The sequence below is a fragment of the Schistocerca cancellata genome, chromosome 4 (genome assembly GCF_023864275.1).
Source record: "Schistocerca cancellata isolate TAMUIC-IGC-003103 chromosome 4, iqSchCanc2.1, whole genome shotgun sequence".
In the NCBI taxonomy this organism is placed as follows: domain Eukaryota; kingdom Metazoa; phylum Arthropoda; class Insecta; order Orthoptera; family Acrididae; genus Schistocerca; species Schistocerca cancellata.
This window is the reverse complement of record NC_064629.1, coordinates 196,854,073-197,430,788: the sequence shown is the minus strand read 5'-3', so window position 1 is coordinate 197,430,788 and position 576,716 is coordinate 196,854,073. Positions and strand designations below refer to the sequence as shown.

The window sequence follows — 576,716 nt, the reverse complement described above, 5'->3', positions numbered from 1 at the left end:
ATCGACTTTGAGGGTAGAGAGGTTGTTAATTTTATTAATAGTGTGTCTTAAGTGCACATATCATAGAGGATTACTCGAAATACAGTGTCCAAAGTAAGACCACATCTTGCTTATAATACCCATATAAAACTACTAATGTCTACAATCGATTGTGAATCTTTACAGTTAATTTATCCAAATTTTCTTGTCTTATAAAAATAATCAACGATCCTCTATTGGAGCTTAATGCTAACACACACGATTATTTCAAACGAAAACCCTGAGCATCAAGTTTTGCTAAAAGATAAGATTATTTATTAATGGTTGAAATGGCTCTGAGCACTATGGGACTTAACATCTGAGGTCATCAGTCCCCTAGAACTTAGAACCACTTAAACCTAACTAACCTAAGGATATCACACACAGCCATGCCCGAGGTAGGATTTGAACCTGCGACCGCAGCGGTCGCGCGGTTCCAGACTGAAGTGCCTAGAACCGCTCTGCCACTCCGGCCGGCTAGAATAAGGAGAAAAAAGAAAAAAAAATATTTGAGGGTTAAACTATTTGTATACTAATCTCGTGGATTTACAAACTGACTCTTATTCTGCTACGAACGTTGATGCAGGACAGCATTATACTGTGAAGGGTCTCAGGACGTAGAACTCAAAACCACGGTTTCTCGTCAGCAGTCAAAAAGTGCATGGTTTTCGGATGGCATCAGTCACTTCTGCATAAATAGTGTATTCCTGCAGAAGTTCGGAAATCGGTAATGCTAAGGTATATAGTGCTTCTCTTACAGGACAGGGGACAGACTCTTCTCACCCATTCTATCCATTTTAGACATAACTCAAGTTCACGCAATTTTGGACGAATCTCGAGGAAATCGAATTCAGAAATTGTCGATGCAGTCCGGAATACATAATATGTTCATGTGGTGTCACCGCCAGACACCACACTTGCTAGGTGGTAGCTTTAAATCGGCCGCGGTCCATTAGTACATGTCGGACCCGCGTGTCGCCACAGTCAGTAATTGCAGACCGAGCGCCACCACACGGCAGGTCTAGAGAGACGTACTAGGACTCGCCCCAGTTGTACGACGACTTTGCTAGCGACTACACTGACGAAGCCTTTCTCTCATTTGCCGAGAGATAGTTAGAATAGCCTTCAGCTAAGTCCAGGGCTACGACCTAGCAAGGCGCCATTAACCATTTCTAGAGAGAGTCTCACTTGTATCATCAAGAATGCTGTATACAAATGATGGATTAAAGTTAAGTATTCCAGTAGCTACGTACTTTTCTTTATAGCATTCATTACGTATCCTGTTTCAGACTTAACGCAAGCCGGCGTGAGTTGACGCGTGCCCTTTCGGCTTCCTCGCCTTGTGTCTAGACTGTCTTGTCTAGACACAACAGTTCAGACTTTATTTGGGGATTTGTAGCGCACTGATGCGTAAAATGAAGTCCTAGGATAAAGCCCATGTCCAAGAAAGTTTATTTTTTAATGTGCACTGAATTGCGCGAATAAAAAATTTGCGCCTAGGATATTAGATGTTCAGAAATACGGAAGTTATTTGCCAAATAACCACTTTTTAATGGAAATTAGCATCTAAAAATCTGAACTGTCCGTTCAACCTGTTCATATCAGTTTGGAATATTATAAACAAAATGTAGAACCGTCTACTCAATGTGCTCATACGATCTTCGTGTGAATACTGTGAGAATTGTTGGACGACTAATCAAAATATATTTCCCAGTCACTGGATGAAGTTGTGTCCTTAGTTCACTCCCCGCTATAAATTGAAAATCTGTTTGCGTGCAGATGTTCTGAGTAGATCATCACTGCCACCGAGAGAATGGAACAGAGATGCTATGAATCGCAGTATATTCCAAGAACAGATCGTAAAGAATTTCCTTAAACAGAGGTTTCAGGACACATAACGTGTAGTATGCATTTATAAATGTCAGATACAACAGTAAAGATAATACACTCCTGGAAATTGAAATAAGAACACCGTGAATTCATTGTCCCAGGAAGGGGAAACTTTATTGACACATTCCTGGGGTCAGATACATCACATGATCACACTGACAGAACCACAGGCACATAGACACAGGCAATAGAGCATGCACAATGTCGGCACTAGTACAGTGTATATCCACCTTTCGCAGCAATGCAGGCTGCTATTCTCCCATGGAGACGATCGTAGAGATGCTGGATGTAGTCCTGTGGAACGGCTTGCCATGACATTTCCACCTGGCGCCTCAGTTGGACCAGCGTTCGTGCTGGACGTGCAGACCGCGTGAGACGACGCTTCATCCAGTCCCAAACATGCTCAATGGGGGACAGATCCGGAGATCTTGCTGGCCAGGGTAGTTGACTTACACCTTCTAGAGCACATTGGGTGGCACGGGATACATGCGGACGTGCATTGTCCTGTTGGAACAGCAAGTTCCCTTGCCGGTCTAGGAATGGTAGAACGATGGGTTCGATGACGGTTTGGATGTACCGTGCACTATTCAGTGTCCCCTCGACGATCACCAGTGGTGTACGGCCAGTGTAGGAGATCGCTCCCCACACCATGATGCCGGGTGTTGGCCCTGTGTGCCTCGGTCGTATGCAGTCCTGATTGTGGCGCTCACCTGCACGGCGCCAAACACGCATACGACCATCATTGGCACCAAGGCAGAAGCGACTCTCATCGCTGAAGACGACACGTCTCCATTCGTCCCTCCATTCACGCCTGTCGCGACACCACTGGAGGCGGGCTGCACGATGTTGGGGCGTGAGCGGAAGACGGCCTAACGGTGTGCGGGACCGTAGCCCAGCTTCATGGAGACGGTTGCGAATGGTCCTCGCCGATACCCCAGGAGCAACAGTGTCCCTAATTTGCTGGGAAGTGGCGGTGCGGTCCCCTACGGCACTGCGTAGGATCCTACGGTCTTGGCGTGCATCCGTGCGTCGCTGCGGTCCGGTCCCAGGTCGACGGGCACGTGCACCTTCCGCCGACCACTGGCGACAACATCGATGTACTGTGGAAACCTCACGCCCCACGTGTTGAGGAATTCGGCGGTACGTCCACCCGGCCTCCCGCATGCCCACTATACGCCCTCGCTCAAAGTCCGTCAACTGCACATACGGTTCACGTCCACGCTGTCGCGGCATGCTACCAGTGTTAAAGACTGCGATGGAGCTCCGTATGCCACGGCAAACTGGCTGACACTGACGGCGGCGGTGCACAAATGCTGCGCAGCTAGCGCCATTCGACGGCCAACACCGCGGTTCCTGGTGTGTCCGCTGTGCCGTGCGTGTGATCATTGCTTGTACAGCCCTCTCGCAGTGTCCGGAGCAAGTATGGTGGGTCTGACACACCGGTGTCAATGTGTTCTTTTTTCCATTTCCAGGAGTGTATATTAGCTCAGATGAGAACAAACTGAAAAAATTAGCATGTTTGTGAACTCATAACTTCGATTCCGCTTGCACGAGCAGACCGCTTACTGCTGAGCCTCTACTGGCCCGGCCGGCCGGAGTGGCCGAGTGGTTCTAGGCGCTTCAGTCTGGAACCGCGCGACCGCTATGGTCGCAGGTTGGAATCCTGCCTCGGGTATGGATGTCTTTAGGTTGGTTAGGTTTAAGTAGTTCTAAGTTCTAGGGGACTGATGACCTCAGATGTTAAGTTCCATAGTGCTCAGAGCCATTTGAACCATTTTTTTTCTACTGACCCAGAGTGACAAGTACATACCAAGTGTGAAAGACCTGCGCCATCAATCTTTGAATGTTTTTTTTTTTTTTTTTTTTTTCCTCGATAGGTGCTGAGAACTGCCCCCTATGCTTTTGTGTATTGAAATTCTGCATATGCTGAATGAACGTCGATTCTATGAGGGAAAATTCGCATCCCTCCTTATTAGTGAAAATCCAATGAGTGAGGATGTCCTCGGTGCAGGATACGCTGACTGTGACGTGTCTGGATGGCGAAATACAGGCTCACCTTACATTCCTAGCTTCAACCAAATAACTGTGGGAACCAAGACATCTGGCTCTTTAAATTCGTAAAGATGGAATTATTCCGCTGTATCTACGAGTGCCGAATCTATAAAACAGTTATGAACCAAAATTTTTAATATTGGCACGCTTTAAACGCACTCTGTCTCGTGATTGAAAATTTATCTATAGCCGAAAGGCACGTGCATTAACGGGAGAGTAATTTTGTGAAGTGCGTAAGAGAAGAAGTTCTACGTCCTATAGACCAGTCAGGTTTCAAAACACCAACGAGTTAGATCTTGGTAGGTCGAGATGTTCATTCTACTGTCACCAGTTTTTGTATTTCCTCCGACTGCAATGACAACAGGAGAATTATTTATTTACAAACAATATGCGTCAAGTTATCACGGAAATACAGGCACTCTGAGCTATCATTTAACATTTCTATATTACTGGTACACTTAAGGTAAGAAGCATTTCTGAAACGTCTGAGACAAACTGAAGTTTATTCCATGACTTTTAGCTGCAGTAGGCTGCAGTATAAGAAGCAATTTTTTTTTTAATTTTTTTTATCGGCGCTCACCGTCTTGTCTAATGCCGCAGTTTACTGTGATGCAGAGCTCTCGCTGGCCTTAAGAACGGACTCGCCGACGTGACATGCGTTGTGGTTGAGTAGTAGAGAATGGATTGATGACCTCAGAAGTTAAGTCCCATAGTGCTTAGAGTAGAGAATGCATTGGATTTTCTCGATTTTTCACTGACATGTTGGAAATTTCTTTTCTTTTATAAAAAGTTTTCTTTATTGGGCCTGGTTTCAATGATAACGATTTACTAATGGACTCAGCTCCTACATTATATAATTATGTTATGAAGCTACTGCAACGAACGAAATTGTATGTTTGTATGTTTGGTTATTTCCGGATAGCCTGCTTATTATTTGCCATATTTCGCTACAATTATTTCGCTGCTAAACGACACGTTTTGAATAACCTCTTTAACTCGGTAACATAAGTAACAAGTCGTTATGCTTTAAAACCGTTGTGTGTGGTGTACCAAGATTCTATTTTGATGAACGTGGAATATATTAAACCCGAAAGCTGCGGTCAGTAGCAGCTTTTAAAAAGGAAACTGGCGTTATTATTTATTAATTCATTATTTTTATTCATGGAAAAGACATTTAAGTGCCTGAAATTAATACTGAAAGAAAGTGTGACGTATAAACACAGAAAACAATAAGGTCGGAACTATTTGTTACGGTGTCGCTGTATCTGCTAGCGTCTTCAGATGTCGATACTGCAGACGATTTTTTTAGTGAGAGCCAGAAGACTTCGAACAGAAGAGGAATATAATCTCGTAACAGTTCTGTGATCTAAATATTAGAGTTGTTGGCGATTACAGTTTACCATCATAGACAAGAAATATTATCCTGATATGTGAGGTGAAAAAGATTTCGCTGTCAGATTCGGGAAAATGTACCTCGAATAAGTCATAATTTTCTCACTAAATGATACACGCTATTTAAGTTCTCTTACCGATAAGCACAAGGACAATCGATAATCCTGGAATAAGAAGATATTGGGTGTATTTTTAAAATAGCTTTTCACTCAAATTACTATATTACCAAATACTGAAAATATATTTAATAAAAGTGATCGTCATAAGTGTAGTTATCTGTTTCATAACTTTTGCGAGACAAAAAAATAATTTGTTTTGGTAATAGTATAATTTGGTTTTATTGGTGTAAACGCCCAGTCTCTTCATTTTAGCGTGGCAACAGAGATATGGTAATCGTTTTTGCCACCATTCGCTTAGATGAGTGTAGAAAACCATCTCTAAATCATATACAGACTTGTTCGCCGAACCGTCTCGGAACGGCATGGGATCGAAACCAATCAACTCTTTCCTCCCCAAATTAGCAGCACAGAGAGGAGATGTGAGATCCGCTGCCACACCATTAGCTGTTGATGATGGTGAACGTAAGTGGAAAGGGATACTAAGGTAATTGATGACAAATTCTAATGTAGATATTTAAAAATTATGATGAATCTTTAGTTGCCAGAATCGATGTTAGACCTAGTTCGTTTGGTCCAATGTTTTTTAAGGTGCATCACATGCTCCTCGAACAATGGGCATTCTACAAAACATTGTAGATGAAGTTTCAATATTTTTTTATAAAAGTTTTCTTACGATAATGTTTCACAGAGAGCACATCATAATCCGTGACTACCTAAGTCCTGCCATATCCTAACCGCCTAGCGAAAATTGTTTTCATTGTCTGTTGACTTTTGTAGCCTGTATTTGTCAGTGAAAACTAGTTTGTTGCGATTAAAGCTAAACTAACTGGCGAATGATCAGCGGTCCTTCGTGTCGTGTCGAAACCTGTTCAGATTTTTCTGTCACTTACTGTTAAGTTAAATCAAATCTAAATGCATACTTCAGGTGCCAGCACTAACCAGAAACTTCCAATATTGAATCACGACAACTGTGGGTTTTTTGCTTCGCATATGTGCTCTCTTTTCCGTCGAAGTGGCACATGTGCGGTAGTGTCAAGTGCAGTACAGCCTCCCACATCACAAGATTTCAGATTCTGATAAAGGATAGTTTCAAGTAAGGAAATCGTGCAAAAGTTTATAAATTTCCATTCATATAACGTGTAATCTGTGTCCGGAGCTAATTTTTGGCATCTGGGTGTTACGTGAAGCTAACTACCAGAAAACTAAAAGTAAAATGGAAACAGGGACCATTCCCTGGACCATTCCCTTGTAAGCAATATTACAGATCAGACACTGAAGCGCCAAAGAAAGTGGTATAGACATGCGTATTCAAATACAGAGATATGTAAAATGGCAGAATACGGCGCTGCGATCGGCAACTCCTATATAAGACAACAACTGTCTGGCGCAGTTTTTAGATCGGTACTGCTGCTACAATGGCAGGTTATCAAGATTTAAGTGAGTTTTGGTTCAAATGGTTCAAATGGCTCTGAGCACTATGGGACTCAACTGCGGAGGTCATTAGTCCCCTAGAACTTAGAACTACCCAAACCTAACTAACCTAAGGACATCACAAACACCCATGCCCGAGGCAGGATTCGAACCTGCGACCGTAGCGGTCTTGCGGCTCCAGACTGCAGCGCCTTTAACCGCACGGCCACTTCGGCCGGCTAAGTGAGTTTTAACATGGTGTTATAGTCGGCGCACGAGCGATGGAACAAAGCATCTCCGAGGTAGCGATGAAGTGGGGATTTTGCCCTACGACCATTTCACGAGTGTACCGTGAATATCAGGAATCCGGTAAAACATGAAATCTCCGATATCGCTGCGGCCTTGAAAAAGATACTGCAAGAACGGGACCAACGACGACTGAAGAGAGTCGTTCAACGTGACAGAATTGCAACCCTTCTGTAAATTGCTGCAGATTTCAATGCTGAGCCATCAACAGGTATCAGAATTCGAACCATTCAACGAAACATTATCGATATGGGCTTTCGGAGCCAAAGGCCCACCTAGGTACCCTTGATGACAGCACGGCACAAAGCTTTAAGCCTCGCCTGGGCCCGTCAATGGACTGCTGAAGCCTGGAAATATGTTGCCTGGTCGGAAGAGTCTCGATTCAAATTGTATCGAGTGGATGGACGTGTACGGGTATGGAGACAGCCTCATGAATCCATGGATTCTGTATGTCAGTAGGGATTGTTCAAGCCGGTGGACGCTCTCTAATGGTGTCGAGTATGCGGTTGGAGTGATATGGGACCCCTGATACGTCTAGATACGATTCTGACAGATGACACGTACGTAAGCATCCTATCTGATCTTCTGCATCCACTCAAGTCCATTGTGCATATGGAGTATCGTCTTAGCTGTGCGACTAGATTCGTGATTGCGTCTCAGAGAGGTCACAGTTCATAGTGATAGACGGTAAATCATCGAGTAGTACAGAAGTGATATCTGGCGTTCCGCAAGGTGGTGTCATAGGCCCTCTGCCGTTCCTGATTTACATAAATGATCTAGGTCATAATCTGAGCAGCCCCGTTAGATTGTTTGCATATGACGCTGTAATTTAGCGTCTAGTAAAATCATCAGACGATCAATTCCAATTACAAAATGACCAAGAGAGAATTTCTGTATGGTTCGAAAAGTGGCAATAGGCACTAAATAAAGAAAAGTGCGAGGTCATCCAAATAGGTACTAAAAGAAATCCGATAAATTTTGGATATACGATAAATCGCACGAATCTAAGGGCTGTCAATTAGACTAAATACCTAGGAATTACAATTACGACCAACTTAAATTGGAAAGACCACATAGATAATATTGTGAGGAAGGCGAAACAAAGTCTGCGCTTTGTTGGCAGAACACTAAGAAGATGCGACAAACCTACTAAAGAGACAGCCTACATTACACTTGTCCGTCCTCTGCTGCAACATTGCTGTGCGGTGTGGGATCCTTACCAGGTGGGATTGACGGAGGACATCGAAAAAGTGCAAAGAACGGCAGCTCGTTTCGTGTTATCGCGCAATAAGGGTGAGAGTGTCACTGATATGATACGCGAGTTGGGCTGGCAGTCACTCAAACAACGGTGGTTTTCTTTGCGGCGAGAGCTACACTCCTGGAAATGGAAAAAAGAACACATTGACACCGGTGTGTCAGACCCAACATACTTGCTCCGGACACTGCGAGAGGGCTGTACAAGCAATGATCACACGCACGGCATAGCGGACACACCAGGAACCGCGGTGTTGGCCGTCGAATGGCGCTAGCTGCGCAGCATTTGTGCACCGCCGCCGTCAGTGTCAGCCAGTTTGCCGTGGCATACGGAGCTCCATCGCAGTCTTTAACACTGGTAGCATGCCGCGACAGCGTGGACGTGAACCGTATGTGCAGTTGACGGACTTTGAGCGAGGGCGTATAGTGGGCATGCGGGAGGCCGGGTGGACGTACCGCCGAATTGCTCAACACGTGGGGCGTGAGGTCTCCACAGTACATCGATGTTGTCGCCAGTGGTCGGCGGAAGGTGCACGTGCCCGTCGACCTGGGACCGGACCGCAGCGACGCACGGATGCACGCCAAGACCGTAGGATCCTACGCAGTGCCGTAGGGGACCGCACCGCCACTTCCCAGCAAATTAGGGACACTGTTGCTCCTGGGGTATCGGCGAGGACCATTCGCAACCGTCTCCATGAAGCTGGGCTACGGTCCCGCACACCGTTAGGCCGTCTTCCGCTCACGCCCCAACATCGTGCAGCCCGCCTCCAGTGGTGTCGCGACAGGCGTGAATGGAGGGACGAATGGAGACGTGTCGTCTTCAGCGATGAGAGTCGCTTCTGCCTTGGTGCCAATGATGGTCGTATGCGTGTTTGGCGCCGTGCAGGTGAGCGCCACAATCAGGACTGCATACGACCGAGGCACACAGGGCCAACACCCGGCATCATGGTGTGGGGAGCGATCTCCTACACTGGCCGTACACCACTGGTGATCGTCGAGGGGACACTGAATAGTGCACGGTACATCCAAACCGTCATCGAACCCATCGTTCTACCATTCCTAGACCGGCAAGGGAACTTGCTGTTCCAACAGGACAATGCACGTCCGCATGTATCCCGTGCCACCCAATGTGCTCTAGAAGGTGTAAGTCAACTACCCTGGCCAGCAAGATCTCCGGATCTGTCCCCCATTGAGCATGTTTGGGACTGGATGAAGCGTCGTCTCACGCGGTCTGCACGTCCAGCACGAACGCTGGTCCAACTGAGGCGCCAGGTGGAAATGGCATGGCAAGCTGTTCCACAGGACTACATCCAGCATCTCTACGATCGTCTCCATGGGAGAATAGCAGCCCGCATTGCTGCGAAAGGTGGATATACACTATACTAGTGCCGACATTGTGCATGCTCTGTTGCCTGTGTCTATGTGCCTGTGGTTCTGTCAGTGTGATCATGTGATGTATCTGACCCCAGGAATGTGTCAATAAAGTTTCCCCTTCCTGGGACAATGAATTCACGGTGTTCTTATTTCAATTTCCAGGAGTGTATATACGAAATTTCAAACACCAACTTTCTCTTCCGAATGCGAAAATATTTTGTTGACAACCACCTACGTAGGGAGAAATGATCATCATAATAAAATAAGAGGAATCAGAGCTCGAAAAGAAAGATTTAGGTGTTTCCTTTTCCCACACCCCATTCGAGAGTAGAACGGTAGAGAATTTGTATGAAAATGGTTCGATGAACCCTCTGCCAGGCACTTAAGTGTGAATTGCAGAGTAACCATGTAGATGTAGATGTAGATGTTGTACATACCGACGGACGTGGACAATTCTAACAGGACAATGCGACACCCCACAGGTCCAAAATTGCTACAGAGTGGCTCCAGGAACACACTTCTGAGTTTAAACACTTCCGCTGTCCACCAAACTCCACAGACATGAACATTTCTGAACGTATGCCTTGCAACGTGCTGTTCAGAAGAGATCTCCACCCCCTCGTACTCTTACGGATTTATGGACAGCCCTGCAGGATTCATGGTGTCAGTTCGCTCCAGCACTACTTCAGACATTAGTTGAGTCCATGCCAAGTCGTCTTGCGGCACTTCTAGGTGTTCGCGGGGGTGCTATACGATATTATGCAGCTGTAACAGTTTCTTTGGCTCTTCAGTGTATATTGCGCATCTGTGTAACGACACGGATACAGGTTTGCGATTCCTCGTTGCTGTCATCCACCTCCGTTCTTTGCTATCACCGATTTCCCTGTTACATGCTTCACCAATCAATGTTATGTCTGCAGTCGCGGAGTTGGGCAAATTAACTGAGCGCTGGCACAGATTGCTTCCTGGTTGCAGTGTATTCGCAGCATATCTTATGAGTATTCAATCAACGCTAAATGTCTCCTTTGGCTGAAGCAGAAAAGGGTGCTATAACAGCACTACGTGAACAAGGATTTTCAGATCGCTGTATAGTAAGGAGAATGGGTCTTCACAGACTGCCCAACTAGCCGTGCGGTGTAACGCACTGCAGGCAGCACAATAACCCTGGGTTCGGTGTGGGGCGGCGGTGGGGTCAGTGAACTCCTGTACCCTGTTGTGGGGTTGTGTACCACTGTGGGCTACGGAAAGGACGAAGCCTCTCCAACGTTTCTAGGTCCCCAGTTCCATACAATACAATACAAGGGAAGAACATGGTAACCTGAACGAACGGCCTCATAATGGTGCTCGCCGCCAAACAGCAGCAGCTCAGGATCGACAGATATGCCGTTTCAGTGAAAACGATCTTTCGCCTACGCACTAAATTCAGCAAGCATTGAGCCTTCCTAGCAGCAGTAGAACCGTAATTCGTCGTCTGAGAGAAGGTGGACTGCGAGCAAGAAACGGTGCTCAGAAAGAGGACATTATCTGTTTCCCCACAGAGAAGCCCGCCTTGCTTTTTATGCTACAAATGTCGGTAGAACTGTCCAGTTTTGGATGCGGGTGGTTTTTACAGACAAAGAAGTTTTCTGTACCGCCTCGACAGGAAGAGTACTTGTTTACCAGCCAAAAGGTGCTACGTATGATCAAGATATATTTACAGTTGCCGAAGAAGTGGTAGAAAATCAGTAACGGTAGTAGAAGGATGTGGGCTCCTGTGGGAACTAGAAGGAAAACTGGATGCGCGCAACTATTTTCCCATTCTGGAGAATGTTATGTTGCCTTCTGTGCCGACAGATTTCGCAATGATTAGGTCATTTTCCGGCATGATCAATCGACCGTTCATATGTTACGTGTGGTTAAAAGGTGGTTCGATGACAAAAAAATATTACTGTTTTGCAATGTCCACCTAAAGGAGCTGACTTGAATCCCGTTGAGAATATTAGGGCAGAAGTGGTTACAACGCGAGCAGCAATGTCGCGATACGATAAACCGCAATCGCGATAGGCTACAATCCGACCTTTGTCAAAGTCGGAAACGTGATGGTACGCATTTCTCCCCCTTACACGAGGCATCACAACAACGTTTCACCAGGCAACGCCGGTCAACTGCTGCTTGCGTATGAGAAATCGGTTGGAAACTTTCCTCGTGTCAGCACGTTGTAGGTGTCGCCACCGGCGCCAACCTTGTGTGAATGCTCTGAAAAGCTAATCGTTTGCATATCACAGCATCTTCTTCCTGTCGGTTAAATTTCGCGTCTGTAGCACGTCATCTTCGTGGTGTAGCAATTTTAATGGCCAGAAGTGTATAAACTAGGAGTCCTAGTTTTCGCATTAGTAGACCGTTATCAGGACACATAGCCCTCATAAAGCAAACTGTCATAATAAGAAGCGCAGTATCCACAGACGTCAGTGAAAATGGTTCAAATGGCTCTGAGCACTATGGGACTGAACATCTGTGGTTATCATTCCCCTAGAACTTAGAACTACTTAAACCTAACTAACCTAAGGACATCACACACATCCATGCCTGAGGCAGGATTCGAACCTGCGACCGTAGCAGTCGCGCGGTTCCGGACTGCAGCGCCTTAACCGCGAGACCACCGCGGCCGGCAGACGTCAGTGAGCAGTCGAACAAAGGCGATGCTTTGCTCTACTTAATCGCAGCGCATGTCACGCCGTCGAGTCGGCGCTTCGTGCCAGCGAAAGCTGTGCGCAAGGCTGCGTCCTACGTAAGCACCAAAAGCCACCAACAGCGTGCGGTGTTTGGGTGCACTACAAGCCGCAGCATGGGGCTATATGCTCTGCTGTCCTGCGTGCGAGCTACGATCTCCCGCTAGAAGATGGCTACTAGAGCCGACCAGCTGTTTCTATAAAACGGCGCCCATAAATTGCGAAATGATCTGCCTAAAAGTAAGAAATAAAACAGATTGGAGAAACATTTGATGCACCTCATTTGCTGTACATGAGTTTCAGCATCATTCAAAGGCGAGCCGAAATCCTTTCATGCGCATCAAGGATTATGTGGTCGTAAAATTCTTCATATTTTATTAACAGTTCAAGATTCCGAAATACGGTTTTTTTTTCAAGCGACAGCACTCAAAGAGGAGTTTAACACTTGAAACGTTTTGGTCAAATGTTTGAGCGGAACGAAGACAAGGAGTCGCTATAAATTACACAACGAATTTTTGTCCGAATTTACATAACGAAGCAAAGAGTGAAAAATGGGCAAATGGAGTATCAAACTGACCGACGTGACGTCTAGTTTTGCAAAGAAATTTCTAAGTGCTTGAAAGTAATCAGAGAACTTAATTAGTGATTTAAGGAAAAATACTGCACGAACATCTGCTGTTAGCTATGTAAATTAAGTGTCAAAAATTTCATATCTTCAAGACCTATCTTTTCTGCACATAAAAAGATGCATTGACGTGATGATTAACTGTCAGAATGCTTCCTTGAAATCAAGTCCTAAATTTAGGATTTTCGAGGCCAGAAGAGGCTAGGAAGGTTAATGAGGTGTCAATGTCATGTTTTCTGTGAAAAACTAGAAAATAAAAAAGATGAAAGAAATCGCTCAAATATCTTGTGAAATGATTAGTCTAAGAGAAATGCAACAGACCAGAGAAACATTTGACATATCTTTGAATGTTGCTCAAATTCATGTCCGGCATATCAGGTGCATCAAATGTCTCTCTAATGTGTTTTATTTCTTACTTCTAGGCAAATCATTTCACAAATTAGTCATCTTCGGAAGCTTGGTATATGTTTAACAGTTGTCAATACCTTCTCCGTAGAAGACTGTATGTGATTATTATAAACGCCAATTGACTATTTACAGTAACTAACTGACATTTATGCATGTGTCCAGCCGTTGTGTTTTATTAGGAATTTGATGGGTGTTATATATTGGGACTGGCAGTACTTTGGCAAGATCTTAAAAATATAGTTTGAGATGCAGTGTAAAGAGTATAGATAAAACATAGTAAACAGAACAGGTGATGGGATTATTTTTCAGTCAGATAAAATATCAAAAGCAGCTGGGATCGACCCCAGGACCCTCAGAGAACAAGCTTACGCCACAGACACCTCCCGCAAAATACTTCTAATTGTTTGTCATTAGACAGTCATTCTTCCTCACTTATCAGCTATTGACAGTCCTTGGTCACATAGGAAACCAGCTATTGACAGTCCTTGGTCACATAGGAAACAACTGAGTTTAATTTAATGATGAGATAGCTGATTCTCTGTTCATCTCTGTATATTCGAACAAACCGTCTGGTGGCCTTCGTTTTACCTCTGCAAATTCTTAAAAATTTCGCGCAGCCATGTACTCAATTTCGTGCAGTACAGTAATTGTGACAAATAACGAAAATAAATTCAGACCTTCGCATGTTGGACACCCGAGTGTATCGCCTACTGCGGCTAGTCGCACTCCAAAACACTGCACACTCTTGGTCGCTTTTGACAATCACGTAGGCCGCGACCTTGCCGTGTGCTACGTAAGCGACAGAAGCGACCGACAGCGAGCGACTTCTGGATACGCAACAGTCCAGCGACAAGCAGCATCATCGGACGATAAGCTCGAATGTTCTGCGTGCGAGAAACCATGTCGTGCTACAAGATGGCTGCTTGGAACCAACCAGCTGTTTCTATAAAACGGAGCCCCAAAATTGCAGAACACTGTAGCTGGAGAGTAAGGCTACAGAATTAGGTTTACTTAAGAAAATAGAGCGAAAAGGAAATCTGTGCATGAAATTTAGAAACGGAGGAACCTCAATGGAGAATTTCATAAACATCAACAACTACGAATATCACCAGACTAATTCTTAGAATACACGTGAGTTAGCAGAGAAGCATTCGACTATCTCATCAATAAATAAAATACGAATGTTTTTTACATGATCAAGAACTTTTAACAGCCAATAAATGTCGAAGAATGAGTGACTACACGACGAACTACCCTAAATGCACGGATTGCTAGGCTGTTAGTAGAGATACCTGTGGTGTAGTGGTAGCAAGACAGTTCGCTCTGACGTGCTTTTCAACGGTCCTCGGGTCGCTTATTGGTTCTGCTTACATTTTACCTGACTCAGTTACAATTCTGTGTACTAGGTTTTATGTATACTGTTTACACTGCATCGCTAAGTATATTTTAAGGTCTTGCCAAAGAACTTGATATTTAAGTGTATACACACCTATCCCAGTATAGCATACACATTGAATTCCTAGTAAATTACAATGAACCATGAAATTTTACAGATATTTGAAGTTGCGAACGTAATTCATCAGCAGTCAATGTTAAGGTCAAGCGTTTCAATTGATCTAAATTGACTGTAAAAGTAAAGCATACAATATTTTTGAAAAGAAAGTCAAATGTCTTATGTAATAATTTGTCTAAAAGTATGAAATAAAAAATATTAGGGGAACGTTTGGTGCATCTCATTTTCTGTTCATAATTTTGAGCATTATTCAAAGGCACCTACAACGTTTCTCTTATATACTTATTTCTTTTACACAAACCGTTTCATAAAATATTTGACTGATTTCTTTCATTTTATATTTTCAAGTTTCATTCAGAAAGCAGGATCTTACTGACTCCTCGTTTGCCTTCCTAAAGTATTTGATTCGAAGGAAGCCTTTAGGACATTTAAATACCGCACCAATGTATCTTTTTATGTGCAAAATACCTAGGCATTGAACAGATCAAATTTTTGACACTTCATTTACGTAGTTTGGCAGCAGCTTTTCGTGAAGTATTTCAATTTTTCCTCAACTCATTAATTAAGTTTTCGTTAATTACCCTGATTACTTTCAAGCAGTTAAACATTTTCAAGCAAAACTCGACCTCACGCTGGACACTTTGATACCGCGCTTACCTGTTTCTCTCCCTTTGTTTGGCTCTGAAAATTCGGAGAAAACCTCATGGTGTAATTTATAGGGAGTCTTGCTTTCACTCACGTGTTTACAAAAACGTATCGAGTGTTAATCACACGATAAAATAATCCTTTCTGCGTGCTGTCATTTCCAAAAATCGTCGTTTCGATATCTTGTACCGTTTATGAGATACGATGATTTTTACCGTTTGATTCCCGAAGCGCAGGAAAGGTTATGGGTTATCGTCTCAGTTGTGCGACTGGATTCGTGATTTCCTGTCGGGAAGGTCGCAGTTCGTAGTAATAGACGGCAAATTATCGAGTAAAACTGAAGTGATATCAGGTGTTCCCAAGGGAAGCGTCCTGGTACCTCTGCTATTCCTGACCTATATAAATGACCTGGGTGACAATCTGAGCAGTTCTCTTAGGTTGTTCGCAGATGATGCTGTAATTTACCGTCTAGTAAGGTCATCCGAAGACCAGTATCAGTTGCAAAGCGATTTAGAAAAGATTGCTGTATGGTGTGGCAGGTGGCAGTTCACGCTAAATAACGAAAAGTGTGAGGTGATCCACATGAGTTCTAAAAGAAATCCGCTGGAATTCGATTACTCGATAAATAGTACAATTCTCAAGGCTGTCAATTCAACTAAGTACCTGGGTGTTAAAATTACGAACAACTTCAGTTGGAAAGACCACATAGATAATATTGTAGGGAAGGCGAGCCAAAGGTTGCGTTTCATTGGCAGGACACTTAGAAGATGCAACAAGTCCACTAAAGAGACAGCTTACACTATACTCGTTCGTCCTCTGTTAGAATATTGCTGCGTGGTGTGGGATCCTTACCAGGTGGGATTGACGGAGGACATCGAAAGGGTGCAAAAAAGGGCAGCTCGTTTTGTATTATCACGTAATAGGGGAGAGAGTGTGGCAGATATGATACGCGAATTGGGATGGAAGTCATTAAAGCAAAAACGTTTTTCGTCGCGGCGAGATCTATTTACGAAATTTCAGTCACCAACTTTCTCTTCCGAATACGAAAATATTTTGTTGAGCCAACCTACATAGGTAGGAATGATCATCAAAATAAAATAAGAGAAATCAGAGCTGAACAGAAAGGTTTAGGTGTTCGTTTTTCCCGCGCGCTGTTCGGGAGTGGAATGGTAGGAAGATAGTATGATTGTGGTTCGATGAACCCTCTGCCAAGCACTTAAATGTGAATTGCAGAGTGGTCATGTAGATGTAGATGTAGCTGTAGGAAGGTTCGGACGCGCCGGAGCGACCCGTCCGCGGATATAACAACAAATACCTCAAGAATGAAGAGAGACATCATTCCGGTCTCGCCTTAACATACACTCCTGGAAATTGAAATAAGAACACCGTGAATTCATTGTCCCAGGAAGGGGAAACTTTATTGACACATTCCTGGGGTCAGATACGTCACATGATCACACTGACAGAACCACAGGCACATAGACACAGGCAACAGAGCATGCACAATGTCGGCACTAGTACAGTGTATATCCACCTTTCGCAGCAATGCAGGCTGCTATTCTCCATGGAGACGATCGTAGAGATGCTGGATGTAGTCCTGTGGAACGGCTTGCCATGCCGTTTCCACCTGGCGCCTCAGTTGGACCAGCGTTCGTGCTGGACGTGCAGCCCGCGTGAGACGACGCTTCATCCAGTCCCAAACATGCTCAATGGGGGACAGATCCGGAGATCTTGCTGGCCAGGGTAGTTGACTTACACCTTCTAGAGCACGTTGGGTGGCACGGGATACATGCGGACGTGCATTGTCCTGTTGGAACAGCAAGTTCCCTTGCCGGTCTAGGAATGGTAGAACGATGGGTTCGATGACGGTTTGGATGTACCGTGCACTATTCAGTGTCCCCTCGACGATCACCAGTGGTGTACGGCCAGTGTAGGAGATCGCTCCCCACACCATGATGCCGGGTGTTGGCCCTGTGTGCCTCGGTCGTATGCAGTCCTGATTGTGGCGCTCACCTGCACGGCGCCAAACACGCATACGACCATCATTGGCACCAAGGCAGAAGCGACTCTCATCGCTGAAGACGACACGTCTCCATTCGTCCCTCCATTCACGCCTGTCGCGACACCACTGGAGGCGGGCTGCACGATGTTGGGGCGTGAGCGGAAGACGGCCTAACGGTGTGCGGGACCGTAGCCCAGCTTCATGGAGACGGTTGCGAATGGTCCTCGCCGATACCCCAGGAGCAACAGTGTCCCTAATTTGCTGGGAAGTGGCGGTGCGGTCCCCTACGGCACTGCGTAGGATCCTACGGTCTTGGCGTGCATCCGTGCGTCGCTGCGGTCCGGTCCCAGGTCGACGGGCATGTGCACCTTCCGCCGACCACTGGCGACAACGTCGATGTACTGTGGAGACCTCGCGCCCCACGTGTTGAGCAATTCGACGGTACGTCCACCCGGCCTCCCGCATGCCCACTATACGCCCTCGCTCAAAGTCCGTCAACTGCACATACGGTTCACGTCCACGCTGTCGCGGCATGCTACCAGTGTTAAAGACTGCGATGGAGCTCCGTATGCCACGGCAAACTGGCTGACACTGACGGCGGCGGTGCACAAATGCTGCGCAGCTAGCGCCATTCGACGGCCAACACCGCGGTTCCTGGTGTGTCCGCTGTGCCGTGCGTGTGATCATTGCTTGTACAGCCCTCTCGCAGTGTCCGGAGCAAGTATGGTGGGTCTGACACACCGGTGTCAGTGTGTTCTTTTTTCCATTTCCAGGAGTGTATAATTTCGATATATTGGTTACATTTCATACGCAATAATATATGGCCTTACATGATCTATATGAAAAGTCTACACAATGTGATTTTACCTCTGCAAATTCTTGAGAATTTCGTGCAGCCATGTACTCAATTTTGTGCAGCACAGTAAGTATGACAAATAACGAAAATAAATTCAGACCTTTATCTTTTAAAAATATCGGGCTATAAGACACGGAAGAATCAATTTTTTTCACCAAATAGTTTTCTTAAAATCGGATGATTTTATAGCTGCCGTCGCGTCCGTTCCACTGCTTTGTCGAGAAGACACGTGACTGTCGCTCTGTGTCGCACGTGCTGCAAAGCAGTGGAGCGGACACGATGGCAGCTATGATTTACTTAACATCCGATTTTAAGAAAACTGTTTGGTGAAAAAATTTAATTCATCTGCAGCCTATAGCTTGATATCATTAAATGATAAAGACCAGAATTTATTTTCGCTATTCGTCATAGTTACTGTGTTGCACGAAACCGAGTACATGGCTGCACGAAATTTTTAAGATTTTGCAGAGGTAATATCACATTGTGTAGACTTCCCGTACAGTTCATTTAAGGCCATACACTATTGCATATGAAATGTAATCAATATATCTAAATTGTATTGAAAGTTGAGACCGAAAAGATATCTCTTTTCATTCTTGAGATATTGGTTGTTATATCCGTGGACAGGTCACTCGCAGCGTCTCCGAACCTTTCCTGCACTTCGGGAATCAAGTGGTCATAAAAATCGTCGTAGCTCATAAAATGTTCAAGATATCGAAAAGACGAATTTTGGAAATATCAGCACGCAGAAAGGACTATTTTATCGTATGATTAACACTCGATACGTTTTCGTAAACGAGTGAGCAGAGCGAAAACAAGACTCCATATAGCTTAGACCATGAGGTTTTGTTTAAATTTTCATAGCCAAACAAGGGGAGAGAAACAGGTAAACGGGGTATCAAAGTGACCAGCATTAGGTCTAGTTTGGCATGAAAATATTTAGCTGCTTGAAAGTAATCACGGTAATGAACAAAAACTTAATTAATAAGCTAAGGAAAAATTGAAATACTTCACGAAAAGCTGCTGTGAATGAAATGTCAAAAATGTCATCTGTTCAAGACCTAGCTATTTGGCACATAAAAAGATACATTGGTGCGGTATTTAAATGTCAAAAAGGTTTCCTTTGAATCAAGTACTTTAGGAAGGCAAACGAGGAGTTAGTAAGATCATGCTTTCTGAATAAAACTTGAAATTCAAAAATGGAAGAAATCAGTCAAATATTTTATGAAATCATTTGTGCAAAAGAAATAAGTAGATCAGAGAAACGTTCTACGTGCCTTTGAATGATGTTCAAAATCCTGAACAGAAAATGAGGTGCTAGAAATGTTTCCCTAATATTTTTTATTTCATACTTTTACACAAATCATTACACAAAACGTTTGTCTTTCTTTTCAAAACTTTTGTAAGCTTTACTTTTACAAACTATTTAAAGTAATTGAAACGCTTGGCCTTACCACTGACTGCTGATGAGTTATGTCCGCAACTTCAAATACCTGTATAATTTAATGATTCATTGTAATTTATTAGGCATTAAATGTGTGTGATACATTGGGATAGGAGTGAAAATAAAGTTCTTTGCAAGACCTTAAAAACACATAAAACTTAGTATACAGAATCGTAACTGAGTCAGTAAAAATATAAGAACGACCAGGAATCGAACCCAGCACGTTTTCCTCACTCGTAAGTATGAACTGTGTTTGCTTCCAATACACCACACCTAGCTGTTATTCACTGGGGTCAATCCGTGTGCATATCTTTATTTTTAGCGTAGTTAGTCATGTAATAGTCATTCTTCCGCATTTATTGGCTGTTAAAAGTTCTTGACCAAGTAAAAAAGGCCTAAGGCCGTATCCTACGTGAGCGACAGAGGCGAGCGACAGCGCACAACTTCTGGATACGCGACACTCCAGCGACAAGCAGCAACACCGGGCGAAAACCCTGGGTGTCCTGCATGCGAGCGGTGCGAGCGACCATTTCGCGTTACAAGATGGCTGCTTAGAGCCAACCAGCAGTTTCTACAAAACGGCATCCTTAACCTGTAGAATAGTGTAGCTGGAGAGAAAGGCTACAGAATTAGGTTTACTTAAGAAAATAAAGCGAAAAGGAATTGTGTGCATGAAATGTACAAAGGGAGTAATCTCCACGGAGAATTTAATAAGTATCGTCAACTATGAAGATCACCAGATAAGTTCTTCGAATACACATGAGTTAGTAAAGGAGCACTCGACTATCTCATCAATAAATTAAATACGAATATTTTTTACATGATTAAGTACTGTTAACATCCAATAAATGTCGAAGAATGACTGACTACATGACGAACTACCCTAAATGCACGGATTGCTAGGCTGTTAGTAGAGATACCTGTGGTGTAGTGGTAGCAAGACAGTTCGCTCTGACGTGCTTTTCAACGGTCCTCGGGTCGCTTATTGGTTCTGCTTACATTTTACCTGACTCAGTTACAATTCTGTATACTAGGTTTTATGTATACCGTTTACACTGCATCGCTAAGTATATTTTTAAGGTATTGCCAAAGAACTTGATATTTAAGTGTATACACACCTATCCCAGTATAGCATACACATTGAATTCCTAGTAAATTACAATGAACCATGAAATTTTACAGATATTTGAAGTTGCGAACGTAATTCATCAGCAGTCAGTGTTAAGGTCAAGCGTTTCAATTGATCTAAATTGACTGTAAAAGTAAAGCATACAATATTTTTGAAAAGAAAGTCAAATGTCTTATGTAATAATTTGTCTAAAAGTATGAACTAAAAAATATTAGGGGAACGTTTGGTGCATCTCATTTTCTGTTCATGATTTTGAGCATTATTCAAAGGCAGCTACAACATGTCTCTGATATACTTATTTCTTTTACACAAACCGTTTCATAAAATATTTGACTGATTTCTTTCATTTTATATTTTCAAGTTTTATTCAGAAAGCAGGATCTTACTGACTCCTCGTTTGCCTTCCTAAAGTATTTGATTCGAAGGAAGCCTTTAGGACGTTTAAATACTGCACCAATGTATCTTTTTACGTGCAAAATACCTAGGCATTGAAGAGATCAAATTTTTGACATTTCATTTACGTAGTTTGGCAGCAGCTTTTCGTGAAGTATTTCAATTTTTCCTCAACTCATTAATGAAGTTTCTGTTAATTACCCTGATTACTTTCAAGCAGTTAAACATTTTCAAGCAAAACTCGACCTCACGCTGGACACTTTGATACCGCGCTGACCTGTGTCTCTCCCTTTGTTTGGTTCTGAAAATTCGGAGAAAACCTCATGGTGTAATTTATAGGGAGTCTTGCTTTCGCTCACGCGTTTACAAAGACGAATCGAGTGTTAATCATATGATAAAATAGTCCTTTCTGCGTGCTGTCATTTCCAAAAATCGTCGTTTCGATATCTTGAACCGTTTATGAGATACGATGATTTTTACCGTTTGATTCTCGAAGCGCATGAAAGGTTCGGACGCGCCGGAGCGACCCGTCCACGGATATAGCAACCAATATCTCAAGAATGAAAAGAGACATCATTCCGGCTTCAACTAAACATATAAGTTCCATATATTGGTTACATTTCATACGCAATAACATATAGCCTTACATGATCTATACGGAAAATCTACAGAATGTGATTTTACTTCTGCAAATTCTTAAGAATTTCGTGCAGCCATGAACTCAGTTTTGTGCAGCACAGTAAGTATGACAAATAACGAAAATAAATTCAGACCTTTTATCTTTTAAAAACATCAAGCTATAAGACACGTAAGAATCAAATTTTTTCACCGAATAGTTTTCTTAAAATCGGATGTTTTAATAGCTGCCGTCGCGTCCGCTCCACTGCTTTGCCAAGAAGACATGTGGCTGTCGCTCTGCGTCGCGCGTGCTGCAGCGACACGATTCAAACACGTTTGAATTTAAACGTCGCCTGTTGCAGCGGGAGAGAGGCAGCGACACAGATGTCGCTCATGTAGGACACTTCCATAACTACACTAGTGGTTGCGTTTGGTCGCCTGAAGCCGCCGCGCGCTGTCAGTCGCTTCTGTCTCTTAGGCCGTCTCCTATGTAAGCGATAGAAGCGACCGACAGCGCGCGACAGCCGGATTCGCGACATTCCTGCTACAACTCGCTTCTTCACGCGACATACGAGGGTGTCCTGCGTGCGAGCGACAAACTACCACAAGCTCTAATCAACTATTTCCAAATCAGGGCGCCCACAATTTGTACAATTATGTTGTTGCTCGAAAGTACAGCAACAAAATTAATTGTAAATAGGAAATTAAGATGTCAAAGGAGCGCTGTACATGAAATCTATAAAACGAGGAGTTTCCATGGCGAATTCCATCAATTATATCGTGAGTTACGACGATAACCAACCAAATTTTTTGAATATACGAGAATGAACATACATACCTTCGATTATCTCATCAGTGGTTTAAAGATGTATATTTCACATGCAACCACCAAATTTCAGCGGCCAATAAGCATGGAAGAAAGGCTAATAATTGCACTAATGTAAGTTACTACCACATACTAGTATGTACTTTCAAAATGTAACATGAACTGTGTAGCATTGGATTTTTGTTTTACGTTTTTTTACTAATTTACTTCTTTCAAATCAGTGCTAGCGGATATTATGTTGTGTAAATTACGTCGACATAAAGAATGTTCTACGAATTGATGGCAAAATGGTTACATATTTGATAAACTCATACTGCAAAGTACCAAAATATTCTTTGCTAGTGTGACTGTCATAAAAGTTTATTTATTCTTTGCCTGTGGACGCCAGCTTACAATTTTCAGTTGAGAGTATAGGATGTGTTATACAAGTTTATAGGCACACAGATTAAGACAGATGAACATCTGTGTTCTGACTGCATTTACCATGTTACTTTACAATTTATATATACTGAAGAACAGAGATTTATTTTTTACAGGCACATATGAGGTTACTACACATTTTCTATCACACCATAAAAGTTAAATCACTTAAAAAATTCGATCTTTTTCTTCCTTGGTTGATTTGATACCTTAATAAAATAAAATTTTGTCTGGTTAATCTGGAAAAGTCGCTGTCAGTTTCAAATTTTGCTGTCTTATGTAGTAAATTTTCCGTTCCTCTTATGAAGTCTATGTAGTCATGAGCCTACATTTTTATGTAGGAGTAGTTTATCATTACTCTCATTGCACAAATATTCTGATTTTTATGTACATACACACCACTGCTCTTTCCTGAGTTTTAATTATTTGTAAGCATGTATCCTGTACACTTCATCATATATGAACTGACTAAGACAGATGTTGGAATACAGGTCCATAGTACATTGTCCTGAGAACCTTATCATCCACAATGTATACTGTTTTGTACATGAAACTCTGCGTCTTTCCCTTACATGAAATAAAGAAAGACAACCATTTCCCTACAGTTGACTGAGGTGTGGGGCATAGACTGTTTTCCCTTGTATGTGTCTATACTCCACCCATCAGCCATCTATAGATAAGTGGTTCCCTTCTTTATTTTATGTATTATTCCATCCAGGAATTTCCATTGTGTGTTTATCTTTTTACATAGTACATATGTCCTCCCCCGAGTCAAATGTTTGTCTATAACAGTTCATAAAAAAATTGTGTTTTTTATTTCTTTAAATGTGCCCATTGAATTTAATATATTCATTCCACTTTTTCAGTTTTGAGCACTACATACATACATTGATTTATAAAATAATAGTTTTGTTCTAGATACTAGTTTACAGAATCCTCTTACTTTGCATATTCAAATCATCTGCTCCAGTTACAAAATGTCTGTCAAAGGTGCTTGCTATGTCTACAAGATCAACATCACTTTTGCTATCCTTCAGTGAGCAGATGTCCTCTGCCCTTTTTGTTACTTTCTCACTTGTAAAGGAATGTAAGTCTTTTTGAGTAATTATCTCCTTTGTCTACTGCCATGTAAACGAATAATGTTTTTGTTCCTCTGCTGAAGCTGCAGTCATCTGTCTTTTATTTTGTACAAAGAATAATATGTGTCAGTGTTTCTTCGCTTAGAGAGGTCTTAATACATTTTCAGTTTATTTGTTGTATGGTGTACCTCACCAGTCACCCATCTTTTTCTCTTTATGATACTAGTTTATTACCCTTCTGCTGACAGGAAATAAGGGTCTGTAGAGAAAGCTATTATTATAGAATACCTGTTCCAATTTAAGACATACTACTTTTACAAAGCAAAAACGGTATACAAACGAAGATTTATTCTTCCTTCAGGTATTATGCAACGGGAGTGTCATTTCACCAGCTCTCCTATTTCTTCAGGGTTGGCAAAACAACAGTGGCAAATATTGCGAAGGAAGTGTAGAGGACAAGGGGTTATTTTTAGGAAATATGGTGCGAAATTGTGATTTAGTGTGTTTCAGTGAGCGATGCGCAAGCCTCACGGTAGACGGCGAACGAAGGCTGGCCGGCGCATTATGCAGGCGACACAGTCTTGCAACGAGCGTCGGTATGTGTGTACGTGGAAGGCAGCCATCAACAGCCAGAACGTAGCATTAGTAGAATTACGCAGGCGCGGGCCGCGTGTGGCGCGGTTGCGTTAGCCAACTCATCGAGAACATTCTAATAAACACGGTGCCGCGTAACCGGAGGATTCAGCAGCGATCTGCACTATTTAAGGGCATCAGAGGTGGCTGTCGGCATCGGTTCGACCGACTGGGCGTTATGTCGCTGTTACGTCGTCGTCATCGGTGACGCCGTCCCTGAGGACCGACCGGTGGAGGGCGTTGCCCGCTGCTGCACCGGTGACTCCCGGCGTCATCATGAGCCACAGCGTCTGCAGGAGGCGAGCTAGGCCAGGCCTCATGCTGCTAACCTCCTACCGCCCGCGCAGCCGCTGACCGAGCGCGGCGTCGCGTTCCCCAGGCTGCGCGCATCACCACGTCTCCACCACGACAAGAGCGGTGGGGCTGAGCTACCGGAAAATGTATTGGAAGAACCGACAATAAAGAGGTAGATTGCTAAAAACAGCCACCTTCTTCCACCCAGCCACGCCCTACAACCCCGACCACGTCACCTGCTCCGGTCATCCTATTACAGAAGTCTCAAGAGCTCTGTGGTTATATTTACAACCATTACAAAAATGGCTCTGAGCACTATGGGACTTAACATCTATGGTCATCAGTTCCCTAGAACTTAGAACTACTTAAACCTAACAAACCTAAGGACAGCACACAACACCCAGCCATCACGAGGCAGAGAAAATCCCTGACCCCGCCGGGAATCGAACCCGGGAACCCGGTACAACCATTACATATGCCACAACCAACAGAAGAGTATTTTTCCAATACTGCAAAGGACATTCTGGAAAAATGGCAGTTTCCACATTGCATTGGCAGTATAGATGGCTGCTGTCAGTAACGGATTCCACATATAGATTTGCTGTAATTGATGTTGGTGCATATGGAAGAGACAGTGATGCTGGAGTATTCAATAATTCAGTATTCTGTAAGAAAATTGAATCAAATGTAATAATTTTGCCTGGGGAATCATTCCTGCCAAATTAGAACATGAAAGTGCCACATGTGTTTCTTGGAGATGAAGTGTCCCACTGTCATACTTAATGAGACCATACCCAGGAAGAAATTTAACTGCTGAAAAGGCAGTCTTTAATGAGAGGCTTTCATGAGCAAGGTGAGTTGAATACTACTCATTTGGAATTCTCTCCTCAAAATGGAGAATCTTCTTGAAACTAATATAAACGGATGTGGACAATGCAGTAGCCATTGTGAAAGCAACAACTGTTCTGCATAATATTATTATTGAAAAATAAGGTGTTGACTCCACATTTAACAGTCACTGAGTCAAGAGTGGGAACAAATATTCGTAGCTCAGTGAGGTTAAATTCTTCACGTCGAGAGTCAACAAATATCAGAAATGCATTTCGTAATTATTTTAATAGTGTACAAAATGGAAATTTGGAATAAACTTCATTTAAAAACATACTAGAATGTTTTCATTACAAACTAGAGCATAAATATATGTCTTCACAAACATATTTACCAATGAAGAAAACTGTTAGCACTTTTAATTCATGAGAATGTTCATGTTCATCTTTGTATCATTTTCCACAGTGTCATTCTGTATGACAATTGAATGAGACTGTGAAAGAGTTACTGACAATTTAGTTCCAAATCCAACAACATTCAGTTGTTTTGCTGTGAAACCTACAGTCAATCATTTATCTGACCATGATATTCAAATGTTATCAATGAAATTTACTAGCCAGTTAGGTACTGATCATACCAAAACGAACACCGAGCGAGGTGGTGCAGTGGTTAGCACAATGGACTCGCATTCAGGAGGACGATGGTTCAATCCCGTCTCCGGCCATCCTGATTTAGGTTTTCCGTGATTTCCCTAAATCGTTTCAGGCAAATGCCGGGATGGTTCCTTTGAAAGGGCATGGCCGATTTCCTTCCCAATCCTTCCCTAACCCGAGCTTGCGCTCCGTCTCTAATGACCTCGTTGTCGATGGGATGTTAAACACTAACCACCACCACCACCACCATACCAAAACTGCTATATCACAGTACCATTAACAATGACTATCACCATAGAGAGAAGTTATAGGAAGAATGTAGGGGAGAAATTTATAAAGCATGTTAATGGCAACATTAACTCTTTCTTAAATATACACTCCTGGAAATGGAAAAAAGAACACATTGACACTGGTGTGTCAGACCCACCATACTTGCTCCGGACACTGCGCGAGGGCTGTACAAGCAATGGTCACACGCACGGCACAGCGGACACACCAGGAACCGCGGTGTTGGCCGTCGAATGGCGCTAGCTGAGCAGCATTTGTGCACCGCCGCCGTCAGTGTCAGCCAGTTTGCCGTGGCATACGGAGCTCCATCGCAGTCTTTAACACTGGTAGCATGCCGCGACAGTGTGGACGTGAACCGTATGTGCAGTCGACGGACTTTGAGCGAGGGCGTATAGTGGGCATGCGGGAGGCTGGGTGGACGTACCGCCGAATTGCTCAACACGTGGGGCGTGAGGTCTCCACAGTACATCGATGTTGTCGCCAGTGGTCGGCGGAAGGTGCACGTGCCCGTCGACCTGGGACCGGACCGCAGCGACGCACGGATGCACGCCAAGACCGTAGGATCCTACGCAGTGCCGTAGGGGACCGCACCGCCACTTCCCAGCAAATTAGGGACACTGTTGCTCCTGGGGTATCGGCGAGGACCATTCGCAACCGTCTCCATGAAGCTGGGCTACGGTCCCGCACACCGTTAGGCCGTCTTCCGCTCATGCCCCAACATCGTGCAGCCCGCCTCCAGTGGTGTCGCGACAGGCGTGAATGGAGGGACGAATGGAGACGTGTCGTCTTCAGCGATGAGAGTCGCTTCTGCCTTGGTGCCAATGATGGTCGTATGCGTGTTTGGCGCCGTGCAGGTGAGCGCCACAATCAGGACTGCATACGACCGAGGCACACAGGGCCAACACCCGGCATCATGGTGTGGGGAGCGATCTCCTACACTGGCCGTACACCACTGGTGATCGTCGAGGGGACACTGAATAGTGCACGGTACATCCTAACCGTCATTGAACCCATCGTTCTACCATTCCTAGACCGGCAAGGGAACTTGTTGTTCCAACAGGACAATGCACGTCCGCATGTATCCCGTGCCACCCAACGTGCTCTAGAAGGTGTAAGTCAACTACCCTGGCCAGCAAGATCTCCGGATCTGTCCCCCATTGAGCATGTTTGAGACTGGATGAAGTGTCGTCTCACGCGGTCTGCACGTCCAGTACGAACGCTGGTCCAACTGAGGCGCAAGGTGGAAATGTGCATGGCAAGCCGTTCCACAGGACTACATCCAGCATCTCTACGATCGTCTCCATGGGAGAATAGCAGCCTGCATTGCTGCGAAAGGTGGATATACACTGTACTAGTGCCGACATTGTGCATGCTCTGTTGCCTGTGTCTATGTGCCTGTGGTTCTGTCAGTGTGATCATGTGATGTATCTGACCCCAGGAATGTGTCAATAAAGTTTCCCCTTCCTGGGACAATGAATTCACGGTGTTCTTATTTCAATTTCGAGGAGTGTATTTCAGGAACAATTCCAATCTCCAGAATGAGATTTTCACTCTGCAGCGGAGTGTGCGCTGATATGAAACTTCCTTGCAGATTAAAACTGTGTGCCCGACCGAGACTCGAACTCGGGACCTTTGCCTTTCGCGGGCAAGTGCTCTACCATCTGAGCTACCGTAGCACGACTCACGCCCGGTACTCACAGCGCACACTCCGCTGCAGAGTGAAAATCTCAATCTGGAAACATCCCCCAGGCTGTGGCTAAGCCATGTCTCCGCAATATCCTTTCTTTCAGGAGTGCTAGTTCTGCAAGGTTCGCGGGAGAGCTTCTGTAAAGTTTGGAAGGTAGGAGACGAGGTACTGGCAGAAGTAAAGCTGTGAGTACCAGGCGTGAGTCGTGCTTGGGTAGCTCAGATGGTAGAGCACTTGCCCGCGAAAGGCAAAGTTCCCGAGTTCGAGTCTCGGTCGGGCACACAGTTTTAATCTGCCAGGAAGTTTCATATCAGCGCACACTCCGCTGCAGAGTGAAAATCTCATTCTGGAAACATCTCCCAGGCTGTGGCTAAGCCATGTTTCCGCAATATCCTTTCTTTCAGGAGTGCTAGTTCTGCAAGGTTCGCAGGAGAGCTTCTGTAAAGTTTGGAAGGTAGGAGACGAGGTACTGGCAGAAGTAAAGCTGTGAGTACCGGGCGTGAGTCGTGCTTGGGTAGCTCAGATGGTAGAGCACTTGCCCGTGAAAGGCAAAGGTCCCGAGTTCGAGTCTCGGTCGGGCACACAGTTTTATTCTGCCAGGAAGTTTCAATTCCAATCTCGTTTTTCAATAATAAAACAAGGGCAAAACTGAACAAAAAGATAAACACTGGATAACTCCTGGCACTAAAGTATCTTGTGGGGAGAGGAAAGCTCTGTGTAATCCAGTGGCTATAAACACAGAACCCAGAAATAAGAAGTGGAATAAAGATCCTTGTGCAGACAGTGTATGCACCAACAACAGTGTATATCTTGATTTGCTCCACGTTCCTGAACGTTCTCCTCCCTGATGTAATCTATGGTACATGATGGATGACAGAAAAACACCATCTCTTTGTCCCACTACAGACCAACAAACCTATTACATTTCAAACAGTATCCAAAATGTGCCATAATCCCTGCTCCTGGTATATAAAACTGCCATCCTCTAGTAGAAATATCTGGCCTCAGTACAAAAACATTCACTATTCTTGAAATGTACAAACAGTTGTCCCAATATACCCATGTACAAAGCCCCTCAACCTTTTTGCCTCACCCCTACTTGGTCTACCTGCAGTTCAACTTATGATATTTCAGACGTGTGGCATTTTCCCCACATTTATTGCTAAAAGCTGCAATCTACATGTTTAATGTCTTGCCTCAGTCCAATACATTCTCCAGTCTTGAAATATACACACACTTATCCCAATATACTCACGTACAAATTTCCACAACCTTTTTGGCGCATCACTACTTGGTCTTCCTGCTGATCAGTTTACTTAACAGATTTAATCTATCCACAATGTATTGTACTACTTGAACCTAAGTTATATAAATCGTGTCCTGTGTCTCGTTGTTTCGACAGCACATGGCAACAAAATTCTGAGAATGCTTTCTAATGGGAGCTTGTACAAATCTATGAAAATGCAAACAAAGAGACCATCATGGTAAGTGCTTTTAAACAGTTGTGATTAATTTATAGCAGCTACATGTCACTAATAAAAACTAGATTGCTAGTTACAATCCACAGCCTTGACTCACTGAAACCAGAATGGCAGGATACAATATACGGTTACAGACAAAAAAAGACACTTGTTTGTATTATGTTTTATTTGAAATTTTGCTTCTCAGTACATCAGTTATCTGCCCCATTGCTTCTAATTTTTGTAGTGGTTCAATTTGCTTAAAATAAGGTACCAATGACAACAAAAACTTTCTGTCCTCACATTCGGCTTGTGACTCCAAAATTTTGATCTTTTTTGCTTCCATTTCCAGCAGTTCTCTCTCAAAACTAGCAGATTGTCTTCTCTTTGCTGACCGTGTCAGTGACGGTGGAGGTGGTGATGTGGCAGCAAGAGAGTTATGATCTCCTATGCTGGGCAGGAACTCCTCAGTCACAACACAATCAACATTGCCATCGAAGACTATACTTTCACCAAGATCAGTGTCTGGCACTTCAGTGTCACTGTCACCATTTGATGACAGTGATTGTTGACATTCGAGTGCCACATTTGTTCCAGTCTCTCTTGGTGTCATTATGTCCTTCAGGAACATTAACGCCTGGAAGTAACATCACTTGCTACTCCATGCATTAGCTGCATCACCTGATGATGATATTGGTTTCTTCTTCAGTTCTCTCCGGAAACAGTCTCTCAGGGATTTCCATCTGTTTTTGGCATAGTCTTCTGAAACCAGATAAGCAGATATGTAATAAAAGTTATCTTTGGGACTGTGGATTTATATTTTCCATTGTATTAAGAGACCCATTAATTATGCTAAGATTGAAGTAGGAATATGTAAAACAACTGCAGTATACCTGGAAATATTAGCCAAAATGAAAGGAAAATGTCCTCAGTTTTTCACTTGAGCAAAAATGATAGAGAATAAGATGAAAGTGAAACTTGTTATTCTACAGATTATATACCACTTAATTTTTAAGATATCTCAATAATTTTGTTTTTACGTGAAAGCCTGTACCTTAATCTACTTTTCTACATAATTTCCGTCAATATTGAGGTACCAGTTTTTGAATACCCTCCTCATAGAAGTCTGCCACCTGACTTGTTAACCACTGCATCGCCACTGTTTTGACTTCATCATCATCTTGAAGACACTGACCTCCCAGGTGTTTCTTCAAGTGCAGGAATAGATGGTAGCCACTGGGTGCAAGATCAGGGCAGCACGTAGGATGATCTAGATTTTCCCATCGAAAAGGTGTGATGAAATCTTTAGTCTGATTCGCCACATGCGGTAGGGCATTGTCTTACAGCAAAACGATGCCCTTGGTCAACTTACCACGTCTTTTGTTCTAAATTGAACAGCGCAGATTGTGCAATGTCTTACAGTAAGCTGCTGCATTGATTGTCTCCTTATGAGGCATAAATTCCGCAAGCAATACTCCTTTTCTGTCCCAAAAAATTGTGCACATGATTTTTGGGGCAGAAATTGTTTGCTTAAGCTTCACTTTTCTGGGCGAATCTGAATGCTGCCATTCCATGGACTGTTGCTTTGATTCTGGTGTGTCGTAGGCCACCCATGTTTCATCGCCCATAACAATTTGGCTTAAGAAATCATCACCGTCATTGTGGTACCACTCAAGGAAAGTCAATGCACTGTCTGAATGTCAACATTTTTGGTACCCAGCGAGCACATAATTTTCGGTAATTCAAGTGGTCGGTTACAATTCCATACAGAACACTACGAGAAACATTAGGAAAGTCATCCTGCAAGGAGGAAATCGTAAAGAGTCTATTTTCTCTCACCTTATTGTCCACTTCCTTCACCAAACTTTCATTAACGGCCAAAGGATGCCCACTCCGTTGTTCATCATGCACATTTGTGTGGCTATCTTTAAATGCTCTCACCCAATCTCTTACCATTCCATCACTCATAATGTTTTCTCCGTAAACTGCACAGATCTCACGATGAATATCGATCGCTTTTATGGCTTTAGCACTAAGAAATCTTATAACAGCCCGTACTTCACAGTCGGCGGGACTCACGATTATCGGAGACATCTTAAACACTCGGTACAAAAGTAAACAAGGAAGAATCAGACTGTAATGGCGTCAGTGCATAGACAGCAGATGTAGGTACCCAGTGCGCATGCGCAGAACACCGACTGCAGCGCTGCGGCCGCGGTGTGGCAAAACAGAACTTACATAAACAAACACGCCTCGTACTAAGTAGCGTAATTACAGTTTTCTTCACGTTATCGAAAAAATAAAATATTTCGTTACATGCACATTGAGACTGCCTACAACAATTAACGAACGGCCAACTATATCAGAATGTTCAGGAATGTTTAATAACATGACAACTTTCTATTCTAGTCCTTACATTGTTTTTAGATAATACAGAAAAAGAAAAGCAAACGTATGGCAGGTGCCATGAAAAAAAAGGAAAATCTTTTGAGTCAAGGATTTGTAAAGATGAAGAAAATCTGATATTGAGCGCAATGTCTACGTTTGCACAGCTCATATTCAGCATACATATCGTTATAAAAGTCAAAACTGAAGCGTATATTCATAAAAGCTTTATTTTAATGATAAGTAAATCCCTTAAGTCTATTTTTGGGTGTATTGTGTAAATAAAATATAGAAAATTTAAGTGGTGCAAGTACGTAATTGCTACCTTCATCACAGACGCCAATGTCTTACATTACTATGTATCGTAATGTAAAATGGGTCTTAAACAGTAATTCTAATCAAATATTTAAAAATTCTCATACATATTTAATAACTTTTTGACAGTTGTAAAACGGAATCAGAAAAGAAAAGAAATAACTCAAATGATATGAACTTGTAACTGATATACGATCATAAACAATAAAACCAATTTTTTTTTGATATCGTAATAACATAAATATGAGTATTCACACAGACAAAAGAAAAAAAATAAACCAATACTTACTTGTTGAGCCCACTGCATTGGGCACTGCTGCCCATTCTTGATCACATATGAATCTATTCTGGTAGTTTTTCTGTCTTATATCCCATAAACAGCGCCTCTTACTAACTTCTGCTATTAAAAATTCGGCGAAATCCGTCGACATGTTGTCTGCTGCCTCACAAAACCCTGTACAGTTTGGACTATGGCTGCCGCTGTCGCATGCGCTACAAGCGACAAGATTCAAACACGTTTGCTTTCAAACGTCAGCAGTTGCAGCGGGAGGCAGGCAGCGACACAGATGTCGCTCACGTAGGACAATTACGTAACAACACCTGCGCTTGTATTTTGTCGCCTGAAGCTGTCGCGCGCTGTCGGTCACTTCTGTCGCTTACGTAGGACATAACACGGCAAGCGGGGATAAACGAAATTTCCTACTTACACGGCAAGCTGCTGTAGCTAAAATTCATGTGGTGTTCTTCGGCATACCTTAGACGTTTCGGAAATGCTTCTTGCGTTTAGGTGTACTGGTACTATGAAAGTGCAAAATTGTAAAATGATAACTCATGGTGGTGGTGGTTAGTGTTTAACGTCCCGTCGACAACGAGGTCATTAGAGACGGAGCGCAAGCTCGGGTTAGGGAAGGATTGGGAAGGTAACCGGCCGTGCCCTTTCAAAGGAACCATCCCGGCATTTGCCTGAAACAATTTAGGGAAATCACGGGAAACCTAAATCAGGATGGCCGGAGACGGGATTGAACCGTCGACCTCCCGAATGCGAGTCCAGTGTGCTAACCACTGCGCCACCTCGCTCGGTGATAACTCATGGTGTCATAATATATGACCATGTTTCTGTGACCTTGACAGATATTTTATGAATAAATTGGTCTCTCAATATTATTGCAGTCAGAGTAAGTTATAGTAGAATGAATACCTCGATATACTAAGTAAAATCTTTCTTGTGGGTGCTTCGAAACCCGACTCGCCAAATAAGTATACACTTTTTGTCCTAAGCCTTCCGTAACGTTACTGTGCTACTAACGCATGTGCCCTTCAACTATAGATAAATTTTCATTAACGAGACAGAATACCGTGAGAAACATGTGCATGTTAAAAAATTTAGATTCGTATCTGTTTCATTGATTCAGCATTTGCAGACGCAGCAGAATATTTCTATCTTTATGAATTTAAAGTGACAGATGTCTCAATTCACGGTATTTCCACAATTATTTGGTTAAGGCTGCGCATGTAAGAGGACGCTGGAGTTCACATTCCGAACATCTCTCAGTAAGCGGACCCCACACCATGAGCTTTTCACTCATTGAATTTTCATTGATAAGGAGGGGTGTGAAGGGATGCGAACTTTCCCTCAACGATCCATCCGTAATTCAGCATATGTAAAGTTCATGACTGTGGCGTCCAGTACGAATAAGTGCCTTTCGTTCTGGAGCAGTAGAGTCTCCGTGGTAAGCATTCCGCCTGTGAATGCGATGTCGGCGTTTTGGGTTCACATTCGGCAGCTTTTTCATTACGCACTTACGTGACTTAATAAATTATATCTATATTGTGTTTGATATTAATAAATGTGTGTTATATGTGCCCTGAAGACTCTTTCAAGGACACTTTTTATGTAGAAATGTGTTTTCGTGGACCATTCACATTATGATTCTTAGTATCTCTGTTATTTTTTCTCGGTAGCAGTGACGAACTGCTCAGAACATCTGAGATTTTCAATTGGCCGTGTGGAGTGAAGTAAGAACACAACCTACTCGTCCAACAGTTGTCACCCTGACTATGTGAATCATCATATGAAAGGGTTGAGTGGAGAGTTCAATTTTTAGATATTATACTTCGTCGGAAAGTGGTTAATGGACACAAAACTTTTGTATTTGTGAATATCAACTACACGGATAGCACATTTTGTGACGCACAAGAGCGCTGGAAGACGGGCTCGATCCTAAGACCTCGTTTTACGCATCAGCATGTTTACAATTGCACTACCATCCCCAAATATAATCTGAGCATATTATGTATTTCGAACAGCACTGATAATTTTTTAATGTGATTTTCTAGAGGTTGGCCATAAATGCCACTTTATGCTTCTGTCTATTTTTAATCTAGGGCGTGAACTTGATTTATGTATAAAAATGGATCGAATGACTGAGGAAACTTACTATCCTTCTCCTATAAGAAGAAAAGCATGACCAATATTCCATCTTCTGCCACAACATAATATTTGTGGAGAAGTGACAGACGCTATCCGGAAACCACACACCCTTTCATCACAGACAGGAGCCAGCAGTTTTGATCTCTTGGTACTGAGTCTCACAGTAGAATAATACTGTCCAATTGCATCTGTGTTCATAGCAGAATTAGTGTCGGCTTCTATATTCAAGAGACTATCGTACAAAACATTTAGCCCTCCCATATTTCTTCCTTTTTAAGGTTTCGCACCTCAGTCGGTAAAAATGGATCCCTTATCGGATCACTCTGTTGTCCATCTGCCCCCCCCCCCCCCCGTCTAGCCACTCTGTCTGCCTGCTGTACGATTCATAAGAGCCGCGCGAGGTAACCGCGCGATCTCAGGCGCCTTGTCCTTGTCACGGTTCTCACGGCTCCCCCCGTCGGAGGTTCGGGTCCTCCTTCGGGCATGGATGTGTGTGTTGTCCTTAGCCGTAGTTAGTTTTAAGTTAGATTAAGTAGCGTCTAAGCCTAGGGACCGATGACCTCAGCAGTTTGCTCACATAGGACCTTACCACAAATTTCCAAACTTTTACTGGTTTATAAGACTACTTTTCTTCAGTAACGGGTAAAGTGAACATTTTGAATTTTTTTTTGACATACTGAGATCTACGGTCTCTTGGTGGTCTGTGAGATTTAAGCTTCAAAGTCAATGCAGTCAAAATATAGGGCCATTCATGTCACATACTTCGATACTCGCAAACTCGATCAAGACCTATCTGATACTGCCCAGTGGCCTAGAAGCATGAAATTTGATGAGAAGTAAGGTTTCACAGTATAAGTAGAGGAAAAAGTCGGAAAACAAATTTGTAATTATATTACATAAAAATATTTTTTGCCATTTATTGTCAGTCTCTCTATCTTTTCGTCTGTTAAAGCTGCTTTTCCTTAGGAACGGATAGAAGCATCATATTAAAATTTATGTCAGATACTAAGGTGTATGGCCCCTTGTTGAGGTAAATAATTTAAACTTTAAGGCAATGCAGTCCACAGATACGGCCAAATATGCCGCATATACTGATAGCCTCAAACTCACCTTTCCAAACCTATAGACTCTCTCTCACAATATGTCGGTCCTAATACTGAATTCACAGCCGATCTCCGTCGCTCAGCGGCGATTAACGGTAGGCGTTTGCTACAGGCCATCAGAGCTAGCCTTGCAGATCACCGGCTACGAGCCCTCGACATTCTCAACGCACCCAATATGTGAACATCTATCATGCCTCTCGTACATCACATGTGGCTCAGGTACTACCGATCCCAACTCTCCAGGTCCGACGTCTGTTGATGGCATTGGGTTCATTCGTCCCAGTGGCGTGGGAAATGGGGACATAAATGAGGCTCACCAGTGGTATTGTAGGATCTGCACTACAGACAGGAAAATACTGTAACAGGAAGGGAAAATTGCAGCTCTTCAAGCTGATTTAGACAAGGCAAGGGAGGAACTGGACAGGTTAAAGAGGGAGAAGGGTGAACAGAGGTGGGAAGTGGCAACTGGTAATATGACAGCTTTGTCATAAATCTTGAAAATAGATTTGACCTGTTGCCTCAGTCAGAATCGGATGAGCCTCATGTAGCTGAAGCTGTAGAAAGGGCACAACAAGCTTTCAAGGACTTGAAAAAGGTAGGGAAATTTGTAAAGAGAAACAAAGTTCTGTTGTTAGGTAGCTCCCATGGTAGAGGTGTTGGCCAACTACTGCAGGAAAATCTAGGTCCAGAGTACCAGGTCACAAACTTTTTCAAGCCTAGTGCAGATCTGGGTCAGGTAACAGAGGATGTAGGTTATTTATGCAAAGATTTCACGAAGCAGAATGCCGTGGTTATAGTGGGCGGTCCGGGAAATAGCATTGACAGAGACTCTGAATACTCCATAGAGAGTGACCTGGTGAAGATAGCATCAGCAACGAAGCATACGAGTGTTGGATTTGTGTCTGTGTTGAGACGCCATGATCGGCCTCATTTGAACTCTTCCGTCGGGAGGGTGAACTTGGAGTTGGAGTGGCTGCTTAGGACGGATATAGGGTCCCATATTGGTCTGATTCCTGTGGATGCTATCGGTAGGAGGGACTGCACTAGGCATGGCCTTCACCTCAATAGGAAAGAGAAGGGAAAACAGTCTAGGTTGATTGCAGAAAACTTAAGGGGGGATACTGCCAAAAGTGGTAAAATACCAGTGGTCACAGGTGTCAGAGGGATGCCTTTTTTAGGATAGGGAAGGGGGAAAGAAAACGAGTTTTAAGAGAGATTGGCAGACACACTCAGTTTGAGCAAACAGATGAACAGGGGTCAGATTTTAGCATACAGCCTCCATTTAAACAATGTTTAACAGAAAGTAATCAGAAACTGCCAGTTCATCTTCGCCAAAGAAGTTATAATCCCATTAGTATGCAGCATCAGTTATCTTTATTACACCAGAACATTCCAGGACTCAGAAATAAAGTTGATGAACTACTCATTTGTGTTGATGAAATGAATTCATCTAACCAAATCGACATAATCTTCCTCTCTGAACATCAAGTGACCACTGGTATAGATATGTTAGATATTTCAGGATTTAAGCCAGCATCCTACTTCTGCAGAGTAGATATGGATGGAAGAGGAGCTGCCACATTTATTAAAAACTGCCATAAATTCAAGAACATTGACATTAATAAATTCTGTTTAGAACAGCATCTAGAAGCATGTGCAACAGAAGTAGAGCTCCATAATAGATCCTATATAATAGTAACTATTTACCGAGCACCTGCAGGAAATTATAATCTATTCATAAATCATCTAGAAGCTCTTTGGAGTTATTTAACAGGAAGAAACAAAGAAATTTGATTGCTGGTGACTTTAATACAGATTTTCTAATGCAATCTTCCAGTAAACATTTACTGCAGTTAGTAATGTTGTCTTTCAATCTAAATCACACCATAAACTTTCCAACTAGGATCACTAAATCCTCAAGGACAGCCATTGATAACATTTTATAGACAAATCAAAGGAACAAAATCATATCATAAAACCTGTAATAAATGGACTATCAGATCATGAGAAGCAGCTCCTTGTTTTAGATGTAAATTCTAAGCAGATAATCAAGACTGCTAAATCTGAGTACAGGAGAGTAGTCAGTCAACCAAAAATTGAGTGTTTTAGAAAACTGCTCAAAGATATGAACTGGAAAGATGTTTATAGTGCTCATGATATGAATGAAAAATATAACACATTCATGAATAATGTCAGTACCATGTTTGAAAACTGTTTTCCTCTAAAAGTTACTCAAATTAAACAGAAGCCTATAATAAAACCATGGATTACACAAGGAATAAAGATTTCCTGTAAGATAAAAAGGAAAACGTATCTGTCGACCAACAATAGCTCCAATGCTGATGATTTAGCTAAATACAAAGAATACTGTAAAATATTAAAAAAAGTAATTCACACATCTAAACAAATGCACTACGAGAAGAAGATAGCAATGTCAGGGAACAAAATAAAAACAATATGGGATATAGTGAGAGAGGACACTGGTAGAACCAGAAAGGGACAGGAGCAAATAGCATTAAGGTTAGATGACACATTAGTAACCGATGGGCATAGTGTGGCAAATCTATTTAAGAAGTACTTTATATCCGTTACTGATAGAATGGGATTGTCAGGATCAGTAAATAATGCCCTTAAATATCTGAAACTAGCCTTTACAAATAGCTTCAGGTACATGAATATGTCACTCACTTTACCAAAAGAAATAACTTGCATAATAAAATCTTTAAAAACAAAGCATTCTAGTGGTTACAATAAAATATCAACAAAGTTAATTAAGGCCGTTTCTTGTGAGTTTAGTACAATTCTAAGTTACTTGTGTAACCAGTCAATTATAACTGGGACATTTCCTGACTGGCTAAAATATGCAGATGTTAAGCCTCTATTCAAGAAAGGGGTTAAAGAGATACCATCAAACTACAGACCGTTTTCATTTTTGCCAGCATTCTCAAAAATTTTAGAAAAAGTAATGTACAGGCAGCTTCTCAACCATCTGACCACAAATAACATATTATCAAGAACACAGTTTGGATTTCTGAGGGGTTCTGATATCGAGAAGGCTATTTACACCTACAGTTAAAATGTACTTAATTCATTAAATAACAAATTACAAGCAGCAGGTATTTTCTGTGATTTGTCAAAGGCATTTGATTGTGTGAACCACAACATCCTCTTAAATAAATTAGAATTCTATGGTGTCACAGGCAGTGCTGCAAAATGGTTTAAGTCATACCTCGCTAACAGGAAACAAAGGGTGTCAGTGCAAGGGAATAGTGAATTAAGTCATCAGTCATCATCAGAATGGGAAGAAATTACATCTGGTGTCCCACAAGGATCCATCTTAGGGCCATTGCTTTTTCTTGTGTACATTAATGATCTCTCTTCAGTTACACTGCCAGAAGCAGAGTTCGTTTTGTTTGCAGATGACACAAGTATTGCAATAAATAGTATGTCGAGTGTAGTTCTAGAAAGATCTGCTAATGATATTTTCATGGATATTAATAAATGATTTAAAGCCAACTCACTGACACTAAACTTCAAAAAGACTCACTATACGCAATTCAGAACCTGTAAGAGGTTTCCACCCAGCATATGCATAAAGTATGAAGAAGAGCAGATAGAAGAGGTTGACAGTCTTAAATTCCTGGGATTACAACTTGATAATAAATTCAGTCGGGAGGAACACACCACAGAGCTGCAGAAACGCCTTAACAAATATGTATTTGCAATTCGAGTGTTAGCTGACATAGGCGACATAAAAATGAAAAAGCTTGCATACTTTGCCTACTTTCATTCCATAATGTCATATGGTATAATATTTTGGGGTAACTCTTCAAGTCAAACAAAAGTTTTCAGAGTCCAAAAGCGTGTAATACGTATTATTTGTGGAGTAAATTCACGGACGTCATGTAGAAACCTCTTCAAAGAACTGGGTATACTAACTACTGTCTCTCAGTATATTTACTCCTTAATGAAATTTGTCCTAAATAATATATATCTTTTTCCAACAAACAGCTCAGTTCATACATACAGTACCAGGAACAAAAATGATCTGCACAAGGACTTAAAAGCACTTACTTTGGTTCAAAAAGGGGTCCACTACTCAGGAACACTCATCTTCAATAATTTGCCAGCAAACATAAAAAATTTAGTTACAAATAAAGATCCGTTTAAAAGGAGTCTGAAAGACTTACTAGTGGCCAACTCCTTCTACTCCATTGACGAATTTTTTAATAGAAACAAATGATGTATTGTATATATTCATACTATTAGTATTGTTACTTCAGCTTAAAAAAAAAATTGACATGTTCCACATCCACGAGGATCTCCTCAGTACGGATCTATGGAACGAAAAACTAATCTAATCTAATCTGATCTCTAATCTAGGGATGTTATTCGAAGTGCGTTATGTCTCCCTTGCACTTCCACGCAACCATAGGACGGATACATGTGCCGACCAGAGTCACGGCACTGTACGTCAGCTCCCAACTCAAACTCTGGCATCGTTGCCCACAGAGCCTCAATGGACACTTATTCCAAGACTTTGCGCTGTACTCTTTGTCCTCCCCAATTTTGGTATCGACCATCTCATCCCCATTTTATCATATCCGGCGATTTTTCCTGAACTTCGGTTATGTCTACCGGTCTTTACCACTTACAAGTTTGTTTCAGACAAAAACTGTTTATCAAATGTTACAACAGTGCCGCCCGCCTAACTCCATCAAAATTAAGCATCCCCAATATGTGTGCCGACACATATGGAAAGCAGTCCAGTCCCGCGGTCTAATCAGGGTGGTATATCACAGTGAACGGCAAACAAGCTAACCGACATCGACTACATCGCATCCATCTAGCCGACTCGCTCTCCTGCACCCGCTGTGGAGTGGACGACACAGACGACCACCGGTTCCCCTGTGGTCCCGCGTCCAATCACTGGACACTTGCGCGGCGTATTTTGACGTTTCTTACCCGCCAACACCCGCTCAGATAGATATCCACACACTTTCATTCCAGGAGGTGACTTTTTACCCACCTCACCAAAACTCATTCTGTGAACTGGATCTGGATTTGGCCATAAATCAGTGCTAGGATATTGGAATGACCTCAACGGACGACGCAGCGTCCTAACACGCAAACCACACTATCACTATCACTATACTTCTCCAGTTTCAGAGGGAGCATCATTAATGAATCGCCCCCCCAGGTGGAACGTCCAAGCCATGAGAAGCTGAAAACTGATCTGAGTCTATCCGAACCGAACAGAACCGATAACGGAATCTACGACCTCTCAACGAGAAGATACGCTTGGCCATGCTGGCCGAAGCAGGAACCGCTCTTCAAGGGTCTCACATACAAAATAAAATAAAGATAAGTAAATGAAACGAAAGAACTAATTATGTTTAATTTTCATGGCTCCCCTGTGGTTTCCTTTCTTTTATCCTTTCTCGCCCCCTCATAGCTCTAGGTTAGTCGTACTGGGAGTAGGATTAGATAGGGGCCAACGACTGAAGTGGTGTTTTTTTTCTATTTAAGGTAAAAGTGGTGGTGGCAATTTTCCTCCCTTGTTTCTGAATCCCTTTTATACTCTACAGGGGCATTAAAGACGTGTTGGTAAAGCGGTAAAGGGGATGCGTGGAGCCGGCCGTGGTGGCCGAGCGGCCGGCCTTGGTGGCCGAGCGGTTCTAGACGCTTCAGTCTGGAACCGCGCGACCGTTACGGTGGCAGGTTCGAATCCTGCTTCGGGCATGGATGTATGTGATGTCTTTAGGTTAGTTAGGTTTAAGTAGTTGTAAGTTCTAGGGGACTGATGACCTTAGATGTTAAGTCCCATAGTGCTCAGAGTCATTTTTGGATGCGTGGAACTCGACAGGTGGCTAGAACGATTCCTTGTCGACCCACGGAATTTTTTAGTCTCCGTTTCAACCTAGCCTCCACCTCTCAAGGATGTGAAGAGTTGCCAGAAGCAACACGTTGTTTGTTGGCTATAGGCTCCCTTTCCCCAGCTGGGTAACTAGGGTATCGTAGGAACACCCAAGTCGCCAAAGTGGCGTCCAACAGAGAGACTGCCACCAAGCCACTGAGCCACACGAAATTATTATACACTATTACCAACATTACAATTAAGTGTGTACGAAACCGTCAGAGCACAAATCTTACACTTGGCCGGTTTTTCTCCTTATTTTGACACAGTACGACTAGTGCTACGAAGAACAGACTCAAATATTTGAATCTCAGGCTAGAATTTTTACTTATTACAAGTTACTCAACATCTTCGGTCTCGTTGTACACTGTATGAAATTAGGCCTGCTCCTTGGAAATTATGTCCGAGTTCAGTGTAAGGCAATCGATGTGTTTCTGTTACATTTCTGGGTGCAAATAGTTTGACGGTTTGGTTTTGTCTCGCGTTCGACACTCCAGCGACAATAATTTTTGCTCACACCAAACGACCTCCTTCACTTCTGTCAGTGTCAAGCGAAGAACCCTGGCACAGCCGTTACTCGGAATTTTTGTCAGACTCCACTGCCGACAGGAGTGATTTTCGGTTTAGATAAGATCACGTCAGAGGCGGATGTTGCGCCCGTTTCAAATTCTTAATGTTCCCTGCAGTCAAAACGTAGCTTTGTGTCATTACCGAAAAATACGAAATGAAAACATCATACGTGTGTACATACAATGATTTCGAGAAATTCGTTTGGTGCATCACAATTGTTTCCCTTTTTTTTCCCTTACTATCCAAATTGTTTCAGGACTTTGGAACAAGACTGTGAATTCCAATAATAATTTAGTTACAATGTGTGCGAAACTCATTGTAACTAAAATTTTATATGCATATGTCCCTGTGACGAGAAAAAAATGAGAAATATATGCAAGAAAATGTGAAAAAGACAGTACTCGAGCCATCGCTTGCTGATCAGTGGTTTGAGATTCAATAAATAAGCTTATGTTTTAGCAAAGATCGGTTCTTTAATTTGAAATTGTCGTATGTGTTAGTATTAGGTCCCAGTAGGTTTTAGGACACCTACCATTAATGATTTAATAAAATACAGACTTTGGATCAATTAACAGCAACTGTGAAGGTTCCCAATCGACTGCCTACATGATTGGTTTTGGGTAAGTTTGCCATTCTTATTCGAGAAATTACAAAATTAATTTCTCTATTACGTGGGTACTAAGGACACGCTATTAATAAAATTAATAACCATTGCAATCTGCATCTCGACGTTTTACTTTTCTTTGGGTACCGTTAAAACCCTTGTTTCGAGATCGATGCAAGACGGTCGTTAGTTTACTACATTCATAACGTCTCTACTGAGAGAAGTGTCATTAGAATTAATATTTATTAAATTTCCATTAATATTTTCATTGTAACATCAACGGAAAGTGTTACAATCAGTGGAGATGAAAATTAGAACCGAATCTTTACTCTCGAGAAAACTACCAGCGATCCGCCACACCAAACAGTTATCGCCATTCTAGAACCTGACAGAACGGGTGGGCGGAAACCGAACATCGTGGTGCATCGTGGCGCCTACACAAAGGGTGTAGAGCAGGATCCATTTTGTCTGTCCCGCCAACGAATAAGTATGTTAGCGGGGGTTCAGAAAGTGTTGTGCCCAGTGAAGCACTCACTGAACGTCTGTCGACTCAATCTCTTTGTTAGGAAGTACATCTACATCTACATCATACTCCGCAAGCCACCTAATGGTGTGTGGCAGAGGGTACTTTCGACACCACTATCTGATCCCTCCAACCCTGTTCCACCCGCGAATAGTGCGTGGGAAGAATGATTGTCGGTAAGCCTCTGCACTGGCTCTAATTTCTCGCATTTTCTTCTCGTAGTCGATACGCGAGATGTATGTGGGGGGAAGTAATATGTTGTCTGACTCCTCCTGAAAAGTGCTGTCCCGAAATTTCAATAGTAAATCTCTCCGTGATGCACAACGTCTCTCTTGTAACGTCTGCCAGTGGAGTTGGTATAGCATCTCCGTAACACTCTCTAACTCTAACGATCCCGTGACGAAACGCGCCACTCTTCGTTGGATCTTCTCTATCAGTCCTACCTGATAGGGATCCCAGATAGATGAACAATACTCAAGAATCGAGCGAACAAGCGCCTTATAAGCCACTTCTTTCGTGGATGAGTTACATTTCCTTAAGATTCTTCCGATGAATCTGAGTCCACTATCTGTTTTATATGGTCATTCCACTTAAGGTCGCTCTAGATAATTACGCCTAGATATTTTGCGGCCGACGCTGGCTCCAGCAGTTTGTCATCAATAGTGCAGCTGTACAGTAGTGTTCTTTTCCTATGTATGCGTAATATGTTACATTTATTTACCTTCAGGGTCACCTGCAAGAGTCTGCACCATTCATCAATTCTCTGCATGTCGTTCTGCAAATTCTTACTACTTTGGTATAAACAACTGCATCATCTGCGAATAGCCTTAAAGAGCATCCGAGGCTTTCTACTAGATCATTTATATATATTGTGAACAGCAACGGTCCTATCACACTTCCTTGTGGTACTCCGGATATTACCTTTACATCGGTAGATTTAGTTCTGTTGAGAGCGACATGTTGAATTCGATCTGCATGAAAGTCTTGAATCCAATCGCAGGTCTGTTCCGGTACTCCGTAAGCTCGAATTTTTTTCATTAAACGACAGTGCCGGACGGTGTCAAATGCCTTACTGAAATCAAGGAACACGGCATCAACCTGAGCGCCGTTGTCCACTGCGCTGTCGACCTCACGGAGGAACAGAGCGAACTGAGTTTCGCAGGATCTCTGTTTGCAGAATCCATGTTGATTTTTATAGAGGAGCTGTTCGTTTTCCAAGAACGTCATAATTCTTGAACATAAAACATGTTCCATAATACTACAACAGACTGACGTCAACGATATAGGCCTATAATTATGTGGATCTGTCTTACGACCTTTCTTAAAAACAGGAATTACCTGAGCTTTTCCAGTCATTAGGTTCCCTTCGTTGCTCAAGCGATCTACGATAAATTACTGCTACAAGCGGAGAAAGTTCTTTCGCATAATCATTATAGAATCTTATAGGTATCTCATCTGGTTCTGAAGCCTTTCCACTACTAAGTGATTGTATCTGCTTTTCAATTCCACGATCTGTTATCGCAATATCTGCCATTTCGACTTTCGCACGGCGACTGAAAGGAGGGACAGTGTTACGATCCTCCGCGGTGAAACAACTTCGGAAGGCCGAATTAAGTATTTCGGCCTTCTCTCAGTTATCTTCCGTTTCGGTGCCGGTGTGGTCGCTGAGAGAATGAATAGATGATTTTGACCCAGTTACTGATTTCACATACTACCAAAATCTCTTAGGGTTTTTACTCAGGTCGCTTGACAATGTCTTACTTTCAAAATCATTGAACGCTTCTCTCATTACTCTCCTTACGCTCATTTTCGCTTCATTTAGCTTTTGTTTGTCAGCTAGTTGTTTACTTCTCTTGAATCTGAGATGAAGTGCTCTTTGTTTACGTATCGCTCTTCTAACACGTCTATTAAACCATGGTGGATCTTTCCCATCCCTTAAAACCTTACTCGGAACATACTTGTCTAGGGCATATTGAACGATGCCTTGGAATTTTTCCATTTATTTTACACATTTTCGTCCTCATCACCGAAAATTTGATGCTGACAGCTGAGATATTCTGAAATTCGTATCCTGCCACCATTGCTGAGCAAATATATCTTCCTGCCTTTCTTAACATTCCTTGTAGGACCCGTCGTCATAGATGCTGTCACAGCCTTATGATCACTGATACCTTCCTCTACGTTAACTGATTCGATAAGTTAAGGTCTGTTTGTTGCCAGGAGGTCTAAGACGTTACCCTCAGGAGTTGGTTCTCTAACTACCTCCTCAAGGTAATTTTCGGACAGGACATCCAGAACACACGATTGCCTGTCTCTGGTACCAGTTTTGATCGCTTAACACTCCCAATCTATACCTGGCAAGTTGAAGTCAGCCCATATCACAACGGCATGATCAGGAAAATAACTAATGATATTCAGCAGGCTCTGTCTGAAGCGCTCTACAACTACAGATGCTGATCCTGGTGGTCTATAAAAGCATCCGATCACCATTTTTGACCGTTCTTTGATATTCAATTTCACCCAGATTAATTCACGCTAGGAATCCGTGATAACCTCACTAGATTTTATCGAATTTTTTACTGTAATAAACACGCCGCCACAATTGGCGACTAACCTATCCTTACGATAAACATTCCATTCTGAACTTAGGATTTCGTTGTCATTGACTTCTGGCTTCAACCAGCTTTCTGTTCCCAATAATTTCTGTGCATTATAACCTTCAATAAGCGATACTAATTCTGGGACCTTTCCTTGGATGCTCCTGCAGTTTACTAAAACCATATTATCTTTTATGTCTCTGATCTGCCAGGACCCAGATTCTCTGAGGTCGCTGCGGCTGATTTAACAGCCAAATCGTGTTTGCTCCCAAGAGAGGGGTCCTCTATCCTAAGAAAGCCCTATGTGCACGCCACACGTACTCCTCTACCCTAGTAGCCTCTTCCTGCGTGTAGTGCACGCCTGACCTATTGAGGGGAATCCTACAATTCTGCACCCGATAGCGGAGGTCGAGAAATTCGCATCCGATACCGTCGCAGAGCCGTCTGAGCCTCTGGTTTAGACCTTCCACTCAGCTCCAAACCAGAGGACCGCGATCAACTCTGGGTACGATGCTACAAATAGACAGCTTAGCTTGCACTCCGCGTGCGTTGCTAGTTGCCTTCACCAAATCAGCCAGCCGCCGAAAGGAGCCGAGGATGGCCTCAGAACCCAAGCGGCAGACGTCATTCGTGTCGACATGTGCCACTACATGCAGCCGGTTGCACCCAGTGCGCTCGATAGCTGCCGGTAGGGCCTGCTCCACATCACGGATGAGACCACCCGGCAAATATACAGAATGGACAGTGGAATTCTTTCCCGCCTTGCCTGCTATCTCCCTGAGGGGCTCCATCACCTGCCTAACATTGGAGCTCCCAATGACTAGCATACCCACCCTCTGTATTTGTCCGGACTGGGCAGGAAAATCGACTGCTGGCCCAACAGCAAAGGCATCTCATGCTGACTAAGAGGTATCATCAACACTGGGAAGCATCTCGTACCTGTTGCTAACACGTAGGCAGCCAGCCGCACGGCCTGCTCCCTCTTTCGCCTTCCGCCCAGTGACACGTGAACTCATCACTGTCTGCCACCCACTCTGGAGTATGGACGGACCGGTCAGATGTTGCATATCGGAAGTCGCAGCGACGTCCGGGCCACCAGGGGATTCCAGTGGCATCAAAGGTGTCGCAGGCCTCGTCACTGGCGCCCCGACGGCACCGCAACTTCGAGCATTAGCTAGAAGCTTGTCGACGGTAGCCAACGCAGCTTCCAGCTGTTTACAAAAAATGGCTCTGAGCACTATGCAACTTAACTTCTGAGGTCATCAGTCGCCTAGAACTTAGAACTAATTAAACCTAACTAACCTAAGGACATCACACACATCCCTGCCCGAGGCAGGATTCGAACCTGCGACCGTAGCTGTCGCTCGGTTCCAGACTGTAGCGCCTAGAACCGCACGGCCATTCCGGCCGGCCAGCTGTTTACAGACAGCAGCCAACTCTCCTTGTGTCCGCTCACAGCAACCACAGTCCCTAGCCATATCGTATTGTGTATAAAATAGATATATGGTCTCGAATGGCGCTACTGAGTTTGAAAATATACCAAAGGAGAATAAAGTAACACTAAAAGTTCGTGTGCAGATTTCTCACTGAACTCTGAGACCGCAAGGTATTAAACAGATATAAATTTCTCTACGCGAAAAATTTATACTAGGAAGCCGCCCTACACAAGGATATTCACAAGACTTACGCAAAAACAAAAACTACGATTAATTTTCTAACCACCAGTCTACACAGTAAAATACACACGTACAGTTCAGTTCTTTGCAGAAGCACGTGAACAAAACACAAACAAAGGCTAAATTAGTTTACAGTGCTGCTGCTGCTCTGCTGCGCGTCCTTTCGGCTCGGCGGCTGCCGCTAGTCTTATAATTAGAGACAGGATTATATGCATTATAAATACCTTCAAACATGCATGAAAAATGCTTAGAAAATGCATGGGAAGTGTCGAAATATGCAAGATCAAATAATAAAGAAACATGGTAGTTACTGCGTGCATTATATCCCCAAGTCGAACCTGTAATTACGAGGAAAAGAGCCAGCCGCGCGAAAAATCGGTACATTTAGAATGCTGAAATAATTTTCTGAATACTTTCTGGTAGAGGTTAGGAAGGGATCCTTTCTGGGATTATTTTCTAAAAATTTGCAAAATAGGGATGCATACCATGTTTCAAGAACTGTTCCGTCTTTGCTGTTGTTGTCGGTAACAAGCGGATGCGACGTGAGTGAGTCGCGGCAAAGAATCGATATGTACAGGACCAACTTAGAGATGTATCGCATGCAAAGGGGCACGCTCAAAAATTCCACAATATTTTATTTAGAAAATAACATACAGTCATGAATCTTTTGAACAGCGTTAACTTGTAAGTAATACTATTTGACCAAAGCATCATTTACAAATCATTTTACATTTTTCTACAATTGTAAACATAAACTACCAATTCTATTCTATCGCTTGAGCCTTGTCCCGCAGGGTCAGCCATCGTTCATCGGATTTGGCATGTTAATGGTTAAGGGATGGCCGGATGCCCTTCCTGCCGCCACCCCCGGGGACGGAATTAGTGTACCCCAACTCTCTGTGTCGAGCGTAATCCATGGAATAGTGCGAAAGTGTTCAGATATCTGTGAGGCGTGTAACTGAGGCGGAACAAGGGGACAGCCCGGTATTCACCTAGCGGGATGTGGAAATCCGCCTAAAAACCACATCCAGGCTGGCCGGCACATCGGCCCTCGTCGTTAATCCGCCGGGCGGATTCGATCCAGGGCCGGCGCACCTACCCGAGTCCAGGAAGCAGCGCGTTAGCGCTCTCGACTGCCCTGGCGAGTTGTAAAAATAAACGACCAAGTATTGTTCCAAAAGTTCGCTAGTAAGATTGTGTCTTCGATCACTCAAAACATTGTTATAAGTGGAAAAGGACCGCCCTACATCAACGGAGATAACTGGGCAGTATTTGAATGTAGGTACTACGTTGGCACTTATTGTTTCTGGTAAAAGTTCACCCGTCCCAGGAATAAAACTATCGATTTGGCAGAAGGGTTCAAAGCCTGGGTTATTGTTTAAAATGTTTTCAAACTTTTCTTTAAGTTTTCTCGGAAATATTTCCGGCAATGAGGAGTTCGATAGACTAATTTTATTCAGTAACTGAATAGATTCATTCAACGCCAAACCTCGAGTTTCACACTTTTTAATACTTGCAGGTATATGGGAAGAATGAGTGATAATCACAGCAATGTCTTTTTTTAATACCGGAAAATACTCGCAAAATGCCAATGTCTCTGCACTATCGAAGTCGCTTACTGCCGCTCTAATGGCCTCGAAATGTTCATTGTAAAACAACACAGCTTCGACCCACGTACCCAACGAGTTACCATTGGTTTGGGAAATAAAGGCACATCTGGTAGTTTTTCTTTGTAGGTCTTGATGCGAGCAGGTGCCTTTAGAAACACTTTGTTTGTGGATGAAATCAGTTTATTTACATTCGCAAACGTGGAATGTACTTCTTCACCAAGGCGATGTACTCCATGAGCAAAGCACGTCACACAAATCAAAGTGGGATAAAATACTCGGAGGGCTTTTCCTGCTTTGATCATATAGGGAGCAGCATCTGAAATAAACACAAACACCTTTCATCTGAAGAAGATTCTGGAAATCATTTTCTAATACCCTTATTCACAAATCTGGCGATCGTGGAATGATTTACTTTTTCAAATTCTTTGCAGGCCACTAAACAGGAAGAAGGCTCTTCTGTTAAAGCGCCAACAATTAAATTTGCAATGTAACGGACACAAGTGTCTGTAGTTTCCTCAGTTGAAATCCAGGTAATGCTGTCCTTGAGTTCATTACGTATTTCTTCCAGAACATTTACGTAAATCGTCGGTATGTAGTTTTTACGCAATGTTAATCCATCTGGTACATTTTGATTTAAGCAATATTTCCGAAGGAAGCCTCTGAGGATAGCGTTTGTAATTATGTGAAGAGGAATATTGCTTGCAATGAATGCATCACATAGATACATGTTAAACCGACTTTTTCGGTTACGTTTGGAAAAATCCCTGCTACTGCAACTTGCTGTTGGCAGAAGTTGTTTTCGTGGTCCTTTCTTCTGCATCCCTGTGGTATGAAGACTTGTCTTGACATGTTGGTCTATTTGAAACCATTTTTTTTTTGCACGAAAGGTTTTTGTCGCAATTTCGACAATATAAAACAATTCCGTCATATGTAAATGTTCCAGGATGGTCAGCTATCCACGAAACGTTTTTTCGGGTGGCATGGCGCACAACACGTTACACACTACACGTGGTAAACACGTTCAACCGTGTACAAGTAAATAGAAAGCTAAACTGAAACAATGGACGTGCGAATAAAAGTTTGCGTAGTTTAATTTAATTGTTGCCGACGCGTACGGATTAACCGGGGCGCGGGCGCAAAGTGCATTGACTGTCTACCTATTCCTGTTCCTCTTCTGTAATGAGTTCGCTAAGCAGTGGCTCCTTGGCTAGTGATTACACGCAGTTTTAGGTCGCGGTAAATCTGAGAGACATCGAAACTAGATCGAGATAGAGACCGCCCGTCTAAGTTTTTAAAATATTGTAAACATAGAGCGAAAATATGCATCGTCACTAGTTTTTAGTTAAGATATGCAATAACCGGTGAAAAAGGCCAAATATGGAAATGCATATGCAACATGCAAATGCATCCCTGGAAAATATTATTAAATAAAATCGTAGAATAATACTTCCAACTAGGTATAAGCTGTGCTTCTCAACGGAAGTCAAAAAAGGGCCTTTGCATACCGTCGCTTTTTAGGATTCCGTACCACAATCTGTAAAAACGGAACCCTTATTGGATCGCTTTCTCAACCAGTTCGTTTTTCCTACCCAAGAAGTCACTCAGGCAAAAAGAAGCATAGGATTTTCGTAAGTTTTTACACAAAACGAAATCAGCACTCCCATATATCCTAGCCACATAAATTCATTGTTATGAATGAAGTTTATAACTGAAACAGTAACCGATCACAAGTATGATTTAACAAGGTTTATTTGGATCAAACGATGAATGGTTTCAGGTTTTTTACCATCTTCAGATGGTTGTTAAAATTTCATTGTTCTCTTGCTGGGGCTTCGTTTTGTATCCGTTACTGGTTTGCTGCAATGCTGTGCGCTTCTTTGTGATGAAATCGCCCTTTGTTTTCGTTGTGAATTTTGAAATAAACTGCCTGCCAGGGTGGCCGAGCGGTTCTAGGCGCTACAGTCTGGAACCGCGCGACCGCTCCGGTCGCAGGTTCGAATCCTGCCTCGGGCATGGATGTGTGAGAAGTCCTTAGGTTAGCTAGATTTAAGTAGTTCTAAGTTCTAGGGGACTGATGACCTCAGAAGTTAAGTCCCATAGTGCTTAGAGCCATTTGCACCATTTTGAAATTAACTCATTCGTGGACGTGCTCTATGCGAGTGCTGTTCAATTCACTGAAAAACATCCCACCATTCTCTGTTTAGTACAAGCACACGACATTTACAAAGTGTGGCCCAGCTTCACACGAGTAACATAAACAATGTTTCCAAAGATCTTGAAACCTGTCATGATTTGATCCAAACAAACCTTGTTAAACCATACTTATGACTGTTTGCTGTTTCAATTATATAACTTACAGTATTGCAGCCACGGTTCTCAGTATGTCAATTTTTCGACAAAATACCGTAATTCAATATTATTGTATATTCCTAAAACCGTCATCGGACGGGACACGTTTCTCATCGTGATGTACTCAAGACGAAGTGCCCGCCGTAGTTACCGCACGCTGTAAAATGCCATCTGCCACATCTCATGAAACATGCTGCGCAGCCAACGCCACCTCATCGTGAGTTGCGACCACAGCGCACTCCAGTAGCAATTGTCGGCTGCACCTGGCGCGCAGTGCGGAATAAAAGGCGGACATTGTAATAAGAGCGTAATTCACATCAACACTTCCGAGACCCAGGCAATCATCATAGGTTTTACCATCATTCCTTCCAGCTCCACGATTTTTACCTCACCATTTATGGTCGTCCTATCCACCTCACTTCTATCCTGAAATACCTTGGTCTCACCCTCGATCGACATCTAACCTACACTCCCCATCTCCTTACGATCCAACACAAAGCCCACAACAGACTCCTGTCCGGATGGAAATGGGGACTGTATCTTTCTATCATCCTTCACACCTACAAATCCTTGATCCGCCCTGTCCTTTGTTATGCAAGTATCACCTGGGTTTCCACCCCTCCCAGTTTCTATAAAGCCCTCCAGATCCTTGAACACCATGCACTCCACCTTGCCACCTGCATCTGCCTCCCATCCCCCACACCAATCGTCTATGACCTCATCCCCTATCCACATCTTCTCCTTTTTCTTGATCGCAACCACACTCCGTACATCATCTGCTGATTTGATCCCCTCCCACACCCTGGTGTTTTCTATCCTCTCTACCCCCAGCCTGTTGCTGTGCCTTCACCATTGTGTCCCACCTTCTCTCCATCTCCACACCCTCCACCTCCTTTCCCAATGCAAGTCCCAGCACCTACCCCTCCCAGAGGATGGGCTTCGCCCTGATATCTACCCCTCCTACTAACTCCAACCCTAACTTCCCCCCTCCCACTCCTCAGGGCTCCCTCTCCCCTCCTCTTCCCTTCCCCTGAGCAGTTTTCCTCCCTCCTTCACCCCCCTCCCTTTCGAGTGCACCCCTTCTGTGCCTCTGAGCTCCCTCCTGAATTGCCTTCCCTCTCCATCTCCCTCCCTTGGTGCGCCCTCCCCCCAACCCTTCCTTTTCTTCCTCTCCCCTCTTTTTCCCTCCTCTCAGGCCTCCTCCCCCTCGGCAGGTTGCTTCCGGTTGGTTTTATTCTTCATTGTGTGTGCTCCATGTTTACAGTGGTTTTAAAGTGTCTTCATTCTGGAGTGTTTTAATACTGTGGCCAACTATGATCTTGTGCTTGTGTCTTCACTGTATTATATGTGCACCATGAAATGCCAACTGTGTTTCTTAACTTTTTTTAACCATCCCACAATGAATGTCTCTGTGTCGGTGTATATTTTAACCCCCATTTTCTCCATCTATTATGTTCTTATGTCCCCATTTTTATTGCCTTTTATATGTATAGTTGCCTCCTTTTTAACTGTAATGTCACCCGGCTGCAGAGTGGCAGACTGTACCACTGCCAGCTGTCCTCTGCCCATATGGGGTAGGGGACTGAAATCACAATAAACAAAAAAATAAAATAAAAACATGTTGTGTTTTACAGTATTTCATTTTCGAGCAAAATCTCAGGTGTTGCATTCCACAGGACTTCAGCAGTGTAATATCTGGGACAGAAGGCATTCCACTGCAACATGGAAGGAATGCTACTGCATAGTCTGTAAAGATAAGAGATAATTTTAATAATTATTTCAATGTAATGGGAACAGTGCCATAGTAGCAGGAGTCAGCAGATGCTGGTAGGTGGTGATAGGTGTATTAGTATTTTATTCATCTCATAACATATATTTTACAGTTCATATAATCATACTGTACAGGAGACATAAATTTTTGACTGATGATATACATAGTTACACAACCTTCACTATTTTTACCATCAGAGGTTTATGATTTTTTGATTTTTATTTGGTCCTGTTAAATTATATTCTGAACAAAGATTATACTCTCATGTAAGACAAGTCAATAAATACAATATTAAATGGGCAAAAATAGAAGAAAAACAAGTAATAATGTGTACAATATAAATATAAGGTACACCACTACATTCATGATTAAAAAAATATACATACAAGATTACATACATTAGCATACAAATTACTTAATTTATGATGTAATACATATTTTATAAAATTTATAGCTCTATAAATTCATTTAAATTATGTACAGTATGAGTTATGAGGAATTGTTTCAGTTTCCTCTTGAATACATGAGCATTGTCAATTTTGTATATTCAGTGTGAGCTGACTGTAAATTACAATTCCTGCTTGGATAACTCCTTTTTGTACTATATAGAGTGTTACTGAGTCTTTGTGAAGACTGCATTTGTCTTGTCATGACTGTGAAGATCACAGTTAGTTCGGAAAAGCTTTTTATTATCGGTTACAAGCATCATTAACAAGTAGATGTACTGCCTTGTGAGCGTCATTATCCTAAGTGTCTTGAATAGGTGACTACAAGATATCTGATTTGAAAAACCAGAGATCAGCCTCACTGCTCATTTTTGGATTTCAAAAACTTTTTCCACTTTTGCAGCATTTTGCTAGAATATTATACCATATGAGATCAGAGAATGAGCATATGTGAAATATGGCAACATTATTATTTCACTGCCAACATAGGATGAAATAGCTCTTAGTGCAAAGCAGGGTGAGCTTAGTTTCTTTATCACATAATTGATTCTCCTTCAATCAGTAGACTGGTGTCATCAGTAAACAGTAATGCTTCTGAATCCTGAATGTGTAATGCAAAATCATTGATGTATACAAAAAAGGCCTAGAAGGAACCCTGCAAAACACCATGACTTACTCCACATGGTTCTGAAAGATGTACCTGGAGTTCATTTCCTTCCATGTGCTTAATTTCAGGTACCTGAGACCAATGTTCCAAATATGATTTAATTCATACATTTGGCACACCTCTTACATCATATTCTTCAAGCACAGACTGATCAATCGAGCCGCACTGTCTCAGGTGCCTTGCCATGGTTCACACGGCTCCCCTCTGTTGGAGGTTCTAGGAACTTACCACCACTGATCAACAACAACAACAGCTTTTGTTAGGTACAAGAACAAACATGAATTTTTCTGTGGTTGTCCATTGCATTTAAGACATAATTTTTCAGGCTGTATAGATTAATTACCATCTTTAGTAACTGTAATAAGTCTTATTAAGACCAGAATTTTGTTGCAGTTGCTAAAGACATCAATCAACTGGTATATATATATAACTGTGTAAAAAAAAGAGGCCAAAAAACAAAGAAGCCAACATGCATCAGGTTGAAAGTAGCTGTTTCAGTTGACTGCTGTGGTCTTAAGCCATGTTGACATCTATAAAAAATATTATTCTTGTTGAAAAATGTAGTAAGTTGTGAAAGGAACACTTTAAATACCCTGATAGTCGTGACATAAGTCTATAGTTACCCATAAATTGCTGATCATCTTTTTTATATAGGGCAATACTTTTGCCATTTTCAGTTGCTGTCAGAAGACACCACTTGATAAAGGATGGAGTATGAGTCTGGCTGTTATTTTTATAATAAAATCTGAAATATCATCAATGACAGCTGAATAATTACTCTTCAGTGAATTAATGGAATTGAGGAGTTCAGTTGGTCCTACTGGACTGAGGGAGATGGATATATTATTTATTTCAATAGATGAAAGCTCTTTCAATGTGTATTGGATGGATTACCAAATGTTTCTTTCACTAATTTGCCAGCAACAGTTGCATAATAAGATTGAAGTCATTTGCAACTGTCCTCATATCACTGATTTTTTTCCGTCATGTGATATCACAATATTTTTGTGACTTGTCTTCTTTCCTGTAAAATCCTGCACAGCTTTCCACATGGACTTAGTTTCATTGGATGAATTCATAACATATTTGTCATTTTCCTTAATTTTTGCCTCTTTTATGACACATTTTTTGAAATAAATAAAAAATTATGGATCGCTGACAGTTTTTTAAGAGCAGAAACAGTTCCCCCTTCCTTTTAGAAGATACTCCAATGCCTGATGTATGCCAGTTTTTGGCACTGTCTGTATGTCTGGAAATCACTTTCCTTTTTGGAAAAGCTATATCAAAGTTATGCTTGAAAATGTTCAAAAATTTTCCATCTTACCGAACAATCAGTTTAATAAGTCACAGATGCAAAATACTAACCTAAATTTTTTACAGATGAAAGGAAAAACTGGCAGAAGCTGACCACGGGGAAGATCAGTTGGATTCTGTAGAAATGTTGGAACATGTGAGGCAAACACTGACCCTACGACTTATCTTAGAAGAAAGATTAAGGAAAGGCAAACCTATATTTCTAGCATTTGTAGACTTAGAGAGACCTTTCAACAATGTTGACTGGAATACTCTCTTTCAAATTCTGAAGGTGGCAGGGGTCCAACACAGCGAGTGAAAGGCTATTTACAATTTGTACAGAAACCAGATGGCAGTTACAAGAGTTGGGGAGCATTAAAGGGAAGCAGTAGTTGGGAAGGGAGTGAGACAGGGTTGTAGCCTATCCCCAATGTTATTCAATCTGTATATTGAGCAAGCAGTAAAGGAAACAAAAGAAAAATTCAGAGTAGGAATTAAAATCCATAGAGAAGAAATAAAAACTTTGAGGCTCGCCGATGACATTGTAATTCTGCCAGACACAGCAAAGGACCTGGAAGAGCTGCTGAATGGAATGGACAGTGCCTTGAAAGGAGGATATAAGATGAACATCAACAAAAGCAAAATGAGGATAATGGACTGTAGTCGAATTAAATCGGATGATGCTATGGGAATTAGATTAGGAAACAAGATGCTTAAAGTACTAAATGAGTTTTGCTATTTGGAGAGAAAAATAACTGATGATGGTCGAAGTAGAGAGGATATAAAATGTAGACTGGCAATGGCGAGGAAAGCGGTTCTGAAGAAGAGAAATTTGTTAACATCGAGTATAGATTTAAGTGTCAGGAAGTCGTTTCTGAAGGTATTTGTATGGAGTGTAGCAATGTATGGAAGTGAAACGTGGATGATAAATAGTTTAGACAAGAAGAGAATAAAAGCTTTCGAAATGTGGTGCTACAGAAGAATGCTGAAGATTAGATGGGTAGATCACATAACTAATGAGGAGGTATTGAATACAATTGGAGAGAAGAGAAATTTGTGGCACAAATTGACTAGAAGAAGGGATCGGTTGGTAGGGCATATTCTGAGGCATCAAGGGATCACCAGTTTAGTATTGGAGGGCAGTGCGGAGGGTAAAAATCATAGAGGGAGACCAAGAGATGAATGCACTAAACAGATTCAGGAGGATGTAGGTTGCAGTAAGTACTGGGAGGTGATGAAGCTTGCACAGGATAGAGTAGCATTGAGAGCTGCATCAAACCAGTCTCTGGACTGAAGACCACAACAGCAACAGAGTTTTCATATACTTATCTCCAAGATTGTTCACTGATTAGGTACTAGAAGCTTTCAATATTTTTCTGATTATAACTCATTTTGTGAGTAATATTTTGCACACTGGTCAAAATGTGATTTACAGGCATGGGTAGTAACTGTGAAGGGTGGTCACTGTAGCTGGTATCAAAGTTTTGTAATGTACACTTGCCCATGTTTACATGTACTTGGTCAAGTAGAATGACACCAGTTTTTATTAAATGCAATGGAGAGCTAACAGGTTTCTCTGTGAGGGCTATGGTTCAGAAAATCAATATTAAAATCCCCACAAAGTGTCACTGTCTACCCAATTATCTTGAGTTTGACTAAAGCAAGGTCCTGTTGTTTGTGGTATGGTGGGGAGGGTTGGGGGGGGGGGGGGGGGGGGGGAGAAGAAACAGGTTTCTAACAGAAGATCTGTGCACACATAAAAGTTTTTTTCAGACACTACCTCAACAGATGAGATTTCAAACTCTCTTTTACAACCTAGGTTGCATGCAGAGGCTATACTCTAATAATCTACATTTTCTTTTATATTTGTACAAGTTCTTCAATATTTTGATTCCATTTTACAAAAGCAGATTTCAAGGTCAAAATCTAATATTTTTAAGTGAAGAAAATATTCATTTTGTAACCAGTATTCACAAAAACATAAAACTGAAACATCTTTCCATGCACAATTGAGGAGTAAATTTATTTCATCAACTCTGTTTGTTAATGACATACCATCTTTAGTGTGTATTTTCAATTTGGTTCTGCATCACATTTTTTTGTGACACAGTCTACTTCCCCAAAAAATGTCATTCATTCCTTTTATAACACATCACATCTTTCTTTATGACCTATTTGTTCAAAGTACTTCAAACTGCTCCTGTACTATGCCTCTTGTGTCTCATGTTTACTAAACAACAGATTTCTTCAACCAAAAACTGTTTACCAAAGTAATTTAAATGAAGGCCAGGGTTGGTATGCATGGCTTTGTCTTATTTTGCTTACATTAATTAAGTTCAAATACAGAATTTTTTTGCATACTTCATCTATTTCTTTGTTTACATTTTCTATCAATTTATTTACATATGACCAAGGAGGTAGGTTGTGCCTGTGTGGCTGATTTCCAACAGCTACATTTGTGTTGCCTAATTTGAGCAGCACACTGTCAAGAACTGTGACGAGTGTGAACTCTACCTTATCTCTGGCAACATCATTTGCACCTGCAAACATTCTGACACAGGCTTTTGAGCCAAGGTTTTGACATGGTTTTACCACTCCCCCATGCCACCCCCCCCCCCCCCACCACCCTCAACGCCTGCTCTTGGATTGACAAAGGCCTGGACACTGAAGTTAGTTTGGGTACATGCCACCTCTCCTGCAGTCTGATGTCCATGATTATCAGCAAAAATTAACTATTCATTTCTTTTTTGCACGTTTCACACTTGTTGATTGATTTTTAATATATTTTTTAATATATTTTGTTGTTTACTGTCTGAGATGAGAGTCAGATGTTTCTGAGTGACATTGTTTGTAGGATCCCGGATCATGTTTGATATGTGGTCAAATTACTTTTGTCATAGCTATTTCATGCATTTATTTTTATATTTTCAGTTTCTGTGCTAGTTTCCACCATGTTTCTTGCATTGTTTACATCACTGGTAGTCAATATTTCGATTTCATGCTCTGTTGAGTTTTTTGCAGCTAATTCTCCAATAAGGCTACAGTCTTTTTTAAGTTAACTGATTTTACTGCTTTTTGTAGCTGAAATGAGTCAAAAGGTCTCCCAGTATTTACATACGGATGTTACTGAAATCGCACTTGCCACTGTTTTTCCATTTGATTCTGATGATTTCATTTGTGTTTTTTACTTTAACTCTGCAGCAATAACATTTTCCAGGTTCAGCCATGATACCCTTTTTTGCACTGAATACATAAAGACTCATTCTTTTTTACATTCTTCACAGAACTCAATTATCACATACCTTTATACATACTGTAATATTATACACAACACTATGGTATTAAATAGTCAGACTGTTTAAATTATCATCTCATCATTCATAAAATCCTCAGTTCAGTAATACATTCCCACATACATAGGTTGGCAGTGTTTTAAAAAATGTGTTGGATGCATGAAATTTGTGTCTAGTGTTGTACACATGTTTGAAATGGTTTTCTTCAGCTACCTCAGTATTAGTGTGTAAGAAGATGATAACCTCAAATATGTACAATGCAGGGCTAGATAATACTTTTAGGTTCTTGAATGACTGGTGATAGGATGTTCTTGGCAGAGCAGCTCACATTTTTCTAACAATTTTTTTGAGTATTAGGATTAGTGACATTTGGCTTGAATTCCCCCCAAAATTAAACCATATCTAATGCAACTGCAAAAGCAAGGCTGTTTAATTTAGTAGCTAAATAATCTATTCATGGTTCCTGCCTTAAATTTCTGTCCTAGTTATCCCCAAGAATTTGATGGACCCAAGATTCTTACACAACTCGACTTTTATGTACAGCGCTTATGTCACTGATTTTTGATTGTTTAGTTTTAAATTGAGAAATCAGGGTCTTTGAAGTATTAAGTTTAAGACCATTTTGTTGAAACCATGCATCTAGGTTGTTTAATGTGTTCATTACACCATCCAAAATTTCCCTCATTTCCCCTCCCCCTCCCCTTTTCTTCTTCAGTAAGTACTGAAATATCATCGGCAAACATGACTTGTTGGGCACTGATACTGATACACAAAACAAGTACGTAAAAGGGAAACAAGATTGCTCTAAGAGTGAGCCTTGAGGGACTGATTAAGAAATCGTATCCCACTGAGATGCGTAATTTATGGTATTAGATGTTATGATTACCCTTTGCTTCCACTGCAGAGCATTTTGTCTGATGGTGTACCTGTCTAGTTTATTAGGCAGCACACAGTGATTCACTGAGTCAAATGCCTGTGTTAGGTTGCGAAAGATACCTGTCACTCTACTGCTTTTGTCTAGTGATGAGCTGATTTTTATCAATGAATTTTTCATTTTTGGAACTCATCTCAGTTTTTGAAAATAACAACATTTTTCATCTTAAAATTTGTAATCGGGACTACAGCTGTTTTTTCAAATACTTTGGATAGCACTGGGAGGGCCAAGGCAGGAGGTGGGGCCATGACCTCCCATGATCCAGTATTGTGTAGTGTTTTAACTCTGCATACAAAGTTGACTTGCTCAAATGACTGACTAATTGTTAAAGACAGAGGGTGTGCTATTATATCATACACTAATTTTGTGGGTATTTGATCCCATTCTGCAGCATTCTTTATTTTTAAGGACAGAATAACATTTTTTACATCATCATTTGAGATTACTAAATACCATAAGGGGTCACTATTCTGACCAAGACCAAAGAAATGTACACTGTTTGATAAGTAATCACATCTGCATTAGAGTTTGCTACTTTTATGAGAAATCTATTAAAGCACTGAGATATATGAACAGGGTTCAAAATGGTGTTATTGTTTTGTTTAATTTTTTAAATTTCCTGGTGGTTAACTATTGCACCTAGTTCAGGTTTAATAACATATACTGCCATAGACTTAGTCTTGTGTCCTAAAATGAACTTATCATTTGACATTCTTTTGGCAGTTTTAACAACACTTTTGTAACATCCCACATAGTTAATAAAGTCAAGATTTATACTGCCTTTCAGCTCTTTATATAGCTCATTTTCTCGCAGTAGATATTTTTTTAAGCCTGGAGTAAACCAGTTTAGTTTACTGAATAGCATGAATTTCTGTGTTGTGACTATTCTTTTGTAACTAATACAGTGTACATAATACTTTTGTTAATTATCTTTACTTCCACATTCCTAGAGGCTAACATGAATGGTTAAGTCTACACAACATGAGGAGAGATCAATGATGAATGTTCTGTCTTGACCTCCTACAGATATCACAGAGACTATGTTGGTGCATTATAATGTAAGCTATGATACCACTTTTACTACGATATCTTGTAAAGCATATGATATCATTGTTGAATGCCTCTGAATACTTGAAGCATTTTGGGAACAAAATAATTTTTTTACTGAATATCTCATGGTTTGGTTAATCCTAATTTTAGTTCTTGCTCCATTTTCAGCCGTATAATTCTGACATCAGCAGTGCCATGATTCTGTATGTTTACCAGGATGTAAACTGGTCCACTTGATTTCTACGCTGATCAGTGATGAATGCAAACCTTTTCGTGTATACTAATTTTGTAGAGCATCTTTGTTGAAAGAGGAGCTTTTAAATGTGTACACAGCTCACCCAAACTTAATTAACAACCAGCAACATAATAAGAAAGATTCATCTTTATCCAAATTCTGGTGGGAACAGGATTGTTTAAAGGCACAAACTATAGCACACTAATTCACTTCACTTATATTACTTCCAGCTTTACACAATATGGAAACAGCTTCAACCATTAAATTGTATATGACAGTAGCAACTTAACAGATAGTGTTTTTGTGTGTATAGTTATAGTCAACTAAGTTAATGTACAGAGCTATTACAAATGATTGAAGCGATTTCATAAATTCACTGTAGCTCCATTCATTGACATATGGTCACAACACACTACAGATACATAGAAAAACTCATAAAGTTTTGTTCGACTGAAGCCGCACTTCAGGTTTCTGCCGCCAGAGTGCCCGAGAGCGCAGTGAGATAAAATGGTGACAGGAGCTGAGAAAGTGTATGTTGTGCTTGAAATGCACTCACATCAGTCAGTCATAAAAGTCAACGACACTTCAGGACGAAGTTCAACAAAGATCCACCAACTGCTAACTCCATTTGGCGATGGTATGCGCAGTTTAAAGCTTCTGGATGCCTCTGTAAGGGGAAATCAACGGGTCGGCCTGCAGTGAGCGAAGAAACGGTTGAACGCGTGCGGGCAAGTTTCACGCGTAGCCCGCGGAAGTCGACGAATAAAGCAAGCAGGGAGCTAAACGTACCACAGCCGACGGTTTGGAAAATATTACAGAAAAGGCTAAAGCAGAAGCCTTACCGTTTCGAACTCATTGATGGGGACATGCTGCGCCGAGTGTGGGAGTAACTTGATTATCGGCTTGATTTCTACCGAATCACTAAAGGGGCACATATCGAACATTTGTGAATGCCTAAAAAAACTTTTTGAATTTTTGTATGTGTGTGCAAAGCATTGTGAAAATATCTCAAATAATAAAGTTATTGTAGAGCTGTGAAATCGCTTCAATCATTTGTAATAACCCTGTATATCTAGGTTTAGTTGAGATCTCAGATATGATGGGCAATTAACTTGACTCAAAATAAATGGAGGAAAGTTTTGAATTGGACAATGAAGGATGTCAAACAGAAAGCATAAGAAGTAACCAGCAGAGTATCAGTTGCATTGGTGTAGGGGATGTAACCTAAATGTAATGCAAGTGTAAAAAAAGATCTCCATCTTTAGCAGCCCTTTCCAAAAGATAACTGTAATATGTCATCAATACAGGGTTATAAACACAAAATCAAATAAGGGTAACGCAAGAGTAGGTTTATTAATGAGCAAAAAAAAGTAGGAACATGGATAAGCTACTATGAACAGCATAGGGAATGCATTATTGTAGCCAATATAGACATGAAGCCCACACCCACCACAGTAGTACAAATCTATATGCTAACTAGCTCTGCAGATGAGGAGGAGATTGAGGAATTGTATGACGAGATAAAAGAAATTATTCAGATGTTTAAGGAAGCCAAAAATATAATAGTCATGGAGGACTCGAGTTCAATAGCAGGAAAAGGAAGAGAAGGAAAAGTAGTAGGGGAATATGGACTGGGGGAAAGGAATGAAAGAGGAAGCCACCTGATAGAATTTGTAAAGAGCACAATTTAATCATAGCTAACACTTTGTTTAAGAATCATGATAGAAAGTTGTATATATGGAAGAGACCACGAGACAGCAAAAGGTTCCAGATTGATTATATAATGGTTAGACAGAGATTTAGGAACCATATTTTAAAATGGAAGACATTTCCAGGGGCAGATGTGGATTCTGACCACAATTTATTGGTTATGAGCTGCAGATCCAAACTGAAGAAACTGCATAAAGGCAGGAATTTAAGGAGATGAGACCTGGATAAAGTGAAAGAACCAGAGGTTGTAGATGGTTTCAGTGGAACCATTAGGGAATGATTGACAAGAATAGGGGAAAGGAATACAATAGAAAAAGAATGGGTAGCTTTGAGAGATGAAATAGAGAAGGCAGCAGGGGATCACATAGGTAAAAAGATGAGGTCTAGTAGAAATCCTGGAATAGCACAAGAGATATTGACTTTAATTGAGGAAAGGAGAAAATATAAAAATGCAATAAGTGAAGTAGCCAAAAGGAAACACAAACATCTAAAAAAATTCGACGGGAAGTGCAAAATGGCAAAGCAGGAATGTCTACAGGACAAATGTAAGGATTTAGAAGCATATATCACTAGGGGTAAGATAGATACTGCCTACAGGAAAATTAAAAAGACCTTTGGAGAAAAGAGAACCACCTGTATGAGCATCAAGAGCTCAGATGGAAAACCAGTCCTAAGCAACGAAGGGAAAGCAGAAAGGTGGAAGGAGTACTTGGAGGGGCTATCCAAGGGAGATGTACTTGAGAGCAGTGTTATGGAAGTGGAAGTGGTTGTAGAGGAAGATGAGAAGGGAGATATGATACCACATGAAGAATTTGATGAAGCACTGAAAGACTTAAGTAAAACAAGGCCCCGGGAGTAGACAATATTCCGTTAGAGCTGCTGATAGCCGTGGGAGAATAACCGCGACAAAACTCTTCCATTCGGTGAGCAAGATGTATGAGACCAGCAAAATACCCATAAGCTTCAAGAAGAATGTAATAATCCCTAATCCAAAGAAAGCAGGTGCTGACAGGTGTGAAAATTCCAAACTATGTTTCCTAAGTTATGGCTGCTAAATACTAACATGAATCCAATAGAGGAGAATGAAAAAACTAGTAGAAGCCAACCTTGGAGAAGATCAGTTTGGATTCTGGAGAAATGCAGGAACACATGAGGCAATACTGACCCTACAACTTCTCATAGCAGATAGGTTAAGGAAAGGCAAACCTACATTTATAGTATCCTGCATGAGAAAGCTTTCGACAATGTTGACTGGAATACTCTCTTTCAAATTCTAAAGGTGGCAGGCGTAAAATACAGGGTGCAAAAGGCTATTTACAATTTGTACAGGAACTAGATGTCAGTTATAAGAGGCGACGGCACGAAAGGGAAGCCCTGGTTGAGAATGGAGTGAGATGGGGCTGTACCCTAACCCTAATGTTATTCAATCTGTATATTGAGCAAGCAGTAAAGGAAACAAAAGAAAATTTGGAGAAGGAATTAAATTCCAGGGGAAGAAATAAAAACTGTGAGGGTTGGTGATGACATTTTAATTCTGTCAGAGACAGCAAAGGACTTGGAAGATCAGTTCAACAGAATGGACAGTATCTTGGAAGGAGGATGTAAGATGAACATCAAGAAAAGCAAAATGAGGATAATGGAATGTAGTCAAATTAAATCAAGTGATTCTGAGAGGATTGGATTAGGTAATGAGACACTTAGAGTAGTAAATGAGTTTTGCTATTTGGGAAGCAAAGTAACTAACTGATGATGATTGAAGTGCGGAGGATATAAAATGTAGACTGGCATTTACAAGAAAAGCTTTTTTGAAGAAGAGAAATTCATTAACATCAAGTATACATTCAAGTGTCAGGAAGTCCATCATTAAAGTATTTGTATGGAGTGTAGCCACGTATGGAAGTGAAACACGGATGATAAACAGTGTAGACAAGAAGAGAATAGAATCTTTTGAAATGTGGTGCTACAAAAAATGCTGAAGATTAGAAAGGCAGATCACATAACTAATGAGGATGTATTGAACAGAACTGGGGAGAAGAAAAAATTTGTAGTATAACTTCACTAAAAGAAGTGATCAGTTGGTAGGACACAGTCTGAGCCATCAAGGGATCACCAATTTAGTTTTGGAGAGAAGCATGGGGGGTAAAAATCGTAGAAGGAGACCAAGAGATGAATACAGTAAGCAGATTCAGAGGAATGTAGGTTGCTGTAGTTATTCGGGGGTGAAGATGAGTGCACAGGATAGAGTAGCATGAAGAGCTGCATCAAACCAGTCTTTGGAGTGAAGACCGCAACAACAACAACAACAACAACAACAACAACATGGTAATCAGCAGAATCTTAGATACCAAAAGCGTTAATGTAACCTGTCACATCAGAACAATAAAAGATTTATGGTTAATGAAGATGTGCACCTGATATCATGTTTTATGATACAGTGATCTTTGCTGATGAGTTAAAAATGCATACCTGTACAATCATATAATTAATGGCCAAACACATAATAGTACAAACAGTAATTCTTCTAAGCAAATTAGGTAAATAATTAACTCTCGTGAAGGCTAAAATTGTAATAGAGTAAATATCATTAAATAAAGAAATAAAAAAAGGGCATTTTCCTCTGTCTTTGCTGTTTTAATTATGTTTTAATGATCACATACACAATCCATAATTTTTAGAAGGTACTTTTATAGAATCAATTATGCCATAGTGGCACCTTTTGAATATTGATATGAGGATAGACAGTTATCAGCTACTGTCCCTATTTCATTAACAATGTCTAAACCAAAAGTATTGGAAAATCTGATGTAGTTACAAAGAGTTGGAAATGTCTCTAAATATGAAAATGTGAGCCAGTCAGTTTGAATTTCAGAAGGGTTTCTCTAATGACTGTGCCATGCTCCATTTCACGAAAGATGTATTGAAATATATTATGAATAACGAAACAGTATACCGGCCATTATGTACCTTTAGGAGGTGAGATGTACAGTACTGCCTGCAGACACACATGCAAATAAAAGGAATATATAGCTTAGCTTTGGGGACTAATAGCTATTTCATCAAGAAAGATTGCTTAGTATTTGGAGAACAACCAGGTGAATCTGAGTTAGGAAAAGAGTTAAGGAGTAGCAGGAAGTGGAGGAGTTCGTCTTCTCCATTAGTCCACACCACAAAGATATTATTGATAAGTCAGTACTGAGCCAGTGTTCCCAGCTCCCAGAGCCTGAGAAACGCCATTCTTATTCTCTAAGAAGTAACCCTTATTTGTTTACATGTATGGTCCTCAAAAGATTTCATTTTTGTATTAAAATATGTACCTGACAAATTTTCATCTTGCAAGAGTAAGGTCAATGCATCACTTTTTTGTTTTACGGAATTATCTTCTGATGCAGTGCTGTTAAATTACTGATTATTTGGCAGAGGCTAGCAGCAACAATATTGCATAAAGTGGTTAACTGTTCATCTTGTGGAAAACTTTTGAAGGTAAATGGAATTCTTACACAAATTCCCCAATACATTTAATTCTTGAAGGTTTGAGTTGCAGATAACAATCATTTTCAGCTAAACTATGATTTACACAGCAATAATAGGAAACATAAAAATAATTTTCATATAGTCTTTGTGTTGTGGACTGACAAGACAGCCAGTCCACAGTGACGGGTAACCGAAAGGCACGCGTTTAATTCACGCAGGCTTGCTTAAGTCTGAAACAGGATACGTAATGAATGCTATAAAGAAAAGTACGTAGATGCTGGAATACTTAACTTTAATCCATCATTTGTATACAGCATTCTTGATGATACAAGTGAGACTCTCTCTAAAAATGGTTAATGGCGCCTTGCTAGGTCGTAGCCATGGACTTAGCTGAAGGCTATTCTAACTATCTCTCAGCAAATGGGAGAAAGGCTTCGTCAGTGTAGTCGCTAGCAAAATCGTTGTACAACTGGGGCGAGTCCTAGTACGTCTCTCTTGACCTGCCGTGTGGTGGCGCTTGGTCTGCGATCACTGACAGTGGTGACACACGGGTCCGACATGTACTAATGGACCGCGGCCAATTTAAAGCTACCACCTAGCAAGTGTGGTGTCTGGCGGTGACACCACACTTTGCCTCCTTTTCTAGCAATCAGAATACTGTTATGTACTCTGTTGGTAAGGTATTCAACTAGCTCCTGTCTAACAAAGCAGGAAATAGGGAATAACTATGAATTTAACAGAAAATTAAAAACATACACCAATGAGCCAAAACATTGTGATCAAGCTCTTAATAGCTTGTTTGTCCATCTCTGGAACAAAATACATCACTGATTCTGCATATCAGGGATCCAACAGTTTGTTAGTAAGTCCATGGAGTATGTGGCATTAGATGTCTGTGCACGTGCACATGTCATGTAATTCACATAAATAACAGGCCGCTGATTTGCTTATGCGGTGATGGTGCCTGATCATGATCCAGATGGGCTCCATAAGATTTACATTAGGTGAATTTTGTTACTGAGACATCACTGTGATTTCACTATAATGTTACTAAAAACCATTGCAGCACAATTCCAAGATACAGACAAATATACTGCTGGAAGATGACATTGCCATTGGGGAAGACATCAAGCATGATGGGACGCAGATGGTTCGCAGCTGTCAGCGTGTCTTCGATTACTACCAGAGGTTCAGCACAAGCGCAGGAGAATCCCTCTCATACCAAAATACCGTTCCCACCAACCTGCATCTGTGAAGTGCTAACATTTCGAGCCACCATTTACCTCAATGACAGTGCTTGTGGAGACAACCAGCATGGCGGCGGTGCTGTCCGGTTACGACATTATCTGGGCAAGCACCCACGCCAGCAAGAGGTTGGCGTGTGTAGGAATTTTTAAATTACAGTGCAATGCTGTACCAGATTTTTACATTGTTATGTATATAAATGCAGAGTAGAATAAATGTCATTTAGTCAGCACAATGTCATGGTTTAACGAGTATTTAAGCACAGGACAACATGGTTCAATACAGTACGAAGGAGAAAATTTGTATCCAGGACCAGTAGACAGTACTGAAATGGCTGAAAGGGGAAATAATTTTAATGTGAACAGGAGTAACAGTATAAGGACAATTGGTAGGCAAGATGCTGCAAATGAAATAAGATATGGCAGGAATCCAGCATATGATGACATAGACGAAGAAGTGGTAGAATTTGAGTTAGAATCTATGTAGACAGAAACTAATTCTGTTGTTCGCCAGCGTCGTCCATACCAATACAGTGAAGAAGGTCACACAGCAATACAAATAGATGTGTCTGAAAATACGCCGCTTTTATCTACAGCAGCTGAAACAGCAGTAGATGAAGCGGTCTTAATCACTTCTTTATCTACAAGTCAAATAGCTGGCGCTGCTGGTGTAACAGCTTTAGCAGGTGCTGGAATAGCATATGGCACAACAAAATTAGCTGAAAGAGTGAAAAATAAATGATTACTATTACCAGGTAGTGATTACGTGGGACCTGGAAACCCTATAAATATAGACGCACCACGAAGTGGAGCAGATGCCATTGCCAAAGAACACAATGTCGGGCATGATCGCTTATTGAAGGAAGCTTGAGAATGTGTTTTTACTAAAGAATAATTTAGGTAACGAGTGCAGCAGTTCAATGCTAAAGCGATTATAGACTGCAATTGATTGGAGTCATACAAGAAATTGGCATTCTATCGCAGGAAAATACGGATTGAAATTAAAAACTTTTGTTGAAAAGAAACTTGGAAAAGTCTTATATCCGAAATACCTGATATCAAACAACAAGGCATGTATATTTATTTATTTATGTATTTTTTACAAATAATTTATATATTATATTCATATAATAATAATAACGTTTCTTGCCTTCAGAAGTACGATTGGCCTCCTTGGGAACATCCAAATTGGAATCAAATTCATATTAACAATGTCTAATGTCTCGTGTACGTCGTGGTTTGCCTATAGATCACGGGCACCCATCAACTTCTGGAGGTACATCATTAGCATCAACAGGAGAAACTGTGCCTGAACACAACGACAACTTCTCTGAAGACGAGATAGAGCTTTCCGACAAAGAATCAGACAATCATAAACCACGTGTACCATTGGTTCCATATTCTGATACAAATATGAGTGGTATGGATGTAGGTTCAGGAAAACGTACAGGACAATCATAAAAGGGAAATGATGCCAAAAAGAAAAAGATATCATTACCAGGTACTGCAGCACAATCAGCTAATGGAATGGGTGATTTTGCAAATACACATGATGTACCTTTGCCTGCACCATCCATTCTAGACACAGGAAACTTAACACGATATAGGAAAGTACATAGATTTTTTACATATGGATTGGCATATAAATTAATAACTCATGAAAATGCTGTTTTTATGATAACACCTTTAGCTGAAATTCCCATTGATAGACCATTTTTGTACGTGACACCATCTGAATTTGATTTACTTCCAGATGGTAGCAGAATTGTTCATTGTTCTGCAAAAGTAATTGCGCGAAATCCTAGGATTGCTTTCCCTACTAATTCAAGTGAAACAGAATTTACAACTTTAAATCAAAATAAGAATATGATTATTAGTATTGGAATTAATATGAAAATTCCTCGTGTTAATTTAATGCCTATTGTGTTTGGTGCTTCAGCTCCTATGGAAACAATTACTATAGATCATAAGCGGGATTTATCTCCAATTTGGCAGTCATGGTATGGATATAAAAATAATGAAGATGCTTCTTTAACAACAGTGCCTGCACATCAATTTGCGCAACCTATTAATTTGAAATACTATTATGCTTGTGTGTGTCAAGCAAAAAAGAACAAGGTTTACATAATTGGGGTGGAAATGTGTACAATCATGTATTTCTGGAGTAGATGCTGATGCACACACAGGAAGTGTTGTTAATTATGATAATAACCCTACATTTGGTTTTCTTAAAATACCAAAACCATGTAATGTTGATATTTTTCCCATTACTCGTAATTCATCTGGTGTACCTCAACGTTACAGAATGAATGGAGATAAGCATTCCAATCCTTTCATGACTTGTGATAATTTTTCTAAAACGCCTTTAGAACCAATGCAAATTCAAGAGCAACTAGTAGGAGCTGTTAGTTTAGTAACGAATGGAGATACACCTGGATACAACAGTTTAATAGAGAAGGCTGACATTGCTTCTGCAGGCTACAATATTAGACTTCATGGTACCAATGTTCAACCAAGTCTTCATGTTGGAATAAATCCTATGTACGCTTTAAGTACACGTAGTTCAAATTCTGATGTTACAAAATTACAGATACACAAATGTTCTGTATATTCAGATGGTTTAGAAACACATTATCCTCATGCAAATGTAGCAAATCTTCAAACTTCTAATATGATTTATATGTCTAATGTAAAAAGGAATGAGGAATCGTCAGTATATAAGGGACAATATGAAATAAAAGAAATGTAATATTTTTGTTATATGTCATGTAAAAAAAAATTTTATTGTACAATGTTACATTTATTTTGTAAAAATTGATTTGTAATAAACAATATTGATGACAAATATTGTATGAGATTCATTTAATAATTGACATACATCTGAAGTAAATTTAAAAAAGCAAGCGGATAAGGTTTTTTGTTTGCATTTTTGAGATCCATCAAAACGATTCCACCTAATAGTTCACACACGAATGTCTTTAAAGTCAGGGTGATTACATATTACAGGGGTATTATTTGAAATTAACAAAACTGGTGGACGTGTATAGTGTCACCTTTATATTTGACTAATGTTGCAAGCTATTCCTTCACATACTTTCTTAAAGTCTTCCATTGCGCCCTCTTCCAATGATATTTCATTTCCTATGATAATCCATCTGTTAACTGCATCTTTGAGAGCAAGCTGGTTTGTTTTGTTATTGCAATGGCCAATATGACCAACATTCAAGGCTACAGAAATGAAACAATCAAAAAATCAATTCTTCCCACTACTGGGTAGACCAACAATGCAAAGTGTATTTATTTAGCTTTTTACTACATACATAAACATCATTACCATTGACTTGTTGCCATTGGTAAAGACCATTACAATTAAACCATGACACCATATTACATAAAAATTCAGTTGCCTTGTCTGTGTCATCATTATATGGAAATAATAGTAATTTATTAAGCCAGCAAAGAGAATCTTGTAAAGTGTAATAATAATACCAGACATTAGTAGTATATGAGTAAAATATGTTTTCTTCAGATCCAGAACGTAGCAAATTTTCAAGACCACGCAAATCCAAGTCGTTCACTGACTTTTTGTACAATTCTAAAACCATGTCAAAAAAACGTTTGAACTTTGGATCTATCAAGTTCATATAATATGGGTGAGCTGCAGGAATCACATTTGTAATGTTTTCAGGAGGAATGCAATTGTACGGCATTAAAAGGGATAGCACCTTTTTCGTGATTGTCGCTGCGTTGCACCCTTTTCCCGTAGTGAATCGTTGCCTCTTTGAATGAGGCCATTTACCGCATCCATCAATGCCAATCCCTGATCTACATTCAACATCATTTCCAGGTGCTTCACTTTCCAATACATTGACGGATCTTTGCATGAAATCTTCCCACTGTATAATTTCAGACTGACCAGGTAACCGTTTATAGGCTCTTCTAAGCCAATTGTCCCCTACCTGACCGTTTTTGCACAAAGAGGTAAAGCAATACATTGATCCAGTCGACGTTGGGCATTGCTGTGATGGCCCTTGTTCTTCTGAATGATCTTAATTCAGGGGGCAATAAATGCATCACATCGGAAGCGGCATCTGCACCTTCTGGAGGAGTAGATAAAGTCGTGAACGACATGGAAGTGGTCACCATCTTGTTTATACATGAGAATCTCTCCAGAATAGTTGTCTGCAAAGTTATTGAGGCATCTACACAATTCGTCAGTTTCACACTCTGATCTTGTGACAATGATGTCAGTGAAATACCATCATTTGCTGATTTCACAGATTCTAAGAAATTCTGTAAACCATATGGACACTTGCAGAATTCAGATCATATTGTGTCAAATAATTCAACATGAGTGTCATGAATCTGTCTAATAGTCCATCTTCATTGGCCAAGATAAACTGCATTCGTGTCAGAAGTTACGTCATCATCTTGAGACTCTGCTTCAGGAAGGCGGCATCTAGTAAGGTGTGCAGAAGCGCGATGAACTCTAGCAGGTTCCCCATTATTCAAAATCTGCAAACAATTGATCTATTAACTCTGCATCTTCTTCCTCCGAATCACTAACAAAACCCAAAGAACCTCCGCAACGTACACTGCGAAATAGTGTCGTATTCACACAGAAAGAACACCAATGGCTGTAACGTTTTATTAATGGGGGTGCAATAACACCGCGTACAAATTTTTTTCTAAATAATGTAAAGTAACGTTCAATGAACTCCAACAGTCGTGCAAAGGTTCTTTTGGTCTCACAGCAAAAAGTTCATGTAACCAATTGTGACAAATATTGAATACAATTCCACGCACAGTTACTTTGAAGAAATGTTCATTAATTTTAAATGAATTCAACCAAAAGTTACATGGGTGCATATCGCTCATTGTTAGTAAACACATTATTGACCAAGGTATTGGTACATTTAATCTAAATTTTCTCCCAGCAGTAAGTGCATCAAACATAATTTCACGAATCATAGGTACATTATCAGATGCATTAAATATGTAATCTTCTGGTAGTTTGTAATTGTCAAGCATGAAACAGAATTTATCAGTACAATAATTAACTAAACAACCTGATTCAATTGTATATGGTAATCCCAACACAAAAATATCTAATGCATTATTTAATGCTCATTAACTTGAATTTGTGCACATTCAAATAGAGATTTAGGATTCGCCATTATTAACACAGTGTACTTACGAATGATTCTTCAGGTGCAGCAGCAGATGAAGTAGATGTAACAACGAGACTGTATTCTGAAGACATGATGCAAAGTCAGGAAAACTTAACACCTTATATACTCTTTTTTTCGTCGTCTGTTCGTAACTAAAATCGTTTATCTGACACGAGAATCCGACATGCCACTAACTTTTAAAATTTCTACACGTGCCAACCTTTTGCTGGCGTGGGTGCTTGACCACATAATGTCCTAACTCGGCTATTATCTCAGCAGGACAGCGCCGCCACCAGGCATAATGGGGGTCTCGAAACAAAACGGCACATTGTGCCATATTTCATGTTTCATGTTTCATGAGACCCCAAGCTCATCGGGTCCCCCAGGGTCAGCATGGCGGGGGCGCTGTCCCGCTGAGATAGTAGTCCGGTTAGGACATTATCTGGGCAAGCACCCACGCCAGTAAAAGGTTAGCACGTGTAGAAATTTTAAAATTACAGTGCAATGCTGTACCAGATTTTTACATTGTTACATATACAAACACAGAATGTACACTCCTGGAAATTGAAATAAGAACACCGTGAATTCATTGTCCCAGGAAGGGGAAACTTTATTGACACATTCCTGGGGTCAGATACATCACATGATCACACTGACAGAACCACAGGCACATAGACACAGGCAACAGAGCATGCACAATGTCGGCACTAGTACAGTGTATATCCACCTTTCGCAGCAATGCAGGCTGCTATTCTCCCATGGAGACGATCGTAGAGATGCTGGATGTAGTCCTGTGGAACGGCTTGCCATGCCATTTCCACCTGGCGCCTCAGTTGGACCAGCGTTCGTGCTGGACGTGCAGACCGCGTGAGACGACGCTTCATCCAGTCCCAAACATGCTCAATGGGGGACAGATCCGGAGATCTTGCTGGCCAGGGTAGTTGACTTACACCTTCTAGAGCACGTTGGGTGGCACGGGATACATGCGGACGTGCATTGTCCTGTTGGAACAGCAAGTTCCCTTGCCGGTGTAGGAATGGTAGAACGATGGGTTCGATGACGGTTTGGATGTACCGTGCACTATTCAGTGTCCCCTCGACGATCACCAGTGGTGTACGGCCAGTGTAGGAGATCGCTCCCCAAACCATGATGGCGGGTGTTGGCCCTGTGTGCCTCGGTCGTATGCAGTCCTGATTGTGGCGCTCACCTGCACGGCGCCAAACACGCATACGACCATCATTGGCACCAAGGCAGAAGCGACTCTCATCGCTGAAGACGACACGTCTCCATTCGTCCCTCCATTCACGCCTGTCGCGACACCACTGGAGGCGGGCTGCACGATGTTGGGGCGTGAGCGGAAGACGGCCTAACGGTGTGCGGGACCGTAGCCCAGCTTCATGGAGACGGTTGCGAATGGTCCTCGCCGATACCCCAGGAGCAACAGTGTCCCTAATTTGCTGGGAAGTGGCGGTGCGGTCCCCTACGGCACTGCGTAGGATCCTACGGTCTTGGCGTGCATCCGTGCGTCGCTGCGGTCCGGTCCCAGGTCGACGGGCACGTGCACCTTCCGCCGACCACTGGCGACAACATCGATGTACTGTGGAGACTTCACGCCCCACGTGTTGAGCAATTCGGCGGTACGTCCACCCGGCCTCCCGCATGCCCACTATACGCCCTCGCTCAAAGTCCGTCAACTGCACATACGGTTCACGTCCACGCTGTCGCGGCATGCTACCAGTGTTAAAGACTGCGATGGAGCTCCGTATGCCACGGCAAACTGGCTGACACTGACGGTGGCGGTGCACAAATGCTGCGCAGCTAGCGCCATTCGACGGCCAACACCGCGGTTCCTGGTGTGTCCGCGGTGCCGTGCGTGTGATCATTGCTTGTACAGCCCTCTCACCGTGTCCGGAGCAAGTATGGTGGGTCTGACACACCGGTGTCAATGTGTTCTGTTTTCCATTTCCAGGAGTGTAATATATGTCATTTAGTCAGTACAATGTAAACAATTGTGTAGGAAAACTATGACTTGTCTGAAGAGACAACTTGCTGCCATTGAGCAATGGTCAAATCCCAATGGTCCCGTGTCTACTGCAATCATAATTGATAATGTCAATGGGTAACATGTCACACACAGTGGTGGTCTGCTGTGGAGCTTTGTGTTCAACAATGTACATTCAACGGTGAGCCCCGAAATACTTATGCATCCACCAGCATTGTGCTCTCTCAGCAGAGATGCCACAGATCACCATTGATCTTACTTTACAGAGCAACAAGCCAGTGAACCCCACGTTCTGTGAAGAGTCATGGACATCTAACCATTTAGCACATAATGGTAGCTTCAGTGTCCTACCTCTTTCTGTAGATGCTCACTACAGTAGCACATGAACATTCAAATAGCTTCACCATTTTCAGGATACTCATTCATAGAATCTGCATTATAATAACCTGCCCTTTGTCAGTCAGTTATCTCAATGAACTTCCCCATTTGCAGCTCATCTTTTGACTAGGGTGACACCCTGTCTGTATCTGCTCTGCTTACATATTTTTGTTACCATGCCACGTGCCCGCATCGTCATCACGTAGCATCCAACGTCATGGTAGGCATTGATCATAATGTTTTGGCTTATCAGTGAATATAATTACTGTTTCCTACAAACTATCTGAGTATCAAGATACAGAGATTGGAAAGTTCTATCAACTACATGGCAAATTGTAGTGTTTCTCATAAAGCTGCATGCCAACTGGTATTCTACTGTACACTGAGCTGACAAAGGTGATGGGATAGCAATATGTACATATACAGATGATGGTAGTATCGCATACACAAAATATAAAAAGAGCAGTGCATTGGTGGAGCTGTCATTTATATTCAGGTGATTCATGTGAAAAGCTTTCCGATGCGATTATGGCTGCACGATGTGTGAAAAAGACTTTGAACATGGAATGGTACTTGGAGCTAGATGCATGCGACATTCCATTTCAGAAATCAATAGAGAATTCAATATTTGGAGACTCACAGTGTCAAGAGTGTGCTGAGAACATTATATTTCAGACATTACCTCTCACCACGAACAGCGCAGAGGCCAAAGGCCTTCTCCTAATGACCAAGAGCAGTGGTATTTGCGTACTTGTCAGTGTTATCCGACTATTGACATTGCATGAAATAACTGCAGAAATCAGTGTGGGATGTACGACAAATGTATCCAATAAGACAGTATAGTTAAATTTGGCGTTAATGGACTATGGCAGCATATGACTGATGCAAGTGCCTTTGGTAACAGCACGACATTGCCTTCAGTGCTTCTCCTGGACTTGTGCCCATATCTGTTGGGCACTAGATGACTAGAAAACCGTGGCTTGGTCAGGTGAGCATTTCAGTTAGTAAGAGCTGACAGTGGTTGAAGTGTAGCACAGAGCCCAGAAAGACATGGGCCCAAGTTGTCAACAAGGCACTGTGCAAGCAGGTGGTGGCCCACAATGGTTTCACATGGAACGGACTGCGTCAACAGTTATATTCAGCCACTTGGAGGCCATTCGCAGCCATTCATAGATTTCGTGTTCCAAAACAATTATGTACTTGTTATGGATGACAATATGCCATGTCAGTGGGGCACAATTGTTCGTGATTGGTTTAAAGAACATTCTGGCCAGTTCAAGCGAATGGTTTGGTGACCCAGATCACCCAATATGAGTCCCACTGAAAATTTATGGGACATAATTGAGAGGTCAGTTCGTGCACAAAATTCTGCACTGCAACACTTTCGAAATTATGGATGGCTATAGAGGCAGCATTGCTCAATATTTCTGCAGGGAACCTCCAATGACTTGCTGAGTCCATGCTACATTGAGTTGTGCCACACCAGACAAAAGGAGGTCCAACGCAATATTAGGAGGCATCCCATGACTTCTGCCAGCTCAGTGTATATATGTGTTTGAAAAAAGACCATTCTATTCAAATAAGTAATATGCTGTTAATGACAAATAAATAACATCTATACAGTAAAACTGAGGAGGCAGCAACATCTTTACATTTTTTGAAGTCTTACAAATATAGTTGATTAAATATAGATTGCATAAACATGAATAGCATTAAGCAATATTGTGATAGTTTATTGTTAACACCACCTAACGTCTCAAAAATGAGATCGACAGGAAGTGCAAAATGGCTACGCAGGGATGGCTAGAGGACAAATGTTAGGATGTAGAGGCTTATTTCACTAGGGGTAAGATAGATACCGCCTACAGGAAAATTAAAGAGACCTTTGGAGATAAGAGAACCACTTGCATGAATATCAAGAGCTCAGATGGAAACCAGTTCTAAGCAAAGAAGGGAAAGCAGAAAGGTGGAATGAGTATATAGAGGGTCTATACAAGGGCGATGTACTTGAGGACAATATTATGGAAATGGAAGAAGATGTAGATGAAGATGAAATGGGAGATAAGATACTGGGTGAAGAGTTTGACAGAGCACTGAAAGACCTGACCAAAACAAGGCCCCCGGAGTAGACAACATTCCATTGGAACTACTGACAGCCTTGGGAGAGCCAGTCCTGACAAAACTCTACCATCTGGTGAGCAAAATGTATGAAACAGGCGAAATACCCTCAGACTTCAAGAAGAATATAATAATTCCAATCCCAAAGAAAGCAGGTGTTGACAGATGTGAAAATTACCGAACAATCAGTTTAATAAGCCACAGCTGCAAAATACTAACACGTATTCTTTACAGACGAATGGAAAAACTGTAGAAGCCGACCTCGGGGAAGATCAGTTTGGATTCCGTAGAAATACTGGAACACGTGAGGCAATGCTGACCTTACAACTTATCTTAGAAGAAAGATTAAGGAAAGGCAAACCTACGTTTCTAGCATTTGTAGACTTATAGAAAGCTTTTGACAATGTTGACTGAAATACTCTCTTTCAAATTCTAAAGGTGGCAGGGGTAAAATACAGGGAGCGAAAGGCTATTTACAATTTGTACAGAAACCAGATGGCAGTTATTAGAGTCGAGTGGTATGAAAGGGAAGCAGTGGTTGGAAAAGGAGTAAGACAGGGTTGTAGCCTCTCCCCGATGTTATTGAATCTGTATATTGAGCAAGCAGTAAAGGAAACAAAAGAAAAATTCGGAGCAGGTATTAAAATCCATGGAGAAGAAATAAAAACTTTGAGGTTCACCGATGACATTGTAATTCTGTCAGAGACAGCAAAGGACTTGGAAGAGCAGTTGAACGGAATGGATTGTCTCTTGAAAGAAGGATATAAGATGAACATCAACAAAAGCAAAACGAGGGTAATGGAATTTAGTCGAATTAAGTCGGGTGATGTTGAGGGAATTAGATTAGGAAATGAGATGCTTAAAGTAGTAAAGGAGTTTTGCTATTTGGGGAGCAAAATAACTGATGATGGTCAAAGTAGAGAGGATATAAAATTTAGACTGGTAATGGCAAGGAAAGCGTTTCTGAAGAAGAGAAATTTGTTAACATCGAGTATAGATTTAAGTGTCAGGAAGTCATTTCTGAAAGTATTTGTATGGAGTGTAGCCATGTATGGAAGTGAAACATGGACGGTAAACAGTTTGGACAAGAAGAGAATAGAAGCTTTCGAAATGTGGTGCTACAGAAGAATGCTGAAGATTAGATGGGTAGATCACATAACTAATGAGGAAGTATTGAATAGGATTGGGGAGAAGAGAAGTTTGTGGCACAACTTGACCAGAAGAAGGGATCGGTTGGTAGGACATGTTCTGAGGCATCAAGGGATCACCAATTTAGTATTGGAGGGCAGCGTGGAGGGTAAATCGTAGGGGGAGACCAAGAGATGAATACACTAAGCAGATTCAGAAGGATGTAGGTTGCAGTAGGTAATGGGAGATGAAGAAGCTTGCACAGGATAAAGTAGCATGGAGAGCTGCATCAAATCAGTCTCAGGACTGAAGACCACAACAACAACAACAACACCTAAAGATTGCGTAATTTCAATTTCCTTGTTTCTTTTCATTTATACCTTCACTTGTTCTGCATCCTAGAAGAATGTTCATTATGGGGTCTTTGTAATACAATGAATGAATAAATGGCAATGTAGTGAGTATATTTGTGTTTCCTGTGTGGTTCTCAAGCCATTGCTTGGAAATATAAGGTTTATAATTTGGTTGTCCCCTGGATAGCTGTTCCACTTAAACTTTAAGGGATTCTAGTCATTCTACAGTAATTCAGATCTGAACATCTAGGGTTGTGCCTCTGCGGTTAACAACCGTAGTTGTAAATCAGAGTTTGCTCCACCCAAGGTTAACTACCTCTGAAAGACAACCATGGAAATGTCTTTTAGGAAAAAGTTTTCACCGTCCTGTCCAAGATTGCAGGTGGAGGCTACATTAGATTTGGTGGGTAGCCACCTAGAAGGCATCAATGAGTCGGAGCATTAGCAATCACCCATTCTTATGCCAGTTCATAAGAACAGGATCAAACAAGATCAGATCAACTACATTGCAACTCATACTATTAATTCTCTACTTAAAGCAGGAAAACTAAAGAATTTGATGGATGAATTAGATAAACCGAAAATTTTAGTAGCAGGACTCCAGGAAATGAGAAATACTACAGAAGAACCATTCGAATCACAAGGCTACAGAATTTACAATGGGAAACCTGGAATAAGGGTTATTAAAGAATGTCCCCAATTTGGAACTGGGTTCATAGTCAATGTGAAAATAATAGAGTCAATTATCAATTTTCAAGCCATCTCCCCTAGAATTGTAACCGAGTTTAAAAGCATCCACCAAAATTTATACCATCATCAATGCCCAAGCCCCTACTAATGAAAAGAATTTTCTAACAAAGACTAGGAAAGACGTGGAAAAGTTTTGGGATCTCTTTGATCAAACAATAAACCAAGTAAATATTAAAATGTTAAGATCCTGTTAGGGGACTTCAATGCCCAACTCGGAAGAGAAAAATACCGGGATATCATTGGGAAATGGTGTCCATGTAAACAAACAAATAAGAATGGTGAAAGACTTATTGACCTCTGTAGGGAACACAAACTGATCTCAAAGTCCAAATACTTCAAAAGGAGGCCAAACAAACTTAAAACTTGGAAACATCCCGATTGGAGAAAAGGAGAATGGCAGCTGGATCATGTATTTATGGACAAATTCTTCCACAGAGAAATTTACAATGTTAAAATATTAAAAGGGGTAGATACAGGTTCAGATCATTACATTGTCAAAATCAAAATTAAGTTTACACCACTAAAAAAGAAACCAAAGTGCAATAAATGAAATAGGAACTTTGACCCCCACCAATTAATTAGAAATGATAAATATAGGAATGTCACAAAAAACATAAAACTGAGAGATAATTTAGAAGAGCTGGTTCAAATTTTAAGGCAACAAGCAGAAAATTTATTTCTATTGAACCCACGTAAAAGACATGTCTGGTGGAACTCAGAATGTGATAAAATTCATGAAGAAAAACATCATCCCTGGTTAAAATTTCAAACACACAAAACAGAAGAAAATGCAACCAACCTCCAAAATATCAGGAAAAAGTTCACACAAATTATCAGGCAAACCAAGAGTCAATCATAGAAAGGTCTAATCGACTCAATAGAAGAAAATTACCATAAAACCAATTTCAGAGACTTTTACAAAATGTTTGGAAGACAATTGCAAAAATTTGCCCCTCCCATGTTAATGCTGAGAAGGAAAGATGGAAAAATGGCAGATAATGACAAGGAAAATGCTGAAATCATGGCAAAAGCATTTAGTAAACTTTTGAATTGTGAAGAACCCCAGGAACTTTTAGTAGTTAATACAGACACACCCATCAAGACTCCACCTGATCTCAAAAATCTCCAACAATCTAAGTGGTGGAAACGGCACTCAGGGAGATGAAAAATGATAAGGCATGCGGAGAAGACCAAGTTTTTGCAGAAATGTGGAAATATGCCAGTAATACAGTTCGAACATCCTTACACACAGCCCTAACAAAAATCTTGAGAACACAAAAGTTTCCCAAACATTGGACCACAGCCATAATCCACCCACTCCACAAAAAAGGAGATAAAAGCAACCCAGATAATTACCGGGTTATCTCTCTCTTAGACTGCACATACAAGATTTTCTATAGAATCCTTTACAAGAGGATCAAAGATCAACTAGAGGAAGAATTAGGTGAATACCAAGGAGGCTTTAGACCTTGGAGAAGCTGTGCAGAACAGATAATCACTTTAAAATTAGCCACAGCATATTACAAGAAATGAAATAAGCCTCTTGTAACGACCTTTGTGAACTTTAAAGAAATTTCGGGCTCCATACAAAATTAATCAAATTGGTAGAACTCACCTTAACCAACACTGTATTAAAGTCAAGTTCAGGGGGAAACTCTCTGAGCCATTCAACATAAAAACAGTTTTAAGACAAGAAGATTGCTTGGCACCCTTGCTGGTCAGCTGTCTTTAGAATACATAATGAGGGAATGGTACAAGACTAACGCAAAGAACATCTAAACTGGAAGACCCAAAGATAACATAAGTTTAAATTGTCTAGGATTTGCTGATGACCTTGCTCTCTTGTCGTACAGTATTCAGGAAACCAAACAACAAGTTATCTCTCTACAGGAAATAGCACAAAAAGTTGGTCTTGGAACATCCTTTGAAAAAACAGTCATCTAACTGACCCACCACTCAAACAAAATTGCCACAGGAAACCAAGAAATCAAAATTGTAGATAAATTTAAATATCTGGGAGAAATCATAACATGTAACCTCAATGAAAAGCCATCATGGCTTAACAGAATAAACAAACTGACTAGAGCACAATGTATCACCAATAACACCTACAACAAAAAGATCCTGTCAATAGCAACAAAATTAAAGCACTACAAAACAGTCACTCAACCAGAAATAACATACACAAGTGAAACCATCTTCAAAACAACTAACACTGCACAAATAGACAAAATACTCAAAATAGAAGAATCATCAGAATGTGCATCAACAAATCATACCAGAAAGATGGACACTGGAGAGTAGCCACAAATGAAACAGTCTACAAGGAAACAGAACTGGTAATGAGTACAATAAGGAAGAAACGCATTTCATTTTTCAGACATCTAATCAGAACACCAGAGAACAGGATCATCAGGAGAATAATAGAAAAATTGTGGAATAGTATGTGCAACATTAAGTGGATTACAGAAATCAAGAAAGATATGGATGAGCTACAGATTACATTGGAAAACCTAAGAAACAAATCTGACAAAAATCAGGAAACTCACAAACAAACCAGACTGCAAATGAGAATCAACGAACAGACAATAGGAAGGGTGATTTCCGACGAAGAAAGAAGGACGAGATCCGAGAGAATGTAGTAGTACTAGGCTGATAGATATTAATAATAACAACAACAATAATAATAATAATAATAATAATAATAATAATAATAATAATAATTCAGATGTGGGACTGCATATAACACAGAATGCCAGAAGAAAATGTTAATTTAGTATAAAGTTGAAACTTCCTGGCAGATTAAAACTGTGTGCCTGACCGAGACTCGAACTTGGGACCTTTGCCTTTCGCGGGCAAGTGCTCTCCGCTGCAGAGTGAAAATCTCATTCTGGAAACATCCCCCAGGCTATGGCTAAGCCATGTCTCTGCAATATCCTTTCTTTCAGGAGTGCTAGTTCTGCAAGGTTCGCAGGAGAGCTTCTGTAAAGTTTGGAAGGTAGGAGACGAGGTACTGGCAGAAGTAAAGCTGTGAGTACTGGGCGTGAGTCGTGCTTCGGTAGCTCAGATGGTAGAGCACTTGCCCGCGAAAGGCAAAGGTCCCGAGTTCGAGTCTCGGTCGGGCACACAGTTTTAATCTGCCAGGAAGTCTCATATATGCGCACACTCCACTGCAGAGTGAAAATCTCATTCTAGTATAAAGTTGTTTGCGTGGTTTAATTTGGAATCACAAATGGAAAAGGAAAAAGAAGTGGAAGCCAGATATAAGCTTAATAAAGCTGTGTTTAAAAAAATCAAAACAGAGGCAAACTATAGGTATTTTTCAGATTATTTGAAGCAATTTGGTTGAAGATATTTTCTACATTGAGCACACAGAATCCAGAATTTTGGGTTCCTTTGTCTATTGTTGGTTCATTATTGCACTACAATGTTTCCTTTAGCATATCTCCAAAATTCTCCCTTTTCACCTTCAAGAGTTAAAGATCATTTTTGCACGCTTTTTCCATTTTGTTAATGGATGAAATACATACATCCATTAGCAGTGAAATGTGTGTTTCACTTGGGAACAACACAATGACCAGTATACCATTATCAGAGCAAAACTCAGACAAGTGTAAAGTCCTGTGAGCTACATGACCATAAATGAAATCTGATAGGCCATTGGCTTTCTTGTTCAGTTTTCTGAGGTAAGAGCTCATGTGTCATACATTCATAGAACATGGGTTCAGATCATCCAGTATGTAACACTATTGACATAGTGATAGCTAATATGCCAAGAAACTCTGTCTTCAAAATACAATGAATACCTGACAAAAATTAGTTGATAAGACACATCCTGAGGCACTGAGGAACAGTCACTATGGTAATAGAAGGAACTGTGAAGGGAACATTATAAAGTGGGGACAGCATGCAGGTTCAGCTTGATGCAGATTGCAGTAGTAACAAATAGGCTTGCACAGGCTTGACTAGCTTGGAGAGTTGCATCAAAGCAGTTTGCTTTGATTATTTTGTCGGCACTGACCTACATAGGGAGGAACGATCACTATGATAAAATAAGGGAAATCAGAGCTCATACAGAAAGGTATAGCTGCTCGTTCTTTCTGCGTGCTATACGAGATTGGAATAATAGGGATTTGTGTAGGTGGTTTGATGAACCCTCTGCCAGGCACTTAAATGTGATTTGCAGAGCATCCACATTTATGTAGATGCAGACTGAAGACTGACATTTCCTTTCTCATCATTCCCAACACTGCATACAGCTTTATTCCTCTTTTACCTTTTCATGTTATTACTTTTCCCCCTGCAGACTGCAAAAATAAAAAGTGAAAAATGTGCTTTCATCTGAATTGAAACCTACCTGACTCAACTGCTACTTGAAAATTTTCTCTTCTCAAAAATACTGTTTTACTACTGTAGACTAATTATAAATGTTGATCACTGACATATTCACAGGAAGCTGTCAAGTTCTGTATCATTCTTACACGTTATTTAGGACAGACTTCATTTTAAGTGAATCACATTCAGCCTGGTGTTCCATTAATAAAAGGGGGTTTTGGCTTTCGATTGAAGAGGACAGTAGTGTACCTAGAGCCACCTTGTACATACAGCCACATTATTTGGGAAAAAAATGAGTTATATTTAATTTTTTTGGTACTCAGTTGAGAGGTAAACACTAGCAATTTTTATGTTTACCGCATAAATTATAATTTGATGTATTATCTATTCCTATATTATGCTTTTAGGTTGTTCAAGAGTGAGGTTATTACAATCACATTTGCTTGTTATTGTAAATGTCTGTACCTAGGACCATGGACTTATGTATGAGGATACTGTGAAACTTGTCGAGGTTGTGTATAATTTCCAAAGCAAATGTAAAGCATAAAACTGAACTTTCAGTTGATAAATTGCAGCCAAAAACTTCTGATAAGGTGTAAAATGCTAACAATGGTGCTTAAATTTATCACGGTTTGCATGCTGGTATGCCAACTGAGAAGAACTTTGGCTAAAGTTATCTGAAGGTCTTTACACCAACTAAAATAATGTCTGGTTTCAGAGCAACAGGCATCTGTCCAATTGATAGAAAAATTTTCAGTGAGTTTGAGTGTCCCTGACAGGCCTCATCCCACTAATGGACACTTATGTGATTATAATCAAGAACCTTCCTTCAGCAGAACCTGTTTTGCTACAACAAACGAACAGTAAGATTTGGCATCTTCATCTACAGCAGATAAGTGCATCAGCTTCTGAAGGAAACCCCACCACTATACTGCTTGCTCCAAGTTCATACCTTTCGAAAGGCTTCGTCTAGAAAACCTCAACATCAAGACCATTTTACAGGCAAGAGCTGAATATTGACTGCTGCTACTCCTGCAGAGTTACATGTACTTGCAGGAAAACCAGTAAAAGAAGTCAAGTCAGTTAAGAAGGTAGTGAAGAGAGACATCACCAACAAAAAGTACAGTGAGGCTCCTGCAAAGAAGTTTAAATTTGAGTGTAGATCTCCAACTTCTGATGACAGCACACAAACTGATTCAGTCTCTACAGATGGCTGTCACTTTTCCAGTCATTGAACCACCAAAGAAAGAAGATGAAACAATAATAATTGGAGACTTTTGCATAACAAAACTGGCTGAGAAGAGTGGATATCATAATATGTAGTAGAAATAGCTAACATTTACAGGGGGGGGGGGGGGGGGGGGAAGACAGATTCATTAAAGCACCTGAAGAAGATACCTACTTCAGCCAATAAATTCTTGTGTAATAAAGAGAATATATATGAATAGTGAGGAGATATGGTCTCAAAGATGCCTCAGCATAGTACAACTGGAAGTTCAGCTGTTCAGAGCATTATGCTGAACATGTGGTGTAAAGTCCTCAAATTTTAATATTAAAGTAGATTGTAAAACTGATTACTGTACTTCACTTAATCTGCCTTACTACAGGATGAGATGCAGGTTGTATGTTCGTAAGATACAAATACAAGTCTAATGAGATATCCTATTTCTTGCAGGATTGTTTGAAGCTAACTTCCAAAAGCCAAAGTAACAAGTCTTCTATCAACTTCTTGGCCATAAAGTAAGTTACTTCGGAAACTGTTAAATTTTACAAAGCACCTTTGCCTGTATGTATAATAAAGAGTAAAAACTAAATAGTTGCTCAATCTACAACATTCTGACCCAGGTACCTGGAATCTATGACCACATGAAAAGAAATTGGAAACATTGTAAGAATTTATTTTCAGTTAAGTAAAAATCCTTAAATTTATACATGGGTATCACCATGAAGTACTTACAGTGGTAATTATAATTTTTCAAAAAGTGAATTGTTTATCTTGTGACAAATCATAAGTTAGAGGCACTAGGAGTAAGGGGAGTGGTTCTCAAAGGGTTTTGTTCATATCTAGAAAACAGTACAGTCAGTAGAGATCACACACATCTCCAGTTGATCAAAGTAAATTAAGAAACATATCTGATCCACAGTACATCAATATTGGGGTCACTCCAGGAAGTGTACTGGGCCCAGTATTGTTTCTGGTGTATATAAATGATTTCCCACAATGTATCAGCCATGGAGAGAAGATATTGTTTGCTGATGACAGCAACATAGTAATCACCAGTAAGACACCAGTACAAATGCTGGAAAATTCTACAGAAGTGCTGAGGGATGTTGACCAATGGTCTCAGGAAAACAAAGTAACTGAACATAAAGAAAACAAATACAATAATCTTTAGAATGAACAGAAAACAGAGTCCCTCAAATTTAGAACTAGATAACAACTCCGTAGATGATGTACCTACAACAAAATTCTTAGGGCTGCACATTGACAGCAAAATGAAGTGGAATGAACATGCTATAAAACTCTCAAAAAAGATATACACAACATGTTATGCACTCTGAATCCTTGCATCCGCATGCAGTAATTAATGTTTGAGAACTGTATACTTTAGTTACATACATACAATAATCAGTTATGGTATTTTCTGGGGAAACAGTGCTCAGAATTTACAAACAGTATTTAAAATACAAAAGAGAGCAGTAAGAATTTTAACGAAAAGCAGTAAGTGGACCCACTGCAGAGAACTTTTTGAAATGTTGGAAATTCTAACTGTTCCTTGTGAATTTATATCCAAACCATAGCGTACATCAAGAAATAAAGATGCGACTCACCAAACAAAAGCACTGACAGGTCGATACACACACAAACAAACACAAACATATACACAAAATTCCAAGCTTTCGCAACCAACGATTGCTTCATCAGGAAAGAGGGAAGGAGAGGGAAAGACGAAAGGATGTGGGTTCTAAGGGAGAGGGTAAGGAGTCATTCCAACCCCGGGAGCAGAAAGGCGTACCTTAGGGAGGGGGGGGGGGGGGGGCGGGGAAGGACAGGTATACACTCGCATGCGCGAACACATCCATCCACACATACAGACACAAGCAGACATTTGTAATGTCTGGAGATATATATATCACACACACAAACTGACATCCATACATTTTAAAATGTCCATGAATGGGTTGGTAAATAAATGAAAACATGGACCTTTGTGCACCGGTATTCTCTAATTATTCTTTGCTGCACTGTGTAGCAATATTTTTGTTGTACTGCATAGTACCCTTTGCAATTGAAACTAGTCACTTGACTAGAATATTTTCTTCATCTTCCGTCACTGCAGCAGAAGGACCAGACTTACACCATTTGGGACTTTAGCTGCTTAACTGTGACACACCAACTGCTTTGGCTGCAGTAGCTATTGCAGTGCCTGCCTGTATATCTATAGCTTTAGACATTTAAATTTGGGGCCCAGGATGAACAGTAAAAGGCTCTATAGATATTCACAGAGGTGTTCAAATCATTGTCACTGTGGGCAGGAATCAAAAATACATTGCCAAGCCAGGAGTTCATAATGTAATTACATTCTACATCAGCAATATGTGTTTTGCAACATGTAAAAAACAAACTAGTATGAGCAATTGATTGATGGTGCCAAAGACAACCATCATAGACAAGATTGTAATTGTATTTATTGTATTTTTTTGCATGGAGACACCAACTGGTGTCTTTTGCAAACGTCATAGCATTTTTTTACAAGTTTAGTACAATATATACATATATATATATATATATATATATATATATATATATATATATATATATATATATATATATACCTAAAAACAAAGATGATGTGACTTACCAAATGAAAGTGCTGGCAGGTCGATAGACGCACAAACGAACACAAACATACACACAAAATTCAAGCTTTCGCAACAAACTGTTGCCTCATCAGGAAAGAGGGAAGGAGAGGGAAAGACGAAAGGATGTGGGTTTTAAGGGAGAGGGTAAGGAGTCATTCCAGTCCCGGGAGCGGAAAGACTTACCTTAGGGGGAAAAAAGGACGGGTATACACTCGCGCACACACACACATATCCATCCACACATATACAGACACAAGCAGACATATTTAAAGACAAAGAGTATGGGCAGAGATGTCAGTCGAGGCAGAAGTGCAGAGGCAAAGATGTTGTTGAATGACAGGTGAGGTATGAGTGGCGGCAACTTGAAATTAGCGGAGATTGAGGCCTGGTGGATAACGGGAAGAGAGGATATATTGAAGAGCAAGTTCCCATCTCCGGAGTTCGGATAGGTTGGTGTTAGTAGGAAGTATCCAGATAACCCGGACGGTGTAACACTGCGCCAAGATGTGCTGGTCGTGCACCAAGGCATGTTTAGCCACAGGGTGATCCTCATTACCAACAAACACTGTCTGCCTGTGTCCATTCATGCGAATGGACAGTTTGTTGCTGGTCATTCCCACATAGAATGCATCACAGTGTAGGCAGGTCAGTTGGTAGATCACGTGGGTGCTTTCACACGTGGCTCTGCCTTTGATTGTGTACACCTTCCGGGTTACAGGACTGGAGTAGGTGGTGGTGGGAGGGTGCATGGGACAGGTTTTACACCGGGGGCGGTTACAAGGGTAGGAGCCAGAGGGTAGGGAAGGTGGTTTGGGGATTTCATAGGGATGTACTAAGAGGTTACGAAGGTTAGGTGGACGGCGGAAAGACACTCTTGGTGGAGTGGGGAGGATTTCATGAAGGATGGATCTCATTTCAGGGCAGGATTTGAGGAAGTCGTATCCCTGCTGGAGAGCCACATTCAGAATCTGATCCAGTCCCGGAAAGTATCCTGTCACAAGTGGGGCACTTTTGTGGTTCTTCTGTGGGAGGTTCTGGGTTTGAGAGGATGAGGAAGTGGCTCTGGTTATTTGCTTCTGTACCAGGTCGGGAGGGTAGTTGCGGGATGCGAAAGCTGTTGTCAGGTTGTTGGTGTAATGCTTCAGGGATTCCGGACTGGAGCAGATTCATTTGCCACGAAGACCTAGGCTGTAGGGAAGGGACCGTTTGATGTGGAATGGGTGGCAGCTGTCGTAATGGAGGTACTGTTGCTTGTTGGTGGGTTTGATGTGGACGGACGTGTGAAGCTGGCCATTGGACAGGTGAAGGTCAACATCAAGGAAAGTGGCATGGGATTTGGAGTAGGACCAGGTGAATCTGATGGAACCAAAGGAGTTGAGGTTGGAGAGGAAATTCTGGAGTTCTTCTTCACTGTGAGTCCAGATCATGAAGATGTCATCAATAAATCTGTACCAAACTTTGGGTTGGCAGGCCTGGGTAACCAAGAAGGCTTCCTCTAAGCGACCCATGAATAGGTTGGCGTACGAGGGGGCCATCCTGGTACCCATGGCTGTTCCCTTTAATTGTTGGTATGTCTGGTTTTCAAAAGTGAAGAAGTTGTGGGTCAGGATGAAGCTGGCTAAGGTAATGAGGAAAGAGGTTTTAGGTAGGGTGGCAGGTGATCGGCGTGAAAGGAAGTGCTCCATCGCAGCGAGGCCCTGGACGTGTGGGATATTTGTGTATAAGGAGGTGGCATCAATGGTTACAAGGATGGTTTCTGGGGGTAACGGATTGGTAAGGATTCCAGGCGTTCGAGAAAGTGGTTGGTGTCTTTGATGAAGGATGGGAGACTGCATGTAATGGGTTGAAGGTGTTGATCTACATAGGCAGAGATACGTTCTGTGGGGGCTTGATAACCAGCTACAATGGGGCGGCCGGGATGATTGGGTTTGTGAATTTTAGGAAGAAGGTAGAAGGTAGGGGTGCAGGGTGTCGGTGGGGTCAGGAGGTTGATGGAGTCAGGTGAAAGGTCAGATCATGAAGATGTCATCAATAAATCTGTACCAAACTTTGGGTTGGCAGGCCTGGGTAACCAAGAAGGCTTCCTCTAAGCGACCCATGAATAGGTTGGCGTACGAGGGGGCCATCCTGGTACCCATGGCTGTTCCCTTTAATTGTTGGTATGTCTGGTTTTCAAAAGTGAAGAAGTTGTGGGTCAGGATGAAGCTGGCTAAGGTAATGAGGAAAGAGGTTTTAGGTAGGGTGGCAGGTGATCGGCGTGAAAGGAAGTGCTCCATCGCAGCGAGGCCCTGGACGTGTGGGATATTTGTGTATAAGGAGGTGGCATCAATGGTTACAAGGATGGTTTCTGGGGGTAACGGATTGGTAAGGATTCCAGGCGTTCGAGAAAGTGGTTGGTGTCTTTGATGAAGGATGGGAGACTGCATGTAATGGGTTGAAGGTGTTGATCTACATAGGCAGAGATATGTTCTGTGGGGGCTTGGTAACCAGCTACAATGGGGCGGCCGGGATGATTGGGTTTGTGAATTTTAGGAAGAAGGTAGAAGGTAGGGGTGCAGGGTGTCGGTGGGGTCAGGAGGTTGATGGAGTCAGGTGAAAGGTTTTGTAGGGGGCCTAAGGTTCTGAGGAATCCTTGAAGCTCTGCCTGGACATCAGGAATGGGATTACCTTGGCAAACTTTGTATGTGGTGTTGTCTGAAAGCTGAGGCAGTCCCTCAGCCACATACTCCCGACGATCAAGTACCACGGTCGTGGAACCCTTGTCCGCCGGAAGAATGACGATGGACCGGTCAGCCTTCAGATCACGGATAGCCTGGGCTTCAGCAGTGGTGATGTTGGGAGTAGGATTAAGGTTTTTTAAGAAGGATTGAGAGGCAAGGCTGGAAGTCAGAAATTCCTGGAAGGTTTGGAGAGGGTGATTTTGAGGAAGAGGAGGTGGGTCCCACTGTGACGGAGGACGGAACTGTTCCAGGCAGGGTTCAATTTGGGGAGTTGGATCATTAGGGGTAGGATTAGGATCATTTTTCTTCGTGGCAAAGTGATACTTCCAGCAGAGAGTACGAGTGTAGGACAGTAAATCTTTGACGAGGGCTGTTTGGTTGAATCTGGGAGTGGGGCTGAAGGTGAGGCCTTTGGATAGGACAGAGGTTTCGGATTGGTAGAGAGGTTTGGAGGAAAGGTTAACTACTGAATTAGGGTGTTGTGGTGCCAGATTGTGTTGATCGGAATTTTGAGGTTTTGGAGGGAGTGGAGCTGGCAGTGGGAGATTGAGTAGATGGGAGAGACTGGGTTTGTGTGCACCTCCGGAAAGGCAACTCACTCGCCCATCACAACCTTTCCAGCAAACCTCAACCATCTCTCATTGCACACAAACCCAGTCTCTCCCATCTACTCAATCTCCCACTTCCAGCTCCACTCCCTCCAAAACCTCAAAATTCCGATCAACACAATCTGGCACCACAACACCCCAATTCAGTAGTTAACCTTTCCTCCAAACCTCTCTCCCAATCCGAAACCTCTGTCCTATCCAAAGGCCTCACCTTCAGCCCCACTCCCAGATTCAACCAAACAGCCCTCGTCAAAAATTTACTGTCCTACACTCGTACTCTCTGCTGGAAGTATCACTTTGCCACGAAGAAAAATGATCCTAATCCTACCCCTAATGATCCAACTCCCCAAATTGAACCCTTCCTGGAACAGTTCCATCCTCCGTCACAGTGGGACCCACCTCCTCTTCCTCAAAATCACCCTCTCCAAACCTTCCAGGAATTTCTGACTTCCAGCCTTGCCTCTCAATCCTTCTTAAAAAACCTTAATCCTACTCCCAACATCACCACTGCTGAAGCCCAGGCTATCCGTGATCTGAAGGCTGACCGGTCCATCGTCATTCTTCCGGCGGACAAGGGTTCCATGACCGTGGTACTTGATCGTCGGGTGTATGTGGCTGAGGGACTGCGTCAGCTTTCAGACAACACCACATACAAAGTTTGCCAAGGTAATCACATTCCTGATGTCCAGGCAGAGCTTCAAGGAATCCTCAGAACCTTAGGCCACCTCCTTATACACAAATATCCCGCACGTCCAGGGCCTCGCTGCGATGGAGCACTTCCTTTCACGCCGATCACCTGCCACCCTACCTAAAACCTCTTTCCTCATTACCTTAGCCAGCTTCATCCTGACCCACAACTTCTTCATTTTTGAAAACCAGACATACCAACAATTAAAGGGAACAGCCATGGGTACCAGGATGGCCCCCTCGTACGCCAACCTATTCATGGGTCGCTTAGAGGAAGCCTTCTTGGTTACCCAGGCCTGCCAACCCAAAGTTTGGTACAGATTTATTGATGACATCTTCATGATCTGACCTTTCACCTGACTCCATCAACCTCCTGACCCCACCGACACCCTGCACCCCTACCTTCTACCTTCTTCCTAAAATTCACAAACCCAATCATCCCGGCCGCCCCATTGTAGCTGGTTACCAAGCCCCCACAGAACATATCTCTGCCTATGTAGATCAACACCTTCAACCCATTACATGCAGTCTCCCATCCTTCATCAAAGACACCAACCACTTTCTCGAACGCCTGGAATCCTTACCAATCCGTTACCCCCAGAAACCATCCTTGTAACCATTGATGCCACCTCCTTATACACAAATATCCCACACGTCCAGGGCCTCGCTGCGATGGAGCACTTCCTTTCACGCCGATCACCTGCCACCCTACCTAAAACCTCTTTCCTCATTACCTTAGCCAGCTTCATCCTGACCCACAACTTCTTCACTTTTGAAAACCAGACATACCAACAATTAAAGGGAACAGCCATGGGTACCAGGATGGCCCCCTCGTACGCCAACCTATTCATGGGTCGCTTAGAGGAAGCCTTCTTGGTTACCCAGGCCTGCCAACCCAAAGTTTGGTACAGATTTATTGATGACATCTTCATGATCTGGACTCACAGTGAAGAAGAACTCCAGAATTTCCTCTCCAACCTCAACTCCTTTGGTTCCATCAGATTCACCTGGTCCTACTCCAAATCCCATGCCACTTTCCTTGATGTTGACCTTCACCTGTCCAATGGCCAGCTTCACACGTCCGTCCACATCAAACCCACCAACAAGCAACAGTACCTCCATTACGACAGCTGCCACCCATTCCACATCAAACGGTCCCTTCCCTACAGCCTAGGTCTTCGTGGCAAACGAATCTGCTCCAGTCCGGAATCCCTGAAGCATTACACCAACAACCTGACAACAGCTTTCGCATCCCGCAACTACCCTCCCGACCTGGTACAGAAGCAAATAACCAGAGCCACTTCCTCATCCTCTCAAACCCAGAACCTCCCACAGAAGAACCACAAAAGTGCCCCACTTGTGACAGGATACTTTCCGGGACTGGATCAGATTCTGAATGTGGCTCTCCAGCAGGGATACGACTTCCTCAAATCCTGCCCTGAAATGAGATCCATCCTTCATGAAATCCTCCCCACTCCACCAAGAGTGTCTTTCCGCCGTCCACCTAACCTTCGTAACCTCTTAGTACATCCCTATGAAATCCCCAAACCACCTTCCCTACCCTCTGGCTCCTACCCTTGTAACCGCCCCCGGTGTAAAACCTGTCCCATGCACCCTCCCACCACCACCTACTCCAGTCCTGTAACCCGGAAGGTGTACACAATCAAAGGCAGAGCCACGTGTGAAAGCACCCACGTGATCTACCAACTGACCTGCCTACACTGTGATGCATTCTATGTGGGAATGACCAGCAACAAACTGTCCATTCGCATGAATGGACACAGGCAGACAGTGTTTGTTGGTAATGAGGATCACCCTGTGGCTAAACATGCCTTGGTGCACGACCAGCACATCTTGGCGCAGTGTTACACCGTCCGGGTTATCTGGATACTTCCTACTAACACCAACCTATCCGAACTCCGGAGATGGGAACTTGCTCTTCAATATATCCTCTCTTCCCGTTATCCACCAGGCCTCAATCTCCGCTAATTTCAAGTTGCCGCCACTCATACCTCACCTGTCATTCAACAACATCTTTGCCTCTGCACTTCTGCCTCGACTGACATCTCTGCCCATACTCTTTGTCTTTAAATATGTCTGCTTGTGTCTGTATATGTGTGGATGGATATGTGTGTGTGTGCGCGAGTGTATACCCGTCCTTTTTTCCCCCTAAGGTAAGTCTTTCCGCTCCCGGGACTGGAATGACTCCTTACCCTCTCCCTTAAAACCCACATCCTTTCGTCTTTCCCTCTCCTTCCCTCTTTCCTGATGAGGCAACAGTTTGTTGCGAAAGCTTGAATTTTGTGTGTATGTTTGTGTTCGTTTATATATATATATATACAGTAATTTATTTTAGTTTAATATTAATATTCACTTAAAGAGTATAAACACTTGTCAATCAGGAAATGTTTCAGTTTCACTTTGAATAAGTTCCCTTTGTTGCACCTTATAGAGCTCGGTAATCTGTTGTATCATATTTGACCACTAATGCATGGACTATGGTCTGTTGTTTTTAATTTTGTTCTTTGTCTGTAGTAGCAGTATTTATTTCTTGTATTATAGGCATGCATATCAGAACACTTTGTTTCTTTGTTTATGTGTCGCAAAAAATATAATTAATTTGTAATGATACAGTGAGTAGACTGTGAGGTATTTATGATGAACAAAGATTTCCTTGCATGAATCTCTATACCCTAATCCATAGATAATTCTGATTGCTCTTTTCTGTAGGGTTAATATTCTGTTCATATGTATGTTGGCAGCGCAACCCCGTATCTCTATCCCATAATTAATCTGTGCAAAAATGGTTCCATAATAAATTGTTTTTAATGTCTGATGTGGAACTACTTTTGATAACTGGCTGATTAGATGTAATGAACTGCTGATTTTATTGCATAAAAATTTGATATGGTTTACCCATCTTAGAGTTTCATCTAGGTGAATACCTAGAAATCTGCAGCCTTCTGTGTCCACTACTTCAATTCCACCTATGTTACTGATGGAGGTTTGGTGTGACTTTGTAAGTTTAAATGGCAATAACTGAGATTTACTGATATTTACTTTCAAACCTTGATCTTGGAAATAAGTAGTTATTTGCTGTAGTCCCTCAGTTGCTACCACCCTTCCTGAAAATTAAGAGCTATGATTGATTTATTTTTAACAAGTTGATTTTCTTCCTACAACATACTGCCTATGTCTAATATACTATTACTAAATTTAACTTTTAATCTGACATGTTACAGAACAGCCTTACCTTAATCTTTGCAAAAATATTGCTCCCAGAATATCAATGATCACTTCACAATATCTTTTTCCTTCAAAACAACTGTTCAAAATCAGCTAACCTACAAGGATGCCATTAGTGAAAAAGTACCACATATGCTTATTAAGAATTGATTTACTTTCCATGTTATGTAATGAATCAGAAGTGTTGAAGACTTATGTTATCACACGTGATCTGTTTCTCAGTCAACTCAAATGACTGAGCATTTGTGAATGTGAGCTTAAAATACAGGAGTTTCACCAACTGCTACAATGCAACATAAGCAAATGATGATGAATACAAGAAATTTAACCTGATTCAGCTGTGACCATAGTACTAATAGGAACACTTCTTTAGATTAACCAGATAAGTGATTTTGTGACAGTTAAATAATTAGAATGCTTAAAGAATAATGCATTCATGTTTGTTACATTTCTAACTTAGTCTGACAGCATTTTATTTTATGAGGCTGGGAATCTCAGTATAGGGCTTGTGGGACTAAAATTTTGTCACTTAATGTCTTTTTTGAGAAAAACTTCATTTCAAAATAAAAACACACACTTCAATTTTCACAACATTTTATTGTTTAGCTCTTCATAATTAACTTGCAATTATTTCAAACAATAGGAACTCCAGGTTGGTATTCCAACAATGTACAGAAAAGTGTGCTACTCACCATAAAGATTACACATTACATTGCAGACAGGCACAATTAAGACACACTTGCACATTAGCTTAAGAAGAATTCGGGGCACATGAACTGTTTTCCCTTAGAAAATGTTCTTTACAGCGAATTGAAAAGACATGTCCTGTTTGACCAATATAATAGGCACCGCAAGTGTCACATGAAATCTTGTACACACCAGAATTCTGCAGAGGACTAGTAGTTTACTTTAAATTATGGATGACTTTTTTTTCAAGTTGTTATTTGTAGAAAAGGCAATATTACATTTGTATTTAATCCAAAGCAACCTTTGAATCTGGTATGACACTGGACCTGGCAGTAGCATATCATGTGACCGCTGCGGTGCTCTACTAGGGGTTAGGTTACGTTAGGTTAGAACACTAACACTTTAACACTAACACTTTAACACTTCTTTCAATGTCCAGAGGCTGTTGTCTACCTGAAATGTATGAAACAGTTACTTCAATTAAGTATCCACCCTATTACATAGAATAATTAGTCACATTGAGAATGTGTGCAAGTTAACAAATAAAATATATTGAGCTTGCTTGTCCAGTGATTTCCATCTCTAGAATAGCTTGGGGTAATTTTCTGACAATTTTGGGGTTATCAGCTGAAAGCCTCACTGCACCCAAAGTAATATGAATTTTTGTTATTTTAAACAAATATTTCCAGTTAGAGAAATCTTCAGGCAGTTATGTTTTCTGAATCAAATTAATTTCCTGTTATGTTTATCGCAGTATTGGTTTAGAAAATGTTGCCAATAAATTAATGTTAAATATTTTGTTTAATCAAATTCTAATTTAATTTTCCATTGCATGACTGCAATAAGAGCTCAATTTTATGCAGAGTTATCAGCCTACATAAACCACTCTTCATGCAAGAACTATAGTTTCTAAGCATTAGTGCAACAACGAGTGGAAATGTTAAATTTTCTACAGATGACAGTCATGCAGGGATTGAAGACTAAGTATTAGGAAAACTGGGTCGACAGAAGCGTCCGATCCCACGCGTCAGCTTTGACCCATGATGTAAGGGTGTTGGGTGAGGCGTCATGACGGCGCGGAGTTTGGTTTGAGTGTGGCTGTCTCCAGTTCTGTTTTATCTTATTTTATTTACTTTTCTGATCTGTTCGTTCTATCTCGTGAGATTTTTTTTTTAATTTAAAAACGCTTATTACTTATTTTAATTATCTGTTTCCTCCAATTTCTGTTTTAGTTTATTATATTTATCTTTCTGATCTGTTCGTTCAATCCCGTGAGATTTTTTTTTTTTTTTAAAGACAAAAGACACTAATCAGCTACTGAAGCATCTTTATCTTCTATGGGTTGCAGGGGTTCCGATCCCTGGGGATGTGGGTGGGTATTCATGCATGGCTGTCTTCACTTACACGTTGTAGCTACGCAAGGCGTCTAAATTTGTTTATATTTAGTTTGCTCCCCCACCCAAAACACCCCATTTCCCGCACTTGTCCCGTTAGTGTCATTAGGCGTCTTGTGGAAAGTGTGTGTTTGTTTTTGTTTCCGCCATATTTGTGACTTCATGGGTCAAAGCAGACGGGCGGGATCGGACGCTTCCGTATTTCCGGAAAACTAACAGATTTATAACAAATGCTACATTTTTATCAAAAATTGCCACGGGCTATGCATTTGCTCACCTGCGGCTGTGATTCAGTAAATTATAATAGTAGTAACAAAACAATGCACACCTGACTATGAATAAGGAACATATTTAAGCACTAGCTTTACTAATCTTTCAACTATGCTTTTAAAGTCTATCTGTGACAATAGGCTTTATCATGAAAACAAAAATATATACTGTTAACCAATCCAGACAGCAGCTTCCGCACTTGAGTAAATATTTTGGAAAGTTTTATACGTCCATCCACACTTTTGCAGTCATAACAGTCCTGCCATAAATTAGTTGCAGCGGAGTATTAACTGCGTAATCTTACGTACAATGAAAGACGCCTGCCAGTAAAGGAATTTTGCTATTTGGGGAGCAAAATAACTGATGATTGTCGAAGTAAAGAGGATATGAAATGTAGACTGGCAATGGCAAGGAAAGCGTTTCTGAAGAAAAATTTGTTAACATCGAGTATAGATTCGAGTGTCAGGAAGTCGTTTCTGAAAGTATTTGTATGGAATGTAGCCATGTATGGAAGTGAAACATGGACGATAAATAGTTTAGCCAAGAAGAGAATAGAAGCTTTCGTAATGTGGTGCTGCAGAAGAATGCTCAAGATTGGTTGGGTAGATCACATAACTACTGATCAGGTATTCAATAGAATTGGGGAGAAGAGTTTGTGGCACAACTTAACTAGAAGAAGGGATTGGTTGGTAGGACATGTTCTGAGGCATCAACGGATCGCCAATTTAGTACTGGAGGGCAGCGTGGAGGGTAAAAAATCGTAGAGGGAGACCAAGAGATGAATACACTAAGCAGATTCAGAAGGATGTAGGCTGCAGTAGGTACTGGGAGATGAAGCTTGCGCAGGGTACAGTAGCATGGAGAGCTGCACCAAACCAGTCTCAGGACTGAAGACCACAACAACAACATTACAACAGTAGCAGCAAGTATCCAGATGCTATCCGGAAAAAATTTTCCGGCGCGCCCAAGCTGCCAGATTCGCGCATGCGCAGAGCGAGCTGAGTTATAGTGGGGGATACTTCCCCACGTGACCCGTGTATACTATATATTTTGTCTTCGTAATATTTCTGGTCTCTGTCTACAGCTCCCACGTCAACTGAAATCAAAACAGATTTCTGTGGCCAGGAGCCGAAATGCACGCGTTTTAGCTCACGCAGGCTGGCGTGAGGAGGGAAGAACTATACTGACGTGAGGTCTGGAACATGACAACGAAATTAGAATTCAGAAAGCAGACGTAATTAGTTTCATACTTAGCTTTAATCCATTAATGATGAACGTCGCTCTTGGCGGTACGTGATTCACAATACTGTCCGTTCAGAATACATTCGTAGTAACTTAATATAGCGCCTTGCTAGGTCGTAGCAAATGTAGCTGAAGGCTATACTAAACTATCGTCTCTGCAAATTAGAGCGTATGTAGTCAGTGAACCATCGCTAGCAAAGTCGGCTGTACAACTGAGGCGAGTGCTAGGGAGTCTCTCTAGACTAGACCTGCCGTGTGGCAGCGCTCGGTCTGCAATCACTGATAGTGGCGACACGCGGGTCCGACGTATACTAACGGACCGTGGCCGATTTAAAGGCTACCACCTAGCAAGTGTGGTGTCTGGCGGTGACACCACAATATTATTTCCTCGTTATTAGCAATCAACCATTAACGTCTTAATGAAGCTATTTCTGTCTGTTTTGTAGAGAAATTTGCTTCTATTAATTTTTTTCCGCTGAGGCAGTTAGTTTATTTGAAACGAAGCGTTTCAATCCGCACTATTGGCTACTTTCAACTTCGTTCAATTTCAAGTGCAAATTTTCATTTTCTGGGATGAATGACATTATACCATAATAAAGAACCAAACATGAGAATACAGTACTGGACCTCCGAGAAAATTGGTATCACGAAAACCACATGAAAAGCTGAATAGCAGGTACTTCAGAGTGCATCTGGACATAGAAATGTGCAATTAGAGCTGAATGAAGCATTTTAGTATAGTTTATGAAATTCCGATGCTGCTGGAGTAGTCTCTGATGTCCTGCTCCTTTTATGACACTGTAAGATCTCTTAATGCTATATACATACGAACATACGTAAACATTGACTTGAAGCTGACTAAGTAGGCAAATTTGGTCAGTAGTTTTGAACTAAATATTTTGTATCAAATGTAATGACAGCTGTTGCAGAATTTTATAAATTTGCCTTCGGTGAAAGTGTTTTTCGATCACAAGGCACTTGTCTAGCACATCCTCTAGGCCTGAAGTTATTTCTTAATTTGTGTTTACGTCTTAAATTTATAGAATGCTATTCTATGGTAAATTGTAGACGGGCGGCATAAGGTGTTTTATCGTTTTAACTCCGCACATGGCTTCAAATTTAATCCCAGTTGTCAGTTGTACAGTTTCTTTGCCTCACAGACAACCTTGTTAATTTTTTGCACATTTTGAAATAGTCATGAAATTTATTGTCCTTTATTCCAGTGTAAGCTATACAAGAAACTGTTTCTTTTTTTTTCATATTCCATCCTACTAGCTTTTTGCAGTGCTGTGTAGATGTAAACCTGTTGGAAATGCTACCTAACAATATTGCAGAGTACGAATTAAAAAAAAAAAAAAGTGTCATATTCACCTCGAGCTGTGGAATCTAATTTTAAAATGATAATTTGCCAAGAACTGCTTCCTTATTTACATCCTTTATCTGGGTGGGATATGATAAAACAATTGCTCTAAGTATAACTCTGTATGTCCTCTTAACAACATGCCGCAGGGCTGCACATGGTCACGTGATGCCCCACCACGCGCGAAATTCCACCAGAAATGCGACGAAAAGCGTATGAGCAGAGCAAGCACCAAGCACGGGCTGCCTCGTCATCGTAGCTGCGCATGCGCAGTACAGCCTGTCTGGCGCTGTCTGGTAACTGCTCAAACGAACCCAACATAGAGTACAGTGAAGACAGGGGGTTTGAGGTCAGTCTGCAATTTCCGAGCGATGGGGTGTAAATACAGAAAGATAAATTCCCAGTGAAGTTGGATCAGCGCCAAACACTCTTCACAGGGCATCTACGAGAGGCTGGTATTGTGGGGACTCGATAGGATGCTTGCAGCAGGAGACTCATGGAATTGAGGGGCCTGATTAACACTATTTATTTACTATCAGACTAACTACTACTCTGAAGGCTAATTATAAACATTATAAAAAGCAAAGGGGGCATTTTTTTTCACAACAGAAGTCAGTGTCTGAAGCTACGGGGATGGCTGCTAACAGAAGTAGCGAACACTAGAAGCACGTTAAGCGCAAATTTGAGAGCAGCACTCCAACTGAGGAAAAACAGACATGTCGGAGGCTGGCAACGAGTTGGCGCCCCAGCCATCTGACTGACAACTCTCTCTGAATACAAAAACATGGGTTTTTAAGAATCGTGGTGGCGCACCATTTCTCCCTTCCTATAGTCGACCCATCAATCCACAAGCACTTAACAAGCTTCGCCCAATCTGGCGAGTCGCTCTGCACCTCCAGGGTGCCTTTGGTTATTTTGATTCCCACCCTACTCCCACTCAGTAAGTAGGGATGTTTCTGGATTTTACGTTACCAGACCTCAAGTTTCGTATCAACAGTGTTCAACTGAAAGCCAAACGTCATTGCCAGTCCTATTATGACCAGCAACAACAGGTTTTACGTCACTTGGCCCCACCCTCCGTCCTTTTGTGGGTGAGGGCTGCTGTAGTAGCACTCTAATCTGTGTAAACCCACTGACGTCGCAGTTCTCGGGAGCAAGTATCAAGCTTGCACCTCTGCTAAGATGTGCCTCTTTATGGCCATCTTCCACTGTGACGCCTTACAACAGTGTCTAGGCAGTCGATGGAGTTATCAGTTAATTCTCTGAAGCGAAACTTCTCCCCTGGGACAGCTGCCCAGAGCGTCTGCAATTTGCTCGGCTCTAGTGTTACTATTTAGCTCCGGTAACCTAAACGCTACCACTTCTGTCTGCTATCTGCATTGTGTCTTTGATTTCCTATCTTGGAATGGCCTTGATGGCTCCCAACAGCCTTAAGCGTAGCAGCGTACAAGTCGTTAAGTCATCAATGACTTCCATAACGTCATCACCACATCACGTATGAATGTGTGCAGGTTCCAAGGAAACGAACGTTTACAGACTATATTCGTGCTCATCATAAGAGCCCAGAACCTGCCGAGACGGTATAGGGCCCCACAGGATACACGAGATGATCAGCTCTGGTTAGCATACGAGATGCTATCCAAATTTTCGGGACTGGTGCTGCCATCTGTTGAAAACCTTACCTTCAGACTAATGGTCACCATCTCCCTCGAAGTAGTTCCCGTCCACACGTGCACACTGGTCCCAGCGCTTCTGCCATTGGTCAGACGTTTTCTGGAAGTCCTGTTCTTTAAGGGTGTTTATCACCGCCAGCGATGCTTCTTGAATCCCATCTAGAGTGTCAAACCGACGGCCTTTCAACTTGAGTTTCAGATTTGAAAATAGCGCGAAGTCTCAAGGTGCCAAATCTGACGAGTACGGTGGATGGGATACAACCGCCATGCTGCTTTTGCCAAAAAGGTCCTGGTGAGCAAGGATGTGTGACAGGGGGCATTGTCGTGATGCAGCAGCCAGTTCCCTTGACGCTAAAGTTCGGGCTGTCGTCGCCACACCTTTTCACGGATCGTCGCAAAACGTCACAGTAGTACGCGGAATCCACTGTTTGGCTGGGTGGGACGAATTCTTTGTGCACAATTCCCTCAGTATCAAAGAAAACGGTGATCATGCTTTTCACTTTGCTCTTCACGCGTCTCGCTTTTTTGGATCTTGGAGGGCCCGGGCTCTTTCACTGGGACGGTTGTTGCTATGTCTCTGGGTCATAACCGTAAATCCAGCTCTCGTCGCCAGGGGATAACCCGTGACAAGAAGGTTTGATCATCAGATGCGGTCTGATGAAGGTCCGTGCACACTTCAACACGCTGTGCCTTCTGATCGGCAGTCAAGATCCTTGGCACAAATTCTGCAGCGACACAATGCATGCCCAATTCATCAGTCAACATTCGTTGACATGTCCCATTACCAATACCCACTTCATCTGCAAGGTCTTCAATGGTTCGACGTCGATCCACACGAATCAATTGTTGAAGTTTGGCAACAATGTCTGGCGTTGTGCCGCTAACGGGTCTTCCAGTGTGAGCATCACCTTCGACGTCTGTACACTCGACGTCTGTACAGCCGGCCCTGAACCGAGCATGCCACTCAAACACATGCATACAGCTCATGCTCTGTCCCACAAATACTTGTTGAATTATTGCAAGGGTCTCCGTAGCACTTTTCTCGAGATTCGCACAGAATTTGATACACACGCACTGTTCTGTTCGCGGATCCATCGTAAAATCGCCACACACCAAACACAGAGTATTACGGAAATCACTGCGGACACGCAACACGTCCTCCCAGCTGAATGCCACTCCGCACACTGACTCATCAGATATGCAGCTCTCGCCCGCCACCTGGTGGTGCAAAGATCTACTACTCCTACTTTCCAGATGGCAGCAGTGGTCCCGAAAATTTTGGATTCCACCTCGTAGACGATAATTTGGTCAGAAACCATTACTTCTGTGACCTGTTAAGATCAGTTTTTTGTGATACGTTCAGTATTGTCACGAGTGTGTTACAAGTAATTTTTGTTGAGTACAACAGCAGCTGAAGTAATCCATGTTTCAGAAATAAACCGCTTTCAGCTGTACATGAACTTTTATTTTTATTTACAGGAGCACGACCTCTTTTCATGATATCAAAAAATGGTTCAAATGGCTCTGAGCACTATGGGACTCAACTGCTGAGGTCATTAGTCCCCTAGAACTTAGAACTAATTAAACATAACTAACCTAAGGACATCACAAACATCCATCCCCGAGGCAGTATTCGAACCTGCGACCATAGCGTCTTGCGGTTCCAGACTGCAGCACCTTTAACCGCACGGCCACTTCGGCCGGCCTCATGATATCAAATCACACAATCAGATGTACATCTACAACATAGGAAACATACAATAGGCATTGTGATAAGAAACCGGCTACTTATCTTAATAAAATGAAATACTCACGCGACAGTGAAACATTAAGGCTATGACACGGGAAGGAAGGGGACTCAACTTTCTCTAGCTAAAATGCTGTTAACCGCAACAAGCAGGGTGTCATAGAACAAATTGGCCAGTTGTAAAACACGCATGTTAAAAGCGAGTTTACTTATAATGAAAAGCGCAAAATAAGAAAGCAAAAAAATGTGTAAATTTCGAGCTAGTAACGTTCCTGAAGTGTTTTATAGTTTATATGGTTGTGCCATGTAACGGGGGCGTCTATCATTCCCATAATATTTGGACACGCGGAAAATGTTAGTAACTTTCCTCGCTTTGTGTGTGGTTGCGGTAGTGGCCTGCGTGACACACATCTGCACATTGAATAACAGTGGCCGGCCGCGGTGATCTCGCGGTTCTATAATAGGCGCTCAGTCCGGAACCGCGCGACTGCTACGGTTGCAGGTTCGAATCCTGCCTCGGGCATGGATGTGTGTGATGTCCTTAGGTTAGTTAGGTTTAAGTAGTTCTAAGTTCTAGGGGACTGATGACCACAGATGTTAAGTCCCATAGTGCTCAGAGCCATTTTTGAATAACAGTGTCGCCCTGCACGTCAAGGAGTGTTGCTGTCCGCCGCTTCCTGGTGTGAAGTGAGTGTTTTTAACCATGGATTTGCAACGTTGCTACCTGGGACAGTTTTAACTTTTTTTGTTTTCTTATTTTGAACTTTCCGTTGTAGGTAAACGCGCTTTCAACATGTCAGTTTTTCAACTGGTCAATTTGATCAGTTATGTTCTGCTTGTTACAGGTTACAGTATTTTAGTTTGAAAAGGCTGAGTCACCCTCCTTCCCGTACTATGTTCTTGATGTTTTACCGACGTCTGAGTATTTCATATTGGTTGTCATAGAGCACAGATTATTAAGAATAGATATTGTTTTTTTAATATAATATCGATGCTATATTTATGTATGTTGAAAAGGAAACTTCATCGTGATAAATGAATGTGTTTATAGTATTGTGCTATCCTCTGTAGAGACAAATGGAGCGCCGGCCAGAGTGGCCAAGCGGTTCTAGGCGCTTCAGTCTGGAATCGCGCGACCGCTAGGTCGCAGGTTCGAATCCTGCCTCGGGCATGGATGTGTGTGATGTCCTTAGGTTAGTTAAGTTTAAGCAGTTCTAAGTTCTAGGGGACTGATGACCTCAGATGTTAAGTCCCATAGTGCTAAGAGCAAATTTGACAAATGGAGCGATTATTAGGCAGAAAATGGGTACTGTCGAAGTCAGCACTAACTCAACGGATTCGTATATGCTGCTTGTTAGTGCCTTAGTGTGGAGCCCTGTAATATGCTTTCGCGTTAATTAACCTCACACTAAGTGCAGTTTGTAGACAGGTAAAGGCTAATTACCGAAGTGGCCATCAAGGTGAACCGGAAGACTGGTGCGGCAATTACCCACATTATCCTTCTGGACCCTTCGCCTCCGCAGCCCATGGCAACAGCCTGAAGTCTGTCTAACACTACTTGTGTATAGTAGTCATTGCTCCCTATATCTGCACATAGCAAGACAGCCCCTAGGTATGCTTCACTCTCAGATACAACTAACTGATCACTCGACATAATCAAGAGATCGAAAGCTGCCTAATTTGGTCTGAGAATCTACAGAACTGACTAACGATGGTCACTAGAAGGGGGTAATTATGGCGAAAGATGGATGAGCTTGCTTGCTCTACTAAAACCCGAACATGTAACCGTAGTTGTTATAAACACACAAAGAAGTAATTAAGCTGATCTATGGGAAATGAGAAACAGTCTAAACTACACTGAAGCCACCTGATGGTGTGTGGCGGAGGGTACCATGAGTACCTATATCGGTTCTCCCTTCTATTCCAAAAATGGTTCAAATGGCTCTGAGCACCATGGGACTTAACTTCTGAGGTCATCAGTCCCCTATAACTTAGAACTACTTAAACCTAACTAACCTAAGGACATCACACACACCCATGCCCGAGGCAGGATTCGAACCTGCGACCGTAGCGGTCTTGCGGTTCCAGACTGCAGCGCCTTTAACCGCACGGCCACTTCGGCCGGCTCATGAAGTCATTAAAGATCACCGAACTCACGTTGAGTGAGCAGTAGAGTTGAACAAAAATGACTGACAAGGCACAATGCATCTTGTAGAGGGTATAGTATGGACGTATTGGAATAATTAATGTTGGGTGCTGGTTTTAAAGTAATTCACGCGACATGAAAACTTTGTGGAAATGCGTCGATTTACTGGAGGCTAGTTTATCCCAAGGAGGTATTCAGAGTTGAGTGCAGCTGGGCTGGGGAGCGGCGAAGGGAAGCGACAATAGGCAGCTTAGGACGGCTCAGACTCTGAGAAAGTGGTAGTGGGGCAGCCTCCAGCTGCCTTAAGATGAGTGTCAGTGAGGGGGGATGGTTGACCCCATGCTGGTGTACCGGGAAGCAGACGGAGAACTTGTATGCCTGTTGATTAATGTCCGTCGTCCCATTTTCAGTGAAACATGTGAGAAAGCCGCGCAAAACTGTGGTGGAGCGGTCAACAGAGGCCAAAATATGTGTGTTCGTGACTATAGCAACTTCACGCTGAATTCACAGTCTGCAGAGTCTGAAGTAGATCAGGTGAAGAGTGACAGAATGAAATACGCCGTCCTTCGATGGGAACATAGGACCAAGGAATTTTAAGTACTCTCTAGGGAGTCAGAATTCCGGAAAAATTGGTGTTTTGTGCAGACGCTAACCTTGATGGGCGGCCTGGGAGGAGCTAAATAGCAGAAGATGAGAGGAAGGGAAATTTTGTGGGAATTTGTTCACTTCCCAGAGAAGGCATTGGTCGGCGCTGGGAAGCGACACATAATTAACGCGACTTGTGATGCAATTGGCGTAAGTGATTTTGCTGGAGGGAAAACCGAGGCGAAGAGCGGACTGGCAGAAGTCTCCGTAGAGGTCTTCCATTCCCAGCTTGCCTAGAGTGCGGACATGGTGTTCTTTACTCAGCTTGCCTGAGAGAGAGTGAGAATCTCTGCAGTTTAGGACATAGCAAACGGAACGATTGAGCTTGGAGATAGAAAGTTTTTTTTCAGTTATGTACTGAGCAAGATAGCTAGAAGTGAATAGACGAGCGCAGCCTTGCAGCACCACGAGGTCAGCCGACGTCCGCATAACGACGCCGCGCCGCCACGCTGAATTCGGTGATATTGCGCCCGCTCCGGCCACTGATTAATTTGTTGGATCACGTCGGCAAAGTTTCCACGAGGGTTTCATGGGCCGTGTATTGTAGAATTCTTCTCGCAATTCGCATTACGCCTGGGTCAGTCGATAGGAATTACTTTTGATTTATCGCGCTTTACTCCACGCAAACGCAATTTATTACCACTACCTGTTAGGAGAGTCATGTAATGTGATGATTGAAGGTCGTGAGTTAAAATAAATCTGTGCTAATCGACTGCATCTGTTTTCGGTCAAGTAGTTGAAATCCCAAGTCACTTTCTTAATTAATTTTATGTTCAACATTTGCATCTGGTGTTCAATAGCTGAATATAACATCAATGTGCACCCCTTTTTAATTAAAAGGGATCAATTCTGAATCAATTAATGTCAACACTGCCACCGCAGTTCAATCAGTAGTCACAGGGCCTTATTACTTTCTTTGCATTATCCGACATTGCGGCAGTTTTGCACTCTCTGTTGATCTGTTAGTCAATTACCTGGGGTGAACACACGCCAAAACCAGACAAGTGACAGGTGGGGTGTTACAATACTTTCAGTGCAGATACATACCAAGCTCGAACTCTTACAGGAATTGGCGAGATGCTGCGAGTAATGAGGCTAATGAGCATCAGTAGTGCGTGGTAAATGTAAATGTCGTGTGACTAGGGCCTCCCGTCGGGTGGAGCTTTCGGCGGGTGCAAGTCTTTCGATTTGACGCCACTTCGTCGACTTGCGCGTCGATGGGGATGAAATGATAATGATGAGGCCAACACAACACCCAGTCCCTGAGCGGAGAAAATTTCCGACCCAGCCAGGAATCGAACCCGGGCCCTTAGGATTGACATTCTGTCGCGCTGACCACTCAGCTACCGGGGGCCGACAGTAGTGCGTGGTATAAGTTGAGAATTTCGGTCGGACGGTAGGCGTGTTAGGGTAGCCGGTGCGTTTGTGGAGTCCTCTGTGTCCGGAGGGCGTGGTAGTCAGCGCATTTGCCTAATAAGCAGGAGAATCGGGCTCGAATCCTCGTCCAGCACAAATTCTCAACTTGTCCCATTGATATAAAACAATGCCCACTGGCAGCTTACGTTTTTAACTACTTTGTGTCTTGATTCATAGTGGCTGCAGGATCCAATTGCTGTCTATTCTTATGGACATGTCCCAAAGACACATACACTATGTGATCAAAAGTATCCGAACACCTGGCCGAAAGTGACTTACAAGTACGTGGCGCCCTCCATCGGTAATGCTGAAGTTTGATATGGTGTTGGCCCATCCTTAGCCTTGATGACAGCTTCCACTCTCGCAGGCATACGTTCAGTAGGTGCTGGAAGGTTTCTTGGGGAACGCAGCCCATTCCTCACGGAGTTCTGCACTGAGGAGAATTATCGATGTCGGTCGGTGAGGCCTGGCACGAAGTCGGCTTTCCAAAACATCCACTCCATTACAGGGATGTTATTGTTGTGTAACCACTCCGCCACAACCCGTACATTAAGAACAGGTGCTCGATCGTGTTGAAAGATGCACTCGCCATCTCCGAATCGCTCTTCAACATTAGGAAGCAAGAAAGTGCTTAAAACATCAATATAGGCCTGTGCTGTGATAGAGCCACGCAAAACAACAAGGGGTGCAAGCCCCCTCCATGAAAAACACGGCCACATAATAACACCACCGCCTCCGAATTTTACTGTTGTCACTACACACGCTGGCAGATGACATTCACTGTGCATTCGCCATACCCACACCCTACCATCGAATCGCCACATTGTGAATCGTGATTCGTCACTCCGCACAACGCTTTTCCACTGTTCAATCGTCCAATGCTTACGTTCCTTACACCAAGCGAAGCGTCGTTTGTTATTTACCGGCGTGACGTGTGGTTTATGAGGAGCCGCTCGAGCATGAAATCCAAGTTTCCTCACATGCTGCCTAAATGTCATAGTACTTGCAGTGGATCCTGATGCAGTTTGGGATTTCTGTGTGATAGTCTGGACAGATGTCTGCCTATTACACATTACACCCTCTTCAACCGTCGGCGGTCTCTGTCAGTCAACAGACGAGGTCGGCCTGTACGCTTTTGTGCTGTACGTGTCCCTTCACGTTTCCACTTCACTATCACATCGGAAACAGTGGACCTAGGGATGTTTAGCAGTTTGGAAATGTCGCGTACAGACGTATGACACAAGTGACACGCAAACACCTGACCACGTTCGAAGTCCGTGAGTTGCGCGGTGCGCCCCATTCTGCTCTCTCACGATATGTAATGACTACTGAGGTCGCTGATATGGAGTACTTGGAAGTAGGTGGCAGCAACATCCACCTATTATGAAAAACGTATGTTTTTGGGGGTGTTCAGATACTTTTGATCACATAGTGTATGTAATTGATCCATTCAGTGCAGATGCACACCAAGTTCGTACACTTACGGGAACTGCCGAGATGCCACGAGTAATGAGGCAAATGAGCAGGAGCACTAAATCAGTAGCGTGTGGTGTAAGTTGAGAATTACGGCCTGACAGGGGGCAAGCTAGGATAGTGGTGACCACTGTGTCCGCATGGCATAGTAGTCAGCACATCTGCCATCTGCACATCTGAATGGTAAAGAATTCTAAATACCTCGAAAGTTGCTGAATACTCAGCCCTGCTATCACAGTATATTTCAAGAGAATTTTTTTTTCTTTTGTAGAACCGAGCCTGAAACGGGGAAAGTAACTGAAATCTGAAGTCACTGATTTATCAATAATTTTTTTAGTATCAGCGGTGTAGGGTCGTACCAGCTATGAAATACGCAGTAAGCGCAGAGAAAAAGCAATGCGAAAGATAACAGTTGATTTTACGCAATTTACGCGAAAGTTATTCAAATTTTAAAAGCGGATATCGAAAAACTAAAGCAGATTTTCCTAAATTCTATTCACTTCGCCCCAAGTAGTATGTTTTAACAAGTGATGATCGTACACGCACAGTGTGTGTCTACACATTCTACAGAATGTAATTTTGCTAATGAAACCAGTACCATTTGAAGAAATTTATAAAGATCACACAAAAATACTCTATGTGTGCTATTCGCTGCAATGAATGCCGTCCAGAAGAAACACTATCTTGTTTCCTAAGAAATAAAGCAAAATTGAGATGAGGATGAAACTACTCATTTTCAGCAATGGCTTGCAGTTGACAGAGCACAAATGGTCACATTTGCCCCAAACATTGCTGACGTTATTGTTCCACATTCTTATATTGCGAAGCCTCAAACAAGGTATTGTAAGGCACTTAAAGACTCATGTGATGTATATGATGCCACAGTATCAACTGCTCTTTTACTGTGCCGAATTACACCCAAGGAGACCATCGGGAATCTGACTGCTGCACTGTGCGTCCTGTTATAATTCATCTACAAAACACTGAAGGTAAAAAACAAGTTAAATGTCTTCGTGTTACATCTGATGATATGAAACATGATTTCGGTATGGTCTACAAAATTCGAGAAACTGTAACGGAATTCATTAAAGAAACATATTCGCATATTTTAAAAATCCACTATTTTAATGATGGCTGTTCAGGACAATAGAAAAATTAATTCAATTTTATACATCTATGTCTGCGTCAAAACAATTTTTATGTCAATGCAGAGTGGTCATTTTTTGCAAATAGCCACGGAAAAACTGATAACCTATCACATTACTTAAAACATTAGCACGAAAGGAAAGTTTATGAAGACCTCTACGAAATCAAACATTATCTGCTGCAGATTTAATTCAATTTTATAATGTTAACATTACCAAAATTAAGTTTTATTCTGTTACTGAAGAGTCTGTAAATCAGAAACGGTATGACTTGGCAGAATGTTTTGCAGAGCTTCAAACATTACTTGGAACAAGGTTCCATAACTTTAAGCCATTAGATTGTTTAGGAAACCTAGAAAGAAAGAAGATCAACAGAGATTTGGGGGCCCACCTTGAAATCCTTTACCTTGGCATCCTTTATGAGTGAAGAAAATTTGATGCCATCGAGATATGTAGCTTGTAAATAATCCAATCTGTGACACTTTGGAATCAGGTCTATCACTGTATTATAAACAACAGAGCATGATGTTACTGTACAATTTTCTCATCCTTCTGGACCTTTGCCGTCATTCCTTTGACTCAAACGAGAGGTTTTTTACCCGATTCCAGTTTCTCATGTGCTTCCTGTTGGTGAACATCTTAAAACATCAACAGGAAGGACTTAGTAATTGTCACGGGAGTCTATGCGATCTGTGGAGAAAAATGATACTGTTATGAATTACGTCCAGTTGTAAGTAGTGTTGCATAAAAAGTTGGATTAACATCACTATTTTAGTACTGTTGGCTTAGCCTGTTTTCTTTTATACGTTGAATCACTTAAAATTGAAAACTATAGAAATTAAAATCCGTTATCTGTTACAAAAACAAAAAATGACAGAGAAACACCAAACTCTTTAGTTTCATTTTTCCAAGTGACAGCCCACGATTTGAGAATTATTATGAAAAGAAAGTGATTTTCGATGTACGAGAGAACGATGTTCTACAAATGAAAATGTAAATATATACTAAGGTATGAGATATTCTGTTATAATCATTGTACTCTATAGTACATATTTACCAATGGTAACCCATTTTCATTTTGTGCCATAACAGTATAAAAAACGAGAAACTTTCAAATTTCGAAATGGCATAAACTGGAAATACGGAGAGATAAAACGATAAAATTTGTTATGGTTACTTATCACCACAAGGATAACAAATAAGGCAAGTTTCAACCAAAACTGAGATGGTAAACGAGCAAATGCTCTTTTCTAGTATAACTGACGTGGAATGACCAAATAGTAATACTTTCTTACAGATTAAAATCGTGTGCCCAACAGTGTTACGAACTCAGTCTTGGTGACAGATTTTGTTTTTCTAAACATTTCATGAACTCTCTTTCAAATCTAGGACGAGGAACACGAGGGATGTACTCATAAAACTGTGTGGCAAGAAGATGCAACATCGAAGAAATGTCGATTAAAAAATGCAGCTTTTATAAGTTTCCAAGACAGCATAGCATATTTTTCACCTTAAGCAAATTCTTCCGATTACGTGGCAGATAACATTCAATTAAGACATAAAAACACATAAAAACTAATCGACCTGTACAACAGCACGGTCCCAGTTAATGTAGTTTCAGATGAACTACCAAAACAAAATAAAAAATACACAGCTTATAGTTTTTAGGCCTAAAACAGAAAATCAAGAACGAATTTTGCATAATATTTTCACAGAAATAAAGCGAGACCCACTGAAAATGACACACAAGTATCGAAACATGTTTGGTAAAGAATATAAAAAAGAAATATATTGTGTTCGCGGAAGAATCAGTTTAAAAAAAAAAACAAATTTAATCTGCAAACAGTGAGAAAAAGAACATAAAAAGGAGCTTCCAACTCTTGCAAGATAATTATTTGAAAATAGCCTTTTACAACAATAGCAACGCTTAATTAAACTGGCGATCTGATCGTACGAATATAAAAAGAAAACATGTAGAAATCTTATTCTGTCTTATCTAGCAAGCAACAGTTGTTCAACATCGAAGTAAAATCGTGTGATTTACGACAGGGAGCAGGAGTTTCTGTTGCAAGTTCGCTGTATGGTGACAATATGATGCTTGCCCACATTGCGTGGACAATGATGCTGCTCACACCGAAGTAAAGGTACGTGATTTACGGGGTAGAGCAAGCATCTTAGCTGCATGGTGGCGAGATCGTCGTTGGCAATGTGGTGTGGAGAGTGATGACGTGGTCCGGGGGCAGTTCAAAGCGGCTGCGATCCGTCAGGCGCGGTGCAGGGGTCCCAGTCGTTCAGCCTGACAAGTCGCAAGCTCTCCTCCCATAGGCGGCGCGCCGATTCCGTGTTCCCCGCCCTTTGTGAGGGCGTAGCCTTCTTGCACCCACTGCAACAACACACACACAGGTAAAGTCCGTCTGGTCAGTCTTCACTTGTGGGCAGTGAGCAGCCTGGTGTCTGCTGACATAGACTCAAATATTATCGCATTCCGATACTGCCCACACAACGCGCCTGTCGTACAGGGCAGCCGAGATGTCAAGTGTTACCAAACTTTTTCACCCCCGTTCCCACTCCCAGAAAATAGATCGACAAGAAAGCGAGTTACTGTTGCATTACCATCAAGTTTTGGGTGGTGTTTAAAATTTGAAGCCCCTAGCTCATTGGGAAGCTAGTTAAAAATCAACCAGCCGGCTGCAGTGGTCTAGTGGTTCTAGGCGCTCAGTCCAGAACCGCGCAACTGCTACGGTCGCAGGTTCCAATCCTGTTTCGGGCATGGATGTGTGTGATGTCCTTAGGTTAGTTAGGTTTAAGTAGTTCTAAGTTCTAGGGGACTGATGACCACAGATGTTAAGTCCCATAGTGCTCAGAGCCATTTGAACCATTTTTTAAAAATCAACTGCAAAATTTGATTGAACAGGCAGAAAGACAAGAAGGCGACGGCGACCTAACAAAAACGTGTTAAAATAATCCTAACTGACAGCTACCCAGAATCGAAAATTCTGCAAAATTCCTTATGTATACCGTTGCACCACCTAAAAAAAAAGGAGTTATGTTGTAATAATACGCCATCAGACCTGCTTTCTTCATATTTCATTTACCGCTAGTAATTGAGAGCGTTGGCTATTTCTCAAGCGGTACCTAGATGAAATCAGACTACTGTCAGTACACACACACACATTATATATAGGGTGATTCAGCTGCTCCTATCTATGTCTTTTTATACAATCCGCAATGTTATATCTGGTCTTCATAAACCGAGTGCGAGATTTTCATTTTCTTTCGCTCGCTACACGCAAACAGTTAGTCCTGTAGAAAATATGAAAAGGACATTTTTGTAGGAAATATAATGTAGATAAGTTTTCGCTGGAGGCCATAGTTTTCGAGTTGTTCAAGAAAAACGTACAAAAGTGACCCTCAAACCACCTGGCCCACACTCATCCCTCAACAGTCAGCCAGCATTTCTACGAGTAGTATGCTGTTCGTAGCACTCCTTCCTACCGCTGTACAAAAATTTACGACTACATGAACTGTTCCCGGCATTCCTCCTTTTTTTTAGTTTCTATTGATTGGGCTATTATGCCACCGTAATTTTGTTAATATTATTAATTTGAACGTGCCCGTGAGGGTTACAAATGAAAAAGGACTTTTGTAAACATTACACTTAAACTAATTACGAGGGTGAGTCAAATGAAAACCTTAAATATTTTTTAAATATTATTTATTGTGTAGAAGTGGTACAACGCTGTATCACTTTTCAACATAATCATCCCTACGCTCAACGCAAGTCCTCCAGCGCTTACAAAGTGCATAAATTCCTTTAGAAAAAAAATTGTTTAGGTAGTCTGCGCAACCACTCATGCACCACGTGGCGTACCTCTTCATCAGAACGGAACTTCTTTCCTCCCAGTGCGTCTTTGAGTGGTCCAAACATATGGAAATCACTTGGGGCAATGTCTGGGCTGCTCGCTCTCTTCGTTTCCGGTTGGTGGAAGTGATCCCAGGTTTCGTCCCGAGTAACGATTCTTGCAAGGAAACCATCACTTTCTCGTTCAAAGCGCCGAAGAAGTTCTTCACAAGCATCAACACGTCGTTCCCTCATTTCAGGAGTCAGCTGCCCTGGCACCCATCTTGCAGACACATTGTGAAACTGGAGCACAATGTAGTGTGCTGACACATGAATAATCTGTAAACTTGCTGCAATGTCATTCAGTGCCACTCGGCGGTTTTCCTTCACTATGGCTTCAACTGCTGCAATGGTCTGTGGAGTCACGACTCATTGTGCCTGACCTGGACGAGGAGCATCTTCCACTGAAGTCACACCATTTGCGAACTTCCTACTCCATTCGTAGACTTGCTGCTGTGACAAAGCTGAACCTTCATTCGACGATGAATTTCAATAGGTTTCACACCTTCACTACGCAAAAACCGAATAACGGAACGCTGTTCTTCCCCGGTGCAAGTCGCAAGTGGGGCGGTCATCTTTATACTGATACTGCGACGATATGTGTGCATCTGCACTATGCTGCCACCTACAGGCCATTCTGTACGCTGTTTGTAGCACGCTTACCAACTTACAGAATAACGGCCCGAAAATTCCATTTGTTATTACAAATTTAAGGTTTTCATTTGACTCACCCTCGTACTTTGGCAATTCAATCCAAACTCAGCTCAACAGGCAAAGTAGTTTCGTAGTCAGAAGACCTGGCGAATATAACGATGTAATTGTTTATTTTATGCTGTTAAGATTCACAAAATTTTTATGTAAAATTTACACAAACGTCAATTTTACAATTTGTAAATGCTCGACTAAGCCAATGGCGTCATAAGGCAAGTCAACGAACGTCAAAAAAGGTCGCATCTGGAAAATAATTTGTGCAATTGAAAACTTTTTTACAACTGTAGGAGGAAGTGCCGGGAACAACAAACTAGAAATCCTGACCGGTGGGGACTGAGTGTGGGAGTCAGGTGTGTGTTTGGCGGTTACTTTTGTACCTTTTTCTTAAATAACTCGAAAACTACGGTTTCTAGCGGAAACTACATTACAAGTCCTACAAAAAGTTCCCATCCATTTTTTCTGTAGGCCTAACAGTTTGCTTTATATATATATTATTATTATTATTATAACGATTGTTCCCCTTTAGGAGAGCGATTGAACTTGAATTCATAATTTCATCTTCGGATGTTTCCTCTGTCCATTTTTTACCAGGCTGACGCGTTGTTCTTTCCCCAAACTTCACACTTGCGATTTTATGCCGGCACTCGGTGCGATCTTCGAGATTTTTTATGTTCATCTGCTGTAGATCCCTCTGGACTTCTTTCAGCCATTCTGTGCCACATTTACTCCTTGTTATAATATTGAATAATTTCTTTGCTGTTCTGGAGTCTTCCATCTTGTAGATGTGTGTATAAAATTTGGCTCGGCGCTTTCTGATTTCATCTGTTACTATGTTGATCTTTCTATAGAGCTCGTTTTGTGGTCTCTTCATCCAAATGCCATTTTTGTTGATTGGACCGTAAATCTTCCTGAGAATTTTTCTTTCCTGCTTTTCTATTTCCTTAATTTTAGAATGACCGTCAATCACCATTGTTTCAGCTGCATAGATTGCTTCTGGAAGAATCACTGTTGTATAGTGCCTTAATTTTGCTTCTGTCGAAATGCACTTCTTGTTGGAATGCGTCCATGTTAGCTTGTAGGCTTTCTGGAGCTTGGTGATTCTTTGTTCATTGGCAATTCGGTTTAATCCTGAGGACTGCATAGTTTCACCGAGGTATTTAAAATGGCAGACTTGTGCAATTTTACCATATTTTGTTATTAAAGGGGATTTATTTTCTGGCTGCCTTTCCATATATTGGGTTTTTTCATAAGATATCTGTAGTCCGGTTTTTTGTGAAATTTCATGTAGTTTTTCCACTGCGTGAATCGCTTCTGTTCTGTTATTGGTGATAATTGCAATATCGTCAGCGAAAGCAAGGCACTTGACTTTAATTCGGTTCTCTTTCTTGATACCAATTTGGGTACCCTTTACGTGAGGTTCCCATTCCCTGATTGTCTTTTCTAGAACAATATTGAAAAGGATTGGGAATAGTCCGTCCCCCTGTCGGACTCCAGATTTGATTTCGAAGGGTTCTGATACTTCGCCCATGAATTTCACTTTGGCCGTTGTTCCTGTAAGTGTCTGTCCTGTGATTTTTCGTGTCTTTCGGTCGATCCCAAATTCTTCCATGATTTTAAACAGGGCTCCACGGTCCACTGAATCATATGCTTTCCTGAAGTCGATGAATGTAACTACTGTGTTTCTGTATTTCCTCATTTGTAATATTGTCTTTAAGCACCAGATCTGTTCCGCACATGACCGTCCTTTTCTGAATCCGGCCTGGTATTCACCAATTAGTGTATCTGCTTGGGATTCTATCCTGTTTAAAAGCGCTTTGGAAAGGATTTTGTAAGCGACTGGGAGCAGGGAAATTCCTCTGTAATTGTTCATGTCTGTCTTGTCGCCCTTTTTGTGTAGCGGGTGAATTAGTGCGCATTTCCAGTCCTCTGGTATCTGCTCCGGTATCCATATGTCTGATATTATATGGTGTAATTTCTGCATAAGTATAGGATCGTTTAGTTTCCAGAACTCAGCAATGATCCCATCTTCTCCTGGTGCTTTGTTATTTTTCAACTGCTTGACTATCTCCATAATTTCTTCAAGATCCGGGGCATGTGAGTCTGGGTGTGTGAATACTGGAGAAGAGAAGACAAGTTTTTCTTGGGGTGGTTCGCAGTTGAGGAGGGAACTGAAATATTGGGCTAAGATTTTGCAGCTATTTTTCGTGTTGGTTTCCAAAGAGCCATCGGGTTTCTTGAAGCACAAGCTAGGCGCTTGGTATCCCTGTAAGTTTTCTCTGAAAGTCTTATAAAAATTTCTTGTATTATTTTTGATGAAATCCTGCTGGATTTCAGAGAGTCTGTTGTTGTCATATCCCCGTTTTTCTTTTCTAATTATTTTTGAGGTCTGTTTTTGGGTTTTAAGAAAGTTCTCCCAGTTTTCTTCAGTTTTGTGACTGCTAAATTTTTTCCATGCAGTTATTCGGTTGTCAACTGCCTCATCACAAGTTGCATTCCACCAGCGATGTTTCCTGTTGCGAGGGGGTTGTCCTAATTTGAGGGCTTCCTGAATTTTCTCTGTTAGTTTCTTCGAGTCTGTTGATTTTTCCTGATTAATTTGCATGATGATTTTTTCTTTGTTCAGTTGCAGATATTCCGGATCTGGTTTGGTACTTTTGGGTGGCCTTTTTAGCATTCTGTTGGGTTGGAATTTTGTTTTTATTTGGAGAAGATGATGATCTGATTCAAAGACACCTTTGCGGGTTCTGATGTTTTGAATTTCTTTTATGTTTTCTTTGGAAATTGCGACATGGTCTATTTGGTATTCACCCTGTCTAAGACTGGGTGATCTCCATGTGGTTAATTTATGTGCAGGTTTTTGAAACTGGGTACTCATTATTTTAAGTCCAAAGTTTCTGCAGAAGTCGATTAGTCTTTCACCATTCTTATTGGTACGTTTGTGTTTGGTGTGGGGTCCAGTGGTATCTCTGAATTTTTTTTCCTTCCCTAATTGTGCATTAAAATCGCCTACTAAGTGTGGTGTCACCGCCAGACACCACACTTGCTAGGTGGTAGCTTAAATCGGCCGCGGTCCATTAGTACATGTCGGACCCGCGTGTCGCCACCGTCAGTACTTGCAGACCTAGCGCCACCACATGGCAGGTCTAGAGAGGCGGACTAGCACTCGCCCCAGTTGTACGACGACTTTGCTAGCGACTACACTGACGAAGCCTTGCTCTCATTTGCCGAGAGACAGTTAGAATAGCCTTCAGCTAAGTCCATAGCTACGACCTAGCAAGGCGCAGTTAACCATATCTGGAGAGAGTCTTACTTGTATTCACCATAAACGATGTATACCAAAAGGATGGATTAAAGTTAAGTATTCCCAAAGCAACGTACTTTTCTTAATAGCATTCATCAAGTATCCTGTTCCAGAACTCACGCCAGCCGGCGTGTGTGTACGCGTGCCTATCGGTAACCTCACCCTGTGTCTAGACTCTTGTCTAGACACAACAAAACATGGCGACGAGTTAAAAAAAGGGTTTTGTTCTTTCTAATTGCTTACATTTACTTGTGTCATGGCTTCGCCACAATCTCCAGATGTACTGTCCGAATTTTATCGCTTGCAGAATCAGCAGACGCAGGCGTTATTGGATGCCCTTCGACAGCTCGTCCAGGGTCAACGTGCGCTGCAAACCGATGCGGCCGCCGCCGCTTCATCGCTACCGCAGCCACAACACGCAGTTGCACCCCCCTTCCGTCAATTTCGTCCTGACGACGAAAGCTGGACGGAGTGGTCCCGCCAGTTTGGATTCCATCTCGCCGCCTACAGAATTCAAGGTAACGAGCGGCAGCCTCACTTATTGTCTTGTGTCGGCGTGCAAACGTACCGTGTGATAGTGAAATTGTTTCCCCGACGCGACGTAGCAACTCTGTCCTACGAAGAAATTGTGTCGGCTTTAGATGCCTATTTCAAAGAAACAGTAAACGTCGTTGCAAAAAGGTATACGTTCTTTCGTACAAAACGTACGGCCGGTCAAACTAATAGGGAGTGGGTTGCAACTTTGCAAGGCCTTACTAGGGATTGCGCATTTGAATGTGACTGTGGCCTTCCTTATTCAGATACCATGGTGCGTGATGCAATAGCACAGAACGTTTCTCATGTTCGCATAAGAGAACAGATTTTGAAACTAGTTAATCCCTCCCTTCAACAAGTGATAGACATATTGGATAGGCAAGACACACTTGACTTTGCTCAGGAATCATTTGCAACTTCGCCAGCTGTGTGTCGCATTAACCGGCCCGCCGGGCGCGCTGCAAGGAACTGTAAACAGCCTTCGCGCACGCCAAGTGCAAAAACACGTGCCCCGCGAAAGCGAGCAAATGCAGTGCTGAAATCATGCCCGCGGTGTGCAACTAGACATTCGCGTGAGAATTGCCCGTCACGCCAAGCTATTTGCTTTTTCTGTAATAAGAAAGGACATGTTCAAAGTGTTTGCCAGAAAAAGCTCCGATCGGACACTACCAACCATTCCAGGCCCTTTGCTTCGCGCCGGAATCAAACCAAGGACACTCAGGCTCGGGAACATTCGCCCATGGACATTCATGTAGTTAATGCCACTCCGCCCAGTGTTCCTCTCTCTAACTGTGACTGTGTTTGTCCCACAAAAAAAGTGCGTCGACATCGACGGCAATCCCGTCACGTCGCATGTGATTCTGTCCCAGTGTCTGTTCAAGTTGCACAAAACAGTCGCTCTTGTCGTCAGCAAGACAATAAACTCTTTGTAGATTTGGACTTTGCCGGACAAGTGATACCATTCCAGCTCGATACCGGAGCTGCAGTTTCATTGCTCAATCACGCTACGTACAAACAACTGGGCGCACCGCCGTTGCGTGCCGCAAAAGTTCAGCTCACTAGTTATTCAGGACAGCATATCCCTGTGTTAGGACAGTGCAGCCTTCTTGCAACATACAAGGGACAAACAAAACTTGTGTCATTTTACGTTCTTCGTTCTTCTGCTGCAGTGAACTTGTTTGGTTTAGATTTATTTCAATTGTTTAACTTGTCTATCGTAAATCAGGTCCTATCGGTGAACCAGACTGTGCCTTCAGCCAGTGTTTCTAGTCTATGTGAGGAATTTGCAGACATTTTTGCACCGGGCCTTGGTTGCGCTAAGAACTATGAAGCACATTTGGAACTAAAAGTCAACGCGCAACCGAAACTTTTCAGAGCGCGCAATGTTCCCCACGCATTGCGTAATGAGGTCGCAAGAACATTAAACGATTTAGAATCACAAGGTGTCATTGAACGTGTGCAGGCTTCTCTCTGGGCCTCACCCTTAGTGATTTTGCAAAAACCTTCCGGAAAATTGAGACTTTGCGTGGACTTCAAAGCAACAGTGAATCCACAACTAGTGCCTGCTACTTTTCCTTTGCCCCGCCCGGAAGATCTTTTTGACAAACTGTGCCCGGGAAAATATTTTTCAAAGTTGGACCTAGCAGATGCGTACTTGCAAATACCGGTGAACGAAGAATCCCAGCGCGTATTGGTGGTTAACACGCATCTTGGACTGTACAGATTCAAAAGACTGCCATCCGGGTGTGCTTCAGCCCCTGCATTGTTTCAGCAATATTTACAAACTATTTGTGCGTCGGTCCCTACTGCAGCAAACTATCTGGACGATATAGTGATCTCCGGAAAGACAGAAGCAGAACATTTACAAAATCTCCGAACATTATTTCAGGTCTTGCGACAGAATGGTCTTCGCTTGAGGAAGGACAAATGTGTGTTTTTTGCTCGTGACTTGCCATATCTGGGCCATGTCCTTAATGCCCAAGGCATACATCCGAGTCCGGAGCACCTCCGTGCCATACAGGACTTGCCTTCGCTGCAAAATGTGAAGCAGCTACAGAGTGTGTTGGGAAAAATTAACTATTATCATAAATTTCTTCCTCATGCCTCTTCCATTTCAGCTCCGCTTCATCGCTTACGCCGTAAAGGTGTTCCGTTCGTCTGGTCGACGGACTGCGCACGCGCCTTTCGCCAATTGAAATCGGCGTTCCTTTCAAATACTTGCCTTACGCCATTCGATCCCCAGAAACCCCTTTTGTTGATGGTAGATGCATCGGATTTCGGGATCGGTGCTGTGCTTGCGCACAAAGAAGGTTCGCACGATCGCCCTATTGCCTTTGCGTCCAAATTGCTCTCGTCAGCGCAAAGAAATTATTCCCAGATAGAGAAAGAAGCTTTGGCTCTCGTGTTTGGTGTTACAAAGTTTCACGATTTCTTGTATGGTCGTCACTTTACCATCATCACAGACCACAAACCTTTGACATCGCTTTTTCATCCGAACAAGCCTGTACCTCCGCGTACCGCGCAGAAATTCATTCGCTGGTCTATTTTCCTCTCGCAGTACCGCTACGATATCTTGTATCGGTCCACTGCTAAGCACGGAAACGCAGATGCGTTGTCCCGTTTGCCAGTTGCTGAGGATAAAGCATTCGATTCTTCCGAACTTGCTTGCATGTTCATTGATGCGGAAACTGATGATGTGGACGAATCGTTTCCGATTGATTTTCGCCGTGTAGCTGCAGCCACAGCTGCTGACCCTGTCCTTGCTACCATTTTGCGTTTTGTTGCTACGCAATGGCCCTTGTCGAAGTCGCGGATCGAGGATCCGATGGTTCGCCGATTTTTTGCTCACAAGGAGAGACTTTTTGTACGACGTGGTGTTTTGTTGTTGCGTTCTGATAATGATCAGTCTAGGGTCGTGGTCCCACGTTCGTTACAGTCATCTGTCTTAAAGCTTCTCCACCAAGGACATTGGGGTATAGTGCGTACGAAACAACTTGCTCGTCAGCACTGTACTTGGTTCGGAATCGATGCTGCGATTGCGAATATGTGCTCTTCTTGCATGGCGTGTGCCAAACAACAATCCGCACCGCTGCGGAAATTCTTTGCATGGCCAAAAGCCACTTCCCCATGGCAACGCTTACACATAGATTTTGCTGGTCCCTTCTGGAATGCTCGATGGTTGGTTGTTGTCGATTCCTTCAGTAATTTTCCTTTTGTTGTCCGGATGTCTTCCACGACGTCTTCTGCCACCATCCAAGCGTTGTCTGCTATCTTTTGCGTTGAAGGTCTTCCACAGACTATTGTTTCCGACAATGGTCCACAATTCATGTCCGCAGAATTTCAGTCATTCTGCAAGGCCAATGGTATTCAATATCTGACGTCCGCGCCGTTTTCGCCTCAGTCAAACGGTGCCGCTGAACGATTGGTCCGGACTTTCAAGTCACAGATGTTGAAGTTGAAAGAGTCGCATTCTCGGGAGGACGCGTTGTTGCTATTTCTGTCTTCGTATCGCTCTCAGCCCCGCGATGGTCGCTCGCCGGCTGAGTTGCTTCACGGTCGTCCTCATCGAACCTTGATGTCTTTGCTGCATCCGCCGCATCAGGTTCCTGTGCAGCGGCAGACTCCTGCTTTTGCTCCTGGCGACGCTGTATTCTATCGCAACTATCGCGGTTCACGGCGTTGGCTCGCAGGGCGCATTCTTCGCTGCCTCGGCCGCGCGATGTATTTGGTTTTGGGGGCCTCTGGTGAGGTGCGTCGGCATCTCAATCAGCTGCGCCTCTGTCGTCGCCTGGGTTCTGCCGCTCCCCGTCTGCTTTCAGCGACGGATCCGTCCGGTCAGCGCCCTGGGGATCCATCTACTGGCTCGCCTCATCCCCAGGTGTTACCGACGATGCCTTCCATTCTGCCCCATGGCGTCGCGCCGCCGCCGCAGCCGCCGCCCGCAGTGGACGCTTCGCTGCAGCCGCCAACCGCCTCCCTGGGTCACGCGCCGCCGATCGCTTCCCGTGACCAGCTGTCCTTCGCTCCGGACCACATGGCGTCATCGCGCGTCGGATACCCCGACGCAATGGACGTCGACCCTTCGGCCCCTCCTGTCTCTTTACGGGCGCATACGCCGCATGTTGACGTGCACCCTGGAGTAGGTTTCCAGGCGTTTCCTAGCTCCCCTCGGACCGAATGGCCGGGTGCGGGTGGCACAGCCTCGCCTGTTGTTAGGCTCCCCACCTCATCGCCTACGTCAACATGGGGGCCTCCCCACGGCGGGCGGAAGCGTTATAACACGACCGTTCGCCGATTTGCGGGGGAGGAATGTGGTGTCACCACCAGACACCACACTTGCTAGGTGGTAGCTTAAATCGGCCGCGGTCCATTAGTACATGTCGGACCCGCGTGTCGCCACCGTCAGTACTTGCAGACCTAGCGCCACCACATGGCAGGTCTAGAGAGGCGGACTAGCACTCGCCCCAGTTGTACGACGACTTTGCTAGCGACTACACTGACGAAGCCTTGCTCTCATTTGCCGAGAGACAGTTAGAATAGCCTTCAGCTAAGTCCATAGCTACGACCTAGCAAGGCGCAGTTAACCATATCTGGAGAGAGTCTTACTTGTATTCACCATAAACGATGTATACCAAAAGGATGGATTAAAGTTAAGTATTCCCAAAGCAACGTACTTTTCTTAATAGCATTCATCAAGTATCCTGTTCCAGAACTCACGCCAGCCGGCGTGTGTGTACGCGTGCCTATCGGTAACCTCACCCTGTGTCTAGACTCTTGTCTAGACACAACACTAAGATTTTCACATGGTGCCTAGGTACTTTATTTGTTGTTTCTTCTAGTGTTTCCTAGAAATTGTCCACTGTTTAAGGGTAGATTTTATTGTGGTGATTTGTGGGGGCGTGCACATTGATCAGAGTGTATGCTTTATTAGCTGATTTTACTGATAACAGGGAGACTCTCTCATTGGGAGACGTGAAGTCAATAACTGAGTCGAGTACGGAAGTGTGTACGGCGAATCCTGTTCCGAAAAGTGGTAGTTTGTCTCTTACTTTTATGGCAGGTTTGCCCTTGTAGATCCTGTAATTCTCTGTGTTAAAGTGTCCTTCATCTGTGAATCTTGTCTCTTGCAGTGCAGTGATTTTCAGGTTAAATTTTCCCATTGCGTTGGTGAGTTGCTTTAATTTGCCTGTTTTAGTGAGGATGTTCACATTAATTGTACCAATAAAATTTTTACGTTTCGTTTTGAGAGTGTGACGAGTTTTTGAGAAGCTCCGATTCTTCTGCGCATGGTGTCCCTGATCCCCCAGAATCCGATGATCAGGTGAATCCAGTCTGTCGACTGGTGCCTGGGGTAGTGACTCTGTGGTCGTCTTTTCCATCATGCGTTCAAGTTGAATTTTAGTTTTTGTGGTGATCTCTGTTGAGACCACAGGTATACGACTCGATTTTTGAGTTCGAGAAGATTTTGTGCAGCCGCCTCAACTAGAGGAACAGACGCTGACCACTGGCCGCCAGATGCTGAACAGACACCACTGGGTTTATTGGTTTTTGGTCCGCCCTGGGTATTTCATTTCCCCAGTACCACCTATATCTAGGAAGCTTTCCCCTATCCGCCACCCGGGGAGGCGCCCGATGGGGGTACCAACAACCCCACACGGGTCCCATACAGACGAACAATACTCAAAGACCTGACGAACTAACGTATTGTAAGCTAAGGACTGCATCGCTTCAGGATTCTACCAATAAACCGCAATCTAGAGTTCGCCTCACCCGTTACTTGTGTAATCTGATGATTCCATTTGAGATCATTTCGAATAGTCACACCCAGATACTTGACGGACGTTACCGCTTCCAAAGACTGGGCATTTATTTTGTACTCGTACACTAATGGGGATTTTCGCCTTGTTATACGCAATAGGTTACACTTACTAATATTGATAGATAACTGCCAGTCATTACACCATGCATTTATTTTCTGCAAATCCTCATTGATTTGTTCACAAATGTCGTGTGATACTACTTTCCTGGAGACTATAGCATCATCAGCAAACAGTCTCAGGCCGCTGTCAATACCATCAACCAGATCGTTTATGTAAATCGTAAAAAGCAGAGGACCTGTTACGCTTCCGTGGGGCACACCTGAAATTGCGCTTGTTTCTGTTGAAGTCACCCCGTTCAGAACGACATACTGCTCCGTGCCTGTTAGAAAACTTTCTATCCAACCGCATACGTCATGGGATAGACCGTAAGCGCGCGCTACAGTGCGGAACTGAGTCGAACGCATTTCGAAAGTCAAGAAATATGGCATCGATCTGGGAGCCGGTATCTAGAGCCTGTTGTATATAAAGCACAAAGAGGGCCAGCTGTGTCTCGCATGACCGCTGTTTCCTAAAACCGTGCTGGTTTCTGCAGATGAGCTTCTCAGAGTCTAGAACGGTCATTATGTCCGAACACAAAATATGTTCCTTGATTCTACAACAAATCGATGTCAGTGAAACTGGCCGGTAGTTATGTGCATCCGACTTTCTACCCTTTTTATAGATTGCTGTGACCTGGGCCGTCTTCCAGTCCCGTGGAACTTTCCGCTGTTCCAATGATCTCTGATAGATGATGGATAAGAATGGTGCTATATTTGTAGCATACAAAATCTGGGCCAGGTGCCTTCCTGGCGTCTAAGGATCTTAAATGTTTCACTATCCCAGACACACTAAACACTATGTCGGCCAGCCCTTCGTTTGTTCGATAATTGAAAGGGGGACTGGTGCAGCAGTCCTCTACCGTAAACGAGTTTTTGAAAGCTAGGTTTAGAATTTCGGCCTTTTGTTTATCATCATCGGTTACATTACCCCTACTGTCAGCAAGAGGAGGTATTGAATTGCTTGTACCGTTCATAGATTTTACGTACGACAAAAATTTTTTGGGGTTACTTTTAAAATCTGCAGAAAAAATATTGCTTTCAAATTCGTTAAAAGAATCTCTCATTGTCCTTCTGACAGCTGCTTTCATTTCCCATAATTTCTGTTTGTCAGCGGGGCAGTGACTACGTTTAAAACGACCGTGTAAAATTCTCTTTCTCAGCAACTTCCTAATATGTTTGTTGTACCGAGGTGGATCCTTTCCCTCCCCTATACTTTTGCTAGGCACATACTTCTCTAGCACATGATGGACAATACCTTTAAATTCCGACCAAAGATGCTCAATATCTTTGTGTCGCTGAATGCTTTGAGCTGACTATGAAGATATTCATTAATGACACTTTTATTTGCTTTCCCAAACAAGAAAACTCTACGTTGTTTCTTTGTCTTTTTTTTTTTGCAACTTCCACTGACATAGAAGCCACAACGACATTATGGTCGCTAATACCTTCTTCTAGATTAGCTTCCTAAATAATATCAGGTCTGTTTGTCGCCTAGATATCTAATATGTTCCCATCTCGAGTTGGTTTTCTAACCAACTGCTCAAGGTTGTATGTTGAGAGCGCTCCTAGAACAACTTCACACGAATCTTTGCTTCTGTCCCCTGTGGTAGACGTGTGATTTTCCCAGTCAATGGGTGCTAGATTAAAGTCTCCACCTATAACTAACGGATAAGTTGGATATTTACTTCCTATGTATTCAACACTTTCCCTGAAACGTTCTGCGACGTTTGTTGCGGATGCTGGTGGTCTATAAAAACATCCTAATACAATGGTCAATCCTTGTCTGATTGACAGCTTTATCCAGACTATTTCACTGTCCGACCCAGTATCGATCCCAACTGCGTTTAAACAGGTTTGAACTGCAATGAACACACCACCTCCCATAGCATCAGTCCTATCCTTCCAAAAATTGTCCAGTCCGAGTTCAAAATTTCACTGCTTTTTATGTCTGGTTTCAACCAGCTTTCGCTACCTAATACAATATTGGCATTGCTCCATCACACACAGCCACTATCTGGAAATCGTGTTCTCTGATCGGGACGTCATGTACATTGAAACAATGAAAACACAAAATCTTGTTCCCATCTGCGCTGTACGACTGATAACATCTCTTACTCAAATCGACAAACGCCTTATGTCTTTCAACTATAAGATCTTAGCGAATGCAAAATATTTTCAATTACAGGAAATTTTAGATGAAATGAAACAAACTTCTATGAAATGGAACAACATTTATGAACTGACGACGTTGCGCTTAATCTTTCAATACCTTCTTATATCACGCTGTGTCATAAGAATATACAATATAACAAAGACAATCATAAAAACGTTCGCCATACATGCATGTCCGAAGGACATCGTAATTCGGAATAACACAGGCATTGCAATATAGTATCTGACATGAGTTCGATACCGCTCCAGAGAGTTAAAGATTTTAAGAAATTCCAGCTATTTTTCATCTCCATAGGTACTTGTATCTTTATCGCCCAACTCTGTAGGGGTACAGCAAAGGGGGCAGTAGCCCGCGTTTTTCCTTTGTGACCCATCTTCCAGAATCGGCGTTCAGCGTTTCAGATGTTTTACTCTTGCTATCTGTCTCCGTGGCAGCCGCCCGTAAGAATCTGCACAGTAATATAACTTAGTGCACTTATTAATACACTGCCCGACAAAAAATGTGAATCACCCAAAAGACATGGTCGGATTTCAATTTAACATCGACGGGTATGTAAATGATATAGAGTTGCAATTCGGTGTCGACCGGAGTGGCCGAGCGGTTCTAGGCGCTTCAGTCTGGAACCGCGTGACCGCTACGATCGCAGGTTCGAATCGTGCCTCGGGCATGGATGTGTGTGCTGTCCTTAGGTTAGTTAGGTTTAAGTAATTCTAAGCTCTAGCTCATCTGATGACCTCAGATGTTAAGTCCCATAGTGCTCAGATCCATTTTTTGCAATTCTGTGTAACAGGTAGAATGCCCATAAGAGTGCATTAGGGTTGTTCATGTTTGGTGTTGTTACCATGTCTAGTAGATATACACGGTCCAGTCACACTAATGAGACCACTGTCGATATTCGACGTCAGCGTGCAATAACCACTCACAGACGTCAGGGGGCAGCTCTAATAGTGGAGGGTATACCGGGTGTTACAAAAAGGTACGGCCAAACTTTCAGGAAACATTCCTCACACACAAAGAAAGAAAATGGATTATGTGGACATGTGTCCGGAAACGCTTGCTTTCCATGTTAGAGCTCATTTTATTACTTCTCTTCAAATCACATTACTCATGGAATGGAAACACACAGCAACAGAACGTACCAGCGTGACTTGAAACACTTTGTTACAGGAAATGTTCAAAATATCCTCCGTTAGCGAGGATACATGCATCCACCCTCCGTCGCATGGAATCCCTGATGCGCTGATGCAGCCCTGGAGAATGGCGTATTGTATCACAGCCGTCCACAATACGAGCACGAAGATTCTCTACATTTGGTACCGGGGTTGCGTAGACAAGAGCTTTCAAATGCCCCCATAAATGAAAGTCAAGAGGGTTGAGGTCAGGAGAGCGTGGAGGCCATGGAATTGGTCCGCCTCTACCAATCCATCGGTCACCGAATCTGTTGTTGAGAGCGTACGAACACTTCGACAGAAATGTGCAGGAGCTCCATCGTGCATGAACCACATATTGTGTCGTACTTGTAAAGGCACATGTTCTAGCAGCACAGGTAAAGTATCCCGTATGAAATCATGATAACGTGCTCCATTGAGCGTAGGTGGAAGAACATGGGGCCCAATAAAGACATCACCAACACTGCCTGCCAAACGTTCACAGAAAATCTGTGTTTATGACGTGATTACACAATTGCGTGCGGATTCTCGTCAGCCCACAACATGTGACCTTCTGAGGCCCATGGAGAAATAAAATCAAGTAAACTAATTTTAATTAACGAATTCTATAATCCTTAAATTGTAAATGCAGTAATGAACAATTAGCTTTGATTTCAAGATCATACATTAAAGGGCGTGGATACTGTTCTGGCGTAACCACAAGCGCCGGAACGAAGATGAAGAACGCAAGAGAAGAGAAGGCGGTGAAAGGACGTCGTCCAGTGGTGCACTGGTAGGGACCGCGCCACGACAAGAGCGGCCTCTACAAGAGGAGAATAGAAGCGCCGCCCCTGCCAGCCTCGGCCGCTCAGTATCGGCTCAGTATTCGGACAGGCCTAGCAGAGAGTGCTATGATAGCAGTTATTAATGATACACAAACTGTGTGACAAACTTGCATGAACATTGTATATAGCAAAGGACTCTGACTTATTGGCATATGACTTATTGGCATGTGTAAGTAGTGGCTTTCCGTTGAAGTTGACTAGGAAATTTGTGGGTAAAAATGTTTCTCCCTTTACGTGTTCTATAAAGCACGTCAAGTTCTTAACATAAGAATCTGTTTTGACAAATAGAGGTCCTAATTTGCGGGCTAGATACTTTGCCACATACACTACTGCCCATTAAAATTGCTACACCAAGAAGAAACGCAGGTGATAAACGGGTATTCATTGGAAAATATATTATACTACAACTGACATCTCATTACATTTTCACGCAATTTGTGTGCATACATCCTGAGAAATCAGTACCCAGAACAACCAACCACCTCTGGCCGTAATAACGGCCACGATACGCCTGGGCATTGAGTCAAACAGAGCTTGGATGGCGTGTACAGGTACAGCTGCCCACGCAGCTTCAACACGATACCACAGTTCATCAAGAGTAGTGACTGGCGTATTGTGATGAGCCAGTTGCTCGGCCACCATTGACCAGACATTATCAATTAGTGAGAGATCCGCAGAATGTGCTGGCCAGGGCAGCAGTCGAACATTTTCTGTATCAACAAAGGCCCGTACAGGACCTGCAACATGCGGTCGTGCATTATTCTGATGAAATGTAGGGTTTCGCAGGGACCGAATGAAGGGTCGTAAACATCTGAAATGTAACGTCCACTGTTCAAAGTGCCGTCAGTGCGAACAAGAGGTGACCGAGACGTGTAACCAATGGCACCCCATACCATCACGCCGGGTGATACGCCAGTATGCCGATGACGAATACATGCTTCCAATTTGCGTTCACCGCGATGTTGCCAAACACGGATGCGACCATCGTGACGCTGGAAACAGAACCTGGATTCATCCGAAAAAATGACGTTTTGCCATTCGAGCACCCAGGTTCGTCGTTGGGTACACCATCGCAGGCGCTCCTGTCTGTGATGCAGCGTCAAAGGTAACCGCAACCATGGTCTCAGAGTTGATAGTCCATGCTGCTGCAAACGTCGTCGAACTGTTCGTACAGATGGTTTTTGTCTTGCAAAAGTCCCCATCCGTTGACTCAGGGATCGAGACGTGGCTGCACGATCCATTACAGCCATGCGGATAAGATGCATGTCATCTCGACTGCTAGTGATACGGAGCCGTTGGGATCCAGCTCGGCGTTCCGTATTACCCTCCTGAATCCACCGATTCCATATTCTGCTAAAAGTCATTGGATCTCGACCAATGTGAGCAGCAAAATCGCGATACGATAAACCGCAATTGCGATAGGCTACAACCCGAACTTTATCAAAGTCGGAAACGTGATGGTACGCATTTCTCCTCCTTACACGATGCATCACAACAACGTTTCATCAGGCAACGCTGGTCAACTGCTGTTTGTGTATGAGACATCGGTTGGAAACTTTCCCCATGTCAGAGCGTTGTAGGTGTCGCCACCAGCGCCGACCTTGTGCGAATGCTCTGAAAAGCTAATCATTTGCATGTCACAGCATCTTCTTCCTGTCGGTTAAATTTCGCGTCTGTAGCACGTCATCTTTGTGGTGTAGCAATTTTAATGGCCAGTAGTGTAGTATGCAGTAGTAGTTCAGGTGTTCATCATTTGGATTTTCCGCTCCTCATGTTTACCGTGTTTGCAGTTAAAATTGCTGGATGTAAGGTCCCTAAGTTATGCAAAACAGCGTTTTTTCCAAGTTACCAAACATGTTTCAGCATCTCTGTGCCATCATCAGTAGGTTTTTGTTTTATTTAATCTTTAATGCGAACATCTTTACTAAAAGATTACAAAATTACGGGAATATTTGGTTCAAACAACAATTTGTTGTTTGAACTGTCACTCTGACAGGTGACACGGACGTAAGCTTCCTGTCTTCTCACCTGCATCCATTTATGTTCATTTTGCATTCCGACGAACTTGGACAATTCCAGTAAGACAATGCGGCGCCCCACACGTCCAGAATTGCTACAGTGTGGCTCCAGGAACACTCTTCTGAGTTTAAACACTTCCGCTGGCCACCAAACTCCCCAGACATGAAGATTATGTAGCGTATCTGGGATGCCTTGCAACGTGCTGTTCAGAAGAGATCTCCACACCCTCGTACTTATACTGATTTATTGACAGCCCTGCAGGATTCATGTTGTCAATTCCCTCCAACTCTACTTCAGACATTAGTCGAATCCATGCCACGTCGTATTACGGCACTTCGGCCTGCTCGCGGGGGACCTAAACGATATTAGGCAGGTGTACCAGGTGCTTTGGCACTTCAGTGTGCCGCTCCATGGGCAGGAGACCAGTGGGGACAATATTATAGTAAGGGGGATATATATCCGGGTTTCCATGTGATCTGTGGTAGTAATAGAGTTCACCAAGACACCTGTGACCGACGTCAATATTATGTGGACCACCTGCACCCGTCATGTTTTATGTCTTCTCAAACGACAATGGCATCTTCCAGCTGGACAAATGTCCTTGTCACAAGGTCAGAATCGTACTACAATGCTTTGAGGACCATAATAGTGATCACACGTTGATTACTTGCCCCCTAAATTCTCTTGATCTGAACGTGATGGAACGAATCTGTGACGCTATCGGGCACCAACTTTACGCTCGTTAACCACCGGCCCGTAATGTATGGGGATTAAGTGACCTATTCCCAGACATCCGATGTCACATACCTTCAGCACCCTATCAAGGATTTGTCGAATCCATACCACGCTCAAACGTTGCTGTATTGCGTTTCAAAAATGGATCAATGTGTACAGCCATAGCGTATTGGCTCTGTGTGTGTGTGTGTGTGTGTGTGTGTGTGTGTGTGTGTGCACTTACGGCTGTACACATGGAGTTATGATACCATAATGTGAAAGATGTTGTGTACATCTCATTAGAGGATCTGTATAAAAGAGGTTAATGGAAACACATCTACATGGATACTCTGCAATCACATTTAAGTGCCTGGCAGAGGGTTCATCGAACCACCCTCACAATATTTCTCGATTATTCCAATCTCGTACAGCGCGTGGAAGAAATGAACTCCTACATCTTTCCGTGCGAACTCTGATTTCCCTTATTTTATTATCATGATCGCTTCCTCCTATTTAGGTTGATGTCAACAAAACTTTTCGCATTCGGAGGAGAAAGTTAGTGATTGAAATTTTGTGAGAAGACACCGCCGCAACGAAAAACTCCTTTGTTTTAATGATATCCACCCCAAACCTTGCATCATGTCAGTAACACTCTCTCCATTATTTCGCGATAGAACAAAACGTGCTGCCCTTCTTTGAACTTTCTCGACGTACTCCATCAGTCCTATCTGGTAAGGATCCCACAAGACGCAGCAGTATTCTAAAAGACGACGAACAAGCGTAGTGTAGGCAGTCTCTTTAGTAGATCTGTTACATTTTCTAAGTGTCCTGCCAATACAAAGGCAGTCTTTGGTTAGCCTTCCCCACAACATTTTCTGCGTATTCCTTCCAGTTTAAGTTGTTCGTAACTGTAATTCCTAGGTATTTGGTTGCATTTACGGACTTTACATTTGACTGATTTATCGTGCAATCGAAGTTTAACGGCTTCCTTTTGGTACTCATGTGGATGACCTCACACTTTTCGTTATTTAGGGTCAGTTGCCAATTTTTGCACCATACAGATATCTTTCGTAAATCATTTTGCTATTTATTTTAATCTTCAGATGAATTTACGTGTCTATAAACGACAACATCATCTGCAAACAACTTAAGACGGCTTCTCAGGTTGTCTCCTAAAACGTTTATATGGATAAGGAACAGCAGAGGGCCTATAATACTATCTTGGGGAAAGCATGTAATCCCTCTCGTTTTACTCGATGACTTTCCGTCAATTTCTACGGACGCTGACCTCTCTTATTGGAAATTATGAATACAGTCGCATAACTGAGACGATATTCCATAAGTACTCAATTTCACTACAAGCCGCTTATATGGTACAGCGTCAAATACCTGCTGGAAATGTAGAAATACGGAATCAATTTTAAATCCCTTGTCAGTAGCACTCAAAACTTCCGTGTACAGAGCTAGTTGTTTTTCACAAGAGCAATGTTTTATAAATCCGTGTTTAGTTTGTGTCAATAGACTGTTCTCTTAGAGATAATTCATAACGTGTGAAGACAATTTATGTTCCAAAATCCTGCTGCATATCGACGTTAATGATATGGGCCTGTAATTTATTGAATTACTGCTACTACCTTTCTTGATTATTGGTGTGACCTGTGCAACTTTCAATTATTTGGCTACGGATCTCTCGTAGAGCGAACGTTTGTATATGATTGTTAAGTATGGAGCTATTGCATCAGCATACTCTGAAAGGAACCTGACAGGTATACAGTCTGGACCAGAAGACTTAGTTTTATTAAGTGATTTAAGTGCTTCACTAGTTCGAGGATATCTATTTCTACGTTACTTACGTTGGCAGCTGTTCTTGATTCGAATTCTGGAATATTTACTTCGTATTCTTTGGTGAAGAAATTTAGGAAGGCTGTGTTTAGCAACTCTGCTTTGGCAGCACTGTCGTCGATAGTATTTCCGTTGCAGTCGCGCAGAGAAAGTATTGATTGTGGCTTGCCCCTACCATACTTCACACATGACCAAAATCTCTTTGGATTTTCTGCCAGGGTTCGAGACAAAGTTTCGTTGTAGAACCTATTATAAGAATCTCGCACTGAATTCCGCGCTGAATTTCGAGCTTCTGTAAAAGATCGCCAGTCTTGGAGATTTTGCGTCAATTTAAATTTGGAACGATTTTTTCGTTGTTTGTGCAACGGTGTTATGGTCTGTTTTGTGTACCAAGAAGGATCAGCTGCGTCGTTTGTTAATGTATTTGGTATAAGTCTCTCAATTGCTGCCGATACCAATTTCTCTCTTTCCAGGCCACATCTGGTCTACTCTTACATTGTTAATTTGGAAGGAATTGAAATTGTCTCTCTGGAAGGCGTCAAGCGAATTTTTATCTGCTTTTTTGAATAAGTATATTTTTAGTTTATTCTTGGAGGATATGGGTGTTATAATATTCAGTTTCGCTACGACAACCATGTGTTCATTAATCCCAGTATCAGTTTCGATGCTTGTTATTGTCTCAGGATTATTTGTTGCTAAGAGGTTAAGTGTGTTTTCACAACCGTTAACTATTCGCGTGAGCTCATGAACTAATCGTTCGAAATAATTTTCAGAGAATGCGTTTAGCGCGATTTCGTATGATGTTTTATGCGTACCTCTGGATTTAAACATGTGTTTTCGCCAACGTATCGAGGGTAAATTAATGTCACCGCCAACTATAATCTTATGAGTCGGGTACGTGTTTGAAATCAAACTCAAGTATTCTTTGAACCTTTCAGCAATCGTATCATCTGAATTGGGCGGACGGTAAAAGGATCCAATTATTATTTTATTTCGGTTGCCAACAATGACCTCTGCCCATACTAACCCACAACTTTTCAATTTCGTGACAAGATAAACTACTTCTAACAGCAAAAAACACGCCACCGCCATTTGGGTTTAGCCTATCCTTTTAGAACACCGTTAGGTTCTTCGCAAAAAAAAATCGGCTGAATTTATCTCCGGCTTTAGCCAGCTTTCAGTCTCTATAACGATTTGAGCATCAGTGCTTTCTATTAGCTCTTGGAACTCTGGTACTTTCCCCACACAGCTTCGACAATTAACAACTGTTATACCGGTGGTTCCTGTGTCGACGTTATTCCTGTGTTCTAATCTAAAAAAACCGCCCGTCCACGGCAAACAGCCCCTGCTACCCATGTAGCCGCCTCCTGCGTGTAGTGGGTTCCTGAAATATTCAGCGGAACCTGAAACCCAACCTCCCTACGGGGCAGGTCGAGGGATCTGCAGCCTACACGGTCGCAGAACCGTCTGCGCCTCCGAGTCAGACCCACCAGTCGGCTGTGTAGCAGAGGTCCGTAATCGGTCCTGTCGACTACGCCGCACATAGTGAGCTCTGATTTCATATCGCAAGCAAGACTGGCAGCCTTTACCGCTTCTGTTAGCCCCTCGAAACCAGAGAGAATCTCTTCCGATCCAAAGCGACACACATCATTTGTACTGACGTAAGCCACCACCTGCATTTGGCTGCAGCCTGTGTTCTTCATGGCATCCGGAAGGACGTGTTCCACGTCTGGAATGACTCCATCTGGTATGCACACGGACTAGATGTAGATGGTAATGGAAACACAGGGATGCCAAGTGAAAGTGATCTACGAGGAGCGTTCAATAAGTAATGCAACACCTTTTTTCTGAAAACATATTGGTTTTATTCAGGATTCCAATACTCCGTATCATTCTCCCCATTTTTGGGTTCAAAACGCTATTTTTCAACATAACCCCCGTTCAGTGTGAGATCCATACGCTACTGGGAGGGCCTTCATGCCCACATGACACTGCTCTGCTGGTCGACGTCGGAGCCAACGTCTTGCTGCATCAGTAACCTCTCCATTATCCACTTACTGCTTCCCGTGGAGGTCTGGAATTGCAAGATCCAGGCTGTAGTGTCGATGAAGAAGAACAGTCCAATGTAGTTTTTTGAGCTCCTCTACGGTGCATAGACTTGTGTGGGACATTTCGTTGGTGAAGGAGAAGTTCGGTTGCATGTTTGTGGTGACGAAGACACTGAAGTCGTTTCTTCACTTTCCTGAGGGTAGCACAATACACTTCTTTGTTGATCACTGCATCATGAGTAAGGACATCAAACAGAATAACCCTTTTAAAGTCCCAGAAGACCGTCACCATGACTTGACCAGCTGAGGGTGAAGTTGTGAACTTTTTCTTCGGGGGGAGGTGGTGTGGCTCCACTCCATGGCAAGCCATTTTGTTTCTGGTTCGAAGTGATGAACCCATGTTTCATCGCCCGTGACGATGTTCGACAAAAAATTGTCACGACTGGCCGTGTAACGCGCAAGCAACTCCGCACAGATGGTCCTTCGTTGCTCTTTATGGTCTTCTGTTAGGCGGCGAGGAAGCTGGCGGCCACACACCTTTGAGTGTGTCAGCACTACCAACAGAGACGTCCAACTGTGCAGCGAGGTGTTTAATTGCGATCCGTCGATCATCTCGAATGAGAGTGGTCGCACCTTCGAACATTGCAGAAGTCAGCTGTGCGCGGCCGGCGGTCACACCGGAGATGGGACTGGTTTACACGACCTAAATGCGATGATGACAGACGCCTCGCTAACGACCCACAGTGCTTTTGTGCTCTGCCAAGTCTCCGTAGACATTCTGCAAGCGCCTATGAATATCTCTTATGATCTGGGTTTTCTCCAAAAGAAACTCAATGACAGCTGTATGTTTGGAACGCACATCCTTTACAGACACCAAACTTCATGAAACTGTAGGAGCTGAAGAGAAAATATTCCACAATGTCACACAACAAATTTTGCTTGTTTGGAAACGAAACTGTCCGAAAACATATGTGTTGCATTGGTTCAGGAATGCCCCTCGTATTTTGTAATTAAGCTGAAAATGTTAGATGGCTAGGCTAGTAGTTGAGTCGCATAGGGTAGCAAGGCAGAAAAATATAAATGTTATTATGGAAAATATTCTCATCCCTGTTAGAGCTAGTAGGCAACATGTATTGTGTACCTGTTACCCCACATCCGTGCCGATGGTGGAGGAAATATCAAGCTGTTGCTGAGCATGTGACGTAATGTTCTCGGTCCAGCAATCTGCCTCTGTGCACTGAAAAAGGTTTTGTACCACACGTGTGATATATATACTAAGATGGTATCTGTTCTTTCGGATATTTCCGAAAGAACAGATACCATCGGTGACCATGCAGCTCTTTAAAATGAAATTACAATGAAATGAACACCCTTAGCTGGTTACAGGCGTTGACATACGTCAACGGGGACACATGAAAATGTGTGCCCCGATCGGGACTCGAACCCGGGATCTCCTGCTTACATCGCAGACGCTCTATCCATTTTTTTTAATCTTTCGCGGGCAAGTGCTCTACCAACTGAGCTACCTTTTTTTAATTTCTTTTGTTTATTTTTTTCTTTTTTTCCTGCATCACTTAATAATAATAATAGTAATAATGACAATAATAATAATAATTTCATGTAGCTCAAATTGTTTTTCTTTTTTTTGTCTTTTTTATTTTTCCTTTCTTTTTTCTTTTTTATTTTTCCTTTTTTTATTTATTGTTTTTTATTATATATAATTACTGAAGCCACTGCAATGTCCGTGCTACGAGCGTAGCAGGCAGGTGGCGGCAAGGAGGTCAGTGGTCAATTAGTCCGAGGCCTGGCCACGGTGCCGCCCCCATAACCGTCACCACTCACATTAACTGTATAGGAACATTGATTTTTTGAGCCAGACTATTCGCTTGATACATAAACGGGGGAAGGTTTGAGAGCTCGAACAGCTATCCAATCCCTGTTCTATTGAATGCAATATAGAGCATATTACCGTACTTGCGAAGGTGATCCGCGTAGTTTTTAATTTTAAGATATTCCGTTTCCATGTGTAACAGAAATTCGCTGTAATCGTCACTCGTCAGCCGATTGAATACATGACTTGTATAGTGACCCAACAGCCACATGACGGAATTATTTTTAGTTGGCGGAAAATATTTGACGTCTGGTCTGTGCAGTAAGCTCGTGTCTATGTTATTTTCAGAAGTCCTAGTTATAAGGGCGACTTTTCGACGATCCCATTGCCAATTGCGCATGCGGTGACTGCAAGTATATCTGTGGAGAACAGTATCCACTTGGTGACAATCTGGACAATGGGCTGTGTCACTTAGCCCAGTCGCATGCAGGCGCTAATTTGTGCTGATAATGTTGTTGGCCGTTTTGTACCATGTCGACCTGACCAAGGACGGAAGTACACTGCTGCTGATGTTCGCCCACAGGACATCCCAGGTGACACCAGTATGCTTTTGTTTGATTTTGTTCTTGCCCTCATATTGTTTCCTGTGTTCCAGAATGTCCTTGGCAGTTAAGGGGCGATGTTGGAGAAGGACCTCGCTCAAGTAGCTCTTTTCCAGATAATATGTGCGGATGTGGGAGAGCTGGTAGTCGATCGTCTGCACATTGATCGGCAGTTCTAAGCTTCTCGGCGCGACTGCCTCAAACAACTTTGCCGTAAGGATGTCAGAGTAGCTTTGGATTAAGGATGTCATCCGTTTAATGTACAAAGCCATTGCTTTGGCGTTCAGATCGGTCAGACTCATACCGCCATGCAGAGGGTCGAGGGTCACAGTCCTCACGTCAACTCGAAATATTTCCCCCGCCACAGAAAATTGGTCAACTTGCTCATTATCTGTTTGGCTATGCCGGTGGGGAGTGGAAAGACCTGTGCCACATAATATGCTCTCGACAGGGTACATGAATTTATAAATTTAACCCTCTGAAATTGGTCCATGCTGCGATGGACGTTATCTACTAAAGCACCCTTGACTTTGAGCGAGACATCCCGCCAATTTGCCGTTATCATCTTTTGTGGGGGGACCGTCAGGATCGTCCCAAGAGATTTGTGTTCCGTAACATGGTTAGCCCATTCTAGGCCGACGTCGTCAAGTCCCCTTATACGGAGAAATGTGCTTTTAGTTTCATTCATTTTTGCGCCAGAAGCGGAACAATAGCTTCTGAGGTCTGCCTCCAGTTGAATCACATCTTCCCTGTTCCTTACGACGATTCCGACATCATCAGCATATGCACCAACTGCAGTTTTCTTCCCGGCGATCGTTATGCCCGTCATGTGCTCTTGTACTAGATGCACCAATGGTTCTAGTGAGATGACAAAGAGCAACATGGAAAGGGGGCTTCCTTGGTCGATACCCCTTGCGATGGTAATTGGTCTTGTGAGCTGGCAGTTGACGGAGATCGTGGCGGCCAGACCAGTGATCATATTGCGCACGATAGCGATGGAGTCCTGCCGGAAACCCATCCTCCACATCGTTTCGAAGAGGTATTTATGGCTGACACGGTCAAATGCTTTATAAAAATCGACAAAAAGGAGGCCGCAATTAATGGTGTTGGCAGACGACAGAGCGACGATATCTCTCTATTGTGCTGTAGTCTGAAATATTGATCGCCTATAAGCACAAGTTTGCTGTTGCCCAATTATGTTTACTGTCAACGGCATCATTCGTTTGTTTAAAGCTCTCGCAATAATATTATAATCTGAATTAAGAAGAGAAATCGGCCGGAAGTTGTTAATCTTTTTACATCTCTTATTTTTAGGAATCAACACGATTTTACATTCTTTAAGTTCTGGTGGTACAAACTTTCCCCGCAGGTCGTCGTCGACGGCTTGTGTCAACTTATCACCTATGATACTCCAATATCGTTGATAGAATTCGACCGGAAGGCCATCAGGGCCCGGCGATTTCCTTTTAGGGGAGCCGCGAATTATTTCAAAGACGTCATCTGGACTAAAAGCCGAAAATAAGCTGGCTTTGTCGTCGGCCGTAATTGTGGAGGTTGTAAACGCAAATAACTCATCCGAATCGTCCTCTTGCGTTGCTTCTGCCTCATACATGGCACTGCAATACCTGTGGATTTCTCTGATTATGTCGTTTTGCACAGTGAGGACGGAACCGTGGCCGGAGTGGCTGAGCGGTTAAAGGCGCTACAGTCTGGAACCGCACGACCGCTACGGTCGCAGGTTCGAATCCTGCCTCGGGCATGGATGTGTGTGATGTTCTTAGGTTAGTTAGGTTTAAGTAGTTCTAAGTTCTAGGGGACTTATGACCACAGCAGTTGAGTCCCATAGTGCTCAGAGCCATTTGAACCATTTTTTTTTTTTTTTTTTGACGGTACCGTTTTCTAATCTAAGTTCGTCCATGAATATCGTTCGTCGGTTCTTGCGGTGTTTAATCAAATAATATAACGCAGCCGTTTCGTCCTCGCTGACAGATCTGGCTTTTGACTTAATTTTAAGACCCTCCAGTTGTTTTCTCTTGAAGTTTAATAATGTCTCTTTAATTTTCTTGATGTCGGACAATCGCCTGTCTGAGCCATCTGCCTGATCATACAAGTCCCGTAAAACCATGTAGTAAAATTCCATTGTACGGTGAACTGCCCGAGATCTCTCTATACTGTAAGATATAATTACTTTCCGTAATTTGGGCTTCGCCTTGCGGGTCCACCACTCTAAAACACTCGGAAAGTTGTGTACAGAGCGGAAGCAAAATTCCCAAGCTGCCTTTAATTCGGCCTCGAGCTCGTCGTCTGTTAAAAGGCCGATATTCATGCTCCACTGATTCCTAAACCAGTGAGTTGGTTGCCGGTCTAAGTTTATGCAGGCACTCACACTACAGTGGTCAGAAAAGCTGACTGGAGTTATTTCCACTTGTAGCAAATTCCTCACTATGTGACTCGACATATAGATTCTATCAATCCTGCTGCTGGAATTATGTGAAATGTGCGTGTATTTCACAAGCGTGGGATACTTAACTTCCCACGCGTCGCTCAATTTCATTTGGGAGACAAGGAAGTTTAATTCATGGGAATAATTAGAAATGGGGGATTGATCTTCATGGTGTAATACACAATTAAAATCGCCTGCAATGATCAAGTTTGGAGAGTCTCTCCGCAATAAGTAAATGATATCCTCCTTAAAAAACTTTGATCTGTCAGCGCGCCGTGCGCTTCCTGATGGTGCATACAGATTGATTACACTGACGCCCATGATATTCACGCCTATCCCCCGTCCAGAGTCTAACTTTTCGACATCGGTTAGAGGTATTCCTTCCCTGACTAAAACTGAGCCACCGAAGACACAGAGGATAGCGCGACTGTAGGGATTTATCTCTGGCACGCCTCCCGCGAAACCCACATTCTCAACGTATTGTCCCGCACTACATTCGTAGTGCCCCCGCCCATTATACTCATTACTCGCGGCGCGTTGCCGATTCCCGTAAGAGTTCGGGCATTGATTGTGCATTCGCACAGAAGAAGAAGAAGAAGATGGTCTCTTACGGGAACCGGCAGCGCGCGCAAGTAATGAGTATAATGGGCGGGGGCACTATGAATGTAGTGCGGGACAAAACGTTGAGAATGTGGGTTTCGCGGGAGGCGTGCCAGAGATAAATCCCTGCAGTCGCGCTATCCTCTGTGTCCTCGGTGGCTCAGATGGATAGAGCGTCTGCCATGTAAGCAGGAGATCCCGGTCGGGGCACACATTTTCATCTGTCCCCGGTGACGTATGTCAACGCCTGTAAGCAGCTAAGGGTGTTCATTTCATTGTAATTTCACGTGTGATATATTTAGGAAGTCGAGAAAAAGCGAAGAAAAAGTCGTGTTAGTGAAAACACAATTAGTCTCAGTCAGTTGCAAAGCGCATTAATGAGGAGAAATTCTGAAAAACCGATGAATATGTGAAAATTCTCAAAAAATTACAACCCTTGGGCTCGAGCCTGTGAGGTAAATGTAGAGTTACATGTAACTGTTACGTAATAGCCCTGTGAAATAATTGCAAAAATAAAAAAAAAATCTGAGAAAAATCAGGAATAAACCAAAGTTTTGAAAAGAATTGAGACCCCTCGACAGAAAAACTGCGTGGGTGGATCAGATGTTCATACTAGTTACGAGAATACGAGGACAGCAGGGGAGATTTTCCGATCATTTTAACCTGAGGCAATTGAGCTTACATTTTGATAACCTCATTTCATCATCAGTGGAAGGCAACGGGAAACCACTACTGTCATCACTTCCCTAAGACGCTCATGCGGTGGACCTCTGACGAGGCTTCCTCCATGACAAGACCTGCCGTAAGGCAGAAAACGAAGTTTTTTTTATAACCTGCCAGCGCCTTAATCAATCCCACTGCCGTTATTAGCGCTTCTCTCAGTTCCACTAGTACTATTTTATCTTTAGGCCGTTTACGTTTTGCCCGAATTTTCAGATAAAATTTGAATTCCCTAGTATTTTAACATAGCACACGTGTGCTGTTTAAGCCATCTAGAATTTTTTTGTGTTATAAATGTATCAATGTGAAACGGAGGAGCAAAGCTGTGAAGAACTGTAAGTGATGTCATGAGGGAGACGAAAGGAGGAGGCTATGGGGGCTATTTGTTACAGGCCAGTACTCGCACTCTTCTACTAGTAATGCTTGCTGCCTGATCGTAGAAGGACGTGTGTGTGTGAATTCCTAAGGGACCAAACTGCTGAGGACATCCGTCCCTAGACTTACACACTACTTAAACTAACTTATACTAAGAACAACACACACACCCATGCCCGAGGGAGGACTCGAACCTCAGGCGGGAGGGGCCGCACAATCCGTGACATAGCGCCTCTAACCGCGCGGCCACTCCGCTCGGCTCGTAGATGGAGGCGAACCGTTGATGGCGACAAGTCCACACACTTGGCATAGATCATGCATCTAGGTGATGAGAAATTACGAAAAACCAATGAATATGTGAAGATTCTCAAAAATTACAACCCTTGGGCTCGAACATGTGAGGTAAATGTAGTGTGACATGTAACTGTTACTTAATAGGCCTGTGAAATACTTGCAAAAAGATAAAAAGATAACAAGACAAGATGGCGACCATCTCATGCTCGGGACACCTTGGAAGCGTTTACGTACTCATTTTCCGTTTGTAACAGCATGACCTGTGAGAGGTAAATGGTCACGACATGAAAAACCCATTTCCCAGTGATGCATCAGTTTGTCATTGACATTCAAATATTGCGCTCTTTGACGTACCTTATATCACGTTTCCACGTGGCTGTAAGTGCTGAGGCCGGCCGGTGTGGCCAAGTGGTTCTAGTCGCTTCAGTCTGGAACCACGTGATCGCTATGGTCGCAGGTTCGAATCCTGCCTCGGGCATAGATGTGTTTGATGTCCTTAAGTTAGTTAGGTTTAAGTAGTTCTAAGTTCTAAGGGACTGATGACCTCGTGTGGAACCGCGTGACCGCTACGGTCGCCGGTTCGAATCCTGCCTCGGGCATGGATGTGTGTGATGTCCTTAGGTCAGTAAGGTGTAAGTAGTTCTAAGTTCTAGGGGACTGATGACCTCAGAAGTTAAGTCCCATAGTGCTCAGAGCCATTTGAATAATTTGTAAGTGCTTATCTACGAGCCTAAGTGTAGACTATTTGGAATGTCATTCCTCAATCACTCATTCTCAACCTGTCTACTTCGATCTCACCTAGTTTCGGGGCTCTTACAAATACTACTTCTAGATACTTAATATCCTTTAATGATCATTGGCCATATTCGGAGTAACTCTGATTAATTTAGGGTATTTTATTAATAGAATTATAGGTTTGACGTGTAGTAGTAAATAAATAAATAAAATCGTATGGCATGAATGGCTGGGAAACCCTGAAGCGCAGATTCAGCCTCCTAACTGTAAAGGTTTTACCTATCCTTCGCGCCCGAGGCACCATTCCTTCGCAAAGTATGAGAGCTGTCTGCGTATGTGTATTTGTCAAGAGTAGCTGGCTGTAATGGTTGTGCGAATAGTGTAGCGTCACGTTCGTATTGGAAATAATGAGAGAAGGGAGAGGGTTAAAATAGGCGCCGGCACATAGCCTATTTCTCTCGAAGAGCACCAAGGGGGCCGCCTAGCTTGAAGCCCCATACGACGGGCAGATCACCATCAATAGTGCCGCATGCCCTCACTTCATGAGACACAGCGGAGATATTTGATATTTAAACCAGGTGATCGGAAACTTTACGCCACCATCTCTCCCCTTCCCCCCCTCCAATCCCCCTCCTCACCCCCCGTCCACCTGACGATCAAATACTGTCAGTGAAAATTTCTTCGACCACCAGGATTAGAACCGGCTTACCTCCGCACAGGCGTGCGCTAGCGACTTCGGCCACGGATGCGGGTGTGTAAGTAGTGTAGGATTGGTATGGCCATTTTTTCTGTATCTCGTCGTTGCCAGGATGTTTTTCTATTCTTGTAGATGTGGTCTGTCTATGTAAGTAAATGAAAGGCTATTTATTTTGAGCCATACACGTTTCACCCCTTTTTATTTGTGAAGTATCTTCAGTAGCCTTAGTACTTACTTGTTTTACGTATATAATAACTGTATTACATAATGATTCCAGTTATGTCACTGTATTACAATGATTCGTTATTTTCCTATTTTTCGGTAAGAAACAACTTTTGGAGCGAAAGTTTCGTAAGGTTAAATAACTACTTGATGCCACTGATGACGTTATTGTTCGGTATGTGTCCTTTGGTTTTGTACTTAGTTGGCCTGTGTAAACCAGAATGTCCGTTTTCGGCGCTTTAGAACATATTGCAACTGAATATTCCTCTTTCACTCTTTCACTGTGTGTTAGTTGTGTATTTTTATTGCGTATAATGTTTCCAACTATCGCTGTGTTCTCCATTCGTGTTTTCTTTCTGTTGTGGTGCCTATATGTTGTTTGACATACGTTTGTTTTTTACGTATCTAAGTCTGTTGTTATATGTGGTGGGGCCTGCTCTTGGAAAAAGATTATGTTAATTACTAAGACAATAACACAGAGAGCTGTAGAACACAAAGAAAAATATAATTTAATATCCTACTACATAAAGTTATATATAAAAAAATAAAAACAGTAACTGTGATTCCCTCCACTCAAAATTTTCATTTTTCCAAGAGCAGGCCCAACCGTACACAATAACACACGTGCACAGTAACGAACAAATGGATATCAATTACATAGAGACACCACAACACAAATAAAATACGAATCCAAACCACATCGCGAGTGTTAACAACACTATATACAGTAAACACAAACTAACACACAGTGAAAGAGTGAAAGTGAAGTGTTCTGTTGAAATGTAATCGAAATAGCCGAAAATCGGGAACCTTGGTATATACAGGCCGACTAAGTACAACTCCAGGACAACACATACAGAATAATAAGATCAGAAAATGCTAAGAAGAACGAAATAGTAGTTTAACATTGGGAAGCTTAAGCTAATAAAAAAAATGAAAGTAAAAAAAGTTGCAATATAGCAACATATTTAGAATGATTTCAGAAGTAGCAGCTCCGGTCTCACAAACTGACATATGGCCGGGAGAGCGTTGTGCTGACCACATGCCCCTTCATATCCGCATCCAGCGATGCCTGTGACCTGATGATGACACGACGGCCGGTCGGCACCGTTGGGCCTTCATGGCGTACGGACGGAGTTTAAAAAATGATTCAAAGGGCTCTGAGCACTATGGGACTTAACTTCTGAGGTCATCAGTCCCCTAGAACTTAGTACTACTTAAACCTAACTAACCTAAGGACATCACACACATCCATGCCCGAGGCAGGATTCGGACGGAGTTTAGTTTATCTAGAATGATTATATTAAACAACTATGATATATGTATAAAAACATGTATTACTGATCGCTGAAGATGCTTCACAAATAAAAAGAAGCGAAACGCGTATGACACATAACAAACAGCCTTTCATTTAGTTGCACAGACAGACTAAATCTCCAAGAGATGGCGCAGAAAAAATGTCACATAATCAGCAAGAATGGTCAGTGGTGTGCTTTTCATTGTGTGTGTGTGTGTGTGTGTGCGTGCGTGTGTGCGTGTGTGTGTGTGTGTGTGTGTGTGATAGAGAGAGAGAGGTTAGGAGGGGGGGCGGGGGACAGGGCGTGTTACGTATGACATCGAGCAAGAACGGTCGGCTTTCAGGTATGTGAGTGACGAAGGTCACTTCTCAGGCAAGAGTCATCTGTACTACGACCTGTTTATGTCCATCACATTCTTCAGCTTATCGCTTTGCAACGAACACTCTCTTTAAGTACACAGCTTTTATCTATCACCCGATTCAGAAATAAGTTTGATGGCGTGATCCTCCTGTTATTCACTTGACTTTGATAACTTATAGCGTTATTTACATATGTAAAAACCATGATGGCGGAGTTACAGAATTGAAAGTAAGTGCCGGCCGGAGAGGCCGAGCGGTTCTAGGCGCTAAAGTCTGGAACCGCGCGACCGCTACGTCGCAGGTTCGAATCCTGCCTCGGGCATGGATGTGTGTGATGTCCTTAGGTGAGTTAGGTTTAAGTAGTTCTAAGTTCTAGGGGACTGATGACCTCAGAAGTTAAGTCTCATAGTGCTCAGAGCCATTTGAACCATTTTTTTGAAAGTAAGTGACAGAAATTGCTTGGGTTGGGTAAAAAAATGGAAACACCGCGTGATATGCATGCTTGAATGTATACGCAAATGCTAGCCAAGTCTGTAGGTTGCGCTGTCGTATTTGACCACGAAAGGCATCTGTGCAATGCTCTCAATACGTTGCAAGTGTCAGTCGAGGTCAGAACAGTGCTCTGTGTAGTTGGGAGTGCTTTACGTCGAAGCTAAGTGAATTCGAACGTGGGCAAATTGTTAAGTGCTCGCATGGTTGGTACTTCCGTATCCAATGTAGCAGAAGTGTGTGGTGTTTTAAGAAGCAGCATATCGAAGATTTATACCGGATATAGTGAAAGCGGAAAAACATCATACGCTAAGTCACAACGGGATGAAAGTGTGTGTTCAGTTCAAGAAGATTATGACGAAGAATAAGGGGAGGACAAATGCAAAAGTCACTGCAGAGCTGTATGTAACTGGGGGGAATATTGCATTAGGTGTTCCACAAGGTTCGATCATGGGTCCCCTCCTGTTCTTGATGTATGTGAATGACCTCCCTTGTTATGTGAAACAAGATGCTTAACTGACACTGTTTGCTGATGATACAAGCATAATTATTAATCCAGTAAAAGAAAGTCCGATAGAAAATGATACAAATAAGGTCTTTGGAAAAGTTATTAATTGGTTTTCTGCGAATGGGCTTGCTCTGAACTTTGAAAAAACACAGTGCATCCAATTTTCTGCTGCAAAAATTATAATTCCTTCAATAAACATAACACATCAAAAGAAGTCAGTAGCCAGGGTAGAGCATACTAAGTTTTTGGGTGTACATACAGGGTGTTACAAAAAGGTACGTCCAAACTTTCAGGAAACATTCCTCAGACACAAATAAAGAAAAAGAGGTTATGTGGACATGTGTCCGGAAACGCTTAATTTCCATGTTAGAGCTCATTTTAGTTTCGTCAGACCCCCCTGCGGGTCCGGGGATTAGAATAGGCCCGAGGTATTCCTGCCTGTCGTAAGAGGCGACTAAAAGGAGTCCATCCCCCTCACGGGGGTAGTTAGCGCCTGCGTCCGGAGACGGACGATCTTCACGACCTATAATCGTGGTCTTTTTGGTTTTAAACTTCTCGTTTCTTCCTTCCTTTTGTTGGTCCCTTTCTTTGCTCTTCTCCACCTCCCTGTCTTCCTTACTCTTTCCCTTGACTTCTCCTTGCCTTCTCATTGCCTTTTTCTCCTTGCCTTCTCATTGCCTTTTTCTCCTTGCCTTCTCATTGCCTTTTTCTCCTTGCCTTCTCATTGCCTTTTTCTCCTTGCCTTCTCATTGCCTTTTTCTCCTTGCCTTCTCATTGCCTTTTTCTCCTTGCCTTCTCATTGCCTTTTTCTCCTTGCCTTCTCATTGCCTTTTTCTCCTTGCCTTCTCATTGCCTTTTTCTCATTGCCTTTTTCTCCTTGCCTTCTCATTGCCTTTTTCTCCTTGCCTTCTCATTGCCTTCTTCTCCTTGCCTTCTCTGGTCTCCGCCTCGGCGTTTGAGACAGTCTGTCCTCTTTCTCCCTCTCTCTCTTCTTTTTCCTCTTCTTCCTTCCTCCCTGTGCGTGTCTGAAGGCCGACCCACGCGTTCGCACGCGTAGCCGGTGACGGGGTAACGCGTAAGTCCCCGCCCTGGGTAGACATGTAAGGCACGCGCGTACCCCCTGGTAAAGGCCAGGCCCGGGGAGGGGTGATTGCCTGAGCTGATACCTTCTGACCATGCCGATTGGTCCCTCCGTCTGTTTCTCGGGAGGTGTGACCTGAGGTGTAAACATTCACCTAAGGCGGGAGTGCCCTCTGAGAGGGTCCCCACAAGGAAGGAGCGCGCCATCGGAGACGCTGGCAATCATGGGGGATTCCTCCGCAATGGATTCTACTCCATCGCTTTCGACTTCGACCCAAAAACGGAAACGTGACCAGCCAACAGTGACAAAAGTACTACCGCCTGCCCCACAGTTCCTCGTAGTTTCTCGCACTGAGGACGGAAAGGATTTTTCCTCTGTCAACCCTTTTGTTATTCAGAAGGGCGTTGATGCCATAGCCGGATCTGTCAAATCTTGTACCAGGTTGCGTAACGGCACCTTATTACTAGAAACTGAGAATGCCTTTCAGGCACAAAAACTGCTTCGGGCCACCCTCCTGTACACGTTCCCTGTCCGGGTGGAGGCCCACCGAACTTTGAATTCGTCTCGTGGTGTAGTCTATACTAGCTCCCTCGACGGATTGACTGACGAGGAGCTTCAATCTTTCCTCGCTGAGCAGGGCGTGACGGCTGTCCATCGGGTCATGAAAAAGGTCAACAACGACCTTGTACCGACCCGGACACTCTTCTTGACCTTCGATAGTGTTAAGCTGCCATCGCGCATCAAGGCGGGCTACGAGGTTATTTCTGTTCGCCCCTATGTCCCGACACCTACGCGCTGCTACCAGTGTCAGCGTTTCAATCACACTCGACAGTCTTGTTCCAATGCGGCTAAATGTGTCACTTGTGGCAGGGATGCCCATGAGGGTGACTGTCCACCTCCGTCTCCTCATTGTGTGAACTGTCAGGGTGACCATGCCGCATCCTCCCGCGACTGTCCTGTCTATAAGGACGAACGTTGCATCCAAGAAATTCGTGTCAAAGAGAAAGTGTCAACCTCGGCTGCTCGCAAGCTATTGGCTAGTAGGAAGCCCACGCTACTCCCAGCGGGGAAATATAGTACTGTCCTCGCCTCTCCTCGGACTACCCGGGAGGTCGCAACCCAGACATGCGATCTGACCTTCAGCACCACGGTCGTCCGTTCGGCCAGTGCTAAGATCGCGCGGTCGACGTCTCCTCTTCCTCCCATCACACCACAGACACCAGCCACTTCCTCAGCTTCTGCTAAGTCGAAGACACCGAAGTCAGATGCACGGTCCTTCAAGAAGGAACCATCCCGTGCAGACTTCCTCCGTCCCTCGACCTCCCAGCCTTCGACCGATACTTCCACCAAACGTCCTTCCAAAAAGGCGCATAGGAAGCACAGTTCTCCTTCCCCGCCACGGCGCATCTCTTCTCCTGCGCCACCCAGCGGTTGCCGCCCCAGGCCGTCATCCGTTTCGCCTGGCCGCACCGCCGGTAGCCGTACATCTGGCCGTTCACCGGCGGAGGAAGCTCCCCCTCCCGGCCATCCTCCCGAGATGGCCGATGACCCTATAGACCCCATGGACGATGACTGTCCGCCTACTGATAGCGGCGGCAGTGCTCGCTCGAAGCCAGGCCCTAAGCGGCCTTCGAGGTGACCCCTTCTCTCATCTTCCTTTTCTTACGATGGCACTTATTCACTGGAATATTCGCAGCATTCGCTCCAACCGAGAGGACTTGAAGTTGCTGCTCCGCTTGCATCGTCCGCTCGTCGTAGCCCTCCAGGAAACGAAGCTACGCCCATGCGATCACATTGCCTTGGCACACTACACCTCTGTGCGTTTTGACCTACCCCCTATGGTAGGTATCCCAGCTCATGGAGGGGTTATGTTGCTGGTCCGGGATGATATTTACTACGATCCCATCACGTTGCACACCGGCCTGCAGGCAGTTGCCATCCGCATTACTCTCCCCACTTTTACGTTTTCCTTTTGTACCGTTTACACTCCATCGTCATCTGCCGTTACCAGGGCAGACATGATGCAACTTATTGCTCAGCTACCTGCACCGTTTTTGTTAACTGGAGACTTCAATGCCCACCATCCCCTTTGGGGTTCTCCAGCCTCCTGCCCGAGGGGCTCCTTGTTAGCAGACCTTTTCAACCAGCTCAATCTTGTCTGCCTTAATACTGGCGCCCCTACTTTTCTTTCGGACACATCTCATACCTATTCCCATTTAGACCTCTCTATATGTACTCCCCAACTTGCACGCCGGTTTGAGTGGTATGCACTTGCTGATACATATTCGAGCGACCACTTCCCGTGTGTTATCCATCTCCTGCAGCATACTCCCTCTCCGTGCTCCTCTAGTTGGACCATCTCCAAGGCAGACTGGGGGCTCTTTTCTTCCAGGGCGACCTTTCAGGATCAAACCTTCACAAGCTGCGATCGTCAGGTCGCACACCTCACGGAAGTCATTCTCGCTGCTGCTGAATATTCCATCCCTCACCCTACTTCTTCTCCACGTCGTGTACCGGTCCCCTGGTGGACTGCAGCATGTAGAGACGCTTTACGTGCTCGTCGACGTGCTTTACGCACCTTTAAACGCCACCCTACAGTGGCGAATTGTATTAATTATAAACGATTACGTGCTCAGTGTCGTCGTATTATTAACGAAAGCAAGAAAGCCAGCTGGGCTGCTTTCACAAGCACCTTCAACAGTTTTACTCCTTCTTCTGTTGTCTGGGGTAGCCTGCGCCGGCTATCTGGCACTAAGGTCCACTCCCCAGTTTCTGGCTTGAAGGTCGCGAATGAAGTCCTTGTGGCCCCTGAGGCTGTCTCCAATGCCTTCGGCCGCTTTTTCGCCGAGGTTTCGAGCTCCGCTCATTACCACCCTGCCTTCCTCCCCCGCAAACAGGCAGAGGAGGCTAGGCCACCTGACTTTTGCTCCTCGAATTGTGAAAGTTATAATGCCCCATTCACCATGCGGGAACTCGAAACCGCACTTGGCCGATCACGGTCCTCCGCTCCAGGGCCTGATTCTATTCATATTCAGATGCTGAAGAACCTTTCTCCTGCGGGTAAAGGTTTTCTTCTTCGTACATACAATCGCATCTGGATTGAGGGACATGTTCCCGCATGCTGGCGCGAGTCTATTGTTGTCCCGATTCCTAAGCCGGGGAAGGACAAGCACTTGCCTTCCAGTTATCGACCTATCTCACTTACCAGCTGTGTCTGTAAAGTGATGGAGCGAATGGTTAACTCTCGATTGGTTTGGCTGCTTGAGTCTCGACGCCTACTTACAAATGTACAATGTGGATTTCGTAGGCGCCGCTCTGCTGTTGACCATCTGGTTACCTTGTCGACCTTCATTATGAATAACTTCTTGCGGAAGCGCCCGACCGCGGCTGTGTTCTTTGATTTGGAGAAGGCTTACGACACCTGTTGGAGGGCGGGCATTCTCCGCACCATGCATACATGGGGCCTTCGCGGTCGCCTCCCTCTTTTTATTCGTTCCTTTTTAATGGATCGACAGTTCAGGGTCCGTGTGGGTTCTGTCCTGTCCGACACCTTTCGCCAGGAGAATGGGGTGCCACAGGGCTCAGTTTTGAGCGTCGCTCTGTTCGCCATCGCGATCAATCCAATAATGGATTGCCTCCCAGCTGATGTATCAGGCTCCCTTTTTGTGGACGATTTTACCATCTATTGCAGCGCGCAGCGTACACGTGTCCTGGAGCGCTGTCTTCAGCGTTCTCTTGACCGTCTTTACTCCTGGAGTGTCGCCAATGGCTTCCGTTTTTCTGCCGAGAAGACGGTCTGTATTAACTTCTGGCGCTACAAAGAGTTTCTCCCACCGTCCTTACGACTTGGTCCCGTTGCTCTCCCAATCGTGGAGACAACCAAATTTTTAGGCCTTACCTTTGACAGGAAACTTAGCTGGTCTCCACATGTGTCGTATTTGGCCGCCCGTTGTACCCGTTCTTTAAATGTCCTCCGTGTTCTCAGTGGTATGTCGTGGGGAGCGGATCGAACCGTCCTACTTCGTCTATATCGGTCGATCGTCCGCTCCAAGCTGGATTATGGGAGCTTTGTATACTCCTCTGCACGGCCATCCATCTTACGCCGCCTCAACTCCATACAACATCGGGGTTTACGACTTGCGATCGGAGCATTTTATACCAGTCCCGTAGAGAGTCTTCATGCTGACGCTGGCGAATTGCCGCTCACTTACCGGCGCGATATACTGCTTTGTCGGTATGCCTGTCGGCTACTGTCAATGCCCGACCATCCGTCTTATCGTTCCTTTTTTGACGACTCTCTCGACCGTCAATACGGGTTGTATGTCTCTGCCCTGCTACCCCCTGGAGTTCGCTTTCGTCGCCTCCTTCAACACCTTCATTTTTCACTCCCTGCAACCTTTCGAGTGGGCGAGAGCCACACGCCACCTTGGCTCCAGGCTCAGGTCCGCGTTCACCTTGACCTCAGCTCGCTCCCAAAAGAGGTCACCCCTAGTTCGGTCTACCACTCCCGTTTTTTGGAACTTCGTTCGAAGTTCATCACCATGACTTTCATTTATACAGATGGCTCTAAGACCAATGACGGGGTTGGGTGTTCCTTTATAGTCGGGGCACAAAGTTTCCAATACCGGCTCCATGACCATTGTTCGGTCTTCACAGCTGAGCTCTTTGCCCTCTACCAGGCTGTTCTTTACATCTGCCGCCACCGACATTCTGCTTATGTCATCTGCTCAGATTCCCTGAGCGCCATCCAGAGCCTCAGTGATCCGTACCCGGTTCACCCTTTCGTACACCGGATCCAACGCTCCCTTCAGCGGCTGGTGGACGTCGGTCCGCCGGTTAGCTTTATGTGGGTTCCCGGCCATGTCGGTATCCCTGGGAACGAAGCTGCAGATGCCGCGGCCAAGGCTGCGGTCCTCCAGCCTCGGACAGCTTCTTGTTGTGTCCCTTCGTCCGATCTTAGCAGGGTCATTTGTCGGCGCGTTGTGTCGCTGTGGCATGCCGATTGGGCTGCACTTACCGACAACAAGCTTCGGGCCTTAAAACCTCTTCCCGTGGCTTGGACGTCCTCCTCACGCCCTTCTCGGCGGGAGGAGGTCGTTTTAGCAAGGTTAAGGATTGGACACTGCCGGTTCAGCCATCGCCATCTGCTGACGGCTGCGCCGGCGCCGTTCTGCCCATGTGGGCACTTGCTGACGATTAGACACATTTTAATGTCCTGTCCCGATCTTAACCAACTGCGCCTCGATCTTAACCTGCCTATTACTTTCGATGCCGTTTTAGCGGATGACCCACGAGCAGCTGCTCGTGTTCTTTGTTTTATCAATTTGACACACCTTGCTAAGGACATTTGATGAAGTTTTTTAATCCTATGCCTGTCAGTCTGTCTTTTATTGTGTTTTTCCTTTTAGTTGTTGTTGTCAACTTGTGGCTCGCGGTGCATTTTTAGAGTAGTCAGGGCGCTAATGACCATTGAAGTTGTGCGCCCTAAAACCACAAAAAAAAAAAAAAAAAAAAGTTTCGTCAGTATGTACTTCAACGTGATCAAATTGTAAATTTTCACAATCAACATGTGTGGGCTGACGAGAATCCGCACGCAATTGTGCAATCACGTCATCAACACAGATTTTCTGTGAACGTTTGGGCAGGCATTGTTCGTGATGTCTTGATTGGGTCCCATGTTCTTCCACCCAAGCTCAATGGAGCACGTTATCATGATTTCATACGGGATACTCTACCTGTGCTGCTAGAACATGTGCCTTTACAAGTACGACACAACATGTGGTTCATGCACGATGGAGCTCCTGCACATTTCAGTAGAAGTGTTCGTACGCTTCTCAACAACAGATTCGGTGACCGATGGATTGGTAGAGGCGGACCAATTCCATGGCCTCCACGCTCTCCTGACCCCAACCCTCTTGACTTTCATTTATGGGGGCATTTGAAAGCTCTTGTCTACGCAACCCTGGTACCAAATGTAGAGACTCTTCGTGCTCGGATTGTGGACGGCTGTGATACAATACGCCATTCTCCAGGGCCGCATCAGCGCATCAGGGATTCCATGCGACGGAGGGTGGATGCATGTATCCTCGCTAACGGAGGACATTTTGAACATTTCCTGTAACAAAGTGTTTGAAGTCACGCTGGTACGTTCTGTTGCTGTGTATATCCATTCAATGATTAATGTGATTTGAAGAGAAGTAATAAAATGAGCTCTAACACGGAAAGTAAGCGTTTCCGGACCCATGTCCACATAACATATTTTCTTTCTTTGTGTGTGAGGAATGCTTCCTGAAAGTTTGGCCGTACCTTTTTGTAACACCCTGTATAGATGTGAATCTTAATTGGAAAAGTAATTTTGGATCTCCTAAATCGACTAGGTTCAGCAACTTTTGCAATGAGAATAATTGCCAATTTTGAGGACGTAGAAATTAGTAAGCTAACATACTTTGCATACTTCCACTCTCTGATGTCATACGGAATAATATTCTGGGGCAACTCATCACTTAGGCAAAAGGTATTCACTGCTCAAAAGAAAGTAGTTAGAATAATGTGTGGGGTTCATAGTTGCACAACTTGTAGGCATCTGTTTAAAAGGTTAGGAATTCTTACAACTGCTTCACAGTACATTTACTCAGTAATGAAATTTTTTCTCAACAACATGGACCAGTTTAAAATCAACAGCGACATTCATGATAACAATACCAAAAAAAAAAGAAAGACCTGCACCATCCTTTACTTAACCTATCTTTGGCACGGGAAGGGGTAAAATATGCTACTATAAAACTTTTTGATAAATTACCAGATGAAATAAAATGTCTGATAGACAGCAGTAATAGTTTCAAAAACAAATTGAAATCATATCTCCTTGACAAGTCCTTCTATACCATAAATGAATTCTTGAATATGAGTAAATAAATCTGGAGATATAATATATGCATATTGTGCCATTTAAGGGAATGGGATAGATAATAGTAATATTTAGGTATAAGACTACAATGTAAAAAAAAACTTGTTTCCTGTGCGCATTTCTTGTGCATTTGACACGTTCCACGTCATAACGGTTTTTCCGTGCTATTGATCAATGGAACACGTAACTAACTAACTAACTAATTAACTAACTCGCGAACCCTGTCAGCGCCAAAGCAAAGCGAAGGGGAGCTCCTTAAGCAGGGAATTGCAGGGTGATATGGAAGTCCAACATCTCTCATCAGTGACTCAAATGCCCGTAATAACAGGACGTGGGACCGAAGCCATAAAACTTAAGTGTATGGAGCAATAGAAGAAAGTCATTTAGTTGCAGGAGTCTTGTTTCGCACTGTTTCCAACTTCTGGCTGAGTTAACGTTCAAAGAATGAAACACGGCGGCGATTCTGTGGTGATTTGAGCAGTCATATCGTGGTATCCCATGGGCGCCAAGCTTACTCTGCTAGGCAGCATTACTGCCAAGGATTATGTGACCATTTTGGATGATCAGGTCCATTACATGGTACAATTTTTGACCTCAGTGGTGAAGCTGTGTTCAAAGACCCTGGTCACACAGTTCCCATCGCCCAGGACTGGTTTCGTGACAACGAGGATGAATTGTCGCATCTCTCCAAGGCACCACAGTCACGAGATCTCAGTATTATTGAGTTTTATGGTCTAATTTGAAGAGAAGAGTGCATGATCGCTATCCATCTCCATCATCATTACCTAAACTAGCCACTATTTTGCAGGAATAATGGTTCAAAATGGTTCAAATGGCTCTGAGCACTACGGGACTTAACATCTGTGGTAATCAGTCCCCTAGAACTTAGAACTACTTAAACCTAACTAACCTAAGGACATCACACACATCCATGCCCGAGGCAGGATTCGAACCTGCGACCGTAGCGGTCACGCGGTTCCAGACTGAAGCGCCTAGAACCGCACGGCCACACCGGCCGGCAGGAATAATGGTATAAGATTCCCTTGTAAACCATACATGACCTCTATTTATCCATTCTGAGACTACTGGAAGCTGTTTTTGACTCCAAGGGGTTACCTACACCGTTTTAAGCTTGGTACTGTTTTGTGTTCTAACTATTTCCATGTTTTGTTCACTCCTGTACATTTTCTTTAACCGTACGCAATCACCTCTGCTTGCACGAAGCATAAAAGAAGTCATTTCATCGCACTCTGTGAAGATAACAGACGTAGATTAGCTAGTTATCAGTCCGTCTGTTATGCGTTACCGGGAATAGAGATAACGGCCTACAGCGAAGCGATACAATACAGTCGTGGACCTTGACTTTTAAGTTTACGGAGCGAAGGATGTGTGAGTGTAGAAAATGAATTCTGAAACTAGTTAATCGACACTCTAAATTCAGTAGCAATTTCTATATTCTTTAATTTTAAGGTTTCGGGAACAGATTTTCAAGGTTTTTAAAGGAATTTATACATATTCAAAGAGTTTCAGATAAGAAAATTAAATATGAATGTGTATTCTTAACTCTACTGGGAAGGAATAAGAACCATTTCAAGTTGGCAGGTACTGTTACACTACCTTTGAGAATGAACTTATCGCAGATGGAGTCTGTTTTGAATCATAAAAATTTATCTGCGCCTCTGTCACTCGAAAAACATGTAGACGTGCCAGTTTTTCAGTACACAAACGTTTTGAAGAATGAATCAGCATAGTTTGCAAGCTTTTCATAATACTAAACGTGAGTACACAAATACCACATACCATTACATTCTCTCACACTTCCGCGTTCCAAAAAGAGCAGTTTTACAAATCTGTCTGTTGTTCCTCAAATTTCACTAAAATTTTTCCGCGCTGTAAGTACTAAATGACAATTACACAAGTGCCTCACATCACACATGAATCTCATATTATTTTGCCTTTAACAACAGTAATTTAGCCGTTCTCTTGTGAGTAACACCGGAAAACCTACACAGTAAACGCATGAGCCTGGTTTGAAGCCAAAGAAATCTGATTAATTGTAGGTGTAAGTTATTTTTTGCCACACTGAACGAGTATTTTGTTATAAAATTTTATATTCAATAAATAAAATGTTCCATTGTTCGTTCAGAACACGCTAGCTAGAAATTGGTGGACCAATTGTACTTGTATTTCAGGGACAACTAGTGGCACGGTCTTAGTAGCTTCGTCAACTATACTAAAAACTCCACTCGAACAGGCCATGAAGGCCCAACGGTACCGACCGGCCGCCGTGTCATCCTGAACCCATAGGCCTCCCTGGACGCAGATATGGAGGGGCACGTGGTCAGCACAGTGCTCTCCCGGCCGTATGCCAGTTTACGAGACTGTCTTCAACCATACAGTCTAAAAAAAAAAAAATGAGAGACGCACAACGAAGCAATTATCTAAATATCCAAATAGAGCGAATATGGGTAAATTCGACGTTCGTGCACAGGTGGCCACAATTTCGGAAAAACTGGATGATTTATTCGAGAGAAAGTCCTTAACATATGGAGCAAGTCAATAACTCGTCGGTCCATCTCTGGCCCTTGTGCAAGCTGTTATTCAGCTTGGCACTGATTGATAGGGTTGATGGATGTCCTCTAGAGGAATATCGTGCCAAGTCTGTCCAATTGGCGCATTAGATCGTCAAAATCCCGAGCTGGTTGGAAGGCCCTACCAATAACGCTCCAAACGTTCTCAATTGTGGAGAGATCCGGCGACCTTGTTGGTCAAGATAGGGTTTGGTAAGCAAGAAGGCAAGCAGCAGAAACTCTTGCTGTTTGCGGGCGAGCGTTATCTTGCTGAAATGTAGGCCCAGGACTGCTTGCCATGAAAAGCAACAAAACACGGCATAGAGGATCGTCGCAGTGCCGCTAGGGTTTGAGGATGACACACAAAGGGATCCTATTACGAAAAGAAATGGCACCCCAGATCAACACTCCTGGTCGTCGAGCGATATGGCGGACGATAGTCACGTTCGTATCCCACCGTTGTCCAGGATGTCTCCAGACACGTCTTCAGCGTGGAGTCTCATTGACTGTAGCAGAATTTACTTCAGTGATGACCCCGCTCCGAAATGAGCTCCGATGAACAGCGACATTTTGACTACATCACGTATCTAGAATTCTGACAATATTTTTCTCATTGCACGTTACTGAGTTTTATATAACAATAAATTCATCATCACTATTGAGATTTACACTATCTTTCCTACATATATTACTTTCGTGATTTAAGATTTCGCTGACATCCATTTCTGGTTTTCGTCACCTTTCTTCCTGTAAGTGGAATGAATAAGTGAGTATAATTCTGGGACTATATTCTGAGTGATTCTGCTGTTAAGAATCTTGAAATTTATATTTTATTTTTCTTACCTGCAAGGACGTATGTGCTCCATGGCTCTGTGCTGTAAGCCTACTATGTCAATCTGCTCATGGTCCCCACAGGTGAGTTCACTTATCTAAAAACCGCGAACTCTAATAACTAGTAGCGCTTCCTGTCCATAGTGCACTACTAACTTATTGAGGACGTCCCACCGTTTTCCATCTGACAGCGCAGGTCGAGACATCTGCATCCGAGATGAGCCCTCTGTCTTCAGCCCTCCACTTTGCTTCAAGTTAGAGAACTAATTATTGTTGCAGCTTTACCAATGCCGTCAGCTAATGATTTTATGTGATAGGCGGCACTGGTCCCGACACGAGACATGACTTGCTGCCCACTGTATCCGGTGCATACAGTATTGCTAGCCGAACCTTCTCCACATCTGGGACACGACTACCTGGCACACATACCGAGTGCAAGCTACTTATCCTATTTTACTCACATTTCTTGAGAGTGTTCCGTCACCCACCTAACATCTGGACTACTAATAATAAGTAATCCCTCTCTGTCTTAGTGATGGACTCCATCATTTGCCTAACATAGGAACTGTCAATAACGAGCAATACCTCATCCCTGTTGTAGTATCGCAGCCTATCGAAACTGCCGGAGTTGGCGCCTCGAATACTCCCGCGGGCGTCGTTTTCAACATCGCCACCAATGATAAAACTCCAGGCCGCCGATCACCGAAGACCGCCAAGACGGTGTCATAATTATCAGGTACGTAGCCGTCAGTTTTGTAGCAGAGATTACTTGAGTGTCGCTAGATGGTCCCGAACGTTACACCGAGCTGTTGGTACTAATTCTACCGGCAAACATTTACCGTACTTAGACGCACCACCGAGTCTGGTCTCTGCTTATAGCTACGCACAGCTGTCACATGTTGTCAACAGTATAACAGTGCTTCAGCAACAAGCTGAATACAATATACTTTTTTAAATGCACTTGTGTCAACTAAACTTTTGCTTCCCTGTCCAGATTCCTACGGCGACGGATCCCTTTAGTCAGCTTGAAAGCTGTCACTTGCTTCCATTACAAATATATGTCTGAGTGATGCTAAATGTTATTATTTTTATATGAAGAAAAGTATTATCTTCTCAATAACCTTCAAATCGTGAGCTACACCCTTAATTTTTACACATGGAGTAGTGAATTTGCTCATGGCACTTCTGCTGCCTATGCCTGTGGTCACGTTCAGACCGCAGATGAATAATCAAATTAATGACTTTAATAAGAATTAACCTTAAATTTCTGGTATACCCACGTACCACCACAATAAAAGAAAAACAGTGAATAGCTGACGGAATATGAATGAGAACAGTGACGTATTTAATTTTACAAAATAATGACAGATTTTATTGATCCTTTAGTCCTTTTGTAACTACAACTAGGAAACTGACGAACAGAAATCAGAAAATGAATGGTGGTTGACTGACAAAGCACACATTGGGGTGGAAGCTATACAAATTCTCCCTTGAATTAATTCCTTTTACAACGCAATCGAACTTCGTTTGCACGTATCCATTGTGAGGCCCTACTCTGTTCAAATGGAATCAACTACGACCAAGTATATCACAAACTGTGGTTCACCTGAGAACAGAGAGCTGTGAATACCATTTAACAACCCTACGCTGGTGCAGCAGTATTTTACCCTTTACCTTGATACAGGCGGCAGCAGAAAACGGTGCACTGTGGGCGAGGAGCGTTGCACTGCGGCAGCTGTAGTGCTCTGACCCGTCCACGAAAATTTGCAAACCCCCCGGTCTGGCGTTCCGGTTATCAGAACGCGGAAACTTCCCTGTAGCCCTGCTGTACCGGCAGATTTCAGTGTGAGGCGCACCCGTTTGCTGGTCTGACCAAACAAATTTGACTCAAAGGCACGACGGTTCGTGCTGGAATTGTCTTGCGTCAGACGATCGACTCAGTACGAACAAATTAACTCTGTGACACCCCGGACGGCAATTAAAGCATGATAACGTGAGTTGTATAGTTAGTTCTTGCGATTTTAAGCCGTTTTTATGCAGTGCTATGCATATAGTTGTGTAATTAGGACTGAACTTTGTGATTAATTATATAATTAGGATGGATATTTGGGTCAGTTTCCCGAATGTGCACTTAAGCTTTCCATCCAGTAGAATCAGGGTTTCGAGTGGACACCGACACGGTAGCTCAGCGTGTTCCGTCAGAGGCTTAGCTGCCCTCTGTAATAAAAAAACTGAGTTAATCGAACAACAACGAACTTAAACGGATGTCTTACGACGTCCGCCCCGAGCAGATTCAACGAACAAAAGCGAACAAAATGAGATTAAAAAAAAAGTGGTTGATAAGTTTTACTTGCACTGTGTGTTTGTGCATTGTATTAATTTCGGATGATTAAGCGTTGTGAGCGTGTTTGCATGTATTATTTTAGTGATGTGCATGGTGTGTACTGGATTATTTTGGTTGGTTTGTTTGAGGGATGAGACCGGACAGTGAGGTCATCGGTATCATCAGATTAGGGAAGGACGGGGAAGGAAGTCGGTCGTGTCCATTCAAAGGAACCATCCCGGCATTTGCCTGGAGCGATTTAGGGAAATCACGAAAAATCTAAGTCAGGATGGGGCCGAACGTGGGATTGAACCGTCGTCCTCCCGAATGCGCGTGTAGTGTGCTAGCCACTGCGCTACCTCGTAATTTACGAGTTGTTTGCGTCTCTGCACATCAGCGTAATGAATTATTTAGGAGTACTTCCGAGATCTGTAAACTGTATATTGTGACTCCAAGCACGTTAGGGTGAGTGTTTTGCATCAGAGTAATAAATACATTAGGTGAAATCCGTAGCTAAATAAATTGTCCAGAAAATAGTTCAAATGGCTCTGAGCACTATGGGACTTAACATCTATGGTCATCAGTCCCCTAGAACTTAGAACTACTTAAACCTAACTAACCTAAGGACAGCACACAACTCCAGAAAATAAATAAAGTACACTCCTCCCTCTCTCCAGCAGCACAGAACATGCTGATTCGTTTTTCACACCAATTTTCCATCCCTCCAGCCTCCAGACCGCCGGCAGGGTGAGTGTTTTGTATCAGCGTAAAAAACTAGGTGACATATGTCCCTCGATGTATGTAGGAAATGCGGTTGGATGACCCTGAAAAGTAGTTGAAACAAGGCAGTTGAAACCGTAGCGAACCCCTTTTCCTACCTATGTAAAGCTTTGTGGGACTTAGGCCTCAAGTAAGGCTGGCCCAGGCGGACGTGAGTTTTCTAAGAGAAAGTGAGAATGTTTATGTTCGGCTGACGTCAGAGGGTGTGAAAGTAGGCTAGTCGGCTGTAGATCGTATTATCAGAGCGCGACACACATACAGCCTGACGACAACGTGACATATCGTGAAGCGCAGCCTCTTGTGGCGGTAACGCAACACCAATGCCGTAGGTAGATAATAAATTTAAACAAATTTAAAGAAACTTAAAACAAATTTAAAGAAATTTAAACATATTTAAAAAAATTTAAACAAATTTATAGAAATTTAAAGAATTTTATAGAAATTATTTTCGAATTAAATGAGTAGGCTCTAGTGTGGGCAACACCAGACCAATTCCCCTCAGCAAAATTTTCCAAGAGGATTGCTAACAAAATGGATAGTGGTACTGCTTGTAATTGTTTAAATAAAGACTTACGTCCAGTTCCTAGGAAGAGGTGAGTTAGGTTAGTGGAGGTGCCCAGCTGCCCTTTCTTTCATGCCGTTTTTTAGGTTAGTAGAGGTAGCCCAATTGACCTATCTTTCCACCACAATTCAAACTTCTAGCGAGTTCGTAGTACGAGGTGACTTAGGTTAGTAGAGATAGTCCAATTGACCTATCTACCCGCCATTTTGAATGACGTCAATCACGTCATCAGCTGACGTCACGTATCGTCGCATACTTGCGTCACGGCCGCCATATTGGATTTGAGGTGACGCCAGCCTTGAGGCGACGCCAGCCCTTGGGGTGACCTACTTGGGGCGACGCCGGCCTTGTCCCACAACTATTAGACATCGTAAGAGAGCAGAATGGGGCGCTCCGAGGAACTCATGGACTTCGAATGTGGTCACGTGATTGGGTGTCACTTGTGTCATGCGTCTGTACGCGAGATTTCCACACTCCTAAACATCCCTAGGTCCACTGTTTCCGATGTGATAGTGAAGTGGAAACGTTAAGGAACACGTACAGCACAAAAGCGTGTAGGCCGACATCGTCTGTTGACTGACAGAGACCGCCGACAGTTGAAGAGGGTCGTAATGCGTAATAGGCATCCAGACCATCACACAGGAATTCCGAACTGCATCAGGATCCACTGCAAGTACTATGACAGTCAGGCGGAAGGTGAGAAAACTTGGATTTCATGGTCGATCTGCTGCTCATAAGCCACCCATCACGACGGTAAATGCCAAACGACGGCTCGCTTGGTATAAGGAGCGTAAACATTGCACGATTGAACAGTGGAAAAACGTTGTGTGGAGTGACGAATCACGGTACACAATGTGACGATCCGATGGCAGGGTGTGGCTATGGCGAATGCCCGGTGAACGTCATCTGCCACCGTGTGTAGTGCCAACAGTAAAATTCGGAGGCGGTGGTGTTATGCTGTGGCCGTGTTTTTCATTGACAGGGCTTGCACCGCTTGTTGTTTTGCGTGGCACTATCACAGCACAGGCCTACATTGATGTTTTAAGCACATTCTTGTTTCCCACTGCTGGAGAGCAATTCGAGGATGACGACTGCATCTATCAACACTATCGAGCACCTGTTCATAATGCACGGCCTGTGGCGGAGTGGTTACACGATAATAACATCCCTGTAATGAAGTGGTCTGCATAGAGTCCTGACCTGAATCCTAAAGAACACCTTTGGGACGTTTTGGAACGCCGACTTCGTGCCAGGCCTCACCGACCGACATCGATACCTCTCCTCAATGCAGCACTCCGTGAAGAATGGGCTGCCATTCCCCAAGAAACCTTACAGCACCTGATTGAACGTATGCCTGCGAGAGTGCAAGCTGTCATGAAGGCTAAGGATGGGCCAACACCATACTTAATTCCAGCATTACCGATGGGGTGCGCCACGAACAGGAGTCCGGATGCTTTTGATCACATAGTGTATGTGACTGGAATTAATAGAGCAAACGAAAACAAAATAAGTGGACCAAAGAATAAATTGGAGGGGAAGCTGTTATTTTACAACGGAAATGAAATGTAGGTGTGACATAAGGAAATGCTGAAGTGACGACATAATTGAAGGAAGGCGTATGACATGCAGGAATATCATAGAAGCCTATAGCTTGTGATAAAATTTCATAATCGAGTATCGAAGTACAATCGATCGTGAAGCCTAACAAAGAAAGTAACCAAAAATTTATATCAAGTGAATTAATTTGGCTAATTTGGATTACATATGAACAAAGGAAGCTGTTGCGTAATGTTCAAATTCAATGTAATGACTGATTGTAAAAGTAATATCAGCAAAACACAACAGCTGAATTAATTTTACAAGCATATGAATCAGAATTTTAAATCCTCAATTACTTCACCAAATATTACAGAGTCTCAAAGCCTAAGAGTATTTCTGGATTCAGCACAAAAATTACTACAACATGGTACAAAAATTACTACAACATGGTACATCTTATACACAAATTCTCAGTCCTTTTAAGTTTCGTAAATTACACTTTTTTTTTTTTTTTTTTTTTTTTTTTTTTTTTTTTTTTTTTTTTTTTTTTTTTTTTTTTTTTTTTTTACAGAGATGGTAGACAGGTTCGAGGATATAATCGTGGCCGCAAGTGCACTACTGGTCATTAAAATTACTACACCACGAAGATGATGTGCTACAGACGCGTAATTTAACCGACAGGAAGAAGATGCCGTAATATGCAAATGATTAGATTTTCAGAGCATTCACACGAGGTTGGCGCCAGTGGCGACACTCACAACGTGCTGACATGAGGAAAGTTTCCAACCGATTTCTCATACACAAATAGCAGTTGACCGGCGTTGCCTGGTGAAACGTTGTTGTGATGCCTCGTGTAAGGAGGAGAAATGCGTACCATCAGGTTTCCGACTTTGATATAGGTCGGATTGTAGCCTATTGCGATTGCGGTTTATCGTATCGCGACATTGCTGCTCGCATTGGTCGAGATCCAATGACTGTTAGCAGAATATGGAATTGGTGGGTTCAGGAGGATAATACGGAATGCCGTGCTGGATCCCAACGGCCTCGTATCACTGGCAGTCGAGATGACAGGCATCTTATCCGCATGGCTGTAACGGATCGTGCAGCCACTTCTCGATCCCTGAGTCAACAGATGGGGACGTTTGCAAGACAACAACCATCTGCACTAACAGTTCGACGACGTTTGCAGCAGCATGGACTATCAGCTCGGAGACCATGGCTGCGGTTACCCTTGACGCTGCATCACAGACAGGAGCGCCGGCGATGGTGTACTCAACGACGAACCTGGGAGCACGAATGGCAAAACGTCATTTCTTGGGATGAATCGAGGTTCTGTTTACAGCATCATGATGGTCGCATCCGTGTTTGGCGACAGTGCGGTGAACGCACATTGGAAGCGTGTATTCGTCATCGCCATACTCGCGTATCACCCGGCGTGATGGTATGGGGTGCCATTGGTTACACGTCTCAGTCACCTCTTGCTCGCATTGACGGCACTTTGAACAGTGGACGTTACATTTCAGATGTGTTACGACCCGTGGCTCTACCTTTCATTCGATCCCTGCGAAACCCTACATTTCAGCAGCATAATGCACTACCGCATGTTGCAGGTCCTGTATGGGCCTTTCTGGATACAGAAAATGTTCGACTGCTGCCCTGGCCAGCACATTCTCCAAATCTCTCACCAATTTAAAACGTCTGGTCAATGGTGGCCGAGCAACTGGCTCGTCGCCATACGCCAGTCACTACTCTTGATGAAATGTGGTATCGTGTTGAAGCTGCATGGGCAGCTGTACCTGTACACGCCATCCAAGCTGTGTTGACTCAATGCCCAGGCGTATCAAGGCCGTTATTACGGCCAGAGGTGGTTGTTCTGGGTACTGATTTCTCAGGATCTATGCACCCAAATTGCGTGAAAATGTAATCACATGTCAGTTCTAGTATAATATATTTGTCCAATGAATACCCGTTTATCACCTGCATTTCTTCTTGGTGTAGCAATTTTAATGGCCAGTAGTGTATTATTGCTGCAACTGTAATTATAAGTCAGTCCAAACGAATTTAATGTGCAACAGAAAAACTCTTTTAAGTTAATATTAATGAAAATAAAGCTAGTCTTCAGATACCTTAATTCTACTTATTAAGAACATTTTTATACGTCGCTTTTGTGACATACATCCCTGAAACTGGTGGAGAGAGGTATGTCCATAAATAAATTTTGGATAGACGATAAGCTTCACTAGGGGGTGAGTTGATGTTGTGGTAGGTCACGTAGACCTGCAATACTTTTAATTTTTGTGAATTCCATTCAAACGTAGTTTAGCAACAGAGCATAAATAAGTCTGATGTTAGTCACTGGTGACTTCTAAGAGTTCTTTACGGCATAAATTCCAAGTTCTAAAGCCATCGTTTATTTACCAATACCTGAAATGCAGTTACAAAATCTGACAGTTTAATGGAGCTTCAGTGCTAGAGAGCTCGATTCAACTACAGCCATCAAATGAATCATATTACGTTGATTAAACCAACAAGTTGCATTTTTGGAATACTGGTACTGTATTAAATGGGGCTCAGACAATTTTTATCGACCCCCAAGCATAGATAACGCCACAACCAGAAGACCGCTATGCAAGTCTGGAGGAAGCCTTTATCCAGTATTCTATAGCAAATGGGCGATGAACGGTGATGAAAAAAATTTGTTGACTCCTTAATAATTTCGCTACAGATATGTTCATGCCAAACTAATAATTTTCAGAGCTATTACTAGCGAGAGAATTACATAATGGTTATATTAGGTAAATGCAGATAAATTCTTGTGGTCATGGGTACGTAGTTCATTGTGTTATGACCACTCTGACGACCACTGGTTATGTGAAGTTTCGCAAGAAGATCCCACCGAGCTGAGGAAGAACTTGTCGCATATATTAAGGGTACAAGGAATTCCATTCTGTCTGGAAACAAAGTGCACAGTCCAAGAAACGAAGCTGTGTTCCTCAAAAGTATGTCAGTTCTCCTAATGTGTCCCAGTGTATATCGCACAGTGGCCCTGATAATATCGTAACAGAAACTGGGACTCTTACGTAGGTAAAAAAAAAAAAAAGAAAACGCCATTTTTCCCACGCCCACTAAGAAAATGGAATACCACATAAAGCGTCTGATATTGATACTACGTAAGCTTCACCATACACTGTAAAGTGGTTTACATAGTATACGTACTGACATTCCTCCTGGCATTGATAACGACAAAGTCCATACATTCTCGGGCAAAAGCTAAACTCAACTGATAGCAGATTAAGAACAATGAGTTGCGAAAATTTTGATAATTATGTGGTCACGAGAGCAGAAGATAACGGCCGCTGCGTCTAAAGTGCGAATTGTCGTGAATCGTTCCGCAGTCTCTCTTAGGCATCTGAGTCACACCTGCTGGTTACTCGGGTTGTGGAACCGTACGCCTGACAACCAGCGCTCCCTCCAGGAAAGTGATTCAGAATACGAAGTCAGCAAACGGACCACAAGATAAATACGTGTAAGTATTAAAAGCTTTCCTTCGATAATACTGATTACTAATGCTTCGTCAGGGAGCCAGCTCCATTTCCCACCTATCTGTCCACTTCCAGGATGGAGCATTCACTGCATAGATTAGGTATATATTCATTCTGGTATCTATTCATTCTGCTCCCACTCTTATGAAGAGTGTTTAAAGAGAAAACAGAAGTATTTTAAGAGATTCTAGCACATCTGAAGGGAAGCTATGGGGAAATCTCTATGGACATCCTCAGCAATTCAAGCGGTGAAGAAGATGAAATCATGAAATCGTCACAGGAAGTGTTTTTTTGGCAATTTCCCATTACATAACATATTAAAATTGCCATCACTAGCTTCAATGAAATGTGCAGTTTTGTAGACAAATGCCCTATAACTAATCGGAGTTGCGCCCCAGAATATTATTTAACAAGTAAATAAGCGTTTGAAAGATGACAAAAATCTCTTCACCTGTTTACTTCTGGTGAGTGCAAACTTTGATCCTACGTGTCATAAATACACTGCTTGACAAATAAGAATGGCACCTAAGAGACATGGTAGGACATTAGCGTAACTTCGTACACGTACACAGCAGCGGCGGGTTTGTAAATGATTGGTGTTGCAGGTCTGTGTGACAGGTAGCACGACATTAGAGTGCATTAGTTTTGTTCGTGTTTAGTGCAGTTACACATCTGGTAGAGTATACCCTGAAGTGACAAAAGTCATGGGATAGCGATATGCACATATACAGATGACGGTAGTACCGCGTACACAATGTATAAAAGGACAGTGCATTTGCGGTGCCGTCATTTGAACTCAGGTGATTCATCTGAAAAAGTTTCCAACGTCATTGTAGCTGCATGACGGGAACTAACCAACTTTGGACGCAAAGTGGTACTTGGAACTAGACGCATGGAACATTCCATTTCGGAAATCGTTAGGGAATTCAGTATTCTGAGATCCACAGGGTCAAGAATTAGTCGAGAATACCGAATTTCAGGAATTGTCTCTCACTACGGACAGCGCTGTGTCCGACGGCCTTCGGGAGGACGACGGTTCAATCCCGTCTCCAGCCATCCTGATTTAGGTTTTCCGTGATTTCCCTAAATCGTTTCAGGCAAATGCCGGGATGGTTCCTTTGAAAGGGCACGGCCGATTTCCTTCCCAATCCTTCCCTAACCCGAGCTTGCGCTCCGTCTCTAATGACCTCGTTGTCGACGGGACGTTAAACACTAAACTAACCTAACCTAATCCGACGGCCTTCACTTATTGACAAAAAGCAGCGGTGTCTGCGTAGAGTTGTCAGTGCTAGCAGACAAGCAACAATGCGTGAAATAACTACAGAAATCATGTGATCCTACGACGAACGTATCCGTTATGACAGCGCGGCGAAATTTGGCGTTAATGGGCTACGGCAGCAGACGACCGACCCGACTGTTTGCTAATAGTACAATATCGCGTGCAGCGTCTGTTCTGGGCTCGTGACCATATCGGTTGAACCCTCGACGACTGGAAAACCGTGACCTGATCAGATGGGTCCCGATTTCAGATGGTAAGACTGGATGGTAGGGTTCGAGTGTAGTGCAGATCCCATGAAGCCATGGACGGAAGTTGTTAACAAAGCACTGTGCAAACTGGTGGTGGCTCCATAATGGTGTGGGCTGTGTTGACATAGAATGGACTGGGTCCTCTGGTCCAACTGAACCTATCATTGACTGGAAATGGCTATGTTCGGCTATTTGGAGACCATTTGCAGCCATTCATGGACTTCATGTTCCCAAACAACGATGGAATTTTTATGGATGACAACGAGCCATGTCAGCGGGCGTAATTGGTTCAAATGGCTCTGAGCACTATGAGACTTAACATCTGTGGTCATCAGTCCCCTAGAACTTAGAACTACTTAAACCTAACTAACCTAAGGACATCACACACATCCGTGCCCGAGGCAGGATTCGAACCTGCGACCGTAGCAGTCGCGCGGTTCCGGACTGAGCGCCTAGAACCGCTAGACCACCGCGGCCGGGCGGGCGTAATTGTTCGCTATTGGTCTGAAGAACATTTTGGACAGTTTGAGTAGATGATTTAAACACCGAGATCACCCGACATGAATCCTATCGAACATTAAAGGGACAAAACAGAGAGGTCAGTTCGTGCACAAAATCCTGCACAGGCAACACTTTCGCAACTATGAACGGCCATGGAGGCACCATGGCTTAATGTTTCTTCTGGGGATTTCCAACGACTTGTTGAGTCCATGCCACGTCGCGTTGCTGCACTAGACCGAGACCGAGTGGGGTAGCACAGCTGTTAGCACACTGGACTCACGTTCGGAAGTACAACAGTTCAAACCAGCGTTGGACCATCTTGATTTATGTTCCACATCATTTCCCTAAATCGCTTAAGGCAAATGCTGGCATAGTTCCTTAGAAAAGGCAAGGTCGGTTTTCTTCTCCATCCTTTCGAAATCTAAGCTTGTGCTCCGTCTCTGTTCACCTCATTGTCGATGGGACGTTAAATACTAGTCTCCTCCTCCTCCTCTTTCCGTACTATGCAGAACAAAATATATCCAACACGATATTAGGAGGTGTCCCATATCTTTTGTTACCTCAGTGTATAATGGCCGTGAAGAACGCCAGATGTCGAGTGATCACTCCGTAAGACACGGAGATGCCGTGACAACATTATCAGTACATGACACAAAACTTACTGGCAGATTAAAACTGTGTGCCGTAGCGACACTTGAAATTGGGACCTTTGCCTTTCGCGGACATGAGTCGTGCTTGGGTAGAGCATTTGCCCGCGAAAGGCGAAGGTTCCGAGTTCGAGTCTCGGTTCGGCACACAGTTTTAATCTGCCAGGTAGTTTCATATCAGTGCACACTCCGCTGCAGAGTGAAAATTTCATTCAGTTCAAATAGCTCTAACAAGGGAACCTCCCCATCGCACCCCCCTCAGATTTAGTTATAAATTGACATAGTGGATAGGCCTTGAAAAACTGAACACAGATCAATCGAGAAAACAGGAAGAAGTTGTGTGGAACTATGAAAAAATAAGCAAAATATACCAACTGAGTAGTCCATGCGCATCGTAGGCAACATCAAGGACAAAGTCAGCTGAGGAGCACCGTGGTCCCTTGGTTAGAGTGAGCAGCTGCGCAACGAGAGGTCCTAGGTTCGAGTCTTCCCTCGAGTGAAAATTTTACTTTCTTTATTTTAGCAAAGTTACGATCTGTCCGTTCATTCATTGACGTCTCTGTTCATGTAATAAGTTCAGTGTCTGTGTTTTGCGACCGCACCGCAAAACCGTGCGATTAGTAGACGAAAGGACGTGCCTCTCCAATAGGAACAGAAAACATTTGATCGTAAGGTCATAGGTCAACCGATTCCTCCACAGGAAAACACGTCTGATATATTCTATACGACACTGGTGACGGCATGTGCGTCACATGACAGGAATATGTTGTCGACCCAACTAACTTGCACACTAGGCGAATGGGTAGAAAGATTCTTCTACCTTGCCCGATTTAGGTTTTCTTGTGGATGTGATAATCACTCCCAAAAAAGTGATGAAAACACAAGAGTTTTTCACATAAATTGCAACAAATGAATGCAACAGTTTCACAGTCGCACAGTTTTCCCTATGCTCTGTCAAAAACCGAGCGAGGTGGCGCATTGGTTAGACACTGGACTCGCATTCGGGAGGACGACGGTTCAATCCCGCGTCCGGCCATCCTGATTTAGGTTTTCCGTGATTTCCCTAAATCACTCCAGGCCAATGCCGGGATGGTTCCTCTGAAAGGGCACGGCCGACTTCCTTCCCCATCCTACCCTAATCCGGTGAGACCGATGACCACGCTGACTGGTCTCCTTCCCCAAACCAACCAACCAACTCTGTAAAAAAACATATGTTTTTTACGTTTTCAAATGTTTCCGTGTGTAGACCGTCAAATCCTGCATTTCGTCCAAGCAAATCTGAACATGTCCTGGAATTTTGGAGAGCGAAGTTGATTATGTGTGAGTGCCTGAACTTTGATAATTGTCTGAAAATAAAAAATTAAACTTTTCATTTGAGAGAAGACTTGAACCAAGGACCTCTGGTTTTGTAGTTGCTCAAGCTAACCACGGAACCACGGCGCTCGTACGCTCATACTCTCCTTGATGTTGCCTAGATTGCACATGGACTACTCAGTTTGTATATTTTGCTTATTTTTTTCATAGTTCCACACAACTTCTTCCTGTTTTCTCGATTGATCTGTGTTCAGTTTTTCAAGGCCTATCCCTGTGCCAACTTATAACTAAATCTGAGGGCGGTGCGATGGGGAGGTTCCCTTGTAAGCGCTATGGGACATAACATCTGAGGTCATCAGTCCCCTAAACCTAACTGACCTAAGGACATCACACACATCCATGCCCGAGGCAGGATTCGAACCTGCGACCGTAGCAGCCGCGTGGTTTCGGACCAAATCGTCTAGAACCCCTCGGCCACAGCGGCCGGCTTTCATTCAATACATGACATAGTTTGCAAGGGGTCTTATCGTGGATCTCCACTTGTCGAATAGTGCTGTAAGCGGATTTATGGGACATTCGGATGTGACTGTCACCCAAAGTTGGACTGCGTGGAAAATAGAGGGCAAGCATACTTTTCGTCAAGGTTCTGGTCGACCGCGTCTGACTACCACAAGGGAGGAACGCTGCATTGTGCACCAAGCTCATCGTTACTACTTCACATCTGTGGCTACCAACCGAGATCAACTAATGGATTCCCTGCAAAATTTTGTGTCATCACACACCACTGACTGGAGACTAGCAGCAGCTGTAGTGGGAAATACCGTCCCTTGTCTCGCGCCGTTAACACCAAAACACGAACGCCTGCATTTGGAGTCGTGGCATGACCAAGAAGCATGGACACACTGTCGTCACACTGTGTTCAGTGATAAGTCTTGACTCTGGACTATCCCGGATGACCATCGCCGGCGAGTATGACTGTGACATGGGGAGAGATCCCAATCTTCCAATGTTCTGCAGAGATACAGTGGTGTTTGTCCTCGCATCTTGGTGTGGGGACCTATCGGGTATAACTTCAGATCATGGCTGGTAGTAATTGAGAGAACAACGGTACTTCACGAGTATCCTGCTTCCTCATGTGTTTTCTCTCATGCGACAGTATCGTGGTGCAATTTTCCAACAGGACAATTCTCGCCCACACATGTGTCAACTCACTATAAACTGTCAGCATGATCCTGAGCTACCCCAATGGCCAGCAAGATCCGCAGATCTGTCGCCAATAGAACGTGTGAGACCAGCTTGCATGTCGGTTCTTCCCAGTGCCAGGATATCGATGTTCACGATATCAACAACAGTTGTGTGCCATCTGGCCTCGGAAGTGGATACAACTGATTTATGACACCCTTCGCAATCGAATCAGTTCATGTCTCCAGGCTACGGGGAGCGGAGTGTCATAATGATTTGCGGGCTCATCAAGATAAGTTCTTTATAAACGTGAGTCGAGTTTGTAATAGCTAATATAACATCATATGCCCTGTCAAGCGGTGTAGCTTCAGTTCGTTTCCTCCTCTCCTCCTGGGTACTTCACTTTTTTTTTTCAGGCAGTGTAATATTCTTGCGCAGATATGTCGGTGGGCCTTGGTGAACACGCAAGGACCTGACGTAGTTTTCTATGAGATACTAGCCATGAGAACTGTGGAGGTACTCCTTCTTGTTGCAAATGCAGTGCAGACCTTATCAGCAAATAAAGCTAGCCTCAAGGGCTCTGCATCATACTACGTATATCTGGTCAAAAGTATCAGTACACCTATTAGTGGATATTAATATGATGTATGTACACGCGCCGGCCAGAGTGGCCGAGCGGTTCTAGGCGCTACAGTCTGGAACTGCGCGACCGCTACGGTGGCAGGTTCGAATCCTGCCTCGGGAATGGATGTGTGTGATGTCCTTAGGTAAGTTAGGTTTAAGTAGTTCTAAGTTCTAGGGGCTGATGACCTCAGAAGTTAAGTCCCATAGTGCTCAGAGTCATTTGAATCAATTTTTTTGTGTACTGGCGGTGCCTTTACGGTGGCTTATATCTGCTCTCGACATTTTCATTCATGTGTCTGAATTTCTGTGGAAGAATAAGAACCCATTCTTCTTCAAGAGCCGAAACCATAGGACACTGGTGTCTCGAGCAAAGTCGTCTTTCTAACTCATTCCAAAGGTCTTTCGTTGTGTTCAGATCGGCGCTCTGGGCAGAGAAGTCCTTGTCAGGAATGTTATTGTCCACAAACCATTGCCTCACAGATGCTGCTTGATAAGAGGAAGCGTGGTCATGTTCATACAAATATCATCGTCTCCCAAATTTCCCTCTACTGTATGCAGTACACAAAAGGATTTAGCGTATCCTTAAGTGCAATAAGGGTTCCACAACGTAAGCATGAAAAACAACACCATGCTGTAATAAATACCACCTCCTTTGCACTTCGGTGTTGGCACTACACATGATGGCACATAACGCTTTCGAGGCATTCGCCAAACCCAAATCCTTCCATCGGATTTCCACTAGGTATAACGTGGTTCATCACGCCAAACCACTCGTTTTCAGTCATCCAATGTTCAGTGACATCGCGCTTTACACCATTTGAAGCGTAGCTTGCAGAAATGTATAGCTTATTAGGAGCTACTCGACGACTGTTCCACATTGTTTTTAAATCCTCATGCACCGCAAATGAGCTGGTCGGTTTACTGGTGACACTTTGAAACTCACGAGTGCTTCCTTCCCCTGACTTCAAACGAATTTTTATAACCATTCTCCGCAATGCTCCCCGCTCCGTGTCCGTCAGTACGTGAGGTCTGGCTGTTCTTGGTTTAGCTATAGTCGCACCTTAACATTTACACTTAACAGTCTCATCACCAACAGTCGACTTGAGCAGCTTTAGAGGAGTTGAAATATCGCTAATTGATTTGGTGCTAAGTGACACCCAATGAGTAATGCACGTTCGAAGTAAATGAGCTCTTCTGAAGGACACATTTTTCTGTTACTACTTCTCTACTGATGCAATACTCCCGTCCCTTAGACACTCGTAAGTCCATCTCTCGGAAGATCTAGTGGTCAATTCCACATTACACAGTGATGCCCGGATACCTTTGATCAGCTAGTGTATTCTGCAAGAACTGCAAATACCATTTTACATTAAGTTAGTGATGTATCTTCTTAACAGTTGAGAATAAAGTCTATGTTTGGACCATTTGCCTTAGGAATGGACTATACAGATATATCTTGTGTTTTTGTGTTTACTTCTGAAACATTGAGTGCAGTGGTGCAGTTAGATTGTTTACTTCGACAAAATGAATGAAATATACAGAATAGGTCAAGTGCAATACAAATATTATTTGCAACACTCGATTAGTATACTGTTTATTGGTCCCGAGTTCCACATTCTTCATTCTTTTATTTCCATCATCATAGGTGTCGACACACACACACACACACACACACACACACACACACACACACACACACACACACACACACACACACACACACACTTGCCCGCATCTCGTGGTCGTGCGGTAGCGTTCTCGCTTCCCACGCCCGGGTTCCCGGGTTCGATTCCCGGCGGGGTCAGGGATTTTCTCTGCCTCGTGATGGCTGGGTGTTGTGTGCTGTCCTTAGGTTAGTTAGGTTTAAGTAGTTCTAAGTTCTAGGGGACTGATGACCACAGATGTTAAGTCCCATAGTGCTCAGAGCCATTCCACACACACACACACACACACACACACACACACACTGAGCAAGGTGGTGCAGTAAAAAAACTGTGTACTGAGTAAGGACTCAAATACGAACTGTTGACATTTACAGTATAGGCCCCTCCCTGTTGAGATATTAAGACACGATTTACGACGCGCCCTCGCAGCTTCAATCCATCTGTAGCTCCCTTCTACTTTCCGAAGCCCGCAGAAGTACTGCTATGTACATTGCTGTACTAGCTAGCACTCCTGAGAGAAAGGACATCGTTCAGAAGGGTGCAATGGGGTCGGACGGTTGAAGTGCTTATCTTTCTATCCTGTTGGAGGTAGTGATGACAGTGCAGGTTGGTTAGTGGGGCAGCAGGTATGTAGAACCGGGTGGATGACAGCCGTAAAATCATAGAAGCAATGTGAAACCGTTCATTTATTTGTGCGTACAGTTTAACGCCGAAAAGTTGCCTTGTTGTGGTCAGCACCCAAGGAAGCAGGCAGGCCCTGGATGGCGGGGAGTGCTTAGCTCAGCACGTGGTCCAGGTGTCGGCCAGCGTGCAAAGTCGTGATGTCAAGTAGGCAGTAACAGGAGCCAAGTTAAGCTGTCAGCATCTCGGTGAGAGTAATGCCATGTCAGACACAGGCAAAAGGCCAGTACGCAGTGACAGCGAGCTCCGTGGCAGGTCGGTTACACTGTATGGCACAGATGCGCATGACAATGTAAATGGCAACCGAACGTGGAGGTGAACCGAAGATTCCAGTGTAGGATGCAGTGACACGGGTCCACAGTTGCAAGCCTGCAGCAGCAGACTGCACGTGCACAGCAGAGCCATGCGCAGTGGCCTGCCACAAGCACTACGGCCGCAGTGGACTATCAGACGAAACGACCTGTGACGTCACCGCACGGGTCGACCAGTGCTGCACCAACACCGACTCAAAGGAAGGCCTCGGCGCTTGTTGGTGACGTCACGTCAGCTAGGCACGGCGTACGCCAGGTCTGTTGCAGGCAGAAACGCCTGGACGTGCTTATCACTATAAATCTCTTATTTTTGGACAAAATGTTTGGTATTGTTTTGGATTCTGCAGTTTTATTTAGATGAAAGATTTTCTTACTATCGTAAAACTACAAATGAAGATCATAGTTCTGTATTAGTGAATCCTGTCGAAACAAACGTAGATCAGTATGAGAAGATACTTTGCCCCATTGCAAGCTTCGGAAATTTTACATTCAAGTAACTATATTTACTTGATCAATTTTTTTTATCGAAACTTACCACAACCCCCTTACAATTAACTCGTTTCTTTTATTTATTTATTTATTTTCGTTTGACATCGTCACTGGAAATGTGAACTAATTTACATGTGTAAATGTCCAACTGTTGCCAGTCATTAGATTACAGTCGTTTTCAACGAAAGGAATTCTAAACAGGAAACAAAATAGCTTCATACATCGAAAATACTGCTGAACTTAAACTTTTTTAAACATGCACATTAGAAAAGATAAATATTTCCCTCTTGCAACTAAAAGGAGAAACTTTATAAGATAAAAAATTTTATTTGATACAACAAATATCTCTCTTTTGCCTCTTCTTCTGTCCCCCCACCCCCTTCCCCAACGTGTACAATCGCAACATATTTCATTAACATTCAGTGCTTCTCACCCATAGTCAACCAAGATACCTAAAGAAGAGCACCAATATGTTCACAGTTTCTTGTAAAAGCAACCCAGTACAAATGTAACTTCCTCAGATTTACAAATAAGGTAAAGAAGCACGAATTCTGTTGCTGCTGGACTATGAAGTTGTTTTTGTACGTCAATCCTTAAAACAGGTGGAGATTTAAGTTCTGGAGTACACTATTTGTTAAGAAGTGTAATGAATTGCACAATTAAGTGATTGTAGAAATCTCTCAGAACAATGTGTGTTGTCAACTACCGCCAATAGTTTCACATTTTCCTGTGTCAGAGAGGGAGAGACCACCATTATGAGTATGCCTGCAACAGACCTGGCGTTCGCCGTGTCTAGCTGACGTGACGTCACGAACAAGCGCCGAGGCCTTCCTTTGAGTCGGTGTTGGTTGCACGCAAGCACCACAGTGCTGCGGCTCAGCGGAGTCGCGCATAAGGCCTGGCCACATAGAACACGGTCTGCCCACGCAGTCTGTGACCTTGAGCAGCGGCGGACTGCCGACTCGTTGAAATGCTTGTTACTGCAACGTGTCTGTCACACAAAGGGCCACGTGTATCTGCCAGCAGCCGCGGGCAGCGCCAGTCTGTCTCAAAATACAGATTCGCCGCCGCGGTCGGCGCCTGTGGGCGCCTGCAGCCGCATTTTAGGCTGTGTTCACACACTGGCGGCTGAGCCACCGTCAGTGGGAGGCAGGTCTGTCGTATGGACGAGTGTGCAGTGCACTCTGTGGAAATCATGCAAACAGAAAAACTCATCCAACAGGTGAAGAAATACAACTTCTTGTACGATTTATCACGAATCTCTATCCCAACGTAAAGTCCCGAGAGACTGGAAAAAAGCGCAGGTGACGCCTGTATATAAGAAGGGTAGAAGGACGGATCCTCAAAATTACAGACCAATATCCTTAACATCGGTTTCTTGCAGGATTCTCAAACATATTCTCAGTTCGAATATAATGAATTTCCTTGAGACAGAGAAGTTGCTGTCCATGCATCAGCACGGCTTTAAAAAGCATCGCTCCTGCGAAACGCAACTCGCCCTTTTTTCACATGATATCTTGCGAACCATGGATGAACGGTACCAGACGGATGCCATATTCCTCGACTTCCGGAAAGCGTTTGACTCGGTACCCCACTGCAGACTCCTAACTAAGGTACGAGCATATGGGATTGGTTCCCAAATATGTGAGTGGCTCGAAGACTTCTTAAGTAACAGAACCCAGTACGTTGTCCTCGATGGTGAGTGTTTGTTGTGGTTGGCAGGAGAGCTAACACCGTGTTACTAGAGGAAGCCGAAAGGCACGCGTTTTAGTTCACGCAGGCTGGCGTGAGGTCTGGAACAGGACAAGGAAATTAGAATTTAGAAAAAACGGACGTAGCTGGTGGAAAACTTAACTTTAATCCATTAATGGTGAACGTCGCTGTTGACGGTACATGATTCACAGTATCAATAGGAACTGGTAATGGCGCCTTGCTAGGTCGTAGCAAATGACGTAGCTGAAGGCTGTGCTAACTATCGTCTCGGCAAATGAGAGCGTATTTTGTCAGTGAACCATCGCTAGCAAAGTCGGTTGTACAACTGGGGCGAGTGCTAGGAAGTCTCTCTAGACCTGCCGTGTGGCGGCGCTCGGTCTGCAATCACTGATAGTGGCGACACGCGGGTCCGACGTATACTAACGGACCGCAGCCGATTTAAAGGCTACCACCTAGCAAGTGTGATGTCTGGCGGTGACACCACAGTGTTCATCGGAGGTGAGGGTATCATCTGGATTGCCCCAGGGAAGTGTGGTAGGTCCGCTGCTGTTTTCTATCTACATAAATGATCCTTAGGATAGGGTAGATAGCAATGTGCGGCTGTTTGCTGATGATCCTGTGGTGTACGGGAAGGTGTCGTCGTTGAGTGACTGTATGAGGATACAAGATGACTTGTTCAGGATTTGTGATTGGTGTAAAGAATGGCAGCTAACTCTAAACATAGATAAATGTAAATTAATGCAGATGAATAGGAAAAAGAATCCCGTAATGTTTGAATACTCCATTATAGTGTAGCGCTTGACACAGTCACGTCGATTAAATATTTGGGTGTAACATTGCAGAGCGATATGAAGTGGGACAAGCATGTAATGGCAGTTGTGGGGAAGGCGGATAGTCGTCTTCGGTTCATTGGTAGAATTTTGGGAAGACGTGGTTCATCTGTAAAGGAGACCGCTTATAAAACATTAATAGGACCTATTCTTGAGTACTCCTCGAGCGTTTGGGATCCCTATCAGGTCGGATTGAGGGAGGACATAGAAGCAATTCGGCTGCTACATTTGCTACTGGTAGGTTTGATCATCACGCGAGTGTTACGGAAATGCTTCAGGAACTCGGGTGGGAGTCTCTAGAGGAAAGGAGGCATTCTTTTCGTGAATCGCTACTGAGGAAATTTAGAGAACCAGCATTTGAGGCTGACTGCAGTACAATTTTACTGCCGCCAACTTACATTTCGCGGAAAGACCATAAAGATAAGATAAGAGAGATAGGGCTCGTACAGAGTTATATAGGCAGTCATTTTTCCGTCATTCTGTTTGGGAATGGAACAGGGAGAGAAGTTGCTAGTTGTGATACGAGGTACCCTCCGCCACGCACCGTATGGTGGATTGCGGAGTATGTATGTAGATGTAGATACAGGCGAGGCAGATAGTAAGAACGTTTAGAAGTAGCCTGATGCGTGGAAGAATATATATAGCTGCTAAACTGTTTCAAAATGGCAAGTAGTTCCCAAAAATTTTAATTTTCGCACATCCAATATGTTACGTAAAATGAAGGACAGTACAGTAACAAGTTCTGGAAATCGGCTAGTGCATATTACATATTAAAGCATCTGAAATATATATTATAGCAACTATGTAAGCAACCATGGGATCAAAATAGAAAATTTATTCTCTAGCCTCACATGGTTTGCTGGTGTCGAAATGAATTATTTCTATCCTTTTTTCTAACACTGACAGTTGAAGATGTTACTTCATACACTTGTTTTGTAATACAATTCAAAGCAATACCTCCGATCTTGTGAGATATTGTACACTTAACATTTGCAGTCAGTAAAGAGTTTTCCTCTCGTTAAAATTTAACAAATCCCTAAGGTCCAATGGCCTCCCTGTCAAATTCCATATTGCTGCTGAGTTAGGCCCTCCGTTACCTACAATCTATTGTAGATCACTCGAACAAAAAACACACCCAGTAGTTTGAAGAAAGCGTAGATAAGATCCATCTACAGGTAGGGTAGTAGAAGTGATCCACAAAACTACCGTCCAACATCCTTCACATGAATTTGCTGCAGTATCGTAGAACACACTCTCAGCTCAAACACAATGAGGTATCGAAAACATCGATCACACGATACCCAACTCACACTTTTCTCACTTGACATATTGAAATATTTGTATCAAGGCAGTTATGTAGATGCAGTATTTCTTGATTTCCGAAAAGCATTTGACTCATTACCACATTTACGCTTATTGTCAAATATACGATCAGATGGGGTATGAAGCGAAATGTGTGACTGGTCTAAGCATTTTTTGGTAGGACGATGCAGCGGGTTATCTTGGATGAAGGGTTATTGACGGATGTTGACTTAACTGCGGGTACACCCCAGAAAGTGTGTTGACATAAGTGTGTTGAGATCCTTGCTGTTCGTGTTGTGTATTTATGACCTTATGGACAACAATAATCGAAACCACACATTTTTGCTGGTCATGTAATTATTTGTTGTGAAGTTCTCCCTGAAAGAAACTACATAAATATTCAATCAGGTATTTCTGAGATTTCAGTGTTGTGCACACATAGGCAACAAACTTCAAATGTTCAGAAATGTGAAATTTTTTCCTTCACAAAATGAAAAAACTTTGCATCCTATGACTGGACTATCATCGAGTCACAGTTGGAATCAGCCAACTCGTAGCATTACCTAGGTATAACATTTTGTAGAGATATGAAATGGAATGATCCCATAGGCTCAGTCATGGGTAAAGGAGGCGGCAGACTTCAGTTTATTGGTACAATACTGGGGAAATTCAATCAGTATACGAAGAAGATAGCTTACAAATCACCCGTGTAATCTATTCCAGAAGCCTCCCCCAGTGTGTGTAACTTGTACCAAATAGGAAGTGCGGTATAGCTACCTCTGCTGTCAACTGCGTTGTGATATAGATAGAATGTCTCTGTGGCTACGACAGGCTCAGCTTGATGACTGTTGAGACAGTTCAGAGAATCTCTTATATAGTTGTAAAACGTACCAAATTTTGATACATGGTTGCTTTACTTCTTGAAAATGATAGAATGTTGCACCTGAAGTGAAACTGCAACTGTTCTGCTTTTGTTAATATTTGCCAGGTATGTGGAAAAACAGCATTTACAACAGCAAACGATAAATAAACGACTGTAGTCTTCAAATTATTTTGACTTTCTTACTTTAGTGTTATGGCTAATTTCGCGTCAGGTGTTACTGGGTACAAATAGCTATTTGATGAATTCTTTCTCAAAGCTTGTTTAACCAGATCAAGGAAATAACTGAACCGAGAAAATCTTTAACCTGAAGAACTCACAGAACTTGGCCTTCGTTTAGTAAGTGCCGTAAACGGAATTTTTGTCAGGCCTTGTCTTAAAGATGGGATATGTTCCAACTTTTCCATTGTGCAACTGTTCGTGCAGAATGTCTTCTTCTTCGTCATTTTCTTCTAGCAATACGTTCAATAGCCGTGCGGGATTAGCCGAGCGGTCTTGGGCGCTGCAGTCACGGACTGTGCGGCTGGTCCCGGCGGAGGTTCGAGTCCTCCCTCGGGTATGGGTGTGTGTGTGTGTTTGTCCTTAGGATAATTTAGGTTAAGTAGTGTGTAAGCTTAGGTACTGATGACCTTAGCAGTTAAATCCCATAAGATTTCACACACACAATAAGTTCAATAATAATTCACGATCACTAATCTGAAAAAGGTGTGTATATTTCCACGAAATGTTCACGAATGAGCCGGCCCTGTGGCCGAGCGGTTCTAGGCGCTTCAGTCCAGAACCACGCGGCTGCTATGATCGCAGGTTTGAATCCTGCCTCGGGCATGGATGTGTGTGATTTCCTTAGGTTAGTTAGGTTTAAGTAGTTCTAAGTCTAGGGGACTTATAACCTCAGATGTTCAGTCCCATAGTGCTCAGAGCCATTTGAACCTTAAAAATTTATGCTTCATAGTACTTGGAAAATAGGTATCACAATACTTACGGCCAATAACAACAAAATAGGCACTTCATTATCAAGCTATAATGCCTTTTCTTTCCTTTATTGAATTTCGATTCCCCCCGAAGGGGGCGGGCTGGCAGCAGCTTAGTATGCCGCTCTTCAGCCTACAGACTTTGTTATAAAAAGCTGAAGAGAATAAATAATAAAAACAGGCGATAAAATCGGAGACTTAAATAGTAACATGGCGAAAAAAAAATAGTGGAACTTAAAACATTGAACAAAGGATGATGATGCGAATAAAATACAATCGCACCAAAAAGTATTGGCACAGTTACATTTTAGTGGTTGTAGGTTAAACGAAACATATATTTCAGAACAGAACCCATACATGTGACACCTTACATTACATAGTTTACAAATATGTCAAAATCACCTGTCCTTAAAGTAACATACAGTGTCATGAAAAAAAACATCGCTCTTCTGCACCCAAAAAAGTATTGGCACACGCATATGAATCGGACAGTGTGTTCGTTTTCTTCATTGATGTTCACCATCTAATAGCTAGTGTGCATCCCTTTAGCATCTATAACAGCACGTAAACGCCTAGGAATGCTTTGTATTAAATTCCGGGTGATATCAGGGGTAATTTTCGACCATTCCTCCAGGAGCACTTTCTCCAAGTCGTTTTTACCGGACGGACGCCTTTTTCTGACTTGTGTGTCAAGATGAGCCCACAGGTTCTCAATGGGGTTCAAATCAGGGCTCTGAGGTGGTGTTAGAACCCTTCTGGGGGCATTGTACAGTAACCACTCCCGGGTTTTCATGGCGGTATGTTTTGGGTCGTTGTCTTGCTGGAACTGAAACACCCCAGTAAGGCCCAATTTCTGTGCACTAGCGTGTAAATTACCTCGCAACACGTCAATGTATCTCATATGATCCATTGTGCCGTGAATTACAGCTAGATTTCCAACGCCGGAAGCCGCCATACAGCCCCAGACCATGATACCGCCCCCACCGTGTTTGACTGTGGGATGCATGTGTTTGATGTCGAGGTGCGTATTCGGCTTGCGCCAAATTTTCTTTCTTGCATCAAATCCGAACACATTGAACTTCGATTCGTCGCTAAATATCACAGTGTTCCAAAACTCCATCGGCTTGCTGATGTAGTCCTTGGCAAACTGCAGGCGTTTCTGCCGGTTAATTTCCGAAATGTATGGCTTCTTCCTGGGAGAACGTCCATGCATGTCAGCCTCATTCAACACATTTCGTATAGTCTGAACACTAACCGTCTTGTCGGACGTTGTCTGAACAATCTCAGCAATAGTTGCTGCACTTGTAGCAGGTTCCTTCCGAGCAAGTGCGATGATATGGCGACGCTCTCGGGTTGTAAGCACTTTTGGACGTCCAGGACGACACTTATTCACTGTTGTTCCAGTCTCTTTATATTTCTGAATGATGGCTCTTACCGTGGTGTAGCTCACAGACACCTCTGCTCCGATTTGTCGATAGCTTCTCCCTTGTGAATGGAGCAATACCACTCTCTCACGCAACGCCACTGAATGTTCCTTCTTCTTCGGCCCCATGCTGACCACTATCGCGCACTACAGCAACATACTGGCGACCGGGCCGTCAACAACACGCAGTGTCTAATGTGTCAGCAGATGGCGTTCCGGTACCTGAAAACCCAGCAATATACCGAGATGCCATGCTCTGTGCCAATACTTTTTGTGTGCAGAGGAGATACGTGTTTGCCCATAACACTGCATTTCTTTGTTAATGGTAGGCACTATGGGCAGAATTGTAATGTCTGGTATGTGAGGTAGCACGTACATGTACTGTGTACCGGAAAGTGCGGCGTTTGTAACCAGCAACGATAAATACGCACGTGTGCCAATACTTTTTGGTGCGATTGTATATACGAAGCGTACAGGTAAAATAATAGACAGACAATTAAAAAACACGGCGACAGTTCGGTTTCTGTTCGCAAAAGACATAAAATTCACACCCAGCGACAGCATGGTTTCTGTTCGCAACACTAGAAAGATGAACAACACTGAACAATCCCTGGAAACACTGCACTAAAAGGGTGGCAAATGTGACATACCACAGCCGAAAGCAGGTGGGGGAAACTGGACAGATGATGGGAAAATAAAAAAGGGGGGGGGAAGGAGAGGAAAAGTGAAGGGGAGGGAGGGGGGAAAGGAGCCGACGGGGGATGAGGACCCATAAGAGGGGTGGGGGGTGCTGGGCAGACGCGACAGGGAGTGGGGAAAGCAGAGGAGGGGGAGACAAAAGGACTCGGGGGGGGGGGAGAAGGGAGGTAGGGAGAGATTCGGCGGGGAGAAAAACAGGATGGAAGGGGGGTGGGAAGCTATAATGTGGAATATCAGCTTTTTGTGCCAATTAGTTTCCTCAGAAACGAATGAGAAGTATTTTATAGTGAAGGTGACACACAAAACCGAAAGAAGTGGTTTTTAATTTTACAAAAGGAAAGGAGAATCTCCGACCAAAAAACTAATTCCAGGAGTTGACGTAGCTATGCTTCATTTACATACAGTACAGGGGGGGGAGAAGGGAGGTAGGGAGAGATTTGGCGGGGAGAAAAACAGGATGGAAGGGGGGTGGGAAGCTATAATGTGGAATATCAGCTTTTTGTGCCAATTAGTTTCCTCAGAAACGAATGAGAAGTATTTTATAGTGAAGGTGACACACAAAACCGAAAGAAGTGGTTTTTAATTTTACAAAAGGAAAGGAGAATCTCCGACCAAAAAACTAATTCCAGGAGTTGACGTAGCTATGCTTCATTTACATACAGTATTTTTTACAGCAAGAAATTTGGAAAACTCATTTTACTCGTGTGCTGCTATCTGCCGCTCTCCTGTGTGGCCCTCTCCACTGGAAGTCGCTGCCGTTCGCGCTGCCCGACCGCCAGGCCTGTAGAGGCGCAGACCGCAATGCTCCGCACTGGGCGAACTTGTGACGTCACTACACACTCGGAGCAGTGCTGTGCGCAAGCTCTGATATGCTGCGGCCTACATGCTGGCCAGGCAGAATGGGGCCTGGCCGTCCGGCCTGTGGCCTTGAACCGCAGCCTGCGGGCCGCACTGTTGAATCGCTCGTTATTGTATGGCGGCGGTCACACAGAGTGCGGCTTTGACGCACCGGCAGCCGCACCGGCCGCCGCCAGGTTGTCACAGATTACAGATTCGCCGCAAGCTGGAGCGCCTGCTTGCCTCTGTTGGCGCATTCAACTGCTCTGCTGTCACACTGGAAGCAGCGGCATGAGGCGGTTTTTGTCTTGTAGCTCGTAGTGCACGCACACAGAGAGACTTATAGAGGAGGTGACACAATACAACTTTTTGTATGATACACGCGATCCTGATTTGGAGGTAGAATACTTTTGCCCTCGATATACTCTTGATAGAAAGCTGAATTCTCAGAAATAGTGTTGTCACTGTGACGTCCATAACTTCCAATATCAACTACTGTAAACTCCGTAGTATGGACCAACGATCGCCAGGAGAACTAGCTAAACGAACTGTTTGTAACAGAAGAACTGGGATCCACTATCCTTCGGGCATTTTAACCTGATAGGCTTTCCGTCTATGCTTCCAAGGCAGTCCGGAAACCCCCAAAGTTCTAGAAATCCTTCTTCAGATTTCTTCCACGTCTCTGTTGTAGGAGTAGGTAAGGTACTTGGGCTGTAGAACAGTCCATATTGCCTGGCACACTTGTTTCACAATTTCTGAGACTGTTGAACGGCCTAACCGAAAAGAAAAAGCTATGGTCTAGTGACTGTCGCCTGCAGTCAAGTATCTGGAAAAGATTAAAATGAATTATGCCGATAGAACGAATAAGTTAACAACCAAAGATATGTTTGTGTAAATTCAATGACAATGTTATGAATACAATGAAACAAAACAATCTATTAAGTAGAAAGTTCTCTCTAGCGGGACATACGGAACTAGATCTTACTATCGTTTGCTGTATTCGTAAACACTGCAGATAAATTTATCACTCCACTCGTAACTACGTTGTGGGATAGCACTTTCTTCCGCCGAACCTTTCATATGATACAGCAAAACTGAAATCGAATAATTTATATGACTTCTATTTGAAGCACAAAGAGGCCACAAACGGTAAAACTTACCTCAAACAAATGGCCTCGTATCAATTGGCTTTCTCCAGTTCGTTGTGCACTTCTCGATGCTACCTTTTTATCAGGCGATGCATTTCCTCGAAACATTCTCGCGACATACGAAAATATTTGAAGAACCTATCTTCGTCAGACTCTAGATCAATACACAGACGATGGTATTCTTCTAAGCTTTCTCTCTTGCTATTAATGTCGTGCACTCAACATCTCCTCTACTTGGTGCCATTTCGTATCGCTAGTGCGAGCTACTTATTTCTGCACTTAAAAAAAATGAACTCCCACAAAGATAACGTGTCCTGCGTGAAGATTCCAAATCGTCTTAACGCCAAGACAATCGCGCTACGTATGCAAGCTCGATAATGGTGTTCGGCCCCTCCCACAGTGTAACAGCTGACGCATCAAGAGTCGCTGCGGCCGGCCGGCCGTCGTCTGTCGCAGCGGCAGGCCGGATTCTGTCTGGCCAGGCCTTAATTAAGGTTTACGAACGGCGAATACAGCAGTGCTTAGTGGAGTGGTACGACTTCTCCATTTTTTTGTAACGCAGTAAATCCGTGTAGACACTTAACGTGGATTGCAAAAGGAGTAGAGCATGTCGAGAAAAAGTAAAGTAAATGAAAAAACAATCAGTCGTGAATATAGAACAACACAGCCTGAAACAAATCTTTAAAGTTCAGTTTGAACGATATTTAAGCCTATTGTGGACGGCGATGGTTGAAACGTTAATTTTGTTTGCTGTTTACTGTGCAGTTAAATATACGTTTATGCTAATGGTTCAAGTGGCACTTCGCACATTTCTCGCTATTATGAGTGTTTTAGAGACGAGGCTCTCGTGTGGGCGAGAAACACCTTCCTAAACTTGCTCAGGAGAAAACTTGAAAAATGCGTGGCTATGCGTGCTCGAGGCAAGGTCATACTTAACAATAGGAGATGAAGGTTTTTTGGATCTTGTTCAGAGGCGGCCGCGGTGGCCGAGCGGTTCTAGGCGCTACGGTCGCAGGTTCGAATCCTGCCTCGGGCATGGATGTGTGTGATGTCCTTAGGTTATTTAGGTTTAAGTAGTTCTAAGTTCTAGGGGACTCATGACCTCAGAAGTTAAGTCCCATAGTGCTCAGAGAGCCATTTGAACCTTTTTTTTTTTTCTTGTTCAGATATTAGTCGACACTGGAGCGCCTTACGGAAAAGTATACACAAAAGCTATCATATCTTATCCCACAACCGAATCACGGTACATGGCACAAAGTGCTAAACAGCCAAAATATATACTTGTGCCTGAGGAAACTGCTTACATGATAGAAGGTGAATGCTCAGCAACTACAGACATGTGGACATGTAGCGCACGAAGAAACATTACCTGAACGTGTACTGTCTCCTATTTTGTTAACTGGACTCGAACTTTGGTTACAACCCAGTTTCCAGATGAACCAAAAACTGACGAAAACATTCCAAGCGAATTGTTAAGGCGGTTTATGTCTCTTAGTATCCACAATACTGCTTTGAAAGACGTGAGTTTTACGACTGATCAAGATGCCAACCTTATCGCTGTTCACGATTGAATTGTTCCTGTCACATGCTAAATCAGTGCTACGCAATGCTTTTAATGCGCAGTGTATATGAGTCAATTGTTAAAAAGTTCATGGTCTTTTAACTTCAGCGAAAGAACTAATCATTTCCGCAAAGAACAGTGACCTTCGTCAATGCTCTTGATAGGTCACTGTAACAGTCCAGCAATATTCGCTGGAATACGCAAATGACAATGTTAAAATCGGCAGAGAGCCAGTATTCGGCTTTGTGCTAAAAGCTCTCTGAGATGCAGTAAATAGCTCGAGTTGGAGGAATTGATATCACGCTGATGAAAGAAATAATTTATGTTCTCACGGTATGTATGGTATTCTACTACTGTGATTCTTATACATTATCGTTTTATAGGGAGTCTTCTAAGACGTGAGAGTTTCTGCCGCCGTCAAGGAGCCGTCCAAGAAATCACAATTGGAGAAATCACCGACACTGTACCTCCTGTTTGCAGGAAAGAGGACACGATCTTGCCATTTGAGTCACGCACCTCACGACAGAGAAACCTCTGAAATAAGGCTTTAACGTAAACGCCTCAAACTATAGAGCAAAAGTTAACTGTCCAGAGATGCCAGGTGGTAGGAACCTTTCTCCAGCCACTATTTCTTCATTTAAAAATGATAACTGAAGATAAGAGCATGTGAACTCATGGCCAAACTAAGACGCACAATCTATTTATTGTTATGTTCATAGCTCCCCGCTGGCCATTCCAGAGGGAACTGCCGACTCTCAGTCGAAACCAAGGTTTGGTCACAGAATCGAGCGTAGGCCTCTTCTAAAGAACAGCCGAATGGGAGCATAGGCCTCATCTAAAGAACAGCCGAATGTATGAGAATACTTTGTCAGATTTCTCAATCGTATTTGTGAGCGGTCTTGGAAAAGCCCCAAAATTGAGTGAAATAGTTCAAATGCCGTCGAAAACAGAACATCTTTTTTTTTTTTCAATAAACTTTCATAGTGAGAGTAGGGCTGACATTGGCGCGGATTTGCAAAACGATATATTAAAAAGTTTTTGTATTTCTCCAATCAGGTAAAAAGAATTGTGGCGAAAAAGGCATGTACAAGCTACGAAGAGGCAATTCTTGCTCCAAATTCCACAAAAGCTCTCCACTTCTAGCGAAAGTAAGAGAGTGCGTTTTGTGGACAGATGTCGACGAATGTCTTACTCCAATAAATGAGTTGGGGAGATATTTAAATCAAAACTGCAAAATGAGGGAAAGTGCGGCTTCTTACTGGAAAACGAGTGGGCTGAATATTTGACTCTCCAGAAGACCGCCAGAAAAATATTGTGTATACAGGCACCTTCCTCTGCTTCAGAAAGAAATTCTAATTTTTCCGGTTTCGCTCTCAACGCATGTCGGTCACTTTCACCCCCGGATAATGTTGTTGTTCTTTTATTCAGAGTTATTCTGTCAGAGACAAAGAGTGAAAAAGTATGCTGAAACTGTTTTGGGCATTAAGTTTCGTTTTCCGTTGTTTGTAGCGAAAGTTTTCGTGTATTGCGCAGTTATGTTGCGTATGTCTGATTTATATACACTGTTTTTTAAATTAATTTTGATTTTTTGAAATGAAATGAAACTCAGTTTATTTCCGAATTAGTACTGAACAACAACTTGCAGCTGTATCTTAGACTCAGCTTACTGTGTTTTAAACTTATTTTTTAAAAAAAGGATATCATTTTACCCACAAGTGTTCTGATGAAATAACCTGTTTCGCCTGAAATGAGTCATCGTTGGAACTAAAAATCTTGTTACGAAAGTAACACATGAAGTCGTCTTCAAACAAACACTCGCCATCGTCGTTCAGCATACAGCTAACAAATGCGAGCAAGATATCTATGAATAAAAGAATTTCTCGGCGAGGGTGACGTTGGGAGGTGCATGCTTCACAGTATTAGGCATGGCGTGCGTCACGCATACCCCCTCTGTGGTGCGGTGAGTCTACTACACAGCTTTGCCCGCGTTGTGACGCAGTACAAGTGCGGTGGCCTGTGGCAAGCTGAGGTAGCCCAGAGCAACACCGACTCGAAGGAAGGCCTCGGCGCTTGTTCGTGAAGTCACGTCAGCTACGCACGGCGAACGCCAGGTCCGTTGCAGGCAGAAACGCCTGGGCGTGCTTATCACTATAAATCTCTTATTTTTTGACAAAATGTTTGGTATTGTTTTGGATTCTGCAGTTTTATTTAGATGAAAGATTTTCTTACTATCGTAAAGCTACAAATGAAGATCATAGTTCTGTGTTAGTGAATCCTGTCGAAACAAACGTAGATCAATATGAGAAGATGCTTTGCCCCATTGCAAGCTTCGGAAATTTTACATTCAAGTAACTATATTTACTTGATCCATTTTGTTATCGAAACTTACCCCAACCCCCTTCCAATGAACTCGTTTCTTTTATTTACTTATTTATTTTCGTTTGACATCGTCACTGGAAATGTGAACTAATTTACATGTGTAAATGTCCAACTGTTGTCCGTCATTAGATTACAGTCGTTTCCACCGAAAGGAATTCTAAACAGGAAACAAAATAGCTTCATACATCGAAAATACTGCTGAGCTTAAAATTTTTTTTTCTTTGCCGGCCGCGGTGGCCGTGCGGTTCTAGGCACTTCAGTCCGGAACCGCGTGACTGCCACGGTCGCAGGTTCGAATTCGAATCCTGCCTCGGGCATGGATGTGTGTGATGTCCTTAGGTTGGTTAGGTTTAAGTAGTTCTAAGTTCTAGGGGACTGATGACCTCAGATGTTGAGTCCCATAGTGCTCAGAGCCATTTGAACCATTTTTAAACTTTTTTAAACATGCACATTAGAACAGATAAATATTCCCCTCTTGCAACTGAAAGCAGAAACTTTATAAGATAAAAAATTTTATTTGATAAAACAAGTATCTCTTTTTCCTCTTCTTCTGTCCTCCACCCCCTCCCCCAACGTGTACAATCGCAACATATTTCATTAACATTCAGTGCTCCTCACCCCATGGTCAACCAAGATACCTAAACAAGAGTACCAATATGTTCACAGTTTCTTGTAAAAGCAACTCAGTACAAATGTAACTTCCTCAGATTTACAAATAAGGTAAAGAAGCACGAATTCTGTTGCTGCTGGACCATGAAGTTGTTTTTGTATGTCAATCCTTAAAACAGGTGGAAATTTAAGTTCAGGTGTACACTATTTGTTAAGAGGTGTAATGAATTGCACAATTAATTGATTGTAGAAATCTCTCAGAACAATGTGTGTTGTCAACTACCGCCAATAGTTTCACATTTTCCTGTGTCAGAGAGGGAGAGACCACCATTATGAGTATGCCTGCAACAGACCTGGCGTTCGCCGTGTCTAGCTGACGTGACGTCACGAACAAGCGCCGAGGCCTTCCTTTGAGTCGGTGTTGTCGCAAGTGAGTTAGGCCCAGGTATGAACTATGGGCTCCGGACAGCTGCCCTGAAGTTGGTATAAATCACTCAGCAGATGGCCCCGTAGGCGGAAGGCATCATTTCAGCTCCCGGTGGCATCAGTACTGGACGCAGCCTGCAGTCACGCAGCTAGCAAAGGCGGCGTCCATATCAGGACGACGATTGGCGTGGAGTACCGCTCAGAGCTGGCTGCAAGTGGTGACTGATACAGCATAGCTGGCACAGGCAGTATTTACAACTGCCCGTCCCATCCCAGTAAACAGAGGACGTCATTCCTCCTCACGTAGGCCCAGGAATCGGCGCGATTCCAAACTCTGACGTGTCACCATGTCACCGTTACAACAGCCTGGGCCCCTGTCTTTTCTGTGTCGGCTATATTCCAGCCGCCGGCCTCTGTTGGCCGAGCGGTTCTAGGCGCTTCAGTATGGAACCGCGGGACCGCTACGGTCGCAGGTTCGAATCCTGCCTCGGGCATGGATGCGTGTGCTGTCCTTATGTTAGTTAGGTTTAAGTAGTTCTAAGTTCTAGGGGACGGATGACCTGAGATGTAAAGTCCCATAGTGCTCAGAGCCATTTGAACCATTTTATATTCCAGCCGTGGCAGCTAGACATGTGGTAACCAGCCCTACTGTAATGCCAGGGTGGGGCCTTCCGACACGTCAACTCGCTCTGTCTATAGTTTCTTGCATCAGACTGCAGTGACAGCTTTTCCGTTTGAGTGGCTACAGGTTACACACACCAAGCTAATAGGCAGTGGGTACAAGAAGAGCTTAATCACAGCCTAAGGTGTGTTTCCAGAATGAATCTTTACTCTGCAGTGGTGCTTCTGTAAACTTCGAAAAGTGAAAAGAGAGGAACTTGCAAAATTTACACCGGGATGGCAGGCAGTGAGCCCCGTCTGGATAGCTCAGACAGTTGGTAAATTAGCTTTGGAAGGCTCACAATTTTCATCTATCGGTAGATTTCACAAGGGAGTACACTCCATTGCAAAGTCAAGATTTCGGTCTGCATAATGATTTAGTTATTTCATAGTTGCAACACTTCAGGCAAATTCTGGATTGATTGCTTCAAAATGTTCACAGTATACATCATTTTTCGTCTTAGTCCAGCTGAGGTGGTATTTCGTCTCCAATGTCGATGATAGAGCTGTGAGATTCCTTTCTGTCTTCCCTCTGCCACGTATGTAGTCATAATAATTCTGCAAATATATATATACACTCCTGGAAATTGAAATAAGAACACCGTGAATTCATTGTCCCAGGAAGGGGAAACTTTATTGACACATTCCTGGGGTCAGATACATCACATGATCACACTGACAGAACCACAGGCACATAGACACAGGCAACAGAGCATGCACAATGTCGGCACTAGTACAGTGTATATCCACCTTTCGCAGCAATGCAGGCTGCTATTCTCCCATGGAGACGATCGTAGAGATGCTGGATGTAGTCCTGTGGAACGGCTTGCCATGCCATTTCCACCTGGCGCCTCAGTTGGACCAGCGTTCGTGCTGGACGTGCAGACCGCGTGAGACGACGCTTCATCCAGTCCCAAACATGCTCAATGGGGGACAGATCCGGAGATCTTGCTGGCCAGGGTAGTTGACTTACACCTTCTAGAGCACGTTGGGTGGCACGGGATACATGCGGACGTGCATTGTCCTGTTGGAACAGCAAGTTCCCTTGCCGGTCTAGGAATGGTAGAACGATGGGTTCGATGACGGTTTGGATGTACCGTGCACTATTCAGTGTCCCCTCGACGATCACCAGTGGTGTACGGCCAGTGTAGGAGATCGCTCCCCACACCATGATGCCGGGTGTTGGCCCTGTGTGCCTCGGTCGTATGCAGTCCTGATTGTGGCGCTCACCTGCACGGCGCCAAACACGCATACGACCATCATTGGCACCAAGGCAGAAGCGACTCTCATCGCTGAAGACGACACGTCTCCATTCGTCCCTCCATTCACGCCTGTCGCGACACCACTGGAGGCGGGCTGCACGATGTTGGGGCGTGAGCGGAAGACGGCCTAACGGTGTGCGGGACCGTTGCCCAGCTTCATGGAGACGGTTGCGAATGGTCCTCGCCGATACCCCAGGAGCAACAGTGTCCCTAATTTGCTGGGAAGTGGCGGTGCGGTCCCCTACGGCACTGCGTAGGATCCTACGGTCTTGGCGTGCATCCGTGCGTCGCTGCGGTCCGGTCCCAGGTCGACGGGCACGTGCACCTTCCGCCGACCACTGGCGACAACATCGATGTACTGTGGAGACCTCACGCGCCACGTGTTGAGCAATTCGGCGGTACGTCCACCCTTCCTCCCGCATGCCCACTATACGCCCTCGCTCAAAGTCCGTCAACTGCACGAACGGTTCACGTCCACGCTGTCGCGGCATGCTACCAGTGTTAAAGACTGCGATGGAGCTGGGTATGCCACGGCAAACTGGCTGACACTGACGGCGGCGGTGCACAAATGCTGCGCAGCTAGCGCCATTCGACGGCCAACACCGCGGTTCCTGGTGTGTCCGCTGTGCCGTGCGTGTGATCATTGCTTGTACAGCCCTCTCGCAGTGTCCGGAGCAAGTATGGTGGGTCTGACACACCGGTGTCAATGTGTTCTTATTTCCAGGAGTATATATATATATATATCCTCTTCACCTGCTACTGTCTTTGTACTGCTGCATTGACTAAGGAAGTCTTTCAAAATATCGCACCGAGCGAGGTGGCACAGTCGTTAGCACACTGGATTCACATTCGGGAGGAGGACGGTTCAAGTCCCCATCCATTCAAGTTTAGGTTTTCGGTGGTTTCCCTAAATCGCTCCAGGCAAATGCAGGATCGATTCCTTTGAAAAGGGCACGGAGTATTTCCTTCGCTATCCTTTCGTAACCCGACCTTGTGCTTCGTCTCTAAAGATCTCGCTGCCGGGGGGACCTTAAACTCTAATCTATCTTCCTTTCTTCGAAGTATGACCACATAGGGTATTTAGTATTTGTCGAAATGACAAGTGGCTTAATCGCAGCTGTTTGGCAACGTAAACGAATTTTACACTAATCACATTGAAGAGCCATAGCCCTAGGAATAGATCCTAAGGCAAAGGAAGGAACATTAGGGCCTAATATCCAATAGACAATGAGATCATTAGAGACGGAGCACAAGTTCAGATTGTTTCAACGATAGGGAACGAAATCGACCGTGCCCTTCAAAGGAAACGAAAGCCGAAGTTTCAGATTTCACGTTCAAGAAATCGTTCATACAGGAGAACCGTACAAACATATCGTCATTTGACCATCGGATAGACTCCCGTAGGGACAGCATAGAAATAAGCATACCTGGCGTAGAGAAACAACTGAAAGATTTGCAAACAAATAAATCATCGGGCCCGGATGGAATCCCAGTTGGATTTTAGAAAGAGTATTCTACGGCATTGCATTTATGGTGAATCTCTCGCTCAGCACAAAGTTCCAAGCGACTGGAAACAAAAATTCCAGGTGTTCCAGTATACAAAAAAGGTAAAATAACGGACCCGCACAATTACAGACCACTGTCCCTAACTTCTGTCTGCTGCTGAATCCTTCAACATGTTCTCAGTTCGAATATAACAAACTTTCTTGAGACTAAGAATCTTACGTCCACTAATCAGCATGGTTTCTGAAACTATCGCTCGTGTGAAATTCAGCTTGTCCTTTCCTCACATGATGTGCTGAGAACTATCGATGAAGTGCACAGGCAGATTCCATATTTATAGATTTCCGGAAAGCATTTGACACAGTGCCCATGGAAAAAAAAAAGAGGTTCAAATGGCTCTAAGCACTACGGGACTTAACATCTGAGGTCATTAGTTTCCTAGACTTAGAACTACTTAAACCTAACAAACCCAAGGACATCACACACACATCCATGCCTGAGGCAGGATTCGAACCTGCGACCGTAGCAGCTGCGTAGTTCCGGACTGAAGCGCCTAGAGCCACTCGACCACAGCGGCTGGCTGCCCCATTGCGGGCTGTTAACGAAGGTACAAGCATGTGGAATAAGTTCACAGATGCGTGAGTGGCTCGAGGACTTCTTAAATAATACAACCCTGTATGATGTCCTCGACGGCGAATGTTCATCCAAGACAAGGGTATAGTCAGGAGTGCTCCAGGGAACTGTGATAGGACCGCTGATGTTCTCTATATACATAAATTATTTGGCTGATTGGATGGGCAGCAATCTGTGGGTGTTTGCTGATGATGCTGTGGTGTACGGTAAGGTGTCGAAGTTGAGCGACTGTAGGAAGATACAAGAAGACAGCCAAAATTTCCAGTTGGTGTGATGAATGGCAGCTAGCCCTAACTGAGTAAAAATGTAAGTTAATGCGGATAAGTAGGAAGAACAAACCTGCAATGATCGGATGCAGTATTACTAATATCCTGCTTGACACAGTTAAGTCGTTTAAATATCTGGGCGTAACTTTGCGAAGCGATTTGAGGTGGAACGACTATGTGAGTACCGTGGTAGGGAAGACGAATGGTCAGCTTCATTTTATTGGGAGAATTTTAGGAGAGAGTGGTTCATTCGTAAAGGGGACCGCATATAGGACTCTGGTGCTATCTATTCTTGAGTACTGCTCGCATGTTTGGGATCCGCATCAGGTCGGATTGAAGGAAGACATCGAAGCAGTTCAGAAGCGGGCGGCTAGATTTGTTACTGGCAGGTTCGAACAACACGTAGGTGTTGCGGAGATGCTTCGGGAATTCATACAGGAATCCCTGGAGGGAAGGCGACGTTCTTTTCGAGAAACACTACTGAGATAATTTAGAGAACCGACATTTGAAGCTTACTGCCGAACGATTCTACTGCAGCCAACATACATCGCGCGTAAGGACCACGAAGATAAGTAGATAAGATACTACAAGTTAGGGCTTATACGGAGACAGTCGTTTTTCCCTCGCTTTACTTGCGTGTGGAACAGGAGGGGAAATCGACAGGTAGTGCCACAGGGTACGCACCGTGTGGTGACTTGCGGAGTATCTATGTAGATGTAGATGTAGATGTTGAACCATCCTGGCCTTTGCCTGGAGCGATTTAGGAAAATCATAGAAAATCTAAATCAGGAGGGTCGTACGTGGATTTCAACTGTCGTCGTCCCAAATGCGAGATCCTAACGTGATGCCAGATGAAGTACTTTCGTGATATTGACTTTAGTCTTGAGCTATGTGCGTTCCAATGTTTTCTCACATCACACCTAAAATAGAAACAACTTATTTGCGAGACTCTGAATCTAGCACACTAGCTTGTTTCACTGGTAGCACCCAGTTACTTGACAATGCAAAAGCTCGATGGTCCTACAGAGAAGCAACTTCTGGTCTGTCAACGTGCCTTGTTACAACTTCAGATGCTGTCCGTATGTTACAAACGGAAGATGGCATCATTATGTCTATAACACTTTTAGTGGGTGACTGTATGTCTTTCTGCAGGCGTGTAATTGATATTAGCGAGTATTTTGTAGATCATCATTATCTTACTTATTTCAATTTTCCCTCGAACCGTCAGTTAGGTGCAACATGGGCAATATTTGCCAGATGGACACATGGTCAAAGGATATGTCTAGAAGTTCCACAAGGCAGCAGTGCGTTATCTCGGCAAGAGCAGTGCGAGAAAGTAGTAAAATCTGAGACGAGAAGTATCGTTAAACCGTGGGGCACGCAAAATACGTGATACGTAAAGTTGCCATTAGTGCGTTCCATTTGGGTCATAAAATCAGTTCATGTGGGGATCGGCGAAAATGTGATATGGTGAATCAATCCTACGCGATATAGGAGGGCGTCTCGAGAGATAAAAGAAAGACTGTCAGACTAGGGAAACAACCAGTCTTTTGTCATACCATCTCATTTCCATTAGTCTGCTTGCCAAGCTGGAACAGATCTCGAGTTGTGTACAGTTGTCAACGTAGAGTGGGTGTTCTCTTTCCTAATAATGTTTCAGAAGTTGAGTTATTATATTGACCCATTTTTATATAACCTACATAAATTTTTATCTCAATCGTTATATCCATATAAACGAAGAAATTTTAATAAACATTTTTGGAACAACAATCAAAAAATTAAAAAAAAATTTCTTTTTAAAATTTTAGTCTTGATCGCACCACGTATGCTACAAGAACGTAGGTGACCGCTTTCGGTCATATCACATGACCATCATCAGACCTGTAATTTAATTTAGAAAGTAATATAAACCTTACTAGATTAACAATAAAATATGACTAAATGCTTGTAAGGATAAAATACAGTAAGACTTGTTATACCCATAGCATCCTTTGAAGATGGTAGGTGGAGCACTCTTCTCAGCTGCTGTGATGTCAACTGGTGCCAGCAAGTGACGGGCATACGCTTAAATACGAAAATGCTCTGTAGGTAGGCTGTTTAGGTTTTTATATTGGTAACGTCACGTAGCGCTCTGTATGAAAATCAATGGCTGTGTTGTGTGCAGTCTGTGGCTGGGTGGAATTGTTGTAATATTCGCTATTGTAGTGTTGGCCAGTTGGATGTTAACAGCGCGTAGCGTTGCGCAGCTGGAGGTGAGCCGCCAGCAGTGGTGGATGTGGGGAGAGAGATGGAGGAGTTTTGAGAGCGGATGATCTGGACGTGTGTTCAGCAGAGACAGTAAATTTGTAAGACTGGACGTCATGAACTAATATATATATATATATATATATAATGACTTTTGAACACTATTAAGGTAAATACATTGTTTGTTTCTATCGAAATCTTTCATTTGCTAACTATGCCTATCAGTAGTTAGTGCCTTCAGTAGTTTGAATCTTTTATTTAGCTGGCAGTATTGGCGCTCGCTGTATTGCAGTAGTTCGAGTAACGAAGATTTTTGTGAGGTAAGTGATTCATGAAAGGTATAGGTTATTGTTAGTCAGGGCCATTCTTTTGTACAGATTACTGAAAGTCAGATTGCGTTGCGCTAAAAATATTGTTTGTCAGTTTAGTGTTGATCAGAATAAGTAAAGAGAGATATGTCTGAGTACGTTCAGTTTTGCTCAACTGTTTGAAAATCAAATAATGTAAGAGGTTTATCAGCACAGTAATTCATGAATTTTCCTAAGGGGACGTTTAGGCTCCGCCTACCTCTTCACCCTCTACTTCACGTCAACCAATCAGTGTAAAACGGGTTCACGTAATCGTCGAAACGTAAAAAGAAAGTACAATAATAACATAAAAATAGTTATTTATAAAATATCTCTTTACAACCATGGAACTACTTAAATATTGTATAAAATATCAATTAAAAGCTTTAAAATAACTGTACAGACGATGTAGATGTACTCAGTGTGCCCTCTATGGGCTAAGGTGGTACTACCACAATGGTTTCAAAGTCAACGATGTTGTGAAGGTCTTTGGCATTGCGGCATCATATCGATATGTGAGTTGTGACTCGACTGCAAGCATACACCTATGCTAGATTCAGTCTGCCTGTCTTATATTAACTTTATTTGCCACTGGTGATATATGTAATAATGGAATGATCTGCTACAAATTGCTGTGATATTTCATACACTTTTTAAAATTTCATAAAACTGATTGATTAAAAATGGAGTCATATTTCGGAATATTTATGGTTGGAAGTTTAAGATTGTGATATTAATATTTACGTACTGTTCTAAGGTACATTTCTGCCATGGATACAACTGGGTCCTATGATTTTCTGAACAAAAGAGTACATACGTGTTCATATAATTTCGTCAAAGAGATCATAAAAATGTTTTTCACGAAAATCCAACTGTTCATTGAGAAGCACTGACGGTTCATCTATAATGGGCCTATATCTCGATCTCCTCCAAAATATTTAATAGTAAACCTTTATTAGCGTAATGAAGGACTTGCAAATTCTGTTGTGCTGTCCCTTCGGCATGCTTATTAAAAGTTATGCGATGGCCGAAGACTGAGTTTGCTCGTGCGGTACCTGATGTATGTTCTTTGTCTCGTATAGTAAAGCTCCGGCCATCTTCAAATGATGCCATGGGTATAACAAGTCTTATTGTATTTTATCCTTATAAGCATTTTGTCATATTTTATTGTCAATCTAATAAGGTTTCTATTACTTTCTAAATTAAATTACAGGTCTGATGGTCATGTGATATGACTGAAAACGGTCACCTATGTTCTTGTAGCATACGTGGTGCGATCAAGACTGAAATTTTAAAAAGAAAATTTTTTAAAAACTAAGAAATGCCGCAGAAATCCAGTTTCACAGACGCAGAAAGTTATTACTCTGAAACAAATTTCTTTCATTTTCTTTCCTTGGAAGAATATAATGCTTGAAATCCAGGCACACTTTGAGCAGGAGGTGGATGGTTTCTTCACTAGGTATGTTTTGAAACAGTGTGAGGGGTGACGTGATCTTTTATTTTTTTCGTACCCAGCAACAGACCTTATAAAGAACGTTGTCACTTCTGGAAGGCGAGTGCAGAAAACGAGAACATGATTTTTTCGGCCCTGAGATGCTGGAAGACCAGAATCGGCCATTACCACAATATCGTCATCCGAAGACGAAGGAAAATTAAAATCATACTATATGTCAACATAAAAAGTAACCTTTGTACTTCCTCGTTTGACAGTCCACGCTTGTACATCTTCTGACAGCTTCGTAATAGGTTCCTTCAGTGTAATCCTGCTCAAATGAGTGAATAGTACATAAAAAGCTAATTCTACTGGAAATGAAAGGAAACGAAATGATCATATGGCATTCATGGCAGGGGGACTCACATGGGGAAGCTCGGTCGCCGAGTTGCAAGTCTCTTCAGTTGACGCAACATTGGGCTATTTGCGTGTCGATGATGATGAACCACACAACAGCCAGTCCTCAAGAGGAGAAAACCTCCGACCCGGCCCGGAATCGAACCCAGGCCTGCTGCATCGCAGTCAGACACACTGACCACTCAGCTACACGCTGAACCATCTTCCGACGAATGTTGAGTTTAGACGATGTGTCGTGTTTCTTGACCATCAAGGTCCCCGGACTTTACCACTTCAGATATAGGCCTGCGGGGACGATTGGAACGCGAAGATAAATTAAACGCAAGGAACGAGTTGATCGTTCGAATTATGAATACTGCTATCACCATAAACGAACGCCAAGACGACCTCAGAAAACCACACGTAGTGTTGTCAAGACAATTAGAAAGTGCATGGAAGTCGAAACTTGAACTTAATCATTTGCCTTTATTTAACATCTTCTGTGAACATTTGTTTGAATTAGATTCTAACAGCTGTATCTTTGTAATCAACAAAAACCTGACACATCTTATATGGAATCCCTTAATCAAATTAGTCTATACCGCCATCTCCTAAAATGTTTACTTACTGTTTTTGTCAAACGTCCTGTATATCGTCTTAACTCCCGAGGTATCATATATGACAACTCCAGATTTTATTTTGTTCTCAGTCGCATATGCAGCTAAACCTTTTCTGACCTGTGTTAATATGTACGACACATATCTTACTTGCCACAGCTCACTTTTTCGTCCTACCGAACACCACGAAGAGGCAACAGTGATGGCAAACTTTGGATTCTGCAACTTCACAGCATGTTTCGACCAAATAAAGAAAAAGACATTTCTTTTTCCAGTTACATGTCTTTGCGTACGCTTGAATAATTTATTGAAGGTGTACAGGCGTTCCTCAGTTAACAGATTTACACTTTTGGGTATCATATATGATACGTCAGGACGCAATGCCAACTTTGCCTACGTCAGTGAAGTTTTTTTTTCGCTTCACTCACAGGTTTGACTGCTATGTTGAGAACACGAGATCAAAATTCCAAGTAGGAACTTTGTACATTGCGAGCAGTGCAAAGTGTTCATTTGCTTTACTGCTGACAGGAACTGCCTTAACACATTCCACAAACAATAAAATTAAATTAGGACAAGTAATGTTAACCTATTACTGGTCCAAGTGCTAATATCAAGGAAAGCAAAAATTCTTTGAATAAATTCTCTATAGAAATTTGTTTAAGTATCGTAGATTGTTTACTTACAGTTGTTGAAAGTTTTGTTACCAAGTTTGTGTTTTGACTTACCTTGAACTCTACAGCAAATCTGAGGAGTATGTGTAAAGTTGTTTTTGTAATAAATCATCATGAAGCTGCGAAATTTGATGGTTATTCATTGTTAATTAGCATTAACAGAAAGCAATTAACACAGTGGTAGTTCATATGTACTTTTAACATGTGACCGGGAATGAATAGGATATGTCGTAGAAGCGGGCCGGTGCAATTTCACGACGGGCTGCTATTTAATTGTTCCAAACGGAGGGTGCTCGAAAACATCATTCAGTAAGCAACCAATCAAGACATTTATCTGACTCAGTCTGTAGGGTTAATAGTACTATGATCTCATTTGTACCCCGATTATGTAATATTAATTGGCTTCATTGCAGTTGATAGGAACGGACACTTTTGCGAAGTAGTTTTGAACGCTTCTTCCGAAAATTGTCTTGAGCAACTAGTTAAAGTCGCACAGCTACAAACAGATCCGATCTTACCGATAGTGTCACTATAAAGACAGGGAATAGCGATCACGATATCATTATGGCCATGAAGGTTACTAAAGTTAATAAATCTATCAAAAGACTAGTAGAGTTTTTATGCTGGAAAGAACAGATAAGCAGTTGTTGGCATTCCACTTACAAGGGAATTGTCCAATAAGACATGTCGAAACCTACCCAGAAATTTTTTACACGGTAAGAAGACAACGAAAGAAATGCACTGTCAAAATTTTAGATGCTAAGAGGCACTGCAAGTATTAAAAAATAGCTGAAAATTGCCTAGTTCGTAGCGCGCCAGGCGGCAGCAGAAATGTACACCCCTACTAGCGCTGTAGCAACTGCGCATGCGCAACTAGACACGCACACACGCACACACACACACACACACACACAGAGAGAGAGAGAGAGAGAGAGAGAGAGAGAGAGAGACGAGGTCGGCGGTACATTTGTAAACAGGAAACGACACAACCCGATCGTAATTTGTATAGGGCGTTTCAGGTTACCGTTCGTCGATAGTTTTTCTGACACCACAGTACACAGTTACTATTCTCTTTAATTAGCCACTCAAGTAACGTCTATTACAAACTATCAGTTGCTTTTCGCAGTGCTGCTAAGTACTGACAATACAGATAAAGGCGAATTAATATTTATTGTGCTTTCGCCTATTGTGCCTGCTAATAGTACCTTTTTCTTCTTCCAGTTTCACAGTAATGTGGAATCCAATTAACGTTCTCAATTTAGCAATGATGAAACATGAAGAATGTTGTTTCCAACCGAAATCACCTACCTCTCCTGAGGACGTACATATGTGTCATTTGTTAGTTGATTTCCTTGACATTCATTCGAATGATATCGACATTTCGTTTGAAATTGTGGATACGTTAGAAGAAATAGGAAATAACTGTGACGATTCCATGAATTGTGGTTCGGACGACGTCAGTTGTGCCAGTAACAGAAGAATACCTTCCAAGCCTTTAAAAAAATAACAAAAAAAGACAGTGAAATATTGGTTAAACGGAGGAGGGGAAAAACGCTTGAAGTTACGCATTGCTCAAAGGCGTTTTCGTTTCGTAAAATCGGAGCGTGAACTCTGCAAAGGGAAGAATGAATTACATGAAGTAAGAAATACGTGCCAAACGGAAACCCAAAACCATCTGAATGGAAAACTGTTCGAAAGATTTAGAACTGCTCGTGAGAGGCAGTGCAGCGTTACCGATGGAGATCTACGAGACTGGGCCCTCCGAATTGCATCTGGCATGAACATTGCTAATTTCCAGGCTTCGTCGACCTGGCTGCGAAGGTTCAAGAAATCGTACAGAATTGGAAGTCGCAAAGCTACCAAGTTTACGTCATGTAAACGTGTAGAGGAGCTGCCAGTGACAGAAATAGAGAAATTCATAGCTGACGTAAAGACTAAACTTGCTGTTATCCTCGCAACTGCTGTTTATGGTTCTGACCAGTCAAGTTTCGTGAAAGAGCTGCGTGCACACCGCACTTTATCATTTTGGGGCAAAAAATGATGGAGTCGGTTGCCCAATCAATGAATTCAATAACACATTCATATACGATAATGCCAGTCATAAGCATGAGTGGTTTACTGTTTCTACAGTGCCTCGTGTAACTTCCGAGCCCATCCATTAGCCCACTTATATAGGCCTATGTTGTCAAAAGTAATAAAACCACTGTGCTTCACCCGAAGTTACTTCTACATCTGAAGATTTATCAGCCGGCCGCGGTGGCCGAGCGGTTCTAGGCCCTTCAATCCGGAACCGCGTGACTGCTACGGTCGCAGATTCGTATTCTGTTGCCGGCCGCTGTGGCCGAGCAGTTCTAGGCGCTTAAAGCTGGAACCGCACGACCACTACGGTCGCGAGTTCGAATCTTGCCTCGGGCATGGATGTGTGTGATGTCCCTTAGGTTAGTTAGGTTTAAGTAGCTCTAAGTTCTAGGGGACTGATGACCTCAGATGTTAAGTCCCGTAGTGCTCAGAGCCATTTGAACCATTTTTGAAGATTTATCTCCATTGAGAGTGACGTGTTGTACTCTGTTTCCTAGGAACTCTTCAGTCCTATCACATAGGTGTTCATATATTCCGTACGTTCTTATTCTATTCATTGTGCACCAGTGCGGAACTATATCGAACGCCTTTCCGAAATCAGGGAACACAGAATCAGTCAGGCACCTACCTGTAGCTGTTGCTTTCTGAGACTAGTGTACGAACAGAGCGAGATGAGTTTCACTCGGTCGGTTTTTTTCTGTTTTTGTTTTAAGAATTCATGTTCGTTCCTAATATTCGCGTAACACTTCTTCTTCTTCAGTAGCTCTACAGCCCTTGGTGAGCCTTGGCTTCTTCAACAATCTTCCTCCACACTTCTCGGTTATTTGCTGCTCTTTTCCACCCCCGGACTCCCATATTGCTGATATCCATTATTACCTCATCGATCCATCTTCTTCTAGGTCTCCCTTTTCGCCTAACTAAATGGATCATACCTTTCATCATTTTCTTTGGAATTCTATCCTCTGCCATTCTCTCCAAGTGTCCTAGCCATCGTATTCGCTGTGATTTCACAAATTTTACTATGTCCCTGCCTTGTATTAACTCTTGTAATTCGGCATTGTAGCGTATTCTCCAGCCTTCTTCCTCCCTTATTGGCCCATAGATTTTGCGTAGTATTTTCCGCTCAATGCTTCTTAGAGCATTTTTATCGTGTTCTGTCAACGTCCCTACCTCTGAGCCGTATGTGATAACTGGGCGGACTAGGGAATTATATATTAGCAGTTTAGTTTTTCTTGTAACAAGGCTATTTTTGAAGAGCTGCATATTTGCAAAGTAAGCTCTGTTTCCTGCTTGTATTCTTTCCCTTATAGCCTTTCCAATACTGTTATCATTTGTTATTAGGGCTCCCAAGTAGTTAAAAGAGGACACTCCATTGAAGCATTTCCCATTGATGTTTAGGTTTTTAGGGGTTCTTCTGGCCTCAGATTGTGACATTACCATATATTTTGTTTTGTTTTCATTTACTATGAGGCCAATTTTTAAGGCTTCTGTTTCCATTGCCCGGTATGTTTCTAGGAGTGTATTGGTATTTCTTCGCGTAATACTAGTAAGTTTCCATTTGGTATCCAGGACGAATGCTCTTGTAAGATACTGTGTTAACTGTCGTTGTTATGAAGTTAACCACACTGCACGCTGTGATCTGCAACATCTGTACAACCATTTACAATTAATGGGAGAAAACGTGACTGCTGAATATTCCGCACAACAACTGCCTGTACACTACAGTATTCAACATCCAGAAAGCCTCCTCAAAGAGCATGAAGTGTAGGGCATTCGTATTCACGATAAATGTTCTGGAAACGTATCACCAGTGTTTGGACTTTAACAGAAAAAGCGGCACACTGTTTACATTCATTTGAAACGTCTCTGTGGAGTCGTTTCATAAGACGCTTGTCGCACTGGATTCTGTGCATCCTACTCTGTTCACCGCCTGATTGCGGCTTAATTTATTAAGACTGAGCAATCAAACTAAGGCTTATTAAATGATATTATGTCTGATTTTTTTGTGTTCCATAGGAAATCGTGACCTGTATTTATTACGTTTTTCCTTCACTCTACCCTATGTGTGAGTAAATGTGACTGAATGAGTGGTTTTACGAGTGGTTTCGGGTTTCTTTTGTGGGGGACGCTGAGATGGTTGTCGTCTGCTTGGAGCAGGTGATGTTTGCTTCTCGTTTGGAGGGTAGCACAGGATGACCAACTTAGGATCCCAGTACCTGGACAGAGAGGTTTACCCCTTTTATTCTGAGGCTGGTTTGTCTGTCAGGTTGGTGACGGAAGCCTACCCCTCTGCGAGCTTCCGTTGCACCGGTAGTTAGGCGAAGCTCGGTGGAGAAAGGACTCTGCAGCTAGCGGTTTCTGAGTACAGTTCGTAGCTCCTAGAGAAGGGTTCTGCTGATAGGAAGTAGGTCGAATTAGAACTTCCCTATGTTAAACTCATGGAATATTTAAGTACTTCAGCTTAACTGAAGCGTGTGTAGTTGTGTATTTTTGGAATGTGGCATAATTATTTTGTTAAACAAATCGGCGGAGATGGTGGTAGAAATTAAAAGTGCGGAAGTTGCTTTGTTCCTTTCGGACATCATGGCGTGGAATTTCTAGCAGTGAATACATTTAGGAAAAGCTCGTCAGTATAACTTCGGGTGAACGTGAGAATAATAGTGTTTTCGAGCGAGTGTGATTTTTATTGCTCTTATTTTCTATGTTATCGTGGAAGATGCTATTGTCTCTTTGTGCTCGTCTTGTACCTCGTGCTTGGTAACTGATTATCCTTCTGGTCTACTACTGCACTGCAGTAGGTTTTCATATTACCAGTTTAATTGTTTCGTGTGTTATAATTTCAGTAAAATATCAGTGTTTCGTGCGCATAGAGGAAATGTTTGTAACGGTTTGTTTCTGAACGGACCACGTGCAAGTTGAAACGATTGGGGCGCTTTCTGCCTTGCCGAGTTAATTTTATTTCGTGGTGACAAAATCATTCTGGTATTGCACCATTAATATTTCTTACATTTGTGCTTGGTTTAATGTCTAATTTCTGAACAGTTAACTCGTAATCAAGTTTACCACGTGCTGAAGTTCGGCCGTTCGTAAGCGGCAGGCGCGGTTTCCATGTCATATATCTACTCTACAAAATCTTGCGAATCGGATAAACTTCTTTCCAAGCTAGTGCATGAGCATAGTGGTGATAGGTATCTCTCTGAACAATCTCTGTCGTGGGTATGTAGATGGAATGATTGAATTATTATGCTCCACTTCCATTTTGTGTGTTTTTTTCCTTTTTAATTGCGCTAATCTATCATTTTTTGGCGAATTATTTAGTTAATTTTTTTTATTTGTGGCACCAGTCATGTGTATTCATAGGATGTGCATCAAATTCGGCCATGAAATAAATGTGCCACGTAAAAGATAAATTCTGCGTCCTTTATCTTTCTCATTGATGCCACTTTTAAAATTAATATTCTATTCCCTGATTTTTTAAAAAGTTAATGTGCTTGCTTGTGATGAACAAAAGTGGAAGGAAAAATCAAAGTGAACGGGTGTACTGTTTCAGAATTAAGGAATTCACATTTAATTGAACAAGCTCATTGATGTACGACATACAATGCTGTTCATCTTGTTAGTTTCTCTAAAAAAAATTGCATTCTTATAATTAAATTCTTAATTTAATTAAAACGATAATTTCCAGTTCGGTCTTTTCTTAATTGCTAGGAAGGGCTTGGGCTGGTGGCGACCCTGTAATTTTTAAATTTATAATTGTCCTTGTGAGGTGGCTTCACCAGAAATTTCGCACAATGGTTACATCTCCATAATTCTTGGTACGTAACGTATGTCGAGCCTTGGCTAGGATCCGTTTACAGTTGTACATACATACTTTACACATTATCCCCGAAATATTTCCTTCAGTTTCACTCACCGGTGACAGTTACTGATGCAGCTGTAGATGATAGTACCTCAGGCAGCTTTGATGGCTCTGCAGACAACAATGTGCTCGTGGATGCTAAAGCGTAGGTTTAGCACCACTCCTTAAAACCTCTGTTTACAACTGCTTCTGTTTCTTTCTTATTGTAGACTGTGACGAACCCATACCTTTAACAGACTGAACCGTTAAATCTCTTTTTAAAATGTGTTTTATGACTGTGACCCTCCGTGGCCTGTGTGTTGCAGTAGTCTACACTACAGTTTGGATGATAGTCATGTGGTATAAAGATACATTTCGACAAGAAATTCTGTATATTTATCCTGGAACAATAATCTTAACTAATTCTGGAACTACTGTAAAGTAAAGTTCGCACATGCAGTGAGTTATTGCAAGTAATAAAATTTGGAAATTTTTACGGCTATTTGTCATCGGATACGATAGTTAATCAACGGCGTGAATGACTGTGTCTGAACTTTGATCGCAACTCTTCCATGTTTGTCAGTTTTTGACTGAATGTTCTCAATTCTTCTTTGAAATAGCATGAGGGTCCCAATGTGTGATAGAGCATTCGTGAAGGTTGTAACGAACTGTTACAAGATGTACAGTGGAAACAAGAACGAGGAGAAGGAGGAGAAAGGGGAAGATGGTGATAGGATTCCTCATAGCGAAGACAGTGCATCTATTAGAACCGATATGCTATCAAAGCTGATGTTGATGATAAAGTATTTTCAGAAGGAACATCACGTAGATGTGAAATGGAGATTCAGCAGAAAAAAGTATCGTGGGAATAAGATGAAAATTCAGGATTAGTATGAGACGTATAAAAAGGACGAAATTTATATTAAAAGGAGATTTCCAGATGTATGAAACTGTTTGTTATATGAGGCAGAAAAAAGACGTAAGCCTGTCAACCTCATCAGCCATATACCAGAATAACACTAAACGCAGTTTTTAAATGTAAATATGGTACAATCTGTGCTTTGGTGTAAGAAAAGAACCCTTTCTTCAAAAGAAATGTAACGGGAAAGTGGAATGTTTGCATGCTCAGGTGGGTCGTACCATACTCAAAATTGTAAGGAGCTCAGAAAATTTTTCTGTTCTACCATAGATAACGCTACAATAATTAGAATTGTGAAACGATTTGTAAGACCCACGATTTCCCTATGAATGAGGAATTTAATACTTGGAGTCATTAAACAATTTAATGCGCTGTCCAAATGGGCGATCACAAGGCCGGATAACAAATAGGTTAGAGGGCGATGTATTGGGATAGAACATAATAATAGTGGTTACGTATCAGTAGTATTACGAATTTCTCAAAGAGTCCATAAAAAACGCAGAAACAGCAATGTTCAGGCCAAAGTGAGCAATAACAATTTCCTGGACAGAAAACTTGCAAACAACATATGCAGATTTTCCAAGAACTAATTGGAAATAAATTTATATTCTGATCTCTTACTAATAGAAGCGGACCTAACTGTAATCTTGTTAGTTTAATTGTCGCCCGAACAGCAAGAAAAGCGGACAGGTAATCGTAATAAGGATATTGGCAAAGTATTATTGTTCCTGTATTACTTGCTAACAGAAGTGGAAGACCTGTAGTCACGAAGACCAGAAAGCGATATGCTGGAGGGAATGGAGGTCTGAAATCCAAACCAATCACTGAGGGCATCGCGTTTATGGTTAGCTAGTAGTAACTCTGAGTGACAGAAGAAATAGATTTCTGAAGAGGTAGGATAGACAGAAAACCAACTGCATCATTTTTTGGAAACAAAAGTCAAAAGAATGGTGACGGACAGTGTACGACAAGGGAACTACCAGAAACCGAAGAAGAAAGTTGAGAATCAGCTCACTAGGAAGTGGAGGCTGAACAGTGGTTCCAAGAGGTTTAGCTGCGAACCATACATTGATGAGTATCATGACACTGTATCCTATTGAAATGAGTTACTACTTCGTAATAGTAGTTCCGTCAAGGAATGTAGTGTTACTCCACTACTTCATTCTGGAGCAGGGGTGCTCAAGCCGTCGATCGCATTGTCTTTAGGAGCCGCTCTTTCAGAACCTGTGTCCGAAATCGGTTTAAACGAGCTGTTTTTGTAAAATACAAATTTGTTGACAATGAGTGTTTTGCACGGTATTAATAGGCGGTAAATCTGACGACACTGCCTCCACCTGTCTTGTCTCTATCTGCATTTCACCGCCTTCAACGTTCACGCCAAGCATGTCCTTCCTCGTGCATTGTGCAATGTGCAATGTAAGTGAGCGATTGGGTGGGGGGACAGGGGTGGTGGGACAAGATCCGCCTCCAGTTGGCAACATGTGGGGCGGCGGGTGGAATAATTGTTTATTTATAAATGTAGAATGTAGAAAAGATGCATTTCCCGGCCGATTAGCAACATATGTGGGGCGGCGGGTGGCATTAATTGTTTATTTAAATGATCCTATTATTTATGCTGTCTTTTGCCGTTCTCAACACTGGCTCTCTAACTACAATATTGGCAACCAGAAAGTGATTAGCAAAATGTGAAGCCTGTAATTAGAATTCCTAGTGCCCACTTCATCGGAGAAATACACTTATAGCTACAGCTTATAGCTCTGATGAATTAGGAGATTGTCTGGGATTCATAATCAAAAACCATTTTCTCTAAAATGTTCACTATATTCTGAAAGTCACAGACCAAAAGAATCCACATAATCCAACTATCAGAGCAGTTCAGAGTCTAATGCACTGATGCAACTATAGCTGTTCAAACTAAATGTTTAAGTGAATGCTCGCCGTAATTTGATGATAATGCTCATCAAACGCCACGCTAAATATTGGTAGAATGTCTGTCCCGCGACGGCACGTGAAAATACGACATACGCAAACTGAAGATAGATCATTAAAGTCATCCCAGAATTAACACTTCACTCGAAAACAATTACGCGCATCCCGAGTAACTTATTACGGCATCCGAGGCTGTTTATAGCAATGATACTGGCGCGACGCGACTCCCGGCACAGGTGGCGTGCCATTCAGCGTCTGGAGAGAACTGGGGCCTTCTTATCTCGCGCAGCGTTCTTATATATAAAGCCGCGGTGCGGACGGCTAAGGGAACGCCTGATCAATTCCGCTCTCCCGACTAGCCGCTGGGCTAGTAATGCACCACTTTAAGTTACTGTATAAATCATTGCTTCCTTTGCTGATCGCCGATGAAGCTCTCAATTTAAATGTGCATTCAGCACACAGGTAATTAATCATAATAAAAGTCTGACGTGGCGAAGTCAAATATTTTGGGCGAGAGAATTAATTTAATTACACTACATGCAGTAGTCGAGCTCTGAACTTGCTCTTTGGAGATACGCTATAGCTATAGTTTCATAGTTGTTCTGTTGAAACTTCTCACATCTTTATGATTATAGCGGATCTCCCTTCTACTTAAATTTAAACATCCTAGCCTTATTTCTTCGCCTACTTAATCTATCTTGCGTCCTTAATTTCTAAGACAAAAACCAGAAAATCATGAATTTCAACTAAAATTTTAATTTGTTAGATCCAGAATACTGTTTCTACTAAATTATTATGCAAAAGGAATCTAAATATAAATTTTTAAGTTTCTAGCTCTTTTCTGTTGCGCCAATGATTTTTACAGAAAAACGTCCAAATTTCGAAAATGGTTAAAGTTATTGAACTGATATTCAACACATATTGATTTAATATTACTCCTGACATGCTAGAAACGTTTCAGGTTATTTACTTGATTTTTAAAGTATTGCGCAACATTTATGACGTCAGAGCTAGTTACAGCGGACTAGGCTGGCACACAATGGAAAGACTGATGTGAATTTTATAAGGAGTGAGTAGGCTGCTTCCCTACAAACACATACTTCTGTTTTTGAGCTTTCATGAAACAACACTGTGCATGATGGAGGTAATGATCAGTTAAATACTTTGTGTTATCGAAACTGAGATTGCTGTTTTTACTGACATGTCAAATAATCGCCTCATCACTCATTTTCGTAGCAATCCCAATCAAAATAGCGCGACACCACATACTACAGCGGCAGCACAGCTCAGAGAGAATGAAGTCGACACCAACGAATAGTGTGGTGTATAGTTGGCAAACGAACAACTCCAAAACCAATACTCCACGAAGTATCCCGCATGCTGCCGAGTGCCACCGATCAGAATTAGAAAGTCCACTCGCCAAGTTTGGTACTCACTCACTAATGCGATCGTAAAAAATAAGGACAGCTAAATACAGGAGAACATACCACTTCCATGCTGACAGTTTTTGGTTATAATGCATAAAGATAAGAGTGTACAGTGATGAGCCAAAACATTATGACCACCTGCTTAATAACTAAGTCTTTGTTCGTCTTTGGAACGAAATACATAATTGATTCTGCGTATTACGCAGCTGACAGTTAGTTGGTAGGTTTGTGGAGGTATGGAGCATAGGGTTCAACACAGACGTCACGTATTTCACGTCAATAACGAGCCGCCGATTTGCGTACGTGGTGATAGCGACCGATAGCGACCTAGACGGGTTCCATACGATTTACATCAGGTGAATTTGGTTACCGTGAGATCAACGTCAGTTCATTATAATGCTCCTCAAACCACTGTAGCGCAATTCTAGGTCCGAGACAAGGACAATTATACTGGTGAAGGATGACATCGCACCGCGCGGGATTAGCCGAGTGGATCAGGCGCTGCAGTTATGGACTGTGCGGCTGGTCCCGGCGGAGGTTCGAGTCCTCCCTCGGGCATGGGTGTGTATGTTTGACGTTAGGATAATTTAGGTTAAGTAGCGTGTAAGCTTAGGGACTGATGACCTTAGCAGTTAAGTCCCGTAAGATTTCACACACATTTCAACATTTGATGACATCGCCGTTGGGGAAGATATCAAGCGTGGAAGGATGTAGATGGTTTGCAGCTGTCAGCGTGTCTTCGGTTACCCATACAAGTCCCATGCAAGCGCAGGAGAATGTGTACCATAGGTTAATACTGCTCCCGGCAGCTTGCATCCATTGCGCTTTGCACGTTTCGAGCCGCCGTTCACCTAAATCACGGCGTTTGTGAAGATGACTATCGACCTAGTGTAGCAAAAATGTGATTCAGCCGAAGAGCCGACACGTTTCCACTGATTGACGATCAAATCCCAATAGTCCCATGCACACGGCAATCGTAATTGACGATGTCGTTGGGTTAACATGTGAACACGTAGGGATGGCTTGCTGTGGAGCTCCATGTTCAACAATGTACTATGAACAATTTGCCCCAACACACCTGTGCGTGCACCTGTATTGTGCTCTTTCGGCAAAGATGCCACAGATCAGCATCTGTCCTACTCTACAGAGTAGGAAGCCTCCGAACCCCACATTCTATGAGGAGTATTGGACGTCCAACCATTTAGCTCCTACCTCTTTCCATAGATACTCACCACAGTAGCACGTGGACATTTGCCCAACCTCGTCGTTTTCGAGATATTAGTTCACAGGCTCTGCGTAATAATAACTTGCCCGTTGCTTAAGTAGCTCATCTCAATGTATTTCCTCATCTGCAGCCAGCATCGTCGCTAGGGTGCTCACCCGCCCGTAGCTGTTCCACTTACATACTTTAGTTTCCGCGTCAGTACCATCAGGCGCCATCAAACGTCGCAGTGGTTCAAATGGCTCTGAGCACTATGGGACTTAACATCTGAGGTCATCAGTCCGCTATACTTAGAACTACGTAAACCTAACTATCCTAAGGACATCACACACATCCATGCCCGAGGCAGGATTCGAACCTGCGACCGTAGCAAGTTGGAAAGTTGTGGTAAGTACCCATGAGACCAAACAGCTGAGGTCATCGGTCCCTAGCCTTACACACTACTTAATCTAACTTAAACTAACTTACGCTAAGGACAATGCGCACACCCATGCCCGAGGGTGGACTCGAACCTCCGACGGGGGCAGCCACGCGAACCGTGGCAAGGCGCCTCTGACCGTACGGCTAGACCATGCGGCCGACGTAGCAGTCGCGCGGTTCCGGACTGAAGCTCCTAGAACAGCTCGGTCACAGCGGCCGGCTAAACGTCGCAGAGGGCAGTGATCATAATGTTTTGGCTTATCAGTTCAAAATGGCTCTGAGCACTATGGGACTTAACATCTATGGTCATCAGCCCCTAGAACTTAGAACTACTTAAACCTAACTAACCTAAGGACATTACACAACACCCAGCCATCACGAAGCAGAGAAAATCCCTGACCCCGCCGGGAATCGAACCCGGGTAACCCGGGCGTGGGAAGCGAGAACGCTACCGCACGACCACGAGTTGCGGGCGGCTTATCAGTATATGTTTGATATGTAATGCTATATTAGCCACAGCTAAAAAAGCCAATTTGCAACAGTTCACATAGACTTCAAATGAGCAGCAGCTGTTGATAGTGAGTTGAGGAGTAAGAAATTTCCTAATACAATGACAATAACTTTTGGAAAATAGTGAGTGTAAAAACCCACCTTAACTCGGTAAAAGTGGAATCGTAAGTTATCTCGTTTTTCGTATCAACGAATCTATGTGAGGCAGCGTTTTCAGCGATGAACGTAATGAAATCTAATAGTAGAAATAAACTGACTGACTGTCGTCTTTCAGACTGTACAAGGGTGGCTCTGGCAAATTTAAAGGGTGGACAGAAGAAAGTGGTAACAAGCAATTTCGTGAAAATTTGTCTGATCATGCTCTCTGTTTTGGTTTCAGATGCACCACATCCTGATAACACGCAGTTCGCATTTACACCGCTAGAAAGTGCTGACAGCTATATATATTGTTTTGTCTTATCGCAGCTTTGTTCTTATCTTTGGATGCTGCGCCATAGAGGAAACACGGCAGTTATCATGAAATCCTGTATTCAATTACACAGCTATTTGGCGAGTTTGTAAATAACAACAGTAATCCATTTATTGATGACAGTTATGTAGACCCTGATGACACACCGCAGATTACATTAATTACTTACAATTCCGTAAGTTTAGCGTAGCATTATGTTGCCGCCAGTGTAACCTCACATGGTTTATGCATAGCATTTGTTAAAATTTTGGAGACATCGGTAACTTTAAGGATACATAAATTTAGTGTAAATTATTTCAGTGAATGCTTGTAAGGTTGTTTCAATCGCTTTTTCATCTCACCTTGTAACAACAGAAAAAAACTGTTATCCATGTGTTTGACGGTTAGCAACGTTTTCGCCCTAACGTTAAACATTGTGGTTTAGCATCACTTTTATCCTGTTTTTGCCCTCGACAACTGTTTGTGTGGCTTTATTTTTAGGAAGAAGCACTGGCTGTATTCATTGAAAAAATAGTAAGAAGCAGGTTGTCACATCTTACTCCAGGTAGCTCACAACACAAACAAAAAAGGAAAGCCAGCCGTTTGGCCGAGCGGTTCTAGGCGCTACAGTCCGGAACTGCGCGACCGCTGCGGTCGCAGGTTCGAATCCTGCCTCGGGCATCGATGTGTGTAATTTCCTTAGGTTAGTTAGGTTTAAGTAGTTCTAAGTTCTAGGGGACTGATGACCTCAGATGTTAAGTTCCATAGTGCTCAGAGCCATATGAACCATATTTGAACAAAAAAGGAAAAGAAATATTGCTAAGAAAGCAAGAAACAAACAAAGAAGAAATAAAGGTAAATCTGATACAAAGTATAAACAGGAAGCAGTTCGTGAAGAATCTGTCGGCGAACAGTGTAGTTGTCCACTGAAGAGTGAAGAAAAACTGCGAAACGTCAAGAATGACACATTGATTTCTTCTGGCATCCAAAATTTCTTTATTAGACTTGTGACTACAGTTTACTAAAACTGTTGTTCTCTCGTGAGTGTGTTATACATATTTCATTTCAGCTTTTCTTATTCTGGAGATTTAGTTTTCTAGTATTCAGTTTTGTAATGCAAAGGAAAGACTCGCAAACACTTTGTGTACCAACTAAATTGAGGACAGAAACTGACATTGTTACACTGTGAATGTTTTAGTGTTATTACAGTAAGAGTTTCTTTTTCTTTCGTCCCTAGAAACTTTGGCATATTCGTCCATGATGTATGATAATAGTCGTAGTAGGCCTACAAATTTTGGTGGCGAGAAAATTGCCTGTTATGTATTTTGTATAATTAAAATGATTAATTTTGTTTAACGTGTTGTTTTGCGCTTTTATGTTTATGAACTTTTCAGTCAGTAGATCTCTAAACGGACTTTTTGCATGTACTAGATCTCAAGCATAAAATGGTTGAGCACCTCTAGTCTAGAGAGAAATCAGAATGGTATTGCGCCCGTATTTCATGACTTTCATGTCATCAAAGTAAACTTTCTCAGTGATTTCCATAGGTAGATGTCCTTCCCGATTCTCCGTCATTATTCTGCCTTCATTCGGGAGAGAAGGCGTGTAGGTCATTGTCAGTATGATTAATGGAAACTGTGTCCCATTCACTGTACCAATCACAAATTGAGAGATGGTCTCACAGAAGGAAACATGTGATATATTTAGTTGTATACAAGGTCGACCAATGGAATGTGTTTTTGCATTTGTCCCTGACACACACACACACACACACACACACACACACACACACAGAGAGAGAGAGAGAGAGAGAGATTGAAATATACTCTTTATGAAGAGGATGTGTGGTTCACAGTAAGTGTGGTGTGCTGCTTCATATCTAATTTTTCTTTACAGCCGGAAGACGATGGGTGGCCTGTTCAGTTCACGGTGTCGCAGCAAAGCTCGGCTAGACGGCAAGACGGCCATCATCACTGGCGCCAATACAGGCATTGGCAAGGAGACAGCGATGGACCTGGCGCGCAGAGGTAGGCGTCCACCGCATTCCATCTGGATACCACGATATTCTGTCCCTTACATTACATTTTATAGTCGCTCCGCATTTAGCTATTGCCGACACACTGAGGTGACAAAAGTCGTGGGATACCTCCAAATATCGTGTCAGAACTTTTTCCGGTGCAGTGCAGCAGCTAGACGTGGCATGGACTCAACACGTCGTTGGAAGTCCCCTGGAGAAATAATGGGCCATGCAGCTTCTGTAGCAGTCCATAATTGCGAAACTGTTGCCGGTACAGGATGTTGAGCACAGACTGACCTCTCGATTACGTTCCATAAATGACGGATGGGAACCATTTAGGGATAGCTGGGTGACCAAACCAGTCGCCAAATTGTCCACAATGTTCTTCAAACCAATAACGACCAACTGGGGTCCGATGACATGACAGCGTTATTTGGGAACATGAAATCCATGAAAGTCCTCAAATGGTCTCTATGTAGGTGCAACATAACCATTTCCAGTCAATGATCGGTTTAGTTAAACCAGAGGACCCATTCCATTTCGTGTAAACGCAGCCCACACCATTATGGAGCCACCGTCAATTTGCACAGTGCCTTGTTGACAACTTTTGTCCATGGCTTCGTGGGGTTTGCACTACACTCGAACCCTACCACCCACTCTCACCAACTGAAATCCGGAGTCATCTGATCAGACCACGATTTCCAGTCGTCCACGGTCCAACCGACAGGGTCATGAGCCCAGGACAGACGTTGCAGGCGATGTCCTACTGTTAGCAAATATGCTCGCGTCAGTCATCTGCTGCCACAGCCCATTAACGCAAAATTTCGCCACACTCTCCTAACGGATACGCCGGACGTACAACGTTGATTTCTGCTCTTCTTTCACGCAGTGTTGCTTGTCTGTTAGCACTGACAACTCAAGGCAAACGTTGCTGCACTCAGTAGTTACGTGAAGGGCGTCAGCCATTGCATTGTCCGTGGTGAGAGGTAATGCCTGAAATTTGGTTTTCTTGACACACTCTTTGACACTATTGCTCTGAGAATATTGAATTCCCTAACGACTTTCGAAACGGAATGTCCCATGCATCTAGGTCCAACTACCACTCCGTGTTCAAAGCCTTTTAATTCCTGTTGTGTTGCCATAAACGCGTTGGAAATCTTTTCATATGAATCACCTGAGTACAATGACAGCTCCGCCAATGTGCTGGTATGTTATGTACGCGACAGTTCTGCCATGTAGCGCTATCCCACGTCTACTCAGTTTAGTGGACAATTGCCGCCAATTTTACTCGGCGTAGCCATTACCGGACTCCGAGGATAAGGCGCAAAATTTTCCGCCTGGCAGCAAAATCGTAAGTAAATGTGGAAGGTTTTCTCCGTTCCACAAGAGGAACATTTCATGGCCAAAAGAAGACGGAAAGAAAGATGTGCTTTATGGAGCTCCGATATGCGTTGGAGTAAAGCAGAAAAATGAAATATTCCTACTAAAAACGGCGAACTAACAACAAATACAATCCTTAAAGTTACGTAATTATTTTTGTTTGTTTGCAGGTACATGCTTCCAGCCCTGATATACAATGTGATTCCCGCGCCTTAGTACCATAGCGCACCGCTAGAGGGTTCCAGAAAACATGGCGTAATCTTTTAACCCATCTCCACATTACCAGTGGTCTGCGTGGTTTTCTCTCTCCTTTTTTTTTTCTTTTTTAGGTCGTCTAGTGGCGTGCTACGGTACTAAGGCGTGCGAATCTCATTGTGTGCCAGGACTCCAGACATGTATCTGCAGGCAAATACAAAACAATTAAGTCATATTACTTTTATGTATTCATAATTAAATGTTATTATCCTTCGTAGCTGTATATCGACGATACAGAAACAAATATACAAGTAAGTAATGCATCATACATACATGCTCTTGGCGTGATTAATCTGGTCGAGCATGCTGCAGTTAATTAGACGAGGCGTTCTCAGTACATTTTTCTTGTTTCCAAACACTACATTACAAATGTCTTCAGCAAAAGTCCTTTCCCTCTTGTTCAGAAAGCCAAATTGGCACCACTGTTTCTGTCGCACTTAATACTTCGGAAACGGGATAATTACAATAAAATAACCGAAATCCGAATGTAGAATGGGGTATTTGTAGGGTTCTAAACCTTATTTGGTAAAAACAGCACCCTTATAGGATCACTTTGTCGTCTGTCTGTTAAGACCCTTTTGTCTGAGGAAAAGATAGTGGTACCACACACAAAATTTAAGTTCCTGATTCCTTGCAGTCAAAAGATATGGCTGTCTATGTCACACATTTTGGTACTCGCAAATAGAAAGGTAATAGGGATTCTGAGACAGTTTGTTAGAGCAGGCCGTATACATTCAGGGGCAAACGTGATTGATTTATAACCCCTCCCCCTTTCCTTAACCTATTGGTCTGTTAATTGATTTATGACCCCTGGTGGTTGATTTATGATCCCATGTGGATAATATGTCCTTCTGAGAAAGCTCCCCATCCCTACTCTGCCATCTCACCCACCATTTTGGGAAACCCCCTCACTGATACAAGCACACCTTCCATATAAAATTAACTGACTAATTAATTAGATCGATAAATTAATTTTCCCCTCCCCCTCTGGTAAACCACACAACACCTCCTCCCCTCCCCCACCTGGAAATTGGCAGAAAAAGGACTAATACTGTGCTGGGGAGGAAGGATCTCATGACAGGAAACTCAGACCAATGTCAATTACATAGCAAAGGTTATACAATTTATTTATAAAATTCAGTCCACAGGGGTTGAATCGCTATTTTATTTAGTGGTAAAAGCTCATCATTATCTGCTGTTTCGGAAGGTGTATGTCTTGTAAAATACATCGAAAAGAAGGAAGTAAGTAGATCGCTCCGTTCCTCGATCGCACAAGCAATACCGTCACGAAATCGACGTCAATATAGCTCTCCACGCATAATTACACTGTTAAAAACCTTTTGATAGCGTCTTAGCACCGACCGCAGGGCAGAGATGCCGGAAGTGGCGCCCGCCGGGACACTGCGTACCCACGTGCCAGCGCCTCACGTTCTACCATGCACCGATCTCTGACAGGCCGCACTGTGCACACTCGAACTCCACGACGCCGTAGGCCGCCACGCTGCCAGTCGTCTCGTGGTATTAGCATACACTAAATGGCAACGTTTTTTGTGACTGTTCAGCAGCTAGGTCACCCACACAGCTGTTGTCCCCTTTGTTCACAGCATCATCCTTTGATACCCCAAGAGTCTAGTTCTTGTTGTAGAGCCTGCACAGTCACCTACAAAACACACACCTTCAATACCACATCAGTGGAAGCAGCTACTCTTATGTTCTCGCCCTGTTGTGCAGATATTGATTGACTTAGTTCACAATACCACCAGCAAAGGACACTGGGAGAAGCAACCCTCCAAACCCTCCTCCCTCCAATTCCCTCCTCTCCTTCCCATGATCACACCATCAGGTGGTGCCAACTCTTGATACGGGTGGCGGCATCTCTTTGATACTGATACCTGGTAAATTCCTCCTGAAACATATGACCTCTTTCTCTCTCTCTCTCTCTCTCTCTCTCTCTCTCTCTCTCTCTCTCTCTCTCTCTCGCTCTCACTCTTTCTCCCTCAGGTGGCCACTTCCTGCCTAGCGAGAGTCGGTCTTGTGCCACACTAACCACTCGTTTGGTATGAACAAAGCAGTGGATACTTTGTAAATCCCCAGCTGTGAATGTCTTCGAAATATTCCATCACTCTGTCAGACTGATTGACTAATTAATTAAATAAATCGATACTCTTTGTGTGTGGGCAGTTTTTCTATGCATACTATTGGTGGATGATACGATTGGTATACACTACTGGACATTAAAATTGCTACATCACGAAGATGACGTGCTACAGACGTGAAATTCAACCGACAGGAAGAAGATGCTGTGATATGCAAATGATTAGCTTCACAGAGCATTCACACGAGGCTGGCGCCGGTGGCGACACCTAAGACGTGCTGATATGAGGAAAGTTTCCAACCGATTTCTCATACACAAACAGCAGTTGACCGGCGTTGCCTGGTGAAACGTTGTTGTGATATCCCGTGTAAGGAGGAGAAATGCGTACCATCACGTTTCCGACTTTGATAAAAGGTCGGGTTGTAGACTATCGCGATTGCGGTTTATCGTATCGCTACATTGCTGCTCGAGTTGGTTGAGATCCAATGACTGTTAGCAGAATATGGAATCGGTGGGTTTAGGAGGGTAATACGGAATGCCGTGCTGGATCCCAACGGCCTCGTATCACTAGCAGTCGAGATGACAGGCACCTTATCCGCATGGCTATAACGGCTCGTGGAACCACGTCTCGATCCTCGAGTCAACAGATGGGGACGTCTGCAAGACAACAACCATCTGCACGAACCGTTCGAAGACGTTTGCAGCAGCATGGACTATCAGCTCGGTGACTATGGCTGCGGTTACCCTTGACGCAGCATCACAGACAGGAGCACCTGCGGTGGTGTACTCAACAACGAACCTGGGTGCACGAATGGCAAAACGTCATTTTTTCGGATGAATCCAGGGTCTGTTTACAGCATCATGATGGTCCCATCCGTGTTTGGCGACATCGCGGTGAACGCACGTTGGAAGCGTGTTTTCGTCATCGCCATACTGGCGTATCACCCGGCGTGATGGTATGGGGTGCCATTGGTTACACGCCTCGGTCACCTTTTATTCGTCGCGGTCACCTCTTGTTCGCATTGACGGCACTTTGAACAGTGGACGTTACATTTCAGATGTGTTACGACCCGTGGCCCTACCTTTCATTCGATCCCTGCGAAACCCTACATTTCAGCAGAATAATACACGATCGCATGTTGCAGGTCCTGTACGGGCCTTTCTGGATACAGAAAATGTTCGACTGCTGTCCTGGCCAGCACATTCTCCAAATCTCTCACCAATTGAAAACGTCTGGTCAATGGTGGCCGAGCAACTGGCTCGTCACAGTACGCCAGTCACTACTCTTGATGAACTGTGGTATCGAGTTGAAGCGGCATGGGCAGCTGTACCTGTACACGCCATCCAAGCTCTGTTTGACTAAATGCCCAGGCGTATCAATGCCGTTATTACGGCCAGAGGTGGTTGTTCTGGGTACTGATTTCTCAGTATCTATGCACCCAAATTGCATGAAAATGCAATCACATGTCAGTTCCAGTATAATATATTTGTGCAATGAATACCCGTTTATCATCTGCATTTCTTCTTGGTATAGCCATTTTAATGGCCAGTAGTGTATTTGGTGGTATTTGATGCCGCAACTGCCTAGTTTCCAGACCCTTCTGGATTTTTTCCCTTGTCCCCAAATGGCGGATACTGACACAGTTAGGTCATTTGGTAGGAAGTCCAGTACATTGGAGGTAGCTGAGAATTTCTGATGTCAGCTCAGTTGCATGCGCAAGCTATACCCTTAAACAATCTGCACAGGGGCTGCATTAATGTGTGTCCTCGCAGTACCACTATTGGGAACAATAAATTGATCAATCGGGAATTTGATATTGCGCACAGGAGTTTCAAAGAACTATGTAATCGACAAGTTGGTTCTCGCCACTACACCATGATGAAGAAGGAGGTGAAAAGTGTCTACCACGTGATAGGATAGTAACAACAACAATACCACCGCAAGACTGAGTCCACTGTACTGTACTGGGAAGCAGTAAACATCACAAATTTAAACCATGTTCTGTTCTTTAGTATAGCTGTCACGGTTAGTTGCCTGCGCTCACTGGAACGCTCATATATCCCACATATTCACGTCGCGATGTCGACATGCAGCACCCCAGGCTAGGGGTCATGTATCACTAGTTGATTCCTACCGATCACACAAATTCACGATTGCAAAGCACGCGCCATTCGCCAACTGCCATGTGGCCAAACACACGCCAACTAGGAGAGACCCACATCTGCACCGGCTATTCCGGCAGCTGCACATACATCCTCCAGCATCCACATGCCCAGCCTATCGAAGGATCAGACTAGAGAGAATCTGTCACCAAGCAGTCAACCAAACAATTTAGGTGGAGGGAATAATCGTCCAGCGCAAACACCCATCATATTGTACCTTCGCACACAACACACACATCCACTTCTGTCTCCGCTCTACTAGCATATTGGCTAGTTCACTATTGAGCTATTCATATGGCGCCGCGAAGACTACTGCCAAGACTTGTCACCGCAGCTCTGTGCAAGGGCCAATTAGCTGGACAGCCAGAACTTTTCCTTCTACCTGCCACATGCGACAGCGTTAGCTCGAGAAGTCAATTCCTTCTAGCTACCGACTACCTCTGCTAAGCGCTCCACACGCCAAACGGTGTCGTCGTGGAAAGCCAGCCACATTTTTATCGCTGTGATTACAGTTAAAAATTACGACTGCAGCCCCAATTTGGTGACGTTTGACAATGAGTGAAGCATCAGAAATACCTCCTCCGGACGGCTGTAACTATGGAAACATCAATATCTATATCCTTCTTATGACAGGACACAACTTTTCACGTAAAATCTTTCATCCCCCTTACGGCTATCGACGCGCTGAAATCGCAATTTTCCATATCAGATCCATACCTGCCTTACGAATGGATACAGTCATTTTCTTTCCACATTTTGTAACACTGAGGACAGTACCATTACACCGCAACACATACTTTATAAGTTGCTGATCACAGCGACTCTATCACACATCACCTACTAAGTATAATACTTCACCAATAACTGAATGCTGGTGGCGCCAAACAATACTGCGCGAAAATTCCGGGATGGAGAGACATGCTCCATCAATTTCTGTTGTGCGTGGTACTAGTGTGTCTTAGGAAGAGAAATTGTAATCATATTATAAGCGACCAGCTATTAAAAACACGATTGCAACGAATATGCGACTGCCGCTCTGCATAAAAGGCGCTCTTTGTTCTACAGGTACACACAAGCCACATTAAAAACTATATATGCCTCATAAATCGAGGCATGGTATTGCTTCCGAATGAAGTGGTCTTCCACAGAAATACCACAACATTGAATATAGACGATGATCGCTGGGGTGTGTATTAACAGACAAATGTGTGGATGTACGTCTCCAGCGGTGTAAGCTCGCAATAAAATCACCCTTCTCACCGAATGTAGAAAGTGATTCGGCTAAGGAACCCGGTACTAAGCCGATATTTGCAACTCCTCATGCCTCTGCTAGGTATTTCTCAAGCTAACAAACAGTATTTGCAGCGCATTCTACACTGAAGAAACTGGTATAGACATGCGTATTCAAATACAGGGATTGTAAAGAGGCAGAATCCGGAGCTGCGGCAGGCAACGCCTGTATAAGACAACAAGTGTCTGGCGCAGTTGTTAGATCGCTTTCTGCTGCTACACTGGCAAGTGATCAAGATTTAAGTGATTTTGAACGTGGTGTTATAGTCCGCGCACGAGCGATGGGACACACATCTCTGAGGTAGCGATGAATTGGGGATTTTCCCCTATGACCGTTTCAAAAGTGTACCGTGAATATCAGGAATCCAGTAAAACATCAGATCTCCAACATCGCTGGGGCCGGAGAAAGATCCTGCAAGAATGGAACCAATGACTACTGAAGAGAATCGTTGTATGTGAGAGAAGTGCAACCATTCTGCAAATTGCTCCAGATTTCAGTGCTGGGCCATCAACAAGAGTCGGCGTGCAAATCATTCAACGAAACATCACCGATATGGGATTTTGGAGCTGAAGGGCCATTCGTGTACCCTTGATGACTGCACCACACAAAGCTTTATGACTCGCTTGGGCCCGTCAACACCGGCATTGGACTGTTGATGACTGGAAACATGTTGCCTGGTCGGATGAGTCTCGTTTCAAATTGTATCGAGCAGACGGATGTGTATGGGTATAGATACAAACTCATGAATCCATGAACACTGCATGTCAGCAGAGGACTGTTCAAGCTGGTGGAGGCTCTGTAATGGTGTGGAGCTTGTGTACTCGGTGTAATATGGGACCCTCGATACGTCTAGATACGACTCTGACAGGTGACACATTCGTAAGCATCCCCTCGTACTTTAACGGATTTATGGAGAGCTCTGCAGGATTTATGGTATCAGTTCCCTCCAGCACTACTTCAGACGTTAGTCTACTCCATGCCACGTCGTGTTGCGGCACTTCTGCGTGCTCACGTGGGCCCTACATGATATTAGGCAGGTGTACCAGTTTCTTTGTCTCTTGAATGTATCCGATGCCTTGTAGACAGTGTCACATATGTTCTGCGACATATCCATGAGGTTATAGACGAGGGAGGATTATGGTTGATTGAGAATGATCACATACAGTAGATAGTGTGCTATGTGAGGAATCATTTAATAAAAACAATGCTACGTTGAAGTCTTAAAAATGTACAAAATCCTATGACCAATACACTGGCTTTTCAGATGTGTAGCGTTACGTTTTGTGACGGAAATGCCGTCTACGATCTGGAATCAAGTCTCTCCATTCAACCACACACTTACGCTGGTTTCTACGGAGATGTCTTTCAATTGTTACAGCCACTGGTAAATCATGTTTGTGGCACTCTCATATCTCGAAATAAGTCACCTTTTTCGAACCGACTTGCTAAGGATGATGTTTGATGTTTGGTTGGTGGGGCGCTCAACTGCGTGGTTATCAGCGCCCGTACAATTCTCCAATCTTTGCTCAGTCCAATTTCGCCACTTTCCTGGATGATGATGAAATGATGAGGACAACACAAACACCCAGTCATCTCGAGGCAGGTGAAAATCCCTGACCCCGCCGGGAATCGAACCCGGGACCCCGTGCTCGGGAAGCGAGAACGCTACCGCGAGACCACGAGCGGCGGACGACTTGCTAAGGACTCCATACAGCAAAACTCTAGTGTGTTTTTAGACAGTCTCCCTGGATCTTGTTACTGTTCCTTAGTTTCTGTCCCACCGTCCCTGTCCCTGCAACTTTGTCCATGTGATTGTTCCAGTATAAGTCGGAACTGAATGGATGTCCGAGAGTGCTTAATCTGCTACCTACTGCATTATATGGAGAAACAGGGTGAATTCAGATAAAACAGGACGGTGTTTTGACCACTCGGTAGAAATGGGAACATTTGTCACAGCTCTGCCAGTCGTGTACAAAGTGTAAGAGCAGCGCCAAACGAAGCTTTCACCTGCAACATGAGGCAGTAGAAGAGATGCACAAGCAGTTATGGTGGCGTTCCTTACCACGAAAATTAGGAAGACTTCACATCATACAGGCACTAGATGAAAAACGAAGATTTCGCTACTGTATTGCGGTGCGTTTCCAAACTACATGCAGATACTGCAGTCCAAGGAGAACTGAGTCTCTTAGGGTGCATTCACATCTGTCACCCAGATATATCTCTTTCTTTCTCCCCTTGTTATTTTGTACCATCGAACAGAGAAAAACTACAGACTATATACTACCAAACTTTTAAGCTCCATACCATGCTAACGTCACCTGGTCGAGAACTCGATGAGATTTTATTGTGTCTCTTTCTTCCGATATATCGAAAACAAATGCAGTCCACGTGTCAGCATCGACCATATGTTGTGATCCAATTAAACATACAGCTAATGATTCATTGGAGCAGGTGGAGAGTGATCAAAGTCGCTCCCACAGACCTGTGTAAAGTTTGATAACCTGTATGGAAGAAGACCATATCCCAACGACTAGCATTCACAATAGAGGATTCTTGTGTCATAGCTTCGTAAGCAGATTTATACATTATTTATTCGCTGTCACACAGAAAAGCAATATATGGCAACGGGTATGAACAGCGCCACACTTTTTTTACCACACAGGGTGGTAGGAAAAAACCAAGACAGAGGCGATATTTCTTATTGACAAAAGGTGTTGCAACATATGACAACTGGAAGAGGTAATCAATACACTGCTTTCGAACGAGCATAATACGTGTTTCACACTGGCACAATCGACTGACGCCAGTGATTGCACATATTACATTTTTTACGTCTTCAATGTAGCGTTGCATTTTTTTTACTGACTCCTCACATAGCACACCATCTACTGCATGTGATCATTCTCAATCAACCATCATCCTCCTTTGCCTATAACCATGTGGATATATTGCAGAACCTCTGTGACACTGTCTACGAGGCATCAAGATTGAATGCATTACAAATACTATTTGGCCGCCTGGTCACCTCTTCCACACAGCTTCGGGGACAAGTCCTGGGCAGCAGCCTTTACAATGCCCGCTGAATAGCTGAATAATGAGCGAGCCAGTACACTGGCTGAGCGGCAATGGAATTGGATGAGTGTATTGCATGAGAAGATTCAGTAAGAAAGTTGTTTGCGCCGGACAATTATTCCCTCCATCTAAATTGTTTGGTTGACTGCTTGGTGGCAGTTTCTCTCCGACCTCTGATCATTCAGTACGCCGGGCATGTGGATGCCAGGGGATGGGTGTGCAGCTGCCTGCATGGCCGGTGCAGATGTGGGTCTCTCCTGGTTGGCGTGTGTTTGGCCACCTGGCAGTTGGCGAATGGCGGGTGCTTTGCAATCGTGAATTTGTGTGATCAGAAGGAATCAACTAGTGATACATGACCCCTAGCCTAGAGTGCTGCATGTCGACGTTGGGACATGAATATGTGGGATATATGAGCGTTCCAGTGATCTCAGACAACTAACCATGACTGCTATACTAAAGAACAGAACATGGTTTAAATGTGTGATGTTTACTGCTTCTCAGTGCAGTTCAGTAGACTCTGTCTTGCGGTGGTATTGTTGTTGTAACTATCCTATCACGTGGTAGACCCTTTCCACCTCCTTCTTCATCATGGTGTAGTGGCGAGAACCAACTTATCGATTATATAGTGCTTTGAAATTCCTATCGCAATAGCAAATTCCCGATTGATCAATTTATTGTCCCCAATAGTGGTACTGCGAGGACACATATCAATGCAGCCTCTCTGCAGATTGTTTAAGGGTATAACATGCAACTGAGCTGACATCAGAAATTCTCAGCTACCTCCAATGTAATGGACCTCCTACCAAATGACCTAACTGTGTCAGTATCCGCCATTTGGAGGCAAGGGAAAAAATCCAGAAGAGTTTGGAAACGGGGCAGTTGCAGGATCAAATCCCACCCAATATACCAATCGTATCATCCATCAATAGGATGCATAGAAAAACTGCCCACACACAAAGAGTATCGATTTAATTAATAAATTAGTAAATCAGTGTGACAGAGTGAGGGAATATTTCGAAGACATTCACAGCTGGGGATTTACATGGTGTCCACTGCTTTGTTCAGGACAAACGAGTAGTTAGTGTGCCACATGACAGACATACTTCTCTAGGCAGGAAGTGGCCATCTGAGATCTGAGATCTGAGAGAGAGAGAGAGAGAGAGAGAGAGATCATATATTTCAGGAGAAATTTTCCAGGTATCAGTATCAAAGAGATGCTGCTACCTGTATCAAGAGTTGCCACCATCTGATGGTTTGTCCAACTGGAGGTAGCCAGAGGGGTCAGGGGTAGGAGATGAGGGAATTGGAGGGAGGAGGAGTTGGAGGGTTGCTTCTCCCAGCGTCCTCTGCTGGTCATATTGTGAACTAACTCATTCAGTATCTGCACAGCAGGGCGAGCTAGTAGAGCAGCTGCTTCCTCTGACCTGGTATGGAAGTTGTGTATTTCTGAGCAGATTGTGTAGGTGCTGCAATAGATGTGTCAGAGGACGCTGCCACGAACAAAGGGGTCCATGGCTGTGGGGGTGACCTGCCTGTCATCTGGTCACAAAAAAGAAAGGATCACAGTATTCAGAGACACTGTGGTCTGCTGATTTGTACAGGATGATCGAAATTTCCTCCAAGAAGTGGCATGTGATGGGAAGTAGGCACTTGGGATGTGGTAATACCACGGTATGGCTGCCAGTGCGGCAGCTAACAGCAGTTCCGGGGCCCAAGCGTATGTAATGCTGTCTCTCAGAGAATGGTGTGTGGTAACATGTGAGGCATCTGGCACGTCGGTGTGCAATGTCCTATCAGGCACCACTCCTGGCATCTCTGCCCAGCGGTCAGTGTGAAGACGCTATCAAAAGATTTTCAACAGTATAGTTACGTGCAATGAGTTATGTTGACATCGATTTTGTGATGGTATTCCTCCTGCAGTCTGAAAAAAGTTATCTATTTTATTACTGCTTTTCAATGTATTTTACAAGAGATGCATCTTCTCAAACAGCAGAGAACGATGAGCTTTTTCCACCAAATAAAAGGAAGCTCCTTCTCCTGTGAATTCAATTTCATAAATAAACAGTATGTCCTTTGCTATGTAATTGACACTGATCTGAATTTCCTGTCATGAAATCCTTCCTCTCCAGTAGAGACTGAGACCCTTTACTACCAATATCCGGGTGGAGGAGGGGTGGAGGGCTGGGGGATTTACCAGAGGGGAGGAGGTAATTAATTTATCGATGTAATTAATGTTGTGTCTAGACAAGACAGTCTAGACACAAGGCGGAGATACCGAAAGGGCACGCGTCAACTCACGCCGACTGGCGTGAATTCTGGAACAGGATACGTAATTAATGCTATAATGAAAAGTACGTAGCTAAGTTAATACTTAACTTTTAATTCCATCATTGTGGTACATCGCTCTTGGTTATACAAGTGAGACTCTCTCCAGATATGGTTAATGGCGCCTTGCTAGGTCGTAGTCATGGACTTAGCTGAAGGCTATTCTAACTGTCTCTCGGCAAATGAGAGAAAGGCTTCGTCAGTGTAGTCGCTAGCAAAGTCGTCGTACAACTGGGGCGAGTGCTAGTACGTCTTTCTAGACCTGCCATGTGCTGGCGCTAGGTCTGCAATTACTGACAGTGGCGACACGCGGGTCCGACATGTAGTAATGGACCGCGGCCGATTTAAAGCTACCACCTAGCAAGTGTGGTGTCTGGCGGTGACACCACAATTAATTCGTCAATTAAAAAAGTGTGTTTGTACCGACGAGGGGACTTCCCAGAGTGGTGGGGGAGGTGAAGGGAGAGAGGTAGTGTTGGGAAGCTTTCACAGAAGGACGAATTATCCCCAGGTGGTCGTAAATCAACCTTCAGGGGTGATAAACCAATTAACAGAACAGTAGGTTAAGAGGAGGGTCCAGTGGGTCATAAATCAGTCAAGTATCCGCCTGAATGTATGCACCCTGCACTAAGAAATTCTTTCAGAACCCTCATACCCCCCCACTCCCTCTAACGCATTCATCGAAACCTATAGATTTACTACCTATATACATAATTAAGTTTGAATGGAACCTTCAGAGCGATTTTGATACCAGTTAATTTTCCCTAAGTTAGCTGCCACCTGGAGCAATTTTTGACTAAATTTTCACACACAAAACAAACCTCGATTTGATGGGTAACTGGAACTGCTTTTTGCAGGCTACCTGCAGTCAGCTGAAGCGTTTATTAATGTAATCTGAAAATGGTAGGGGAGAGTGTTGTACTCTGGAACAATTTTCTGACTTTTGCCTCTAGCCAGCCCTCTAATAGAAGTTTAAAATGTTTTCTTATTCCATTTTGAAATGATAACGTTAACTTTGGTGTGCTGTAGTCTTTTTATGAAATTTCAAAACGTCGCTCCAGAAAAGTAAGGTTTTTCCAAATGTGAAAAACTGTTCCAATGTCTAACATGGTTATGTACCTAGGAACAAATATTATATTGGAATTTAAAATTGTTGAATTCGAGAAATTATTGTCATTACCACATTTGATACTCTGTTAGAGTGTTCCTCTTCTACACATTAGTAAGTGAAATCATATTAAGAAGAAGTATTATCAAAAACCAGTTACAAGTTAAAAACGTTTTTGAATAGATATTATTGGCAACTAATACAAATTTCCTTTTTAAAGACAGCAATAAATCTTAAGACATTAAGAAACTCAGTTCATTTGCAAATGTAACATGTTCTATGGTAGAAGACTTCCTTCCTTTTCAAGGTACAAAGTAACGCATTACTGACGAGGAATGACTTCACCATCCACATGTTATGTAAGTTGTTTTAAAAATACACAAAAGTTTACTCACTATAAGACTCAGTAAAGAATTATCTGTACACTCCACATAGCTAAAATGTATTATACAGCAATTACTTTTGAATGCATTATGGGAGTGACAGTGATCAATGCATTGCAAATATTTACTATTAAAAACTGTCTTGATCACGATTTATTTATTAAGGTGACCGGTTTCGACCACTACTGTGGTCATCTTCAGACCTACAAGTCTTATACAAAGCCTTAATTAGAGGGCTACATACATTAAAGAAAATACATAAAACTATAAAGCTATAAAACGATGAATTACCATTGAGTAGAAACCTCTTTCTGCTCGAAACCAGTGCACGTCTTACTATAAATAATGGAGGCTCCGCCCACTTCTAACGGCATGATGTCATTACTAACCAATATTTGGTCAACATCTTGATGGATACAATCATTCTGAGGGTTGCATTTCTAACAATTAAAAATATTACATACTGAGCCAAAAGGACTACTGCTAAATACACTCCTGGAAATTGAAATAAGAACACCGTGAATTCATTGCCCCAGGAAGGGGAAACTTTATTGACACATTCCTGGGGTCAGATACATCACATGATCACACTGACAGAACCACAGGCACATAGACACAGGCAACAGAGCATGCACAATGTCGGCACTAGTACAGTGTATATCCACCTTTCGCAGCAATGCAGGCTGCTATTCTCCCATGGAGACGATCGTAGAGATGCTGGATGTAGTCCTGTGGAACGGCTTGCCATGCCATTTCCACCTGGCGCCTCAGTTGGACCAGCGTTCGTGCTGGACGTGCAGACCGCGTGAGACGACGCTTCATCTAGTCCCAAACATGCTCAATGGGGGACAGATCCGGAGATCTTGCTGGCCAGGGTAGTTGACTTACACCTTCTAGAGCACGTTGGGTGGCACGGGATACATGCGGACGTGCATTGTCCTGTTGGAACAGCAAGTTCCCTTGCCGGTCTAGGAATGGTAGAATGATGGGTTCGATGACGCTTTGGATGTACCGTGCACTATTCAGTGTCCCCTCGACGATCACCAGTGGTGTACGGCTAGTGTAGGAGATCGCTCCCCACACCATGATGCCGGGTGTTGGCCCTGTGTGCCTCGGTCGTATGCAGTCCTGATTTTGGCGCTCACCTGCACGGCGCCAAACACGCATACGACCATCATTGGCACCAAGGCAGAAGCGACTCTCATCGCTGAAGACGACACGTCTCCATTCGTCCCTCCATTCACGCCTGTCGCGACACCACTGGAGGCGGGCTGCACGATGTTGGGGCGTGAGCGGAAGACGGCCTAACAGTGTGCGGGACCGTAGCCCAGCTTCATGGAGACGGTTACGAATGGTCCTCGCCGATACCCCAGGAGCAACAGTGTCCCTAATTTGCTGGGAAGTGGCGGTGCGGTCCCCTACGGCACTGCGTAGGATCCTACGGTCTTGGCGTGCATCCGTGCGTCGCTGCGGTCCGGTCCCAGGTCGACGGGCACGTGCACCTTCCGCCGACCACTGGAGACAACATCGATGTACTGTGGAGACCTCACGCCCCACGTGTTGAGCAATTCGGCGGTACGTCCACCCGGCCTCCCGCATGCCCACTAAACGCCCTCGCTCAAAGTCCGTCAACTGCACATACGGTTCACGTGCACGCTGTCGCGGCATGCTACCAGTGTTAAAGACTGCGATGGAGCTCCGTATGCCACGGCAAACTGGCTGACACTGACGGCGGCGGTGCACAAATGCTGCGCAGCTAGCGCCATTCGACGGCCAACACCGCGGTTCCTGGTGTGTCCGCTGTGCCGTGCGTGTGATCATTGCTTGTACAGCCCTCTCGCAGTGTCCGGAGCAAGTATGGTGGGCCTAACACACCGGTGTCAATGTGTTCTTTTTTCCATTTCCAGGAGTGTACTTTAGAAGAAATTGAAATCTGTTCACTTCACAAAAGTAATCCATTATCTGTTTTAAACGAACAACTTCAAATCAAAGACAAACATTTCTCTGAGCTTTTCGATGATCTGCTTTAGAATGTTACTCTTCTGTTCTTCGTTTTTTTAAATTATTAAGACTTGTAAGAAATATTTTATCTTCACTTTGTAATTTTATCCCACCAAGCATTATTTTATGACTGACTATCTGTTTTAGAATGTTTGCTTATATGCTTTTAGACTGCATATCGCTAATTCACATCCGTTTATTTTTGACACTACGGCTCATAGTATTATAATTTTAAATTCCTTCCATTTTCATTATTTTTATTTGTTTATAAGACTGGCATACGACATAAGGAATAGCAATGTTTTTTAAAAATTGTCACATGTAATTTAAAATAAATAAATAAATAGATGCAATCTACATACGAACTTCATAGACAATATTTCATAAATATGGACAACTACTTCGTACCGTATTTGTGCAGCATGTAGTATACATGTCAGCTAAAGATTATTGCAGCCTACTCATTAAAAATCGTTTCAATAAAGATATGTTGCTGCTCAATAATGCCTCGTCGGACGCGACAGTCTTCGCCATTCCACTTTCGCAACAACTTCGTTAGAAAGAAGCCTGCTGCTACATCTTTGCACTGGCATTTATCCTCACCATGGCAACCACTAGTTTGCCTATCGATTTTACAACAACTTCAGTGGAAAGAAGCCTGCTGCCTCATCTTTGGAACGGCGTCCAGCTTCACCATGGCAACCAGTGGTTACAAATGGTTCACTAACAGGCCTTGAGAGGGCAACCCATGTACTGCCAAACCATAGTTAATTTATCCTACATATTTAAATATTTTAACCCTTCTTAATTGACAATAGCTGTTTAATAAGCTACGTTTAGTGTGTGTTTATTTTTATTTCTTGACAATGTTCTTTTAACTAAGAAATTTTACATTGTTATTCGACTTATAACTCATTGGTTAGTAATCACATCATGCCGTTAGAAGTGGGCGGAGCCTCCGTTATATACAGTAAGACCTGCACTGGTTTCTCCACTAGTGATTTTCCAGCAGAAAGACGTTCCTACTCAATGGTAATTCATCACTTTATAGCTTTATAACTTTATGTATTTTCTTTAATGTATGTAGCCCTCTAATTAAAGCTTTGTATACGACTTGTAGGTCTGAAGATGACCACAGTAATGGTCGAAACCGGTCACGTCAATAAATAAATGGACAGTGTAGTTCATATATCGATTTTTGACCTGCTTGTATAGCATAACGCGCAGCGCGCTAGCTTGTGAGTGAGAGAAGAACGCCAGAACAAGATCGAATCCGAGCGGCGGATTAACGAAAGTGGACTGATACAACAGCAAACCTGAGTTTTGTGTTTTTGCAGCTTCACAGGCTCATTCAAGAAACTGCTGCTCTGGTCTCTATATTCCGCCTCCGAGAATGTGATACAAACAGTTAAAATACGTTAAAACACAAAAAAACGTTACACGATTCACGGAGAGTTGGCGACATGATGACTTCCCTCTCTTGGGGTTACCTTGACGACATTGATGTCACGAAGGACATCCGGCCACGCAGTTAAATCCACACAGTAATGCACGTTATAAATACGTGTGTTTCACATATCCTAAATCACTGGACAGATTTCACGAAACTTGGTACACATCTTACTTAATCTCTGAAAAGAAATACTGTGGGAGTAAGAACCAGCAATCTCCTATTGGGGTAATGGTGATAACTTGGAGAGAGAAGGGTGGAGGAGGAGTGGACAGAGAGAGGGAGATGAAGAAATGGATAAAGAAAGGGAAGAGAAGGAGATGGACAAATTAAGGGGAGAGGAGCAGATAGACATAGAAAGGAAAGAGATGGGCAGAGAGAGAAGGGAAGAGGTAATGGATAGAGAGAGGGGAGAGGAGAAGATGGAAAAACTGAAGGGTGAAGAGGAAATGAACAGAGGGAGGGGAAGGAGGAGATGGAATTAGCGAGGCAAGGAGGATTGGTTGGTTGGTTGATTTAGGGGAAGGGACTAAACAGCAAGGTCATCGACCCCATCAGATGAGGAAAAGATGCGGAAGGCAATCGACTATGCTCTTTCAATGGAACCATCACGGCATTTGCCTGATTTAGGGAAATTACAGATACCCTAAATCAGCATGACTGGACGTGGTTTTGAACCGTCGTCCAGTGTGCTAACCACTCCGTTACCTCCCTCGGTGGCAAGGAGGAGATGGACTTAGAGGGCGAGGAGGAGATAGAGGAGAAAGGAGATGGACTTAGAGGGCGAGGGGGAGATAGGGCGATAGAGGAGGGAGGAGGAGATGGGCTAATAGAAGACTGGAAGAAATACATACCCTGGTGACACCAGGCAGTCAGCTAGTAATAAAACAGAATTTGTGAAATGCTGGAGGAGGAGGAGATTAGTGTTTAACGTCCCGTCGACAACGAGGTCATTAGAGACGGAGCACAAGCTCGGATTAGGGAAGGATGGGGAAGGAAATCGGCCGTGCCCTTTCGAAGGAACCAGCCCGGCATTTGCCTGAAGTGATCTAGGGAAATCACGGAAAACCTAAATCAGGATGGCCGGACGCGGGATTGAACCGTCGTCCTCCCGAATGCGAGTCCAGTGTGCTAACCACTGCGCCACCTCGCTCGGTGCGAAATGCTGGAAAAGAGAACCCTGTACAAGACGGAATGAGCGCTAGGGGAAAGAAGAAGCATCTACATATCTACATCTACATACATACTCCGCAATCCACCATACGGTGCGTGGCGGAGGGTACCTCGTATCACAACTAGCATCTTCTCTCCCTGTTCCATTCCCAAAGAGAACGACGGAAAAATGACTGCCTATATGCCTCTGTACGAGCCCTAATCTCTCTTATCTTATCTTTGTGGTCTTTCCGCGAAATGTAAGTTGACGGCAGTAAAATTGTACTGCAGTCAGTCTCAAATGCTGGTTCTCTAAATTTCCTCAGTAGCGATTCACGAAAAGAACGCCTTCTTTCCTGTAGAGACTCCCACCCGAGTTCCTGAAGCATTTCCGTAATACTCGCGTGATGATCAAACCTACCAGTAACAAATCTAGCAGCCCGCCTCTGAACTGCTTCTATGTCCTCCCTCAATCCGACCTCATAGGGATCCCAAACGCTCGAGCAGTACTCAGGAATAGGTCGTATTAGTGTTTTATAAGCAGTCTCCTTTACAGATGAACCACATCTTCCCAAAATTCTGCCAATGAACCGAAGACGACTATCCGCCTTCCCCAAAACTGCAATTACATGCTTGTCCCACTTCATATAGCTCTGCAATGTTACGCCCAAATATTTAATCGACGTGACTGTGTCAAGCGCTACACTACTAATGGAGTATTCAAACATTACAGGATTAATTCTCCTATTCATCTGCATTAATTTACATTTATCTATATTTAGAGTTAGCTGCCGTTCTTTGCACCAATCACAAATCCTGTCCAAGTCATCTTGTATCCTCCTACAGTCACTCAACGACGACACCTTCCCGTACACCACAGCATCATCAGCAAACAACCGCACATTGCTATCCACCCTATCCAAAAGATCATTTATGTAGATAGAAAACAACAGCGGACCTACCACACTTCCCTGGGGCACTCCAGATGATACCCTCACCTCCGATGAACACTCACCATCGAGGACAACGTACTGGGTTCTATTACTTAAGAAGTCTTCGAGCCACTCACATACTTGGAAACCAATCCCATATGCTCGTACCTTAGTTAGGAGTCTGCAATGGGGCACCGAGTCAAACGCTTTCCGGAAGTCAAGGAATATGGCATCCGTCTGATACACTTCATCCATGGTTCGCAAGATATCATGTGAAAAAAGAGCGAGTTGCGTTTCGCAGGAGCGATGCTTTCTAAAGCCGTGCTGATGCATGGACAGCAACTTCTCTGTCTCAAGGAAATTCATTATATTCGCACTGAGAATATGTTCGGGAATCCTGCAACAAACCGATGTTAAGGATACACATATTGACCGGTACATTGTTTCTGGTTGCAGGAGCGACAGTTGTGCTGGCGTGCCGAGACGAGCAGAAGGCGGAGGCGGCGGCGACAGAGCTGCGGAGGCGGCTGCAGAGCTACCAGGGAGCCGGAGAGGTGCGCGTCCAGAGGCTGGACCTCTCGTCGCTGACCTCGGTGCGAGACTGCGCGCGCCGCCTGCTCGACCAGCACCCCAACATACACCTGCTCATCAACAACGCGGGTAAGGCAAACAGTCCACCGAAAAACATTGCGAATCGATTTTGAACAGCGAGGATAAGCTGTGGGATGAGATTCCTATGAGGATAAGAAACACTTGCCAGAAGTGTATGGTTTCCATGCTGGGGGGCTATTTTATGCATCTATTCCTGCCAGTGGCATTCATCGCCCTGAAACGTAGACGGATAGAGTTAGTTAAGCCCCATGTTGAACCCTAGTGACGGTCCTTCCTATAAATACACCTAGGAACATTGAAAATAGCAGACCAAGATGGGAGCATTCGATCAAATTGAAATTTATTAGAAGTAATGATATGGATGAGAGATTCACATGATCCCAAAATGAAGACAAATGAGCAAACAAGTAGACAAATACAATGTATCATCAGTAATGCATTAGACCACCTTTTGCTGCAATGCATGCTGCAACACGGTCCAGTATCGAGACGATTAGACGTCCGATGTTATTCTGAGGCAGACTGGCCCACAAATCCTGAACAGCCACCTCCAGTGACATGGGGGAGTCTGGTGTTTCACCTGGTCCCACACATGTCCTATAGGGGTCGAGTTCGGGGAGCAGTACTGCTGTACATAATATTTTAAGTCTTCAGCAACTCGAGCTGTATGTGGATAAGCGTTATCTAGCTGGAAAAGTACCCCTTGTAGACCATGCAGGAGAGGTCCCACATGGATCAAAATATGAACTTAATTCTCGCCCCTAAAATGTTTCAAGTACCACAATTAGAGTGGAGTGACAACCGTAGGCTATGGGCTCCGAGACCATTACGCTACCTGTGAGGATGGTGCGGCGTGCGGCAGCATGGGAGGGACAGTACCGTTCACCAGGCTGCCTCCACACCTCTATGCAGTTAACATCTGTCCACACCATGAATTAGGATTCATCAACATGACGTTTTGCCAATCTGTGGCAGCCCACTTTGTTCTGGCTTGGCACTACTGTAGACGGAGTCGCCAATGTCTCATTGTTAACGGCGGTACACAACAAGGCTGCCCGGATCGAAACTTTGCATGCACAAAGAATCTGGAAGTGGACTGTGAAACATCTGGCACCCATACATCTGCTTGTATTGTGGATCGAGTCACTATAGAATCCCTGATCGCTTGCCGCACGAACGTTCAGTCATCCCTCCTTGTCGTCTTCCTGGCCGTTCCATACACAGTACATCGCACGTGGATGCCATATCGTGTCCACTGCGTCCAGCATTGTCTGACGGAGCACTCCTAACAATCGACGTGGCGAGCCACATGGCTTATCGACCAGCTTGCGGATTTCATGTCGATCATCATGCGCCTCTCAAACTGGCTTAACTGTGCGTAATGTCATCTAACACATTTACCTGTCATTCTGCACCTACGAACTTCCTCCTCAAGTCGGGATATGATCGTCACATACAGGGTAGTCGGAAATTCCCGTTACAAACTTTTAGGACTTGTAGTGGGCAGTGAGTACGTAATATTTTGAAGAGGAACACATGTCCGGAAACGTGCCGTTTTCGTGCTACAGCCGTTTGAAAACATGTTTTCTAGGTAGGTTTGCAACAGGATATTACAGTGGTGGGTGCTTACGTCAGATCGGCTGATGTCATTTGACATCCTATCCTACCTCACTGATCTGGTTGAGCCTCATTCACGCGTCTGTCAGTGTTGGGGCAACACGGTTGAGTGCAGGTTTGCAGAAAACACTGACATGACCTACCTGAATGGCGAAACTCACGGCAAGAGAAGAGCTGCTCGTCGCCTTTATCAAGATAGTTCTCCACAACTTCAGACTACATGGCGTACCACTTTCGCCACAGTCACGCAGCGGTTTCGAGAAAGGGTATCTTCACCAGCAGCAGGCGTGACTGTGGCGCTCCAGGGAGACCCCACACGCCCGAACTGAAAGAGGCGATAGTGCATCACGTTGATGAAAATCCGTCAACAAGTGCACGAGCAGTCTCATTGTCTATTAATGAGTGGAACTGTAAAACAAGTGATTTACTGGATCACGCCCAGTCAACTACTTGTAAAAATGGTCGCATTAGCAACACGCTTTCAATTGGTTGTAGCACGGAAATGGTACATATCTGAACATGAGTTCCTGTTCAAAATATTATGTACTCTCTCCCCACTACAAGTCCTAGAAGTTTGTAGCGGGGGCTTCCGACCACCCTGTATATGACTCGTTCGCTAATCACCGTATAAATAGGGTGTCCTGCCATATTGTAGCGCCACAGCAGGGTCTGTGAGCATGAGCATTGGCACCAAACTTCGATCATTTGAGTATCGGATCTCAGTGAACCTATTTGCGACGTTTCGTGTTTGTATCTCTCTTCCCTTTGGGTGCGCGACGTTCAGTGTTCTTGAGTGTAGATCAATAAGCATAGAAGTGTTTTTAAGTAACTGTCAATTATATGTTAGTTAAGTGATATGAATTTTCCCAGATTTTCAACTGTACGATCTTGTCTGACTGGCACAATACTTCGTTTAGTACCTTGCCGACATTATCAGGTGCTACTGATGAACTGCGCTATCGCGGGAGTTGCCACCTCTCGTCCAGCCGGTCGTGATGCGTCATGTCGTCTGCGACCAGGTCCTGAGCCCGTTCATCCCAGAAATGTGTGAAATGCTACCAAACGATGCCTTCAAAGAAAGTTATGTACACTGTATTTTGAGAAAGAAATGTGTACTGCTGGTCTATTTTAAGCAAAGAGGTACAACAATAATTTCAATAGTGCCTCGCAGACCATTGAAACATCTACAAAAACCAATTGAGAGAAATGGTGTTTCATGCCAAGTTCGGCATCATTTTCCTTCCTGACAACACTAGTCCACACACCGGGAGCTATTTGATCATCCTAAGTACACCTTTGATACCATCACAGCGTTTGTCAGTCTATGGGGAATTTTAACTCACCCTACTAAAGTTCGCAGATGGCTGAATTCTACGAAGAGCGTATTACAATAACTACCTTCTGTATGATGCCTGACTTTTTCAAGACAGCTCTACCAAACCTATAGTTCGATAATTTTGGTACAGCACACAAATGGCGTAATAAATGGCAGGATTTCCGGTAGTATTGGTAGGAAAAGAAACATAAATAAATGTGTGAGAGAGGAACTGTAAGCCGATGACTTCTCTTTGTCTTTTGTTTGTTTTGCAATCATAACTCATGTCGCTCAGAGTTAGTTCATTGTGTATTTTATACCCTTACGAAATATAAAATGCATTCCAAGAGTAATAAAAATAAGTTCACCGTGTAACTTCTGCGCTTTTGAGTAAGCAGCTACGTTTCATCCAAGTACAGTTTGTGTGCACAGACATAAAAAATATACTTATTGTTGTTATTTAGTTCTCAATAGAACATTCCTCACCATGATCGAAGGCTACAGTTTCCTGTTTTTACTGATGAGTCCGAAAGTTGTACATGAATACCAGGACGTGTTTTATATAAGCTCGATGAAGTACTGAAGCGATGTTTGATAAGTTTTGTTTTGTTTTTCCTTTAAATTTTGCCATTTTGTTTGAGAAAATTGCGTTGTCTATTACTATACGATAAAACTGTATTTTTTTTAAATTTGTAATACAACATCCCTCTGTTCTGCGTTACAATTCGACAATTTGCGAATTAAACCTGAATTAAACATCGACTTTCAATTTTACTGCAAATACCGTTTACTTTTATGTAAAAGACAGGAGGATAATTACGCTGAACTAAAATTTTCGTAGGTCACACGGCCTTTCATATACCACTCAGTTTTTAAACGGTTCACCGATTCCGATTTCTTGGGGAATTTAGTAAGATAGTGATCGTACACGCACACAAAGGGATCGAAATGAGGTAACGCCCGACAGGTATGCAATATACCTAGGGTACAGGTAACATGGGGACGATCGTAACTCAGCGAGGCTACTACGTGAACTACCGTAGCCTACTTATAATAGTTTGTGGTAGCCTACGGTAATTTTACAGCTCTGGTCAAGACTTTCCCCATTAGATGTGTCAGATACCAGGACTTTGTGGAACCAAAGACAGTTGCAACATCAGCTGAATTCCTCATTCCCTTACGACTGCTTTTAATGTGAACAAATTCAGGACATTAGATACTGTAGTCTGAGAACAGAATGACGCATGATTAAAGCGCAACTTGTTGTTTCGTTTGCTGTGTTGCCTTGGAATGTTGTGTTCCCCGGAATAACACTGCTGGATGCAGCCTGTGACCGCTTCAGGGAGAGATACATAACACCTGGAAACTTATGGAAATGACGAAAGAGAAAGCTCGATAAACTAGAATTAAATTAAAAAGAACTGCATACACAAGGAGTTATCGTATGAAATCGTTCGTCTCAAAGTCGTCCTGGATACCTACAGATATCATTTTTGGGCTTTTGGTTTTCTGATGATCATTTCCATAGTACATCGAAACTCATCACATCATGAGGGTGGGCAGTAGACATCCTCTGGCAGACACATTTTCGTCATCAAGGGTTTCTCTCTTTCTATACATCAGAACGCAACAGATTCCTTCCTGTCGACACAACAAGAAGAAATTCTCAGGGGAACGACACATTTCTTCTCTCAGCTGGTCAATAAACATTTGTAAGGTATAGTTACAACTGCATTCAGGGGCCCACATGGTATAATTAACATACAGTATCTATCTGATCAGATCAAACGCTTTGAGATTTCTAGTCTGTGATTTTAATCTCCTTTAATTAAAAAAAAAACAAATTAATAACACATTTGTCTGTTTTAATGTATGTGATTCCCTATCAGTTTTTTCCTTCGTATAATCTGTTCACAGCTACATGAATTCGATCTTTGATGGTTTATCTCCAGTGATCTGCGGCCCAACAATAATTTAAAAAAAGGAATGTATAACAAATTACTGGCGCTTAGAATGGTGCTTTCGAAATAAGTGCAACGTACTTAACGGCCTAGGTGGGACTAACAGAAATACCCACTATGTAACAGATTGTTCAGCATGTTGCTAAGAACAAGATAGAATACACAATTGGCGTGCAGCGTCAACACTGCAGTATATAGAAGTTGCCTAGTTTCATTAGAAAATTACTTTGAGAAGCAGATTAGTGTTGTAACCTCAATTTATATGTGTTAAAGTGTAGCATTAGTTTCTACTTTCTTGTAGTTCTTCACTTTATTCCAGTGTATTCCAGTGTATTGTATGACAAAATAGTTCATGGAAGTATTGCCAGCTCTTGGTATCCAAAGGGCCCAATATTTGGGCGATGGACTCTGTCACCATCGTCAGGTATACTTAGCCTTATTCTTTCTCTCTTAAGAGTACTTGATGATGGAGACAAAACAGCCACAGCCAAAACCGTGAATTACTGCACTTTTTACTTACTAACTAAATAGAAGTTATTTTCAGAACTGCCCTCATATTACTTCGTTATTGTAGTGGAATGTTCCATGATCATGTTGCAGTCGTCTTAAGGAGTAACAATTAATAATAAGAAACAGGAATACATTTAATTGTATTCAAATCAGTCACATACTTTAATTAGTGCATATTCGCTAGCTTGGCTACAAGATTACATCGAATACATAAAATTATGCAGACAACAGTGGCACTGTGATATTGCCAGATTTCTCAGTTGAGCATTGTCGAAAGAAAGAATGAGGCATGATGACAGGTGCTAATGCCTGGACAAGATCCACGAGAAAGACATGCCATGGCACAGCACATGACACTACAGGTCTTAAGAGTGCCAGCAGCCGTCTCCGGTGGGGATCAAGTAACTATTTCATATGAGTTTAATAATTCCTAACTGCTCATCTAAGTGGGTGGAAGCACTCAATAGCACACGACAAAGTTAAGAATTTTAGCAGGTGCCTTTCCATTGACATATTGACTGCCACTGGCCCTGCACGGAACCAGACATTCGCGAAATATGGCAGACAAGGCGACTAGTGTGACGTCACACGTTTGTTGTGGGGCCCGTATTACTCGTGGTCCCCGCACCAGGAGTCGTGATGGCGTGAGTGCTGTGTTTCAGGCGTCATGGCGTGTCCACACAGCCTGACGGAGGACGGCTTCGAGATGCAGCTGGGCGTCAACCACCTGGGCCACTTCCTCTTCACCTGCCTGCTGCTGCCCAGGCTGCGCGCCTCTGCTCCTGCTAGGATCGTCGTCGTCTCTTCCCTAGCTCATCGCAGTACGTATAATAAAATCTTAGTTTTCTTCTCTAATTTTCGTATTTGCCAGAGCCATTCACAAAGTAAGGGGCGATCAAAAAGTTCCCGTTCGAAGGTCGTACGGTCCACCCAACGTCAACATTGAAGCAAACATACCACCGTCGCTCCAGGTTGAAGATACCCGTTTCGTAAAACACCGTGTCCTGGTGCGTGAAGAAGTCCGTAACTGCCCGATGCTCATCCTTGTCCGACAGGAATCGTCGACCCTTCAAGGCCTTTTATTAAGGGACTGAAGGCGTGATAATCGCATTGGAAGAGATCAGGACCTTAGGATGGTGAACTTTCTTCATTCTTCGATGGATGTCTACCGCCGTTTGTCCTTTGGCAGCTGAGAAACGAATAACAGCATATTGGCCGCGTTTCCGCATGTACCGCACGCACGTCGGAAAGACGACTGCCACACTTATCCCTTGTATGCATGTCGGTGCTTATGAACACACATCGTACCTGCGCTACATTGCACACACGCTGCAGCAACGTCCTCGATCGGAAACCTGTTGATCGTTCCTTACACATATAAAAAATTCTCATTCTGTGCTTGATAATAATGATATTTTATACTCCCTGGGACATAATGGTGACCTCTCGCCGTGGTATGGGAAGAGTCAGTTTTAGAACTGTACTATATATCCTGCATGCGCGTACTGCAGGAAGCAGACAATTCACATGATTTCTTATGTTCTGATTTTTTATTTTTTTTTACATGCATACGGTGGTTTATATTGAACTACAATGATCGAAAAAAAATCCCAACAAGAAGAAGGAGTTGGTAGGCGTGTTTCTCCAACCGAAATATGACGTCTATTCAAAATTTCGCGCCACTAGCGTAAGACTGGCGTTAGTAGCGCCGCTATGAGGATGCAGATGAAGTTTGCTTGAAATACGCTCTGTAACTGAAAAAAGTTATCACTACCGTAAATGTTTGCACTGAATTAATAGTAACATAAAATTGCAACATCTCAACAGCCGTATGTCGATATTATGCGATTGAATCTGGTTTCAAATAAAGTATGCGACCTTCAATAAAAATTTGAATGGCCACAAGGCAACGCAATACTTTTGCATTTTTGCTGGTCTCTAATAGAGATGAACTACCATTCTTTTAGTATTTTGAAACCTGGAAACGTTGCCATAACTGAAAATAAGTTATTCACGCTGCCCCTAAACATATTACATACACAAGGAACTCTTACAGAACTTATGAGAGTATTCTATCAAATCTTGATAACAACTTACATCTTTCGTCCCTCATGATTGTTTACTGAAAAATAAATTACTCGAGACTCTCTTAATTATACAATTTTTGTAGATATTTACTTTTTATTACAGATGGATCTATCAATTTCGACGATCTGATGTGGGAGAAATCGTACAGTGCAGTGGGCGCCTACGGACGTAGCAAGCTCGCTAATATCTTGTTTGCCAAAGAACTGGCAAAGCGACTGGAAGGTTAGTGTTCTCGGACTAACTGCTTCAAACGGAACTGTCACCCATGACGACTTGCTGCAGTTTATTTTTCAGTTGTCAGACTTAACACAGACTTAACATAGTTTAATCATTGTTATTGTGCTCTCCTTGTTAATATTTAACGTTCCATCAACAACATCATCCTGGACAAGATTTTTTTTTCTGATTTCTTTTCTTATTTCTTTTGTTCGACCATTGAGAAAGAAACATACGAATTCATAAACTACTGACATCATTTGACATGTTACATTATGTTAACCGCACATGTAGCCTCTGTGTGACACTTTTTAAGCAGAATTGATGATGATCATTTTATATTTGGTGTTTCCTGTTTTCGGGAGACAACATAAATCTTTGAGAATATTCTAAATGTAGCAGATTGTTATAAACGTGCTGGTCATATCGAGTTATATACATTCGGATTCAAATTTAACAATGAGCGTAGCTCTTGCATGATGCGTCACTGCCAAGTAAACACAGGTCAATTAAACTTGTACCGCCGGCAGCGGTGGCCGAGCGGTTCTAGGTGCTTCAGTCCGGAACCGCGCGACTGCTACGGTCGCAGGTTCGAATCCTGCCTCGGGCATGGATGTGTGTGATGTCCTTAGGTTAGTTAGGTTTAAGTAGTTCTAAGTTCTAGGGGGACTGATGGCCTCCGATGTTAAGTCCCATAGTGCTCAGAGCCATTTGAACCATTTTGAAACTTGTACCATACAAAGAAAGAACTGCTATAGTGTAGCACAGAAGGTAACTGAAAGAAATACGCACCGACGGCAATGCATGTTCCCCAACGTGCTCTCACTCTGGCCAAAAGCTGGCGAGGAGTTCTTGTGGTAGGGCGTTCATTCCTCCATCAGCGTGGTTGACAACTGCTGGATGGTCATTGGTGCATCTGGACATACTGCAGTATGTCTCTCCAATGCATCCCACACGTGCTCGATGGGGTTTAAGGAGGGGAACAGCAAACCAGTCCATTCGCCGATTATATTCCAAGATGCTACTCCAGGCGGGTGTAAAAATGAATGTGCACAACGAAAAATAATGCGCTAAAATGATGATTTGGCCTTGTCTGACTACCCCTGAAGCAGATCTTAGGATCTCTTAATGCTCATTTTTACATATAAATTACAATCTAAACATAAATGAATGATGAAGGCAGCTAATACTACTAAATGATAAACGTTGTTGTTCAATATATTTCTATTATTGAATAATATGAACCCTTTAAGTACACTTGTCTATATTTCCAAACTAAAATTATTAATCAATTGCCTAACTCTGCCCCTTATTATGACTGTGTGGTCTAATATCACTAACGCGAAATGACTGACATCATCTACGTACCAAACACTAGAAGACACTACACTCAAAGATGACCTACAGTGGTGTGGAACCACAGTGGAAATAAAGTAACGTGATCACTACTGTTTAATTTTATAGCTCTAATAAGTCGAAGCAATTTGTGATATCACCATATGTACTGCGTCCGCTGTGTCGAAGTGATGGTTCTCGTTCTCGTCTGCGACGATGTAAGAACTCCAGCCACAAATAAACTCTTTCAAAAACTAGGACGGCAGAAGGCGGTCCTCTGACTAATATACTCTAATACTGTCTTCTCCTCTCTGTGTTCTACATGCGAGAAACGCGAACTCCCAGCTATAAGGACGGAGTTCAGATAACGTCTCAACGTAAGTATAGGCAGAAGAAGTGCTCTCAGTTACTGTACACTGCGTACTCAACGAAGATTTCCAACCCAGAGGTGAAGTCCAGAATAGTATAGGTTCGCAAACGTACAGTGCATAACTATTCTAATTATAAACTCTCCTCAGAGCAAAGACAGCAAGTCCGCCTGTACCAAGAAAGCTGATACCGAGCGACCGTCACACACGGGCGACAACGGAAGACCTCATCTCTCCACCACTGGCTTCCGAGCAAGGCTCGGCTCGCCACCCTCATAATTCCGAAAACGAATCATATTGCCGAAACAGCGGTATATTCTCCCTTTTTACAGATTCTTCCGAACGCCGACCAATCATATTTTAGTCTTTTGTCGTCCAGCGCGGAAAGTTTGCGAGGGAAAACCTATAGTCGTACAATGGTACGCTTCTGAGTAAAAATCCTTGTAAATAACCCAGCCTGCGTGGTTTCCGAGGTGCCGCTTCTTCGTTCCTCTCACCTGTGTCCAAGATTTGCAGAGTTCCCGGTTATCCTTCCGGTCCTGCTACAGAGATTTAAAGATTTTGAGAAATTTTAGCTATTTTTCAACTACATTGGTACTTGTATCAATATTGCTCATCTCTGTAGAGGTACAGCAAAGGGGGAAGTATCCCGCACACTTCCTTTGTGAAGCATCTTCTAGAATCGGCGTTCAGCATTTCAAATATTTTCCCCTGCTGTCTGTTTCCGCCAGTGCAGTCCGCAAGGATCTGAACAGTAATATAAGTTAATGGACTTACTGCCTGTCAAAAAAAGTGAAGCATCCAAAAGACATGATCGGATCTCAATGTAACTTCGTACATGTACACAGCATCGGCGGGTATGTAAATGATACAGAGTTGCAATTCAGGTAGAATGCCCAAAAGAGTGTTTCAATGTTGTTCGCGTTTAGTGTTGTTGGCAGGTGTAGTAGATATACGCGATTCAGTCTTCTTAATGAGACCACTGTCGATGTTCGACGTCAACGTCCAGTAACCACTCACAGACATCAGGTGGCAGCACTAGCAGTGGAGGGCACATAAAGCGTGTCGTGGGGATGGATAAAACAGTGCAGTCGTTGTCGTAAATGCGGAAATGGAGCGATTTATCTGACGTCCAAAAGGGTACGATCATTCGCTTTTGGTCCAAAGGTGGAAGCATTTCTGAAACGGCTAAATATGTTAATTGTTCGTTTACCGACTCCGTTAAAGCATACCGTGCATTGAAAAACAGCGCTATCCAAAACCGGCCCCAAGGCAACCGTCGTGCACCCGGAGCCATGGATGACAGGGGTGAACAAACCCTGCGGAGATGTGTACGGGCGAATAAATGTCTAACTGTTGAGCAACTGACCGCCGAGATGAACCAAGGGGCTACAAACGACGTCTCCTCAATGACCTTTCAGCGAACGTTGCTGCGTATGGGTCTCTGCAGCACGTGCCTGGTTCATGCACCCGTGCTGACTTTTGTTCATTGGCGACGAAGGCTGGAATTTACACATCAGCACCGAACTGGACATCCACTGAGTGTTGACATGTGTCCTTTTCAGATGAATCACGTTTCATCCTCCCTCGGAAATATGCACGCGTAATAGCCTGGGGTTGTTTCCGCAGCATTCGGTGGGTGATCTTGTCATTATTGAGGGCAAAATGGATCAACGCAAGTTTGAATCTATCCTTCGGGACCATGTCCACCCCTACATGCAGCTTGTTTATCCTTGGCGCGATGGCATCTATCAGCAAGACAATATAACGCATCACACAGTTCGCAGTGTACGTCCGTGGTTCGAAGACCACCAGGATGAGTTTACCTTATTCCTCTGCCCACAAAACTCTCCGAATTTAAACCCAAAAGCCGGCGGGAGTGGCCGAGTGGTTCTAGGCGCTTCAGTCTGGAACCGCGCGACTGCTACGGTCGCAGGTTCGAATCCTGCCTCGGGCGTGGATGTGTGTGATATCCTTAGGTTAGTTAGGTTTAAGTAGTTCTAAGTTCTAGGGGACTCATGACCTCAGAAGTTAAGTCCCATAGTGCTCAGAGCCACTTTTTAAACCCAAAAGAGAGTCTGTGGAACCACCTCGCTCCGTCTGTTCGTGCCATGGATATAGTCAACCGAGTAACCTAGCGCAGCTCGCCATGGCAGTGGAGTCGACATGGCATCTTTGTCGGTACCTTCCACAACCTCGTTGACTCTCTTCCTGCACGTCTCGCAAAGGGCCATGTTGCAAAATATGATATTCAAGCTTTTTGCAGGTGTCTATATTAATGTGACTGGAAAGTGCAGAAGTGGCGTCAACAGCTTCATATGTCATCACACTGAAGGACGCAGGAATGGCGTGTACTCGAGCGAGACGGCGTTAGTCAGCACCTGTCAGAGTCTGAACAGGACTTCATTGCACATCTCCATTTGACCGGCTAGTCAAATAGCATAACATCAAGATTTGTGCGGCATTTGAATGCGACAGTGGCCTGGTGCTGGACTGCATGGGAAGGTGAGGACAAAAATGGTTCAAATGGCTCTGAGCACTATGGGACTTAACATCTGTGGTCATCAGTCCCCTAGAACTGAGAACTACTTAAACCTAACTAACCTAAGGACATCACAGACATCCATGCCCGAGGCAGGATTCGAACCTGCGACCGTAGCAGTCGCGCGGTTCCGGACTGCGCGCCTAGAACCGCTAGACCACCGCGGCCGGCGAAGGTGAGGACAGCCATACTCGTCATCACCCTTCCTGTCGACCACGTCTGGCCACCACCACCTAAAGGGAGGGTCGCAATACAGTGCACCAAGCACACTGTAGTCTCTTCACTTCTATGCCTGCCATCAGAGAACAAATAATATACTCCCTGTAACATTCCTTGTCATTTCATACCATTTGTCAGGCACTAGTAACAACCGGACTAGTAGTTATGTCAAAAAAGGAAAATAAGGAGAAAAATTCGTGAAGTCCAAAATTTTTGTACGGTGGTATGATGAAGGGCCATGAACAACATACTAAAAATGCAAAATTAAACTACATTAAATTTCCTAAAAAAAGGTCATTTTCATTTTTTCTGTAAGACTAATAATAATTTTTGCATTGCAGGGCTTGGAAACATTACAAATTATTAAAAATTGTGTTTTAATGGTATAAAATCAATATTTGTTGTTAAATGAAGCGGGTTAAGAAGAAATTTTAAAGGTTTGCATCGCATTTAAGTGGAATACGGCTGCATTACGGATAAATTGTGTCCTGGATGTATAACTGGGTGGGAGGTCGCCGCTGCACTTCCCTCCTTCATAGGTCTGTGACCTGAAGACCGAGCGGGCGATTCACAACTCTGTCTACTCCACTACTTCAGTAGAAGCAACTGCAGGGTGTTCCATAAAATTATAGCGATGCTCTCGCAGCACGCCTGGCAACACATTGTACAGACATTACATGGGAATGTTTATTTTTCACAAAATGCGTAACACGACATCGAACGTAGAAATGATTCCCTAATAATACTAACACAAGGAACGCATAAGAACAGAATATGCTTTAATCTCTGCATATTTTTCAACACTGCTAGACCGGAAATTGATGCTTAGTCGTTCCGTATGGCAGTTGTCGTGTTGTTCTGAAAAGGCCACTTTCCCCACGATGAGCACTGCTCAGTTTTCAGTTTACAGACGGACTATACCTCCCCACCACATCTTGTCCAGCTCTCTTAAGTAAGTAAATAAAATTTCACCGAGGTTTTGTTTATTTAGTGTAGTTATTTTTAGTTTAAAAGTTAGCACTTATCTGCAGTTTTTCAGTGATCTATTATGTAAAAAATCTCAAAAGCTGGAGCTGACAAGCGTCTACCACGCCGAAGAGATTGCCCCAAGTATAACAAGCTTCTGTATGTATTCGGCAATGACGATTTCACTGTATCTAATACCACTGGATGGAATGCTTTTCACATTATAAGAGGTTTCAAATGCATCACCCCAGCCTCAGCTTTGCCAGCACCTGAAGAGGTCCAGTGGCTTAAATTAGCTCCCTCTGCTAGAGAGGTACGTCACCTAGGTATTATGGAACTCTACACATTTTAACATAATTCAAGCAATGCATTACAGTAAATGGTTCAAATTTCTCTGAGCACTATGGGACTTAACTTCTGAGGTCATCAGTCCCCTAGAACTTAGAAGTACTTAAACCTAACTAACCTAAGGACATCACATACATCCATGCCCGAGGCAGGATTCGAACCTGCGACCGTAGCGGTCGCACGGGTCCAGACTGTAGCGCCTAGAACCGCTCGGCCACCCCGGCCGGCGCATTACAGTAGATTACTGTTCTAGACTCGAACATGATCAGTCCCATTCGATCAGACATGTTTACAGCCACCTTGCAAGAAATGCTGTGGACGTATGACAAGTTGCCTCACTCGGTGCAGCACACTCTACAAGTTCTAGTGACTACGGTACCGTTATACGGCTTTACAATATGTTGTCTGTGACAGATAGCAGGAAGGTAGCACATTTACCAATCCTATCGATTTCCTACTAACACTACGCAAGTCACTGACCACATCACAGAAATTGAACACTTCTCGGCCTGGCTTATAAAGAAGTATTTGACATAAAAGTTCACTTAACAACTGCAAATAAGTACTCGCCTAGTAAACTGAAAATAACTCCACTATTCAAACACAAAGTCAGCGAAGTTGTTTCGTCTGCTCACCCGAGAGAATCGAAAAGAAAATTCTGGGATGGTATAATCTCTCTAAACTGAAAAGCTAGTAGCACTCGTGGCACGAGAGGTGGCCTTTTCCAGAAGAACGCCGCAGCTACTGCACAGGATGACTGAGAATCAATTTTCCCTTGATCAGTCTAGAACAGTGTGCAGAGATTTAAGTAGATTCTTTTCATATAGTTGTTTGTGTTAGTATTATTAGTAACTCATATCTGTGTTCCATGTAGTTTCAATATATTCTGTGAAAAATAAACTCCTCCAGGAATATCTGCACACTGTGTGGCTAGTGATTCATAAAGTGTGCTGTGGAAGGATTGGTATACCTTTGTGAAACACCGTGTAGTTGCTTCTTGTGACGTAGTCGGATAGAGAGAGTGCGGAATCACCTGCTCGGTCTTCAGTTCGTAGACCTATGAAAGAGGGGGATGTGTGGCCACAATCCGGCGACTTACCTTCCTTCACGTCCCTAACACGTCTACCCTATACGCCAACCAACCCCTCCCCACCCGCCCACCGACCCCCAGCCCGTCAAACTTCCAGAACACATTTTATCTCTTAATACGGTTCTATGATACTTACGTTAGGTACACGCATTTAATGTTTGTTCTCAACCCACTTCATTTAACAATTTAAATATAAACACCAATTTTATACCATTAAAACACTATTTCTTAATAATCAGCGACTTTTCTCCACCCTGCAACGGGGAAATTGTTAGGCACAGAGAAAATTTGATACGACCCTTTTTGTATGAAATTTCATTTAGTTTAATTTTGTAGCACAAACATTTTCGTGAGGCGCAACGTATTTAGAATTATTCAAGAAAAACAAAAAAAGTGTTATTTTAAGGCCTCCCCACCCCCACCTCGACGCCCACACCCCGCCGGTCTGGAGGAATATGAAATTAGTGTTAGTCTCGTCGACAACGAGGTCATAAAAAAAATGGTTCAAATGGCTCTCAGCGCTATGGGAGTTAACATCTATCGTCATCAGCCCCCTAGAACTTACAACTACTTAAACCTAACGGCAGCACACAACACACAACACCCAGTCATCACGAGGCAGAGAAAATCCCTGACCCCGCCGGGAATCGAACCCGGGAACCCGGGCGCGGGAAGCGAGAACGCTACCGCACGACCACGAGCTGCGGACGAGACAACAAGGTCATTACCGACGGAGAACAAGCATGGATGGGGGAAGGAAAGGGAAGAAAACCGGCCGTGCCCTTGCGAAGGAACCATCCCGGCATTTTCCTTATGCGATTTAGCGAAATCACGGAAAACTTAAATCAGCATGGCCGGATACGGATTTGAACCGTCGTCTTTCTGAATGCGAGTCCAGTGTCCTAACCACTACGCTACCTCGCTCGGTCCCGCCGGTCAGGATTTTTAGTACGTTGTTCACGGCGCTCCCACCTACCACTGTACTATAATTTGGGACTACACGAATTTTTCCCCTATTCGACCTCTTTGACCGCCATTGACTGTGATACATGCAATTGCTGTCCAATGTGTAGGCTGCCATTAACATCAAAACACGGTCAGCGTAGATTTCTGATGAATGGTGTCGCAATGTGTTCTGCGACGAATCACATTGTGCACTGTCTTACAGTGTTTTGGAGAGGCACAACAGCGCTACTCCTGGTGTCACGGTGTGGGGAGCCATCGGGTATGCCTTGAGGTCATGGCTGGCAGTGACTGAGGGAACTCTGAAGGCACAACTCTACACCACGGACATCCTGAATCCTCTTCTGTCGCATCTCATGCGGCAGTATCGTGGTGCCACGAAGCAGTTGTGTCTATCAATGGTCTGCGTAACGTTGAGGAACTCCTGCGGTCAGACAGGTTCCGAGATCTGTCCTCAACAGAACATGTTTGGGCGTTGCTCGGACTTCAACTCTCTCACAATACCAGTATCTAAAGAGTGAGTTACAACAGTTGTGCGCCAGCTTGCATCAGGATTGGATACAACTGCTTTGTGATACCCTTCCCAACCGAATCCGAGCCTGCATCCAGGCCACGGAGTGTGCAACGTCATACTGATCAGTGGCATCATACTGTCAATCGCTTGTAAATTTGGCTAGATTTTGTAATGACCGGAATAATATGACATACCCTCTCAACACGTGAGATGTCCGTCCCCGGTATCTGAGTGACCAGCGCGACAGAATGTCAATCCTAAGGGCCCGGGTTCGATTTCTGACTGGGTCGGAGATTTTTTCCGCTCAGAGACTGGGTGTTGTGTTGTCCTAATCATCAATATTTCATTCCCATCGACGCGCAAGTCGCCGAAGTGGCGTCAAATGGAAAGACTTGCACCCGGCGAACGGTCTACCCGACGGGAGGCCCTAGTCACGCGACATTTACATTAACACGAGAGATTTCATTTCGCCCACCCACCCCCCTCCCGCCAGTCTATATACTTCTTTTATCAGGCATCGTATTAATATCCTGAATGAATGCAAAGTACACTGGTGTGCAAAACCACCAAAGCGACCATTTTCTCCAATTCTGGACTTAAGCAGAGAGACAGGAAGACGTAATGCACCTAGAGACATTGTCAGATACGATCGTTTTGGTGGTATAGGTGTTATGGTGTGGGGAGGCATAATGAATGTGCGTACTGACTTCCAAAGCTTTGAACACGGTACACTCACCGATCGACGTATTTGTGACACTGCACTCCTCTCACCATGAGCGTCTTTTCATAGATGCATTCGGCCCTTGATTCATTTTTATGGATGAGAAAGCGTGCTCGCATCGATCACCACCTGCGGGAAGCTCTTATAACGAGAGAATATTGTAAGGTGGCTATAATTTCGCACCTTACAAGCACTCATCCACATACTTCGCCGTGAACTACAACCGCATTTAGGTATCATTTGGTAGGTTGTACATCGTATATATGAATATTTAAAGGAGACTGACATTGTCACATACGCCTTGTAAATAATTGTTAACGCTTATTGCACGAAATGTGACGGAGTGTCTTTATTAACAGAACGGCGTAATGAATGATTGCCTATACTAATAGAGGTTGGAACGCCAGTGGAGATGAAACGGCAGGCAGAACTGAAGCTCTGGGTGGAAGGCACCCTACCTAAAAACAGGAAGTAGCTAGACGGACGTTGTGGCACCTGAGCTCTTGTGCACAATAAGGTGATCGCCGGCCGCTATTGTAGCAGGACCGGAAGGATAACCGGGAACTCTGCAAATCTTGGACACAGGTGAGAGGAACGAAGAAGCGGCACCTCGGAAACCACGCAGGCTGGGTTATTTACAAGGATTTTTACTCAGAAGCGTACCATTGTACGACTATAGGTTTTCCCTCGCAAACTTTCCGCGCTGGACGACAAAAGACTAAAATATGATTGGTCGGCGTTCGGAAGAATCTGTAAAAAGGGAGAATATACCGCTGTTTCGGGAATATGATTCGTTTTCGGAATTACGAGGATTACGATACAATGTTCCTTCGGACATGCATGCATAGGGAACGTCTTTATGATTTTCTTTATCATATTATATATTTTTATGCCACAGCGTGCTGTATGTAGGTATTGAAAGATTAAACGCAACAGCATCAGTTCATAAATTAATGTTGTTGTTCCATATCAAAGAAGTTTATCTCATTTCATCTAAAATTTGCAAAATTTGCAAATACGTACATTCACTAAGATCTCATCGTTGAAAGACATAAGACGTTCGTCGATTTGAGCAAGAGATTATACCGGTCATTCACCAGCGGTGGAGACAAACTCTTTTGTTTTCATTGTTTCAAAGTACACGATGTACCGACCAGAGAATGAGATTTTCAGATTGTGGCTATGTGTGATGATGTCTGCACAGGTAGCGGCGTAACGACGTACAGCCTGCACCCTGGTGTTATCGCGACCGAATTAGGTCGCCATTTAGACGACTCGTTTTTTCCGGGCCTCAGCTGGATGTTTGGCAAACTTGGCCGCCTCTACCTGAAATCACCGAAGCAGGGCGCTCAGACCACCATATACTGCGCCGTCGAAGAGAGCATCAGCAATGAAAGCGGACTCTACTACAGGTACGGTACCAATCTATTTCACTGACATACAATGAACAAATAGGAGGAAGTGTTTACATGTACTGCTTTTACAAAGAAGACTGCGAGAGGCTTTTTTCTAAGTGAATCCACAGCGCCCAACGGAAGTGTTCATACTTCACCAATAACACTGAAAAGGTTCCCGCTCCCTCGCTCATTTCTTTTACATACACTGCTGGACTAAAAACGTGAAGCACCCAGAAAACACGTTAAAATTAACTTTTGTACAGATAATAAACTAGGAATGAACATTATATACAGAACAGACAAACCTCAAAAATACTACCAATCAGGAATATGTAAAACTAAGTACAGTGACTGTGACATGTTGTAGAACAGACAAACAGGACCAAAATTTACCGCAAGATACAAAGAACTTATAAATAAAAACGAAAAACAACCTCTCCAAATTTAGTATGCATTTTCGAGGACCGAGCGAGGTGGCTCAGTGGCTAGCACACTGCACTCGCATTCGGGAGGACGACGGTTCAATCCCGCGTCCGGCCAGCTTGATTTAGGTTTTCCGTGATTTCCCTAAAATCGCTCCAGGAAAACGCCGGGATGCTTGCTTTGAAACGGCACGGTCGACTTCCTTCCCCGTCCTTTCCTACTCCAATGAGACCGATGACCTCGCTGTCTGGTGTCCTGCCCCAAACAACACAACCCATTTTCGAGGAAATCGATAATCTATAGTACACATAAACATTATTCTTTCTCTCAATAAACTCAAAAAATGAACCTACATGAACAGTTTAGAGAAAAAAAAAACTTTACATACATTTGGCAAGAAGTCCAAACAATGTTACAAACTAACAAAAACAACCAAAAATGAACGAAGTGTTGAAAGTTTTGACAAAATTCTTGTTGGTCATAGATAAATAAGAACGAAAGACAGTACTTTGTGTCACATACGCTATAAATCGATTCTTATCAAAGATATACATTTAATACCAAACCACGACCCCTTGTGCGAAGTCTATGGAGCATCGATATTTTAATATTGTGGTGTCACCGCCAGACACCACACTTGCTAGGTGGTAGCTTAAATCGGCCGCGGTCCATTAGTACATGTCGGACCCGCGTGTCGCCGCCATCAGTACTTGCAGACCTAGCGCCACCACATGGCAGGTCTAGAAAGACGGACTAGCACTCGCCCCAGTTGTACGGACGACATTGCTAGCGACTAGACGTACGAGGCCTTCCTCTCATTTGCCGAGAGACAGTTAGAATAGCCTTCAGCTAAGCACATGACTACGACCTAGCAAGGCGCCATTAGCCTTACCTACTTTTAGAGTTATAGTATAAATGTCTCAAGAAGAACGCTGTATTCATCAGAGAATAAAAGTTAAGTATAAAGCAACTACGTACTTTTCTTGCTACCATTCAATAGTTATCCTGTTTCAGACTTCACGCCCGTCTGCATTAGTTAGCGTGCCTTTCGGCTACCTCCGAGTGGTGTGGCTGTCTTGCTACGCCACAACAAATATCATGCACAAATATGACAAAAAAGTAATTCGTAATCAAAAATAACATTTAAGATCTTATAACTCAAGTAAAAATTATGTCTGCGACTAAATAGTGCTCATTTATACTATACAGGGTGACGCAGCTGCCCCTGCCGATGTCGTTTTATGCAACTTCACAACCCACGTGCGATGTTTTCATCTTCTCTCGCTCCGTACCAGCGAACTATTAGTCCTACGGAAAAAAGGAACAGGATGTTTTTGTAGGAAATTTAATGCAGTTAAATTTTTTACAGCGCTATGTTTTCGCTAGAGACCCCAGTTCTCGAGTTATTCAAACGTACAAAAGAGACCTTCAAACACATTCACTCTCCCACACACAGCCCTCACCAGTCAGCATTTTTAGTATGTTGTTCCTGGCACTTCCATCCGCCATTGTACAAAAATTTACAACGGCACGCTTTATTTTCCATATTCGGCATTTTTTGGCGTCCACTACCTGACCTCATGACGCCACCGGCTTAGTTGAGCACATCCAAATTGTAAAATTGACGTTTATGTAAATTTTACCTAACAGTTTTGTGAATCTTAATAGCATACAAGAAACAATTACATCGTTGTATTTGCCAAGCATTCTGACTACGAAACTACTGTACTTGTAAGAGTTGAGTTTGGATGGAACTGCCAACGAAATTAGTTTCACCATAACGTTTCCAAAAGTCCTTTTCCTTTCATTACTCTCTAGGGCACATTTAAATTAATAATATTAACGAAATACAGGTGGTGCAATAGCCCAATCAATAGAAAACAAAAAATGAATGAATATCGGGAATAGCTCCTACAGTCGGAAACTTTTGTGCAGCGGTTCGGAGTGCCACGAACAGCATACCAGAAATGCTGGCAGTTGACGGCTGAATGAGAGAGAGGTGGCTTGAAGGTCACTCTTGCACGTTTTTCTTGAATAACTCGAAAACCGTGGTTTCCAGAGAAAACATATCCACATTAAATTTAAATGTCCCGTTCATACGAGGGTTGCCCGGAAAGTAATGCACCTCATTTTTTTTCTCAGCCGAAAACAATGCTACGATTGCGAAACCTTACATATTAGACTTGGCCACTGTTTCTATGTTTCGATACAGTGTATCGATACCTGGAACTGTTTCAGTGTTTCGGAACGGCTATGGTTCACTGTTTCGAAACAGTGGTGTTTCATTCCGCCCCTGTCTCGGATCTCGAGCCAGACACAGAAACTGTATCGTTGTTTCAAAATAAGACTGTTTCAGTCCACCTGCGCCTGGAACGGAGTAATTGTATCGAAACAGTGATGTTTCATTCCGCTCTGTGTCGGACGAGATTCGGGCTCGGCACAGGTACTGAAACACAACATACCACTTCATGAAACACTTTCAAGAGTGTCGAAATCTTTAGACAAGCAATAGCATGAAGCTTAAGATATCCGAAAATAAAGCTTCGTTTCTAGCTGACTGTCCTATTCCGAAATGGCGTTACATCTGCTTTATAAACACTAACCAAACAATAAAACAACGCATACTATTCACATTCAAAATAATAAATATGTGAAAATCATTCAGTTAAATTACATTTTTTTTATAACATACGCTTCTCTGTTCATGTACAGTAATCATATTAAGAAACGCAAGTAAGACTACAACATTTTAAATAAAAAAAGGCGTAGAGTGACAGTTATTAGACATGTACATAAATTTGATGTAGGTATAATTGCAAGCAATCTGTTTGACATATCACTGATAGTGTAATGGTGAACGGGAAGCATCGTAAATTTATAGTAACGGTTCGAAACACCTTGTAACACAAAAATTTTTTTCTGTTATATTTTGTTATTTATTCAAATTATTTGGCGTTATTTGTGAGTCTATATTCACTGTGTCTATTATCCACAATGATTCGCTTTGTGTGCATGGAAATTAGCAGGATGGGTATATTAGCCTTACTAATGGAATATGGGAATCCCAGTAGCATATCTGTTGTTTCTGCAGTTTGCTCCCACCTCCAGTTCCGTTAGTGGTGGTTCTTCTGTCTTCAGCGAAGGCTTTCCTCAGCCAATTGAAAAGTATGAAAGTCACATGAAACAAAAGCAGCGCATTTGCTGCAGGAAATACGAAACTGCCAAGACGCCTAAGTGATAGTTTCATACTTTCTGCGATATGATTAGCGCTCTCGCACCTCATTTGTGTTTATATGGACATACTTATACAGTAGACATTCAAGATGATAAAATGTGTAGGTTTATTAGATTACAAAACACAAACTGTTTCACTGTTTCGAAACACCGTATCGAAACATTATATTGTACTGTTTCATTTGTTTCGAAACATTTACGTGTTTCAGTTTGCCCATCTCTATTACATATATATTATTTGAAGTCTCCCGAGTGAGCGCGTCAAGTTTCCGTCACTTCCGACAGATAGTGTAGCTGCAGGACAGTTTCAAAATGGCGTCTATAGGTTATGTACGTTACAAGCAATGTGCCGTCATTGAATTTTTCACTGCAAGGAAAGAAACTGTGGGGAATATTCACAAACTCTTGTGCGAAGTCTATTGAGCATCTGCTGTCGACAGAAGTACAGTTAGTCGCTTTGCACGAAGGGTGAGGTCATCAGAGGGCGGTTCAGCGGAGCTCCACGATTTGCGGCGGTCGTGGAGACCATCCACGGGTATCGCACCTGACATGTTCCAGCGAACTGATGTTTGTGCCATTAAAGGACGCCATTCGTGGAAGACATTTTGAGGACGATGAAGAGGTGATTTTTATTTGTCGTTCGATCTGCCAGATACATTTTACAAAGAACAGATAAGATTAATGTAAATCACAATAAACGTTTAGAACTTACAATGTGGAAACAAATTATATCAGTTATTACATTACAATTATGTCAGGGAAACTACATTATAACATTAAATGGAACAAAAATCACATAAATTGAAGACAATTAATTACACAATAACATTAAGATTATGGAGCCATTTCCTGGCATTGTCCGTTAACTTGTGGAGCGACATCAGAGAGCCCTCTCTGAAACCATGAATGTTACAAACCAGAAGATGGTCCATTGTTTGTACCTCGCCACAGTCACAATCAAAAATGTCCCCTAGAACTTATAACTACTTAAACCTAACTAACCTAAGGACATCACACACATCCATGCCCGAGGCAGGATTCGAACCTGCGACCATAGCGGTCGCGCGGTTCCAGACGGTAGCGCCTAGAACCGCTCGGCCACTCCGGCCGGCAACAGTCACAACACGAATCGTCTGTATAGCCCCATTTGGTTGTTTGCTGGCTGCATCGTCCAACGCCCATGTGAAACATGTTTAGAGCCGACCAGTGTTTCCTGTTGAGATTGAAGCCTTCAACCCATTTGGTTGGGTCGTGGATTAGGTGATGGTTTTCCACGACGCCTCTTCTCAGACTCTGCCATGCATTCTTCCATTCAGCATCGAGAGCCTCTGTGCTCAATGTTCTGCTCCAGACGATAGGATTCCTGGACTTGAGTGTCGTGGGTCCTGCCATGTCGGCATGTATGGGTAGCCTTGGGTTTGATTCAAGTTTTCTACTATCTTCTGGGTTGCTTTCTCTCTACGTATGGAAGCAGGAGCGATGTTTGCCAGCACTGGAAGCCATTCAACGGGGGTTGGCCTGAGAGTGCCGGTGACGGTTCTCAGACTGGCATTTAATTGTACATCCACTTTTTTGGCATGTAGGCTTCTGCTCCAGACTGGGGCACAGTATTCTGCAGCGCTCTACACCAGTGCCAGTGCAGCAGTTCGTAGAGTGGCAGCATCACAACCCCAAGTGGTGCCTGCCAGTCTGTTGAGCAGGTTATTTCTCGTCTTTAGCTTTTGGGCAGTATCAGTTAGGTGTTGTCTGAAAGTCATGCTGCAATCTAGCTTAATACCGAGATTTTTTGGGAAATTCTCGTGGCTGACAGCTTTACCATTTATAACCAGGTGCAGTTCCCTTCTCGCTTCCTTGTTGTTTAGATGCATGACTGTGCTTACTGTTTTTGTCACATTGATTTTTAGATTCCATGTGTCATAGTATTTTTTTCAGTGTTGATTCCAGGTTTTCAAACGAGTTACTTTGCGCTGTAATAGCTAAATCATCTGCGTAGGCAAATTTACGTGAGTGCAGTTCAGTCAAATCTGCTATATAAATGTTGAAGAGCCAGGGTATGGCACTTGCTGGTGTCACCATTTAATTTGACCCTGAACTTCCTTTCGCTCAGCATGTTGTTCATGAGCTTCAACGTTGTTTTGCATTTGACTATGTTTGCCAGTTTTAACATGAGACCATTTAGCCATACAGTGCCTTACGCTGATGTCAGGTCAATGAGGACTATCCCTGTTTTGTTCTTTTCCTGAAAGCCTCGTTCAATGTGTGTGGTAAGCAGTAACTTCTTCCTTGTCTAAACCCTGCTTGCTCCATTGGTAGTTGTTCCTCCAATACTGGTTTAAGTCTTTCCAACAGTATCCTTTCAAACAGTTTGTAGGTTATGCATAGTAATGAGATTGGCCTGAAGTTCCCTGCGTCAGTTCCACTCTTCCCTGGTGTATGGCAATGATTTTGGCTGTTTTCCGTTCTCTGGGGATTTCACAGGTTTCCATTACTCTCGTGAATAGTTTGCATAGCCATTTCAGCGCTTTTGGTCCAAGATTTTTCAAAAATTCAGGGAGGATGTTGTCTGGTCCAGCTGCCTTCCCTGCCAGTGTGTGTTGGAGTTCCATCTTCACCTCTTCTTCTTGGACTGCTGCCGTGGACATGTCGGCTTTTTCTTCACATTCCTGCAGTGCCACAGCCATCTGAGCTTTTATGTTTTTTCTTTGCTCAGGAGTCACTGTTATCTTGCCGTTATCCCTGAGTTTCTTGCTGATTTTGTTTGGGTGGATACTGGCCTTTGCTGACTTCCTGTGGTTGGCTCCTCCCAGCTTTCTCATGAGACTCCAGCTTTTAGGGCTTGAATGTGTGAAGTCCATTTGTCCCACCAGCTTATGCCATCTTTGTTTTCGTTCCTCGTCCAGTAGGTCGGTAAGAGCCTGGGTAGTGCCCTCATCTTCTGCTCTGTTAAATTCTTCCAGTAGTTTGCTGCATTAATCAGACCAGCATGGGATGTGGTATTTTCTGGCTCTTCAGCGGATATTTTTATGAGCTGCATGGATGAGCAACTTACAAAAGCGTGCATAGTTTGCAGCAGTAGGTGGTATTCTCATTATCGTTTTCTCCACACTTTCTCGATATGCTTCCCAGTTGGATTTTCTCAGATTCCAACGTGGGATGGAAGGGATCGTTACAATTTGTAGCTGTAGGCCTATTTTTTTAAGACTGGGCAGTGTTGGCTTCTACGCAGGCGGTTTAATACTGTCCGTGATGCTGGCGTTGCTGCTCCTGTGTTTGTGCTGGACACGAAACCTAAGTCGGGAGTAGTTTTGGTCTTCCATGCACTCGAGTGAAAAATGGGCTTTCTTTGGCATCGTACAGAAGGTTGTAGTTGTTGGTTTCAGCCCAGTCTGCCAGAGAGACGCCATCACTGTTGTTCTTGTTATATCCCCACTTGTAGTGATGAGAGTTGAAGTCTCCTACGTAGACAGAGGGGTGGAGTGTCACAGGGAGCATGGATGGAGACCAAGAGCTGGAGGGTGGCTTGTACACATTAAATATCGTCATGTCGTTACCTTCATTCCCACAGTGAAGTCGTGGCTACTCCTCATTTTTGTTGTGTTGCTCAACAGGTTGTTCCTTACCAGGGTGGCTATGCCATGTTTTTCGTGCCCAGCAAAGGCAACTGTCGTGAAGCCATGTACTTTGATCTTGGAGATATTGTCAGCCGTTAGGTGGGTTTCTTGCAATGCAAGGACGTCCAGTTTATTGTCGTTCACGATTTTGGACAGTAGATCTCCTTTCGCTCCACTGTAACCTTCTATATTAACTTGATACACAATCAGTGTGTGTTTCACCTATTCTTGGTGATGATCGCGCTTACGCTTCTTCTTCTTGCGTATCTGGCTAGGCCGGGAGGCACAGAGGCGTTCGGCCATCGCTAGGTGCTGGCGTTCAGTTTACTATTCACACCTTGAATAGTAATCCATGGGCAGGATGAGGACCAACCATCTCACCCCCAGGAGGTGATTAACAAAGTGAAACACTGGCTCCGCCACGAGGAAAAGGATTGGTACCACAGGGCAAACACGCCCTTGTTTCACACTGGAGGAATGTCATAGAACAGAATGGAGGTTACGTGGAAAACTGGGGTGTGTAGATACAACACCATTCCTTCGTGTGTGTAATTCTCATTATGTTCTATAAAGAATTGCTGTAGCAAAAAAATTAGGTGCATTACTTTCTGGGTAACCCTCCTATTTTCTGTAGGATTAACAGTTTGCGTGTAGAGAGCGAAAGAAAACGAAAATCTCGCACATGGTTTATGAAGACCAGGTATAACATTGTGGGTTGCATAAAAAGACATCGGTAGGGGCAGCAGACTCACCATATATATAATTTGTGTGCGTGTCTGTGCTGATAATACTTTGATTTGTCTAGGTACCAAAATGAAATTTTCAATCTGCAGCGGAGTGTGCGCTGATATGAAACTTCCTGGCAGATTAAAACTGTGTGGCGGACCGAAACTCGAACTCGAGATCTTTGCCTTTTGCAGGCAAGTGCTTTAACGTCTGAACTACCCAAGTACGACTCACGACGTGTCCTCACAGCATTAATTCCGCCAGTACCTCGTCTCCTACCTTCCAAACTTCACAATATCTCTCCTGCACACCTTGGAAAACTAGTACTCCTGGAAGAAAAGCTATGGCAGAGACATGGCATAGTAACAGCCTCGAGGATATTTCCAGAATGAAATTTTCACTCTGCTGCGGAGTGAGCGCTGATGTGAAACTTCCTGTCTGATTGAAACTGTGAGACGGACCGAGACTCGAACTCGGAACCTTTGCGTCTTGCGGGCAAGTGCTCTAGCAACTGAGCTACCCAAGCACGACTCACGACCCGTCCTCACAGCTTTAATTCCTCAAGTACCTCGTCTCCTACCTTCCAAACTTCACAGAAGCTCTCCTGCATACCTTGGGTGGCTCAGTTGGTAGAGTACTTGCCCCAAAAGGCAAAGGTCTCGGTCCGCCATACATTTTAAACTACCAGGAAGTTTCATATCTAGGTATCGCTCGAGAAAGAGCCATCTCTCGCAACCGTTAGTGGTAAATAAAATATAAAAAAAGGTCTGATGGAGTATTATTACAACATTACACATTTCATGCAATTGCTTTGAGGCCGTGGAACCGTATACGTAAGGAATATTGCAGAGTTTCCGTTTTTGTATAGCCTTAAATTAAAATTATTTTAACACGTTTTTGTTAGGCCGCTTTCTTGTTTTTGTGCTTGTTCAATACAAATTTTGCAGTTGTTTTTTAACTAGCTTCCCAGTGATCTAGAGGCTTGAAATTTTAAATGTCACTCAGTACTGGATGACAATGCAATATTAACTTGCTTTCTAGAAGGTCCATTCCGTAGGAGTGGGGATAGGGGTGGGAAAGTTTGGTAACGCTTGACATCTCTGCTGCCCTGCACGACCGGCGTGTCATGGGGCAGTATCGGAATGCGATAATATGTGTTAGGAGACACCAGACTGCTCACCGCATGTAGGTGAAGACTGACCAGACGGACTTTACCTGTGTGTGTGTTGTTGCAGTGGATGCAAGAAGGCGACGCCCACACGACGGGCGCGGAACGCGGAATCGGCGCGCCGCCTATGGGAGGAGAGCTTGCGACTTGTCAAGCTGAACGACTGGGACCCCTGCACTGCGCCTGACGGATCGCAACCGCTCTGAACTGCCCCCGGACCACGTGGCCAACGACCATCTTCTCGCCGTCATGCAACTAAGGCGCTTGCTGTCTCTCGTAAATCACGTACCTTTACTTCGGTGTCGAGCAGCATCACTGTCCACGCAATGTGGGCAAGCATCATCTTGTCACCATGCAGCGAACTTGCAACAGTAACATTTGCTCTCTGTCGTAAATCACACGATTTTACTTCGTTGATGAGTAACTGCTGCTTGCGAGACAAGACACGAGAATGACATTCCTGCCCGTTTTCATTTTATATTCTTATGATCAATTTTCCAGTTTAAGATTCGCTACTGTCTTAAAAGACTGTTTTCAAATAATTGTCTTGCTGCAGTTGGAATATATGCATTTTCTTATTTTCTTTTTGTAACTCATATGAAACTACATCAACTGAGAATGTGTGTTTGTGCAGGTTGACTTGCTTTTTTCCATTTTTATGGCTTAATTGCATGTGATCTGCTATGTATTCGGGAGACTTTGTTTAAAGTAAAAAATATACTTCTCTGTCTTAGAAACCTTTAGAAGTTGCATTTTTCTTCAACAATTCTTCGATATTGCACCTTCCTGCCACACAGTTTTATGAGTACGTCCCCGGAGTTCCTCATTCTAGATTTGACAGAGTGTTCTCTCTGTTTCCATTTTACGGTACAGTATATCCAGATGTGGGAGTTTGTCGTTTTTGACTGTGTGATGACACAAACCGACGCTCGCTAACATTTTGGAAATGGATTACCATTGGTGGATGTATACTCTAGAGCACAAATATTATATCAGACTATCTTATACCTATGCAAAGCCGTCAACACAGGGAAAAAACATATATACATCAATATATTTTTATTTGTGAAACCATGGTATGCTAGTACATCGAAAATCACTTTATTTTCAAACTAATTCTCAAATCGTGTGTTATCACTAGGGAAAATGAAGTTAATGAGATTTTTGTTCCTTTGTGATTTTTTGCTTTTGTAACAGATAGTGTATTTTAATTTCTGTAGTTTCCAATTTTAAGTGAATGGACATATAAAAGGAACAGGCTGAAATAACCATACTAAAAACGTTAAGTTCATTCAGCTGTTATGCAACACTATGTACAAGTAGACATAATTCATAACAATTGTTTTTTTTTTTTTTATCGGTGGAGCGCGTACACTTGTGTTGTGAAAATTGCAAGTTCTTCCTATTCATATTTTAGGAGCTTCAGCAACAGGAATCGCCTGAGGGACTGGAACCTCTCTTTTGGGCCAAAGGAATGATGGCGAAGGCCCAAAGGGGTGCGTAAATTGTACGGTAACATCATGCTCTGTTGTGTTTAATTCAGTGATTATCCCAAAGTGGCACCGATAGGATTATCTACAATCTACATATATTGATGGCATCTCAGTTTCTTCACTCGCAAAGCTGCCAATTTGTTCCTCAAATTATATTTCAAGGTGGGCACCACATCTCCATTGATCTTCCTTCCTTCTAAGTTCCCTAAAGAATTTAATAGCCTAAAGTAATGGAAATTGGTTCCAGGAAGTTGTAGGGAAGCAGCCTACTCATGCCATATAGAATTCATGTGCTTTCCATTGTGTGCCAGCCTAGTCCGCTGTAACTAGCTGTGACGTCACGAATGTTGTGCAATACCTTAAAAGTAAAGTAAATAATCTGAAACGTTAATAGCATGTTAGGAGTGATGCTAAAATGATAATGTGTTAAGTTTCAGTTTAGTAACTTTAACAGTTTTCGAAATTTGGACGTTTTAAGTAAAAATCATCGGCGCAACAGGAAGGAGCTAGAGACTTCGAAATTTATGTTCGGCTTCCTTTTTCATTGTAATTTAATGGAAACAGCATGCTGAATCTCACAAAGTAATATTTTGGCTGAAATTCACGATTTTCTGTTTTTGTGTCCTAAAAGTACGGAAGCAAGATAGATTAAGCAAGTGATTAGATAAAGCTAGGATGTTTAGATTTAGGTAGAATGGAGATACGCTATAATAACAAAGATGTGAGAAGTTTCCAAAAGGTAACTAAAAAGCTATAGCTGTAGCGTCTCTCCAAAGGGCAAGTTCAGAGCTCATGTATTGTGTGTAGTGCAACTAAAATAGTTCTCTCGCCAAAAGTATTTAACCTAGCCACATCAGAATGTCATTATAGATACTTACCTGTGTGCTGATTGCACAATTAAATTAAGAGCTTCATTGGCCTTGAGCGAATGAAGCAATTAATTATTTAGTATTTTGAACAGGTGCTCTACTAGTCCCAGCGGCTAGTCAGGAAGGCAAATTTTGTCGGCTGCGCTTTCGGCGGTCTGCACTGCGACTATATAAATAAGAGCGCTGCGAGCTAGAGGCAGGCCCTAGTTCTCTTCTAGATTCGTATCAGCGCGCACTCCGTGTCGGAAGCCGCGTCATGTCTGTGCAGTTGCAAGGCCTGCACAATTGACTCTGAACATCTCTGATAGTATAAGAGTTGCGTAAACTTTTGTCTGGAACTTTACGCCGGCCGTGGTGGCCGAGCGGTTCTAGGCACTACAGGGTAGAACCGCGCAATCGCTACGATCGTAGGTTCGAATCCTGCCTCGGGCATGGATGTGTGTGATGTCCTTAGGTTGGTTAGGATTAGGTAGTTCTATGTTCTAGAGGACTGATGACCTCAGAAGTTAAGTCCCATAGTGCTCAGAGCCATTTGAACCATTTTTGGAACTTTACACTTTATCGTTTTCAGAATATGGTGAAAATTGTTGTAGTAAACTGCATTTTCTATGAATCCCAGACATCATCCTAAATCCTCAGCGTAATGAACTTCAGTGATCAATAACTATTTCTCCATCAGAGTGGGCATAGTGAACTTTAATTACAGGCATCACATTTTCGTTAATCACTTTCTGGTTGCCAACATTGTAGTTAGAGAGCCTGTGTTGAGAATGGCAACAATAAAAAATTTCCACCCGCCGCCCCACAAAGTGTTTGATGTTCCTCAAAACATTCTGCAAACCCAGAACGTGTCTGGCTTGCAGACACTTCATAAATAAAACAAAACTTAACTTTGGTGATTTTAACATTATAAAATTGAAACAAACCTGCTGCCGATAATGTTTGATTTCGTAGTGGTCTTCGTAAACTTTCCTTTTGTGTTAATATTTTAACTAATTTGCTAGGCTATCAGACTCAGTTTTTCTGTGGATATTTGGAAAAAGTAACTACTCAGCACTGACGTAAAAATTGTTTTGACACAGACAGAGATCTATAAAATTAAATTAATTTTTATATTGGCCTGCATAGGCATCATTAAAATAGTGGATTTTTAAAATATGAGAATATGTTTCTCTGACGAATTCCGTCACAGTTTCTTGAGTTTTGTAGGCCATACCGACATCATGTTTCATGTCCTCAGATGTGACACACAGACAGTTAACTTATTTTTCACAGGCCCGCATCTCGTGGTCGTGCGGTAGCGTTCTCGCTTCCCACGCCCGGGTTCCCGGGTTCGATTCCCGGCGGGGTCAGGGATTTTCTCTGCCTCGTGATGGCTGGGTGTTGTGTGCTGTCCTTAGGTTAGTTAGGTTTAAGTAGTTCTAAGTTCTAGGGGACTTATGACCACAGCAGTTGAGTCCCATAGTGCTCAGAGCCATTTGAACCATTTTTTGAGCCATTTTTCACATTCAGTATTTTATAGATGAACTAGCAGAGGAACCAGGAGCTTCCCGGTTGTTTATTTACAGCTGTGCATTCATGCCCTTACTACACGGCGTCTGACCTTGTCAATGTTTATCTCCTGAACTATGTGTTGTACAATTACATAATTTTATAGGAACATTCAGCGCCATATGTGAATACTGTCTGCAAAATACGCTGTGAATGAAGTTAGTAGCAACAAAGTAATAAATTTAAGCGTCATGCACTATGTGGCAGTTTTTCACATGCCTCACTATTTATGACAGATCTCCCGAACTATGTACTGTAGAACGATATAATTTTGTAGGTACATACAGCAGCATATGTGGACACTGTCTTCAAAATTTATTCCTAAAGCAGTTAGTAACAAAGAATTTTCTTTTTTTCCTGGGAATCATAATAGTGTTTCTTTTGGAGGGCATTCATTACAGTGCGTAGCACACAGAGTATTTTTGTGAGATCCAACTTTGTAGCTTTCTTCTAATGGTACTGCGTTCAGTAATAAAATTAAATTCGGAACAATGGTGCAGACACACACTGAGTGTGTACAATCATCACTTCTTGGCACATACCACTTGGGGCCAAGCGAAACATTTTAGGATATTTTAGTTCCTCGATATTCGCTTTTAAAATTTGATTAAATTTCATGTAAATTGCCTAAAATCAACTGTTTTCTTTCTCATTACTTATTTTCTGTGCTTACCACATCTTTTGTATCTGGTAAGACTCTACACCATTGACACCAAAAAAATTATTGGTAAATCAGTGACTTCAGGTTTTAGTTTCTTTCATCTTTTCAGGCTAGAACCTACTAAAAAAAGCTACTGTGATTGCAAGTATTCAGAAACTTTCGAGGTATTTAGAAATTTTTACCAGTTCAGTGTTGCAGGGATAGTCACCAACTGAATTTATTTCTGTATTATAGCTTTTTGTAATTTTTTCCTTATGTTACAACCAGCAAGTCTATATCAGCAGCTTTTTCTTCTACTGTCTGTTAGAAAGTAGTTTCATTTTCTGGTACTGCAACATTCACAGCAATTTTCATTTGAAGACACAAAGGAACTAAAGATGTCGGCTGCGTGTGTCTATTGATTTATATCAATGGGGCAAGATGAAAATTTGTGCCGGACGACGATTCGAATCCGTATCAGCTGCTGACTTGGCAGAAGTACTGATTACTACACCATTTGGACAAAGTCATCACCACAGCAACGCGGACTATCCTAGCATGCCTCTTCTCAGGCCGTAACTCTCAGCTTGTACCACACACTACTGATGTAGTGCCCCTGCTCATTAGCCTCGTTATTCGCAACATCTCGCCATTCCCGTAATACTTCGAGCTTGGTGTGTATCAGCACTGGAATGACCAATGGCCATCACCGCATTAATTATACACTACTGGCCATTAAAATTGCTACACCTTGAAGAAATGCAGGTGATAAACGGGTATTCATTGCACAAATATATTATACTAGAACTGACATGTGATTACATTTTCACGCAATTTGGGTGCATAAATCCTGATGAATCAGTACCCAGAACAACCACCTCTGGCCGTAATAACGGCCTTGATACGCCTGGGCATTGAGTCAAACAGAGCTTGGATGGCGTGTACACAGGTACAGCTGCCAATGCAGCTTCAACACGATACCACATTTCATTAAGAGTAGTGACTGGCGTATTGTGACGAGCCAGTTGCTCGGCCACCATTGACCAGACGTTTTCAATTGGTAAAAGATCTGGAGAATGTGCTGGCCAGGGCAACAGTCGAACATTTTCTGTATCCAGAAAGGCCCGTACAGGACCTGCAACATGCGGTCGTGCATTATCCTGCTGAAATGTAGGGTTTCGCAGTGATCGAATGAAGGGTAGAGCCACAAGTCGTAACAAATCTGAAATGTAACGTCCACTGTTCAAAGTGCCGTCAATGCGAACAAGAGGTGACCGAGACGTGTAACCAATGGCACCCCATACCATCACGCCGGGTGACACGCCAGTATGGCGATGACGAATACACGCTTCCAATGTTGTGCGTTCACCTCGATGTCGCCAAACACGGATGCGACCATTATGACGCTGTAAACAGAACCTGGATTCATCCGAAAAAATGACGTTTTGCCATTCGTGCACCCAGGTTCGTCGTTGAGTACACCATCGCAGGCGCTCCTGTCTGTGATGCAGCGTCAAGGGTAACCGCAGCCACGGTCTCCAAGATGATAGTCCATGCTGCAAACGTCGTCGAACTGATCGTGCAGATGGTTGTTGTCTTGCAAACGTCCCCATCTGTTGACTCAGGGATCGAGACGTGGCTGCACGATCCGTTACAGCCATGCGAATAAGATGCTGTCACCTCGACTGCTAGTGATACGAGGCCGTTGGGATCCAGCACGGCGTTCCGTATTACCTTTCTGAACCCACCGATTCCATATTCTGCTAATAACAGTCACTGGATCTCGACCAACGCGAGCAGCAATGTCGCAGTACGATAAACCGCAATCGCGATAGGCTACAATACGACCTTTATCAAAGTCGGAAAGGTGATGGTACGCATTTCTCCTCCTTACACGAGGCACCACAACAACGTTTCACCAGGCAACGCCGGTCAACTGCTGTTTGTGTATGAGAAATTGGTTGGAATCTTTCCTCATGTCAGCACGTTGTAGGTGTCGCCACCGGCGCCAACCTTGTGTGAATGCTCTGAAAAGCTAATCATTTGCATATCACAGCATCTTCTTCCTGTCAGTTAAATTTCGCGTCTGTACCACGTCATCTTCGTGGTATAGCAATTTTAATGACCAGTAGTGTATATGTGCTGTCTGTTCTTTCGGACATGCTCAAAAGGACACCAATTTGATCCTGCAACCACAATGAATCAGGCACAGAGGAATTAAAGACATTAGCTGCCAATGGGCATTGATTTATACCAATGAGACAAGATCAAAATTTGTCCTGGAGCAGCATTCGAACCCGGGTCTCCTACTGACTACGCAGATGTGCTGATCAGCATGCCATCCGGATACAGTGGTCACCACAACCACATGGACTGCCCCCGCACGCCTCCCATCTACCCTCGCACGTCTCCTATCAGACCCAAATCCTCAGCTTAAACGACACACTACTGACGTAGTGCCCTTGCTCATTGGCGTCATTATTTTTGGTATCACGCCGATTCCCGTAAGAGTTCGTGCTTGGTGTGCATTTGTGCTAAGATAGATTACTGTTTGTGGGGTTCACTTAAGAGCGAATTCTTTACGCGCATACTGGACGTGAAGAAAGAACTTCTGCTCGTATTTTACACGTGTGGGCTCAAGTAAAGGTTGATTCGATCCGGAACAGGCTCACCAGACCGAATGAGCTCAGACCAGAAACACAACAGCGGTCTAAAACAGCTGCGAAATGCGTTACAGTTGACGATGGACTTCTTTAACGTCTATTGTAAGCAAATGTACACAATTAAACAAAACATTAGATCACAGTGCTTCATTTGCTATCACTTGTATTTATCTTGTTCACCACTGTTTTCCTTAGTTTCTTCGGAAACTGTTAAGAAAAGGACATATGTTCATATGACTTTTTTGTTCAGGATCAGTGTTACTATCACCCCTCAAAGCATCGTGTGCCTTCCCCCCTGATTCATCCTGTATGAGCTACAAGAATGTAGTATATATTCCAGTTAAATGCTAAGACACTGAAAAGCATGTTTTTTATTGTTAGATATTCTGATTTCTTTGTTCTCTTTTATTAATGATAGGCTGTCTTCCGAAAATCTGGTTTAGAGACCAAGTCAATTATAAAGCTTGTAATTGTAATCTGACGAAACAGTCGTTCCTTCCTTTATACAAGTTAGCTGAAGTAAACCAAAAACTGTTAATATTTAGAAAAAAAACATAAAGTTAATGACTATAAAATTGAGAATGTTGTTAGAGCAGTAATGTGACAGAAAACTAACACGGACAGAAAAGCGAATCTGCTTGCTACAGCCGTACGTAGCTGTAAACAATGTGTTTCGGTCTGCCCTTACTACATCTACAAAAAAGAATTGACTAGGTGCGAATAGGGCTTGCGCACTAAATGTTCCGTACTATGTGTGTAGACAGTTAGTCTACTCCGAGAATCCAGATTGTCGACGATTATAGCCTATTATCAACATTGATACTCGCAAGATATCGGCCCCAGGGATTCCAGGATTTTCGTTATTGTTTTAATTTGAAGTTTGAAGTCGGGTAACAGACAGAGGAACAGACAGACAGAGGGACGGATAGGAAATGACAATTTTTTTCGTGTGATATAATTTCAGAGTCACAATTTTCGGATTTTTTCCGTTCTTTGTATAATGAAACCTTGCTTCTTGACAAATTTCATGATTCCAGACCAACGGAAAGTACCCTATAGTTTTGATGAGTGAATTTGCGAGTATCAAAATATGTGGCATAAATGGCCGGGTCTTTTGATTACATAGACTTACAAGCTAATGTTTATTAGACCGCCAAGGGACCATAGACCTTAGAACGTGACGTAAATTTCAAGTTCATACGTCAATCCGTTCCTGAGAAAAAGGGGTCTTAACAGACGGACGGGCAGACAGAGAGTATAATAACAAATGAAAAAAAAAACATTTTTTCGTGTGCTGTAATTACAAATTAACAATTTTCTGATTTTTTCCTTTGGTTGTGTCATGAAACCTTGCTTCTTGCCAAACTTCGTGGTTCTAGGCAACGGGAAGTACCCTTCAGATATTGATGAGTGAGTTTGCGATTATCATAATCTGTAACATACATGGCCGCAACTTTTCATTGCATTGACTTAGAAACTTCAATGTTTTTACATCACTCAAAAACCATAGACCTTAGTAAGCGCATAAATTTCAAGTTGATATGTCTATCCGTTCCTGAGAAAAAGAGATTTTATCAGTTGGATAGACAGATGGACGGACGGACAAAATATAACGGTTCTGTTTTACCGACTGAGATATGAAACCCTAAAAAGGTAGTATCGTTTACAGCTTACATGGCAAGTTCTCAAGGCGCTAGCTATGTGGAGCGGATAGTCACGCGTGTACTGATCATTACTTGGCACAAGACTTGTTGGCAGACCAACGGGTACACGGAAAAATGACAGCAGTCTTGCTGAAAACTGGCGATAAGCTGGAGATATCCCACATCAAACAACAGTGATATCTTGTGGTGAGGCACTATTTGTGTCTGTGATGGTACACACTTAAAAGATGTCCGCCGCTCGTGGTCTCGCGGTAGCGTTCTCGCTTCCCGAGCACGGGGTCCCGGGTTCGATTCCCGGCGGGGTCAGGGATTTTCACCTGCCTCGAGGTGACTGGGTGTTTGTGTTGTCCTCCTCATTTCATCATCATCGAGGAAAGTGGCGAAATTGGACTGAGCAAAGATTGAGTAATTGTACGGGCGCTGATAACCACGCAGTTGAGCGCCCCACAAACCAAACATCATCATCACACTTAAAAGATAAAAAGTCGGCGCACACTTCAGTGGGAAAGCGTTTGGAGCCTAGGAACGCCACCAATAAGTACAGTGCGCTACTATCAGATGTCTCGAGAGCCTTCGATTCCATTGACTGAGCGGTCTCTTCTGTAAGTCACTTGGACAGGAGGTTCGGGAGCCTTGCATGAGATTTCTCCGCTCGTAGCTGGCTGATCCGACGTTCCACACGAGGGCGGACAGTAGAACGCCAACATACCATCGACGGGACATGAACTCTAATCTTTCTTTTTCCTCAACATACTAGCTATTTAGAGCAGGCCGGCCTCAAGGATGGTCTGTTGGGCCGACGCGCAATATGCTGTATGTCGCGGACATCACAAAGACCGACCGCGTGCAGATAGCTGCGTACGCCGATGACACGGCCGTTTTTAACCGCTGCATTTGTACCCGGACACTGCAGCTACGTCTCCAGAAGGAACTGGATGACATCGCTGCTACGACAGTGGTGTGGCAGCTTTACCACAATGAGGCGTGGTAATATCGTGTCGGACGCAGTGCAGCAACTCGACGTGGCATGGATCCAACATATCGGAAGTCCCCTGTAGAAATACTGAGTGATGCTGCCTGTATAGCCGTCCATAATCGCTAAAGTGTTGCCAGTGCAAGGATTTTGTGCACTAACTGACCTCTCGATTTTGTCCCATAATGTTCGATGGGATTCATACCGGGCGATCTGTGTGGCTAAATCATTCCCTCAGATTGTCCAGAATGTTCTTCAAATCAGTCGCGAACAACTGTGGCTCGGTGACACGTTTGGGAACATGAAGTCCGTGAACACAGTTATTTCCAGTGGATGATCGGTTCAGTTGGACCAGAGGATCCAGTTCATTCCATATAAACATAGCACACACCATTATGGAGCCACCACCAGCTTGCACAGTGCCTTGTTGACAACTTGAGTCCATGGCTTCGTGGGGTCTGCACCACACTCGGACCCTACCATCAGCTCTTACCCACCGAAATCGGCATTCATCTGACCAGGTCACGGTTATCAACCCGTGTAGGGTCCTACCGATATGGTCGCGAGCACAGGCGAGGCGCTGTGGGCAATGTCGTGCTGTTAGCAAAGGCACTCCCGTTTCTCGTCTGTTGCCGTAGCGCTTTAGTGCCTTGTTTCGTTGCACTGTCCTAATGGATATGTTCATCGTACATTCCTCATTGATTTCTGCAGTTATTTCGTGCAGTGTTTGTTGTCTGTTAACACTGACAACTCTACGCAAATGCCGCTGCTCTCGGTCATTAAGTGAAGACCTTCGGCCACTACGTTGTAGTGAGAGGTAGTGCCTGAAGTTTGGTATTCTCAGCACACTCTTGACACTGTGGATCGCGGAAGACTGAATTCCCTAACGATTTCCGAATGGAATCTCCCATGCATCTAGCTCGAACTAGCATTCCGCTTTCAAATTCTGTTTGATTCCCGTCGTGCAGCCATAATCACGACGGAAACCCTTTCACATGAATCACCTTAGTACAAATGGCAGCTCCACCAATGTACTGCCTTTTTATACCTTGTGTACACGATACTGACGCCGTCTGTATGTGTGCATATCGCTATCCCATGACATTTTTCACTTCAGTGTACAACAGTTAGGCTCGATGCACACGAGATCGTAACGAAATGGTTCTAATGGCTCTGAGCACTATGGGACTTAACATCTGAGGTCATCAGTCCCCTAGAACTTAGAACTACTCGAACCTAACTAACCTAAGGATATCACACACATCCATGCCCGAGGCTTAGAACCTGCGACCGTAGCGGTCGCGCGGTTCCAAACTGAAGCGCCTAGAACCGCTCGGCCACGGCGGCCGGCCTGAGCGCTTAACAATCTCACCTGTTCGCAGAGAGCTCGCAGCACCAGAAATCATTTCAGCGCAAACACTGCGATAATCGCACAGCAATACTAGAGAATGGACTTGAAATAGCCCTAACCAACAAATGGTTTGCTTCGTGGTGATAACCCTTCGGATAAATGTGCAGTTCTTCAGTCAATGACATTCTGAAATATACTCTGTTATATCAGCCACTTCCTCGTAACCAACACTTTATTTTAAGGCAGCTACAAAATACATAATTACACAGATTTCACTAATGATGTAAATTAGTCTTTCATATTCGGCAGTAAATTGATTTAGTGTTTATTTTAATTGTTACCCACCGCCTCCGGATGCATTGATCTTGTCATGATACTTTGCCACCACTGTCTATAAAATAATAAGCGAGAACATTTCTTCTACTGTTTAGTTAACTTCCTGCTTGTGTTGATGGGAGCTCATAGTCCAGATCATGTAGTGGGCCTTTACACTTAAAATGGCACGAACGCTCCCTTCAGCTGCCGTGAACTATTCTGCGAGTCAAAAAGCTCTTGTTCTTAATTTATTCGTAAAAGAAGTAAGCAAACATTGTCTTCGTTTTTCCTTCCTACCTATTCGAGCGCAAATGCCACCACTAATACACAAACAAAAAGTTGTTTCAAACTTCCTGGCAGATTAAAACTGTGTGCCGGACCGAGACTCGAACTCGGGACCTTTGCCTTTCGCGGGCAAGTGATCTATCAACTTTTTTGTTTTTTTTGTTTTTTTACTTTCTTTATTTACTGTTTTTAATACATTCTTAATGTGGTTTTACTTTACACCACAACAAAAATAAATGTATCTAGCACCGCATCGTGCTCTGAGAAAAAGAAAACAATATCTCGGCACGTTCCTACACCGAGGTAATGTATACAGGGAAAACGAAAACAAAAGTGCTTCATACAGGATGCAGAAGGGTGTGTCGCTACTCTCCTTACGCTTCATCATCCAGGTACGTCTTCACGTATATCATGTTATTCCACCGAGAATTGAACTTAGTCTTGTCTGCTCACTCAGTGGGTATCTTCTCCTACCTGTTGATGATTCAGCTGCGTGGAGGGTCGCGTAGGGCACTCCCTAAGTAATTAGAAAAATACTGTCTGTATTTTTGGTTCCGTACGATCTTGCAATGACGTTCTTGTAGGTAGTTCCAAAAGTCGAATACATCTTTAGGTCCATCGTGAAATAAGTAGTGTACCGCATGCGCACGGATCCACGTGACAGCGTTGGTCTTGGCGCGCGGGAAATACTGTTAATCCGGAAATAGTAGAAACCGAGGTGTAATGTGTTCCGGAGTCACTCGTAGAAAATACGACAAAATTTGTCGCACCAAGCGCCATACGTCTTCTGCCGCGCCACATGTGAGACGGTGTTCGTCCGTGTCTGGTATCCCGCAGTCTACGCAGAGAGGCGATTCCGCCATTTTTATCTTGTGGAGGCGTGATCGGGTGATCTGTTTGCCATTGACTGTGATGTACCATGTGGATCGGACGGCTGTGTCTAGTGTAACTGCGTGAATCGTCTTCCACACCACCTTCCAATTAACCTGAGGGCTTTTGGTCTCCACGATGTTTGGTGGGCGCCTCTGCTGTAGAACATGATATATATCCCGCGCCGACGCCTGTTTCGTCAGTGGTAATGCGATACGGACATAGCTGTGTTCAATGTAAAAGTTCCCGAAGTAGTAGAAGGGTGAGGGTACGTCTTGCGTCGTCAGTGGGGGCATAAGGGAGAGCGGAGCTAAGGACTCCCAACAGCAAACCTGTAAAAACTTTCCGGGTGGTGACGCCACAGCTTGATGTGTGAGCTGACATACAGGGCCACAGCTCTGTCGTGGACATGGACGAGACCAAGACCTCCCCTTTCTGGGGGAAGGGTCAGTGACTCATAACTGACTTTGAAGAGCATGCCTGTACTGACGTAGGCTCCGAATGCCGCTAATAGACGTCGAGCCATCAGTAACGGTATTGGAAGAACACGCGCTATGTGTGGAAGGCGCGATGCGAGGTAAACATTGACGAAGTGTGTCCTTTGGAGAATGTCGAGGGTCCACAGACTAAGGTTGAAGATCTGGACCCGAATGTGTTGTAATAAGCGCGCTATGTGTGGAAGCGCGATGCGAGGTAAACATTGACGAAGTGTGTCCTTTGGAGAATGTTGAGGGTCCGCAGACGAAGATTGAAGATCTGGACCCGAATTTGTTGTAATAAGCGGCGGTAGTTAAGAGTCGCAGTGCGCCGTATGTCGTCGTGAAACTCTATTCCGAGACATTTGATAGTGCCACGAAGCTGTAGGGGTTCGACACACGCTGGGGTCAACCCGTCTCCTATGGCCATGGCGACCGATTTGGCGACGTTAAGACGGCTGCCGGAAGCCACACCGTACGTGGTAATCCATTCTAGTGCTACATCTACATTCTACATTTATACTCCGCAAGCCACCCAACGGTGTGTGGCGGAGGGCACTTTACGTGCCACTGTCATTATCTCCCTTTCCTGTTCCAGTCGCGTATGGTTCGCGGGAAGAACGACTGTCTGAAAGCCTCTGTGCGCGCTCTAATCTCTCTAATTTTACATTCGTGATCTCCTCGGGAGGTATAAGTAGGGGGAAGCAATATATTCGATACCTCATCCAGAAACGCACCCTCTCGAAACCTGGCGAGCAAGCTACACCGCGATGCAGAGCGCCTCTCTTGCAGAGTCTGCCACTTTTAACCCTGTGACGAAACGCGCCGCTCTTCTTTGGATCTTCTCTATCTCCTCCGTCAACCCGATCTGGTACGGATCCCACACTGATGAGCAATACTCAAGTATAGGTCGAACGAGTGTTTTGTAAGCCACCTCCTTTGTTGATGGACTACATTTTCTAAGGACTCTCCCAATGAATCTCAACCTGGTACCCGCCTTACCAACAATTAATTTTATATGATCATTCCACTTCAAATCGTTCCGCACGCATACTCCCAGATATTTTACAGAAGTAACTGCTACCAGTGTTTGTTCCGCTATCATATAATCATACAATAAAGGATCATTCTTTCTATGTATTCGCAATACATTACATTTGTCTATATTAAGTGTCAGTTGCCACTCCCTGCACCAAGTGCCTATCCGCTGCAGATCTTCCTGCATTTCGCTACAATTTTCTAATGCTGCAACTTCTCTGTATACTACAGCATCATCCGCGAAAAGCCGAATGGAACTTCCGACACTATCTACTAGGTCATTTATATATATTGTGAAAAGCAATGGTCCCATAACACTCCCCTGTGGCACGCCAGAGGTTACTTTAATGTCTGCAGACGTCTCTCCGTTGATAACAACATGCTGTGTTCTGTTTGCTAAAAACTCTTCAATCCAGCCACACAGCTGGTCTGATATTCCGTAGGCTCTTACTTTGTTTATCAGGCGACAGTGCGGAACTGTATCGAACGCCTTCCGGAAGTCAAGAAAAATAGCATCTACCTGGAAGCCTGTATCTAATATTTTCTGGGTCTCATGAACAAATAAAGCGAGTTGGGTTTCACACGATCGCTGTTTCCGGAATCCATGTTGATTCCTACATAGTAGATTCTGAGTTTCCAAAAACGACATGATACTCGAGCAAAAGACATGTTCTAAAATTCTACAACAGATCGACGTCAGAGAGATAGGTCTATAGTTTTGCGCATCTGCTCGACGACCCTTCTTGAAGACTGGGACTACCTGTGCTCTTTTCCAATCATTTGGAAACTTCTGTTCCTCTAGAGACTTGCGGTACACGGCTGTTAGAAGGGGGGCAAGTTCTTTCGCGTACTCTGTGTAGAATCGAATTGGTATCCCGTCAGGTCCAGTGGACTTTCCTCTGTTGAGTGATTCCAGTTGCTTTTCTATTCCTTGGACACTTATTTCAATGTCAGCCATTTTTTCGTTGGTGCGTGGATTTAGAGAAGGAACTGCAGTGCGGTCTTCCTCTGTGAAACAGCTTTGGAAAAAGGTGTTTAGTATTTCAGCTTTACGCTTGTCATCCTCTGTTTCAGTGCCATCATCATCCCGGAGTGTCTGAACATGATGTTTCGAGCCACTTACTGATTTAACGTAAGACCAGAACTTCCTAGGATTTTCTGTCAAGTCGGTACATAGATTTTTACTTTCGAATTCACTGAACGCTTCACGCATAGCCCTCCTTACGCTAACTTTGACATCGTTTAGCTTCTGTTTGTCTGAGAGGTTTTGGCTGCGTTTAAACTTGGAGTGAAGCTCTCTTTGCTTTCGCAGTAGTTTCCTAACTTTGTTGTTGTACCACGGTGGGTTTTTCCCGTCCCTCACAGTTTTACTCGGCACGTACCTGTCTAAAACGCATTTTACGATTGCCTTGAACTTTTTCCATAAACACTCAACATTGTCAGTGTCGGAACAGAAATTTTCGTTTTGAACTGTTAGGTAGTCTGAAATCTGCCTTCTATTACTCTTGCTAAACAGATAAACCTTCCTCCCTTTTTTTATATTCCTATTAACTTCCATATTCAGGGATGCTGCAACGGCCTTATGATCACTGATTCCCTGTTCTACACTTACAGAGTCGAAAAGTTCGGGTCTGTTTGTTATCAGTAGGTCCAAGATGTTATCTCCACGAGTCGGTTCTCTGTTTAATTGCTCGAGGTAATTTTCGGATAGTGCACTCAGTATAATGTCACTCGATGCTCTGTCCCTACCACCCGTCCTAAACATCTGAGTGTCCCAGTCTATATCTGGTAAATTGAAATCTCCACCTAAGACCATAACGTGCTGAGAAAATTTATGTGAAATGTATTCCAAATTTTCTCTCAGTTGTTCTGCCACTAATGCTGCTGAATCGGGGGGTCGGTAAAAGGAGCCAATTATTAACCTAGCTCGGTTGTTGAGTGTAACCTCCACCCATAATAATTCACAGGAACTATCCACTTCTGCTTCACTACAGGATAAACTACTACTAACAGCGACGAACACTCCACCACCGGTTGCATGCAATCTATCCTTTCTAAACACCGTCTGTGCCTTTGTAAAAATTTCGGCAGAATTTATCTCTGGCTTCAGCCAGCTTTCTGTACCTATAACGATTTCAGCTTCGGTGCTTTCTATCAGCGCTTGAAGTTCCGGTACTTTACCAACGCAGCTTCGACAGTTTACAATTACAATACCGATTGCTGCTTGGTCCCCGCATGTCCTGACTTTGCCCCACACCCGTTGAGGCTGTTGCCCTTTCTGCACTTGCCCGAGGCCATCTAACCTAAAAAACCGCCCAGCCCACGCCACACAACTCCTGCTACCCGTGTAGCCGCTTGTTGCGTGTAGTGGACTCCTGACCTATCCAGCGGAACCCGAAACCCCACCACCCTATGGCGCAAGTCGAGGAATCTGCAGCCCACATGGTCGCAGAACCGTCTCAGCCTCTGATTCAGACCCTCCACTCGGCTCTGTACCAAAGGTCCGCAGTCAGTCCTGTCGACGATGCTGCAGATGGTGAGCTCTGCTTTCATCCCGCTAGCGAGACTGGCAGTCTTCACCAAATCAGATAGCCGCCGGAAGCCAGAGAGGATTTCCTCCGATCCATAGCGACACACATCATTGGTGCCGACATGAGCGATCACCTGCAAATGGGTGCACCCTGTACCCTTCATGGCATCCGGAAGGACCCTTTCCACATCTGGAATGACTCCCCCCGGTATGCACACGGAGTGCACTTTGGTTTTCTTCCCCTCCCTTGCTGCCATATCCCTAAGGGGCCCCATTACGCGCTCTGTTGACATCGTCGCGATTGTGGAACACGGGAACCAGGTCGCCTGCATATGCTGTACAGCGAAATGTGACGTCACATAGAGTAAGACCGGTGAGGCGTTGATGGAGGCCACACAGGAGCGGTTTCAGTGCCAGAGCATATAGTAACGTCGACAAGGGGCAGCCTTGACGCACGGAGCGGAAAATCTGGAGGGACTGCGAGAGACGCCCGTTAACGAGCACTTTGGAAGTCGCCTCTCGGAGGAGGCGCATCACGACGTCTGTGAATTGCTGTGGGTACTGAATGTGCTGCAGAAAGGACGTTAGGTACGCGTGATCCACTCGATCAAAAGCTTGGCTAAAATCTAGTGATGCCAGCGCTCCCGGGATGCGGCGTGCCCCGGCTAGGGCTATTAAGTCACGGTATCGACAAAGTGCAGTGTGGATGTTGTTGCTACCCCCTAGGGAAGTCTGATCTGGCGAGATGACATAAGGTAGGGTCGGTCGTAGACGGTTTGCTAATAGTCTGGTGAATATCTTCATGTCACAGTTGACGAGTGTTAGCGGGCGGTAATCTTGCATTCGAGCCCCACCTTTAGGTTTGTGAACCGGTATAAAATTATTCCTTCTACGAAGGTCGCAGGGAGCGGCACCGCGGGGGACATAAGCTCCCGACAGATGTCTGTTAACTTGGGAGCCAGTAAATACTGGAAAGTTCTATAAAACTCCACAGGAGACTTATTCGCCGCTCCTTTACCGATGGCGTCGATAACTTCGTCTTCCGTAATGTCGTTCAATAATTCAGTTTGTAAATCCTGTGGGACAATGCCGTAAACCAGTTGTGAGACTGCTGTCACCGTCGTCGGGTCGGAACATTGAGCAGAATAAAGTCGTGCGTAATGGTCGAAGAAGGCTGCAGCAATATCGCGTTGTGTGGTGTGATGACGGCCGTCCTCAGTGGTGATGGCATGTATCAGCGCCCGTCTTCGCAGTGTACGTTCTCGGATGACGTGGTACATGGTGGGTCGTTTCGTTGCGAGTCTGTCTTGTGTTCGCGCTCGGACGATTGTCCATTCGAGGTTTCGGCGCATATGGGCTACGATCTGTGCTTTCGCACGCTGAACTGTCAACTGTCGTTCCAGTGTGGGTGGCAAGGAGGCGCATTCGCGAAGGACGGTGAAATAAAAATCAAGGGTCTGCCGCCTCCAAGCAGCAGTCTCACGACCATACGTAATAAAGGTTCGCCGTAGGGCCGGCTTGGCGCAGGTTAACCACCAACTAATCGACGTAGGATACGTTGGGAGGCGGCGGACGCACAAACTCCACGTGCCTTCGATGGCGCGTCGACAATCCGGAGAAGCGAGAGGAGCAAGGTTTAATTTCCAGGGATGTCGGCTGCGCCACACCCGTTGGCGACGAAGGGTGACGGCACATACACTCCTGGAAATTGAAATAAGAACACCGTGAATTCATTGTCCCAGGAAGGGGAAACTTTATTGACACATTCCTGGGGTCAGATACATCACATGATCACACTGACAGAACCACAGGCACATAGACACAGGCAACAGAGCATGCACAATGTCGGCACTAGTACAGTGTATATCCACCTTTCGCAGCAATGCAGGCTGCTATTCTCCCATGGAGACGATCGTAGAGATGCTGGATGTAGTCCTGTGGAACGGCTTGCCATGCCATTTCCACCTGGCGCCTCAGTTGGACCAGCGTTCGTGCTGGACGTGCAGACCGCGTGAGACGACGCTTCATCCAGTCCCAAACATGCTCAATGGGGGACAGATCCGGAGATCTTGCTGGCCACCTTCTAGAGCACGTTGGGTGGCACGGGATACATGCGGACGTGCATTGTCCTGTTGGAACAGCAAGTTCCCTTGCCGGTCTAGGAATGGTAGAACGATGGGTTCGATGACGGTTTGGATGTACCGTGCACTATTCAGTGTCCCCTCGACGATCACCAGTGGTGTACGGCCAGTGTAGGAGATCGCTCCCCACACCATGATGCCGGGTGTTGGCCCTGTGTGCCTCGGTCGTATGCAGTCCTGATTGTGGCGCTCACCTGCACGGCGCCAAACACGCATACGACCATCATTGGCACCAAGGCAGAAGCGACTCTCATCGCTGAAGACGACACGTCTCCATTCGTCCCTCCATTCACGCCTGTCGCGACACCACTGGAGGCGGGCTGCACGATGTTGGGGCGTGAGCGGAAGACGGCCTAACGGTGTGCGGGACCGTAGCCCAGCTTCATGGAGACGGTTGCGAATGGTCCTCGCCGATACCCCAGGAGCAACAGTGTCCCTAATTTGCTGGGAAGTGGCGGTGCGGTCCCCTAAGGCACTGCGTAGGATCCTAGGTCGACGGGCACGTGCACCTTCCGCCGACCACTGGCGACAACATCGATGTACTGTGGAGACCTCACGCCCCACGTGTTGAGCAATTCGGCGGTACGTCCACCCGGCCTCCCGCATGCCCACTATACGCCCTCGCTCAAAGTCCGTCAACTGCACATACGGTTCACGTCCACGCTGTCGCGGCATGCTACCAGTGTTAAAGACTGCGATGGAGCTCCGTATGCCACGGCAAACTGGCTGACACTGACGGCGGCGGTGCACAAATGCTGCGCAGATAGCGCCATTCGACGGCCAACACCGCGGTTCCTGGTGTGTCCGCTGTGCCGTGCGTGTGATCATTGCTTGTACAGCCCTCTCGCAGTGTCCGGAGCAAGTATGGTGGGTCTGACACACCGGTGTCAATGTGTTCTTTTTTCCATTTCCAGGAGTGTATATAGGCCTCGTGATCAGAAAAGGCTACTGGCCACACCTCCGCGTTACTCACCGTGGCCGCGAGAGAACGAGAGACGTAAATCCTATCGATGCGACTAGACGAGTGACTCGTGAAATGGGTGTATCCCGGTCTATTTCCTCGGACATGTTCCCACGTATCTACCAGCTGGAGATCGCCGATGAGTGTCCCAAGTTCGGGGCACGGTGAATGGCGTGGCAGCTGATCTTTAGGTGCTTGGGTGCAATTGAAATCGCCCCCTAATATCAAGTCATCGTGCCTGCCCTGAAAAAGCGGTGCTATTCCTTCTGCGAAGAAGAGCGATCGGTCACGACGGCGATTCGTTCCGGAAGGGGCGTACACATTGATAAACCGGACGCCTTGCACCGTTACGGCCATTCCTCTAGCGTCGGGGAGATATCGGACTTCGTCCGCCTCGAGGCCCTCTCTGAGCAGAATTGCGACTCCACTGTTACCCGGGAAATCGGCGACGAAGACTTCTTGGAGAAAGACAATGTCAACGTCTGCTGCATTGAGCATGTCTTGGAGCAGCGACAACTTCGTACGTGTCCGAATGGTGTTAATGTTGATGGTCGTTAAGCCATAGTTGTGTAGATCGTTTCCTGCGGTGGGGGCCGCCGTCAGTGTCGCCGTAAAAGGTGGGGCCCGTGATCTGCTGGCCGCGTCCGCGCCGTCATCTGTTGCTACTCGGGAGGGGCCGAGGTGTGGGAGGAGAGACCCCTCTCCTCATCCACCACAGCGGCCGTAGAATCGTCTTCAATGTCATCCGCCCAAGGTCCGTAAGTTAACGGTGGCTGCGGTAGAACACTTGTGGGCTGAGTGACTAAGGGTGAATCCGCAGTTGTTTCCGGTTGTGTACCAACGGCGGGCGCTGTGCTGGCCATCCGTTTGTCCGAGAGAGCGGAATCGGATTTGTCAAAATCAGACAAAGTGACAGGTGAGGGCGATCTCGTGTTATTCATTTTCCTCGTCGTTTCGTCGGCCGTCCGGTCGTCAACTGGAGAAGACGTCCGCTGGAGGCAATCGTCTGAGGGTGTGCGACGTCGCTTTTTATGTTTTCTCGGTGACCTTTGTTTGCTGACGTGGGTTTCTGTGTCCGAAAGAGTTTGTGGTTCCCGTATAGCATCCACCTCAGGTACAAAGGCAGAGGTCGGTACAACCCTAGCGTCGAGTTCCATTCTCTCGTCCGAATCTTCATGTGGAGTCGATGGGCGGCGTTCTTCAACCTCTGCAGACACCGTAATGGTGTTGGTCAATCTAGGACCGGCGACAGGTGCGCATTCTAACGCTTCCTGTCTTCCGGGGGGGTTGTCGTCAGTGATGACGGTCGATCGTGTCACCTCTGCGTAATTCAGGGGGAGGACCGTGAGCGTAGGAGGTGGTGTCCTGTCATGCAATGGAAGTTGTGTAACCCGACGTTGAATACACGCCGAGCGCACATGACTCTCCTGGCCGCAACCAGAACAAGTACGAGGTTGTCCGTCTTACATTACTATTGCTCGACAGCCACCTATGACTAAGTAGGATGACACATGTTTCTTTAATTCAATTTTCACTTGTCGGACGCCGTTGAGGACCTGGTACGTCTCGAAGGTGTTCCATTTTTCGGCCACGTGGCTAATTACCGTCCCATAAGGGCGGAAAGCTGAGGTGGCGACGTCCGGTGGTACTTCGAAAGGGAGTTCGAAGACTCTTAGTGTGCATAATCCTAGTCCAGCATGGTCAACAGTAACCTCTCCGATGTGACCATCGGAGTGTTTGAAATTGAGAGTGTTCGCGCATCTGTTCACAACTTCATGACATAACTCGTCATCGACCATCTTGACGTAAACGACGCTACTTGTGATGGATAGGTGGATACCGATGATGTGCTGTGTTGGTATTTGAACTTCGTCACGGATGAATCGTTCGACTTCAAAGGCTCGTGGTCGTGCGTAGTCGGGCTGGAAGCTGATCTTGATGGTAGCTTTTCTGTACGAATGAGCCATGGCGACTCAGTGTTAACGGACGCGAGTATTAGCTGCGGCGAGGAAGTAAACAAACTACGCGCGCTCGCGACTCTGCGGACGGGACGTAAACAAGACGCCCTCGCCGCTCACCGGCTGAAAGCAGACTGACCAACTGAGCTACCCAAGCCCGACTCACGCCCCGTACTCACAGCCTTACTTCTGCCAGTACCTCGTCTCCTACCTTCCAAACTTTACAGAAGCTCTCCTGCAAACCTTGCAGAACTAGCACTCCTGAAAGAAAGGAAGCTTCATATCAGCGCACACTCCGCTGCAGAGTGAAAATCTCATTCTGGAAACATCCCCCAGGCTGTGGCTAAGTCATGACTCCGCAATATCCTTTCTTTCAGGAGTGCTAGTTCTGCAAGGTTCGCAGGAGAGCTTCTGTAAAGTTTGGAAGGTAGGAGACGCGGTACTGGCAGAAGTAAGGCTGTGAGTACGGGGCGTGAGTCGTGCTTGGGTAGCTCAGTTGATAGAGCACTTGCCCACGAAAGGCAAAGGTCCCGAGTTCGAGTCTCGGTCCGGCACACAGTTTCAATCTGCCAGGAAGTTTCATATCAACGCACACTCCGCTGCAGGGTGAAAATCTCATTATAAATAGTTGTTTAATTGTGGTACTCCTCTATGTCATTTCTCTCACGATCACGTTTCGCAGCAAAACCCTCAAAAATCTTTTTACGCATTTGAAAACATACGGTTCTCTTCTTAATCGTATCACGGTTCTCCTTCCGAAACTATCTCATACATCAGGGTATTTCTTCAACTCTTCAACAAACAACTTCACATACAAACCGGATACACCAACGACGAGCTGACAGCAGATGTTGTTGCGAGGCTTGCAAAAAAGTGCGCACAGCCTGATTCTCCCAAAACGACTCTTACTTCGCGGCGACTGGCGAGATCGCAGCGGTTGGGGAGCGCAATTCTTTCGGCGCATCCTCGCAGCAAGTTCGAAACTGCCACGGACGCTACCTTCAGCTGGAGACTAGAAATATACTCTGTAGGAATCAGCATGGATTTCGAAAAAGACGATCGTGTGAAACCCAGCTCGCGCTATTCGTCCATGAGATCCAGAGGGCCATAGACATGGGTTCCCAGGTAGATGCCGTGTTTCTTGACTTCCGCAAGGCATTTGATACAGTTCCCCACAGTCCTTTAATGAACAAAGTAAGAGCATATGGACTATCAGACCAATTGTGTGATTGGATTGAAGAGTTCCTAGATAACAGAACGCAGCATGTCATTCTCAATGGAGAGAAGTCTTCCGAAGTAAGAGTGATTTCAGGTGTGCTGCAGGGGAGTGTCGCAGGACCGTTCCTATTCACAGTATACGTAAATGACCTTGTGGATAACATCGAAAGTTCACTGAGGCTTTTTGCGGATGTTGCTGTAGTATATCGAGAGGTTGCAGCAACGGAAAATTGTACTGAAATGCAGGAGGATCTGCAACGAATTGACGCATGGTACAGAAATGGCAATTGAATCTCAATGTAGAAAAGTGTAATGTGCTGCGAATACATAGAAAGAAAGATCCCTTATCATTTAGCTACAATATAGCAAGTCAGCAACGGGAAGCAGTTAATTTCATGAATTATCTGGGAGTAGGCATTAGGAGTGATTTAAAATGGAATGACCATATAAAATTAATTGTCGGTAAAACAGATGCCAGACTGAAATTCATTGGAAGAATCCTAAGGAAATGCAATCCGAAAACAAAGGAATTAGGTTACAGTACACTTGTTCGTCCACTGCTCGAATACTACTCACTGGTATGGGATCCGTACCAGATAGGGTTGATAGAAGAGATAGAGAAGATCCAACGGAGAGCAGCGCGCTTCATTACAGGATCATTTAGTAATCGCGAAAGCGTTACGGGGATGATAGATAAACTCCAGTGGAAGACTCTGCAAGAGAGACGCTCATTAGCTCGGTACGGGCTTTTGTTGAAGTTTCGAGAACATACCTTCACCGAGGAGTAGAGCAGTATATTGCTCCCTCCTATGTATATCTCGCAAAGAGACCATGAGGATAAAATCAGAGAGATTAGAGCCCACACAGAGGCATACCGACAATCTTTCTTTCCACGAACAATAAGAGACTGGAATAGAAGGGAGAACGGATAGAGGTACTCAAGGTACCCTCCGCCGCACACCGTCAGGTGGCTTGCAGAGTATGGATGTAGATTTAGATGTAGAAACTTCACTGCCGTTAGCCAGGCAATCATTAGCCAGAGAAAGATCCATTCAGACATACACTGATAAGCCAAAACATTATGAACACTGCCCACAGCTACGTTGGGGGCCGCCTCGTGGCGTTGCGGGCACGTGAAGCGGTAACACAAGTGTGTAAGCGGAGCAGACACGGACGGGGGATCACCCTAGCGAAGATATGGGCTGCAAATGGGGAAGTCCATTGAGATAAGCGACTTTGACAAAGGGCAGATTATTATTACGCATAGCCTGTGAACGAGTGTCTCGAAAATGGCGAAGCTGGTCGAATGTTCGCGTGCTACTGTCGTGAGCATCTCAAGGAAGAGGTAGAAGAACAGTGAATCTACCACTAGGCGCTAAATGGTTGGACGTCCACGACTCTTCACTGAACGTGGGGTTCGGAGGCTTGTCCGCTCTGTAAAGTCTGTGGCATCTCTGCCATAAGAGCACAATGCTGGTGCACGCACAGGTGTTTCGGATCACACTTTTCATCGCACACTGTTGAACATGGAGCTCCGCAGCGGACCGCCCCTACGAGTTCAAGTCAGTTACGATTTCAGTGGGCACGGGTCCATCGGGATTAGACCGTCGATTAATGTAAGCGTGTCGAGCTATTTGGATGAATCACATTTTCGCTACATTAGGTCGATGGTGGTCTCCACAAACATCGTCTACATCTACATCTACATCTACATGATTACTCTGCAATTCACATTTAAGTGCTTGGCATAGGGTTCATCAAACCACAATCATACTATCTCTCTACCATTCCACTCCCAAACAGCGCGCGGGAAAAACGAACACCTAAACCTTTCTGTTCGAGCTCTGATTTCTCTTATTTTATTTTGATGATCATTCCTACCTATGTAGGTTGGGCTCAACAAAATATTTTCGCATTCGGAAGAGAAAGTTGATGACTGAAATTTCGTAAATAGATCTCGCCGCGACGAGAAACGTCTTTGCTTTAATGACTTCCATCCCAATTCGTTTGTCATATCTGCCACACTCTCTCCCCTATTACGTAATAATACAAAACGAGCTGCCCTTTTTTGCACCCTTTCGATGTCCTCCGTCAATCCCACCTGGTAAGGATCCCATACGCGCAGCAATATTCTAACAGAGGACGAACGAGTGTAGTGTAAGCTGTCTCTTTAGTAGACTTGTTGCATCTTCTAAGTGTCCTAAAACTGAAACGCAACCTTTGGCTCGCCTTCCCCACAATATTATCTATGTGGTTTTTCCAACTGAAGTTGTTCGTAATTTTAACACCCAGGTACTTAGTTGAATTGACAGCCTTGAGAATTGTACTATTTATCGAGTAATCGAATTCCAACGGATTTCTTTTGGACGTCATGTGGATAACCTCACACTTTTCGTTATTTAGCGTCAACTGACACCTGCCACACCATACAGCAAGCTTTTCTAAATCGCTTTGCAACTGATTCTGGTCTTCGGAGACCTTACTAGACGGTAAATTACAGCATCATCCGCGAACAACCTAAGAGAGCTGCTCGTCATAGAGGTGAAAGGCTGCTCCAAAACTGCAGTACGTCACGGACGTAGATTGATAGGAGCAGTGTTATGCTGTGGGAGACATTCTCCTGCGCTTGCATTGGACCTGTAGTAGTAATCGAAGACACTCTGACAGCTGCGAACCACCTACATCCCCTCATGCTTGTTGTCTTCCCGACGGCGATGTCGTCTTTCAGCAGTATGATTTTCCGTGTCTAGGAGTCAGAACCGTGCTACAGTGACCAAATTCGCCTGATGTAAATCCCACCTGGGTCGCTATATGGCGCCATCGTCGCGTACAGGAATCAGCGGCCCGTTATTTACGCGAATTACATGATCTGTGCGTGAAATCTAATGCCACATACCTCCACAAGCCTACCAACAAACTGTCGTATCTCAGTGATGTATATCGTTCCAAATACTGTACTCTAACGTTATGAATCACTTTGAAGAAAATGAGTTATTGGTAAATAACCAACACGGATTCAGAAAATATCGTTCTTGTGCAACGCAGCTAGATCTTTATTCCCATGAAGTAATGGGTGCTGTCGACAAGGGATCTCAGATCGATTCCATGTTCCTAGTTTTCCAGAAGGCTTTTGATACCGTTCCTCACAAGCGACTGTTAATCAAACTGCGTCCATATGGAGTATCGTCTCAGTTGTGTGACTGGATTCCTGATTTCCTCTCAGAGAGGTCACGGTTCGTAGTGATGGAAGGTAAATCATCGAGTAGAACAGAAGTGATATCTGGCGTTGCGCAAGGTAGTGTCATAGACCCTCTGTTGTTCCTGATTTACCTAAATGATCTAGGTGATAATCTGAGCAGCCCCCTTAGATTGTTTGCAGATGACGCTGTAATTTACGGTCTAGTAACATTATCAGACGATCAATTCCAATTACAAAATGATCTAGAGAGAATTTCTGAATGGTGCGAAAAGTGGCAATTGGCACTAAACAAAGAAAAGTGCGAGGTCATCCACATGGGTACTAAAAGAAATCCGATAAATTGTGGGTAGACGATAAATCGCACAAATCTAAGGGCTGTAAATTCGAGTAAATAACTAGTAATTACAATTACGAGCAACTTAAATTGGAATGACGTCATAGATAATATTGTGGGGAAGGCGAAACAAAGACTGCGCTTTGTTGGCAGAACACTTAGAAGATGCGACAAACCCACTAAAAGGACAGCCTACAGTACATTTGTCCGTCCTCTGCTGGAATATTGCTACGCGGTTTGGGATGCTTACCAGGTAGGATTGACGGAGGACATCGAAAAAGTGCAAAGAAGGGCAGCTCGTTTCGTGTTATCGCGCAATAGGGGTGAGAGTGTCACTGATATGATACGCGAGTTGGAGTGGCAGTCACTGAAACAAAGGTGGTTTTCTTTGCGGCGAGATCTATTTACGCAATTTCAGTCACCAACTTTCTCTTCCAAATGCGAAAATATTTTGTTGACATCCACCTTCGTAGGGAGAAATGATCATCATAATGAAATAAGAGAAATCAGAGCTCGAACGGAAATATTTTCCCACGCGCCATTCGAGAGTGGAATGGTAGAGAAGTAGTATGAAAATGGTTCGATGAACCCTCTGCCAGGCACTTAAGTGTGAGTTGCGGAGTAACCATCTGAATGTAGAAAGACGGACAAACAAGTTATTAAGCAGGTGGTCATAATGTTTTGGAGCATCAATGTACAAGCACTGACGTTGTTCGGAAAACAAGTACAATGGAGCGCTAATGCAAAATATATCGGCGTCACGCTAAATCTGCGGCTAACGTGAGATCAGCACGTTGAAGTGTTCAGAGGTAAGTCACAGTAAAATGAAGGCCCTGTTTTCCATATTAAACCCAGTTTCCACACTGGTGTGACGCTATATAAGATGGCTCACACGATCAGCATTCGAGTACTCAACGGTCGTTGCGAAAATACACGTAAACTGCCAACAAGCAGTGCAAAATCGCGCACTATTGCCTGGAATTCCAAGCGCCAAGGGACTTCCGTCGGAGCCACTTCGCACTGCCGCCAACACTGCATGCGAGTTTCCAGGAGACTACAGAAGCCTTCGACACGAAGATACAACAGCCAAATAATAAGATAAGATATTAGAACGCCGGTGCGAGCACGTTCACTGGCCTGACCAGCTGCGTACATCTCCGGTACGCTGCTAAATTACGAGAGTGCGCTAAATATTAGGACAATCCACAAAGTCAACCACAAATCAAGTACCACCAAAAATTTACTGAATGCACACTGTCATTCAAATCGGAGCTTCACTAAATTCTGGTTTTGATGAAAATAGACAATATTCGTAGCAGCAGCGCTCTGCGTGGCGACAGGCTACACATATGAATGCCCGTGGCCGCTACGGTCGCAGGTTCGAATCCGGCCTCGGGCATGGATGTGTGTGATGTCCTTAGGTTAGTTAGGTTTAAGTAGTTCTAAGTTCTAGGGGACTGATGACCTCAGAAGTTAAGTCCCATTGTGCTCAGAACCACATATGAATGCCACAGTTCAGCTATGCGCAGCAGACATAATTCGCCAGTCTCATAGACGTGTTTCCTGAAATACTGGATCAACATTGACTAGCAGGTCTAAGAAAGTAAATAGATAGTGATAGCTGTGGTCTACAGGTACAGAGGGAACTAGTCGTCAGACACTCACGTCAGCTATTGCAGAGAAGTGTTACTGCTTCTTGGTTGCTGAACAATCTGTCATGGGCCAACAGAACTCGGTTTCCATCGCCATTTTGCAGCCTAGGAGTTTATGACTACGAGAACTAATATGCGAAGTTCATTTGAGTAAAGCAAACAACGCCGCCATCGGTCTGTGTAGCAGTAGAAAAATGAACTTACGGCTTGAGGAATCACAGTATGGGCTTGTATATATGTGATGAGTACTTAGCGGTTGATATTTACATGGGTGTACTGTGGTGTCAGTAGAAGTCAGCAGAGGTTACCGATTTGAAATATTAATTTTTCATACTCCTCTATTCAATTAGTACCCGGTAATAGAATGTACCACCACAAAATAGTTTCTCCATCTGCATATGTATTCCGAAAACCACCGTACGGTGCGTGGCGGAGGGTACTCTGTACCAGTACTAGTCTTTTCCTGTCCTGTTCCACTCACAGATAAAGCAAGGGAAAAACGACTTCTTATACTCCTCCGTATGAGCCCTAATTACTCTTATCTTATCTTCATGCTCCTTACGCGAAATGTATGTTGGCGAGAGTAGGATTTAAGAGGAAACAGAGGAAACCTATATCAGGATGACCAGACTGGCTAGCGAAAACGGGTTCATCTTACCTGATGGGAATCAAGTGGAGTGCTACGTCATGTGTACGACGAGAAATTTCTTCCTCCTTTGCAAAGCTCCAGATTATGTTAGCTGAATGAAACAAGCTCTGCTCTTATCTGTGGTATTAAAGACTCGGGCGCCGTACAAGAAACATCTGCCTGTTATCAGTGGAGCGTATAATTATGACGTGGTTTCCTGTCAGCTTCACAGAATATATACTGTAATTCCAAACTTTATGGGATTCAGTCTGTAGGATTGTTCTTTGACAAATCGAACGCTTGACTTATCCATCGTTTGCTAATAGACACATTTTTCTCCTTTCGGAAATAGTGATAAAATCTCTTCCATTACCTCAAAATCTATTAACTGTGGCTCGATACGGAGGATTTCACGACAGCTATGGACATCAGAAACATTGATTGTAATGGCCACCTACACTGTGTATTTTTGACCGGAAAGGCCACAGGAGCTGATATCCGTTACATTCTGTATCGAATGTGTGGAAAGCTAGTCTTCTATAAATTCCTTGTTCAACCATTCCTTGAGTTCTGTTCGTCCGTCGGAGATCCTCACCCAGTTGGGTTAATACAAGAGACAGAGAAGATTTAATGAAGAACTACCCACTTTGTCAGCTCGAGAGCGTTGCAGAAATGTTCAACAAAACTTGCTGCCTTGCTACGCTTGACATGTCTGCCAATGGATATGTGAGAGGTATAGCTCAATCAAAAAATAGTTCTCAGGAGCTTGCCATCGACGTATCTCTATCCCTTAAACATCTTTCAAAACTGCGCTCTCCCTTCTCCGCCCCTCTTCGTCCTCCATACACATACGCACATCCACGCACAAATAAATTCCAGAGGCTCAAGAAAGAACCTTACTCGTAAGTTTACAAAAATCTGCGTTACACTACGGCTCAAGAAACATACGTATCACCATCCTCCAACCTATGGTTCAAATGGCTCTAAAGTCACTATGGGACTTAGCATCTGAGGTCATCAGTCCCCTAGACTTAGAACTACTTAAACCTAACTAACCTAATGACATCACACACATCCATGACTGAGGCAGGATTCGAACCTGCGACCGTAGCAGCAGCGCGGTTCCGGACTGAAGCGTCTCCAGCCTATGCCTCGCGCAGTTATCCCCAGGGTAAAGTTGAATGTATACAGAGTACCGACAATCCTTCTTTTACACCGTCTGTGAATAAAACAGGAAAGTCCTGAAAACAACGATACTGGGGTTTTGGGGACACTTTCACTCGGAGTAAGACTAGATTCTTTTCTGACGTATACACTATCTGTCGGAAAAATAGTCATATCAACAATTACCGAGTATCCACAACGCACAAAATCTTTTACGATATCCTGTTATTCGAAGATTTTTGCGAAGTACGATGAAATGAGGCACCTGATCATGACTATTGAGAAGATTAATGAGAACACAGATAAGACTTTATGGAGCGCCCAAAATTCATAAAACTGGTCCTCCTTTAAGACCAATTGTTAATGCCATCAACTCCCCAACATATCAAATGGCAAGATTTCTGGCAACTCTTTTACTACCATATGTTGATAAAACTGATTCTTATATAAAAGACTCACATCATTTTACCGAAAAACTTGAAGGACTAATTTTACCTCCCATAGATATTCTTGTAAGTTTCGACGTAGTGTCTATTCACAATGATTCCATTTAAGGAAGTTATGATTTATATAACGGATATTTTTCCAGGGGATTTGACTCCTTTTTCTAGACTCTGCTTTATTTCTAGTCACTTTCATTGGGACGATGAATTTTATGAGCAAATAGATTTTCTCGCAATGGGTAATCAATTAGGTCTGCGATCGCTAATTTTATGTTGAAGCCGCGCGGAGTGGCCGCTCGGTTTGAGGCGTCATGTCACGGACTGCGCGGCCCCTCCCACCGGAGGTTCGAGTCCTCCTTCGGGCATGGGTGTGTGTGTGTGTGTTGTTCTTATCATAAGTTAGTTTAAGCAGTGTGTAAGTCTACGGACCGATGACCTAAGCAGTTTGGTCCCTTAGGAATTCACACACATTTGAACATTTTTTTTATATATTGAAAAATTCGAAGAGTCAGCTCTAGAAATAAGAATCTATGTCGATGGTATCGGTTTTTCGATGATACATTCGTGGTTTGGTCATTTGGTAAAAAAACTTTAGAAGAATTCTTTTGTTATTTGAATGTTATAAATCAAAAAATCCATTTTCCATGCAGATGGAATACGGCAAGGCAAGATCCTTCTTCGATATTTTAAGTATGAGACAGGCTGAGGGAAGGTTGAAACATTAGATTTTTCGGAAAGTCGCACATACGGATATCGCATATGAACTCCAACCATCATCCACAACAAAAGACAGGTGCCATTAAAAGTCTTGTTTACAGAGCCAAAAGAATTTGCGCGTTGGGTCACCTGGATGCCGAATTAAAGCATCTCAAGCAGGACTTTAAGAAGATCGGCTATTCAGGCAAAGAAGTAAATAGGATTCTGCGACCGAATAACAGTAGGAGAAAAGGACAACGATAAAACACATCGATGGAAGAACACGGTTTCTCTCCCTTTTATCAAAAAAGTAACTGATCAGGTGGGCAAGATTTTACAGAAACGTGACTTCATACCTGTTTGTAGACCAACTAAGAAAATATATCAAGCACTCCAATCTGTAAAAGACAAACACCCACCTCTGTCAGCAAGTGCACTATTAAGATTCCGTGTACTTTTGGGAAGGTTTACATTAGAAGTACCGAGAAAAGCGTGAATACAAGACTGAAATAACGTAAAAGTATTTGACGACTACGAAAAACGGAAAAATCAGCTGTTGCAGAGCGTGCTGTTCAGTCAGGAAATCATGAATTGATGTTTTCCGAAACCAAAATTTTATTTACAATGACAAACTGCAGGGTGTCTGATAAGTCACTCCCTATTTTTAAACAGTTATAATTTCTTTACTTATGGACCAATTTTCTTATAACTGCTTTTGTTATAAACAGCACTCCTTGTGTTTAAAATCATTTTAAACCTCCACATAAACTCCAGTATTCTCCATGTATTTTTTTAACGAACTGGTAAATGCGATATTGGTGCCTGCAGCGTGTTAGGTGGAAAATTGGCTAACACATCAGATATTACTGCTTCCAATTCATTCACGTTCCGTGGTTTCCTCTTGTAAACCTCCTCCTTATTCCGCCCCCAGAGAAAAAAATCGTAAGTCGTTAAATCAGGGCTGTGGGGAGGCCATTCATGTGCACCACTTCCGCCAATCGAACTACCTGAGAAACGATCATACAGCCACTCGCGGACATATTTTGCAAAATGTGCAGGTGATCCGTCCTTCATGAAGTGAAGCTGTGGGTTACTGCATTGTGAAATTACTGCCCACACACGATCTTGCAGCATTTCCAGGTATCTATTGGCATTCATTGTGTTCCGCAGACATAAAGGATCAGTAATTTCGGCTGACGTGATACCATACCGTATTGTCACCTTTGGACGCCCCTGTGCTTTTTCAGCATATTCATGTGGGGTTTCGGCATCCCAATAATAGCAGCTATGACTGTTTACAAATCCTCCAATATGGAAAACTGCCTCATCACTCCACGGAATATTCTTAAAAAGTTGAGGTCAATTTCTCCAAACCCCATTCTTCTGGCACAGTCATGAGAAAACAATTGCTGCACATAATGTGGCTTCCACAGCGTAAAAGTGATATGTTTCTTAAGAATCATTGCCGCTTCCTAACGTGATAGACCACTTTCACGAGATCCCTGACGCAGTGATTTCTTAGTGCTCCTCGCGAATATTTCACGAACTCTGTCAACATTCTCTGGACTCTTCGAAGTTGATGGTCTTCCTTATCTTCTTGCATCGGCGACGATCCCTGTTGTTAAAAATTTAGAAAGGCAATTTTTAACTGTTTTTGCATCCAGTGTTGCATGGATCCTTCGTTCAGCTCTCCACCACCTTTCTACTCGCGCCACAAATCCCCGGACCGCATAACGAGCTGCTGTTTTGGTCCTTTCTTCCACACTCAAAAACAGGCGACATTTTACAACTGAAACAAAAGAAAAAAAATGATTTCAAGCAGAACGTCAAGGACTGCTGTTCCTATCAAAAGTAGTTCTAAGAAAATTGCCGCGCGGGATTAGCCGAGCGGTCTGTGCAGTCATAGACTGTGCGGTTGGTCCCTGCGGAGGTTCGAGTCCTCCCTCGGGCATGGGTGAGTGAGTTTGTCCTTAGGATAATTTAGGTTAAGTAGTGTGTAAGCTTAGGGACTGATGACCTTAGCGGTTAAGTCCCATAAGATTTCACACACATTTTCTAAGAAAATTGGTTCGTAAATACAGAAATTATAACTGTTTAAAGACAGGGAGTGACTTACCAGACACCTTGCATTATGTATGACTATATAGTGAAACCATCGAAAAATATAAGCATGTGATAATTTTAACAGAAAAGTAGAAGCCATGAAACTTTATGATGTGTGGACAGCGACTCTGTTGAATCGATAGATAAGATTTTATTCTTGGCAGGCGACAGTTGATAGTTAAGTTTTATCTCTGACAAAGATAATCTCTGCTGATCAATTGTAAACTTGACCACGCCCACTTTACACAGTATTTATGTCGCTCTCCGACGTCCGACTCGTCATTGGCAAGACTCAGCGTCGCCGGGAGCACCTCCGAAGATATCTAGGGCAGCCATGTACGAAACGTTAGGGACTGATAAGTTTCTTCGACACAGGCCATGCACCCGGAAGACTCATCAGCAACTTCCACCAATAGGTCCCAGAGTTCAGCCCTGCAACGCGACGTTTTTCTATCTTCAAAATTTGAGCTAATTTTCCATTTTCTTGAGACTTACAGTCTTCGAAAATAGCGCACTAGCATCCACGTCACATTACATCTATATCGGAGGTTCTACCCGCAGAGATGCCATTTTTAACAATTTTCATTAACTCAGACGTTTGTATTTATTTTTTCTTATTTCTCTGCTTCGCAGATGATTGTGTCCAAACAACAGTGCCTTTCACTAAGACTACAACTTTTCGCCTGTTATGCACTTCTCTCGTATGTACCGAGCGGGATAGTGCAGTGGTTAGCACACTGGACTCACACTTCAGAAGACAACGGTTAAAACCCACGTCCGGCCATAATGAGTTAGATTTTCCGTGATTTCCCCTAATCGTGCCTCGCGGGGTAGCCGTGCGGTCTTGGCGTCTTGTCACGGTTCGCGCGGCTGCCCCCGTCGGAGGTTCGAGTCCTTCCTCGGGCATGGGTGTGTGTGTGTGTGTGTGTGTGTGTGTGTGTGTTGTCCTTAACGTAAGTTAGTTTAAGTTAGATTACGTAGTGCGTAAGCCTAGGGACCGATGACCTCAGCAGTTTGGTCCCATGGTCCTTACCACAAATTTCAAATTTCTCTAAATCGCTTTAGGCAAATACCGGAACAGTTCCTTCGAAAGAGCACGGGTGCTTTCCTTTTCCATCTTTCCCTAATCCGAGCTTGTCCTCCATCTCTGATAACCTCGTTGTCGACGGGACGTTTAACACTATTCTGCTCCTCCTTCCCTCACATGTGTCTAGTAAAGCCCTTCTGAATGCACGAGAAGTAATTCGCTGTACTTGATTTAAGGGCTCCACTGACTCAGAAAACAGTGACACACAATCAGCAACAGTTTGACATTCCTCGCATGAGTGACAGTGATGTGGATAGCCAGTACACAATGCATGTTGCATACCAATTCTGTCACGTACGAAAGAAATTTCGGAAATATCATTCACACTTTCCTGCCTTGCTACACTTGGTAAGTCTACCAATAGATTTAAGAGAGCTATACTTCCATTAAAAATATTTCTTTAAAAATTGCTACCGGCCGGTGTAGCCAAGCGGTTCTCGGTGCTTTAGTCTGGAACCTCGCGACCGCTACGGTCGCAGGTTCGAATCCTGCCTCGGGCGTGGATGTGTGTGATGTCCTTCGGTTAGTTAGGTTTAAGTAGTTCTAAGTTCTAGGGGACTGATGAAAAAAAAAATGGTTCAAATGGCTCTGAGCACTATGGGACTTAACATCTGAGGTCATCAGTCCCCTAGAACTTAGAACTACTTAAACATAACTAACCTAAGGACATCACACACATCCATGCCCGAGGCAGGATTCGAACCTGCGACTGCAGCAGTCGCGCGGTTCCGGACTGAAGCGCCTAGAACCGCTCGGCCACTACGGCCGGCGGGACTGATGACCTCAGATCTTAAGTCCCGTAGTGTTCAGAGCCATTTGAACCATTTTTTGAAAAATTACTGTCTAAAAATCCCTATGAGTGTGGTTTCTATACATGCACCTTCGAGACATACATCAGTGTCTTTCACTCCTTGGTATTATACCGAAGCAGCCACAAATTAATGTTCAGAAGAAACTCTCTCGCATACACACACACACACACACACACACACACACACACACACAGAGAGAGACTTGCTGACATCATAATATGGATCATCATACGAGGGTTGAATGAAAAGTACTGCCGCCACCTTCATTAATTGGGTTTGTATGGGAATATTTTAATAAATCAAACGCAGAAATAATCCTTAGAGTGTGATCTTTAATTACCAATATTCACTTTTCCACATAATCACAAGCGAATTGGATACATTTCTGCCAACGATGAACAAGTTTTTTGAAGCCGCCACGGAAGAAGTCGACACTCTGTTTCGCATCCACAGTGTCACAGTTCTCTCAACGTCTTCATCAGACGCATAATGATATCCCCGCAGATCGTCTTTAATTGTCGGGAACAGATGGAAGTCAGACGGTGCTAAATCTGGACTGTATGTAGGATGCCGTATGGTGGTGAGATTCAGTCTCTGAAGTTCTGCTGTGGCGGCATGTGAAGTGTGTGGTCTGGCATTGTCATGCTGCAGGAAAACATTTCCCTTTTCCTTTCGGACCCTTGTGAGCCGTCGTTTCAGAGTTCGCAGCGTTGTGATGTAGCGCTCTGAATTTATTGTTCCACGATCAAGGAAATCAACATGGATAACACGATCTGCGTCCCAGACCACTGTGGCCATGATTTTTCCAGCTGATGGCTGCGTCTTGAATTTCTTTTTCTGGGGAGAGTCTTTGTGTCGATATTCCATAGACTGACGTTTCATCTCCGGGTCGTAATGGTGTACCCACGTGCCGTCTTCTGTCACAACTGAATGGAGAAAAGTGTCACCTTCACTCTCGTAACGCGAGAGGAGTTCCTGGCAAATTTGAAGTTTGTGCGCTTTCATTTCAGGAGTCAGCAATCGGGGTACCCATCGTGCACAGACCTTCCGATAGCCAAGCAAAGCAATAATGTGACCCACACGTTCTTGTGAAATGCCGATTGCGCTTACAGTTTCTGTCTGAGTGATACGACGCTCCTCCTGAATCAATCTATCAACATTTTGATTGTGAAACTCGGCGGTTGCTGTCACAGGACGTCCAACTTTTTGTTTGTCACATAGATCAGATGCTCCCGCCTCAACAACTTTACACTTACTCCCTCAATGAAAGATGTAGAAAGTAGGAGGCCTAAAAAGCCACCAGACTTAAATGACTAATTTATGAAACATAAAAGACTGCCTGATTAATAAAGAGACTGGGGGCAGGATGCTGTATGTATATATATAATGTTAATATAATGCATGAGTTTATTATTATTGTTGTATCTGAGTGTTACCTGAAAGTGGATTATTGTTTTGCTGACCTTGAGGCCGGTGGCAGTTTGTTGCTTATTTATTGTAGTGCACTGTTTAACTTTGCTTAGAAACTGTTTATTTTCAATTGAATACTTACTGTTGCCAGTCTAATTACGAAGACAGGGGTATAGTGTGACAAACCTGAAAACTTTATGACTAATGATGCTTATAGTAACTTAACGAGAGTGCAAAGAACTCCAAAAGATAATAATTTCTAATATACTTAAAGATCAGAAAGGGCTTATGTTTGCACCACGTTGTATATTTAAAAGTACATGTCCTCTGATGAGGTTTGTTTAACCCTCAGGGGCAATGCACTCTTTGCATTGTCAGGTGCCTGACGAGCACCAGGGACCCGAGTTGTTGCTAGCACTACTTCCGTTTCTTTTCGTGCTGCCAACCTTCCTCTTCATCATTCAGAACTTTTACTATCTTCTTTCCTTCTTCTCTATCAGAGTGTATTGAATAGTGTGGAAATAATGTAGAATACTGTGGGTACACTAGAAAATGACCATGAATAATGAAAGTATGGTGGGTATTGTAAAAGAGAAAATGTAATGGAAAAGTAAAGGGAAAAATAGATGAGAAAAGAATAGCTTACTGAAAAGATAAGGTAAATGAATGCCATAATATGACTAAATGTAAATGTTTTTGAAAAAGAGGGGCAAATATGGTGTTGAAAAACTGTATATGTTTTTAAAACTGAGGAGATGAACCTGGCTAAGGTATGTGAAATAGGTGTGTGAGGTATGTGTTTAGTGCCACAAAAGGGTTGGCAGAAATCACTTGCAATAGGATATGAAATTATTGTCCTGATCTTGATGTATGTAATGACCTAACTGTGTGTGGAAAAGCAATGGTAAAGGAGTAATAAGAAATTCTTAATCCTGACGTGAGGCCAAGTAAGACATTTAAAGTTTTCTTGATTAATGTATATGTTACCTAATGTTGTCATTTGAAAAGAAATGGTTTTGTTACCAGTGTCTAATTACTGTTTCAAAGTTACAGGTTTCATGTTTTATACCATTAATGCAAATTTTACCAAAGATGTGACATAATGATGAAAAAAGCTTAAAGATGATGACAATAAACTGCTCAGAAATATGTTGTTGGGCAGTGAAACAAGACAAAATAATAAAAATACTGTGGTCCTGAAGTTGAGGACTACCATATATGCTATGTGAGCAGTAGCCAAAGGACTTGCCATTGTGGGGCAAGGAGCTGATAAGTGGTCACGAACTGCCAAACCTAGAGGATGGGGCAGTGTGTCAATTTAAAAATGTGTTTTTTTGTGTGTTCTTAATCTAAATTGTGTTTTGTGTCTAAATGTTATAGGTAAAAACTGCCAAACCAATAATGGGCAGAATGTGTAACATGGACTGCTAGTGCTGAGGCAAGCAGTGAACTAAGTTAGGTTTTTTGAGCAATATGTTATAAACTGACTATTCTTATTGAAGTCAGTGAAAAGTTATTATAAAATATATATGCAACTTATTTAAATGGATGTAGATGTTTTTGAGACTAAGTTTTCTTGGATAAATTAAAGTTTTGGACTGCCTTGTTTTAAAACACAGCAGTGATGATTAAAGATAGGCTCTGAATATGTTAGTGTGTTTATGTGTACAAATATTTTGGACTGCTATTAATGAAGAGCAGCTTTAAAGTTAATTAATTTAAAAAAAAACCTTGCAAAGTTACTTTGGTATTTAAGGAGTCAGTTGGAAAAGGTTTCCATAGCTGTTTGTGTAAATTTTTGTACATATGTGGATGCAAACTGATATTTTCAATATTTCATTAATTGCTGAACCTTGTAAAATGTACTGTGATCATTAATATACTTGTGTGTCTGTGAAATTTTACATTCTTTTAAAATTATTGAGAGACAAACTTCTGTTTTGCTAAGTTAGAATGTTCTGTGTTATTGTATATGTGTTTATTCTTTTATTTTATATTGAAGGCTATACCTTTGCTACTAATATGCAGATTTATTTTGTGTACTGATTGCCTATTAATTGAACTGTGTGTGTATGAAATGAACATGCTTAAAGATATTTTGTGTAATGATGAAAATTAGTTTCCTTAAACTAGTGTGAATATGAAAATTTATGTAAATGTCTTATTTTGAAAATCTTTTGGAAGAAATGTATGCAATTTCTTAGTGTATATACTGTATATTTGTAATGTGTGTGTTTTTTTTCCTCCCAACTGAAGTTGGATGGAATAATTTCTTTTTTTTTTTTGCAGCCAGCACCACTTAGGTGTTATAGATGTTTTCTTGAAGTATCCCTTACAGGAAACTTCAACGAAACATGGGGCATGTGTAACACCACAGCTCTTATGCTGTATGGATTTATTTTGCTTTTGCTTTATTTAATGTCACATTGTTGATCGTCTGTGAATGTGTTTAAATCGATAACATAAAATTGTGTACTCTTTTCTTTATATAAACTTTGAAGTCATGTTTTGATTCTATGCAAAGTAGTGTATCTGTAATTTAAAGTTCTTTGTCCCATTTGGAGGGAACAGAACTTATTGTATATAATTGTAATTTTGTGTGAATAATTTTTTGTAGAAGTGTCAATATGTGAAAATGTTCTGTTTTATTTAATGTATTTGTTTGCTGTTATGTAAATTGCTGATCCTCACTTAGGGTTCTTAGTTAGTTTGTATGTAAATGGTGTAGTGGTTCCCCTCTGGAACGGAACTGTGTAGCGCGCGCAAATTGTGGTTGGCATAGGTGGAAAAGGTGGAACTGATAGTCAGTCGGAGATGAGCCAGCAGTCGGAGACGAGCCACCAGTCGGAAAGGAGCTACGAATCTGTGCACTGTCATTATAAAGGTGCATATTGTGATGATTCAGAGAGAGAGGCTTTTCTGCTACTTTCCAATGCCTCGGATGGGTGGATAAATAGAAGGAACTATTCTGGAATTTGTATTTATCATCGCCACCAAGAAATGACAGAGTGCAGCAATTCTACCTGCAATACCACCTACCAACATGCAGTTGCCACCACATTGCGCAATCACTGTAACGTAATACTATATTGATGTACAGTGAAGGATCAGCCTAATGGATGTGTTAGTGTGCTGAAATATAAGGTAATTCATATCGGAATTTATGTACCTACCTTGATTTTACTCCTCATCATAACACCTCTCAGGGTCCTCTCCGTTTGAAGTAAAGTGATTACCGAGTGTCCTTACTGAAAGTACATTGAAGCCTGGAGCTCTGTTAAATAATGCCCCTCGAACTTATTAAAGAGAAAGTTAAAGTCAATGATAATTGCTGAAAACAATTTTCCTAGTAAAACTGCTTATCAAAGTACTGTTGCTAACGGTAAAATTAAAAGTCCTTAAGTAAAGTAAATGAACACATTGTTGCCTGTAGTAAATTCTAAAAAGGAGAGTCAGTTTCTTGCAATTTTGTCAACATTGTGTTTCGTTGTAGTAAAAGTGAGAAAGCTGCAGTTGTGAAACGTTACATTCTCGTGTTTGCCAAGTGTTTGTCTCTCTTGTGTATTAGAAGTGCACAGTAATAATAATGTTATAAAGACCATTCACTTTGTGTAAACCCTGAAAGTAATATTGTGTTTCGGTATCTGTTATAATTTTGAAAATAGTTCCTGCTGCTCTAAGTGTTAGCTTCAATCTTAAAACATATGTGCGTCAGAGTTCATTACACTCGCGTGTTACTAAGTCTAGGTTGTGTTTGTTGTGTTGTCCATTATAGTTACTTATACCTACTTTCATAAACGAGAATGTTAATCTTTCTCTTGCCTAATTAGGCTGGCGACCGTTTCCCTTATTCTAGGAATAGTATAGCTAGGCAAAAATTTGTTTGTCACTATTCCAATATTTACATAATTCTTACTTTCATTTCCGATAAGCCACCTCCGTTAGGAACAACACGGTCAAACTAACAAAATTCCTCTCAGAGGGTAACACTGCTCTGTTGCTTTGTGCCATAGTTGCTTTTACAAAATTGCTTTATGTTACAACCTGCTTCTAGCATAGAGGTTATGGTACAGTAGTAGCAGACAAGGGAGTGTTATACAGTAGCGCCACCTAGAGTTCTGTGAACAGGACGAAATACGTGGGTAGCTACTCGGCACGTTGCTGCCCGCAATTAGCTCCCGATTTCCGAAGGAATCGGAAACCATCAGCTTACCAAAGAAGACCTTAACAGTCTGTTCTCTTCAAGTTCGAGACATACACTATCCGATTAGAAGAATTCAGACACACCTATGTAAGGCGGAATTGATCATAAGATGCCACAAGACTCGAACCCGCCAGTGTGAAAGGAGGGGGGGGGGGTAGTATTGTGTAGTCAGTAGTAATGCAGTAAGAGTATAATGTGTCGGCCAGGTGAGCTCAGTGACTTCGTATGCGGACTAGGCACTGGGTGTCATCTAAGTAACACATCTATCGGGGACATTTTTAACAATTCTAAAGCTGCCCAAGTCGACTGTTGGTGATGTGATTATGAAGTGGAAACGCGAAGGAATAGTCACAATTACACCAAAATCAAGCAGATGTAATGTAATGACAGGCAGGGGCCGCCGGGCATTGGAGGAGGGTGGTTGTAAAAAATCGCATGAAATTAGTGACAGGAGTTACTCATTAGTTCCAGAGTGCTAACAGCAGTCCAGTTAGCACAATGGCAGTGCGTAAGAAGTTAAAAGGAGTGGAGTACAGTGGTCGAGCACCTTGCCACAAACCACACATTTCTGTAGTTAATGCTAACGATCGGTTCGGATGGTCCAAAGAGCGACGCCACTGGACGGTAGATGACTGGAAACGAGTAATTTGGAGTGATGAATTACTGGAAATCCGATGGAAGGGTTTAGGTTTGGCAAATGCCTGAGAAACGCTACCTGCTGTCATGTGTTCATGTGTAGTGCCAACAGTGAAGCCCGGAGGAGGTGATGTTACTGTATGGGAGTGTTCTACGTCGTTGGGGTCTTTGTTTTGTTTTGTTTTAGGGCGAAAAAACAACTCAACTAAGGTCATGCGCGCCCATGTCAGAACTGTAGAACATGAAGACGAAAACAGAGTTCAAAGCGACTACACGTTAAGTCCAATCAGCGGAAGGAAAGACAGGTAAAAACAGGGACTGCCTCTTGGAGGAAGGGTCATAAAATACACAGTAGAGACAACGGAGGTCCTGAACTAAAGATTAAATGTCATTCGCTATGTTGCTACGACAGATAAAAAGTAAAACGCGGTCGTCTGCCCGCGCGTCGTTCTTTAAAAGGGCTATAACCCTGACGGCAAGCATAAATTGGAGCGTAAGTGGTTAAAAAAAAAGGGAATTCCGTCAGGAAATGGGGAACCGTTAAACGTTCAGGACAATGGGTACAAAGTGACGGAGGATCACCACTTACAAATGGCGCCACCACTTAAAAATGGCGATTGCTAGAAAGACAGCGCCTAATACACAACGTAGCTAAAATGATCTCGTGGTGAGAGGGCCGAGAGGACGTCAGCCAAGCCACTGGGAGAGGTTTAATTCCCTAGTGCTTGTTCCCGTAAAGATGAGACCAGTGGCGATGCCAGAGTGACACTACCTGCTGACAGACGGCAACAAAGAGATCATCGAAGGGAATGGAAGAATTAGCGGGCCGAGGTACGAGGACTGCAGCCTTGGCAGGAGCGTCAGCGACCTTGTTGCCCGTCAGATCGACGTGGCTAGGAACATAAACATCACAGCGGCCCCACCAAGAGTGAGCAAGCGAAACCTTTCCTGGACCCGTTGCACTAAGGGATGGACGGTGTACACCACACAGAGCATCTGAAGCGCATTAAGAGAGTCGGAGCAAATGACACAATTGGAAAGCCTGTGTCGCCGGATGTACTGCGTGGCCTGACACAGCGCGAAGAGCTCTGCTGTAAATACTGATCAGTTTTCCGAAAACCGATACTGAAAATCGTCGGTATCAATGACGAAGTCACTCTCAACACCATGGTCAGTCCGAGAGGCGTCAGTATACACAAAGCTACTCTCGCTAAGTCCCGTGCGAAGGTTGAGAAACTTACGGCGGTAGAGAGAGTCTGGAGATAGTGTCTTTAGGAAGCGAATGAATCCAAGGTGAACACGGACCATGGCACGAAGCCAAGGTGGTGAAGGGTTCGCACCCATTCGGGAAGTGGCAGGTAGTGTGAAGTTAAGCTGCCGGAGCAGTAGCCCAAAGTGAACTCCAGGAGGTAACAGAGAAGAGGGACACCCCCCGTACTGGCGGTCAAATGAGTGTCGACCCCTCATTGGACTTAAGGAAACGTTATATGTGGAAGGATTAGGACAAATTTTACAGCACTGTGTAATGCGTACAGTAGAGGAACAATTGGAAGACTATGATTATTTCTGTTTACATGACAATGGAGCGTATCATAAAGCAGCATTTGTGAGGCAATGGTTTGTGGACAATAATATTTGTGAAATGGATTGAGCTGCTCAGAGTCCGGATCTGAACCCGTTGGATCTCCTCTGGGATGAGCTATAACGTCTGCTTTATCCAGATCCCAACGCCCAACACTTTGGCACCAAGTCCGTGGAGGCCCTCTGCGTTATACTTGCAACATACACCATTGACGTAACCATTAGACACAGAGCAGCAGCACAGTGGCTCAAAAGGGGAGGACTGGGCAAGGCACGTGGGATAACAGGGGAGCATATTACAGAAAAACGCCATTTAAATTTGGAAGGTTCAGATTTGGCAAAAAGAATGGGAAACATCTGACAAGTGCCATCGGGTCTTCTTCTTCCCGAACATCCGGGAACGCCTGAGGCTCAGAAACCTTGAGCCAAGTCGCGGTAATGTACACTTCCTGACGGGCCATGGCCCTTACCCTGGACACATAACACTATAATGCGGCACAATCACGCATTTAAGACCGATAACAGAAATCGAAGACAACGGCAGGCTTTAAGACACCCAAGTAATGGCAGCATGCTTAACCACATCGCTGATACTTTTAAGCAGCATCGAAGAGACCACACACACACCCTACGCGACAATACGATACATGGGGCAACAGAGATTCAAACATTGATATGGAAACAGATGAACATACAGACGCAGATGATGACATGAACACACCAGGCATAGTGGCAGATCACACGACTGCAACAATACTACAAAAGTGAAGGGTTGCCACACCCCATATTAATGTCCTCTAATAGGTGTCTAGAGAATTTTGTTAAGGTACTTCCAGTTAAGTATGTTCACATTATTGCATCCCTTCTATTTGATCGCCCATACTCAATGCCTGTTACTATAACTTCCATCCTATTGCAGGTGTCCTCCAACGCTCTGAATTCTCTTATCGCCTGTACATAATCTGCACCGTCAATATGCCTGTACCACCTAATCCTGTTAACTTCTCACAGCACGGCGACTATACTGTTTTTCTGTCCCTCTACCCAACACTCCAAAAGTCACGAATAGCACTTGGACTCCATCTTACCCAGTTTACCTCCTGGTGTACTAAGATAAATCACAGAACGAGCTATCTCCAGCTTCTATTCTCATTACATCTACGCAACTACTTATGACCATCCTATATAATTAAATAACATACTAAAACACCTTAGACTAAACCTCGACAATAAATTGACATGGAATCCCTCGCTACAAACCATCCAACATCGACTAAAACTATTAAAACTACTGACTGACCAAGCATTGCGATTGCATCCCTTCATCTTTATCTGTATCTACAAAGCACCGAACTGGCATATCCACTCTTATTGGCAATGCTGTCTCGAGATCGGTACCGAGAGAGGTGCTGCAGTTGTTAGCATACTGCATTTGCATTCGGATGGCCGACGGTTCAAATCTGCGTCCGACCATTTCGATTTAGGTTTCCCGTGACTTCCCTAAATCGCTCCAAGGAAAATCCGGGATGATTCCTTTGAAAGGGCACGCCAGATTTTCCTTACCCATCCTTGAAATAATCCGAACTTGTGCTCCATCTCTAATGACCTCGCTGTCAACGGGACGTTAAACTTTAATTTTCCTTCCTCCCTTTGAATGTGTGCTCCATTCAGTTTCTGTCGATACGTCATGAACTTCGTCTTGCTTACAACATCCGCCTGTCCTTTGTACCTGAGTCCTGTACCAACTCGTCAAATTCCTCTCTGTCCTCGTTCGCGCTGAACATCTCTACATCTGTATCCTACACATACCGTTAATACGACACCACAATTCTTGTTGTTCGCCGCTAGATAGCAATCCCAGCACGTTACCGAGGCAAAATCAACACAGCCCATCAATCGTACCCCTACACTCCCTTTGTGTTCTCTCACAACGCAATTTCCGCAGTCTCCCTTCCCAGACAACAAAATCTACCCTTAAATTAATCCTTCCCATCAGATCTAATCCATTCCTGCCAACTTTCTGACATCAGGGGACCCTCCTCTTTTCCGATCCTGTCCTTTTCTTCTCTCTCCATTTCCATGACACACAGTCTATCCTCTTCACCCCTATACCAACACCTCTAGTGCCACTCACTCTTCAACACTACACCCCCCACATATCAGCCAACTAATTCCATTGCCATACCACTCCACAAAGCACCACTTAACGCTGCTATCCATCATTTGACCTTTCTCTCTACAGGACACAATGAAGTGGTTTTTTCTTATTATACAGACTACCAGGAATATTTTTGCTGTAAAGGACAGTATCATCAATGTACAACCGCCCTTTTTAATCACTTTAAAAAGCATGTAAATATTTTATTACTTCAGTGTTTCAAAATCAGCCCTGTATATTTTTATAATAATGAATTTCAGAGGTAAATTTTTCTCTCCGTCGCGGCAACCAGTCATAATTTTCTTGGTATGTCACAGATCAGATCAGTTCTGTTGTGTCGAGAGACTTTTCACATGTTCTACTTTATTACACTCAACAAGTCCTCTGAGATATGTGGGAGCTATAAGTCAATCGCTAAGGTATTTCGAAGGTTAAGAGACCATGATAGCCGGCCGGGGTGGCCGAGAGGTTCTAGGCGCTACAGTCTGGAACCGCGCGACCACTACGGTCGCAGGTTCGTATCCAGCCTCGGGTATGGATGTGTGTGATATCCTTAGGTTAGTTAGGTTTCAGTAGTTCTAAGCTCCAGGGGACTGATGACCTCAGAAGTTAAGTCCCATGGTGCTCAGAGCCATTTGAAGATCATGATAAACACAGCTCTGCCTACCACGGCATGAGCGGTATTTAGTTACTAATAGTCACACCGCAACACAATTTGTTTTATTTCTTCTACATGCAATCACAGAACACCTTTAATTGTGACCGGTGGTGGCTGTACGCTGATAATCTGCTGACAATGCACATTTTAGGCACCCTATGGTGAACATAGTGCACATGACATGTGTTGACATCAAAGAAGAATTAAATACTTTCAATAAGTTTTCACAGTTTGTAAGAATTGGAAAAATTCTTCCGCTAGTTCCCCCTCATGTTTATCGGGTATACAGTATAGCAGTCTCATTCATGGGCTGTGCGTGTCGCTATTTGCTATCGGCAAAAGCTTTGAGTGCTAGACGTTGTGATCATCTCATATGCAAGAGTGTTTCTTTCAGAATAACGACATATCACAACTTAGCTCTGCCTTGATCGAGAGTCATTTCTTCAACATTCTCAATTGCGTTATTCTCTCTCTTGATTCAAATGGCTCTGAGCACTATGGGACTTAACAGCTATGGTCATCAGTCCCCTAGAACTTAGAACTACTTAAACCTAACGAACCTAAGGACATCACACAACACCCAGCCATCACGAGGCAGAGAAAATCCCTGACCCCGCCGGGAATCGAACCCGGGAACCCGGGCATGGGAAGCGAGAACGCTACCGCACGACCACGAGCTGCGGGCTCTCTCTCTTGAAGTTGCAACTCTCGCATAGATTAATATAATAATTCGGGTCTTGCAAAATTACTTCGATGTTAGTGGATGATATCATCTCTAGAAATGTAAGGTAGGAACACTAGGATCTAGAAAAGTAAATGAAGAAGCAGGAGAGTAAACGAAGAAGCGGGTAGCTAAAATACAGATTTGAGTACATCCTCGGATGCCAATGATGAAGGGATTCAACTAAGTTTCACGGACTGATTCGTAGAGAAGTGAAAGGGCTATCTGTGCAAATGATCATTGTCTATAGTGCGTTATCCTTTTTGAGCGAAGAAGTGAAGTGTGTGATGTTTCCTGGTGCACTGGCGAATTTTTCTTTCCTCCCATCAGTCTTCTCACTCCTCCATCCCAACTCCCTCTCCCCACAAAAATATTCATACTTTCATAATGTCTCGAAGACACTTTCAAACGAGACTGGGGCAAACAGTCTCCAACATAGTTTGTGATTAGAAAATGCTATACAGTGACCATTCATTAACAGTTGTCCATTAATAAGCATGGGAAGACGATTATCAAAACGCTTAATTTATGGTCTTCTGGATGTGTTCGGTATTACTTATTACCCTTGCGAAATTTTGCATCCTGTGTGTGTGTGTGTGTGTGTGTGTGTGTGTGTGTGTGAGTGTGTGTGTGTGTGTGTGATTGTCCAGTACGCCTTAGAAATTATTGCTATTTTTGTACCGAACGAAACTATACTCATTCCTTACTTTGCTCTGGGAGGAGACCGAGTGTCCACAATAACACATAAAATATTACTTCACTTATTACAACGTAGATAAGATGAACTTTCTAATTTTGTACACTCCATTTCCGCAGGAATTTACCTCTGCAGTTCATTATTATAAAAATCTACAGGGCTGATTTTTAAACACTGAAGTAATGAAATATTTACATGCTTTTTAAAGTGATTAAAAAGGGCGGTTTTACATTGATGATGCTGTCCTTTACAACACAAATATTGCTGGTAGTCTGTATAATAAGAAAAAATCACTTCATTGTGTCCTGTAGAGAGAAAGGATAAATGATGGATAGTAGCGTTAAGTGGTGCTTTGTGGAGTGGTATGGCAATGGAATGAGTATTTACATCTGCCTCTGGACATTAACGTATCACTTGATACCGAAAAATACATGTCTCTCACTCAGAGTACATTTAACAACATCTTTAACTTTGAGCTCTGCCTTATACACTGATCGCACAGCTGGCCTACTACACTGAAGCGCCAAAGAAACTGGTATAGGCATGCGAATTCAAATACAGAGATATGTAAACAGGTAAAATACGCGCTGCGGTCGGCAAAGCCTATATAAGACAACAAGTGTGTGGCGCAGTAGTTAGATCGGTTAGTGCTGCTACAATGGCAGGTTATCAAGATTTAAGTGAGTCTGAACGTGGTGTTATAGTCGGCGCTCAAGCGATGGGACACAGCATCTCCAAGGCAGCGATGAATTGGCGATTTTCCCGTACGACCATTTCACGAGTGTGCCGTGACTATCAGGAAGCAAGTAAAACATCAAATCTCCGTCATCGCTGCTTCCGGAAAAAGATCCTGCAACAATGGGACCAAAGACGACTGAAGAGAATCGTTCACGGTGACAGAAGTGCACCCCTTCCGCAAATATGTACAGACTTCAGTGTTGAGCCATCAACAATTGTCAGCATGCGAACCATTCAACGAAACATCATAGATATGGACTTTCGGAGCCGAAGGCCCACTTGGGTACCCTTGATGACTGCACGACACAAAGCATTACGACTCGCTTGGGTCCGTCAACACCGACACCACTGGACTGTCGATGGCTGGAAACATGTTGCTTGGTCAGGCGGGTCTCGTTTCAAATTTTGTCGAGCGGATGGACATGTATGGGTATGGAGACTACCTCATGAATCCATGGACCCTGCATGTCAGCAGGGGACTGTTCAAGCTGGCGGAGGCTCTGTAATGGTGTGGGGCGTCTGTAGTTGGAGTGATGTGGGACCCCTGATACGTCTAGATACGGCTCTGCCGACAGGTGACACGTACGTAAGCATCCTGTCGGATCACCTGCATCCATTCATGTCCATCACGCATCCCGATGGACTTGGGCAATTCCAGCAGGACAATGCGACAACCCACACGTCCAGAATTGCTGCAGAGCGGCTCCAGGAACACTCTTCTAAGTTTAAACACTTCCGCTGGCCACTATACCCCGCATACATGAACATTATTGAGCATATCTGGGATGCCTTGCAACGTGCTGTTCAGAAGAGATCCCCACCCCGTCGTACTCTTACGGATTTATGGACAGCCCTGCAGCATTCACGGTGTCAGTTCCCTCTAGCACTACTTCAGACATTATTCGAGTCCATGACACGTCGTGTTGCGTCACTTCTGCGTGCTCCCGTGGGCCCTACATGATATTAGAAAGGTGTACCAATTTCTTTGGCTCTTTAGTGTAGAAGACTGTGATGTCATTCGATGATTGCCGACTGAGCTGAGCGGTACTGTGCTCAACTGCAAGTAGGAGATCCACTGCAGCGGCGCGGGGAAACGTTTCAGATCGTGACTACGCCGATGTTGGTCATTCGTCGACGCTTCTTGGAGTGACTATATTCACGACACCACAATTATTATTGCCATTCTGCTAAATTTGCAAATATAGATGACTGAAAGGAACTGGATATATCATGGACCTCGAAATAATCCAACATCAAGTCAATATTTACGTGCAGTAATTATAATAACTTGCCCTGGGCAGACGTCCGTGCGAGCTATAGGTACCAGATAGGCTGACTGACTTCACAACATGCATACCACATTTTATTATTTGAACTGTGTACCGTATTGATAGCTATTATTAAATGGTTTGTTTTAAGTAGCATCCCAAACGCTTCTGTGAATCATCAAGTCACTGCCCATGTCTCACTTTATCAGCAAGTTTGTAATCTATCAGAAATGAAGTGACGTCAACAGAAGAGTTTTAGTGTAGGTTACGTGCATGAATGGAGGTTTGAATCGATCAAAGTATATGAGTGACAGGTTGCGCACCCGCAGACCCGTTGTTGTTTGGTCCAAAATCAATGGAAACAGTCATAGCCATTAAAGTGTCAGGTAATATACGTATCGAGCTGTTTAAACTATAGCTACCATATAAAACTAATCGTAGGAGAGACAGATGCCAGACTAAGATTCATTGAAGCAAACTTCAGGGAGAGTAGATAACCAACGAGGGAGATAACATACAAAACTTTTTCAGTCGTTACTCGAGTATTTCTCCTCGGCCTGGAGGAGCAGATGATGCTGTAGTATACAGAGAAGTTGCAGCAATAGATAATTGCAGCGAAATGCAGGAAGATCTGCAGCGGATAGGCATTTTGTGCAGGGAGTGGCAACTGACCCTTAACATAGACAAATGTAATGTATTGCGAATACATAGAAAGAAGGATCCTTTATTGTATGATTACATGATAGCGGAACAAACACTGGTAGAAGTTACTTCTGTAAAATATCTGGGAGTATGCGTACGGAACGATTTGAAGTGGAATGATCATATAAAATTAATTGTTGGTAAGGCGGTTGCCAGGTTGAGATTCATTGGGAGAGTCCTTAGAAAATGTAGTCCATCAACAAAGGAAGTGGCTTACAAAACACTCGTTCGACCTATACTTGAGTACTGCTCATAAGTGTGGGATCCGTACCAGGTCGGGTTGACAGTGGAGATAGAGAAGATCCAAAGAAGAGCGACGCGTTTCGTCACAGGGTTATTTGGTAAGCGTGATAGCGTTACGAAGATGTTTAGCAAACTCAAGTGGCAGACTCTGCAAGAGAGGTGCTCTGCAACGGGGTGTAGCTTGCTGTCCAGATTCGAGAGGGTGCGTTTCTGGATGATGTATCGAATATATTGCTTCCTCCTACTTATACCTCCCGGGGGCAACGCCTTGCCGCAGTAGATACACCGGTTCCCGTCAGATCACCGAAGTTAAGCGCTGTCGGGCGTTGCCGGCACTTGGATGGGTGACCGTCCGGGCCACCATGCGCTGTTGCCATTTTTCGGGGTGCTCTCAGCCTCGTGATGCCAATTGAGGAGCTACTTGACCGAATAGTAGCGGCTCCGGTCAAAGAAAACCATCGTCACGACCGGGAGAACGGTGTGCTGACCACACGCCCCTCCTATCCGCATCCTTAGCTGAGGATGACACGGCGGTCAGATGGTCCCGATGGGCCACTTGTGGCCTGAAGACGGAGTACTTATACCTCTCGAAGAGATCACGAATGTAAAATTAGAGAGATTCGAGCGTGCACGGAAGCTTTCCGGCAGTCGTTCTTCCCGGGAACCATACGCGACTGGAACGGGAAAGGGAGGTAATGACAGTGGCACATAAAGTGCCCTCCGCCACACACCGTTGGGTGGCTTGCTGAGTATAAATGTAGATGTAGATGAACTTTACCAGCTAGGACTGATAGAGTCGTAAAAAAGATCAAATGACGAGCAGGGCGTTTTGTTACGGATTCGTTTTGTAAATGCAAAAGTGCCACAGGGATGGCGATCCAACTCCGCTAACAGAAGTTACACGAGAGACGTTGTGCGTCACAGCATGGTTTCCTTCTTGAAATTGAGAGAGCAAACGTTCCTTGATGGTTCAATCACTATACTGCTTTCTGTTACATATATTTTGCGCAAATACCATACAGGAAAAATTAGGGAAATTCCTGATAATATATGGTCTTACCAACAGTCGATATTCCGGAGCACCGTTCTCGAATGGACTGCATACACCAACGTGAAGTTTGGTGTCTACTTTGTATAGCTGTCTTCCAGAAACAATGGCTCTCATAACTGTTGATAAACCTTTTGCCACTTTTTCAACATTTTGTACTATGTACTTATGATTTCATATCGAGGAACACTTGACCCAACATTGCACCACAGTTTCTATTCTTCCTAATGTCCAAATTTGAGGCCTGAAACATCCATCAAGACATCAAATCACGCTATGACTCAATAATGGTGTTACATACACCATCAAAGAGAATGTTGTCGTGAGAAAGGCATCATCTAAACAGTTTTGGACGAGCACAATTGAGAATGAATGCTCAGCAACTCACTGTACTTGCATGTCATCCTAATACTGATGAACAGCTGAATTAGCGGTGGCTGCTATGTTGGGGACTTCTAGGTGAACGGAATACTTCGGTGCAGTAAATAATCGTCACGCTATAAGACTTTGCGCATTATACCATCCCCGAAGTTGTGTGTGTGCCGACTTTTCGTAGTCCCTTCCCTCCCCCCCCTCCCTTCCCAAACAAAAAGGAAATCAAAGGACTTGCCTAGATTAGGACAAAATCACTGCCACCAAAATCATTGTCCTTGTTTAATATCGAGTGGATGACAAGGGTCGTCGTTCGCTAGTTCAAAAATGGTTCAAATGGCTCTGAGCACTATGGGACTTAACATCTGAGGTCATCAGTCCCCTAGAACTTAGAACTACTTAAACTTAACTAACCTAAGGACATCACACACATCCATGCCCGAGGCAGGATTCGAACCTGCGACCGTAGCGGTCGCGCGGTTCCAGACTGAAGCGCCTAGAACCGCTCGGCCACACCGGCCGGCGTTCGGTAGTTGCGATTGCAAGAATGGATTGACAAGTTATAGTGTTTTCAGCAAGGGAGAACAGTTACATGTGACAAGCCATATTATCGGGAAACCGTCTTGCATAACAAAAGCCACAGTGAGCCCTGAATATCTCCGCTTTCTGAATGTCACGGTGCGACTAAACCTCACCGGCCGAGGGGAGTGTTGAACGCAGCACTCCTGCCTAGCTAACTCGTGAAAAGGTGCTTGCACCACGCGTCTGTCATTCGGACAACAATTACGTCTCACTGGCAACGCGCTTTACGTAAGAGTCTTTTCAATCAAATCTAGCCTCAAATATTGTTGTTACTGATTTCACGTCCGCAGCATGTTGTTGCAACAGATAGCAGTTCGATTAACTGTGATCACATACTGTTATTGCGTACAAGAGTTGTGGATATTTTTTTCCAATTTATTTCGGCGTTTCGTATCGTATCAAAGCAAATGACAAATATCCTGTATCAAAAGCAGAAATATTCGAAACAATTCGTCACAAATTCCTAGAAAAATGTACATCGTGACGTGTGCTTATAGTTATTGACAGTGTAGGATGGTGCGCAAACTTCCTATTTTCTTGTTTTATGTGGACGAGAGAGGGAGGTACTCAGGCAAGCGTTCTCACGAGAGTAACTGTTCCTATTCCTTCGGCTTACAGGAGCTGTAACAAGATTCAACTGCAGCCACCGGTCTTTCGGAGACATAGTCTTACTACACTTGTCCCAATATACGGTCTGAAAACGAAAATTGAATTGGCCGGTGACGACGCAGCAGGGAACAAAGATTAGCATGGTGCAGCATGGAGGGAGGTCGTCTGGGCTGAGGAGTTGCGGTGTATGGCTATAGCATACAGTCATGGCAAGGTACGTTTGCCAGAAAAATAGGAATAATTCCTGTTCTTGGAAAGGGGGGGGGGTTAAATTCACATGTGCGGTGGTACTCTAGCATTGCAAATATTATCATGGGATGCAACTGAATCTCTAGCACATTTTATGTTGTCCTCATATCCCAACACTCCACGGATGCATTGGGTTGGTGAATAAGTTTTTAGCGTTTTTCCAGAAGTTTAACGAACACAACAGAGACTTCAGTCATCAATAATGTTGTGACTTGGCAAGACAGACAAGCCACTATGATGGGTAACCGAAAAGCACGCGTTAAGCTCACGCAGGCTGGCGTGAGGTCTGGAACATTTAAAGAAGTTTGATTTTAGCAAAAAAGGTCGTAGCTGTTGGATTACTTAACTTTAATCCATAATTGGTGAACATCGGTCTGACGGTACGTGCATCACAAGATAAATAGCAAATGATAATGGCGCCTTGCTAGGTCGTAGCAAATGACGTAGCTGAAGGCTATGCTAACTATCGTCTCGGCAAATGAGAGCGTAATTTGTCAGTGAACCATCTCTAGTAAAGTCGGCTGTACAACTGGGGCGAGTGCTAGGAAGTGTCTCTAGACCTGCCGTGTGGCGGCGCTCGGTCTGCAATCACTGACAGTGGCGACACGCGGGTCCGTCGTAACTAGCGGACCGCGGCCGATTTAAAGGCTACCACCTAGCAAATGTGGTGTCTGGCGGTGACACCACAAATAATATATTCTCCTTCCCTATATACAAAAGTCTGCCAACTCTGAGGTCACTTTACGATTCCGCGACTGTAGAAATCACATGATTTTGAGGCGAAGAACTCGTCGAGCCGTGTTCGGAGCGCAGTTTCATCCGGAAAGGAAGTTCCTTGAAGGATGTTCTATAGAGAGCAGAAATGGTGAGACTCTGAGGGCGCAAAATCAGGTGAATAAGGTGGGTGGTTTCTTTATCAGTCTAGCAGAATGCGGGCGGGCGTTATCGTGGAGTAGTATCACTTCACGCAGTCTTCCTGGTCATGTTTCCCGGATTGCGTCTGTAACACTTCTCAGTCGTAGACAATAAATGCCAGCAGTGGTGGTTACATTTCGTAGTACACCACACCGTCGCTGTTCCACCAGATGCGTAACATTCTTTTGTGGATGTGCGCAGGTCTTTGTGCCGGGAGATGCTGCTTTGTATAGACTCAGCCATTCCTTTCTTTTGTTTATGTTAGCATAAAGAAACCATTTCTCGTCACCGGTAACAATACGTGATAGGAATGGTCGGTGTTGTTCACGAGCCATTTGATGACGAGCAAGCAGAGATGCACATATGGCCACATGCTGCTCTTTGTGTGTGGTGTGCGTACTGTAAGACCTTCGGTACACACACCTTCAGATTATTTGACTTGTCGCTCTAACGAAGTAGGCGAGGGTCAGCAATATGTCTGGTGGTCTTACCGTGGTGTGTTTATCTTCTGCCGTTAGGTCAGACGATAGAAATGCCACTTGCACGCTTAGAGTAGCAGATTGACGGTGACCAACTTTAAACAGAAGCTGATTAATTTTCACACACATTTATTAAAATGGTAACAAGCATAAACCTTATGTAGCTTGATTCTGGATGCTATTTACAATTGACAATCTGAAGTTCCTTTGATCTTGGTACGTTAATCTTATTCTCACATATCTCTGATACTCGACAAAGTGTCTATACATTTATCTTCATGGCTATGTACAGGAATATGATAATCTTATTAGGCGCAGACTTAAACTTGACTATAAACTGGTACAGACAAATGTAGACTGACTGATCGGAGGTCTGTACACTCCTTATAATACCTCGCGCATTCAGGTATCACTGCGCGAGTGTGATCCGCGAGGAGAAAAGGTTCTATGTTAGCAGTGATCTCATTGGCTGCGTTACATATTAATACGCGGATCGGCGGAAGCAGAATTTGGTCCGTCTCTAAGGCAGCGCCATCTCGTAGTGCGGAGACGGACGAGCGCTGCGCCTGCGCTGTTGTGCTTAGTGGGGTGCGCTCTAGTGGGAAAGTTGTGTGCGCGCTGGCTATGCGGAACTATGTACACAACATTGTGATTTTGGCTTAGAGCATGCGGTAGCCATAAAAACGATTTTTGAACCTCCCCATTGCATGCAAATGTCGAACCATGGTGGAATCACATCTTCCAGTTCTAGAGTACATTGACGTGTCTAGTTGCGGATTAATGCGTTTAACCGCTCTTCAATAAACTCCGAAGGGCTTCGTGAACGTGGAAAGTCACTAATGCCAAAAGGATCCTCCTCAAAACGAGAAAACCATTTTTTTGCCGTGCTCTGTCCTGTGCCATTATCCTCATACAATGTGCAGATTTTTCTGGCTACCTCTGCTGCTGTCATCCCTCTATTGAAGTCAAACAGAAGAATATGTCGGAAATGTTCCCATTTCTCCACTTGGCACTTCATTTTCTGACGTCCACAGCTCCACTACTATCTCCAGATGACGAAACGACAATACGTAAACCCAAATAGCAACAGTGAACTACAAACGAAACCCATAGCAACTGGAATACCAACATGCAAAACAAAAACGCTACGAACTTATGGATCAAAACAAAAACGCTACAAACTCATGGATCAACCTATTATATCCAACAAGACAATATACTAAAGCATTCCGATCTGTGTCGGACCATTCAGACGAAACTCTGCAAATAAGAAGATATTTTCCCGGCGTCCAAGGGCATCTGACGAGAACATGGTGTTACAAAAAGGTACGGCCAAACTTTCAGAAAACATTCCTCACACACAAATAAAGAAAAGATGTTACGTGGACATGTGTCCGGAATCGCTTAATTTTCATGTTAGAGCTCATTTTAGTTTCGTCACTATGTGCTGTACTTTCACGATTGTCGGCCGGAGTGGCCGAGCGATTCTAGGCGCTTCAGTCTGGAACCGCATGACCGCTACGGTCGCAGGTTCGAATCCTGCCTCGGGCATGGATGTGTGTGATGTCCTCAGGTTAGTTAGGTTTAAGTAGTTCTAAATTCTAGGGGACTGATGACCTCAGAAATTAAGTCCCATAGTGCTCAGAGCCATTTGAACCATTTGAACTTTCTCGATTCACCGCCAGTTGGCCCAATTGAAGGAAGGTAATGTTGACGTCGGTGCTTGTGTTGACATGCGACTCATTGCTCTACAGTACTAGCATCAAGCACATCAGTACGCAGCATCAACAGGTTAGTGTTCATCACGAACGTGGTTTTGCAGTCAGTGCAATGTTTACAAATGCGGAGTTGGCAGATGCCCATTTGATATATGGATTAGCACGGGGCAATAGCCGTGGTGCGGTACGTTCTTATCGAGATAGATTTCCAGAACGAAGGTGTCCTGACAGGAAGACGTTCGAAGCAATTGATTGGCGTCTTAGGGAGCACGGAACATTCCAGCCTATGACTCGCGACTGGGGAAGACCTAGAACGACGAGGACACCTGCAATGGACGAGGCAATTCTTCGTGCAGTTAACGATACCCCTATTGTAACTGCAGAGAAGTTGCTGCTGTACAAGGTAACGTTGACCACATCACTGTATGGAGAGTGCTACGGGAGAACCAGTTGTTTCCGTACCATGTACAGCGTGTGCAGGCACTATCAGCAGCTGATTGGCCTCCACGGGTACACTTCTGCGAATGGCTCATCCAACAATGTGTCAATCCTCATTTCAGTGCAAATGTTCTCTTTACGGATGAGGCTTCATTCCAACGTGATCAAATTGTAAATTTTCACAATCAACATGTGTGGGCTGACGAGAATCCGCACGCAATTGTGCAATCACGTCATCAACACAGATTTTCTGTGAACGTTTGGGCAGGCATTGTTGGTGATGTGTTGATTGGGCCCCATGTTCTTCCACCTACGCTCAAAGGAGCATGTTATCATGATTTTATACGGGATACTCTACCTGTGCTGCTAGGACATGTGCCTTTACAAGTACGACACAACATGTGGCTCATGCACGATGGAGCTCCTCCACATTTCAGTCGAAAATGTGTGGACGGCTGTGATACAATACGCCATTCTCCAAGACTGCATCAGCGCATCAGGGATTCCAAGCGACGGAGGGTGGATGCATGTATCATCGCTAACGGAGGACATTTTGAACATTTCCTGTAACAAAGTGTTTGAAGTCACGCTGGTACGTTCTGTTGCTGTGTTTCCATTCCATGATTAATGTGATTTGAAGAGAAGTAATAAAATGAACTCTAACATGGAAAGTAAGCGTTTCCGCACACATGTCCACATAACATATTTTCTTTCTTTGTGTGTGAGGAATGTTTCCTGAAAGTTTGGCCGTACCTTTTTGTAACACCCTGTATGTATACTCGATGACGTAAGGCAGCGCCGATTTTAATGTTTTGACTATAAGAAAAAGATGGACTCATGTTTGTCTCTTCAGAAATTAACTTGCACGCGAATGTCGACTGCTAATATTTTCTGCTATGACTTCTCAATTATACTTTTGATATCCGGAAACACGTAAGTAGATTCTCCTCCCATTTTTTTAAAGCCAGCTGCATAGTAACATGTTCGATCTTTCCACTGCTGAAATCTACGCGTGAAATTGAGTAACTGCCAAGAGTGATATAATCATTTCAGTCTTTAGTTATTTACTTGAAGCTCGCACCCAGTTTAAATATTGGTCCTTAGATAATGAGCACTGCCTTGAGGTGGACAAAGGTCGAGCGAGGAATCAGCTGTGTTTCTCCTAAGAAACACTGCTAGCATATGCCTGACGTGATTTAAACTTTATATTTTTGAGGAAGCGTATTATGAATGAGTAACATGTCAGGGTTCTCGACGATCAGCAAGAGGTTGAGAATGGAAGATTGACGATGGCAGAGTATTTAATTGGTTAATGATATCTTGTACATCCGAATGAAAAAATTAAGATAGTGTCGATACAAGTAGCATTCATGGTACTTCACAATACTCCCATTTTTCTGAGAAATAAGCTTTTTCGTCGATTGCTGTTGTTTATTGTAGTTCTCTGAGATACATTCACCTGCTCCATCACTTTTTCCTGCTCTCGTTGTGGACCATTCGATTTTGTTAAAGAATCACCGCACGAAACAGGTATGTGCCTTGTCATAAGCCTTATGCCCCGACAAATTCACAAGAAAATATTTGTTCCGCTGCTAGGATTTGAAGTAGTGTCTATGGGTCTATCGATTGAGTATAACATTGTTTCTGACAGCGAACGGGCTCTGTTCTGGACATTAAACTCTAAACCAACAAACAGACAATCAAACAAAAATTACAAAGTACTGACACAGTGTTACTTTGGACGAGACTATACGATGCTGCAACAAGACGGTGGATCGTACGAAGCTGTGTGATGAAACCATTTAACTACGAGTATCCATTGTTAAGTTTATATCATCAATAGCACTCAATAGTTGGTTACACTTACTTCTTCCATGTGGTTTCTTTTGTAGGTGCTCTGCAGTTTACCGGAATTCTCTCATTAAATCTAAGTCCCCATTCTTCGTCCTAAGAAGAGACTTCTTGCGTTCATTCGAAATAACATCACTTCAAATATAATCTATGACATAATCTATGTGACAGAGCCCAATATTATTTATTAGTTCGGCATTTACATGGCGACTATAAAAAAATAAAGAGGTTACACCATAAAATAAGACACACTCGGCATTACATAATACAAAATTATACGCAGTAAGACTTATTTTCTTGAAGCAGTCAACGGCATTGTCCTTGAGTTTATGCACGTCATCAAGCACAGAATTAAAGCAATGTACAGTACACACAGTCAGGTGGTCAATTGATTGATTGAATCCACTCTTGCACTGAGGATCATTCGAGAGGCTCCATGTTGTCGTCATCTTCTTACATCTCCTGACGTCTGTCCTCACAAAGGTTAGGGCAGTCCACGCTCTTTTCGAAAAGTTAAAGCCCTCTATTGGTATGTTTGGATAATCAACCAGGCTTCTGTTCTTCACTTTGCTTCTACTCCACAATCTTTTCCATTCCTTTCCTTGATCGTAGGGAGAAACTTCTTCACACGTTTTCCATAGTGGTGACCTTGGTTTCAAGTTGTTTTTTGGTGTCAGGTCCTGTTATACAGGAAGATTTGGATTCAATTGAATTTTATTAAATTCTCTGAATAGTAAATGATTTCAGGTGATTCTATGTTAGTACGGGTAGCCACTCAATAGGTGTAGGTCTTAGTAGAGTATCGATATCTGACACTCGTGCACTTCTGGCCCATACAGGCGCACAGTACTCAGTCACGGTTTATACCAGTGCCAAGGCTGAAGTTCGCAAAATACTTGTCCGAAAAGTCTTTCCCTGATTACATAAATTGATAACTCAGGCTAGAAGTAAGATACAAATATGAAACTGGTGTCTAATTGTTTACTACCTATCAAAGTTTTTCCCACACATCAGTAAACTTCCAAATGAGCACCCTTGGTAGCACGTAGCACATCTAGGCGATATTCAGTTTCCGTCCACACATTATCCAACATCACTGGAGGGATCGATTCAACGACTGTGGTTATCCGTTGCAGCAGGGTTTCAAGATCTGGTACAGGTGTTCGGTAGACCTCGTCCTTGAAATAACCCCATGAAAAGAAGTCTAATGGGGTTATGTCAGGAGAGCGTGGAGGCCAAACCGTTGGCCCATCACGAGCAATCCATCGCCCAGGAAAGGTCATATCGAGATAGGCACGGACGTCCAAACCCCAATGAGGCGGTGGCTCTGAGCACTATGCGACTTAACGTCTATGGTCATCAGTCGCCTAGAACTTAGAACTAATTAAACCTAACTAACCTAAGGACATCACACACATCCATGCCCGAGGCAGAATTCGAACCTGCGACCGGAGGGGTCGCTCAGCTCCAGACTGTAGCGCCTAGAACCGCACGGCCATTCCGGCCGGCAATGAGGCGGTGCACCGTCTTGCTGAAACAAGACATCGGGGTGATACTGAAGCAGCTGAGGGACAGCATACAGTTGCAACATGTCCAGATACACTGCAGATGACCCGATAATTCGATCGTGTAATAGCGCGCACCAAACATTCACCTTTGGACTGCCTCTGGTGCACTCCATGACCTCTCCAGGGGGTTGTGAAACCCAAATGCGCACATTATGGCGATTCACTACTCCACTGACAAAAAAGGTCGCTTCGTCGGAAACGGCAATTCGTCTGAGATAAATCATCGTCCTCAATACGTGAAAGCATTTCGACCGCAAAGTCATATCGACGTGTACTGTCATTGGGCAACAGTGGAAGTAGAAGTTTACTGATGTGTGAAAAAACTTTGATAGTTTGTAAACAATTAGACACCAGTTTCATATTTGTATCTTACTTATAGCCTGAGTTATCAACTTATGTAATCAGGGAAAGACGTTTCGGACACCCTGTATTTACATCACATCCCCAGTTTGTTACAGTGAGTTTGGAAAGGATGGTATTTCCAGATTTCAGTTTTTGTTTTGTGGCATCTGTATGAGCTCTGTACGTTAAAGTGCGATCAAGTTTTACGCCAAGATACCGAGGGTTATCTTCATGTTTTATGATCTGGGTATTCATGCAGACGCTCAAATTTCTTTTGGCTTCTCTATTATTAAGATGCATGTTTACATTGGCTGGATTGTCTGGATTTGGTTGTAGGTGTCATTTAGTGTAATACAGATGCAGCAGGTTTAGATCTTCGTCGAGTTTCTGCTCTATTTTTTTCGAAAGATTTACTCTGATAAGCTCTTGCTGTATCGTCCGCGTATATAAAGTTACGGGACACTGTATCTGTAACATCCGCAGTGTACAAGTTAAATAGTAAGAGGACCAGTTTCGAGCCCTGCGGTAGTCCATTGTTGACCGCTGTGCATCTGCTGGTCTTGCCGTTAAGTGTTATTCTAATTTTTCTTCCTGTTAAAATGTTCATCATCAGTTTATAAATAAGGTTGAATTGAGTTTTTTCTATCATTTCATAATGTGGGATATCCCTCTACACTTTATCGTATGGTGATATCAGATCCATCAGAACGACGCCCATTTTCTTCTTATCCTGGTAGCCTTTCTCGACAAAAGTTATGAGGGCAAGGACTTGATCACAGCAGTTTCTTTTAAGCCTGAAAACCGCCTTCTCTATCGGTAGGGAAGGTTCTATATGTGGAGGATCATCATCTATGTATTGATGGTCATCAAAATTCTCTCGAATAACTGATAATGCTATTCAGCGCAGTGTTTTACATCTAGACACATTTAAGGCAAGTTACTATTCTTTATATACAATCACAAAAAATTTCTATTTCTCTATCCGTTTTCACACAGTTATCCATTGAAGACATTACATCGGCAGTGAAAGATCTTCGAGTTTTACTACTAGCTCTACTCTCCACTAACAATATCGCGGTTCTAGGGGCTACAGACTGGAACCACGCGACTGCTGTGGTCGCAGGTTCGAATCCTGCCTCGGGCATGGATGTGTGTAATGTCCTTAGGTTAGTTAGGTTTAAGTAGTTCTAAGTTCTAGGGGACAGATGACCTCAGAAGTTAAGTCCCATAGTGCTCAGAGCCATTCGAACCAACCATTCGAACAATATCGCCAGTGCCATCACATGCTTTATCTACATCTACATCTACATCTACATTTATACTCCGCAAGCCACCCAACGGCGTGTGGTGGAGGGCACTTTACGTGTCACTGTCATTACCTCCCTTTCCTGTTCCAGTCGCGTATGGTTCGCGGGAAGAACGACTGTCTGAAAGCCTCCGTGCGCGCTCTAATCTCTCTAATTTTACATTCGTGATCTCCTCGGGAGGTATAAGTAGGGGGAAGCAATATATTCGATACCTCATCCAGAAACGCACCCTCTCGAAACCTGGCGAGCAAGCTACACCGCGATACAGAGCGCCTCTCTTGCACAGTCTGCCACTTCAATTTATTAAACATCTCCGTAACGCTATCACGGTTACCAAATAACCCTGTGACGAAACGCACCGCTCTTCTTTGGATCTTCTCTATCTCCTCCCTCAAACCGATCTGGTACGGATCCCACACTGATGAGAAATACTGAAGTATAGGTCGTACGAGTGTTTTGTAAGCCACTTCCTTTGTTGATGGACTACATTTTCTAAGGACTCTCCCAATGAATCTCAACCTGGTACCCGCCTTACCAACAATTAATTTTATATGATCATTCCACTTCAAATCGTTCCGTACGCATACTCCCAGATATTTTACAGAAGTAACTGCTACCAGTGTTTGTTCCGCTATCATATAATCATACAATAAAGGATCTTTCTATGTATTCGCAATACATTACATTTGTCTATGTTAAGGGTCAATTGCCACTCCCTGCACCAAGTGCCTATCCGCTGCAGATCTTCCTGCATTTCGCTACAATTTTCGAATGCTGCAACTTCTCTGTATACTACAGCATCGTCCGCGAGAAGCCGCATGGAACTTCCGACACTATCTACTAGGTCATTTATATATATTGTGAAAAGCAATGGTCCCATAACACTCCCCTGTGGCACGCCAGAGGTTACTTTGACGTCTGTAGACGTCTCTCCATTGATAATAACACGCTGTGTTCTGTTTGCTAAAAACTCTTCAATCCAGCCACACAGCTGGTCTGATATTCCGTAGGCTCTTACTTTGTTTATCAAGCGACAGTGCGGAACTGTATCGAATGCCTTCCGGAAGTCAAGAAAAATAGCATCTACCTGGGAGCCTGTATCTAATATTTTCTGGGTCTCATGAACAAATAAAGCGAGTTGGGTCTCACACGATCGCTGTTTCCGGAATCCATGTTGAGTCCTACATAGTAGATTCTGGGTTTCCAAAAACGACATGATACTCGAGCAAAAAACATGTTCTAAAATTCTACAACAGATCGACGTCAGAGATATAGGTCTATAGTTTTGCGCATCTGCTCGACGACCCTTCTTAAAGACTGGGACTACATGTGCTCTTTTCCAATCATTTGGAACCTTCCGTTCGTCTAGAGACTTGCGGTACACGGCTGTTAGAAGGGGGGCAAGTTCTTTCGCGTACTCTGTGTAGAATCGAATTGGTATCCCGTCAGGTCCAGTGGACTTTCCTCTGTTGAGTGATTCCAGTTGCTTTTCTATTCCTTGGACACTTATTTCGATGTCAGTCATTTTTTCGTTTGTGCGAGGATTTAGAGAAGGAACTGCAGTGCGGTCTTCCTCTGTGAAACAGCTTTGGAAAAAGGTGTTTAGTATTTCAGCTTTACGCGTGTCATCCTCTGTTTCAATGCCTTCATCATCCCGGAGTGTCTGGATATGCTGTTTCGAACCACTTACTGATTTAACGTAAGACCAGAACTTCCTAGGATTTTCTGTCAAGTCGGTACATAGAATTTTACTTTCGAATTCACTGAACACTTCACGCATAGCCCTCCTTACGCTAACTTTGACATCGTTTAGCTTCTGTTTGTCTGAGAGGTTTTGGCTGCGTTTAAACTTGGAGTGAAGCTCTCTTTGCTTTCGCAGTAGTTTCCTAACTTTGTTGTTGTACCACGGTGGGTTTTTCACGTCCCTCACAGTTTTACTCGGCACGTACCTGTCTAAAACGCATTTTACGATTGCCTTGAACTTTTTCCATAAACACTCAACATTGTCAGTGTCGGAACAGAAATTTTCGTTTTGATCTGTTAGGTAGTCTGAAATCTGCCTTCTATTACTCTTGCTAAACAGATAAACCTTCCTCCCTTTTTTTATATTCCTATTAACTTCCATATTCAGGGATGCTGCAACGGCCTTATGATCATTGATTCCCTGTTCTGCACATACAGAGTCGAAAAGTTCGGGTCTGTTTGTTATCTGTAGGTCCAAGATGTTATCTCCACGAGTCGGTTCTCTGTTTAATTGCTCGAGGTAATTTTCGGATAGTGCACTCAGTATAATGTCACTCGATGCTCTGTCCCTACCACCCGTCCTAAACATCTGAGTGTCCCAGTCTATATCTGGTAAATTGAAATCTCCACCTAAGACTATAACATGCTGAGAAAATTTATGTGAAATGTATTCCAAATTTTCTCTCAGTTGTTCTGCCACTAATGCTGCTGAGTCGGGAGGTCGGTAAAAGGAGCCAATTAGTAACCTAGCTCGGTTGTTGAGTGTAGCCTCCACCCATAATAATTCACAAGAACTATCCACTTCTACTTCACTACAGGATAAACTACTACTAACAGCGACGAACACTCCACCACCGGTTGCATGCAATCTATCCTTTCTAAACACCGTCTGTACCTTTGTAAAAATTTCGGCAGAATTTATCTCTGGCTTCAGCCAGCTTTCTGTACCTATAACGATTTCAGCTTCGGTGCTTTCTATCAGCGCTTGAAGTTCCGGTACTTTACCAACGCAGCTTCGACAGTTTACAATTACAATACCGATTGCTGCTTGGTCCCCGCATGTCCTGACTTTGCCCCGCACCCGTTGAGGCTGTTGCCCTTTCTGTACTTGCCCAAGGCCATCTAACCTAAAAAACCGCCCAGCCCACGCCACACAACCCCTGCTACCCGTGTAGCCGCTTGTTGCGTGTAGTGGACTCCTGACCTATCCAGCGGAACGCGAAACACCACCACCCTATGGCGCAAGTCGAGGAATCTGCAGCCCACACGGTCGCAGAACCCTCTCAGTCTCTGATTCAGACCCTCCACTCGGCTCTGTACCAAAGGTCCGCAGTCAGTCCTGTCGACGATGCTGCAGATGGTGAGCTCTGCTTTCATCCCGTTAGCGAGACTGGCAGTCTTCACCAAATCAGATAGCCGCCGGAAGCCAGAGAGGATTTCCTCCGATCCATAGCGACACACATCATTGGTGCCGACATGAGCGACCACCTGCAGATGGGTGCACCCTGTACCCTTCATGGCATCCGGAAGGACCCTTTCCACATCTGGAATGACTCCCCCCGGTATGCACACGGAGTGCACATTGGTTTTCTTCCCCTCTCTTGCTGCAATATCCCTAAGGGGCCCCATTACGCGCCTGACGTTGGAGCTCTCAACTACCAGTAAGCCCACCCTCTGCGACCGCCCGGATCTTGCAGACTGACGGGCAACCTCTGGAACAGGACAAGCAGCCATGTCAGGCCGAAGATCAGTATCAGCCTGAGACAGAGCCTGAAACTGGTTCGTCAGACAAACCGGAGAGGCCTTCCGTTCAGCCCTCCGGAATGTCTTTCGCCCCCTGCCACACCTTGAGACGACCTCCTACTCTACCACAGGTGAGGGATCAGCCTCAATGCGGGCAGTATCCCGGGCAACCACAGTCGTAGTTCGATCGGGGGATGCGTGGGACGAGCTGGCCGTCCCCGACAAACCCCCATCCGGACCCCCACAGTGATGCCCATTGGCAACAGCCTCAAGCTGTGTGACCGAAGCCAACACTGCCTGAAGCTGGGAGCGAAGGGATGCCAACTCAGCCTGCATCCGAACACAGCAGTTGCAGTCCCTATCCATGCTAAAAACTGTTGTGCAAAGAACGTCTGAACTAATCTACAGAGAGCGCAAACAAATCGACACAAAATTTAAACGGTTATTAAAATACAAGATTGCCTAGTAAATGCAGTAATGCTGCTACTTGCGCACTGCTGACACACTGCTCGGCGGCGGAAGGAGACTACGCGATTTTACACTATTCAGGTACTAAAACGCGATGCTACAACTCTCAAATACTATAATACGCCCGAAATTTATGACTTAAACAATGCAAGTGCCAAAAACACGCAAAGAAATTAAGAATTAAACTATGTAACAAATGAGTGAGCTAGGAGTATACGACTTGCTGCTGCAGCTGCTTATCCAACGGCGGCAGGGAGCTTTATAAGGGGACATTCGACGTTACTTCCTTTGCCGCAGAAGATGCGAAAAACTATAGACCTGTATCTCTGACATCGATCTGTTGTAGAATTTTAGAACATGTTTTCTGCTCGCGTATCATGTCATTTCTGGAATCCCAGAATCTACTCTGTAGGAATCAACATGGATTCCGGAAACAGCGATCGTGTGAGACCCAACTCGCTTTATTTGTTCATGAGACCCAGAAAATATTAGATACAGGCTCCCAGGTAGATGCCATTTTCCTTGACTTCCGGAAGGCGTTCGATACAGTTCCGCACTGTCGCCTGATAAACAAAGTAAGAGCCTACGGAATATCAGACCAGCTGTGTGGCTGGATTGAAGAGTTTTTAGCAAACAGAACACAGCATGTTGTTCTCAATGGAGAGACGTCTACAGATGTTAAAGTAACCTCTGGCGTGCCACAGGGGAGTGTCATGGAACCATTGCTTTTCACAATATATATAAATGACCTAGTAGATAGTGTCGGAAGTTCCATGCGGCTTTTCGCGGACGATGCTGTAGTATACAGAGAAGTTGCAACATTAGAAAATTGCAGCGAAATGCAGGAAGATCTGCAGCGGATAGGCACTTGGTGCAGGGAGTGGCAACAAACCCTTAACATAGACAAATGTAATGTATTGCGAATACATAGAAGAATCCTTTATTGTATGATTAAATGATAATGGAACAAACACTGGTATTAGTTACTTCTGTAAAATATCTGGGAGTATGCGTGCGGAACGATTTGAAGTGGAATGATCATATAAAATTAATTGTTGGTAAGGCGGGTGCCAGGTTGAGAATCATTGGGAGGGTCCTTAGAAAATGTAGTCCATCAACAAAGGAAGTGGCTTACAAAACACTCGTTCAACCTATACTTGAGTATTGCTCATCAGTGTGGGATCCGTACCAGGTCGGGTTGACAGAGGAGATAGAGAAGATCCAAAGAAGAGCGGTGCGTTTCGTCACAGGGTTATTTGGTAATCGTGATAGCGTTACGGAGATGTTTAGCAAACTCAAGTGGCAGACTCTGCAAGAGAAAGCATTGCAGTGTAGCTTGCTGTCCAGGTTTCGAGAGGGTGCGTTTCTGGATGAGGTATCGAATATATTGCTTTCCCCTACTTATACCTCCCGAGATCACGAGTGTAAAATTAGAGAGATTCATACGCGCACGGAGGCTTTCCGGCAGTCGTTCTTCCCGCGAACCATACGCGAATGGAACTGGAAAGGGAGGTAATGACAGTGGCACATAAAGTGTCCTCCGCCACACAGCGTTGGGTGGCTTGCGGAGTATAAATGTAAATGTAGATGTAGATTACGTATTACCATCTATGACTAGAATTCTTTGACCCATTTACATACAGGATGCCAACGGCTGACGTGGGATTGACTCTTGTCAATGAACATCACACGTTAGCGTCGATGCAGCGCTGTGCTCGATTTATCAAACTGTGAGACACGTGTAGCAATTCAGCCTGAGGGCTAGCAGTATTAGAGTTTTCAGTGTTATGCAATAGCTCTTCCATTGTGTTAGTGCTTAACGTCCCCTTGACAATCAGGTCATTAGAGACGTAGTACAAGCTCGGATTAGGGAAGCATGGAGAAGGATAGCGTTCTTGCCCTTTCGAAGGAACCATCCCGGTATTTGCCTTAAGCGATTTGGGGAAATGATGGAAAACCTAAATCAGGATGGCTAGACGTGGGTTTGAACCGTCGTTGTCCCTAATACGAGTTCAGTGTGTTAACCACTGCGTTGCCCTGCTCAATAGGATAACTGGAGTACACATGACATATACTGTAAATGTGTCCCACGGGTAAAACTCGCAGGGAGAGAGACAAGGCGATTGAGGTTGATAGGAGAACGCAACGTCTCTGTTGACTGTCCTCCCCTCACCGAACATCTCATGCAATCTTGCCAAGTGTGTCAAGGCTGTGTGTGCTGTTGCTCCCTCTTGCTGGAAAATATCCACTCAGTTGTTCATCTTCTGTGAGTTGATCCACATATGGATTAAACAGTTTCTGTAGATACCGGTTAACATTAACAGTTTGGCAAAATAATAATGTTTGGACGCGAACAACAGACATTGCGTTCCAAATACCAATTTTGAAATTATACTATGGCTCTTCAAAGTACTGATGGGGTGATGCATAATGGCGCATGTTCTGTGAGTTCACATGCCAAACCGGCATTTGTGAAGAGATGATAAACTGAAGATCAAAAAATCATGATTCCACTTCAATCAGAAACCATCAGCAGGAGCGATTAGTGCATCGAAATCACAGATTCCAGCTTTTTCTGTGATGGACAGTTCTGTTGTTCATTAACGAGGGTCAGTTCTATGTTAGTTTTACAATTATTTTGCAGGCTAGTTTTATTTTCCATACCCTGTACTTATAGTCCATACATTCGTGTCACTGATGTCAACAGAGACTGATATAAGTGAACGGCTTTCGGGATGTAGGAGGACAGAATCGTCGTCTCGTATCAAAAGAAGGTGAGATTTCGTTCAAAAAACTGTGCTGTTGCTGTTTTTTTTTTTTTCAAGATATACAAACATCAGATCTCGTGCAGTAATTAATGGAAACTACTCTGTATATCAGTAGTCGTCAGCCAATACTGACATCACGAGGCGACAGCTCGAGCCGCATATGTACCATTCTTATTATTAACTTGTAACATACATAGATTACTATGTTATGAGTCTCCAATAGATAAGCTGCAATAAGGCGCGATAAGTTAGCCACCAATACCCAATAATTCATCGTTAAAAGTCGGCACCATTCGGAATACTTCCTGTCGTATGTTCTCTGTTCCAGATTGCTGCCACACTCACACGGGGAGGCCACGACGTCGGAATCACGGATTTACTTGTCAACATAATGTACACTCCTGGAAATTGAAATAAGAACACCGTGAATTCATTGTCCCAGGAAGGGGAAACTTTATTGACACATTCCTGGGGTCAGATACATCACATGATCACACTGACAGAACCACAGGCACATAGACACAGGCAACAGAGCATGCACAATGTCGGCACTAGTACAGTGTATATCCACCTTTCGCAGCAATGCAGGCTGCTATTCTCCCATGGAGACGATCGTAGAGATGCTGGATGTAGTCCTGTGGAACGGCTTGCCATGCCATTTCCACCTGGCGCCTCAGTTGGACCAGCGTTCGTGCTGAACGTGCAGACCGCGTGAGACGACGCTTCATCCAGTCCCAAACATGCTCAATGGGGGACAGCAAGTTCCCTTGCCGGTCTAGGAATGGTAGAACGATGGGTTCGATGACGGTTTGGATGTACCGTGCACTATTCAGTGTCCCCTCGACGATCACCAGTGGTGTACGGCCAGTGTAGGAGATTGCTCCCCACACCATGATGCCGGGTGTTGGCCCTGTGTGCCTCGGTCGTATGCAGTCCTGATTGTGGCGCTCACCTGCACGGCGCCAAACACGCATACGACCATCATTGGCACCAAGGCAGAAGCGACTCTCATCGCTGAAGACGACACGTCTCCATTCGTCCCTCCATTCACGCCTGTCGCGACACCACTGGAGGCGGGCTGCACGATGTTGGGGCGTGAGCGGAAGACGGCCTAACGGTGTGCGGGACCGTAGCCCAGCTTCATGGAGACGGTTGCGAATGGTCCTCGCCGATACCCCAGGAGCAACAGTGTCCCTAATTTGCTGGGAAGTGGCGGTGCGGTCCCCTACGGCACTGCGTAGGATCCTACGGTCTTGGCGTGCATCCGTGCGTCGCTGCGGTCCGGTCCCAGGTCGACGGGCACGTGCACCTTCCGCCGACCACTGGCGACAACATCGATGTACTGTGGAGACCTCACGCCCCACGTGTTGAGCAATTCGGCGGTACGTCCACCCGGCCTCCCGCATGCCCACTATACGCCCTCGCTCAAAGTCCGTCAACTGCACATAAGGTTCACGTCCAAGCTGTCGCGGCATGCTACCAGTGTTAAAGACTGCGATGGAGCTCCGTATGCCACGGCAAACTGGCTGACACTGACGGCGGCGGTGCACAAATGCTGCGCAGCTAGCGCCATTCGACGGCCAACACCGCGGTTCCTGGTGTGTCCGCTGTGCCGTGCGTGTGATCATTGCTTGTACAGCCCTCTCGCAGTGTCCGGAGCAAGTATGGTGGGCCTGACACACCGGTGTCAATGTGTTCTTTTTTCCATTTCCAGGAGTGTACAAGTAGTTACGTGCTCTACTCTGTCAATTCCGATAAAATCGCAAGAGAAGGTTTACTCATCTTTTATGTAACTGATGTATTTGCGCGCACTTACTAGACGTCATGGTGGTCATGTCGTTAGCGTTCGAACTACGTAAGACGGACATACATGAAGCGACGGATCGACTCCAGCTGAAACCCTCATTTTTGTAGTACAAGTGTAAATTCTGTGATATTCAAACAATTTGCACCTACACTATTCATTCTTGCTACATTAACTAGGCCTCACCGCTACGCAGGTTAACTGCCAAATGAGCCTGCCAGTCTGGCTGCAACTCCAAGCGTTGAGGGGCAAAGTACACACATCAAAAAAAAGTTTTGCATCACCCCGGTTCCCAGAACTCCTGAAGACAGACGTTGACTGTTCAGAGATGTCACTAAATCCGCCCAAAAATGTAAACAACCATGTGCGAGCAGCACCTATTAGACGGAGGGTGTCCGATAGCAGATCAGTTCCAGTCATTCCACCAGGAAGCAGGTACACGGCTCGTGTTGTCTGTAGTTCAACCATGCCTAGATGATCAATACCGCGGTTCGATCGCGTCCGCATTGTTACTTTGTGTCTCGGAGTGGATCAGACGATGTTGTTCGGACATGGAGGAGATACAGAGAGACAGGTACTGTCGATGACATGCCTCGCTCAGGCCGCCCAATGGGTACTACTGCAGTGGATGACCGCTACCTGCGGATGATGGCTCGGAGGAACCCTGACAGCTACGCCACCATGTTGAATAATGCTTTTCGTGCAGCCACAGGACGTCGTGTTACGACTCAAACTGTGCGCAATAGACTGCATGATGCGCAGCTTCACTCCCGACGTCCATGGCGAGGTCCATCTTTGCAACCACGACACCATGCAGAGCGGTACAGATGGGCCCAACAACATGCCGAATGGACCGCTCAGCATTTTACGTTCTCTTCACCGATGAGTGTCACATATGCCTTCAACCAGACAATCGTCGGAGACGTGCTTGGTGGCAACCCGGTCAGGCTGAATGCCTTAGGCACACTATCCAGCGAGTGCAGCAAGGTGGAGGCCCCCTGCTGATTTGGAATGGCATTATGTGGAGCCGACGTACGCCGCTGGTGGTCATGGAAGGCGCCGTAACGGCGTACGATACGTGTTATGCCATCCCCCGACCGATAGTGCAACCAATATCGGCAGCATATTGGCTAGGCATTCGTCTTCATGAACGATAATTTTCGCCCCCCATCGTGCACATCTTGTGAATGACTTCCTTCAGGATAACGACATCGCTCCACTAGAGTGGCCAGCAGTTTCTCCACACATGAATCCCATCGAACATGCCTGGTGAAAGGTCTCTGTTGGATTCCTTTCATGTTAATTTCTTAAAACTGTTGTCATTTACGGCATACATTCCACTTCTAAATTTACTGTGATGTTTCTGACTATCTGGGAGGAGACTGAGCAGTGGAACGTGTTACTTTTACATATAAACAAGAACGATCTATCACACTACTACACTTTAAAACACAGTTTATATGTAATTCATGTCATACAGTCTCATACGGAACCTACATCCGCTTTCCTTTATAAACTGTATATGATAAGATACTGTCATCCCCCTTCCCTTCTGTGAGAGAGGATGAATGAGCAAATGTATTTCTAGTTGCATGCTTGATGGTAGCAGACAAGCCTGTCTGCTAGAGAACAGTAGGACCAACGTCGGAACAGGTAGCTACGCTTTCTAAAAGCAGAGAGATTTCTATTCTTAGTATGGTCCTGTCCGTCCCTTGTCATGTTGGTATAGGAAGCTGCCTCTCTGGTCACTTCCGTTTGTATTTGTTAAGCACCCTCGGTAGGGGCCCAGGCAGTCTATCTGCGGCTAGCGTCTGAAGTGGTAAGATCTCCGGCTAAGCGCGTCTCTGCGAAGTTCGTAGGGCAATGGATTTCTTAAGTTCAGCGTAACTGAAAATTTAATCACCTTTATTTCAGGTTTAGATCTAAAATATCTTATATTATCTTAAATTGCAACGCAGTGTAATTCGAGTGTGAAGTTCAGAATATCTTCCAGTAGTTGCTTTGTCACTACTTTGTGAGTAAAGTGGAACCACGTGTTGAGGATCCGTAACTCTAACTAAGATCACCTATCTTAAATGCGAATGTGTGTGAGATTATAACGTCTCGTCTTGGCAATATTTTCCAATATAGCAACTTTTCTTTATGTTCATCCCACGTGGGGTGTACTTTGTGAGACCAGTACCACGTGCTTATACAATTGTTTGACCCATCAAGTTAATAGTAAGACGATAGTAACCAGTTCGAGGTTTTTCTTTTGTAAATTGCGTTTCGATGTAATTTATTTTAATTATCAAAATTATTGTGGAGTTACGCTCTTTGTGTAAACCAAGTTGACCACGTGTAGCATGTGGTATAATCATCAGCTATTCTTTTCGGGGAGATTTCACAGAGAGTTAGAATGAATTTAGTATACCAGTGTGTGGTAATTTCATGACGGACAGGATTACGCTAGTCTGGAACCGCGCGACTGCTACGGTCGCAGGTTCGAATCCTGCCTCGGGCATGGATGTGTGTGATGTCCTTAGGTTAGTTAGGTTTAAGTAGTTCTAAGTTCTAGGGGACTGATGACCACAGCTGTTAAGTCCCATAATGCTCAGAGCCATTTGAACCATTTTTGGATTGCGCTACGAACGTAACTTCCTTGGGTGAAAATTGAATCGGTTGGTTGTGGTTAATTTCCTCTTGCATATGTTTCAACGTTCATCGTGTGTTATTTTATGAATGCAGTGTTGTAGGCAGTCTCCCAATCTTGGCTCCATATTTGATGTGTTCCGTAAGATTACAAACTCACATTTTCACAGTCCTAAATAAGGCACCAGTTTAGTTATGAATCAAGTTTAATATGCTGAAAATTTAACGGAACAATGATAAACGTTAAAATAAATGTCTAAATATAAACTGATTTATTTCTTTTTATTTAAATTCTATTTTTATAGATATATCACCGGTTGTCGTAAGATGACTATTAAAAGATTATAATTAATGTTAGTCTGGTTGGCAATTTGGTAAACTAGACTAGATACCTGGTGAAACACTTGCTAAGTAATGCAAGGTTAACTTCCCCAGATAGCTCACAGTTTGTAACTCGCTTTTATTGTCTTGAATATCAGCACCGCTTTCAGAACCTCTTAATACATCAACATTACACTGGGATGGATTGAAAAGGGCTGTTTATGGACGACGTTACCCACCAACCACTCTGAAGGATCTACGCCGAATCGCCGTTGAGCAGTGGGACAATTTGGACCAACAGTGCCTTGATGAACTTGTGGATGGTACAAAGGGTGTTCAAAAAGTTTTTCACAGTCGTCTCTAATTTTTTTATTTTTTGCAGAAGGAGAATGAAATTTTTTGTGAACAATCTTGGAAAATTTAGCTATAAGTTGGAGCATAAAAGTACTTTCTTTTATTTACAGGTGAGCCATAATGGACCGTTAAGTAGATGTCAAGTAGCGACAACGGTCGGTGATGGAGTTCCTCTTCAAGATTCACATCGATTCACAGGAAGTTTCTCCCTGTTTATGGAGAGGACACAGTAGATCGCTGCAGTATACAGCGGTGATTGCAGAGGTTTAAAGAAGGTGATTTCTCTCTACTGGACAATCTACGATGCAGTAGACCATAGACGGCAGTGAGTGATGTGAATAAGGAGACCATTGATCAAATCATCCAAAATGACAGCTGTGTGACGACACGACAGCTTGCTGAAATGACTCGTTTGTCATTCGGTAGTGTGATATCACTGATACAGTAACACATCTGCCATTTTGGATGATTTGACCAATGGTTTCCTTTCACATCGCATGAAATTCTTTAAAACTTCATGCAAATGTACCTACGTTGGTTTTTAGTTATATTATTTCTCAAATATCATATAAATTACATAATATGGCCAGTGATGAAAAAAATATAGATTAGAAATTAAGCCTCAGCAGGAGTCGAACCGCCGCCTTATAAACGTTCGTCTTACGTAGCTGGATCAATAGTATCCGGACACCTCCAAAAACATACGTTTTTCGTATTAGGGGCATTGTGCTGCTAGCTACTGACAGATACTCCATATCACCGACCTCAGTAGTCATTAGACATCGTGAGAGAGCAGAATGGGGCGCTCTGTGGAACTCACGGACTTCGAATGTGGTCAAGTGATTGAGAGTCACTTGTGTCATACGTCTGTACGCGAGATTTCCACACTCATAAACATCCCTAGGTCCACTGTTTCCGATGTGATAGTGAAGTGCAAACGTTAAGGGACACGTACAGCACAAAACCGTACAGGCCGACCTCTTCTGTTGATTGACAGAGACCACCGACAGTTGAAGAGGGTCGTAATGTCTAATAGGCAGACATCTATCCAGACCATCACACAGAAATTCCAAACTGCATAAGGATCCACTGCAAGTACTATAACAGTTAGATGGCAGGTGAGAAAACTTGGATTTCATAGTCGAGCGGCTACTCATAAGCATCACATCACGCCGGTAAATGCCAAACGACGCCTCGCTTGATGTAGGGAGCGTAAACATTGGACGATTGAACAGTGGAAAAACGTTGAGTGACGAATCACGGTACACAATGTAGCGATCCGATGGCAGGGTGTGGGTATGGCGAATGCCCGGTGAAGATCGGCCAGCGTGTGTAGTAAATTTCGGAGTTGTGGTGTTACGGTGTGGTTGTGTTTTTCATGTAGGGGGCCTGCACTCCTTATTGCACACATTCGATGGAGGCAATCATCATAGTATTCCGTTTCCTCGGCGACCGTTATTTCCTAACATGCTGTTCTGTGTCGGATGGCGGGCAGCTATCATACAACATGCGCCAAACGGCACAAAAGCGGAGGTCGGTACAGCTTCATCCTCTGCAACCACGGGGTCTGGACAGGCAGCTTGTGCCTACTGACGGTGATCGTTCATTTGTATTGCGTCCGGCAGGAGTTTAGAAGAGACGGGCAAAACGTCCATCGCATCGTCGAGAGGAGTCGAAGCCAGTACCTACTGATTCGGAGCCCGCCCGGCTACCCGTGCAGTCTAACGCATTGCTCCTCGAGCAGGAAGGCGTGCTGGTCCCCAGCACGAAACCTCTCGGCGGATTAGTGTCGAGGTCTGGTGTGCCGGCCAGCCTGTGGATGGTTTATAAGGCGGTTTTCCGTCTGCCTCGGCGAATGCGGACTGGTTCTCCTTACTCTGCTCGGTTACATTATGTCGGCGATTGCTGCACAAACACTGTCTCCAGATACGCGTACACCATAATTACTCTACCACTCAAACATTGGGGTTACACTCGTCTGGAATGAGACGTTCCCAGGGGGGAGGGGGGCTGGGGGGAGTCGACTGGGGGCCGAATCGCACAGTAACCCTGGGTTTGGCATGGGGCGGCGGTGGGGTGGGTGGACTGCTGTGGCCTGTTGTGGGTTTGTGTACCAATGAGGGCTACGGCGGGACGAAGCCTCTCCGTCGTTTCTAGGTCCCCAGTTCAATACATACATACATACATACATACATACTGACTCAGACTGGGCGCAGTAGACAGCAGCGCCGCAGACGCGTAAGATGGAGGCAACACAGTGGGTGCCGCAGGAAGAGCGACGTTTCCGACGGCGCCTGAACCATTCTGCGTCCCAGACATTCAGAACGGAGATGGCCTTACCGGCCACAACATGAACAGGTGCGCGGCTGGCCATCGTACAAGACGACATCCCTGCAGCCGGCAATAACCAAGGAGGAAAGAACGTGTTTCCGCAGTTCAATTTTTATCTGACTGACACCACTGAGGACGCAGTATGCATCGAACGACTTCCACGTTTCAGCAATGAGACTGACGACGTTGCCGTAAGGTTTAAAGGCGGCCACCACAACGTCCGACGGTACGTCAAACGGGAGCTCGAAAACCCGCAACGTTCGGAGGACAAAACAAACGTGGTCAGCCACGACAGTCCCTATATGGCCGTCAGAGTATCGGAAATGGAAATGAGCGTATGGGATTGTGGGCCGGGAGTCCCCTATTTGGGGAAGTTCGGCCGCCGAGGGCAAGTACTTATTGCATTCGACGCTACATTGGGCAACTTGCGCGTCGGAGATAGGGATGAAATGATAATGAAGACAACGCAACACCCAGTCCCTGAGCGGAGAAAAATCACCTGCCCCAGCCGGGAATCGAACCCGGGCCCCTTGGCGTGGCATTTTGTTCGTTGTTGATCGTTGTGTTTGGTCGTTGCGGACGTCATATGACATCCGTTAAAGTTTGTTTTGTTGATCCTTCCACTCAGTTTTTTTATTACAGAGGCCAACCGGCGCTCTGTCCGAACACGCTGAGCTACTGTGCTGGCACCACTCAGCAAACGGGGGCGGACGGTGTATCGGAACTTGAGAGCATTAGCATGGCGCCGCACAACGTCGGCGCATAGCTCGTCATTCGCCAGCTTTAAGTACGCAGCAGTACTGAGGATCGAGAAATGAATTCCGAGAAAATCTTGTGGCAGGAGACGCATTTCATCCCGTATAAAACGTTCTATTTCATACGCCTTCGGTCGTTCGTGATCCAAAGGGAAAGTTAATTTAATTGTGGCTTGGCGGTAAGAAAACGCCATGATGGTCGTTGAAGACGGACTCTGAGACAAGCCGCTCTCCCAAGCAGCTCAACAGGCGAGACGCAAACAAACCGTGCGCGCCTCACCACTGCCGAAGGCAAACTTTTGACCAACAGGATCTGATCTCTGGCACCTACGCACAGATACATCAGTTACATAATAGACGCGTAAAATTTGTCTTGTAATTTTCTCGGAATTGCCAGAGTAGTGCACTTTCCTACTTGTCACACTATGTTGTTTTAATGGCCTGCTAAAGGTGTACAAAGTTTGAAGTAAATCTGTGACCCAACGTTGTGGCCTCCCCAGAGATATTGAAACGTCCCCTTTGAACAATTATACATGACTGTACTTAAACTGACACACAATATTTTTAGCGCAACGCAATCTGACTTTCAAAAATCCCTACAAAAGAATGGCCCTGACTAACATTAACCTACACGTTTCACAAATCACTTACCTCACGAAAATCTTCGTTACTCGAGCTACTGCAATACAGCAAGCGCCACTACTGCCAGCTAAATAAAAGATTCAAACTACTGAAGGCACTAACTACTGATAGGCATAGTTAGCAAATGACAGAGTTTGATAGACAACAAACAATGTATTCACCTTAATATTGTTCAAAAGTCGTATTATATATATCAGTTCATGACATCCAGTCTTACAAATTTACTGTCTCTGTCCAGATCATCCTCTCTCAAAACTCCACCACTGCTGGCGGCTCACCTCCAAATGCGCAACGCTACGCGCTGTTAACATCCAGCTGCCCAACACTACAATGGCAGACAACAATGCGAACTAGCCACAGACTGCACTCAGTACAGCCAGTGATTTTCATACAGAGCGCTATGTGGCGTTACCAATAAGAAAACCTAAACAGCCTACTTACAATATGACACTGTTACTGGCCGACGAACTGTTGTTTTGTCTGTGTCAGCAAATAGGTGATGTTATGTTTCTCCTACTCATGGAGTTGTATTACAACAGCCTTAACTTAATTTCGTATTCCTTACTATAGACTATGTACCGCATTTCAAGATGACCGCATCTATAACGGACATTCATGAATCAATTTGAAATTTATACCAGAGCAGCAGATCGGTACGAGACACACACGCCCATGAGCTGTCACTAGTGGAAGACAAACAACAAAAATTCCCCCTCCCGTATCCTGTGAGCCCCAATTGGCATTACTATCTCTGCCTCTGAGGTGAGCGACCACCTATACTTAGCTCACGGGCGAATTCACCAATGTCCCTTAAAATCAAGCACATCTTAAAATATTACTGTCTGTGCAAGTATTTTTTTCTGTTACTTAGTAGGAAAATTATACTCTAAGAAGCTCTTAACGTTAGATAACGTTTCAGGATTCGGCTGTTAGTTGCTAGACACACATTATTATCAGATACAGCTGACAAGGGAAATTCCCCATCGCATAGCCTCAGATTTAGTGCTAAGATGGCCCAGTGGATAACCCGTCAAGAATTGAAATCAGATCCAGCATGAAAACAGGGAGAAAGTGTACTGAACTGTGAAAAAAAGAAGAAAAATCGAAACAGTGAACGGTCCAAGATCAAGATGTGTAACATCGAGCTCACTCGAATGGCAACGGCGTCGTTGTTGTATGGTCACGGTGTTGGACTGTGGAGGGGGATATTCGTGCTCAAATCACCCTTATGCCCATTTTGTTTTTCACAAACTGTCCGTCGGTCATTGACGTGTCTGTTCGCTGTATTCAATTTTGTGTCTGTGTTGTGGTGTGACGTCCGTTTACAACAGGGAGGTGTAAGGAAGGGACCACCAGATATACATACCTCGTAGTTGTCCCACGCAAGTACCACATGTTACGGCTCTTGCGTTCCGCTTTGGAAATTTTAACTCTTGAATTTCTTTGTTATTACATAGTTCACACCCGTTTATTTGTTGTTTTCATTTCTGTGAAAGGTCTATGCGCCATCTTGCCTGCTCGGACTGTTCATCACATTTACTTAAGACGGTAATATATTCTTACCACATTACTCATATTCTATAACCAATGTACGGTATGAAATTTGTCAAGACTATAGAAGGAGAACAGGCACGTCAGTGACAGCAAAGAAAGTTCATCATTTTATGAAAGAAAAATTTGGTATACGAGCGAGATTGAACCTCTTTGTATTCCAACACCGTGACCACATAACCACGACGCTATGATTGCTGCAACTCGTTGATGTTGTACGTCTTCAGCTTGGATCGTTCGGTGTTTCTATTCTGCTTTTTTTCACAGTTCAGTATACCTTCTTCCTGTTTTCATGCTTGATCTGTCTTCAGTTTTTAACGGGATATCCACTGGGCCATTTTACCACTAAATCTGAGACAGGGGGCGATGGGGAGTTCCCTTCGTGAGAACCGCGGGATTCACGAAGACTTTATTAGGACCACACGCAGCCTAGGGGCTGCAGAATGACGTGCACTGCTACAGATGACCGTTGGCAAGTCACGAAGAACATACATAATTTGACATGGCAAGAAACAAAACAACACTCATGCTCACGACTGGATTGTTGAAGTTTCTGTGTAGACTAATTTCACACTATTTTTCACGCAGATGGTTGCAACGACTTCTGTCGCCACTCTATAAGAGAAAGTGCATATGAGGACAAGGTGAATTTTCCCGCCTGGCATGAAAGACAGTACAAAAATGCACTTCTTTCTCCACGTAGATCACTTTTAGGTCAATGTACTTCACACAAAGGTTTTACAGTGAGTAATATTCAACTCTGAAAAGTTAGAAAAAAACCCTATGCTGCAGTCATAACTTCTTAAATGGACTCGAAACGTTTCCGAACACAGCTTTTCTTATTAGGTACTACATCTAGTGAACAGGGTGGGTGTTTCATTAATTTTTACTTCGAAACACTCAGTTTTTATGTGTTTAAGCATATTGGCAGGCAGATGTGTTGTCTTCACGAAAGGTGATTACTTTTTTTTTTTTTTCTTTTGCAATACGGGACCATGCTCACAGTTTCTATCCGTTCACTGGGTCAGGAAGGCTTGTGTGTAGGCTTCTTATACTTTGGAAGTTAGTCGGCAACAGGAATATTTTTTATCGCTCAAAACAGTTGCTATAACCTTTCTGGAAGACCAAATAGGCACACCATTTCTGAGATGATGCCATTGGCTTCCACAAACTGCACTGAGCGTTTAATTTCTCGCTGCATAGGATGGCTCACGTCTCATCTGTGGTAGCTAAGCTGTACACAAAATAAATCAGAGTGTGGCGTTTTTTGGTAATAAATATGCTACCAGTCGATTTTTTATGATTTATTCAACCATGAACATGTTTTCGAGCCACTGCAGGCTCATCTTCAGATGGAGGTGTTACAGAAACATTGTCTTGTGGACCGAGTGTAACTAGATGCAGTGCAGGTGTTGCTGTCGGAAATGCCGGAAATTTAGTAATCGGTGACCAAACATTTACGAATCCGAAAGTTTTCTTATGTTTTAGGTACTTACAGTGCACTGCCTTGTGGTATTCACATCAGATTCCTTCTTATAACGCGCATTATTACGCTATGATTCAAATAAACACAGTATGTAGTTACACTTGGTTTTACACTGGCTCACAGGATGTAAACATTCGCTGTTTTTAGAAAGAATACAGATATGACAGGTACTGCACTTTTACTACATAGTAGTCTTTGCCAAGAGATGCATTGTATTATGATACAAACATTACTAGTACGGGTTTTACATTTCAGTATATGTTGCTAGCTGCTTACAAAAGGTAAACAGCTAGAGGTGAATATTTAATACACGATTAAAAACTTTTTGTAAGTTACAGAATACCATAGTCGTTACACACCAAGAAGAACAATATTTTTGCAGGAAGATAAATTATTGTCTTTCTTTTTTTGTGACAGGACATCCTGGAAATTCTGAAAGAAAAGGTTTTGCGTTGACTCAGTTAACGCCAGTTTAAATCGCCAGTTTAAATCACAGTCGGAGTTCGTCATCCACAATGGATATAATGAAATCAGAGTCTTTTTGAAAACGGTCCAAACATAGTTGACAAATTTTGTTTCACACTTGCTTTTGGTCACCATTAGACTATCATGGCACTTATCTTGCACAGAACTGTCTCATTGTTAATTTTTCATATTTAGTACATACTCATTCTTCTGGTACATCCATGGCGTCAACTTTAATAGCCGGTCGCCCACTATCATAGTATGCACATTCTCGACAATGTCATCTGTGGTTGGAATTGCCGGACCTCCTCCACGAGTACCAACGAGTACCATCTTCAATAGAAATATGCCCAGATTTAAAGTCAGGTACCTATTTCTTAACCGTCAAAAGTACAGAAGCACCATATTGGAGTTTTGTGCTCAAGTTCCGTACTTGCATAAAATAATAATGAACTAAGGACGTATTGCACTGATTGACTGTTCCGTCCATTCTTGGGGAATATTTTATACATTACGAATGAAACACTGACAACAGTGGTGTAATATTCTACAATATTTATTATTTGAACTGGTTGTCGGCTGTTGCGCCATCGTCAGGTATCTTACCTTTGTACCTGATGATGGCCTAACAGCCGAAAACCGGCTCGTGTAAAAATAATAAACATTCTAGAATATTACACCAGTGTTGTGCGTGTTTCATTCCTAATTAAGGATGGATCCGCCTTTTTGCAAGTACACAGTTATTATTTTGCTTTAAGACCCAAACATGTTTCACCACAGTTGTGGCTTCCTAAGTAGTTTTTTTCTTATATTTTACAATGTGTACGTCCTGCAGCTACCAACTGAAATCAGCAACAAGGCTAAATTACTACACGGCATCATTGCTGTATTTGGTTTGTTCTGTGCTGTGGCTGGTTCGTATTTGTGTGCCATACGTGTTTTTGTTGTTTTTGTGTTGTTGGAATGATGTTTTCTCCTGCTCATTTGTGAATACTGAGTCTTATTATACAGGGTGTAAACGGTATAAGGCGCCAAAATTATACAGATGGCACATCTCGCAATGCTTGACACAGAAGTCTAGTAACACGTTTGCGTATCTCCTACGGTTGTCCCAGAAAAAAACAGTTCGTCTCAGGATAATGGTTTTGGAAAAGTAGATCATTGGCCGTGCAGTACGTAAGCAATCGGTTCCTGCTAGTGCCCGTGCGCGTATTGACATCGCGAGCGTAAATCATAAACAGCCTGAGTGGCTGCGTCATTGTAATACACCGAGCGACGACAGTAGGCGAGTAACCTGTGCAGATGTTATTGCAACTCTATTAACTGTTAGGATGGAAAGGAGATTTACTATAGCTGAACTATGCGATATGCATTTAATTTATGGCGAGGCAAAAGGTGTTGCGAGGGCAGCTGTACGAATTTATCGAGAACGCTTCCCACAAAGACGACTTCCTGCACGAAAGACATTTGCTGCTGTGTACCTAAGGTTTGTGTCATTGTAATTCTCTACTTGTATGCGATTATTATGCATTTACATCTCAATAAAGTACAGTAGTTACCTGCACCTTTGTAAATTTTCGTCCGCATGCGAAAAGTATCTTCTGTTCTGATATGCTTTCCGCTTTTTTTTTTTTTTTACATCATGACAGAATACAACTGAGGAGTACGTATTTAATTTCCTTAGATTGAGAGATACTGGCTCTTTACTGCCCCGCGCAGAAGGCAGAGGCCCACAACGCGCCGATCGTACACTGGAAGCTGAGGAAAGAATTCTGGACCGCATACAGGAGGATCCTTCTCGGAGTACTAGAAGCATCGCCCGCCACGTGGGTATATCGCACACTGTCGTTCATCGCACTTTGCAAGAGGAGCGTCTGCGGCCTTACCACATTCAACGTGTACAAACATTGGAAGAACAAGATTTCCCTCCACGACGTGAATTCTCAGAGTGGTTTTTGTTACACAGTGCGCAGCATGATTTTGTCAACAAAATACTCGTCACAGATGAAGCGTGTTTCACGCGCGACTGAATAACTAATTTCCACAACATGCACACGTGGAGTGTACACAATCCTCGCCACGTAGTGGCAACACATTTTCAGCGACGTTTTTCCGTAAATGTGTGGGCGGGTATGCTCGATAATTACATTATTGGGCCCTATGTTTTACCTGCACGTTTGACTGGTAACCATTACCGAACGTTTCTAGAGGAAACATTGTTACCAACGTTGTTAGAAGACATTCCGTTAGGCATACGTCATAACATGTGGTTCCTCCACAATGGTGCTCCACCCCACATTGGTCACAGAGTACGCAGATTTTTGGATAGTCGATTTCCAGGACGATGGATCGGGCGTTCGGGTCCACGTCGATGGGCAGCACGCAGCCCTGATTTAAATCCACTGGATTTTTACTATTGGGGCCATATGAAGGAACTTGTTTATGCTGAGCCAGTAAATAATGTGGACGAATTGACGCAGAAGATTTTAGATGCTGCCAATACCATAAAGGCCAATGTGCATGTGTGTGAATGAGTGCGACGAAACTGGGTTCGCCGTAATGAAGCATTTGTAGAAGCGAATGATGGTCATTTCGAGCATTTATTGTAGTATTGGCGTAAGAGGAAACGAAGTAATGGGTTTTCTTTTCGTTACGATGTTGTTGTACAGAAGGAAAATAATGTGAATTTAGTATTCGTTATGGCATTACCGTAAAAAGGTGAAACAGTTGATTGTAATTAACGCACAACTATCTACTTGGTGATTGATTGAATTTGTACTAATGGAAATACATTGTGTTTGATATTAGCTTGTCATTACTACTACGACCTTCGTTATCGACTTGTTGAGAAACAGATTAGTTGTATTCAATTCACGTAAAGCGAATCACACATTCTTGACATCCCAAAAACCGTTTACATTCCTTTTTTCGGTACCACCTGATTATCACACCACGTCGTTGTACACGTCTAATGATTTCAGTCCTCTGGTCGGCTCGTTGCCTTTCTCTGGCCGCCCCGTCATTGTAGGCAATAAGCTCGGTATGCCGTGTACTGTCGGGTGACTACGTAAACAGAAAGGCGTATACTATCTATCCTACCAACATTAGGTTTTAATAATACAAAAATAAAGTACATGATACAAGAAAACGTCATTAGACTTTTTGTCAAGCACACCGAGATGTACCATCTGTATAATTTTGGCGCCTTATACCGTTTACACCCTGTATGTTGCTGTTACTTGAATACACGTTTCACTGCACAAATAGAAACGTAAATTTTTGCAGTGAAACTGTGTCCAAGTCACAGCAACATAATAAGACGCAGTATTCACAAATGAGCAGGAGAAAACACCAGACCAACGACAGAAGACAACAAAAACACGTTTGGCACTCAAGTACGAGCCAGCCATGGCTCACGACAAGCCAAATGCAGCAGTGATGAAGTGGTTAACTAATTTAGCCTTGTGGCTGATTTCAGTTGGTAGCCACTGGACACACACAATGTAAAATAAAAGAAAAAAGCGCACTTAGGATGCCACTACTGTGGGTATTAAAGCAAAACAATAATTGTGTACGTGCAAAAAGGCGGACCAATCCTTCACTCCTTAATATAAAAGCACATAGGATGAATCTTCATCAGCTTGAGGTAAATTTCTGACGAGGTGGATAAACCGTTCAAAATGCCGAATTTTTCGACAGCGCGGCATTCTAGCTTATCACACGCGCATGCCAACATTTAAAAAGCCGTATGAACTAGTGAATTTCGCAGATTTGTGTTATTGCGCAACATAACGAAAACGGGAATGTCATTTGTATGAGCGCCATCTGTGAGCAAGATTAAGAAATTTTCATCTTGCTCTCGTAAGCCTGGATCTCCGCACCAGGAAAGAATGCGCGCTTCTGGTTGTGAATTCGTAAACAGTCGGCGTCACACCTAGACAGCGCTCGAGCCTACTGATTCGGGCAACCGCCGTCGGAGCGCTGCCGTCAGCTGTGAGAAGCCGACGCTGGCAGTGGGTTGTCAGCTGACGCGCAGCGAGGCCGGAAATGCCTGGAGGTCGGCTGCCGTGTCAGCGCAGGACGCTACGTGTGGCGGGGCTCACTTGCCTGGGCGCCACTATCGCAGTTGTGTTCGCGCTCTACATCTCCCTTGGGCGCACGGAGAAGCAATCCTACAGTTCGTTGAAACTCGTGTCTATTGTGAGTACCTATGTTACTCAGCACGCACTCGAATATTCGCTTGAAATAATCAAAATGAATCATAGTCTTAGGTAACTGAAAGTGGCTACAGGCGTACATAACTGCATACTTGACGAGTATTCATAATCGGGCGTCTTGCACAAGCGTGTACAAATCCCTCTCGCCTTCACAGGGCTCAAACATGCTTGCAGAAGCATCAGTTCGTAAGTGAAATGCGTCTAACTCACCTGGGGAGGCCACGACATTCGGTTATCGAGTTTACTTCAAACTTTGTATACTTTTAGAAGTCCATCAGGGCAACTTAATTTGCAAGTAGCAACGCGTACTACTTACGCGACTTCGAGAAAATCGCAAGAGAAATTTTACGCGTCAGTGCTGTACCTACCGGTGCGTTGCGTCCCTGAACACGAGATGGCAGCTGTCATGTGCTCAGAGTTCAAGCTCCGTTATCGGGGTCGCTGGATCGAGTCCTGCTCGTGTTTTTTTTATTTATATTTATTTCAATACTAGTCACATTATTTCGTACATAGCACAATTGAAAGAAAACATGATGTAGACACGTGTATCAGCGGGAACGTTTATTGATTTTCCAATGTTATTTGGCTATTTGCTAACTTTTCTTACCACAACAAAATTATATTTATAATTATCGACAAGTAAATGACCCAACCCATAATGTTTTCCTGAAAATGTATTTTCGAACTCCTTTGTACCTGCAATCGGGTAAGGTAGCGAGGACTGCTTTACACCAGAACATTTCGATCCGCAGACACAGGTTTCAAGGAAGATAGGCTTGGAAAGCCAAAGTCACACATCGATACATAAAGGTGTACGTGACTTTATTCAATAATACAACGCGTTACAATATGCCAGACCGTGAAGATAATGTGCGATTAATTGGCGGATGTGCTTTCGACATTACAAGGTGCAGCACAATATTTTTCATACAAACCCTGGAAACAAATTATAACGGCATCTACTGCATCGAATGGAATGTAATTACTCCGCACACACAAGAAATCTTCAGAGTTTCCAAGAAGAAACAAAGCTCATTGACACTTTGTAAAACTTCTTTCTTCCGATAATTTCGATGCAAACCATGAGTGAGGTAACATTTTCGTAAATATAGGTGCCGGAAATTGGCTGTGTACGACTGAATATATCGTGGGTCGACAGAAGCGTCGGCTTTGACCCTTGTGTTGTGTGTGACGTCATGACGGCGCGGAGTTTGGTTTGAGTGTGGCTGTCTCCAGTTCTGTTTTATCTTATTTTATTTACTTTTCTGATCTGTTCGTTCTATCTCGTGAGATTTATTTTTTAATTTAAAAACACTTATTACTTATTTTAATTGTCTGTTTCCTCCAATTTCTGTTTTATTTTATTATATTTATCTTTCTGATCCGTTCGTTCTATCCCGTGAGATTTTTTTTTAAAAGACAAAAAACACTAATCGGCTACTGAAGCATCTTTACCTTCTATGGGTTGCAGGGGTTACGACCCCTGGGGAGGTGGGTGGGTATTCATGCATTTACACGTTGTAGCTACGCAAGGCGTCTAAATTTATTTATATTTAGTTTTCCCCCCACCCAAAACACCCCATTTCCCGCGCTTGTCCCGTTAGTGTCATTAGGCTTCTTGTGGAAAGTGTGTGTTTTTGTTTCCGCCATATTTGTGACGTCATGGGTCAAAGCAGACGGGAGGGATCGGACGCTTCCGTATTTCCTATATTGTAATAGCATCTTCACGAGAAACAATTTTTCGTTCGTTGTCAATCAACTATCAATAAGTTTTAAGGCGCTTGATAAAGTTTTTAACTTGCCAATAGGAATAAAAGTCGCATAATATTTGTTATGATAATAAAAAGTAGTCAACAGTGAAATACCATTGGAAATCCAATAAAAGTTCAAGCGAATATGTGTGTCTTTTCGTATAGTAGCTTTCAAATGTAATAGGTACGAAATAATATGACTAGTGTTGGAGAAAAATACAAATTTAAAAAACCGTTAGCGGGACTCGATTCAGCGATCCACCGGTTGAGGAACTTGAACGCTTACCACATAACCGCCGTCATCGTGTGCTTAGGGTCGCAACGCCTCGGTACTTCTCTTGCGATTTTCTTGAAATCGCCTAAGTAGTACGCCATACTGCTTGCACATTATTTTGTCCTAATCGTCTATTTAAAGTATACAAAGTCTGAAGTATATCCATGATCTAACGCATGGCCTCCCTTTGTCCGCTGATGATGTGCTCGCATGACTGGTGCAAGTTAGCAAATTATTTTACAAAGAGGTGGAATTTTCCGCACTGTGCTGGTTTCATTGGTGGAATACAAGCAGAGAAGAGTTTCTGCAGCTACAGACGGCTCATTTGATTTTCAGTACAAACATACTCTGAGACTGGTTCTACATGTCACAGCAGACTTCAATTATACATTTTTCGTGTTCGATCTGATGTTCTGTCGCACAGATGGCAGAATATTGGATGGTGATGGTGGTCTTCGGAACAGAAAATCTCTGAGGGATTTCGCAGCACGCTTTAGAATTTTTCACACCGCTATAAATTTGGAAGTAGGTCCTATTGATAAAGTAATAAAAGGAACTGTTTCTTTACATACTTATTTAATGACCGATATGGGTCGAACGTATGATCAAGTGGTTCAAATGGCTCTAAGCACAGTGGGACTTAACATCTGAGGTCATCAGTCCCCTAGACTTAGAACTACTTAAACCTAACTACCATAAGGACAGCACACACATCTACGCCCGAGGCAGGATTCGAACCTGCGACCGTAGCAGCAGCGCGTTTCCGGACTGAGCGGCTCAAACAGCTCGGCCACAGCGGCCGGCGAAAGTATGATGCTTGTGATTCTGTAGATTGTGATATCACATGATATGGCGTAATTCATGTTGACATAGGATCCACAGCCGGCTCCAGCTACTTTTACCGCCCCGTGCGGAAATTTCAAGCGCCGCCCTCTCCCTTGCATTTTCAGACATTATTAACCATTTTTACAATGCAATTCATCCATGACGTCTTAATTTCACATATCACCCTTCCTCATACATAGATTTGACAAAAATACGTCTTTAATACCAGAGACTGGTATGGAGCAGTGGTCAGTGAGACAGAAGTGATACGTGTACTACGTAAAACTTTGATTTATAGGCATCTTAACTGCAAAATTAATTATACAACCAAAATTCAGTTATTCTACATCTACATCTACATTCATACTCCGCAAGCCACCTGACGGTGTGTGGCGGAGGGTACCTTGAGTACCTCTATCGGTTCTCCCTTCTATTCCAGTTTCGTATTGTTCGTGGAAAGAAGGATTGTCGGTATGCCTCTGTGTGGGCTCGAATCTCTCTGATGTTAACCTCATGGTCTCTTCGCGAGATATACGTAGGAGGGAGCAATATACTGCTTGACTCTTCGGTGAAGGTATGTTCTCGAAACTTTGACAAAAGCCCGTACCGAGCTACTGAGCGTCTCTCCTGCAGAGTCTTCCACTGGAGTTTATCTATCATCTCCGTAACGCTTTCGCGATTACTAAATGATCCTGTAACGAAGCGCGCTGCTCTCCGTTGGATCTTCTCTATATCTTCTATCAATCCTATCTGGTACGGATCCCACACTACTGAGCAGTATTCAAGCAGTGGGCGAACAAGCGTACTGTAACCTACTTCCTTTGTTTTCGGATTGCATTTCCTTAGGATTCTTCCAATGAATCTCAGTCTGGCATCTGCTTTACCGACGATCAACATTATATGATTATTCCATTTTAAATCACTCCTAATGCGTACTCCCAGATAATTTTTGGTGTTAACTGCTTCCAGTTGCTGACCTGCTATTTTGTAGCTAAATGATAAAGGATCTATCTTTCTGTGTATTCGCAGCACATTACACTTGTCCACACTGCGATTCAATTGCCATTCCCTGCACCATGCGTCAATTCGCTGCAGATCCTCCTGCATTTCAGTACAATTTTCCATTGTTACAACCTGTCGATACACCGCAGCATCATCTGCAAAAAGCCTCAGTGAACTTCCGATGCCATCCACCATGTCATTTATGTATATTGTGAATAGCAACGGCCCTATGACACTCCCCTGCGGCACACCTGAAATCACTCTTACTTCGGAGGACTTCTCTCCATTGAGAATGACCTGCTGCGTCCTGTTATCTAGGAACTCCTCAATCCAATCACACAATTGGTCTGATAGTCCATATGCTCTTACTTTGTTCATTAAACGACTGTGGGGAACTGTATCGAACGCCTTGCGGAAGTCGAGAAACACGGCATCTACCTGTGAACCCGTGTCTATGGCCCTCTGAGTCTCGTGGACGAATAGCGCGAGCTGGGTTTCACATGACCGTCTTTTTCGAAACCCATGCTGATTCCTACAGAGTAGATTTCTAGTCTCCAGAAAAGTCATTATACTCGAACACAATACGTGTTCCAAAATTCTACAACTGATCGACGTTAGAGATATAGGTCTATAGTTCTGCACATCTGTTCGACGTCCCTTCTTGAAAACGGGGATGACCTCTGCCCTTTTCCAATCCTTTGGAACGCTACGCTCTTCTAGAGACCTACGGTACACCGCTGCAAGAAGGGGGGCAAGTTCCTTCGCGTACTCTGTGTAAAATTGAACTGGTATCCCATCAGATCCAGAGGCCTTTCCTCTTTTGAGCGATTTTAATTGTTTCTGTATCCCTCTGTCGTCTATTTCGATATCTACCATTTTGTCATCTGTGCGACAATCTAGAGAAGGTTTCACAAGTAGGGTCTGTAACTAACGTGTGTTCATTTTTTCTCGTTTCCTGAGCAGAGGATAGCGTGCGACGCAAGACCTGTAGCAAACAGCATACCTGAGTACTACACTGTCGACGGTATCGTCGCCGCTTCTACTGTACAAAGTGGAGGGTCATAGGACAGCGAGCGACGTACATATAATTGCTGTATTTGTTGAAAAAGAAGGGTGAAAATCGCCAATGCGTAGTCAGTATGTCCGCGGTACCTAAAGGAAAAACAGCTGCGGTCGAATATCGAGAAGGCGTTCTTTGCGACATGCCACCACCGTGATTTATGGCTCAAAACAAAGTTTTGAATGCACTTTCAACAGGAAAGTAACAATTACATTCTAAAGTTATTGCAACGCAAACAGTGTGAAACACGGCGTAACTGGATAAACAGTTCGTGCAATGCACGTGCACGTGAATTGCTTCAGTCCAAAATAAGGTCTGACAGGTTTTCTGTAATAACTTTATTATTAATAGCTATTACTCCTGGCTTCAACACTGAGATAATAGGGAATGAGGGAATACTTCATAGAAGTTACAGACTAAGGTGAAAAAAATAATTGAATGGATTGTGGCAAGAAATAGTGCAATGTAAATGGCATAAATGGCAAAGTATGGAGAGGGAGTTGTGGGCAAGGATGCCATATTTCTTTCAGCGTGTAAACATCTCTTAATAGCAACGTCTGGGTTAAAAAGATTATGTTATGTGACGGATAGTGCATAACTTACCTATTTCGAAGTATTTTTCTCAGCTGTATTCCTATAGGCATTTAAGGAATTTTCACAGCATAATATGTTGACATTTATCTTCATCACAAAGTTTTTCCCATCTCGGGAGGGGGCTTTCATGCTGGTGTAGGTACATTTTAAGATTTATGTAGACGTCGAGTAGAAATAGAGTAGCCATCATTGCTTGTAGCAGTCTTCGCTGCTTTGAAAGGCGCAACGAAGGTAACCAACTCCAGCGCTTCCTCTGTCATCTGCTTTCACACTACCGTAGACAGCTTCCAGTAGGGAATTAGATTCTATGAATGATTTGTATTTCTAACTTTTTCTCACACTTCTTCATTTATACATAACTGTCCCTAGGTTGTTTAATCCTCCTCTCGGAACCATTTTAAAGTCTAGGATTTGCCCCCCCCCCCCAAAAAAAAAAAAGAAAACTCCCGCCGTGGGCAGTGGCACGGTTCGCCTCCCTCCTCTCCGTCACCCCCCCCCCCCTCTCTCCCCCAGGGCCGACATTGAGAACACCAGCTAAATCGATATGTTACTATTACGGAATTATGTCTCTGGAAACATTTCACTTGTTGAAACTTCCTGGCAGATTAACACTGTGTGCCGGACCGAGACTCGAACTCGGGACCTTTGCCTTTCGCGGGCAAGTGCTCTACCATCTGAGCTACCCAAGCACGACTCACGCCCCGTCCTCACTGCTTTACTTTTCCCAGTACCTCGTCTCCTACCTTGTTGATAAATATATTGAAAAATTCATGAACTGCTTTATACGAGGGCGGTTCAGAAAGTAACCTCCGATCGGTCACAGTGCGGGTTGTGGGGGGAGTAGCGACGCCATCTGTGCGTTCACGCACTCAACAGGTCAGTCGGCATCAAGTCGTGGTCGAGTGAACGTCGTACCTGCGCTAGTTTAGTTTTTGTGGCAGTTTGAAATGTGTGCTGCAATAGAAAACCCCGCCAAATGTGAAGTGCGTGCTGTCATAAGGTTTTTTACAGCCAAAGGATATTCTGCAGCAGCTATTCATCGTGAGCTTTGTGCCGTTGTACGGACCAAGAGTCATGAGTGAAGGAGTTGTCCGTGAATGGGTACGTTTATTTAAAAGTGGACGAGAAAACGTTCATGATGAAGAGAGGAGTGGTAGACCATCATTGGTGACTGACGAACTCGTTCAGACAGTTGATGCAAAAGTTCGTGAAAATCGACGTTTCTCAATGTCGGAGTTGTCTACTGGTTTTCCACAGATTTCTAAGACTCTCTTGTACGAGATAGTGACAGCAAGATTGGGTTACCGTAAGTTCTGTGCACGATGGGTGCCCAAAATTCTTACCGACCACCACAAAACTCAAAGAATGGCCTCTGCATTAGACTTTCTGTCACGTTATGAGGACGAAGGAGAACCATTGTTAAACAGAATCGTGACCGGTGACGAAACCTGGATTAAGTACGTGAACCCTGAGACAAAAGAACAATCAAAGATGTGGGCACATTCAAATTCGCCTACCAAACCAAGAAAAGCCTCGCAAGATTTTTCTGCCAGAAAACTGATGGCAACGGTGTTTTGGGATGCCAAAGGGGTGTTGTTGGTTGAATTCATGGAACGTGGTACGACCATTAATCAAGACGTGTACTGTGAAACAATAAAAAAGTTACGACGGGCTATACAGAACAAACGCCGTGGTACGCTGACTTCCGGTATCGTTTTTTTGCACGATAACGCCCGTCCTCACTCTCCTCGCAGAACAACGGCCCTTCTTGAGTCCTTCAAGTGGGACGTTATCAACCATCCACCTTACAGCCCAGACCTGGCGCCAAGTGAGTATCACCTCTTCATGCATTTGGAGAAATGGCTCGGGTCACAGCGGTTTGATGACGACGAAGAGCTCAAAGATGCGGTCACAGGCTGGCTCCAGGCACAAGCGGGTGATTTTTATGCAGAAGGAATTTCAAAGCTAGTGAAGAGATACGATAAGTGCCTCAATCGCTATGGAGACTATGTAGAAAAATAGTGCAAAGATGTAGTTGTAAGATGTATATATTAAAATATTTTTATTTAACTTGGTATATTTTTTTTAAATCAACCGGAGGTTACTTTCTGAACTGCCCTCGTAAATAGTGACAAGTTCCTGGGCGACAAAACATCGTGCACTAACAAAATAAAATCAGAATAAGTAAAATGAACCTGCGTATGAAAGTTTTATACAAACAAATAAAGGCAAATACCTTTAACTATAATAGTGTTGTTGTAACGAACTCCAAATATTTTTCAAAACCTACTTCACTTACTTCTCACTGCTCAAAATTAGTTGCAGGCCTTCTAGGCACCTCTTGCTCACACAGAAAGCTAAACAAATGAAGATGCCACTGCATTGATTTGTACACCTGACGCGCAGCAGTCCGTAATTTATAATTGCTTTCCACGTTATATTCTTTCCCTACGATAATTTGATCTTGGTGAATTTATCCTCTCAATTACATCTTTCTCTACTGCAGGATAAACTGCTTTATATTTAACAGGAAGATTATACGCAGCATCTCTTTTCACTTTGTCATAACGCGTCTTCTATTCGATATTCCACAGGAAAGGCTAATTCTCATAACAACGAATAAAATCTTCAAGGAATTCGAGGTTGATATGTATCGGTTCGCTCGACATGACAGCTACGAAAACTAATCTACTACTGACGCATTCTTGCACAAGCCTCCCCATTCTTGGTGCACACACTTGCATGCTAGCACAAGCTTACATAATATAAAATCGACAAAGCAGCGTATACCCTCCTTATAGTTGCACAAATTTATCGCACACATGTCGAAGCATCCTTATGTAAAACGCTTGCGCATAGGTGCCTGTCAAGCATGCAGTTACGTGTGTGGCCATCTTAGAAAAACAGTGTCTTGATTGAAGCTCCATGCTGTGTCACCTGCAAACGCATGTACACATGTGTACAACCCTTTTGCACCCTGTTACCAAAGTTACCTAATCTATTTACGACTATATTGCTTTCCTAGTGTTTGGCGTCGTTGGCTACAAACTTGGTGGTCCTTGGTTCAATTCCAGGTGGTAAATTCGTTTTTTTCTGGCGAAGTGTCTTTCGTTTACGACTGCCACCAACCTCAGAGCTCTACAGTATGTTTCAAGAATATGAATTTCAGAACAATGTTTTGTTAAAAGATTTTTCATTGTATCGTGTAAGTTTTCAAAAAATTAAACTTGTGATTTTTATGGAGGTTGGATGGGACGGGCGAAGTTGTGTGGATGAAGAGGTCGGGGTTCCGCCCCCTAAAATTTAAGAAATTAAGCATTGATCCACGTTAAATTATCTAAAGATGGGGGATCAATACTCCAAAATTGAAAACTTTATTAATATCGACAATCTCGCAGAGGGAACATCATTTACTGCACTTTATAACTGCCACATACGCGTAGACTACGCGTTACAACACGAATAAGCTTAAAAATTTGCCCAAGGGTTGTGAAGCGTGTTAAATCAGTTGGATTTCCTTTTTTTTAAAAAAAAAAATAAGTGTCCAGACATGGCTGATAAATTCGTTTTTTGGTCAACATACCACTCACTAATGCGGCATTCATCATGCACAAAGCTATCTCACAGTTCATTCTTCATGCAAAATAAGCCGAACTAGATAGTTTGAAATGCCTGTAGCGTCAGCTGTTCAATATACCTTTAATCGCTGAGACCAGACTGGTGCACTTTCTTGATATCTCCATCAGACATAACTATTTTAGAACCTCCCCCCCCCTCCCCACTTGGATCCTCATAAAGACAACTGCGGCCATGTTTGAATTCTTAAACTATTTTAATGGAAGACCTCATCCCCTAGAAGCCTACGCCAAATTTTGGTGTACTGTTTGACCGTGAAGTCTTAGTGTAGTGTTAATCGGCCAAAGAAAAGCAATGAAACAAGATGGAAATAAGAGAAACACTCGAAGTATGCATAGCTGTTCAGCACAGTTCGATGTGGCTTCCATTTGTTTCTCTGTGCACATCTAAACGATATTCTAGTTCGCAGAATGAAATTTTCACTCTACAGCGGAGTGTGCGCTGATGCGAAACTTCCTAGCAGATTAAAACTGTGTGCCGGACCAAGACTCGAACTCGGGACCTTTACCTTTCGCGGGCAAGTGCTCTACCGACTGAGCTGCTCAAGCACAACTCACGACCCGTCCTCACAGCTTTAATTCCGTCAGTAACTCGTCTCTTTCATCCTGCAAATTTCGCAGGAGAACTTCTCTGAAGTTTGGACTGTAGGAGATGAGCTACTGGCTGAATTAAAGCTGTAAGGACGGATCGTGAGTCGTGCTTGGATAGCTCAGTCGGTAGAGCATTTGCCCGCGAAAGGCAAAGGTCCCGAGTTCGAGTCTCGGTCCGGCACACAGTGTTAATCTGCCAGGAAGTTTCGATATTCTAGTTCTTCCCACTCACGTGCAAGGACGTCTGGTGTAACAGAGTGAATAGTGTCTGTGATTCTGTTTTAAATGATTAATGTCATTGATATGTTCACTGCACACATGTTGTTGCAAAAAACCCCAAAAGTAAAAGTCTTACGCGTTAGGTCCAGGGATCGTGGTGGACATGACTTCAAACCACCCCTTCCTATTCTCCGCTGGGAAAATTTTGTATACAGAAACTCACGAACATTGCTGGTGTAGTGTGGAGGAGCGCTGTATTATTGAAAGACGACACCTTATGGGAATTGTGGCACTCTAAGCAATTGCAACATGTCGAGATAGTTGTCTGACGTCACAGTCTACCCCGCAAACAAAAATGGACGTATAATTTTATCATGCATCAGGACAAACCACACGTTCACATTGGGGGTCTTACATTCGTACTCAATGTAGGCACTATGATTTTCAGAAGCCCATATTCTAATGTTTTAGCGATGAACAGAACAACAAACATGAAACGTGACCTCACTTGCTAAACACAGTCTTCTTCATAAATGGTTCATCACAGTCGATCTTCGCTTCCCACGTCCGGGTTCCCGGGTTCGATTCCCGGCGGGGTCAGGGATTTTCTCTGCCTCGTGATGACTGGGTGTTGTGTGATGTCCTTAGATTAGTTAGGTTTAAGTAGTTCTAAGTTCTAGGGGACTGATGACCATAGATGTTAAGTCTCATAGTGCTCAGAGCCATTTGAACCATTTTTGAACAGTCGATCTCGTAAAGCATATCTGTAACAAACTCGAATCGTTTGGGTCTATCAGTCGATTCGATAGCGTGCAGGTGTAGTATTTTTTAGGTCCAATTCTCGAGCACATGCACGCACTGATTTTTTGGGGCTCATTGTGTAGTTATCCCACATAGCTCTTACAGAGTCGTCACTTACTGGAGACCTACCAGAACGGGGTTGTCCAACAAACAGTCGGTATCCTTTGACGGCTTATCCCAACCATTAATGTTACTTCTATGTGGTGGCTCTTCGTTGTACACGCGACAACAATCACGTTGAACATTGGTTGTTGTTGTTGTTGTGGTCTTCAGTCCTGAGACTGGTCTGATGCAGCTCTCCATGCCACTCTATCCTGTGCAAGCTTCTTCATCTCCCAGTATCTACTGCAACCTACATCCTTCTGAATCTGCTTAGTGTATTCATCTCTTTGGTCTCCCTCTACGATTTTTACCCTCCACACTGCCCTCCAATGCTAAATTTGTGATCCCTTGATGCCTCAAAACATGTCCTAACAACCGATCCCTTCTTCTAGTCAAGTTGTGCCACAAACTTCTCTTCTCCCCAATCGTATTCAGTACCTCCTCATTAGTTACGTGATCTACCCACCTTATCTTCAGCATTCTTCTGTAGCACCACATTTCGAAAGCTTCTATTCTCTTCTTGTCCAAACTAGTTATCGTCCATGTTTCACTTCCATACATGGCTACACTCCATACAAATACTTTCAGAAACGACTTCCTGACACTTAAATCTATACTCGATGTTAACAAATTCCTCTTCTTGAGAAACGCTTTCCTTGCCATTGCCAGTCTACATTTTATATCCTCTCTACTTCGACCATCATCAGTTATTTTGCTCCCCAAATAGCAAAACTCCTTTACTACTTTAAGTGTCTCATTTCCTAATCTAATTCCCTCAGCATCACCCGACTTAATTTGACTACACTCCATTATCCTCGTTTTGCTTTTGTTGATGTTCATCTTATATCCTCCTTTCAAGACACTGTCCATTCCGTTCAACTGCTCTTCCAAATCCTTTGCTGTCTCTGACAGAATTACAATGTCATCGGCGAACCTCAAAGTTTTTATTTCTTCTCCATGAATATTAATACCTACTCCGAATTTTTCTTTTGTTTCCTTTACTGCTTGCTCAATATACAGATTGAATAACATCGGGGAGAGGCTACAACCCTGTCTTACTCCTTTCCCAACATCTGCTTCCCTTTCATGCCCCTCGACTCTTATAACTGCCATCTGGTTTCTGTACAAACTGTAAATAGCCTTTCGCTCCCTGTATTTTACCCCTGCCACCTTCAGAATTTGAAAGAGAGTATTCCAGTTAACATTGTCAAAAGCTTTCTCTAAGTCTACAAATGCTAGAAACGTAGGTTTGCCTTTTCTTAATCTTTCTTCTAAGATAAGTCGTAAGGTCAGTATTGCCTCACGTGTTCCAACATTTCTACGGAATCCAAACTGATCTTCCCCGAGGTCGGCTTCTACCAGTTTTTCCATTCGTCTGTAAAGAATTCGCGTCAGTATTTTGCAGCTGTGACTTATTAAACTGATAGTTCGGTAATTTTCACATCTGTCAACACCTGTTTTCTTTGGGATTGGAATTATTATATTCTTCTTGAAGTCTGAGGGTATTTCGCCTGTCTCATACATCGTGCTCACCAGATGGTAGAGTTTTTTCATGACTGGCTCTCCCGAGGCCATCAGTAGTTCAAATGGAATGTTGTCTACTCCCGGGGCCTTGTTTCGACTCAGGTCTTTCAGTGCTGTGTCAAACTCTTCACGCAGTATCTTATCTCCCATTTCGTCTTCATCTACATCCTCTTCCATTTCCATAATATTGTCCTCAAGTACATCGCTCTTGTATAAACCCTCTATATACTCCTTCCACCTTTCTGCCTTCCCTTCTTTGCTTAGAACTGGGTTTCCATCTGAGCTCTTGATATTCATACAAGTGGTTCTCTTCTCTCCAAAGGTCTCTTTAATTTTCCTGTAGGCAGTATCTATCTTACCCCTAGTGAGACAAGCCTCTACATCCTTACATTTGTCCTCTAGCCATCCCTGCTTAGCCATTTACACTTCCTGTCGATATCATTTTTGAGACGTTTGTATTCCTTTTTGCCTGCTTCATTTACTGCATTTTTATATTTTCTCCTTTGATCAATTAAATTCAATATTTCTTCTGTTACCCAAGGATTTCTATTAGCCCTCGTCTTTTTACCTACTTGATCCTCTGCTGCCTTCACTACTTCATCCCTCAGAGCTACCCATTCTTCTTCTACTGTATTTCTTTCCCCCATTCCTGTCAATTGTTCCCTTATGCTCTCCCTGAAACTCTCTACAACCTCTGGTTCTTTCAGTTTATCCAGGTCCCATCTCCTTAAATTCCCACCTTTTTGCAGTTTCTTCAGTTTCAATCTGCAGTTCATAACCAATAGATTGTGGTCAGAATCCACATCTGCCCCAGGAAATGTCTTACAATTTAAAACCTGGTTCCTAAATCTCTGTCTTACCATTATATAATCTATCTGATACCTTTTAGTATCTCCAGGATTCTTCCAGGTATACAACCTTCTTTTATGGTTCTTGAACCAAGTGTTGGCTATGATTAAGTTATACTCTGTGCAAAATTCTACAAGGCGGCTTCCTCTTTCATTCCTTCCCCCCAATCCATATTCACCTACTATGTTTCCTTCTCTCCCTTTTCCTACTGACGAATTCCAGTCACCCATGACTATTAAATTTTCGTCTCCCTTCACTACCTGAATAATTTCTTTTATCTCGTCATACATTTCATTTATTTCTTCATCATCTGCAGAGGTAGTTGGCATATAAACTTGTACTACTGTAGTAGGCATGGGCTTTGTGTCTATCTTGGCCACAATAATGCGTTCACTATGCTGTTTGTAGTAGCTAACCCGCACTCCTATTTTTTTATTCATTATTAAACCTACTCCTGCATTACCCCTATTTGATTTTGTATTTATAACCCTGTAATCACCTGACCAAAAGTCTTGTTCCTCCTGCCACCGAACTGCACTAATTCCCACTATATCTAACTTTAACCTATCCATTTCCCTTTTTAAATTTTCTAACCTACCTGCCCGATTAAGGGATCTGACATTCCACGCTCCGATCCGTAGAACGCCAGTTTTCTTTCTCCTGATAACGACGTCCTCTTGAGTAGTCCCCGCCCGGAGATCCGAATGGGGGACTATTTTACCTCCGGAATATTTTACCCAAGAGGACGCCATCATCATTTAATCATACAGTAGAGCTGCATGTCCTCGGGAAAAATTACGGCCGTAGTTTCCCCTTGCTTTCAGCCGTTCGCAGTACCAGCACAGCAAGGCCGTTTTGGTTAATGTTACAAGGCCAGATCAGTCAATCATCCAGACTGTTGCCCCTGCAACTACTGAAAAGGCTGCTGCCCCTCTTCAGGAACCACATGTTTGTCTGGCCTCTCAACAGATACCCCTCCGTTGTGGTTGCACCTACGGTACGGCCATCTGTATCGCTGAGGCACGCAAGCCTCCCCACCAACGGCAAGGTCCATGGTTCATGGGGGGGGGGGGGGGGGGATTTTGATATACAGTTCCCTGAACCAAAGCGAAATTTTTCGCCATCACCAAATTAACTTCCATCTGTTTTCGACTGTTTGCATAAGATAGCAATGTTAAAGTAAGAAGGTATTTACCTCGCTGTACCCATTTTCAGGGCGAATAAAAGCCACAGCGAAGAGCAAAACTAAGTTGCTCGCAGTATTACGAACAGAAGCGGTACCAGTTTTTAGCAGGTAAAGAAAGCCACGCACAGCTCCCCGAGGGCCTTCTACACACGCTCCTAAGTTCTATTCACACAGGAGGAAATGGTTTAGATAGGAGCTGACAGTTACATAAAGCTAATATGAACGTCAAAGGAAGACACGAGGCTTCCACTTTCTGAATGTGCGTGACATAAATACTGTTCGTTCTTAAGTACAATGGTCACTACTACGATTTTTCAGTACAACTTTAATTATTTCAATTATTTCAGTGTTTCACAATAGTTGCGAGTAGAGTTACATCTACTAAAACTACGATTCTGTAGTTTTGCTACAGCATATAAATGACGTAGTAAATGGTGAGATTACTGGTAGCATTCGTAGGGGAAAAAAACAAATTCATGATTAAGACAGGAACTGGGAGCCTACGACTTTTTATTTTTTTTTGTTGTTTTACGCATAATTAGAACCACACATCATTCACTGTTAGTGTGATGTCACCGCCAGACACCACACTTGCTAGGTGGTAGCCTTTAAATCGGCCGCGGTCCGTTAGTATACGTCGGACCCGCGTGTCGCCACTATCAGTGATTGCAGACCGAGTGCCGCCACAGGGCAGATCTAGTCTAGAGACTCCCTAGCACTCGCCCCAGTTGTACAGCCGACTTTGCTAGCGATGGTTCACTTTCTACATACGCTCTCATTTGCAGAGACGACAGTTTAGCATACCCTTCAGCTACGTCATTTGTTACGACCTAGCAAGGTGCCATATTCAGTTACTGTAAGTAATATCTTCAAGAATGTATTCTGAACAGATAATATTGTGACTCATGTATCGTCAAGAGCGACGTTCATCATCAATGGATTAAAGTTAAGTATCAAACTAATTACGTCCACTTTCTAAATTCTCGTTCCTTGTCATGTTCCAGACCTCGCCTCAGTATAGTTCTTCCCTCTTCACGCCAGCCTGCGTGAGCTAAAACGCGTGCATTTCGGCCTCTACTCATAACACGGTGTTGGCTCTTCTGCTAACACAAAAGTTAGACCATTGTGTATTTTGTATCCTTACAGAATATAAATTGCCTTTTATAAGTAATAAAAATTAGTTAAGCACGTGTAACCACACTTGCTAGGTGGTAGCTTTAAATCGGCCGCAGTCCATTAGTACATGTCGGACCCGCGTGTCGCCACTGTCAGTACTTGCAGACCTAGCGCCACCACATGGCAGGTCTAGAAAGGCGGACTAGCACTCGCCCCAGTTGTACGACGACTTTACTAGCGACTACACTGACGAAGCCTTTCTCTCAGTTGCCAAGAGACAGTTAGAATAGCCTTCAGCTCAGTCCATGACTACGACCTAGCAAGCCGCCATTAACCCTATCTGGAGAGAGTCTAATTTGTATCGTCAATAGCGATGTACCACAATGATGGAATAAAGATAAGTATTAACTTAGATACGTACTTTTCTCTATAGCATTCACAAAGTATCCTGTTCCAGACTTCACGCCAGTCGGTGTGAGTTGACGCGTGCCCCTCGGAAACCTCACCCTGTGTCTAGACTGTCTTGTCTAGACACAACAGTAACCAAAGCAATTAATTTTGATGCAAACACAGGTTACATGAATATGCATAAAGATTCTTATAATTATTATAGTTTTTACTTAGTAGAACGCCCTTTACAATGATCAAAGGAAAGAGTTTCTGTTATTATTTATAAATACGAAAGTTGTCTATGAATAAGAGAAACATGTTTTATGTAAACTCGACGAAGTATTGAAGCGATGATTGATATACGAGGGTTATTCGGAAAGTAAGGAACGATCGGTCGCGAAATGGAAACCACAGTGGAAATCTGATGTAGTTTTGCCCAAGTGTGTTGGGCAGTGTCTCTAGTATGTCCGTCGATCGCATTACCTCGTTCTTTTTAGTTCTGAGATCACAGGGAGCACATAAAGATACCTACAACAATAGTGTCTTCCGCCAGGTACGAGGGCCTCGTGAGAAATTCCGCCTGAAGCTGTGCAGCCAAGATTCGATAACTGACGAGCACCGAGCGAGGTGGCGCAGTGCTTAACACACTGGACTCGCATTCTGGAGAACGACGGTTCAATCCCGCATCCGGCCATCCTGATTTAGGTTTTCCGTGATTTCCCTAAATCGCTCCAGGCAAATGCCGGGATGGTTCCTTTGAAAGGGCACGGCCGACTTCATTCCCCGTCCTTCCCTAATCCGATGAGACCGATGACCTAGCTGTTTGGTCTCGTCCCCCAAACAACCCAACCGACCCAACTGTCGTGCAATTTCTTCTTAAATACAATTCTCAGCTGCATTCTGAAGGGGCAATAAAGATGCTCCTGCATCGTTTTCAATTGGAGATGTTTGATTACCCGCAATACCCGTAAATGTCTCCCTCTGGGTTTCATCTCTGCTCACATGAACCGCTGGCTACGAAGACAACAGACAACGAGCTGTAGGCCAGCGTAGAGAATTGGCGTAAAGCACTGGCTGCTGCCTTCTATAACGGGGTTATTGAAAAGTTGGTACAACGCTACGACAAACGTCTGTCGGATCGGCAACTATGGATATAAGTAGCTGTAAGTTGTAGATATCTGTTGCAAATAAAACAGTTTTGATTTTCACTGTGGTTTCCATTTCGTGACCTATCGTTCATTTTTTTCCCGAATAGCCCTCATATTTTTGTTTTGCTGTCTTATTTTAATTTTCTCTTCTTTTGAGGAAATTGCATTTTCTTGCAATATGTCATCAACCTGAATTGTTGTTTTATTTTTACAACATCATCCCTCTGTTTCGCGCTAAAAATCAATAATTTTCGAATAAAAACTGAATTAAACAAAATGGTTCAAATGGCTGAGCACTATGCGACTTAACTTCTGAGGTCATCAGTCGCCTAGAACTTAGAACTAATTAAACCTAACTAACCTAAGGACATCACACACATCCATGCCCGAGGCAGGATTCGAACCTGCGACCGTAGCGGTCGCTCGGTTCCAGACTGTAGAGCCTAGAACCGCACGGCAACTGAATTAAAGACTGACACTTTCGATTTCGCTATAAATTGTGTTTATTTTTAAGTAACAGACAGGAGGATAAATATGTAGAAAAAATGTTCCTTGTATTACTGTACATGGCCCTTAATATATAGTCAGTCCGTTTTTAGGCGGTTCAACACTTCCGGTTTCAAGGGGAGTCTAGTAAGGCACTGATTGATATGTAAACAAAGCGATCGATATGAGGTAAAGCCCATTAGGTGTGCAACACACCGGTCATACACGTAATTCGGGTGTGGGCTTAACTGACCGAGGCTACTAGTAATATTACCGCAGTCTACACTTACTTGCTATACACTACGTAGTTTTACAACTCAAGTTGTGAGCTATTTGGGGCAGTGGTTGAGGCTCACCCGCCATTTGACTGTTTTCTGCTGTTTGCTTAATTTACTTCAGAAAAAATCAGGAAGGGTTTCTTCCACACCCTTGTCCAACTAAGCAAGTGCTCCATCTCTAATCATCCATTATGCCAACGGGAAATTGAATTCCAACATTTCCTCGCCGGCCGGGGTGGCCAAGCGGTTCTAGGCGCTACAGTCTAGGACCACGCGACCACTACGGTCGCAGGTTCGAATCCTGCCTCGGGCATGGATGTGTGTGATGTCCTTCGGTTAGTTAGGTTTAAGTGGTTCTAAGTACTAGGGGACTGATGACCTCAGAAGTTAAGTCCCATAGTGCTCAGAGCCATTTTGAACCAACATTTCCTCCTTTATTTCAAAGTAGTTGCCACCACACTTTGTACATTTGTTGTTGTTGTTGTTGTTGTTGTTGTTCTGGTCTTCAATGTGTAGCTAGAGCCCTCCACGTTGGTCAGTGCTGTGCAAGCCTCTTCGTCTCTGAGTAACTAATGCAACCTACACCAATTTCAAACTGTTTGCTGTACCCAGGCTTTGGTCTCCCACCACATACTCCCCTCCATTACCGACTTGATGATTGCTTCAATTTGTTTGGTGCTGAGTTCCTGTGGGACCAACACACACACACACACACACACACACACACACACACACACATACACACACACGCCCGAGGAAGGACTCGAACTTCCGACGGGGGCAGCCGCGCTAACCGTGGCAAGGCGCCGCAGACCGCACAGCTACGCCGCGCGGCATGGTTGCTTGAAGTCTCAGGATGTATCCCGTCAACCGATCTCTTCTCTTAGTCAAATTACGCCATAAATTTCTTTCCTCCCAAATATGATTTGGTACCTCTTGATTAGTTACCCGAACTACCCATCAGCGTTCTTCGCTAGCTTCCCATTTCAGAAGCTTTTATTCCCTTCTTCATGTGCTCTTTATCGTACACGTTTCGCTTCCGTAAAATGTTGCCAACTTCAAATTCTCTTAAAAAAATAGTTTCTAATACGTTTGTGTTAGATATTATGATATTTCTCTCTTTCAGAAATTATCATCTTCCTGTAGCCAGTCTGCCTTTGATATCTTTTCTACTTTGGCCATCGTCAGTCACGTTACTCCACAAACAGTGAAACTCGTTTACTGCTTACGTTTTCTCGTTTCCTAACTAAATTCCTTGGGCATGACATGAGTTAATTTGCTAACATCTTACTGCCCTTGCTTTATTTCTGCTGATGTTTATCTTGTAACCTCTTTTTCAAGATAGAACCCATTCCATTCAACTGATATCCCAAGTCCTTTGCCCTGTTTGACAGGATTGCAATGTCATCGACAAACTTCGTATTATTTATACTGACGAGCCAAAACAATATGATCAGCTGCTTAATAGCTTGTTTGTTCGTTTTTGGAGCAAAATACATCACTGATTCTGCGTATCACGGACCCGACAGTTTGTTGGTAGGCTTGTGGAGGTATGTGGCATTATATGTCCATGTACAGGTCACGTAATTCGTGTAAATAACGGGCCGTTTATTTACGTACGCGGAGATGGGTTGCATAGGATTTATATCAGGCGAATCTGGTCGCCGAGACATCAACGTAAGTTCACTATAGAGGTCCTCAAACCACTGTATCACGGTTCTGGCTCCGAGACACGGACAGTTATACTGCTGAAAGATGACATCGCAGTAGGGGAAGGCATCAAGCGAGAAGCGATACAGGTGGTTCGCAGCTGTCAGCATGTCTTCTATTACTACCACAGGTCCCATGGAAGCGCAAGAGAATATCTCCCATAGCACAATACTGCTCCCACCAGCGTGCATCCGTGGTGCGCTGCGCGTTCCGAGCCGCCGTTCACCTCGATGACGGCGTTTAAGGAGTCTATCATCGACCTACTGTAGCAAAAATGTGATTCACCCGAAGAGCCGACACGTTTCCATTGATCGACGGTCGAATCCTGATGGTCCCGTGGCCACTGTAATCGTAACTGAAGAAGTCGTTGGGTCTACATGTGAACACGTAGGGATAGTCTGCTGCGGAACTTCATGTTCAACATCTTACGATGAACGGCGTGCTCCACCATTGTGTTCTTTCGGAAGAGATGCCGCAGATCACCATCTAACTTGCTTTATACAGCAGACAAGCCTCCGAATCCCACGTTCTGTGAAGCGTCGAGTATGTCCAACCACTTAGCACCTAGTGGTAGTTTGACTGTCCTTCTACATCGCCCTCTAGATGCTCACGACAGTAGCGCGTGAACATTCGACCAACTTCGCCGTTTGCGAGATACTTGTTCATAGACTTTGCGTAATAGTAATGTGTCCTTTGACGCGCCGGCCGAAGTGGCCGCGCGGTTCTGGCGCTGCAGTCTGGAACCGCGAGACCACTACGGTCGCAGGTTCGAATCCTGCCTCGGGCATGGATGTGTGTGATGTCCTTAGGTTAGTTATGTTTAACTAGTTCTAAGTTCTAGGGGACTAATAACCTCAGCAGTTGAGTCCCATAGTGCTCAGAGCCAAACCATTTTTGTCCTTTGACAAAGTCACTTACCTCAGAGGTTTTTCCCCATTTGGGCTATATATTCGCGGGGTGACCCCATGCGTCTCTATTGCACTTACATACTTTTCATAGCGCGTCACGTGCCCACACTGTCACTACGCAGGCCCCACCTCGCGGTAGGCAGTGCTCATAATGTTTGTGCTGATTAATGCATTTCTTAGTAGCCATATGTATGTGGTCGAAGGAAATTTTCGGCTCCTAAATTTTTGTCCAGAGCTGCGCTGGACATCTTCAAAGGTGATCCTGGCCACGATAAGTCTTGCCGTTTCGCCATTACCCTCCGTCGACGATACCTTGAAAGCGGGGACATCTTCATTCGTATCACTGTTAGAAGTCTCCATTTCCTCCTTCGTAGACATGCAGTCGGGAAGGCTCTGTGTTGCCAGGAGCACCTCCGAAGACGTGCAGCGCCGGCCGGGGTGGCCGAGCGGTTCTAGGCGCTACAGTCTGGAACCGCGCAACCACTACGGTCGCGGGTTCGAATCCTGCCTCGGGCATGGATGTGTGTGATGTCCTTAGGTTAGTTAGGTTTAAGTAGTTCTAAGTTCTAGGGGACTGATGACCACAGAAGTTGTCCCATAGTGCTCAGAGCCATTTGAACCATTTGAAGACGTGCAGCGCAGCTCTGGGAGAAACTTCTGGAACCGACATGTTTCTTCAATCACGGTCTTACAGCCCGGAAGACTCATGAGCCACTATGACATCTGGTCGTGTGTGTGTGTGTGTGTGTGTGTGTGTGTGTGTGTGTGTGTGTGTGTGTGTGTGTGTGTGTGAGAGAGAGAGAGAGAGAGAGAGAGAGAGAGAGAGAGAGAGATATTGATATTACATCACAACGTATCCTTTGCATCGTAGCTGCAGTCTAGTTTCTGTAAAAGCTGTAGATAACCTTTCGCTACCTTCAGTCCATTACATGCCAAATAATCCACACAGCCTAGTGAGGTGTCCAGTTCTCGCAGAGAGAAATAACATATCTCGTGGAGAATTAATTTTCATTCACCAGCGGCCTGTGCACTGATCTGAAGCTTCCTGACATATTAAAATGGCGTGCTGTTCCGGGAAGTAAAGCTGTAAGGGTGGTTCTCCGTCGGGCCTAGATATTGCAGTCGGTAGAGCACTTGCCTGCGAAAGACAAACGAAGATTTAAAATGTCAAACGTTCCAAGTGCCAAATCTCACATCTGTGAGGAGAATCAAAAAACAATCACCTGTTTTTGTACATCAGTTATTTGTTTTTTAAAGACTTGAGGGCGTATTCTGATACCATAGAATTATGTACTTTGATCACCTCATCACTGAAATAAATGAGGCAAATTCGATACTAATGTATAAAGAATGTTCCAAGTGCCATATCAGGGAACAGACCGCATCTAACAAGGGAAATTCCCCATCGCACACCCCTAGGATTTAGTGGTACGTGGACAGTCCGTCAAAAACTGAACACAGATTAAGCATGAAAACAGGAAGAGGGTGTACTGAACTACGAAAAAAAAGGAAAATTGAAACTCAACGGTCCAAGCACAAGAAGTGCAACATGAGCAGTGTGTAAGAGCTACGGCGTCGTGGCTAAGTGGTCACGGTCTTAGATTCCAAAGTGCACGAGCCGTGTTCAAAGCTCTCTCGTGCCAATTTTTTCTTTTTCTTTTCGCTGTATTCAAATTTGTGGCTGTGTCATGTTGTAACGTCCGTTTGCAACAGCGAGATATAAGGAAGGGACCTATAATGAAAGTTCATTCCGCGCAATACTCTATTAGCTTTCGAATGGGAACCGCAAACGTTTGATGTCAAGATGACAAGTCACCCAAATCCTCCACCGGAAAACAAGTCTGATGTGTCATACACGACATTAGTGACAGTACATGTGTCATATGATGGGGAACTCTCACCGACGCACCTAATTTGTACGCTTGGTGAGTGAGATATGCCTCCTTTTCTATTTTAGGTGTTTATATGAATGTGAATGGGCACCCACCAGGGTAGCCGAGAGCGCTAATGCGCTGCTTCCTGCACTCGGGAGGCGCGCCGGCCCCGGATCTAACCCGCCCACCGGATTAACGACGAGGGCCGGTATGCCAGCCAGCCTGGATGTGGTTTTTAGGCGGTTTTCCACATCCTACTAAGTGAATAGCGGGCTAGTCCCCACCTTCCGCCTCAGTTACACGACTCGTAGACATTTGAAAGCGTTCGCACTGTTTCATGGCTTACACTCGACACAGACAGCTGGGGTACAGAAATTCCGTCCCGGGGTTTTTTGGGGTGGTTACAGGAAGGGCATCCAGCCATCCTCTGACAGTAACATGGCCAAATCCGTAGTAACAAGGCCGACCCCATGTAGGGGCAGGACAAAGACCCAAAGAAAATGATATGAATGTGGTTCAAATGGCTCTGAGCACTATGGGACTCAACTTCTGAGGTAATCAATCCCCTAGAACTTAGAACTACTTAAACCTAACTAACCTAAGGACATCACACACAACCATGCCTGAGGCAGGATTCGAACCTGTGACCATAGCGATCGCGCGGTTCCAGACTGAAACGCCTAGAACCGCTCGGCCACCAGTGGCCGGCTGATATGAATGTGAATGGGATCATTCCCAAGAAAACTATGAATACATAATAGTCTGTCAGATAAGCTTAAACACATGAATATTACAGTTCCACGATCACAGTGTTTCTCTGTGCTGGGTCAAAACATACATTTTTAACGTTTTTGAAATTTCGTTCCGTTTGGGAAGATTTGACTCCTGAATTCCTTTATTGTAACATAGTTCACACACATTTATGTTGTTTTCATTTCTGTGAGACGTCTATGTGGTATTCTGCCTGCTCCAACTATTCATCACATTCATTTACGTCGATAATGTATTCTTACCACATGACTCATATTCTACAACCAATGTATAGTGTGACAACTGCCAAGACTACATAAAGAGAACAAACATTTCAATCACCGGACAGACAATTCATAGTGTTGTGGAAAAAATAAATTAAAAACAAAAACACGGGTGAGTATTGAACCCAGCTTGACTGCTTTGCAGTCCATCACCGTGGTCACTTAACCACGACGCCGTGGCTGTTCCACCTCGCTCGATGTTCCACTCATCAAGCTGGGACCGTTCACAGTTTCTATTTTGCTCACCGTACACAGTTTCTATTTTGCTTTTTTCACAGTTCAGAATAAATCTATCCTGTTTTTATGCTTGATCTGTGTTTAGTTTTTGACGGGCTACACTCCGTAGAAATGTTGGAACACGTGAGGAAATACTGACCCTACAACTTATCTTAGAAGCTACATTAAGGAAAGGCAAACCTACGTTTCTAGCATTTGTAGACTTAGAGAAAGCTTTTGACAATGTTGCTGGAATACTCTCTTTCAAATTCTGAATGTGGCAGGGGTAAAATACAGGGAGCGAAAGGCTATTTACAATTTGTACAGAAACCAGATGGCAGTTATAAGAGTCGAAGGGCATGAAAAGGAAGCAGTGGTTGGTAAGGGAGTGAGACAGGGTTGTAGCCTATCCCCGATGTTGTATATTGAGCAAGCAATGAAGAAAACAAAAGATAAATTCGGAGTAGGTATTAAAACCCATGGAGAAGAAATAAAAACTTTGAGGTTCGCCGATGACATTGTAATTCTGTCAGAGACAGCAAAGGACTTGGAAGATCGGTTGAACGGAATGGACAGTGTCATGAAAGGAGGGTATAAAGATGAACATCAACAAAAGCAAAACGAGGATAATGGAATGTAGTCGAATTAAGTCGGGTGATGCTTAGGGAATTAGATTAGGAAATGAGACACTTAAAGTAGTAAAGGAGTTTTGCTATTTGGGGAGCAAAATAACTGATGATGGTCGAAGTAGAGAGGATATCAACTGTAGACTGGCAATGGCAAGGAAAGCGCTTCTGAAGAAGATAAATTTGTTAACATCGAGTATTGATTTAAGTGTCAGGAAGTCTTTTCTGAAAGTATTTGTATGGAGTGTAGCCATGTATGGAAGTGAAACATGGACGATAACTAGTTTGGACAAGAAGAGAATAGAAGCTTTCGTAATGTGGTGCTACAGAAGAATGTTCAAGATTGGTTGGGCACATCACTTAACTAATGATTAGGTATTCAGTAGAATACCTCCAGTGCTAAGTTGGTGATCCGTTGATGCCTCAGAACATATCCTGCCAACCGATCCCTTATTCTAGTCAAGTTGTGCCACAAATTCCTGCCGGCCGGAGTGGCCGTGCGGTTCTAGGCGCTACAGTCTGGAGCCGAGCGACCGCTACGGTCGCAGGTTCGAATCCTGTCTCGGTCATTGATGTGTGTGATGTCCTTAGGTTAGTTAGGTTTAATTAGTTTCGAAGTTCTAGGCGACTGATGACCTCAGAAGTTAAGTCGCATAGTGCTCAGAGCCATTTGAACCATTTTGAACCACAAATTCCAATTCTCCCCAATTCTGCTCAGTACCTCCTCAGTAGTTCCGTGATCTACCCATCGAATCATCAGAATTCTTCTGTAGCACCACATTTCGAAAGCTTCTATTCTCTTCTTCTCTAAACTATGTATCGTCCATGTTTCATTTCCGCACAAATACTTTCAGAAACGGCTTCCTCACACTTAAATCTATACTCGATGTTAACAAATTCCTCTTCTTGAGAAACGCTTTCCTTGCCATTGCCAGTCTACATTTGATATCCTCTCTACTTCGACCATCATCAGTTATTTTGCTTCCTAAATAACAAAACAGATATCTTACTTTAAGTGTCTCATTTCCTAATCTGATTCCCTCAGCACCACCTGATTTAATTTGACTACATTCCCTTATCCTCGTTTTCTTTTTGTTGATGTTCATCTTATATCCTCCTTTCAAGACACTGTCCGTCCCGTTCAACTGCTCTTGCAGATCCTTTGCTGTCTCCGACAGAACTACAATGTCATCGGCAAACCTCAATTTTTTTGTTTCTTCTTCGTGGATTTTAAGTCCTACTCCAAATTTTTCTTTTTTTTTTTCCTTTACTGCTTGCTCAATATACAGCCTGAATAACATCGGACTGATCTAAGTAAAGTTACAAGAAGTGGAAATGTGAAAGCAAGCGGCAGCGTGTGTCTTCATGACATTAGAGGGAGCGTTATGAGCATGAGAGTCTAATGGGGAATAAATTATCGTTCCTCGTGTGATTAGTATATCATACTACGACGTTTCGGTTAGCAGAGGGCAACCTGCAGCTTCACTGTTATCTACAAGAATCGAGTCTGTGGAAAAGATTTATTCACAGTGACCGCACGGGAAGACTGACATGTTATCCTCGTAACTGTAACAAACCGTACGGCTTCTTCGACGGTTTTGGTGCTGTGGTTGAGGACTGCAGTGGGTCTGGATCTGTCTACGTCTGTTGTGGGCTAGTATGATGACCCTCGTGTAACTGCATCAGCTACCATTGGTCAAAACCATAAACGCCTCAAACTACAGTGGTCACATGAACGCGCTCATCGGTCTGCTGAGCGACCGAATGTAATGTTTTCGGACGAACCTGCTTTAATCTATGCGTCATTCCACGTAAATCAACAAATGAAACCATCGTTTTCAACCTTACCCTCTTGGATTTAAATGAAATTAAGTATGCCTATAATACTCATAAATAGTACCACAAATTACATTTTTCACATTTTTCTAATAAAAAGTTACCGAATAATGGACTTTCAAAAATTGAAAATTGAAAAATTTTTGACTCTCGGAACAATGTTGTTTTCTTTATAACTCGTGTTCTAATTAAACTAGAACAATAAAATTTACATCATTGGAAAGCTCATTTAAAGAGCTTTTATATGATACTAAACATCATTAGTTTAAAAACAACATTGTTGAATTTATCGAACTTTGAAAAACTGTATTTTTAAAATTCTCAAAAAAATATATGTGAAAGATACACTTTCCATCTACATATTTTGAAAGTTTCAACTTGGGATGAGCATGGGATCACTATCAAAAGCAATTTTATGTTTACCACGATTCTCCAAAATCACAGACAGATAGGTGAATTTCTGTTATTTTGCTACACATGAAAATATTACAGTGTTAGATTTTGTTACATGTTCCACAAATTGTACTTTTGAATAACTGCTTATTAAACTTTAGTGCTAACTATTTATTAATAGCTGTAAAACCACGAGAAAAAAAGAATAAAAAGGAAGCTATCTCTCATTTTAAAGATTATATATAAAATGATTCTTTGGTGTTACTATCTGCAATCTATTCAGTATTTTATCTCTGGTTAATATTGTCAGCAATTTTCACCTATTGTTGAAAGTGACCCACACATTCTTTTGTTGTGAGGCAGCTGTAGTGAAATTATGTGGTTAACTCTGAAATGTGTTTTGAATCTAGCTTAAAGGTACTTCTGTACAAACCTCAGAAGAGTCTAAGTTTGTATGCCTACAACCAGTTAATGTTTGCATACTATTAACATAATGAAATATTTTTTTACAGAAAGTGAAAGAATAAAGAAGAAATATCGTGTAGTATTGAATATAGAAAGCTGGGGCATTCAACTTCAAAAATATTTTTTAAAATTAGTTTGTTCACTTGAGAAGTATAAAATGCCTAAAATTTCAGCTTTGTGCTGTAATCCATTTAATGAAAAGGGCCACAATAACCACAAGAAAAACTTACGGCCTGTTTCACAATGGATGATAGCAAGAAAACCTTTCTTAACTTTAAATCAAAAAGTGTGACACAACTGCCGTAAAAAAATTGCACGAGTAGAAATTTGTGATACGTCTAGCACAGAAAATGATGATCAACTTCTGTATTCTGTGGTGAAACAAGAAAGTGAAAAGGTTTTATGTGATAGTGACGTACAAGACATTGCAGGAAGTGAGGCCTTGGAAAGGTTGAATGCTTCTTTGCAGTCCGTTGGTGAATCGTCAATTAATAGGAAACGACAGTGTGAAGCAAAATATCCTAAGGAAAAACTAATTAACTAAACTTCAACAATTCAAACAAAGGTATTATTGCTCCCTTCCGAAAAAGAAGAGTAGGTACATGATCATGCAGAATCTGAGATGATCAGTCAGCTAAAAGATAAATTTCGTACATGCACATCTCGATGTAAACAGATGGAAATTCTTACCATATTACCTAAAAGCTGGATTGTTAAGAAGCTTCAAGATGAATTTAACGTAACAAATTACATGGCTCGAAGAGTAAAAGATTTGGTGAAGGCCAAGGGAATTTTGTCTTCACCAAACCCAAAACCTGGCAAGACCCTTGCTCAAACAACTGCTGATTTTGTTAGATACTTTTATTGTTCTGATGAGATAAGCAGGGCAATGCCTGGGAAAAAGATTTTGTGCTTGTGAGAGATAACGGAGAAAAACGGCTAGTTTTAAGTAATTTGAAAGAAATTTACGCGAACTTTAAAGACAACCATCCAGAGCTCCACACTGGATTTTCCAAGTTTGCAGACCCACGTCCCAAAAATTGTATTTTAGCTGGAAGTAGTGGTACACATAGTGTCTGCGTGTGTACTACCCATCAAAACTTCAAAGTCATGCTGACTGTATGTAACATTCCTCAGCTGACAAAGGGTGAAGATAATCCAATAAAAACTTACTAAGACTGCATTGCAAGAGTTGTATGTAATCCGTTATTACCTGCTTGTCATTTTGGTGAATGTAAATTCTGCCCTGGCCCAGAAACATTTAAGACATATTTACAAGATTTGTTGAATACTAATGATATTGAAAATATAACTTATCATCAATGGGTTTCCGTTGATCACACATCTCTAGAAACAATCATAAAATCATCTGACAACTTTATTGTTTTTTTTTTTTTTTTGATAAATTAAAATTGCTTACACGACATTCATTTGTTGCTAGTCAACAATCAACCTTCCAAAAGAGACTGAGAAATGAACTTAAAGAAGGCGAGGTCTTAGCGATCTGTGACTTTTCTGAGAATTACTCCTTTGTCATCCAGGACGAAGTTCAAGGCTATCACTGGACAAACATGCAAGCAACGATTCATCCCATTGTTGCTTATTACAAGGATGGGAACAAACTCGAGCACACAAATCTTGTAATCATATCAGAATGCCTAACACATGACACTGTTGCTGTGCATATGTTCCAATCGTATTTGATGGACTTCCTGACTGTTAAATTCGGTAGAAATCCAAGAAAAATATATTATTTATCTGATGGAGCAGCAGATCATTATAAAAATAGGAAGAACTTTATCAACCTGTGCCATCATGAAGAAGATTTCCAAACTGAAGCTGAATGACATTTTTCAGCCACCTCGCATGGGAAGGGAGCTAGTGATTGTGTTGGAGGAACAGTTAAACGACTTGTAGCTCGAGAAAGTCTGAAACGGCCATACAGTGATCAAATAATGACACCAAAACTACTATATATGTTTGCCAAGGATAACATAGAAGGAATGAACTTCAAGTATGCTACTAAAGAAAATCACAAAAATGAAGAAATGAAACTTACGGAGAGATTTGAGAAATGCTGCAAAATTGTAGGGACACAAAACTTCACACTTTTATTCCATTGCCGGCCGATGTGGCCGTGCGGTTCTAGGCGCTTCAGTCTGGAGCCGCGTGACCGCTACGGTCGCAGGTTCGAATCCTGCCTCGGGCATGGGTGTGTGTGATGTCCTTAGGTTAGTTAGGTTTAAGTAGTTCTAAGTTCTAGGGGACTGATGACCTTAGAAGTTAAGTCCCATAGTGCTCAGAGCCATTTGAACCATTTTTATTCCATTTATCAAGGACAAAATAATAACTAAAGTGTATTCAAACTATGATGATAGTAAAATTGAACTGCTGACAGTTTCTGACAGTGATACAATACCGTTCAAAGACATAAACGGATATGTTTCTTGTGATTATAATGGACACTGGTCGTTAACGTGTGTACTTCAAAAAAATCAGGAGAAGGATGAAATCACAGTTAGCTTCCTACATCCTCATGGACCGTCACCATCTTTTACATTTCCGAGTCATCCAGACATTCTTTCCATAAGCAGTAGGGAAGTAGTGGCAATCGCGAACCCTCAAACTGCTACAGGTGCAGAAATGTTGATGTGCAACAGACTGATTAGTTCGAAGTATGAAGAAGTGCACTAATAGGACGCCTATTTGTAAATAATAGTAATTACTAACTGAATTTAGGTCTGATCTCAGGTATTCATCTTTCTGTGTTTTTATTTATCTATTTTTTTAAGTTTTCATTTTGTATTTATTAATTACAGAAGCATAAAAACATACGTTCTTTTTTCAATTATAAGTTATTTTTAATTTCCACATCTTACAACAACACGCAGCTGGTGAGAAGTAGGCCTAATATCTAAAATAAATTAGTTTTTACGAATTTTTAAAGCACCACCCTTAACGTAAAATTGCTTTTGATAGTGATCCCATGCTCATCCCAACTTGAAACTTTCAGAATATGTAGATGTAATGTGTATCTCCCACATATATTTTTTGAGACTTTTAAAAATACAGATTTTCAAAATTCGATAAATTCAAAAATGTTGTTTAACTATTTGTGTATATATATTAAACTAATGATGTTTGGCATCATATAAAAGCTCTTTAAAAGAGCTTTCCAATGAAGTAAATTTTATTGTTCTAGCTTAATTAGAACATGAGTTGTAAAGAAAACATTGTTCCGCGAGTCAAAAATTTATCATCTTTTCAATGTTTGAAGGTCCATTACTCGGTAACTTTTCGTCAGAAAAATGTGAAAAAATTAATTTGTGTTATGATTTATGAGTAATATATGCATACTTAATTTCCAAAAAAATCTGAGAGGGTCAGGTTGTAGCACTTGTTGATTTGACATGGAATTGCCCCTATCCTATTGTAAAAGCCTTTCTTGATGACCGGTATCTGACAAACTGCACTGCAGAGCGGCATTGTGGACAAACAAGTGTGATGGAGTGGCGCGTCACTGGAAACTACATGCAATCACGAGCCCTCCATACTGCATGCAAACTGAACAACTACTGCTACATCTACTACACCTACAGTCTCATATTTGCTCTGCCCGCATCTCGTGGTCGTGCGGTAGCGTTCTCGCTTCCCACGCCCGAGTTCCCGGGTTCGATTCCCGGCGGGGTCAGGGATTTTTCTCTGCCTCGTGATGGCTGGGTGTTGTGTGCTGTCCTTAGGTTAGTTAGGTTTAAGTAGTTCTAAGTTCTAGGGGACTTATGACCACAGCAGTTGAGTCCCATAGTGCTCAGAGCCATTCATATTTGCTCTGACAGTGCCCTAACATTGTGCGAATAACGTCAAAACCCAGTGTTTCTCTAGCCTGAGTATAAATTGAGCCGGCCGCGGTGGCCGAGTGGTTCTAGGCTCTTCAAACCGGAACCACGCGGCTGCTACGGTCGCAGGTTCGAATCCTGCCTCGGGCATGGATGTGTGTAATGTCCTTAGGTTAGTTTGGTTTAAGTAGTTCTAAGTTTAGGGGACTGATGACCTTAGCTGTTACGTCCCATAGTGCTTAGAGCCATTTGAACCATAAACTTGACATGCTGCCCGTCGAAAAAATCTCGCCTGCGGTTAGAGGACAATATTTTGAACGTGAAATCCAGCATCAGTGCAGGTTATGGCAGCGAAACTTGGTAGCTATGTTAATGCGTTAATGCGGAATCGATTTACGCTGGGAGAAATCAATTCCATTTGTGGCCAACAGGTGCAAATCTGGCACTGTGCACTGTCTGTATGACAGTATGATATACACGCTGTCATTTGACGAGTCATAACTTGAGAAAACAGTGTGGCTATGGACAATAGAGACCGTGCGTTGTTACTGAAACATTTTTATGTGGACGGTAGCAATTACAGTGCTTCGCTGAGAGAGTATCACCGACTGAAAATTCTGAGCAGAGGCCTGATGTCATTAAATGCTTTAATGAAACTTCGAAACACGGGTGAGGTTGGTGAGGCACCTGGAAGAGGAAGGCTTCCTGTCCCTGTGGAAGTTATTGACGAGGTTGCCATTGCTAGCAGCACGTGTCCCGGGTTGTGCTAGCGTTCGTGCAGTGTCACGAGAATTGTCCACACCATGCTCAACAGTACGGAAAGTTTTTGTGGTGTGTTATATGTATTAGTATCCGTACAAGATCCAGACGGCGCAGCAACTAGAATCTCATGACCCGCAGCAACGTTCTGAATTTTCCCTTTGTTTATGACACAGATCGAAGTTGATGACATGTGGGTAGGCAATATTCTGTGGAGTGATGAGGCACATTTAACAGTACAGGGTGCAGTCAATACACACAACTACCGAATTTTGTGTATTGTTAAACCGCGTGTTGTGCACAAAGCGCCATTCCACAAGCACCTTTATTTTCGGTCCATTCTTCTTTGAAGAGAACACACCCAGAGGGACCGTCAGGTGTACGTGACGTCTGAAAGTTATCGAGATCACCTTGTACAGCATGTAATTTCTGCTTTGGAAGAGCGCAACTGTGTGGAAACCACTCTTTCGATGCAAGACGGGCAACGCCTCATCTCACTCGCCCAGTGAAAGCTGTGCTTAGTGCAATCTTCCACGAACGTGTTATCCCTAGAGGTTTTCCAGAGACATGGCCTGCAATCCGCGTGACTTTCAGCACTGGGGATATCTCAAAGGACACATTTACCAGGTACACATTCGGTCTCCACCTGATCTGAAACCGAGCGGGGTGGCGCAGTGGTTAGACACTGGACTCGCATTCGGGAGGACGACGGTTCAATCCCGCGTCCGGCCATCCTGATTTAGGTTTTCCGTGATTTCCCTAAATCACTCCAGGCAACTGCCGGGATGGTTCCTCTTGAAGAGCACGGCCGACTTCCTTCCCAATCCTTCCCTAATCCGATGAGACCGATGACCACGCTGTCTGGTCTCCTTCCCCAAACCAACCAACCAACCAACCAACCTGATCTGAAGGCCAGAACACAGGAACACATTGCACCGAAACTGTTACGAGCAACTGTTTATCACGTAATTGTACGTTTGAAGCTTCTCGTCGATGTCTCCGGTGCTCACACTGAAGAAACTGTGTAAGCGACGGTTAACATGAAAATAAACATTATGCCTTTCTCATGTGTTTGACCTCTTCTGCCCACGTCCCGTTTCTAAGTCATTACGTCTGGAAACATTTCTGTACGTATATGTGACTGTAGGCCTTCCCGGCGTAAACTATTGATGAAGGTTGCTCGGGTCTCCAGCCGGGTGGTAGCGTTGATATCTCGCGACGTTTCGGGAAGTGTCATACTGCCCATCTTCGCCAGAAGTTCCGCTGCCATACGATAATTACAGCCCAAACTGGATCTTCATGGGTAGCTGCACTTTAACTATAACCTCCTGCTACTTATGGACTCGCAGACAGACAGTGTGAAGGGAGATGTCCATAAAAGTATTCAGGCCCCCGTTTAGTATCATACCGTGACTTTTAGAGGTTCTGATTGTAACACGTGGTGGCCTCAAATTACACTATATTAAAAAAAATTGAGGTGGCGTACTGGGGAAACTGTGGTTCGGATTTTTCAGAATGGCACTTCAAATTCCAGCCCGTCATTCAGATATAGATTTTCCGTGGTTTCCATACGTCACATGCTAAATGCAGGGGAAAGTATAGGGCCGATTTCCTTATCTGTCTTTCCGCAACCCAATCTTGTGTACTCTCTCTAATGATCTCTTCATCGACAGTGCGTTACACCTTAATCTCTGACAATTTATCATCAACAAAATTTCAGTCAAAGAGATGTTTAATAGGAGGCTCCTCCTCCATTTTCAACACTCAAGGTACGAAAGCAAGAATACAAACTTAGCGGTATTTCTCTTGGAGGTGATCCAGGCTGAGGACGAGATAACCAAAGGTGAAAAAGTTGAGAAAGCGCAGACTATGGCCTCAGCCGTTGTTGTTATTGTCTTCTGTCTGCAGACTTGGTAGATGCAGTTCTCCATGCACAATATGCACTAGGTGACAAGTCATGGCGTACCTCCTAATATCATGCCGGACCTCTTTCTGCCCGGTATAATGCAGCATCTTGGCATCATGCCGCAGGGGAGTGTCGTAGGACCTTTGATATTCACAATATACATAAATGACCTTGTGGATGACATCGGAAGTTCACTGAGGCTTTTTGCAGATGATGCTGTGGTATGTCGAGAGGATGTAACAATGGAAAATTGTACTGAAATGCAGGAGGATCGCGACTGATGACCTCAGAAGTTAAGTCGCATAGTGCCCAGAGCCATTTGAACCATTTTTTGCAGGAGGATCTGCAGCGAATTGACGCATGGTGCAGGGAATGGCAATTGAATTTCAATGTAGACAAGTGTAATGTGCTGCGAATACATAGAAAGAAAGATCCCTTATCATTTAGCTACAATATAGCAGGTCAGCAACTGGAAGCAGTCAATTCCATAAATTATCTGGTAGTAGGCATTAGGAGTGATTTAAAATGGAATGACCATATAAAATTAATTTTCGGTAAAGCAGATGCCAGACTGAGATTCATTGGAAGAATCCTAAGGAAATGCAATCCGAAAACAAAGGAATTAGGTTACAGTACACTTGTTCGCTCACTTCTCGAATACCCACTGGTGTAAGATCCGTACCAGATAGGGTTGATAGAAGAGATAGAGAAGATCCAACGGAGAGCAGCGCGCTTCGTTACAGGATCATTTAGTAATCGCGAAAGCTTTACGGAGATGATAGATAAACTCCAGTGGAAGAGTCTGCAGGAGAGACGCTCAGTAGCTCGGTACGGGCTTTTGTTGAAGTTTCGAGAACATACCTTCACCGAGGAGTCAAGCAGTATATTACTCCCTCGTACGTATATCTCGCGAAGATACCATGAGGATAAAATCTGAGAGATTCGAGCCCACACAGAGGCATACCGACAATCCTTCTTTCCACGAACAATACGAAACTGGAATAGAAGGGAGAACCGATAGCGGTACTCAAGGTACCCTCCGCCACACACCGTCAGGTGGCTTGCGGAGTATGGATGTAGATGTAGATGAGATAGCTGTCTATAATTGCGAAAGTGTTGCTGGTGCAAGATATTGGGCACGAACTGACCTCTCGATTATGTCTCATAAATGTTCAATGGGATTCATGTCTGGTGATCTGGGTGGCCAAATCATTCGCTCGAAATGTTCAGAATGTTCCTCAAATCAATCGCGAACAATTGTGGCGTGGTGACATCGTTGGTTGGGAACATGAAGTCCATGAATGGCTGCAAATCGTCTCCAGGTAATCGAACATAACCATTTCCAGTCAGTGATCGGTTCAGCTGGGCCAGAGAATCCAGTCAGTTGCATGAAAATTATGGAGCCACCAGCAGCGTGTGCACTGCCTTCTTGACAGCTTGGGTTCATGGCTTCGTGGGGTCTGTGCCACACTCGAACCTTATCATCAGCTCTTACTAACTGAAAGCAGGAGTCATCCGACCAGGCCACTGTTTTCCAGTCGTCTGGGGTCCAACACACATGATCACGATCCCAGGAGAGGCGCTGCACGCAGTGTTGTGAGTAGTGGGATGATGGTGGTATTGTGACAATTTTGATATCAAATTGATATGAAAACTAATTAAATTGATCAATTAATTACCCACACCCCATCCCCAGGTGATGTCACTGGTTTTCCCCAGCAATGTTCCTAAACACAGCTTTAACACAAGGCAGCCATCTATTCAGTCTTTCCAACAAAATAGGTAGGACCATCTGTAGATCGAACAAGTTTGTAACGTTGGATTGCTGTAGGTAAATGGATTTGTCATCAGATTTCACACAGAGTACAGAGTCATCGTACAATGTTCTAATGGATATAGTTACAGCAGCACGGTAAATGTCCAGCGGAGGACAGCTTGGATGTTACTCAGTGGCCAACTGCTGCTCAGTGTAGGCTTTTGCATGACACATTCATCCCATTCTAACTCCGTAAACCACACTTTAACGCTTTTAGCTGCATTCTAGACCTCTGTCACAACATGCCAGTCTCTGTCTGTGGATGCTTATGTACCAATATGTAAACGCTTTGAACCAGTAGAGATTAAATTATACACTGAACAGCAGTGGTGCACAAGAAGTAAATGGTATCTTATCATCCACTATGTCTATGCAGTACCATTGTAATATTCTGTGATGGCGAGTATGGTGGCGTCCAGTACCATGCTGCATCATGCTGTTTAGGACCTCCAGTGCCCTTCAGTGATTCAGGGTTTGTCTGGATGTCTTCAACCAACAATAACAGTTTATTGTCCTGCTCCAACAAGCTGATCAGGTGCACAACAGGATCCCAGGGTGCTTTCGTTGCTGTGGGTCCTGGCACAACGGATGGTGCCACCGCTGGAGATCCTGACAGGCTGGAACGCGTTGTTGCTGCAGGTTCCGACAGGCTGGAGGACGCGGAATCCACTGACGAGAAAGAAGAAAAACCTTTACAAGCGATAATGGCAGCACGAAGACTTTCTTTCCCACAACAATAAACACAGACATTATGGGGAGACAGGCGCTAGCCATCTTCCCTATGCCAGCAATGCAAATTTCCGATGCATATTTTCAGTAATAACTGCTTTAATCTAGTGCAAATTCAGACACATCGAACTTTTAGATACTGTTTGACATTTTTTCAAACATTTGGTTTCGCTTTTTTTTTTTTTTTTTTTTTTTTTTTTTTTTTTTTTTTTTTTTTTGATAAAGTTTATAAATGCTTTTGGCCTACCTCAAAAGAAATACACGCACAATGCCAAATGTACATGTGTGTGTTCATTTGTTGTCTTGAAACAACTGCACAAAATTTCAACGTTCTGTGACAAACCGTTCAGGAAATAATGGTACCTACAGGATAAAAAATGTAGTTTTGAGAAAACATGGTTTAAAGTTTTATTTGTATATTATTTACAAATTTTTGCTACAGTACATACAATTAATATTTTCCTGCACCATATTCAGCATCATCTGAATTGTAGGCATCCTCCCTTCTTTTATTCTTGGCTCTCCTTCTTTTTCTCTCTTCTTTTGTGCAATTGAGAGCAAATATGTCCGCTTTACGAATTCTTGAAAAATTGATATTACGCAACGCCAGTCTAGTGTCTGCATCTGCATTTACTCCAAGTATCTCCAGTACCTCAGTTTTCATTGATGTTCCGTCATTAAAACACAAAACAGCGTCTAATATCACAAATTTTAAAGTTTCGTAGTGTGCAAAGACCGTTTTCGGTAGGCCATTCCAAATTACAGAGTTCAAACTTTCATTCAAATTTTGAGTTTTTCAATGTAAGCATTTCTTCAGTAGATCAGTAGTAGCCAAGTCCCTAAACATAGGTTTTGTTGCACTCAAAGCTGCAGGAGGTAAGAAGTGTTTGTGTTTATGATTTTCATCAGAACACAATGCCCGATTATATTTGCACCAAGTTTCAGACCGTTTGGGCAAAGGCTGCGTTGTGGGTCTTCATCACTTGATACTTTGTGGAAAAATATTGCCCATACAGCTTTTCTCATATTTTCCAAATAATTATAGTTCCTTCTTATGGCTAACCCATAGTAAACTTGCAGCTTGTCTATTTCACAGTTTGTAAGACGTCCTTTTCCACCAAGTTTTTTTTCCATCTTCTAATTTATTTCCTGCCTTTTCCTTTAGAAGCTTTCTCAGCCTTGAGCCAAGTCTTTTCTGAACATGTCCTCTGCATTCTAGTTTTGTAATCTGAATGTCAGGGCCATATGGCTTCTCTTCACAGATTTTTGCGAAGGCTTTACTGTCGCCATCACAGAGATATTTCGTGTACATGACACCTCTGGCACTGACAGAGCGCTGAAATATTTTTCGTACTCCAGTCACCTCCATACCCCCACTTGGTCCACTATAATTTTTTTCACAGATTTGTTTTGCTCCTGGGTCATTTTGACAAAGCAAAATTTACTCATCACTTCTACATCTAAAAGTTTTCCGGTGTCAGAAGATGTGACAGAAACGATGCCATTGAGAGACATATGCCTCGTTTCTGCCATGAACCATCAAAACAAGCTGTTATGTGTGTCTAATTATCTTCTGTGTTTTCATTTATCGCTTGCTGAGCTGCTTCTTTCATTGACAAGTTACACACCTCAGTGACAGCTGAACCAATGACTTTATTATAAACTGCAAATTGCGTGGGAGGCTGAGGAACATCAAAAAGTGCACAGAAAATCTTTCCTGCCTGCCTACCTTTACCTATTGATCTGAGTCCATATACAAGGCGCATATTATTGCCATATAACTTCGTTGGAGCCGGCCGGTGTGGCCGTGCGGTTCTAGGCGCTTCAGTCTGGAGCCGCGTGACCGCTTCGGTCGCAGGTTCGAATCCTGCCTCGGGCATGGATGTGTGTGATGTCGTTAGGTTAGTTAGGTTTAAGTAGTTCTAAGTTCTAGGGGACTGATGACCTCAGATGTTAAGTCCCATAGTGCTCAGAGCCATTTGAACCATTTGAACCTAATCTCCTGCTGCTGCGCCTGGACAGCACTGGCCACTCTTGGCTGGTACTTCATGCTGCCTAACTGACTGTAACTCAGGATGCAGAGCTGCTGGGCCCACCTTATATCCACAATGTGATCGGATGCTGAATTCCTATAGGCTACTGCCAATCAGGCGCTTCTGGTGGCATAATTGTGAACTAGACCAGTTGCTTGAGCCTCTGGATTGGAGGCAGACGTCGTCTGTGAGGTAGAAAACTACTGAATTTTAAAAATGGCAAACAGTTGTTATAACAGCATTGGTCTGCATTACTTGCAGAGTGTAGGAGGCTGTGGCCACAGTCCTCAGCTGTATACCTACAGGCAAAACAACTGTTAAACTCCTCCTGGTCAGACATCAGCAGCTCTTCAACAGAATGCATTCTGCAAAGCACCGAAGATGGCAAGTGATGATGGGATGAGGGGATGGGTTGGTGGAGGGGGATGTGGATGGGTATGAGAAATTGCTCTTCAATGTAATATATAACATACATGAATTTGCTTCCACTGAAGCGAATTAGCATCAACTGCCCACCTCTTTGGAAAAGTGAATGCTTCATGTGGACTACCTCAGCAGTTTATGCGTTTGCAAGGGCATGAGCATGCATCGGTTGGAACATGCATCTTGGCTCCATCCACCTGCATTGGCACAGTCTGCTGAAGCGAATTCTTCTGTACCATCCCCCATGCAGTGATCTGTGGCTACAGTACTCCCTGGAATTCGGACATGTAAAACATCTATTGAAACCCACTCTATCCTCCACCTTCATTTCGTTGATTGAACACAACGTGATGATTCCACGGCGACAGCCCAGCATAGACTGAACCTATCCCACCAGTTCTGGTCATGTGAGCAGAGAAAAAAATTCCCACCCCAATTTGAATTTCCCGCCAATTTTTGGGGCAGGGGGTTTGGGTGTGACGTCAGTTCAGCTGTGGGACAAAGAAATTCCCGCCATTTCTTTTTGCATTTCCCGCCAAAATCCGAAATTCTCGTGAATAGGGCTGGTAAGGGGGGGGGGGGTGGGGGGGATCGGGGACCCATGTGCCAGCTGGGGAAAACCCATGACTTCATCTAGGGGTAGGATGGAGGTAATTAACTGATCAATTTAATTAATTTTCATATCAATTTGATATCAAAAGTATCCTTGTACTACCATCATGTTACCACTGTCGTGCTGGTATCAAAGGCACTCGCGTCGATCGTCTTCTTTCACTGATCATTAACGCCAAATTTCCCCGCATTGTCCTAACGGATATGTTCGTCGTACGTTCCACACTGATTTCTGCGTTAATTTTACGCAATGTTGTTTGTCTGTTAGCGCTGACAACGCTACGCAAACGCTTCTCCTCTCAGTCGTTAAAAGAAGGCCGTCAGCCACTGTTTTGTCCATGGTGAGAGGTAATGCCTGAAATTTGGTATTCTCTGCCCAGTCTTGACACTGCAAGTTCGAATCCTGCCTCGGGCATGGATGTGTGTGATGTCCTTAGGTTAGTTAGGTTTAAGTAGTTCTAAGTTCTAGGGGACTGATGGCCTCAGAAGTTAAGTCCCATAGTGCTCAGTGCCATTTTTGAACCCAACCGGTTTCTCAGTTTTGCAGGTGGTTGAAACACACATTTCATTCCATAGCTTCCGAGGACTCTTCCGATTCTTGACGACATGGCACCAAAATACGGCCAAAAGGGCGAAGTGGTGGGTGTCTTCGTATCTTCATTCTGCTCCATAGACTGAACTGGCCTGGGCCTAAATGCAGATGGAACTCCGACAGTATCTAAGTAGATGTAGAATGGAAAAGCGGCACAAGGCACTATTCTGAGCTGTTGCCGCAGCGATGGAGGCCGTATCACAAAATTTTGCTCTCCAGATTATTGTATTACCTTATGCTTTGTGGTGTGGTGACTGCATACCACAGGCTTATTAGCTGTTTTCACAGAAACAAAGATAACTGGGCATTAAACCGTGTAAATCGAAGATACGTCATTACTCTGCAACGTGCCACCGGAGATCACGGTTGACTTCTACCAAAATCACTCAGAAAATGTCCCTGGACAAACTTTGAAATTCTGTAGGTGGAATTGCTGGTTCACCCCTGTCTACTACCTGACGCTGTAGGCATTTCAGAAGAAACAGAGCGGTATATTTTACACGAAGAATTAACAGGGAGGAATTGTTTTGCTAGAGCGGTATCGCATTCTATGAATGCCGACCAAAATAGATTACAAAATCTGTTAGGTTGGTGCATAAGATGATAGCGATCATAGCGCATAAGATCGTGTTGGTATTCCGGTTGCTATGGGTTTATTTATCAATTGTCATTTTTATTTGTAGTTCACTGTTGCTATTTTAGTTGACATATTGCCATTTTCTGATTTAAAGGTAGTGAATGGAACCGTGGGCACAAGAAAATGGGTGTGGCATGTGGAGAAATCGGTACATTTCAGACATATTATTCTGGTTGAGTGCTATAGACGGGCGGCAGGAACCAGAAACATTTGCGCCGTATGTGGGAACAATGCCACTGGACAGAACATGCCAAGAAAATGGTTTCCTCGTTTCATGGGGGACAGTTTTGCCGTTAGTGACTCCCCATCTATGGGTTTTGATGAAGATAGTTGAAACGAATTAATACGCATTGATCCACGTCAGTTTACTCGAACTGGCAAATGTGATGAACTGTGAACATTACATCATCGTGCGAAATTTCCGCCGGCCGCTGTGACCGAGCGGTTCTAGGCGCTTCAGTCCGGAACCACGCAGCTGCTACGGTCGCAGGTTCGAATACTGCACCGGGCATGGATGTGTGTGACGTCCTTATGTTAGTTAGGTTTACGTAGTTCTAAGTCTAGGGGACTGATGACCTCAGATGTTAAGTCCCATACTGCTTAGAGCCACTTGAACTTGGGACATTTCTATGCAATGTGGAAGGTTCAAAAAATCGGGGGTATGGGTACCACATGCTCTAAGCCAAAACCGCAAAAATCAGGGGGTGGCCGTACGTGCATCTCTGTTTGCTCGTTATCAATTGGCTCGTGAACAACACTGGCCATTCCTCTGCTGTGTCGTTACTGGTGGCGAGAAATGGTTTCTTTATGCTAACACAAGGGAAAGAAAGGAATGACTGAGCCCAAACAAAGCAGCAACTCCCCGTACAAACAGCTGCGCGCATCCACAAAGGATAACGTGTTATGCATTTGAAGAAATAGCGACGGTGTGGTGGACTACAAATTGTTTCCCCGAGATGTAACCATCACTGCTGACATTTTTTGTAAAAACTGATACGCCTTGCAAACGCAATCCAAGAACAACGACCAAGAGGATTGGAAAACTGTGTGACGTAATCCTACTCCACGATAACGCTCGCCCGCATTCTGCTAGACTGACAAAAAAACGCTCTACAGGAGCTGAGTTGAGAAGTCATTCCGCACTCACTTTATTCGCATGATCTTGCACCCTCAGGTTTTCACATTCTCCGCTTTCCATCGTACAACCTTCAAAAAACTTCCTTCCCGGATGAAACGCGCTCCGGACATGGTTCGACGAGTTCTTCGCCTCAAAACCTCGCGATTTCTACAGTCGCAGGATCGAAATGTTACCCATCGTTGGCGAACTATTGTAAATAGTGAAGGAGAATATACTATTGATGACTAAGGTGTCTGTTACGTGTATCTGTTGTGCTTATTAACTTATGGAAAGAACACTAAGAACTTATGCAACATTCCAATAATTTCTCGGCAGTGATTCACGTATTTAAGAAGAATGCAACTTACCTTGTGCCCTAGTCGTTACTGTGGCAGAGACGTGGGACCATGTTGGACCACCAGTACTCGCCAGTAACGAAACAACAATCGAAACTGTGGGTAGAAACCTGTGGGAGCGAAGTCGATTTTGACACAGCGCAGTGAGCCTTGAGCAGCCGCTGGTGAAGTATCAGTGCAGCGGTAGTGTAGTAGCAGTGCAGTAGCGAGTCACATATTTAGCTTTCATATTTGTTTTGTAGTTTGATTCTTAATTTCTTTACGAGTGTTTGTGCCCTTGCATATTTAATTACATAAAATCCTTGCGTATTCTCGTATTTGAGAGGAGTTATATTGCTTACTGATAGCTGTAAAGTATAAATTCGCGGAGTCGTTAGTCGTTTGTTTTGGACAGCCAGTGCTTTCTGTTTATTTCGTAGAGTCAGTTAGCAGTAGACAGAGGCCAGTGCAGTTTCATCTGTGCTTGCAGTGACGTGTGCGAGCAGCAGTAGCTGAAACTAGTCGTATATTAAGTTTTTCGTACTAGATCCGCAGGTTTAATTCAAATTACTTTGTGTGTTTATGTGCTTGCGTTGTGAAATTTTTCGGATCTTTGCGTATTTTAGAATTAGAAAGGGGTAGAGTGTAACATCGTGTAGGTGGTTGTCATTTGTACTAAGACAGGGTTAGGGTCGCATTGTAATATCTGAATAGTGGCGTAGTCGTGGTCATTTGATTGCTTAGTTCGTAAGTAATTGTTCATATATCGCAGCTCAATCTGGCGCTGGTGACGCAACTGTGCAGTCGCATATTGCTGTTTTATTTGTCGCAACTCTATACGTCCAGGTATTAGCAGTAGGATGGATAGGGTGTGCGGGCGCAGGAGGAACTGGCCGCGGTTCACGAGCAGCTGAGCGTGCTGTTGGCCACGGTCAGCCGCCTCGAGGTGCAGCGACGGCGGAGGGTCTGGCGCGTCCCTTGAGACACCCCAGGTGTCGCTTGCTACGTCCGCTGACTCAGCCGCCGAGGCACCTTCTAGTGTACCCGGCGCGTTGGAGCCGCCCTCACCTCAGGGTGAGAGGCGGACTGCAACGCGTTCGCGTCGCTCGAGGCGGAGAGTCAATGTGGAGGCTGGCCGGCTGGCCTCGCCCGTTCATCCTGTCAGTGGGCAGGTGGCCGCTCCTTCAGCAGGGCCCGAGCAGGCACACGGGGGCAAAGGCTTGCTGGTTATTGGGAGCTCCAACGTTAGGCGGGTGATGGAGCCCCTTAGGGAAATAGCGTACAGGGCTGGAAAGAATCCCAACGTGCACTCGGTTTTTCTGCCTGAGTGCCTCATCCAAGATGTGGAGGCGGCCTTGGGGCGCAGTTGTCTGCAAGTAGTTGCTCACGTCGGCACCAATGATACCTGTCGCTTGGGTTCTGAGGCGATCCTTAGTTCGTACAGGCGGCTGGCGGATTTGGTGAAGACCGCTGGCCTCGCACGCGGGGTGCAAGCAGAATTCTCTATTTGCATCATCGTTCCCCGAGTGGATCGGGGTCCTTTGGTTTGGAGCCGAGTGGAGGGTCTCAACCAGTGGCTTTGTCGACCCTGTGACGGTCTTGGCTGCAGATTTCTAGACTTGCGCTATTGGGTGGGGAATTGTAGGACGCCCCTACACAAAGGAAGCGGCTACTCGGGTAGCAGAGTACTTGTGGCATGTACATAGGTTTTTTTTTAGGCTAGGCAGTAGTGCGAGGTGTCCTGATGAACACTCACCAGTCGACGTGCAGGCAGGGAAATCAGGATGCGCTCAGTGTAAAGACACTTCAGCTATCAAGATATTATTAGTAAATTTTCAGTGTGTTCGGAATAAAGTTCCTGAATTTACTGCCCTCCAGGAAGCGTGTGGCGCGCAAATTATTCTCGGGACTGAGACCTGGCTGAACCCTGAGATAGGAAGTTCTGAAATATTTAATGAGGGTTGGAACGTGTATCAGAAAGACAGATTAGACACCGTAGGAGGTGTTGTCTTGATTTCAGTTGACAAAAATATTGTGGCTACTGAGGTCGAAGTGGAGTGTGATTGTGAAGTTATCTCGACACATTTAACAGGACTAGGAGAAATAAAGTTTATTGTTGGGTGTTATTACCGGCCACCAGGATCCACCGTGACAGTTCTAGAATCATTCAAAGGGAGTCTACACTCTGTATCGCAGAAGTACCCGGATCATGCTATATTAGTCGGAGGCGACTTCAACCTACCTAGTATAGACTGGGATGTCTATGGATTCATTACAGGTGGTACAGACAAGCCATCGTGTGAATTACTTTTGAACACATTATCCGAAAACTGTCTTGAGCAGCTAAATCGACAGCCAACGCGTAATGGAAATATTTTAGATCTGGTAGCCACGAACAGACCAGACCTCATCGACGGTGTCAGTGTTGAGACAGGGATTAGTGATCATGATGTTGTCATTACGACTGTGGTTACGAAAGTTAAAAAGTCGGTCAAGAAGGCTAGAAGAGTATTCTTACTAGAAAGAGCGGATAAGCAGTTGTTAGCATCCCACTTAGTAAATGAATCGACTTCATTTACTTCCGGTACGATGGACGTGGAAGAATTATGGGCAAATTTTAAACACATTGTAAATCACGCATTGGAGAAGTATGTGCCGAAAAAGTGGGTTACGGACGGAAAAGACCCACCGTGGTCTAACAGCGCAGTTCGGAGAATGCTCAGGAAGCAAAGACAGTTGCATTCGCGGTACAAGAAAGATCGGGAGAATGAGGCCAGGCAAAAGTTAGTAGAGATTCGTGCTGCTGTAAAAATAGCGATGCGCGAACCATACAACCACTACCACCGTTATACCTTCGCAAAAGATCTTGCTGAAAACCCAAGGAAATTCTGGTCTTACGTAAAATCGGTAAGCAGGTCGAAGGCTTCCATCCAGTCACTCACTGATCAGTCTGGCCTGGCAACGGAAGACAGCAAAACGAAAGCTGAAATTTTAAATTTAGCATTTGAGAAATCGTTCATGCAGGAGGATCGTACAAACATACCGCCGTTTGAGTCTCGTACAGATTCCCGCATGGAGGACATAGTGATAGACATCCCTGGGGTCGTGAAGCAGCTGAATGGGTTGAAAATAAATAAGTCGCCAGGTCCTGATGGGATTCCAATTCGATTTTACAGAGAGTACTCTACTGCATTGGCTCCTTACTTAGCTTGCATTTATCGCGAATCTCTTGCCCAACGTAAAGTCCCGAGTGACTGGAAAAAAGCGCAGGTGACGCCTGTATATAAGAAGGGTAGAAGGACGGATCCTCAAAATTATAGACCAATATCCTTAACATCGGTTTGTTGCAGGATTCTCGAACATATTCTCAGTTCGAATATAATGAATTTCCTTGAGACAGAGGAGTTGCTGTCCATGCATCAGCACGGCTTTAGAAAGCAACGCCCCTGCGAAACGCGACTCGCCCTTTTTTCACATGATATCTTGCGAACCATGGATGAAGGGTATCATACGGATGCCATATTCCTTGAGTTCCGGAAAGCGTTTGACTCGGTGCCCCACTGCAGACTCCTAACTAAGGTACGAGCATATGGGATTGGTTCCCAGATATGTGAGTGGCTCGAAGATTTCTCAAGTAAAAGAACCCAGTATGTTGTCTGTGGTGTCACCGCCAGACACCACACTTGCTAGGTGGTAGCTTTAAATCGGCCGCGGTCCATTAGTACATGTCGGACCTGCGTGTCGCCACTGTCAGTACTTGCAGACCTAGCGCCATCCACATGGCAGGTCTAGAAAGACGGACTAGCACTCGCCCCAGTTGTACGACGACTTTGCTAGCGACTACACTGACGAAGCCGTTCTCTCATTTGCCGAGAGACAGTTAGAATAGCCTTCAGCTAAGTCCATGACTACGACCTATGCAAGGCGCCATTAACCGTATCTGAAGATAGTCTAATTTGTATAGTCAAGAGCGATGTACCACAAGGATGCAATAAAGTTAAGTATCCGAGGAACTGCATATTTTTCTCTATAGCATTCACCAAGTATCCTGTTCCAGAACTTACGCCAGCCGGCGTGTGTGTACGCGTGTCTTTAGGCTACTTCCTACTGGCGTGGCTGTCTTGCTACGCCACAACAGTTTGGCGACGAGAATGGGATACTTTAGAAGGCACTAAAGAAAAGTACGTATCGTCGGTTTACTTAACTTTATTGCATCCTTGTGGTACATCGCTCTTGACTATACAAATTAGACTATCTTCAGATACGGTTAATGGCGCCTTGCATAGGTTCGTCAGTGTAGTCGCTAGCAAAGTCGTCGTACAACTGGGGCGAGTGCTAGTCCGTCTTTCTAGACCTGCCATGTGGATGGCGCTAGGTCTGCAAGTACTGACAGTGGCGACACGCGGGTCCGACATGTACTAATGGACCGCGGCCGATTTAAAGATACCACCTAGCAAGTGTGGTGTCTGGCGGTGACACCACATTGTCCTCGATGGTGAGTGTTCATCGGAGGTTAGGGTATCATCAGGAGTGTCCCAGGGAAGTGTGGTAGGTCCGCTGTTTTATATCTACGTAAATGATCTTTTGGATAGGGTGGATAGCAATGTGCGGCTGTTTCCTGATGATGCTGTGGTGTACGGGAAGGTGTCGTCGTTGAGTGGCTGTAGGAGAATGCAAGATGACTCGGACAGGATTTGTGATTGGTGTAAAGAATGGCAGCTAACTCTAAATATAGATAAATGTAAATTAATGCAGATGAATAGGAGAATAAATCCTGTAATGTTTGAATACTCCATTAGTAGTGTAGTGCTGGACACAGTCACGTCGATTAAATATTTGGGCGTAACATTGCAGAGCGATATGAAGTGGGACAAGCATGTAATGGCAGTTGTGGGGAAGGCGGATAGTCGTCTTCGGTTCATTGGTAGAATTTTGGAAAGATGTGGTTCATCTGTAAAGGAGACCGCATATAAAACACTAATACGACCTATTCTTGAGTACTGCTCGAGCGTTTGGGATCCCTATGAGGTCGGATTGAGGGAGGACATAGAAGCAATTCAGAGGCAGACTGCTGGATTTGTTACTGGTAGGTTTGATCATCACGCTAGTGTTACGGAAATGCTTAAAGAACTCGGGTGGGAGTCTTTGGAGGAAAGGAGGCGTTCTATTCGTGAATTGCTACTGAGGAAATTTAGAGAACCAGCATTTGAGGCCGACTTCAGTACAATTTTACTGTCGCCAACTTATATTTCGAGGAAAGACCACAAAGATAAGAGAGATTAGGGCCCGTACAGAGGCATATAGGCAGTCATTTTTCCCTGGTTCTGTTTGGTAGTGGAACAAGGAGAGAAGATGATAATTGTGGTACGAGGTACCCTCCGCCACGCACCATATGGTGGATCGTGGAGTATGTATGTAGATGTAGATCTGCAGGCAACTGCTTTCTGGGATGCAAAAGGGGCGGCTTCTTAGTGATTAGCTTCTAAAGGGGAAAATAGTAACTGATAAATATTATGCAGGTCTTTCGGAGCAAATGGATGAAAAAAAAATGTCAGTGGATCCATCTTAAAAAAAAAAAAAAAAAAGAGAGTCGGGAGGCTGTCTATCCATAAAAATTTCTTGGTAGTGGTAAAGGTGAGGTATTTCAAATAGATATTCAGCAGAGGTAGTGACTGATTTTTTGACATTATGGTTTAAGGAACACCTTGACTGCGTCGTTTCACTGACGAAGGATTTGCGACACCCAGTCACAATTTAGATTAACACATTTCTTTTTTGTCCTTTATCAGTTACAGGTATTCCCCCCCCCCCCCTTTTACAGAAGGAGCACTTTTAACTTGTTACTTCTATTTTTTGTCATAGCTATTTTTGATTGGTTATTGCAAATACTTTCTCCGCAACAGGGCAGGTACCCTCTGACTTTCACCTTTCGCACACCTAATGAAAATTTTATATAGAAAGCTGTTGCCTTGAATGGAACATGCCTTCCACGTGGAATTCGGTCGAGATAATGAAGGTTATGATCTCTGTGATTACCTTCTAAAGTTTGTTTGATGGCTATAATCACTAACCGAGACTTGACTTGCGTGGTAAAATTCGCATGCAAAGTGTTCTCAACTTACACGCCATCATTGAAACTAAGTGGCATTTACTTCTTAGAAACGTTACGACGTTGGCCAAGATCGTAAGGCAGGCATGAAGATTTGCTTTCGCCTCCCGTATCTGTGACGCAGATCTGTGTTGTTCCTCTCAGCAGCTTAGCAGTTATCGCTCCTTGAGTTTATAACGTCTTTCACGAGGTCCCAAATTACGTTCTCTTAGACCAGAGCTTACACTAAGTGCAGGACGGATTCTATTACAGTTTTGTGTGTCTGCATCGTACGTTAGTTAATCTGTCACCTTGGGTGCAGGACGTATTCCGTGACTTCACAACGCTGACCGCCGTGATCACTTAAATCAGTTATCAACATCATTATTACTTTATTGTACGTATTGTGCTTTCTGTTTACGACGGAGTAGCGTTACCAGAAAACTATGTTGCAGAGCAAGTTAACCAACCGTTTGCTCTTCGGTGTCCCAAGTTTGAAGTTGATCAAAGCAAAATGTGATAAATGACGTTAATTTTTTTTACAGTTTTTATTGATTAACCAGTATGTTTTATGTATGGATCCAAAGCCGCTGTAAGTTCTATAAACGAAACAATTTTCCTGCATACAGTGTTCTGTTTCGGAATAGACACTTTAGTTACTTAGCAGTTAACCAATTTTGCCTCCTTGCGCGTTAAAGAGCTACATGAAAATAAAAATTGAATAAATTCTATTCTATTGCACATAAAAGTGTGGAGGAAAAGCAACATATGATGGTTTCCGTAATAATAGTTTTTGCACAATCATAGTAGGGGCAGGTACAACTTTCGCATATGTGAAATCCACACATAAAATGGAAAGAGTGCAACCTTTATTCGCATTTTGTGATTGCGCCATCATACGTAACACATAACCTAAATTAGCGTGGCTAGTGAAGTGGAAACACGTGTCTTGGTCAGCGTGTAAAAATCAAACAGAATGCACGTCAACTAATATAGCATAAAAATTACTTCCTTTAAGAACATTTTTCTTTATTGTTCAGTACATCAAATAAATCTACCACACACATTATATGAATGCTCTGGTGTCCGAAAGAACAGACACTAAATGGGATTCTTAGCTGAGAATATATATGTAAATTGAAGGTGTAGGGGGGAGAGAATGGAAAGGAATGGGGAGGGATTACTGATGTAATCTGTATTGGGACAACACACGGAATCAACGGTGACGAGTGCAAATATTTACTGGACTGGGATTTGAACCCGGGATCTCCTGCTTCCTATGCAGTTGCATGACTAACTACACCACCCAGGACAGTGTTATCGCAACTGTGAGGACTATCTCGGCAAACCTCACGGCCACCCGCTTTCCCACGAAGCACCAGCTATCCACAGTCCCTGTCCATTCCCCTCAGGGGGCTCAGCATTTAGTTGCTGGGTATGGGCTTGGTGACCCCGGGGTCCCTGAGCTGGGGACTGGGAAGCGCCACCAGTCCTCAATACTGTAAGCTCTGAGCGTGCTTCAACGACCACCGTGATGGTGGAACGTTGTATGGTACAGAGCCCGGGGATCTTGGCTTAACTGCCTGGGTCGCGAGGATGGTATAAACCTCTATAAAAAAAACCTCAATCTCAAGGTGTGCTGGGTGCTGAGGAGACGCATGGCTGTTGAGGTAGAACAGTTGCTAGCGGGCGACCTCTGAGGAAACTGCCGCCCCCCGGTTGTATTAGGCTTACCCAGGTAAGCGGGGCTCTCTCTGGGTGGATATTCCTTCCCCTAGCTGCTCGTGGGACCACCATGAAACGAAATAAGAATAGTGCGCAAGCACGAGTCTCTAAGAAAGGAAAGTTCAATGCTTTACAGTATGACCCCCAATCGTTCCCTTCCCTGTCCACACCAGGGGAGGGACGGCGGTCTAAATTACCTGGTTTACAGCCGAACAGATGGGGAGTCATTTCTGACCACAAAGCCCCAGTTTTTTGTGAAAAATTTAGAGGACAAGTTTGGAGAAGTTGAGGGCGTGTCTAAAATGTGGTCTGGAGCAGTCCTCATACAGACAGCATTCTCAGCACAGTCACGGGCATTGCTTGTTTGTGACAAGCTCGGTGATATTGCAGTCTCCATTACGCCTCATAAGAGCCTCAATATGCTTCAGGGACTTATTTTTCATCGTGACCTGTTGTTGCAGTCTGACGACGAGCTCCATGCAAATCTGGAACGCCGCGGTGTCCACTTTGTATCATGTGTCTTCAGGGGACCTACAGATAGTAGGGTCGCCACGGGCGCCTTCATCTTTGCTTTCGAGGGAGACACCCTGCCCAAGAAGGTCAAGGTGATGATATATCGATGTGATGTTAAGCCTTACGTCCCTCCTCCCATGCCCTGCTTTAAGTGCTGGAGGTTTGGGCATATGTCATAGAGATGTGACGCCAACCCTACCTGTCGGGATTGTGGATGTGCCTCCCACCCCAATGTCCCGTGTTCGCTGCCCCCTGTTTGTGTCAACTGCAGACAGAAACATTCACCTTGCTCGTCAGACTGCGCGGTTTATCAAAAAGAACGGAAGATTTTGACCTTGGACAGGCTCACTTACACAGAGGCTAAACGTAAGTACGACCGACTTCACCCTGTGCGCATTTCATCGACGTTTGCTGCAGCAGCTTTGATGTAGCCATCCCTGGCGATTAGCCCCCAAGCTCAACCGCTTTTTGTTGGCCCTCCACCCTGGCCATCTATTCCTGCCCCCCAGGTAGTTGGGGCAACACCCCCTTCCGTTGCTCCCCTGTTATCAACATCAAGAGTAACAACCCCTCCTTCTTTGGGGACTTCAGTCCCCACCTCTGAGCTGGAGAAGTGCCCGCCTCCTCCGGCTCCCCTCATGTGGAAGGGATCGCTTGGTGCTCTCCCTTCCACAGTTACTGCCATTCCAGATGTCAGCCAGTGGCTGAAAAAGCAACCACCTGAGGGCCGTAGGGCTTCCAGGTCTTCCTCAGTCCATGAGACTGGGTCGGAAAAGCCCGCCCAGCCTGATAAACCAAAGGACAAACGGGACCCTACCAAAAAGTAGAAAAAGCAAAAGGAGAAGGATATAGAGACAGAAAACTTCACCACTGCACCTGAAGATGATGTGGAGCGTCTAGCGTCCCCTCAGAAGTTAGATGTTGCTCGACCTGCAGCCCCTATGGAAGTTGATCAGGCTACTTCGCAATCAGTGGCGGCTGACGCTTCTAAGGCGTAACCTACCCCCCCCCCCCCCCCAGGTTCTTTCATGTCTTCACAGTCAGATACCATTATCCTTCAATGGAATTGCCGTGGTTTTTTCCACCACCTTGCTGAGTTGAAACAGCTTTTGGGCCGCTTCCCTGCCACTTGTCTGGCCCTACAGCAAACCTGGTTTCCTGTTCGGTGGACCCCCTCCTTCTGTGGCTACCGGGCTTACTATAAGAACCCCATAGAATACGACAGGGTGTCTGGCGGTGTCTGTGTTTATGTTCTTGCCACTGTTCCTAGTGCCCCAGTGCCACTTCACATGGCTCTCGAGGCAGTGGCTGTTAGTCCGGGCCGGAATGGAGCTTACCATCTGTTCCCTCTACCTTCCCCCGGATAAGGCTGTCCCTCTTGCCGACCTAGCTGCCTTGTTCACCCAGCTCCCCCCCCCCCCCACCATTCCTCCTTTTAAGGGACTTCAATGCCCACCACCCTTTATGGGGTGGGGCTCAGATTTCGGGCCAGGGTAGGAACGTTGAGGCTCTCTTGGCACAGCAGGATATTTGCCTCCTTAACATTGGTGCTCCCACATGTTTTAGCTTGACTCATGGCACATACTCGGCCAATAACCTCTCTCTTAGTAGCCCAGGTCTTCTTCCATACCTCAGTTGGAGGGTCCACATCGACCTCTGTGGTAGCGACCACTTTCCTATCGTTGTTTCTCTTCTTCAATCCCAACCCCCTGACCAGCTGCCACGATGGTCTCTTCGTGGAGCTGATTGGGCAGCCTACACCTCAGCTAATATGGCCATCGCTCCGCTTCCTGGTGACGTTGATTTCGCGGTGGACGAGGTCACTATGGCCATTGTTTCTGCTGCCGAGGCAACTGTCCCCTGCTCTTCCAGTACCCTAAGGCGTAAGTCAGTCCCTTGTGGACACCAGAGATTGCAGAAGCTATCCGGGACTGCCCGCGAGGCTTGCAACGACATCCAGCGTCATCCTTCCCTAGAGAATCTGGTTGCCTTTAAACAGCTGTGGGCCCGGGCTCGGAGGTTAATCCAGCAGAGCAAACAGGACTGCTGGGAACGATATGTTGCCAACATAGGTTCTCCCACCTCCCCATCTCAGGTGTGGTCGCGGGTTCGGCGCATTTTTGGCTTTCGCCCTCATGCGTCTGTCCCGTGCCTTTCTCTTTGGGGTACACTTTGTACTGACCCAATCACCATCGCCGAACATCTGGCAGAGTACTTCACTCGTATTCCCGCGATAGCAGGCTACAGCACAGAATTCCGCGCCGTTAAAGAGCAGGCTGATCGTATGCAGTTGTTGTTTCGCATGCACCATTGGGAACGATACAACGCCCCGTTCAGTGAATGGGAGTTCCAAAGTGCCATTACAGCTTGCCCCAATACCTCTCCAGGTCCAGACCGAATCCACAACCAGTTTCTTCGCCATCTCTTGGCGCACTGTCAGGGTGAATTACTCGCCCTGTTTAACCACATTTGGATGGAGGGGGTTTCCCAACTCGTTTGCAGGATAGCATTACCATCCCAGTTCTGAAACCTGGTGCAGATCCGCTGGTGGTTGATAGTTATCGCCCTATCAGCCTTACCAACGTTATGTGCAAACTCCTGGAACGGATGGTGAGTCGGCAGCTCATGTGGATCCTCGAATCTCGGGGCCTCCTAGCCCAGCAACAGGGGGGCTTCCGTCAGGGCCGCTCAGTGATCGACAATTTAGTCTCGCTAGAGTCGGCTATTCGTACAGCTTTTACTCGGCGAGAACATCTAGTTGCTGTTTTCTTTGATCTTTGGAAGGCGTACGATACCACATGGCGCCATCATATCCTAGCTACGCTGCACAAATGGGGCTTATGGGGTCCACTTCCGATGTTTCTACGGAATTTTCTCTCCAATCGCTCCTTTCGGGTTAAAGTTGGCACATATTTTAGCTCTGCTCATATTCAGGAGAATGGTATCCCACAGTGCTCAGTTCTCAGTGTTCCCCTCTTTTTGGTGGCGATTAATGGTCTTGCGGCTGTGGTGGGCTCATAGGTCTGTTCCTCTCTATACGCCAATGACTTTTGTCTTTATTACAGTTCCCCAAGCATCAGTGTCGCTGAACGGCGGCTGCAAGGAGCTATCCGTAAGGCACATTTTTGGGCATCCAACCATGGTTTTCAGTTCTCAGCCTCCAAGACCCGAGTGATGCATTTCTGTCGTCGTCGTACTGTCCACCTCCATCCAGAGCTCTACCTTGCCAATGAACTCCTTCGTATTGAGGAGACGTATCGCTTCCTTGGCATGCTGTTTGATGCTCAGCTCACTTGGACACCTCATCTTCGCGAGCTTAAACAATGGTGCTGGCGGCACCTCAACATCCTTCGCTGCCGCAGCCACACCGTTTGGGGGGCTGCACGAACAACCCTCCTACAGCTCTATAAGGCCTTAGTCCAGTCCCGTCTCGACTACGGGAGCGTGGTGTACGACGCAGCAGCACCTTCAATGTTGCAGATCCTCGACCCGGTTCTCCATTGTGGCATCAGACTGGCGACAGGTGCCTTCCGCACTAGTCTGGTGACTAGACTTCTTGTAGAAGCTGAAATCCCTCCCCTACGATTCCGCCAACAACAGTTGCTTGCATCGTACATCGCCTGCACCCATGCCTCGCCCGACCACCCAAACTGCAGGCTCCTTTTTCCATCTTCTGCACTCCACTCCCCACGACGGCGGCCTAGGTCGGGTCTCCCGATCGCGGTCCGCGTTCGTTCCCTTCTCTCGTCACTCGAGTCCCTTCCCATTCCTCCATCCTTCCGGCCCTCTTCTTCTACCCCTCCTTGGTCCTTCCCTCGCTTGCGGCTTTGCTTGGATTTGTCCTGCGACTCCAAGTCCTCCGTTCTACCTGCCAGTCTTCGTCAACAATTCCTGGCTCTTCTTTCCTCTTTTCGCGATGCAGATGTAGTCTACACCGATGGTTCTGTGGTCGATGAACGCAATGGGTTTGCTTTCATCCACGGCGACTACGTTGAGCAGCATTCCCTGCCTTGTGGGAGCAGTGTTTTCACTGCGGAGCTGGTTGCTCTTTATCGTGCACTCGCTCACCTTTCCTCCTGCCCTGGGGAGTCATTTGTCATATGCAGTGACTCCCTGAGCGGATTGCAAGCACTCGACCAGTGTTTTTCTCAGGACCCTTTGGTGCGCGGTATTGAAGATGCTGTTTCAGCTCTCGCCGAGTGTGGTCGTTCACCGACGTTTGTGTGGACCCTGGGCCACATCAGCATTCCAGGAAACGAACGTGTTGATCGCTTGGCCAAGCAGGCCACCACTTCACTACCGCTGGAGCTTGGTCTCGTGGAAAGAGACCTCCGGTCAGCCCTACATCGCAAGGTCCGCGATGTCTGGAGCTCTGAATGGTCTGTCTTGAACACGCCAAATTAGCTCCTAATGGTCAAGCCGTCCACGGCCGTATGGAACTCATCGTTGAGGGGCACGCGTAGGGACTCAGTTGTTCTCTGCCGTCTCCGAATTGGACATACGCAGTTGAGCCACAGCTATCTCTTTCGTCGTGAGAACCCTCCCAAGTGTCGCTGTGAGGCAGGGCTGACAGTGGTCCATCTTCTGATGGACTGCCCCCTTTTAGCCCCCTTGCGGCAGTCCTTTAATTTATCAGCTGCAATTCCTTTAATTCTTGGTGACGATGCCTCTATAGCTGACTCAGTTTTACGTTTTGTCCGTGCAGCTGGGTTTTATAACTCGCTCTAGTGTGGGCGCTCTCGCATGATTTCTCAGGCTACACCCACTCCAGCGACTATTAATTGTGACGTGGATACCAAAATAGTGTCTTTTATGGTAACAAGTTGTGTTGGTACCGCTATCAACGCTTTCCAGCTGGAGGTTCAAATGGTTCAAATGGCTCTGAGCACTATGGGACTTAACATCTATGGTCATCAGTCCCCTAGAACTTAGAACTACTTAAACGTAACTAACCTAAGGACATCACACACATCCATGCCCGAGGCAGGATGCGAACCTGCGACCGTAGCGGTCACGCGGTTCCAAACTGAAGCGCCTAGAACCGCACGGCCACACCGGCCAGCCCAGCTGGAGGTTTTTCGTTTGTAGTTGAGTGGTTGACCTTTTACCTGATCCATCAGCCACTGTAGTCTGTTTTACTCTAGTCAACTATTTGCTCTGCTCCTTTTAAGTGTCCTCTATTTTGTGTTACTGCGGTGTTCATTTTAGCTCTATACCCCTTGGTGTTCCCTCCCTCTGGGTGCAGAGGTTACGCTTTTACTGTATAGGCCTTTTACAAGTCTGTCTGTTTTTAACTGGGGACTGATGACCTCGATGTTTAGTCCCCATCAAACCCTAAACCAACCAACCAACCAACCCTGTCCATTTCCTCCGTGCTCGTTACTCTGAGATTCCCGCAGGAGGTCGGACATGTTCAGAAGAGCAGAAAAGCCTTGTATTCATATAATTGATTCACCTAAATGGACAATGGATCTACCTTCTTCAGTGCGGATGCACAAGTACGTCCGACCTTCTGCGGGAATCTCAGAGTAGCGAGCATGGAGGGAATGGACAGGAACTGCGGACAGGTGGCGCTCTGTGGGAGTGAGGGAACCGCGAGGCGTGCCGACTTAGTCCATACAGTTGCGATCACACTGTCTCACGGATGGCGCAGTGGTTAACGCACCTGCCTGATAAGCAGGAGATCCCGGGCTCGGATCACGGTCTGGTGCACATTTTCACTCGTCGTCGCTGATTCCGCGTAATGTCCCAATGCAGCTGGCATCAGTAATCCCTACCACATCGTTTCCTTTCTTCCTCTCCCGCTCCCTCCACCTTCAATTTACATAAAATCTAGCACTGATATTGGATGAAGCTCCCCCTGCGGGTTCGGGGGTTAGAATAGGCCCGCGGTATTCCTGCCTGTCGTAAGAGGCGACTAAAAGGAGTCTCACATGTTTCGGCCTTATGTGATGGTCCCCTCTCGGGTTTGACCTCCATCTTTCTAAATTATTCCGAAGAGCGAGCCAATTGGGGAAGGGCGCCTTACATGGTGCACTGTATCCGTCGTGCAATTAGACCTTTAGCCGTCTTTCTCGTCGTTGCAATGGTGTCCCGCTCGTTTTCGATCTTTTGGGCGATTACCACACTGCACTCTGCAGCGTTTCTTTTAACTGCGACGACGACCTTGGCCATTTTTTGCACCTAAGATCCAGCACGGTAGCCAGTCCGTTGTGGTGGGGCCGCCATGTACCCTCTTGGTTGTAGCCCCCTGACAACACAGGGATCGCTCTACTGATGCCTGCGCCGTTAACTCCCCACGTATGCCAAGGAGTAGATGCCCATCGCCCCGGGGCATCGGGACTCCCGGCAATGGCCATCCTGCCAGGTGGCCTTTGCTGTGGCTGGGTGGCGCCCGTGGGGAGGGCCCTTGGTCGGAGTAGGTGGCATCAGGGCGGATGACCCGCAATGAAGCGTGGTACATCATCTCTCGCTGGTGGGCCACCACCAGCAGTCTCTAAGCGATCGAGGTCTAACCTCAACGGCAGGAAATACGATCCACGATCATTTCCCTCCCTGGCCACTCCATGGGAGGAACGTATGGCAAAAGAAGGCAGTGGAGACTATTCACCCCGGTTCCTTGTGTGTACGCGAGTTGATGGGGAATCGTTTATGTCAACCAAGCCCCAGTTTTTTGTGGAGCATTTAGAGGACAAGTTCGGGGAGGTGGAGGGCTTGTCCAAGATGCGCTCTGGTTCTGTGCTCATCAAAACGGCATCCTCTGCCCAGTCACGGAGGTTGCTCAATTGTGACAAGTTGGGGGATGTTTCAGTTAACATCACGCCGCATAAGAGTCTGAACATGGTCCAGGGTATAATATTCCACAGGGATCTTCTTCTGCAGTCCGACGATGAATTACGCGCCAACCTCGAACGACGAGGTGTTCACTTCGTCCGGCGCGTCCATCGGGGTCCGAGGGATAATCAGGTAGCCACCGGTGCCTTCATCTTGGCCTTTGAGGGTGATGTCTTACCCGAAAAGGTTAAGGTGATGGTTTACCGTTGTGATGTGAAGCCATATATCCCTCCTCCGATGCGGTGTTTTAAATGCTGGAAGTTCGGGCACATGTCATCTCGCTGTACTTCCAGCATCACGTGTCGGGATTGTGGACGTCCTTCGCATCCTGATACTCCATGTGCCCCGCCTCCTATCTGTGTTAACTGCGGAGAACACCATTCCCCCTGCTCGCCGGACTGTCGGATCTTTCAGAAGGAAAGGAAGATAATGGAATATAAGACCCTGGACCGCCTGTCCTACACCGAGGCAAGGCGGAAATTTGAGCGGCTACATCCTGTGCCAATGCCAACTAGTTATGCCGCTGCTGCAACACCAGTTCGATCTCAGCTCGGTCAGCATTCACCGGCCCCCTTGGTTGTGGGGGGCACTTCACTCCCTGTTGCTCCTGCTCCATCTACTTCAGGAGCAACACCACCCCAACCACCGGGGACATCTGTTCCCCCTTCACAGCCGGAGAAGCGTGAGCCTTCTTCGGCTCCTCTCGCTCGGAAGGGGTCCCTTGGGGCCCTCCCATCCCAGGCTTTGCCCAGTGCCAAAGTGGACACCCGCAAGGTTGTCAAACAATCACCGGTCGCTGGTCGTAGGGCGTCACGGTCGTCTTCAGTCCCAGAGACTGACCCAGTGAGGCCCTCCCAGCCAGAACCACCTAAGGCTCAGCGCGCAAAGCAGTCAAAGAAAAAGGCTCCCAAGCATCCTGAAATTGCGGTGGCACCTGTCCCACCGCAACCTTCTCCCTCTGCGTCCGAGGATGAGGTGGAGATCCTGGCGTCCGCTGAGGACATGGATCTTGCCAGTCCCTCGGATGCAGTAGATAGCTGTTGTCCAGGTGGTGACTCAGTAGCAGCAGGGGCCCCGGAGGCGTAATCTGCCTCCCCAGTCCCTTCACGCCTTTCCCATCCATGGCTAATACCATCCTCCAGTGGAACTGCAGCGGTTTCTTCCACCATCTAGCTGAGCTCCGCCAACTTCTCAGCCTTCGCCCTTTCTTCTGCATTGCTCTGCAGGAAACTTGGTTTCCGGCGATGCGAACCCCCGCCCTCCGTGGCTATCGGGGTTATTACAAGAACCGAGCAGCTTATGAAAGGGTGTCTGGTGGCGTCTGCATTTATGTCCTTCACACTCTGCACAGCGAGTCTGTCCCTCTCCAGACGCCTTTAGAGGCTGTCGCTGTACGCGTGTGGACGCCACAGGCTGTTACCGTCTGCAGTCTTTACATTCCACCGGATGGTGATGTCTCGCAGCATGTCCTGGCTGCACTGGTCGCCCAATTGCCGCCACCTTTCTTGCTCTTGGGCGACTTCAACGCTCATAACCCTCTGTGGGGGGGGTCAGTGGCAACACGTCGAGGCGCCATCATTGAGCATTTATTGTCGCAGCTCGATCTCTCGCTGTTAAATGATGGTGCCTTCACACACTTCAGTGTGGCGCATGGCACCTACTCCGCCATTGACCTTTCAATCTGTAGCCATAGCCTCTTACCGTCTGTCCAATGGAGTGTGCATGACGACCTGTGTGGTAGTGACCATTTTCCGATCTTTTTGTCACTACCACAGCGCCCCTCTTCTGGGCACCCTAGCAGATGGGCTATGAATAAGGCTGACTGGGACTTGTTCTCCTCCACTGCCGCTTTTGAGCCTCTCTCTACCGATGACATTGATGCGGTGGTTCAATCGGTCACCACCGGCATCGTTACTGCCGCCGAATCTGCCATTCCCCATTCCTGTGGGTCCCCTCGGCGGAAGGCTGTGCCTTGGTGGTCGCCTGAGATCGCTGAAGCGATTAAAGATCGCCGGCGGGCGCTCCAGCGTCACAAGCGACACCCCTCCCTCGACCACCTTATCGCCTTCAAACGGCTGCGTGCGCGGGCCCGCCTCCTTATCCGCCAAGGCAAGAAGGAGTGCTGGGAGCGGTATGTGTCCACCATTGGCCCCCATGTCACTCCTTCGCAGGTCTGGGCCAAGATTCGACGCGTCTACGGCTATCGGCCACCTGCCAGCGTCCCTGCGCTCTCACTGAATGGAGCAGTTTGTACTGACTCCGACGTCATTGCCAATCGCTTAGCAGAGCATTTTGCTATGAGTTCCGCTTCTGCGAATTACCCCCAGGCCTTCCGCTCCATTAAAGAGCGGATGGAACGTCGGAGCCTTTCGTTTCGCACCAACCACCCAGAATCTTACAATGCTCCATTTAGTGAGTGGGAATTTCGCAGTGCCCTCGCTGCTTGCCCTGATACCGCTCCTGGGCCAGATGGCATCCACTGTCAGATGCTGAAACACCTTTCAGTGGACTGCCAGCGGCGCCTTCTCGATCTTTACAACCGTCTTTGGGTCGAGGGGGAGTTTCCGTCGCAATGGCGGGAAGGCATTGTCATCCCCGTTTTGAAACCTGGAAAGCACCCTCTGGAGGTGGACAGCTACCGTCCCATTAGCCTCACCAACGTTCTTTGCAAGTTGCTTGAACGGATGGTGAGCCGGCGCTTGCATTGGGTACTGGAGTCTCGAGGCCTTCTGGCTCCATCTCAGGGTGGGTTCCGTAAAGGCCGCTCCGCCGCCGACAATCTGGTGAGCCTGGAGTCGGCCATCCGTACTGCCTTTTCCCGCCGTCAGCACCTGGTCGCTGTCTTTTTCGACATGCGGAAGGCGTACGATACGACGTGGCGTCATCACATTCTTTCTACGCTCCATGGATGGGGTCTTCGGGGTCCTCTGCCGATTTTTATCCGCAATTTTCTGTCGTGTCGTACCTTCCGCGTGCAAGTCGCGGCCTCGTATAGTTCCTCCCACGTCCAGGAGAACGGTGTGCCACAGGGCTCTGTTTTAAGTGTCTGTCTGTTTTTAATAGCCATTAACGGGCTTGCTGCGGCCGTGGGAAATTCTGTCTCCGCTTCCCTGTATGCTGACGACTTCTGCCTTTATTACAGCTCTACTGGCATTGCCGCTGTTGAACGTCAGCTACAGGGCGCTATCCGTAAGGCGCAGTCTTGGGCTGTAGCGCATGGGTTTCAGTTTTCGGCAGCCAAGACCCGCGTTATACATTTCTGCCGGCGCCGAACAGTCCATCCTGAGCCGCGGCTTTATCTTGCCGACGAACTCCTTGCTGTGGTGGAGACCCACAGGTTTTTGGGGGTGGTTTTTGATGCCCGGTTGACTTGGCTGCCTCATATCCAGCAGCTTAAACAGACGTGTTGGCGGCATCTAAACGCTCTGAGATGCTTGAGCCACACCCGCTGGGGAGCCGACCGCTCTACCCTGTTACGGCTCTACCAGGCGTTAATCCAGTCCCGTCTGGATTATGGGTGCCTGGCATATGGCTCCGCATCCCCGTCTGCGTTGCGGGTGCTGGACCCAATCCTCCACAGCGGGATACGCCTTGCCACTGGTGCTTTCCGCACCAGCCCTGTGGACAGCTTACTCGTGGAGGCAGGTGTCCCTCCACTGCGGTTCCGGCGCCAACGTTTGCTGGCCGCTTATGCTGCCCATGTTCTAAGCTCGCCCGGGCATCCTAACTATCGTCTCCTGTTCCCGCAGTCAGTCGTCCGTCTGCCGGAACGTCGGCCCCGGTCGGGTTGTCCGATCGCCATACGCGTCAAGGAGCTTCTCTCCGGGCTTGGGCTTGTCCCTGTTCCACCTCCTTTCCGGGCACTTCTGCGTACACCCCCGTGGTGCGTTCCTCGCCCTTGCCTTCGGCTCGACTTGGCACAGGGCTCGAAGGACTCAGTCCCTCCAGAGGCCTTCCGCCGCCGCTTTTATTCCATCCTGGCCACGTATCAGGGCTCTGGCATTGTTTACACCGACGGCTCGATGGTTGCTGGTCGAGTCGGGTATGCGCTCACTCTAGGGAACCATTCCGAACAACGTTCTTTGCCGGCTGGCTGCAGCGTTTACACTGCTGAGCTGGTCGCCATCTTTCGAGCCCTAGAGTATATCCGCTCCTGCTCAGGTGAGTCGTTCGTCATCTGTAGCGATTCCCTGAGCAGTTTACGAGCACTCGATCAGTGTTTTCCTCGTTCCCGTCTGGTGATGGCTATCCATGAGTCCCTGCATACTCTTGCGCGTTGCGGCCGCTCTGCGGTCTTCGTGTGGACCCCAGGCCATGTTGGGATCCCCGGCAACGAGAATGTTGACCGGCTGGCGAAAGAGGCGACTAGTGCACCACCTCTGGACGTTGGCCTCCCGGAGACCGATTTGCGGGCGTTCCTACGCCGCAAAATTCTGGACCTTTGGGACACCGAATGGCGCGCCCTGCCTTCACGCAACAAACTTCGGGCCATCAAGGGGGCTACCGGTGTGTGGCGCTCCTCCTTGCGGGTTTCTCGCAAGGAGTCTGTTGTCCTCTGCCGGCTGCGCATTGGGCACACTCGGCTTACCCACGGCCACTTATTGCGCCGTGAGGATGCGCCTCTATGTCGCTGCGGCTCCGTTTTATCCGTGGTTCATGTTTTATTGGAGTGTCCGTTTTTAGCTGCGCTCAGGCAGTCGTTCGCACTGCCTGACTCGCTCCCTGCCCTTTTAACAGATGACCCGGCTATGGCTGACTTAGTTTTACGTTTTATTCGGGCAGGGGGTTTTTATTCTTTACTCTGAGTGTTTCTATTTTTATCTTATTGTTTTGTGTTGATTCTGGCCTTTGGCCTCCGGTTTTAAACTGATTTTTTAATGTGTTTCTAGTGGTTGGCTTTTCCTTTTTTATTTCTCTGGTCGGCCAACCACCGTCACACTCTGTGTGCTTTTAGTTCGTTTTGTCTTGTCTTTGTCTCAGTTTCTCTTGTCCTGTATCGTCTGTGATCTCTTTTGTTCCTCGTTTTTATTCTCTGTGGGTGTTCTTTGTCTTTGGAAAAAGGGACCGATGACCATAGCAGTCTGGTCCCTTTAATCCCCCAAACCAACCATATTGGATGAAGCTGGTAGAGGGAAGAGGAAGGGTGAAACCTCCCGCCGACGTCGAGGTCTCAGAGGCGAAGTATTCCTCCAGCTGGACGAGGATCACGAAAATAATTAGTTACGGCCTTCTTCGGGAAAAGACCACGAAATTTGCCGGTACTGGTTTGTTCAAACTAAAGGAAATCTTAAGGGTGTCACACAGTGCTATCTCAGCATCCTAAATAGTTGTATCAATTTTCTTAGTGAGTATATGAGAGCATGCAGGTATAGAAACATGTACAATTGTTAATTTGTATGCACCACCAGACTGGTTATAGCCCAGGCGGCGAGTACGCATAAGAACAATACAATTAGGAGTACCTAAAGCAGACGAGTGGGTTGGCTGTCGAAATATCGTGTAGGAAAATGGAATCCACAATTCGGCTGAGTGCCCGATAGTATAGCATTAATTAATCACGTCGAGAAAACGTGAGAGTTTATAAAACTACGAAGAGCATGATCTGCAAGGAATACAAGCGCAAAGGCAGTTCATCACCCGTTAGGACTAAAGTTGGCAACTGCGACAGGTTCTGCTCTAGTTCTACCTCTAGATGGATATCTCCGAGAGTGACGGCGGACCTGGCAAACGTTACAAAGGCGACTCCCTTCCACTTTGTTTCATCACTCTGCAACATCAGCGGCAGCCTGTGTAAACACGTTTTGGCCTTTTTCGCATTAACGTTACTTTCCACTCGGTATTTATTTTACATTTAATAATACGTCAATAATTTGCTCCTAGTGAGGGCATCTTTCACTCCCAAAGCATTATTTCATTTTCCAGTACAATCATACAATAAAAGAAGGAATAGGCAACACTGTTTCTGGACATACGGTAACCTCGGTCTGCCCAGAGGTTGTCACGCCCTGGCACAAAAACCAAGCAGTATGTTTCCCTTCGCCGGCCGTAGTGGCCGTGCGGTTCTAGGCGGTTCAGTCGGGAACCGCGTGACCGCTACGGTCGCAGGTTCGAATCCTGCCTCGGGCATGGATGTGTGTCGTGTCCTTAGGTTAGTTAGGTTTAATTAGTTCTAAGTTCTAGGCGACTGGTGACCTCATAAGTTAAGTCGCATAGTGTTCAGAGCCATTTGAACCATTTTGTTTCCCTTCGGCTTTTATCTTTCCTCGTAGGAGGATCCATAAAAGCTTCCAAGCTTCCAGGGCGCTAATCTTGACTTCAAATCGCCATCTTGGCCCTTTTTTCCACTCGTCCTGCAATTTCATTTAGCATAATGAAAGTTAATTACTAAATACACGCATGAACTGTTTCGCTTTGCCTACTAGAACGGCCCTCTTTAGTAGGACACAAATTAAAATTTACAATAGGCCATACAGTTTCATAACCTATGTAGAAGTTCCATACATGAAAAGTTCGATTATAAATTTATAGCTGTTACATTACAGCTTAATAAAGGAAATAAATTTAGGGTTGACACAAGATCTTGGTAAGATTACAAAAGCAAGCAGCTATCTCTAGATATAGAGGAATGTAAAGTTTCACATTTCACAAAACGTAAAAAAGTAAAATACTTGCCTTCTCTTTGAATTTTTTTATTTGTTAGATGTATTCCAATCCCTATCTTCCCCTGCTGCTTTTACCCTGTACATCTTCCTCTAGTGCCCTGATATCTTAGCACACATTCTGTCATCCTGTCACTTCTTCTTGTCGTTGTTTCCGTATGTTCTTTTCTTCGCCGATTCTTCGGAGAACCACCTCATTCCTTACGTTATCAGTCTACCTAATTTTCAACAATCCTATGTAAGCACCAGATCTCAAACGCTTTAATTCTCTTCTGTTCCGGTTTTGCCATTGTCCATGATTCACTGCCATCATATACTGTGTTCCAAACGTATGCTTTACAATGTTCTTCTCTACGTTAAGGCCTATGTTTGATACCAGTAGACTTTTCTTGACCAGGAATGACTTCTTTGCCTGTGCCAGTCTGCTGTTTATGACCGCCTTGCTCCATTCGTCGTGGGTTTTGCTCCAAAAGTAGCAAAATTCCTTAACTTCGTCTACTTCCTGATCACCGAGGTTGATAAGTTTCTCTCTCGTCTCGATTCCGCTAGTTCTCACTACTTTTTTTCTTTTTCCACATTGACTTTCAATGCGTATTCTGTACTCCAGAATGTTCAGTTCATTCAACGGATCCCGTAATTCTTTCTCACTTGCACTGGCGATAGCAATATCACAAATGAATCTTATCATTAACATCCTTTCACTCCGAATTTTAATCCCACTCTTGAACTTTAGTTTATTTTCGTCATTGCTTCTTCGATGTACAGAATGAGCAGCGGGGACGAAAGATTGCATCCGTGTCTTGCACCATTTGTAATTCGAACATTTTGTTCTTGGTCTTACAATATTATTGTCCACTCTTGGTTCTTCTACTTACTGTATTTTGCCGGTCTTCCCCTATAGCTTACTCCTATTTCTCTCAGAATTTCGTAGAACCTGCACTGTTTTACAATGCCAAAGGTTTTTTTCTATTTCGACAAATCCTATGAACGTATCATGATTTTTCTTCAATCACACTTCCATTATCAAGCGCAACTCTCTGGTACCTTTACCTTACCTAAGTCAAACTAATCGTCATCTAACAGATCATCAAATTTCTTCTCTATTTTTACGTATATTATTCTTGTTAGCAGTTGGATGCTAGAGCTGTCAAGCTGATTGTGCGATAACTGGCGCACTCATCTGCCCATGCTGTCTTCGGAATAGTGTGAACGATATTTTTCCGAAAGTCTGGTGGTACTGTGGTAAGGTAGACATTCCCAGAGATTCTACAGGCGAACTGGAACAGTCGTTTGGTTGCCGCTTCCCCCAATGATTTTACAATACTTGCAAATAGAATATATCAGGTCGAACTATACATGGGAATATGAAATTATTATGTATGGTAAATTCTGAGTGACAAGGTAGAATAAAGGTGGCTGACTACGATTCTTCAGAATGTAAATAAAAATTTTGAATTTATGTAGGGTACTGTCTGTGTTCCTCATTGTACCATGTGTGAATAATGCCGGAAAATGACAGAATACAAATGAGGAGGACTGTGTGAATGATTACGAGCTTGCTTGTTCACGGAAAAACGTTCAAGAAACGATGAAAAATCTGAAAAGCAGAAATTCGCAGGAATATACTCAGTATCCGTTACACGCCTATTTAGAATGAATCAGAAATCGGTCTCACCGGGAAAGTAACAGTCAACTTCACATACGTAACTCCCTTGGGAGCAGTCAAAACAAGATGATACTAATAGCAGCTCTCACAGTGGTATACACGCCATCTACATCTACGGTGAATTGCCAAAGAAATTCTTACATCTGCCTAATATCGTGTAGGGTCTCTGCGAGCACGCGGTAGTGCCGCAACACGACGTGGAAAGATCTAGACTAATGTCGGAAATAGTGCCAGAGGGAAATGACAACATGAATTCTACAGGGATGTCCATAAATCCGTAGGTGTATCCCAGATATGTCCAATAATGTTCATGTCTGGGGAGTTCGGTAGCCAGCGGAAGTTTTTAAACTCAGAAGAGTGTTCCTGAAGCCACTGCGTGCATATACTGGATGTGTGTGGTGTCGCATTGTCCTGCTGGAATTGCCCAAGTCCGTCGGAGTGCACAATGGACATGAATGGATGCAGGTAATCAGACAGGATGCTTACGAACGTGTCACCTGTCAGAGTCGTATCTAGGCGTATCGGGGTCCCATATGAGCCAAATTCACGCGCCCCGCACAAATTATAGAGCCGCCGCCAGCTTTAACAGTCCCTTGCTGACACGCAGGGTCCATGGATTCATGAGGTTGTCTTCATACCCGTACAAATCCATCCGCTCGATACAATTTGAAACGCTGACCAGGCAACATGTTTCCAGTCATCAACAGTCCAATATCCGCGTTGACGGGCCCAGGCGAAGCGTAAAGCTTTGTGGCGTGCAGTCATCAAGGGTACACCAGTGGCCCTTCGACTCCGAAAGCCCATATCGATGATGTTTTGTTGAATGGTTCTATCGCTGACGCTTGTTGATGGCCCAGCATTGAAATCTGCAGCAATTTGCAGCAACTTCTGTCACGTTGAACGATTCTCTTTAGTCATCGTTGGTCCAGTTCTTGGAGGATCTTTTTCCGGTCGCAGCGATGTCGGAGGTTTGATGTTTTACCGGATTCCTGATATTCATGGTGTACTGGTCGTACCGAAAAATCCCCATCTTCATCGCTACCTTGGGGATGCTGTGTCCCATCGCTCGTGCGCCGGCTATAACACCACGTTCAGACTCATTTAAAACTTGATAACCTGCCACTGTAGCAGCAGTAACCGATCTAGCAACTGCACCAGCCACTCGTTGTCTTATACAGGGTGTTCCAAAAAGGTACGGCAAACTTTCAGGAAACATTCCTCACACACAAAGAAAGAAAATATGTTATGTGGACATGTGTCCGTAAACGCTTACTTTCCATGTTAGAGCTCATTTTATTACTTCTCTTCAAATCACATTAATCATGGAATGGAAACACACAGCAACAGAACGTACTAGCGTGACTTCAAACACTTTGCTACAGGAAATGTTCAAAATATCCTCCGTTAGCGAGGATACATGCATCCACCCTCCGTCGCATGGAATCCCTGATGCGCTGATGCAGCCCTGGAGAATGGCGTATTGAATCACAGCCGTCCACAATACGAGCACGAAGACTCTCTACATTTGGTACCGGGGTTGCGTAGACAAGAGCTTTCTAATGCCTCCATAAATGAAAGTCAAGAGGGTTGAGGTCAGGAGAGCGTGGAGGCCATGGAATTGGTCCGCCTCTACCAATCCATCGGTCACCGTATCTGTTGTTGACAAGCGTACGAACACTTCGACTGAAATGTGCAGGAGCTCCATCGTGCATGAACCACATGTTGTGTCGTACTTGTAAAGGCACATGTTCTAGCAGCACAGGTAGAGTATCCCGTATGAAATCATGATAACGTGCTCCATTGAGCGTAGGTGGAAGAACATGGGGCCCAATCACGACATCACCAACAATGCCTGCCCAAACGTTCACAGAAAATCTGTGTTGATGGCGTGATTGCACAATTGCGTGCGGATTCTCGTCAGCCCACATATGTTGATTGTGGAAATTTACAATTTGATCACGTTGGAATGAAGCCTCATCCGTAAAGAGAACATTTGTACTGAAATGAGGATTGACACATTGTTGGATGAACCATTCGCAGAAGTGTACCCGTGGAGGCCAATCAGCTGCTGATAGTGCCTGCACACGCTGTACATGGTACGGAAACAACTGGTCCTCCCGTAGCACTCTTCATACAGTGACGTGGTCAACGTTACCTAGTACAGCAGCAACTTCTCTGACGCTGACATTAGGGTTATCGTCAACTGCACGAAGAATTGCCTCGTCCATTGCAGGTGTCCTCGTCGTTCTAGGTCTTCCCCAGTCGCGAGTCATAGGCTGGAATGTTCCGTGCTCCCTAAGACGCCGATCAATTGCTTCGAACGTCTTCCTGTCGGGACACCTTCGTTCTGGAAATCTGTCTCGATACAAACGTACCGCGCCACGGCTATTGCCCCGTGTTAATCCATACATCAAATGGACTTCTGCCAACTCCGCATTGTAAACATTTGTTTTGTGGATGAATATAGTGTTCTTCCGTAAGTAACAAATGACGAGTACTGTGTGTAGTTTGCCGGCCGGAGTGGCCGTGCGGTTCTATGCGCTACAGTCTGGAGCCGAGCGACCGCTACGGTCGCAGGTTCGAATCCTGCCTCGGGCATGGATGTGTGTGATGTCCTTAGGTTAGTTAGGTTTAATTAGTTCTAAGTTTTAGGCGACTGATGACCTCAGAAGTTAAGTCGCATAGTGCTCAGAGCCATTTGAACCACTTTTTGTATGTAGTTTGTAGTGATAAGCTCGTCTGTTTCTTCCGTAGTAACGAGTTATTGTTTGTTGTGTCATATCTTTCAGGTGCATAATCTGAATAATGGAGGATGTACACCCTTCGACTAGCGCTGTAATATATAGTTGGGAGCTTGTCACAGACGAAGGCGAGCGGGAAGTTAGAGACGCTGTGTTTTGGTTTGTAAAAGTGTTGCAAGACAGATGCATTATCATTGCACTACCGGAAGCAGGCAGTTCTGTTTCTCGGCATTCCAGATTGATAGGAGCGGCTATCGTCGATAGATTTTTGGAGCTGACGAACGAAATGACTTTTGTTGATACTGAAGTACTATACAATGAAGAAGAAGCAGGAGGTGATTCAGTGGAAGATATCCTGACTAGTGAATCGCAAAATGGTCATAACACTTTGGAAACACATCACTGGGAATATGTGCTTCATCTGCTCCCGATGTGTATTACGAACCGGTTACTAAACGATTGAACTACGGCGCTATACCCCTTGAAGTAAAAGTAAAGGCGGTAGCGCTAGCCAGGAATCATCCAAACTGGAACTTACAAACACTGCAAAAGAATGGAGCAACAACAGCACTGAAAAGGAAGAAAGACTTGTAATTGTGGGAAAGTTATATCATTAAAGGAGGGACAAGATACGACAAATACCAGGCGATAAATAAGTGGACATACGACCGATTTGTCGAATCTCGTTGTCGTAACGAGAATGTAACAACGACAATACTTCAGGAGTAGGCTGGAGGTGCAGCGCTTCAATATACGGCCAACAAGGATTTTACGTTTGCTGCATAATTACGTTGGGCAAGAAATTTCAAATCGGAGTATAAAATTCGTCAACGGCACGTCACTAAATACGTCTCTTATAAGGAGGCACAAAATATAGAAGTTATACGGAAAGTGGCGGCTGTTTTCAGCACGCAAACGGCGTCACTTTATGACCGGTTTTAATCATGATTACGTGATCAACACTGATCAAACAGGATGAGAGTATCGGCTGAACATTCAACGAACGTTATCGCATAAGGGAGAAAAACGAACACTTGTCGAAGTTGGTAGTAAAAACGAAGTAACACATTCGTACAGGGCGCAGTATGCATCACAGCCTCTGGAAAAGTGTTGCCTAAGCTTTTCCTGTGTTTACAAGAAACGAATGTTACATTTGGTTCTCGGGCTATAGAAGAGGTCAATCGTTTAACCGACTCGTTGAAAAATGTTTACATTACCTGCTCCAAATCCGGGAAACTGACGAATGCGATTTACAGAACATTTCTTGAGAATGTTTCAAAACCATACCTTTCTGATAAAAAGTTTTGTCTAATATTGGATTCCTTGAGTGGACAAATTAATACTAAAATATATGACACAATGTTTATAGATAGCGAGGGTCAGCCGACGTGCACATAAAAGTAATGCCGCCAAACTGCACATCTGTGTGCCAGACTTGTGATGTTTATTTCTATCGCCAGGTTAAAAACTTTATTTTCAGGCTTCAGAATTGCAGTGTGTTTCTGGAAACCCGACGGGAATTGCACAACCGCACTGATGCAATAACTATCCACAGCATAATTCATAACCAACTTTCAGCACCGATTTTTCAGGTAATGATATCGTATGCGTGGTACGCATCAAAAGTAATTCCCGAAGGAGACATATTTTTAAATGTAAACCAAGATTGTTTTCCGCCGACTCTTCGGAAGGAACAGTGTAGCTGACAAAAGATTCCATTCATTAGATGTTCTTGGAGCCGTGAATATATTTGTTTCGAATGTTTATATGACAAGTACCATCCATCTAGTTGTTCGAAGAAAAGTGAGGACACGTAACAGTAACTGGAAGTGCCATAGTAAAGTGAGCTGGAGTAACATTTTAGTTGTTTACTATCCCAAGAGGTTTGAGAAATTTATTTGCCTACCTTATTATTATCATTACTTATTCATTTACTTACCTTATTAACCCTCCTATCCCTAACAATTGAGATATGGAAAAATACAAGCGAAAAGAACAACATCTGCTAGATTTCCTCGAGATTCAAACCCGGTTCTCCGATTCCCAGCCAGTTGCCTTGGCAGTTGCGCTATCGGTGCTGTCGGCGAAAAGCGTTTAACATGTGGATACAGAAGCGGCAGTTGTAAAAGTTTCTTACCTCGATTTCTGGAAAAGTATGCGTTTTAGGACCCCATACCTCATGATGAAAAATGCTCTGTTTACAATTATCTATTGATCCCATCAATTTTGAGTCGATTGTTCGTCATAACCTTTAGGGGTGATTTTCTCAAAAACGCGGGTATGTTGACCCAAAATATCTTAGATTCCTTCGTTTTGGGTTGTACACAAGCGACCTGCCAAATTTGAGCCGAATCGGTTGGCCGTGTCTGAGGCCTTCCCCTTGTGAGACCAAACTGAATAGCAATCACTACTTCTGAGAGATTTTAGAGCACGACATACTGTCCCTTCAAGGAGCACCACGTGCCATATTTATTGGCGACAAGCGAGGTAACATTTGACGAGAATTGTACAAGCATTCTTCAGAATTTAACAGGTACTACTGATTGATTGAAAGGAAAAGCTTCGGATAACGTATTTGAAACAAAGAAAAATGTAACCTACAAAATTTGCCGAACAGTTCAGATACGTATCAAAATTATATTTGCAGGCGCAGATAATTTCGAGGGAAACTCTTTTCGATTATCAAATGATTTCATCGCAATGCGAAGACATTTTTCCTTATAACTTTGAATATATTTGCACTCTCTTCACGTTTTTTGATCTGTTGAAGATAGTGAATAAACAACATTCATTTAATACCCCAAGAAACTTTGTCTCTTATCAGTCCTACTGACAAAACTGATTTCGCCCTTTGTCGTGACTGTTGCGCAGTATTTTGTTCTCATCTTTCATTCATGGTCACGTCTCGAGAAATTATTTAAATCCATTTCCTATTGAATGTCATGATAGAACTTCGGTATTCTTAGTGACCTCTCACCCATTTGTAACACGTATATGATATTCGATTCTTAACCCATATTCCAACACATTTTTTTAAAGAAACACCGCCATTTGATTGTTTTATTGGTTACTTAAGTACGAGCCAGGTTTCGGCATTTTCTGCGATTTTCAAGTATTTGATTCTATTGATTGGCTCCCCACGAAATGCCAGACGTAAAATCACCATCTTGTAACAGGTCAATAAATAATTGTGGCAGCACGTCATATTTAATAATTACGTTTTAAGGACATGTGATCATCTTTTATTTACCAACGTAAGCCTGTTTTTACTAAATATGACGTGCTCCTACTTAAAAAAAAAGTGTATGACTGTTGCTCAGCAACATCAAAAACTGCTAAAATGTATTTCATTCGCTACACTAGCTCAGTTAGTCAAGGATGACGAATGAAATCGGCCGTGATCTGTTTAAAGTAGTCATTCCCGGTCTGACTTAGAAAGGCCATGAAAAGCTAAATCTAGGTGGCGGGACGGGAATGAGAACCCCGGTACTCATGGTCGCGAGTGACGTACTTCCTCCACTGCTCTACTTCCCTGCATCAGCATCGGCATTTGTAGTCGGTTTAGATGGCAAATGCCGTTCCATGAGGAACTGGTGTTACTAAAATCGACAGTGACTGAAAAAGTATGGGCTCATACCGACAGTCTTCAGTTACATTCAGTCCGCAAATATCCTTAAAGCTAGTCAGTACTTCCTGGTTGACTCGGTTAGGTCTTACTTTTGTTTGTCATAAAGTGTACTTCTTTCAGTTTTAATCCCATTAACTGCCTGTTCGTTTTCTTTATTATATTTTAAGTTACCTCACCATGTTTACAGACAACTCAGAAGCCTCTAGTAAAAATTGTAAGAGTTTAATTGGTTGCTTGTTGTCGTGAGAACTTGTAGGAGAAAGTGCAGTTTGACAGTTGCTCTAAATACTGATGTTGCTCAACTACTAAGTTACATGTCTAAGCCCACGCAGTGCGCAGAGGTTTTCGTGATGTTTTGTTTACTGTTCCAGATTTTCCGCCATGGAGACCGCACACCAACGGACACTTATCCAGAGGATCCTTACAATGACGATAAGTACTGGCCGGAAGGCTGGGGTGCCCTGACAAATGTAAGTACAAACACTGTTCTACGTATGTGACATGCGTATCTCATCATTGAGCTACTACCCTTAAGAACCTGTACGCCTGCCACGTGTAGGACCCCCGGAGCATGCAGAAGTGCAGCAACACTACGTGACATGGACTCGACTAATGTCTGAAGTCGTGCTGGAGGGAACTGACACCATGAATCCTGCAGGGCTGTCCATAAATCCCTAAGAGTAGGGGGGGGGGGGCTGGAGATCTCTTCTGAAAAGCACGTTGCAAGGCATCTCAGATATGCTCGATAATGTTTACGTCTCTAGTGGCCAGAGAAAGTGTTTAAAGTCAGAAGAGTATTCCTGGAGCCACTCTGTAGCAATTCTGGACGTGTGGGGTGTCGCATTGTCCTGCTGGAATTGCCCAAGTCCGTCAGAATGCACAATGGACATGAATCGATGCAGGTGATCAGACAGGATGCTTACGTACGTGTCACCTATCAGAATCGTATCTAGATCTATCAGGGGGTCCCATATCACACCAACTGCACATGCCCCACACCATTACAGAACCTCCACCAGCTTGAATAGTCTCCTGCGAACATGCAGGGTCCATGGATTTGTGAGATTTTCTCCATACCCGTACACGTCATCCGCTCGATACAATTTGAAGCGAGACTCATCTGACCAGGCAACATGTTTCCAGTCATCAGCAGTCCAATGTCCGTGTTGACGAGCCCAGGCGAGGTTCAAATGGCTCTGAGCACAATGGGACTCAACTGCTGAGGTCATTAGTCCCCTAGAACTTAGAACTAGTTAAGCCTAACTAACCTAAGGACATCACACACATCCATGCCCGAGGCAGGATTCGAACCTGCGACCGTAGCGGTCTGGCGGTTCCAGACTGCAGCGCCAGAACCGCGCGGCCACTTCGGCCGGCCCCAGGCGAGGCATAAAGCTTTGTGTTGTACAGACAGCAAGGGTACACGAGTGGGCCTTTAGCTCTGGAAGTCCACGATGATGTTTCGTTAAATGGTTGGCACCCTTACACTTGTTGATGGCCCAGCATAGAAATCTGCAGCAATTTGCGGAAGGGTTGCACTTCTGTCACATTGAACGGTTCTCTTCATTTGTCGTTGGTCCTATTCTTGCAGGTTCCTTTTCCGGCCGCAGCGATGTCGGAGATTTGATGTTTTACAGGATTCCTCATATACACGGTATCTCGTGAAATGGTCGTGCCGGAAAATTCCAACTTCATTGCTACCTCGGAGATGCTGTGTCCCATCGTTCGTGCGCCGACTGTAACACAACGTTCAAACTCACTCATATCTTGATAACCTGCCATTGCAGCAGCAGCAGTAACCGATCTAACAACTGCGCCAGGCACTTATTGTCTTATACGGGCGTTGCCGACCGCTGCGCCATATTCTACCTGTTTAGATATGTCTGTATTTGAAGACGCATGCCTATATCAGTTTCTTTGACGCTTTAATGAGTATTCAAACGCATTCTTATATTGTATAATGTTACAGATTGCAGAGTCTCATTATCCACTGCAAATGACCCATGACTTTCTGGTCGGATCAGCTGAGAAAATATAGCTAAGTTAACGGTATCTGAATCTACATCTATACTCTACAAGCTATTTTACACCATGTGGCGGATTGTACCTCTGGTATCCGTATCATTTCACAGTTCCCTGCCCCATTTGCAGATGGTACGTGCGATGTAAGTGTCGGTAATCCTCGTTATGGTCTCCAATTTCTCTGATTTTCTTGTTTTGGACGTTTCACAAGACGTACTTCGGACAAAATAAAACGTTCCCCTATTCTTCTTGGAACGTACACTCTCGAAATATCAACAGTGAACCTCCTCATGAGGTCCAACGCATCTCTTGTAGCGTCTGCCACTGAGATTTGTTGAGCATCTCCATAACGTTCTTGCGCTTACTAAACTAGCCTGTGATGAAACGCACCGCTCTTCTTTGTATCTTCTCCATCTCTTCTATTAATCCAACGCGGTAATGATGATGGACTTCGAATAATACTCATCAGTCGGCCGAACAGTTGATTTGTGTAATATTATTTAACCAGTTCTTGATGTTTCAGCTCAGACCTTAGTAAATAACATTTCAGCATAGCAATATAATGTATTTTTCCGTTACTGTTTGTTAAAAAAGTTTCATATTTACGAGCAAAGAACGTGAACTGTTTTCTTGGTAGTATTATTTCGCTTAGATGTCGTAATTGCACAATATCTGTTACAAACCTCAAAGACGATAGTGTGCTAGTGTTCAGGCACACCTTTCAGTTGTAATATATGCAAAAGATGTACACCATCATGCTGTTTTTTTTTCCACAGCGATTATCTCTTTTATTCACAAAAAAGTATATTTCTTAACCCAGGTACACACAGAACATCTCAAACAGAAATCTCTGTGCAGCCCATCTGCTAATTCCGCCATGATCCAACACCCTCGTTCCACGACTCCACAATTACCTAATAGTTTTCCCTTGCTTTTCTTAATAGTGAAACCTCTGGAAACCAGAGACGATGTATCGCTCGTGTGTTCAACATGCAGTGATACCTGATGTGACAATATTCCGAATAAACATGTAAATTTCATTAGTTTTGCTTTCAAAGATGCACCGAGTAGTAATATACCTAACTCACTGTGACTACCAAGCATTTCATTTAGTCTGTGAACCTTTCAAGTTTGTTTCTCAAAGGGTAGGTGTGGTGTCACCGCCAGACACCACACTTGCTAGGTGATAGCCTTTAAATCGGCCGCGGTCCGTTAGTATACGTCGGACCCGCGTGTCGACACTATCAGTGATTGCAGACCGAGCGCCGCCACACGGCAGGTCTAGAGAGACTTCCTAGCACTCGCCCCAGTTGTACAACCGACTTTGCTAGCGATGGTTCACTGACAAAATACGCTCTCATTTGCCGTGACGATAGTTAGCATAGCCTTCAGCTACGTCATTTGCTACGACCTAGCAAGGCGCCATTACCAGTTACTATTGAGATTATGAATAATGTACCGTCAAGAGCGATGTTCACCATTTATGGATTAAAGTTAAGTATTCCAGCAGCTACGTACGTTTTTTTTTCCTTGTCCTCTTCCAGACCTCACGCCAGCCTGCGTGAGCTAAAACGCATGCCTTTCGGCTTCCTCTATTAACCCGGTGTTGGCTCTCCTGCCAACCCACAACAGTAGGGAAACTGCAGCCATTCAGTGGAAATCGTTCGCCTTTGAAATCAGCAGTTTCGGTCCAGACTAGCCGAAATGTAAGCGAATTGAGAACAGAACGGCCCATTTATCCTGTCTGGAGAATACTCCCAACATGGAAAACCGAAGTTGCTGTTCGCAGTAGCGACCGCCACTAGCCCAAGGGCGCGGCCGGGAACTGATGTTACACATTTGCTGTAAAATTATTTAGGGTTTATGACTGCATCATAATGTATAGAAACTAAAACTACCAAAAATGCAGAATGAAGATTGGAGTTTAAAATCCTGTCACGGCTAAAAGGAAAACTACAGCCGTAATTTTTCCCGAGGGACTGTAGCCCTACTGTGTATTTCAATGATTGCATTCCCTTGGGTAAAATATTCCTGAGATTCCATTCGGATCTACAGGCGGGGACTACCCAGGATGATGTCATCAGGAAAAACAAACCTGGCTCCGTATCCGAGCTTAGAATGTTAGATCCCTTAATCGGGCAGATAGGTTAGAAAATTTAAAAATGGGGACGGATAGGCTGAAGCTATAGTGGGAATTAGTGAAATTTGGTGGCGGGAGGAACAGAATTTTTGGTCACATGAATACAGGGTTATAAATACAAAATCAAATAGGGATGATGCAGTAGTAAGTTTAATAATCAATGAGAAAATTGGAATGCAGGTAAGCTACTATGCACAGCATAGTGAACGTATTATAGTAGCCAAGGGAGACACGAAGCCCACACCCACCACAGTAGTACAAGTTTATATTGAAACTAACACCGCAAATGAGGAAGAGATTGAAGAAATGCATGATGAAATAAAAAAATTATTCAAATAGTTTAGCACTCCGTCTTCAGGCCACGAGCGGCCTACCGGGACCATCCGACCGCCGTGTCATCCTCAAGGAGGATGCGGACAGGAGGCGCGCGGGGTCAGCACACCACTCTCCCGGTCGTTATGATGGTATTCTTGACCGAAGCCGCTACTATTAGCTCGAGTAGCTCCTCAAATGGCATCACGAGGCTGAGTGCACCCCGAAAAATGGCAACAGCGCATGGTGAGTGGATGTTCACCCATCCAAGTGCCGGCCACGCCCAACAGAGCTTAACTTCGCTAATCTCACGGGACACGGTGTATCCACTGCGGCGAGGCCGTTGCCACCAAGTAGTTTAGGGAGACGAAAATTTGTGACGGGGGTTTGGAATTCGATAGTAGGAAAAGGAAGAAAAGGAGAAATTGTAGATGAATACGGACTGGCGGAGAGGAATGGAAAAGGAAGCGCCGCCTGGTAGAGCTTCTCGCAGAGCATAATTTAATCAACTCTAATTCTTGTCTTAAGAAATGTGACAGAAGGTTGTATACGTGGAAGAGACCTGGAGACACCGGTAGGTTTCACATTGGCTATATAATGGTAAGACACAAGTTTCGAAACGAGATTTTAAATTGTAACAAATTTTCAGGGGCAGATGTGGACCCTGACCACAATTTGTTGTTTATGAACTGTAGATTAAAATTGAAGGAACTGGAATAATGTAGGAAATTAAGGAGATGGGACGTGTGTAAGCTGAAAGAACCAGAGGTTGTTCAGAGTTTCAGAGGGCGCATTAGGCAGCAACTGACTAGGACGGGTGAAAGGATTACAGAAGACGACGAATGGGTGGCATTGAGAGACGAAATAATGAAAGCAGTAGAGAATCGAAGAAGCAAAAAGACAAGGTCTACTAGAAATACTTGAATAACGTAGGAGATATTGAATTTAGTTGGTGAAAGGAGAAAATACAAAAATACAGCAAATGTAGAAGAAATATGAGATTGACAGGAAGCGCAAAATGGCTAAGCAGGAATGGCTAGAGGACAAATGTAAGGAGTTAGAAGCATATAATCACTAGGGGAAAGATAGATACCGGCTACAGGAAATGAAAGGAAAAGAAAAGAAAAGCAGCTGTATGAATATCAATAACTCAGATGGAAAACCAGTCCTAAGCAAAGAAGGGAAAGCTGGAAGGTGCAAGGAGTGTAATAGAGGGACTATACAAAGTAGATGAACTGGAAGGCAGTATTACAGAAATGGAAGAGGACGTAGATGAAGATGAGGCGGAAGATATCATACTGCGGAAGAATTTGACAGAAGTCTGAAAGACCTAGGTCGAAAGCAAGCCCCGGGAGTAGACGACATTCCGTCAAAACTACTGATAGCCTTGGGAGAGAGTTGACAAAACCCTTCCATCTGGTGAGCAAGGCGTAGGAGACAGTCGAAATACCTTCATATTTCAAAAATAATATAATAATTCCAATGCCAAGGAAAGCAGATGTTGACAGATGTGAATACTACCGAACTATCAGATCAAGAGACGAGCAGTAAGCAGATTCAGAATGATCTATGTGGAGGTAGCTATTCGTAGAGGAAGAAGTTTGCACACGATAGAGCAGCATGGACAGCTGCATCAACCCAATCTGCGGACTGAAGACCACACCACCAACACCAACAACAACAATAATAACACCACCAAAATAACAAAGGCGTCGGAAATGCAGCACAAGCTCGGATACGGCGAGGATGCGGAAGAAAATCGCCCATATCGTTCTCAAATGAACTGTCCTGGCATTTGCCTTAAATCGATTTATGGGAACTACCAGAAAACCTCAGTCTGGATTGACCATAGTCTGGATTGACCAACGGGCCTATGAACGTCCGTCCTCCCCTATTAGAGCCCATTGCCTTAACTTCTGCTCTGTCTCGTTACTAATACAGGCAGCATTCATTAGGATGACTGGTTGTAACGTGTCGTTGCAGCTGTGGGTCCCATTTGGCATCTGATCAGTAATTGGATGGCAGGATCAAGGAAGAGGGGCGTCTAGTAATTATTACCAAAAACGTTTGGCTTTAATGATTGTTGGTTGACGTCATCTGGTTCATTGGACATTGTCTGCATCAAGGTCAAACTGATGGCTGAACCTTAAAACGAGCTGCGTTCACTGAAAGTACGAGGGGGCGCTCAACAAGTAACGCAATGTATTTTTTCTGAAAGTAGGTTGTTTTTATTCAGGATTCCAATATACCATATTATTCCCTATTCTTTTGGCTACGAAAACCTCTTTTTGAACATTATCTCCGTTTAATGCAATGGCCTTATGCTACCTTACTCGGAGGGCCTATATACCCGCATAGTATCACTCTACTTGTCGACGTCGGAGCCAAAGTCTTCGGCATCAATAACCTCCGCATCATCCACGTACTGCTTCTCGCGGAGTGCATCCTTCACTGCGCCAAGCAGATGGAAGGTGTAAGATCTGGGTAGGGGGGCAGGTAAGGATGAACAGTCCAATGAAGTTTTGTGACCACCTCTCGGGTGCACAGACTTGGCTGAGGCCTTGCGTCGTCATGGAGAAGGAAAAATTCGTTCGTATTTTCGTGACGACGAACATGCTGAAGTCGTTTCATCATTTTCCTGAGGGTAGCAGAATACACGTTGGAAATGATTATTGCACCTTGAGGGAAGACAACAGAACAACCGCTTCAGAGTACCAGAAGTCCGTCGCCATGAGTTTACCAGCTTAGGGTGCAGCTTTGAACTTTTTATTCGGGGAAGAGGTGGTGTGGCGCCACTCCATTGATTACTGTTTTGTTTCCGATTCGAAGTATGAACCCAGGTTTCATCACTGGTGACGATGTTCGACAAAAATTGTCACAAACAGCCTCGTATCGCGCAAGCACTTCCCCACAAATGGCCCTCCTTTGCTCTTGATGGTCTCCTGTTAACCGACGAGGAACCCAGAGGACCACTACTTTGAGTACCCCAACTAGTGGACGAATGTGTCAGCACCACCACCAGAGACGTACAGTTGTGCAGCGACGCGCTTGTGATCCCCCAGTCACTTCAGATGAGTGTCCACACATTCCAACGTTGTAGAAATCAGTTGTGTGCGGCCGCCCAGCACGTGGGAGATTGAGTGACCTTTTTGCAGTGATGACAGACCCCTCGCCCAACGACTCACCGTGCTTTATTTCAGTGCAAAGTCTGTAGACATTCTGCAAGCGCTTGTCAATATCTGCATTGCTCTGGTTTGCTGTCAAAAGAAATTCAGTGACAGCTCTCTGTTTGGAACGCACCTCCGTTTCAGACGCCGTTTTGAAAGCTACGTAAAGCTTCGCCACCTATTGGAATTTCATTAAATATAGAGTCTGAAGCAGGAATATTCCACGATGTCCCGCAACAAATTCCGCATATTTTCAACCGAAATTGGTCGAATAAAAAGGTGTTGCATTACTTGTTGAACGACCGTCGCATATAAAGTGCAAAAGTCATAAATATAACGGTGACGATATGGGAAAAAGTTAAAAGCAACAAAGAGGAAGCACAGCGGCAAAGCCGGCCGCGGTGGTCTAGCGGTTCTGGCGCTGCAGTCCGGAACCGCGGAACTGCTACGGTCGCAGGTTCGAATCCTGCCTCGGGCATGGGTGTGTGTGATGTCCTTAGGTTAGTTAGGTTTAAGTAGTTCTAAGTTCTAGGGGACTTATGACCTAAGATGTTGAGTCCCATAGTGCTCAGAGCCACAGCGGTAAAAATCCCTCTTTTAATGGGTGCAAAATGATTGTGACCTTTGAAATGATTCTACGCGGAGTGGGCCATCACACCAGTGTACTACAACGGTAACAAAATAGGAGATTCCCTGGGATCCACTAAGAATGTCGCTCGCATTCGGGAGGACGACGGTTCAATCCCGCGTCCGGCCATCCTGATTTAGGTTTTCCGTGATTTCCCTAAATCGCTCCAGGCAAATGCCGGGATGGTTCCTTTCAAAAGGGCACGGCCGACTTCCTTCCCCGTCCTTCCCTCATCCGATGAGACCGATGACCTCGCTGTCTGGTCTCCTTCCCCAAACCAACCAACCAACCAACCACTAAGAATGTCGTCGATAAGCTCCACGCTTCGCTCCGAATGCAGGCCTGTCGGCACTAGCGAGGCAGGACGCCCCCATTAACTGACGTATCGCACGGCATGAGCGTTTCATCTGACCTCGTCGACAACGAAAAATCGGCAATGGCTTAACTTCAAGACCACTGCCAGCACTGCAAATTAAGCCTGTTTCACACGATCGACTTTGTGTTCGAAATCGACTACTCGTAGTGGGCGTGCATCACATGCCAGTATGTCAAGGATCTGTTGACTGTTCCTAGTGTAACGTTCTAAACTCTTGAGTTACTGAAGATTGCTCAAGCGCAGAGGTAGAGGATCCTGTCGCCGTCTGCTAATATCAGAATTCGTAACCAATACTCGCCGCGCCCACTCATGGTACAGTAATGGCTTCGGTGCTACTGATCTTCTTAATCTTTATTGTTAGTGTTCTGTTCGTGACCTTTGCAAAGGTTGCACGAGGACGTGATTATTTTTTTAAGAGAGTTCTACCATGAAACGAAATACTTGACAGCAGGTATTGCAATACCTGGTGAATAAATAACTGTAATGGACGGTAAATGTTTACAAAGAAAATTGCTTCAACAGTGGATTGGGTTGGGTTGTTAGGGGGAAGAGACTAAACAGCGAGGTCATCGGTCTCATCGGATTGGGGAAGGACGGGGAAGGAAATCGGCCATGCCCTTTCAAAGGAACCATCCCGGCATTTGCCTGGTGCGATTTAGGGAAATCACGGAAAACCTAAATCAGGATGGCCGGACGCGGGATTGAACCGTCGTCCTCCCGAATGCGAGTCCAGTGTGCTAACCACTGCACCATCTCGCTCGGTCAACAGTGGAATAGCCATCTCTGCTGAAGGGGAAAATTAATTTGGAATGTTATTTGGAACTTGCAAATAAAAGAATGCTCAGAGGTTAAACTGAAAAGGGACAATACATTGTCTTCTAAACATTGTTTGATTTAGGTATATACGTTACATGAGGTCTACACTGTCCAGTCACATTGTGATCAACTGTCAAAAGCCTGAATAACCACATTTTGCAGCGCGAGACGTGCACGAGGAGAGTAAATGAGATTCTGGAAACTACCGACAGGGATGTCAAGCTAAGCCGACTCAAGTGCCGTGGCCAGCTGCGCTAGGTTACTCGGTTGAGGACCCTTGGTGCAAACAGTCCGATTGAAGTGGTCCCACAAATTCTCGATTGGGTTTAGATCCGGGGAGTTTGGTGGCCAGAGGAATACGTTGAATTGGTGCTCTTCGAACCACACACGTGTACTACGAGTTGTGTGACACGTTGCAATGGCCTGTTCGTAGATGGCATCGTACTGAAGAAAAATCAAACTGCCTCCCAGAATAGCGAGATCACCCAGGGAATGCCACGAAAACATTCACCAGACCATAACGCTCCCTCCTGATTGCTAGATGTTTTTTCATGCCGTACACACCAACGACCATCTATCCGACGGAGCATAAAACCGTAATTCATCTTAAAAGGCCACTTGTCGCCACCCAGTGAACGTCCAGATTCGGTATTGTCGTGCAAATTCCAGCCTTCTTCGTCGATGAACAGCAGTCGGCATGAGTGCATGAACCAGGCACCTTCTGTGTGTGTGTGTGTGTGTGTGTGTGTGTGTGTGTGTGTGTGTCAGTGCGCGCGGGCGCTCTTGCTTTCATCTGGGCTGTAAGTTGATCACAGTCGCTCAACAGATGCACCCCTATTCGCCCGTACGCACCTCCGCAGCCATCATTCAACCCTGTCATCTATGGCCCGTGGTGTACCACAGTTGCGTTCGCGACAGTTTTTGATAGCTGGATAGTGCCATTTTGCTAAGCACAGTATACAGGGTGATTCAAAAAGAACACCACAACTTTAAAAATGTGTATTTAATGAAATAAACATAATATAACCTTCTGTTATACATCATTACAAAGAGTATTTAAAAAGGTTTTTTTTTCACTCAAAAACAAGTTCAGAGATGTTCAATATGGCCCCCTCCAGACACTCGAGCAATATCAACTCGATACTCCAACTCGTTCCACACTCTCTGTAGCATATCAGGCGTAACAGTTTGGATAGCTGCTGTTATTTCTCGTTTCAAATCATCAATGGTGGCTGGGAGAGGTGGCCGAAACACCATATCCTTAACATACCCCCATAAGAAAAAATCGCAGGGCGTAAGATCAGGGCTTCTTGGAGGCCAGTGATGAAGTGCTCTGTCACGGGCTGCCTGGCGGCCGATCCATCGCCTCGGGTAGTTGACGTTCAGGTTTCATAACTAACCTTTTTCGTAGGACTCTCCATACAGTTGATTGTGGAATTTGCAGCTCTCTGCTAGCTCTGCGAGTCGATTTTCCTGGGCTGCGAACAAATACTTGCTGGATGCGTGCTACATTTTCATCACTCGTTCTCGGCCGTCCAGAACTTTTCCCTTTGCACAAACACCCATTCTCTGTAAACTGTTTATACCAACGTTTAATACACCACCTATCAGGAGGTTTAACACCATACTTCGTTCGAAATGCACGCTGAACAACTGTCGTCGATTCACTTCTGCCGTACTCAATAACACAAAAAGCTTTCTGTTGAGCGGTCGCCATCTTAGCATCAACTGACGCTGACGCCTAGTCAACAGCGCCTCAAGCGAACAAATGTACAACTAAATGAAACTTTATAGCTCCCTTAATTCGCCGACAGATAGTGCTTAGCTCTGCCTTTTGTCGTTGCAGAGTTTTAAATTCCTAAAGTTGTGGTATTCTTTTTGAATCACCCTGTACTTTAACCACGGCGGCACGCGAATAGTTTACGAAGTTAGCCGATTCGCAAATGCTCTCACCGTTGACCCGAAAGGCTGTTCATCCTTTTGGACGTCATAAAAATGTTTGTTTTCGCATTACGATGACTGCATTGTTTTCCGCGTCTTCAGACGCTGTGTATGTATCCTCCACTGCTAGTGCTGCCACTTGCCTTCTGTGCTTGTTTATCGCACGCTGACGTGAAACGTAGGCGGATGTCACATTAATGTCACTGGACCGTGTATTAGCCGGCCGCTGTGGCCGAGCGGTTCTAGGCGCTTCACTCAGGGACCACGCTGCTGCTACGGTTGCAGGTTAGAATTCTGTTTCGGGCATGGATGTGTGTGATGTCGTTAGGTTTAAGTAGTTCTAAGTCCTGGGGACTGATGACCGATGTTAAGTCCAATAGTGCTTAGGGCCATTTGAACCATTTTTTGAACCGTGTATTAGTGGACGTCAGTATGGGGACACTTTCAACGAGATTTCTGAATGTCCATGGAGCAACGGCAGCTCATTCTTCCTTAAGAGCGGAAACCAAAGAACATAATGACATGGGGTGGTAGGGTCTGCAGAGAAGTCGACGTTTAACACATCCCAGAGGTGTTCCATTGGGTTCAAGTCTGGACTCTAGGCAGACCAGCCCAGTGCAGGAATGTTACTTTTGCAAACTATTGTCTCACAGATGCTGTTTCATGGCAGGGTGCATTGTCATGCCAATACAATCTATCATTGTCTCCGAACTGTTCATCTATTGTATGCATTACACATTGCTGTAAATGTGTTCTTATCCTTCTGCATTTAGATTTTTCTTAAGTGCAGCAAGGGGACCACGCATTAACCACGACAAACACTCTGATACCATAACATTAAGTCCTCCCCACTTTGCTGTTGCCGCTATAAATGATGACAGGTAACGTTTCGAGGAATTCGCCAAACCAAAACCCTTCCATCTGATTGCTACAGCGTATAGCTTCGTTTCCAGATATCCTCTGTCCACTTGCGTCGCTCTTTATACCCCTTCAAGCATCGCTTACCATCGACTACAGAACGTGTGGCTTATGTGGCCCTACCCTGTCATTGTACGTCATTCTTTTTAACTCCATAAACATTGCGTTAGCTGGACCACTAGTAGCACGTAGGTACTTGTGAGTGAGTCCTTCCGCCGATTTCATGGGTTCTTTTACAACAGCTCTCCGCAATGCCCAACGGTCCATGCCTGTCAGTACATGTGGTCTACCTGATCATGGTTTAGCTGTGGCTGTTTCTTCGTGTTTCCTCTTCAGTCACATCACCAGCAGTCTGCTTGGGTGGCTTTAGGTGGGTTGAAATGTCCCTGATGAATATGTTACTCTGCTGACATCTATGACCAGCTGTTACTGCTTTCCCTGCTCACAACACATCACTATCTGCCTCCTTTTATACTGGTGTTTCCACATCTCGTGACATCTAGTGCTCGATTCTGCATCACAGAGGGGTGTCTGGAAACTTCAGTTAGGTAGTGTATCTTCTTGAACAAATAAAAGTTAATGTTTGGACGTCACTTTCCCTGTTCATTCAGTTCCCCCATAACGTGTCATCCAACTAACATGTGGCACGCTCCTGGCATGTGACAAATGTTTACACAGGGATCAAGTAGCACATACACAGATGAAGTACTACATCGCCCTGATGGGTGTTGCCTGTAACAGTAGCCGAATTTGTATTACATTGTGCTGCAATCACACGCCCAAATGATTTGTACTGAAACTAATCACATTGTCAGATATTTTATTCCCATTGGTAGAGTGTCGCAGTTCAACAGTTTAATTACTGTATATATATATATATATATATATATATATATATATATATATATATATATATATATATATATATAGGGAACCTCCAACTCTAGAAGAAGTTAAAGAAATAATCAAGTCACTCAAGAATCGTAGAGCACCAGGAGAAGACGGCATCATCGCGGAAATCTGGAAGTTACAAGACCCAGAACTCACCAGAGACATCCACAGGATCTTGGAAGATATCTGGGAGACCATGAAAATTCTTGACGACTGGAAAACTGCCCTGATACACCCACTACACAAAAAAGGTGACAAGACTGACCCGAACAAATACAGAGGAATATCCCTACTACTGGTAACATACAAGATCCTCTCTAAAGCTCTACTAAACAGACTAGAATGCCAGACCGACCACTTGATTTGGGAATACCAAGCAGGCTTCCGTAAAGGGCGGTCTTGTGCGGAACAATTTTGGAACCTGAAAATGATTTTACAACACAAACAGAACCTCATCATTACCTTTGTCGACTTCAGAAAGGCGTACGACTCTATCGACCGGAAAACCCTCTTCAAAATTCTAGCTGAATACAAAGTAGACAACAAAACACGGACTATCATAGTTCTGTGGGGAACTATCAGAGCCCTTTGAAATTCGCACAGGTGTCCGACAAGGCGATGGCTTCTCACTTCTTCTTTTCAATCTAGTGTTAGATAAGGTAATAAAAGAATGGGAAATATCACAACAGGGGATAACCTTAGGAAACCTACAGATTAAATGCCTGGCTTCTGCAGACGATTTGGCGACTGTCAAGAAAGGTATAAACGAAACAAAAGAAGCTATTGAAAAACTACACGAAATCGCTTCCAAAACTGGACTACAGATCTCTTACGAAAATACACAGTTTATGAAGACAAAGAAACTCTCATCCCTGAACACAAAGTATGGCACGATTTACAAAATGGCAAACTTCAAATACCTCGGTGAAGCACTACAAATGAGTGGACATAACATATACTCAAACGAAGAAAGAAAGACTGAACTGGACAAAGCATACAAAGTAGTGTGGAATCATTACTATAAGAAGTCTATCTCACAAAAAGCCAAATTACGCCGCTACGACACGGTGGTGCTCCCCGAAGCACTCTATGCAGCAGAGACCACACTAATCCTAGAGCATACACGTATCAGACAACTAGAAAAAGTAGAACGGAAAACAATTAGGAAAATATTTGGCGCAACTAGCAGCAATGGAATATGGATCAAGAAACCTATAGAGGAACTATACAAACATACAGTGACAATCACAGAAAAAATTAGAAAACGCAGACTTTAATTCTGTGGACACCTATACAGATTGCCATCACACACACTGACTAAACACATCTTTGACTGGGTAACCACTAGAAACAACAAATGGGTGGAAGAGGTAAAAAACGACCTGAACCAACTCAACATCACACCAAACACAATAAACGACAGATTAAAATTCAGAAACATTACTAAGAAAAGTAAACTGCATGAGATACACTGTGACAAACGAACAGGCGTAAACGGACCGAAGAACACAGACATGATCACAGCCCCGGAAGACGAAAGAAATATGGGCAACCAAAAAGTCAACCAAGATAATGCCGAAGACACGAAGCCAACAAGAAGCATGGACAGAAGACCGGAAACAGAAACACAGCGAGCGAATGAGGGAAGTTTTGGCAGCGAGAACGGCAGCAAAAGGAATTTGCCATGTAGTTTAGTCCAACTGCGCTCTTTAAGAGCAAAACAAACCACACGCAGATCAATTTTTCATCCTGAAAAGGTCACTGTGTGTTGCGGGTTTACGGCATCATTTATCATAGGGCCATATTTTTTCGAAGAGACAGATGCTTCCGGTCCTATTACCTTTACCGGCACTGGTAAGCGCTATGAGTGTTTTTTTGCGCATCCACACCATTCCATCTCTCCAACAGCGTGGATGTGTGGATGGGATCATTTTTATGCGAGATGGCACACCTCCGCACATTGCAAATCCAGTTAAGCAGCTGCTGAAGCGCCATTTCGGAAGTGCTAGAATTATCAGCCTGGCCGTACCGATCACCTGATCTTAATCCGTGTGACTTCTGGGTGTGGGGCTATCTGAAAGATGATGTCGTTCAAATGGCTCTCAGCACTACGGGACTTAACATCTGAGGTCATCGGTCCCCTAGAACTTAGAACTACTTAAACCTAACTAACCTTAGGACATCACACACATCCATGCGCGAGGGATGAGGCGTAGCATCGCTCCTGTCACTTGTTAGGACGATATCGTTATAGGCATGAGTCATCGACAGATGTCACCAGCTGACATGGACCTGAATTACAGAGCTACACGTAGTTGTACTATAGTTCAATTCATTTATCTTGGCGGCTCGCGCATGCCCGCCCAGACGCGGGAGATTGCAGCGTTGCCAGTTGCACGCGTCAAGAGAAGCAGCGCCGTAGCAGTGTAGTTCGCAAACTTACGTTTAGGGGGGAGCGCGCAGTTTATGAAGTTAAGCCACCACGGCCGCATTAAACCTTTCGCTGCTACAGAGACGTGCTCCCGGAGGAGGTTCGAGTCCTCCCTCGGGCATGGGTGTGTGTGTTTGTCCTTAGCATAATTTAGCTTAAGTAGTGTGTAAGCTTAGAGACTGATGACCTTAGCAGTTAAGTCCCATAAGATTTCACACACACATTCAGAGACGTGCTCCCCCATTCCTCGCCGTGCGCGATTTTGTAACCACTGCACTGCTCGCCTGTGCAGACACATAGTGTTCCGACTGCTTTGACACACTTATCATTCGATTTCACAAAAACTATTTGGTTCAAAAATTTGATTTTGACACATTTTCTTGACTGATAACTTCCCCCCATAAATTACTTAATTTTTTTTCGATTTTCAACGCAGTTATATTGCAGCATTAAATGTAGTAAACCATTGCACGAAATTTTGAAGAGTTTGCAGTGGTAAAGTTCATAGCGTATACTTTCCGTATGTTCGATTGTAGTTGCCACAATGTTGAGAATGAAATGTGGACAAGATACCTAAATTTCATATAAAATTTACTGTATAACAATGTCTCATTTAATTTAAGTACCAGATTGGTGTCGTATGTAATATTGAGAAATATTCCGTCTTTCGCGACTGTAATAAAAGTTTTATTTACACCGGGCGCGTTTGACTTTATTTTAAAGCACTTCAATCAATCAAAAGGAAGTACACCAAATACGTTAAACAAAACTGTGGACTTACAAAAACATTAGGACTTGAATATACTGTGCTCTGAGCTATGTCAAATATAATTTTTGTGTGTGGCACACACAAAGAGCATTTATTTGCTAAAACACTGATCGGCTGACACAAACGTTGAATATTGTGTTACCTCAGCACAAAACTACGAAAGGTGACTTCGCAATGGAGGAGACAAAATGCTGTCCACTGAAGATGCTTCAAAAGAGAAAAACGCGTCTGGTCTAAATAAGACGCTTATTACAGTTGCAGAAGAGGAATATATTTCAATACCATTGGTAAAATTGCAACTGTGGAACAAAAACAAGAAAGAGAACATGAGTATTATTGTGTATGTGCCTTACCTTTCATTGTTGTCAATCGCTGTGATTGTCTTCTGCATCGCTGTAGTCAGTGTCGCAGTCCGAATCATCAGGTCTTAGAGTGATGCCTATGGGTTCAAGCAGATTGTCAATTACAATTTCCCTGTCCATGTCCTCCTCCTGTAGCCTTTGTGCATGCCGAAAACATTCAGCCCATGCTGAAGGAGTAATTCTGTCAAGTGCTTCGTGCAGAAGCCTTTCTGTATCGGCAATTGTTAAATGTCACGTTTCGTTCTGCGACATGCCCTTTCACTTGTGCCCAAATTAACTCTATCGGATTGTATTGGCAATGGTACGGTGGCAAACGCAAAACTGTGTGTCCATGTTCCTGTGCAATACAATCGATTTCATAAACTTTTGTGCGAGGCTTATGAAGCACTACAAGATTCAACATTTCAGCACGAGTTTGGTTGGCAGTATGTGGTATATTTTTACTTGCAAGCCATAACATGATATCGGCTTTTTTTGTACTTGCTGTGGGTGTCTTGTCAACAACAACAGAGTGATAACTCGCATTGTCCATTACAATCACCGAGTTTGGAGGCAAGTAATGGAGAAACTGATTCCTAAACCACAATTTAAATGTCTCCGAGTTCATTTCGGAATGATAATCCCCTGAATTTATCTTTTTTGCTCGGAACACTAATTTGCTTTCTGGAATGAATCCAGAAGCAGAGCCAGCGTGAAGCACAATTATTCGTCCACCTTTACCAACTGGTACTTTAAACCCACCCGAACCATCACTCATTTTCCAACACGCTTTCCTTGTGTGATTTTGGTTTACCCATGTTTCGTCCAAGGAAAAAATGTTCTTATTCCCGGATTTTCTTACTTCAATAATACGTCTTAAAAACTGGGCCCTTGAAGCAGCGATATCACTACGTTCCATTAAAAACTTTCTTCCGTCATTTGTATGTACATATTTGAATCCAATGTTTTTAAGTATTCTATTCATTGAAGTCATGCTACCTTTAAAATTATTGGTTTCACGCATTTTCACAGTGATTTTTTTTACAGTAGGAAATTCGCCTGTGTTGTACATGTTGAGCACTTCTCGTCTTAGAACATCTTTGTCGAAATTATCTAAATTAGTTACAGTCCTCTCACGAGTGCGATATTTCCCTGGCGATCTGAAAAGTGGGCTTCCACAGGTCTCCGTAGATAACTTTCCTTAATTGGCAATCCGCTGAACGGTTCTCAAGCTAACGCCTGTCGCTTCTGCAGTGCGTTCCTGAGATCTGGCGTCATCCGCGATAGGTCCACCGTTTTCTGCTTCGCGCTTGAAAAAAGCGTGTATCCGGTAAATTATGTCCCTCCCCTGTTTATGGAGAGTTTGTCGCTTACCACCATAATCAGCCATGACAACTTGCAACAAATGCGATAAAAATTCACGAAAGAATAACTACAATCACATTTAACACTCGCACTCCCCAAGACATTCCCAGCAGACCGTTCAGAAAACTACTGAACACTCATTGGCTGTCAGCGGATGCGTGACGTCAGGTGCGTAGAACGAGCCTTAAATCGACCGCAGTCGTTCATGGTTCCAACTATACAGAGTGTTCATTTTAATTGGAGACATTGAAATATCCGCAAATCTACACATTGGATCAAACAAATTTATAACTAAATTTTTTTTTGTCTCAGAGGGGGACATCCAATGATACCAAATCCGACGAATTTGTGGTCAAATTTGTTATAATTGGATGTCCCCTTCCGGGAGGAACTAATTTTCATTAGGATTTCTTTTGGCTCTGTGTGTCGTTTTCAAGAGATTTCAATGTCCCCAGTTAAAATGAACACCCTTTATAACATAAACAGTGTTTATAAATTGGGAAATATTCTATCTTTAGCAACTGTAACAAAACTTTCTTTATACCAGAGTCATTTCGCTGTTATCTAAAACGTTCTGATTAAAACGAAGTTGGCGAAGTACACAAAACTGAATTTTGGACGTAATAAAACATAAAACTAAAATATATTGCCAGGAGGCACAGTGCGCAAACATTTTATGTTTGTCACAACGGACAGCAAATACTTGCCAAAACATAGATCAGTCGACGAAAACATTGAATATGATGTTGCCAAAGCAGCGAAGCAAAGAATTCCGTCAGACAATCAAATAGCTCGACAACGTATGAGCCGAAATTCTGCTCTAAATAATACTTTTAATACTGCCGCAAAAGAATATATCTCAATATGAATAGTAAAACAGCGGCTGCGGAAGAGACGATATACAAACAAAACGGATAACATGAATATTGTATGTGTGCTTTTTCATTGTTTTTAATTGCTGTGAAAAGAAATATTGGAGGATAAAATTAGAAAAACTGAAAACTTATTATGATTATAATGGAGAGACAAAGCACAGGACATTTCAAAACATTACATTCAAACGAATAAAATTCATTAAATAAGACATTTCGCTATTGTTTTTAAACAAATAAAGTATTAAGTAAGCAACAAGGTTTGAACTCAGAATCTTCCGATTAGCAGCCCTACACCTTAACCATTACGCTAACGCAGCTGCTTGTTTCAGAGATCTCCTGGAGCACTCTAACAGTATGCAAAATACCGACAAACACTGTTGGGGTGACTATGAATTACTCACGCTTCGTCGAAGTACAATAGGAAATAAACAATTACCGCTGTTCTTTATTGCGAAACAGCGGTTCGTGAGACTGATACAACACCTTTCCTTGCTACCGCCTGAATTAGGAGGCTTATTGTTTGTTTGGTTTAATTAATAGAATATGAAACAATTGGTGTAAAGAATGCTTTTTCCAAACTTTCTATAAAAGAAAGTCTGCTATCAAGACATTGCTTTTGTTCAATTACTTCATTTATGACTGAACGTTTCTAAAACTGAAGACACTCGTCGGTGCTCTGCACTGCAGTCGAGATCTGGCAACGTCGTTCTCTGTTCATTGGCCGACTGTGATTTGTGACGTCAGATGCGCAGAACGAACCTAAACTCGGCTGCCAAGATATATGACGCGCACTATAGTAGGCGGCAGAGGTCACCAGTTGAGGGACAGTGCTAGCAGTCATAGTCAAAACAATGTTGTAAAATTGTTTGACTAATATTTAACGTATTTGCATAATTGTAATTGTTTTATATGTGTAGTAATTAGCAGTGTGTGTGTTGTATGAGTGAAGAAGAACAGAAGAAAATGAAAATTGTTTTGTTTATTCACGAAGTACCAGTTAAACTATACAGGGGATTTACTATACTTAAATGTGCAGTCAGTTTATGGTACTAATAAATCGTGAGTAGAACACAAATTAATCGGTAATTTCGGAAGGAGTAATTTTATATTTGATACTTTTCTAAATTTATTTGTTTAGCAATTGCCATAGAAAGAAATGTTTTACTATGATTGGTCATTGAAGTAAAGCGCGGGTTAGCCTAATTTGCTGTTTGTGATATCAGCCAATCAGAAAAATGCAGGCTCGCACTAATCTATGCTGGGAACAAAGCCTTTGGTGTGATCGAGGAATCGGGGCTGAGGGTTCGAACTAGTAACATCTCAAGGAAAGCAGCTCCGTCGAAAGTACTATAAAATCGCGGAAAAATGCTAATTACGAGTTCGCGAAGTAGTACAAAGCGTATTTAAGTGAACGGTATAGTGGAAGTCGTGTGGAATTTCGGATGGAATATCAAAATTATTGCTTTTGACTGTTAGTTAAAACCGCGTGGTGTGTTGTGCGATCTAAGACTGGAACAGGTATTACGTGTAGAGCAGAGTGCACAACATCTGAGCAAGCATTTTCATAACTAAACGATCCAGTGAACTCTATTAACTTCGGTAACGGATGTAAATACCATAAACTGGCTACGTGTGTGATTGTAGTGTGCGTGGGAACTTTACACTGTGTAGACACTTAGTACGGACTTGGCAGTATTAACTATGATTTTTATCGTAAAAATACACCTGAAAATTTACATTGCCGAGTTAAAACTTTTATTTCAGTACTAGCCACATCCCGTTTTCCGGATAATTCTATGTATGTTGCGACCTGCAGTAGACAGTAGTGGTCTAGTATTTTCTACTACAGCTTTTAGCCAGACAAATGAACATTGCTGGATACCGGCAGGGCGGTAAAAAGTAACGTGCCGCGCCGCAGGGAGGATTCGAACCTGCGACCGTAGCAACTGAAGCGCCTAGAACCACTTGGCCAAGATGTGTTTAGTGTTCCGATTGCAAACTTAGCTGCATTGAACGCACGCGTTGCGAAACACATTCTGAACGTGACCCCAGAAACATTTCGGTCAGTTGTGGAACATGGTGTTTCTCGATTTCCACTTGATGCAGAAAACGGTGGGCAGCATACTGCACATGTTTTGCGAGAGTCACACGGAAATTACTAATCTGATTTGATTTTAACTCATGCTTTCTATGCGATTTTTGGTCAATTAAAAACCGATTTTTCCCATCCGATGTGATATGACCTTGCCATGGTGAATGCGATTACGTAACTAACAGTATCATACCTGTACACCCATGCACACTGAGTGCTACAGTATGTTAAACGTCAAACGTACATCTTAGGCATTGTTGTATGATTCATTTCTCATTTGTAGTCGACTCACTACTAAATTATGATTTTTACAGCGCCGTCTATTGCTACGAGGTGCATTCAAGTTCTAAGGCCTCAGATTTTTTTTCTAATTAACTACGCACCCGAAATCGATGAAACTGGCGTTACTTCTCGACGTAATCGCCCTGCAGACGTACACATTTTTCACAACGCTGACGCCATGCTTCCATGGCAGCAGCGAAGGCTTTTTTAGGAGTCTGTTTTGACCACTGGAAAATCGCTGAGGCAATAGCAGCACAGCTGGTGAATGTGCGGCCACGGAGAGTGTCTTTCATTGTTGGAAAAAGCCAAAAGTCACTAGGAGCCAGGTCAGGTGAGTAGGGAGCATGAGGAATCACTTCAAAGTCGTTATCACGAAGAAACTGTTGCGTAACGTTAGCTCGATGTGCGGGTGCGTTGTCTTAGTGAAACAGCACACGCGCAGTCCTTCCCGGACGTTTTTGTTGCACTGCAAGAAGGAATTTGTTCTTCAGAACACTTTTGTAGGATGCACCTGTTACCGTAGTGCCCTTTGGAACGCAATGGGTAAGGATTACGCCCTCGATGTCCCAGAACATGGACACCAATATTTTTTCAGCACTGGCGGTTACCAGAAATATTTTTGGTGGCTGTGAATCTATGTGCTTCCATTGAGCTGACTGGCGCTTTGTTTCTGGATTGAAAAATGGCATCCACGTCTCATCCATTGTCACAACCGACGAAAAGAAAGTCCCATTCATGCTGTCGTTGCGTGTCAACATTGCTCAGCAACATGCCACACGGCCAGCCGTGTGGTCATCCGTCAGCATTCATGGCACCCACCTGGATGACACTTTTCGCATTTTCAGGTCGTCATGCAGGATTGTGTGCACAGAACCCACAGAAATGCCAACTCTGGAGGCGAGCCCGAGGTTGTTTCGGTTTGTTGTCACACGATATTCTGCCTTCATTAAACTGTCGCACCCACGAACGCACTTTCGACACATCCATCCAACATCGAAACGAATGATTGCATGCTGTTCAAGTAAGGAAAACGTCGCCATTTTAAGTATTTAAAACAGTTCTCATTCTCGCCGTTGGCGGTAAAATTCCATCTGCTGTACGGTGCTGCCATCTCTGGGACGTATTGACAATGAATGCGGCCTCATTTTAAAACAATGCGCATGTTTCTATCTCTTTCCAGTCCGGAGAAAAAAAATCGGAGGCCTTAGAACTTGAATGCACCTCGTATATCCGCGAGGTCTAGGGCGTCTTGTCACGGTCCGCGCGGCTGTCCCCGTTGGAAGCTTGAGTCCTCCCTCGGGCATGGATGTGTGTGTCGTCCTTAGCGTAAGTTAGTTTAAGTTAGATTAAATATTGTGTAAGCTTAGGGGGACGGATGAAATCAGCAGTTTGGTCCCTCTAAGACCTTACCACAAATATCCAAATTTTCTATTGCTATATTTTGTTACTATTTATTTTTCTTCTGCCATACGTTTTCCCCCTCTTCTCCGATAATATTCTGTTACATTCTGACCAGTGGTGTTATTTCTACAGCGGTATATATAATGTCGAAAACCGCGCGCGCGCGCGCGCGCACACACACACACACACACACCAAAAATCCATTCTTTCAGTATGTGAATCCGAAATGGCGAGTGAAGGGTTGATGGATAGGTGACGCTATGCTAGTAGTGTGCAGCAGGCATGGAATTTGGATCGGATATGAAGCGTGCTCGGATGACCGAAGTGGTTAAGGCGATCGTTCACATTGGGTGGGTGATTTGGGTTCAAGTCCTGGTCTGCTACAAATTTTCACAAATTCTCATTGATTCATTTCATTGCCCAAATGCGGCTAATGTCACTGAAGACCTTTTAATACTTTATCATTTTTGTACCAGTTACATTCACTAATAGCTCAAAGTGGTTCCATACTGAGGAAATCAGCGCGGGGGAGCAGATGCAGGAATCCTGTGCAAAGTCCTAGTGGAAGTGGTTTACCTTTGCCTTCCTCCGACAAGTTATGAAGTCTCCGGTGAGTATCTGAGTCGTGTGGATGACTGTGATGAATGCTTGCACAGTGTAGTGTTTGCTTTGTGTTTCTATGGATGAAGGGAAGGGAGAGGGTGCAGCCAGTGCCAGCACATGGCTTACTCCTATGAAATAGCACCCAATGGGGATGCCAAGTTCAGCATCCCTCTCCGACGGACGGAACATCAACAGTGTCACGTGCCCTCACTTCGTGACACACTACGGAAAGGTTGGAATTTAATCCAGGTTGTTGGCGCAAAGACAAGTGACCAGGAACTTCACACCACACCTCGTCTCCCCTAGCCAGCCAAATACCACCAGCGAAAATTACCCACCACGTGGATTCGAACCGTCTTTCTTCATAATCGAGCTCCAAAACAGACTTACAAACAGTTAATATACACTTAAGCGTCAAAGAAACTCGTATAGCCATGCCTATTCAAATGTAGAGATACGTAAAAAGGCAGAATACGGCGCTGCGGTCGGCAACGCGTATGTAAGACAACAAGCGTCTGGCGCAGTTGTTAGATCAGTTACTGCTGCTACAATAGTAGGTTATCAAGATTTAAGTGGGTTTGAACGTGGTGTTACAGCCTGCTCACGAGGGATGGGACACATCATCTCCGAGGTAGCGATGAAGTGGGGATTTTCCCGTCCGACCATTTCAGGGTACCGAGTGTACCGTGAATATCAGAAATCCGGTAAAACATTAAATCCCCGACATCGCTGCGGCCGGAAAAAGATGCTGCAAGAACGGGACCAACGACGACTGAAGAGAATCGTTCAACGTGACAGAAGTGCAACCCTTCCGCCAATTGCTGCAGATTTCAACGCTGGGCCATCAAGTGTCAGCGTGCCAACTATTCCACGAAACATCATCGTTATGAACTTTCAGAGCTGAAGGCCCACTCGTGTACCCTTGATAACTGCACGACACAAAGCTTTACGCAAGCCTGGTCCCGTCAACAACGATTTTGGACTGTTGATGACTGGAAACATGTTGCCTGGTCGGACAAGTCTCGTTTCAAGTTGTATTGAGCAAATTGACGCATACGGCTATTGAGACAACCTCATGAATCCATGAACCCTGCATGTCAGCAGGAGACTGTTCAAGCTGGTGGAGGCTCTATGTTGGTGTGGGGCGCGTGCAGTTGGATCGATATGGAACCCCTGATACGTCTAGGTATGACTCTGACAGGTGACACGTACGTAAACATCCTGTCTGATCACCTGCATCCATTCATGTCCATTTTGCATTCCGTCGGACTTGGGCATTTCCAACAGGTCAATGCGACACTCCACACGTCCAGAACTGCTACAGTGTCTCCAGGAACACTCTTCTGGTTTAAACACTTCCACTGGCCCCCAAACTCCCCAGACATGAACATTACTGAGCACATCTGGGATACCCTGCAATGTGCTGTTCAGAAGAGATTCCACCACCTCGTACTCCTACGGATTTATGAACAGCCCTGCAGGATTCATGGTGTCAGTTCACTCCAGCAGTACTTCAGACATTAGTCGAATCCATGCCAAGTCGTGTAGCGGCCCTTCTGCGTGCTCGCGGGGACCCTACACGATATTAGGCAGGTGTACCAGTTTCTTTGGCTGTTCAGTGTACTTCCATCACAAACCCAAATAAAAATAGAAAACTAATGTGCCTATAATATTAACGACAGTTCTAGGGTCATTTTATGCGAATTTCACCTTCTCGCTTGAGACAAACGAACTATTACTGGAGTGGCTTTATATATAGTGCTTGGCTGACTTGCCCGTACATGGAATGATTGCATGCAGTGGTCGGCACATAGCATGTTCCAGTGGCATGCTGCATAGCTTGCATGTAGATGGTGGTCAGGCTGAACACAGTGGCTGTGGCGAACTGGGGCAGTTGACAATCAGCAATGACTACACCTGACAGCCATTGTGCTCAGAACAATACTGATTTGTCGGTAACTGAGGTGGCTAAGAAAGAGAGACATCTGCAAATAGGTAACGCATTCAAAATTTATTTTCAATATGTACACTTAATGACTGATATAGACATCACATGAATTGCTGCAGGTTCTTTTGTAGTGTTGTTATATACAAGCAGAGTAATGTTATTGGTAGAAACAAATGGTCTTGAATGTCGGTACCATCAGATAGTCTCTGAACACTAGTAATGCTTAGTAGTATCATGTTATAGTGATAAAATTTCTCACTGCAGTCTTCCATATTAAGGTTGATCCAGATCCGAAGACACTGTGAATCTGAGTGCTGCTCTCTGAGTAGGACTGTTTAAAAAAGATGCACTGACCAGTCACAGACAGCGTGGTCATTCAGCTTCTTCTGCTGGCGTGCATGCATGGCACTCCCACTCCCACACGCCATTGGTGACTGCGAGTGATGGAAGAGTAAGTTCGTCCGTGGCTTACTGGGATGAGGTTTATACACTATGTGATCAAAAGTATCCGGGCACCCCCAAAAAAATACGTTTTTCATGTTAGGTTCATTGTGCTGCCACCTACTGCCAGGTACTCCACATCACCGACCTCAGTCGTTATTAGACATAGGGAGAGAGCAGAATGGGGCACTTTGCGGAACTAACGGACTTTGAACGTGGTCAGGCGATTGCGTGTCACTCGCATCATACGACTGTACGCGAGATTTCCACATTCCTAAACATCCCTATGTCCACTATTTCCGATGTGATAGTGAAGTGGAAACGTGAAGGGACACGTACAGCGCAAAAGCGTACAGGCCGATGTCGTCTGTTGACTGCCAGAGATTGCCGACAGTTGAAGAATGTCGTAATGTGTGATAGGAAGACATCTATCCAGACCATCAGACAGGAATTCCAAACTGCATCAGGTTCCACTGCAAGTACTGTGACAGTTAGGTGGGAGCTGAGAAAACGTCGATTTCATGGTCGAGCGGCCGCTCATAAGCCACACATCACGCCGGTGAATGCCAAACGACGCCTCGCTTGGTGTAAGGAGGGTAAACATTGGACGATTGAACAGTGGAAAAACGTTGTGTGAAGAGACGAATCACGGTACACAATGTGGCGATCCGATGGCAGGCTGTGGGTATGGCGAATGCCCGATGAACGTCATCTGCCACCGTATGTAGTGCCAACAGTAAAATTCGGAGGCGGTGTTGTTATGGCGTGGTCGTGATTTTCATGGAGGGGGCTTGCACCCCGTGTTGTTTTGCATGGCACTATCACAACACAGGCCTACATTGATGTTTTAAGCACCTTCTTGCATCGCACTGTCGAAGAGCAATTCGGGGATGGCGATTACATCTTTCAACACGATCGAGCACCTGTTCATAATACACGGCGTGTGGCGGAGTGATTACACCACAGTAACATCCCTGTAGTGGACTGGTCTGCACAGAGTCCTGACGTGAATCCTATAGTACACCTCTGGGATGTTTTGGAACGCCGACATCGTGCCAGGCCTCACCGACCGACATCGATACCTAACCACTCAGTGAAGAATGGGCTGTCATTCCCCAAGAAACCTTCCAGCACCTGACTGAACGTATGCCAGCGAGAGTGGAAGCTGTCATCAAGGCTAAGGGTGAGCCAACACCATATTGAATTCCAGCATTACCGATGCAGGGCGCCACGAACTTGTAAGTCATTCTCAGCCAGGTGTCCCGATACTTTTGATCACATTGTTTATGTGCCGTCTCCTGGCTCTCTTAGTCCAGTGAAACTGTCAGAAAAAAAGCCTGTACCTTGCAAAAGGTGGGGTAGAAGATTTTATTTTTTTAACTCGTTCATATTGTTGGAAAGGTTAGAAAACCAAGTTATGCCAACAAAATTTCTCTTGGGAAAACTTTATGCAGTCAAAAAACTTCGAAAAATTCGCACTTTTTTCAGTTTTTTCAAAATATCTGTTTCATTTGCTCCTATCGCTTTGACGTCTAGTTTCTTTTTTAAAGAGCACAAAATTCTCTACAAATTTGATTCTTACCATTTTTTCTACTCCCAGTATCTAAGGCGCTACAGCGCGTCAAAAAATCGAAAGTTTTCAAATTTAGAGCAAAGAATAGTTGGTCACAATTTCCACGATGTAAAGTTCCGTAGAAAAGATAAAGTTGTGACTCTACTTTCTGCGTTCAATTCCGTAAAACCTGGGAGCACTAAAATTACTCCTGTTGATCCTTTAACTCTTTTCCAAAGGATTTGTTTAATGAAACAAAGTGAAGAAGAGTTAAAAGCCTTTCTGAAATATGAACTTGCTCCTTATCCAATGTCCCTATTCTCAGAAAAAGGCATGCGAAAAGGAACAAAATCTACATTCTACAATGCCTTCGTTCCAGTGGAAGATGTGAAGTCAGATGGACCGAGTAAATTTTTTGTCATTGATGGAGGGTACCTCATCCACAGAGTCACTTGGACTCGGAATGTTTGCTTCAAGTCAGTAGCCCAAAGCTATGTTTCTTACCTGCAACGTCATTTTGGATCTGAATTTGCTATTGTATTTGATGGGTATCCATGTGAGGGAGACAAATGTACCACAAAGAGTGCTGAGAGGATTCGTAGGTCCAAACGACATTCTTCGGTTGACGTTGTGGTTGAATCAGAGATGGTGAACCAGGTCCCTCAGGACAAGTTCTTGTACAACGAACGAAACAAGATGCGTTTGATCACACTTCTTGAAATGCAATTTCTGGAGTGTAGCATTGAAGTGCACCAGGCACAAGAAGATGCTGACGTTATAATTGTAACATCTGCCATTTCAAGAACCAAAGATTTTGGAAGTGTTGTCATTGTAGGAGAAGATGTTGACCTGCTTGTGCTCATGAACGGTTTGGGGCAAGGCATTGAAAACTTATTTTTCTTAAAGCCAAGAAGAGGAAATGCAGAAGACGAGTGGTTTTGCACTGCATCTTACAAGTTTGACATTGAATATATTCTGTTCACTCACGCCTTTAGCGGATGTGATACAACATCTCCTTTTTTTGGTCTAGGAAAAATTAAGTGCTGCAATATTGTTGCGAAAAGCGAACACCTAACCTCAGCGCTTTGCACGTTCAATAAACCGCATGCTACCCGTGAAGAAATAATAACTGCAGGAGAACAGGTTACTATCGCATTGTATAGTGGAGCTGTCAGCAGCTCCCACACACTAGACCATTTGCGGTACCAGCTATTCGCCAAGTCTGCCAAAAAAGCAAACTGAATCTTGCACGGTTGCCATCTACACAAGATGCTGCACAACATCATTCGTTGCGGACTTACCAACAAGTCCGAAGTTGGATGGGAAACTGGGAACCTCCTGAGAAATGGGGCTGGAATCACAGTGACGACAGTCCAATACCCGTTATAATGAGCCAAGATCCAGCACCTGAAGCACTTCTTCACATTGTTTCATGATGATGATGATGATGTTTGGTTTGTGGGGCGCTCAACTGCGTGGTTATCAGCGCCCGTACAATTACCCAATCTTTGCTCAGTCCAATTTCGCCACTTTCCTGGATGATGATGAAATGATGAGGACAACACAAACACCCAGTCATCTCGAGGCAGGTGAAAATCCCTGACCCCGCCGGGAATCGAACCCGGGACCCCGTGCTCGGGAAGCGAGAACGCTACCGCGAGACCACGAGCGGCGGACCACATTGTTTCATGCTCATGCAAGCTGAAATGTGGCGGAGCGTGCTCCTGCAGAAAAGTGGGTTTGAAATGTTCTTCAGTTTGCAAGAAATGTATTGGGTCAACTGTGAAAACGTGCCAAAATTTTTATATGAAGACAATGAAGAAGATGTTATGGAGGATGTTGAGGAAACCGCTGACGAAACCAACGAACTTGCTGAGGCTGACTCGCTGTTTATAGAAGAGGTCAATCTGAGATCAACTCTATGTACAGACCCTGAATCCGTAATTCAAGGTATTTCTGGTGACACTGAGGAACCTGGCCCATCAAAACGTTGGAAGTAATGCTCATATCTGTCTCAATTGCACTTAAGTGCAATATTACAAGTATTTCACACCCAGAACTGTCAACATTTTTTAGTAACTGACAATGCATTTTAGTTGCAATAAAGCTACTTATGTTTAATGTCAACTGTGTGGCTTTTATAGACAAGAATAATTACCTACCTAATTAGGTTGCCTATTGCTGCTAATAATAATAATTCAGTTTCCTGAGACAATTTATTTTGTGTGCGTGTGCTTTTATGTATCTTAATGATGTATTTTTATATTTATAGTTTTACAAATACCAGGGCTGAGGTGGCCCATAGTGAACTTCATGTAGTGATGTAAGAATCACAATAGTTGGGTGCCCAGCAATCCTCATGTTGCATACAGAGAGATTGAATACCTGAAAGTGAGGTGGTAAATTCCAACTTATAACATGATGTATAATGTATTTATACTACACAAACAGAAACTGAAAAAACAGTGTTCAAAAATTAGGTATCTTGCCACTATGCTCAAAATTTGAAAAATTGGTGTTTTTTGAGGCGCTGTAGCGCCTTAGATATTGGGAGTAGAAAAAAATGGCAAGAATAAAATTTGTAGAGAATTTTATGCTCTTTAAAAAAGAAACGAGACGTCAAGACGATAAGAGCAAATGAAACTGAGATATTTTGAAAAAACTGAAAAAAGTCCGAATTTTTCGAAGTTTTTTGACTGCAGAAAGTTTTCCCAAGCGAAATTTTGTTGGCAAAACTCGGTTTTCTAATCTTTCCAACCATATGAACGAGTTGAAAAAATAAACTCTTCTACCCCACCTTTTGCAAGGTATATCTACTATTTGACTGGACTATCTGTGTGTGACACGCATTGCACGTAGTTCTGAGCGAATCTGTGCATAGTTGAAGTGCTTCACATTGAACCTAGGATCGAAGTGTGTCTTCTGATGCGTAGCATGGTAGTATATCTCGTGGCATATAGCGTAACAATCCCTCTCGTGGCATGCAGCATGGAAATGTTTCTTGGGAACTTACCAGCGAAGCGTCTCTTGTGACGCGTAGCGTGGAAGAGCGTCTGCTGATGTGTAATGTGAAAGCGCCTCTTCTGACATCTAGCAAGGCCATGGCATGGCCAAAGAATAGGGCTTTTTCTTAACTGTAATTTGAAGCCGTATTTCCCGCCCCCTATGCGATACTTCAAATGCCAACACTTCATGCGTAAGTCTTACGATGTACATACAACTGGATTTGCGTCGATCTCTTCATGAAATCTCACCACATGAGCTACCACATACCCATGTCAGTTGCGGAAATGATCACCATCCCCAATTCCGTATATGCTACCCTAATTAAAGAGTAAAAATCGAGGAACAGAAGGTCTCTGATCGCCTCTCATATTTTGATGCTCGGAAAATGTACATCAGTTATATCCGCTCCAAAACATATCTACTTTTTCCGCTGCTGTGGCTAGGTTGTCAGCATTACTTCACATATTTACTGCCTCGATGTCGACCTGAGGCAGTCACACAAGTAAATTAAGCCATGCAGGAGATGAGCCTTTCTCTCGTGTGATTCCTACACCATCTTCGAGGTTCCCAACTCCTTGTACCTGGCGTCAGAATCAGCATCATCCTCCAGTACTACCAGTTACATGAGTTTCTCTTGGGAGCCCTCTCCCTGAAAATGTGCAGACCAGCGACGTGAAACCAGTCATTGGCTGAAGGCGCCACGGACTGCATATTTCAGGGTTGCTCACTTCCACTCACTTCTTATACCCACAGTGGATAAAGAAGAGAGAATTCTGGTGACCCTGGAGGTGCCAGATCCCCGCACGCCATTCGACTCTGAACCTATGCTCGTTGATGCTGTTCCATCCCAACCAGTGACACAGCAGTCCTGTCCTCTTGACTACTTCACACCTGATAAGGACAACCTCGCCAGGATAATTCAGTGGAACTGCGATGGATATTACTGTAGCCCACCAGAACTACAGCTACTAATGTCTTCCTGTTCTGCGATCTATGTTGCTCTCCAAGAAATGCATTTCACTGATGACCATTTCCAAACTCTTTGAGGTTACCATGCAATCTGTCAGAGCTGTACTGGCTCCAAGAGAGCATCTAGAGGTGTCAGCGAGTGGATTAATTTCCATACCATATTGGAAGAAATTGCAATGGAAGCGTGAACAAAGCCAGTCATCAGTTTCCAACGTTTATTTACCCCCACGAAGGGGACATACTTCCCTTGGGATGGCCACCTTAATCTGACAGTTCTCCCTTCATTTTCTCTTACTTGGGTATTTCAGTGCACACCTTCCCTTTGTGTGTAACTTCCATGTCGTCTGGCAGGGCCTCCTGGTTGACCAGCTTCTTTCCGATTATGATCGGCGTTTCCTCGATGGTGATACTCCTATCCACTTTTGCTGCCCATTCTCGTTATCTCATTAAACGCAGTAAAAAGGAATACTGGGAGATTTTCTTCTCCTTGGGAATGTATGTCAACGCATCCCAGGTGTGTTTCAAGCACTGTAGCTTACTGGTCCACCACTGTCCAGCAAATGTTCCAGGTCTCTTTCATTTCTACTGATGCAACGATTCTTGCTAAATTCCTTGCAACCAACTTTGCGACAGCTTAAGTGTCCTCTTTTAACGGATTACCTTTTGAATGCACAAAGGACATGTTAAGAGCATTCCCCTATCCTTCATCCTCATCACTCTGAATCATTTAATGAACCTTCTACTGACTGGGAAGTGCATCAGACTCTTGATTTGATTCATCATCAGATGAATCAACAACTGAATGTTACTCAAAGACTCCATCTACTCAGGGTCCTCAGATGTATTCGACTAGGTGTTCTACCTTCGTGGTGACGAGATAGCATCCTCGCCCTAATCCCTAAAACAGGCAAAGACCCAACGTCCATCGACAGCTACCGACCGATTAGCCTCAGCAACTTGCTCTGCTAATTGTTAGAAAGGATGATAGCATGACGATTATTCTGGGTCCAAGAATCATGGGGCATTTTGTCTACCTATCATTGTGGTTTCAATGAGGGACGATCCGCAACCGAACATCTGCGTGAAACAGCTATGTTGCAGTCTCTTTCTAAACGTCATCGTCTCATTGAACTTTTTTACATAAATAATTCATACTACACTGCATGGCGCCATGACATTTTACTTACCTTCCATGACCGTAGCTTTTCACCATTTCATATCCCACCAATTGTTTTGGGTTATAGTTCGTATAGTGCTCAGCTCACCATGAGTCCAAGAGAAGGGCATCCTTCAGGTTTCTGTTCTTCGCCCAACGACTCAGTATTTCTGCTCATTGCCAGGTCTCCGTAGTCATTCTGCAAGCGCTTACGAATATATGCCATGGGCTGATATTCCGCGAAGAAAAAAAAAAAAAAAACAAAAAAAAAAAAACTCAATGATGTCTCTCTGTTTCAGACGCCATTTTGAAGCTACGTATAGCACCCCACCTATCGAAACTTCATGAAACTACAGGGACTGAACAGGGTTTGGGAAAGCCCTCTCACTTGAAATGGCAGTGTTAAGGGACGTCTTTTAGTATCTAAATCAATGGCTCTCAAACATTCCGATAACGCCGACCCCCTGCTTTTTCGGAAAGTGATCTGCGGACCCCCTTGCAATGCTATCTAAAATTTCACATGGTATTAAAAAAATGTACTAATCAGAATTACCATGACAAAAATGTTGAGATAAATAATGCGATAAGTAATTTATTATAAAGATATGATTGTTGCCTGTTGAACCAAATTTCAATTGAAAATACAGTAACTTACAGTAATACAGTAACAGTATAGTGATACAGGAAATACAGTAATATAGCACAGTAAGTACAGTAACTGGAAATCATTGTCGTTTTTTTAAGAACTCCACTTGATAAGCAATGTTCAGAAATGTAGGGTCACTAATGTGAGGAATTAAATTGTGTTTTTCCATAATTCCATTGAAATCTGCAATAATTTTTGTCACCATCAGTATTAGGCTTGATTCCCCATTAACACGATTTCGCTTTAAGGTTTTAATACTGCAAAGAGCAGGAAATGTCTGCTCAAGTGAGTGAGTGGTAGGGAAAGGCATCAAATGTTGCAATGCCTCTTTAGACAACTCTTCATACTTACAACGCACACGCAACCAAAGCGACGAAGTTCATTTTCCTTGAAAACATTTTTCCACGAAGTATTGCAGGATAGTCCGAATAGTTGTTCTTGTACTGTGTCAGAGAGATTTCGCCATTAGGGAAAGGATCTTCAATCTAGCAGTTACCAGGTTGAGGCATAGGGAAATATTCTCGAAAACTTACAACTAATGCTATCAAGTGTCTTAAAACTGTTCTGCATTTCAGCAGAGAGTTTTTACACTCGAAGAGTCAATGAAGTCCCTGAGCACTGGAAATGATGAATCGTTATTGTTCTGTATTCGAACTACCACAGCTGCCGTTTGTTAATTGTATCTTCAACTTTACTCTCAACCTACATGTTATTAGCATTTCTTTCTTGTAGGCCCACGTTAAATCCGTTGAGAATGGAGAAAATATCCACCAGGTAGGCCACTTTACACAACCCATAAAAATAACACAATTTCTCGCTTGAAAAATAATGTTACTTGTCTAAAAGAAATAAGCGTACGTCATCATGCATATCAAAGAAACGACATAGAACTTACCCTCTTGTCAAACAATACACTTCAGTATGTAAAAAGAGTTGAGGGTGCTAACTGACAATTCCTCCACATAAAACTGTGACAAGACGGGGATTTAGAGAACGTGATTTAATGAAAGTATCAAGTTTTGTAACTTCATCCAGAACACGTTTCAAATCGTCAGGCATTTTTCTCGCTGCTAAAGCTTCTCTGTGTATGAAGCAATTAGTACACTACTTCTGCTGCTAAAGGTTGCTCTCGAGTCACTAGACCTGTAAAAGTGTCCTAACAAAGAACGAATTTCTCTCGTTTGAAGTAGTGCTATGTAACGCTTGACCAGCTTCGGGGCAGAAATAGTATAGTAGGGAAACATTTAAATTTACAAACGTAGGTATAATTTGTAATTGCTTTCTTTTTATTATCTGAAAAATACTTCTTGCATTTTATTACAACACTTTTCAATTTTTAGGCGTCGCGGACCCCGTGGTTAGGTACCGCTGACCCCCAGATGTCTGCAGACCCTACTTTGACAAACACTGATCTAAATCTTTGCTTTCGTTTATTTTCTTCTTAAGAGTGTACTCAAATTTGTTTCCCTTTTCCAAAATGTACTTCATGGAAAGGTTTTTTAACAACTAACACTGTAAGTAAAAGACAAGAAAAATAACAGGGCTGAGAGAAGCTGTATAAAAAGACAGTTTGTCTCTGCGGCTTCATACTAGCTTTTAGTAGCAAACGACCCACGATAATTACCAAGACGGAGGGGCACTCTGTAATATCAACAAATAAATAAATTTCCTTACGCAACCATCACTGAAGGGCGGGTTGAAGCGGAATTCATATGAAAACACTGTGTTTTGTCCTACACTACGTCAACATATTTCAGATTTGCAGTGCTCATTAAGGCGTTTCGCCAATAGCACCTCAGGTAATAGGACCACCAGTCCAGACTGCAGCAAATGGTGTCTAACAGTCGACATAGCCAGATTCACGCCTGTTGCCGACATTCTAGGCGCCTGGCTCATTGTGGCCATGCGCTCACTCTGTTTCCGCGCGATATTTTCCTTGATGATTATGCACTTGAAGGTCATCCCAAGACTGGGACCACAGATAAAATCACAGAGAAAGTTCAAAATATGGTACTGGGCGATTGCCCATTAACGGTGCACTAAACAGACGATACAATAGCCATACCCAAAGGGAAGATTACGGTACTTGCACATGAATAATCGACTATCAGTGTTTTTTGACAGATGAATGCTACATTTGTTGAATAGTGACCAAAAGAAAATACGAAAAATAATTCCAAGGCAATATTTCTACTCTTTCTTTTTAAACGTATCAAGGTGATTTTGTGAGCCTGTTTATTACACTGCATGAGATGTGTACCCACTATTTCACCCAGAAACGGAAAATTAAACAAAGCAGCTGATGGAAGACGGTAGTCCTGGCACGAAATGAAGGCGACGTCGATGTCGTCTTCGGGAACCGGTATATCCAGTGATTTCTGTACTGCAGGAAGAATTCTTTTGTAGGTAACTCGGAAAATGGTAAGGCAGTAACGGGTAAATATTGCTAAAGTCTTGCAGACCAACTGATTTGGGAAAAAAATGGATGACAGGAGGCTTGGAGTGGAAAAAGTAAAATATTGTTTTTCACTTGGTCAATACAGCTGTCCATAAAAGTGCTTCGGCAATGTTAAAACTGATAAATTTTAAATAAAAATTATTCACACACCTCGCTGTTAATCAAATTTTGTTTTCATCTGACTTCCATCTACACTCATGGGAAAAATAAGGAGTTGTGCAACATAAACGAAAGTTGTAGACATGCTTCTGCATCTGAATGATGTTGTCTATTCAAATACAGCGTCAGTCACACAAGAGTGGCGCTAGTGACGCCTCTCTGAGGATGCCAATCAGGTTTGCTTTAAATACACGTTGTAACGGTCGTGAGCGTTAGTTACATTTGAGACCTGGCGCGGCGAGGGCGTAGTGGATGTCTGTTGCGTTTTCTGATGAAAGCTGGTTCTGCCTCGGTGCTAGTGATGGCTGTGTTTTGGTTAGGAGGAGCCAGCTGAGGATCTGCAACCAACCTGTCTGTGTGCCAGACACACTGAAGCCACACCTGGAGTTACGGTCTAGCGTGCGATTTCGAATGGCAGCAGGGGAACTCTCGTGGTTTTCCCACGCACACTGACTGCAAATTTGTAAGTCAGTCTGGTGATTCGACATGTCCTGCAGCCATTCATGAACATCATTCCAGTGTGTTTTTTCCAACAGGATAACACTCACCCACATTCCGCTTTTGTTCCCCAACATACTCTACAGAGTGTCAACATGTTGCCTTGGCCTGCTGAATCATTAGATGGACAAAAACTCCAGTGTCATGCACAAACAGCATTAACGGTCCCTATATTGACCCACCAAATGCTACATGCATGAAACTCCAACCCTCAAACTGACATCTGGCACGTTTGCATGCTTACATTCAACATTCTGGCAGTTACACCGATTGTTAATGTACCAGCATTTCACATTTGCAATGGCTTTCTCGCGCTTACATTAAATCGCGATTTTGCAACGTTATTCACTGAAATAGGTTACCTAAACGAATGTATTCCCAATATTTCATTACTCTACATTAATAACGAGGTGTATTCGGAAAGTAAGGTTCGATTAGGTGCGAAATGGAAACCACTGTGAAAATCCGATGTAACTGTGTTGCACAGTGTCTTTAGGTGCCTGTCGATCTCTTCACGTCGCTCTTTTCATTTCAGAGCGTGAAGTGATCACGTAGAAATACCTAAAACAACAATGTCTCCCGCCAAGTACGTATGTGGATCTGGTGAGAGATTTCGCCTGAAGCTATGCATCCCACATAACATAAATTTCATGCGTTTCTTTCCTCAAGACAATTTTCAGCGGCATTCTGCAGGGGCAATGTGAAGACGCTCCTACAGTGTTTTAGATGGGAAGTGTTTGACCACCCACAATACAGCCCTTAATTAGCACCCTCCCTTGTTAATCTTTGCTCACATGAACCGCTGGCTACGAAGACAACATTTTGGCACAAACAACAAAAGACACAAGTGGGTAGAGAATTGGCCCAAAGCACAGGCGGCTGCTTTCTGTGCCGAGGGTACTGGAAAGTTTGTACAACGCCACGACAAGTCGAAGCGGCGATTAATTAGAGGGGTAGCTGGAAGGTGTGGCCAACTGTTGCTAATAACAAATTTTTGATTGTCACTGTGGTTTTCATTTCGCAACCGATCGGACCTTACTTTCCGAACAGCCCTCGTATTTCTTAGTGTTGGATTTTTTTTTCGTTAGTATATTCTCATATCTAAAGAAATATGTGGCTAAGAAAACCTATTTTAGTCCAGTGCATAAATTTTGGCACCTGTTGACTGGTATCTTACACAGAGCTTTTGAGGACGTAATTTAGGAAATAAGCGCAGTTATCTAAAATAGTTCGTCGTTCACAGATATATAGGGAAATTTTCACCTTGCCATTGTATCTGAAACATAATCTGATTATGCTCTGCTATTCCCCCTACAAGACTTGCCAGAAATACGTTTCTCATTATATTCTCTTTTTCATTTGGATTGCCAGCGTAAAGTATGAAGGTGGAACTCATTCTTACCACAAATCTCGTCTTTATAACCTGATATCAACTGCGGCATTTCATATCAAGTTTACAATATCGAATGATAAAAGTTGCCTAAACGTTTTGTTGTGTCTGAGACGGCATACAATAGATGAAACTTGTCTATGTGTTTCTAACACTAGTGTCATAGTGTATTGATTTTCTATTTAACACACTTTCACGAGAAAGCTTATTAATCTTTCTTACCTTTGTCCATAAGATCTTAGTAGGTTGCTGACCACGTCCTATCACAAAATGAGGAACCAGCGTCTCTGCCCTTATTCAAGTAGCCTTCTTCAGGAAATCTAATATCCTTCTGTGTATGCTGTATGTCATTTTGCCCTCCACATTCACTGCCTTCAATTTTTCAGCTTCTGTTGGATTTTCTTTGAACATTATATACTAATCACACGTTCCATTTCTTTGTTTGCAGAAAGGGAAAATGGAGATGTTTACACTTGGAAAATTCTTACGGCAACGATACAATGGGTTTCTGAGTGAAACGTACTATCCGCAAGAAGTCCACGTCAGGAGCAGCGACAACGATCGCTGTTTAATGAGTGCGGAGACTTGCTTGGCAGGCCTGTACCCTCCAAAGGGTGATCAAGTCTGGAACCCTGAGCTGCTATGGCAGCCCATACCAATCCACGCGACGCCCAGGAATCTCGATGCGGTAACGTAATTCTAGTCTCTGACGTTATCCAAACAGCTATTCAGTGCCTTAACACTTACGGTGCTGGTCTTGTGCGTAGCTACCACTAACTGCGGACTGGCTAAAATACGTGTTTTTTTGGAAGTCGTGTGTGTACAAATAAGTAATTCGAATTTTAAAACTTTATGCTTTTTAGACTTACCACTTTAAATTACATATTTTGGCATTGCTAGTGTTAAATCTGAGTCCACAGATGAAACTTCAATTTAATAGTAATTTTCGCAGAAAAAATTATAAAGGAGTTGTGATACTCAAATTTGTACCCCGGTACGCAAACAAGTGCTCTCTCTGTTTAGATTGAAATTGACTGTAAAACAAGTCTAAAGCAACACAGAAAACACAATAACAAGACAAAATTTTGCGTTCATGGTGGGTACGCGATAAAAGTTGAAAAATTGATACAGGGTGACAATTATTGAACCATATAAAATAAAATATTCATAACTTCTAACCGGTTTGCGTTAGGACGTTCAAACTGCACGGTTGGCCACGTGACATGATGGGAATTAGTATGAGCATGCATGGTTTGGTTTAGTGACGAAGCTCACTTTCAGTTGGATGAGTTCGTCAAAAAGTAAAGTTGGCGCATTTGGGGGACTGAGAATCCGCATTTCGCGATCGAAAAGTCTGTTCACCCTCAACGGGTGACTGCTTGGTGTGCAATGTCCAGTCACGGAATTATCGGTGCGATATTCCTTGATAGCACAGTGACTACCGAACGGTACGTGAAAGGTTTGGAAGATGATTTTATCTCCATTATCCAAAGTGACCCTTACTTCGACAATGTGTGGTTTATGCAACACGGTGATCGACCCCATCGAAGCCAGAGTGTGTTTGATGTCCTGGAGGAACACTTTGGCAACCGCATTCTGGCTATGAGGTACCCAGAGTCCACTGACATGGGCCTCGATTGGCTGAGCTGAAAACAGCCATTTAGGAGGTCATCGACAGCATCGATATTCCGACACTTCAGCGGCTCACGCAAAATTTCGCTATTCGTCTGTATCACATCATCGTCAATGATGGCAGGCATATCGAACAGGTCATAACCTATATATGAATATCTGTAGTGACGTTTACATGTTGCACAAAGTGTGTGCACGCCGTAGTTTGTCATTAATTTAAGTTTTTTTTCGTATAGTTCAATTTTCACTCTGCACATATCCAATATTGCACTCACTGCTATCATATGTTCGGACGAGACAATCTACGGAAAACGTGTAATCTGAATCATAAACATCAGATATTTCATTCTCATCATCTGTAGAATCGTCAAGGACACTGAAAATCATTCGTTTCAGACGTTTCACCGCTTTACTACACATTTTGGACACACAATCTACACAAAGCGCTCGAAACAGAGTGAACTTGAACACCTGCTACCGCCTACGAAACAAGAGATAACAAATGTTTCAAAAACGACGAATTTTTCCAGTGATGCCCCTACTACCATCTAAAAGAAACTGCGAAGGCTGCAGATCTAACAGACGTATGCGGGAGTCGTAAATATACGTTTGACAGTGTGGAAGATAGTCATAACTGATGTGACGTAATATTACGTCCGCCGCACATCCCCATTTTCAGGAAGCGCTGTAATATTACGCCAGCCACACGCCAAGTGTTAATCCAGTTATACTGTAAATGACGTCTTCCGTAGTAAGAAGCTCGATAAATGAAAACCTTATATGAACTTACATACCTGTTTATTTTTGGTTTTCCATTTGGGTCTCCTAGAAATGGACATTTTCAATGCTTCATCCCCTGCTGTTCTCTCCTCCTCCTTCTCCTCTTCCACTCCTTAATTCTCTCACTGTTTGTCTTTTTCCTCTCCTCAGAACACGTTGCAGCAGTCTTCTGCTTCCTTTCTATAAATCCTTTCATTGTTAATAATTTTTTCCTAAAAAAATTCTCCTTCCATTGCTTTTTCTTCCTTCATAGTTCTTTCAAAATCTTTCTTTCGTGTCCATGAGCGCAAGGGAACAACACATTTTAACAAAAATTTCATTAGTAAATGCTTTGTCACGGACAGTCAACAAGAAAATAAGTCATTGCTTGATAGGTCCGAGGTTAACACTGCAGCCCACCGATGGGAAGTTCTCATACAGTCTATATTCCACCACCGGAGTATGGAGTTTCTCACAGAGTCCGTCAATGCTAGCCCAAACGAGGCAGTGGAGTGTGATAAATCGAGGCTGCATCTGGTGACGGTTGGGCGGTAGAGATGAAAAAAAACCTACCGGTTAAAACCGATACCTGTATTTTAGTGCCGAGTTACCGGTATTTTCCGATATTTGTTTGGTCTGGGTTATAACAGGTGTTATTTACCGAGTAAAAAACCGAAATATCAATTACCCATAGCAGCAGCGCTATAACTTTTTTGTTCATGAATTATCCTTTTTTAAAAAAGGTGTAATTTTTATTCGTAAAATTCATGTTGGATTGAAATATCACATTATTATAGAAAATTGGAAAAGCTATCAGTGCTATTTTGGTACAGAATGTCCCTGTTGCTGTGCGTCGTGGCTTAAGGTGCGCGCGTGCGTGCAGAGTGTAAGACTAGTAAGTCTTACAGACTGCCGCAGGTGTAGCATATTAATTAAGATTTTATCGGCCAATATTATGAGGGGAGAAGAAGATTTAACAGTCGCCGCATGTGCAGCATTTATTTTACTCAAAGAAGCTGATCACCAGAAAAAGAAGACGAAGAGACGGCACTGGTGGATGACCCCTCTTTCAAGAAGCAGGGAGCGGTGTGGTGAAACAAAATTAGTGTCTGCCTTAAGCTGATTTGGAATATGGGCTATTTTATAATTTTTTTTTCGAACTAAACCTGCAGACTTGGAATTATTACTGAACTATGTTGGCTCAACTATTTCCAAAGTTAGCGTTTTTTTTTGTTTTTTTGTTTTTTGTTTTTTTTTTTATAGGAGAGCTGTATCTTCTGTATTCAAACATTATGAATCACCTCGAAGGGAAAGATCTATTGATACGTAATCAGCATGGTTTCAGAAAAGAACGTCGTTCTTGTGCAACGCAGCTAGCTCTTTATTCGCACGAAGTAATGGCCGCTATCGACGGGGGATCTCAGGTTGATTCCTTATTTCTAGACTTCCGGAAAGCTTTTGACACCGTTCCTCACAAGCGACTTCTAATCAAGCTGCGGGCCTATGGGGTATCGTCTCAGTTGTGCGACTGGATTCGTGATTTCCTGTCAGGAAGGTCGCAGTTCGTAGTAATAGACGGCAGACCATCGAGTAAAACTGAAGTGATATCAGGTGTTCCCCAGGGAAGCGTCCTGGGACCTCTGCTGTTCCTGATCTATATAAATGACCTGGGTGACAATCTGAGCAGATCTCTTACGTTGTTCGCAGATGATGCTGTAATTTACCGTCCAGTAAGGTCATCCGAAGACCAGTATCAGTTGCAAAGCGATTTAGAAAAGATTGCTGTATGGTGTGGCAGGTGGCAGTTGACGCTAAATAACGAAAAGTGTGAGGTGATCCACATGAGTTATAAAAGAAATCCGTTGGAATTCGATTACTCGATAAATAGTAAAATTCTCAAGGCTGTCAATTCAACTAAGTACCTGGGTGTTAAAATTACGAACAACTTAAGTTGGAAAGACCACATAGATAATATTGCGGGGAAGGTTGCGTTTCATTGGCAGGACACTAAGAAGATGCAACAAGTCCACTAAAGAGACACTCGTTCGTCCTCTGTTAGAATATTGCTGCGCTGTGTGGGATCCTTACCAGGTGGGATTGACGGGGGACATCGAAAGGGTGCAAAAAAGGGCAGCTCGTTTTGTACTATCACGTAATAGGGGAGAGAGTGTGGCAGACATGATACGAGAGTTAGGATGGAAGTCATTAAAGCAAAGACGTTTTTCGTCGCGGCGAGATATATTTACGAAATTTCAGTCACCAACTTTCTCTTCCGAATGCGAAAATATTTTGTTGAGCCCAACCTACATAGGTAGGAATGATCATCAAAATAAAATAAGAGAAATCAGAGCTCGAACAGAAAGGTTTAAGTGTTCGTTTTTCCCGCGCGCTGTTCGGGAGTGGAATGGTGGGGAGATAGTATGATTGTGGTTCGATGAACCCTCTGCCAAGCACTTAAATGTGAATTGCAGAGTAATCATGTAGCTGTATATGCAGCAGGAAGTTAATAGTCTCTCCCAGTTTTGTATGTTTCTTTTTGTCGTTCGCACCACGTTCAAGACACTGTTTTCTTTCTGCCATCGTGCATACCACTTTCTAATATTTGCAAGTGTCTGGTCTTCTTAGTTTGTTTTTATAATCGCAGTCCGTAGGACGCCATAAATATTCCTGTTCACGGAAAAACTGTCAGCTTTAATGCTTTCTCCAAATTCCACTCTATACGCCAGTATTTTTAAACACAAGAAATACACATCCTTAAGCCGCGCGGGATTAGCCGAGCGGTCTGTGGCGCTGAATTCATGGACTGTGCGGCTGGTCCCGGCGGAGGTTCGAGTCCTCCCTCGGGCATGGGTGTGTGTGTTTGTCCTTAGGATAATTTAGGTTAAGTAGTGGGTAAGCTTAGGGACTGATGACCTTAGCAGTTAAGTCTCATAAGATTTCACACACATTTGAACTTTTTTTTTCACATCCTTAGTGAGACCAGGCCTTGCCTGCAGGGGAAACAGTGACTGTTGAAATTGAGTTTATCAGGACAGCCACACGTCGCACTCTGTGTGTATTTATAGACTGGTTTCATTCCTTAATTTGACAGCCAGTTACTGCAGTTTAAACTTTAATTCCAGAGTTTCTGATAATACACTTGTTAAATTAAAGAGCAAAACTGGTCAATAAAACATACAGAGTGAGACTTGTAGCTTACCTGCAAATTTTAAATACACACACATGTTCCAGAGACACAACAAATCGCTACTTAACCAACAAACATTCGACCTGGTGTTAACACTAAGAAGAGGGGTCCCAATGCCAATTAACTGTCAACGCTTTGATGTTACCGCCAGCAGACCGAGCCGCAGTTAAGGCCAACCGCTTCGTTGGCTCCGGTTTGCTGCCGTACACAGAAAGCAAATCTCGGCCAACGATGGGGTTGCCTGTCGTTCATTGGCTATTTTTGTGCTCACTTGTACAGGGGCGCGTGTCGTGCGCTTGCGCGCACTACATACACGCTACGTTCTCTTTGCAGTACTTGGCCACATCGCCAAGCTTGTGGCAGCGGTAGGACAGCTTCTTCCTCTGCGGTTCCGGCCAACTCCAATACCTCGACTGCCAGGTGCTCCATGGTGGTGGCAAGCAAGCCAGACTTGGACTTCCCCTTACCTTCGCCTTCAATTCCGCGTCCAGACATGTTCGGATGTGTAGACGAGCGAGAAGAGCGACAGCGACGATGTGAACCGCAGCTATATAGTCGAACAGCAGAATTGTGAATAACCTTGGCCTATTAAGGCCCAGGCTATTGTTTATATATATACCCCGGAGGAGGCTTACACGATCAGATCCCAGCCGGCGTGTGACCGGTGTAGGAAAACAGTTCTGTGCTTGTGGTCCTGGCTGGGACGACGTTGGCGCACCGGTGTTGTGCGGAGTTTCCTGTAAGCCTGCCGGTAAAGATGTTTATGTTTACCGGAAGCGGGTGCGAAGTTTCCGTCGATAAAGTTAATCGCCGGCGGCCGCGTTATGGCGAGACCGACGTCAGGAATCTGATTGTATTGCGGTACTCCCCCCGGGGTACCGCATACTTTCCGTGTGTCTTTAAACCCCAACTTCGCGGACTGCCTCGGATCTGTAATGAGGAGGCAGTCTCAGGAAAGGCTGCAACGAGATGCCTTCGGTGTTGTAGGAGTAAAGCTGCACAACCGGACTAATAAGAAGAGGCCGCCGCTGTACTCGCCGTGCAAACTGCAGGCGACGTTGCGCAAGCTCCTCGGCTTCTCCGTCACAGCGGAAGCACTAACAAGCAACCTGGAACGTAAGCCGTAGTGCTTCCGGTGTCTGGGTGACGGCCACGTGACGCAATACTGCCTTAATGCCACCAGATGCGTCAAATGCCCCGGAGAACACGATAGTCGCAGAGGACGAGAAGACACCGACGTGCGCCCGCTGATGTGAGGTGCGGCACCGAAAGCCAGGCAAAGCAGACGACGAAACAGATGTGCACGCCAAATGTCGCGCAGAAGAAGAGAAGCCGTCGGAAGACACGACCAGGCTGCTGCCCCGCAATATCGCCTTCTGAGTAGTGATGGGGAGCTCGTGAATGAGTCGTTCAAATGGACGCTTCACTCCAGTGAAGTGTGAACTAACCACTCAGTTTCAATGAACTGGAACTTCAAACTCTTCACAGATAGCACACTCCACACTTTTGTGTAGTTCACTCACTCTCTTCCACTCTCCCTTTTCCACTACATCGGCGCTACGTCACTCATTCTCCCTTCACTTCAGTCCTCCCTCTACTGCCTGTCGACGAATCGCGCGGTGAAATACACTTAGAGCAACAGTTGCACTTTGCTTTCCCATCACCTAAACCGGCGAAGAAACCCCAAATTTCACTAATTTTAGGCGATCGTGAGTTGCTAGCCGTTGTATAAGCGTGAACAGAAACAAAAACTGCTTTCCGAATAAAATAATGAGGGATTTTACCCGAAATCGTACCAATGACTACAGGTGACAGTTTACGTTTTGAATTTAGAGGGTTATTATTCTCAACAAAAATAAAATATACAGGAAAACTTCTGAATAATTACGTAACGTAGGTATATAGACTTTGTGACAGTGGTAAACATACTCATTCCATTTTGGATTAAATTTTAAAAGGAACATAAAATTGGGCGGCATTTCTTTGGTAGCCCTAGTTTTCAGTCCATGAATAAAACAAATAAGGTTTCACTTGGCAGATGAAGACTTATTTTGGCGCTTCATGAGAAAATGTCGAGCAAGATTAAACGTAATACCTTCTTTATATGTGACATGCTTCTCTGTTTATCTTTCCTTTGTCCCCTTCGACCATGCTCTATTTAAGTTAACTCACGTCAGACGCTGTAAGACGCAAAACGTTGCGTGCACATTACTGCATAGTTCGGCCATCTGTTGGTAAAATTATGAAGTATTACGAAGCTTTCTTGTACGAGCGAGGCGAAGCGAGCGTAGTCGCGGCGAACTGGGCAACTTCGCCAGGCTTCCGTACTTCATGAATGAACTACTTCATTTAAATGCTTCACGGCAAAGAGTGAAATGAATGAAATAGTTCACGGGAATGAACGAGTTCGACCCATCTCTACTTCTGAGTTGACCATTGTGGTCTCCCCACCGGCGCAGCAGGCCGCTCTTCCCCCCCCCCCCCCCCCCTCCCCACAACCAACACTCCCATACTCACCCGGCGATCTTCCAGTGATAAGAGTGGTGGAGGGGGAGGCCCCGAACCGGCACATCAGAGTGAGAACAACCTGCGCGATGACGTCGACGAGGCACTCACAGAAGCGGAACAGTGCTCGAACCGGGATGGAAGCTGCGTGCTTCGTACTGAGGTAGGTCCAGCATCGGCGGCCATACAGGGTACCGCGTGAGGCGCAAACCAGCGCACTGCGTGTGCCACTGTGGCGCCCCAGACGGAAAATTGCAATTAAGAGCATCAGGCAGCGCAGACATCCAGCAAAAAGATGATGGTGACTAACCAATAATCGAAACGGAGGCCATCAGAGAAGACGATAATCGCCTTGAATAAAATGACTTATTGACACATAACCAACACGGATTCAGCAAATATCGTTCTTGTGCAACACAGCTAGCTCTTTATTCCCAGCCGGCCGGAGTGGCCGAGCGGTTAAAGGCGCTACAGTCCGGAACCGCACGACCGCTACGGTCGCAGGTTCGAATCCTGCCTCGGGCATGGATGTGTGTGATGTCCTTAGGTTAGTTAGGTTTAAGTAGTTCTAAGTTCTAGGGGACTTATGACCACAGCAGTTGAGTCCCATAGTGCTCAGAGCCATTTTTTCTTTATTCCCATGAAGTAATGAGTGCTGTCGACAAGGGATCTCAGATCGATTCCATATTCCTAGATTTCCAGAAGGCTTTCGATACCGTTTCTCACAAGCGACTATTAATCAAATTGCGTGCGTATGAAGTATCGTCTCGGTTGTGTGACTGGATTCGTGATTTCCTCTCAGAGAGGTCACAGTTCCTAGTGATAGACGGTAAATCATCGAGTACAACAGAAGTGATATTTGGTGGCGTTCCACAAGGCAGTGTCATAGGCCCTCTGCTGTTCTTGATTAACATAAATGATCTAGGTGATAATCTGAGCAGCCCCCTTAGATTGTTTGCAGATGACGCTGTAATTTACCGTCTAGCAAAATCATCAGACGATCAATTCCAATTACAAAATGATGTAGAGAGAATTTCTGTATGGTGCGAAATGTGGCAATTGGCACTATACAAAGAAAAGTGCGAGATCATCCACATGGGTACTAAAAGAAATTCGATAAATTTTGGGTATACGATAAATCGCACAAATCTAAGGACTGTCAATTCGACTAAATACCTAGGAATTACAATTACAAGCAACTTAAATTGGAAAGACCACATAGATAATATTGTGGGGAAGGCGAAACAAAGACTGAGCTTTGTTGGGAGAATACTTAGAAGACGCGACAATCCCAGAGACAGCGTACATGACACTTTTCCGTCCTCTGCTGGAATATTGCTGCGCGATGTGGGATCTTTACCAGGTAGGATTGACGGAGGACGTGGAAATGTGCACAGAAGGGCAGCTCGTTTCGTGTTATCGCGCAATAGAGGTGAGTGTGTCACTGATATGATACGCGAGTTGGGGTGGCAGTCACTGAAACAAAGGCGGTTTTCTTTGCGGGGAGATCTATTTACGAAATTTCAATCACCAAATTTCTCTTCCGAATGCGAAAATATTTTGTTGACATCCACCTACGTAGGGAGAAATGATCATCATAATAAAATAAGAGTTCGAACGGAAAGATTTAGGTGTTCCTTTTTCCCCACGCGCCATTCGAGAGTGTAATGGTAGAGATTTAGTATGAAAATGGTTCGATGGACCCTCTGCCAGGCGTGTAAGTGTGGAATGCAGAGTAAGCATGTACATGTAGGTGTAGAGATGGTCGACCAAGAAGTAATGGCGGGAGATATCCCAACTACACCGACAGCCTTATATCGCCGAGCGACTACGCCTGGAGGGAGAGGAAATTTGAAGAAGAAAAGGCGGCGGGACTCTGCCAGCTAGATGTGGTCTTAATGGTGCCAGGCTGCTGGCCTCCAACGCAACGGGGACGAGCAGACGGACACCGCCACCACTAAAATACACTCCTGGAAATGGAAAAAAGAACACATTGACACCGGTGTGTCAGACCCACCATACTTGCTCCGGACACTGCGAGAGGGCTGTACAAGCAATGATCACACGCACGGCACAGCGGACACACCAGGAACCGCGGTGTTGGCCGTCGAATGGCGCTAGCTGCGCAGCATTTGTGCACCGCCGCCGTCAGTGTCAGCCAGTTTGCCGTGGCATACGGAGCTCCATCGCAGTCTTTAACACTGGTAGCATGCCGCGACAGCGTGGACGTGAACCGTATGTGCAGTTGACGGACTTTGAGCGAGGGCGTATAGTGGGCATGCGGGAGGCCGGGTGGACGTACCGCCAAATTGCTCAACACGTGGGGCGTGAGGTCTCCACAGTACATCGATGTTGTCGCCAGTGGTCGGCGGAAGGTGCACGTGCCCGTCGACCTGGGACCGGACCGCAGCGACGCACGGATGCACGCCAAGACCGTAGGATCCTACGCAGTGCCGTAGGGGACCGCACCGCCACTTCCCAGCAAATTAGGGACACTGTTGCTCCTGGGGTATCGGCGAGGACCATTCGCAATCGTCTCCATGAAGCTGGGCTACGGTCCCGCACACCGTTAGGCCGTCTTCCGCTCACGCCCCAACATCGTGCAGCCCGCCTCCAGTGGTGTCGCGACAGGCGTGAATGGAGGGACGAATGGAGACGTGTCGTCTTCAGCGATGAGAGTCGCTTCTGCCTTGGTGCCAATGATGGTCGTATGCGTGTTTGGCGCCGTGCAGGTGAGCGGCACAATCAGGACTGCATACGACCGAGGCACACAGGGCCAACACCCGGCATCATGGTGTGGGGAGCGATCTCCTACACTGGCCGTACACCACTGGTGATCGTCGAGGGGACACTGAATAGTGCACGGTACATCCAAACTGTCATCGAACCCATCGTTCTACCATTCCTAGACCGGCAAGGGAACTTGCTGTTCCTACAGGACAATGCACGTCCGCATGTATCCCGTGCCACCCAACGTGCTCTAGAAGGTGTAAGTCAACTACCCTGGCCAGCAAGATCTCCGGATCTGTCCCCCATTGAGCATGTTTGGGACTGGATGAAGCGTCGTCTCACGCGGTCTGCACGTCCAGCACGAACGCGGGTCCAACTGAGGCGCCAGGTGGAAATGGCATGGCAAGCCGTTCCACAGGACTACATCCAGCATCTCTACGATCGTCTCCATGAGAGAATAGCAGCCTGCATTGCTGCGAAAGGTGGATATACACTGTACTAGTGCCGACATTGTGCATGCTCTGTTGCCTGTGTCTATGTGCCTGTGGTTCTGTCAATGTGATCATGTGATGTATCTGACCCCAGGAATGTGTCAATAAAGTTTCCCCTTCCTGGGACAATGAATTCACGGTGTTCTTATTTCAGTTTCAAGGAGTGTAGGTTTTAAAACACTAACACTTCTAGTCAGGGTTTTCGCAAGTTTCCCTCGGCGTTAAGGCGAATTCCAGAACTGACCCTTGCAACTCGTCGTACGTTCACAACTGGGGAAACATTAGTAAAATTCCTCACCCCTCTCATTATCCAGAAATCAGCTCCAAACAAAATAAAGACGCGAAACAGAATAAAATAACCTTACATCTTCGGCGGAAAGGAGCAGCACTGCAGCTCCCATTAGGGTGGGGAATGAAACGTACTAAAAATATGTAAATTAAATAAACATTATTCCCAAAAAGATGTTCGAAAATCTGTTTCGTTAACCTTTTTCCTGCCATTCTGTACAGATGTCAAAATAACATTAGTCGTCTCCGTATTGTTTGTTTTTAAATATTCTATGTTCTGGTTGATTCCAACATTGCTTCTCAATTTCGAAACGTGGGTTGTTAACGCTCTTAATATCTGACAATGTTCTCCTTTTCAGTACTTTAAGTCTGGCCAACTTATAATTCAGTCCCCCCCCACCATGAACCATGGACCTTGCCGTTGGCGAGGAGGCTTGCGTGCCTCAGCGATGCAGATGGCCGTACCGTATGTGCAACCACAACGGAGGGGTATCTGTCGAGAGGCCAGACAAACGTGTGGTTCCTGAAGAGGGGCAGCAGCCTTTTGAATAGTTGCAGAGGCAACAGTCTGGATGATTGACTGATCTGGCCTTGTAACACTAACCAAAACGGCCTTGCTGTGCTGGTACTGCAAACGGCTGAAAGCAAGGGGAAACTACAGCCTCAATTTTCCCGAGGGCATGCAGTTCTACTGTATGGTTAAATGATGATGGCGTCCTCTTGGGTAAAATATTCCGGAGGTAAAATAGTCCCCATTCGGATCTCCGAGCGGGGACTACTCAAGAGGACGTCGTTATCAGGAGAAAGAAAACTGGCGTTCTACGGATCGGAGTGTGGAATGTCAGGTCCCTTAATCAGGCAGGTAGGTTAGAAAATTTAAAAACGGAAATGTATGGGTTAAAGTTAGATATAGTGGGAATTAGTGAAGTTGGGTGGCAGGAGGAACAAGACATTTGGTCAGGTGAATACAGGTTTATAAATACAAAATCAAATAGGGGTAATGCAGGAGTAGGTTTAATAATGAATAAAGATATAGGACTGCGGGTAAGCTACTACAAACAGCATAATGAACGCATTATTGTGGCCAAGATAGACACGAAGCCCATGCCTACTACAGTAGTACAAATTTATATGCCAACTAGATCTGCAGATGATGAAGAAATTAATGAAATGTATGATGAGATAAAAGAAATTATTCAGCTAGTGAAGGGAGACGAAAATTTAATAGTCATGGGTGACTGGAATTCGATAGTAGGAAAAGGAAGAGAAGGAAACGTAGTAGGTGAATATGGATTCGGGGGAAGAAATGAAAGAGAAAGACGCCTGGTAGAATTTTGCACAGAACATAACTTAATCATAGCTAACACTTGGTTCAAGAATCATAAAAGAAGGTTGTATACATGGAAGAATTCTGGAGATACTAGAAGGTATCAGATTATATAATGGTAAGACAGAGATTTAGGAACCAGGTTTTAAATTGTAGCCGGCCGCGGTGGTCTAGCGGTTCTGGCGCTGCAGTCCGGAACCGCGGGACTGCTACGGTCGCAGGTTCGAATCCTGCCTCGGTCATGGGTGTGTGTGATGTCCTTAGGTTAGTTAGGTTTAAGTAGCTCTAAGTTCTAGGGGACTTATGACCTAAGATGTTGAGTCCCATAGTGCTCAGAGCCATTTTTTTTTTAAATTGTAAGACATTTCCAGGGGCAGATGTCGACTCTGACCACAATCTATTGGTTATGAACTGTAGATTAAAACTGATGAAACTGCAAAAAGGTGGGAATTTAAGGAGATGGGACCTGGATAAACTGACTAAACCAGAGGCTGTACAGAGTTTCAGGGAGAGCATAAGGGAACAATTGACAGGAATGGGGGAAAGAAATACAGTAGAAGAAGAATGGGTAACTCTGAGGGATGAAGTAGTGAAGGCAGCAGAGGATCAAGTAGGTAAAAAGACGAGGGATAGTAGAAATTCTTGGGTAACAAAAGAAATATTGAATTTAATTGATGAAAGGAGAAAATACAAAAACGCAGTATGTGTAGCAGGCAAAAAGGAATACAAACGTCTCAAAAATGATATCGACAGGAAGTGTAAATGGCTAAGCAGGGATGGCTAGAGGACAAATGTAAGGATGTAGAGGCTTATCTCACTAGGGGTAAGATAGATACTGCCTACAGGAAAATTAAAGAGACCTTTGGAGAAAAGAGAGCCACTTGTATGAATATCAAGAGCTCAGGTGGAAATCCAGTTCTAAGCAAAGAAGGGAAAGTAGAAAGGTGGACGGAGTATATAGAGGGTCTATACAAGGGCGATGTATTTGAGGACAATATTATGGAAATGGAAGAGGATGTAAATGAAGATGAAATGGGAGATATGATACTGCGTGAAGAGTTTGACAGAGGACTAAAAGACCTAAGTCGAAACAAGGCCCCGGGAGTAGACAACATTCCATTAGAACTACTGACAGCCTTGGGAGAGCCAGTCCTGACAAAACTCTACCATCTGTTGAGCAAGATGTATGAGAAAGGCGAAATACACCGACTTCGAGAAGAATATAATAATTCCTATCCCAAAGAAAGCAGGTGTTGACAGATGTGAAAATTACCGAACTATCAGTTTAATAAGTCACACCTGCAAAATACTAACGCGAATTCTTTACAGACGAATGGAAAAACTGGTAGAAACCGACCTCGGGGAAGATCAGTTTGGATTCCGTAGAAATGTTTGAACACGTGAGGCAATACTGACCTTACGACTTATCTTGGAAGAAAGATTAAGGAAAGACAAACCTACGTTTCTAGCATTTGTAGATTTAGAGATAGCTTTTGATAATTTTGACTGGAATACTCTGTTTCAAATTCTGAAGGTGGCAGGGGTAAAATACAGCAAGCGAAAGGCTATTTACAATTTGTACAGAAACCAGATGGCAGTTATAAGAGTCGGGAGGCATGAAAGGGAAGCAGTGGTTGGGAAGGGAGTGAGACAGGGTTGTAGGCTCTCCCCGATGTTATTCAGTCTGTATATTGAGCAAGCAGTGAAGGAAACAAAAGAAAAATTCGGAGTAGGTATTGAAATCCATGGAGAAGAAATAAAAAATTTGAGGTTCGCCGATGACATTGTAATTCTGTCAGAGACAGCAAAGGACTTGGAAGAACAGTATTTGTATGGAGTGTAGCCATGTATGGAGGTGAAACATGGACGATAAATAGTTTGGACAAGAAGAGAATAGAAGCTTTCGAAATGTGGTGCTACAGAAGAATGCTGAAGATCAGATGGGTAGATCACATAACTAATGAGGAGTTATTGACTAGACTTGGGGAGGAGAGGAGTATGTGGTACAACTTGACAAGAAGAAGGGATCGGTTGGTAGGACATGTTCTGAGGCATCAAGGGATCACAAATTTAGCATTGGAGGGCAGGGTGGAGGGTAAAAATCGTAGGGGGAGACCAAAAGATGAATACACTAAGCAGATTCAGAAGGATGTAGGTTGCAGTAACTACTGGGAGATGAAGAAGCTTGCACAAGATAGAGTAGCATGGAGAGCTGCATCAAACGAGTCTCAGGACTGAAGACAACAACAACAATAATTTAAAAAAATGGTTCAAATGGCTCTGAGCGCTATGGGACTTAACTTCTGAGGTCATCAGTCGCCTAGAACTTAGAACTACTTAAACCTAACTAACCTAAGGACATCACACACATCCATGCCCGAGGCAGGATTAGAACGTAGCGGTCGCGCAGTTCCAGACTGTAGCGCCTAGAACCGCTCGCCCACTCCGGCCGGCTGGTAAGTCAGATTTTCGTTACTATTTCTGTTAGCGAAGTCGGCTTTATGTAACTATGTTTTCTGACTCCGTCAATTCTTGTTAAGGTTTTCCTCGTTAGAAGAATGTGCTTCCTTTCAGACAGGATATATCAATAAGCTCACTTGGGCAAGGGAACTACTGGAAACTAACAGCAACGTTTTTTAAGCAAACATTCATAGTTCGCATGATGCGATTTGGGAAAACAAAAATCAACACTGTTAAATGGAATTTTGAACCATTAATGTTCCTGGATGCGCGCACAATGTCGAAACTGCTGTTTGACATTGCCCATTCGGAAACTGAATGATTAATGAATGATTAGTGTCGTAATCGACCACATAGTTTACAGTGTATAGTGTAACGATAGATCGGTCAACGCATTTTTGTCACAGAGAATGTGAGTGATGGTCTTAGCTAAGTCGTGGTTACTGAATTGGAAAAACATCAGTTCTCGTGATACAGTACCCTCTATCAATAAAATGGCTTGAAAATACTGCATGTTGGTACGCTGACATTGCTTACTTAATTTGCATTTATTTATTTTTTGCGGCTGTAATTCTTGGTAAACAACCGAAATACACTGATAATCCAAAATATTACAATCTCCTGCTTAATAGCTTCTTTTTCTGTCTTTGTTAGGTTTGTGGAGGTATGTGGCGTTATATGCCTACGAACAGGTCACGTATTTCGGGTAAATAACGAGCCGCTGATTTTCGTACTGGTGATGGCGCACGATAAAAAGCCAGATGGATTCCATAGGACTTTCATCAGGCGAACTTGGTCGCCGAGACATCAACATATCACTATAATAGTGCTCAAACCACTGTAGCACGGTTCTGTCCCCGAGACACGGACAATAATACTGGTGAAAGATGACATCGCCGTCGGGTAAGACATAAAGTATGAAGGGCTGTAGCTGGTTCGCAGCTGTCAGCGTGTCTTCGATTACTACTACAGGTCCAATGCAAGCGCAGGAGAACGTCTCCCATAGCGTATACTGCTCCCACCAGCCTGCTTCCTTGCCGCGCTGCACATTTCGAGCCGCTGTTCACCTCGATAATGGCGTTTGTGGAGACGACCAACGACCTAGTGTAGCAAAAATGTGGAAGAGCCGACACGTTTCCATTGATCGATGGTGGAATCTCGATGGTCCCGTGCCCAGTGCAATCGTAATTGACAATGTCATTGGATCATTATGTGAAAACGTAGGGGTGGTCTGCTGCAGAGCTCCATGTTCAAGAATATACGATGGACGGTGCGCGGCCGCGGTGGCCGAACGGTTCTAGGCGCTTCAGTCAGGAACCGCGTGACTGCTACGGTCGCAGGTTCGAATCCTGCCTCGGGCATGGATGTGTGTGATGTCCTTAGGTTAGTTAGGTTTAAGTAGTTCTAGGGGACTGATGACCTCAGATTTTAAGTCCCATAGTGCTCAGAGCCATTTGAACCATTTGAACAGTGTGCTCCGAAACACTTGTGCGTGCACCAGCATTGTGCTCTTTCGGCAGAGATGCCACAGATCATCATCTATCATACTTTACAGAGCAGACAAGCCTCTGAACGCCACATTCTGTGGAGAGTCGTGCACGTCCAACCATTTAGCGCCTAGTGGTAGTTCCATTGTCCTTGTACCTCTTATTTTAGATGCGCGTGACAGCTTCCCTCTTTTCGTGACACTCGTTTACAGGCTCTGCGTAATAATAATCTGCACTTTGTTAAAGTCGCTTATTTCAATGGATTTCCCCACTTGCAGTCCATATCTTCGCTAGAGTGATCTCCCGTCCACGTGTGCGCCGCTTACATACTTTTGTTACCGCGTCACATGCCCGCAGCGCCACCAGGCAGCATCCAATGTCGCCATGGACAGTGGTCATAATGTATTGGTTTATCAGTAAAGCTGTGAGGACCGGGCGTGAGTCGTGCTTCAGTAGCTCAGATGGCACCGGCACGGTAGCTCAGCGTGTTCGGTCAGAGGGTTAGCTGCCCTCTGTAATAAAAAAAACTGAGTGAATGGATCAATAACGAACTTCAATGGGCGTCAGGTGACGTCCGCCACGAACAATTGAAACGAACAATAACGAACAAAATGAGATTAAAAAAAAAAGATGGTAGAGCACTTGCGCGTTAAAGGCAAAGGTCCCGATTTCGAGTCTCGGTCTTGCACTCAGTTTTAATCTGCCAGGAAGCTTCATATCAGCACACACTCCGCTGCAGAGTGAAAATCTCATTCTGGAAACATCCCCCAGGCTGTGGCTAAGCCATGTCTCCGCAGTATCCTTTCTTTCAGGGGTGCTAGTTCTGCAAGGTTTGCAGGAGAGCTTCTGTAAAGTTTGGAAGGTAGGAGACGAGATACTGGCAGAAGTAAAGCTGTGAGGACCGGGCGTGAGTCGTGCTTCGGTAGCTCAGATGATAGAGCACTTGCCCGCGAAAGGCAAAGTTCCCGAGTTCGAATCTCGGTCGGGCACACAGTTTTCATCTGCCAGGAAGTTACTTTTTAACACTGAACCTCTTTATTCAGATATTCGCGATTGCTGTCTTCAGCAGGGAAAAACATACAAGGACGGGGGGGGGGAGGAGGGAGGGAGGGAGGGAGGGAGGGAGAGAGAGAGAGAGAGAGAGAGAGAGAGAGAGAGAGAGAGAGAGAGAGAGAGAGAGAGATAGGGGGGAGGGGTCAGTGGTTTGGTTGTGAAGTCCTGTCAGAACGACTATATAGGGTTATTCGGTACCACATACCTACACAATGTGGCTGTTCAACTCTCAAGATATATGGAGTGTCCCTGCGTCACTCAGGATGATTTATTCCAGCAGATCCTCCATCCGTTCAGCAAGAACACTAACGTCTGACAACGTGTGATCATTGGCCTGCCGATCGTAAAGCTTCTAACTGTGAAGATTACTACACACATAAAAAAAAGTTTTGCATTACCTCGGTTCCGAGAGTTCCGGAACCTGTACAGATAATTGGAATAGAGAGCAACGTAAACATCATTTCCGCTTCTTTTACTGATCATGAAAACCACACATTGCATGTTGTACCATCATACAGCGAGAACTTCAGAGGTGGTGGTGGTGGTGGTGGTGGTGGTGGTGGTGGTGGTGGTGGTGGTGGTGCAGATTGCTGTACACACCGGTACATCTAATACCCAGTAGCACGTCCTCTTATATTGATCCATGCCTGTATTCGTCGTGGCATACTATCCACAAGTTCATAAAGGCACTGTTGGTCCTGATTGTCCCACTCCTCAACGGTGATTCGCCGTTGATCCCTCAGAGTGGTTGGTGGGTCACGTCATCCATAAACAGCCCTTTTCAATCTATCCCAGGCATGTTCGATAGGGTTCATGTCTGGAGAACATGCTGGCCACTGTAGTCGAGCGATGTCGTTATCCTGAAGGAAGTCATTCGCAAGATGTGCACGATGGGGGCGCGAATTGTCGTCCATGAAGACGAATGCCTCGCCAATATGCTGTCGATATGGTTGCACTATAAGTCGGAGGATGGCATTCACGTATCGTACAGCCGTCGGCCCCACGTAATGCCACCCCAAAACAGCAGGGAACCTCCACCTTGCTGCACTTGCTGGACAGTGTATCTAAGGCGTTCAGCCAGACCAGGTTGCCTCCAAACGCGTCTCCGACGATTGTTTGATTGAAGGCATATGCAACACTCATCCGTGAAGAGAACGTGATGCCAATCCTGAGCGGTCCATTTGGCATGTTGTTGGGCTCATCTGTACCCCGCTGCATGGTGTCGTGGTTGCAAAAATGGACCTCGCCATGGACGTCGGGAGTGAAGCTGTGCATCATGCAGCCCATTGCGCACAGTTTGAGTCGTAACACGACGTCCTGTGGCTGCACGAAAAGCATTATTCCACATGGTGGCGTTGCTGTCGGGGTTCCTCCGTAGGTAGCGGTCATCCACTGCAGTAGTAGCCCTTGGGTGGCCTGAGCGAGGCATGTCATCGACAGTTCCTGTCTCTCTGTATCTCCTCCATGCCTGAACAACATCGCTTTGGTTCACTCCGAGACACCTGGACACTTTCCTTGTTGAGAGCCCTTCCTGGCCAAAAGTAACAATGCAGACGCGATCGAACCGCGGTATCGATCGTCTATGCATGGTTGAGCTACAGATAACATGAGCCGTGTACCTCCTTCCTGGTGGAATGACTGGAACTGATCGGCTGTCGGACTCACTCCGTCTAATAGGCGCTGCTTATGCATGGTTGTATACATCTTTGGATGGGAGAAGGTATTCCACTATCAGCATTCACAAAATATCTTTCTATTGTTACTTAAAAGCTGTAATTGTGTTTTCCATCACTAGATAGGTAAACTGTTTGCAAAAAGAGTACGTAAAACACTCGTAACTTCGGCTAACGCTCCTATAACACACGTGTAGCTTCGTCTTACTCCTAGTCTGTGACGTCACCAGAGCATCAGCCACTGTCAGAGCGTTTTCGATCACGTGACCAGATATTGATTATTTAATGATTTTTAAACTCTAATTACATAAAAGTAGCAGATATTTTTTGAAAATATTGACCGAAAATGATGTTTAAATGTTATAATAGTCAGAGTAACAACAACATCTTTTTAATATAGGAAAATAGCCTATTCGTAGGCAATGTTGCGCAACACGTCGTAGAGTGGACGTGTTGGTAGACATGAAATTGAGAGGCGTATAGCGCGTGTGGCGCGACGCAGCGCAGTACGCATTTTTGTAACTTCATGAAATAGGACTGCGAAATTGCAACGCAACGCGATTGGGACGCGACACGCGCCTGCGCCAGGTCGCGCGGCGTTGCTCTTTGCGCCGTGAAAAAGGCTTCGTCGGTTTTCTTTTACGTATATATCTACATGATTACTCGGCGCCGCGCGCGATTAGCCGAGAGGTCTGTGGCGCTGCAGTCATGGACTGTGCGGCTGGTCCCGGCAGAGGTTCGAGTCCTCCCTCGGGCATGTGTGTGTGTGTGTGTGTGTGTGTGTGTGTCCTTAGGGTAATTTAGGTTAAGTAGTGTGTAACCTTAGGGACTGATGACCTTAGCAGTTAAGTCCCATAAGATTTTCACGCACATTTCAACATTTGATTACTCTGCACTTCACAGTTAATTGCCTGGCAAATGATTCATCGAACCACCTTCTAACTATTTCTCTATCGTTTCACTCTCGAACGGCGTGCGGGGAAAATGAGCGCTAGGCTAATGCCACACGGGGCGATTTTCTCCCCTCGATAATAATCGCGGCTGAAATAGTCGCCTAGAATGCCACACCTCAAACGATTACAATCGCGGCGGATGAAGTCCCACTGACGAAAGCGGGTGCCGTACTAGCGACAAAAATCGGTGCCTTCTGCGGTTGTGTTGCCGCTAGCCATGAGAGACACCATGCATGATTAGATTAGAGATTAGATTAGATTAGTACTTGTTCCATAGATTATGAATACGACACTTCGTAATGATGTGGAACGTGTCAGGTTAATAAAAGGTGTCTATGCAAGATATTACATTACACAAAATATTACATGACACTAATAGTTTTAATTTTTTTGTGGGGGTTGGGGAAATTACCCACTTACTATATCCAAAAATTCATCTAATGAGTAGAAGGAGTTGCCATTAAGAAATTCTTTTAATTGCCTTTTAAATGCTATATGGCTATCTATCAGACTTTTGATGCTATTAGGTAAGTGACCAAAGACTTTTATGGCAGCATAATTTACCCCCTTCTGAGCCAAAGTTAGATTTAACCTTGAGTACTGAAGATCCTCCTTCCTCCTAGTGTTGTAGCCATGTACACTGCTATTACTTGTGAATTCGTTCGGATTGTTAATAACAAATTTCATAAGTGAATATATATATTGTGAAGCTACAGTGAAGATCTCTAGCTCTTTAAATAATTGTCTGCAAGATGATCTTGGATGAGCTCCAGCAATTATTCTGATTACACGCTTTTGTGTAATGAACACTCTTTTACTCAATGGTGAGTTACCCCAGAATATGATGCCATACGAAAGCAGAGAATGAAAATAGGCACGGTAAGCTAATTTACTCAGATGCGTATCGCCAAAATTTGCAATGACCGTAATAGCATAAGTAGCTGAGCAGATCCTCAGTGTGTTTTTTTCCAGTTCAACCCTTCATTAATGCATACACCTCGAAATTTTGAATATTCTACCTTAGCTACTGATTTCTGATCGAAGTCTATATTTATTGATGGTGTCATTCCATTTACTGTGTGGAACTGTATATACTGTGGTTTGTCAAAGTTGAATGAGAGCCCATTTGCAGAGAACCACTTAATGATTTTCTGAAAAACATCGTTTACAAATTCACCAGTTTATTCTTGTCTGTTGGATGTGATCGGAAAAAGTACCTGCTTTGCATCTTCGTGAATATAGAATGGCAAGTCATTAATATGTATTAAGAACAGCTGAGGACCCAAGACCGAACCTTCCGGCACCCCATTCTTGATTGTTCCCCAGTTTGAGAAATCACCAGTTTTTTGCATATTATGTGAACTGTCATTCAAAACTAAGATATTTAGCTGCAGTAGCATTATATGTAGGTTGACGTCGCGGAAGGCATAACTGCCAACAAAAATGTTGGATTCATCCAATTATTATGAATCGTCCAAGTGAAGGAAAGTTTGTGTTGTTACACAAGAAACTTAGAAGTTATCAGGAGAAATTCTTTGATTATTACCAGATGACCGTAGCATCTTTCGACTTACTGCTCTCAAATACTGAAACTAACTTACAGAAGAAGGATACCAAGCTACGTGACTGCGTTGGTGCGGAAGAAAAACTTGCAGTAACATTGACGTACGTTTTTCAGTTAAATATAGTAAGTAATTTATGGACATGAACATACACTTAACATAAACTAGGTTACATTACAAGTTCATTTCAGCTGCCTAATCACTTGTAATATTCGTCAAATGACAAGATCGAGTCTTCATCCGGCAGTCCAATAACTGGTGAGAAATAAGCCCTACTCTCAGGTGTAGGGCTTAGTGAGCTTGTCAATGTCGACGTACCTGACGGTGCAGTATTTATGGAGTCACTAGTAGTGCTGCTCTCTATAGTCTTTTGGCTGTAAGATTTTCTTAATTGTAATGTCTTTATTTTAAAGTCTATTTAATCATCGGTAGTCATTTGTTTTAAATAAGACAAAAGAGATGTCAAAACAAGTCATCAGGATCCTTTTGTGGTGCAGCACAAGTTGAACTGTGTGTCAAAACTGTTATTAACCCTCTTTCAAATGGATCATGAAGTTTCCTTTTATTTGCTTTAGCAGTGGAAGGCTTAGAGCGGGACTGTTAGGTGGCGGTGCATTGTCTTAATGATACTTTTCTGCTTCATCATCCTCAAGAATAGAGGCATCACTCATATTTCCTGAGGTCCTGAAGTTAAAAAGAAACATTTTTGGAAAAACCCCCATGTCACTTTGTACTGTGCAAATTTGTGTGATGTGATAAGTATATAGCAAGTCGGTATTGAGTAGGTAATTAACTACCATATCCATTGTAAATATATTTAAATGTTACAAAATTGCAGAAGAAAGTTTTTACTTACTGCCTCAATTCCATGGCTTCTTGCAGGAAATACATCTGTCTTTAGTAGACATATGGTTTCTTTTTGTACTCGTTGCGCTGCCACTCTTTTTATTTCCTTGTAATATTCTTTCAGGCTGCAACTGTATGCATCACACACATTTTTCCACTGTTTTTGTACTTCTTTTCCTGTAGGAATGTTAAAAAAAATTTTCTTACACCTGCTCATTAAAATTAATAAATTTCCATCAACCTGATATTGTGTTTTATGCTCTACTTATTTATAACAGGTATCTTGGAACGGGATGCCCCATGAAGTCTCTGCAATATGAGTTTTTACTTGTACTAGTCCACTCAACTATTGCATCTATAATGGAAGATACATGCAGAGAAATTTGGAACTGCGTTCACCAAAGTACATACCAAGGCCAACGAAAAAGGACTTACAAAAAATAGCTCTGAATTTTGAGAAAACTACAAATTTTCTTTACTGCATAGGTGCCATTGACGGTAAGCACATGTGGTTGGTGAAGCCCTGGAATAGTGGAAGTATATTTTTTTTTTTGGAACACGTGAGGCAATACTGACCTTACGACTTACCTTGGAAGAAAGATTAAGGAAGGGCAAACCTACGTTTCTAGCATTTGTAGACTTAGAGAAAGCTTTTGACAATGTTGACTGGAATACTTTGTTTCAAATTCTAAAGGTGGCATGGGTAAAATACAGGGAGCGAAAGGCTATTTACAATTTATACAGAAACCAGATGGCAGTTACAAGAGTCGAGGGACATGAAAGGGAAGCAGTGGTTGGGAAGGGAGTGAGACAGGGTTGTAGGCTCTCCCCAATGTTATTCAATCTGTATATTGAACAAGCAGTAAAGGAAACAAAAGAAAAATTCGGAGTAGGTATTAAAATCCATGGAGAAAAAATAAAAACTTTAAGGTTCGCCGATGACATTGTAATTCTGTCAGAGACAGCAAAGGACCTGGAAGAGCAGATGAACGGAATGGACAGTGTTCAGAAAGGAGAATATAAGATGAACATTAACAAAAGCAAAACGAGGATAATGGAATGTAGTCGAATTACATTGGGTGATGCTGAGGGAATTAGATCAGGAAATTAGACACTTAAAGTAGTAAAGGAGCTTTGCTATTTGGGGAGCAAAATAACTAATGATGGTTGAAGTAGAGAGGATATAAAATGCAGACTGGCAATGGCAAGGAAAGCGTTTCTGAAGATGAGAAATTTGTTAACATCGAGTATAGATTTAAGTGTGAGGAAGTCGTTTCTGAAAGTATTTGTCTGGAGTGTAGCCCTGTATGGAAGTGAAACATGAACGATAAATAGTTTGGACAAGAAGAGAATAGAAGCTTTCGAAATGTGGTGCTACAGAAGAACGCTGAAGATCAGATAGGTAGATTACTTAACTAATGAGGAGGGATCACAAATTTAGCATTCGAGGGCAGCGTGGAGGTTAAAAGTCATAGAGGGAGACAAAGAGATGAATACACTAAGCAGATTCAGAAGGATGTAGGTTGCAGTAAGTACTGGGAGATGAAGAAGCTTGCACAGGATAGAGTAGCATGGAGAGATGCATCTAACCAATCTCAGTACTAAAGACCACAACAACAACAACACAAGATAAATTTGTACAAATTCAGAGTATTTATTTTTTTGACTCTTTTAAAATATTGAAAATAGTCTGAAAATACCTCTAAAAACACTATATTAAATCATGCAAAGATTCAACACAATTAATTAAATTGTTTTGGCGCAACAAGTTTGTATGCATGTCAAACTATTAGAGGGAGAAGGAAAAATAAAAATTAAATTACTGTTTTAGTAGTTGTCTTGGCGAAAGTTATGCTGATTGTCATAAAACTTTACATGCACTTATATACAAGTATGTACGTACATCATCTTACCTACTGCATTTTGTGCTTCCAGTGATCACGAGTTCCACTTCTCAGCTCCTACAACATCTAAATACACCTTCTTCCATGCTTCTGTCTTCAGCAGAATCTTGCAATTACATGGTTTAGAGGCAGGGATATTTCTGGACCTCAATTATTATCAGTTCATATCACTAGCAGTCGAGACGACGGGCATCTTATCCGCATTGCTGTAACAGATCGTGCAGCCACGACTCGATCCCCGAGACTATAGATGGGGACGTTTGCAAGACAACAACCATCTCTACAAACAGTTCTACGACATTTACAGCAGCATGCACTATCAGCTCAGAAACCATGGCTGCGGTTACCCTTGACACTGCATCACAGACAGGAGCTCCTGCGATGGTGTACTCAACGACAAACCTGGGTGCACGAATGGCAGAAAGTCATTTTTTTGGATGAATCCAGGTTCTGTTTACAGCATCATGATGGCCGCATCCGTTTTTGGCCACATCGCGGTGAATGCACATTGGAAGCGTGTATTCGTCATCGCTGTACCGGCGTATCACCCGGCATGGTGGTATGGTGTGCCATTGGTTACACGTCTCGGTCTCCTCTTGTTCGCATTGACGGTACTTTGAACAGTGGACGTTACATTTCAGATGTGTTACTACTCATGGCTCTACCCTTCATTCAGTCCCTGCGAAATCCTACATTTCAGCAGGATAATGTATGACCGCATGTTGCAGGTCCTGTGAGGGCCTTTCTGGATACAGAAAATGTTCGACTGCTGCCCTGGCCAGCACATTCTCCAGATCTCTCACCAACTGAAAATGTCTGGTCAATGGCGGCCGAGCAACTGGCTCGTCACAATACGCCAGTCACTACTCTTGATGAACTGTGGTATCGTGTTGAAGCTGCATGGGCAGCTGTACCTGTACACGCCATCCTAGCTGTGTTTGACTCAATGCCCAGGCATATCAAGGCCATTATTATGACCATAGATGGTTATTCTGGGTACTGATTTCTCAGGATCTATGCACCCAAATTGTGTGAAAATGTACTCATATGTCAGTTCTAGTATAATATATTTGTCCAATGAATACCCGTTTATCATCTGCATTTCTTCTTGGTGTAGCAATTTTAATGGCCAGTAGTGTACATTGTCTAGCTACATGTCTATTGCCCCACTGGATCCGCACCTGGTGTGGAGCTGGCTCTTCTATAGCATATATTGAACAAAGGTTACCTCAGTGCTCCATTGGGCAAAGAGAACTTGTGAACCTGTATGTTAACCAGCCTGTTCCTCTGAACCAAGACACAGTTCTATGGTGAGAGATAAAAGATTCTTTAAAAGATTGTATTTTGTCATGACGAACGAACGTAAATTAAATACCAGATTAGAGCTCTTTTGTATTTAATTCTTTGCAGTGTGTAGGAACTCATTGTGTTCAAGACTAAAAGCATGGATACCTGCTACTAATAGCCACCATTTTGAACATATATGAAAACAGAACACATCTGGTTGCACTTGGTACAGGTACCATGCTAGCAGTGGTTCTAATTGGAGCAAACAGTAATTATCAGAGTACAATGATGATACCTCATAATGTATTTCTAGTAGACTATGCATCAAACTCCATTGTGATGAAAAAAAATTATTGTTATGAATGTTGTATTTATGGCATTGCAAAATAGCATTTCCATTATTTTTAGAATGACAGTTTAAGTTAATTTTTTTATGGAATGTACTACTATTTTATCATTTTATGTGTATATGGTGGGAGGGGGAGGGGTATTGATTACACATTGGTCTGAGAAATAATTATATGATAGCTGTAGCTGATTCATCATGTATATACAACTCCACATCTAACTACTTTATTCACTGTAAAGCTCTGTATATTTAAAAATGTAATGATGATAGAAAACACACTAAACAATTCTCAATTTTGTAAAAATTATTTTTTTTGCTGTTTCTGGGTTTGGACATTAATCAGTCATTGGTTAGCAGTCCAAACTACATAATATTCTTCATGCAGAGAAAGGAGACACTGTACAATGTAATGCATTAGATATATTGTGTGAAGTAGGCTATGTTAACTTGGTGTGGGACTACACCTGAGACCAGCCTTTTTTTAAAAAAATAAGCCTTTCTGGTTTCGTCTTTTGCTGTCTCTGTACATGCAAATGTCATATACGTTGGTACTAGTTCTATCCAAAATATCATTCCTCCAGTAGATACTTTTATACATTTCTGACTGTAATTTTCTTTATAGTTGATTGTAATGAAGAAGCCATGCCCCAGATACGAGAAAGAACTTCAGCAGATGTATAATTCACCAGAAATACAAAAAATTAATGAAGAAAACTCTGAGCTGTATAAATATTTGTCTAAACACACAGGAAAAACCATTCAGAGTATCCTGGATGTTGAATATCTGTACAATACTCTGGAAATTGAGGTACGTACAGAAAATGCTCCTTTTAATTAACTCATAAATTAAATCTATAACTGATAATAAAACATGAATATTCTGTTTGTATATAGAATTTGAATGGTCATATAATGAAACAGGTTTCAGAAATAGGCTACATTCAAATACATGCCACATTTAAATAACAGAGGTTTAGAAACAAAGAAATTTCAGGGCAATAAAAACAGGTACAGAGTAAAACAGCAATATCTTATGAAGGTATTAAAAGGCACAAAAATAGTTTAAGTATATGAATGCTTGCCATGACATAAACAAAACACCGTACCAGATCACAAGCAAATGTAGAGAGTAAATAGTATAATTCAAAATGTGCTAACTGGAACTTGGACCCAGATCAGTGCCTTTTATGAGTAATGCTCCTAAAAAGTGAGCTATCTAAACACATCTCATGGGCTGCCTCAGTTGGCAAAGATCATAATTCAGGTACCAGGCTAGCACCTACTTTTCATCTAGCAAGGAGATTTGTAACAGTGTACACTTCGTTGTAGAGTGAAATATTCTTTAAAGGTAAGTTGATAGCTGCTAAAGATTTGCAACAATCTTCTCCTCCTCTCTTGTGTGGCTCTGTAGTTATGGGATACAACCCAGTTCATGGTTTGGCAATTATTTTTATTTTTACTTTGTGGACAGATGCCCTATGCTGTGTGTTGTACCTGTTCTGTGACTTATGTGAAATATGCTCTGTGTACCATATCCTATTTAAACTGTTTGTCTTTAATTTTGTCTGATGTGGAGATTGGAGACCAGCCCAGCATATGCCTAGAAAAGGGTGACAAACTGACTAAAAGCCTCACTAAGCAGGGAGAGGTACCAAAACAAAGGCTACTAGTCTAGTGCATGGACACAGTACATGTCTGGCTGACCTGTTGTCTCATAAGCTAATATGCTGCAACTTATGCAACATATTTAGAAGAGAGAAACTTAATTTTTCAAGACAGGTGTTTACTGTAGTAAACAAAAGTTGGCCCACTCAGCTAGCCGCACTGATTACCAGGTGGAAAGGTGTGCCAGTCCCCGGCATTAAGCCGCCCGGCAGATTAGTGTTGAGGTCTGGTGTGCCAGCCAGCCTGTGGATGGTTTTAAGGTGGTTTTTCATCTGCCTTGGTGAATGCAGGCTGGTTACCCTTACTCTGCCTCAGTTACACTATGTCAGCAATCGCTGCACGAACACTGTCTCCATGCATGTGTACACCATAATTACTCTACCATGCAAACATTTGGGGTTACTCTACTGGGGGCCAAACCACACAATAACCCTGGGTTCAGTGTGGGGTGGCGGTGGGTTGGTTGGACTGCTGTGGTCTGTTGTGGGCTTGTGAACCACTGAGGGCTGCGACAGGAAGAAGCCTCTCTGTTGTTTCTGTGTCCCTGGTTCAAGACACTAAATAAATAAATAAATAAATAAATGAATAAATGAATAAATATAAACAAACAAAAGTTTAAGTTAATGATACTACAGCTGAACTGTGAACATTTGTTCCAGTCTAAATAAGTAATCACTTGTCTTTGTTGGCCACCAGATTAAACTACAGTGTTCTAAGCTCACTAAAGGACTCAGCTGTGATAACACTCAGGAGTGACTTCTAAGTTGTCAAATAATTACTGGGTATTGATGCATTAAGTACTTCGGGCACACACAAATGGTAATCAAAAATAGTACTTTCCACATTCACTGACTACTACCTCAAACAACTACTGGAACAGACTACATGAATGATAAATATTTCATATATATTTCTGATAAGTACGTCTCACATTATAGGCATTATTAACAAGAAAACAAATTTTAGTCATCATATTGCCACTGTAGTAAGAATTGTTACTAAACGTATGAAATAAATTTGCAAGAAAACTGCATTTTGAAAATGTTTGCTATAGTAGATTATTAAACATTAAATTGCATCGAATAAGATCATAAATTAAATTTTGCACAGTCCCTGCAAAATTAAATAAGAAAATTTATCTTGAATTTAACATAAAGTTTAAACTTACCAGTTAAGATTCTTTGGGCAGATTCTTCACATATATAGGTGTAAATCACACACCTTGGTTTTGTACTAGGCATAACAGAATTTCTAACTTTTGTGCTACCATTCATGGATCAGTTTGGTGGTAAAATAGAGGACAACAAATGTATATTTGAAAAGTTAAATTCAGTATTTAAAGGTGGATATAAGTGCCTTTCATGTTGGAAGGCAATTGTGAAACCAAATGAAGCACCTGGCCAGTACGGTATTCCTCTCATGTTTTAAACGGATTATCCAGTTACATGTGAGAGGAAGATATTATAGATTACCCTCTTGCATTATAAGGGTGACAGACAATCCTAAAAGTTTTAATCCTATGTTAAATTGGAAAACATATCAAACCCACCATGCCAAATACTCAGTGGCCATAATGACACTGAAACAGAAGGTGACAGCGAGAAGGTCAAAATACTAAATTACTTCTTCCAAAATTGCATCACTGCAGAAAATTTCTCTGCAGTTCCTCTTTTCAGTTGTTGCACTAATGCTATAATAACATATATAAAAATAAGTGACTGTGATAGAGAAAAACAACTGAAAGTACTCAAGAGAAGGGAAGGTAACTGGGCCTGATGTAATAGCTTTACAATTCTACATAGCACATTGAACAACACGTTCTCTTCTTGTAGTAGCAGCCTACCACAGGTCACTAGAGGAACAAAGTGTTTCAATGTTGTTGTTGTTGTTGTCTTCATTACAGAGACTGGTTTGATGCATCTCTCCCTGTTACTCTATCCTGAGCAAGCTTCTTAGTCTCCCAGTACATACTGCAACCTACATCCTTCTGAATCTGTTTAGTGTATTCATCTCTTGGTCTCCCTCTACGATTTTTATCCTCCACACTGCCCTCCAATACTAAATTGGTGATCCCTTCATGCCTCAGAATATGCCCTCCCAACCAATCCCTTCTTCTAGTCAAGTTGTGCCACAAATTTCTCTTCTCTCCAATTCTATTCAGTACCCCCTCATTAGTTATGTGATCTATCCATCTAATATTCAGCATTCTGCTGTAGCACCACATTTCCAAAGTTTCTATTCTCTTCTTGTCTAAACTACTTATCGTCCACGTTTCACTTCCATGCATGGCTACACTCCATACAAATACTTTCAAAAGCGACTTCTTCATGCTTAAATCTATACTCGATGTTAACAAATTTCTCTTCTTCAGAAATGCTTTCCTTGCCATTGCCAGTCTGAAGTTAATATCCTCTCTACTTCAACCATCATCAGTTATTTTGCTTCCCAAATAGCAAAACTCATTTACTACTTTAAGTGTCTCATTTCCTAATCTAATTCCCTCAGCATCATCCGATTTAATTTGACTACATTCCATTATCATCGTTTTTCTTTAGTTCATGTTCATCTTGTATCCATCTTTCAAGACACTGTCGATTCTGTTCAGCTGCTCTTCGAGTTCCGTTGCTGTCCCTGACAGAATTACAGTGTCATCGGCGAACCTCAAAGCTTTTATTTCTTCTCCATAGATTTTAATTCCTACTCCAAAGTTTTCTTTTGTTTCCTTTACTGCTTGCTCAATATACAGATTGAATAACATCGGGGAAAGGCTACAACCCTGTCTCACTCCCTTCTCAACCACTGTTTCCCTTTCATGTCCCTCGCCTCTTATAACTGACATCTGATTTCTGTACAAATTGTAAATAACCTTTTGCTCCCTGTACTTTATCCCTGCCACCTTCAGAATTTGAAAGAGAGTATTCCAGTCACCATTGTCAAAAGCTTTCTCTAAGTCTACAAATGCTAGAAGTGTAGGTTTGCCTTTCCTTAATCTATTTTCTAAGATAAGTTGTAGGGCAGTATTGCCACACATGTTCCAACATTTCTACGGAATCCAAACTGATCTTCCCCGAGGTCGGCTTCTACCAGTTTTTCCATTTGTCTGTAAAGAATTCGTGTTAGTATTTTGTAGCCGTGGGTTTTTAAACTTATAGTTCGGTAATTTTCACATTTGTCAACATCTGCTTTCTTTGGGATAGGAATTATTATATTCTCCTCGAAGTTGGTGTATTTCGCCTTTCTCATACATCTTGCTCAACAGATGGTAGAGTTTTGTCAGGACTGGTTCTCCCAAGGCTGTCAGCAGTTCTAATGGAATGTTGTGTACTCCCAGGACCTTGTTTTGACTTTGGTCTTTCAGTGCTCTGTCAATTCTTCACACAGTATCATATCTCATATTTTATCTTCATCTGCATTCTCTTCCATTTCTATGATATTGTCCTCAAGAACATCGCCCTTGCATAGACCCCCTATATACTCCTTCCACCTTTCTGCTTTCCCTTCTTTGCTTATAACTGGGGTTCCATCTGAGCTCTTGATATTCATGCAAGTGGTTCTCTTTTCTCCAAAGGTCTCTTTAATTTTCCTGTAGGTAGTATCTATCTTATCCTTAGTGAGATAAGCCTCTACATCCTTACATTTGTCCTCTAGCCATCCCTGCTTAGCCATTTTGCACTTCATGTTGATCTCATTTTTGAGACGTTTGTATTCCTTTTTGCCTGGTTCATTTACAGCATTTTTATATTTTCTCCTTTCATCAATTAAATTCAATATCTCTTCTATTACCCAAGGATTTCTATTAGCCCTTGCCTTTTTACCTACTTGATCCTCTGCTACCTTCACTATTTCATCTCTCAAAGCTACCCATTCTTCTTCTACTGTATTTCTTCCCCCCATTCTTGTCAATCATTCCCTAATGCTCTCCCCGAAGCTCTCTACAAGCTCTAGTTCTTTCAGTTTATCCAGGTCCCATCTCCTCCATTTCCCACCTTTTTGCAGTTTCTTTATTTTTAATCTACAGTTCTTAACCAATAGATTGTGGTCAGAGTCCTCATCTGCCCCTGGAAATGTCTTACAATTTAAAACCTAGTTCCTGAATCTCTGTCTTACCATTATATAATCTATTTGATACCTTCTAGTATCTCCAGGCCTCTTCCATGTGTTTCAAATGAATGTAATAATGTCCAGGTCATTTACATTTTCTAGAATCTTTAGCTAAAAAATGCACACAACTATGGGCCTATACTGCTGATGTCAGTTCATTGTAGAATTTTAGAACACGTTTCAAGCTTGCCTGTTATGACTTTTCTGGAGACCAAAAATCTGTTCTGTAGCCATCAACATGAATTCTACAAATGTGTATCATGTGAAGTGCAGCTGACTCTGTTCATTCATGAGACACAGAAGACAGTTGATACTGCTCATGTTGATGTGGTATTCCTAGACTTCTAGAGGCTGTTAGGTACAACAATATTATGAACCTTTTCATAATATTGTTGTACCTAACAGCCTCTAGAAGTCTACTATTGCTACTCACAACACATATGACACATTGAGTTGCAGACAGGTGCAATGAAAAGACTGTTACACATTGAGCTTGTGGCCAAAGCCTTCTTGAGAAAAGAGAGAAAACAAAACAAAGCACACCTCCTGCACACATAGCCTCTATCTGCCGCTGCTCTGGCAAGAATGGCTAGAGACAGTGGTCATGTGTACTTGAGATGTGCTTGCTTGTGTAACTGTGCATGTGTTTTCTTTTCTTTCCTGAAGAAGACTTTGGCCAAAAGCTCAGCGTGTAACAGTGTTTTTGTTGAGCCTGTCTGCAACTTAGCTTGGCATCTTTACAGTGAGTTGTGCACTTTCCTTTTCATAATATTGCTGATATTCCAATCAGGACTCTCCACTGTTAGGTCTTTCATACAGTTACTCACTGTTCTCTAATAAAAAAATGTGAGTCCACACACTATCAGACCAGCTTTGTGACTGAAATGTAAAGTTTGTAGGAAATGGAACGCAACATTTCATTCTTAATGGAGTGAAACATTCTGGCATGAAAGTAACTTCAGTCATACTTCAACAGAGTGATACAGGACCAGCACTGTTCACAATACATAAACAATCTAGTTGATATTCATCAGTTTGTGGATAATACTGTTGTATGTAGAGAAGTCATAACACTATAAAATTGTGGCAAAATTCAGGAAGAAGACTTGCTGATGATCAACATTTGGTGCAGGGACCAGCAGTTGACCTTCAACATAAACAAATGTAATACACTGCACATAAGTTGATGGAAAGACCCATTGTTGTGTGATTACATGATTGTTCAGTACTAATGGGAAATGGTAACACACTTTAAGAATGTGGTAGTGAGCATACAGAATGATTCAAAGTGGAACAGTCACATAAAACCAACTGTAGGAAAGACAGATGCCAGTCTGAGATTCACTGGAAGAATCTGCAGGAAGTGTGATCCACCCATGGAGGTGATATCATATGGAGGTAGCTTACAAAACCCTCATTTGGGCCGATTCTTGGGAATTGCTCATTAGTGTGGGAACTAAACAGAATGAGTTTATAGAGAAGATCAAAAGAATAGCAGCACAATTCATTTAGTAAGTAGTCTTGTGCATCACTTTTGTGATTTACTTTAAAAATTCCAAGAGTGTGCATTTCTAGAAGAGTCTAATAATACACTGATTCTTCCTACATACATAGTGTGGAAAGAACATTAAGGAAAATTAGATTCAAAAACACATGGAGGCTTACCAACAGCAGTCATTCCCATGTGCCATTTGTGACTGGGACAGAAAATGGAGGAAGTGACAGTGATACACAAAACATCCTCCACCATGCATTGGAAGGTGGTTTTTGGAGTATAGATATAGATATATTAGGTCGGTGCATAACTTCGTAGTGTCTCTTTTTCTCATAAGTTTAGTAGACACAACAGATACACATAACAGGGACTTTAGTCAATAATAATATATTATTCTTCACTATTTACAACAGTCTGCCACCCATAGGGTAACTTTTCAATTCTGTGTCTGTAGAAATCATGTGGTTTTGAGGCAAAGAACCTGTTTAGCCATGTTTGTAGCGCATTTTCATCCAGAAAGGAAGTTCTTTGAAGGTTGTTCGATAGAAATCAGAAAAGGTGAAGATCTCAGGCATGAGATAATGTGGGTGTGCAATGATTTCCCAACCTGACTCCTGAATAGCATTTTTTGTCAGTCTAGCAGTATGTGGGCAAGTATTATCATGTAGTAGCATCATTTAATGCAGTCTTCCAGTATTCCTGGTTGCTGTTCTTTGATTGTGTCTGCAAGACATGTTAGTTGTTGACAATAAATGTCAGCACTGATGGTTACATTTTAGGGAAGCAATCTGTAGTACACCGCACCATCAGCGTTCCAGCAGGTGCGTAATACTATCTTTTGTAGATGCATGCAGGTCATTGTATGGAGAACTGCTGCACTGTTTGGGCTGCACCATTCCCTTATTTTCTTTATGTTAGCAACAAGATAAAATTTCTTGTCACCAGTAACGATATAGGATAGGAATGGTTGCTGTTGTTCATGAGCCAGTTGATGATGAGCAAGTAGAGATGCACATACGGCCACCTGCTGATCTTCATGATTTTGGCTTAGAGTATGCGGTACCCACACATACAATTTTTGAACCTTCCCCATTGCATGCAAATGTTGTATGATGGTGGAATCGCCACAGTTAATCACATTTTCTGCTTCTCGGTTACACTGACATTGGTCATTGTGGATTAATGCATTTCAATTACCTTATTCAAACCCTAAAGATCCTCCTGAACATGGAGATTCACTAATGTGATGATCCTCCTTAAACAAGAAACCCATTTTCTTGCCATACTCTGTCCAGTGACATTATACCCATACATGGCACAAATATTTCTGGCTGCCTCTGCTGCTGTCACCCCTCTGTTGAATTCAACTGAAGAATATGTCAGAAATATTCCTATTTCTCCACTTGGCACTCCATTTTCTAACATCCACAGCTCCACTCACTATCTCCAAATGGCAAAATAATGACATGTAAACTCAGATAGCAATAGTCAACTACAAATAAAAAATAACAGCCGATAAACAGACCCTTAGCAACCAGAATACTGACATGCAAAACAAAAAGGCCATGAAATTGTACACCAACCTAATAGATACAGAGGTAGGTGTAAATGGAAGAACATATGTATGAAGTTAGTCAGAAATATCAGTAATGATTGTCTGTTATAGGATCCCAGAAAATAATCTGATGGCATGATTAAAGAATAAAAATGTTCTCCTTGAAACTCAGTGCAGCTTTAGGAAATATGATGTGTGTATTGCAACTTTTGCTTTAACACAGTATCTCATAAACTGTAGATACAAGAGAAGGAAGAGATACCTTTCTAATGTATTTCTGAAATATAGTATATCTGACACCAAATGACACTCCTAACTACCGAGCGAGGTGGCGCAGTGGTTAGACACTGGACTCGCATTCGGGAGGACGACGGTTCAATCCCGCGTCCGGCCATCCTGATTTAGGTTTTCCGTGATTTCCCTAAATCACTCCAGGCAAATGCCGGGATGGTTCCTCTGAAAGGGCACGGCCGACTTCCTTCCCCATCCTTCCCTAATCCGATGAGACCGATGACCACGCTGTCTGGTCTCCTTCCCCAAACAACCAACCAACACTCCTAACTTTTAGCAAACATACAAAAATGGTAGAGGACAGTCTGCCCAATGATTAGCTCCAACAAAATTGATAATGTTGGACAAAGTATCACCCGGTGTAATAAATGACCACTTGCCATGATTGTGGATAAATCAGAGATCATTTACTTGACTAGAAAGGAAAAACTGGTAGCTTTTGAGTACAGTATTGGTGGTACACAGGCTGTCTGACTCTGATTAAATATTTAGGCATAATTCTGTTTAATGATAAGAAGTGGTAAATATACATAGAACAAGTTTTAGTAAATGCAAATGAATGAGTAGTATTTGTTGGTGAGAATTCTGGGAATTTGTAGTGTTGTTGTTGTTGTTGTCTTCAGTCCTGAGACTGGTTTGATGCAGCTCTCCATGCTATTCTATCCTGTGCAAGCTTCTTCATCTCCCAGTACCTACTGCAACCTACATCCTTCTGAATCTGCTTAGTATATTCATCTCTTGGTCTCCCCCTGCGATTTTTACCCTCCACGCTGCCTTCCAATACTAAATTGGTGATCCCTTGATGCCTCAGAACATGTCCTACCAACCGATCCCTTCTTCTGGTCAAGTTGTGCCACAAACTTCTCTTCTCCCCAATCCTATTCAATACTTCCTCATTAGTTATGTGATCTACCCATCTAATCTTCAGCATTCTTCTGTAGCACCACATTTCAAAAGCTTCTATTCTCTTCTTGTCCAAACTATTTACCGTCCATGTTTCACTTCCATACATGGCTACACTCCATACAAATACTTTCAGAAATGACTTCCTGACACTTAAATCTATACTCGATGTTAACAAATTTCTCTTCTTCAGAAACTCTTTCCTTGCCATTGCCAGTCTACATTTTATATCCTCTCTACTTCGACCATCATCAGTTATTTTGCTCCCCAAATAGCAAAACTCCTTTACTACTTTAAGTGTCTCATTTCCTAATCTAATACCCTCAACATCACCCGACTTAATTCGACTACATTCCATTATCCTCGTTTTGCTTTTGTTGATGTTCATCTTATATCCTCCTTTCAAAACACTGTCCACACCGTTCAACTGCTCTTCCAAGTCCCTTGCTGTCTCTGACAGAATTACAATGTCATCGGCGAACCTCAAAGTTTTTATTTCTTCTCCATGGATTTTAATACCTACTCCAAATTTTTCTTTTGTTTCCTTTACTGCTTGCTCAATATACAGATTGAATAACATTGGGGAGAGGCTACAACCCTGTCTCACTCCCTTCCCAACCACTGCTTCCCTTTCATGACCCTCGACTCTTATAACTGCCATCTGGTTTCTGTACAAATTGTAAATAGCCTTTCGCTCCCTGTATTTTACCCCTGCCACCTTCAGAATTTGAAACAGAGGATTCCAGTCAACATTGTCAAAAGCTTTCTCTAAGTCTACAAATGCTAGAAACGTAGGTTTGCCTTTCCTTAATCTTTCTTCTAAGATAAGTCGTAAGGTCAGTATTGCCTCACGTGTTCCAGTATTTCTACGGAATCCAAACTGATCTTCCCCGAGGTCGGCTTCTACTAGTTTTTCCATTCGTCTGTAAAGAATTCGTGTTAGTATTTTGCAGCTGTGGCTTATTAAACTGATTGTTCGGTAATTTTCACATCTGTCAACACCTGCTTTCTTTGGGATTGGAATTATTACATTCTTCTTGAAGTCTGAGGGTATTTCGCCTGTTTCATACATCTTGCTCACCAGATGGTAGAGTTTTGTCAGGACTGGCTCTCCCAAGGCCGTCAGTAGTTCCAATGGAATTTTGTCTACTCCGGGGGCCTTGTTTCGACTCAGGTCTTTCAGTGCTCTGTCAAACTCTTCACGCAGTATCGTATCTCCCATTTCATCTTCATCTACATCCTCTTCCATTTCCATAATATTGTCCTCAAGTACATCGCCCTTGTATAGACCCTCTATATACTCCTTCCACCTTTCTGCTTTCCCTTCTTTGCTTAGAACTGGGTTTCCATCTGAGCTCTTGATGTTCATACAGGTGGTTCTCTTATCTCCAAAGGTCTCTTTAATTTTCCTGTAGGCAGTGTCTATCTTACCGCTAGTGAGATAAGCCTCTACATCCTTACATTTGTCCTCTAGCCATCCCTGCTTAGCCATTCTGCACTTCCTGTCGATCTCATTTTTGAGACGTTTGTATTCCTTTTTGCCTGCTTCATTTACTGCATTTTTATATTTTCTCCTTTCATCAATTAAATTCAATATTTCTTCTGTTACCCAAGGATTTCTACTAGCCCTCGTCTTTTTACCTACTTGATCCTCTGCTGCCTTCACTATTTCATCCCTCAAAGCTACCCATTCTTCTTCTACTGTATTTCTTTCCCCTATTCCTGTCAATTGTTCCCTTATGCTCTCCCTGAAACTCTGTACAACCTCTGGTTCTTTCAGTTTATCCAGGTCCCATCTCCTTAAATTCCCACCTTTTTGCAGTTTCTTCAGTTTTAATCTACAGGTCATAACCAGTAGATTGTGGTCAGAGTCCACATCTGCCCCTGGAAATGTCTTACAATTTAAAACCTGGTTCCTAAATCTCTGTCTTACCATTATATAATCTATCTGATACCTTTTAGTATCTCCAGGGTTCTTCCATGTATACAACCTTCTATCATGATTCTTAAACCAAGTGTTAGCTATGATTAAGTTGTGCTCTGTGCAAAATTCTACCAGGCGGCTTCCTCTCTCATTTCTTAGCCCCAATCCATATTCACCTATTTATTTGTAGTACAGCTGCAAATTAGGTTGCGAAAGAGACTTTTGTTTGAAAATCTTTGTGATCCTCTGCAGGTCTGATTAAAGAAGGTAATAAAAAGAATTAATGTTATTAAATTTTTAACTGACTGGTTGAATTAGAATATATATATATATATTCTGTAGAAAATATATATATATATATATATATATATATATATATATATATATATATATATATATATATATATATTCTACAGTGAAGATCTCTAGCTCTTTAAATAATTGTCTGCAAGATGATCTTGGATGAGCTCCAGCAATTATTCTGATTACACGCTTTTGTGCAATGAACACTCTTTTACTCAATGATGAGTTACCCCAGAATATGATGCCATACGAAAGCAGAGAATGAAAATAGGCATGGTACGCTAATTTACTCAGATGTATATCATCAAAATTTGCAATGACCCTAATAGCATAAGTAACTGAACTCAAACATTTCAGCAGATCCTCAGTGTGTTTTTTTCCAGTTCAACCCTTCATTAATGCATACACCTCGAAATTTTGAATATTCTACCTTAGCTACCGATTTCTCATCGAAGTTTATATTTATTGATGGTGTCATTCCATTTACTGTGTGGAACTGTATATACTGTGGTTTGTCAAAGTTGAATGAGAGCCCATTTGCAGAGAACCACTTAATGATTTTCTGAAAAACATCATTTACAATTTCACCAGTTAATTCTTGTCTGTTGGATGTGATCAGCAAAAAGTACCTGCTTTGCATCTTCGTGAATATAGAATGGCAAGTCATAAATATATATTAAGAACAGCAGAGGACCCAAGACCGAACCTTCTGGCACCCCATTCTTGATTGTTCACCAGTTTGAGAAATCACCAGTTTTTTGCATATTATGTGAACTGCTTATTTCAACTTTCTGCACTCTTCCAGTTAGGTATGATTTAAAACATTGGAGCACTGTCCCATTCATACCACAGTACTTGAGCTCATCTAGAAGTATTCCATGATTTACACAATCAAAAGCCTTTGATAGATCACAAAAAATCCTAACGGGTGCCTTCCAGTTACTCAGAGCATTTAATATTTCATTAGTGAAAGTATATATAGCATTTTCCATTGAAAAACCCTTCTGGAAATCAAACTGACATTTTGAAAAAACTTTGTAAAAATAAAGGTGTGAAGCTACTCTACAATACATTACTTTTTCAAAAATTTTGGATAAGGCAGTCAGAAGAGAGATTGGGCAGTAGTTGTTGACATCAGACGTAACCCCTTTTTTATGCAGTGGTTTAAGAATGGCACACTTCAGTCTATCTGGGAACATACCCTGCTTCAGAGAGCTATTACATATATGGCTAAAAATCCCACTTATTTCTTGGGAACAAGCTTTTATTATTCTGCTGGAAGTGCCATCAATTCCATGTGAGCCTTTATTCTTGAGAGACTTTATTATCTTCCTAATTTCAGCAGGAGAGGTGGGTGTAATTTAAATTTTATCAAATGATGTGGGTAAGGCCTCTTCCACTAACTGCCTTGCTTCTTCTAATGAACATTTAGATCATATTTTCTCTACAACATTTAAAAAATGATTATTCAAAATGTTTTTGACTTCTAGTTTGTTGTTTATCAAGTTTCCATTTGCTTCGATGGTGATGCCATCATCCTGTACTCTTGGTTGCCCTGTCTCCCTTGTAATAATATTCCAAATTGTTTTGATTTTGTCATCAGAGGTATTAATCTCAGACATGATGCACATGCTTCTGGACTTTTTAATAACCTTTCTTAATGTGGCACAGTAGTTTTTATAATATTTGGCTGTTTCTGGGTCACATTCTTGTAGTTAGATACAGTTCCCTTTTGTAGTTACAAGATATTTTTATTCCTTTAGTAAGCTAAGGTTTTTTGCATGGTTTCTTATAATTAGATGTGACTACTTTCTTGGGGAAACAGTTTTCAAATTTTCTTACAAGTGTGTCATGAAATAAGTTATATTTTTAATTAGCATCGGGTTCCTTGTACACCTCATCCCAGTCTAACTGCTGAACATTTTTTCTGAAATTTCTAATTGTTGAGTCATTAATTAAACGCACAACTTTGGAGGGTGGTTTTGAATTACTGAATGGAGCTATGTCATAAACTGTAACTAGTTGAGCATCATGATCAGAAAGCCGATTCTCAACAGCACAAGATTTTATGTTTTTAAACCTGTCTTGGTCTATAAAAGTGTTATCTATCAATGTGCTGCTGTCCTTTACTACCCGAGAAGGAAAATTAATGACAGATGTAAAATTTAAAGAACTGAGCAAGACTTCCAGGTCATTCTTCCTATTACGCTCTTTCAGTGAATCAACATTGAAGTCCCCACAGATAATAATTTGCTTTCCCCTATCTGACAGATAGCACAACAAAGCATCCAAGTTTCCCAGGGATAAATGAAAGTTCCCTGAAGGGGACCTATATACTGTTACAATTATAAAAGAGCCCTCCTTCAGTTTAAGTTGACAGGCACATGCTTCTATATGTTGCTCTAGACAAAAGTTTTTTGTATTAAGCTTTCTATACAGTGATAACTTTGACATATATGGCAACTCCTCCTTATTCTCTCTACTCATATGTGCAGCTAGTTTATAACCACTGATATTTACTTTTTCCATATCAGACACAATGTGATTTCATTAGGCAACAGCAATGATGGAAAGTATTTACAGTTTGTAGGAACTGAAATAACTACACTTACTCCATCACACTGTTTGACACCTTAGAATACACGTTTAAATATGGCTATCATCTCAGCAACAATCAGTAAAAGTCTAGCATCAATGCTGTCAGATTTAAAATATAATTTATGGAAGAATATGACCTGTTGCTAGCCAGCATGATTTAGTGTCATATGTTCATACAAACCTGTTATGGTTTTTACTTATCATCTTCTGCCTACATTTTAATTATGGTGCACTTAATTAATGGTAACTATGGTACTGTAGAGAATCATTTCCTATCATTGGGAAACCAGAGGATGGAGTGAGGTCTAGCAATAATATCCAGCAGCCATTATCTTGGAGCAATTATGTCCATATCACAGCACACTTCTGGCACTATGTTCAATGATGTTAATTACTACACGTTCCTGTGAACATAAGTGTTTCTTTTCCAGCAAAGTAGATATGACTTTCTCACTGGCTCACCTCTAAGTGCCTTTGTCTGGACTGAACACATGAGCAAAGTAGCCCCTCTGCAGCTAGCCATTCAGAATTCAGCTTGTGAATTTCCCAAAGAATTAGACAGGCAGTATCTTAAAAATGTTACTTAGATTAAGCTTCCAAATAAATCTATTGTGACTTCACAAAACTTTCAAGATCCACAGTGTCAAGAGAGTGCTGAGAATACAAAATTTCAGACAATACCACTCACCACAGACAATGTGGTGGCCAGAGGCCTTCGGTTAATGACCAAGAGCAGTGACATTTGCATAGAGTTGTCAGTGGTAACAGACAAGCAACACTGAAGGAAATAATACAGAAATCAATGTGGAATGTACAACAAACATATCCATTAGGACATGCAGCAAAATTTTGTTAATGGGCTGTGGCAGCAGATGACAGATGTGAGTGCCTTTGTTTACAGCACACTTGCAGCACCTCTCCTGGGTCTGTGACCATGTTAGGTGGACCCTAGATGACTGTAAAACTGTGGCCTGGTCAGATGGTTCCTGATTTCAGATGGTTCCTGATTTTAGTTGGTTCCTGATTTTAGTTGGTTCCTGATTTTAGTTGGTTCCTGATTTTAGTTGGTTCCTCATTTTAGTTGGTTCCTCATTTTAGTTGGTAAGAGCTGATGGTAGGGTCAGAGTGTGGTGCAGACCCCATGAAGCCATAGACCCTAGTTGTCAACAAGGCACTGTGAAACCTGGTGGTGGCTCCATAATGGTGTGTTCTGCATTTACATGGAATGGACTGGGTCCTCTGGTCCAGCTGAACTGATCATTGACTAGAAAGGGTTATGTTCGGCTACTTGAAGACCATTTGCAGTCATTTGTAGTCTTCTTGTTTCCAAACATCAATGGAATTTTTATGGATGATAATGTTCCATGTCATTGGACGATAGCTGTTTGCAATCAGTTTGAAGAACATTCTGGACAGTTTGAGTGAATGATTTGGCCACCCAGATCACTTGACATGATTCCAATTGAACATTTATGGGACATAATTGAGGGATCAGTTCATGCACCTGCGCCAGCAACACTCCACATTGTGGATGGCTATAGAGGCAGCATGTCTCACTATTTATGCAGGGGACTTCCAACGACATGTTGAGTCCATGCCACATCAAGTTACTGCACTACACCAAGCAAAAGGACATCCAGCAGAATATTAGGAGGTATCCCAAGACTTTTGTCACCCCAATGTATAAAACTGAAAGCTTTCACTGAATTATTAGGAACTTTCCAGACACCCTACAAGGTGATAACATAGTTAACTTCTACTCACGTTTCAGAGGAGGAGGATTCAAATTCCTATCTGAGAACTTGTTTGACGGTGAAGGCCTTAGTAAGACCAGCAACTCTGGCACTGTCACTATAGATGCATTGTTAATTGATAACTAGACTGTATTAGGGACATTTTAATGTGGAAGGGATGATAGCTATTAAAATGGAGGGGCTGTTGATCGTAGGTAGCCATTACATGGACAGTGGCTGTTCTGGATGCACTGATGAGGCGAAATGGCTAGGGGAGCTGGTGTTTAGACTGCGCAGGTATGAGCGTGGTGTGTCTTGGCCCAGGGTCCACGTCGTGAACATATCATCAATGAAGATGAAACAGACAAGAGGGTTCTCCCCTGAGGGCTCACTACTCTTATTGTGAATACTCTATGGTGAGCGTGGGCCCTCAGCCCTTGCAGTAGTGCTTCTTTTTCCATACTGCAAGCCTGTCCTGTTATTAATTCCATGCTGTTGTCTCTTTCTTTTCTAGTCCATGGAAGAAAGAAACTGCAAACCTTCTTAAGTCATCCTCTCAGCTACATATTGGAACCCTACTGATCAAGACAGTGCATTTCACACTCAAAAAATTGTTGATGCTCCTCTGTGGATACCTCATCTGTGTAGAGCATATTGCACAGTGAATTACACATATGGACTTGTTACCACCCTGCTGCTTGATGGCATGATCATGGGTGATATCTGTAGTTACCTTTCTGATCAGGGCATAAAAGCTGTCCAAGTTTTGAAGAGGATAGAAACTGACTCAGAGCCTACCTGTACCCTATTCCTTTACATTCAGTTGTATGGACTCCGACACAGATAGAAGTAGGATGTGATACCATCAACATAAGATGCTATACAGGGTGAGTCACTTAACATTACCGCTGGATATAGTTCATAAACCACATCAAATACTGATTAATCGATTCCACAGACTGAACATGAGGAGAGGGGCTAGTGTAATTGGTTAATACAAACCATAAAAAAATGCACGGAAGTATGTTTTTTAACACAAACCTACGTTTTTTTAAATGGAACCCCATTAGTTTTGTTAGCACATCTGAACATATAAACAAATACGTAATCAGTGCTGTTTTTTGCATTGTAAAATGTTAATTACATCCGGAGATATTGTAACCTAAAGTTGACGCTTCAGTACCACTCCTCTGCTGTTCGATCGTGCGTATCGGAGAGCACCGAATTACGTAGGGATCCAAAGGGAACGGTGATGGACCTTAGGTACAGAAGAGACTGGAACAGCACATTACATCCACATGCTAACACCTTTTTATTGGTCTTTTTCACTGACGCACATGTACATTACCATGAGGGGTGAGGTACACGTACACGCGTGGTTTCCGTTTTCAATTACGGAGTGGAACAGAGTGTGTCCCGACATGTCAGGCCAATAGATTTTCAATGTGGTGGCCATCATTTGCTGCACACAATTGCAATCTCTGGCGTAATGAATGTCGTACACGTCGCAGTACATCTGGTGTAATGTCGCCGCAGGCTGCCACAATACGTTGTTTCATATCTTCTGGGGTTGTAGGCACATCACGGTACACATTCTCCTTTAACGTACCCCACAGAAAGAAGTCCAGAGGTGTAAGATCAGGAGCATGGGCTGGCCAATTTATGCGTCCTCCACGTCCTATGGTAATGTACATGTGCGTCAGTGAAAAAGACCAATAAAAAGGTGTTAGCATGTGGACGTAATGTACTGTTCCAGTCTCTTCTGTACCTAAGGTCCATCACCGTTTCCTTTGGATCCCTACGTAATTCGGTGCTCTCTGATACGCACGATCGAACAGTGGAGGAGTGGTACTCAAGCGTCAACTTTAGGTTACAATATCTCCGGATGTAATTAACATTTTACAATGCAACAAACGGCACTGATTACTTATTTGTTTATATGTTCAGATGTGCTAACAAAACTAACGGGGTTCTATTTTAAAAAATGCAAGTTTGTGTTAAAAACATACTTCCGTGCATTTTTGTATGGTTTGTATTAAACATTTACAGTAGCCCATCTCCTCACATTCGGTCTGTGGAATCGGTTCATCAGTATTTGATGTGGTTTACAAAATATATCCAACGGTAACATTAGATGACTCACCCTGTATATGAAACCTGATGCATTGCTACCAGTGTCAACACTTACAACAGACTTACATGTCCTATAAAAATACAGCCAAATACATAAATTGTTATAGAGTTGCACTTGAGGGAGATTGCACATCCCCTCCCCACTGCATTAAATACATAGGACATGCTACTTCCTCCTTCATAAGCAGGCTATACAGGAGATCTGGATGAGGGAAAGGTTTCACTTACTGTTGCCCAGGAAATATTGTCATCCAAAAGCCTTATGTACAATTATCTGCCAATTACAGCACTATTGTAACTGCACCATGATCAACACCACACTTACAAAATCCCTGAACACTAAAGCAACATCCTCATCTACCACCTATGTATTTGCACAATATCACAAGAAGTCCCTTGCAGCTCATATGGAGAGAATGGTCCTGAGAATATTTGCTGCTTACCTCTGGTCTTCAAATGTCTGGCTCCTCATCCATCAAATGCAAAGCAACTAAGAAGACAAATAAAGGGATAAAGTCTTCCCCTTTCACAACTTGGAGACTCTCCTCCAACATCAACACCATGCAAAAACAATGCTCTGACAAACTCCACTTTACCAGTGTGAATTGCCAGCCAATCCTCTACATTAGAGACAGCTGACTGACCAGGGGAGGAAACTCCTACCTCAGAAGAAATAATGGAGTAGGATAGTCCAATGTGTATGTAACAAGATACTTTGAAACTACCAAGGTGATCATCCCTAATGCAACTCCCATATCTCATCCTTAAATATGGCTATCCTTCTATGTAATGTACATGATATCAGGTTGCATAGGACAGACCTGCAGTTCTACCATGTTCACAATCCCCAGCTGTTATTTGCCTGTGAGAAACAAAAATACAGCCTCAAGACTGCTTCAATCTTCCACACTTTACCCCAGTATGTTACAGTCTTCCTCTCAGGATGCCAGTCCAGCTCTGTGTGGTGTGATGATGCTCATCCCCTTGAATGTCCATAGCCATATCACTCTGTACAACATGTAATTGCAAGTTGTTGCTGTTTGTATCTCCCTTCATTGGTGTTACATTTTCTCTTTGCAACACCTACATTCACCCATCATTTATTCTCACAAGGGCATATATACAACAACGTATCACCAAGCTCTCAACAATTTTCTGGCTGCTCTGTGACCTACCATCCTATATAGGATCCTCTCAGGACCTGTGGAAGGATGCACACCAATGACAGATATTCTGAATCAGCTTAATATTATTTCCTTCAACATAATTGAATCCACATTTCTTTCAAATTTGACACATTCATTGTCACACTTGGATCTCTCCTTCTGCAGAACACAGCTTTCTTATGTTCTTTTCCACTAAACAAACTATCTGTAAGAATTTTTGTTGGCAAAAGGAATTTCTTTTACCATACTTACATCTTGGTACCACTGCACCCCTTTTCATTGAAACCATGAAATGAAATGGTTGGGGTTAACAGCTGACAAAACTATGTTGGTGCTCTCTTGAGTCCTGTTTGTCTCTGTGTCCAATCTCTGAATGTTGTGCAGTTTCCAAGAGGCACGTCATGGGGAGTGGACCAAACTGTTCTTCATTTGTAGCAATCCTTAGTCTGATCAAAGCTGGACTATGGATGAATCTTACATTCATCTGCATGACCATTCATTTTACGCAGCCTTAATGTGATTCATCACTGCAGAATCAACTTGGTTATTGGTGTGTTCCCCACCAGTTCAGTCATGAGCCTCTATCTAGGAGCTGCCAAATTACCACTGTCATTCTGATATGATGTCCTCTGCAAATATACTTGCCAGTTCTCCTTGGTGTCCACCTATCCATCTTATGCTTCCCTCATTAATGACTCCCTTGACTGGCAATATGACACTATGAAACTTCCTGGCAGATTAAAACTGTGTGCCCGACCGAGACTCGAACTCGGGACCTTTGCCTTTCGCGGGCAAGTGCTCTACCAACTGAGCTACCGAAGCACGACTCACGCCCGGTCTCACAGCTTTACTTCTGCCAGTACCTCGTCTCCTACCTTCCAAACTTTACAGAAGCTCTCCTGCGAACCTTGCAGAACTAGCACTCCTGAAAGAAAGGATATTGCGGAGACATGGCTTAGCCACAGCCTGGGGGACGTTTCCAGAATGAGATTTTCACTCTGCAGCGGAGTGTGCGCTGATATGAAACTTCCTGGCAGATTAAAACTGTGTGCCCGACCGAGACTCGAACTCGGGACCTTTGCCTTTCGCGGGCAAGTGCTCTACCAACTGAGCTACCGAAGCACGACTCACGCCCGGTCTCACAGCTTTACTTCTGCCAGTACCTCGTCTCCTACCTTCCAAACTTTACAGAAGCTCTCCTGCGAACCTTGCAGAACTAGCACTCCTGAAAGAAAGGATATTGCGGAGACATGGCTTAGCCACAGCCTGGGGGACGTTTCCAGAATGAGATTTTCACTCTGCAGCGGAGTGTGCGCTGATATGAAACTTCCTGGCAGATTAAAACTGTGTGCCCGACCGAGACTCGAACTCGGGACCTTTGCCTTTCGCGGGCAAGTGCTCTACCAACTGAGCTACCGAAGCACGACTCACGCCCGGTCTCACAGCTTTACTTCTGCCAGTACCTCGTCTCCTACCTTCCAAACTTTACAGAAGCTCTCCTGCGAACCTTGCAGAACTAGCACTCCTGAAAGAAAGGATATTGCGGAGACATGGCTTAGCCACAGCCTGGGGGACGTTTCCAGAATGAGATTTTCACTCTGCAGCGGAGTGTGCGCTGATATGAAACTTCCTGGCAGATTAAAACTGTGTGCCCGACCGAGACTCGAACTCGGGACCTTTGCCTTTCGCGGGCAAGTGCTCTACCAACTGAGCTACCGAAGCACGACTCACGCCCGGTCTCACAGCTTTACTTCTGCCAGTACCTCGTCTCCTACCTTCCAAACTTTACAGAAGCTCTCCTGCGAACCTTGCAGAACTAGCACTCCTGAAAGAAAGGATATTGCGGAGACATGGCTTAGCCACAGCCTGGGGGACGTTTCCAGAATGAGATTTTCACTCTGCAGCGGAGTGTGCGCTGATATGAAACTTCCTGGCAGATTAAAACTGTGTGCCCGACCGAGACTCGAACTCGGGACCTTTGCCTTTCGCGGGCAAGTGCTCTACCAACTGAGCTACCGAAGCACGACTCACGCCCGGTCTCACAGCTTTACTTCTGCCAGTACCTCGTCTCCTACCTTCCAAACTTTACAGAAGCTCTCCTGCGAACCTTGCAGAACTAGCACTCCTGAAAGAAAGGATATTGCGGAGACATGGCTTAGCCACAGCCTGGGGGACGTTTCCAGAATGAGATTTTCACTCTGCAGCGGAGTGTGCGCTGATATGAAACTTCCTGGCAGATTAAAACTGTGTGCCCGACCGAGACTCGAACTCGGGACCTTTGCCTTTCGCGGGCAAGTGCTCTACCAACTGAGCTACCGAAGCACGACTCACGCCCGGTCTCACAGCTTTACTTCTGCCAGTACCTCGTCTCCTACCTTCCAAACTTTACAGAAGCTCTCCTGCGAACCTTGCAGAACTAGCACTCCTGAAAGAAAGGATATTGCGGAGACATGGCTTAGCCACAGCCTGGGGGACGTTTCCAGAATGAGATTTTCACTCTGCAGCGGAGTGTGCGCTGATATGAAACTTCCTGGCAGATTAAAACTGTGTGCCCGACCGAGACTCGAACTCGGGACCTTTGCCTTTCGCGGGTTAGTGCTCTACCAACTGAGCTACCGAAGCACGACTCACGCCCGGTCTCACAGCTTTACTTCTGCCAGTACCTCGTCTCCTACCTTCCAAACTTTACAGAAGCAGAAGTAAAGCTGTGAGACCGGGCGTGAGTCGTGCTTCGGTAGCTCAGTTGGTAGAGCACTTGCCCGCGAAAGGCAAAGGTCCCGAGTTCGAGTCTCGGTCGGGCACACAGTTTTAATCTGCCAGGAAGTTTCATATCAGCGCACACTCCGCTGCAGAGTGAAAATCTCATTCTGGAATATGACACTAGTTCTGCTCCCTTGTTGCCTCCGAGAGTTCACTTTTATATCCTTCAAAAGCTCCATCTTGCATTATGTGCTATGTTTCTGTGAGGTCAGTCTCTTTCCTCTCCTTGGCTCCATGCAGAGGTCTGTGCCCATCTTGAACTTACTTCAGTACTAAAGAACACTACCCTGGCTACAATAATTTGTTTTATATTTCTGGACCTTTGTATGTAGTTCTGAGAGACCACCTTCATTTACACCGATGGCCCTAAGGATGATCATGGTATGGGATGCTCTTTTGTTGTTGGTAAAGAAGTTTTCAGATATTGTCTTTTAGATCTGTGCATAATTTTTACTGCAGAGTTGTTTACCCTTTATCAGACCATCTTGTGCCGGCTGAAGTGGCCGTGTGGTTCTGGGCACTGCAGTCTGGAACCCCGAGACCGCTACGGTCGCAGGTTCAAATCCTGCCTTGGGCATGGATGTGTGTGATGTCTTTAGGTTTAACTAGTTCTAAGTTCTAGGGGACTAATGACCTCAGAAGTTGAGTCCCATAGTGCTCAGAGCCATTTGAACCATTAGACTATCTTGTACATTCATGGACATGGAATCTCTGAGTCTGTTATATGCCCTGATTCCTTGGTGCTCTCCAGAGCCTCACTGTGATGTACACATACCTCCCTTTAGTACAGTGGATCCATGAATGCCTTCACTTACTCACTGATGCTGGCACTAATATATCTCTTACATGGGTCCCTGGACACAGGTCAGGAAATGAGGCAGCTGCTGCTGTTACTATGGCTGCAACTCTGCTAACAGGCCTTCTAGCAGTTCTGTCCCTATGGATGATCTCAGCATTGCTATATGTAGGAACATTCTATCACTCTTGCACATACAGTGCTCATTTCTCTGGGGAACTAGACTATATATAAGGCTCTGTCTTTTTCAGTCGTCATCTGTTATGCAGTGATCCCGCACCTCTTTGCTCTCACTCTAATAAAACACTGATGGCACCTTGCTTTCTAACCCAACATCAGTTTTTTAACCCCTTACACTTTAATGTGTGTTTGCCATCTGAGCTATACAGGGTTATAGCAGATACAGCACAGGCTCTAGAATGTATTCTACTCTTTACGTATTGTAGCAGCTTGATAAAGGAGATTTAATTTTTTGATGGTGAACACAGGTTGATCTATAAACTCTCATAAAATGGCCTGTTAAAGAAGGAATGTCATTGTAATTGTTCATTTTACCTTTCTACCATGTTTGTTGCTTTTTAACTAGCATCCCATGTTAAATGTCATTCTCCATTATAGTTTTCTCATCCTACTAATGCCATTTAGGCTCTTATGTGTCAACTGACTGTCAGAACCATGGAGTGCTGTCCCTAGGAAACAACCCATTTTAAGTAATGATTTGGGCACTTCATGATCTTGATTATTTTACATCCCAGAAAAAAAAAATTGCGAGATTAGGAACATTTCCTGTAGATGGCCATGAACAGGCTGACATGTGAGAGTACTATGTGGGGGCCATTGCTGTGCCACAGATTTGTTTTTAAATCTTCCTCTCAAAGGAAAACAAGTTGTGCACAAGAACATAGTGTATAAAGAATGAGGTGGTGCCTTTGTAGTTGGCAGAATACGGGGAGAGATGTTGGTTGGTTGGTTGGCTGGCTGGCTGGCTGGGTGTTCCATTGATCAGTCTAACAGAAACTGTTATGATGCGGAATGTGTCAAGTGCATAAGAAATGCACACATGAATCAAAGGTTCTTTTTACACTATTGGACATTAAAATTGCTACACCAAGAAATGCAGATGATAAATGGATATTCATTGGACAAATATATTATACTACAACTGACATGTGATTACATTTTCACACAATTTGGGTGCATAGATCCTGAGAAATCAGTACCCAGAACAACCACCTCTGGCTGTAATAATGGCCTTGATATGCCTGGGCATTGAGTCAAACAGATCTTGGATGGAGGTACAGGTACAGCTGCCCATGCAGCTTCAACACGATACCACAGTTCATCAAGAGTAGTGACTGGCATATTGTGATGAGCCAGTTGCTCGGCCACCATTGACCAGACATTTTCAGTTGGTGAGAGATCTGGAGAATGTGCTGGCCAGGGCAGCAGTTGAACATTTTCTGTATCCAGAAAGGCCCATACAGGACCTGCAACATGCGGTTGTGCATTATCCTGCTGAAATGTAGGGTTTCACAGGGATCGAATGAAGGGTAGAGCCACAGGTCATAACACATCTGAAATGTAACGTTCACTGTTCAAAGTGCTGTCAATGCGAACAAGAGGTGACAGAGACGTGTAAACATTGTCACCCCATACCATCACGCTGGGTGATACGCCAGTATGGCAATGATGAATACATGCTTCCAATGTGCATTCACCATGATGTCACCAAACACAGATGCGACTATCATGATGCTGTAAACAGAACCTGGATTCATCTGAAAAAATGACATTTTGCCATTCGTGCACCCTGGTTCATCATGGAGTACACTATCGCAGGTGCTCCTGTCTGTGATGCAGTGTCAAGGGTAACCGCAGCCATGGCCTCTGAGCTGATAGTCCATGCTGCCGCAAACATCGTTGAACTGTTCATGCAGATGGTTGTTGTCTTTCAAACGTCCCCATATGATGACTCAGGGATTGAGGCATGGCTGCATGATCTGTTACAGCCATGCGGATAAGATGCCTGTCTTCTCGACTGCTAGTGATACAAGGCCGTTGGGATCCAGCACGGCGTTCCGTATCTACATCTACATCTACATCCATACTCCGCAAGCCACCTGACGGTGTGTGGTGGAGGGTACCCTGAGTACCTCTATCGGTTCTCCCTTCTATTCCAGTCTCGTATTGTTCGTGGAAAGAAGGATTGTCGGTATGCCTCTGTGTGGGCTCTAATCTCTCTGATTTTTTCCTCATGGTCTCTTCGCGAGATATTACCTTCCTGAACTCACAGATTCCATATTCTGCTAACAGCCATTGGATCTCAACCAACACAAGCAGCAGTGCCGCGATATGATAAACTGTAATCACGATAGGCAACAGTCCGACCTTTATCAAGGTCGGAAACGTGATGGTACACATTTCTCCTCCTTACACGAGGCATCACAACAATGTTTCACCAGGCGACGCCGGTAAGCTACTGTTTGTGTATGAGAAATTGGTTGGAAACTTTCCTCATGTCAGCACATTGTAGGTGTTGCCACCAGTACCAGCCTTGTGTGAATGCTCTGAAAAACTAATCATTTGCATATCACAGCATCTTCTTCCTGTCAGTTAAATTTTCCGTCTTTAGCACATCATGTTCGTGGTGTAGCAATTTTAATGGCTAGTAGTGTAAAAAAGGAAAAAGCTTAAAATTTTTTTAACTAGCCAATTCCCTTAAATGGAACAAAATGCATCTATTATACCTATATGATTTCAATTTATTTTTGAAACTATTACTGCTGTCAGTCAGACATTTTATTTCACCTGGTAATTTATCAAAAAGTTTTACAGTAGCATATTTTACCCCTTTCTCTGCCAAAGATAGGTTACATAGAGGATAGTATAAGTCTTTCTTTCTTCTGGTACAGCTGTCACTGTTGTTTTTAAACTGGTCCATGTTCTTGAAAACAAATTTCATTACTGAGTAAATGTACTGTGAGGCTGTTTTAAGAATTCCTAACCTTTAAAACAGATGCCGACAAGATGTGTGACTATGAGCCCCACACATTATTCCAAACACTTTTTTTGAGCAGTGAATACTTTTTCCCTAAGTGTTGAGTTACCCCAAAATATTATTCCATATTATGTCAGGAAGTGAAAGTATGCATATTATGTTAGCTTGATAATTTCTATATCCTCAAAATTAGCAATTATTGTGATTACAAAAGTTGCTGAACTTAGTCACTTTAGGAGATCCAAAATATGAATTTTCCATTTAAGATTCTCATCTATGTGTACACTCAAAAAGTTAGTATGCTCTACCTTGGCTAGTGACTTCTAATGATGTGTTATATTTATTGAAGAAACTGTACTCCTTGCAGTAGAAAATAGGATGTACTGTGTTTTTTCAAAGTTCAGAGCAAGCCCATTCGCAGAAAACCAAAGACATTGTTTGTATCATTTTCTATTGGAGTTTTTTTACTGGATTAATAATTATGCTTGTATCATCAACAAACAGTGTCAATTTAGCTCTTTGTTTCAGAGAAGAAAGGAGGTAATTCACATACGTCAAGAACAGAAGGGGACCCATGGTCAAACCCTCCTTAAGTCATTTAATCCATATAAAGAAACTTTTTGCTTCCTGTTTTGTAGATATGACTTAAACCACTCATATGCTGTTCCATTTATGCTATAGAATTGTAATTTCTGTAACATAATGTCATGGTTCACACAATAAAATGCATTGGATAAGTCACAGAAAATTCCTGTTGATGACATTTTACTACTTAAAGACTGTTATGTGGGCAGTGAAACTGTTTATTGCTGTTTCAGGAGAATAGCATTTTTGAAATACAAATTCTGATTTACTAAGTATCCCATTACTGTTGAGATGGCTGACCACTCTTGTGTACATTGCTTTCTTGACAATTTTTGAAAATTCTGTAGGCAAGGATACTGGCTGGTAATTATTGACATCGGTGGTGTCCTCTATTTTTGTAGGGAGGTTTGACAATGGCATATTTTAATCTGTCTGGGAAAATACCTTGTGTTAGTGATGTATTACGGATGTAACTCAGGACATGAACTGTAACTGCTCCAAATTGTTTTAATATCTTGTTAGAGATGTCATCTGCTCCAACAGAAAATTTATTTTTCAAAGATTTAATGATTTTCCTTATTTCACAAGAGCTTATTAGATGAAAATTAATCTGACAAGGATTTCTCAAAACTGACTCTTCCATGTACTGCTTGGCTTTTTCTTTTGAACTATTCTCACCAATTTTTTCACCTACACTTAAGAAATGGTTGCTAAATACATTACATACTTGTGTACTGTTGGTTAATTAATATGGTCTCATTCTCTTGAATAGTAACACTACGTACCCCAGTGGTCACTTTCCTGTCTCTCTTCTAACAACATTCCATATTGGAATTATATTAATACCTTCAGCTGTTGATGGACATTGATACATATTAATGGGGACAGGTGAAAATGTGTGCCCCGAATGGGACTCAAACCCGGGATCTCCTGCTTACATGGCAGACGCTCTATCCATCTGAGCCACCAAGGACACAGAGGATAGCACGACTGCAGGGACTATCTTGCTCATTCCTCCCGCGAGACCCACATTCTCACCTTGTATGTCCACACACTACATTCTCAGTGTCCCATCTCAACACACTCATTACTTGTGGAAGACATTCTTACCAAGTCCCGTAAGAGTTCAGGGAATATGTGTGCATCTGCACGGAAGAAGGAGGTCATGGCCAGTATTGTCAGAGGCGGGAGGCATGCGCAATATAGTCCCTGCAGTTGCGCTATACTCTGTGTCCTCGGTGGCTCAGATGGGTAGAGGGTCTGCCATGTAAGCAGGAGATCCCGAGTTAGAGTCCCCGTCGGGGCACACATTTTCACCTGTACTCGTTGTATGTATCAACGCCCATCAACAGCTGAAGGTATTAATATAATTTCAATTTTGTTCTAGATGGCTGCAGAACATCAATGGTGTTTGTTCTTTCGGACATGTCCGAAAGAACTGACACTATATCCATATAAGTATAACATTCCATATTGATTTGATTTTATTGCCTGTGTTGTTAATTTCATCTCTAATATACACATTTTTTTATTTTCTGACAACTTTTCTAAGTATGTTACAATAATTTTTATAGTGTGAAATTACATCTGGGTCTTTACTAATTATTGCTGTCTCATACAATTTTCTTTTTCTTTCTGAAGACACTTTAATACCTGTAGTAATCCAAGGTTTCTTTGAAAACTATTTGATGTTATATTTAGTAATTTTTTTTTGGGACAACAGTGTTCAAAAAGTGATATAAATTTATAAAGAAATATGTTGTATTTATCATTAGTATTTGGCTCATTATATACATCTCCCCAATTAACATTTCTTAATCACTCTCTGAAGTGCCCTATAGATACCGGCTTGACCAGACTTTCACCTTTACTTAGTGGTTTCTGAATTATATGCCCTGCCAGGTTTTGAAAGTTAATTAGTTGTGCATCACGGTCTGATAATCCATTTATCACAGGGAAGGCATGTGTTAGTTTTACATCCTCTTGCTGTACAAATACATTATCTATTAGAGTGCTACTGTCTTGATCTATACATGAAGGAAAGTTGATCACTGATTCTAAGTTATATGTCATTAAAAACACTACCAGTTCACTTTTGCTATCAGAAATGTTTAGAAAGTTTACACTGAAATCACCAAAAATTGATAACTTCTTCCTTTTGTCTGACAGACAGCATAATAGGGAGTCAAACCTTTTTATGAATAGTTCCTTATCTCCTAATGGGGACCTGTACACTGGTGCTAATATCAACGCTACATTGTCTACCTGTAGTTCACATGCACAAACTTCAAAGTGGTGATTGACACAAAATTTGCTTACTTCTACATTTTTGTACTTGTGCCCTCATTTTGTGTAAATGGCAACTCATCCTTTATCCACGCTAAATGCCCCCCTGCGGGTTCGGGGGTAAGAATAGGCCTGCAGTAATCCTGCCTGTCGTAAGAGGCGACTAAAAGGAGTCTCAAATGTTTCGGCCTTATGTGATGGTCCCCTCTCGGGTTTGACCTCCATCTTTCTAAATTATTCTGAAGAGCGAGCCAATTGGGGAAGGGCGCCTTACGTGGTGCACTGTATCCGTCGTGCATTGAGACCTTTAGCTGGCTTTTTCGTCGTTGCAATGGTGTCCCGCTCGTTTTCCATCTCTTGGGCGAGGATACGTCCCTGGGTGCGATTCCCATGCTGCACTCTGCAGTGTTTCTTTTAACTGCGACGACGCCCTTGGACAGTTTTGCACCTAAGATCCAGCACGGTAGCCAGTCCGTTGTGGTGGGGCCGCCATGTACCCTCTTGGTTGTAGCCCCCTGACAACACAGGGATCGCTCTACTGATGCCTGCGCCGTTAACTCCCCACGTATGCCAAGGACTAGATGCCCGTCTCCCTGGGGCATCAGGACTCCCGGCAATGGACATCCTGCCAGGTGGCTATTGCTGCGGCTGGGTGGCGCCCGTGGGGAGGGCCCTTGGTCGGAGTAGGTGGCATCAGGGCGGATGACCCGCAATGAAGCGTGGTACATCATCTCTCGCTGGCGGCCAGCCGCCAGCAGTCTCTAAGCGTTCTCGGGCTCAATTTAATGCTGAAAAGTACAATCCGAAAACGTTCCCCTCTCTGGCCACACTGTGGGAGGAGCGTAAGTCTCAGGATGGAGGTCATAGTTATTCGCCCCGATTCTTAGTTTGTACGAGAGCTGATGGGGAGTCTTTTCTCTCCACAAAGCCTCAGTTCTTCGTCGAGCATTTAGAGGACAAGTTTGGGGAGGTGGAGGGCTTGTCAAAAATGCGCTCTGGATCGGTCCTGATCCAAACGGCATCCTCTGCCCAGTCATGACGGTTGCTTGCTTGTGACAAGTTGGGGGATGTTGCTGTTACGATCACGCCGCATAAGAGTTTAAATATGGTTCAGGGAGTTATTTACCATAAGGACCTTCTTTTGCAGTCTGATGATGAGCTGCGCGCCAACTTAGAGCGCAGGGGTGTACATTTCGTCCGGCGCGTTCATCGGGGTCCGAAGGAAAATCAGATAGCTACCGGTGCCTTCATCTTGGCCTTCGAGGGTGATACGTTACCGGAAAAGGTCAAGGTGATGGTCTACCGATGTGACGTCAGGCCCTATATTCCTCCCCCGATGCGGTGCTTCAAGTGCTGGAAGTTCGGCCATATGTCTTCCCGCTGCACTTCCAGCCTCACATGTCGAGATTGCGGACGCCCGTCTCATCCCGATACTCCATGTGCCCCGCCTCCCATATGTGTCAACTGCGGGGAGCACCATTCACCTTGCTCGCCTGACTGCAAAGTCTTTCAGAAAGAGCGCAAAATTATGGAATATAAGACCCTGGACCGGCTGACCGATACTGAGGCCAAAAGGAAATATGACAGACTCCATCCTGTGAGAATGACATCATCTTATGCAGCTGCTACGACAACTGTGCTAGCCCCACCAGTTTCGAGACTTCCAGCCAGCTCGATAAGCAGTAAGACTCCTCCTGCCCCCTTGCCTGTGGGGGGCTCTACCCAACCGGTTGCTCCTGCACCACCTACCTCAGGAGCAACCTCCTCCCACCCGTCGGGGACGTCCGTCACCGCTTCTCAGCCGGAGAAGCGTCTAATTTCTTCGGCTACTCTCGCCCGTAAGAGTTCCCTTGGGACCCTCCCTTCCCAGGGTTCCACCAGCGGGAAGGATGACGGCCGCCAGTGGCATAAGTCCTCACCAGCGGCCGGGCGTAGGGCTTCACAATCCTCCTCTGTCCCGGAGACTGAATCGGTGAAGCCTTCCCAGCCGGTGCAACCCAAGGTTCAGCAAGAGAAGTCCAAGAGAAAGACCTCTAAGGCCAAAGAACTTGCGATGGCGCCAACCCCACCGCACCTTTCGCGCTCTGCGTCTGAGGATGCAGTAGAGATTCTAGCGTCCGCTGAGGACCTTGATCTCGCTGGTCCCTCAGACGCCATGGATGCCTCTCGTACGGGTACTGAATCGGTGGCAGTGAGTGAACAAGCAGCGTAAATTGCCTTCCCAGTCCTTTCACGCCTTTCTCAGCCATGGACAATATCATCCTCCAGTGGAACTGCGGCAGTTTTTTCCACCATCTAGCTGAGCTCCAACAACTTATCAGCCTTCACCCTTTCTTCTGCATTGCTCTTCAGGAAACTTGGTTTCCAGCAATGTGAACCCCCGCCCTCCGTGGCTATCGGGGTTATTACAAGAACCGGGCAGCATATGAAAGGGTGTCGGGTGGCGTCTGCCACTATGTCCATCACACTCTGCACAGCGAGTCTGTCCCTCTCCACACACCTTTAGAGGCTGTCGCTGTTCGGGTGTGGACGCCACAGGCTGTTACCGTCTGCAGTCTTTACCTTCCACCGGATGGTGATGTCTCGCGGCATGTCCTGGCTGCGCTGATAGCCCAATTGCCGCCACCTTTCTTGCTATTGGGCGACTTCAACGCCCATAACCCTCTGTGGGGTGGGTCAGTGGCAACGGGTCGAGGCGCCATCGTTGAGCATTTATTGTCGCAGCTCGATCTCTCGATTTTAAATGAGGGTGCCTTCACACACTTCAGTGTGGCGCATGGCACATACTCCGCCATTGACCTTTCAATATGTAGCCCTAGCCTCTTACCGTCTGTCCAATGGAGTGTGCATGACGATCTGTGTGGTAGTGACCACTTTCCGATCTTTCTGTCACTACCACAGCGTCACTCTTCTGGGCGCCCTAGCAGATGGGCTATGAATAAGGCTGACTGGGACTTGTTCTCCTCCACTGACGCTCTCGAGTCTCTCTCTAATGACGACATTGATGCGGTGGTTCAATCGGTCACCACCGGCATCGTTACTGCCGCCGAATCTGCCATTCCCCGTTCTTCTGGGTCCCCTCGGCGGAAGGCTGTGCCTTGGTGGTCGCCTGAGATCGCTGAAGCGATTAAAGATCGCTGGCGGGCGCTCCAGCGTCACAAGCGACATCCCTCCTTAGACCACCTTATCGGCTTCAAACGGCTGCGTGCGCGGGCCCGCCTCCTTATCCGCCAAGGCAAGAAGGAGTGCTGGGAGCGGTATGTGTCCACCATTGGCCTCCATGTCACTCCTTCGCAGGTCTGGGCCAAGATTCGACGCGTCTACGGTTATCGGACCCCTGCCAGCGTCCCTGCGCTCTCACTGAATGGAGCAGTTTGTACTGACTCCGACGTCATTGCCAATCGCTTAGCAGAGCATTTTGCTATGAGTTCCGCTTCTGCTAATTACCCCCAGGCCTTCCGCTCCATTAAAGAGCGGATGGAACGTCGGAGCCTTTCGTTTCGCACCAACCACCCAGAATCTTACAATGCTCCATTCAGTGAGTGGGAATTTCGCAGTGCCCTAGCTGCTTGCCCTGATACCGCTCCTGGACCAGATGGCATCCACTGTCAGATGCTGAAACACCTTTCAGTGGACTGCCAGCGGCGCCTTCTCGATCTTTACAACCGTCTTTGGGTCGAGGGGGTGTTTCCGTTGCAATGGCGGGAAGGCGTTGTCATCCCCGTTTTGAAACCTGGGAAGACCCCTCTGGAGGTGGACAGCTACCGCCCCACTAGCCTCACCAACGTTCTTTGTAAGCTTCTCGAACGGATGGTGAGCTGGTGCTTGAATTGGGTACTGGAGTCTCGGGGCCTTCTGGCTCCGTCTCAGGGTGGGTTCCGGAAAGGCCGCTCCGCCGCCGACAATCTGGTGAGCCTGGAGTCGGCCATCCGTACTGCCTTTGCCCGCCGTCAGCACCTGGTCGCTGTCTTTTTCGGCATGCGGAAGGCGTACGATACGACATGGCGTCATCACATCCTTTCTACGCTTCATGGATGGGGTCTTCAGGGCCTTCTGCCGATCTTTATCCACAATTTCCTCTCGTATCGTACCTTCCGCGTGCAAGTCGCAGCCTCCTATAGTTCCACCCACGTCCAGGAGAACGGTGTGCCACAGGGTTCTGTTTTAAGTGTCTGCCTGTTTTTAATAGCCATTAACGGGCTCGCTGCGGCCGTGGGAAATTCTGTCTCTGCTTCCCTGTACGCTGACGACTTCTGCCTTTATTACAGCTCTACTGGCATTGCAGCTGTTGAACGTCAGCTACAGGGCGCTATCCGTAAGGCGCAGTCTTGGGCTGTAGCGCATGGGTTTCAGTTTTCGGCAGCCAAGACCCGCGTTATGCATTTCTGCCGGCGCCGAACAGTCCATCCTGAGCTGCGGCTTTATCTTGCCGACGAACTCCTTGCTGTGGTGGAGACACACAGGTTTTTGGGGGTGGTTTTCGATGCCCGGTTGACTTGGCTGCCTCATATCCGGCAGCTTAAACAGACGTGTTGGCGGCATCTAAACGCTCTGAGATGCTTGAGCCACACCCGCTGGGGCGCCGACCACTCTACCCTGTTGCGGCTCTACCAGACGTTAATCCAGTCCCGTCTGGATTATGGGAGCCTGGCTTATGGCTCAGCATCCCCATCTGCGTTACGGGTGCTGGACCCAATTCTCCACAGCGGGATACGCCTTGCCACTGGTGCTTTCCGCACCAGCCCTGTGGACAGCGTACTAGTGGAGGCAGGTGTACCTCCACTGCGGTTCCGGCGCCAACGTTTGCTGGCCGCTTATGCTGCCCATGTTCTAAGCTTGCCCGGGCATCCAAATTATTGTGTCCTGTTCCCGCAGTCAGTCGTCCATCTGCCAGACCGTCGGCCCCGGTCGGGTTGTCCGATTGCCGTATGCGTCAAGGAGCTTCTCTGCGGGCTTTGGTTTTTCCCTGTTCCACCTCCTTTCCGGGCGCCTCTGCGTACACCCCCGTGGTGTGTTCCTCGCCCTTGCCTTCGGCTCGACTTGGCACAGGGCTCGAAGGACTCGGTCCCTCCAGAGGCCTTCCGCCGCCGCTTTTATTCCATCCTGGCCACGTATCAGGGCTCTGGAATTGTTTACACCGACGGTTCGATGGTTGCTGGTCGTGTCGGGTATGCGCTAACTCTAGGGGACCATTCCGTACAACGGTCCTTGGCGGCTGGCTGCAGCGTTTACACTGCTGAGCTAGTCACCATCTTTCGAGCCCTAGAGCATATCCGCTCCTGCTCAGGTGAGTCCTTTGTTATCTGTAGCGATTCCCTGAGCGGTTTTCGAGCTCTTGACCAGTGTTTTCCTCGTTCTCGTCTGGTGATGGCTATCCATGAGTCCCTGCATACTCTTGCACGTTGCGGCCGCTCTGTGGTCTTTGTGTGGACCCCCGGTCATGTCGGTATCCCGGGCAATGAACATGTTGACCGCCTGGCGAAAGAGGCCACGAGTAAACCATCTCTGGATGTTGGCCTCCCAGAGGCTGATTTGCGGGCAGTCCTCCGCCGAAAAGTTTTTGCGCTTTGGGACGCTGAATGGCGCGATCGGATTACACCCAATAACCTCTGTGCCATTAAGGAGACGACGTCTGTGTGGCGGTCCTCCATGCGAGCCAACCACAGGGACTCAGTCGTCCTTTGTCGGCTCCGCATTGGCCACTCCCGGCTAACACACAGTTATTTACTGCGCCGGGTGGACCCTCCTGTATGTCGCTGCGGGGCGGCTTTGACGGTGGCCCACATTCTGTTGGCCTGCCCCCTTTTAGCTGTGGTCAGGCAGACATCTGCGCTGCCTGATACGCTCCCTGCCATTTTATCTGATGACCCTGTTATGGCTGTCTTAGTTTTATGTTTTATTAGGGCAGGGAGTTTTTATTCTTTAATCTGAGTGTTTCTGTTTTATTTTATTTATTGTGTTGATTCTGGCCTCTGGCCTATGATTTTAAACTGATCTTTTAATGTGTTTCTAAGTGGTTGGCTTTTCCTTTTTTATTTATATGTTCGGACAACCACCATCACACTCTGTGTGGTTTTAGTTCGTTTTGTCTTGTCTTTGTCTCAGTTTCTCTTGTTCTGTATCATCTGTGATCTATTCTGTTCCTCGTTTTTATTCTCTGTGGGTGTTCTTTGTATGTGGAAAAAGGGACCGATGACCGTAGCAGTCTGGTCCCTTTCATCCCGCAAACCAACCAACCAACCACGCTAAATCTGCAAGTGTAAGATGGTAAATTATACCCATTTATACTGACACTTTCCATTGCCACAGTTATGTGGTGTGAAGGCAGACAAAGTATATCAATCTCATTCTTATGTTTGAGGTCATGTAAACATACTAACAACTTATTTACTTTATTTTTTATTCCACTGATATTTTGAGGAAGTAAATTGATACTACCCTTAGCTTTATCTCTGTTTAGTGTACGTGGAACTTCTTCTATTATTTTTTCTCGGTCCTTGTCTGTCTGGACTTTGGCTTTAACCAAAAAAGCGGTTTTCCTGGTCCCATTAACCACAGGGATCACTCCTTGTGTGACACTGCTCCCCCCCCCCTCCCCCCCGTTACAGTACCTGCTAGCAGTGAAGCTAACTTATCTTTCCCCTTTCCATTTAGGTGCAGGCCATGTATAGTGTATCCCACCTACCAGTAGCATTAACTGGAACAACACTTATGTGAGATTTTGCTGGTGACTGTAGCATCCTGTTCAGCTCAGTCTTAACATGTCTTACAACAGTGTTTACCCAGAGCCAATCGTGACATGAAAGACCTCCACGAACCCCACATTTGTGCACCCAGTTTCTGCTCCTATTTTGTCCAGGTCACTCCTAATACTATATCTTGGATTCATAGCCAGACTGTTTCCTGCTTCCCCAACTAATTACCTTATCTTCTTTTTCAAAGTCCCTGCATAGCTGACCTAAGTTTACTGTCCCCTGGCTAAGGCTAGCACTTGGTTTCACAAAACTTGTGACCTGGTACCCTGCACCTAATTTCTCTGGAAGCTGCTGGCCTAAACCCCTCCCATGACTGCTACCTAGAAGCAGAATTCTTCTTTTCCTATTCTGATTTGTTGCCGACCTGTCATTTTTCTTTAAGCTAATATTCTGCTTCAGCCTACATTCAACTACATCTGGATGAGGCCCTTCCTCCACTACTTCAGATAGCAAGCCAAACTGGTTTACTAACTTAATTTCTATAGTTTTTTCAGCAGTTCCCCTTTTTCGCCTTTTGATTGCTACCTTTTCCCAGCATGCAATATCTTTTTCCCCCCATAGGCTACATAATTCCAAATTCACATTTTTGACTCCTGTTCGGCAATTTTTCTGTCCTTGCTACGTAACCTACATTACCATGGAAGGGCCTCATTATATACCCTGTTTCCTCACAGCTACATTCGCCCCAATGAAACCATAACCTACAGTCTGGACAGAACATCCCCCCTCCCCCCCTCCCCCCCCTCCCCCCTTCAGATTTCTAAGGCAACTGCCTCATTAGTCACACATGGTTTGATAGAAAAATTTATACAAAATTTGCACAAAAGCAGAGAATAACTTGGCACAAGAGCACTGAAGTTCTGTAGCCTGTAGTAATACATAACTAAATGCTAATGTAAATAAACATTTAAACTTACTTTCGAAAGTATTAACTAACTACCTATGCTCTATATGATCAACATGAATTAATTTAACTTTGAACTGCTCAGTCTAGTAAATAAATAAATAAAGAAATAAATAAATAAAGGTCTACACTCACACAAAATTTATACCTAAAATGTAAACAAAATGAAAGACTATCAGTTTTTATGAAATATTTTCTTTTTGATCTAAATATGCTCAGAAAAGTGAAACATTCAATAGATAGCCTAGCAAAGAAGTAAATGCACTAGTCTAAAATGTAATATTAACTAAATTACCTCTTATTTCAATATTAATCACTTAACTTATCAAGAGATTCATGGACGTACATCTGCCAGAGATATTAGACCATCAGATATTAGCTCACCAGATGTTGCTTGGTGGTGATAATGTAATGGGCATGAGGGACATTGATGTGTGGGCAGATGATGTCAATTGTGATAAGCAAGAATCCAGGTCATAACAGAGTGAGGATTGGAGAAGTGATGAAGGAAGTGATTTGTGTCCTTGATATAGAAAATTAAGCTGTGGTCAGTGGATTGGACGTGTTGGGCAACTCGAGCAAAGATTACTTTTATGGGTGCACAGTAATTACCATGGAACAATCTAAGATTGTTAGATTTATGAATATTAGGAAGTACATAAAAAGTGACTGTGCATGGAGATATCTTAGATGAGGAGGGAGATGATCTCAGGTGGAGTTTCTGGAATTAGTTGAGGAATTTGAGTTGGTATTAGAGTTTATGATGAACTTCTAGGATGGGACAACTGTTGTTGGGCCTTTAGGTGAGAGCGTCAGACAGTTGACCAATACCTTCTGTCAGGTAATCAGTGTAGTTCTTCATGATAGTGGCAGAACCTTTGTCTGCATGGCTGATAATCAAATCAGAATCTCTTTTACAATTGTGAAACTGTTCTTTCCTCCACTAAGAGGTTTATGTTCTCAAGAAGAGACCCGGGAAATGAAGTTGAGACCAAGTTGGAGGTAAGGAATTCCTGGAAGGTAATCAGAGCTGGTTGGGTGAGATTGGAAGAAGGTAATGCTTGGACAGAGGTATTACAGAAAGGTAAGGTTCAGAGTTAGATTTCACTTGATTTTGCTCAGTGAGGTTGATGGAAGGAAAGTGTTTCCACTATACGGATCCTGCAAAGGGGAATAGATGTTTGACGAACCCAGCATGACTGAATTTGGACCTTTGGAATAGGAAAAAAAACTTCTGTGGAATCATTGTTAATAGTGGATAGGTTGATACCAGTGTTCTGGATTTATTTGGCTTTAGTTTTTTCAAACATTTGGAGGGAGTTTTGATAGATTTGGTTGATGGAAGAAGTGAGTAAGATGAAGGGCTGCATGTTACAATGGGTTGACAAGGGGGTTCACTGAATATGGAGTGGATCTAGTTGAGCAATGGTATTCTAAGGCAGGAATAAAATGACACAAGATTGGAAAACTTATGGAGGTGTGTTTAGAGTAAGGTACCAGTAGTTGGAGACTGAGAAGTTCAGAATAATAGATGGGTGCAGATGATTTGATTGCATAATAAAAATATTGTATGGAGAGATGTAGTGAACACATCAGTTTTAATGTGATCATATTTTAAGGTGATAAACATTACACAAGTGGTTGGAACCAATTACTCTCATGAGTTATTAAATTACAACCATGATCTCACTTCCATTGCGCTATGGATAAAATTGCATGGAGTGCACATTGTAAAATAGTTTCTTCCACCCTGAGCCATCAGCATTTACTGGGAAGGATCAGAGGTACACAAGACAAAATACATACCAGCACCGTAAGCAGGTACATAGAACAAAGACTTGAGGAACTAAGAAGAAATGCTGGAGCATTTTCTAAATGGGCAATTTAAATATGATTTATGGAGTCAGCCACGTGAAGTTCTTGCTGATTGGTTAACCCTTTGACTGCTATTGACAAGTTAACTTGTTATGCCCCACTGCTCCCCAGGTGCTATTGATGAGTTTAAGTGTGGCCTCTGGGTTCTCATTCAGCACAGTTGATGGCTTAACTTGTGCATCCATGCTGATCCCTGAGTGCTAATCACAAGTATAGATATGCCACAACTCTGGTATCAGTGTGCTGTTGGTAAGTTTAAATGTACAGCAGATTTTCTGTTCCACACCTCATTAGCTTTTTACAGTTCTGGTCACTGAGTTGTCTTCCAGTAATTTGTCTGTTGTGATCTCATTTTTCTGCATTTAATTTCATTTCGTGTTTTAATATTCATCAGGATTTGGTAAAAAAGGATTTGTCAACATCTGTTCTACAAAGAAAATGAGAAAGGTTTCATAGATTCACTGAGGAATGACGGTGGAGATGAATTAGTCAATGTTGATGTAAGTGATAACTACTACTCATATTCTGAAAGCAACAGTCCTAAGCTATCAATGTTAACAGGTGTAAACCACAGTCCTATGTTTCAACAAGAGATATAATTGATAGTTCATGTGAATTCAAAGACTCTGAAAGTGATAGTGAAATGCTTAGAAAGAAATTACAGTTTAGTCACAAATTTGACAGGGAAGAAAATGATTTTCATCCAGTTAATCACAGTTTTGATGATTCACCATCTGGACACAAGTGTCAACCAGGGAATGATCCAAGCACTCTGTTAGACTTCTTGTTATTCTTCACAGTGGATATGATGACATTTATGGTGATGAGGCAGTCAGTTTTGTTTATTCAAGGAAACTGCTTTAGAATCACTGCATTCATGATTACCAAAGGGGATAGATACATGATGTGAAGAAATGTATTGTTTCGTATCTGTTTATTTTCTCATGCCTCCCACAAAGCAGCTAAAAATTAGCAGATATTAATCCAAAGAAGTTTTTATGAGCAATCCAGTTTTCAGTGACGTTATGTACAGACAACAGTTTCTTTTACTTTTTAGAATGCTAGATTTCAGTGACGCCTCTGCCATTTTAAAATTGGGAACAGTATTGGTAATGTTTGTACAGTATCCCTTAGTGAATTCAATCTTTAGCAGAAATTCTGCATTTACAAAAGCCTGTTGTTGTTCAAAGAGTGTTTATATCTTTCAAACAATTTATTCCATCAAAATGGAATACAGTTGATCTAAACAAAATGTATGTGGTGTGACTGTCAGACTGGCTATGTCAAGTGGCAACATTTATGGAACATGCACACACCCTTTACAGTAACAATATATATTAAAGCCACACTTGTTTTCCTGGCTTTGCAACCATGGAACAAAAAATGTGGTACTGTTCACAGTAACAGGCACAATAAGCAAAACTTCAGAAAAAACTGAAATGAGGAGATATTTGATGTCAACTAATATGGTGCTTTCCAATAAGTGGTGCAAGGAAAGGGAAGTGTGGATACTAACCACATGTAACACTATATAAATGCTAGAGACAGGAAAAAATTGACAGCAATACTGGAGAAAAATTAAGAAAATGCAATGAACTGTAGAATGTAACTTGAATATGATAGAATGGATTGTTTTGATATGCTGTGAAGCTATGTTGGCTCAATATGAAAAATAATGAAATTATATAGAAAGTTCCTTTATCTTTTTATCAGCATGGGCATTATATATGCTCATGTTCTACACAGGTTAGTGACAGGTCAAAAAAAGTGAGTAGCAGAGTTTTTCTTGCTGGATAGGGAACTCCAGAAAAATCAGTAAAGGAAGGTGCTGTGAAGATAATCCTGTATGTCTTGTGGGGAGCCATTTCATTTAACTTTCATGGAATTCTGTGAGGTTGTACAGCAAATGGCTTACTTGACAGCACAAGGTAATAAAAAAGATTGCCAAGAGCTGGCTATAGGGCTCAATGATGTAGACAGATTTTCTAGACCTTGATAACTGAGACACTGCTAGAATTGTATGATGGCACTGATTAAGCAGATTGAATTCTGGCTTATGCTGATGATAGCTTGAAAGTGGTCTCTGGGGCTGTAAACAGAAGCTTGAAGAAAATTAAACCATGCACATACAAAGAAGCAGTATTGTTGCAGGGATATGACATTACCAATGACTGCAGATAAAACTACATATACATTGCCTAAGGGGCAAAATTTCCTTAAACTGGAATCCAACTTGTAAACTAGGCTACAGTTGAAGTATACATAACACTGTTTACAGATGTTTAGGAGTATTCTTTGATGATAGAAGAAACTTATCAGCACCCATAGATACATTCTCTCAAAAGTTGGCTAAAATTGTGCATGAAACTGCCAATGTCAACACTGCCAGTTATAATTAACTTCAAGTGACTGGATGTTGAAAAATCATACCACAATGCAGTCCTGTTTGTCAATGTGGGCTTTGCAGTAACTGCTTGGACTCGCAGGCTTCATCCGATATGCTACAAAGCTACCCTATAAAGCACACTGTGAGAAGTTCTCCTGTGAATAGCGCAAGTCTTCTGTACTTCACCACCAGAGATTCCCATCATTAATTTGGGAATATGGCTATTGGTCACTCAATTCCTCAACTATACTGTAGATGTTATCTATACTCCTTCCATTATTTGAAACCTGAATAATTTTTCGCTCTTAAATTTCCACTGGCTAGTGATTAACTACTTTTAAATTACCACTCATAGCCACTTCTATGACTTTCTAAGAATAATATTATATGGCACTGATAGTACACTGTTTTTTGTAGCATTCTCCCAGGATGAAATGCTTAGTGTGTTGCTTGTCAGTTTTTTAACTTTTACAGGAAAAACGTAAACTGCAGCTTCCTGCTTGGACTGCTGGTTATTATCCAGATAAATTAAGGACACTGGCTGCCAAAAGTTTGGCTTTGTTTTCTGAAAGTCAGACCATGAAACGTCTTAATGGAGGTTTGTCTTTTGCTTCTCTGATTTACGTTAGCAGCTGTGCAATAATTCTGTAAGATATTCTAAAATAATTTTAAATTTTTCAGGTCCTTTAGTGAAACACATTATAGAAAAAATGAAGTCACAAAGTAACACTTCAAGAACTGTGTCTCCAAAATTTCTCATGTTTTCTGCCCACGATGTTACCATTGTGAATGTTCTCCAAACTATGGGGTTCACAGAGCTATTAAAGCCACAGTATGGTGCAGCAGTTATCATTGAACTTCATTCAACAAATGACAGTGGTTATGAAGTTAAGGTATGTAGACATTGCATATAAAATAGTAATTAGATGTCTTACATTTATGTTGACTGCACTGACATTCTGTACATTTATTCCTGTAATTAGTCATGCTAGGTACAAAATATGATAGATCGTGCTTTGATGAGCAGAAGATCAAGGTAGTTCTGCTCATATTGACTGTTTTATTCATGTTCAACAAAAGGTTGTTTTCATTCAGCCAGTACAAGGGCCTTTCATTGCTTTTGTCTAGTTCATATCTTTTCTGCCATTGTGAAGTGTTAGGTGAGAATAAGGCTGCATTATCAACAAGTAACACAAGTACTGTTGATAGTAGGTTTCCAGGGAGATCAGTACTAACAGAATGTAGAGTATTAAATGTAGCATTGAGCCTTGTGGTACTCCTGAGGTGATGGATAATTTATTTGAAGGAGTTGTTCTTCCATCAGGTGTTATTTCCATCAGATGCCTTATAATTGACAGACAGGATTGGAGAAACTGATTGTAGACGCATCTTGTACCATATATGTCCAGTTATGTAAGAGCAGATATTAATTTACTAGTTCAAAGGCTATTGTTGGATTCATAAAAAGACTAGAAGGATAATGTTTTAGATTGACTCACACTGTTTCAGATCATTAAATGAAGAGAGAGCTTCAGTGTTTGAATTATTTTCTTATGAATGCCAAACTGATGAGCTGTTAATAAGGAGTTGCTTTCACATTGTGGCCCATGTATAACAGGCATATCAACTGCAGAAGATACATGCTCCACAAGATCTGGTGATTTTCAGAGAACCAAAAGCAGTCAGAGAACCAAATGCAGTCATAATAAATAAATGAATCTGTGTGATGACACATCCCAGGACACTAACTTATGGAACATTTGATTGCATCACACACAAATTTTATCTCATTACCAACCTTTTTTTATTATGTAGCTAGGTATATCACTGATGCTAAATAAGAGGGAAATTTCATATTCCTAATAATTTGGAGAATGTCTTTCAAAGTTGTACTCGTTAAGGAATGAGATTTCTCAGATGTAGAGCATTTTAAGTGGAGATATTTTGCTGGTGGAGAGCAGCCTGCTGATAAAATATTATCTGTAACTTAAAAAAAGTTTATGTACTGTATTACTTATGTCTGATATCATTTTCTTGTTGACCATTGAAGTAGAAAGATTCTGGAGTTAATGATTGTTGCCAATAAGCAAAGTCTTCTTTTACATGGTTCCTTGAAGCTCTTAAATATTCTGATGCTGTGAAGTCTTCAATATGTCTTCTGTGGATGAAAATACATAATGATGTGGAACTTATTTGTGGTAGGCTAAACCTTAAAAAGAAACTCTGGTGGAAAAATCCAGATAAAATTTGGCCACCAGAGGAAAGGCAGCTAGGTATAATGAATTACTTCTACAATTATACAGAGTTCATACAAAACAACTTATTCAGCAACTAGCTACAGTTTATTGTAGGTTACTGAAGTAACAAATTGTTCTGAGTGATTTAGAAAAGGCTCATGTCATTTCTGTTGCCACTTTCAAGTGCCACTTTGCAATCAAAGTTAGTTTCTCAGCTCTGTCTGGATTCAAGATAAGTCAGCTGTTGGAAAAAAAAAACAGCCTTATGGACTGCAAAGACAAAATATTGTTGAGTTATTAAGAAGAGAAACTCCATTAAGAGAAGTTATCAAGTTTCTGCTGTAATGCAAATGGAAATCTAGAAAATGGTGGAACATTTTGCCATGGTCGCTGCCCCTGCTAGTTAGGATCCAGTTTTTCAATAATGCAAAGTGTTTGCAGAACTGGATTGTTGGGACTTTTGTTCTACCAGTCATGAAGCTTACAGTAGTCCCTTCTGCATGTTGGAGCTTGAATTTGTTTTGTCTGCAGCTTCTCATATTACCTGGTCATGATAGTTGATTACAGTATGCTACAGGAGCTCATAGCAATAGAATTAAAGAAATGCCCCCCTCACCCTTTTAAAATGTATTTAGGTAATGGGATATTTCATGATTGGTGGAGCAATGCTTTTTCAGTCCCCTATTAAAAACTTGGGAAGGACTGCACATGCTCGAGTAGCTCTTAAAGTGTTGCCCTTACCACCTGCATAGGAAATACTAGGTGGTTACATTTAAACATAAGCGTTCTGGGTGATGCAGTGCAGGCCATATACATCGCAGGATGGTGACATTATCATAGGTATGTTCATTAATGAGTGCACTTGCGAAGTATGCTGAAAAAGATAATAGTTCCACTTTCTGCCACTAAGTGAAAATATGGTGCTGTAAGCAATCAGAATGCATGTGTAATGTTCCCTGTTTCAGTGTCAGTATGCTGTTTGTCACTGGTCAATGCGTGTTGACGTCTTTTGTGAAGTGACTGTTGGTATAAAGGGTTAAGTTTTGCATACGAAATGTAATGACTGTTGAGAAGAAAGATCATGCACTGCTGGTAAAGTTGTTTTATCAGAATGCCAGCAATAGCAGCACTGCATTGTGGGAATATCATCAACAGAAACAACTGCAAAGAAGCCTGATGTTAATAAATGGGCTATAAAATATAATAAAGAAATTTGAAGAAACAGATGAGTAAGGTGGTGTAGGAGGGAGAGGGAGGCAACTCATTCCCACAGCAGTTGTTGACAAAGTTGTTGTAGCTATAGCCTGCCATGCAGCACGTGCTTCAGATTCTGCAACCAGTGCTCAAGCTGTGTCATGGGAATTCTCTCTGTCCTGGGAAACAGTTAAAAAGATTTTGTGATGCATTTTACACTAGTGCCCTTACAGTATCCAGAATGTGCATCAAATGAAGCCTCGAGAAAGGCTACAACTCCATGACTTTGCTCATCATTTTTTGGCACAGATGGAACTGGGTGACACGTGGCCATGGAATATCCTTAAGGTGGACAAAGCACATTTTACTCTGCACAGTGTTGTGTATGTCCAGAATTGTCACATATGGGGTTGTGCAGTAACATCCATTACACATGACTTATGTGACTGAGTGATGGGATTTTATAAGCTCCTTCATTCTCTGTCTGTTTTTCTTTGAGGATGATACCTCACAGGCCTATAAGGTGTACACTGGCATCTGCTTAATATAAGGACCTCCTTGTGTGACATGTGATTCCAACTTTGCAAAAATTCAATTGTGTCCACACCACTATTTTCATGCAAGATTGGGCAACATCACATGTTACTTGCCTGGTGAAAGATTTGTTTTGAACAACCTTCAGTTATGACCACATCATCTCTAGGCAAATTTTATGTTCTGTACATAGAGTATGCTAGGTTCTTTTTTGTTTTGGAATAATGTAAACAGGTAATGTTTAATGTTTAAGTGTTAATACAATCAAATGTCCTTAAGTGGTAAATGAATGTTTTGTTACATTTCCTCTCAAACTGTTACCTAATAATAGTACTGTGTCATGCCTAATTCAATTCCTCAAGCAGAAGTGGATGAGTTAAATGTCTGAATTGAAACCATCATACAACAGAAGCAGTACGCATCTGGACATGGGTTCCTCTTCAAATTACTATGTATTGAGTCCCCTACACAAGTTGTAGAAGTTTGTAATGGGGATTTCTGAACTCCCTGTATGAGGTTTGTGGGGCACATTTGATTTTAAACTTCATGGCTGCTACATCATATGGACCTGAGAGTAAGGTTCTTGAAAGCTCTGGATGTTTTAAAATGTGTGTCATAGTATGTCATAGGTAGCAGCCTGTGTATCCTAGTTTGACAGAGTCTTCGTGTAATACCAACTTGGGTTTGGATGATAGGTTTAAAATAATTCATGTGCAGTGTACTGTGAGGAATTAATTTAGTCATTGGGGTGTTTCCAATGAGCCATATTCCCAGTCTGTGTTTGGACTGGTGAGGCCCCACATATATCAGGCCCACAAACGTAACAACCATTTCATAATCTGTAAGCAACAGTGCCTTTTGAATTCAAATAAAACTTCTGTTTTAGAGGCGGATGTGAAGAATGAATAAAGACTGAGATGGTGCCTCTTTGGTTTCTTGGGTTTGAAACAATTTAAAAATAAATGAGCTTTGTACATATATTTAAGGCTTTATTCTGTAAAATTTTAAACAAGTATGTACCTCAACTTTATTGTGGAGTATAAACAATGATGAGCCAAAGCATTTTCACCATTGCCACCATGAGACTGAATACTACATGGTGGTGGTGCAAGCAAGTGACGTGACAAAGTATATAAATGAAGCAGAGACAATTATGGAATCATTCTAGAAATAAGGGCAACAAATGGGGAAACCCACTGACACATAAATGGCTTTAACAAAGTGTACATTGTTACAGGCTGGCACCAAAGAATGAGAATCAGAGAAACAGCAGAGCTCATTGGCTATTCTCATGCTACACTTGTGAGCATCTATGGAAAATGGTTGAAGGATAGTGAAATCATAAATAGGCAACAAAGTGTTGGATGTCTATGCATCATTATAGGACATTGAGGTTGAAGGATTGCCCACTCTATGCCAGATAGATAGTGATCTGTGGTAGATCTGATGACAAAGTACAATGCTGATGCAGGCACAAGTGTTTCAGAGCACACCATTCAACGTGGGGCTCTGCAGCAGACATTGCCTATATGTTCCCTTGATGATCTGATAGCATTGTCAAATATGGTTGCAGTTGGCATGGCATCATCAAGATTGGACTCTGGATCAGAGTCATGCTAAGGTGATACTGAACCCCTGGTAGGACTGCCAAAGTTGTGACACCCCACTCGATTCCGCTGACCCCCCACCCCCAACCCCACCCTCCCCTTTGCCTGCATGCCAACCTCCTCTGCCATGAAACTATTTTCCTGCAGTTTTTCCTACACAGATTTAGCAAATTTTATACTCTTGTAAGTATAGTTTAATAAAAATGGAACATTACTGAAAAAATTGCTTAAATTGACTGTGATGATAATATAAAATATTACATACAGCAAATTAAAAGTATCAATGTTGTAAATAAATTAAACCTTGTATACATTTTCTGAAAACCTGAAAGTAAAAAAACCTAAATTTTATTATTTATGAAAATTATTGCACACCGTATTAAGTATGAGATATAATACATTTTATTTGTTTCTCATAAACTACAAGGGGCCTCCAACAAGTAATGCAACCGATTTTTCTTCCTCAGCCAATTTTGGTTGAAAAATTCAGAACGTGTTGTGGGACATCATGGAATATTCCTGCTTCAGTCCCTATAGTTTCAGGAAGTTCTGATAAGTTGCAGTGCTGTGCATAGCCTTCAAAATGGGGCCTGTAACAGAGGTGCATTCCAAGCAGAGAGCTGTCATTCAGTTTGTTTTGGTGGAAAACCAGAGCATCACAGATATTCATATGCACTTGATGAATGTCTGTGGAGACCTGGCAGTGAACAAAAGCATGGTGAGTCATTGGGCAAGGCATTGTTATCATTGCAGCAAGGTTGTGCAAACCTGTCTGATCTCCCACGTGATGGCTGGCTGCACACAGCTGTGACTTATGCAATACTGGAACATGAGGACACTCTCATGAGGTAATCGGTGGATCACAATCCAACACCTTGCTGCACAACTGTGGTCTTTGTTGGTAGTGGTGACACACTTGTCCACCAGCTGGAGTACTCAAAGGTGTTTCTTGCCACCTAACAGAATACCATAAAGAGCAATGAAAGACCATGTGTACAGAATTGCTTGTGCATTACAAGGTTTGATCATGACAACTTTTTGTCGAACATCATCACAGGTGCTGAAACATGGGTTCATCACTTCGAACCAGAAACAAGAGTGATGTCCTCCCTCATGTTGCAACAATTAACTCAGAATTGTGTTGTTACCCTCAGGAAATTGAAGAAGTGACTTAGTGTGTTCATTGCCACAAAAATGGAAACAAACTTCTCTTTCTCCATGATAACCAAGGCCTCACGCAAGATACAGCTCACAAAATTTCATTGGACTGTTCTTCATCCACCCTGCAGCCCGGGGATCTTGTACCTTCCATCGGTTTGGCCTAATGAAGGATGCACTCCACAGGAAGTAGTATGTGGATGATGGGGAGGTTATTACCGCAGCAAGATGTTGGCTCTGATGTCAACCATTAGAGTTGTCCCATTTGGGCATATGGGCCCTCCCAGTAAGGTGGCATAAGGCCATCACATTGAACAGAGATTAAGTTGAAAAATAGAATTCTGTAGCCAAAAGAGTGAGGAATAATATAGTATACTTCAATCTGTTTTCAGAAAAAAAAATGTTGCACTACTTATTGAACACCCCTATTTTAATAGTGCTTAAATTACTAATCAGAAATAAAATAAAAAGGGTTACAATTTTAATTTGCAATTTCCTCATTTGAGTGAAACAAGTTTGTTGATTATATTACAAAGTCACATTTAGCAGCTGTGTTCTGTTGACAAAATATCTAAATTTTACAGTCAGTTTTCACCATAATTGACCTTAAGTAGCTTCTCTTATTATCTAAAATTGTGTGCTGCAATCACTGGTGTTGTCCTTAAATATCTTTAGAGCTACTTTGATGACTGGATAAGGATTCTTTGACCTATCCTTTACAAATATCCAAAAGGGGGCCATATCACTGCTTTTCACCTGCTCTTTCAGCTGGAACCTGAAAGCAGCTATTTTGTTAACTAGCTTGTCTGTGCCAATATTGCCATGAGATGATGTGCATACAGTCCAGTCTAGAGGTTAGCATGTGTGCTGTGGGTCACTAGTTCAAATTCAGCCACCAGCAATTTGTATTTGTCAGCAAATTCAGCTGTACAGTTTTCAGGATAAGATACAGAGGTTTCATTTACAGTGTTTTCTGACAGGTAACTAAGATGAAACAGTGTGATATATGTAAGCTCTACTTTACATTTCATGTATTATTGTGTTATATACGTTAGCTGAAACAGCCTTTGGTCAGACAGCATATATTTGCTTTGAGGAACTACATCACCGCAGTAAAAAACCCATTGATGCAGCTGTGTCAGCCAAGCACTCTGTTGCCAAATAATTCATGTTAATGGTAGACATCTGTTCAGTGGTACTCATTTCTTTATGATAATACTGGGACAAAATGACACTGTAACAGCAGCATACATTTATAATCATTGCCAGAGGGAAAGGCTTCTTCTTGCAGGCAGAAGATAACAAAATGAGGGGTAGCAGAACTAGCTTAGCTCTCCTTGGTAGTTCTTGAACTGCCTTTTTTTCAATGAACTTTTTTACTCTCCCTCTGTGTTTGCACCCTTGGCAGGTGTCTATTTTTTTAAGTCCTCATTACTGTTCTGTTGTGGACCAAAGGAAACATGTCACTTGGTCAGATGAATCAAATTTGTGGTTACACCAAGTTGATGGTCATGTCAGCATATGCCATCACCCCGGTGGAAGGATGCTCAAAGCATGCACTGCTCTCTTGGTGTAGGTCAGTGGAGGCAGTGATACGATATGGGGAACATTCACCTTGATTTTTGTGGTACCTGGGGTAGTAATTGAAAGCACCATGACAGCTGTAGACTACGTGACCGTTATTGTGGACCACCTGCAGCCCTCTACACTAGATGTCATCCCCAATGGCAATGGCATCTTCCAGAAGGATAACTGCCCATTTCATATGCCACACTCATGCTACAGTGGTTTGAGGAGCATGATATTGAGCTCAGGCTGATGTCTTGACCACCAAATTTGCCTGATGTGAATCTGATGGAACACAACTGGGGTGTTATCCAGTGTCAGTTCCATGCTCACACACCATCAGTCTGTTACTTGTGGGCATATTTCTCTGGCAAAGTAATAAGGACTTGGTGACACCATGCCATGAAGAATAGCTGTTGTATTGTGTTCCAAAAAGGGCCAACATGTTGTTATGTAACTAGCCGTAATGTTATGGCTCATCAGCAAATTGTAGAACTATATTCAGCCCTGAAGACACTGGAACAGATGAAATGTCATTGAAGTGGAAAGTTTTTCACCTGTTCAGATTCCGTTGTTGTCCCATATGACAGATGCCCATGTCAGGGAAAGTGATCCGAAATATAGAGTTAAAACATTAGGATAAACATGTATCATTTTACACCACCTGATAAAAAAAAAAAAAAAAAAAAAAGTGAAACACCCGGAAGTCATGGTCATGGTCAGATGTCATTGTAACTTCATACATGTACACACCATCAGTGGGTATGTAAATGATTAGAGTTGTAATTTTATGTGTGACAGGTGGAACAGCCACTGGAATACATTTGTGTTGTTCATGTGTAGTGTTGTTACCAGGCCTGGTAGGTTTTATGAGGGGTGTGAACAACATCAATGCTGGCTGCTCACTGTGAAGGGCATGGAGATATTTCATTATCTAATGAGACTGTGCTATCAGCAGCTTACAGAGTTTGAAAGGGGCCTCATTGTGGGTCCTCATTTGGCCAGCTGGGCAAAGTGTGCAATATCCAGATATTTGTGGGGCATATTGATGTGACAGTGTCCTGGTATTGGACCACATGAGAATGTGACAGCAGGCATACACATCATCAAGATTCTTGTTGACAATATCTGACAACACAAGAGATGATCACTGTAATATCCACCAAGCTCATCATAACCTCTTCACATTGCACCTGCCATCCAGAAACAAGTAATTGACTCCCTGCAACATTGTGTCATCCCACACCATTGGTCATAGGCTAGCAGCAGCCAGAATAGGGAATTAACATCCCTGGCTGTACTTTGAGTGGTCTCATGACTGACAAGCATTGGAAGCATGGACTGCTGATGAATGGTGTCATTATGTTCATTGTAGAATTGCAGTTCTGCACTACCCTGGATTTCCACCACTGACATGTATCGAGGCAGCCTGGGAGACATCCTATTTGTCAACTGTTTTGGAGAGGCATCGGGCTGAAACTCCTGGATTCACATTGTGGGGAGCCAATCTGGTGTGAATTTAAGTTTGTGGTTGGAAGTGATTGAGGGAACTCTCACGGCACAATGGCATGTTATGGACATCATATGTCCTCATGTTTTTCCTCTCATGCCATTTTTTAACAGAACAATGCTTGTCCCCATGTGGCATGTGTCTTTATTAACTGATTGCATGGTATTGAGGTACTACTATGGCCAGAAATATCCTCAGATCATGTTCCCAATAGAACATGCGTGGGGCCAGCTCAGACGTCAACTTTGTCCTGGTGCCAGTGTCTGGGAAATCAAGGACCAATTACAAAAGATGTAAACCAGTTTGCTTTAGGGTAGTATACAACAGCTTTATGACACCTTTCCCAGCTGAATCAGCACATGCTTACAGGCCAGAGGGGCCGAAATGTTAAACTGGTAAATGGGCTCTTTGTAAATTTGACTAATTTTGTAATCATCAAAGTAAAGTGACTTGTCCTTTCCTGACATGAAATCCTGTGAACTGTGGATGAATGGCAACAGGCAGATTCCATATTCCTAGATTTCCATAAAACATTTGACACAGTGCTATACTGCCAACTGTTAATTGAGGCACAAGCATATGAGATAGGTACCCAATATGTGAGTGGTTTGAAGGTTTCTTAAGTAACATAGCCCAGTAAATTGTCCTCACCAACGAGTGTTCATGAGAGACAAGGGTATCATGATGAGTGTCCCGTAAATGATCTGGTGAACATGGTAAGTAGCAGTCTGTGGTTTTTTGCTGATAACACTATGGTGGTTGGGCAGGTGTTGTCATTGAGTGACTGTAGGATGATACAAGATGACTTAGACAAAATTTATATTTAATTTTCTAGTTGGTGTGATGAATGGCAGCTAGCTTTAAATGTAGAAAAATGTAAGTTAATGCAGATGAGTAAAGAAAACAAACCCATAATGTTTGGATACAATATTAGTAGTGTTCTGCTTGACACAGTCACCTCATTTAAATATCAGAGCATAACATTGCAAAGTAATATGAAATGGAATGAGCAGGTAAGGACTGTAGTAGGGAAGCTGAATGGTTGACTTGGGGTTATTGGGAGAATTTTACGGAAGTGCAGTTCATCTGTAGAGGAAACTGCATACAGGAAACTAGTGTGATTCATTGCTAAGTACTGTACAAGTGTTTGGGATCTGCACCATGTCATATGAAAGAAAGACATTGAAGCAATTTAGAGGCAGGCTATTATATTTGTTACCAGTAGGTTCAAGCAACATGCAAGTAATGAGTGTTGAGGCTCACTTCTGAGCAATTCTATTGCTGCCAATGCACATTTTGTGTAAGGACCTAGAAGATAAGATTAGAGAGATTAGGGCACATACGGAGACATATTGTTAGTCATGTTTTGCTTGCTCTATTTACAAGTGAAACAGAAAAGGAAATAGCTAGTAGTGGTACAGGGTACTCTCCATCATGCACCATACAGTGGCTTTGGAAGTATGTGTGTGGATGTAGATGTAGATGTAGATCCTCTCAGCACATTAAGTTTTATTTTGTCTTCTCCTCCCCTTCTGAGTGCTTCAATTTTTTTGTTAGGCAGTCTATTTGATACCAAGGTATGTGTATATATTACTTCATATGGGTATACTGTGAGAAAAGTAGCTATTTTGGAATCTACTCTTCCACTTACACAGCTCAGTTGCTGTTTTATGTAACTTTACACAGAACAATATTAGTTGTGTACCTCATGACAATGTCAAAACCTGTTTAATACAAACATCAGAGTTAAGTTGAATTTACAGCTTCAGTCCAGATTCTCTTATAAATTATAAGAGTGGTAGATAAGGTAAAATTTATAAATGCAAAGCAAGCAGACCATCTCAATGATTAAATGTTTAAGTGTTTGCTATGAAATTGCTGTAGTCATATTATATAATTCTCCAGTTTTTTTGTGGGCTCTTTTTCAGTGTAACTGTCATCAATAGCCATCATAGTTCAGAAAAGTCCTCAGATGTCACAGACAGATTATTTATGCCAGTCAAGAACAAGGGTCTACCAAGCACTGATGCTTACAGGGCTCCATATTTATTGTTTCCCCACTCGGAATTTAATCTTATTCCTGTGTTTAATATCAGTTTCTATGTGGAGAAGCCTTTGTGGAATCCAGACTGAGTTGTTAATAAAATTTTAAGAAATATGGTTCAACATTCCTTTGTAATAAGCTACCTTCTTAGAAATTTTAAGAACTTCAAAAGGGTGATGTCTGAGCTACAGTTTGAAGTAATGTATTTTTACAGCTTTCACAAGTAGGTGCTAGAACTGTGTACCTCAGTCATTCATGAAACATACCTTGATGCATCAGAGTATTGTAAAGGTGACTCGATGAGGCACAATCAAGTTAGGACAACATTTTAGTGTTTCACTTGTTATACTGTTATAATTGGAAGATTTGCTGTCTTTCAGTGACCTTATGATTTTTGTTATCTTTCTAATGGCTTATTTTCAAAAAAATGATGTCTGGAAGTGGAGTATTCTTTCTTTGTCTAGTAATACTTCAGACTGTTTATGTTTTGGGTTTGGAATTTTTTGTGCTAATTGGTATAGTGAAGAAGTTTATGATACAGCTTGCATGGCACCTTTGAATCTTTATAATAAATGTGTGGACCCTGTTCAGTTCTATCTCATGTATCTTAAGTGAAAACAGAACTCAAAGTTTCTAGAAATGGATTAAAGGATGTTTTTTTTGTTTGTCTGTTACCACACATACACACAAGTTTTCTTACAACATTCTCATGGTTGCATTACTTCACTGGTGAGTGAATGGCTAACTTTCATCATATGTCACTATATTCAATCAAGATTTTCATTATAATAACAAAATATTTTACCAATCAAATATCACCTTATACACACAATGTATTATGAAATTAATGTTGACTTTGTTACAGGTATTGTATTTGAATAATGCTTCTGACAGTGAGCCACATGTTCTCAACACGCCTGGTTGCACAGACAAGTGTCATTTGCAGCAGTTTGTAGATCTGATGAAACCTGTTTTACCAAATGACTGGACAGTGGAATGTCAAAAGCTAGACAGCTAAATAACAGATTTACAGCAAAGTGATTGTACACTTATATTAATAATAAAATATTTCATGCCATATATGTGATTACACTGCCTCATAAAATTGTACCATATTCAGTGTGTATCCGATAAGTGTGAGATTGAATTTTGTCACTTTTTTGTAAATAAATTTAAATTTGTTACATGTACATAATACATTTTTATTGAGAGAGAAGTTTTACTCATGATGTATGTGCAGGAAATGTGGTCATCCTTATTTCATCACAAAGCTATCAGAATTATAAACTTATTTTCTCATAATATACTTTAAAAGTTAAATCATAAACTTACATACTAGTGACTCACCAACGTTATACTAAAAGTCCAGTTTCAGTGTACTGTGGTCATGTACAGTTTAACTATAATATATCATTTAATTTCATAAGCTACATGGAAACTGATCACTATTTGAAATAATGTAGGTTTACATATTTTAGTTCCTTTTGCTGCATTCTTTGTCAAGTAACAACATTATCCTTCAATGATTCCTCTACTGAGTAATAGCACTTTTGGACTAGCATGCTGTACAATTTTCTCTTCAGGAAACTGTTCTTGATCCTATTTTAAATTTTATCTTTTAATTTGTTTGCAAAGTGTGGACAAAAAACTGAGGGTTGCAAACATGAACTTTTCTTAATTCCTAGAATTGTATGTATGCTGGAAACTATTTATTAAAAATGGACAAGATTTGATGTGTGCAATAATCCATGTATATATGGGGGCAGAACACTTAATATATTCAGATCCCTTTGTAGTGGTTGACAAGGCATTCTTGGCCTTCCTTGTGCATGTTTCATATAATTTGTTTGGAGTTTTTTTTTTTTTTTTTTTTTTTTTTTTGCGAAGGTCAGTATTCTTTTCATGTTACCTGTGTTTCCCCAAAAGGCAATGCCATATTTTAGCATGGGTTCAAAGTAACTATGGCACACTATTTTTCTTGTGTACATGTTGTCATGTTGGTTTCAACTGCCATAGCAAACGCCAGGCTGTTTAATTTATTTGCAAAGTGTGCAATATGTGATGACCATGACAGTTTTTCATCCATATGCATTTTCAAGAAATTGACACAGTCTGATCCTTTTAGTTCCTGAATTTTTTGCTTTATCTGAATATGATTTGTTTTTGATTGTATGGTTTTAAATTGCAATGGTTGAATTTTTTGAAATACTTAATTTTAATCCATTTCAGTGGAATTGGGTATTAAATTTTTCTAGGAAACCTGCAATATTTTTGGGAAGTTTGTTTGCATTACTATATTCAATCAGCATTGGGCATGTGCATTATTTTTGGGAAGTATGTCTGCACTGCTGTATTCAATCAGCACTGTTGCACCAACTGTAAATAATACTGAATGAGAATTTATGTTGAGTGGTGAGTCATTCACATAAAAAAATGTTTGCTCTAATACTGAGCCTTGTGAAATTCCTTTTAAAATGGTTTTCCACTCTGATTCCATTTTCTGTTGAATGACAGCATATTAATTAAACCAATGTAAAATGCAGCCCTCAATTCCATATTTTTCCAATCTGTGTATAAGTAAATAGTGGTTTACACTGTGAAAGGTTTTTGGTAAGTAAAAAACAAGTTATTGTAGTTTCCTGAGTTTTCTCTTTTTGGAAACCAAATTAATTTACTGAGATGACATAAATTTTTTAAATTAAATTTCTAGCTTGTATTGCAGCAACCTATTGAAATATTTTAGAAAATGCTGGAAGATGAGAGAAGCAATGGTAGTTTTCCATATCTTCTTTGGAGCCTTTTCTTGAATAATGGTTCTGTTGTTGTTGTTGTGGTCTTCAGTCCTGAGACTGGTTTGATGCAGCTCTCCATGCTACTCTATCCTGTGCAAGCTTCTTCATCTCCCAGTACCTACTGCAACCTACATCCTTCTGAATCTGCTTAGTGTATTGATCTCTTGGTCTCCCTCTACGATTTTTACCCTCCACGCTGCCCTCCAATGCTAAATTTGTGATCCCTCGATGCCTCAGAACATGTCCTACCAACCGATCCCTTCTTCTAGTCAAGTTGTGCCACAAACTTCTCTTCTCCCCAATCCTATTCAATACCTCCTCATTAGTTACGTGATCTACCCACCTTATCTTCAGCATTCTTCTGTAGCACCACATTTCGAAAGCTTCTATTCTCTTCTTGTCCAAACTAGTTATCGTCCATGTCTCACTTCCATACATGGCTACACTCCATACAAATACTTTCAGAAACGACTTCCTGACACCTAAATCTATATTCGATGTTAACAAATTTCTCTTCTTGAGAAACGCTTTCCTTGCCATTGCCAGTCTACATTTTATATCCTCTCTACTTCGACCATCATCGGTTATTTTACTCCCTAAATAGCAAAACTCCTTTACTACTTTAAGTGTCTCATTTCCTAATCTAATTCCCTCAGCATCACCCGACTTAATTTGACTAACATCGGGGAGAGGCTACAACCCTGTCTCACTCCTTTCCCAACCACTGCTTCCCTTTCATGCCCATCGACTCTTATAACTGCCATCTGGTTTCTGTACAAACTGTAAATAGCCTTTCGCTCCCTGTATTTTACCCCTGCCACCTTCAGAATTTGAAAGAGAGTATTCCAGTCAACATTGTCAAAAGCTTTCTCTAAGTCTACAAATGCTAGAAACTTAGGTTTGCCTTTTCTTAATCTTTCTTCCAAGATAAGTCGTAAGGTCAGTATTGCCTCACATGTTCCAACATTTCTACGGAATCCAAACTGATCTTCCCCGAGGTCGGCTTCAACCAGTTTTTCCATTCGTCTGTAAAGAATTCGCGTTAGTATTTTGCAGCTGTGACTTATTAAACTGATAGTTCGGTAACTTTCACATCTGTCAACACCTGCTTTCTTTGGGATTGGAATTATTATATTCTTTTTAAAGTCTGAGGGTATTTCACCTGTCTCATACATCGTGCTCACCAGATGGTAGAGTTTTGTCATGACTGGCTCTCCTGAGGCCATCAGTAGTTCCAATGGAATGTTGTCTACTCCGGGGGCCTTGTTTTGACTCAGGTCTTTCAGTGCTCTGTCAAACTCTTCAAGCAGTATCGTATCTCCCATTTCATCTTCATCTACATCCTCTTCCATTTCCATAATATTGTCCTCAAGAACATCGCCCTTGTATAAACCCTCTATATACTCCTTCCACCTTTCTGCTTTCCCTTCTTTGCTTAGAACTGGGTTGCCATCTGAGATCTTGATATTCATACAAGTGGTTCTCTTCTCTCCAAAGGTCTCTTTAATTTTCCTGTAGGCAGTATCTATCTTACCCCTAGTGAGACAAGCCTCTACATCCTTACATTTGTCCTCTAGCCATCCCTGCTTAGCCATTTTGCACTTCCTGTCGATTTCATTTTTGAGACGTTTGTATTCCTTTTTGCCTGCTTCATTTACTGCATTTTTATATTTTCTCCTTTCATCAATTGAATTCAATATTTCTTCTGTTACCCAAGGATTTCTATTAGCCCGCGTCTTTTTACCTACTTGATCGTCTGCTGCCTTCACCACTTCATCCCTCAGAGCTACCCATTCTTCTTCTACTGTATTTCTTTCCCCCATTCCTGTCAATTGTTCCATAATGCTCTCCCTGAAACTCCCTACAACCTCTGGTTCTTTCAGTTTATCCAGATCCCATCTCCTTAAATTCCCACCTTTTTGCAGTTTCTTCAGTTTCAATCTGCAGTTCATAACCAATAGATTGTGGTCAGAATCTACATCTGCTCCAGGAAATGTCTTACAATTTAAAACCTGGTTCCTAAATCTCTGTCTTACCATTATATAATCTATCTGAGACCTGTCAGTATCTCCAGGCTTCTTCCATGTATACAGCCTCCTTTCATGATTCTTGAACCAAGTGTTAGCTATGATTAATTTATGCTCTGTGCAAAATTCTACAAGGCGGCTTCCTCTTTCATTCCTTCCCCCCAATCCATATTCACCTACTATGTTTCCTTCTCTCCCTTTTCCTACTGACGAATTCCAGTCACCCATGACTATTAAATTTTCGTCTCCCTTCACTACCTGAATAATTTCTTTTATCTCGTCATACATTTCATCTATTTCTATATCAGCATATTGTTGTATCTATAGAAGATAGCCAAGTCTTAACATCAACACTGTTAATTTAATCATAGGTGAATAGCTGGGGAACTCTGTGTCATACAGTGGGTGCAGGCTTAATTAATACTGACAGTCTCATTTCAAACCATGCGGAACAGTGCTAGCATAGTCACCATCTCTGTGCTAACACTTGGCCTCTACATGTGTACATATCCTTCAAGGCAAGTATGGCAAGAGTTTGAAACTATTTTCTGAATAAATTTAGAATTTGCAAACCATTTCCAGTTGAGGTTATTTCAAGTCACTTCTGTAACAAGGGAAAGAACATTATAGCCAGGTCAAGACTCCCTCTCACATACGCCAACTGGATAATTCCCTTAATTCCCTTCTTTTGAACTGTGTCACACACTCTATCAACACTCATGCTTGAGACATGACAGAAAGAAATAATTTTGGTGCCAGGTATGGGCCAAACAAAAGGCTTTCACAAAGTCATGTGGAAGGTAACCAACTTACTTGGATTGCTAAAGCAACTATGGAAAATTGCAATAAGTTATGGCAGCTAGCAGCTTTTAGCCTAGTAGAAATTCTGCTCCATGACAGCAGAGTTCCGTTTGGAGTCCTAGCTGGTAGTGGGCTGTGGTAGCAGAGGCGATGTCAAGGATGAGCGTGGGGCCAACATAGCCAAGCAGGTCAATGGCTGAGGCATCAGATTGTGGTCATAAGGACATGCCCAAGCAACTGAAGGTCCAAGAGCTTGGGACCAGGGGCCCAGTCGCAGCAGCAGCAGTAGCAGCAGCAAGAGTGAGTGATGGCATTGACTCAGTGCAGTAAACTTGTCTCAAAGCACCACAATAAAATGGCACAAATCTGAAGTAACTTGTAATAGTCGTAACTATAATTATAAGTTACTAGCTGTAAGATGTTTAAAACAGCTCCACTTACAGTTTGTTTCAAAAATGACTGGTATATTTGAAACGGCAATAAAAACTAAACGAGCAGTGATAGAAATACGCCGTTTGTTGCAATATGCTTGAGACAACAGTACATTTTCAGGCAGACAAACTTTCGAAATTACAGTAGTTACAATTTTCAACAACAGATGGCGCTGCGGTCTGGGAAACTCTATAGTACAATATTTTCCACATATCCACCATGCGTATCAATAATATGGCGTAGTCTCTGAATGAAATTACCCGAAACCTTTGACAACGTGTCTAGCGGAATGGCTTCACATGCAGATGAGATGTACTGCTTCAGCGGTTCAATTGTTTCTGGATTCTGGCGGTACACCTGGTCTTTGAAGTGTCCCCACAGAAAGAAGTCACAGGGGTTCATGTCTGGCGAATAGGGAGGCCAATCCACGCCGCCTCCTGTATGTTTCGGATAGCCCAAAGCAATCACACGATCATTGAAATATTCATTCAGGAAATTAAAGACGTCGGCCGTGCGATGTGGCCGGGCACCATCTTGCATAAACCACGAGGTGTTTGCAGTGTCGTCTAAGGAAGTTTGTACCGCCACAAATTCACGAAGAATGTCCAGATAGCGTGATGCAGTAATTGTTTCGGATCTGAAAAATGGGCCAATGATTCCTTTGGAAGAAATGGCGGCCCAGACCAGTACTTTTTGAGGATGCAGGGATGTTGGGACTGCAACATGGGGCTTTTCGGTTCCCCATATGCGCCAGTTCTGTTTATTGACGAAGCTGTCCAGGTAAAAATAAGCTTCGTCAGTAAACCAAATGCTGCCCACATGCATATCGCCGTCATCAATCCTGTGCACTATATCGTTAGCGAATGTCTCTCGTGCAGTAATGGTAGCGGCGCTGAGGGGTTGCTGCGTTTGAATTTTGTATGGATAGAGGTGTAAACTCTGGCGCATGAGACGATACGTGGACGTTGATGTCATTTGGACTGCAGCTGCAACACGGCGAACGGAAACCCGAGGCCGCTGTTGGATCACCTGCTGCACTAGCTGCGCGTTGCCCTCTGTGGTTGCCGTACGCGGTCCCCCTACCTTTCCAGCACGTTCATCCGTCACGTTCCCAGTCCGTTGAAATTTTTCAAACAGATCCTTTATTGTATTGCTTTTCGCTCCTTTGGTTACATTAAACCTCAGTTGAAAACTTCGTCTTGTTGCAACAACACTGTGTTCTAGGCGGTGGAATTCCAACACCAGAAAAATCCTCTGTTCTAAGGAATAAACCATGTTGTCTACAGCACACTTGCACGTTGTGAACAGCACACGCTTACAGCAGAAAGACGACGTACAGAATGACGCACCCACAGACTGCGTTGTCTTCTATATCTTTCACATCACTTGCAGCGCCATCTGTTGTTGAAAATTGTAACTACTGTAATTTCGAAAGTTTGTCCGCCTGAAAATGTACTGTTGTCCCAAGCATATTGCAACAAACGGTGTATTTCTATCGCTGCTCGTTTAGTTTTTATTGCCGTTTCAAATATACCGGTCATTTTTGAAACACCCTGTAGCAAAATAAGTTCAGTAGGAAATGGTAATGTATGTTCTAAAGGAACATAGTGTGTTATAGCAAACTCTTCTGATGGTAACAGGAGAGACCTAAGGGAATTTATTGAATATATGTTTGAATTAGTGAACATGGAATTTTGGTTAAATCTGTTTGCGAGAGAATGGGATGTGGGAAGAAGTGAAGCACATTTTAAAAGAGAACTATGTGAGTAAGAGAACAATAGACTTTTATGCTTGCAGGATATTTCAGGCGAGACTAGGCTGTGGGGAACCAATCTTGTTGTATAACGTTGATGAAATGCAGAGACACTTTTTGGCAGCTGTAAACAGGGCTACAAATAGAGAGAACCATAAAGATGCCACAGAGTTTGTAGAATTTTCAGGAATAGCATGTTTCATACAAGGGTTGACTAGTGATAGAATTCAAATGACAATTAGAAATCACAGTGACAAAATTACGTTAGCCTAGCAGTGGAATTAGCACTGCAGGAAGAAAGTGTACTGTTGTCAATGAGAGAAAGAGGAATAAGTCCACAAACAAGTACTGAGCATACAAATGAACCAGTATCATTGCCTAATGAAAGTAAGGAATTGAAATGTTTTATGTGTGGCTTGTGAGGGCATACAGTAAGCAAATGTAGGAGAAAAAGGGTGGAGGGAAGGATATGGGCTATGACACCAAAAAATTCACAAACTTTTGCTATGGTTGTGAAAAACCAGGTCATATAGGTGAGGAATGTGTGGTTTGGGCAAGAAGTGATGGAAATAGATCCAAACATGTTAAAAGAGAATTCTAGAGAGGTAAATGGATCACATTCACAGTGTGATCTGCTGCGTAACTGTGGTGTACTGTGTATCAGAGAAAGAGATGTGACTTGTAGCAAATGTGAACAAACTGGGCACTGTGCTATAGATTTTTATAAAGGACCTTGGCGTGTTGGCATGCATGGAGGAAGGGTAGACTGCCAGTGCGTGGCAAGGCAAGGTAAGGTAAGAAGTTCAGGGAAACAAGAAAATGACAAAGCCGCACAGTCAGGCATTGTTGCGTTAAGAAAGCCTATTGTGCAGATCATAGACTGTGCCACAGAAAATGTGCTAGTGTTAAATTGTAAAAGTTAAGAAGTTAAAGCTGTTAGTAGACATGGGGGCACAGTTTAGCTTGTTCAAGAGAAATAGTATCCATGTAAATTGTGCAGTTATAATGGATGAAGCAAAAAGGATTCAGCTGAAGTGTATCACCAGTGAAGCAGTAAGTACATTAGATGTGGTGGAAATGCATCTGAGTTTGAAGGATACTGGAGGAATAGGACACAAGTTTAATGTCTGTGGGTCAGGACTAGACATCCAATACGACAGGTTGATTGATAGTGATTTTCTAATACAGCAAAAGGTACAATTAGACTATGCAGGAAAAGTGTTAGAATTACAAGGGCAAGACATGCTCTTAAAAGTGGAGGAGGAACTGAAAGGATATGAGTTTGAGATGAGTCAGGAGTCCAATGGGGAAATTGGACCATGCGAGGAAAAGAAAATGTGTTTGAACATGGACCGTAAAGTTCATAGTGAAAGGGAAGTAATTATTCTGATAAAAAAAAAATGTACCTTAGGTATACATACTGGAGTCATTAGAGAGAGTGTGAAATGGCAGGTGCATAGTAAGTGCAATAAATTTGTCAGAGGCCAAAGAACAATTTAAAAAATGTCAAGTTATCGATGGAAGAATTATTGTGATTAGCAAAAGTGCGTGAAATAAAAGGTAGTAAGGAAGCCATAGCAAAGACAGGAAACTGTGCAAGCACTTCGCAAAAACAATTGAGAGTGAATCTCTTAAATGCAGAAGAAAAGAATGCATTAGAAGCAGTCTGCAAAGAGTATGGAAATGTATTCCATCTACCAGGTGAGAAATTCTAATATACATCCACAGTCATGCGTAGAATACCAATAGCAACAGGACGTGAGGTTGGTGGTGAATACTAGACTATACAGAATGCCTGAAGAACAGGAAGAGGTCTCAAAAGAGCAGATAGACAGATGCTGAAAGATGAAACAATTGTCAAAAGTAAGAGTGTGTGGAACCTACCTTTATTGTTGGTTCTGACAACTATAGTGGGCTACATGTGCATAGTAAGTGCACATGGTCACAATAGGGGATGCATTTCCACTACCAAATATCTCCAATATCTTGGAACACCTAAGGCAGGCAAAGTACTTTTTGATGTTTGTCCTTGCAAGCAAATACCATCAAATATTGGTGGATTAAAAGGACAGAGATAAGATGGCATTAAGCTCAAACCATCAACATTATGAGTATAACCAAATACCAGTAGGACTGAAAGGAGATCCATTTTGTTTTCAGTGACTGATGAACAAAGATTTGGCAGGTCTGCAAGGGATAACATGTTTTGTGTATCTAGACGATATAGTGTGGTAAAGAATAAATCTGCAGGCGCATAATGAGAAACTATGTTTAAGTTTTGATAGGGTTCGAAAGCATAAATTAAAGCTGCAACTAGATAAGTGTGAGTTCTTAAGAAAAGATACGATTTTCTTGGGTCATTGTATTACAGACAAGGGAATCTTACCAGACATGGTAAAGGTGGAAAAGGTGTCAGTCTTTCCACAGCCGAGAACAATGAAAGAACTGTAGATCTAATTGGTTACTACTGATGGTTTATTGTGAAGCCACTTCATGAATCCTACAAAAAACAAAATTATACACTTGAGGAACTAAAGGAGAAGTTGGTTAATCCACTATTACTTCAGTAGCCAGATTTTTGAAAGCCATTCATAGTGACAACAGAAGCAAGCAGTGCAGCTCTGGGAGCAATTACAGCACAAGACAAGAAAGTTGGTGATGACTTGCCCATTTTATATGCGCCTGGGTCATTAAACAAGGCAGAATTAAACTATAGTGCCATAGAGGAAGAAGTATTGGCTACAGGATATGCAGTGAAATAGTTGCGACAGTACATACATTGACAATGGTTTACAGTGCCAACAGAACATAAGCCATTAATATGGATATTCAGTGGAAAGGATCCTAGTTTGAGGCTCCTGAATCGGAGACCTATGCTTGAAAAGTACAATTACAAGGTTATCTACAAGCCAGCTAGGATGAATATCAGTACAGATGCTCTTAGTAGAATACATCCCAGTGAGATAATCCATACTGATAGGGATCAGATGGACAGAAAGGAAAGAGGTAGTCAGGTGGCTGTGCGACAGGCACATGTAAATGCTGAATGGGTCAGCAGAAAATGCAGGGCAGAGGTTAAGGAAACCAAAATTAGTCTGGAAGAAAAGACTATGCAGAATTTATGCAGGTGGAGACAAAAATTGCCATTGAAAGTAACAGACATTGAGAAAAGTATAATTGAAAAGTGTTCAGTGGACATAGTGGGTGTTTTAGAGGTATCAAGCACAGGTAAGAGATACATGATTACATTTGAAATAGTAGTAGTAATCACAGAAAGCACCAACACAGAACAATTGCCAATGGAGTTCAAAGTTTCAGAAATAGACATCTTCAGAACTGTACTATAATTATTTAGGAGAAGTACATCATGGAGAATTGTACATCATGGAGAATTGTAACATGTGTAAATTTAGATGGTATACATGAGCATTTTCAGAATGCTGAACAATGTGGCAAATTAACAGTACAGAGGTGTAGTGGCACTCTGAAGGAACTTCATGTAGGCTGAATAGGATGTTGCTTGCTAGGCAAATATGTGACATGTCATACAGAAAGAATAACAGAATTACAGAAGTTGGTGCACCAATTGAAACAGCATGAGACAATGAGAAAAAAGAAGAAGAATGGCCTGTTTAACTTCATTTGGAGCTAAGGATGATACTACTTGGCACACTAGATGAAACTGATTCTACATATTGCAAGGAGCACAGAAAAGAGATTAATTTATTAGATTAATTTACTTTCATTCCAATTGATCCGTAGTGAGGAGGTCCTCCAGGATGTGGAACATGTCAGAAAAACAACAATACATGACAAATATTTACAACTAAAACAAATAAGCTAATGTACCATTCCACAGGTCCCAAGTGGAATGATCGTCATATTTTAATGAACACTAAGAGTCATTTTACAAATACTAATGCACTGAATTTAAAATAAAAAAGTTTTTTATTTATTTATAAGGTAATAAACATGTAATACAACTACTGAAATACTTATTTACAATGAACACATTACTGCACTGAAATGGTGCAGAAGTTAGATTATACTTACACACAACCACACACACACACAGACACACAAATTTTCAGTGAACACATTACTGCACTGAAATTGTGCAGAAGTTATGTTGTACTTATATACAAATCAGTTGGTTTTACTAAGAAATTCATCAATGGAGTAGAAGGAGTTGGCCACCAATAAATCCTTTAGGCTTCTCTTAAACTGAATTTCATTGGTTGTTAAGCTTTTTATGGCTGCTGGCAAGTTATTGAAAATGTGTGTTCCTGAATAATGCACACCTTTTTGTACAAGACTAAGTGACTTTAAATCCTTGTGAAGATTATTCTTATTTCTAGTATTGATTCCATGAATTGAGCTGTTGGTTTGAAAAAGTGATATATTTTTAATGACAAATTTCATTAAGGAAGGAGAGGTGGAGAAAAATTCAAAAAGGCTATTGAGATGTAAAACAAGTGGCAGTTGTAAGAGCCATATTATCAGGGGTAAACAGAACAGTAAGTGTGATAAAGGAAAACAAAAATGTTTAAAGTTTGGAATGAAAGATTTATCAAATTGTGTGTTACAGAGGCAGACATAGGATTTAAAAGAGTTAGAACATTTGTAACAATATGCAAATAAGTGCCACAATTGGTAGATGTATTTAGAGATAAAATCAGAATATGAACAAATAAGTGCTATAGTTAATGCATTGAATAGAATATTGCCGCCTCACATAATAATTGCTCCACAAATTGTGACGTTCCTCAGTTTAACAAAAGGCGAACTTAGACATGGAGTTCTCTGTTCCTCTAGTTGAATCATCAGATAACTCTTATTAAAGGTTATCAATGTAGATATCTTTGTAGGGGAAAGCATGTTACGATATATAAAAAAAGTTACTTTTAGTAGCTAGTCACATATTTATGTTATATGGAATGTTTCCTTTACTATAAGCAATCACTCAGCCATCAGGGAAGTATGTTTTCATCCAACCAGAGGAGGAGATCTTACTTATCAATGATGCAAAGAGAGAGTATGCAAAACTATTGGATACCAAAGAATTAAATAAGAACAGAATGCTTTGCAGACAAACATTTGCACTATTGTCAGCATTTGATCAGGAAGATGTGTGAAGCAAAGTTGCTTCAGACAGTAATTGATATGCCAAGTGAGTGTGTAAAGAGGACTGTATCTTTAAATCAAAGTATTTGAACACATTTAAATAACAATAAGTGGTTATACATGGTTCCTGAGGAGGAATGGTCTGACAGTATTATGTGGGAAGCAAGCTCCAAAGGATGTAGTACTGGGAGGAGTTGGAAAAGTGCACTTCAACAGTCAATGTAAAGGGTATGGAACAAGAAAATTCATACAAACAGACAAAATAATATATACACATAAAACTGAGAAGGGTTTAACATGACAAATAGAGTTAAAAATCGATGGTTGTGTAGTAAATAAGTAGAATACACACATTCCATTGCTAACTTAAAAGTTACCATTAGATCATGTAGTCACACAATTAGATGATATGAAAGTTGTCAGAAAGAGTTTAAACGATGCAGAAAGAATGGTCACTAAACAGCAGGAAAAGATGAGGCAATTCAGGTGTCTAACACACTATTCCATCACTACATATGTGAGTATAACACTGATTATAATAGTTATGATGATCTATTTTTGTAGATAATGTACATGTTATATGGAATGCTTTAGAACTGTATGGAAACACTTTAATGACAATGATTGTTGTGGACGAATACGTGTACCAACTATCATTGTAAATCAGGGCCCAGAAAACATTCTAGTGCAAAGACCTTGTAACAGTAGTACTGAGGAAATAGTGATCTATGAAAGGAATCCAAAAGAGCAAGACTGCTCCACATCTTTTAGAAACAGACAAAGAGAAACTTTTATGGTGTAACAAAATGTAATTATCTCATGTCAGAAAAATATTATAATTGTATCAAAATGAAATACAAAAGTGACACAAAAGAAAATGTAACCCTATGGAAAGAAATGTGACAAAAATGGTTATAAATGTCTAAAAAACTGGATTTTAATTTGACACTACTCTACTGTTGCATCTATGTAGATACTCTGCAAGCTACCATACAGTGCATGATGGAGAGTACCCTGTACCATTACTAGTCATTTGATCACCTCTTCCACTTGCAAGTAGAAAGAGGCATAAACAATTGTCTGTACGCCTCCATATGACCCCTAACTTCAACTATTTTATCATCATAGTCCTTATGCGCAATATATGTTGGTGGCAGTAGGATCATTCATCAGTCAGCTTCAAACGCTGGTTCTCGAAATTTTCCCAGTAGTTTTCCTTGAAAAGAACATTGCCTACCCTCCAGGGATTCCCATTTGAGTTCCTGAAACACTTTGATAACACTTACATGTTGTCTGAAACTATCAATAACAAATCTGGTAGCCTGCTCCTGAATTGCTTCAATGTCCTCATTCAATTTGACTTGGTACAGATCCCAAACACTCAAGCACTATTCAAGAATAGGTCACACCAATGTCCTATAAGCTGTCTCCTTTACCAATGAACCACACTTTCTTAAAATTCTCCCAATAAACCGAAGCAGACCATTCACCTTTACTACCACAACCCTCACATGCTCATTCCATATTATACCGCTTTGCAACGTTAAGCCCAGATATTTAAACAGCTTGACTGTGTCAAGCAGGACACTTAATAATACTGTATCTGAACATTACAGGTTTGTTTTTCCTACTCACCCACATTGTTACATTTTTCCCACATTCAGAGCTAGCTCCCATTCATCACACCAACTAGAAACTTTGTCCATGTCATCTTGTATCTTCCTACAATCACTCAACTTTGACACTTTACCATACACCATAGTGTCATAAGTAAACAAATGCAGATTGCTGCCCACCCTGTCTGCCATAACAACAGCAGTCCTATCCCACTTCCCTGGGGCACTCCTGATGATACCCTTGTTTCTGGTGAACACTCACCATTGAGGACAAAATGGCTCTGAGCACTATGGGACTTAACTTCTAAGGTCATCAGTCCCCTGGAACTTAGAACTATTTAAACCTAACTAACCTAAGGACAGCACACACATCCATGCCCGAGGCAGGATTCGAACCTGCGACCGTAGCGGTCGCGCGGTTCCAGACTGTAGCACCTAGAACTGCTTGGCCACCCCGGCCGGCCATTGAGGACAACATTCTGGGTTCTATTAGTTAAGAAGTCTTCAAGCCACTCACATATCTGTGAACGTATTCCATATGCTTGTACCTTCATCAACAGCCTGCAATGGAGCACCATGTCAAATGCTTTTAAGAAATCTAGAAATATGGAATCTGCTTGTTGTCCTTCATCAATAGTTCACAGTATATCAGGTGAGAAAAGGGTAAGCTCAGTTTTGCATGAGTGATGCTTTCTGAAACCATGCTGATTTGTGGACATATGCTTCTCAGTCTCAAGAAAATTTATTATATTCAGACTGAGAATATGATCAAGAATTCTGCAGAAAACTGAAGTTAGGGATATTGGTCTGTAATTTTGTGGATCCATTCTCTTATTCTTCTTATATACAGGAAAGGAAAGTATTTAAGTATGGGGGGCTAGACAAAAGTAGTTGCAGTAGTATCAGTGCAGTTAATGAACTCAATCAGTGCAGTTAATGAACTCATAGGCACCTAGCTGGAGAAATGTGTGTGTTGTATATTGGGTGTGGGCTCAGCTAATACAGTCTGTGTCATTTTATAGCAAGATAGAATGGTGCTAGCCAGTCACCATCTCTGTACTAAAACTTGATCTCTTCATGGGTACTTCTTCAAGGCAAGTAGGAACTGTTTTGGAATAAATTTAAAAATTTCAAAGCACTTCTAGCTGGGGTTTAAGATTTAAGAAACTTTGGAGAGGAGGGGTTTATGCCAACCCATCCTACAGAATTTTTAGTTTTTTAAGTGTAGTACTGTTTTTCCCACCTTTTTGTAAGTCACTGCATCAAATTTACAAATCATAGTCACATTATGATACAAAGAAATACATATTTATTTTTTAGGTAATGTTCTACATCGATGTCATATTGTGCTCCATTTTTACAGAAATCATTGAACTGTTCTGGTATTTAAGTATGAAAGTGTTTTATATTTTAATTTTTGAAATTTCTTGATTGTTGGATTTAATTCCAGGTTCTGATTTAACAACTGCCCAATTGCCTTTTATTGGTTTCTTTGCTTCTGAATGAATTATATTGTTGGTCATTTCTTTTCCTCCCTTTAAAAGCTCCTTAGATATCTTGTTTATAATTTTTAGCATTAATTATAAACTCTGGATTTGTTTTGTACTGGTATAACAGTTCTGCATGTAATTTTCTTTTCTTTTTGCCATTAGATCTTTTTATGCCAACAATAGTCTAGTTCAATTTATTAGTTGTCTTTCTCTGGCAGACTACTGGTGAAAATGTTTGACTGAAGATCAGCAGAAAACTCTCCCGAAGTTTTCACAAGATTATTATTCATTTTGTACTTGCACTGAGCCTTGTTTAATCTACAATAGAAAAAATATGTTTTCCTCACTGACTTCTCTTTTGGTAGAGATTTTCCCAGCACTTTTTACATTTACTTTTTGGCAATTCAATCAATTAAGCATAGAGATCGGAAATTCCTGGGTTGAAACAGAAGTTATGAGTAGAGTCATACACATATTTTCTTAAAACATTGTCTGTATGTTTCTGACCTTCAGTTTTCCCTAGTGAAATTAGGGAAATTTATACTTAAACCAGATTCTTAAATTAGATCAGTAAACTATGTATTAATGCTTGATTCACTTGCTGTCTGTATGTTGAAATCAGCAGTACTCAATATATATTTCTTTCCTTGTTTTTTTCTTAAGATTCTCAAAAAGACATTACAATTTTGCTGAAAATAATTAAGTTATTTCAGCGGCTAGATTCCTGTTTATGGAATAATTGAAAAATAATTGGCCTAATTCTACATAGCAGCTTTCAAATATAAATTCTTCATTTGAGACGTAAAAATCATGTCCTTTTTATATTGCAACACATTTTCAATAAGTTTACAGGAGCCTCCAAGGCACCAGATGCTTCTAAAAAAGCTACTAACAACTTTGAAAGGTTCCAGTTTATTTAGAACAGCGATAGACTTTCATAATCCAGTGTTAATTCAGGCAAATTCCTTTGATATTTCTGAGTTCTGACTAGATAATTTCAAGCTTATCAACTGTTAGAGTTTTATTGTATTTACCAATATTGTTCAGACCATTAATGTTTAGCTGTATTGAGAAGGTACTTTTATCTTTATTGATAATTTTAAAAAGCACCAATTCTCATGGTTATCTTGTGTCCCATCTAGATCTTCAAGTACAGCATGCCAATGAGACAGTCTCTCAACTTGTTACACATCTGACACGCTGTATTAACTGGGAACTCATTAAATACTTTTATGCAAATGTTCATCATGGTTTTATGAATATATGTTTTCATTAATTTTTATCATTAGTATTACAGGACAAATATGTTTCTGTTCCTTCTGGTGGACCTTACCACTGGTCTCATTTTACCTAATGACTTTTCAGTGCTTCTCCATTCTCCTTTTCTGCTTGACCACCTCATGGCAGTGGTTGCTTTGACACTTCACTTCATCTCTGAATAGTCCCATCTTCTCAAACTTTTCTTTTATTTTGGGTGTAAAAACTGCCATTGCATTCTCCGTTGTCAGTCTCAGCTGATACCTGATAAGCAGCTATTTTTCCAAGTTTATTTGACAAAAATATATACGATGATTTAAATGTTTTTTCACTTATTTACTATCACCTCCGTGCTGTGACATTTCCGTGAGCAGTTGTGGACTCAGACCACAATTTATTTGGTATGAACTGTAGATTAAAACTGTAGAAATTGCAAAAAGGTAGGAAACTGAGGAGATGGGACCTGGATAAATTGAAAGGACTAAAGGATGTTGAAAGTTTCAGAGGGAGCATCAGGTAACAAGGGACTAGAATAGCGGAGACGAATACAGTTGAAGACAAATGGGTTGTTCTGAGAGATGAAACAGTGAAGGCAGCAGAGGATCAAATAGGCAAAAAAACAAGGCCTAGTAGAAATCCATTGAGAACTTGAGCTGTCGAATTTAACTGATGAAAGGAGAAAATATAAAAATACAGGAAATGAAGCAGGCGAAAGGGAATACAAATGTCTAAAAAATGAGATTGATGACACTTGCAAAATGACTAAGCAGGAATGGCTAGAGGATAAACATAAGGAAGTAGAAGAATATATCATTAGGGGAAGGATAGATACCACCTACAGGAAAATTAAATAGGTCTTTGGAGAAAAGAGAAACAGCTGTATGAGTAGCAAGAGCTCAGATGTTAATCTGTTCCTAAGCAAACAAGGGAAAATTGAAAGGTGGAAGGAGTACACAGAGGCTCTATGCAACTTGAAGGGAACATTTATAGAACAGGAAGAGGGTGTAGGTGAAGATAGAGTAGGATATGTTACTGCAAGAAAACTTCGATAGAGTATTGAAAGACCTAAGTCAAAACAAGGCTCCCGGAGTAGATGACATTCCATCAGAACATGAATTCTTTACAGAAGAATGGAAAAACTGGCAGAAGCCAACCTCAAGGAAAATGAATTTGGATTCAGGAGAAATGTAGGAACATGCGAGGCAATACTGACCCTGTGACTTACCTTAGAAGATAGGTTAAGGTAAGGTATACCTACATTTATAGCATTTACGGACTTAGAGTAAGCTTTTGGAGTGTTGACTGAAGCCCACTATTTAAATATCTGATGGTAGCAAAAGTGAAATGCAGGGAGCGTAAGGCTATTTACAACTTGTACAGAAATCAGATGGCAGTTATAAGAGTTAATGGGCATGAAAGGAGAACAGTGATTGAGACGGGAGTGAGAAATTGTTGTAGCCTATCTCCGACATTGTTCAATCTTTACATTGAGAAAATGGTGAAGGAAATTAAAGAAAAATGTGGAGTAGGAATTAAAGTTCAGGGAGGAGTAATAAAAACGTTGAGGTTTGCTGATGACATTGTAATTCTGTTAGGAACTGTGACACTTAAAGTACTAGATGACTTTTGCTGTTTGGGAACCAAAATAAATGATGATGGCCAAAGTAGAGAGGATATAAAATGTAGATTGGCAGTGTCAAGAAAAGTGTTTCTGAAGATGAGAATTTTGTCAACATCAAATATAGATATAAGTACCTGGAAGTCCCTTCTGAAAGTATTTGCGTGCAGTGTAGCCATGTATGGAAGAGAAAAATGGACAATAAAGAGCTTAGATAAGAAGAGGATAGAAGCTTTTGATATATGGTGCTACAGAAGAATGCTGAAGATTAGGTGGATAGATCACATAACTAATGAGGATATACAGAATAGAATTGGGGAGAAAAATTTGTGGCGCAACCTGACTAGAAGAAGGGACAGGTTCGAAGGACACAATCTGAGACATCAAGGGATCACCAGTTTAGGAACTGGGGAAAGTATGTGTGTGAGGTGGGGGGAGGGGGGGGGGGTAAAAATTGTACAGGGAGATCAAGAGATAAATATAGTAAGTAGTTTTAGAAGGATGTAGGTAGCAGTAGTTATTCGGAGATGGAGATACATGCAGTCTTTGTACTGAAGACCACCACAACAATAACAATTCTATCTTTTTCAGCACAAGAAAAGGCATTGGAATTAATCATGGTAGAGACTGACTTTCATTTTTGGAAACATTCTGCCCCTATGGAAGATACTCTAATGTCAATAGATAATGAACTATCGACATGATAAAAGCAGGATATTTGAAAGATGTTTCAGCAGTTGGAAACTGGCAGTTTTAGTAAATTTATGAATAGTCATTCAGCAGCTTTGTCCCAAAATATTGGCAAGGAAGGTAGTAAATATGATTTGTTCCCACATAAAAATGAGAACTTGCACATCTTCTGCTGCAAAAAAATTAAAAGCTATTACAAATGACTATTCTTCACAAAGAAAGGGACAAAATGGTAGTATTAGCTTCAAGTCTGTTTGCAGTGCATAAATGTAATCTCAGTAAATTGAAGTCATTTAAGAATTTAAAAATAGCCTTTATGGATTGTTGTATGCACTCCTTGGAATGACAATGCCAAATAAAATAACTAATGATGTTAAACTTAAGTATGGTGTGCCTCTAGGTTCTGTTTTGGGCCCAGTGTTGGTCTTGATATTTACCAGTGATCTAGAGCCATCCAGCAACTCCCAAAAAATATAAAATTTGAGAAAGAAACAAATACATTTATAGAAGACAAACTGCTGCAGAACAAAAATATGAAGTACGAAATTGCACCACACACATTGCAGAATGGTTCACTAATAACAATCTTATTGTTAACACAGAGGAAACTGTTGCAATGCACCTTCATACCACACAAAACAAGTATCTATTAACCTTCACCATGAATTTATTCAATAAGCAGTTAGGAACTGTAAAGTCAACAAAATTTCTAGAAATATGGATTCAGGATGACATGATGTGGAACACACACATTGGTTACACAAGCAAGAAGCTCAGGATATTCTACTCTGGCTTAAAATATTGCTAGATGTGAAAGGAAAGAAATATTGAAAAAATTGTATTATGCCCAAGCACAATCACTGCTATGATATGGGATGACCTTTTGGGGCAACTCACCATTCAGCAAATGCTGTTTCATAACACTGAAGAGGAACATTTGGCTAATTGAAAATACTACATCCAGAAACTCTGCAAACTCCTTTTTAAAGTACTCCAGGTACTACCACTGTCATGCCTGTACATTCTTGAGACAGTTACTTATATAGAGAGAATCTCAGAGGCTTACTTTGCACAAATCAAGCAGTTCATGCATATGATTCCAGAAAAAATTTGGACTTTGACAGTGAGTATGCAAGAACAAATCTCAGACAAAATGGACCACTGAAAATTTCAAAAGATTTTACAATAAAATTCCTGTCCACATCAAGACAATAAAAGAAATACAAAAATTCAAAGTGGGAACACAGGTGCTATTGCACTGTAAACAAATCTGTTGACACAAATTTAAATTATTTCTTTTTTTGTATTATGTATCTCAAATTGCTTTTGCTACCTATTGCACTATATATTATCTTGTGCTATTATTCTAATGTATTATATTCCAGTGATATACTGTACTGTATTGTGTGCTAAAAATTATTTATGTCATTCAATCAATTTACAATGTATTTAATAAAAGATTTATTGCAGCAAAATAGCCATTATGGTTATACATTAGTTTACAATTATTTGAGAGTGAATTACAAGGATATATTGAGTGTCTGCATAATTCTTAGTAGTAGATTACATTCAGTGCAGGTATTAAAACAGATTATCATTTGAACCATTTATCGCATAGTCTCTAATTGGTCTGGTCCTCTTGTTGCATATTTCTATATGGTATCTCTCACAAGACTGTACACATAGCGTACACTTGCAAAGGTTTGATGGTTCATGGTATGTTGTATTTGCACAAATTTCATGGTGGAATCCGTGTACTGTGAGTCTTGTAAGTACGTGTCTCATCTCAAAATTTGCTGCTGTCCAAGTGCGGTCGATCACGGCCCCGGATCCATAGAATTCCATTGGTACTTCCTCTCTTTTCTTGAGTAGTGATCTTAGTAGGTTCTCCAATGCTGATGTGTTGGGAAGTGAGAACCTTGTCCTTAGATCCCCTATGAGGAAAGATCCTTGGGCGAGAAGGTAGACTAATCTTTATCTTGTGGTTTTTGCTACTCCTAATGCTCTTTTGATATAGGTTGCTTTTACTCTTTCCAATGTTACTAAGTTCTTTTGATTTAGGTGTATCCATATAATTTCTATCCCATAAGCCAGTATTGGTATTATTTTTGATTTGAAGCCATAGCTGTGTCTAGATTTAATGTTCTGATGGAACTTATATCGTTTATCGCTCTGATGCCCTGTGTCACTTTCTCCGTTGTGTGTTTAGTGAAGTGCTTTGCGGACGGCTGGAGTGTTATCCCTAGATATTTGTAATCTTTTGTGATAGATATTTGCTTTCCTTGTAGTGCAATTCTTGTCGTTTTTGGGATTTACCCACCTGGTCTGAATACCATCATTTCCGTCTTGTCGGTGTTGATTATGTACTTGTGTTTTGTGCATCATTTTTCCATGTCTTCTATAGTCTCCTGTAGTTTCTTTAAGTTTTTTGAACCTATCACAATGTCGGCCGCATAGGCATATGCTTCGACATCTTCGTCTTGAGTGATTTCTATAATGTCCTTTGCTGCCAGAATGAACAGGAGTGGGCTTAGTGGGTCTCCTTGGAGTACTCCATTTGTTTGCCTTATTGGTTCAGACAGGTCGAGGTTGTCTGAGATTCTTATCTCGTTCCATTCATTTATGGAGTTTATGATCCTCGATGTATTTAAAACTGTGTACTAATGTAGAAAGTAAGCTATATCCTATGTCAAAACTTTGATGAATGGGTACTTAATAAATATACTCTTTTATAGTTGAAAATGCTCACTGAAGTTTTCCACCAATTATACAACAGCTTACGTAAATTGCATTATCACAAAGGTGTTATGGAAATGTGAAACTTGCAGACAGGAATGGGAAGTGAGAGCACACGTTTGATGGAACATTTTTATGCTTTTCTTGTAGGCCATGTCCTTTGAAAATGTGAAGAAGATAAGCAACACTTCTTACATCACAGCTACACTGTACGTGGAGAAAACAAAAAGTTTTGACATCTTTCCCAGTGGGTTAATGGCATATGTCACAAACAAAAGTCTGGCCATTTATTCATAATGATTAGCAAATGAGCAAGCTGGTAGAATGTCTAAAACACCATTCAGTTTACAAGCAATAATCTGTCACTTGTTTTAAGCCAGCTCACTTGACTAATACCTAACAAATGATCTGTAAAGAGTCCTAAGAGTGCCTCCATTGGCTAGTGGTTAGTGCCACTGCAGAGTGACGTACAAGTCAAGGATTCAATTCTTGCTAGCGCAGATTTTTATGCCGTTTGTTTTTCTGGAACTGAGTCTACCTACACTTATGACTCCAAATAAGAAACTGCTTGGTATAATAGTAAAACTGATACTTAAACTGTCCAGATAGCATCAAATAGAAAGAATTTGATGAAGTTGGGATCCATATGATATGTATTTACCTTTGTTGTATTAGATACCTCTAATGAATATTGATGACTAACAAGAGGAACACAGAAATTTGGAAAAGTTCACGAGTTTCCCAGCAATGTTGCAATGAACCCAATACTCATTCTTCACAGTACAGAAAATAACAAGTACTAATGTGGACTTATGCTAGGGTGCAAAACTTAAGGACAACAGTAGCTTTTGCATGATGTGTCACAGCCAAGTTACATAGCTCACTGAAACTTTGATCTTACATAGAAAGAACTGCTGTGATATAATGCAGAAGGTAACTAAAAGAAATTAGGAATGAGATGAACAGAAATGACACCTGTATTCAAAGACAGTAATTACATTGAAGTGACTGTGATTTATGATGGTCCAATAGACATTACAACAAAATGGTTCAAATGGCTCTGAGCACTATGGGACTTAACTTCTGAGGTCATCAGTCCCCTAGAACTACTTAAACCTAACTAACCTAAGGGCATTACACACATCCATGCCCGAGGCACGATTAGAACCTGCGACCGTAGCCGTCGCACGGTTCCAGACTGTAGCACCTAGAACCGCTCTGCCACCCCGGCCAGAGAGACATTACAACAGGTGGGATATTGTTTATAATAGAATGCATGATCACCGTGGGTGGCAATGCATAGCTCTGCAATGTGCTCCCATCCTGGCCACACTCCATCCTCCAACAGCGTGGCTGACAGCTCTTGGTTGGTCATTCATGGATTCTCTTGTTCCAAGAGGCACTCCACCAGTGCAGAGTGATGCAGTTGTGCATTGTCATCCATAAAAATGAATTCAGCAGTAAGTACATACCTGAAAAGAGGCACAGGGGGAAGTAGTACTGTGCCACAATAATACTGACCAGTGAGTGTACTGTGTTCAGAGGTTTGGAAGTCAGTACTCCCATGCAACATTATGCCCTCCCACACTATAACACCTGGACCATCAAGACAATTACTTTTGACAATGGTTCCAGTGCGTTACATACCCTCATATGTCGAGAGGTGAGACCGACCTGTGAGACATTACCCAGAATATGGCGACCTATTTTGTCACAGGTACAGCCACCGCCAGTAACGATTCAGCTTTCTGTCACTACAGGGTGGCTGCTGAGAGGAGCAGTTTGGACTTCAATTCCACCACTTATGAAGGATACAACTGCCCCCTTCTCCATGCGGGAGCTGGCTTCTGTGTTATCTGCAGCTCATGACATGTCACCTGGATATGACGGTGTCCATTGTAGCATGGTATATGATGACATCTCACAGGGCAGAATAAAGAAATCCTCCTCCCCCTTTTAATCTCATTTGGGTGTCTGGAAACTTCCCAACTCATGACGAGAGGCAATTCGAATTCCACTTTTAAAAAACCTAGGAAGGATCACACATACCCGAGTAGTTACCGTACAGTGTAGTGTTTCCCTTACTTGCTGTCTTTGGGAGAATGGTCAACCACCGCCTCGTCTGGTTGCTAGATCCAGACTGCTCCTTGTAATCCAGTCAACTGGTTAGAACTGCCGTTTTCGGAATAAAATTGCGGAAGTTTCTTCCTCGGCTGTTGTATATATTTTTGGGGCTGTCGAATCTGAATCTCAAGTTGTTGGCTTCACAATAAAAACCAAAAAATTTCACAGTTTTGTCAGTCTTTCACTTATCTCTCTAAAACTGTGCGTTTTTCAAAGACGAGCGTGCTATACAAAATTAGTCAAATTCCTACTAAATGCACCAGTCAGCTTCGATTTTGTGACGAGCGGTATCGGTGTTAGTTCGTGCTAATAAAATAGTGATTCTTTGATCCTTCTGCGAAAACGTCAAAAACGGCCACTCCACCGTTCCTCCTCCCCCCCTCCCCCCCTCCTACAACTCGAAAATTATAAATGTTAACAACAAAAACCCCTGTGCCACGTGAAAGTACATTAATTTCGCGCTCCTAAAACGTGACTGCGCTTTATTATCTTATATCCGTGAGCTGAATCGAACTGCATTTGCCTGCCATCTGTCTCTTCCGCGCTGCGTGTCACAACTGTTTGTATAGAAATTTTGAGGGCAGCCTCGTCAGACACCTGCGACCTGTCGTCAGAGGTCCATCTGGCGTGGCACACCTGGTCTGTACACCCCATAGCTTTATGGAATCTTACACTGAATGACTGAAGTCTGAATTATATAAATAAAAGATGAAAATCCCTGGGTAACAATGAAAAGAGCGAAAAGTTGCACTAGAAATTAATTTCAAGTTGGATGCGTTTTAATTCCATTTTTATTTTGTGGAGATGGATATTTTTGTGAGCCTCCTTGAGGACGACCAAACACATTCCCTTCCCCCTAACAGGATGCTCCTACGATTCATTTGTTGCTCACATTCCCTTCCAGGCCCATTCCAGCGTCTCGCAGCCCATCTACTCGTATCTAGTGGTGGGTCAGTCAGCTCGGAATGACCAACACATCATCGTTGGATCTTAAAGGCTTTTGTCGTTATGTGCATGCATGTCTCGTCCCGACTGTGTAATTTGTGACAGACTGTTAAAAGATGGGACACAGACGAGTGCTATGAGAGGGGAAAGGATTGATATCTGCGATTGCAGTCTTTTTCGGCGTCGTTTTGTCGCAACGTTTCAATGAGTTTCGTACCCATCATCAAACTCATTGAAACGTTGCCACAAGACGACGCCACCACTCGGCTGATAACCCGAGAAGAATTCATAAGGATTGACGTCTTTCATCCAAGACAGTACGAAGAGACGGTGTGGTAAGACTAATATTTAAGAGGTATTCATGACAAATGCAGGAGGAATTACGTGACAAAAGTCAATTGCTACTTATTTGAAGAGCCCCCAAAAAAACCCTGAATAAAAACTGCTGCTTTCAGTTATACCTGACTTTAAAACTCATTGCTTTTCATCTGGAGAGGAGGTGCCTCCGCATTATGTTAAGAAACAAACCAAAAGGCTCACTCAAAACATCGTTTGGCGCACCCTGCAAGGAAATTAACGTTGCAGAAAATGCGCTCACATTCACGAGAAGTATAAACTAAGGTGCCAAAAGTCATGAGACAGTGGTATGCATATATGCAGATGGTAAACACAAGGTATAAAAGGGCAGAAGGACAATGCATTGGCAGAGCTTTATTTGTACTCAGGTGATTCATGTGAAAAGGTTTCCGATGTGGTTATTGTTGCATGACGGGAATTAAGAGACTTTGAATACAGAATAGTAGTAGGAGCTGGATGCATGGGACATTCCACTTAGGAAATCGTTACACAATGTAATATTCCGAGATCCAAAGTGTCAAGAGTGTGCTGAGAACACCAAATTTCAGGCATTAACCTCTCACCACAGACAACGCAGTGGCTGACCGTGGCCTAGTCAGATGACTCGAAGTTTCAGCAGGTAAGAGCTGATGGTAGGGTTCGAGTGTGGTGAGGAACCCCACAAAGTCATGGACCCAGGTTGTCAACAAGGTACTATGCAATCTGGTGGTGGCTCCACAATGGTATGGTCTGTGTTTACATGGAATGGACTGAGTCCTCTGCTCCACGTGAACCGAACATTGACTGAAAATGTTTATGTTTGGCTACCTGGAGACCATTTGCAGCCATTCACGGTCTTCGTGTTCCCAAAAAATGATGGAATTTTTATGGATGATATTGCCCCTTGGCGCTGGGCCACAATTGTTTGCGACTGATTTGAAGAGAATTCTGGACAATCCGAGCAAATGATTTGGCCACCCAGATCGCCTGACATGGATCTCATCAAACGTTTATACTTCATAATCGATAGGTCAGTTTGTGCACAAAATCATGCGCCAGCAACACTTTCGAAATTATGTACAGCTGTAGAGGCACCATGTCTCAGTATTTTTGCAGGGGACTTCCAATTATTTTTATTAGTCCAGGCCACATCGAGTTGCTGCCCTATGCAGGGCAAAAGGAGGTATGACATGATATTAGGAGGTATTCCATGTTTGTTGTCACCGCTGCGTGGTACAGTGTGTATAGCCAGTTACTGACTTGGTAGTAGCTGATGCACAGTACAGTTTTCCGTCGCATGGAAACTCTGCTCCAGACCACACAGACTATCAATGCAGTTGGCAGACCCCCTGGACGTGAGGTGGAAGATGCTATGCAAGCAGTTTACTGTTTCCTAGAAAAAACTGATGAGGAATGCCAATGCACCATGGAAGAATTGATGGAGCAGATTTATGGTGGTTTGCGTCCGTATCCAAGCACTATCAGAAGACATCTCCTTCAGAAATATGGCGATGATATTTTGGTTACAACAAGCAAAAATTACGTTGTGTGTTTCGTAGTCAATGGACAAAAAAAATCATTACTGAATGCTGGTATCAAGACGTTCTGAGGCTGCTAGAAAAAGAAGAAAAGCGTGTTATTGAGGAAGACATAAGATCGCAAGTATGTAATTTGACTGAACACTCCCACCCTGTGAAGAAAACTTTCTACATGAAACTGAGGATCTCATTTCTGAGACTCTTAGAGTTTTAATGGACGCTGTGGTGCTCAGAAAAAAGCGGAAGGATCTCGAAAAATGGAAGAAAAAATCAGCAGCCGTTGCAGATAGCGTGTGATTAGTGCTGTGCAGCCTGTGCCATTCCTCCCCCCTCTTCAGATCGGCTTAGCAGTATTTCTTTACAAAGAAGAGGGTTCTTGCCAATTGACAGATGTCCTTTCTTCCATGGAGTTTTGTTCCTTGTGCAGGAAGCAACTCGATTCGAGGTGTCATAGATAACGGCTGTTAACCAACGATAACTTTGCCAGATGATCTGCGACAACACCATTTTCAGCATTCAAACTCTCGATGGACGAAACACATTTCCTAGAATGGGAGGGAATCTGATGCCCCCACCTCCCCCTCGCCCTCCTTCCCTTTCCTCCCCAAAAAATCAGTTTCCCTGGGTCGAAAGGCTGAACGAATGAAAGATGTACCATCAGCATACATCGTTGGAAGCTTACGAGCTTAACCACTGAAACATTTTGAAAGGAACAATGATGTCGGCTTAGCTGCTATTGACCTCAATGGGTCAAGTACATCAGACGCTCATACTGAGACCATTGTTCCATCAGTGCCACTTCTGCTGTGGCTGCACAGGAAATCTTCCAGGAATTTCTGGATGGAATGGTTTTATCAAGGAGGTAACCGAAGAAATACCTTTCCAGGCAACCTTCATAGACCGCCAACCTTTTATAAATGCAGCTTCTGGGGAATACAACACGATATTCACATAATTGTTGTCTTTTGTTGGAAAGACACATTCGTTGGGGCAGCAAAAACTTTCATCACGTTCGATCAGCCTCTCTACGTCACAGAATGAGATGCGGCAGTGAGCTGTGTGGGAGACCCTGAATTACATGTCGTGGTCAAATGAATAGGTTGTTTATGTTTTTCAGTGGGACTATGGGGTATATTATGGAAGAGAGAGGGTTGTCAGTAAAATTCAACACTGTCTACGCAGCCGACAGCACTGTAAAAGTGTAGCCTATGCCAGGGCATTCAGAGGACATACATTGGTTTTGCGAGCTCTTGGTATGGTGATAATAGCGTCCCTAAACCTTTCCAAGTCGATATTGAGCAACTTTTATACAGTGGGGACTAAAGTGGACCACTGGATGCACCTGACAGAGATTGTGGGAAGGAAATTTCACAAAAATTCGAAACCCAGTTTCAGTGTACCCCAGTCTAGGCCACAATTCAAATCTGTGAATTGAATATTTCCAGATGATAACTTTGGTGTTGACATTTATTGAATCTGAGTGCATGGGAAATTGGAAACTACACCTGTAAGTCACACGAGACATACTAACATATATCCATACCAGCGGACAATATGTACACGCCAAGTGCACGATACCCTCACTCTGGAGCACTCCATGCCACTTGATGAATTTCAAGAATGCACTTTGAAAAAGAGTTTCACTATTCGACGCAGTGACAAATGCTGGTGCGGAACATGGAGCGATGCGAAGGTTGAAAGAAGGCTGAGTAGAGAATGTGGATTTAGCACAGACATCTTGGAAAGGTGAAGGCTTGGAATGAGTTTGCTCCAATACGTCACAAACGTGACTGAGGATTTTTGCGGTGTAAACTTTGCAACGACTGACCAATATGCAGACAGTCGTGATTCAAGAGTAAATAATGACAACTGTACGAAAAAAAAGGTTGGATTGGTTTCACCAACACCTCAGAGCCAATATCAGTCAACAATGTGGTTGTGAAAGGATATAAAATCAATTGTCTCTGCCGGCCGGTGTTGCCGTGCGGTTCTAGGCGCTTCAGTCTGGAACCGCGTGACCACTACGGTCGCAGGTTCGAATCCTGCCTCGGGCATGGATGTGTGTGATGTCCTTAGGCTAGTTAGGTTTAAGTAGTTCTAAGTTCTAGGGGACTGATGACCACAGATGTTAAGTCCCATAGTGCTCAGAGCCATTTGAACCATTTTTCAATTGACAATTGGCCAGGGAGGTCGAAACCAAAGATATCAAGGGATTGTTGGGAATGATTTCAAAACCGTCAAGTTCAAGCGAGCTCTGCCGTCCTCATTAGTGTGGTTATTGAGCCAACCACTTTGTTTCAAAGGATGGCTATCGCCAAACAGTCAGAAGAAGAAGTACAGGGTTATTACAAATGATTGAAGCGATTTCACAGCTCTACAATAACTTTATTATTTGAGATATTTTCACAATGCTTTGCACACACATACAAAACTCAAAAAGTTTTTTTAGGCATTCACAAATGTTCGATATGTGCCCCTTTAGTGATTCGGCAGACATCAAGCCGATAATCAAGTTCCTCCCACACTCGGCGCAAAATGTCCCCATCAATGAGTTCGAAAGCATCGTTGATACGAGCTCGCAGTTCTGACACGTTTCTCGGTAGAGGAGGTTTAAACACTGAATCTTTCACATAACCCCACAGAAAGAAATCGCATGGGGTTAAGTCGGGAGAGCGTGGAGGCCATGACATGAGTTGCTGATCATGATCTCCACCACGACAGATCCATCGGTTTTCCAATCTCCTGTTTAAGAAATACCGAACATCATGATGGAAGTGCAGTGGAGCACCATCCTGTTGAAAGATGAAGTCGGCGCTGTCGGTCTCCAGTTGTGGCATGAGCCAATTTTCCGCGGGCTACGCGTGAAACTTGCCCGCACGCGTTCAACCGTTTCTTCGCTCACTGCAGGCCGACCCGTTGATTTCCCCTTACAGAGGCATCCAGAAGCTTTAAACTGCGCATACCATCGCCGAATGGAGTTAGCAGTTGGTGGATTTTTGTTGAACTTCGTCCTGAAGTGTCGTTGCACTGTTATGACTGACTGATGTGAGTGCATTTCAAGCACGACATACGCTTTCTCGGCTCCTGTCGCGATTTTGTCTCATTGCGCTCTATAGCGCTCCGACGGCAGAAACCTGAAGTGCGGCTTCAGCAGAACAAAACTTTATGAGTTTTTCTACGTATCTGTAGTGTGTCGTGACCATATGTCAATGAATGGAGCTACAGCGAATTTATGAAATCGCTTCAATCATTTGTAATAGCCCTGTAGAGGACATCTGAACCCACGAATTGGCTGCATATCCCCTAACCTTGTTTGATGAGGGTGGATTGAGAAAAGGCACAAAATCTGATCCGTAAAAAGCTGTTAAACTTCCTCCAGATACCACACTGCTGGATAGCAGTACAGTATGTATGATTTATGTTTTTATTATTATTATTATACAGACTCGTAGGGTCGAGTGGGCATAACTTCGAACAAATTTGCAACTCATATATCTATTATGTAGGAAGTAAGTACAATCAAAGTGCGAAAGTTATGTTCAATGTTTTATTTGGATGGACAGAAGACTACGAAGTCCGTGAAGTGCTTAAAGAGATCGAGCAAAAAGCAGTCTCTGGAGATGCAATTTAGCAGCACCATGACACCAACAATTTCACAACTAAATTTTCTATAGACTGTGAAAAACAAAGATAATCACCCTGCTGATGTAAAAATGCAATTAAAGTGAAATCGCTTCCAAGGAGGCAGCTGATAATGCAGACACTCTGATAGCGGGGCGAAAGAATCCCTGGCTTTAGCTCACAAATGTGTCACAATTTCGAGGGAAGCTGTTGACTTCTGATCGTAATGATAGTCTCCAAATTCCCCACAATATATATTTTCTCAAGCCAGAAGGAGGTACAATCCCTCAGCTACTCTATTGTTCAGGAAGTGCAATGGAAAAGAACGTTGACAGTTATATTTTCTTCTTCCACGCAATGAGTGACTGCAACTCTGTGTCTGCATTTCTCAACCGAGGCAAGGTTAAATTTCTCAATACCCTCTCCAAAAATTTCGAATCTCGAATGATGTTGTTGTTGATGTGGTCTCAGTCTGAAGACGGTTTAATGTATCTCTCCATGCTATTCTATCCTGTGCAATCCTCTTCACCGCCGAATATCTATTACGTCCTTCTGAATCTCTCTACTGTATTCGTCTCTTTGTCTCCCTCTACGGTTTCTACCCCCCACAGTTCACTCCAGTGCTAAATTGCTGATCCCTTGACGGCTCAGAATGTGTCCTATCAACCAATCCCCTCTTGTAGTCAGGTTGTGCAACAAATTCCTTTTCTCCCCAGTTCTATTCAGTACCTCCTCATTAGTACCCACCTAATGTTCAATGTTTTTCTATTCTTCTGCAGCATCACATTTCGAGAGTTTCCATTCTCTTCTTGTCTAGACTGTTTATCGCCCATGTTTCACATCGTAATCTGGCTACACTCCACACAAATACCTTCACAAAAGACTTCCCAACACTTAAATCTATATTCGCTGTTAACAAATTTCTCTTCTTCAGAAATGCTTTTATTGCCATTGCCAGTCTACATTTTATTCCCTGTCTGCTTCGACCATCATCAGTTATTTTGCTGCCCAAATAACAAAACTCATCTGCTCTTTCAAGTGTTTTACTGTCTCTAATAGAATTATAGCGTCATCGGCAAACCTCAAGGTTTTTATGGCTTCTCCCTGAACCTTTATTCCTACTCCAAATTTTTCTTTTGTTTTCTTTACTGCTCGCTCATGTACAGCTTCGGGGATAGGCTACACCGCTATCTTACTTCCTTATCAACCAGTGCGTCCCTTTCATGCCCCTTGACTCTTATAGGTGCCGTTTGGTTTCTATACAAGTTGTAAATAGCCTTTCGCTCCACGTATTTTACACCTTCTACCATCAGAATTTCAAAAAGAGTATTCAACTCAACATTGTCAAAAGCGTTCTTTGAGACTAAAAATGCTATAAGCGAATGTTTGACTTTCCTTAACCTATCGTCTAAGACAAGTCGTATGGCCAGTATTGCCTTGTGTGTACCTACATTTCTCCAGAATCCAAACTGATCTTCTCAACGGTTGGTTTCTTCCAGTGTTTACATTCTTCTGTAAAGAATTCGTGTAAGTATTTTGCAACTATGACTTATTAAACTTACAGTTTGATAATATTGTCACGTAGAAGAAGGTGTAATTAGATGAATGATGAACACTAACTTCACTTAACGAAGGTTTATTCAGCACTTGAGTACAAGAGCGCGGAGCGAACTGCCTCCGACCAGAACACATACGGTATATATACAGTTACAAAACATTCCAGTACAATGATTTTTGATATTTGTGGATACCTCTAGAATGTACTCAAACCGAATATAGAAATTGAAAATATACATGCAACCGTCTAGTATCATAACCACTACACGATTCTTCTGCTACAATATTCATAGCTGTCATCACCTTCTTTCTTTGGAATTGGAATTATTATAATATTCTTGAAGTCTGAATGTATTTCCCCAGTGTCATACATCTTGCTCACTACATGGAAGAGTTTTGTCATACCTGGCTCTCCGAAGGCTTTCAATAGTTCTGACGGAATGCCATGTACTCCAGGGGCCTTATTTTGACTTAGATATTGATAAAATTCTTCTCGAATTATCGTATCTCCCATCTCATCTTCATCTACGTCCTCTTCCATTTCGGTAATATTGCCTCCAAGTTCGTCTCCCTTGTACAGATCCTTAATAAACTGCTTCTACCTTTCTACATCTACATCTACATCTACACGATTACTCTGCAATTCACATTTAAGTGCTTGGCAGAGGGTTCATCGAACCACAATCATACTATCTCCCTACCATTCCATTCCCAAACAGCGCGCGGGAAAAACGAACACCTAAACCTTTCTGTCCGAGCTCTGATTTCTCTTATTTTATTTTGATGATCATTCCTACCTATGTAGGTTGGGCTCAACAAAATATTTTCGCATTCGGAAGAGAAAGTTGGTGACTGAAATTTCGTAAATAGATCTCGCCGCGACGAAAAACGTCTATGCTTTAATGATAATGACTTCCATCCCAACTCGCGTATCATATCTGCCACACTCTCTCCCCTATTACGTGATAATACAAAACGAGCTGCCCTTTTTTGCACCCTTTCGATGTCCTCCGTCAATCCCACTTGGTAAGGATCCCACACCGCGCAGCAATATTCTAACAGAGGACGAAGGAGTCTAGTGTAAGCTGTCTCTTTAGTGGACTTGTTGCATCTTCTAAGTGTCCTGCCAATGAAACGCAACCTTTGGCTCGCCTTCCCCACAATATTATCTCTGTGGTCTTTCCAACTTAAGTTGTTCGTAATATTTATACCCAGGCACTTAGTTGAATTGACAGCATTGAGAATTGTACTATTTATCGAGTAATCGAATATCAACGGATTTCTTTTGGAAGTCATGTGGATCACCTCACACTTTTCGTTATTTAGTGTCAACTGCCACCTGCCACACCACCACACCATACAGCAATCTTTTCTAAATCGCTTTGCAACTGATACTGGTCTTCGGATGACCTTACTAGACGGTAAATTACAGCCACGCGATCTCAGGCTCCTTGCCACGGTTCGCGTGGCTCCTTCGGACATTGGTGTCAGCGTGTGTTGTCGTTAGCATAAGTTAGATTAAATAGTGTGTGGCCCTTGGGACCAATGACCTCAGCAGTTTGGTCCCATAGGAACGTACCACAAATTTCCAGTTTTTCCCCCTTTCAGCTTTCCCTTCTTCGCTTAGGACTGGTTCCCATCTGATATTCATACAGCTACTTCTCTTTTTTCTAAAGGTCTCTTTAATTTTCCTGTGGCGGTATGTTGCTCTTCATGTCAATCTCATATTTTAGACGTCTGTATTCCCTTTCACCTGCTTCCGTTGGTGCATTTTATATTTTCTCCTTTCATAAATTAAATTAAATACCTCCTGTGTTATCCAAGGATTTGTACTAGGCCATGTCTTTTTACCCCATTTGATCCTCTGCCGACTTCGCTGTTTCATCTCTCAAAGCTATCCATTCGTCTTAAATTCTATTACTTTCCTCTGTTCCAGTCAATTGTTGCATAATGCCCCCTCTGAAACTCTCAACAATCTCTGGTTCTTTCAAATTATCGAGATCCCATCTTCTTAATTTCCTACATTTTTGCAGTTTCTTCAGTTTTATTCTTCAGTTCATAACTAATAAATTGTTATCAAAGTCGACATCTGCAATTACAGTTTAAAATCTTGTTCCGAAATCTCTGTCTTACCATTATATAATCAGTCTGAAACCTCCCATTGTCTCTACGTGTCTCCCACATATACAACCTTTCTTCATGGTTCTTAAACCAACCGTTAGCAATGGTTAAATTATGCTCTGCTCAAAATTCTGCCAAGCGGCTTTCTCTTTCATTCCTTTCCCCCAGTCCATATTCACCTATTATTTATCCTTCTCTTCCTTTTCCTATTGTCGAATTCCAATCCCCCATAACAATTAAATTTCGTCCCCCTTAACTATCTGAATAATTTCTTTTATCTCATCATGAATTTCATCAATCTCTTCATTGTTTATGGAGATAGTTAGTACATAAACTTGTACTTCTGTGGTGAGAGTGCCGGCCCATGTGGCCCAGTGGTTCTAGGCGCTTCAGTCTGCATCAACACTGTAGTTTATTGTCCCACCATAATGCTACTCACGTTGATCAGTATTCAGTGACCGTCTGAAACGTCCCCTTTGGAAAATTAATGAATTACTGTGCTGGTAACCCTCTTAATTTATTTGATTTTCAAACAGCTGAGCAAAAGTGAATGTGCTCAGACATTTCTCTCTTTACTTATTCTGATCATCACTAAACTGACACACAATATTTTTAGTGCAACGCAATCTGACTTTCAATAATCCCTACAAAAGAATGGCCGTGACTAACAATTACCAATACCTTTTATGAATCACTTACCTCACAAAAATCTTCGTTACTCGAACTACTGCAATACAGAGAGCGCCAATACTGCCAGCTAAATAAAAGATTCTAACTACTGAAGGCTCTAACTACTGATAGACATACTTAGCAAATGAAAGATTTGGATAGAGAACAACCTTAATATTGTTCAAAAGTCATTGGCTGACGACGTCTCACAACCTTCTCTGCTCTTGCGTTCTTTATCTTTGTGCCGGCATTTGTCGTTTCGCCAGAACAGATTATACCACATGCTCGGATATTTCAGAGACACCCCACAAATTATGTTGGTGCAACACCATGTACAATCTCTATAATAGGAAAGATTTTGCAGTGGCATTCTCATTGATATACAGCGTTCTTGCGATTATGGATTCGATAGTTTGAGAATGGCCATGCCGTACTTTCTATGTACGCCTGCATGACTACTTTCAATTCATTCCTCAGTGCCTGACGTTCCAATTTAAGTTGTTCCTAATTATGGTCCCTAGGTATTTAGTTGAATTGATGGGCTTTACATTTGTGTAATTTACCGTGTAACCGAAATTTAACGGATTACTTTCAGCACTCATGTGGTGACTCACACTTTCCGTCAACTGTCACTTTTCTCGCCATATGGATATCTTCTCTAAATCATATTTCATTTGATTTTGATCTTCTGATGACTTTACTACACGGTAAACAACTGCGTCATCAGCAGACAATACAAGTGTGGCGCTCAGGTCGTCTCCTAAATCGTTTGTATAGATTAACAATGGAAGAGGGCCTATAAGACTGCCTCGGGGAACGCCAGATATCATTTCCATTTTACTAGGCGATTTTCCGTCAATTACTGAATACGATGACCTTTCTGACGGAAATTACGAACCCACTCGCAAAACGGAAGTATTACTCCACATGCAAGTGGTTTGATTGAGGGATGGTGCCAAAAGCCTTCTGGAAATCTAGTAATATGTACTCTATTTGAGATCCCCTGTCGATAGCACTCATTCTTTGCTTCGAGTGAATAAAGAGCCAGTTGTGTTTCACCAGAACGGTTCAAAATGGTTCAAATGGCTCTGAGCACTGTGGGACTTAACTTCTGAGGTCATCAGTACCCTAGAACTTAGAACTAATTTAAACCTAACTAACCTAAGGACATCACACACATCCATACCCGAGGCAGGATTCGAGCCTGCGACCGTAGCGGTCACGCAGTTCCAGACTGTAGCGCCTAGAACCGCTCGGCCTCACCGGCCGGCGCTCCAGCTAATCGGGACCCCACAGCCTGCCCTCTTCGGAACTCTATTAGGTCTTTCATTGCACATCGTCCTCGGCCTCTGAATGCAAATACGAAGTATGCACTATTCCTCAACAACCTGCACTGATTCCTAGTCCGTACTGAACGCGTAAAGTCCGGCGCGACACGTGCCTTACCTGCGTTTTTGACCGTCAAACACAACCATCCCATTACTACCACTGTTCATATTAATTTGTTTATCCCCTGTACGCACACCTTTTGGTGTCACACTACGGACTGCTATATTAACAAACGCCTGCCGCATTTACGTCATAGAACAGTATGTTGCTTCATTACGCTATTTTCATCAGTATAATAATTATATATGTTCATTCGACTACAAGCAACAATGTTCACGGAAGTTGTTGTTTGAGCTCTGTTTTTCCTGTTATATGTATTTGTTTAAGTATGATTGGCTGTGAGATGTAATGCAGGGTTGACGTAAGATTGGGAAAAACTGAAAATGTACATTATATTGTCACGTTACGAATCACGGGGTCAGGGATTTTCTCTGCCTCGTGATGACTGGGTATTGTGTGATGTCCTTAGGTTAGTTAGGTTTAAGTAGTTCTAAGTTCCAGGGGACTGATGACCATAGATGTTAAGTCCCATAGTGCTCAGAGCCAGCCAGTCTGCTCTTGCGTTCTTCATCTTACTGCCGGCGTTTGTCGTTAATCCGGAACATTCCTCCCCCCCCCCCCAAAGTCGGCGGACCGTCGTCATGTAGGGAGTGCGACCATGGCGGGGGAGGCAGGAGTGTGGGCGCATCGCTGGACGGGAAGCTGTGGTTGCAGGGGAAGTCAAGCTTCCGGTCGTACCCCACCATCCGGCCTATGCTCTGGCATAAACGTCCTCCAGAAAACGACTAGAAGAATAGGTGTCCACCTCCAGCTGCCATGAACCAGATGAAGAAAGCGGCGACTGCTCCGGTGTGGGCGGGTCCAGCTCCATCGTTAGGACGAGAGGAGGCAGAGGAGGCGAAGATTCTATCTCCGTGGGGTTGTCTCGCGGTGTCGTGATGACACCCTCTGGCGGCTGCTGTGGCCGCGGTGCCCTCTGGATCCGTGAATCTGGGGCAAGAGACTCTGAAAGATCATCGTGCACATGACAGAGGCGAGGTTGGTTTTGATGTCGGCGCTGCAAGCCATCTGGATTTGAAATAAGGTACTGTAACTGGGCTTCCTCTCTTTTGATGCTAGTCAATTGTCAGGATGAGCATTACTGCAAAGGGCATTTGATTCTAAAGCATTATGTCAGGGTGAAAAACACTAAATAAATTACTTTTTCTCTCTTAACAACATGCGGGCAGGGTGGGTTCTTCCTTGGCTCGGGTATGAGGTAGAATGAATCAGCATTTTTACATAAGATAACTTTTATTGAAAGATTTGTACAATGGTTTCCTTACTGGATTGTTCTGGCTGGGAGAGCGGCAGCTGTGTCGTTTGCGAAGCCTTCATGCTGCGTGAGCGACTGCGTCTGATTACGCCTGGCGGTGTGTATCTCGTGTCGCCGTCTCGTCCAGTTGAATGGAGACGCGCCTCGTGCGGTGGCCCGTTTAATTTTTGAGAACGAAGTCGTGAATCGGATGGTGATACCTTGGATGTGGCGTCCCAGTGTTTCTCTTCTCTAAGCGGCCGCGTGTGTCAGTGTTGTGCGTCGGCCAGCGGAGCGGCGCGGCGGGGGAAGGCCAGAGTCCCGGACTCGAACAACGGACTCCAGCTTGCCTGTATTCGGCTGTCAGATCTTCATCACCAGCTCACAGGTGGCTGCTGGTGTGAGGCCGTCTCCTTCCCATCCTCACGAGTCACTCGGGTACGTAAAAATCAGTCTTCAAATACCTTCTAACTTCTGTCTTCTGGCGGCGAGGCTGCTGCTTGCTATTTCATTACAGCGGCGGACTTGGTGCTTCTGTGTACGATGTAGTCTCTTCCTGCATGATGGTCTTCAGCACCGAAACTGAACTGAAAACTACTCTTGTCGGGCCCACTGCGTTTCCCGTATTTATTCACTTCAGTTCACTGGAGGTGAACAACTTCATGGTCATTGCCTCTTCTGTCACGTTTAAAGCTTCTCGAATAATCATCTTAACGTCGGTCATTGGCTCTTGGAATGTAGGCGAGGGCCTTTGCTCACATGCGACAACTGAGAAACACGTGAGCCGGTCGGGTGATGCCCTGACGGCTGAATCGACAGCTTCCGCTTATGTGGGGAGGGCGATGGCTTCTCTTGAACGTGCTGGCTTGCAAGCGCCGGATGTTGCCACTGCTGCTATGTCCGCTGTTTGCCAGTGTGTAATTCTTCTAAACTAAACTAAGTTTTTCATTTATTTTCTAATTTCTATTTCACTTCACATTGATTTCACTAATTTATTTACCTGTCTTAAGTACCACTCAACAGTACATGCAAGTGCTAAGTCGGCGTACGATCTCACCTCGCGCCCTCTGTTTGCTGCGACTAAAAACCCTGTCGGATGCTGAGGAGGGTGGAGCAGGTACAGCAGCGTCCGATAGCCGAGGCCGTGAAGCAATTCCGCCGGCGAAGGTCCATCTCGTGGTTACGAACGATAGGAGGCGGAAACAATTGCAATGCTTGATCCCTGGTGTGTGCAGGGCGAAGTTTGGCCATCTGCTGCTTGAAGGTTCTGGCAGAACGTTCGGCTTCGTCGCTTGACTGTGGATGGAACGCTGCACTAGTGAGATACTACATGTCACTGTGTTCACAGAATGTTTCAAATTCATTTGACTTGAACTGAGGTCCGTTGTCTGACACTATTGCTTCAGGTAAACCTTCGAGGCAAAAAATAGAGGAAAACACCTGAATTCTGCTACGTGACGTTGTCGAGTTTACTGGCACAGCAAAAGGAAATGTGCTATACGAGTCAATCCAAATAAACCAGCGAGTATTCCATAAAGGTCCCGCAAAGTGTATGTGCACATG

The 576,716-nt window shown here is 43.3% G+C and overlaps 4 protein-coding genes and 1 non-coding gene across 7 annotated transcripts; 4 read left to right on the top strand and 1 right to left on the bottom strand.

Moving 5' to 3' along the window:
- Positions 1-30,557: 30,557 nt before the first annotated feature.
- Positions 30,558-33,524, bottom strand: LOC126184022 (uncharacterized). Its single transcript, XM_049926375.1, has 2 exons — positions 33,314-33,524; positions 30,558-31,086 (listed from the first exon to the last, which is right to left on the bottom strand). The coding sequence occupies exons 1-2, from the start codon at positions 33,453-33,455 to the stop codon at positions 30,974-30,976; spliced, it is 255 nt and encodes an 84-aa protein (XP_049782332.1). The 5' UTR covers positions 33,456-33,524; the 3' UTR covers positions 30,558-30,973.
- An 88,364-nt stretch (positions 33,525-121,888) lies between these two features.
- On the top strand, positions 121,889-364,281 carry LOC126183335 (uncharacterized protein K02A2.6-like). Of its 3 annotated transcripts, none has more exons than XR_007536722.1 (2): positions 121,889-123,959; positions 364,250-364,281. XR_007536722.1 is itself a non-coding variant. In XM_049925199.1 (2 exons), exon 1 carries the CDS (start codon positions 122,192-122,194, stop codon positions 123,863-123,865), a length of 1,674 nt encoding a protein of 557 aa, XP_049781156.1. In that variant the 5' UTR covers positions 121,889-122,191; the 3' UTR covers positions 255,552-255,785. The 3 variants fall into 3 exon arrangements, 1 of the variants encoding a protein (XP_049781156.1); XR_007536721.1 differs by lacking the exon at positions 364,250-364,281 and adding an exon at positions 255,646-255,785; XM_049925199.1 differs by lacking the exon at positions 364,250-364,281 and adding an exon at positions 255,552-255,785 and having other exon boundaries at positions 121,889-123,865.
- LOC126183337 (retinol dehydrogenase 13-like) lies at positions 167,400-244,032 on the top strand. The gene is made up of 5 exons (XM_049925202.1): positions 167,400-167,521; positions 215,975-216,105; positions 236,159-236,362; positions 242,380-242,538; positions 243,908-244,032. Exons 2-5 carry the CDS (start codon positions 215,985-215,987, stop codon positions 244,030-244,032), a joined length of 609 nt encoding a protein of 202 aa, XP_049781159.1. The 5' UTR covers positions 167,400-167,521; positions 215,975-215,984.
- LOC126183336 (lysosomal acid phosphatase-like) lies at positions 348,340-538,415 on the top strand. Its single transcript, XM_049925200.1, has 7 exons — positions 348,340-348,516; positions 420,447-420,545; positions 458,117-458,356; positions 484,784-484,969; positions 525,848-525,971; positions 526,055-526,266; positions 538,089-538,415. Exons 1-7 carry the CDS (start codon positions 348,364-348,366, stop codon positions 538,239-538,241), a joined length of 1,167 nt encoding a protein of 388 aa, XP_049781157.1. The 5' UTR covers positions 348,340-348,363; the 3' UTR covers positions 538,242-538,415.
- Trnas-cga (transfer RNA serine (anticodon CGA)) lies at positions 358,373-358,447 on the top strand. The gene has a single exon. It is a non-coding gene; the product is annotated as a tRNA-Ser (tRNA).
- Positions 538,416-576,716: the final 38,301 nt, after the last annotated feature.

Bases quoted from the DNA above. Each gene is read 5' to 3' on its own strand.
- LOC126183336 (XM_049925200.1), top strand. From the start codon at position 348,364: ATGCCTGGAGGTCGGCTGCCGTGTCAGCGCAGGACGCTACGTGTGGCG. The intron at 348,517-420,446 runs GTGAGTACCTAT...TTACTGTTCCAG, and splicing joins CGTTGAAACTCGTGTCTATT to ATTTTCCGCCATGGAGACCG. The intron at 526,267-538,088 runs GTATGTAGACAT...ACTTTGTTACAG, and splicing joins ACAGTGGTTATGAAGTTAAG to GTATTGTATTTGAATAATGC.
- LOC126183337 (XM_049925202.1), top strand. From the start codon at position 215,985: ATGGGTGGCCTGTTCAGTTCACGGTGTCGCAGCAAAGCTCGGCTAGAC. The intron at 216,106-236,158 runs GTAGGCGTCCAC...TTCTGGTTGCAG, and splicing joins GATGGACCTGGCGCGCAGAG to GAGCGACAGTTGTGCTGGCG. The intron at 242,539-243,907 runs GTACGTATAATA...TTTTTATTACAG, and splicing joins CTCTTCCCTAGCTCATCGCA to ATGGATCTATCAATTTCGAC.
- LOC126183335 (XM_049925199.1), top strand. From the start codon at position 122,192: ATGTTCATTGATGCGGAAACTGATGATGTGGACGAATCGTTTCCGATT.
- LOC126184022 (XM_049926375.1), bottom strand. From the start codon at position 33,455: ATGTCGACGGATTTCGCCGAATTTTTAATAGCAGAAGTTAGTAAGAGG. The intron at 31,087-33,313 runs GTAAGTATTGGT...ATCTGGTTTCAG, and splicing joins CAATGCAGTGGGCTCAACAA to AAGACTATGCCAAAAACAGA.